Here is a 539,389-nt window from a genome sequence, read left to right as displayed (position 1 = left end):
TCAACTTCCCGTAGCTCAGCGTGAGAAATAGCTTCTCTCAGGATAAGGAAAGGAAAAAGCAATTAATAGATAAGAGTTCTCCCAGCGGAGGCTGATTTGCTCTCTGATCCACGAAGCCTGGCAGATAAAAAACTGGAACTAAGCAATTCATAGGGAACTGGAACTGCTGGAGAAGCAGGTGCACTTTCCTTCACAAAGCAGGGAGACTGCCACCCTCACCCGCAAAATTCCTCATTCCAGCATGCTTACTAATAGCTCCATTTGCTTCATTAAAAGGAGGGTGAAGTAAAATTTCCTGCACTGATCAGGAATGTGGAGGAGACAATCACTGTCATCTGCATTTGATCAGATGTTTGTTCCCCTGATAGAAGAGCATCAAAATTATTTGAGAAGCCCCAAACAATTGCTATGCCATTTCACTAATTAAACTCACCCTCCTACTCTAAAATCGATGAATAATGACTGAACTTGACTCATAATCCCTTTGTCTTCTATTATTTACTCTTTTTAACAGTGATTTATGGCAAGGTAGTGCTTTCATTATTCTTGTTAATTACCTTTGTTCTCTACTTCAGCTTGTAAAATGTAATTGCCTGAAACATAAATCTCGTCTTGCCACCTATGCTCACACATCATTAGTATCGTTCAGACTATTCTTATAAAATCTTTATAAAATCTTTATAAAACATAATTATACATGTGCCGTTAAGTGCTACGTTGTGCTGAAGATGCACTGAGCCTTTTCTGAGGATGAGTTTGTCTGGACAGCAAACCTGCCTGGTAGTAGTAATGTGGTTTCCCATAGGAAAAAAGAACAAAGCCCTCAATTTGGTCAGTGAACGCGGCAGATCTGACCGACACACCTCTCTGAGCACTGCTAACAGACCTGCAACAGGGCAACAGCAGCTGTGATGAAGCCTTCTCTCCCCACCTCTGGATGCGATGATTTCACTGAACAGAGCGGTGACCGCTGGACAGAAGTGCAGCAAACACCAGCAGCAGCCACTCACTTGAGTGGTCAGCAAGTTTCTTTCTGTGAGTAGATAATCCCCAAACAAATTAATCCTCACTGTCCCTAGTATTTCAAATCAAAAGAAGTGCATATCACAGAGAGCAGACATTCTTCCTCTGCCTTTTTTCCCCACCGTAATATTTAGTATTGCTTATACGTAAGAAGGAAATCTATTAGGAGGAGAGGAAATGCATTATCCCCAGCTGATTGTTGACATGATATTAGCTCAGTGTTTGTCAGGTTGCTGGTAATGAACAAGTTTATACGCAGCACTTCATCTCTGCAACAAAAGGCTTGGCTATATGAACAGCAGTAGTATACCTGCTGAACTTGGTGAGAGAGAAACGTGTTTATTATTTCCCTGAAAAAATCTCATTCCTCCCTGATTCATCCACTGCATTATTACCTAAGTGTGCATTTGGAGGTACTGGATCACTAATGTAAGCCCTTCAGCCAGCAAGTATTATCAAGTGTATTTCCATTAACTTCCATTTTCCACAGTTGTAGGAAGGATGGCCTATAAAATATCACAATTGCCTTTACAGTTGTTAATTGCTGAAAATTTAGTGTATGAGATAAGACCCTTTGCTCTCTCCAGGTCTTGCACCTGATGTATCACAGCCATCACAGCTTTTAGCTAGAGGTTCCTCCTGCCTTATACCACCACATGAGAACCAAAGCAGCCCCTTCTGCCAGCAGTGCCACATTAGCATCTAATGGCATGGGCCAGGGGAAAAGAGCATGTGAAGTCTGACTGATGAAATTGGGATTTTTGTCATCTTATTCCTCAGGTGATCGCAAGGAAAAATTTCTCCTGCGTGCCCCCACGTGTGGTTTATTGAGTAATGGCACTCTCCGTAATGCATTTTGCCTGAGGATAGTGTTGTAACTTGGTTATGTTGTGGGAGAGCATGGAAATGGGATGAGAAAGCTGAGTCTTCTAACTAGTTTTGTACATCTATGCCAGATTAGAGTGGGCAGCCTGAAAGACGTAGGGCAGAGTGCAAGTTCACCATCAAGAGCAGTTGCCAGAATGAGACAGATTCACTCTTCTGTTCAAAGCAAGGATTATTTCTTAAAGTCAAACCTACCTAATATAAGCCATAGAGCAAAGCCGAGAGTGCATCTCTCTGGGGAAACAGCACATGACAAAGGCTGCTGACCAGGAGGACTGCAGGGACAGACCCTCCCAGCTCCGAGCTGCAGGGGAAGGCTGTACCACTGTGCACTTCTTATGGGCAGACCTTTAAGAGTACAGTCCTGTGCCTCTCTGCCAGTCATTTAATTAAAGCTTCCAAATTAACCTTCCTTAATAACTAGAACGATACACACAGCATGGAACCTGTCTTTAACAACACAAGGCGCTCCAAAAAGCAAGGAGGAACACGAACGAGCAGTTGTATTCTGAGAGCTGCTTTTGCTGTTGTCAGTAATGCCTTTCAGGAAACTGCTATATGTATTCCAAGGAAGGAAAGAAAAAGGAACAAATTAGAAACACTGGAGTAACAGGAAAAAACAGAGATCTGGTATTCCTCAGGTATTCCTGCAGGCCAGGGCAGCTCACGTACTCAGAGGCAGTGCTGCGAGATGTGCCACCATTTATCAGCAGAGCAGTGGAACAGCTTACTGAAAAACCTCCTGTTTTTATCTTTGTGACTGCAGGAAGAAAAGCCCTGAACACAGCAATCCCTGAGCACAACAGATAGTGAGATCGGATCGCAGGGTGCCTGGCTCTCCTTTCATTCTGCATGCACTGCACCGCTAAGCGCATCTTTTCTTCCCTTAAAGTTTTCTGTTGTTTTGTAGTTTTTCCTAAGTTTTACAATCTACCATTACAAACCTAACACAATTGCATCTTCTGCACAGCTGGGGGTTCCCGGAGCTAGTTTTCTAAAGAAAATGTATTTTCCATCCAGTGACTCCATGAGCCTCCCTACTGAGAAGAGTTTATGCTTAGCTACACTCAGGACATAATAAATGCAAAGGAAAAGGAAGTAAAGTGAGGATTTAAAGAGTCGTATCAAATTTTATCACTGGAAGGTCTGGCAACGAACATGATCCTATTTTGTTCACTTTAGCACATTTTGGTGCTCAGTTTTCACAGAAAACCTTCAGGTCTACCCAAGGGAATTTTAATATTTTTTTTTTTTGAGTACCTAAATGGCTGCACTGGTCAGACTAATGGTGTCTGAAAGGCTACAGCTGACATACACTGGAGACTTAATTATGTAGTGTGCAGCTCCATCTGTCAGCTGCAATATCTTTTGTTACCAAGAATTAGGCTTCCATAGAAGATGACGTGACAGACTCAATTTGCTTTCACAAGGATAGCTGTTATGTGGGCATTTAAATGATGCTGGAAATTAGGACAACATTTACATTCTTCATGTAGATGCTGAAGGACTATTTACAGCAAGGTTTGTGCAAAATATAAAACTAACATTGAATGATTGTCACACAGTGCTGGCAAGCAGGAAACAATTAATTAAAATATCATGAAATGGGGGGTAGTCTGAAACATCACTGTCTGCATAACGATGCACACATACAAATGGAAAAGTCCTGAAGTGTTTGTTCATGTGTGAAGTTAATGGAAAGAGTATTTGTGGTAACATTCAAGAGCTTTAATGGCAAATCTGACAACAAAATTTGAAGACCATGAAATCCCAGTTTGGGAGGGAGAGAGGACAAGTTTTTCCCTGGACTAGAAATTTTTGACCTTTTTCAGTGTTTTTACTAGGAAGTTTTTCATGACTGATGGGAAGTGATGTAAGCATGACAGACCACAAGCTTGCCTCTCTTCTCTGCCTTTCTGTCCAGAAAGGCTCCTGCAGGTGGGGCTGGGTAAGGCCTGCTGCCCACCCCATAGGCTGTGCTGCCCCTGCCATGCATTTAACTGAGATGATCTCAACACTTACGACCAAGGGCCCAGAGCCTTCGAGGGACACTGGTACTTACGTGTCACATGGCAGCACAAAGAAAGGAAAAAATGTTATTTTCAGAAACTGCAAGTGATCCATAAGCTTTCCTCCAGGTTTTTGCAATCATGTTCTCTTAATTTTTCTTAATATACATCTCTGTCCCATTTCGGTTTGTGAAGCCTACACAGACAATGTAGGAAGCCAGGCAATGGACACCAAAGCACTGGCACGTTTACAGAGTGAACAAACAAAGAGGGAAAAATGTGCTATTGGGGATTTTGTTATGTGCTCTAAAATGAAATGACTTGCTCAATGGAAAATGCTTTTATGACTGATTTAATTTGAATTGAGGGGGGAGAACTTCCATTTGCTTAGGGACTAGGATATATTTCAACCAATGAATAACAACAGTATTTTTAGCAAGCTATGTGTTCATCACACAGTGATGCATCTGGAGGTCTAACCTGCCATTATGCAGCACGCAATACACAGTTTTGAAAAACTCCCTATATTTATCAGCTTTTGAATTCAACGGTTGTCCAATTAGCTCTAAAATTGTTATAATCTAAGTTTTAGATGAAAAGCTTTTATTGAAAATCTACCAGTAATCTTCTGTAAATGTTAGTCATAAACAATACTGCTAAATCATAAAAGTATAACTGCTCGTGATTAATCTGGAAAGAGACTTACATTAACATATTCAGTTCTAAATGGTCTCTCATCCCAGCATTCGATAAGTAAAGATAAATTGAATTAGCTCACTTAATGTGAGGTTTGCTGGAAGCTGGCGTGCAAACCTCCCCTGAATCTCTATTTTTGCATTCTGAAACAAGTGTGAAAAATCCAACCCCAGATCAAGTTTTGAAAATGGCAGCAGCCTGCAAGGATCTAACAAAATCCCATACCCATACTCTTCTGAAAGTGCCTCTAACACTTCATTTTACACTCAGTGCCTACATAGATTTTATTCTCCAAAGTGCAAAGCAACCTGAGCCCAAACAAACCAGGATTTCTCCATAATTGCTTCTTGTTGCAAGCCTACAGGCTCTGCTCATATTGAACTGCATCGTGCCTGCTTGCCACGTTTACCCTACCTAACACACGCTGCATTTAGATTTGCATGATCTACAGCCACGAAACAAACAGGAGACAAGCAGGGAACACTAATGAGCGAACATCACCGAAGCCCACAGAGGCAGGAGCAGGTACAAACGTGACCTGGTTGGCAGCAGGAACCCAAATTACGTGGGGTTGCTAAGGAACGTCAGCGCTCAAAGCAGCTGTGCTGCCATCACTGCTTTGGTGGATCAGCACTATGAGAAAGCCCAGCCCTGTCCGTGTAATGGGGCTGAGCACTCTTTGGCTCCACCATAGCAGAGCTGCAGGCAGAAGGCAGTGTGTGCAAAGCAGTACCTTGCACATGCAGATGATGCTCCTCGCTTCCCAAATGCACAGATTAAGCAGAAAAATACTACAGATAGGTCCATCAAATAGCCTCTAATCGACCCCATGAGAGAGCTTTGTCCAATACAGAAAGCCATGTTTTACTTCAGTAAAATGAGTGAATAGCTTCTCAGGCACACCAGAAATACACAGGAAACATGCAAACTTTAAGCCACCATTTGCTGTTAAATACTTATAAAAGGCCTTTTTCCTTAGATTAATACCTCACATTTATCTGCTCTATACGTTTCGGAGACATAGTGAAAATTGCTTATTTCTAATAAAATGTAGCAACTGTACCCTGAGGAAAAATTACTGTGTTATGAAATATTTTTCCCCTCTACCATAGCCAATTTAGTTTTCATTTAAAATTCAATAACTGCATCATATTCAGAATCTTCCACCGCCTGTCATAATGACTTTGAACAAAACCCGTGCTGTAAACAAGAAAGATTAGAAAGACATTATTGAGGTAATTTCTCCCCAGATTTCTCTCACCCAGACTGTACTGCAGGAAATAGATGCAACTACTAGTGGGAATGTGATTTAGAAATAAATTGGGAGAAGAAAGCACTTTGTTCCGCATACTTTGGTAATAAAAATATTACTTCTCCTGCTTTCCTTGTGCTATGTTTCACCACTTGGTGAAAGGAAACACGCCAGTTTCCTCAGTGAAATTCGGATACAAGCAAAGAAAACAAACAACAAAACACTGCCAAGGAAACGCTGCCTACTTGCTGCACTGCTTCCTTTCCTTGCACCTTGGGAGGGAGCGCCAAGCAGCGTGGGACGAGATTTGCTGCCCGGCCACTTGCAAAGATCACTTAATCATTGTTGTTTTAAGTAAACCCAACCCTGAGAGCTGGAAGGAAGCCAGCACCATGCGCTGTGCTGAAGGAGGGCAGGCGCTGCCGTGCTGCCTTGTGTGGAAGCTGTGAGTGGTGGAAAGCAGTGGAGAACCAAACAGTTATGAGGCTCTCTTTAGAAAAAGCAACAGAGAGCACTTGCTTTCTTCTGAGCTCATAGAATCACAGAATGGCTGAGGCTGGACGGGACCTCAAAGATCATCCATTGCAGCCCCCTGTCATGAGAAGGGTTGCCAGCCACTACATCGCATCAACTGAAGACTATTTCCTGTACAAGGAGTGTTGGTATGTTTCTTCCATTCGACCATACCTCAAGATTAATCTTAGGCGGAAATTCCCTCCCTCCCTGAGACTGTGGACGCCAACTGTGTGGAGCCTTCTTCCACAGTGGCGAGGCACAAAACCCACCAGAAAATCTGTTACCTTTCAGATGTCCTCTGAAGGCTTTTTATTCCAAGTAAATTCTGTTATCTGTGACTGCAGCAAGGCGGACGCCCTGACTGGCAGCGGCTCTTTGGGCGCTCTGCCTGAAGGCTCCCATTTCCCCAGGACCTTCTACCATTCCTGGTTGCTAGCAGCTGACCACAGAGGGCTGGAAAGTATTCCAGTTTACCAGAAAGAGGACAGCATCTACAATTGTACTAAAAAGCAGGAAAAAACCATTCCCAGTGAAGCTGAAAATCATGTTCCTACCATAAAACAGTGAAGTTTATTTTATGATCCTCTATTTTTTCCACCTCAACAACCAGGGAAAACGCAGATGTGTTTCATATGGAAATGCAATGTAACACAGAGCAGCTTTCTGTGCTGTTTCCTCTTTAACTGTTAGAGTAATTCCTTACCAGCCCTCCATCAGACCCCACTCTTCACACCAGCATTCCTTCCCAAGGGCTTCCCAGTCCAATCATTTCCTTGGGGCAGCTCCCAGCACACCCCAGACGCCTTTGGCTGCTGCCAGGCACGTGCACACAGCAGTGACACTACTGGTGCTTCATGCTGTTATATTGCAGTGTGATGGGAAAAGCAAAGTACCATTTCTGGGAAGAAGGTGAGAATTCATAACGTTGCTATACTTCGGTATGCCTGGTTCACTGTAAATGTCAGGCAGTAAGTGCACAAAAAGCATGGGCTGAATTTATCACAGCAGAAGATGTGCTCACAACTTGTCCAGCACCTGCAGTTTCTGGGAAAAGGAGAATGAACTGGAAGTGACTGGGTAACAATGGTGACAGAAAATAAGCCTTGCTAATAGCTATAAAATGTCCCAAAGGAGTTAAAAGAAGGGAATAGGATGGATAAAGCAGGCAGTGTGTTTTTCCTCTGCTTCCTTTGTGCTCACAGCCCCTCCATTGCAGCACCAGAGTCCTGGTCTCCTAAAAGCCTGCGTTTCTCCCAGTTACGTTATCTACTACCTCAAATGCTAGGCTGGCCAGTAAGGTCAACTTAAATGTTAACAATAAAAGCTTTTCTTCCATTCCCTATCAGCACCGCACAACAGAACTGACCCAAGCAGCTGAAGGAGGTCTGTATTTTCCTATATATATATTTTTTTTTTAAAGTGCAAAGTCAATTTAAAAATTCTGGTTTGATTCATCTCCTCTTGCCTGGCCTAACCAATGCACTTTAAAATGTTGATAGTAATTTTCTGGGGTTTAACCAGGTGATTAAGCCAGATGAGGTCTCCGTATGCCAAGCCCTGATCATTTTTATGCTACAGTCTTCCTAGTGCTTCATAGACAGGAGATCATGTTAACACCATTGACTTTCTGCCCTGCTCCATCTGAAATAAACATTTATGCCCCAGGAACTGATAGGCCGTCCACAAGTTAAGGCGGCAGGGCATGCCCTTTTTACGAAGCTATGGCATAGGTGCTGGCAGACAGCATGGGAATCTTTGGAAAAACGGGCTATGAATTGCAAACAGAGCTTTCAATGAATAAATCAAGCTCCTGCTAGTGAATAAGAAAGTACCAGAGAAAGAGCCAGGCTTTCACTATGTAGCACTGTGTCCCCAAACAATGAATCCATGGATCTTCTGCATCTGTATGCTAACAGACAAAGCACATTTGCAAAGGTATAGAAAAACCATGCAGTCTGGAATGATGCAGCTATGTTCCTACTTACTGTAGGTATTAAAATACACATGAACTGCAGGGTGAGACAGATGGTCTCTGCCTATCACAAAGAATTAGATGTTCAGGTTCAGTATCTAAAAACTGCATCTATTAAGTGAATGCTCCTGAAGCAATTTTAAGACTGGCTAAAAATGTACATGTTCAATTCAATAACAATTCCAATGAAGGCAGGTTAGTTTTAGGTCCTCTTAAGGAGATTTAAGATGAGCCACGTAATGGGAAAACACAAACAAGTGTACTGGAAGCTGATTTAGTCATGCCATTAATGTTTCTGTGTGCTGTACCCTCAGAAACAAAGGGAAGACGTTTCTTAAAAGAATTAACAGCCTAAATCTTACTTGTACTCACACAGAGACAACTGTGTTACAGATCAACTCTGCCTAATGCAAAAAACATTAAATCATACCAGACACCCAAACTCTTTGGCTGATCCAGCCACGTGCAAGTGTTCTAAGACTTCATCATTGCATGTAAGTCTAATTTGGTTAATTACTGGCTAACAGAGCATAATAATAGACACGGAGATGTACCCAGAAGATAGAAAAAAACCTATCTCCTGGAGATAAGCAATATGTCAACCACTGGAAAATACCAGCTATAAATTCATGGCAGCCTTCTGCTATTTTCACCCAGGATCTGCTATATGGCTTATAAATTTGTTCCCAGCCTTTACTTTTGGGAAAGCTAAGAAATAAAAGGATGGATTCTGCTCAGTGTTGATGTTATGTGTTTGTGCAAGGGGAAAATAACTGCAGAAGTACTTTCTTAAAACCTGATCACACCACGCTGAATCAACAGGCAGTTGGTATTATGAGATAAAAGGATGCTGTTCAGTCTGATTAATCAAATCCCCTTATGCTTGCCAAAGCCTAATTATTCTTTGATCTACATTAATGACTTCAGAAAGCATAGTATACCTGGTGGGAGCACTCAATGGGGAGCATTTTAGACTAAAAGGAAAACTCCTCCCTGTGTCGCAAAAACCTAATTTGCTTATATCAGTAGAATCAATTGTTTCATATAGAACTGTGGTCTCCCATGGGTACTGCTGGCAGTATCGAAACGTAATTTATGCTGTTTTTACCAGTATCAAAAAGCTTTCACTTGACAAATGGCAAACTCTGTCTCAGGGTGACTTTAAAAAACACATCGCTATTGCTGTGTGCAGCTTTTTACTGAACAGGTTGGCTGTAACTCACACGAGCACAGACAAGTACCCCATTTTTCTGCATTCTCAGTGAGACAAACAAGCTGCTCATATCCCAATTTAAAATTCATCAAGAGCTTAATTTACAATCCCGATCCATATTCACATGGGTAAGAAAGACACAGCGTTACAAAACAGAAAAAACAAAGGCTATGAATAAAGCAATCCATTCCAGCAATACCAGATTGAAAAACTATCATAAAAACACTGCAAACCACTGAAAGCATAAGACTCCCTACATGCACAATGGGAACTTATATCAGGATTTCCCTACATCATGCGCTACTTTATGGTCATCTAATGGTAGAGACACCCAGGGCCTGGAGACATGCAGAGAAATATAATAGAATTATTTCTAGCAAATCTTCCTGGAACCGCAAGAATTTCTCACATAAATGTTAAGATTTGCACAGGTGACATACGAAGGGAAATGTGAGCAGGAGAACAAAGGTTTAGAGAACGCCCTGCATTTACAACACGATCAAGCTGTGGTAAACTAATCCAGTACACAGGCATCTTTTTTGGTCTCCTTCTTGCCACTGGGTATAATTGGACAAGAAGGTATCCTTTGCTTTAGAGAAAGAATTCTGTAATACTTACTCAAATACCAAAGCCAGAAATGCAATTTCCTGTGCACTGATAGACAAGACCTCATTGACAACTCTCTGAATGTTGAGAAGCTGATACTATTTACTCAGGAATTTAATGAAAGTGATGAGGGAGGATGATTTCATGTAAGAGAGCACTACATCAAAATAGCTGTTGTGCATGGAGATCTCAGAATAAGTAAGGAAATCAACATTCTGTTGTTTTCCTTAGACACGTGAATATTTGAGAGCCCTGGAACAAATTATTGCTGGAGTTTACCAACAGAATGATAAACATCTGTTGTGTTTACCAGAGAATCTTGGAACACTTTGGTTTCACAGATATACACAGAAAAGAAGATCAAATCAGCATGGGACCAACTGTCACTCAGACTGGGACACAACTTCCAAGGTTCCTGAGTCCAGTGTTGTGGTATTTGCTTCCCTCAGTGGCTACGAAACTGTATGTCAAGAATCCAGTGGGAGAAGAAATAATTTTCCCTATGGATTCATGGATGTTACTACGCTCTACCACGTATGGCTTTGCTTAAACCAGAAGTTTCAGGTAGAAGTACACAATAATGTCCTTACAGCTTAGGTCTCAGAAGCAGAGCGATGTTTGTTTAGGTGACTGCGAACCATATACAAATGGGTTTTCAAAGAGAACTCGGGCCATGAGAAGGATTTAGTTAAAGCTGTTTCCTCTTTGCCTTCATTAGGCTTCTCATCACTTCATACCCATACGTGGCTTCCAGTCTTACACAGTCCCTGCTCGTGGGCTGGATTCTGATCTCAGGAGCTTCCATTGCAAGGTTCCTTCTGTACTTTCAGCTTTTCATCTCTGTGTGCAGCACTGAGCAGCACACAAAATGCAAGGCTGTGGGAGTTTGTAGGTGCTGTCACAAGAAGGAGCAGTAAAAGACTTGGCAGAACACAACTGGAGAGTGTCCTGCTATTGATTAGCTCAAGGACTCAGCTCATCAACCAAAGCAAGAGAGGACAAGTCTTAAATCGAGAACAAGACAAAAATTATTTAACAATTTCATGGAAAGATCAATGATGATAACACTTTGCTTCTTTCTTCTGCATTTTACAAGCACATACTGTTTTCTCTTGCTGTAGAATTAAAGTTGAAACGGTGTGGGAGGAGACAGCAATCATAAAGTTCTAAGAAAGATGATGTGTTTGTCTTGGATAGTTTTGTCCAGAGCCCTTTTTGCTTATTACTACTGTTCATTTGTTCTCCATTTGAATACAGACTTCTTACTTTTCATTCTTATTCCTTCAGCTGACTTCATTTTAGGCCTTTTGAATTTTAATACCTTGAGCACAATCTGTATGACCTATCAATAGGTCAGACTCCATGGTTGTATGGGAGTATGAAGCCATGAGAAACCATGGAACCTGGAAGAAACATACAAGCCTGCTTGCAGAGAGCCCATGAGTGGTGTACTGACCACATCAGGCATCGCCCAGTGTTCAGGACCTGCTTTTTCAGACACTACTGCCGTCCTAACATATGGGATACCCAGAGGTGTTGATTTAACCTTGTGACCACTCCAACTCAGATGAGTACAGAGGGCAGGAGAGGCAAAGGGCAGATCCCTCTGTGTATGTAGCACCTCATCTGAGGTGTACCTGGGGGTACAAAGAGCATGGCTGCTGAGGAGAAGCACAAAGCATGGATAGACAAGAGGAGCAAAAGACAAGGCCAGCAGAGATGAATTCTTTACTGTACCCATTAGGAAAACACACCCATTCTGCTGCTGCAGAGAACACAGCATGTTACAGGCAGTGGTAAGGACTGATGCCACCCTTTCCCATTCACAGCAGTGAGACACCTAGTCACTACATGTAACTACAGTGGCTACAACAGCCATGAATTTAGTCCTGCTGGCTCACTGACAAACTCACCCAACTTAAGCGACCAAAGCTGTCTTTGATTTCAGTCCATCAATGGGACTTCACTTATTTCTAAGAGCAGACCTTCTTGCCCTGTGATGTTTGCTTTGTAATACCATTTCCTTCTCATCAAGAAGCAAACTCAATTATACTTTTCTCTGCTCCAGGCGTAACTAGTTGGCAGGTAACTCCCTCAGTAAGACCCACCATTTCAAATGCCTGCTCTCACAGGCAGATAGCTCAAAAGAGAAGTGCTACTTCCATACCTCTCAAGGGGTGCATGCACAGTCATTAATCTTTCTTTCATCTCAGAGAACGCTAATAAAACAATCGCCTCCCTATCAACCAAATTGGGTAGGTCCTAATTAACATGCTAATTGGGCAGATCTTCCCTAATGACTCCCAAACCTCAGCAGTAATACGTTATTTAGATAGAAAAGAGTTATCTAAAATATAGGCAGCATTAAAAAACTAGTGAGTCAGAGCACAGTTTGGATAGGCAAAATACTGAAACAGCCCTTTCTCCTGCAAGAATTAAAATTCTCCCCCCGTCTGTGCCACACATCGTACGTTCACAGATGCAGCACCTTGCAAGGTTCAGAGCGAGAGGTGTTTTGAAGGTAATATACAGCTGTAATAAAGAACAGCATTCAAGCGGAGACAAACAACATATCACTAACAATGAAGTTTTAAAATATATTATTAAGCCTGTTTATTTTAATCTCCCTCTAAATAAAGCTAGCTTTTATTATCTGACACAAAAACTTACATGTTTTGCAAACCTAGCAGTGCTAGCAGCTCTGGTTTGTATTCATGAGCAACTTTGAGATGGATAGGTCAAGTTTTAATGGAATTAGTCCACTGGGGCTAGTATTGTGTTTATGCAGTTAGAGGTTCAATATAATCAAATTTCTGTGCACTTGCTCTCTTTAGAAAATAGGACGCAATAATAATTTAAATCTGCCATTAAGCTAAAATATTGGCACATGCCATAAAGGTCATTGTTCTAAAGTTTTCATTCACACACACCTCATAGATAAAAGCAGAGTTTTGTTACTAAGGCATTAGAAACTTTGAACCTTATACGACAAAATATTTAATGTGGCTCTCTTTTGAAACTTCTGGAAGCTTTTCTTCCACGCTGAGAGCAGAGTGCATGAGATAACTGCATGCAGCAGGGCTCAGCCGTGGCTGAAGCCCCCAGGCCCACACATACTTTGTGACACTTCTTGCTTGAGGTCAGTTCAAGGCTTCGCACAGTCTGATGCTTTCAAGCATGGTTCTGTGTCTGTGAGTCCACAATGAAGGCACAGAACCATTCAAGATGCCTTGCAGGGCCTTTTGGGCCCTGCAGCTCTCCACATTTTCCCGAAGAGCAGTAGGAAATTTGATTGATGCTTAATGGTCCTGCAGCTAGAAACCAACTGGTCACTTGGTGCTGTCTGCTGGTCTCTGCTTCTCAGCCTGTGGTTTAGCAAAGCTGCCCTGGCACACGGTGCATAGTGGGAGGGCAGGATGCCACACAGACAGATGGAACGTGGGCTATGCCTGCCAAAGAGCCTGCGTGGGGGTCACATTAAAGGCTGAGGGGACTCAGTTCTCATCCAGAGCCATCACGGTGGCTGCCTGGAGAGGACTGGTGAGGACTTACTTTGATTCATAAGCTGCAAAGGAGCTAAGGGCTCTGTTTAATAGCTCACCACTTGATGAGAACTGTTCGTTACCTTGCATGCAGGCATCTGCAGCCTCCCATTGGCGTTTGAGATCTTTCACAAAAATAGTATATTCTTGTCTTTACACTCAGAAATCTCAGAAACTGGCTCTGAGCTGGTGGTGTCTTACACCTTTTTCTTTTGCTATCTTCCCTGAGCTCTCTGAGAGACTGTACTAACACCTGCCATGCCAGGAGGAAGCAGCATGTTTCCCAGTACTGCTGAGGGCTGCCATGGAAGGCTGGTGACTTGGGGATCCTGGTTACCCATCTGACTTTGCAAATATGGTGTCATCACCATATTTGGTGTCATCAGTGAAGAACAGCTTTAGAATTGAATTTTGCCAGTAAAATTGGATTTGAAACGGAAGTCAGAGCACATGTTATCATTTCTGTGAAGGAGCCAACTCTAGTTAATGGGTAAGGCCACAAGCCAAGTTGCCTGTAAATGCTAAAGAAAACAAATAACCTTGCTATTTCCTCCCCTCCTCTAGTTTCCAAAGAGCTTATATAGAAAAGCATTTATCTGAACATGAATGAGCATCTCCCCAAATCCCACTTTCTCAGAGAGCCCTCCTTCTGGCACAGAGATGGGAAGAAAAGCCCACAATTACCTCCTTTTTCCATACCTTTCTTTTATGTGGACTGGGGAGTCAGGAGAAGAATCAGTCAAGGATTTGAAGCTGCCAACTTGAGACAACAGCTCTTTAAACACTGAAAGGGGAGAAAAGGAGAAGCCTACCTAAGGCCCAGACCAATATTTTAGACACCTGTTTGACTTTGATAAGAGTTAGGACCTAAAAGGGAATGGATAGAGATCTTGAATACGTAACGATCTGCTCCCTGGTGCGCGAAGAAGCCTGGAACGTGTTCACAAGCATGCTACAAAGAACGCTCCTCGTTACAGAGACCTCTCACTTCATCATTAAAGCCTTAGCCTCTTGCAGATTGCTTTTAGGCACAGGCTTGCTCTCTCAGCATGAATCATCTTCTAATGAAAAGCAATTTTTCAGAAGATGAGAAGGCTCAGTGGAAGCTGCTGGGCTCCCCATGGGCAGCAGGGATGCCGTGCTGCCCCAGCACAGCACCCTGACCTCAGCCCGGTGCTGCAGATGGTGCTGCTGTGCTCACACTGCCAACTCCACCAAGATTCAAGGGCTGAAAGCTGGCAATTCTACCTGCAATGTGGCAAACCACGTTCTGAGGAAGCAGAGATGTCACTTAGTATCAGGATCTATACTCATGTATTTTATTATATTTACTCACAAACACACAAAGAGTGTAGGACGGCAAAGCAAGCAGTGAGATACCTTCAGCGGGGCACTGGTTACTGCTTTTTACACTCTGGAGAAAGGTGACCAATACTTTTCTTTCACACACAGGCAACAACTGTAACAAACAGCAAACTGTCATCCTCACCTCTTAAATATATGCAAAAAAGCAAACTGACCCTGATTAAACAAATTTCAAACCATTTATCTCTTGTAAGCACATAAGCAGTTCTACCCTACTATACAGAGTTACAAACTCTATAGAGACACACAGCAGCGTGCTGTAGAGGCTGAGTTTGAAGGAAGGGCAATCGAGGAGAAAGGCTCTGAGATTCAGAAGCAACACAGGCAGAAACAAAGAGCTTCAGGGTGAGGTATGTGAAGGGTGTGTTTTCCTGACAGAAATACAGCTCCCGGAGCTGTATTCACATCTTCTGCGCACTTGCACCATGGTTCAGTGATACAATAAATTCAGCTTAGATCAAAACTACTGCAGCTGTGAGACACAAAGCACTGATCCAGTATAAATTTGCTCCGCTGGTTCAGATTTGTTAAAAATAAAAATAAAAAAAACAAAACACTGACAGGCTAACTTTTCACAGGCAGGCTTTATACTGGATCACACACCATCTATTTGCAGCATTTTACCTGCCAAGATCCCAAACTCTCTTCAGCTACCAGGAAATAAACTCATACTCCTTATCTTATATTTCAGCTAATTCAGCAAAGGTGAAATGGCAGGCTCATACCTGACGTGGTTCAAGTCTGTGTTGCTGTACTGTCCCCTAAGCACATGGGTCTGATGCAGTGGCCCAGGAGTAGGTCCCTCAGGCTTTGCTGGAACAGTCTCAGAACACAGTGCTCAGGACCAGACCTCCAGGCTAACCAGGGGGAACAGCAAACATCATCCTACATCATTTGAGCCAAAATCATTGCCCTTCCTTGAGAACGGATCCAGCCAGAGTCCAGAACCCAAAGCTACTGTTTCTATTGGCTTTACAAAGGCTTGACCAATATCACATCCATCTACTCTAGGTAACACAGACTGGTAAGTGCTTCAAAGGCTTAAAAACAACCATCAGGTACTTTTTCTCAGAAACATACCCTTTAGCTCATTGTTTCAAAACCCATTTTCTCCCTTTTGTCTTTTTTATTTTTTTTTCCCCAGAAATCAGTTCTAACAGAAAGGACTTCAAGCTGCATGCAAAGAACGAAGTAAAAAGTGTCATCTTTTCTAAGCAACAAAAGCATGTAGAACACTTAGCAGAACACTCCTGATGAGAGCTGGGCCATGATCCCCTGCAACCGACCTCTGCCCAACAGAAAGTGAAATGGCTCTCAGTGAGCTCAAAAAGAGCTCAAAGGACAAGAGCCTGGTTGAGCCCAGCAGAGAGCCCAACCTTGGACTTTTAGAGATGACCTGCTTATTGAAGTTGCCATGTGGAGTGTAATAGATCACTGGGTTTTGATAATGTACTGAGGGACATGTTGGCTGAAAGCATTAAGGCTATGTAAATGGAAATTTTATTTCTAAAGAGTGAAATATGCAGATTTCGCACATTGCTTCCGCATAAATGAGTGACCAAATGAAGAGAAAACTGATCAAGAAAAATGTATGCATAATAAAAATGTATGCATAATAAAAATGTGTACATGCTTCATCTAAGACTCACTGCCTCCAAAGGTTCATCAAATAATTACTTAATCTTGAACAGCTGCATGCACAATAAAATTTGCTTGCACTAGGTCTGAACAGAATTAATTTTTCTCGAGATCTGTACCAATACCCTTCAAACAATCAGCAAATGGCAACTCTAACTGAAAAGAGCACTAAAGTAACTTGTGTCTGAAAGGACCTACACAAAACTGATTGATTCTAAGCTGACACTTGCTGGATTTAATCACGTACTTCACTGTATAGTAGCAAAAGCTTGAAGGAATAACAGACCCACAGCATACAAAAGTTTATTAATGAGTCTAATAAATCCATGTATTGCTGTGCTCAACAAACATAAGCAGCTTTATGCCATAGCTGAAATATTTCCCTCCTGCTATGAACAGAGGGAAGGATATTTAGGACCTGTACAGGAGATTCTGGAGATCACGCCCACTCTAACAACACGGTTTGCTTTGTTTTCCAAACCCTCTGCAGGAAGGTCAGAGGGCTGTGGTCCTGGGTAAGATTTGGGAGTTTTGTGGAAGGAAATGGAGAACTTCAGTAACAGGAGAATTTGTTCCTACGAATTCCTGTTCCCATCAAATTTCAATGAATAACGTTTATTACTGGGTCATCAGTCTTTAAATAGGAGCTGCAGACAACATATTGCCAGGCTGAATTGCTGCCCTAGGTCACTGACATTCTGTACCCTGCCCAGGAATTACTGTTGCTGTAAGAAATTCTCAAGCAGCAGTAAATTAAACCACCTCCCTCTGTCTCCTGCTCATACACACCATGCAGCAGGAACCTTCCTTTGCTGCAATGAAGGCAGTAAAAAGGCTCCCACCGACTTCACTTCAGTGGCAATTGGATCAGACACCAGGTAGGGGCATTACAAATACACAAGGCACCAATGTGGAAGCACTTAACAAACGTCACCATTTACTCCAGTCAGAGGAACTGCTTGTCAGAGATTCAGCTCCTGATGTAAGCAAAGAGGAAAAGGATATTCCTGCTTTGCCATGGATGGCCATCCCTTGCAGCATCAGCCTGCCTGCTCCCACACACTATGAAATACAAGTTGTTTTAGCACAGGCAAAGGACCAAAGACAGCCCTTCCTTCCCTTAGAGCAGAATGAGCTGGAAGTGGTTGGGGTGACAGATGACCAGACAAGATGGGAGCAGCCTGTGTAGTTTTGCAATTCAGTGACATCTGCAGTGATTTCATTTTGGAGAAAAAAAACAGGATCTCTTACAACTGGAAATGGAACTAAATGAATGCCACTGCCTTTATTCTGGCAGCTGAATTCCAGTACCATTAGTAGTTGTGTTTGTAACGTAAACATACATCTGTCACTGCACTAAAATAGATTTCTTCTTTTCCCCTACTCATCAAAGTCAAAAAAATTTGCTCCAGCTGCTGCTGACAAAGAATTTGTAGAACATTCCTATTAGTATTCTGCACACCCTGACAGGTGCATATCTAACTTGCTAGCATTTCTCTCTCAGTTCAGTTAATTGAATCGTGGCTTGATTGAGTTCAACAGACAATAAAAAATATTTTCCCAGTTTGAAAAGTTTTGACCTAACTCAGTGAGTAAAGAACTGATAAGGAACATCTCCACAAGAAAAACTGGGCTTGTTGTTCTCATCTAAATCAGTGCTCAATTTTGTGAGCTCTCAGCTCTTTTTTTAGCTCCCTTTCTCATGTTTCTCTGCTAGCACTGCAAGACAAATGAGCTTGCAGATACTACAAAAGGTCAAAAGATAGATAACAAAATGAGCATAACTAGATTTTCTTGTCCACTACTGCAGTGTATGGATGGGCTTTCTGCTCAAGTTTCTCAAATGGGACCAGGATAACTGCACTTATCAGAGGAGGCACTGCTGAAGAAAAGCTAGCTAAGGATACTCCTCAGCTCCATCAAGCTGGGCATCCCATCTCCGACAGTCACTATCAGAGAGCATGCCACTTCTGAAAGTATTTCAGCCCCAAAATCAGTGTTATGATTTAGCATCAGTAAAGCAAGGGAAGAGGGGTTCGTTGCTGTTTTCTGAATCCAGCTCTAAGGAAACTAACTGTAAAGGAAACAAAGAACAATACAGATTACACTGACACAATGCAATGCAGGTTATGGCTAATGAGCTCTGCCCATACTGAGTGAAATGCTGTAGGAAAAGTCCTGTCTCCAGGATGCCTGCAGCAGTACAGAGCCAGCTAACAGAGGAATGCTGGAGGCTGAGACCCAAAGCCCTGCAATATTAGCAAAATCTGAGCCATGCAGTGTTTCCTAAAGGTGAGCAGCACATGAAGATGGAGCAGAACCGTGCTACCAGTGCTGGCAGCATTAACAACTCTGCAGATTCAGTGATGTTGTGCATAAATGGCAGGACGGGGCAGCTGGAGGCCCACTGCAGGGTCAGCTCATGGCCCAAGCTCACCTTTGCTGTCCAGCTTTGCAGTCAGGCTTGCACTGGCAGCCTGCCACTGCCGTGCTGTTTCCCACTCATCTGCCTCTTCCCCAGCACAGACATCAGCCAGCATACCTCCACCCACACTGGTGGGGCTGCAGCACTGCACGTCTCACCCAGAGCTGTCATTATTGTGTAAAATATTAGGCGTTATACAGCACAGATAAATTTTACTAATTCTAACAGAGTTAAAATCCCATTCAGTACAGTCTGCATAATTTTCCCAACTTCCTTGTTTATAGAAAAAAATGTTTCCTAAACACTGAGAATTTTTATTTATTTTAATAGACAAGAGCCTCAAACAACTGCCAATCCACTCAAATTCTCTGCTTAATAAGCTCTTAAATAGAGCCTGCTCTTCTAAAATGATTTTCTGTTGTGGGCAAACTTCAGTGGAGAACAGGCAGGTTCTTTGCATCTAGCTTTGCTGCCACATGTTAAAAACAGAAACAAATCAAGAATTAAGGACTTTCAGCTGCATTCAGTTGTCAAACAGGCTCTGGAGCATTAACAGTTGCAGACAGTATGTATTTTGGTATGATTAATACAGAAAGGGCAGGTTGACAATGCAGAGTTAAGTACCTCAGTCTGAATTAAAGCTTGTTTTTATGTGTTTAACTGAGGTGTGCTTTATTATAGCATGACATCCACCAACATAGAGTTCAGGGCCTGCCAATCAGTCAGCTGTGTTTTCCAGAGCAGGAAGGAGGCCTGGGCAGCAACCCAGCTGTAACCATCCTCCTGAGCCAGTGGTGTGGCATATAAGGTCTCCTCTGAGGAGAGCAGTGTTTGTTCTGCTAATTATTTTTCTAATTGGTTTGACCTTTTTAAAACTAAAGGGGAATTTGAAAGAAAAAGTACGTATGAGTCAAGTTTTACCCTATTTCAGATTTCATTTTTATTTTTTATTTTTATTTTTTTTTACTCTTTCAACTTCAGATGCTGCTTTTTATAACTGTGAGAGCAGAATGTGGATGAGACACCAAGAATGCAGTGCAAATTAAGGATATGGGCCCTTCATGGATTTCATACTAAGCCTTTTCAGAAAAGACCTTTAATAGAACAACGGGCTGGAAAGCACAAAGTGAGAGCCAGCCCAGATTTCCTCTCATTGCTCAGAGCGCTCTGTGCAGCAATTTGATTTGGATCACTGTTGACTCAAAGTGATATCTCTATATCACTGTCTGTACCCTTTTGACTCAGCTTTTTCCAGGTAGGCTAGAAGCAATGCAGTAAATCTAACGCTTCCTACCAGCAGTGTTCCATTTGCAAAGTTTAGAAATAAATATGCTAATTTGACATTGTTAAAGATTGATAAGCACACCTGAATGAAAAAAACCTGCTGGGAGGCAATTTAAAGGTAAAAGCTAGAAAACAAAGGAAAGCAACATTATAACTTCTTTGCACATAAGCAAGTATTTCCTTCAGAAATGACTAAATATGCAGGAAAAAAGTTAGAACATATTTGCACTGGAGGCCACCTCTTCTGGAGTCAGAAGGTCAAGAATTTAACACAGGGAACCAATGCTGACTGCATCAGTTATGCTTATGCAGAGCTCAGAAGTTGTGATGGAAGACCAGAGCTGGAACTCTGCACTGTCAGGAGGAGGCCTGGCCCCACCGTGCCTGAAGGTTTGCCTCAGTGAAAGCTCTCCCGTGTTCTGCTCTGGTTTCATCCAGAGCAAGGAGCTGCTCTACAGAATCTTTATATATGACAACTCATCTTCACAACCAGACACTGCAAACAAGCTGGTGTGTCAAAAGCATGCAGATAAGGGGGTCCAGGATGAAATGCTGTAGGGGCCCTCCTCCAGAAGCAGATGCTATGTAGCTACACCATTCCACTGGCACTCTCCTTAGAGGTTTAAGGATCCAAATCTGTAGGCAGGTTCCTTCTTACAAGCACTTTGTGCCTCTTCTATGTAATGTTCTTTAATCCCCTTTGCCTATCAGGAGCTCCTATAATATTTACAGCAATTGTGCAACATTTATCCAAGATTCAGCAAGTTTCTCCCATCTGCAATACTGTAGACAACTTTAAGAATCCTCCTAAAGAAAAGACACTGGAATTTCTCTGCTCAAAACCACAATACTTGCCCTGCCTCAAATACCACACACACACACTGCAGATAAGGGGCCAGCTGATGCCATACTTCCACTGATTAAACCATGCAGCCTCAAATATTTTCTATTTTCCTTTTTACTACAGTATTTTATCCATTCATTTCAAGCAGAATGCTATTTGACGAGGCAGTTCTGGGGATTCTGGTGCGACTCCTCGTCTCGTTCTAGTCTCACAGGAGACTGAGATGTTATGCTTGTGAAAGGCACTCCATATGGGGAATCAGACTGCTTCACATACATATTTATGTGCTTGAGCAAGGCAGAGGCTCAGATGAACAACCTCAGGCATAGACACACACTCAGCACATCCCTGCTACAGGTACTTCATTTCAGGCCTGTGAGTACACTTTCCAGAAAGTTAACCACCATCATTTTGTTGAACATGGAACTGTTTAGAGACCAAAATGAAAAACGGCCAGGTATCGCTCTAGTACTGCCTCACAGCTGTTAAAGACCGAATATAACATAGAACGAAAGCAGAATATAAGCACTACAAAAATCAGTCTGAATTACTTCTGTTACTAAGAACTGAACTCATATGAAGATAGACTAAAAAGAAGTGTTTTATTTGACCTAACTTGCTTCTTACACTTTTAACTTTGCTTGTTTGAAAAACCAAGATTCCCACCGAAGAAGATGAAGATCTGGAAAATTCTCAGAACGAGAAGCGCTTCCCACACAGACTCACATATGAGGAACTGAACTCAAAACAGAAATGTTACTTGTAATGTCAGGAACGCTGATACTAAATTAGGCTGTGTGAAACACAGCAGAAACAAAACTGCTTGACTGCTCTCAGAAGGGCATCTTTATGCCAGAAGTTACTTCAGACGCCGATTCCACTTGTGATTGTGCCCATTCCTCAATAGTATTTTAAATATTTTAGTTGAATTTGCTTAATCCATTTAGAAAAGAGGCTCACTCAGAAAGCACATTCTAATTCCAAAATAAGAGTAACCACCCACAGAGCCAATCAGGACCGATTAAACGGCTTTACATTCAAAGTCTGCATCTCATTCCACCCTTTCTTCAGTGGAAGTTTAAATCTTGGTTTGTCTTTTTCTCCTTCCTTTGCTGCTGTCCTTTATCCAAGGCCGATCTAGACAGAGAATTCAATGAATGGTCAAGTAACATTTGCCTGGATAAGGCACTGCCTGAGTCTGCTGCAGACACACAGAGCTTTCAGCCCACCCCTCTCCTACAAGCGTCCTATGCTGTCACAGCTCCTCGTGAGGTGCTGTCACATTGCTAAGGCACAAGAAGTTGGAGCCATCTGTTCACTTCAGCTAATTACAGCTTGCTCCTGAGATTTCTGCTGGGCTCTCCTTTAAGGCATGCTGAACGAGCGCTGAAAGCATTAGAGGAATCGACTGTGTTGTCCCGTATTTTAAATGAGAATAAAAAGAGATGCCCTTCTTAAACAGGCGGAACAGTGCTGTTTCAGCTCTCTCAGAAATGAGCGTGATGCGTTTCTCTGTGAATGACTTTACCATACATACAAATAAAGCTAGAAGAGGTTAAAGTGTCAAAAACAGTTGAGTTTTTGGCTCCATACTCTTTAATAAATAATGACAAGGCTCACTTGGAGTTCAGCAAAGAAACTCTCTTGCTTTTCTCCTGGCAGAACATCTTTACGCATTATAGGATCAGACACAAACTTGTCTGACACGCCAAGGTTACCTCAGACACTTGGAAAGATGACCCTGTGATTTTCAGGTCTGACAATTGAGCTCTACTGCTGGCACAAGGAGGGCCCGTATGGCATCTGTCACTTCAGCCTGCACAGGATAAGAACCAGAGGGGAAATGAGCATAACCTGCTACTCGCACTCTGCCCTCAAAAGAGGCAGCATCCTCTACCAACAAAACCTTGGACCTTTTGCTGAGATATAAACAGAGTTAGGAAGCTTGGAGACTTCCAAGAAGGATGGGATTCCCACTTGTTCAAAATACATATAGAAGTCTAAAGCATGAGGTTCTCAGAAGTCACTGATCAAGTTCTGCTTTAAGAGATCAACTGCAATGAAAGGAACATATACTCAGCTGGTAAAATGCTGCAGCCCATAAAAACCAAGCAGCAGTGAGTGTTGTAAGGGCTGTCCACCTGCTACCTTCTTTTTCTTCTGAAGGATGCCCTTCTAGTTCCTTGTTGAAAAGGGAAAAGGGGGGGGAGGGGAAAGATGTGAATGAAGAGCTTTAAATCAGAAACAGGTCCTGAACTCCTTTTTGATAGAGAAATTGGTGCATGACAGTTCATAAACCCAAAAACTGAATTCTCTCACTCTCAGCAGACAATGAAGGAGATGGTAGATTGCAGTGCTGGCACATTAAGTTCTCTTATTAATCCATTCCTGCCAAGAAGCTGTTTCTGGGTGAACTTGCTGACAGCTCTGTAAGACTTTCTAGATTGATCTCAGCTAGTGAAGGACATCTGCAAGGGTTTTAGATGGCTCAGATTACAACCTTGGGCTGGAACTCATTTAAGGATTCTTAGATTCAATAACCTAGTACAAACAATTCAATTGGGAATTATCACCAGTCAGCTTAACTAGAAAGGTTCTTCACATCAAGTTCTCAAATTCCCCTTACTCCAATAAATCAGTGCATTCTTTCCCCACTTCATTGTCTACTTATTTGCCTGGCTTAAATATTTCAGCAAGTACTTAAAAAGTGTTTGCTGTTTAAAAATTTAGGTGGCAAATAAATGTGTCAGATTCTTATTTCTTAAGCTCCACTGATGCCAGGGAGCAGATATTAATGGAAATGCTTTTCTGCTGAGATTTCACAACGAGAATTATACATTCATTGTTGTCAGTGGGCTTAACATTGGATTGCCTCAGTTCAGTGCTCTTAGCACACCGCTCCTTTAATATCTGCAAATGAAGAGTATGTGATGAAAATCTGCTGCGTTCTCATCATTTGCACTACAAGATTTCAAAATCGTCATGAGAATCAGGTTAGACTTTAATAATGAAAAACCTAATCTTGCTTGCATGGAACATGCATGAATGAAAGGAATGGATTCTGCACACAGATTATGTAGTTCTCAGACTGTGAACTACGCTGCAGAATTCACATCAGTGATGGCCAAGAAAAACATATATGGTGTATCACCTGTTGATAGGATACAAAGAACAAAAGGATCAAGGAATGAAATAAGTACGCCCAATGAAAAATACTGGGTTTATTCAGATTAGGATAAGGGGAAGGAATCATCTGGGAGATGATCACCAACCCATTAAAATTCCATGTGTGTAAGGCTAGTTACATCCAGATGTTTGGTTAGTGCTGGGTTCAAATAAAATTAAAGTTTTAAAGTTCCTTTTCAGGAAAAATTAACTCCACTTTGGCCAAGAACTATTCTGGCCTTAGAGCTGAGCCCGCTGCACTCTTTCCCTCATCTTTTGATTTGCTCTGAAAAATATCCCTTGTTAACTAGTAAAGGTCAAATTATTTTGGTTATGGAGAAAACGGGGCAAACAAACAACAACCAACCAAAAAAACCCAACAGAACCTCAACCCTTAGAAATGTAAATCAAGAGGATAAAGTGAATATTTGTGACCTCTTCCCTCTTCTCTATCCAATCACTAAATTATTTGTGGACCAATGCAATGGATCTACAAAAAACCCCAATGCCTGTGAAGCCCGTAAAACAGTGGGATATTTTTCATTTTGTCCTCTCTGTTCAGATCAGTCAGAAAGACAAACAGCAGTCTGCTATTACTGGGCAATAATCCTTCGATGAGGTTACACAGCTGCAAGAGCTTTGCACAGCACCTGCCTTTATACAGTACATGTTGGCTATCTTTGGAATTCATGCATCCATGTATGAAAAGCTGAACTGAAAGGTTTGCTTCACTACAGAACAGAGAATGAATAGCAATTTAAGAATCTCTCTGGTTCAACAAGACCTGCTAGAAATGAAAAATGACATTCCTGATACAAGGCAATTACTGTAGCTCCAGACATCCAGTCAGGTGCAAGGTCTGCTGAAGGATTGCTTCCTGCATTTAATTTCCTGCAAAATCACAGCTATTAATTAACTTTTCAAAAAAGGGTGCTGCCTTTGACACCAGAATGCATGCAGATTTTACAGAGGTTTACAGCCATCTGGTTTTTGAAAACTTACATGGCTCTCTGTGACATGACTAAATAGCCAAGGGGTGCAGCATGGAACTACTGAAAGACAACGTATTATTCTTCCTTCATCCAAGGTATTTAACTGGTGTACTGAGGAACAAACCATGCTTCCAATCAAGTCTGCTAACATTTCAAGAGCAGTTACAATTTCTGTGGACATCAGCCAGGGGAAGGAAATAAGGAGCAGATTAAGAGCTCCATACAGATTTTCTAATTAGAAAGCAGGGGAGGTGGGTTAGATGATGAGATTTAGATGGTTCTTTGCTTGAACAATGAAGCACTAGCTTCACTGTGATACACTGCAAGGTTAAGAAGCACTACAGATAACATCCCCCCGCCAAAAACTTGGAAGTGCTTGGAAAATGGAAACCTTTCCCACAACAAAAACAAAGTCAGCAGGCCTGGATGAGGGTCTAGATCCTCAGTGTATTCAGAAGACAACTTTTTCCTACTTGCCTATAGCACCTTCCAGTGAACAAAGTCTCCTATATCTGTTCATGTAATGTCTCAGGCCAATTGCTCATCCAGTTATGCTCCATGCAAGCAGCTAATCCTTCTGTGGTCAAAGCAGTACGTGCTGCATCTGAGAGCAATACATTCTTCACTGTACTCTAGATATGAACACAACATAGATCCTTCAGTCTGAGGCTCAGGCTTTGCTTTGGGTCCGGTCAACAACACTCCAAAACCACCTTCAGCAAACTGCATCCTTTGTTGCAGCATAGTTTGTCACCCATCCTCTCCTCGCTTCTTCCTAGAAGGCATCCCAAGGCCAGGACCCAGCACTGGTGTTTGATGCTGCCAAATGCATGCTCTTGTGATGAGGTTCATTAACATGCTTCTTCCATACGATAGCTCTCGTGTAGCATAGCTTTAAGTTTCCTCCTGAGTCAGGTAAAGGCAGCTCCCATGTAGCTCTTTGCAGAGGCTCTTTGCATTGCTATCAAGTTCCCTTAAAAATTTCGTAGTACTCCCCTGCCTACTCAACACTGAATTTTATGGGAAAAGATCTTGCTGGGGTTTGAAATAATTGCAGGAAGAGAGGAGGCAACCAGAGCGAGCACACTTTCTGAAAAAAGATCGTTATTTTACATAGTACACAGCATCACTGCAATTTAAATGATGTCAAATGTAGCTCTTAGGATCTCTGTGCTCCAAGCAATAAACTCCCAGACAGTTTTAATGCCATTCAGTTGTCAAACAAAGTAGTAATTTACATAATAGTATACTACGCCTGCAAGAGGCCGAATTCTTTCATAAGGCTCCTTGGCACAAGCTTCCACCTCCAGGAACATTTACATTTTATCCCGTATTATGCAGCTCTGTGGGTCGCAGTGGATTGAGCCGTCCCAAATGCATTATCCTTGAAACCACTGAAGTCTTTTGTGCTTTGATTAGAAAAATTCCTGGCTTTAGAAGGCTCGCAGAAGGTCACTCCTGGCTTCAGCACATGTCAGAGCTCACCCTTAGTTTCCATAACTAAGCCAGCAGGCACAGCTGCCTGCATGCGCTCTTCTGCTCTCAGAAAGTGAGAGGTAATGAGGAGAAAAGGAAATTATTCAGTCCTGAACTTGATTCCTATTCCACACACTAACGTTTCTTTGTACTTCACATCCCAAGACCTCTCACCTTCAAATGCACAGGGATTAAAGGGGTTTTTCTTTCAGGCAGTAGGGAGTTTGACAGTGCTGACCACGTCCATCTCCAGCTAGCAGAGAGCAATGGGCAACCACACCTGGCAGCTGGCTTTTATTGCCATATCAAGTGATCTGATTAACATCTGTATAACAAGTACTCATCAGCTCCTCAGGCTTTCTTCCCCAGCACAACCTGAAGAAGACAACAAGTGTCTGCAAGAGAGCTAAATTTCCCCCTCATCTTGGAAAGCTGGGTTTGCACTGTTACTGCTGTTTCAAGATTTGAGGTTAGCACAGGGCCAGGTGCCAGGTATGTGCACAGCTTAAGACTCTTCATCATTGAATGAAGAATAAAGAACAATTGGGAAAAGTATGTAAATCTCTCCTGCATTATGGTTCAGATCCCTCATATAAGTATCCAGTAACAACCTTTATCTATGCAGAAATGTCTCACTTCAAATGAAATTTTCTTTCTACCAGGGAAAGAGCAGCATCTATTTCAGTGTGATCCAACTTTGTTCCTCTCCTTCCCCTCCATTATATCTTTCTAAGAAAAGTGGGAATCACAATGGCACACAGTGCAAGATTTCTGGGTATACACATGCGTATATGAAAAAAGTGATTGATGTTCTGATGTGTAAAGACCTTTAGTGTCAGAATATACTGTAGGAAAAAAAGACCTAACTTGATATAACGGGTTTTGGCCCTTCCTTACATCCTGAATACACTCTGTAGGTTTTTTTTTGTCTCCATTTGTGGAGATGGCAAAGGTGAAAATGACAGAATTATTAAATAAAGATTGCATTTTAGATATTTCTCAAGGTCTCCTAAACCTTGGAATAGCTGATGATTTGGTACAGAAGAAAAAGATGAATCAACATGCAGTCATTTTCCAGAATGCTCAACTATGAATTGGTGATTAACCTTTAAAACATACTATGAAAAGTGACTGATTCTCTCATTGCTTACAAATCAAACTCTCTCATCCGATAACACAGGCGATAGCTGAGACCAAGTTACTGTGTTCAGCACAAAACTATCAGCCTGAAATCCCTGATTCTATTCCTTATATCAGAAGAGACAATATATGCATACAATCTATTTCAGCTGAGACTATCAACTGGCATATACAGCACTTCTGTCTAGTACTTACAGAGCAATACTTTGATGCCTAATTCATAGCCCTCTGACACATTTTAAGCATATTAAGTATTGTTAAAATGTGTTGGTCTTGCCATGACATAGGCCTCTATAAACTGCATTGATCTCTGATTTTTTTTCTAATATTCTTGTCAAATTTGGTAGATGGCAGCTTCACTGAGGTGGGAACAATGCTGTCTGGCAGCCACAGATAAGTTGTACTGATAGTCCTGGAGAATAATGATTAGACATTAAACAGAATGGTTGAAACATCAAATTTTGGCAAAAAGCATCATCATATCCTTTGAAAGGAGGAGAAAAACCAAACTACTTCATTATTAGCAAACTGGCAATAGTCCCCACTAGCATGTGTTGATTTTTGCTTTACTTGGGCTTTGTGGAAATGGAAAAAAAAAAAATTAGTAATGAAGTCTCAGGACTTTACATCATAACTTCAGTAAAAAGGAAAAAAGTAATCTCAGAATCAAAACATGCCTCTTACTCTACTTCTTCCATCTTCCTGCCTGGCTGATGCTGAAAGTGAACTCAGCCAGGTATAGTAGCTATCCAGAACCCTTTCTGATAGCACCATCTTTGTCTCTTCTCTCTGCAGCATTGCTGGTGAAAAAGAACAGGTAGGCAGAGGTAACAGATGGCCCGATGCACTTCAGTACGCTCACGTCACATACAGGGCTGTGCAGCACAACAAAGCCCATCCTCCCAACCTATGACCTCACAAGTCCAGCACTGCCTTCTAAATTACTTATTACTCAGATCAGTCTTAATAACATGGAGGAAAACTTGGTTTTTTGATGAAGATTTGTATAGCAAAGCTAATCATATGTCTAGCAAGCTATTCAGGAGAGATGAGAACACTGCTGCTCTGTTAGTGGTTACGGGTACTTAGTCATCAGGCATTAAGCAGCTGTTACAGATAAAATCCCTGCAAAATACCAGTTTCTATGTGTGTAGCAAAGTAGTTTGTACTACGGACAGAGTTACTACCTTTGGACCAGGTGATAGGCAGACAAGATATTTCAGTTTACTCTGTCATTGTTTTGCTGAGAAACTAGCATTCTTGCTTTTCAGATCAACCCTAATGAAACACCTGCTAGGTTTTAATTAAAATAAAATGGAATGCAGTTGTATGAACAGGTGGAAAAAGATGATGATATACCATACAGCTCAAATCCCTCCATGTGTTTGGAGACCTTGCAAATTCCCAGCTATCAGATCCATAAAACAGCTACAGAATGTGTCAAGACCATTTTGATTGTACACACGAGTCTGATTAAAAAGGCATCTACTTTTTGGAGAAGAGGAGAACAGTAACACACGAGCAGCCCTTATGTTACGTCCAGGTAATAACAAGAATAATCTCAGACAATGAGATTTTCCAGTTGCGAGAAGCAGGACCGAAATCATTCTCAATGTTAGACAACACAACAGCCATCAAATATGAGCGTGACTTTCAAAAATCATTTCTGAGCACAATTTCTATCCTGCCCGGAGGTCTCTCTCCAGCCCTTTCAAAGGAGAGCAGTCCCCAAGAGGCACAACGCTGTGTGCCTTAAGTCAGCTGCTGAAACAGAATGGAGCAAGAGCAGCAGCTTCATTTCATTTCATATTTTGCTTAGGCACAGAAGAGAAAGGAGACCTTAGGTAGACCTCCACCACTTGAACTGGGCACACGGTTAATTGCCAGCTGAGTGTGGCAAGAAATGGAAGATCACGAAGACCCTGAGTCGGGTTCCACACAACTGTTGGCACATGAGAGAAAAGCGACTGTGAAACATGCAGTGAGCAGCTACTCCTGGAGCCAGTACTTACTTAAGTTTTGAACGACTGAAGCGAACTTAGTGGGATAGGAAATCTGGCCTTTGCCAAAGAACTCTCAATACCAATTCCTTTAAATGAGTTCTCGTCAGCTTCAGCTTTTTACACACTTACTGTCAGTAAGCCTGTAAAGCATTCATCCTTCTGAAACTCTACCTCTAGAATGAAAAATAAAATTCACGTATGGAATCTGAGCAATCCTCTCATCTCCCCATGGAGAAAGCCATGGGTTTTTCCAATTGCAAATGTACTACCACAGAAGACCTTACAATGTACTGAGGTCATGAGCAGATAAAAACTGTTAAACAATCCATGCACTGCTTTATTAACCTTTTCAGTCTACCAGGTTGGAGTATTTCAATGTTCTCAAATACTTACAAAATGCTTAATGCAAGGCTGGCTGTACACAAACATGCACTGTTTTCTGAAATACAATGTATGAAGCCTTTCCAATTTTTCTTGATTTCAAGACAACAGAAGTCCTTTAAGGACTAACGATTTGAAAAATTTCACTTCAGCCTATGAAAGAACATGAAGAGAGCAAACTGCATGCTGCATTCAAAGGAGCTCCTCATTCCAAATAATTCCAAGCATTTTGATCGTACACATTATAGACAGATGAAGGCAGATGTTCAACCTGATAGTTACCTGCTAGCTCTGCACAAAGCATGCAGCAAACAGAGCTGATTACCAGCTATCACCTTTAAAACAAGATGTTTCCTGACAACCTTATCAGGTGGATTGATTCTGGCCTCCTGTATCGATGTTTATCTCCACATCTTTTCTCAAGTCAGCTTTGCCTCCCATATGGACTTTTGGCTCAAGTCATGGTTTTTGGATGGGTTTCCCATGACAAAGCAGGCTGTGGTAGCAAGAAGGGCCTTTGCACAGTTGCAGTCATGTTTTCTTTCATTCACACCGCAGCCTGTATTTGTAAATCACTTCTTTCCTGGCAGCTACAGTGATTGATTTTCCACTGGTTCAAATGCAAAGAAGTAACGTTCGATCTGGAAAATCCATTTAACAAGTTTTTTTATTCAGCTTATGCTGTCACAAACTGTGAGTAATGCACATTTTTACATGACATGACAGCAGGCTTATTTTAAAATGTGAATCACCTCCAACATTAAATGGAAGTAGTTTCTCTCTCAAAAAAAACCCTTAAAAACCAATTAAGTATGAAGTCCTACAGCCCGACAGGAGGCAAGCTTCAAAACATCTATAGAGATCTGGGCCTGTTTTTCCCCATGTTCTTTAACATCCCTTTTCTGTGTTTGCTGTACTCATGCACACTTCATATAACCACCACATGATGACTATATTGCAAATAAATGCTATAATGAAAAGGGCCTTGAGACATCTTTGGCTGTTTATAACCTGTCTGTGTTCATCTTCTACTGCCATTCTCCTCTTCCCAGACACAAACATGGAGGCAGGAACTGAAGCACATAGGTAGTCCCTGCCTTCCCCAGCGAGCTCAGCATGAGTTTTACTTACATCACTTCCCAACTGCTGAGAAACCTCTTCAACAGTTTCAATTCCCAGACCTAACACTTCATTTTACTAAATCAGAACAGATTGTCCTACTTCTTACATCCTAGTAATTGCCCATTAATAAATCCTGTTCCCACTCAGCCTTATCCTTCAGTTATCAAGCAGCATGGCTGGCACCGGTAACATTTAATTTGAAATTGTTCCCAAGAGGGCAATAAGTAGTAAGCAAGCACTCAAAGCTTCTGCTCTTGGATGGCTTCAGTGATAATAGCGAGCGGTAAGATACTGACCTACATCCATCTCCTCAAGCATGAGCTCAAGTAAGTCTCAAACATCAGCACTTGTATCTGCCTTTCAGCCCCGGTCTGCTCACATGCATCAAAACATCATATATTCAGAATTAGTGATATTTTTGCCTTTTTTTTTCCTCCCCTTCCTAGTGCCATTGGGATTGGGACCTGGAAAAACTGTACTAGACAAACGAACAGGCCACCAGCTTCCAAACTATCCAGTCACTAACCACACACAGACAAACTACATCACTGGAAGAGCACGCATCTGAGGAACAACACAATCTGCTCTGGGAATGAGAAGATGTGAGAAGAGCCTGGTGCTAGAGACTGATACAAGCATCCTCTAGTAGCATGTGAGTGCACATAGCAGGGTTTGCATTTCTGCTTAACCTAGGCTACTCCTCATCCTGGGGAAAGCACAGCTAGGACAAAAGGAACTTGACATTAAGTTGTCTTGGAACCGTTCACGAGCCCTCTGGTGGTGCTCGCTGTCACCTGCACTTCAGAAGCGTCACATCGCTGTGAAGATGCTCTGCCTGCCTGCAGGATGTGCTCAGGGAAACAGCACCGAGTTTGGACGAGCTTCTATGCAATCCAGAGTCTCTGTGCTTCCCGTGTTTCCTCTATGCTGTGCAGAACGCAAAAGCTACAGAAAGAGCAGGTTTATCCAGCTATTAAAGAAAAACAACCAATGCAGATAAAAAGACCTCAAAGCCAACCGACCAAAAACCAAAGCCCTCTTGCTCTCATTCAAAAATGTGAATTCTCAGCTCTTCCAAGGATGTAATTTTCTTATTAAAAAAAATAATTAGTCATTTAAAAATTTCCTTTGCTTATAGCCTTGGGCTGACAATCCTTTTCTCTTCATTAGGTTTTAGCAACTTCTGAAATGAAGAAGATACAAATAAGACATGCACATTTGTGCTGGCTTCCTCCAATCTGATTGGACAATTCCATGTCATGTGATGACAAATCAATTTTAATTAAGAGATAACTTCATTTTAGTCTGTAACTATCAAAAGGACTAAGCATAATCCTTGTTTAAGATGTTTTGCCCCCTAAGGTGCTAAATAACTCATACAGAAAAGGTTAAATGTTGCACGTTCACAAAACCAAAGTCACTGTTCCATTTGCAGATTTCCATTAATTTTTTTTTTTTTTTAACCTAAATTGAGAGCCCCGAAGAGAAGTTACAAACTGAGGTCCAAACTGAGCTCTGATTGGGAAAGTGGTTAAGTGGGTGGATTTTTTTCTTTTTAGTAAGTTGAAGGTTGATAAGAAGATACTTTCTTCCAAGGAAAAGCTTTGTAGCTAGTGTCACTCAATTGATAGCACGCTGCTTTGTTCAACTCTCCTCCTTTAAAAAGGCCAACAGAAACAATTTCTTTAGAGAATGCACACAGATAAGTGCAACAGCATCTCAGACCTTCTGTGAATATGCTTATCATCCACTTTCAAAGGGCATGGAAATGAACTAATTCATTCTGTCTTCAGCAGATTGGGAACAATTCCAATACCAGCCCCGCAAGCATTAGAATCGCACATCGATGGTGAAAGGAAGGGTTACAGCAATACGCATTTATATTTCCTTTCATACCATTTCAGCAGAGCTTGCAACTTGCTTTTTATCTGCTTTGCAGCATTGTGTGAAGAGGATTTTTTAAAAATATATGTGTATCTATACATAAATATATATATATAAAAACCCAAATCTGTGAGCAACACATTTGTCATCTGACCAGTGTTAAATTACCACTTTCTATTTTAAACTTTGATATTTGGAGAGAAAATGGCACAAATATCCTACAAAGAGGGGCTTATCAAAGGTTCTGTTGAGCAGGATCACATTTGCTATAGAAATCCTCATTCCAGGATAAGATGTAGGACAGAATTCCCTCTAACTGAAGATGACAGGAGTTGCCACCACTGGAGCTGAATGCATGGCTGTGTGTTTCCATGAGTTAGTGCTATACCAGCTGGAGTACTGACATACAGCACAGCAACATTTAGTGTATATTCTTAATTCACTTAACCTCCAAGCAGATACAGCAGCTCCAGCACACTCAGGTGAGTGCACCCAGCCTTCTTTCAGCTGCTGACAAGATGTTTGCCCTGTTGACATGCAGCCCCTGCCCTGGGCACTGCAGCCTCTTCTTCCTGGCTGCTGGTCTCCACTGCACTTATCAGTTCTAAGTACTCCTCCATAGGACTGTGTAAGGTGACTGTGTGCATTCAGTGGCATTCCAGATAGGCTGACTGTAACCATCTGGCTAATTTAATTTTCCCAGACATTTTCTGTGATTTTACCCCAGAGCATTCACAATCATTTCCTCTCATATTTGTATCCAGAGAAGAGATTAAGAACCCATGAAAAATTCAAATGCTTCACGCTCCCAAAGATGCTCCTAAATTGCAAAGCTTTCCCAGGGAAACTCCTGTGTTGACTTTGGCACAGAAGCTCAGAAGACTTCCAGCAGCAAGCAGCCCCCTACATCTGGTTAAACTGAAAGTCAAAAGCAACTATCAGTGGCAAAGTGATACAAGAGACCCAGTGCCATCTCCACCACACAGAGGACCTCTCTGCAAAAGACTGCTGTATTTGTTTTTTCCATCACTGAATTCTACTATTCCTAAGCGGTAACTTAATGGTCAGCTTTGGGCATCAATTTCCACTTAATTATCGGAAAATGAAAAAAAATAATTGAGAAAAAGGGAAATAGAAAGATTTTCTCCATAAAAAAAGAAAAAAAACACCAAACAACAGTGTTTTCTCACCGAAACACAGTCAACACTATTGGCAGCACTGCAGTCAGTCCCACAGTTGCTCCTTTCGGAGCTCCTGCTCTCAGCCATTCCCTTCACATACTCCCGAGAACAGCTTTGCTCACCATTCGTGTTTACCTTTCAAGCTCTATTTGCCTTAAAAGTCTTGGCAAGATGATCTTAGAATCAAAGAATAATTAAGATAGGGCTTGGAAAACAGGTTTATGATTTATTAACCACTGCTCACTCTCTTCAGCTTCAGTGACAACATGTCACTGCTCCAAGAACTTGGCTTTTACTGCATGGTGTCAATTAGGACACTTCTGAAGGGCTTTAGGAAGGAGAAAGATGCTTTGCATTTCTTAAGTGTTAAATGTTAACAACTAGAAGTGACAGACATGGCCTGTTTGTCACCCCAGCACAATGCTCTGCTATAGGTTCTCTCCATGCATGCAAAGGACTCTTCCCTATGCCCAGTGAGACTGAAAAAAAACAAGCAGAATTTATAGTCACATACCTCCATTGCAAAACCAATGCACTCCACTTCAGCTCAGGCCTGGCCAGTAAACTTGTCCCTACTTACAGGGTCTAAAACATGATTAAACACAACCCTCAGCAGCTTGCATTTAAAGGTTCTCACTTTCTCTCTTTGTATAAAATGGAGCTGTCAGTTTTCTGCCTCTCAGCTACTTGAAATGGGGCTCTGTGCAAAGTGCTCTGCTGAGGCAGACAGCCGTGCTCTCAGCTGCACAGGGAGCTGGGCAAGCCTGCAATCATGTTTTACCAGTCAGTGCTACCTGAGCAACCTTGCTGAGTCGAGTATTTCCACAGCTTCTTGTGATACCAGAGCGATGCAGCAGCCTTTGTAATGGCTATGTTACTGCTTTCAGCACATGCATCAGTGTGAGAACTAAGCTTACTTTACTGCAAAATAAAACCGAGATGAAATGCCATTACATTCTCCCACTGGGATGCTACAGAGCTTTAATTTCATTAATATTTAACTGTCCACAGAACACAGCGCATCGATAGACATGAACTCCTGCATGCAATGGCTCTGAATAGAAAATTGCTGTTTTAAGGATGTGGTTGCATAAATATTTCTGGTTAACTCTTATTAATATTCGCTACCCAGGTCTCTATAGATAATTTATACCTGCTCCTGAAGTATCCTGTTTCTGAAATGCTGCTTTATTACAGAAACCTGATTAGGGCTTACTGAATCTAATGGACAAGTTTCCACTGAAAGCATCCTTTTTGTTGGGTCAATTTCAAGTGCTTTAGCAATAAACCTTCTCATTTATATAGCCTACAGTCTAATTTTGGAAGATTGCTTTTGAGACGAGCAATAATCAGCCAGCCTCAATACTTCACAATACCCAGCAAGTAAAACTTGTAGTTAGTGCCTTTACAAAAAGCCCTTAGTGCCACTTAGTTCTTACAACGGGAAAATTGGTTCTTTCCTGGCGATGAAAAATAGACGAGAAAAAGATCTTATAAAGCCTATAATCAAAAATAGAAAAATGCAACCTCGGAGGAGAGCTGCAAAGGAGACAGTTTTTCAGACAATGTATGTAAGCACAAGCTCAGAACACAAGCAGTCACAGAAAATCAATGTGAGGGCTGAACACTACTCCTGACGCTTTTCCCTTTCTGAATGGCTCTCATAAATTAGTTTTTTAGCTTCATTGAGTGCTTTTCTTCACAAAAGATTTTGAAGTGCCTGCATCCAACATTCCAGTCACTCCCCAGCAGATAATGTACCCGTTCACCCCATGATGGGTGATACAGAAAGCAAATTAAAAAAAAATCCACAAGATCATACCAAATCAAGGAGGATCAGTCTTCAATACTATGTTTCATGTTATAAAGGTACAAAATGATGAAAACACTCCCTATAGGCAAATAAAAACGCAGCAACTCGACAAGAATCAAGGAAACCACAGTCCTGGTTTATGGGTCTGCTTGAACCAGGGAAATAGTGCTCCTATTTTATAGTATGGAAACATGTGCCCAAGTCCCATTGTTTCTAACTGGATGCGTGTATATTCTGTGTCACAACAACGCCAGGGAGGTGAGCATGGCTCTTTGGGGCAGGGGATCAACCGTACAAGTTATTAACGATAGCTTTTTGCCTCCCTGCACTGTTGCCTTCTCCCCCCATTTGCAGGCACCAACAGACTTCAGAGTAAATTTGCTTTGTCCCACCTCAGTCAGCAGCACTGGACAAGCACAGATCAAAGCAAGGAACTCCAGCTGGCACACCCAGCCAGCTCCAGTCCCATCCATCATATTAATGCAAAGCAGGAACCCCGTTTTATCCAATGCTGAGCTGCCAGCACTATTCCTATCATGTTTTTACTTGATCACTGTTTAAGTTTTGTCTTATTATGAATCATTCTTTACTTTTACAGGAATCTCTCATTATAAAATATTTCCCCCCCACCTCTTCAGGCTTATTTATTATTTGGTAATTAAAAAAAAAAATAGTCAAGAAAAGCCGAGTGTGGCATGCTAGTCAATAGTGAAATTATGAGAAGTATAATCTACTCTCCCCGCCCTAATGAGCTGATGAGTAAATAACTGTCAGGCCGTTGCACTGAGCTATTGATTGCATCTTCCCACAGAGCTGGTACCTGCTGCTAAACAGGAGAGATCAATATGGGGACCTTATGAAAACAGCAAAGAAGGATTTCAGATCTTTGAGATGTTTTCTCCCTTGTGCTGGGGCAGTACTTCTTCACTGCTAGAACACACTCCCCAGCCTGCTTCTGGCATTTCACCTTGGAAAGGTTAAACACATTACAATAACATGTAGTAACCTGGGACAGAAAAAGCTAATTGCAAAATATACAGCGTATAGCAGTATCAAAGCACACAGGTGCTAAAACTGCAGTGAGTGATCCAGAGAAGTTTCCTCAAGGATTTAGGCCTTACCTTCTTACTCTTGCACAACACAGCCATCACATCCCACACGTTACCTTCTCATTCTACCAACAGCCAGACTTGAAATCACTTCCAACAGCCTTGCAGAGGCTCCTCCATTTTCTGCACCATTCTTAATTTACTACTACGCTTTCTGGGCAAGACACCTTCTGTTGCACTTGTTTTAAACCATTCTTTTCAAGTCTCAGCTGAAGAGTTCTCTCCCCTGCTATACCTCAATTTTTTTTTTCCTCCTCTCATTTACTTAGTTGGTCCAATTTTCTCAATACTTCTCATAGCTTTAACTTCTGTCTTCGCCTCATCTCCTTGATGCAAGTTAGACAGAAGTCAGCCCCGACTGCTGATTTTGAAGTTTCCAGCACAGAACCTTTTTGTTCTGTTATGAGGTTACTTCTCATTTGAACTCTTTTTCTCTTTGTTTTTTTTAAAGCCCACTTAAAAGAGTACAAACAATTGCTGAAGTGTTGCTTCATTTGGAGATCAAAAAAATTCAAGTTCAAGGAAGTTCTCACAAAACATTAAATGCAATTCCAACTCTGCTGTACTATACAAATAGAGACTCAAATGCCAGGTGATTATCATCTGATGAACTTGGAAGCAGCTGTACCCGAAGCTTCAAGTAGACAGCACATACCTTCAGACAGTCAGCTGGTGCCTCGAGATCCTATTTGACACCATGCCTAAATCAACACAGGAAAACACACTGTTCTTCCCTCCCCACTGAGCTGAGATTTTGTAAACAAAAGCCATAATCTTTGTCTTATATTTAAGTATTGTCTGTCATAGAGAGAAATTCTGAAATAAAAATCATCTTTCCATGAACTAGTAACACCAGTATCTTTAAGTATTAAGGTAATCACAAGTTTTCCATTAGAAAGAGGAAAATATAGCATTTTTGAAAAAACAATCTGGATAGAAATTTTCAATTGGGAAAACTCAAGAAAACATTTGGGGCTTGTCAAGCAGATAAGATCGTAGTTCTGAAATACTAAAGCCCTGGTGCTTGCACAGAGAGCCCTGATTCACTTCACTTATTTCCAAGACAAAATGGCCACACACTGAGGCAGCACAAGTTTTGGTTTTGACACTGAGATCTGCGATAGAAAAAGAGTTCAGAACAGAGTTTTTTTTGCAGGACAGAATCTGCATCCTGAGTACTTACTGCAGCAGTGCTTTCAGGCAGGCACATGGCTTCATAACTAACATCACAGCTTCTGTAAATTTCCATATGCTACAGACATTTTGCTTCTGCACACACCCCAGAAGACTGTCACTGCAACCACTATTTCAGGTAATGATAACTTTTTCTTGTTCAAACTCAAAAGATTAAAAAGGGAAATGGATTAGACAAGATATGTCATCCCTACCTCTTACACTGCCTCAAATCAGTTTATCGCATAGATCTTTCCAGCAGATAGACCTGTCTCCATTAAAATGCAGCAGAGGAAGTTTCTGAACAATCAAGGGAACACATGGAGCTCTTAGCTTTAAACCAACAAGAGAACTCCATGAGCAGTTCAGAAAACAGGGAATAAAAAGAATGCTTAGGTTAAAAAGGGATAACAGCATACAGAAGTTAACAGAAAAGACCTTGAAACAAAGCATATTTTGTTCATTTCAATAAAAACCATGAGATTCTACACAAGAAAATGGAAGATTTATTTTCCTCTGATAGATTCATATCTATAGCTTTTTAAAGATTTTTTTTTTTTAATAATCAATTCCCCTCCTTAACCTCTGCCTCCAACCTATAGATCACCTCAAGCCATAGAAGCTAACATTGAAGGTACTGAGGATATTCTGTCAGCTTTGGAATAAGAAAAAAAGATGAAGATAATAAACCCGAGTATGAAAATAATAAACCTATCTATTAAATGAGCAGGAGATAACAACAGAATGAACTGAAAGCTGTTTTTTTACAAAGCCAGAATCTAGACTGTGAAGCTTGATAAATAGCTGGGTCATAAATACAAATTTTTTAAATAAAAAAAAATTAAAGAGAGCAGAACAAAACCAAAGCTAACAGGTTGGACATCAGAATATTAACCAAGGAAAAAGTGTTCCTGGCACTCCTAGATGCAATGACACCATTGATGATCGAGGCACAGGTGTTTTCCTGTCACACAATCCAAGTTCCACAACTGTATATCCAAAGCCTACACATCAGGGGAGGACAAAGGAGGCCCCTCCATATTTGATATGCCAGTGGCCATACTTCAGTTCCATAGTGTTTAAGTGGTGATAACCAAAATTAATCAGAGCTGCGAGACAGCAGACTTAGAAAAGCTTAAAAATGCTACAAAATGACCACGTGAAGGCACTTAGCCTGACAGCATACAATTAGGCTGAGAAACTCACTCACCACTGGACACTCATTAAGGCTGGAACGATCAATCGAAACTGAAGAGGGAGTGGACATCTGACAGCTATATAACAGCACAGCTGACCCTAAGGCTTGCAAAGGACACTAAATCTCCCCTTCCTGTTCTTACGCCAGTTTTCCTGGCTGGGCATTAGGATGAAAGCTTCAAGGCACAAAAGAGGCAGCACGCATTACTTCTCTTCTAGCACAGGAAGGAATTTCCTTTTGGAGTACTTTGTTATGGGTCAGGATACCAGCATGCTGCTCAAAAACAGTGCTTCCTATTTTAGTGTGTGAGCCCATAACAATAAAGGTGGATGCTGGTGGGATGGCAGCAGAGGTTGCACCTTCCCACCAATATCCTATAACATGTTGCTGCTGTGTACAGATGGCAGCAGAGGGGCACTCTGACTGAATGGCACCTGGGATTGCATAGGACGTGAAGGTATGGAATTCAATTCCTCCATGTGGAAAGAACTGCAGCCACTGATGCCTGCTGAATGTTTCTGGTGACCAAACAATGAATGTGAGCACAGCAAGTGGTGTCATTCACACTGCTGTCACCACTGCTGAAACACAAGCCATGTTTCAGGCAGCCATGCAGATTTTTGCACGCACAGCATGTAGGTTCTCATGCATTGCTGGCAAAAATAGCTAATGGTGGTGGCGACACTGAAAAATTGTTTTGCATCTGTAAATTTGCTTTATTAAATAGTGCTATTGTGCTCTTTGTATCTGTTGTAGTTCCCACAGAAATAAATAGGAGACATTACTTTCAGAGAGATGTACGTAATAGCTAGATGGAGGCACAAACTGGCAATTATCACATTTGAAAATAATACCCACAAATTCTGGTTAATCCATTATGACACTGTTCCTGCTTACTAAATGAGTAAAGAAACTGCACTATGCATTCTCCTGTGTGAGAGGCAAATACTTAAGTACAGTTTCTGCCTTGCCATACACAGCACAAGAGCCTCCAAGGTCTTCTGCAGCTTTCCACAAACCTGCGCTAGGGATGCAGATTCTGTTCTCTCGTGCTACAGTGAAGCTGTGAATCACAGTATTGATATTTCCCCTCCTCTACAGGGGCTCTTGTAGACTCCTTTCCAACTGGAAAGATCACAAGAGAGGAAGGGTTAGTAGGTCTTCCTTGCAGGACTGGCTGCAATCCAGGCCCAAGCATCTGCTGGAGAGCTCACCATTGCTCTTTTCATAACAGCTTTGGCTACAAAACCTGGTAGCAGCTGCTCGAGCTATGCTTGTGATCCATACAATTAATTGACAACTGGCAAGTCCATCATTGTTCATCACTAGGTGACAGCAATGCACTTCTACACATGCCCTGTTCTGTTACCAAGGGCATGCTTGTGCAGTTCCTGTTTCCCTGCCATAATCACAGCTACAAAGGAGATGGTAGGCACCTGGGGAGGTAACTTTGAATGGATGAGGTGCCACAGTCCCAATGGGAGAGAAGACACCAGCTCAGTAAAATACAAAGTAAAAGCAGCGCAAAGGAACCAGGATTTACTCCAAGAGAAGAGACAGAAGTATTAGCTCCCTTCTCATCGTGGTGGGAAACGCTCAGAGGACCTCAAACCATCTGAGTTCAATGTCACATGTCATGGCAATCCTACACCCCATAGCTCAAGCGCTGATGCTGTAGCAATGTAAGACAGACACAGAGCAGAGCAACTCCTAAGAATGCTGTGCTGCAGGGAAGGGGTGCCAAGCAGGAACGAAGCCTGTGGCAGCATCTCCTGCCTTCCCTCCTGCTCCTGTGCACAGCATAGCATCCATCAGTTGCACAGGGAACACCATTTGAGTGACTGTGCTGTGAACAAGTTAGTTAGGGGGCTCAGCTGGCCCCAGGCCAGCCAGGTCCCGGTTCCCCAGCCAGGCAGCTCACAGTGCAACACCCCAAGTCGTTACTAGCAGGGGAGCTGGCAACAGCAATAGCAAAAGTCAAGCTGCAGAGGGCAGAGATATTTCATCATGTCCTCCAGAAAACAATGTGGTCAATTTATATTTCTTGATGAGGTTACAATTTAAAGTGAAAGGTGGGTATAAGTGAGTTCACAGATGGAGATGATAGGGAGGAAGGAAGGAAAATAAGTACAAAATCGCAACCAAAGCAAACAGACTGGATGCCAGACACTACTTAAATTAAAGCAACTGTCATCTAATCCTCCAATATATACAAGAACACTGACAAAATTTAGCTGCATGAATACATATGTATACCCACATTTACATAAATCTGCAGCTTCAGTGATTCTCCACCCTGCTGGATGTGGGAAGAAAAATAATTTCTTATTTATATCTCTGGTGGGCCATTTATTTGTAAACAGTTTCTTCACACTGCCCTTCTTCCTTCTCACTTGATAGTTTGACTTTGCTCTGTAGTTCATTTACAATCATTATTTTAATCCTGAAGTTGGCTTGGGGGTAGGCAGTCTTACAGAACATAAATCAAGGTCTCAACCATTTGAGGTGATTAGAGATTCTATGGCAAGAAAGTGACCTGTAAACAAGGAGACTGCATTTTCCCCTCCTGTAAGAAACAGCTGTATCATGGCAAAACATGAAACAGCAGCGAGAGTAAGGAGAGAGGTTCAGTGAAGAAAAAGATGTTTGTCTCTGCACTGCTTCTAAAAAAATTAAGCTCTCTGGACTGCTCACCTACAGATAGCAAGGCATCGTGCACTGTTCCTCTCTCACTATAGTACTCATTCTGCCACAAAATATCTTTGATTCCTCATCCTTATAAAAGGATCTTATAAAGAAATCTGCCAGTTCAAGTGTTCACTTTCATGACAATTACTCTTGTAAAAAGTCATTTGCTTCAGAATTAAGGGGAATACTGCAAGTAATAAGCATACAGATTAGCACAGTGGCCATGCTATAGACACTTAGTTGTGTAACAGTGCACAACTTGTGTTCACTCCTTAAATCACAGCAAACATGCTGAGTCTTGTTCACTGCATTTTTCCTACATCAAACATTTATTTAAGGATGTAGAAGCAAGACACTCTTCTCTTGTTATGCAGGTTCCTTTCACACCTCTACAATCATCTGGAGTTTCACTTTCATCCAAAGGTATTGAGGTATTTTAATTATGAAAACACTTAGGCTGAAGTAATCTCAGACCCTCAATCAAATACAGAATTAAAACTACAAAGTACCAACATGCATTGAAAGACGAGCCTTCCTAGTGCTGCACTAATGTTCTGTCTGCATTATACAGAGCAGCATGCGATTCCAAAGACCTAAAACAAATAGTAGGGCTCTTTCTTGCTGTTTCTACACTTCAACTCTTCTTCCCATTGCAGACTTCCCTACCCTGTGTTAATTCACCTCCCTACCTGCATCTCAACTTGCCCCTTACTCCAGGTCCTGGTCTGCAGGAAGTCTCTTCTCCAACAAGCAGGACTTGTTTCGCACAGCCCACTCAGTATCTGGCATCTTGGAAAAGGAAGTTTCTTAAGAAAACACAAGGCAACATCCTTGTACTTTAAGGACAACAATGATTGGTAGGGGACTTAGTATTCCCTGTAATGAAAGGGAATTTGCAGCTCTTTGGGGAAGCGTTTTCCTTCTTTAAATAAATTTTGAGAAGACGACAGGTGAACTCTAACTGCAACTCCCTCTGTAGGCAATAAAGCATCTGATGGAATCACTGCACATACACAAGTGAAGTCATATAGATTAATCAACATACATCATCACCATCTAGATGGAAACTACTAAAACCTCCCTTGAACTGGTTTGGAGGAGCATCCTCTTGACATGATTTTAATATTCATACCTCAGCCTTCACACACGTGCCTTGTCTTTTAATGGAGATAGAGGAAAGATGGAAAAAACAAATCTCAGGAAAGCCTTCAGATAATGCATGCCCTCAGATTGCACACTGTGCACAACCACAGATGGGAGCAGGTAAATTTTCTCCATTTGTTGTCATTTGTGTGCTACTAGGGAGAGCCAACTGGCAATGCCTTTCACTTATTTTTTCCTCCCTCAATGCAAAAAGAAAAGGTTTGATTCACAAAACTACCCAGAAACCGGAGGTAAGGATTAGAAAGCCTGCTTTAGTAGGCATGATTTCACATTAGTTTTGATAATATAAAAACACATTTCAAATTAAAAATGCCTGAATTTAACAAAACAACAATCTCTAAACTTGACTAGCATGGAGGGGAAGGGAGAAGGAAGATCAATAGCAATCTTTTTTTTGTTGTTGTTAAAAGACTGAAAATACATAAGTATGTTCTTAAGTTCACTTAAATTAAGTGAAATCTTATTAGAGCTCTTCAGACAAACATTCAAGATAGTGCCACACATTTCAGTGTTTGCCTGAAACAACAGCAGCCTGTTCCTTGGTATGACATAGGAGCTGTGCAGCTGTCAACAAATAGAACAGATTTCAGTTGTCTTCCTCTAAAGTTCTGATTTGACAAAATGAACTGCTGAACTAAAATGCTATTCTCATCATTTAAACTAAGCCGTCAGACTTGGATTCACACACATCTAGGGCCAGCTTATACCCATTTAGTCACGTGCCAGCATTTTTCTTCATCTCAGAGCTATCTCTCACGTCTGTAGCTCCTTCTGTACCTAAAAACTGCTTTTCAGTCCATCTAGCTCAACAAGTTGGCCTATTCATCAACTTGTCCTTTATAATGTCCCTTAGTCTTCACATGGTTCAAGTGCCAGATCAAATCTTTCCTGCTCATAAATCTGTCAGTAAACATCTGTCATACACCTAAGGAAACCAAAAGGAAAAGGAGATTCACGTCAGTCAGTTACTTGCTCTACTAGATTCCTCTTTATCAGTTCACTCCTCTGACTGCCTGCAGCTTGCCACAGACAGAACACAGTTCTGACCACATTTGGACAAAGCTTGCTAGCACAACCTACCTGAGGATGCAGAGCAAAGCCAAGAGATATTCTTGAGACAGAGACACACAGCATACCAAATACAAGCAGTAGCAGGACACATTCAGCAACAAGGATGTGCAGGTGAAGAGAATTCTCAAGTCCAAATAGCAACGATTAGAATGACTAGAAGAGCAGAAAGGGATATTCAGTCCTGTTACAGCCCACCAGCCAACGCCGAGCAAACAGGGCTCAGCAAGAAGCTTCACTCCTGCAGTCATTCCACTACTGCAAGGGCTGCAGGCACCAAAACAGTGGGTTCGACCAATGCTGGAGAGAAGCCACTGGAAACATTGATTTGTTCCTTACATATTTTCCTCAATTAATTCTCACACTATTTTCTACTTAAATCAATGGGATTATTTAGGAAACCCACTCACAACAGAACTGCAGGAGTTTATTTATACTACTCACCAGGAAAGAAAAAATAAAGAAGGAACTGGGGAAGCCTATGGGCCACCAGAAGCATGCTGCTCCTTCTTTAGAGCTTCCTTCCATTGTACTGATAAATTATGCCTCTACTGCTTGTCAGAGAAAGGATAAAACGGTATCTTTATTAGTGACGATCTACTCTAATTGGAATTTTAAAAGAAATTACTTGTTTAAGAGCTCACTCAACACTATTACAAATATGCATTACTTTGTGTTATAGAATAGAAGAGGATGTTTTAGTACTAACAGCCTATTTTGACTAAATTTATCTCTGCATCCTGACAGTATAATCTTGCTTTAGCACTATGCCTGTCAGTTATCTTAAAATGGTAATTCTGCCTTCCAGCTAGTGAATGAAGATTTAATAAAAATATTTATCAAACTATACTATTTTCTTAATGATGGCCAACTAGGGCAGACCCGATGTATTATAGCCAAAGTAAAATGCCAACAAAACAATTTCAATTAATTATTTTAAACTACCAGCAAACTGGGAGCACTTACAGCAAAGTATAAGCAAGAAGATGTATTCATAAATCTGACAGAAACACACTGCAACTGCTTGGACTATGCAACCTTCCTACCTTATGCTGTTTCAGCCATATCCTTTTGATTTAAGTGCTCAAAAAGTCACTGCTTGACAATTCCAAGAAAGTGACATTTAGAAGTGTGGTCAGGGAAAATACAGTAAAAACAGACAAGAATCAGCAAATAGACCATCCATCTTTCACAAACAAGCAGGTGGAGCAACCAGTGCAGAATCACAAAAGAACCAATTGAGCAAACAAAGAACATATGGTCCAGAGACACCACTGCACCATCTGCCTCTATTTGCTGCGGAAATGGTAGAGCTGGGAATAAATCTGTCTTCAGAGCAGTGGCTGGACTCTTCCCACAAGGAATACTGCTCTCAGAAACAGGACATAGGAACTACCCTTGTCTATTTTAAAAAAGCTCACATGCCAGCTTCTGACTGCTCTGTTCCTTACTGTTTCCTACTGGTAGGAACTGCCCACTAAGAGCCTTCGGGCAACAAGAGGGTAGAGGGAGAAGCCAGAACAAAGTGTACGGAAGGTGGCCACTACAGGTCCTTGCTGTTTACAGTGTTTTGAGCTTGAGAACAAATCAGAGAGCTCAGAGTTTAAGCCCCCCCAGTGTCAGCACAGTCAAGGATACCTCAATGAACAGTAATTGTACTTCTGCAGTTGGCTGACAGTCAACAGACATAGCTATAAGTTTCACAATTATCAATGGAAAAAATCAGTTTCAGCAGCAGCAAAGTTTACAAATTAAAGATTTTTATTCACCTAGGAAACAGCAAAGTAAATGAATGAGAGGATGAAATGAATATTTCCCAGGACTGACGTTATTGTAGAGGTAGATTCTCTCTAACTTGCTGCATAGGAAAAGCTGAAGATGATAGTCCAGCGCGATTCCATAATCCTATTTTGTAAGATGTAAATACTCATCAAGAAGTTTTGAAAGAGCACAGCATTTTCTTGACAGCTAATCAACCAAGGATTACCGTTTTTCTCTAGGAACAACCAACACATTGCTGCAACATCAGCTTTTATTGGAGGGAGAGATCCCAATACAGCAGTGCAGATGTGCAGGCATGCAGACTATTCTGACAACTATCATCTTCAATTATTCTTTTCCTCTCTACCTCAGCTTTCTTGTCTTAAACTGTTGAGAGGCTATAATGAATTCTGAAAGCCTGCTGGGATCCTGACATCTTGTTGAGAAAAAAAAAACCAAAAACTTCTAAGAGCCCCTGACTAAAACAACAAAAATGGATTCTCTCCCCAGTCAAGTCAAGCCATGCATAATCTCACGGATTATGTTGTAGAATGTTAAGTAGCAGTAGTTCCACTGGTACCCTTCCTTCTGCAACCATACAAAAACTAGACTTTGATACAATAGGAGAACTCAGACTAGAAGTAGAGACTGAGAAACTACTGGAACACTTAAAAACCCACAGGGAGTTGAAACACCAATTATTGACAATCATTTGGAAAACAATCAATATGTTTGCATTAATTCAGTCCATCTGAGCCTTCTCAAAAGAGAAAACAGATCAGTCCAATATTCAGCAGGTTGTCTGGGATTAAAGAAACCACATGCTTCCTGCATTACTGAGTCAGTTGTTATTCCTAATGCTTGTGAAGGTCTTCATAGCAAGGTACTTTGGTTTTCAGTTCTGCCAAGCAATGCAATTCATGTGCATCTTGTACTCCAAACCCAAGACTTCGAGGAGGCAGTGAGTTGGTGTTGGAAGATGAATTAAGTACCCTCAAGGTATCAGAGGTGTGATCTGCATAAATGGCTGCATGACCACCCTCCAACACTTTGTGGGAGAACTGTGACACATTATGGCCTTGAACCCCAGAACACAGGAGTTGCAATATTTAAAGCAGCATTTAATCCTCTTTCCTTCACAGCAGAATTATGTGTTCTAAGAGCAGATTACTATTTCACCAGTTTCTCCACATTCAATCTTCATTATAAACTGATCGATTTATGACCCTTGTCCTCTTGCAATCAACTTTGCCAATACTTACAGTTGCATGATCAATGCCTGTTTTCTGAAGCCTTTACCCTTGCAGCTACACTGCTCAGCACACCTGATCACCTACAACTGCAAGTCGAATTTGATGCACACCTACTCCTATCGGTGCTCAGTTTCCCCTGGAAAAGATGAACTTCACAAACTGAAAAGTCCTCGAAGTTACTTTCTGATCCTGACACCTATAAAAGCAAGCACATTCCAAGGAAGAATCACTTTATTTCAGAATTAAATCATTTGACAAATAAGGATGAATATTTACCAGATGCATAACTTGCAGAAGCCAAGTTTTAGTGAACAAAATAAATGAAGGCAAGACATGCTTCTCTTAAAGACACCAAAAAGCAAATAAATTATTTTGAAATGCCTGTTTCTGAACTCCGGCTTGAATATTAAATAACTTCACTAGATGACTGTGGTGAGTATAAGAGACTAGAGCTGAATTCTCTAACAACTCTCAAACCAGTTGTCTTTCTTACTTAAGCCTCTTCCTTTCCACTACAACAGAAGAAATAAGTACTTCTCATCTTACTATGTGTATTCTTCCTTCAGAAGAATTCCATTTTCCTCTCCTAAGATAAGATTTCATTTCTAATTACTGTTTTCTGTTCCATTTTCTTTACCTTTTTTTAAGGATGGAAGCAGATGAACTCTAAGCTGGTTTACCTATGCACCTCCATCCTTAACTACATGAAACTCCCAACTAATTTCAGCACAGATGCATCTCGGGACCCAAAAGACTTGCCACACTATTTTTTTTGCGCAGTCTTCTGAATCGATTCTTAAAAATATTTTGTGTGTTAAACAAAGTTAGCAGAGAACAAAAGCAGTCAGCTTTTTCTGTACATACAGCTGTGTGTTGAAACATATACTACTGCCTGGGCAGAGCTAATAGGAAAAACAGGTCCAAAATAATGCTCACATCCCTCTGAGCAGCTCTGGGGTATGCCAGGTAGAACTACAACAGCACAGAGGAACTCACTCAATTGTGCTTTCTGGAGAGATAAAAGTAGCTCAAACATGCAATTAAGCAAATTAGCCATTGTTTTAAACCTGAACTACATCAGCAACACCCGGGAGATTTTGAGCCAGTACACTAATTAAAGAGATAAAAAGCTTTTAAAGAATGATTTTTATTTTCCATATTTCCATGTGTTGCCCTGCCTACCAGGAAGTTGCAGTCATTGTTTTGAGTACCACTTTCCAGCATTCACTTCCAGACACACAGAGCCCACTACTCCTGCTTAAATTTACAAGCTGTTATTGGAGCAAGCGTCCTCTGCCTCTATTTACTACCTTTCTCAGACTAGAAAAACCCAACCATAAATTGACCTCTTCTGTCTTCAGTTAAAGCAGTTCTTTTACTTTATAGTTACCAGAGGCAGCAACATTGGTCACCCACTTGAATTTATTCACTTTCATTTAGGCACACTGCAGCTCCACCATGCTGTAACTAACGTGCTCCAGGGCTAAGTATCCTTAGCATTTGTAAAGTTGTTATCACCATCAGGTTCCTTCACTGAAACCACAGGGCAAACTGCTTGTTACAACTGCAATTCATACCAAGCTTAACTTCCAACATGATGTAAATGGAACTACTGTGCTAGGCCATAGAACAGCACATTTACCTGCCTGATTTCAAGGTTCATCTTCATTAGAACTTGCATTCCAAGGCTAGATTCAGTAAATCAGCTCTACCAAAAGCAGCAGGTTTTTCAGTCTTGGTTTCAGCTCATCTCCATCTTTAATTAATGCTTCATTGAGGGAGAACATCTGTTTTTGTAAATCACGCTAATGTTCATTAAATACAACTTTTTTTTTTTATAACAGTCCCCAGAACATATTTGGCACATCCTAAACATATTGCGCCCGATTTTTCAGACTGTAACAGTTTTCCTAGCTTCCTTTCCCTCCCTTTGTAGATCCCAAGCAAAATTATTTTTTCAGTTAACTGACAAGGAATTACCATCCTACTTCCACTGCCTAGAGACATCAGAGCTGCAGTACGAGGCCATTATCATTATTATGTTATCATTATTCTCAATTACACTAAGTCACAGTCACAAATAGCACACGATATCATCATTAACATCTCCACCTATTATTACTGAAGAAAGTAAAGTGTGAAGACAATTAGGAAAAGGATGCTAAGACCTGCAACAAGCATGAATTTCCTATACAACTAGTCTGAAACCTTTGCTGTTCTTGAATGCTGATTTCTCCCTACAGACAATGCAGAAAAGCTGTCAACTCCAAGTTCAGTTTGCATACCCACCTCCCTTCCAGACAGCTCCAAAATCCAGCAGCTTGTCTTTTACACTGGCAGAGATGCCTCACAAGATGCCAGCTGTGCCAGGAGCTGTGAAGACTGCCAACAGCTCCACTTCACAGAGAAGATGAGATCACTGAAGTGAAATGTTACTGATTAGGTGCAGAGACCAAAAGTAAGCTAGTTTAGTATAAAGGGGAACAACCATACAGCCTTCCATAATCTTCAGCTGAGAGATAAAAACAGAGAGGCAGCAGCTTCCCAAATCACTCTGACTCAAGCACAATTATTTTTTATTATTATTATTAAGTCTACCCACAGTTCAGTCTACGTGAATGACAAAACTTCGAAGATGCTGGTGAAATACTGACTGCAGAATGGGCTGCAGTACTTGAAGAAACCAAGACCCCCCACTCTACAAGTTCACGTGCACGGATGAGGAAGATTTGTCAGCACAGGTTAACCACAGAAATGAAACCCATGGTCAGTGAAAGTTCATGATAAGAGACGAGTCATTTATTTTTATTGGTGCTTTTCTTTCCTCACTAGAAATATTGAGACTTTCTCTGATCTCTTCCAGCAACCTCCCCTATCATGTACAAATCTATGCTACTATTGCAAGTTCTTCCCAACAGAACAGATACGTCCTATACATCTCTGTACACATGCTGAAGCAATAGCAGAAACTATTTAATAACTGGCAATACTTAACCCCCGCCTGCCATCAGCTCGATCTCTAAGTTGCTGCTACACTCAGGTAAGGTCACAACACAACACTAAAGTATTGAGCAAAAGACCAGCCCTCAAAGATCACAGGAACATTAAACATGTGAAATGTTTCATTCTCATGTACGATAGAAAAGAACATATGCTCAAGAAGTTGTTGTCCAGCACATTCCAGGCTAAACCACACATACCCACTATCATGATAGAAATTATTTTTAACTGCAAAGTGAAAGCAACTGACAAGAGAGAAAACTGATGACCAGAGACTGCAAAGGTGATAGTCTCAGAATCAAATAATCACATTACCAACAGAACCATTCTAAAATAAACCAAAAAACTGTAGCTGAGTAGTTTGATAAATAGCATCTCATTAGCAGAAACTCGAGGAGCCAGAGGTTAGTGAGAGTTAAAGTCCAGTCAGATTCGTAACGTTTTCAAATTAAAACCTTCATTTAGAATGTCCAGGCAAAACAGAAGCTGTGTTTTACAGCTCCCGTGCATTTGTTACCCTAATCAGGTACCGGCCATCATTTTCTCTCCAGTACATCGCAAAAAGAAAGATTCCCCCTCTCCACCCTTTAGATGAATACAATTATCTGGTGTTTTCAGGTAGAAGCTTTAATTGATAGTACGTGGCAAGCATAAACGTGGGAGGATTTGCACGTCTGATGCTTCTTAAATGGGAAGCATGCCCTGCAATTCAATTAGCTGCCTTTGATGGTAACCTTAATTTCTAACCTTGAGTAAAACTCTTTCAAGTAAGCCATTATGTACTCTGAGCTCCAACTGTGCCTGGCCAGAACCTAACATGCTATAACTCTATAAGTTTAAAAAGTAAGGGTATTCTAGATGCTGCTAAAGAGCCCCAAATCTCATTTCAAGCACCTATTGGGATCAGCCATTGCAGTCTTAGTACAGATAAGTGTAACTGAGCAATTATGTGGCTTCTCTGTTAGGGAAGAGCTTGCTACAAATCCAGGCACCAAAGAAAGAGCAGGAACAGAAGAGTCTGAGCCAACCTAACACAGGACCAAAAGATGCCCAAAACAGCCTCACACCAGCTGCCAGCCCCCATCAGCCCCCCAGTACGTTCATTCTTACAGCTCACAGTCTCCTGGGCCAAGTTGTTTAGCAGAACGTACAGCAGGCAAATCTTACAGTGCAAAAGAAGGAAGACATCAATCTATCTTCTCCTCTCTGAGATTTGACTACTGTTTTAGAATTAGTTAGAATAATTTCTGCTTAGTTCCTGTAGAAGTTCATCTCTGACTCTCCTCTTCTAATTACATCAACCTACAGCCCAAAACTACAGCCCACCCCTTATGTAGCTGATAAAGGTCCCTCAAAAACAGCTAGAAGCCTTCCTTTTTTTTTTTTGTTTTAAGTACTTTATTTTACTTGCATTTATTTTATTTCTAGGAGAAGAGAGTTAAGTATAATGAGCTAAACAAAAATAAATTACCTTTTGCTATGATTCCCAAAGGCTTCTGTGCAAACAAGCTCTTAGAAATGCTATAAGCTATGCAGCAGCAAAAGCTCTGTCCCCTCACCACCTCCTCCTGTATGGTAAGGGCACTTATTAACAAAATGCTGATTGAAGACAATTAGCCATCGTTATGGAAGCTACATTTTCTCCTCTTGACTGTCAAAGTCCCAGTACTCGTAGCATGTCCAGTTACCTTGTGCTAACCAGCAAGGAAGGCCATCCTCTGTCTGAAATTAACTCCTGGCTTCCTGACTTGTAGATTCAAGAGTCTTTGCAATGCGCAGTTACAGACAGATCCGCACACTTTCTTTGGTATTCTTCCTAGTAATTATTTTCATAGTCACACTTTTAAGTGGCACACAAATTTGCTATAAGATTCTCTTAAATTCTCTTAAATCACAAGTGGATTCTCTAATTAAAACACCTTCCTCACGAGGACAATTCTCTGTATAGGCAAGCTTTTGTATTCTTTTTAACCATGAAAAAGGAATTCTTAGTGGATTGTGCACTCTGATAAGGACTCATATTGCCTCTTAGATTCTAGCAATCTAATTTGTGTCTACCATTCACTTGTTTACATGTTATTAAACAAGAACAGAAACAGGCTGCTTCTGTCACCTGTCTCCTTTCTGGCTCCTCTTCTTGTCTCAGCACTTCCAACTTCTAACAGGAAAAACAACAGCCAACCAAAAAATAACCAACAAGCCAACAACCAGACATTTTATTCTGCAATAAAGGAATAGAGTAGCTCAATTATGATGAAGATAAATTAACTGTAAGTGAAGAAGGTTGATACCATGGGTACCAGATTTGCAACAATTTACTCAGGGAAGAACTGTAAGCCAGTCAATTTGCATTAGAATGGTTAAGTACTTTAATTCAATTATGAAATTACTACTGGGTGATTAAAGACTGAGAACAAATAACAAATAACTCCGAGTTCGTTTTATTTATCTACTAGCTAGTAACTACATGACTTAGCAAGATTGTCAGCTTAATTAGATTGGTCCCTATGGGAGTTTATATCTCACATTGGTAAAAATAAACACGCGCACAAAGTCACTACGAAACAACATGTCTTTCCAAGAATGTTTAGGTACTGAGAAGGGAGACAAACCTTACATGAAGTCAAGCTGTAAAACCAAGAATAACCCCCACACTCAGTTGTGATCTTTACAAATAAGTTCATGCAAAATTGGATGAAACACTAAAAATGAAAATTGGAACACAAACCATGGCTGGCTCCTCACTCGATATGTGATCCCTAACGTGGAGCTGAGGCCTTGATCACACACAAGGATTTGTATCAAGCATTACTATTGAGCACTCAGTGCACTGGATTCCAAGTCTGTTGTCTTTTTTTTTTTTTTTTGGCACTACATACCTTCCTGGCAGTCAGGCACTGAGCACTGTGTGTAAGCATCTCATGCTGCTCTGACCACCCCCCAGACCCTCTGCACCACTTCCAGCAGTTGGAAGTCACTGCAGCCTCCATTCAGAAGGCCAAGCTGCAAGAACTTACTTATTGAATGGGATCATCCTGTCATTTGTTCCTGCTTATTAATAATTCATTATTAATAAAGTTAATAAAAATTAACAAGTGATTATTAATAAAGTCTTATTTCTGCAAAGCACTACTAAATCTGGCTAATGGACAACAACTTGCATTACATGTGCATGCGTGGTAGGTGCTCTCATAAAAACCCTCCAACACCACTAAGTTATTGTGAAATCCTGGCAGACAGTTCTCCCTTCTGGCACACTGAAGAGCACTTGGCAATGGATATAGGAAGTTGGAGTGTTTTGATCACTAATTAGAACTCTGCCATTAGCACATTACTGGACCACTGACTTTCCCCTCACCCTCATCTCTCTAACTGACTGTCATTACACCTCATTCAGATTTTAACAGTTGGCAGAAAGGCAGCTGCCTTTCTACAAAAGCTGTACAGCATGAGCTGGATGTGCCCAAGCCTTGTATGCACGAGACAGCCCAAACAACACACAGGGAGGGTTACTCAGTCCTAACAGCAATAGTCAGCTAGCAGCTGTGTCCCACGGAGCAAGCAGAGGAGCACATACTTGTGCACTCAAACCTCACATTAGCAGTATTTTGCATTTAAAGATATTGGCAAATTTAAATATTTCTGGTTGTTTGCTCTTATTGCAGGGATCACATTTATAATTTTTCCCAGGCTCATCCAAGAGAATGATTTAGAGCATAGTGCAGATCTCCCATTTAAGAGAGTGAGCATTTTAAATTACAGTCATTTCACAAGATCTAATAGCAGAAAGGTTCCTATAAACGCTCAGACCCTAACAAGCTTCACAGCACTTTGCAAAGGATAGCCATCATTCAGCAGAAGTGTTCCAATGCCCTTTCTTCCCTTCCTCCATTTCCCAGCAAGCATCCTGGGAGGATCATGAGTTTTAAATTTGCTCAGGCATGAAGGGATTACTCGCCCCTTGAGCCCTTGTATTATGATAATGCATACATAAAGGTACGTTTTATTAATTGCAGCTCTGTCTGCAGGAGTTACTGCACGAAGGAGGCAGGGAAAAGGGAACTGAGTGGAAGGAGTGACCCTACTGAGCGGTGATTCCAGGAGCCAAAACTCAATCCTGATATATTCCGCCCCTGAACCTGATTTAATGCAAACTATTCCAGGCAGTGATCATTTCTAACATCTCACTCCAATTTACTGTCCTTAGAAAAATAAAAAATAAAAAAAATTAATACTCCAAACTTTCCTTTGTGCTTAAAATATAAATATATATATATATATATATATATATCATTCTGCAAGAGTGGCTTTCATTACCACAGCCTTTGCATAAAAGTACTGAGTTGATGCTCTGCGACTTCCTAGCAGCTATCTCTGCTGTCCTGACACCACGAGCACAGATGCAATAGATTTCTTCGGATTTTCCCCGTTGCTGTCACATTTGCATAATTATTTGCATAATTTTATATCTGCAGCTGCTACCATTGCTTTATTCTTTTATCTTCCCTCATGTTAATAGTCTGGGGATATACAAGAATGTTTGCCAGATCCCTTTGTCCAGTCTTGCTCCAACTCCATTTTGGTGTTAAAAACTGAAATTTGGCATTAAGGCAAACCTGAAATAAAACTTGTTCCCAATGCCAGCCACCAAACAAAGATCCTTGTGTAAGTATTCCGTTTTCCCAAGCAAAGCAAAGTATCAAATACCTTTTTCATATTAGTTCAACAAAATAGCAAAAAGCAAGGGGCACTTCCAACAACTGCACCTTCTCGGATGGTTGCTTTCATCTCCGCTGATCAGGCAGAGCCCTTCCACAGCTACAAGTGGGAACACTTAACGTGCTTTTTCCTCCTTTTCTGCTGGAGAGTCAGTCTCTTTTGAGCTACAGGGCACAAGAGGAGGGCAGCCAAAGTAAACCTCTTAGGATGTGATGGCTGACAGCTGCAGTTTTCAAGATTTGTTTGACACGGATAAGTAACAGCACTTCAGGAAATGCGAGCAAAAACCAAAGAAGGCACGAAATGGGCTGCCCCGTCCCAGCCTGCTGCTTTGCTGGCCCGTTTGTTCCAGGCACCCTCCAAGCTCACAATGAGTACAGAACAACCCGAGCAGCATGCAACAAAGGGAGCTGGAGACTTTTCAGAGGCCTGTCTGTCACCAGAGCTGGCCATGGTTCTCCCTTCCCTCTGGGAAATTCTTAGAGCACTGTGTGTCTTGGAAACAGACTTCACTTCTGCAGCATACAGGGGCTGGTAAGCAGATCTGACAGCAGCAAAACAGAGCTTAGAACAGGGATATCTGTCTTGTTCTACTTATATTTCTAACAGATGTTGTTTTTCCATATCATGTTCCCACATATGTCTCAAAAGCAACTTGATCTTTTGTATATTTTTGTATATTCACAAAGCAAAGCCTCTAAATTTAACCACACGTCTCCACCCAGCAGGCACCCTATGGATCCCACTGGAATGGGAGCACCCCCAAGCCATCACAGAGCCTTCCCACACTTGTCACATGTTAGAAAAAGAATAATTCATAAAATAAAGGGCTCTCAGCCTTGTAATCTCCTCCACAGCTCCAGTCCTGCTGGCCCTCCAACTACAGCAAAGCTTCAGCAGAAAGCAATAAACAGCATTCTATTTCCTAATCTGACAAGTAAGGGCAAATTGACTTGGAGAGTTTAATTACTTCTTATAAAAAAATACTAATGCCATTGGTTGCCATGGCAATACAGTCTCATTAGATGGGCCAGCTTTGGCAGTACTGGAGAAACAGTCCGTAACTGCTAGCCTTATAATAAAATGCAATTATTAACTATAAATGCTTCTTGCTGTTCAGCACTGCAAATGCAGCAGCCAGTTCAACACTGCAGACTGCTCCTGGTGCACTGCTACAGAAACGTGCATGCAGGCAGCCCAACATGCTGTGGTCATGGGGAAGGACCAGGCCCAGACACTGCTATCTGTGTAGCACAGGTGTGGGTCTGGGACCTGAGCACCTCACCACTGCAACCAGAGAAATCATCACCATTTACTTACAGCAATCAGAGCAAAGAAACAAACCAGGGGTTGTAAATGCTCTGTTGATGGAAGCAGTAAATAAAGCTAACCAACCAGTAAATAGACAGCTTGGAGCTTGGCCAGCTATTGCCACAGGTGATGGCAAGCTCCAGCACTCTGCTCTTGTCAAGCAGAACCCTTCCACAGGTGTATTCATGCACCAGCATGTTGAATACTTTGGGGTTACAGGAAAATCCTCAGTTAGCACTCAGGTCTTCTATCAGACACCTCATCTACTAAGCGGTCGCTCTGAACTTTGGCAAGATGTTGTGCGATAGGCACTGGGCATGTTAATTTAAATTAAATAATCCAATTTTTCTCTTCAAGACCATTTAGTGGTGAATTGAGCTTCTTGGCAGACTCCTGCCTCGAACGTTTCCTGAGCCAGGTTTATCCATTTATTTACTTGACATCACAATGCGAAGAAAATGGCACAAAACATATGAAGCACCCAAAAAAATAAGTCAAAAATACTCGAATTCCTTCAGTCACAACTTCAGAGTTCAGCAATTACAGAGGTAATCATTAATACAGAACTGTGTAACAAAATTCAGACCTTACAAGAGACATTCCAAGCCCCACTCAGGTGAGCAATTAATTTCTTCCAGAAGTTGTGCTTATGCTACCAGTTTTTCTCCCTTAAGAACAGTAGAGGAACTCAAGCTGGATCCAGGAAAAAAAAACCCCAGTCTGATGCCACCAGAGGGAAAAAAAGCTGATGAGTAGACAAGAAATTAGAACATAGTGGGTAGCCCCATAAAATGCATCAGCTATACCAATGCAGTGCATGTTTCACCTCTGTCAGCTGCTTTATGTCATGAGAAAGGGACTGCAGTAACAGTGGCAATAAGTCAGTACCACCAAAGCAACTGATTCATAACAGTGAGGAAACAGACTGAATATTCCTGTTTTAATAGAATTCTGCTGCAATGAGCTGCATAATGGAAGACTGAAGCATCACATACATTTTAGGCTCCTCTCTCCTTTGGCTGATTTGCAAGAACTAAGTCAGATCTCATCCTTCAGATCACTGCAAACAGATCACCACACAGTACCCGGGATCTGGGTCAATAACCACCTCCATACACGACCAAAAACAGCATCCCCTCCCCATGATCCAGCAGCCTTCCATCAACCAACACCTTTTCCACAGCACTTAATGTTTGCACAGGCTTTGATCATTCACATGCATCACTTCTGTCTGTGAGGAAGAAGCAGCCACAGGAAGCAGCCAGCTCTGCTGAAGCATGAGCAGAAGGGCAAGAGCACAGTGATGTGCACACCATGTTCACAACTAACCAGACTGCCTATACTCTAGGGAAAAAAAAAAATAAACAACCCACATTTAATTGCATTGACTTTGCTCACAGAGATCAGGGCTCCTCTAAAGGAAAAGAAACAAAAACAAACAGCTTGCAGCTAAGACCAAGGTTTGGCAGGCTGAGCCTTGCTTCTGTTCTGCCAATATATTTCTGAAAAGCTCCAAAGAGAGTCTGTAGGTGAGGAGCTTGCAGCTTGGCTCACAAATGGGCAAACAGGCAAAACAAACATTTCCAAGTCATCATAGCTCACATCTTTCAGGAGTTGGCCAGGGGATCTTAATGGTAAGAAGGAAGATGTGCAAGGTATACAATTCTGTCTGCATAAATGGCTTTGAAAGCATCTCAACTATCTAATTAAAAGGAAAATCATAACTGTATCTACAACAGCTTAACACAAGAGACTTTCTGCAGAAGATATTACTCTGGTTTTTGTCATCCACTGCACAGAAGAAACCTCTCTGGATTTTGCTTTATATGAAGTCTAGGAAGGAGCTTGCCATACTGGCACATGATAGAGAAAACCAAAATAGATATTGGATTGTTCCTTTAATTCAAAGGACAAGCAGATAGACACGCAGTGTTTACCACTGAAGGGCAAACAGTTGATGTTTTCCCACATGGGCTGTTTTTCCCAACACTTTACAGCACAAGTCCAGGACTCCAAACACGAAGCACAAAGCTCACCCTGTGGGCACAGCAGCACTCAGAGCCAGCTGTTCCTGTTGCCCTGCTTCCAAGGTCTGAACCATCCCCCTCTCCCTCCATCCCAACAGATGCTATTTACTCCCAAGCAGGAGCAGAGCACAAGATTCAAAATTTCAGTTAAAATTAAATAGTTAGGAGAAAAAAGCAATATTGTTAAAAAAAAAAAACAACAGCAATTAAAACACTGAATAATATTAAGAGAATCCAAACACCCAAACTATAATAATTCTTGCCAAATAATGTTTGGTAGAACATCGTAATTTTGCTTTACTCTGCCACGCTTCTGTCCCACCAACAGCCCTGCATCAAACTTCAGCAAAACAAACACAGAACACTTAGAATGCAAAATCTACTTTTTCCTACTTTAACACTGTAATATGATGGAAAGTACAGGGACAACAGAGGGGTGGCAAAGTCTTCAGCTGCAGCAAATCAGGGCATGCCCAAATGCAGCAGCCGTGGACATAGAAACAAAGGCAAAAGCTGCTTACCTTTAGAAGGCCTCAGGCATGCAGGGAGCTCCAGCAAAATACCCTCACCTCCACTGCCAGCCCTTAAATGAGGTCTGGGAAGGGGAGGATTCTGGCTCCAGCCCTTCCAATCACTGAGGTTCATTGCCTGCACCTGAGCTCCCCTGGGTTGGCCCTGCCTTCCCCCAGGTGCTCCATCACTGCTTCAAGCTGTGACTCAGCATTTCTGCTACACCTACTTACAAAAAGAAACAAGTACACAAACTCTCATTTTAAATGCCTCCAGAAGAAGAGGGGGAAAAAAGAAAAAAAAAAAAATCTAGTTTCTGCATACTGATAGAGCTGGGTGGGCCATACAGACCCTATCATCCTCCACCCATCCACCTTCCACTTTAAGTTCTACCTTAAAGTTTAAAGGGGGAAATCAGAGATATCTAAATTATTTAATTAAAACCATCTTTGGACACACCACTTCCCACTTAGGTTTCATTTCCAGTCTCAGAGAAGGAAAGCAAAAACTAATGCAAGTGAATTAGTATTCTACAGCATTATGGCACCTGAAGTGTATTTATAAACAGGAAGATATCATTAAAAAATTAGAAGAGCTCCCAAGCTCAGACTGAGCACGCAATTAGAGTTGATTATGAAACTCTACCACCATGCTAACCTTACCGGGAGAGACTGCTGAATCAGTACCCAGAGCTCTCTTCTAGACCTTGGGAACAAGGGGACAAAGCTGCTGTTCCCTTCCCCCAGGCTCCCAAGGACAGAGCTCAGACTGCAAAGGGTCAGAATTAATTTCATGTGGGCCCACACATCTGTTCTGGGATTTAACCTTTGTCTTCATCCAGTGAAAGGTGCCAGCTAATGAGATCTGCTTCAGGGTGAGGCAGGGGAGCACGGAAGGGTTTATTAATACAGCAGGAACAACTTGGCGTTGAATCCGAGCTGCACTGCTTCCTATTCTCACTTGAAGCGTGGCAGCCACTTTGCAACAGATTTCACTATTTTCTAGGCACTGAGCACTGCCTTCATTTGATGGAAAATTGTGATTAAAAATGATAACGTTACCATGCTTGCAAACCATATATATATATATATATTTTTTTTTTTAAAAACTTTTTTGCCATAGAATATTTTTACAGAAAATGACTATTAAAAATTGCAATAGCTGTAAGAAGTCTCCCTAGCTTCAACAAGGGAATTTTTTTTTTTTTTTTTTAACTGTTATCACAGTGAAGTAAAACTAAGGCTATGAGAAATGCTAGTGTCAGGCATAGTAAAAACTGAGCATACTTGAAGGATACTGGGTCAAAACCTCTCCTCCGGAAAGAAGGCTTTCAGCAGTCAAAACATCTGGATTGATTATTTCACAGTTCCTTGCTCTACAGCAGTCTCAATCCACGTTAGAAACCCTTTTGGCATTATTTTTTGCTCCCATACATGAGCATACTCTAGTTTGGTATCCTCTGATGACAGCCCTGGAAATTTACAGCTCTGAGAAACACTTCTAATGCCCTGACTCAGGAAGGGCCTTCTTGTCAGCACTCTCCTTGGTTTGCAAGGACAAGGTGAGGACAAAGCCTGCTCTTCTGAATCTGTTTCTCTCTCCCACAACTGAATGCAACACTACAGAAAAAGCGAGTAGAAACAATTAATGAACCAACTGCATTAAGGAAAACACCAAGCACTGACTCAATTTTATAGAGAACTGCCTTTAGATCATTTTTACTAACCATTTTTACCACCGAAAAACAGTACCACATATACAAAACCACTGCTGATCACGGCACCTCCAGCACATTGGGAAAAAACCAACAAAACCCCACGCAGCCTGCAGACTTGTTACAGCAGGAACTATCCTCAGCTCAGCAAGCTGAAGTCATTGGTTATTTATACTCTGGCAATGTAGGTGGATAATTAGTACATAATTTGAGGTTTTCGAGGCATTACAGGCTGTTCTGAGAGCTGCCCCTCATCCTGATCCCATCTCTACCACAGATCTCACAGCATTGTTGCACATGAGAGAACTGCATGCTTTGCCAGCCTTATTAACTGCCTCCCGGCTTGAAAGCACCACAAATGCTTTTTCTTTTTGTGCTCTTTTTGGGGAAGAAATTATTATTTTTCCTTAAGTTTTGACTCAACACTGCCTTGCATAAGAAGCACCAGGGAGAACACGGGTGGTACCACAGGGGGTGAGAGAGACCCAGCACATAAGGCACAAGCAGCCTGCAAAGAGGCTCTGCAGATACATCTACATGTTAGGAAAGTGAATTAAGTACAGAAAGCGTATAAAGACTGCTTTAGCACACACACTACAGGGAATATGCAGCAAAAAAACAAAGGAGTGCACCCAAGTTTTCTGCCTCCTACACCACAGCACTTGAAAGCAGCATTGAGGACTTGCTACCTGAAAAGGGCTGCAGTTCTTCAGCCCCTCCAAAGCACACAGTGACAAAGCCAGCATTTCCTTCGGGTACCACTCAGAAATACAGACTCCACTCCGTCCAGGCTACACGTGTTTCTCCTCCCAGCCCCTTGGAGACGCCTCCTTCCTGCTATCCCTCACTCTCCTTCCAGAAGCTTCTTCAGCAGCTGCACCCGCGCTCCCCACGAGGTGGCAGCATTGCAAGATGGCGGCCGCCACAGCACAGCGAGCCCTCCCTCAGGAGATCCCACGCCTCGCTGCCGGCAGCTTACCTTTGGTGGGATGGAGTCAGCACAACACCTCGCTGCGTGCTCAGAGAACTCCTCCATAGCGAGAGAAGAGCTCTCAAGATTTTTGAGCTACAGAGTGCTCAGTGCAAGGCGTGCTCTGGTGCTTCAGCCTGTTCTGCAGCCCAGCTGAGAGCAATTGGTTGGCAAATGGCGGCAGCTGCAGGGGGTGATGCAGCCACAGCTGCTCCTCACCAGGAGGTCAGCAGCTTTTGTGCCTCGTGCATAGAAAGATCACAACTCTGTGATGCCTGGAAGCTGAGCTCTGCTCCCTTTATCCCTCCATTTGCTAAATGGTTAGCTGAATGGCCTCCAGCAAAGAATGAAAACCAGTGGGATAAAATGGAACATAATTTCTGACTGAAGAACCTCTCCTGGTGCTGCCCAATGGCAGGGATGCTGCTGGCCGTTGCATTACCTATTGCATCCCTCAATGGATACAGATTTGATAGAGGCATCCATGATGGAACAGGGCTTCCAGAGACCGATCCAGCACCTCAATCCAGAGCTACTCCACTGATGAGATGTCACCCAAAGCTTCCATTATAAAATATCACCTCTCAGCATCTTAATAAATACACTTCCTTCTTACTTTGGACTGATCCCTTATTACATTTCAGGGCTAGCTTGTAGAGGACAGGTTCATTTGCTCATACATGAATCATCATTGCTTTGAGCCTCTGAGCTAGCGTTTTTATGAGCATGTCTCAAAATGTATTTGATTGCTGTTAGAAATCATTTTGGTTCAGAGTCGACAACCAGGCCACGCTAAGCCAATATGCTCTGCCTGGCGCTGTGAAAAGATGCTGTGAGAATTTAATTACTAACTGCCACTTACTGTGCATATGGTGATTTTTTAAATGCTTTTTTTTTTTTTTTTTTTTGCCTTCAAGATAGAAACACCAAGTTGTTTAATTCCAACTTACTAAGATTTCTGCCTAGCAGTTCCGATAAAATTGTTTCAGATTGCATACCCTACAGAGAACAGCATCCTGCATTTCCCTGTCCATGAGCTAAAAAGGGAGTCCTTCATGCTCTCCTGTAAGCCTGGGTTCCACAACTGAGAGTTGAGTTACTTTATTGCTTTCATGTAACAAAGATTTTGGCAAAGCTTTACTGTGTACCTTACCATGGCACAACAAAACATCACTGCAACAGAATCGAGTTCTGGCTGTGCAAGATCCTCACCTTGTGGAAGGGAGGGAAGGATGGCGGAGGTGCAGATCATAAAAACATGTTAAAACTAGCTTAAAACCCACTCACTCTTCACTTTTCTCTTTTTTCACTTTAATGATGGTGCTGATGCTTTTTACTGTTTGGTTTCTGTATACTTTTGCTTCACAGAAGTTCTACGAGATCATGAGATCTCTGATATATACACATGGGGTAAATCGGAATCTTAACCTGGAATCAGATTTCACAAGCACATGAATAAAAGAAGGAGGACTTCTTTGAAAGGTCTCTTAATTAATGGTACATACAGTACAGAATATAGCTTGTGGAAAATTCAGCCCTTGTATGCTTCTTTCCGTAAGACAGAAATCTCAGTGCATAAAGACTTGTTTAAGACAAACTTTCTCCAGTGGACTTAGATACAGGTAAGAAGCTGTAAAAGCTGAATGCTTACAGGGATGGACAAATGAATCACTTACAAGCCTACATTCTGCTCTGGAGAGTAACTCAGAATGACCTGTACCATATAAGAAGATATATATATATATATTTCAATCAAAATCTCTTCAGATACAGATTTAAAAAAAAAAGAAAAAGAAAAAAGAAAAAAAAAGCTACTAACCTTTGGTGATTTGGACCTCAGCTGACCTGGCTGACTTGCATTTTGCACCCTGGCAGCAGACCTTCCTCAGAACTCTACCCTTACAGTCGGTAAGAGGAGAACATCCAGTGTTTGCTTAGCCAAGTCCCCCTCATGCAGCCTGGAAGTGGCCAGCCAGGTCAGAACCTCATTTTCCCAAAACCATTCTGAACAAGCCAAACATCTCGCTAATTGCTCATTAGTAGAAAACCATCACCCTTGCAATGAAAATAGCAGTTTCTTCAGTTCAAACAAATCATTTTGCTCTTCAATTTCCTCCTTCTCACTGATAGGTGGCACCATTTTCTGCACAGAATGCCAATGCTTGAAGCACGTTGAGAATTTCAATAGCTTTTGGCAAATGCTTCACTGCAAGCTTACCAGAGCACCAACCCATGTGTGTTTTGGAGCTCTGTCAATAGATTGGACAGATTTCACTGCAATAAACTGCAAAAGCCCGAAAAATCTTTCCTGAATCCTGATTGAAGTCTCTTTATTAAAGCTCAGTTATTCATGTGAAGAACCCAGGTCCTGGTTACTTGTTGAACTGCTGTGTATTGCGTTATGCTTTCTAGGTTGGACAGTTCAGCTCAGTCTCTTATGTTTAATATCCACTTCTCCAATTCGAGGAAATCCCAGGGTGCATTATCCTTCCCTCATCTTTAGTTCCATAACTCCCAGAGACAACATTAAATTAAGAACTTTTCCTTGAGTACTTTCTGCCAATTGGCCTCACCTGAGAAGTCCCACTGGTGCAGCTTCATTTGGTAGCAAAGTAAGGGCCATATTAGGCTTTTGTTTGGCTTTTCTAAAATAAAACCTTCACACACCAGAATTACTTCTTTTAATCAAAGGGCCCTTTTCCCCAGTGCAAGTCATCTGTATTGTTACCCCCTGAAAAAAAGCCTACACAATTATATTAAGGAAATAAGATGATAGAAAAAGGTGAGAACAGTGTAAAGGGAAAGCTAGAGACTGGTTAAACAGTGATGACAAGCTTATAGTAAGAAGAGAATATGGCCTGTGAAAAAGTTGCACTGAATTTTCATGAAAAGGGCTGTTTTGTTTGCTGGCACTGAAATAAGTTTTTGGATTTTTTTTCACAGGTTCTGAATCTTTCTTACGTTCTAGCATAAAAATGTATTTGTTTATTTTTTCCTCACCATTACAGAGAGGAAATCACTTCAGTCCTTCTTGTCTTAAGTTCCAGCTGATTAGTCAGGGCGCACAGTCTGCCTGATACAGGTGATGGACTGTATTACTTCATCAGCAGATAGATAAAACAAAAAAACTTGCCAAGCAACACGTAAGCTGAAAAACTCTTCTCTCTGCTACTTAGTGCTCAGTTATAGGCACATATGTGATTCATGCTTGATTTACAACAAATTATTGATGTAAAAAAGATAGAGGAGACACTGCCTTCACAGTGAATAATCTGAGACTTCTGATAACTTCTGTAGTGAAATGTTGTTGTATGCGGAACTGCTGACAAAATATTTTCATGAACCTAATTTTGCTGGCTATTATTCACAGAACACTCTTTCTAATAAGCATATGGTATACCATTTAAAGACAACATTTTTCCTTCCAAGAAATGCTGGATTAGATTTTAATAATAAATTAAGTCCACAGAATACCTTAGCTAGCAACAGAGCAGCGTTTCTATACACAGTCCTCAGTGTGGATTTATGACGAAGCGCCCCAGCACAGAAAAGACCAACACTGGAGGTAGGTTTGCCAAGGCTAAGCCCGTCACTGCATTCATCAGAGGCTGATTTTGTTGTTGCCCACCTGAAGATTACAACCAACCTCATTTCCTATGGATAAAGCAGAGAAGCACTTAGCAGCTGCTCTTTGACTTGTGAAGTCACCATCCTCTTAGAAACCAGGAAGGAGAAAGCCTGTTGCACTCAGATCTCACCAAGTTAGTTCAATTGAAAGGAGACATACATGACAGTGGGGGACACTGAAGTCAGTTCCCAGCTTGGTGAATCAGTCATAGCCCATGGGTGAACCTTGGGACCAGGTTGGAAGTCTTCCTCCTGTCTCTAGCAGAATGAAAGGTGTTAGATGCTTTCACAGATGCTCTGTGCTCCTTGATCACAAATAGCAAACTTTGTGCATACATGCTAGCAGGGCAGAAGCAGCCTGGCTGAGCTCCAAAATCAATGTTAAAAACAGTAATGTATGTTTTATACAGCTGAACAGCTCAGGAACCCAATCTGTTCTCACTGTGCTATCACCCAGTCCAATACATGACACAGAGCATGTGCTTACACTTTTATGAGTTGTTTGCCAGTAGTACAAAATAAGTGTGACACTTGATCAGTTCTAAAATATGTTTGTGAAGGGATGACAGGGGTCAAACTAAGAAGAGGTGAGAAGAAGAGTTGGCAGCAATTATTCACAGTTTTTAACTGCAAGAGAACCACAGGGCATCCTCTGGAATGAACTGACAAGTAGATTTAAAAGTAGAGATAGTGACTCACGCAGCAATTGTGCTATTTTTTACAACAGGATGTTTTGATATCTTGAGATATAAGTGGATTAGTTATGTAAAGGCAGTGTTGGTGTGTATAGACTCTAGCTTGGGAATTCTCTGCCTTCTGAAATGAGGGGATATACATGATCATTGTTCTGCATTTTCATTCTTCTAAACATCAGTTATTGACAGTTTTCAGAGATGATGTACTGGACTGCACAGGCTGCTGGTAGAAGCATGATGGCATGCACTAGCAATTCATATTCCCTTTCTACTGCTTTTGGGAAGATGAAAGTGACTTGGGAAGAAGAAAAGAATCAAGTCAGTAACAATATTACCAATCACAAACTGACCAGACCTGTAAATTATTGTAGTTTCCAGAACTTCCATTTACTGCAGTAGAGCAATGACATTTTACATCATCTGCAAGTTTAGCCTCTGGATTGATACGGGTCAAACCACAGGGTGTGGGATCTGCCCTTTTGTCCTGTACCAACATAGGCAATTTGGGAACTGTTAATCCTTCCATTTCTTTGATTACAGGAGTGTTCTTTAGAATGTAATACATCAATGACAGACTGAGGTACTTGTACAGATTTGAGTATTCAAAACATAACTCCAATACAGAATTCATTGCAAGAGAACACTTCCATTACAAGCTTCCTCTCTGTGATTCTATAGCTTATTTTTCCCCATGGTTCAATGATTTCAGGAACATTGGTTGGGAGATCAGAATTTTTTAATGGAGATACTTTTCTTTTGTGTTTGAATGTTTCTTGTGGAGCACTTACTGGTCGCAAGGGACTGTATGTGAACACAGCTTGTAATATTGTGTGGATCAGTACCTGCAAGTATAATGTGCACACGTATGTCTTTGTACCACGACTGCATGACAAACCACCTCTGAGGTCTAGCAGCTGCTCAGTCTGTAATGTTATCAGTCTACTTCTGGATGTGCACTTTCAGGAGCCAAGTCTCTGATGAGGGCGTGGAGATGCATCTTCTCTGACATGCACAGAGCTCATCTCCTTTCAAAGTCTGCAATCTGCTGCACAGTGTGCCGTGCTCATCTCAAACACAGCCTGACTGCCTTTCAGAACACATTACATACAATTTACACTATAAAATGTACATAGAGTATTTGCTTTCCTAGTTTTTTTTTGATGTGACAGTTTTGAATTTTAGAATGAGGTGTCCAGATGTACACTGATAAAAAATGCTCCTGTCAGCAGCAAAATGCATAGTAATTTATTAACTTTTCAAGTGTAAATACAAATTGATTTGATGATGTGCCACGTAATGAAAAATTACTTGCAGTCACAACTTGCCTTCTGGTTGGTGCATTTTTTTTTTTTTAATTAAACTTATTAAAATGAGTTTAAAACTGGGCAATACTTTTTGATGGCCAAGAGAAAACTGCAGCTCTATGAAATGTAGGAAGTGCTTCGTCACGTCTCTGAAGCACAATTGTGATTCAGAAATTCTGTTCTTTGAAATCAAGTTGGCATGTATTGCTTCACTGGGATATTTATGAGTAAATAAATAAATTTTGGGGTGAAGAAAAAGCACTGTTTTTGCTTAGGGTAATCCATGAGGACAATATCTTTAGTTACATATTAGTAATATTTTTAAATAAATCAATGTATTTTGTGAAACCATTCTAACATCAGTTACAATGTATGGAGAGGTCATCGTAAATCTTTTATCTAAGGCTGGTGCACTGCAGAGACAGCTAAAATCTTCACATGGTATAAGTATTCCAGGTATTCAGAAGGTATTTTCAATGGTTGCCAGAGATGGGAGGTTGTTAAGAGAAAACCTGAAGCTAATTAATTACATGAGTCTAGAGATGTAAATATTGGTGTGCTTTGTGCCAAATTCACTGAGAATTCTTAGCTGCATCGTCGCAGTATTGACTCCTTGAGTTCCCTTATTTCACTAAGTAAGCAGACTCCATCTCTAGGAGAAAACAGTCAGTGCACTGGGGGTTGATGAATATCTGTGTTACCGCATTGGTAATGCATGCTAAGAATGCTTCAGTAGATTATCGCCAATTAATTGATTTTTCCATGTACCCAGTGATTACAGCTGTCACACTAAGTCCACTAATACCATTAGGGAAAAAAAAAAAAAGTCTCCAAAGTGAGATCTGGGCTCTTGAATAGGTATTCTTAATGAAGGAATTCAAAACTGTATAAAGTTTGTGGTGCAATTCTGAGAGAATATAGCATTAGGTTTATTTTTGTGACATTCATATTTAGAGATGTGTGAAGACATGATCCTCCCATGGTTTCTATCCATCTTGTTAGCTAGTTCCTCCAATTTGCAATACCATCTTTTATTTGTAGGATGGCCTAAGGACTGACTGTGTCAGTGCTAAGTAGCAGTTAGTCAAAATTGCAGCAGTCAAAAATGGAACTTCAGTAAAAAATGGAACCATTTTCAACTGAGGGAATTCTGACAGTTGTTCTTCTTCACAAAGGCTTTCATCTAACACAAGAAAAACATCAACAACAAAAACAACAAAAAACAAGAAGCAAACAAAACCACAAAACAACCCAGAGGTATTTGTGTCCTACCTGAATAACAATTTACCAGCCTCTCCCTGCACCACAATTTTTGTTGAAGTTCTTACAGTGGAACTCATTTTGTCCCCAAACAGGTTATATTGTGCTTTGGTATGGGTGTAATGAATGGATTCAACTCAGTGATGGATATTGAAGGAACGTGTAATTGATCTGAAGAACAGATTAGGACTTCCATTAATGGTTATTAGATGTAGCCTAAGCATTTAAAATTTCAGCTGTCCTATGTCAGATAGATTACACCCCTTGTCACACAGCACTTGAGGTTTTCATCTACTGGAACTGTTTTTATAAAGGAGCAGGCTGATGAAAAGAAATCTGAACAGTTTCCAAAGGACAAGGAGGGCTTGATGTTCAGACATGTCAAGCTCCAAATCATTAAACTGAGATAGATGGTTCAACGCTTTCAGAGTATCCATGAAGAACTGCCTTAGTTTTTGTATTCTGGCTGTGGAACCAGCTTTTAGATTTTGGGATGCAGGACACTCCTGAAGAGTTCTCATGCCTCATGGAGGTGTACAACATTTATGTAATTCCAGTGTAATCAATCAAATCCTTCAATAACACCTTTAAAAAACTTTCTTCCTTCTCTCAGCTCCTTTCCACTGGAGGTGACCAGGCCTCAGGAACCACTAAGCCGATAAAGCTAGTGAACAAGTCTGGCTGAGAACAAATGGCTTCACTCCAGCCAAGAACAAATTCAGCTTGAAAGACAGTTTATAGCTCTCAAAGAAGAGAGTTCTGTAAGGTTTTTTTTCCATACAGGACTCAAACTCGTTTTAAAAGGATCTTGACATGCTTACAGAAGTATTATTTGTCATGCTTGCCTAGGATAGGAGCATACTCAATCTGGTGCTCCTTGCCTTCCATTCCTCTGTCCCAGGAGATAGTGTTTAACTCCAATATCTCTTAAACAAAAAAGATTCTGTTCTTATCTGAATTTCCTCTACAAGGCATTAAATACTTTTGAGATTATCTGCACTGAGGAAACGTGACTGAACATTTGAAACAACATGAAGCAGGACTTTGGATTACACTACGGGTGAAATACTGACAAGAGACCCATAGACTTTGGTTAAAACAGATAATACTCAAGCCTTTTTTATTATTGTTATTCCTTTTATGAGAGAATATTTAAGACTCTCTCACATGCAGATTTACCATGTTAATACCACAGTCAAAGCAGTGGTTCAGACAGATAAAAGACAAAGTAAAAAGAACACAACAGACGTATTTCTTAAATATAAGAAATTGTTTCATTAAGTCTTAAAAAAAACACCCTGACAATCACAGAGAAAACCAACCTTACCTTTAAGTTATTTGAATTCTTTTATATTATTCCATAAATCTCAGAGCCATTTAACTATCACAGAAATCTGCATTCTTTCTCATACCGAAAGTCTGGTTCTTGCAGGCTTCCAGCAGTGTGTGACCTCTGCACTCAAAGCTTGCCAGGGCTGACCCTTGGTTAGGCCACGTGGCCACATCATAATGCTTTGCACTGAGCACCGAAAAAGTGCAGCCATGTAATTCCCAGGACAGCCAATTCATGTTCATTATGGTGGTGTGATAATGAAAGGTAATAATTTTTGCTTAAAATCTTTGACAATAAAAGCACATCTATCTGGTCTTCTCAGCTTCAAAGCTTCTAAACAGCAAATGCAGCATTATTTTTCAGGATAGTAGGTTTGGTATTTCTCCTTTCTCCTGTGCAAAGGGTTGCAAAGCTTGCTGCCCTATTGCTAACCAAGGAGCAAGTTTAGATTGACCGTTTGTCAAGAAAAAAAAAACCAAAAACCAACAAACAAGTGGCATATTAGCTTCTGTTGGGTGCAGTAAGTTTATATTCCTAGGAGTGAGGCATTGAGATGTCACACTGTATGTACACATATAACTATTTTCACCTTTGTGCCACCTTCACAGTTAGCTGTATTTAACGGAAAAGACTACACAAGGTGTGAACGACTTGCCACTTTGCTCCCCCCAGAACTCACCAGGTAAAAGTAACTTTCCCTTCTGTCTTCCTGCCTCCCTCAGCCATGCCATAAGACTCTGTTAGAATAAACAAAAGAAGGAATAAAACTTCCATACAGTTTCCCCCTTTTAAATCGTATCTGAGAGAAGATCAAAAGTCACTTACAAATAGAAGTTCTATACAAAGAATTCAACACCTGCCTTGTAGATGGTAACTGATTTTTTAAATTGTCTGGTAGATTAAGATAATGAGGTTAAATGCAGGGCAACTGCTCCCAATCTATATTTAGCCTGAATCTTCCTACCTCTGTTTCAGACCTGCAAGAAGGACTGAGTGCTGAACCCATCCATGATTCTAACGTAATGCTTGATTAATTAAAGATGTTACCTCTCCCTGCACGCTGTTCTAGAGGTTAAGTAACCATAAGCACAGAATTTTAACCATCTTTATATTAGAATCTCAGCCATAATTATTCTTTTGTATATATTCATGCATAACCTGGTGCATGTGACATAAATAAAGATTAATTATTAGCCACCAAAAAAAAATTAAAAAAAAAGAAATCCAGGCTTTGTATTACATATTGTACACACAATTGCAAAAATTAAATGGGGCAAAATATGGTGATGTGCTCTCTGGATGCCAACCAAGAGTTGACAACAACTGATGGAATTTGCATGTTAAAAGTAAATATTTTATTACATACCATGCCCTTGAAAAATTAACTTTGTTTCCAATTTATTTTGTTCAGCATGCCTTGAAATAGGAACGGCAACAGCTCTTCAAGAAACAGATCACCAAGATTTATGGTACTGCAGTGTCTGCAATTATCTATTTTCCTAGCTCAGTAAAACAAAACAAAACCTTTTTTAAAAGTACTATAAAATATTAAACAACAAAGTTAAGATGCTGTCTCTGTCATTCAATATGACTGAATTTACTGCAGTGAAAAGCCATCTGCCGTGGACCCGCACCCAAAGCCTGCTGACCTGGCAGTGGTCATCAGCTCTGATCGCCTCTTGGGCAAGGCTCTGCCATTGCTCTGGCTGCCGTGCACAGACACTGCATGAGCCATTGGATACATTATTAAATGCAGGTTCACAGATAATGCTGTCACCAGGTCAACTACAGTAGAATATCTATATTTCAGAGTAACATTTCTTATATAAGCTGCCTAGTTCTCTCCTGCTTGAACTTCTTCTCGTAGCACTAGGTTTGTGTTTGTTTTCAAATACTGAAAAGCCTTTGTTGGTTTGTTCAGGAAATTTGTCTAGACGGTGCTCACAAAGCATGTTTGCTCACATTTGACATTTTCACAAGATGGGCAACAAAATGGAAGCCTCAAATTGCTGAATTCCACAGTTGGCAACTAAGTCACCTTATTTGCAGAAGTAATGAGCATCCAGTGTTCCCTGCCTCCGGCTTCCAGGCGGTCGCTGGAACAACACCAAGTGCACCTGCAGGCATAGCCCTGCAGGATGGGAGCCTTGAACCTGTACTTGGGGCTTGAAGGCCAGCAGAGGCCTCTCCATATCACTCACCTACTAGGACATTTACTGCCTCTAAAGAGTTAAATATGCAAGTGCTATATTGTGACTCCTTTACAGTCAAGAAATGTAAAATGTGGCAATACAATGGAACGTGGTTATTTTACTTATTCAACGTTTATCTGTGTCTATGTCAAGCTGCCTTTTAGCAGCTTGAAGGTTGAGAACCACCTGTAAACATATGCAGAATAGTCTCTTTCTAGGGACAGAGACTCCTAAACAATCAACCTTGAAATTTATCATATATTGTATTAGGTTTTCCAGTGTTATTTACAGGTCTTCGTTTTAGTACAATGAGCCAGACATGCTGAAAAGGTAGGATTTTTCCAGTCCTCTTGTATACGAAGTACAATAAAAAAGGCACATGATTATTCACCATAGGATTTGTGCACCAGTCAATAACTTAAAGCTAAAAAGCTACCCATCGGAGAACTCTCTTTATGAGGCAGTACTGGGATCTCTCAACTCATAGAAACATCTGTCTATTAATTCTCCTAGGAGAGCTTAGGAACACACTTTTCTGTGTCTTCTGATCTTCCCAAGACTTCCAAATAAACAGAAAACTCTTCTTAAGCTTCCCAGGTTGTCTACTGTAGCAAGAAATAGTCAAAGAGAGCATGTATGTATTTGCTTTTTTTTCTTCCTCTTTTTTTTTCCTCCATTGATTGCTCAACTATGGAGTTTAGATCCAAGTCCTATTCAAACTATTTTGCTTTAGGACAAATGCCTTGCAAGATATGGCACACTGAGCAATGGACAATGGCAGGAGAAGCAGCCTTTCAGCCCCAGAAATCAATGTCGGCCGTGTTTTATCCAGTTTCTAATCATCCATTTTTGCCCCGAGCACCTTTGTACAACTAATCTGAGCCCAAAATTTGCATCTTTTGACATTTCCACTTCTAGACAACGGCCAGTGTCTCTGCTGATGATTGGACCATTCTGAAAGAAAGAAAAGAAGGGTTAGAAGAAGGAAGAAGAAAATGACAGAAAGACTTGGAGAAAAAAGTGCTAGATCTGTAAATTTCTAGAAAGCACTCTGAAAAGCCCGGAACATTCTCTGTAGTTCAAGTGATAAAAAGTTTAAAGGGGAATAATCCTCAAAAGCATCAGAGAGGATTCCTACAGTAGTCCTCTAAAGACCTTCTTTATCTCCATTAAATATCCTCCCGGTCACTGTTTCTCTCCAATTCCTCTCTGCGTGGCTCTCTGAGCTTTTCCGCACCTGTGTAAAATCCCAGAACCTCTGTGCTGGTCTCAGGACATCTTCACACTTCTTCAGAGTTGGTGTCCTACCCTTCCCATCATCAACGAGGCATTTGGAGTCAGGCAGGAAGGCCGTGGAGCCCAGCGGCCCCAGCTGCAGGACACCATCAGAGCTGTAGCGAACGAGCTGGGGAGAAAAGCAAAGGGAACAATTTCACCATGGCCCCACAGCCCCAGCCACGGGACACCAGGCCAACTGGCAGCTCTTTTCCTTTGTTGTGCTGTGGGTCAGGCTCTTCCCACTCTGATACATTGTGCTCCAGGGCAGAGCATGAGAACCTTGGTTTAGCAACCCGAGGTCTCTCGTAGGACATAGTATGCTCCCCACCATTCCCAGCCCAATATTTCGTGCAAAAGGGCAATCAAGAAGATGAAGTAATCAATATGTAAATCATACCCACTCAGCAGGAGTTGATGGAACAAGGACACGGTGTCAATTTGCTGTGCAGTTTGCTCTTAAGAGCTCTGTTAGAGGCTATCGATAGCAACAGCTCTAATTAGTTTTTGTAAATAAACGCTACTGAAAAAATCCAGTAACCAAAAATAAAAGAGAAGAAAAAAAATAAAATCTTGAGGGAAATAAATAATTTGCTAACATATTCTTCAGGTCAACATAATAACACACTGAAGAATGAGACTGATATTTCAGCTTTTTGTGAGGTTTAACTGTTCTGAAATGTGGTGATGTGATAAACACTGCAGGCAGTAAATATGCTTCAGGTGCCAGCCAGTTATTATTTTGGAGTATTTTTTGTTTTTTAATCAGGATAAAAGTTTTAACAGCTACTAGCGGTTTAACATGTACAACACAATCAGACGTGAATTTTTACAAAGCAAGAGTCATTTTTATCTTTATTCCATTTTAAGTGATGATTTCACCTGTCTCACATCAATGGCCCTCAAGAAAAGAAAATCTGTATGTAGGAGAGGTGAAAAATTGGTTTCTTGGAATCTCAGAGCACCAGAATGTATTTTATTGCAGTCATATTGGACAAAGGAAAAATATTGAAGGACAAAGAAAATATCTGTAGGTTGCTCTCGTCAAGCAGGGTTAATTGTCACAATGCAAATTTGTGATGGAAGAGAGTTGTTCTTTGTGTCCACAGCAGGCTCCAGGTGTAAGGAGTGGAGGGCTGCCCATTCACCTTCCTTGATGAAGGATGGCTGATTCCAAACCCTCTGTGCCGGATCCTCAAGATGTGATTTCCCTCTCCTACAGAGGGGTGAGTTTAGGATGCTCATTTAGTAGGCTGTACCAACTGCCTAGCACATAACACTGAGATAACTATGATGGAGTCCTCATTTATACATTGCAAACATCAAGACCTCCGTTACTGCTTCTCTCCAGACAGTTGAGGGAGAGTCTTTTGAAGGCGATTCCAGACAGAGAATGCATGATGTTAATTTGGCAGCAGACTGAACAGAGGCCCAATGGCATCCCTGTGCTCTCCATTCTCTAGTTCATGCAGCCAGAAATGCAGCTGGAAATACATTTCTCTTTTCTTTCTCTAACTTATAGATACCTCTTCCCTCCAATAAAAGTCCAGCATGGCTCTGGTCTGTGCAGGTTTGTTATAGCAGAATTATGCTCTAATGAGTCTGAAGCATCCACTTCTCATTTCTGCTTTTCAATCCAGTGGTGTTCCACCAGCACAATATTTTGCCCTGTAAGTACTCAAGTGCAGCACACAGTGGCCAAAAGGCTGCGCAATGGAGTCAGCTTTATGGCTGGGGTGCTGCTGGAGCCACTGGAGAGGCACAATTATCACCTGGGAAATTCATTGCCTGCCTCATCTTACTGCTGTTATGTGGCTGGAATTGCTTAACAGGAAAGGGAAGGCAGCTGAGAGATGCCTGGCACTTATTGGATGCTACTGGCCAGTGCATGAGACATCATTAAGAGTCAATCAAAAAAACCTGAATTAGAGTCTAGCTTTCTACACCCATCCTTATTAACCTCAGAAGAACCATGCTGTGAATAATCATATCTTTCTGCTGGTAAAAAAGCCCCATCTGCTCGCTCCCAAACCAAATGCCCTCTGACAGAGTATGTGCTCATTTTCTCCACCTGCCACTTCTGTTCAGAGCATCCGTGTGAAGCACACAGTTAGGGTAGAGCCCACATCCGAGGGAGCAGAGGGATAACCACAGGAGGATTCTCCTTGCCATGAACAGTGGCATCAGTTGACACACTGTTTCTGCACACTGAATCAAGACTTTTTTTTTTTTTTTTTTTTTTGCCTATAGGGACACTGAGGACATATGGAAAAGAAACTCAAGCAAGCAACATGATTCAAAATTCAAATGGACTGCTGACTCTGACATGTGAACTTGCTTTTTTCCCATATAAAGGAAAAAAAAATCCTACATTCCTGTTTTTAAGTAAAACATGTCTACTTCACACTTCTAATAACTAGTGAGTACTCAGCAGAGTTCAAATGAACTGCAGGCATTGCCGAAAACTACACTCGGTAGGAAATGTGTTCATCTTGCCGTCTTCATTATACATCTGTGGGTCTAAAAATACCACCCATCAGCCTGCGTGGCTTTGCCTTATCAAGATAATCAGGGCCACCTTTTATATTGGGATATCTGCTCTGTCAGATTGATTTCCCTTGTGGTTCAGAAGGAGCAGTGTTTTCTATACAGATATTAAAATGGTCTAAAATATTCTCTGTCTGTGAAATCTCTATAGCCAGAGTTGCAATTCTCAGCATCACAGCAGCCAGGTACCTCAGAAAGGCAGTGTTGTAAGGAAGCTGTCAATGCAGAAACTACTCCTGCTGCTTGAGCCCTGGAAGTGGAAGACACACTAACTGCTCAACTGTCTCCAGTATTAAAAGTGGCAGTTGTGTGACAGCTCAACAGAATAAAAGATGGCTTGACACAGGAAATTGATATCTATACAATGACGAGATAAATGGAACAGCATCAGCATAATTTTCCTGAATCTGTACATTCTGCTGAGAGTTCCAGAAGTTATAAAAACTTAGGCACATCTGAAATAAGATAAAGCAAAATTCTGAAAGCACATACAAACCATCATGTCAATTCAAACCACGTTATGTAGGAACGTTTTAGTGCCTGCTTCTGCAAAATCAGATCTGAAATTAAGGTTCATCAAAGTTCAAATTGAGATTCATTATACGATTAATTATGTCTCCCTCCAAAGACTTGATATCATCACTTCATAGAGACAATAGAAACTGCACAAATACAATAAGTATTAAAATAAGTTGCTTAGTACTGCAGACTAGAAAACAGAAACTGGAATACAGAATCAATGAAATAATGAAAATTACACTCGCTGTGTTCAAATTCAATCTCAAGTGTCACTTCCATACTGAAAACGAAATGACAACCTCTGCATTTGCATTGGAACTGTGGGTGTGATGCATCATGCCAAATCTATTCCCTGTCAGACAAAATCAAATGGCAGCCCCCCTTTATCGAGGCAGACTCAAACCCAGTGAAAACAAAGAAACAAAAGCCTTCTACACAAGTCCTGATGGGCTGTGAGCCTTACACCCACACATTCCCAAGCTGCAGAACAGAAATGTCTTTTTAATGCCCCATGTAATGATGAAAGACCTCACGTGCTGAAGGCTAGAGCTGTCTTCACTACTCCAGGATCTGATTCTGCTGCTATCTGCTGTGCCTACAATAACACAGGACACTTTTCCTTTCAATTTTCAGAAATCTGAGCAGAATGGAAAGACGTCAAAGATTGTTTACCAAACTCACTACAACTGAGTAAAAAAATAGTAGGCAGTGATGCTTATGGAAGGTGGTCCTCTGGAGCATAATCCGGTAGATAAATGTCAGCTCTTAATTGAAGGGTTTGACTTCAGAGAACCCATCCCTGCTGATTTCCAGTCAAGGAAAGCATGGATCAGCAGGTAACTTTGGAGGAGACACACAGATGAGTCCAGTTGGGTTCCATGGGAAATGTAACCCCTTGCTCTCATTTCCCCAGCAAAACAAAATATTTAACAGCCTCTCAGCAATGCGGGTTAAGGTAAGCTGTAAACTAACATTAATGAAACAGAGCCTGAAATGTCTTAAATATCCAGAATGCTTGTCGTAACAAACAGTTACCAAACACAGGTTGTTTTACAGAATGCTGCCCACTGCTTCTGTTGAGCAGTTTCCTTTCCATCCGCTGCCCTGCCCTGAGCGATGGGATATGATATCCAGTGAGTGTGCTATGGAAAAACATAGCTCTGCCTGGGAAAATGTTACATATCTGCCCCGAAGCAGCAGTTACAGCAAGGCCTTTCATCTGCTTTTATTCCATCTGCTTGTATAGCTGCGAGCTCCAGGAATCCGAGCACAGAGATCTCTCTCCCTTCCACTTGATCTCAGCACGAGGAGTTCTCAGCACCACGACTGCTGAGAGGTGTGAAAGGGAGAGGGGTGTGGGAGGGAGGAAGGGAGGGAGCCAGGCCCTGCGTCCAGGATGCTGTTCAGTTCACATGCTTGTGATCAGCTCCACATCACAGCATTCAAGATAAACTCTGAGACAATGAATACTTCCACTGAGGCTGTCGAGTTGCTCTCAGATGGTTCAACACCTGTGTGCCACTTTTGGGGTTGTTCTCCCCCTCTCCCCCCCCCCCCCTTTTTTTTTTTTAAGCTGCTTTGTTTTAAAAAACAAAAGGGGTATTGTCCAGTGCTGTAGACCCAGTGGGCATTGCAGATGACTGCGTATGACAAGCCATTTGAGTTCCCCAGGTATACTCCTTTCTTTTCCTGACAATTCCTCTAGCTACAGATGGTGTTTCCCATTGCTCTTTCAAGAGCGTTTGCAAATCTTTTTTTCCTGAAAGGGATTAGACTCCAACTTCAGACCCCACGAACACATATCAAAATGACAACACTCCTCTGTAAAGTGAGTTCTGAAATCAACTTAGGCCAATGCAAAACCTTGTTTAGATATTCCTAACTTTGCTTGGCTTACACTGATTTAACTTGAGTCAAATTCATGATGTTAAATTGATGTGAATGCAAGCTAAATGCATTCAAGGACATCCACAAAAGATGTAATCCCAGTCTGAATAAAGTAATTTAGAAACTGATTTAAGTTGAAAATATGTGAACTATGGTGGTAGGACCTGATCTTGAGAATACACAGAGGGAAAGGCATTTTGCCAAGAGAGCAGTAACTGAGCTATGGCTTTCTTTTTCACTTGTATGGCAGAACACATCATTCAAAGGTGTGCAAAATGCATGGAAAATAGGAAGTTAAGAAGTGGAAGCAAAGAACAACGTATCACAGAATAAACAGTAACCTTATGCCTATCTCAGCTTTCTTTAAACACTTGACTGACTTCTGTTGGTTTCAGTGGAACAATGTATATACTCAAATCAGTGCTTATTTGCTTGTCAGAATTGAAGAGGATCAAAAAAGAAACCAGATTGTGTCTTAATACTGAGAAGTTTTCAAACCAGTAAGATACATCACCACCATACAAGCACCAGTGATAACCTAAACTGGTGAGAATGAGTGCCATGTTAATTTTCATTAATATTCAGTAGGCGTGTACAACTAACCCAAATCTCAACTCAGCAGTGGTATTATAGCCCTGTGCTTGCAAGGAAAAATGTCAGAAACTGAAAGCTAAACATAATGGATAACTATGCTCACCCAGGATGATCATAAGAGGGGCTTTAAAAATGTTTATTTAATATATTAAAAAGCTTGCTGTCAACACCTTTTATGCTATGTGCTTGAATATCCTTGATTAGGGTTTGTGCAGCTGTAGTTCTCATACTGAATTAATTTTGTAAATTGTGATGAGATGATAGAACTTTTCCAGCTGTGTAATCATTAATTAACTTGGCTGCATTTGAGTGGCTCCAACCCATACTTGTCTGTGAAATACTCAACTTAGATAAAACATCACCTTTGCCTTCTGCCTGGCATTTCTTACTGAGTGAAATGGAAACTGCTGCAGAATGACTTGGTAGATTAACTTCTTGCCTTACTCATGCTTTAATAATTCTCACATGCAGAGATTATTTTAGATTTTAAGGGCTTGAGAAGAGTAACTTTCTCTTTCTATGCTTTTATAAAATGCTAGTAGAAGAGTGCTCTATTTTGTGGCTGTAATTTAAAGGCTCTTTTGGGAACTTCAAACAGATGAGATATTGGAGACAAGTAGAGGAACTGAGCCAGAAGAGACTGAATTGGTCACCACCCGTCTTCAATATTTTGGGCAGTGTATAACTTATGGATTGTTATTTGCCCCTGAGAAGAGCTGCCCAGTTTATTTAGCAACTACTTATAGGCAATGACTTGTTCCTTAAGTTTTCCTCCAAAATAAACAGAAAGCTTGGTTGAAATGGATGAAAGAAACTGGTCAGAGCTAGATGCTATCTGAGAGGTGAGCTGCTTTAGGCCCCAAAATTTTAAGAATCACATTTACAGAATCACAGAATCACAGAATTGTAGGGGTTGGAAGGGACCTCTAGAGATCATCGAGACCAACCCCCCTGCCAAAGCAGGTTCCCTACACCAGGTCGCACAGGTAGGCGTCCAGGCGAGACTTGAATTTAGGTTGCAAAATATCTATTTCATTTTTTCTTTCAGTGCTGCCATGATTTTATGTTGGAAAGGGACTTTTGAGAAGGTCTTAAATTTGCAACCTTCTGGTCAAAATCGGAATGGAGCAAGATACTCAGCTCCATGGGTGTCTCGAGGTCTCTAGCTAGTCTTCTTGGAAAATTCATTTACATCTAATTAAACAACACTATTTTGTTAGCTTACTCTGTCCCTTCTGCCTTTACTGTGAAAGTGTCAGTCAGGAGTACTGTAATGATTCTGCCAAGGCTGGACATTTTGTCACTAAGAATTACAGTCTATCCTCTTTGCTCTAATGAGGTTTGACTCTTAACCAGCTTCCAATTAACCACAGTAGGCAATATTTATATTTCACAACTCCTGTTATGCTTCCATGGCAATGTATGAGCCAGGACTCCAAATCAATACACATATGGGTGAACTCCCAGAAGTCCATGATAAGGTCAGAGTTTATTTACGCATGAGAACATTCATTAATGTAGTTTTGATTTGGACAGTACTTTAAATGAAACTAGAATTAGATTTTAGAAGTAGCTCAAGTCCTAGATCTAAATAATAACCAACTTGTATCTAAAAACCAATATCATTATTAAGCAAGGAAAGAAGAAATGTCATTTCAAATTCACCAGACATCTGTAAGAAAATAATATTCACAGGGACCTAAAAAAACCCAAATGTTCAATTTTAGAGAAGTATTAATTTAAAAGATATTCTTAATTGCATTCAAAGTTAATGTTAAATATGTGCTTAACTTTTTGCCCATTCAGGGAATCACATCAGCATCTTGCTAAAATATTTCTGCATAGGAACCTATTGGACCAATCAACACTGAAGGCAAAGAGGTGTGATTCCTAAAACATGCCAAGTCACAATGGGAAGAGCTGCTCGTGGAAACAAACAGTCTAAATTTGATAATCATCAGTGGATCTCTCCATTATTAAAACAAATTCTCATGATTTTTCTGTTTTCCTTATTAGCATCTTCAGAGTATAGGTTTGCATGTTAAGATCTGGGAAAGGGCACTCAAAAAGACTAGAGGGAAGTCAAAGATTTTCTTTTGCAACATGAAGAGATACTGCCATACTCAACTCAAACACAATAAATTACTTCTTGTTTCTTCTGAAAATTTCTTAAAGTTGCAGGTTTCTCAACAATTCTGGGATTTAAATTATTTACCTGAGAGGACATTCCATGGCATGGATAAAGGATTGCTTTGTCATCCTCTTCAGCTCCCTGATCTAAGCAGTAGCCACTGGCTTTGCTGTTACGCACCTATAGCCCAACCAGAAGGAAAATAATTGTATTAGAAATTGTTCTGTAAGATGCAAGTCCATTCCACACAAAACTTAGTTGTACTACAACTACTGACACAAATAGTGGATACAACTATTCTCCTCTTCTCTGAGGAACATTCTCCATACATGACAGGACTTTAACTTTGCAGTTGCTCTAGGAAAAGACAGATCATTTGGACAACCTCCTGTCTTCACAAAATTATTAACTCAAGTCAGAGTTTTATTTTCATCAATCACTCAAGGATCAAAACCACATAAAATGCACTCTATAAACTCAGGCCAAATTTTGCTCCAAATTACCCTTGTGTAGAAAAAGAGGTAGACCCTACATGCTGAAAATGTGACTTTACCCAACGGCAAAGGAACTGCCCAGGATGGTGTTGGCTGTGGCACACTTTTATTTGCCCCTATTGTGTATACAAGAACAAAAAGAGCATATTAAACAATTCTATTTCAATTAAGAATATAATGCAATTTACATCATTGTGAAAGGATACAGCAATGATAAGCAGCACAGAAGGGGTTCATATATTTGAAGATGGGGTTCAGAGAAACAACCAAGTCAAAAATTTAGGCATCTCCTCAGACAAGAAGAGTTTACAAGTCCATAAAACTGTGCTGGAGCTCTTGTGAAATTACAGGCCTTTCTTTCTCTTCAGGCTACAGGTACTAATGCACATTTTGGACACAGAAAATTTTCACAGATCTCTTACATGAGAAGTTGTTTAGATGGGCGATTTGAATCAGTCAACAAGTTGCTTTGAGTTTTGACTCAACAACTTGTCTGGCCACCCCTACAATACAGTAATAGCTGCAGCCTGATTTGTTGGAAAATCAGTAAATAATCCTTTATATTATAGTGCATGAACATAACAGGCAATCTGATGGGATAAGGGGGTTCCCTAGCAATTAAATTTCAGGAGGTTTATTTTATGACTCCTACTATAAAAGCTAAAGAACATGAAGACAGCTTTATGACACAGCTTTAAAAATGTGAATTGAGTCACTAGGAAATATATTTTTACTACTGTTTCAATATGTTTCATGTCTACTCAATACATTTATTTTCCTTAAAGTCTTGAAAATTCAAACACCTTTTCCTCCAGAAAAATAGCCGTAAGAGAAAATACTAATAACAAGCTTTATATCATTTAGGATGAAGCCTGTAGTTTTTTTATTACGGGCATATAAGAAAGAGGATGATTCCAGTTTGTACTAGCTAGATAGCTTGTGTGGCTCCAATTTATCATAAATTTTAATGAATTGGATACTTGCATCATTGAACTTCCTGTGTGACTTGAGAACTTTGAATGCGACCACTGAACAGAAACAAACTTATTTTTGGAGCCCAGCTTCCTACCCATCTGGTGTAATTGACACAGCATTGGCAGTACTGCCAATATTCTTCTCAGCAGCATTTTCAGAGCTGACAGTAACTAATAGCTCCTGTTGAACTTACTAAATGTCTTTCCTTGGTTACTGCCAGAGATAGTTATATTAGGATACAGAGCGGTGTTATGCAATAAAACTTGCACTTTGTATCAATCTCTGAAGGGTCTGACTTATTTTTACATGAAGTCATTTAAATGGGACAGCAGGAAAGATGTCCATGTAGTTGTCTTGTGTGAAAATTAATTGCCTAATTCAAGCAGCCAATTAACACAGAATCTTAAAAACTCCGTCCTGGAACGTTGTCCCAGTTCACAGACACATAGCAGTCCTTACCTTAAAGGCACTTGATGAACTCTTAAAAAATTACAGCAGGCATGTTCTGACCTAAAAGATCAGGTTAGAGCATATACAGTGGTTTTGACTATTTAACAGGTGGAAAAGAAATGATCCAGAAAGCTGACCTGAACCAAATCATCTACACATCTTCAGTGCATTTGGATTCCACATTTTATCAGGGTTAACTGTCCATTCAGCTATCTCAGAGTAGCTGTTCCAGGGTCTTACTTATTGCTGTGCACAGGCAGAAATTAAAATACAGATTCTGAGCACAAAACAGCAGAACTATTTTTCTCTAATGGCTTTTTCTGAAGAGACAAAAGCTTGCCAAACGGTAGCCTCAACTGCATCTGAACATGTGGCTTTTTATCCCCAACTAGGAGGATTTGCAAAAATGAATTAATGAAGCAAATATAGGCACCCACCACTAAGATGAAAAGAATTCTGTAATGCAGCCAGCATGTTTTCAAAGACATACAGTACCTCTCCATAAGTGACTGTGTTATTATAGACTCTCATTTCAGGATAGACATTCTCCAAGTACCACTTAAAACTCCGGCACTGCAGTCTCTGTCGTAGAGCTATTCTTTCAGAAACATCTCCAAAATCAACTCCAGGGTTCTACAAAATAGAAAAAGAATAGAGAACTTTCACCACATTGACTTTACGGTTGTTTGGTTTTTTTTTAACTGAAACCAAATTGGAGTTCACTTTGTACACCAAGTTGTATTTCCCTCTCTACTTTCTCTTCTGTAAGTAGCAGCTCATCAAACAGCTGCTGCGGAGAGCAGACAATAAATATTAATGCAAGTCAGTAGAAAAATAAGGATAACGAACAAGCAAAAAAACCCCAAGCATACATCAAAATATAAAAAAACCAATGTGAATGCTGTTAACATACAGCAATTCTAAAAGTTTGCAATCAAACCTGAACTCCTTTGCTTTCAGATTCATAAGGAATTTAGGTGTAATTCTGATCTAAGATCTAGCAGCTCGATCATGGTTTAGACTATTAACAGCCTTGGGTATTCACAAATGTAAATGAGAACAGACCTGTTAAAACTTAAAAGCAGAGCTGCTCAAAAAGCAATTAAGCCCCATTAAACATTTGCATAGACCAGCATTCAGTTTTTACTGGAACTGGAGCTCATTCACAGACTTAAGCTATAAAACGCATTTAAACTCAATACCTTCTTTGTAATTCAATTCCAGAATTTAAATCACATTTGACTAAAAAATTCCATTAGAGCATATAAAAAATAAATCGATAGGATCAAACTCAAACATTTCAAAAAGACCAGGTCAGTTATTGTCTGTAGATATAAACCAGTATAAATCATCATAGATCAACATCAAGACACTGAGTTACCTGATTTATAAATCTTTTCAGATGCTGAAAGAATTAAATGGAGTGAAACTGGTGGCTTTTGCATGGATCTATCTTAAGTGCCCTGTACAGAAATCTTTCTGGAGGAAATATTTGTTTTCCAAATGGTGTCTGATGCAAGGTTACAAGACAGCAGCAAGTCTTAGCTCAGGGTTTATTAGAATCCCCAACAGATGCCTTGTTTTCAGGAGAGAATACACATGTAATACTGAACAGGTTTTTCCATTTGCCACATAAAGAGTTTGCTGTGCTCACTGCTGCTTGCTGATGCATACTTTGTCATGAGCTCTCTATGCAGCATCCATTCAAATGAATGTTAATTTATGTTCTACTTCAGGCTAAATGGAAGGAGAGCAATTCTCGGAGGCACTCAATGCAATAAATCATTCAGTATAAGATTTATTTATCATAAAAATTGTCGAGGAATAGATCATAAACAGGGCATACCAAATATTTGGCAAAATGCAATAGTGCTACGCTGACCTGCTGGTGAAGGTTATAGGGGCTATGGGGATAAGACCGCAGGTGTGTCCAGCCACAATCAGGTACACATTGTGAACAGACCCTCAGTAACTTAGAAGGATAAAGATGGTGTGCGTTATGAAAGGGTTAATTTGGATGGGTTTTAAAGTACAGAACACATGTATTTTACTTGTCTCTCTTCTATTCTATAATGAAGAAATATAACACCTTGCTTGCTAGGCTGTTTCTACAGATCACAAGAGCAGCAAATTGAGCAGCTATGAAAATGCTGTGCCTTGTTCCATTCTAGCTGCAGTCATTAAGCCAGGGTTACTGCATGATGGTACAGGAATGAGGTGCCCATATGATGTAGTATGCAGACACATCCTTTTTAACCCGGCAGTAAGTTTCTAGTTCTCTCACAGAAAGTTTTTCTTATGGCTTTGACCAGTAAACTACTTAGGTCAACTAGATTGACTACTACAGCAGAACGACTCTGTAGACACTAACATGCTAGCTTCCTTTTCCTGAAAGCTAATGGGGCTATTTTTATGATGTACGTTTTATCAATCAATTTATTTTATGGAAACTATATTTTAATGTTCAATACTTCTGTTGATTTTATGCCTTTCTGTATAGATGTGCCCATTTTTTTAAAACACTGTTATATGGCTCAGTGCAGAAAACTCCATCAATAAGTAATCTCAGAGAAATTAAAGGGAATCATGTTTTGGTGTAAATGCTTATTTAAATGTCTTTTATATTCTCAGAATTCGTTTGCAGAAAGCATCAAGTAAGCAAATTTTCGAAGATTATTTCTCTTTCACCTTCCTGCTAGAAACTTACCATTTGTTCAGATGGATGCAGGCAGGGCCAAAATGCCCCTAAAAGCTTAGGTGAGCCCTGCTTTGTCTTCCTCCTACTATCGCAGAAATGTTGTGTTAGGCAGTATTGCCTTGCTAAGGCAAGATAATTCTCTGCAATTAGTTCTCATGCCAAAAGTAGCAACGAAAACACACCTTCATAGAGACCTAACTTTCAACACAATATTGTGAATATTATGAGAATGCCCAATACTAAACAGCAATAATTAAAATGCTGATGGGTGTGAACATCTAACGTACTCAGACATCACAGAGGAAAACGAAACATTACTCCTTTAGGTATATGTATTTTCAAAAACATGGCAGAAATTAATTTAAATGACTTTTGATATATTATCAAAGCACAAGTAGGTATTTAGGACAAAACTAAATCTGGTGAAATCTATGCCAGGACTCCCACGATTCTGATGGACTCTAGGTCATAACTGTGAATATTCACAGTGATACAGCTGGACTGGCATATTTTTCAGCTCAGATAGAAGCATTTTCTGTTTCCATTTACTTCAACCCAATCATCTTTGGCCAAATTCTTCACGTAAGGGTTAACAAAACTATCCTTAGTTACAGAAATGTGTGTGCTTCCCTCAGCTGCTCTCCCTGTGCCCCTTCACATGAATAATTTGGATGCAAATATCACTAAAAGATACAACAGCAGTCAGCTTCCACCTGACTGTGCTATAACACATCTCTCTTCTCTTGAAGAATTATGCTCTGTGGAGATGTAGCATGAGATACACTTCCAGAATCAAGTAATAAATTGAACCTGCAGTTTATCTAATATTTATATTACGTGGATTCCTGGGGGCCCCCACCTGCCATTAACAATTCACATGCACAGTAAGAAGCAGAACGTCCACACTGCAACTCTCAGCCCGTAGAAAATAAAGCTAGTTAATATGGGATTCTTTTATTGCACACATTGTTTTTTATCCTGGCGAGGTCCACAGAGTCTCATGATGAATCATGATATTTATTTATGGACATTTCTCTAGTTCTCACTACTGTAGCATATGAACACCTCAAAGTTTAATGGCATCCTAAATTAAGGACTTTCTCTGAGAAAGCGCATAAACCTGAAACATCATGCTCCAGTTAAATTGTAAGTCTGTGTCACCACTCCAGAGCCTACAACAAAACTTACACACCAAGGAAGCAATATAGGAAGCAAGTTTATGACAGAAGTCTCTGCTCTGAGCATTCACCAGCACAGAAGAAGTCTTCCTCCAACTCTCTGCTCACTGCATACAGTTGTAGTAATGTCTTCGCCCAAAATTGCTAAGTAGGAACAACTATTCAGACTTCTGCCTCTGTTCAGGACTAGTGTGGGCCATACTTACTGCCATGGGGATGTTCCATGCCATATAAACATGGGACTTGAAGTCATCCATCCAGACCTCTGCGGCCCGTAGGGCGTTGCGCTTTGCATAGTAATCGATGTCATTGTTGTAGGGCTTCTTTGTGCGTTCGATGTGAGCCACACGAGAGCAGGGCAGCACCTCCATACTTCCTCCACACTGCCAGACCTGGGAGAGTTTGAGGAAAAACAAACAATTTTTATTTATTTATTTATTTATTTATTTATTTTCCCATTTTTAAGTGGATATAACTGCTCCAATTAGGAACACATGCAGTGTTCCATCACTTGAGATGGGTACTACTGAGTAATTCAGAGCAATTGCTCTGAGGGTGAAACCCCTCTTACCCTCACTGACTAAAGATGAATGCTGCTGCCTGTGTTGGATACACAGGTTTAGGTGCCATAAATATCCAAGTTCCCCATAATGTCACTATTCTTGGAACTATTAGGAAGATGAGAAATTACAAGGTGGTAACCTATGTCATGTAGATGAATTTAACTTAGTCCTTGTTAGTGAAAATACCTCTGAGCTGAAGAAGATGGATAAAAGGGGTTGAGTGTGGACTATACCAACCCTTCTGAACACCGCTGCCCTCATACAGTGCCATTTTTCCCTGTTGATTATTTACAGCCTGAACTCCATGGTGGGAAACAAAGAGGAGCTGCCTCTCAATCAATGAGGCTGGACTCATGCAATGAATACCCTCGGGTTCCAATGCTTTCAGGTCTGCACCTGGTACTGCAGTCTAACTGAAATAAATAAAATATATTAAAACTTTAAAAATAATCTATTGCTTTCCAAAGCTTCTCTTTACTGCACATAAGAACTCATTTCCAGACCAGATGCACTCCAGAACAATTCTAGGGCTATTCTCCCCCAGCCTGCCTTCTCATGGACAGAGATAAATTGCTTGGGAAGCAGAGATAAAATTGTCTCTTCCAGTTTGTATTTTTTTAATACATTGTTAGATAATACTTATTTGCTGCTTTCTGAGCAGTCCTACAGTAAATCACTGGCCACAGGAGTTTGCACTTGATAAATGAAAAATGCCAGAAAACACACTGCTCATAAATTTGGACTGGCATATGCTGAGGGTTCCCAGTGCAAAGGGGAAGTGCTATGAGAAAGAAAGGAATTAATTGATTCTCATGATGAGAAGGGCAGATGAGCAGTACAATTCAGTATACTGCTACTGCCCACCCATCTCAGCATACAGCTTTTTAATACACAGCTCCTTGTTCTTTCTCTTGATGTGGTTAATGACCTTGTAATTTTTATTTTTGTATTTTGGTACCAAGGGCAAATACATTATCTGAACGACAGATTTACTGCCTTCAGATGCCTGTGCTCATGCAAACCTGAAAAGGAAAGGGTACTAAACTGCAACATTAAAGAAAATACTTCAGTTTATCTGCAAATTCAACACAAATAGTTATTTACCAGTGATAAATTCTCCCCAGAAGAAATCCACAGGGAACTGAGACACCTAGCTTTGAAGAAAGCAGGGCAGAAAATAAAAGAAAAAGAAGTAGAGACAGAAGAGAAGCCAGCAGCAGCCTCAGGCCAGCTAACGCTCCCGCTGTCAGCCCAGTGCTCAGCAGTCAGCACAGATCTGCGCCGTGCTGTGACCGCCCCATCTGCGGTCGTCTAAATTGCTTTACATTTACATTCTGTCAGCTCTTTCCCTCCCTCTCAGCCCCTTTTTGCTCTTTAAGGTGACAGAATGTGTTACAGAGAGAAAAGGAATGAAACAGCCTCTGACAAAGAAGACAGCTAGGAAATATCCAAGGAAATTTTACTTCCTACGAAGATGCCAATTCACCTCGGATGACTTGTTTGTTCTGGGAATGTGCAACTTCTAACACAAGTGGGAGATGTTTCCCTGGATAGGGATGATACTCGAGCCCCTGCACAGCACAGGGGATGGGGAGACACATAGATCCCTGGGCAGCAGCAATCCACCATCTACCCATGTACTGGGCAACCTGGATATAGGCTGCAAAGCTGCCCTGCTGCAGCTGATAAGCAGCAAGATTAGAGAAGCAAACAGTGCAGCTGGCACAGCCCAGAGACTTGGCTTTGCCTCCGTGAGCATCACACTGCGCAGCGTTTTAAGACATGATCAAGTAATTCCAAGAGACACTCAATTTATTTGCTAATTGTAGTTAATTTCTAATTTCGGCATTGGTCTTTAGGCTGCTATAAACAAAATTGATAGCAATATAAATGTTACCATAGCTGTGTTACCTTAGCATTTTTACTGCTAATTATCTCAATCAACTTTTCTATAAACAGACATATTAAGTATTAAGAAGAACAAGTACTCACATCAGGGATAAATTACATGTGGAATGATAATGTTTGTGGTTTGTGCTACAATGATTTACTCGTGCTAATTATTAGCTATTCCTATACACCTGAGAGATGGCTGCCCTACTATGTAACTATTACATTATACTGATATAGAATATTTTTATTGCATGTAATATATTTACATTGCATAATATAAAGCAGTCAATTAGACACTGTATCCTATTTGTCGTGGAAAAAACAAGATGAGACACAGAGTGCCTTGTTTACCATGGCCTAAAGCTGTGCATTACCAAAGTTCTCTGAAGGCAGCTAAGGTACATGACTTTAAGAGGTTGTAAATCCCCATGCTCCCATTGTTGAATTGCTGCCAGACAAGAAGAAACTTGGTTGTACAGACTGCTACCATACAACTCATAGTGTTGTAGCAGCTATGTGTTTTATCCTTTTCCAAGAGCCAGTGGCACCTTCAGCAATCCTTTGCTGAAAGGAAAAAGCACTTGTTGGAAGCTGTAAGAAAGCAGTGAGAATCAGCTTTGCAATCTGCACGTGGTAGCAAGGTCCCCTCGGTTCTGCTGTGCCCAGCAGAGCATGTTACCTGGCCTTTCTACAGTGGTTTCTGCCAGAGGCAGTGCTTCAGAGGAGGATGTTCAGCACATCCTTGAGCTAGAAGTGGACTCTGATGTTTTATAGAAAAAGTGCTGAACTCCACCTGAGCAGCACTCCATAGGAATAACCTCTCAGATTTCAGACTTTCTTTTTCCGCATGAAGCCAACAGATGAGATGGAAAGAGATTTTAAAGCAGCTTAGATATCCATATCCATGTTTCATAATATCCCAGCGTGGGAATTCTTACAAGACAGGCATCTCAGGTTTTCTTCCGTTTTCAATGCGAAGCCTGTCAAAGATGGATGTCCTCCAGACCTCACACCCACCTCACGACTGGACTGGAAAAGATTTTCCTATCATGAAAGAATTTTCAAAGCTTTCGGAAATCTTGCCGACCTAAACTGTCAAGAATTACGTAAATGTTTTTCACTGGTAGGAATGCAGGCACTTCGTCATCCCTAAACCTCCTCTGCTCCCCCCAAATCCCAAAATGTTCTGCTAAATTGAACCAGTGATGATTTTGAGATGTTCTGTTCTGTGTTAAAAGCTTGTTTAGTATAAACGTATTTCAAACTGAAAGGTCAGTTTAAACCAAACCCCCACATTTTCATTGCAAAAATAGCAAAACCCAACATTTTGACAACATTAAGAGATGTACTTGCTCTGAATTAGAAATTTCGTCAAAATGCAGCCTTCTCCACAGGAGCATTTTTGTTTTAATTTATCAGCAGGAAATGCCCTGAAAATCTGTCCATTACATTTGAAGGAGGCCAGCAGGCTCTCAGCCCTTCTCAGCGCACAAATGGCCTGGAGATAAAGATGCCTTAAACCATTGCTGTAGATAAGGAGATCTGACAGTGTTTACACTGCAGTTCCTCAAGGTGAAAGAAGTCTGAGCACTTTCTGGTAACAGCTGTGGCACCTGAAGGGCAGAGGATGCAGTGTGGGCAAAACAGTCCTAACAGGTACAGCTTCTTAAATACCACTGTGTAACATAAAACCCATCTGTATGCAAAGGTATGGGAAAATGTCTGCCTTGATGAAGTCAAAGAAGCCTTTTAACATTAAAAACATGCATAGGAAGATGATGTTGTTTTGTTGGCCTCTCTCTGGTCAGCCATGCACCGACGAGGTCTACATCAGAAAGCATCCTTCAAATTAAATGTGAGCAGTGCCAATAAGGTCTTTGTTCACCCAATGTGCAGGAGCCCTCCAGTTATCCTCCACTCCTTAATGGATGTGTCAACTCTTCTAATGCACACTCTGGTAACAAAAAATTAGCATGAATATAGCACACTTATGGTTCTTGCATCTCTGTTATTGACAATTTACATAGCTTGCTGAAAATTGATATTTCAGAGTAATTTATAGCCTGACATTTTCTTTTTTCTAATGGGGTTTTATGGCTTTTCTTTCCTCTATGTATTCTCAGTGCTGACTAGAGTGTCACATTTAATCAGAAGTGCTAGATAAAGTGCTCTTTGTCTGCTTTTCAGTCCACACTGGAAGCTATCTGAAACTAGGAAGCTGTCATAATCAAACAGCTCATACGGAAAAATTAATCACATGGTCTCATGTTGTTCACTGACAGCATTTTTGTGATCAGCTTTAAAAACATCCATAATTACGGTTTAAAAAAGTCTCAACTCTTGGATCTCAGAATAGTCTGTGCTATTTAATGGGGCACTTACAGAGCAAGAAGTCTTTCCATGCTGGGACAGAACAGCTTACATCAGAAAGACTTTTGGCTGCCAAATAACAAAACTGAAAAAGGCAGAAATCACATCTCAAGATTCACAGATTATACGTTTCGTTCAAGATTACAGGATAAATATCTGACCGATGCTTGCACACGAAAGGACCCAAATGGGTCCTTCCTTGCTTGACTGATCACAACACTCTCTATCACAGCCTCTGACTTCGTGATTTCCACTCCTAACAGCAGTTTATAGATAACCTGCTAGTGGTGGATATATAGGGAGTGAGACAAGATCTCATGCATAAAAGCTATTTCTGTCCCCAGAATAGTCTTATACACGGATATGTAAACACCCAGTCCCTGCTGCTCCTGCTGCCTTGTGGAGCTGGGAACACACAGCAGCATTTGCAGACTGCTGATTTTGGAGGGCTGAATTCCATGCGGGGCACTCATGTTTTTTCCTGGCTCATGCAGTTTCCACAGCATAAACTTGAGCACAATTACTGAGGATAAAGTAGATGCAGTCATATAACTTCCGTGTGTTTGGCATCAGCATTATCTAATTACTGCTGTTATTATTTTGGTTGCCCCGGTATGAGTACTTGGAATCTGGCTGCTTTTGAAACTTATTTTCCAGGACACATTAGATCCTCTTGTAGAGTAACCTACCGTGAGCATTCATGGAAGGTTTAAAATGAAACTTTTTTTTCCATAGGAAAGTAAAAAATTCATTTCATAGACACTTGACTAACCTTTAGAATCTGTTAGAACCGATTGGAGTTTGACCTCTTTGTTTTATTCCCTCTGGGTTTTCTAATATATGCATGTGAGTTGCTTTTTGGGAAAAAGGCAGTGGGACTGTGATGATCTTGCAATGAGACATTCAACTGATGAACATTTTAAAAATCTCTCTGGTGGTTCTTCAAGGAGCAAATTTAGAGAGCGTCCTTGGAATATTCTTAGAGGTGATACAGGCCCTCATGCCAGCTAAGATCCCAGGTGTGACAGCACTGAGAAGTTAAAACCCTCCCACTAACCCTCTTATAGAAGAGAAATAGATGAGTGTGAAGAAATTGAAACATGTTCCAGAGAAACTCACACTCAGCAACTGCTATCTTGCTGCAAAGATAAATTTTGTGTGTAAAGAATGAAGTCTGATAATTTAACGTGCTGGCTGCAATGGGAGTGAGAAGATAGGATTTAAAATTATATTAAAATGTCCCATTATACTTTAAGCACTAATCCGATCTTCTTAAATCCACATTTTGCACAATTTTGCAAAGGATACTGCACCTTTGACACAGGCCTGTCTGGGGAAGAAGCTGATGCTTCTCTGTGCAGAATTCCCTCCTGTAAAACACTACAGACTTTCTGCACCGCCTTGGTGACGGTGGATGGAAATGGCAAAAAAAACCTTCAGAGAAACGAGCTGGTGATGGGTGGACACAGCAGTGCCGCGCTGCATAGGCCGTGCCTTGGGTACAGACTTCAACTAAGCACTGACTGGGATTTCAAAGACTAAAATAACATCTCACATGGAGAAGATGATCTGTTATTGCCACTTAAGGAGCAAAATGTTGTGAGATGGAAGCTGCTGTTAAGTTTCCTGCTGCAAAGCAGGCAGCCTCACAGGCCAGGGCTGCGGGAAATGCTGGCACGCTGTGCTGCCAGCTGTAGGTATGGCTGTTTTTGTGCCACCAAGCTTGTTGACATAATGGCTTACGGATGGCATTAAGGTCTGACAGGAGAAGAAGCACTGAGGGATGGGACTGGGGAAAGGACAGTCTATCCAAGGGCAAGTTTTTAATTTTCAAACACCTCTTTTCCTTAGCAAATGGATGAATGTTGGCACCTCAGAGTGCTCCAGGAGATGTTAACAGTCCCTATCACATAACTAACAGGCACAGGAGATTGCTTTGAGATATACCCTTAAGCTGCACGGCCCAGTGATAACTACTCTGCTTTCTCTGAATGCTCCTCGGCTCTGAAAGAGGCTGCAGATGTCTGCTGGTGATACCAGATAATGTCATTTTCTGCAGCCCCAAACATTTTTGCTTGCACAAAGCAAATGCAGTTGGGTGTCTCCAGTTTAGTTTGGTAATTGTCTGAGCCAGATGCTCCTCATCATATATTCTTTCAGAATACACTTGATGAAAATAATTTTCTGCATTTTTACAAATTTTCTCAACTTTTTTTTCCCAAATCAATAGAACCACTGTCAGTCATTTCTGCAAATCTGTCAGTGCAGACACTGTTTGCACAGTAACTGTTAAAATCCAACCAATTGGCCTCAGAATAACACAATCCACGTGGGATTCATGAAACAGCATTACAGACCAGCCAGTCATCCTTGCTCCTCACGTCTCATTTGTGTGATTGCTTTAGGTTGCTCCTCTCATTTATCTCAAAAGACCCAAAAGACAAAAATCTCCCTCAAAATTAAAGTCTCAGCAAAGGATAAAGGCATACATTAAGCTTACATCAGAAAATCTGCAGCTGAGCTCCTGCTGCATTTAAATTCTTAAGGAAATACCTGTTCTGCCACACTCCCAGCTTTACCAACTGCAGCCCAAACACCAAACAATGCTGACTGAAAAGCTTCAGAAGCTTTTCAAGAAAGAAAAGCAGTGTACAACACCGTCTGAAGTCCAGCGCTCATGTGGACACTGCTGAAAAGAGGCTCAAGACAAGATCAGCTGAGCATTACATAGATTTCAAATCTAAACTCAGAAATTAAAAAAAGAAAAAATTCTATCCCAATTCCAGAGTCAAACATATCAGGGCAGGTGGCAGCTGAACTCAGAACCAGAGCACAGTGGTTATGACTGGAGGACACCTGCTCCAACCCCCAGCTCAAGCAAGGTTAACCACAGCAGGCTGCCCCGACCACATCCAGACTTTGAATATCTCGAGGATGGAAACTCCACAACCTCTCTGGGCAATCTCTCATCATTCTGATTTCAATTCACTTTCTTCAGAACGGCAAATGGAATGGTTTCCACATTACTTAGGATGCCCAAGCTGGTACATCTGGGAGATAAACTACTTTTAACCTTGCAGTAAGGGCAGACAGCAAGCGCATTACTCAGAGGTGCCTTTTCTGACAAAGGCATTAGCCAAAAAGTAGGCAGAACCTCTACTAACATCACACTTCAATCATTACCTGAGCTAACTCAGGATGAAAGCAAGAGGCAGGAGTTCAACTTTTGGTTTATTTTTAAATGAAAGACAGTTCTCAGTCTTCTTGTGTAATATCATTAGTTCCCATTTCCATTCTTTTGCTGAAGGAATAATACTTACTGTACACTGAACCTCCAGTAAAAAGCCTGAGAAATGATAAAATGCTTCCTGGCACTTCAGCTCAGACCACAGGGAGGAAGAAAAGACAAAGTGGAATTTATTGATGCTTCCATTAGAATAAAGTCATTCTTGAATAAAGAAAATATTTAAACAGACTGCCTAATGAAGTGATCACAAAGGGTCCTTTCAAAGGAGCCTAAGTGGAGTCGTCATCATTTGTTTCCTCTTTCCACAACAGCCCCTTAAATGATCTTTGCATATTGTCTGCACTAAATCCTGCAGGCTTGCTATTTTATTTTAAATAAAAAAGCTTTTAGGCTGCAAGGGATTCATTCAGGAAGAGCTATTATGCATATTGTGACTTTGCTGCAGAGCCAAGGGATTTTCTATGTGCTCATTAGATCTTACTTTGTTCCAAAACAATTTTTTACAATGCAAATTTTAGCATGCCGATCTACTCAGAATAATACATTCAAACAAAGGCTATTACAAGCAAAAGCTTTCTCTAATGCAGAAACACTACAAACTCAGATTAATTACTAATATTTTAGACCCTGAAGTCATCTGGGTTGTCAGTCTGAATACAGCTTTGAATGTGGTTATGAGAAGCCACAGAGATTCAGTGTTCCCAATAGGCACAAAGAAATGCCGTGGGATTTCTTTGACCCCTCACAGGGCTCAGAGGCCACGTTATGAAGCCATCACAGATGAGGCACACCTGCCAGCTGGCCTCTGGGTGGCTGATACACAGTGGTTGATTTGTTCAAGTGCTGGACCTGAAGTGGAGAGGCCTCGCCAGCAGAGGTGCTCATTCACCAGGACGCACAGTGGAAGCCTCTGAGATGAGAGGTGCGAGTTCTCCATCAGTTCTGCTACGTCACCATCTCCAGAGAAGTGCCAATGTAAAAAGAGGAAGGAAAGCGTGACAAACATCACTTGAAAAAATGGCAGAATGGAGCAGAAGCGACCCAGTGAGTTCTGACACTGGATTTTCAGTGCTCGGGGAGCCGTGCCAGTTTGTGTCTCTTGGGAATGCTCTTTAAATTCAAGTTTGTCAGATGTGACCCGCAGAGTTATTGATGGTGCAGGGTGCACTCTTGTTTTTCAAAGCATTAATTCTATCTTGTTCCTCCTCTATGACCTTCCCAAGGGAGCAGTTGTAGGAACACAGAACAATGAATATTATCATCTAGGAGATATACCTGATAGTCATTCTTAATAGTTCTATAAATCTCACTAAGTCTTAGTACTTCAAGTGCACAGCAGAGATAATACAGCCGTAAGGAATAGCACGAACCCATCTCTCATAAGTACAGAAAACGGCCAGCCTGGTGACACTACATTAAAGCATTCTCTCTTTTACTCTGATTAGCAGAACTCACACTGGAGATAGAATATTTTTTACCAAAAATCGATCTCTATGAGGATAATTAATAAAAAAGAAGTGAGCAATGCAAAAAAAAAAAAATAATAATAATAATAAAAAGCAGCAGTAGACAAATCATTTTGGACATTCCAGTCATCCTTTCCTATCTTCCCATCCTAAATCAATTCAGCAAGCTGAAGATGTAACATGTATTTAAAAACAACTACACAAATCATCACCTGCATATAATGGACAAGTTCATCTGCTGGAAATTGGCACCTGCTCACTAAACCAATACATGACTACTGAATTCAGATGATGTCATCTTTCATACAATAAATGCCAAATTCTTATTAAACATAAAATGCGGATGTGAGCATGACCTTCACTGGGAATGCTTATTTACTTCAGCTGAGAAACCCGCGATTAAGATTCTCTTCCCACGAAAGACATAAAGCTCCCAGTGCTATCAGAAGGCGCAGGAGGAGAGTTGCCCCAAAACAACTGGAATAGGATAACTTGTGCAGAGAAAGTCAGAGCTCAAAGTCAAACACTGAAAGACCTCTCTGAAGTTTGAAAGCAGTGCCTCTGTGTTACATTCCCTCCCAGCCAGGCCCTGCTACGCTTGGCTGCCAAAAACAAAAATGCCAAAAAGCACGTGATGGTTACAACACACTTTGAATCCATCTTTCTGAATAAAGGACAGTGCAGGTCTGGAACAATTTTTGGATACGTTGGAGGAAAGGCACAGAGAAGATGAATGTTAGCGGAAGCACTATTATGTCCTACTCATTCATTCTGCTTATATGCTTTATTGCTGCTATTAATGAACAGATAATAGCATCAATCACAGGCTGTAAAGTGACTGACAAACCGAGCTATTTCATCTGAACAGAATGCTTCACACATCGCCTAAGGAGCTGGTAAAGGAATGAGACGTGGGTAAAAGGCAAAAGAAAAATCTTGTTTGAGTATCTGCCAGACAATTCTCTGAAGAGTATCCAAATTTTGGGACTGCAAAGGACCCTTCTAGATTCCATGGCTCTCCAGGGAAACCTGAAGTGAGGTACATCTATCTCCAGCCACAGCCTTGTATTGGCTCATGTCATTTCAGTTCCTCAAGACTAGTTATTCCCAGTCACAAAGATCTAGGCTTGTTCAGTTGACAAATATTTTGTTTGGAGGATTCCTCATTTCTGGATTTTGTTTTTATTTTTTGTTTTCTCACATGATGAAACCAACCGAAAGACGTTGACTGTGACTTGTAAGACTAGCTAGGTGTGTTTTTATTACCTTAAACTAAACAGGACACAGTCCATCAAGCATGAGAATGTGAAAATACACATTTGGCAGTATTTTTCCCAAGAGCTAAAAGTGTCATCACAATCATACACTGTAAATATTGGCTTCAGCTTATTGGGAAGGTAGTGTCCTGTATTATTAAAGTTTTGAGCGTATAAGGAATGTTCTTTGTTTGCAAGAGATTTCTAAAAGTTGAATATTTAGAGATACAGATACGGTTTCAAGAAAGCGCTGGGCAACTCAAAACAGGGAAAAAAGTCATTTCAGATGAAGCAAAATATTTTAGTTCAACATCAGAAAATATCTATTTTTGAGAACATAATTAAAAAAAAAAAAGTATTCTCCTTTATCAATGGATAACCTTAGATATGAAATATCCTTGGCCAAACATGTATTCTCTTGTCCCCCAGAAAACTGTTTGGAAAATTACTGTCCCACTGCAGACTCAAAGAACAATAACTGACTACTAAGAAAACACTGATGTTTATCTTTCGGCTATAAACACAACTCTTCACTGCTAGGCTAGGAACTTAAATACCAATCTTCTGTTCGGAGCAGATTTCTAAAAAACCTTCAGTTAGAGACAGTCTTGAAAATAAACAATGCAGAAGAAAGCCCCGTGCTTCAGACCAAGTCCACATTCTCCCCTTTGGATTCATTACTTCTTGCTTAGCCAAAGAGAAAGGTAAGCTATGGCTAAATTTATCTCCTGTTCTTCATCCTTGTATCGGACTGCCTCACGCTGGGCCACGTGGTGACATTTATCACACTGAGCATCAACAGAATCTCCATCCTGGCCCTTGGAGACAACTGTAAGACACAGCTCAGCAGAGGTTAGAAACATTTTGTATCGTCATTCCTTGCTTTTATGCAAGGACTTTTGTCCTGACACCTGAAAGTGATTTGCAGACACCCACTGTAAGCAGCGAGGAAAGCATCCCAATCAAGCACACTAGGAAAGGAAAAGGGTTGTTTTTTGTGCCACCCCTTGATGACTCTGTACCTACCAAAATCCAATGCCTCTGTGACTTTCTTGGCATGGATAAGATTAGAGGAATTTGGACATCTTGCAGTTAATGATCTACAGCAGTTTAAGTTCTCAGCTGATAAAGTTTTACTCCAAAATATACACTTCCTGGAGAATGGTAGCAGTCATTAAATAGTACTCTGCTTCATCAAATCTTGAATTTCCAAGAGCTGACAGGTGCCACAGGTTTAAGTAATTCCTTCATGGCACAGCTGATGGGTTTTACCCCACTGGGTCACAAGTGCTCTTCATTTATCAAGCTCTGGGTTTTATCCAAATATTTGTTTGTGGAGGATTTGCTGGAAAGTATTTGGGCTGCCAAATAAATAAGGAAGAGCCTTCCCTACTATCCTTTTTCAAGCCAAAGACAGTTCACTGTTAAAAAACCTTTTCTGGTAAAATGAGATAGATGATGAAAAACAATTACATGGGCTGCATTGCTTTGCCTATCATCTACAAGAAAATTTGGAAAAAAAAAAAAAATATAGCTCTACATCATTTTTATGAAGGCACTGCTCTGGACTTTCAGTTCATTTAATTTTGCCCTGGAGCATCTTTGCTGTGAGCAACATGGAATACAATCCACTTGTCTGTCCAAATGCCTCTGAATAATCTCTTTCCATCTTCTCTCAGAGCCAGGCTGTCACAGGCTGGTAATACCTTCACAAAGATGTAATAAGACAAAAGCAATAAACACAGCTGAGACCCTCAGGGATTTCTTTGCTTTCTCTAACTACGGTGTCCAGTGTATCAAAACCCTGCCTTCTTGCCCTGTGTCAATGTTTACATGCTCTGCTGCTCCTGCTGTGTGCGTTTTCAGAGGAATTCCAGTCTTATCATCTGTTTTGTCAGCTGATGGCAACAACTATTTTGGTTTTCCCATTTCTCCTGTCACTGCAACCTTCTGCCAACCAACGGTGGTCACAGCCTCCGCTCTGCAACTGAACTATGCCAAGTAATTCCATTACTATCTGAAGGACACTATGCTCAGAACAGAGTGATGAGGATACCCTGCATCATTACAGAGGAGAGGGCTTTGTGGCTGCCTGTGGCACGTCCCTGAGGCAAAGCTGTGGGTTACATGGTTTGATCTGACTGGGCTGGGGGAGACCCTGATGCAGTCAGGCTGTTGTCAGGCTCTTCAGTGTTAACAGGAGCTAAAAAAACCTTTTAACTCTGAGTCAAATAAGTAAGTGTGCTTCTGAAAGCACCCCTGAGAAGACCTACTGAAGAACCTGTTATCTTTCCTATTTATGCAATTTTCATAGCAGAACTGTACATCACACTTACCTCATTAGCAGCCATCACCTCGGGCAGTACATACAGTGTGGGTGGGTTTTCCTTTTTCTGATTACCTAGGAAGTCTTGCTGCCTCTAATTTTCCTTCAATCTCATGAATTGCCACTGCAATCTTTACAGCTACAGAAGCTTGGAATGTAATGCTCTACACCAGTATAATAACCAATATGACAATTTAATACCTAGTAAACTTTATGAAGAAAGTGGCACGCTTCTAAGCAGTGCCTCTTGGTAATGAAGTCTGGCCAAAGATGCCTGAGGTAGAAAAGCTCCATGTCTGTGCGGAGCCACCTAGAGTACATGCTGATTCTTAGGGCCCTCATCAGCAACCTCACAAAACCAGAGAGCACAATCTGGTTGCCCAGCCCAATTTGGCAAGGCTGTAGCAATGTATCCACCAATGAATTATTAATCCTTTTCACAATGGACAAAACACAATGAATCACAGTGAGGAGGCAAGCGGAACTCCTCTAATTGTCTAGTCAATAGGTTTGGGTTGGATGAACTTTCCAAACTCTCCTTTTCATCATAACAGCGAGGCTGGAAAAAGCACAGAATGTCTCACCTTTGGATTTCATTTTAACTGAAAATACTGTAACCCATCCCCAAGGTGAAATCAGCACTCTTAAAAAAACTTAACTTCATTTTGGAGAATTGTGTCCTCCTTTCACTGCCATGAGCAGCCTATAGCAGACCCAATCAAGCAGTCATTATGTACTAAAAGAGTAAGGAAGAAAAATGATTTAAGTGAATAAAAAGAGGATGGGTCACAATAGCAGCAATGACTTTGTAGGGTTATTTCTCACACCTGAAAGCCTGCTAACACACAAGTACCCCAGCCACAAGGGAATTATACAAATCTTTTGTGCAAGTAAATTTTCCATTATGCACTTAGTCTGATGCACTGTAACAATTTGTTTCTTTTCACAAAACTGTAAGGAATGTTTCCAATAGAACTTCAAGAGTCAGAGCGGGTGAAAGGCTTCCTTGCCTTTCCTTGCCTGTGAAAATGCCCATGCTTCAATTGTCAGTGCCTCTCTACACATAAAGCTGCCTAAGTGCCTAACGTTCCCCTTTTGATGCCTTGTAGGACACACGCCCTAAATCCATCATTGGCACACAATCTGTATCCCCTGCTACCTTTGCTTTTTTCCTCCAATACCTTTCATACAACAAATGACTTAATTGTACTTTCAGCTTAGCTGCTGTAAATTTACAATAAAGTAATTGACTTGAGTGAAGTTAGTCTGAAACTATCTGAGCCTAAAGGCAGAGTGATGGATCTCTGCAATCATCTCCTACTTAATCAAAACACAATTCAACCTAACTGTGATTACATGATTTCAAATGAGGAGGAAGCCTTCATCTTTTGTTTTGATAAATTTTGAGTCCTTTATACACTCGAGGATGGTGTTTAATCAGTGAAGGGCATCCTGAGTCTGATCCAGGACAGAAATAAAAAAATAATCACAGCAACAGCACTTAATGAATGTGATCTTTGATGAACAACTTTGGCTGACGTGTTGAGCGTAGCAAAAGTAGGCTAAGTTGGCAAAAGATGAACTCATCAACAAAAGCAAAATACCCGTCTTGTTGCACTTCTCTGATACTGCACAACTTGTACAAGTTACCGCACAAGAAACAGTTTTTAAAAGAATTTACAACCATTTTGTATTCAGAATAAATTCCCTTGCTGAAATGACATTAAGCTGCCGACAAAATATACAAAGGAAAGCTGGTTTCATATATTCATGACTTAGAAGGTTTCAAAAGCATTGCAAACATTAATATCAAACCATGACTACTTCTAATAGAAACTATGAAAGAAGTCAAAATAAAACATGTTTTCTAAAGCAAGAAGCTGAAAAAACATATCTAAGAATGATAAAGAGACTGCAGAAAATTCAGGTACTGATTTCACGGATATTAACTATGCATAATATACAAATGTAAGAAGATGGTATAACATTGTGGGTAGGACATTTTCATGAGAAGGGGATCTTGCTTGAATCCTTTGTTCTACCAAAACCTGAGGAAGTATTTGAGTAGTTAACCCCACCACCTCCATGTACTTATATGTAAAGGGCAAATAATGAAACTGCCTTCTCTTAAAAACAGGAGGCTCTGAAGAGAGAAATAACATATAGAAATGAAATACTTTGCTTTTTTGGTCATTGAAATGGCACGGATTTTTTAAAATACTGACTGCCAGCTTCCATTTTTTTTCCCCATTCCATATTTTTTCCTAATATGTGGCATGTTATATTGTAATCACTGCCTTTTGTCAGATAGATCTTCACAGGCATAGGGGCATATGCCAATAAATGCATGTAATTCTCATAATTCAGCCTTAACTGAAGTGCCATTGTATGAAATGGTTACGACTCCCAGCAATTTGAACAGAACACATCTTAGGACAAACCAGCATTTTATGTCAGCAATAGATGACATCTACACAAAGAATTAAGTATACTGCGTCTCTCTAAGTGTCTGACCTTCAAGGACTGTAATTTAAACTGTTTATAAATACAGCTTTTATGGCCTTCACCATTTTCAGCCATCTGCAGCCCCAGAACAGGACTTGCCTGAACTGGGGGAGGATCAGCTCCCCTCTTGTGCAATGAGGTACTGCAGCCCTGCTTTCTCAATGTTTCTCCACATCAAAATGATAAAGGAGAGCAGTTCTGGGAGAGAATATGGGTAGAAAGGAGGAGATTCACTGAAGTTTGGAGGAGAAGGCATTCAGTCACTGGCTTCTCCTGCCTCTTTGCAACACTTGAGAGAACCATTTGGTTCCCCCGCTGCTAGATGGTCCCCTGGGTGCCAGTTTCCTCTATGTTATGACATGCTGGCCCAGCTGCTGCTATGAGAAAATAGAACTACAAGCACAGAAGCACTGGAGGTGCTTGGCTGTCCCACACTGAGGGGATCAGCAGCACCGGCACTCTTGCAGGTAATGCCCTCAGTTCAAAAGAAACAAAATCCATTTTCATCAGTTGCAATACAGAAGCTGAATCTATAAACATAAAGCATCTGCTTCCTGAAAGTGAAAGAGAAGAAAAAACAAGAGAAATGTCATAGCTTTAAAATGATAAAAGTCCTTGTAAGAGTAATGTATTGTATTTGTTGAAAAGCCATGTAGCATCGTTTGTCAGTTATGAAATTTTAAAGTGAGGATCAAAAGGCACAGAGGATGGAGTACGTGCACAACACTGCTCTATTTCTCTTTGTTGAATATCAGTGTGACAACCACACTGCTGCCAAACAAACGCCTGGCATTGACAGGTGGTGGCGAATAACCCTGCTGCATGGAACTGGGAATTGCAGGGATGACAGCACTGCACACCAGATCCTGTGTTGCTGCTTGGTGCTGAGAACAAAGCCAGCCCATGGCCCAGAGATAAAACTACTTCTTACCCTATGCTATCTCTGCAGCTGACTCCTTGTGGTCCTTCTCTGCAGAGCTGCTCCCAGCACATCCTGGTGCTGTGGTTGTGCCCTTCTGGGGCAGCACCCTGCATTTTCCCCTGAGCTGAAACTGAAGCTGCAAGGGAAATTTGCTGAACTTCAAGTGAAAATACTTCAGCTTATCTTTCTAAACATAATCTTCAGTTTGAAACATTGAAGCCTAGTAGTGTCTGGATGGGGCTCATGCATCCCCAGGGCAGCATTTGGTAGTGACATGCACCTTCAGAAGGCACACAGCTGCTCACACCAGCACAGCATCACATGAGGGCTTTGCTGTAGAAACACATCAGAGGAAAAGAAGTGCCTGCTTCAAGGTGCGTGCTGCCCTCACAGACAAATGGAGGAAATAAATGAAAGAAAGTGAGGACCTTCCCTATAAACTCAACACTTACCTAACTTTAGAGACAGAGGAGCCGATATTCCTATTCAGTTCTACTTTCCAATCTGAAGAAAGGATTTGTTATTTCTTCCTCTCTCCCAGTTAAGGTCTCTTTTCTTACTGTTATCCCTTCCTAGCTGATGTATCTTTCATTTTCAATGGAGAACCACATTGTTTTGAAAGTCTCCCTGCTGCTTTCTCACTTGCTGTTTCCTTTGCTGTGTCTTTGTGCAGAATATCGCGACATCTGTCAAATGTGTTACTTGCTGCTTCTTTTCAGGTGGTCATTCCACTAGCTAAGGCAGATTTTTCCATTTTGAAGAAACCTCACCAAAAGCAGCAACAGAAATATGAACTCAAACATGAGATGTATTACTTAACTGCAAACTTCATGCAGGGATGATGTGGCAGAACTGTGGTCAAATTACTAGTGAAATTTCCAAGCAGAAATTCAGTGGGATTTGAACTTCCAGATCACTGAGTGTCATCTAAAAAATCTCACTGTATTTACTGATTTCTTCTTACATCAGATGCACGTCTGGTATCATAAAGAACAGATGAGTGCGACTGGACCTGTGCTTGGGAGGTTGGAGAGAAAGGGAGAGACATTAAATTGCAAGCCAGGATGGCATCTAACATATTAATAAAATTACTTAGTTTCCACTCCAGTTGATTTTGGGGGGCTCACAATTCATCCAGACAGTTCTAAATTATCAGAACACTTGGCCTTTACTTTTCTTCTGAGTTATCTTTACTGGTTGCCTGTCAAAATATGTCTTGGGCATTCAACTGGGCAAGCAGCCAAGACTCTGTGTTTTCAAATTTTATTTTTTATTTAAAGCTTCTTTTGGAAAGGTTTAGTAGTATTTATCTGCTGTAAGCAAGTGGGCAGGGCTTACAAGAGAAGCTTTGTTCAACAGGATTTGGTGTCATGCAGGCATGCTGCCTTGTTTGAGTACCTCTCTTTTGTGTGAAGGATTTGTTACTTGTTTGTTGTCAAGATGCCTCTGGGTATCAGCCCCCACTTCTTACAAAGCGATTATTTTTCATGCTGTTCCCCTCCAGCAGTTTCAGCCGCCGTAATACTCGAGGATGTTCTGAGAGGCAGAAAGATAATGCAGGCACGTGGGAAAAAAAAATTAGTGTAGTAGCTCCTGAAGTAATTTTCACTTGAATTGGCTTCTCAGCCCCCAAACACCAGCTCCTCTTTCCTTGCTTTCTCAATTCCTGCTTAATCGTTACTGTAAGTTTTCTAACTGTCATGACTTTAATTGTGCCTGCATGGTTCTACAACACTGCTACTAGATCCTGTGAAAGAAACAACTTCTGTCAAAGTTGATTCTGGAAAATATGAAGTATCTTGCCATCTCAGGGTACATCATAAGTAATATATTTCTCTTGCCCAGCTTATTTTCTCCTTGTGCCATAGAACTGGGACTGGCCCATGTCCAGCACGGTGCAGACAAGCAGCCCAGCTCCTGCAGTGTGTCACACAGCCTGGCACAAAGTCCGGTGTGTGGTCTGTAAGAAATGGAAAGCAGTCACACTGCTCAAGAGGGTTGGTTTGAAATCAGACTACAAGTCAGCAACGAGGAAAGTACCACTAGGGTGATCTCAGCCCCAGCTTTCCCATGGGGGAAAAATAAATATTACAGAGCCCTATTTCTCTTTTCGGTGGGTGCAGACTGCAAACTAGGCTTGTTCTCTTGCTTGTCCTCTGAGCAAGTGAAGGAGCGAGCAGCACATGCACAAAGTATGAGTTCCAAAGGCACGAAGCATTTCCAAGCTGTCTGAACCTAGCTCTAAATTCAAGCTGTTCTGATTCTCCGGTACATGAATACAGAAATAGCTAGTCTGGCACCTTTCAGCTTTCTTCAGGATTACAGTTCTAAAAGGACCATGCCTAGAAAAGCATCAACAGCTTTTTATTTGCTAATGCATCTGACTCAAGCCTATTTAAGAAAATTGAAGAATAAATAAAATCTAGGCTGAAACTCAGGGCACATCACAGCTTCCCAGTGCCCACCTAGGGCAGGTGTGAGGAGGCATCTCATCACTGGCTTCCAGGAAAGCACACTGATCTAACTGAGAATGAGACACAACCCCTTTATCTCTCACCATAGCCAAGCTTTGGGAAATCTCAGGAATAAAAAAACTGCAATATCAGCAGGTTTACACAGGACAGATAAATAAAAGCCTAATGGGAATGATGTAATCTTGGACAAAATGATAGTAGGAGTGCATGAAAAAGTATTAGATCATGCAAAAATCATACAGTAACACTAGTAAAGAAAAAAAAGAGAGATACTGCAGTGCTGCAGTAAATCCAGTGATGATGATAACTCAGTTCTTAGCTTTGTATTGCCACTGTAAATCAGAGGTCATCTATCAAAAGACTGAATGTTATTTTCTTGGTCCATTTTCAGCTGAAGGTTTGCAGATCTAATGGCAAGAATAACATTTACAGTCCAGAACTTCAAGCTGATTTTTATCCTACATGGAAGTTTGCCTCCAAAAGTTAGGCTACCATTTCTACCAGATACTTTGAAAGTTCTTGAGGAAGACCCAGGTTGCCAAAAGCAGAATGAGAATAAATAGCCATAGGGGAGAATGAAATGAGAACCAAATTTTTAATCTGCAAAACTCTGAAGGCAGAATGCAGCCCAGATTTACCTGTGTCCTCATATCTGTGCCTCCCCACTCTGAATTTACATTTGACAACCACAAATCAAAACTGAGAGCAGTATGTCCTCGTGGGATTTGCAGGAAGCCTGGGCTCTTTGGCCACTGCAGCTCCATCCCCATTGCCTTCTGCATGACCTTTAGTAGGTGATGCTTCCATACTCATTTTCCCTCTAACTCCTTTGTCTCTTTCACCAATTTGACAAAAAGATCTATGTCTGGTATATAAATCTGTCCATGGACAAAGTCACTGGCTGTGACTCACTCCCACCAGAGCAGCACGTGGCCCAGGCATGGCAGGAAATCCACCTGGTTCCAGTGGCCAAGGACTCAATCTAACACATATTTTTCCTTTTGAGCCAGGCATTTTAGGGCTTTCCAGGACAGGGATAATTAAGATTGATTTAACTGTACGATATCAAAGTGAATGTACACAATTAAATAAACGTATTAGACAACTGTGAAAGCTCTAGCTCGAGTGTATAGCAGCATTTCATTGAAGATCTTGGTTTACAACGTGGAGCCACTTTGCACGTATTTGCTAGCTTCACACCTTGAATTGATTCACTCTGTCAAATCAGCAAGACATTAGTTTAACATCCTCTTCTGAAGAGATGTGTCAAATTCTGAAAACACTTTGAAATCTGTCACAGACATGTAACTGAGGGGAGTGATTTAGTCTTTACTGTTGATACAAGTAAACAGTTTACTGTTACCTTTTTGAAATGCTGAAGTGAAACACCGAACAGTGAAATGCATTTATGCTAGTTGGAAAAGCAGTCTAAAACCAGAGTTGGTAAACATATTTAGACAAAAGACAAGGAAAACAACTTCACTGGGGACACTTGAAACAAGTGTATACGAAGCCTCCAGCATCCCACCCAGGATTTGTTAAAAACAAAACAACAAAAAGTACACCAAGCAAAAGCCAACCACAACCAACCAAGCAACCACACACAGTTCTGATCACTGATGGCCACAAGTCCTGCACAGCTCGTGCACCTGACCACACCAGCCCAGAATCATTGCCCACAACACCTGCTTCTAAGAACTCTTTATAAGGTATTAATGAAAAATAAACCTGCAAACTAACACAGAATTGCGTTTCTGATTTAGATCTCATTATTAAAAGAAATGTCGTAGATCTATTTAATACACTCATCACACACTTAGCTGTGTTCTCCCATCTGCACATGACAAAGTCATGCAAGACTCACAATTGCCAGCTCTGTTCATCAAATATTCAATTATTTTTTCTTACCTATATGAAAAACAACAGTGCAGATCTCATTACACATGCTGAGAGAATGGCACTGTGGGTATCCCACATGAAAAGATGCAGTGGATTGCGCCCAGGGTTTATATTACATACAAACACCTTGCTCTGAACAGCCTGCTAGAAAGCACAAATTGCCTCACCAGCCCTTTGTAAACTGGCTGAAATACAGTAACAAAGGCTGCCACTGTGTGGTCAGTTATTTCAGTATTCAGGTAAACCCAGGATGTTTTTATTTACTCCCTCACTTCAAGTAGAAAACTGAAAACCAAATTGCTTCACCTTGTGCCACCAATGCTTTGTATGCAAGAACAAACCAAGGCTTTACATATATGCTAGCAGCAAATAAATATAAAATTCTTTGTGCTGCATGATATTCTTAGATACATCTCCAACCTTGCTGCCACCGGATGAAGCAGACTAAAGGGAAAGAAGATGCATTTTCTTTCTGTTAGAGAGGAAAGGGAGCTGCCATCAGGTCGGGAAAGGATGGTACAGAAAGCTTTAAAGCAGAGGAAGCCGAGATGTTGGCTGCAGTGCACAAGCATTAGTCTGTAAATATCTGGGGACAGATTACTATCAATGTAATTATTTTATGGTCATCCAACAGATCCTTTCACTGCAGCCATTCACTGCTTTCATCCCATATACTGACACAGCTTCAGGTTACCTTGCCTTTGTAAAGGCACGAGGCCAGCAAAACCCTTCTGTCCCTGTCTGTCCTACCAGTGGCAGTAAAACCCTGCTGATGCAGTCAATGAACACACAAAGTGAACACCAAAGGCTGCTGTTATTGCTGCTGGGTGTTCAGATTCTATAAAGTTTGCTACAGGCAAAGTGGCACCTAAGACAAAAGTCCCTAAGACAAAACCAAAACAGGTTTCCTCTGATACAAACAAATACGTATTACTTTTGAACAAACAAACCTCAGTGATCTGCTCAAACAAGCCAACATGTAAACAGGGATATATGTGAATGAATGACAAGAGAAGGACTGGGGAAAACAAATCTGTTTTTATTATAGTGATTATTAAAGGGCATTACTCATAGGAAAACCAAATTATAGAAAGAATAAATGCTTCAAATCTATCCTATTTCAGAAGAAAAACCAAATGCTTGCATTACATCAAACTGAATGTTTTCTTCCTTCCAGTTAAATTGATTTTCACAGTATTATATATCTAATTAGAGTATGACCATTAAAATATTTCTCTCTGGAGCTGTTGGTACTGAGGAAAAGAAAACTTAGCAGTCTAAAGAGAGGCGACAGATATGCTGTGACTCAGGCCTGGAGAGCAAGAGGATTTCTGGTCTGAAGAGAGGTTGTCAAAGTGCTCATTCCTGATGCTGAGTCACTGACTCAACAATCAAATACAATTCTATTAGTTTAAATGTCAGGAGGGAAGGGATACAGCAGGAATACAGAGATCTCACACCAATTCTATCAAGAGCAGCTTCCTGAAGCTACTGCAAACCTTGTGCAATGTAAGCCAGGACATTTATGTGTTCTTACATTTCTCATTACACAGCAATTCCAGATTTTATGCTACATCCTGGTAGCATGTAATTTAGCTGTAAATAGCAAGCCTTTGTGCAGATTCATTCTGCAAGGATGATACTAATGGCCTCAGCCCTTTAGAACAGTGAAAATGGCAGCAGCTCCAATACTTCACTCTTGATATGAACCGTTTGCTTCTAGGAGACAGATTGATATGAAATACATTTAAAACACTAGAAACAAAGCAAAAAATTACAGTGCAAAATAAATGCTAAGTGAAAAACAAAAACAAAAACACACAAAATCTCACTGGCAGATCCAAATAGAAGGGCCTTCTGCTGGAGGGGGTGGAAGTCAAGTGGGCACCAAGAGGGCAGAACTGACTCTCAGACAGCACCTTCACGTCTGGCCTTCATGGAAGCCAGTATTCACAGTACAAAGCACAGAGTTCTGCTCGCAGAGAGGACAGCTAAAATTTACTCCTCAGTTTGTTCATGGCATTTCTCTTCTGGTCCAAGCCCCCAAGGCCAACAGACAGTGCAGTAAACAAATGTTAATGTGGCTCATTCTTCCCAGTTAATTAATAGTTCTTCTCAGAAACCATTTAGTAAGTTATCTGGATGATGAATAGTGCTTTGAAAGGGTTTTGCAGTTACAAATAACACCATTCTGTCTTCCTGTTCCACAGCTGGTTTTATTAATAGAATCTTTTCATAGATGAGGGCTGATTTGCAAGAACATTTGCTAAAATAACATCCAGAAAAATATTGCATATAGGCTGTTCTGCATCCCTAACCCCTCAGAAGTACAGCGCAGTGCTGGGAAACCACGAGGATGCTGGCTGGAACTAAAGGACATGGACTGCTTTCAGGAACAAGAGCCTGACATCCTCGTGTGAGAAGCTGCTGTTTTCCAACTTTCCATAAAACACAGGAGTTTCTAATGAGGAAAAATATACCTGCTCTATCTCCTATTGAACTTTATCAAGCCTAATGCGCTCTACTGATTCATTTTCACTTAATTGGCTCTAAGATGTTACTCATTATTAGTTGAGCTCCAGGCATTCATCCCATTTTGGAAAGGTAAATTGGCCCTAAACTCAGAGAATTACTCCTTTAATTAGGTTGGATTGATCAGAAAGGCTACAAAGATCACCCACATTAACTACAAATCAGTACATGTACCCTGCCTAGAGTCAGGGAGTGACAAATGACCACGAAGGCCTCGTCCTGGAGCACCCACCAGAGTGAGACCAGCTACGAGCTGCCCCAGCAGGGCCACCCTTTGCACAGGCCATTGACTGCTGTGCAGTTTAGCTGAAATTCCTTATTGCAATGAACCGAACCTTCTCAAAGTAGAAGGTGCCAGGAAGGAAAGGTGTTATATAGATTTCCAATACCAACCAAAGAGAATCAAGCTTGGAGCCAAAATTATGTCAGTGTGCTTTTCTGTGGAGTGCTTTGTTCATGGACTGTCATTACTTATCCAGCTTTGTATACTGCTCATTGCAGGGCCTCCATTGGTATAAGCAACTGATCATCACTTGCCACCAGCTGTTGTATATTATGCACTTTAGTAGAGTTCCCCATGGAACTGTAGCATAATAGATGCAGCTAGTTTTATTTTCCCCCATAAGAAAAAAAAAATATATCAGGATTTCTGCAGAAAGCAGCTTCTGCACATATAAGAATTAATAACAAAGCACTAAATGTTTCCGTGCCAAATGACAGAGTAGGGCCATATAAAGCTATTCATGAGCTGGTGCCTGGCTAACTTAATGCATATTCTGGGAGGGATTTTCGAAATTGCTTAAGAGCTCTTGTAAGAGTCTTTGGTTTCCAATGATGCCTCCGCTTCAAAGTTACCCTGTGTTACCAGCCAGCTTTTAAGAAGAGCTGAATCACTTGCATTGGGGTGTGGAGGACGCTGCCATTTGGATGGTGCCAAAGTATATTTAAAAAGTTTCTGTCACTTCATTCATTTCAAATTCCACTGGGGAATTAAAAAAAGTCTCAGAATGCAGATACCCCTGTTTGCAAAATCTCATAAAGCAATCTTGGTTATATGCAAAACATCTGCACTCTGAATTCTGTTAAGGCTATAAATCTGTGTTATGCTCCTCTGCACAACAGTATTTATCTTTGTTGTTTAGTGCACCTCTGCACTGGAGAATTCATTAGGAAAAAGACACAGTCATGCAGAGTAGCTACAAATTAGTGTTCTGCCTGAAGAAATGCTATTGATTTTCTATGGTGCTCCTGGATTTGCATGTTTGCCAGTTATTTTAACCATAATACTATAATGCATGACAAAGAGCATCCTCAGGAGGAGAGTTTCAGCCCAAAGCTGCACTTCGGTAAAGTGATAAGCCTCAGAGAGAAAGCCAGAGAGAAAAAAAAACATCCAAACCAACGGTTAGATGGCATAGGTTTACCCTAGCACACAAGATGGGGGAAAAAAGAAAGAAAAAGGTAAATTTCATAGCCTCCTGTCTTTAACCCTCATACAACAGTAACAGGGGCACCCTGTCTTTTGCCACTCATCTATAAAATCCTAAAACTGAGTTGGTGATAACTAGTCAGCAAGCAATTATTGCAGAAGAGTCCATTGATCACATATCATGATTAGCCAGATAATCTGCTTCATACTTCCATTAAAGAGTGCAATGGGCATGATTAATTGCTGCAGGGGGTAAAATTACAGCACAGCTAGTGGAGAACTTGCTTTCTAATACTGTGAATCCCATTAGCGTTAATGGAAATTTAACAGTCAAATACCCCATGGATCACTTAGAAAAAAATTACCCCTTAAGGTTAAAGGGGATTTCATTAATAGTATTCTAGGATGCTCTGATTTAAAAGTACTGTAAGCCTCCAGTGTCATGTAGAAATATGCATCCTACTGGGTTTTGCATATCCCTTGTTATTATACCTATCACATCACCCTTCACAAATGTAATTTCGAAACACAACTCGGCCTATTGAAATGTAAGGCACATTACGGGTAAATTTTCTAAAAGTTATTCAAGGAGATTTATCTCCTAAATTTCTATTAATATTAATGAGAATTGCCCAGCTATGTTGCCAGACACTACTCTGAAAATGAACCCCAGCAGCAATTTATCAGGCTCCTTGGTTCCTCATGCCCACATATAGCAGAACATACAATAAATATAAAGTCTGAAAATTAGGCTGGAAATCTAGGTGCCACATTGTCACAGTCAATGACATTTAACACTTCATCCTGTGCTGAGGATGAGACATAAACAGACCCTTACAAGTGACTTTCTGGAGTGCTGAGCATCAAGAGACAATACAAGAATGTCACTGGAACCTGGCTGAAGGATCCGTAGAAAAATATTAAGTTGCCACTCTAGAGTGCCTTGCTGACTCAGTCCCCGAGTGCCACAGATGACTTGAAGTTCCTATTGTTGGGCAGCCACGTTAAGAGTTAAACTCCTGCTGAAGTGCAACGCCTACAGTCTGTAGAAACTAACTTGGACACCCAAAAGAATCATCTTTTCAATCTTTGGTCCTAGTACACAGGGAGGCTCTGACTGCCTGTTACTCCTGACTGAAAGAAGGTTGGGTGCCAACTGGGATGAAGAAAAAAAAGGAACAGAAAAGGAATCCACATGAAGGAAAAGGAGAGCTGCAAGTATTAAACTGCGAATCTCGGACTGATGCCACTAATCACTTAGAATAAATTATTTAGCTATTTTCCAGTTTACAATTAAGCCACAATTCAAGCAACATTTTCACAAATTCATGCATTGCTCATAATTAAGTTTCTGGCCATGAATTGTTAACATGACCGTGACTAATTATTATGCAGCTTGATATTGGCCAAAGTCATACAGAAGGCATTTTAGCTTAAGAATGTTGAATAAAATTTCAAGACATACTGTATGATAACTGGTTTTTAATTGATAGGTCACAACAGATCTATTAAGAATGAACATCTGACAGTTGTTACGTGTGTCTATTAGAGAGCAAGCATCTGACCTCATAAAATATATTTATTAGCTGATACAACCAGACCCAGGTCTTTAGAGGAATTGGTTACTGATATTTTAATTAAAATCCACAGAGGTTCATCACCTACCCTACAGGTATGCATGAATTGCTATTGCCTGTATTGTATGGGAAGATAACATTTCAACCATCAAGTGTCTGTAGGCAAGCTGGGACAAAAACCTTAGTCCTCTTTCCTGGTCTGGCTGGCACAAGGCTAAGAAAGGAGAGCTGTTTGTTTTGAACTGTAAGATGCCTGTGCAACGGCCCAGAGCCACAGAACAGAAATCAGCAAAATGGCTTAGAAGACAAAAATTAAATGCGAGTGAAATTTAAATTTCCTGAGAAAGTGGCACATCAGTTGGAGCGGGGGATCACTGGGGAGGGAGCAGAGAAGTCAGAGCAGTGTAATACATGCAAATCACACAGCTATAATTTATCATGCGAATCCACTCTCACAATATTATATTGCATGGCACAAAATAAAGTCCCCCAGGGCTCATCTTCCGGCTTACTCTGAAGCTTTAAAGGTTTGCCATTTGAGAATTAATGTTCACAAGATTTGAAAACAACAGACATACTGAGAAGCACTTTTGTGGGCGTGCAAAAAATATCCTTAATAATCTCTGCAGCCTTTTTGACTGAAGATGCTCTGACCCTTATGAGAAATCCCCTGTCTGCTACATCTGGTGTGCATTTAAGAAGCTCCAGTTCTAGGAATCCTGTTGCTTTTTTCTTATCTATTTACTTTGACAGTTCCTTTGCCTCATTTCTAACTCTAGCGCTGTATTTTGAGGGCCAAGGAAGTATTATCACCATCTCCTTCCCAACTGCTTTGTAAACATTTCTCCCTCTTCCCCCACCAGCAATCAGAAAAACACACATGTTGAGCCACCTGCCTGCACTGGCTAATCTTGCAAGAGCTACTTCACATTCTCACAGTTCTTCTCATTAGGTAACTTGCTTTGGAGGATTCAGCACTGTGGCTGATCTTCCTTCTTCCAGCATTCCACATTACCCATTCTCATGGCTGCCCTTAACACCAACCACGATGCACACCATCCCTCTGCTGGAGTTCTTGTGATAGGAAATGCCTTCTCTTTCCCAGACTTCTCTTTCTCAACCTCTGGCTAAATTACTGTATTTCTATACAAATAAAGGTATTCCTCTGAAAGGAAAAATCCTTCTTTGTAATCCCTTCCTTCATATTCTACCACTTTGCATGGATTGAGGGTGTAACAGTTTGTCACAGCACACAAACAGCATGACATATATAGGACAGATTTATAATAGTCCTGTTTAAATTATACATATGCTATTGATTATGCATATTAATGGAGTCATTCATGTCAACGTGATGATTGCATATTTATACCTAACACAACTGCAGCTGTGCAAAACATTGAGAAATGAAACTTAAAGCCCCTTAAAGGCAGATCTGCTCGTTTTAGAAAATTGGTTGAAGTCAAGACAAAGACTCTCCTTTTAAATCTAATACTATAAAATATCGCACTTCCTTACATTCCTGCTTTTGAAGAAAAAAATATTTCTGTATTTGAAACTGTGCATTTTGAATTAATCATGCTATGAAGTTCAGCATTTCCATGTAAACCCAAGGATTTCACAGAAGCCCTGAAGGGAGGGATGGCCAGAACAGCACTGCTCTCTACATGCATACCAACACGTATACATAGACATGCAGATATCAAGATTTAGGGAGACGTTGTGTGCATGGTGCTGCAAAAAGCAGCTTATTTAAGGGAATGAAAGTACACAGAAAAAAGTGACATTTGTGACAAAACTTTCTGGTAGTCACATGCTCAGTTAGCAATCAACAAAAGAGCAATTAAAAATAAACAAAATAATGATTGAGTTCTATACTATATAAAGGAGGGAAATGAAGAAATCTCAATTATGTCATACAAGAAATCATGGAGCAGAAAGCGTATACCATGAGTTATGTGAATTTCTGCAATTGTCTGTGTTGATTTCACAGCGAAGATCTGACATGCAAACAAATTACAGCTTGATAGTAGAAAATACACTGCCACCACATGTGAAGAGCTACTTCCAACGCCCTCTGCTCCACTTCTATTTTGGTTAGAGACCTGCTTGCCCATGACCAGTCACGAGAGCCAGAAGACCTGGGACCAACACATCTGAGAGCCACCCTGGTGAGTAGGGCAGCTGGGGGGCAAGGCAGCTGAAACCTCCTCTTAATGCATGGGGGAAAACTCCTCCTAACAAAGCCAAGCAATACTTCAGCAGGAGATGCATTCCAGCTTGGCACATACCCTCAAAGTGAACAAAAGGCCTCTTTGTGCCCAAATGTTGTCCCTGAAGCACCCTATCAAACTCACCTCATATAATACATGCATTTGCAGAGGGTACTTTCCCCTCTATGCCTCCCACGTCCTTCTTTAACATTTACTGTTGGAGATCAGTAGTCTATACAATTTATCGCACCTGTCAAGGCTAATTTATTCATGCAATCTGGCAGTAATCAAAAAGACTGAGATCGATGTGCCAGCAAACCCTGACATTTATTCATACTTTAAAGTCTCATTTGACCTTGAACCGCAGCTAACTGGGGCTGAACTTGTCAGAAGTCTCACTGGGCCCAGCAGACAGCAGTGAGTGCCCAGACAAGGAGCATGAAAGGCTGAGGTACTCAGGGACGGGTAGGGAGAAGATGCACCAGAAACCTTGTGACCTGTCACTGCAAGATGGTGAGGCCAGCTGGAAGCAGGAACAGAAAAACAGATCTCAAGAGTTGATTTGAGTGGGCGCTCTTACCCAGGAATGTGCTTAGGAATTCACTTAGTCCATCACTCTTGCCTTCTCATCACTCAGTCAAGACCTAAAGGCACACAGCCATTAAGTATAGTTCCTCTAATGCACATGTACTGCATCCTATAGAAATCATTTCAGGCTTGGAAATCAGAGCAATTGGTAGGGAAATATAATGAAATCTATTTAAAATAGTTCCAGCCTCAGCTTTGCCACCAAATGACACTCAAATGTCCTACAAGGACATTTTTAGAGTCTCCGGGCTCAGTTTTTCCTCTGTTAGATGGAGATCCATGTACTTATCTACCCTCCAGACCAGGCCAGGAATTATGGGCACAACACACTTCAAATTTATCTATTTTTCTGTTGATACAAAGACATGAACAAAAATGACACCCTACTAGACACCAAACCCCCCCCCCCCAAAAAAAACCACTTTCATTTCAAGTAAAAATATACAGCTACAGTTTTGCTAAAACACACAAATACATTCTTATTACAGCCAAAAACACCTGAATACCTAATACACAGTTGCATTCAGCAGATTTCACAGTCATATTTTGATACTTCCCCGAGTTCTCCTTGATTGCATTTTTCACACTGTAAGTTCTGTACATCGTATTAGTACTTTTTCTGTTGCATTTGCTTTTTCTAAGCCTAGAACAGAAACAGAAACGACAGATGTGCCATTCTGTGTTTGTTCTCCCTTTGTTTGAAATAGCTAACACCTTCCTGCTGCGTTAGAGGAAGTTACCAGTGAAGATATGTGCATTTGGGCATAGATGTGTCTAACATTGCCATGCAGTCCAATCTGATATTCAGTGAGGACAAACAATGACATATGGTGATACGAAGATAATCTTCCTTATGGATCTAAAATAGTTGCAGTGCACAACCAGTGACACTACATATGGAGCTGTCTAAGTTACAATAAGGTGTCAGTAAAGCCTTTCAGTCACCCTGTTTCAGTACTTCTCCAATGGAGGATGCAAAATCAGAGAGTTTGATGATGTTTTAACGGAGACTTTCAATATCTTCTTGGAATTCTTGTTCATTTCCTTCATTCTGTACTAAGACTCCTTAATTTTCATAATGTTATTCATGCAGAAACAAAGCAGGTATTGATACTCAGCTCCACAATAACAATAAAAAAGTATGGAGCAAATGTGGCAAATGGGTGCCATCAAGTTTCCCACTCCTGGCAGCCAATATGATCTAAAGATGTATTATTGTACACATCATATCCCAAAACATTGCCATGATACATTCCGCAAAGCTTTTAAAGGGTGTGGAATTGAAGGAAATGATAAACTTCAGTAGGATGAGTAATTTTCTTTTTTTTCCCCTTTGGACAGCTGATGACTGGTGCCAAGAAGTGGACTCTGCCCAGTGCTGCCCAGGGGCTCAGAGCAGGACTGAAAACCTCCTGCAGAGCTAGACATAAAGTCAACTAGAAAATGGGCTTCTCCCTGCTCTGAGAACCACAGATACCCTTACACATTGCATTCCATTTTTATATTTTCCATAAAATATAATTATTTGTAATAAATTTATATGTTATGCACATTTTTAAGAGTTCTGAAAAAGATTCAAAATAGTTTCTTCAAAGATAGCTTTTTCCAGGTGTGTTGGGCATGCAGCTAAGGGATGAGTCAGGAACCTCTGGATACACAGCAGCCCAAGTCAGGCTTTCAGTAACTATCATCAAAATTAAAGTCCTGGAGCACATTTGGAGCCCTGGATGAGTTTTGGTTTTCAATAGAAAACAGGTTGTATCAGGAAGTTTCTCACCAGCTGCAGCTCATCTCCAGGCTTTTGGTTCAGTCTCATCATTAGGCAGGGGAAAGCTATTTCAATCTCAGCACAATTAGCAAACACAATTTCTCTGCATTTTTCCTCACTGCCATTCAGTTCACGCTTGATGCTGCAGCAGAACCTGTATTAGATGAAACCTGCAGCAAATGGCTGAGAAGAAAGCAGAGAGGACTAAGGAGGCATTCTCTTTTCTCAGTTCTTTAGCTGCTGATCTGTTTCTGAAATTTCCAGCCTTGTGCTTTTATAGCGTTCTAGTACATGAAAGAGTTTGTAACATAAAATGTTACACTCGATGGAGCATGATGTGATATTGAAGCCAAATGGCCAGATGCTCTTTTCTGAGCTATTTCCAATGCTTCCACTTTAGAAAATGTTTTTAACAGTATTCACAAGCTCTAGTTCTGTAGTTTGCTGGCAATTTCATGCTAGAGCACCACTGCACTATGTTCTGATGAAAACATTGTTTTCCATTCGAGGTTACAGTTATTTTCAATTCAATAATAATAATTAAAAAAGGCACTGTCTGGTTCAAAGACATAACACGCAGGTAGGGAGATGGATTCTCTCCCCAGAAAAAAAAAAGACTGTGAATTCCATTTGGAGTACAATTATGAATATAGAAATTTCTGGTGAGGAAGACACGAAATGCTTGCTATGGGCCAAAGGCCATCTCTAATGGCTTGGCGGTGACTTGTGGTGGCCTCAGACTCCCTGGGATTCGGCATCCTGGGATAAAATGTCTGCAAGAGCATCTCCACTTACAACTGAGTCTGTCTCCTTTTCCAGACAGAATGCATTATTGCGTTATACAAATGTCAAGCCTAATCTCATCCTGTTTGAATCAATGTAACTTCTCAGGAATTAAAAGATAGTGAACGTTTAGACGGGCAGAGGAGTTGGCTCATCGTATATGCACATCACCATACAATAGATTTTTCCAATCCCTCTTTAAAAGAGGAAAAGGAGTTGCAAATTAATGTAATCCAGACACCGTGAATTCAATCCTTTCATGATTTCTTAGTGCTTGACTTTACAACCTTAACATTCTTTTACCTTTGGAAATGCCTATAAAAATGCTAAATTAAACTGGAGATGGAAAAGAGAGCACCTTTACTTACACGGCTTATCTGGGAGGTGAGACCGGGAGATTTATCACAGAGATCTCTGCAACCTGTGCAAAGGGGTAACTTCAACTAGCAGTAGATTACATCACTTAATAGGATTTTGCTCAGGCAATGCAGAGTTCTGTGCATAACTGGGCACAATCATTTTAATAGCATTTAACTTCATGCTGAAAATGCTGATTTATTGCAATCCACTGTGAATAGGCATGTGTGAGGACACTGTGAACTGCATTTTCAGATGTGAGAAATTGTTAATAAAATACTTAAATGTAACTAAAAAGTAATTAAATTTGAACCGGAATTTCTTTATACTAAAAACTGCAGCTTAGAAAAGGTCGAAATAAAAATGAAGCATTTCTTATTGACTGAGATAAACATTTTGATTAACATGTACTTTTGTGCAATTTTCATTTGTACTCCACCACAGCATGTGGGAAAAATAGCGTGAAATTCTGAAAAACTCTCTAAACTGGCATTCCTACTTCTTAGCTCCAGGGCTAAGGGAGTCTGACCTCATGAATCACCGGGGTAAAAAGCATCATCCAGAATTCAGAATTAAAATTTGCCATACATAAATCTTGTGACATTTTTATTACTGCATACCAGCCCAGAATCTGTGTTTAAAACACTGACTGCTCAAAGGAATCTAAATCTCCTTAGCTGAAAGTAATAAAATCAGGTCAGGAATTCACTACTCAACAACCTGCCATTAGCATTTCTGCTCAGAGAAAATACAGTTCATCTGTTTTTAAGGAAAGCAAAGCTGGGTCAGATCACATAAATTCGGAAAGTATGATTTGCTTGTGTATGAAAGTGCATTAGGTAACAGGTTTTATTTCCTGGTAGAGAAATTCCAGTGTAGCTGCATCAAGATTTTGAGCAGTACAAACAGTATTTCTGCATGGTCTGAGTTGCGACTGCATTTCTTTGTACACAACAGGTCTGCCTTCAGCTAGGCTGCTTGACCACTGCTAACCATGAAATCACAACAGTAGAGAGAGCAAATAATCTGAACTTTTATTCTCTTTTCAGGCAGTTCTTCTCAATCCCAATGTACTGTGTGTTCCCAAAGGCACGCTGCTACTGGTTGCCCAAACTGGCCCAAGCCACGTGTGACACCTCTGCACAAGCTGTGGTCACAACCACCCTTAAGGATCCAGCTGAGCCCTGCTGGAGTATCAGCTACAGGACTACTGGCACCTACGGATACCTCCAACAGATTTCTCTGGCCAGGACTTCTTAAACACAGGATTTCTTAAAGATATCTCAACTGGATAAGTCATAAGGCTTTTGGTTTCATAATTATTTTTAAAATCTTTGAGATAGCACTGAGAAGAATTCACCATAGAATCAGAATTTCTCAAGTTGGAAGGGACCCATAAGGATCATCAAGTCCTACTCCAACACCAACACCAACTCCCTCCTGTTTCCCAGAATGGCTGCTGCTTTTTCTCAACCAAAGCAGAACCTCCGTAGCCTGGCAGACATTGACTTCACTGCAAAGCTGTCAGAACATCACAGCTCTGATTTAAGCAGAAACATTAATATGAGTTAAATAAAGAATTGCAAAGCACTGGGTACTTTCAATACATATGGTCGCCCCAGTCCATTTATGCACTGCTTAGACAACACAGAAAACTGCCTGGGTTAATTATCTAAATATTCCCATCTCCGGAACTTAGAAAAGGGAGAAGCCAGTAGTGGAATACCCAAGATCATGTTTTTTTTTAATAAACAATAGATTTGAGGGGGATTAGCTGGGTTATCAAACAGTACCCTCCCAAATCAGCTCATTAGTTGCACTGCCTTTCCCTAGTTCACATTATGAAAACTATTTAAAGGAAGGTTCATTAGATGCAGTGTAATCTAATTCAGACACTTTGAGCCTAATCCCTTTTCCTTTAGTAATAACACGATGATAATATGCAAAGAAGTTTAAAGGATTACTGTTGCAGCTTTTTAAGAGGGACTGTTTTCAGCTGAACACGTTCCACCACCATTATTTCTTGCTCTTTACTCATCCATTTACACTTTCCTTTTCTGTCTTTCATTGCACCACAGTCAGAGTCACACTGGGCAGCAACATCCCTCATGCAGTGTGGACAGGCTGATGACTGCCTGCCTCAGCTCCCTGCTCGGCTTTCAGCCTCCAGTACTGCACCATGTCGGCAGAGTTTCCCCTGCACCACCACACTTCAGGGAGACACAGCAGGATCCCACTCACAAGCAGGATCTTACTCACAAGGAACAAGGCCCTGGTTTGCAGCTGGCCATCTTCTGTGGCAGCTCCTGTGTGGATCAGCCTTGGGAAAGGAAGGAGTTTTGCAACTTACTTTGAGATTCTGCAGTTAAAAAAAAATCTTTCTAAATTCACAGTGATTTCATAAATATCCTTCAGGGAAGAGAGGAGGGCTCTGCGCATTTTCATGCTGCTGGTTTCTGACACCTCAGAGAGAACAAAGGAGGGGATCGGTGCAGGACTTGTGGGTTACCAGGCGCACACCTCACATACTCACTGTGCTAGATTCAGGCTGAGAATGTAGATGAATGTCCATGTCATGGACAAGCTCATTTTAGACTGAACTTGCTCATACTCCTGTGCTTTCACAAAGCTCTTCTCAAACACTTAGAGTAGGGTTCTTTATTCCTTATACAGAAAGAAAGAAACAAGCCAACCAAAAGCACACACACACAAAACACAACCAAAAAATGCCAAAGTACAAAGACTGAGAACTTGTTTCTAGATCCTCTCTGTTTACAGACTTTAACATGTTCCCTTCCCCTGAAAATCTGTCCTCGCAGACTCAAATCCTTGGCTTTTCAAGCAAGTGCCATTTCATAATCCTATTAAAACCTTTGCCTCTGTTTACCAGGAGCCCTAATCGTACCCTGCAAGTTCTTCTCATCTAAGGAAGAGCGACAGCTTTCAGATTTCTTAGGAGACTTATTCATCAGCCACACCAGAGTTTTGCCAGAGCGTTCAATCTATTCTGGGAGCAGCCATGTGGAAAAAGTTTCAAACAGCTGAAAGCCCTGCACAATGATAAAGGAAAGCTCACAGAATCCTGGTAATAGCCTGACCCTCTTAAGGAAAATTGGATGATTTGTGGTAGCAGTTTTTCTGTCCCCTGTGTGAATTCTGAACCTTAAAGTGTAAGCAGTGTAGCTGCACGGTCCCATTAAAAACTCTATCCCTCTCGTGATGCTGGAATAACAAACACACACCCATGTGTGGAAACAGGTGCTGGCGATGATGACCTTCTCCCCCAGCCCACTGGTGTGAAGGAGTTTGTAGCCATTTCAGAAAGAAATAGCTGGATAAAGGATGGACTAATTTGATGTTCAGTGTTTCAGCGTGAGCAGAATATATGCTTTAATGAGCACATTACACACGCTAGGGACGTGTTACTGTGAAACAGGGAATAAAGAGTAAGGGGAAAATAATTAAACAGCAAGCTTTATAATGAGGAAACTGTGTTCATGCAACATTAAGTAGACTAATTTTCAAGTGCTAAGCAATGGCAGGTTCCTTGGACTTTAGAAGGACTCGCTGGAAAGGAGCACCTTGAAAACAAGGGCAAAGGATCACAACTATCAAACCTCTTATAGGCTCAGAAGCCTGATGCTGTGCAGAAGCCATCTGTCCATACTCTGCACTGTTGTAAGAACAAGGCAAAATTCATCCCTCCTTCACGTACCTTTTCAGCATCTGTGAAGTGTCATTTTGTGTAAGGACATCTTCACAAATCCCTCCCACCCAGAGCTCAGCCAGATCCTAACTAGTGCAGATAGCCAGGTGCTCAGTTCTGTGTCCATAGCAGTCCTCGTGCACTGGGCTGAAGGGGGTGGAGGCAGTTGGGAAGATGGATGCACACAAAAGTACGCTGATTTCTGTACGTCCTTCTGAGATGGCTGTACCTGATGTTTGCCAACGTTGCTTTCCTCAAGATGTGTACTCTGTGACTTCTCCAACATTATTCTCATAGCCTTTGGGACCAGCAGGATTGGATACCTATACCCTGTAGTACTTATTCTATAAAGAAGACCATTAACTTTTTAAAACACCACTGCATTCATTATGAGCAGTACATAGAACACTAAAACTGATTTCTTTCAGCTTGGCCTCAGTTTTCTGTTGCCACTGCATCTGCTAAGACAACATACATATATCATCATCTGCACAATGAGCACACACAGACTGTTAGCATGGCTCTTATCACAAACTGAGCTACTGGGAAAGGCGAAGAATCTGTCTCATTGAGTTCAGACACTGACAAAACGAACCAATGAACCATATTTCTGACTGTTATCAGTCGTTGCAATGCCAGTAAGGCCAGGAACATCCATTTACTGGGAATGTCAGTTCTAGATAGCACTGCAGTAACAATTACTTCAGCATAATAGCCTATCAGTCAGGCAGCAATTCTGTTGGGCCACAGGCTCCCATTTTTCTTTGCAAATAAACATTGCACAAAGTGTCTTCTTTCTTACTCACCCTCATGCCTAATTCAATGTTTTCTCCTCCATAGACCTCCATGCCAGGGTCAAGCAAGCCAATCTCACCAAAATATTCTCGGTCTACTACAAATGAGCATCCAATCATGGCTGGTGTCCTGCACAGAGAGATCAAAGAAAAAATGAAGTCATTTTTTAGCTACTACAGAAACCATTTCACAATAAATTCACACACACAAAACATCGCTTAGTCCTGAAGTCTATTATAAAGTTTATCTACTAGCCTGTACTTCCATCCTCCAATGGACAGTGACCTTGTGGAATCAGAGCCATGCAAAAAAACAAGCACACTACCAGACACACTTGGACCAGTTGTCCACGAGACACACGTGGGATGTGAGGTTAAGTACTCTCTGCAAGTAAGTGAAACATCGGACTGTTTCTCCTTCGGTTTATAGACACAACAGGCACCGAAGCTGAAGTGCTGCTCAAGATAGTGGTGAACAAGAACTAGATAATGATTTATTTGAAGATTAATGCACAATAAAACATAAGCTTTCTCAGAAATGAGGACTCCCTTTATTCACATATTAAAATTAAGGCTGTGATGAGAGCCATGGATCAATCACACTATGAAGTTTGGTCCTCTTGGAATCAACTCTAACAGAGGAATTTCAGCCTTAGGGAAGTCATCTCCCTGCACCCATTTGTTCCAAAAGGTCAAAGAAAACTGAGGCTGAGTGCCACAAACTGGAACATCCATCTTCTCTTTATGTATATGCTTACACACTAGGATTTTTGTGAGATGGATGAAACTTACAGATACAAATTAATTCCTAAAACGTGTATTCTTGTTTACAGTTCCTAGTCATGCCTGAAGACAGACTTGCCTAAACAAAAGCTGAGATCCTCCATCACTGAAAAATGACTTTTAGGCATCCAAGGAATAATTAGGTCTAGAAACTGAAATAAAAGAAGTGAGTGACCAAAGAAAGAAAATTCGATAGCTCTGAAACTAAACAAACTTTTGAGGGTTTAGGTATCTCTTTAGCTCTAACCATGACAAAAAGGGAAGGGAATGGGGAGAAACAGCACTAGCCACTATCTTCATTTGCCTTTTTATGCACATAAAGCTAAGAACAGACATCACTGGGTGAATGCTAGAGCACCATTGCTTTGCAAAATGGAGCTACTAGTTTGGGATTAGATCCATTTCCTTTCTAGCTCCCCAAAAAAATCCTCCAGAGGCAGCTCCTAAAGCAGTACGATGCTCCCCTGAGGATGTTCTCCTTCATTCCTAATGAGGAGCAGAACGTGCAGGCTTTGCAGGCTGCTCTCAGGTGCCACAATCTCTCTCCCTGTGAGATGGATTTTTGCAGTTTCCAGCTCTGTCCATTAAAATATCAACCTGTTAATTGAATGGGGATGGGAAATACATTTTGGCTGCAAGTACATAATTATCACTCACAGACAAATGCCACTGAAGACTACCTTTGCAACTCCCTCCCTCTCTTCTGTGTTTTATTTTTTCTCGTTCGATATATGCAAATGCAAACAGACTCCACAAGCCCTCATGGCATATTCTGAAAAAAATGTTTTCAGGAATGAGCAACAATGGCTGTGCAATGGCAGAAGAAATGACATCCTGCTCATCAGAGTCACCAGTTAAAAAATTTCTACTGTCAATGTATCTCCACTTGAATTTGGCTTCCTATAGCCACTGCACATCTGCACCTCAGCTCGGCTGCAACCCTGGAAGCTGAACAAGACAGTGATCAGTGCAGGGAAGGCTGGAAATAATAAATAATAAGCCTGAGGCTTTGCCCAGCCACGTCATGATGCAATGGAAGAAACTGCCCAGGAAGCACGACGCTGAGTTTTCTGAACAGTGCATGCCAAGACTTCTATCAGGTTCAACCAGAGTTTGGGACATTTACTTCTCATCAAGCCCAGGCCCTTAACTTTCCTGTGCTTTGATCCAACTGTAAACTAAGTGTAATGCGATTGCACAGCCCAGTGAGCTGCTAACGGTGCTGGGACTCGGGAGACCTCAACTCTGCTCTCATCTCTGTCATTCATTCGATCTTCGGTCGATCACCTCCCCCTGCCTCTGTTTCTCTATCTGCAAAGCACAGATAATACTGGGTAAAAGTTTCAGGTCTGCCTTAGCAGCCTAAAAGCCTAACATTCATTTATAAGTGCACTTCAAGCTTTATTTTATTCTGGACTGCAGCACAACTGCCATATGCAAACACCTTTAACAAACCTGCCCCACATAAAGCATGAGACCTTTGCTTGGCTGTAACAACCAGGTTCCTCTCACATCTAACAAACCCCAATATATCTACTGCTTTCAATACAGTGCATCAGGCGCTCTCCTGGAAAGTCAAAAAAAGATATATGAGCAAAACTGTGTTAGCACACCCTAAGCACTGCTCACCACCCAGGGGTGGACAAACAAGAAGGTGCCTGCCCTTTGCACTTCGTGGCAGCAAAGTAAAATAAACTTGCATCGCAGACGCTTCCTATAAAAGAACCTTCTTCCTTAAGTTAAAGATTTTGTAGTAAAACAGTGACATTTTTAGAAGGGAAGTGTCACAGAACAGCAATTGGATGTGTATTACTGAATAGCAACACCTCAAAAGGTGCTGAGAGAATTAATCTGTTGGTGGAATATTCTTTCACAGACCTGAAGATATTATAAGCTTTAATTTTAATCAACAGCAGGAGTAAAAATTTAACAAAGGAAACATACTAAAATCTTAAAATGCAGCATAGAATAGCATGATTCTGCACTGCTGAAAGATACAGCACGCTGTTACCACAGCAGAGGCACTGTGTGGCCACGAGCAGTGCTGCTGTGGGATGGCTACCAGAGTCACGGTGCACTGGCCAGAAATTCAGGTTCCTAAGCAGGACCTCAACCCTGGCCTGGCAGATAGGTTAGGGAGCCTGCATAAGCATCTTACAAATCATTGCCTTCTGCAACAGAAGAGTCACACCAGGCCATAGGAACAGAACTCGAGGATAGATTTGCTGTTCAGGAGCTGCAGGAAAAAAACTGTCAAGCTTAATGAAGGGAAGGTATGCTAATTCCTTTGGAGAGAAACAGCAATGGAAAACAAAGCGACCCAGAAAGCTTGGCTAGGAATGGCAGGGCAGTAAGGACGCAGAACAACATTCTGAAGCCCTGCAGGAGTAGAGTTTATGGAACAGGCAGGATGCCCATCAGACACCTAAAGGTGGCTGCATCACCATCGGTGTGGTGCACCAGCACAAGGTCTGACTGCACGTGAGAAGGGCACACAGGCTCCAGCCAAAGCAGGCAGCCTGTGGGCATGTCAGGTGCTCATTTGCATCCATGTGTGAGACACACGTGCCTTCTGGAACGGCTGACTCTGCGCACACACACTCACTTCTTGCAGTACCAAGCTATGGCATATTAGAGCAGTAAGTGAGAACATATGCAACGATGAAATGCACCACTGCTGCAGAAGGAAGATAAAGCAGAAAGCTGTGCAATGCTTGGCTGAGGGAGGCTGATTAATGACTCCAGTGTTGGTGGCTGCTGATCATGAAATCAAACAGAGCAGTCCATCAAAATCACGGCAGATGAGGGAAGATGAGCCAGACAGAGCTCTGAAGAGAAGGCACCTTCCTTGCTGTTCCAAAATGCAGCATTATCTTTTGTATGCAGAAAAAATCCAGCCTGTTTCCGTGCATAGCCAAATTCGTTAGAAACCCTCTGAAAAAGTATCCTTTGTTACACAGTTTGTTGCCAGATGATAAGGACGTTTTTGGGCAGTGTTCTCAGGAACACAAATGGAAAATGACGTGATGGCCACAGCGTGTCAAAATAACCATCCTCATTTAAATCTTCACGTTAGAGACAACTCACATCTTAAATGTCAAACATGCAAAATGGATTGCCTACAGAAGCCGGATTGGGAAACATCAATTGATCCAAATTTCAAACTATTAGCACAGGGGAAGAAAAGGAACTGACTTTGAACTGTAGCAGAAATCTTTACAAAATCTGACACTTCAGTCTCGCTACTCCTTTACTGCTGCTTGCACTTCAAGGCTACATCCCCTCTGTCATTTGGACTGCAGCAGCTGGGCTCTGATCCTCGCTGATACCAGGACACAGAGATTCCACTGAAAACCTTAGGTCCCTTGGGAGATCCAGGAGTAAGTATTCAGCTATGCCAAACACAAAACCAATCACAATGTTACTAGTTAATAGCCTTTTCTTTTACAGAGCACACAGAATCTCCAAACAAACCCCCTATTTGAAAAGGCAGTGCAAAAGGAAGCCTTGGGAGGGAGGGTGTCAGCAAGGGCTGAATGACTGTGCAGTTTTTCTGTTCACGAACAACCTTATGAAAGCATTGAAAAGACATGTGGATCTGAACACAATCACTGTGGAACAGTTTGTGTGCCCTGAAAACTGGACACAGTTGCAGTTCACTGTGTGGGATGCTGGCTAGAACACTAGGCACTAGTGGCTAGAACACTCAGATTTGAGGAGATTTTGAAAGCCTGCTCACTTTTCTGATTTCCCCTTGCTTTTAGAAACACACCTTACATTTTTACAGTTACTAAGTTCATATCAAGCGTGCCTTCAAATTTCAGTTCTTAGTGCAGACTTCCTGATCCTTTTCATCAATTCATATGTTCCCTCTTTTCACCACCATAATTACACCAGCACCTCATTTAAAAGCCACAAAATTGCACTGTATGTCTATAGGCCAGCATAACACAACAGCACAGCCAAATGCTTTAGCAAATCCATCCATCAGAAATCAGTGCAGCGTGACTATCAAGCAGAAGCCCCGCTCTCCTAGATCACTGCCTTCAAAGCACATGTTCCCAGGGAGCCATGTAAGTGTTCACGGTTCAACATTGATGTCTCTGCATTTTAGAGCATGTAATTCATAATTTGCAGAGAGGTGCTTCTGTATTCAGAACATCTCAGTGCTGCTGGGAAGTGTCTGCAAGAACTGGGCGCTCTCCTGCTCATGCTGCTTGTCTCATCTCCCTCTGTGCAGTTTATGCACTGTTGAACCGCAGGGTTTCTGCTCAGAATAAAATCACAGCTCCTGAGAGCCAGCTGCTTACGTGCATCAGATTTCAACACTACTCAGTGCCTCGAGTTCTTGGACCTTATTCAGTTCCTACCTGTCCAACTCAGCACCAGTGTAACTCTAGCAAGTACTTGAACACACACCTGAAGAAAGCCCGTGGTAAATGGAGGCAACGTTGCTGACAGAAAACTAACTCTTCTCCCAGCCATACAGGGGTGAAATCCTTTAATTTCTATTGGAAAGATCAACAGCTGAATCCAGAAATATTTTGCAGAATTCCATACTTCAGTGAATGCACTAACTACCCCTGCTACAAAACTCGTCCGAGGAACTTGCTGAGGTTTAACTAACTTTACTCTCTTAGCTCGGTCTTATCTGATATTTGATGATGTTTCTTCAAAATAGAAGAGACTCAAATATGAGAACAACTGATGTGAAAATTAATATAGTGATTCCACATATAAACTGGAAGTAATGAAGTGTGCAAAATCTTTTGGGAATAAAAGACTGAAACCCTGATTTCAGGAGCGAAAGCTTTGGCTGATTAGTTTTCCTTTTTCAATATCTATTTTTCAGAGCTGAGTGAAATAGATAGAGAATGCCTGTGCTTTTAAAACAATGATGGGAGGACAGGGCACGTTATCCAAGAGCAGTGATTTTCTAAGTAATTACTTTCCTGCTTATTGAGGTTTCAAGCTGAGCGAAGGGTCAGTGCTGAAGGACTGTGCTGTGCTGTGATAAGTAAGGGCAGTGTTGCTGTGTATCCGTTTTGCAGTCTCAGGGCATGAGAATGAACCTAACAGCAACTTGCAACTCTTGCTCAAATACGGATTGAAATACTCGTTGTATGAGGGTGAGACCCTGTGTGATGGTCCCACCCAACCAATCGTTTACAAATGTGAACAGCCCATCTTGTGTCCTCACACTTCTAAAAGACCAGCAAGGGTCCTTCCAGTTGGATGTGTTGTTTGAGGTTGCTTGGATGGACTGGGAACAGGCATCTCAGAATCTGACAACTCAGGCTCTATGCTTTTCTGCCAAAGCCTACGCTGAGACCATACCACAGAGCTTTAGCTCACTTTAGGGTGGAGCTGATATACATCAGGATGAAGATGCCTCTAAGAAGGTAATTTGTATCCTTCCTAGGAAAGTTCAAAAACAAGGCAGAAAACCTTAGAGTAAAATCTTTTTTATTGTTTATTTCAGCAGTTGCTAAAAAAAGTACCCTTCACTCAGCATGGCACTTTTCAGAGGAGCAATGAGACAAGCATCTGCACCAGAGAAGGAAGTCTGGATGTGAATTTTCAAAAGAAGAGGAAAGAAAGACTCATTCTCCTCAGTTCTCATTTTCTCACTGTAACTTTAACAATTCTCAAAATGACTATGACAATTCCTGAATTATGCAGAATCAGTATTTCCTTAGAAAATTTCATTTCTGTAAGGAAAAATGTTACCTTACAGAGAAAATAAAAGGATGCTTACATGGTCTGTTTTCATTTTAAAATTCATCCAGTCGGAAAACTCATAACATGCACAAAGTTCTCCAAAAAAAGAGCAACTCTCCAATGAGACCAGGAGGTTAACACATCTCCTCCTAGTGCTGCTGGGAAGCTCTGGTTTGGGCTGATGTCCAAGAATGCTGCCTACAGACCCAAAGTGAAAACAGCCTCCTTGCAATCACATAAAAAATACCTTCATTTTTCATACATACAATGTTTATCTGATTCATTACCCATGACAGGAGCCATTTGGAAAATACAACATAGATGAAAAAGATCTTTCTATCCTAGTAAGAGCCACAAAGTGAACTTGAATCACATTTTCACAACTAGAGCGCAGCACTTGTACACACATTGTGGTGCAGCTCTGAAATGTCACACATGCATTCACAGCTTTGCAGACCCATCCATGTTCCTCAGTTTCATTAAACTACCCCTGGCACAAAGTCTACAGCCTTGCTTCACTTCAATTGCCCCTTGGCAGACTGCTGAGATGGAGATGTTGTTAGCACAAAGTGACAGCACGTAGGAGGTTTACCTGATGGGTGCTGACTCGTCCCCTTTGTCAAGCCAGTCCTGTGGTGGGATGATGTACATGCACCAGAGGCCCCAGTTGTAGCCATGGGCCGCATTGGCGTATTGCTGCACTTCAAAAGTGTTGTACTTGATGTTGTCAATTGCTGGCAAGATGATCCGCTTTCTGTCTTCTTTGATCCGGGTGAGTGCAGGTTCCACCCTGAGAACAGTAAAAACAGCAAAACATTTTGCAACCATCAGTTATCCCGGGCCCCTCTTTGCAGTCTGATAAAACAATGTTCTCTAATCCTGAGAGCAGTAACCCAGCGAGATGGCAGACCGTAACACAGCATGGCAAGATCAAATGCATGTCACCGTCTTAGAGCAAAGGGGCTGATGTTTGGCATGGCAATACTCACATAGCAGCCTCACATGAATTATTGCCCCTATGGAGTTGTACCACTTTGTGTTTAATAACACAAAATTTACCAAAGACTTATTCTTACGCCTTGGGAATGTCATTTCAATTTGTAATGGGCAAGTGTTGAGAGTCACCATGACCATGTATTAACTGTCCCTTCATGTCTACAGCACCAGGATGCCTCCTGCTGTGAGGTATGAAGAACAAAATGCAGAACAGAGAACGAATCTGAAGGTTACTCAAAGATTTAAATCTTGTTTTTGAAGGACTGACTCCATCGGACCATCTGAATGACAAACAAGGCTGCACTGCGTCTTCTAAAACCTCTCTGATGATGAGAAGGTTTCAATAGCCAGATGGTGGAAAAGCAGCAACCTGCAGGAAATGTGCCATCATTTCAAAAGGCTTTAAAGCATCAGTGTGCTTTCAACAGAAGCTGTATCCCAAAGTGTTTCAGGAACCACTTGCTTCTGGTCGAGGTAGTCTGAAATTGCTAAGAAGTTTGAGAGAAACTGATCCTAAAGGTAACAGGCACATATAAGGGTGGAAAGCACTTCTCAAAGCAGCATTAAAACAGCCATCACTTCATTCTTTTGTAACTGTTTCCCCTTGAAACAAACTTTGAAGATTCTGCAGAGCTCTCACGTGTACCTTCTCTGAGGGAGAGGGGGTTTGCTGCGATTCACAGAGGCAGTAGGAGCTGAGCACTGATCTTTTCCCTTTTTTGTAGCTTAAAAGGCAATCATTCCTTCCTGCTTTCAAGTTGGTTGTTTCATGTTCTGTTATCTTCTATTTTATTTGTTACCATGTATTTTCTTGTGTATGCTAAATGAAAGGGACAAGTTATGAAATTAACTCAACCTCCATTTCCCTTCTGCATTGCCTCAGTCTGAACTATCACAAATTTTCTGATCTCATCAGTAAGAAGGTAGCATTTCCTCTGTACTCAGGTATGGCCAAATTCCTCTTTTGTGTACACTGACTGCTTATGCGACATCACACTCGTGTTTCACCCCACCCCAGGGGTGCAGTGCATTATTCATTATGCCAATCTGGAAAGTCCTGAGGCCACACACATGCACCCCCATACAGAGCCAATATGACCTGCCAAATCAGGCTAAGCAGCTTTGACTATTAGAAAGAGATTATAGTTATGAGATTAACTGCTTTAAAACCCAGTGTGTGTCCACCAGAGAAACTGTTGTAACTTCAATAAAGAAGGAAAGAATACAAAAAAAGACGAGTCTAGCTTGTTCCTTCCATAATGCTGTTCATGTTCACCAGCCTAGAGGCAGACATCAACCAGACACACTTCTCCCATCGCTGACCATGTGCCACCATGCATGGCTGTGGAAACCCTCACTCATAATATCAACAGGAGGCTCTCTCACTCCCTTCTAGCCTCTGGAATAAAAGCTTTCAAAATATCAAACGTCATCATCAGTGACAGGCCACTGATATACTGGCAGAAGTATCCTCCTCTTTGCAGTTGTGGGGAAAAAGAAATTACCTTGGAGGAGGCCACTGGAGAGCATTTGGGGCAGGACAAAATTGACAGGTTGCCCTGCAAACTGACCAACACTGCAGCAGCCTCTGGGCATTGCCCTGGACCCTCTTCTGAAGCTCTTGGATTTAGTGTGAAAGAGATATGACAGGGTAGAGGGATTACACCCTCCAGAGAGCAGTCATAGATGGGATGGGAAAGTCCAGTTCAGAGTTCTCTGTTACTTGGCAAAACTCAAAATTACTCAAAAAACTCAAAAAAGACTTCTCAGCTAACACTGCACACCTGTGAGATTTCTTAGCTTGTCTTGCCCAGCCAGGGATGGCAGAAATAGTCAGGGGTATTCAAACACCAACCCTTAGAGCATCTCAAAGGGACCTACAGGAACATTCAAATCCCAGCTTCTGTCAATGCATTCTGTGCCACCAACACTGCTTGTGCTGTTTTTCTACCTGCCATGATCTCTCTAGGCAATGGCCAGTCTGTCTAATGAAGTACTACTACAAGCTTCAGCAGGAAAGGGTAATAGATTGTGTTTACATTGCTTATCTTAGGTAATTCATGAAATACAAGCCTCTTTTTAGTTGCTGCTCACTGCCACAGAAGTCCAGCCCTGGAACAGCTCTGCTGTACTCAGCAGACTTGTATGATAGCTTTGTGTCTGTAGGCTGAGCTGCACTGTCATCAAATCCTTTGTCAACCTTGCTGTAATTCTGGCTTTGTCTAACTGCTTAAGGTTTTCAAAAGGATTATGATTAAATCTTTCCTAGAAATTTTTAATTTTTTTTCCTTATTTTAAGCTGCTCCATTATTATGTGGATTTACTCATCCTCTTTACAGGCACCAAAGTTCATTTATTTTCTTTCCCCATGCTTTGTTGTCTCCACTGTACATGCAGAGATGTCAGGTGCTCCTGGCAGCTTCAAGAGAAAAAGGACTGAGTGGAAGAGGTAGCTGAAGTGCAAGTCGGTTCATCATGCTGTGCTGATGAACTGCAGTATGGGGTTGGAATATTTCCTTTCCGCATGGCCACTGCTGGGAGAGAGTCTTCAGCTCTGCCTGATTAGTTAAGCCAGATGTGAATTTTGAGATTCATCCCTATTTTTCACAGATGCAAAAAAATACTAGGTTCCTAGCTTCTATCAACGTATAGGAACAGAGTAGCAAATGCAAGTTATGATAATAACAAGATTAACAAGTTATTTACTGGAGCAAGAGGCAAAATTATTCCAGGCAAATTCACAGACATGATAGATTTCAGTAATCTAAGTGTAATCACAAGATTAAACTTTCTCGGTAGTACTTCGCCTCATACAGCTTTGTGGCTTTTTTTCCTTCCACCACCTCATGAAAAACAGGCAGACAGTTTGGGCTATAATTTGAGTGACAAGGAAGTTCCTCCCTTCTATCTCTACTAAAAGTATATATTTGTCAGTTGTGTCCTCCCACTCTGAATATATAGCTAGTGAATGGATAAAGTCAGAAGAGAGAGGACAGTAAATTTAACTCTCCTATAGACTCTGCTAAGCTAATGGCTATTTTCACTTGGGCTTTATTTCCCCAAAGCAGCTCCTGAAATACAGTAACACACTGCAAATGTCTCATTCCTAGGATTCAGTCCTATGGCTAACAGTACATGACTGAAACTCCAGAGAACAAAAGGCTTTACCCTAATTTTGGTGGGCTTCCCACAAGCACAGTGACATGCTGGTAGGAGCATCCACGTGTTCTGCTGCGTGTCTCCTTGCAGAAACTGTCCTGGGGGATTTGTGGCAAGATTCTGATCAGGAACAAACTCACAACAAAGGGATGTGTTGATCTGACAGTGACTATTTAGCATTTCTCTAACTATAGCACACACATGTCATGTTTTCACCTATCAGTGAGAAAAGTGGAGGTCAAGGTACGGAATTTTCAAGGTGCTGAGCACCCGTGTTGACCTCTGTGGGAGTGCCAGCAATGATGGTACTGTGTAATGCTCCCGAGATAAATAGTAGAGTTAGAAAAAGAACTGGAAGGCAGAATTTAACCGAGTTTAAAGTGAGTCTGTGAGAAGATTGAGAGTAAAGGCTGGGGTCATACTGTGATCATACTCACTTCCCTAATCCCATTGTAAGTCTTTCTCTGAAAATATATTCATTCTCTCTTTAACTCTGGGCCAAAGCAGAGCAGCTGAAACCCCAGGAGACATCAGGCAAACAAAAATTGTATGTATCTTGCATCCTTATCAGATTGTCAGAGTTCATGCCAATGGGGAAGTCTGATTTTTACAGCGCTTAAAAGAACAGCTTCTTCCAGATAAAAGAAATGGGTAAAAACAAGTTAGTAATGAGCTCCTCAGCACACATGAGTAAGTAATTCACCCCTCAAATATGTAAAGCCACCTACTGACTTCAAGCAGACTTTTGAAATGAACATGGGAAGAAGTGTATGTGATCTAAGAGAAGAAACCACAAGCATGCCACAAGGCAGATCTGCTGCTGCTACCCAAATCTTCTGCTCATGGGACCTCATGACTTCCAAGAAGCTTTGCCAACCTGCATTACCGGGGAGCAGACCCAGAGCCTCTTTCACTTCTTTAAACAGAACAATTCTAATAGACATTCCAAGTAAATCATTTTCCCTTCTTTTTTTCCTCCCCCTAAATGGCGCTTTTTATGAATTTGTCCAAAACCACCAAAACCAAACCCTTTCATAAAGAGCAGGAATTGTGCTGGGGAGGTTTTCCCCTAAATTCTGCCCCTGTCCTAAGTAGATGTTTGAATACCTCGGTGTCTGGGTTGTTCTGAGATAAACACACTTTTTTTTTTTACTCTCCATTATAACCATTCTAATTTTTACTGTAATAAAAGAAAAAAGAACATTAAAAAACAATTTTTTTTCCCCTTTCACATCCAGGATTCTCTTTTCTCCCTGCAAGGAATCTTCCTTGAGTTCTTGTATGACATTAAAAGAAAGACAAAATGGTCTCATCTGTTAAATTTTGTGGCTCAGTGGATTTAACACTTTATTCTACTCTGGCTGTACCACTGTCAGTTACCATTTTAACTAAAAACTTAAAAGAGAAATATAAGAAAAAAAGCTGTGTAAGCAGAAAGCTTATTCTGCATGTGATTTTATACGCAACCTCAGATTTTACTGACAATATACATTTATCAGATGCAGACAAGCAGATTTAAAGACATACATAATTCTTCACTGAGGCCATATGAAGAATATTTCATGCAGAATTCCTTTCCAGTAAATAAGTGTTCAGAGAACTAAAAAAAAAAGAATATACATCATAATGAATATATATATACAGATACATACATCATACTCCCCTCCTCGATCTCAAAGAGGAGGGGAAATTATTCATCTGCTCCCCCTGACATCTCTATCAGCACCCCTGTGTGCCCCTGGAAGTGCAGACCTGCAGCCCACAGCAGAGCAGAGCAGCACAGCTCAGTGCCTGCTGGAGAGTAAAGATCAGCTGTTTGGCTGCCAAACCCGAGCAGCTCTTCTCAGCACCACTGAAAAGCAATGAGTATGCTTCAGTGAGCATTCCAGGTTGTTTAGGTAGATGCATAGTTGAAGTTGGCTTTCTTACGTGTTCTCTGTATGCAAACTGGCACTGCCCCAAGAATGCAAAAGGCCCAGATGATGTTTGCTGCGTGCTGCCCTCTTTACTCAGATAGTGTTAATTCGCTTTTGCTATCTGAAATAAATTGGTTACCAAATCGAACCTCACCTTCGGATGAGGAAAAACTCCTTCAATAAAGACACATCCTTTTCTTTGCTTTTGCATAAACAGAACTTCCTTCCCAAGTCAAACTCAGCTTGTTATCACAGATGCTGCAATGGAGCATGGCCTGATCAGCAGTAATTAGGCTTGAATCCTAAGGGAGAGACTGCACAGGAGGACAACAAACAATTTCACCCTTGGCTTTAGTGCTTCTCTCACTAGAAGAAAAAGCCACCCAGACTCTGGCAGGCCCCCAAAGAGCCACATGAGCTCAGTTAGAACAGACAGGACAGGGTGCTTACCTGATGGTCGAGTTTGGCTTCCAATGCACCACATGAAAGCATAAAGAAGGGAACTTTCATAAGAAGCAAAGTTATTATGTCTTTGTCCTACAGACGAGTAACCATGTCTCCAATATCAAGCAGTTGGGATAACCAAAGCCAAAACAGAAGATTAGGAGGAAAGCAACTTCCTTTTTCACTATATAGTTTCTCAAGAACCCACTGCTTAAGGCCACTGCAGCCAGTTGCAGAACATATCACAGCATGAAATCGTATCTGCAAGGGGCTATCTGTAGACCTGGCATCTTGATCTTCAGCTCTTAGTTTCTTAAAATTCCCATTTTCTATCTTTTTAAAACACTGGCAACTTCAGGGATAATCTGTAATGATGGGCTGTGTGTAGCACAGACAGATGGATACTGAGCTTGTATTTCAGGTCTTCTTTCTCATGTTGGGCTGTCTCTATCTCTCTCTGGTATATTGAAATTTTTTGATGAAATGCTCTTACTCCTCTGCTTCCTTTTGTCTGACAAAATTTTAATTACTACAGCACTTCATATCTCCATTTAATCCTCCAATACTACTTCTGTGATACGTGCAAAATCAAGTCCTAAGCTAGAAAGCAAGTATAATACTCTATCATCATGTCTTCTTTTACGGCTCCTAGCATCCTTTTTATGGCTGCTAATATATTGTGGTCTCTGCCTTTCTCTTACTGACTTCTGCCCTCCTTCACTCAATGTGCCCTTTTCTCATCGACAGAATTAACACCCCATTTCTTCTCTCGCTTCTTTCCTGCTCCCAGATATAATGTAGCGAAGTTCTTTCCTCCTTGTCACATTATTCCTTCCCATCTCTCAAAGACAGGAGTCTGTATAATGTTCTACATCTTCTGCAATATAATTAGCAGCCAGGATGCAATTGTCTGTGCTCAGTGTTACTTGTGTAGTGCTTCATGCACAGCAGGTGGACCTAACACAAAAGTCAGAGCAGGAGTGCTGAAATCTGCAGGAATGAAGGGAAAATCAAACAGTACAAGCTTAAATATCTCTTCAGGCATGAATGTGCAACCTTCCTGGGAGATGGTTTTTGTGAAAACTGTAGTGTCTGCCTTTCCAGTAAACTGTTACACACCGGCCTCCTCCCATGCCTCCATTCCTCTCCGCTCCTGCTGTCACAGCAGCAGTATTTGCTCTTACTGCCAAAAGCCTTAAGGGGAACGGGTCAGTAGAAACTCTTTGCTCTGTGCTAACACAATTTAACACCTGAGAAGCAGAAAAGCAGCAATTAAGCAGAGTAAGATAAATAATTCAACAGTTAATTTGACCTGCCAGGTTGTGGAGTATTTTTTAAATATCCTACCATATTGTATTTCCATTTAGAAAAAACGTCCCTGGAGAGTTATGCTGTGAGCCTTTGAGTGCTATTGCGTGATCCAAGGCAAGAGCTCACCCATAATGGGATGACTGTTGCTTAAAGAAAAGATGTAGGTTTTTTTTATTGTCAGAGTTCTGCATATTTCATGAGAAAGTGATGAAGTCCTTTTCTGATTCCCTTTGAATTTATCTGCCAGCTGATTAGGCAGGTAAAGCAGCCACAGAATGGAAGACTAAAATTACACTGCAGGTAACTGACTGTTAGATGGAACACAAACCAAACAGAAAGTTAATGCTCTTTTCTGTGGTAAAGGAATTGGCTGGTTTTTAATTGCCTCACAAATAATCCATAGGCAGTTCTGAGTGGGAGTAATCCACGTGGCCACTGAACACATGAATACACTCAGTAAAAAGGGGAAAATATTCACACAGGATAAGACCTAGCAGGAGAATGGGACACCAGTGCTTTAACAAGCTACTCCCTCCTGACTACCAAGTTGGTAGAGATCTTGAGTGGGGGTACTGGTAACCTGGTAGGAAAAAATAAAGCAACCCACACAGGAAATCTTCCAGTCCCTCCTAGTAAAAGGAGATAAGATGAAAACTGAAATGACAGGCAAACACACGATGCATGATGGGTAGAATTAAAACTAGGGGGAGATGGATAGGATGAGGATTGAGATGGCTGTCAGCAGCACCAAAGAACAGAGGAAACACCAGAAAGGAACACTGAGCCTCCACGTGCAACTCAAACAAGTGGATATATTACATTTCTGTATACATTTGCTATTCTCATCCATCTTCTGCAGCTACTCCAGAAGCCAAGTGGTCTCAAAGCAGCTGCGCAGACTGGCTCAATAGTATTATTGAGACTTGTTGAAAGGAGAGTACACCAGGGAGAATGAGGTAAACGCAAACACTTTTTACCTTGGATACACACACACATTCATTTACTGAGCAGTCCATGAACTTGCTATGCTGATTTCAACTCCTGACATTAATGCAAAGTAAGCATTAAAGAAAAATCAACGAACACGGCCAGACGCAGCCACAAAACCTTTGTATGCTTACAGACACCACTTTCTCTAGGTAGAATACATCAATAACATATCAATGTCCGTTACAAAATAGGTAACAGAATTCCCTGCAAGTCTCAGAACCTGCAGCTCAGGACTAAGCACCAGGAGCACGCTCTCCCCAGCACCAGGCTGCAGCCTCCAGTTCTGCCCAGTAGCTGATATTACCTGACTCAAACTTTTCCAAGGTTTTCAAAGATCCACCTGCCTTAAAAGTAAATAAACAAATTAACGTCTTAAGCTTCTAAAAATTAACTATGACTGCTATTACAGTCTCTGATGGGGCAAAAAATAGGGTGAATAGAAACCAGGTGCACTTTATTGCATCTTCCATTCATGAACATACAAAAATAAACACTCCACTCCTTTGCAATTAAGTTGCTTTCTGGTTGCAAGTATAGCTAATTTTAGTTTTAATTTGGGGATCTCTCTCTCAGAACTACAGAGTATAATCAGCTCCACCATAACCCTCCATCATCATTATGAAATACCAGACTCTCTTTGGAAAATACACATTTTACATAGTGAAGGTCCCACCAGCCCTTTTTCAGCTGACTGCGTACTTCGTTCCTTCAGATGAAAGTTCAGGTTCTGGTAATGCCAAATATTGGCCACTAAGTGGTGCTGCGAAGACTTCTCCATCTGCACATCTGGTCCATTAAGATCGAACTGGTGCTAACCACAGCTAATACTCTTCCTTTCCAAGACGGAGAGGATGAGCAAAGGCACACTGATTTCAAGTCCCATTAAAAATACAGGAAATCTTTCAGTATTTCCTTCCAAATGTAAATGTAAGAACATTTACAAGCAAGTCAGATTTATACTCAAGTTTGCAAGAAGGAAAGAAAGAAAAGGTCAAGCAGATTAAATAAAAGCAGTTGAAAACATGCATCTGCCATGAGCAGAGAGCCTCCCTAATGGAATGTCCACATCTGTCTGCTTCAGAGGCTTTGCATTCATTTCAGTTTAAATTACTTCTCTCTCCACTAAGCTGCACTAGTGCAGGGACAAATGCTTTCCCTATGAATCTTGCAACCACTGCAGAAGACTGTTGGCAATATTGCAATAATCACAGATATTATTCAAACGTAATTGCTAATGTGAAAACACAAGCCAATAGCTGTCTCATCCATACAGGTCTTCAGCTCCCCTGTCGAGTGAATCTTTTTCACAGCCTGTGAGACACAGGGCAAACTGTAATAGCATGGTATTCCCTATTCCCCACTCCCTATGGAAACAGCCAAGGACTTACCAGCCAATGTTGAATTCCACATGAGCATCAAAGAACCCAACAACAGGAGAGGTTGCAGCTTTCCAGCCTTGGATTCTGGCTCGAATCAGTCCCTCTCGTTTGTTATTGCGCACTATTTTCACCAGACCTGGGTATCTTTTATTGACATACTGGTCCAGGTTAAATTTGAGCTCAACTGCAGGGGAAAAAATAAATAATAGCCCACAAACATTCAGATTGAGATCACTGCAACAGTTTTGCAATGCTGTGCTTTACTTTGATTTATTCTGCAACAGATTCTCAGTCACTTTCACAGATACAAAGCAGGAACCACAGCTGTGGGACAGAGCAATTCCTGAGATACCAGCTCAGAAAAGAACATTACACATCAGAGCATATGCTGTTAGCCTTGCAAAGATTGAATATGGCATGAAGGGTCTGAGCATTGTTTTGAAGAGCTGGTTTGTCTAAATATCTTAAAATAATTACAGTTCTAATTCTCTGATGATTTGCATTCGGTTGCAAGTGGCCCCTGGTGGAACAATTCTGAACTTGGAGCAGAGTAACATGGGAGTTATTGGTGTTTTTGGGGGGTCTGATTTACGCTTTTTCTTATTGAATTAACTCTAAGTTTTCCCTTAAATACTATTAATATTATGTGATACCAGGCTTCTTCTCTGTTAAGCTAAATGGATCTTGAAGATTTAAAATAGACTTTTCTTTTTTTCATTTTCAGGCTTTAACCACAGATAGAGCTGAACTTGTTCACTCCTTCATTTCAATAGGCTTACAAACAGGCAAATTACTAAAATGGTCACTGTATTTTTTAAAAATCAATCTAGTTTGGTAATTCATTTACACTACAGCTTACTCATAATGAAGCTTTTACTCAAAGATATTTATTAGGAAAACTTAGGAAGCTTCCACAATATCAGGAGCCTCATTCTGCTGATCTATGTTACACAGTAGAATCATTACCATCCAAATAAAAGACCTGATAAATCTCCACTTATCTAGAAGAATGACAGAGAAAAGCTATATAAGAGTTCACTGAGAAACAATGAATCCAATTCTCTTCTGCATTATGCTGACTGAAACCCTTTGTAATCTCACATAATTACTCCATAGGTTACAGTGCAGAAACTGAAAGCAGAATTGGACAAAAGGTTTCTTAAAACTCCCTATTCTGGGGCTTATTTTTGTTTTAGTGATTTGTTCTTTTGAACATCCTTCCTATCTGGGCATCTTGAAGAAGAACAGCATCCAAAAACTGAAAGATTTAAAGTTCTTGAGCTGTGGCAGAAATGTCCAACTTGAGCCTTAAAAAAAAGAAAAGTTGCAACAGTTCTAGAAGATTCAATTATAACAATTTAAAACACAACAATATTGCTGATTATCTGTATCCTAAAGGCAATTCCAACCATCCTATAAAATATATCGATCAGTAGCACCCCACGTGCTCACCAAGAGTCTGAGTTTTGATGGCTCTCACTGAAGTGCTATTTTTACATTAAGGAATGACAGGACCCAAAAGTTACATGCACTTTGTACCCATTCTACTGTTGCATTTGCAAAGTCTAATTTTTTTCCTACCAAAATGAAAAGAAAGAAATCAGATTTCATAACCTGTGTAAACTTGTGTGTAAATTGTGAAGCAGCAAAGTGTGCTTCCATGTAAGATAAACCATTTGCAAGGAGAATCTGTAACTTCACATTCCTCTGGAAACAGAACTTCAACTTTTGGTCTACTGATATTGATATTGCTCCGGCTCTCCAAGTTTGGAGAAAAGTTTTGTCTCTATATAGAGATTGCTTATACAAATGTCATTAATTCTGTGAGGATTCCAACAAAGTCAACAGGGCTTATTCACAGAGTATTTATTTCTTATATAAATAGTTACTATTTACTGACAGCTTTGTGCAAGTGGCTCACTGAATCACCTCCTCATCAAACACAAACTCCTGGAAATTCTGACTTTGGGGGAAGTATGTTAACTTACACCAACGTGTGGTCTGCCTTATTAGCCATTATTCAGTGGTTGTGAGCACTCATCAGCTCCTCGAGCTGTTTAATTACACACCAACCCAACACTGCTTCATCCAAAGATAAAAATAATAATAATATATAACGTAGAAGTGACAAAACTCTTCGTGATTTGTATTTCATGTTCACAAATGACACAAGATGTAGAACTGAGAGGAAAGCTTATGTGTACTCACCATTGTCACTGTTGTCATCCACCAGAATGATCTCCTTGAGCAAATGTGAGGGGGTGTGATTCACAACACTGTGCACAGAGCGCAGGATGACAGACAGTGCCTCGTTAACAAATATAAAGACCACAGAGATCTGGGGCAGGTCATCTGTGTAGGTCATCTGCTTGCACCTGAAGAGAAGAAAAGAACAATTAAAACCCAAGCAGCCAATGAGAGGTAAAATACACCGCAGAATGTCCTCTCATCTTTCATTGCTCTCCAGCAAATAGGGGTTTATAGGCTTTCTTACTTCAAATGAAGATGGGGTGAAAACTGAAAAGCAGCAACATGGCTAGGAGCAGCTAACTTCTTAGCAACCAGGCGAAAAGCAAAGCCAATCTGTATATACACACTTTTTTAATGGTTCTCAGTCTCTGGGGTGTGAAAATCATCTCTTGAAAAACAAAAGAATATCAGTGGTTTTGCTCATAAATATCCTGGAGAAAGCCCACAACCCCATAGCTTGCTTGTGCCCCAAGGGCACCCATGAGAAAGCCTGCTGTTAATCTGTAATTAGAATTCATACTTTTAAAACCAGGACCTTCTAAAGTGAACCTTGCCCAAACAGAGCACTAGCATCACTTTCTGATTCTGCAGCTTGTGCAGCAGTAACCAATGCACGGGGTTTGTTGAACATGCAAGCACCTACTGAAGTATTTGCAAAATGAATTTGCTCCACCTCAATATGCAGCTACTCCCACTTACGCATCTTATCATAGATAACAGTCCATGTACCTCTGCAACACCATACTGCCTTGTTTTAGGAGAATTCTCTCCCTCTACCACAAAGGCCAACTATAAAAAATTACCTACATGTCCTCACAGTCAAAAGCCATTCTGAATTACCATAGTGATTTCTGAACCTGCTCTCTAAAATACTGCTAATTGCATCAGAGGAAATGACTTTTCCTGCTCTTATCAAACTTTCTGACCTCTTGCTTATTACTTTGGCATAATGATGACTCTTTCTATCCACCACCTGCAGTCATGGGGGTGGAGAGAGCGGCAGCCACTTGACTGTTGGATCACCTTTGGAAATCTGTCATGAATTCTAGTAAAGTGCAATTATTTATAATTCCTACCCATTCCTGCACTATTTGCACAGAGACCTGATGACTTGCCATTGATTCCATGGCTACCACAGCTGCTAACTGACAGCTCACTTGAAGGCCTGTACCATTGAGAGGACCTCTGTGTAGAACTTCAGGCTAAGCTGCATTCTTACACAATCTAAACGTGCACCTGAAAGAAGGACAAAGATTTACAGGAGGTGTGGACACTCTGACACAACCTCCTTTTGGAATTCCTCCTTGAGCGTGATTTTCCTCTTGACCACACCAACGTACCAAAGAAGTTCGTTAAGAATGCTTCAGTAACACGAAAGAGCCATCAGCTAAAAGCAGGGATCTTGCAAGATTTCCCCTGACGAGGGACATCTTTGATCTGACAGCAATTTGCTTCAGAGCCTCATTTTATATCAGCAAATTGCATGCCAGTAAATCAGGCTGGTACCCAAGAGCTGGGTGTGCTGCCAATGGAGCGAGGCAGAAGGCAGTCCTGCATGGGGACCCAGAGCCAAAAGGGAAGAGAGAAAGTAAAGGAATTGTGTTGAGAGCTGCAGAGGGCAAGGAGGCTGTGGCTGAGGAGGAGAAAGTGCAGTGAGAATGAGGGCTGCCAAAGCAGCACTGGTAGTGTAGAGAGAGACAAGCAATTCAAGGCAAAAAGAACACAACATCGGGGGCAGAGAGGCATGGGTAGATGGACCAAAGTATTTTGTCTAGGAAAAATTGGAGCCTCTAGAACAGCACAAGGCCTCGATGATTTACGCTGCGCTTCATCTGACTTCTGATCAAGAAATTTTGCTGAGCCTTTCTGGGGTAAGAAGTATTTCTTTTTCTAGTAAGTACACTGGAACACTTGGTGTGGAACACCCAGCCACACTGGATGCTTTTATAAAGGGCTGTTTATCCCTCCAAGGCTAAATAATTTCCATCATTTCTCACCGCTGTCTTCCTTCCATCTGTTGTCCCCTTTTTCTGTTAGCAGGACATAACCAAAAACTCCATTATGTTTCTATCTGGAAAATGCTCCAACCATTACACATTTGAATATTTCGACTACAACTACAGCAGGAACATCTAGATGGGCCAAGGCAAACCTCAGAACTTAGCGGTGGTTTAAATGCTGCTATCATTTTACTTATTACAAGATGAAGAGCTGCAGAAGAAGCTGTCTGCCTGAGTAAACTTCTCAAACTACAGCAGTGATTTAGGAGTTCATTTCCTAAAGATTTGCAGTCAACCTTGAACTCCCAACTCCTTAAGTCACTTCAGAAAATGAGATGGATGTGTTGAGGTAGTCAGGAGAAGGCAGTGGTCTACTAGCAAACACTTCTTATGATGTCTGAGAGCACCAGCAATCCCAGACCAGAGACCTTTTCTTAAAAATCAGAGGGTGCTTAAGTGCTTTGTTGGATTGTTGCCCAAGCCCTTCCCAACATATTCTGTAATTAGATAGAAGCTGCAGCAATTTACAGTTAATACTTCCTTCATTTCAAGAAACTCTAACCAGCAATTAACACTCTGAACCAAACAGTGACATTAGCAAGTCACAATCAAAGGTGCTCCACCATCAAAGCACAGCCATGCCCACTGTATGCTTACAGCCCCTTGACAGCCTCACTCCAGCTGGATGCCGACAACAGACCAAGAGCATTGCATGGAGAACCGAATCCTTTGTCAGTGTCAGGAAGATACTGAAGTCCTCCTTGGTGCAGCCCTTGATTTTGGCCTCAGAGCATGGCAGAGATGTTCCCGGAAAAAAATAAGGCCATAACCAGTCCACTTACTTATAACAGCAAAGGACATTCTTCCAAAAAATGGTTGGAGTAGAATCCTGGAGATGGAGGGAAAGCATCAGAACCAAAGAAATTACCCATTTCTGGCAGCCCTGCTGCCAAGCCTTGCACTCGGCCAGGAAAGGAGCAGGGTGCTGCCATGCCCTCTGTTTCTCTATACTCGGTCTGATCACGTTAGGAACTGTGGCTATCGGATGAGGGAGGACAATTACAGTATTGAAAACAAATTAACCAGCACTACTGATTTAACCAGCACTACTGATCTGGGAGAGAACAGACAGCATAAGTTTGACCTACATATCAGTTAACAAAGGTCTAAGCTGGCCAGGCACGGATCATGTTTAATGTTCTCATGATGTTAAATTGCGGTTGTAAGCCGTCTCAGTGCACATCAAAGGATGTGAGCCTCACACAAGGAGTACTGTCTCTCCAGGGCAGATGAGCACAATGTAGAGAAACACACCACTGGATGCATTTAGGACTGGTGGTTCCAAACAAAGGCTGATGATGCCATGGCTAATCAGTTCCACGGATCAGCTGAGGATGGATTAGATCTGATATGTGAAACAGCCCTTCAGGCATCTTTCATACAACACGCTAAGCATCAAACCTAAGGCATGCTGCTGTTGTCTTGGGAAGAGTCTTTGAGAGTTCTTGCTCTGCATTGGCTACTGCAGAGCCTGGCTGGAAACCCAGAGGTATTTCCTTTGCACATGATAGAGAGCTTGGTGTCAGATCATTTCTCTCTACCCTGAAGATGGTTTTCACTCATCCCTTCCCTTGCATTGAACCAGTTCCTTAAATGAACATTTCCAAGCCAGCCCCTCGAGCCCAAATGTGAGCACTGTCTGTGCAGGCACAAGAAAAGAGGGAAGGCTCTTCAGCTTGGAAATAGAGCCTTGGACATAAATCACGTACTAACACAAAGAAGGGCACAGATTAGAAACAGAGACAATGAGAAAACAAAAGCTGTTCAGCTGAACAGCAGCCTGCTCATGGTAGCCTGTGAGCTAGTAGGCAGAAAAGAGAAAGATATTTTCTTATGTCTGAGCCTGCATTGCCCAGTTGCTGTATTTTCTCTATTTGTATCTGATCCAGCAGAAATATGTGCCCTCTCTTTATGCTGCTCTTACAGTCCAATTGAGTTGCACTATTTTTTTGAGCAGCTGACACTACTGCTGTGCTGGTAGTTCAGTGGATTACCAAGGAAAGGAATTCCTACTCTCTTTTTCTGGCTTTCTCTTCTGTCTGTATACTTGCTAACACCAAAAATGAGTTCTGCTTGCAGATCCTAATGTACTGAGTTTAGAAATGGATTAGGCAATACATTTAGAGATTTCTGACAGCTTTACCCTTCAGGAAGAAATGCAAACAAAATTAAAGCTGCTTCATGAATCTTTAAAGTATTTAATACAAGACATGTTTTTCCAATGAACCACTGGGATGGAAATGATTGTGGGTTTCTCTCCTTCACAAACTTGATTGGGCATGCAGAAATCTCCTCTGCAGTTCTGGCACAAAAAAAGCCTCAAAGTGCTCCATACCCTGAGAGCTGCAGGATGGTTTGCATTCATGTTTTAAAGCCACAGAGATGGAACGGGACGCCCACAAATAGATGACCAATGAAAAGACAAACATAAATATTAAAATATAATGGATCCCTTGTTCATTAGTGCTGGCAAATACTACTTTTGAACATCAGGTCAATGTGTATTTTGAATCCAGTTAAACCAAAGGCTCAGATTACTCTCACATACAAGGTTACCTTTTAGTACCTAATGCTGCTCTGATTTAGTAACCACAGACAATTTACAACAGCTAAATCTGTAAATTTAAAGGCCAGTTCAATACCTCCTTTATTTCTCCAGAAATCTGCTGAGCTTTTGCAAACAGTGCTAGGCGTATTAGAACTTTCCAGGTGCAGAAATAAACTATCATTACTTTTTGTTCGACGCTGGCAAAACAGTGAAAACGTGACATGTTGCAAATATCTCCTTCCCCAGCATGAGAGTCAGTGCTGAGCTCATGAGACTGACCAGTCCGTGGCAAAAGGCAGTGACAGGCTACAGAACTGATTAGCTTCACGGGTCATGAATCTGTCAGGCCGAGGGCTCCAACTCCTTCCTAATTAATTCTCCTTCCCCAAAGGTGTTAACTGTGTAAAGCCATAACATTCTTTTTCTGTTGAGGATGGATTTTTCTCCTCTATCCCAAAGAAAGAAGAATAAATATTGAACAGTTGGGTGCAGGGCCTACTTTTGCTTTCTCTTCCTGTTCCGCAGCTTAAGGAGGGCACTGCAAGAATTAAATAACATAAATACAACTGAACAAGGAAGCAGTGGCAGAACACTAACACTCTGCATGTCTTGAGAGAAGAGGACCACTGTAATTAAGGGCCAGGTTAAAAAAGAAGCCACGGCTGCTTTCAGAAAAAGAAAATATCTGGTAAGGCGATCGGTGCCTTTTCACCATGGCTACCCCTTCCTAGGCTATCCCTTCCCAGCGTTCCCATTATGGGATGGCCTTCACTTTGATTTATCATACAGAAAGAGCATCAGTAGCTTTTTTTTTTTTCTTCCAGGATTTATCTGGGAAAGCACAGGTGCAAGATATAGTGCAATTCCGGTTCGTGCTGTAAGCTTGTTAGTCTAGGCAGCTCCATTAAAGGGTTTGGGGAGAGAATGTTTTTCCTCCCTTGAGTGACAGCTAAATAAATTGGGATAGTTCTCTCTCCACCTCTGCAAGCACTATGACACTCCTGTATGTCAGTATCTGGACACTGGCATTGACAATGACTTACTGTGGCCATCAAATTTTAGGAATCTCCTTAACTGTTCTTCAGCACAAACTGTTCCTCATCCCACAGCACTTTGTACTACAGGGGAGTCAAGGCAAGTCTACTAATTTATCTGGTACACAGTGATACTGATGGGCATTTTCAGGGTTACAATTAACAGATCCTACATCTACCCCACGTGATAAGAGTTCCTAGCAGCATTTTTCTCTTGCCTCCTTGATGCACTTTTCCTTATTCTGTACCCAAAAGTCTAATCATCACTCACAGTCATCAGAAAAAAATGTCAGGCCAAATCCTTATTTCTATGCTAATCACCTTAGCAAAGAAAACTGTCCTTTAATATTGATCAGAAACAAATTGTGGAAGAAACAGATAACATATTTTCTATCAATTATGCACTTGTTCTTAGCAATCATTCTCCAAAGCTCACCTGGCATTGCTGTGGTTGGAACCAACTTGTCCATATGCATTGCAGCTTTACCATAATGTGCTGCATACAACTTTAAAAATAAAGTTTTTCAACAGTTCCTAAACGTAACCTGGCAGAAGAAGAATTGCAGCCTGTGGAGGCTGATTAACCTATGCTGCATTAAATAAAGGCCAAAATAACAACCATATCCAACCACACTGATGCCCCTTGCAGTAGGGCCAGGAGTGTCACAGCACACATCTGTTCCTGGTGACTTCCCACCTTCCCTAGTTGAACAACTGCAACTCATGCCTATGGGATTTCCAAAAAGAACAGCAGCAGCCTTTTTATATCTTAGAATGCTCTCTGTCACACTTCCCAAAGAAATAGCCCAGATGTACAGGACTTTCTGTCCTATAATACTTCCATTTAGAAACATTTCAGGCTGGTAAACTGGCAGCTCTGCAGGTAAGACAAAGCTCCTCATGAAACTGCAATGGTGCTCATCAGAAAAGACTTCATGAGAATCAGACATTTATTTTTGTCCTTATTTGGTTCTTTTTAAATGCCAGCTCAGTGCAACTGGGACTAACTTCTCTGCATTGTGCAGTTTGGGTAGGAAAAAAAAAAACCCAAAATAAAACAGGACGTTGATTACCATTCTACTGGGCTTAATCCCTTCCTTCTATAGGATAGATTACTTTAGGTGCATGGTAGAAAGCTTTGAGAACTGTCAATAAGAGACTGATGAGTGACTATATATGCACAATGAACATACACAGCATGAAGAGGTCCCACTTGCAAAGCCCATTAACCCTTCCATTGAGGATTGTTGGACCTCTCAAAAGCAGCTGCCACACACATCAAGTAAGAGGCTCTGAGTTTCAGTGAGGTATTTCTGGCTTTCCTCGGGGAAATAACACCATAAACGTGTCAGCATGTCTCATAAACATATTGATTTATACACATATCAGTGCTATAAAATAGTTCCAATGGCTTTTAAAACAAGCACCTTCATTAACACAAAAATGGGTAAAAGCACATGTTCAGATCCTGCTGTAGTATTTGCCTCTTTTTTTGGTAACAACTTGAATCACCAATACATTTTGAAATACCATCTGTAAGGAATTTCCACCCTACCCCCTAGTGTGCCCATTCAGATCTGCCCATGGCTGGATGCATGCTGCATCACAAAGCATTAGGCTGATTGCAAATTAATGGAGAAGTTGAAATCTGCTTTCCAGTGCTCTTCAAAACTCCCCAAAGAGAATTTAAATTCTCAATGTGACTTTATTTTTAATGGTACTAGACATATTTAAGGAAGATTCCCATCTAAAGTTCAAGTGACATGTATTCTGCCTTTAGATAATTTATTAGACACTAACAGCTTTCTTAGGCTCTCAAGATTTCGGAAAGATTCTGGTCCTTGTTCCCACTGGATTTTTAGCTTGCACCCTTCATAAGTAAAAACTAGACAAGTGTTGTGTACACAGTGGTGGTCTTATAAAGTGCTGCTTTGAGATTGGAGATGTCTTTGAACTTGAAGTTCAAATGGAACAAAACATCTCTGAACCCAATGAATTTATACTAAATAAAGGCAAAACCGAAGGAACTTTTCTAATTCACAATAACAGTCATTCAATGCCAAGTTCTTATCAGCAAAATATATTCAGAAATCATTACCTTTTTGCATGACTTTTTCAAACTGAATTCTGGGAACTATACTCTCTGTGTAGGAGACAGAACATACTTTCACCTCAGTGCTTTGCCAAAACCAAGACCTGATTCCTGCTACCCTGCGTCCTTCTGCCCCAGCCTGCGATGTGGAGTCAGCTCTTCAGCTGCATTTCTGACAGCCTGGGGATGCAAAAGCAGAATATGCATCCTAAAATACCACCTTGTATGGCAATTTCTCACCCCTCACACTTCAAGCTAATGACATACGTAAGGAAAAAAAACAAAACCAAAAAACACAGAGGAGATGAAATCAAAAGAATAATTTTCAATAAATGCTTTATAAGAGTAAAGTCACTATTTCCTACTTGCACAGAAGCATTTGCCATATCCTTGAAGCTATTCGTTATTCAGATAATGATATGTAAATACAGAAAGTTACCCTTGATATTAAAAAATCGCTGCAAGTATTTAATGCTAAAAATTCCAGGTAGTTCTGTTCAGTTCTGACTATCTCAATCCCTCAGCCGGCACTCTCAGCGCTGGACAGAAGCTGAGTATCACTGCTATCGAGAAATGTAGGGCAATAAAAAAGTTTTCAAGGTAACTGCTGCAGAGCTCTTCACAGATTTCATTACAGGTTTGCTGTCACGTTGCAGCGTGGTGGTAAGGAGGAGGATAGAGGAATGCAATCATTTTCCGCTATTACTTCAGCTAACAATGTTTTTTATGGTCTCGGGAGGACATACAACAATGTTTGGCAAACAATCTCTTCTTTAATGGGCTCCAGTGTTTTTCACAGGAGAGCAGCTTTAATCTCTGGTCCAATCCAGTTATGCAGCAGAATGTTTCTTTATATCTATGTACAAATACAGGATGGCTGAAGGAGTAAACAACTAAACAGAAGGTCGGTCATAAACGGAGCAAACCCATCCCTCACCGCCTGCTGAACATGTACTGAGCAGCTCTTACTGCTGCCCTGCCCCAGCAGCAACAAGACCAGCGGTGGCCCCGAAAGGCAGCGCTTCCTCAGACATCTCAGAGCATCGAGGTGATGCAGGAGTCTGTTTGATTAACAAGCAACGGCCTTGAAATGTTTAAGCAGCAGTCACAGGGTTTTTCCTCTAGCTTTAAATAGATCGGTTTCTATCAGAGTGAAAACGGACCCAAGTTTATGGTATGTGGGAAGAATTATGGTTCAAACAGAGCAGTGTTCCAAGAACAAATGCATAAAGAACATTGATTTAGCACTGAAAATGGGAGTATTAAATCCATGATGTTTAGATGCTTTAAATGAGAACCTGGCAGCAGTTGCAGCGTGTTTATGAAAAGGCATGGCAGGCAGGCAGGGAGGACAAATGAAGGTGCATGTGCCATGTGCACTTTCCCCATCACACAGAGGGAGGGAACTGCCCGACAAACTGAGCCTCTTTAACTGTAGATGATGGAGCACATCTGGAGAGCTCCATGGACTCGGGAGCAGAACCCTGCAGATTAAATCACTGGGCAAGCAGCTTTGTGAAATCCTCACGGCAGTTGGATACTGAAGTGCTGATGGGACTTGACTCCTCTTTCCATCTTTCTCAGGGACAAGGCAGGATTGTTCTTCGATTATTATAAGTACTTTGCAAAATATCCCATTCAAACAAAGCAGTTAAGCATGCCTCATATTCACTGGGTTACTCATACACTTATAAGTAGGAACATATTTAAGTGTTTCATTGGACTTGAGCCTAATCGCACTTTTATAGCTTTTGTTTAAATTAAAGGCTAGCTAGAGGTGAGCAGCACAGTATTCAACTATTTCATGCGTTTAGAAGTTAAATGTTAAGAAGAATTTCTTACCCTCTAATTATTTCAAGCACTTCAGAAAATCTGCATTAGATTCCATTTTTGTTACCTCTAGAAATAAAAACATTAAAAAAATCCCACATTTGCTGTCTAGCATGGGACTGGTATCTAGGGTGCACACTTCATAACAGCAAAACAGTTTAACACACTGGGAACTTTTATATTTACGAGCTCTCATCCCAATTCAGAAAAGAGCAGTTCAGTGTGTGCCTTCTTTTCACTGTGGCTGACAGAAATCAGGCACTTATCCTGACCAGGCAACGTACTTGAGTGTGACTTCAAATATTTGACCAAACCAGGTACAAGTGCTTGGCTTTTCACATCTCCCATTTCAGCAGGTTAGCATTCATGCACTGCTCCTGCCCAAATCTGCCTGCTTAGAAGCAATTCCCTTTGTTATTCTGTGCTGTTTTGAAGTCACATCCTCAATATTTGAAGAGTGAAATTAATTTGCCACCAGAAAGAAAAGTAGCACTAAATGCTCTGCACAGGAGGAGCAGATTGTTCCCATTACCTGTCTGCCCAGCAGACTGAAGCTGTGTTCACAACCATGTCCTTCTTCATCCCCCACCTACAGACAGACACATTCAACCTACTGCAGCCGGGCTATTTGCTCAAACCATTTCACAGGGAAACTTTCCCCGCTTTGTTCCCAGATCTGGGATTCCCAGATCTGTCAGGCAAAGAGCTGAGTGCTCCTCTATGAGCAAACAGAATACATATTCCTCACCACTTGGGTACACTTGGGTTAATAACACCAAGGCAATAAGCCACTGAACTAGCTGTAGGTCATGTATTTATTTCCAGGCAGTGTAGAAAATACAGGAGCAAAGCTTCGATGTCGTTTTTATCTCCACTTCAATGTGAGCTGCACCATGACCCTCTGCGAGAACTGTGTCCGAACTGAACATCAATGGAAGGAACGAAAGCTACAGCCGCTCACTTTGTGGATAGAGGTAACTAAAAGTTTACTGCTTTCCTTTGGAATTTAAGGGGTACAGCCCACCTCAGCAACAGCACCCAAGGGTATTTTGGTGCACTGTTTTAATTACTGTTGCTGCTATTACAATTATTTTACCATCACTCAAGTCTGAACTGCCACTGCTGCCAGGAAGGTCTGCTTCACACTACCCCAGTGGCTAGCCCTGTGCTAGGTCATTTTGAAGACAAAATACATAAATGCAGACTTAACATAACAGAAGTCTTCAAGTGTAGAACAAACAATATACTCATCCCTTGGAGCAAAGAAAATAAACTAATTAAGGGACAATCTGAAGGCAGCTCACACAGGTAAAACGCAGCTCCACAGGGCTCTGTTTTGAGGGAGCTTTCTGCATAAGCAATACAAAATTAGAGATGAAATTTCTTCTAATTTCAAGTTACCTCATGCCTTGTGTGTGTGCTGCTAAGACCAAGAGAGTTTGGATTTCACTTGATGTCTGCATGGCAGTCGTCCTCATTTTCTCTGTGTAATTCAGACAAGTAGGGAGAGGTGTGTCTGCCTGGGTTGCCAGCCCTGCTGTTCACCACTGAATGGCTTCTTGTCATTGCTTAAGCAATTTCTTTGTGATCATCAACTATACTAAAATCTGCTGCAGAAAACAAAAAAGATGTTGCCTCCCCTTCTGTCACTACTGTTAATTTTTTGGTGAGCTAGGACCTCCCAGCTTCCTTTCAGGGGAGGAGAGATAAGAAACACTGATTGGGAGCATATTCCCAATGCTATTTTCATGTACATGCCAAATAAACATACCAGGGTTGTCAGAACGGCAAACTGAGGATTCTTAGCTTTAGAATCTGCAGCCCATAGCAAGTGCCTTGGCAAAGGAGAACTCTGCCTCATATAATCACTAACTACAATCGTAGGCACTCATCTTTCTAAGACAGAGCATATACTTGAACACTGAATGAAAAAAATGATACACATGCCGTGCTTCTCCCCAGTGACCCTGCTGTTACAGTACTTCAGCTCGTTAAAGTTCCATTACAAGCTTCGTGTGCTAAAGGAAATTTCTCAGTTGAATCTCCACAGGGCTCACAGGGCTGTTCCTTCCAACGCACAGAATCGTCAAGAACCACAGAAATCAGGAATCTGATTTTACACCGCATTTCACACACTGATCTCCTCTTATACATAGAAAGTGCATTTTCTGAGCCTTAGGAACACACACTGTGAGCTGCCTGCTCCACCAGGGTCACTTGTACGTTCCTAGGCAGACAAGAAAGAGACAGCCAAGCCTGATCTGGCTCTGGCTTTACAAAAGAAGCATGAAGCTCCTCAGGGTTTGCTCCATGTTTCAAGAGAAGTGTCCAGGTGGGGACTTTGAACTGCTGCAGGATTTCTTGAAGCCAAAAGGATACAGATCAAAATTGCATGCATTCACCTGAGCAGTCATTTCTTCCCATGATCGCCAGTTGGTTAATCAAGGGAAAATAGGGCACAGACTGCATGGGAAGCAACTGTGCTGGGACCTCCCCTGGAGCTGCACCAGGCAAGGTGACCTGCTTTGGCAGAGGTTTGTTTCTGAGTCTACAGCAGAAGGTTTAGAGGCAGTACAACAGAAGCCAAGATTTTTTTCTCAGAAAGCTAGAGTAATGGAAAATAGAGGCCCATACTTCAACATCATAAAACTATCAAACAGCTTTTAAGTGGCAGGTGCTGTTTCAGAGAAACAAAACCTTGGAAGGCATCTAGATCAAACTACCCAAAACAGGAAGCTCACATTTGCAGCCTGCAACAGTCCAGTACCTCTGGCAAAGGAGAGCTTTAAGAGTCTCTCATTTTTATTAGCACTAAATTCACTCAAAACAACAGATACGGACAAAACAAGCAAGAAGTGACACTATTAAAATGAAACATGGCATCAACTTGGAGTCCACAACTCAGTTTTATTTCAGTCAAAAGAGTAAATTGTCTGACATCTTGGCCTGTTCATGTTTTTGCTGCAAAGACACAAACAACAACTAAAAAACCTTTAAGTTATTTGACCTGAAACCTTGACTTTTTCATACTGTGAAACAGACCCAACTGCAACGAGTACCAAAAATCGATTATTTTAAAAATTACGTCATGAAGAGAATTGGAGATAATATGTATCCATATCTCACATCATCAGCTGAACTAAATTTGCATGCACATTTTAAGCAAGAAAAGGAGAACATCATCTAAAACATCAGAACTCCTTCAAAGCTGTAAGAAAGATATTGGGTGTAGTGTAATAGAGATACATGTAAGATGACATAAAAGGAAAAGAAACACCACTCTGAATTCATTGCCTGACTTGTTCTGTTACCTCTTTTCATTCTGTAATGTAATACCGTGGAGTGTAACATAACATGACAGTTCAGAAATTTACAGGAATATCGTTTTCTCCCTGGAACTGATAGTGGGCAACCATCAGACACAGGCCCAGGGGAGGTACACGGAAGAAACTTTAAGATGCTAGCACACATTTGCAGACACTTAGCTGCAAGAGAATAACACACGCAACTTGAAGATAGCACCCCACAATTGCTCTTCTCAAGGGGAAAATATTCCTGCTATGAAAATATTACAACTCTGAAGTTCAGAAAATTACTACATTCTACAATAAAAATAAAAAAAAAAGTGGCAACGGTGTTTAAGGTACCTGTAAAGGTGCAGGTCACATGAGACACATTTAGTTTTATGATCTGTAAGAAAAACTGAGGATGAAAAGGAGATTTTTGCTCATCTCTTCCATTTCTCTCAGCTGAAAACCACGCTGCCTCCAGCCTTGCGTTGGACAAGGATCTTGTCCAGCTTGCCAGTGCTGGCAAGCTTGTCCAACTTTGCAACTGTGGAAGATCATTTTTCAGTATGTGTTACTAATGCAGAAGTTCCCTCATTTCCTTATGCCTTGAAGTCCTTAACATTCTGTATTGGATTCACTTGGAATCCCATTTAAACTGTCTGCCCGAGGTTTCCAGGGGGAGATCTCTGGAGGACATTACATACTACACACATCTAAAGCAATGTTTCCACATCTTCTCCTCCTCCACTGTATATAAAGGCAGCCTAGTTGACCACTTTAAATTATATGTCTAATTGTTAGTCACTGTTATGCAACCCACCTTAGGTAAGTTATTCATGCATTCAAGCGTACTTTCTGGTGCAGACAAATTACAGGGAATGGCTTCCAGTCTTACTGCATTTAAACACAACACTGCAATCAGTTATTGTTCATGCTCCCTAGTTAATCAAATTCAGCCTCCACTAAATCTACATTTATTAGTGCTGACAGTCAAGCAGAACTCGTCTTCAACAATTAATATACAGAAAGACACTGCAAAAATGTAACAAGAGGAAAATTACTGCATATAATGTGTAAGATGAGTTTTGGAAAAGGTTGTTAATTTTTGTAATTCTGTTTAATTTAGACTTGCTGATACTCTTTTCATTATCCAATGGACCACTGTTAATAATCAAGGTCTATGTTACATACTTTGTAGTATAATTAAAGTTGCTACTTAATGGGAAAGCCTAGCTAGCACTAAACAAAAGAGAATCAATAATGAATCAAAACGGGAAAAAAGCTGAGAAAATTTCTACTGAATATCAGAAGAAGCTGTAGAAAACTCTGGCACTGTCTACCCAGACGTTGTGGAGTGACTTTCTCTATATGTGTATAGGTGGGTAGAAGGCAGAGTATTACTGGGCTCAACCTGGGCAGTCTCCTGGTCCTACCACATGGCCATGCTCTACTGTTGTTGATCAAGCAAAAGCAGTCTGACAACCTTCCTGATGACCAGCTGGCCTCAGATGGTTGGAAACTTTCTCAATAATCTGTTTTTATTATTGGAAAACAGAATCATAGTGTAATCAGTCTTCTCACTGGAGAAATTTAACATTGCTTAACTAATTAAAAATCCAAAGACCTACTGGTAACCTGAGACGCTGGAAACAAAATTTTAAGTTTGCATTCCCATTAACATACTGTTAGAGTCGTACTCCAGCAGAGCTTGGGAGAAGACTTACAGTACCTTCATAACTAGGATCAAACAACAACTCAGGTCTTGGTGAGAGCTGTGAAGGTAGAGTACAAATGCAGGGTCTAGCTAAGGCACCTGTGATCCACAGAGAGTTTCCTTTGCCAGCCAAAGGAATGGATGATGTTTCCCTTCCTTTGTGGGCTTGCATAGTTCCAGTCTCAGTCCTTCACAGCCAAACAAGAAACACATCTCAAATTGCAGCTAAAAGCTTTTGGCCTATACAGGGGTACACAAATAAGCACAGCTGGCCCAGAGGCAGCAGTACGAGCAAATTTAGATTGTCAACTGATATCCCCAATAAGCTGAGTCAGAATCACAGCGCCAAGCAGTGTGAGGTGGTCAGAGCCCAGCTCTCCTCAGAAGCAGCAGCACAAGGACTTGCTCAGCCCACACCAGTCCCTTCTACTCCTGGGCAAGGCAGAAAGGCAGCACAGAGCAAGCACGCCTCCATAGGCACAAAGGTTCCTGTGCTCTTGTTAGGGAAACACAGCCTGAGGAAATCCCTGCCTGCATAACCGAGCAGAGCTGGCCAAGCTCTATAGAAAGTCCCAGAGCATACATATACACGTGCTCCCTTTGGTCTGTTCAAAATCCACATCTGTACATTGGTTTGGGATCTAATTAGAACACTTCAGTTAGTTTCATCTCTAACACAACTTCCCTTCAATAAACAATCCCAATCTGTTGCCCAGAGGTGATTCTAGCCAGTCCATTTTCTGTGTCTGGTTTTTCCTCTCTCTGCTTCGTATTTGCAGTCAGAACGTAATTTTTTTTTTTCAGAATTTTAACTGCTTTTATTTTATTTATTAAGAGGGGAAAAAAAAGGTTGAAAAATTTCCTATTTAAAATAAGCCTCATTGAAATTAAAATACGCTTGTACCTGTACTGTGATTGTGAAACACTACGCTGAAGGAGGAACTGTTTAATTTCAATGACTGTTTCACTTCGTTTCAACCCGACATTAATCTGAAAATATTGGTAAAGGCTGTTGTTAGAAAAATCATTATATTTAAGCTAAATTTTTCATGGGAATCTAAATGTTTAATAGGTCCAAATATTTTTTTAAAACAATCATTTTACAGAAGAAATTTGGTCTGATACAGAACATAATTTCTTCCTTTTAAGTTGCTAATCAGAAATCCTGGTTCCTTAACAGCCTTGGATCCATTCCAATTTAAATGCTTCCTGCAAAGGGGACCACAGCAGTGCACTCTGGTCAACCTGGGGGGAATCTTAAAGGTAGTTTGGAGATTTTCCCATCATTACCATAAGCGATGTGAAGAACACGCTGTGTCCCCAGAGGATTTGAAAACTGGGTCGTGAGGCAGAGAAAGCTGCAGGAGTGGAGAAAATCCAACACATCAGGTCCAGCCCTCTCCAACGCACTGATCCAGAAGCTGATGCTCTCTGAACACCACCTGCCTTGATGGTGAGGAGCTGCCTGCTCCATGGGCCCCCAGCAGGGTACCAGGCTGCTGCTCCTGCCCTGGTGACACAGAGCTGGATAACGTGTGCATCATTTGCCTTGGGGATGCCTCAAAGGTCACAGTGAGCCTGCAGAGTTCTGCAGCCTGCAGGAAGGGCCAAAATTACCTGCATCCTCCAAAGCCAAAGCTCAGCACTGGAGCACCATCTCCTATAGAAAGGCTGTTTCTACTGCTGGCCTCAGACGAGCTGCGGTTATTAAACCCTTGAATGAACAAATCAGATGTCTATTTACCAAGTCTGCCCCTTGATAGCACTATTTGATCAATTCCAGAATCCTTTCTGATAGGTAATTAAAAAAGCTTTTCCTTAGTTATAGTGTGGAGTGAACCATTAATTACACTTCAGAGCCCCAGAGATGCAATTCTTTTTCTATTGTGAAACTCTATAGCGAGCCACGAAACGCCTGCCTCTATACAAGGACTGAATAAATGAAAGTAATTTCCTCGAGACCTAGATTCCTCTGCTTTTTATGGCTAAAGACTTGAGTTGCCTCAGCATTAATAAGTTTGTTCTTTAGGGTTGAATTTTCTCAGTACAAACATCCATGGCCATAACACAAAGAAATATTTTCTTTGGCTGATAGAGCCAGCAGACTGAATCCATTTATTAGTATTATTGTTATCACTGAACTGCCACAGTGCTCTTGGCATCGAGTTGCACAGAAAAGATCAGTCACATTGAAGATCTCCACCAAGAAGCGACAATTTCTTGTCAAAACCAATTCAGCCCTTATGGAAGCTCCAGGATCATATTAACTTTCCTCAAAAGTACATGTAATGCATCACAGCAAGTGGTTTTGACAAGTGCATGTGTGCATATGTGTGGATGTGTTTGGCATGCAGAGAAACCCCAGAGTTATTTGAATTGTAAAGTCAAATGTCAGGAAGTTAGAGAAAGCTGGATTTACAGGTGTTCAACCTGTTTCATTCAACCTCTTGCAATCCACCCATCTATATCAAAAAGAACACAGGAATTGATGGTATCTTGGGAGATGATGCTTACATTTGAAGCACCCAGTTATCCGACACTTCCCAATTTACCAGGATGCCACATTGCAAAATAAACTGTTTGCAAGTTTGAGGGCCTTTTCCCTGTCTTTGTAAGAAATTCCATACGATTCTGACTTGTGTATTCTTAATCTTTGATAATGTCAAAAATCTACTGCTATATATAGAGCTACAGCACTTCTATCTTTATGCATGGCTGGGAAGGTTTGAGTGCAATCTCTTGTTACAGGAGCACAGACCTGTACTTAGTGCTGCAGCTGGCAGCAGTGAAGGCTGTTATCCCCCAGAAAGGCAGCAGGATGGCTAAGGCTGCCCCTGGATCTTCTGTAGCAGCCCAGTGTACTCCAGCTAAACTTGCTCTCTCTTTTCCCTCTCAGCAACCGTAACAAATTAAGTCACTTGAAGCCAAACAACTTAGCAGGGATTTAGGTGGTTGACTCTGGGCACTTCAGCTTTGAAGTGTGAGATTTCTATCTAAATCTTGGCTGTGTTGCTCCAGACTTACTTTTGACCATTCAGTCGAACGCTCATCCTGTGACATTATAGTAAGAAGGACACACGCACGGCCTGGCAGGTTTCACAGAACGTCCATGGATAGGATTCCAGGCTGTTCTACACCTGCACACGTCAGTAAAGTCAGCTGATACAGATACGTGTGCTTATGCTTTCCCATGCACATGTCTTGGGGCCATCAGCCAATACAGTACTCAGGTTCATGCCATCACAACCCTCATTTTTACTATCAAAAACATAAATGGAATTGAATCCAATAACATTTGACCACTGAATAACCTGGAGAATCACAGAGCATGTCCTGGCTTAGCCATGTGTTGCCAGAGGAAAATAACCTGTTCCTTTATACGTGCCTGTATGACAGAGGAAATAATCCCATCACAGGCACTAACAATTCCCTTGTAGCAAAAATAATCATGCAAAAGTCTTCTGAGATACTTCATAGGCACTTCTGTAAAATTTACTCTGGAATGTACATAGTAACAGTCAGTACTGACTGGACCACTATTCCACAGTTATTTTTATGTATTTTAACAGATCAGAAAGATATCTGAACAAAGTGAAAAATCTCAGGTCAGGCCAATTCTAGGGTTACTAGCTGAATGTGTGTAAATGCTCTTTCATCAGCCATAAGAAATCCTGAGTATTCTGCTCCACACTGAACTCAAACATCTTTCATTCCTGCTGCTTGGTCTTTGCATCTTTCCTGAGCTCAGCAGCACAGCACTCAGTTGCTTCAAGGCAAAAAGTTACTCGAGAATTAAAAAACCTGCTAAAAAATCAGCACAACTTTGATACCAGCACATTCTATTCATGTGAAATCCAACATGGAATGAAAATACTGTTCAAGGTCACATTGAATATACTCACAAACTGTTGGAGAGGTTTTGCATTGTTTTATATAGCAAAATTGCAATTTCTCTATATTACATGTCTCTTGAAACTAAACAGCTTGAAATATCAAATCACAGAATGATTTTGAACTGTTTTCCCCAGGGTTGTCTACTCTCTGCAGAGAGACAGAGCAAGCATTCAAACTGTGGGAGGTGCAATAGAGAAGAAAAAACTGAGATATTATTACACCACGTTAGGATCAAACTATCATTTTGCAATTATTATGTGAATTGTAATTGCAAGCAAGATACTTACTGTCATTGCTTCAAACACAACACAAAAAACTGCTTCTGATTTAATGATTCTTGTCTTAAAGAAAAGCATTGTGAGCGCAGTTATATTTGAGCTGGCAGCAGATAGGAAGGTAGAACACGGTGGGAAAAGCATTCTGGGCACAGCATTACCCACATAGGCTTGCAGACTTTACTGCAGTGGAAGGACATGGCGGTGACTCCAATTTAGGGATCCTCACAGTCACACTGCCTGACTGTGCACCTCTGTAGTCTAATGTACTTTTAATTTGCTGAGTGGGATGAAAATACCTCCTGAAAACCAATCATACTTCCAAATGTTTACTGAATATATGCTAGAAGATGGGAGAAAATGCTAATTTTACCAGAATAAAATACTGGAAAAAAGTAAATCAAAGATAAACTAAGAGTTCAAAGATAAAATGAACAAAAGGTGCTATTCATGATCAAATTTATTCTAAAACAAGATTATTGGAATATTACAAGTCCTATATTTGTATAGCAAAATCATGTTTACTTTCCCAACTTGTGTCTACGAAATGCAGACAAATATGTACGCATGTATTTTATTCTGGTTTTCTTCAGAGACTCGCCACAGACTGTGCACTGCCTTGGCCATCAATTCTACCTTGCTTTTCAACTTAAGAATGAAAAGTGCTTCCTTGTGAAAGACAGAAAATACTGGGAACAACATAAGCATAAATTACAAGTAGACTGAGAAGCGCTGCATATAAAGCTGGACACATTGGTTTCCCCACAGCTATTTCCCAAACCAAACAAAGCCAAGCTCAGATTTGCCCCGTGGCTATTGAGCACAGCTGGAAGTAAGCATTATATGACATGTTGGATAAGAAGAGGCTGATTACTCTGGCATGCCAATACATGGCACAAGAAGGGAGAGAAAACTGAGTTCAACATTACAGACCCTGCATTTTACTGTCTGCACACTTGAAGGTGTCAGAGACAAAAACAAGCTGACTAACAACAACAAAAATGCAAAATCACCGCTTCATGTGAGAGCTTCGACCTTCCCCAAACTCATTTTTCATAGCAATTACCCTGCAGCCCATAAGACACTATTCCAGAATCTGGATCTAAGCAAAACCATCTAAAGAATGTCAGAACACCACAGGAAGGCAGTTCTTCGTAACTCAGACAGTTCTACATGCAGCACTGCCTTACGAGATTACCAAAATAAGCATGTCAAAAAGCTTAGCTGAAAGAATCATAAATGCTTTCAACTACAGAAGAGCATGATCTAAAGTCAAACATCACTACACTGTGAATGCTCCCGTGTTTCTAAGAGCTGTTAAGCTAGATTCAAACTTTGCAGCCTTCGCTTTTATATTTCCAGGTAGATCATTCTAATTTATTATCCACCTGACCAGCAGCTGACAACAGGCCTGGTCAAATCTCACTGATGCTCACTTGAAAAAATTCATATTGATTTTAAGGAACTTTGAACCAGAATCTGATGTGCAACTCAAATATTTGCATGACGATTGCAATCTACCTTTTTTTTCCAGGATAATTTCATTATACATTTTTATGATACATTGACCAAATGTGACATCAAAGCAGCATGTTTTTTTTCCTTCTCTTCACCACCTCTTTGATCTAGGTTTTCTTTTGTACAGCAAGTATCTGAGAAAACAAATGCTGAGTCAATACTTTTGAGATTAGATTAATATGTAATATAGCTAATGAAATTTGTGGTTAAGATGAAGTTTTGTTTTGCTGGATTTTGTTTTTGGCAGCTTGAACTGCCTAAAATCCTAATTCAATTGCAATCTACTCGCAGAGCACAGCTGTTTTGCTTGGCTAAACTTTTCTCTCTGCTTAATAAGATACTTTTTTATTTAACTTTCAGTTCTGCCTAGGAGCCCCAGTGGGTTTTTCAAAACAGAAGATTATTATTAGAAATTAATTAAGTATTCTTTTCAATTCTGTCTCCTGAGAGTAACTAGCATTGCTACTCATTTTCTCAGCATTAAGACATTACTGATTGTCATTCATTGGCTGACAGAGAGGATGTCACAGCTGGAAGATGCATAACTCCGCAAATGTAGAAGATTATAAGGACATCTCATACAAAATATAATAAATCAGTACATATAATAAACACATAATTCCAAATTTAACACAGGCATATGAAGATTGTACTACTAGAATAAAAATGTACGCATACTCCAGAAACTAAAAAAAAATCTTACTGCAATCACAAGACCCTTGTGGATTATATTTAGTCTACATTTCAGTGTATTGCAGACCCTGACTAAACACTTCTAAGAACATCAAGTGCAATTAAAGAGGAGGCAGTTGATTTGCTGTTGTTTTTGACACAACACTTCATGCTTGAGATGGCAGCTGGTCATTTTAATTTTCACTAAACTCAAGGGTATGACTATATGTTGGCAGACTAACTGGAAAGGGATGGGGAAAAATGAATTGTCATCAAGAGTCCAAAGAAAAACAATCACTTGCTCTAATAATAATATGGAATTCAACTTACTTTTTTGGTCTGTAGTCAGGGATGGACCTGTCGAGAGATATCCTGTCACTGAGTTGGGCATTGTAACCATATTCTTCATATTTAGTCTCCGATTCATGGCTATCATCTCTTAGGGTAGCAGCCATTCCCCCTGGCCCAAGCCTCCTGGACCTTCAACTAATCCCATAGGCTTTGCAAGGCCTAAATAGAAGTTAAAAAAAAAAAAAAAGACAAACAATTAACCAAGAACATACATCTAACCTCTTCTGTTCCCACAGAAGTTTTTAGAGAACAAGATCTGAACTCCCATAAAACCCAAAATCTCTAAATGCTTCTTGGCTCTGTGGAAATTTTCCTCAGCTTTTCAAACCAGAGTCCATCTCAACACGCCTTGCATTATTACTGCATAATTGCTAATGAGCAAACTATAAAGAACTAATTATCAGCTTTCAGTTTCCTCTTTTTCACAGATAATTCCCTGGAAACAGAAATCTTGTTTCCAAACATCTCAAAATGCCTAATTATCCTTGATTTCATCTCACTAAATCTACACTGGAAATCCACAAAATCAGAACTCAGAGTAAGAGGTCACATACTCAGAAGAGTTGGAAAAGGAATATGGGGTGAAAAAACAAATCATTCACATGTGAAATGAGGCCAGACCTCTTCCCAGTGTACTCTGATACAGCTCCACTCATTTTAAGGAGATACAGTGAACTTCTACCACATGCAGATCTGGAAGTTTACAAGTTTACCTCCACATTAACGTCAGTTCTGGAATACCTGCTGGAGCTGGGGTATGCGTGCTCTGGCTCTGAGAGCATCTGCAGATCTTGAGTGGTTCAAGTTAGTTTTCCATGCTGGGAATATGACTGTGTGACTGGTGAGCAGCTGCAGCTTGGTGGGAAATATGGGGTAAACATAACCTCACCATGTGAGGCAATAGATGGATCATTTGGACTCAGTTGCATGCCTTGTCCAGCCTCCTCCCACAAAGATGTGCAAAAACTACTGGGGACCTGAAAACTCTCACCCACTAATTCCTTTGGATTTCCTCCGCCCTTCAAAACTATGTCAAATGGACCATGTATATTGTGTAAAAATATTCAGCTCTACAAAGCTTCTAGGGTCAGAAAGTTTGGACACACTTGACTAAAATGATTAACCCTGCACTGCTTAGTGCTAAGGCATTAGCCAGCCAACAATCCATTTGTTAGATTTCATACGCTAATACATTACTGCTTAGCTCAAAAAATACATTTCAAACAAAATGAAACAGACATTAAAAAAATACCCATACAATCACATCACCAAGAACCTCTTCCATGGCAACAGTTATTTAATTAGGCGTTGAATTCTGATAAATAAGCTCCTCAAATATCCCATATTTCATGTCAAAGCTTTCCTTCCCAAAAGGCTGACTATCAACAAGTTATCATAAGCTAAAAAGTTATTTATAATAGTCTTGGGGATACCATACAGAATTGTGTAAGTAACCTCCAAATTGTTTACAGTGCAGAGCAAAACAGAGTTTGACCTGCTCAACATATTTCAAATTAAGAATTTTTCAAGATGAATATGTCAGTATTTCAAATAAACAACTAAAGAGAAATAGAGAAGAAAACTGTCAACGCTTGCTAGTAACAGACAGACACGATAGTACAAAGCCAGGACTGGCTCCTCCAAGTCAAGTAAGGTCTGTTACAATTTAGCCCTCGTATGGGAATTTCTCCTTTATCTCATTGCTAAGACTGCTCTCATTTGCTAAAGCTCTGTCATCATCTCTGCTTAATTACAGAAGGACAGAATGGAGAAGCAGAGGCTCATTAGTGGTTTCAGCGGATAAAGTTAATATTTTCTACTATAGATGCTTGAGATAAAATCTCCTGCTAAGGTTAAGTGCAACAGTACAAACAGTCTGCCTGAACATGAACTACCAGCTGAACGTCGCACATTCCCTTCTAAAATACACACATCATGCTGCAATCAGTGGTCCCAGGTCAGGACATGGTCCTCATATTTATGTTTTTGATGTCTTCTTCATGTTCCTCATTGTAATATGCTGAAAGGATCAACACTCTCAGCAGGACAAGGAGGACAGAAGAAGGAAAAAAAAATGAAGCCCTACAGAAAAATATCCTTGGCATGGTCAAGCTTTTGAAAAATTCAGAGAGCTCTAAACATTCAAACCCAATGAATTATTGAAAAGAAAGGAAAACAAGAAGCTGATGTAGCCCATGGTCTCATTACAGGTGTGTGTGGGAGGTGTGCTCTGGGTCTCACCAGAGAGCGAGATCAAACAGAGGTATGAGAGGAACCCCACAGGCCAGACAGGCAGGAGGGGAAAGTGGAAAGATGAAGCTTCATAGCAGCATCTTTTGATAGAGTTTCATATCGCTGGGATGCAGAGAGAGAAGACCAAAGAACCACGCTACTGGGATTGAGATACTGATGTTTAGTCAACAACAAACTTCTTCAAAGCTGTCAGTGAAACAAAACGCCGGTGAAAATGAAAGGTATGCTCAAGGCAATGGAACATCTAATCAGCATACATCTCTTTTCTTAGTCACAGTCCCAACACGGGGATTTTGGGCAACCTTCGATGACTCATCTCCCAACATTCAATAATGCAAAACAGGCCAGCTATGCTGTCTTCCTTTCTCAAACACATTTTTCTCCAGTAAGGGATGAGCTAACCCAAAAGACAAGTAGGAAACTGTTCAAAACCTGTCTCAAAATGTACAAGAATGCAAGAAAAATCAGTTCATATGGAATAAGTTGAGTCAGCAGGATGGCATGGTGCCTATTGCAGCTCATGATCCTTCTGGCAAAATAAATAAATAAATAAAATAAAAATCACAAGGAATTAGTAATGCAAGCCACTTTGTGGACTGAACATCAAAAAAAAAAAAGTAAGCTAACAGTTTCTGTAAGATAATTATAATTATTTTAGACTTCCATTCAGTTTTCATTTATGCCTCTGTGCTACACTCGGATTGATGGAAATGTTCTGTAGTTATTTGGAAAGTCTTTGCATACTTGGCTTAGCGACGCTCCTCCGTGCAAAAGCAGCAGGGACAAGAGCTTTTATTGTGATCTTAGTTTGGCCACATGAATCACCGCCCAGCTGTAAACGTGATTTCTCCTTTCTCATGTAAGCGGAAAAACAGCACCAAAACAGTACCAAACCTTTGTCAAGAGGTTTGAGTCTGAGTCTGGCTCATGAGACAAAGATTGCCGTTGACTTACATTGGCAACAGTTCAGTCTTAGATACAAATCCAAATCGTAGCCCTGTGTTGAGTTACTGCTTATTAGGAATCACAGATGAGCATACTGAATCTGAGCAGGACTTATGACTCCGGCTGCAATCTTCTGGTGAAGCCCTGACTGGTTCTGTTTCAACTATTACAAATATTATGGCGTCTACATTTATATTAGTGATCAGTCTGCAGCTAGTAATACATTTCTGCTCTTCTGAAGGGAGAGAGAGAAACTAGCACAAGGGAGGCTTACAATTAGGGACTGGTATAATCACGTCTCCAATTGGGTCATGCAAAGGGAGAAAGCTGTAAGCAAAAAAAAAAAAAAAGGCATATTGTGAAATTTGGGGGTATTTAAGGCTTGTGTCTGTTCTAATGAAACAATTTTCTGCCAGAAAAGCAGAGAAACGGACAGACATGATTTGAGTTGAAACAAGACTAAAATTCTTCAAGAACTGCGTTACAGTTACTGATTTTACATTACAGAATTCCTTTGATGTTACTACAAGAAGCACATTCTGGCACTAAATATTTCTGAAAACATTTTATGGAGCTTCATTATGTTTCTTCCTTTTAGGATGAGAAGACATAGGGCACTTTGACCAGATTTGCTATTTAACATCTGTTGCTTTAAAAGAGAAGGGTCTAAGATTGTAATCTCTAGCCTGACAAGTAGTCCTCACTCAAGTCATTACAGAAATTACGTATTTGAGACTCTAAATCTCTTCTCCCCCAAAAGAAAAAACCTAATCTGCAGCCTAATCTTCCTGCATTGCACAGTCTCAGACTTAAAACACTAATAGCAATTAGTGATGCCGCATGCCTCTGTTTTACTTGTCAAACATATGGCATCTTAAAGAGGGCTCTGTTTCCAACGAAAAGTCAGCAGTTTCCCCCCCAAAACCACAAAGAGGCCTTATTAAAAGCGAGTCAAATTAGGCACTTCAGAAGTTAAAGAACCCAGAAAACCAGACACTTCATTAAGCCTACGTCCTTGAAAGACTGCAATGTGGAAATTTATTTGCTGATCGCTTAGAATCATCTGGGCTGGGTTCTGATGTTACATCAAAGCAAATTGAAGATGACTTCATTAAAGTTAACTGACCTGCTTTGATGAAAGGGACTCCAAGATGTGGTGTGCTCATTTGACTTCAAGCAATGATTTAATTCCAGCAGTTAAAAACTTTATTCTTTATACTACAAGTTCTTGCAGTTTACAGAACAAAACACTTGCATCTTTAAGGCACAAGAAAGAAGAGAATGAAACTTTCAACGGAGAGCAGTTTGCTTTCAATTTTTCGTATGAGAATTAGACAGCCTTCCAAACCATGCATGATGACGACTACCTCACGTACTTTGCTCCCAATCCTTATATTTTAGTTCTTCATGATGCTAATCTGATCTAATTCCAGGAAAATGTCATCATTTATCTGACATCTATCTGGCTTGCTCTCAGAATACATCATTGTGAGGGTTTTTTCACCATTAATTACCCAAATTTTAGCCTAAACTAACCTGCAATTCCTATGGCAATGCAGTAACACTGAATAATCTATAGCATCAACTAAATAAATAATATCACCTTGCTTCATTCTGCAGGAAAAGCACTAAATTGACTCCAGAAATTATGAGGAACAATGAATACAGTATAATTTATAAATATATGTGTGTGCATACATATATACGTGTGTGGGTGTGTGTGTGCTAAAAGCAGCGATTGCAGGCAATGTTTTTAAATGCTTGGGATGGTTAGAGAGACACAGTATGACTTACACACAGTAACATCTGCATAGTATTCTTCATCTCAGAGAATTACCTGTTTCTTTGGCAAATATCTCCTCAATAGAGAGCTTTAACCTACAACCACCCAAGCCAAGACTGTAACTCCCTCAGCAGCAGCCATCTGCATTGGTCAACCCCAGAAGAAGCCCCACAGCATGGGACCATTGAGCAGAACCATCTCCTCAGAGACTTACCAGCAGGCAGAATGTAAAACCCTGCAGGGTGTGGAGGGACAGAAAACCACAACAGTGCTCCCATAGGAAGTGGAGGTGGGTTCCCAAGGACAGGGATTCAAATGAAGTTCTTTGTGCCCTGCCCAATGAAAAGCCAGGCTTCAGGGGCTGCCCATGGGAGAATTCATTCCCAAGGGTCTCGCCTACAGGAACAGCAGGGAAATGGGTGCATTTCTGAAAATACAGCTGCTGGGCAGTGAGACAATTGCTATTGATTTTATATGCTGTGCGTTCAGGTCCTACAATGATGGAGAGCAGTGCAGAACCTAAAAAAGACAGATGGAAAAACGTCTCTGGTTCGATCTGCAGCATATATCTGGGTTCTTACCCAGGCAGATCAGACAGCAAATCTTCTCCATTTTTCCCTTCTTTTTAACCTTGCTGCAGACTTCCAGATCCTCCTTCTATGACTTTTCTCCCTGTGGCTGTAACCAGGACCCATTCTCCCACAGCTTGTGAAGCTGCTGTGGGCAGGGAAGGCAGTGATGCTGTTCATGTCACCCTGAGGCTCTTGCCATAGCAAAGGGTTGACAGAAATCCCACTGCATCTGACTCAGCTCTGAATCGGTGATGGGCAGAGGTGGAACAACAGTGGCAGTGCCCCATGAGCTGCCATTTTTAAAGATTTCTTTTCTTTAAATTTTTAGACTAAAAAGATCTACAGCTGGTACACCGGGATCAGTCATACCCTGTTCAGTGCCACAGATGACAATGAGGTCACAAACAATTAGTGTCTGTCACTCATTTCAAGTTTATTTTTCTCATTGCAAAGATTTCTGAATATGACAGAAATTGCTAGGAGAATAGAATGCAGAATGAGTCAGTCTTAGTTTCTTAAACAGATTAATTACTCTGCAGGATGCATAATTTCCTAGGAAAAAAAGAGGCCTTCTATTTCTCACCATAAATTCTGTCACAATGGAAAAATTACTGACGAGATTTAAGTGAGAAACTATGGCAAAAGATCAACTACATCTGTAATTATTATAGTGTTGTGTTTTTTTTTTTTAATATATATGCAGCAAAACTACAGATAGCTATAAAATCAGGTTCAGCCAAGGTTCTTAGACATAATTAACCTTTCATCAATTCAAAATAAAGGTAAGCAATTGAGGGTAATTATATGCCCACATTCACAGTAGCACAGATCTGCTCATGGCTTTTCCCTGGCCTTCCTGTCACTTCTGGCAGCCCTGATTTTGCTCCCACATTTCATCCCTCCTCCAGCCAAAACCTGGGCAGGTGGTTTCAGGGCTGCTGAGCCCAATCCCAAGGGCAGCTCCACCACCAGGGCCAGCAGATTTGGGGAGTGCTGACAACTGCTGCCCCGTCAGTCTAAGATTGAGAAGGATTCCAAAGGAGATCTGTGAGCTTTACCTACCCTTTATTTAGACCATCTGCACTCTAGAATAGCTCTGGAAATGAACGTTGGTTTCCAGCACCTTAAAAGGAAGGAATAAAACACTTCCTTATAAAACAGTTGGCATAGTCACCCTGTTTTACCTGCAACTCCTGGAACACTTCTCTTTTAAAGAGGAAACAAAAAACTCAGCGTAACAGCTGCATCCTTTCTTTTCCAACTCTGAATACTGACTTGAAAATATGCTTGTGTACCCTGCAATGCCACAAAAAAATCTTTAGATCCTTGTTTAACAAAGATTTCAGGGACAACAGCAACTTGACAGAGACTGACAAAGCTGACTTTTTGAATGAAAAGAAAAAGGTTCATAGAGGTTCAGTAACACAGTTATACAAGCCCCAGATTACTGCATTTTTAAAATCTAGTCTGATGCAAAACCACAGTACCAGACAGAAATGTTAACCCCTCCTTCTGGAGGCAGGTACCAAATCAGTTGCATCTAATGAATCAGCCCAAATGTTTCTATCTTTAATTACTACCGGATTGTGCAGACTTTGTGATCTCGTACTGTTGCAACTAGAAACTTCAGATGAAAGTTACAGCCTCACTGACTGGTGTAACTGTAGGCAATGAGATTAAAAATTTCTTCTTCCTTCAGGAATTAACTGCTCAGGTCAGAATGAAGCAGATGAATGAGCGAAGCAGTTGGCTGGAGGAGGAGGAAGAAAGAGCAATGTGAAGGAGCCGCTCAACACTAAGCAAAAAGTCTCAGCTCACCAGTCTTGATCCTTATAGCTCCATTTTGGTGATCCCTAAAAATAATCACGAGGAAAATAGTCTCCAAAATGCCATGTTTAAATCAGAGAATGGCTCAATAGCATAAGCAATGCCTTGCCCCTCATATACAGATCAGGGATGCTCTGATCAGATGCTCAGTTGAGGTCAGAAGATGCTACCAATATGGACTCTCATTAAGCTATCACACTTAGAATGGTATTTTCTCCTTTCCGTCCTATGACATCACCCTAACTCTGCCAAATTGCTGAACAAGTTTTAGAGTCTGCACTTTCCTTTCTTTCTCTCATGCTGTATGTTTCATTTCTGGCAAAGGATCTCATGCCATAATTTGCCAAGAACAGATTTACCCTATGGAATATCCAAAAATTAGTTTGTTCCAGACAAAGAAGTTGGCACATTCAATAGCAGCTTAGTGAATCAAAATTAAATGTGGAAAAGTAAGCTACTTTGTATTTGCAAGCACCATGATCAAAAATATACAAAAGAAGGGCTTCTTTGAAACTACTTCACTACTATTTCAGTCAGCTTTGCAAACAGTAGCATGCAGCAGGAAGAGTCATTGCAGTCTGCCTCAATGATTCAATCTAAACGTTAAACAGAGTCTGGTTCTTAATTTCTGCATATCCCAACTTGCCATATCCCAAATCAGTTTCTTTTGACATCACCTTGCAAAAAGTCTAGTTAATATATAAGTCTTGCTGCCCAGAGAACTGATGTAAATTTTGTCCATATCAAAGGTACTTATTTCCTAGGCTAGGATGAATGATGTTTGTGAATGAGATTTAGTTTTACGTACAGAAACAGTCAACAAACTGCACTCCACAGAGACAGAAGTTCCAACTCCCTATGAAGAGAAAAGAACAAAACCCCATCCAATTTAAATGACTACAGCACTTCCATTTATCTGAAATCCAAAATACAGTCTCATTTTTTATAGTTGTAATCAAGTTTGCTGCTTCCTCGCTTGAAAGATTTATGTCCCCTGGTTATCTAGTATCAGCATCAAGTATCTCTGAAGATATACCATGGAGAAGACAAACAGTACCTTGTGACTAACAGTTTGAAAGGAAAAAGTGCAATAACTCCTTGCAAAGCTGAAACACTTAACAACTTTTTGGTCCTAGAAACTACAGGGCGGCAGTGTACCTTGACCTCTTGTTTCCAGACCTTTCTTGTCTGTTCAATTGGAAGCCAAAAATAGTGTTTCTCAGCCTTCATCCACAGATGACTGACAATCCTGTAAGACTTTTTTTTGTGAGAAGATTGCTGGACGGAGGCGAAGGGATGAAGTGATTTGGCAGCTCTACCCTGCAGGAAGGATATTCCTTTTCTGCCCACTGGAAGTAATTAGAGTACAGAATCAGGAGCCTTGGAAGTGATGTAATTAGGACAAATATCCAAACCATGATGCGCTTTGCCCACTGTTTTTTGGTTGTTTTTTTGCCTTCCCAAAAATCAAGACACATCCTGGTTTCAGAAAGTGCTCTGAGGTGCAGCCTGTAAGTATCTGCCAAGTGTCTGAAGTACATTAGATGGAGAAAGCCATAAGGATTTTGCCAGGCCAAAAACCAGGGCTGTTATGAGCACATGGGCTGGAAGCAGGCTCTGACAGTCCATGCTATTCACTCTTCCCCTAACACATTGATACATTAATCCTTAAACTCTTTACAGTAAGTCTTAACAGAACAGGATTTGGCCAGAACAGCTTTTTTCCTTAGCGTTTTCATATGACGTAGATCTAGGTTTAGAGCACCACTGCAGCAGGCACTATATGAGCCCAGAGAAACTGTTCCTATCCCAAAGAGCTCATTATAAATACTGAAGACAAGAAGGTCTTGTCCCCTCTATACAGATGGCACCCTGGAGATGAAAAGGACAGGGTTCCTACAGCAAAGTAACATAGGGATAGACTATATATTTTTTTCTTAAAAACAAACAAGCAAACAAACAAATTCCACTCGTTATCAAGACGGTTCTGAAATGATTGATTCCTTTTGTGGAAAAGCTCGTGGAAAAGCTCATGGAAAAAAGCTCCCTACTGATTCAGGTTATTTTCAGAAGATGAAAGATGGCAGTTCTGCTAAACGTAAGTCAGGTTTCCTGCTGAGAAGGCTGAGCACAACTCTTTCTGTGTCTGCAGGGAAAAGGAGTCCTTGGAGACCTCTGGCAAAGCCACTCCATGATAAATACAGTATTCCTAGTGCATGACTTAGGACTTTCAAGAAGAGAGGAATACTTGAGAAAATACGAAAAATGTGTAGCCAAATGTAGTAGGAAAAATTACATTAGTCATCTTGTCATAATGCAGGGAACAACCAAGACCATGAGTGCAAAAGGACTGCATGTAGGGAAAAAGGGCAATACACGTCTTTACAAAGCCTTTGTTCCCTAACATACTATGTGGATGTGCTCCATACATGCCTCTGCTGGCTTCACCAGCTCCCTCACAAACCTCATTTTGTCTTTTATTGGCTTTGCAAGCAACAGAGCCATAGTGTCAGCTACTCCCTTTCTGGACACAAATTCATTAATGCTTTTTAATTGGAAGAAATACTGTATTTTTATGTACAGATATCTAATATCAAAAGTAATTGCTTTTATAGAATACTCATTTGAAGCTGGTTTCCCCTTGAGAGGAGAAAATGTATTCTAATTACAACAGATAATTCAGGAGAAGATAAACAGATTGATGACTGGAAGGACCACGAAATGGGAGCCACACAGACCTTTGGAGATGAAGATAAAAGCCCATTGGTGAAGGAGGATGCTGATCTCAGGCTGACAGACAGTGAGAGAGATGCCAGTTTTGTTAGAGCCTTCACATAAGAAAAATCAATTTCCTAAGAGTAGGAATTCTTAAACAGGGGAAAGCTAAGCAATATATTCCCAAACTTAAATTCTGAGTAACAACGACCAAAAAAAAAAAAAAAAAAAAGACCATACCCAATACACACAACTCTAAATTCCATGAGGAATTTTTTTTTCCTACATTTTAATTTTAGTGTTCAAAAACACCATTCACAGAGAAAGATCAGTTTGGTTTTTTAAATAAACAGATGCCAAGATTCTTCTAGAAGTTTTAAAATCCCAGTTGATTTGTGGCTTGCTGTTAAAATATAGAAAATGGATTTTTCTCTTCAGGGCTTTGGAGGAGAGCCAGAAAAGTTCTCCTCTGGCGATGGCATAAATCTGGAGTTAGAGAAGCAGGGGCTGCAGCACTGGGGTAGCAGCCCAGCAGCCCATTGATATTAAAAGTAAACAAAATCTGAGTGTCATTGGTTTGGTATCTGGCCTCTGGCAATAGTCAATACCTGAGGCTTCAGAGGAATCAAAACACAAATCATAAAGCACTTGGCCAATTAAACTGCACAGTCCATAGAAGCAGAGTTCCCTTCTGAACCCCACAGGCATGTAACTAAAGCCCCGAAGCATAATATTAGATTACCCACATTATCTTAACACAGGGGTTAAAACTAGTCAGCTCCCTGTAAAATCCCAGCCATTAACATCAGATTCAATGGCATTCTGCAGCAATTCTCCAGCAATATCACCGTCAGAGTGCCACTGGTTCATGTGAAATGGATCATCTGTATCAATATGTAATTTTTTAATCATTATTTTTCTAGGGAAACAGTGAAATCTTCTGGGGAAAGTGCTTACTAACACAATAACAGAACCATCCTGGAGAAAGAGAAAGGAGGTTCCGCCTGAACATCCCAAGATGCATGAGTTAAAACTTTAGGACTGTTTAATTAGCTTCAGGAACAAGCTGCTCCTAAGCCAAGTTAACGAGCTTTCATTTCATAAATAAGCAACAGATCTTTTAAAAAATAAGGATTTTTCTTGCAGGAATCAGAGATAGGGAACGGAAGTGGCAGATCACTGCAGGAAGGGGATTCTGACCCAAGGTCCAATTGGGCTGGGGATGGAGCCCATGGCTTGGCTGCAGCAGTAAATCCCACAGGACTGGGATCCATAGGGTAGAAACTACCCATCATCACATGCAAGGAATCTTAAAAAACTTACCCATTTGACTTCAGATCCTACACAGGCTTATCCCACTCCAGACTCCATTGCACTGATATTAAAGTCTGATCTAACCAAAGGCTGCACAACATCTGATCCTGCCACATCTGTTTAATTAATTCCTGTCATCCCAGGATTTCACCCTTGGGACCCTGCTTTTTTTGCAGGGATTGTGCCCAAGACCAAGAGGGACACATAGAGAATTCTTAAGGCGGGAAAAGACCTCTAAGACCATCAAGTCCAACCACTGACCCACCCCACTCCTCTCCATACTTGAGGTGAGCTCCCAACAAGGGCCTGAGAAGTTCATCTCCGACAGTATTATTTGCAGACATTGTTCCCATTATTTGCAGACGTTCATATGCCTCCCTATCATTTACCTAAACAGCCTGCTATCGAATTAAACCACATGCACAGGCAGTTTTCTCATTAACAGAGCTGCATAGAGCATTTGCCATTTGCATGACTGAAAAGCTCCCTGTTGTTCAACCCATTTTATACAATGGAAGATAACAACATTAAATCCAAACATAGCAGCTGCTGGAATTCAAAATCACATTGCTCTTTAAACTAGGATGCTTTTTTTCTGTAACTGTAAAATCAGTCCCCAATTCCACCTATGGGGAGGCAGCTACATTAAAGAGATAACTCAGCAACCACAGACCTGCTGGCTACGTCCTCTGTTCTCCCTTTCACTCTCTAAGAGTCGTCATCTGGTGTCTGCTTTGATCACAACTGAATCAAGCAATCTAAAAAGCTCCCAAGCTTTTTGAGTAATGCTGGTTATCTATCATTCCTTCTTGGGAACAGATGGCAGAAGAATCATGCGGTTTGGTTGGAAGGGACCTTAACAACCATCCAGTTCCAATGTTTTGCCACGGACAGGGTTGCCACCCACTCAATTAGGCTGTCCAGGGCTCCATCTAACTTGGCCTTGAACACCTCCAGAGATCAGCTGCCACTGTGGACATGAGGACATTCTGAGTACTTCTGTTAGATCTCTTCATGGGCTCACTCTTGAAAACTGGTTAATTTGGACATTGGTTTTGACGGGAGACAAAGAGACCCTCTCTCTCTCCGTTTTCCTTTGATTGTGATATTGCTTTATAGGCCCTACACAAGTGATGTGCTTTTCTTTTGCACTGTTACATGGCAACATTGATGACTGGCTTCAGCACGCTCATTTTCCAGACAGGCTACTTATTTTACACCAATAGATATATTATCTACATATGCATATATATAATTTTTCTTAATCTATATTTGTTTGCCTCTTTTTCATACACATCTTTGCCACCTTTCATGGAGTTTAGCTTACAAATTTGGCTCGAGATAGTTTCTATTTCTGCTTTTTCTCCTCTTTCCTTCTTTCACATATATTTCCACATCTGATATCAGTGTACACTACGGCTGTACCTTGTTTCTCAAAGCCAGGCTGCAGTGCCTACTTCCATCATCTTAATACACATATGATTTAATTTTCTGTCAGAAGAAGAGATCAATCCAAAAACAAACACAGGGCATATTTGAAACAGCAAAACGACAGCCCAGAACCCAGCATCTACACCAAAATGCTTACAAATCAATAAGTTATGGCTACATTGGGTGAAGATTATACTTATGCAAAGGGTCCTCATTAGCAAGATAAATCAGCAAGCACATTAACAGCAGATATACCAGAGGATTTGTGACAACTAAAGGTCTGATTCTGACCTATTCATAGAGAAGTAGAAGGGGATCACAGAGCTGAAAGTCATACTCAGTTTTGAAGTGTCTTGCTATTGCATACTATTAATCAGGAATTTATCAGGGAAAAGTAAAAAGAATTAGGTACAGTATTCTCTGGAGAAAGTAACTCAAAGTAGGTGCTGGTTTTGCAAATGAACAGAGAAATGAGGATAAATAGCAATTGTCAATAAAGCTGAGGAAATGAAAGTGTAATGTTAGAACAAAATATTGGCACAATGTTTTATTTAAAAGCAATAATGAAAGCATTGAATACTTTGGGTTTTGCCCTTCCTGGTTTATTGTTGATATAAAGATAAATTGACTTCAATTTCCAGGAGTAGGAAAGTTACGGCCCTCTGTTACAGGCACTTTCAGAGACAGCACACTGCTGTAATACCTGATGCATTATTAAATAGATTGGCATCATTGCATGTTGGGATTTTTATGAATTGGCTGTGACCTATAGCTTGTCTAGGCACTGACAAACTTATTCCCAAGACGAAGGGGTTGGTTTTTTTTTTTGCAAAAGGTGCATCTGGTAAGCATAGGCTACTTTGATCTGCCTACAGAGCACATTTAAAGGAAGCATATACATATAGATTTGAAACCATGTAAGAAGACAATGGCTGAGTTTAACAAATTGGGGACCAGCCTTCTCCAATTTACCTCACTAATCCCACTGACTGCAGCAGTACTTATCCGGTTTACACTAAAGGAATATAAAAATAAATTTACATTTCAGAGTCTCAATTTTCCTCCAAGTTTTTCTTTCCTTTATTTTATACTGAAACTCCACAGAAGAATGAATTTTCCTCCCTCTGATGTGTCTCGGGTTTGTACTTCTGGCTATGAGATTATTATGAGATGTTAAATTACACAGCAAAAAGAGTGATAAGGAGAGTGATACAACTTACCTTTATACAGGAGAAGATCATTCAGAGAAGAGACAGGTATGAATCAGAGCAACATACCTGAATGTCACAAAATGGAGATCAGAGCTTATAGCCTGGACTCATCACTCCTCAAGGACACAAAAAGATGTGCTATCCAGTATTACACTTCAGGGCAAAGCCACATTTTCTAGAGGCAAAAAGAGCTTTCTAGCACCAAATGGTCCCAGCAAAAGCCAGTGCTGAGCCTGCTGGGCCATGAGAGTTATCTGATGAGATGAGCAGCAGGGCATGCTTTACTCTGCCTAGCAAAGAGCAGCATACCATCGTTTTCTCTGCTCCTTGCATAATTTAATTCTTCAGTTGCTACTGAAAGGCAGTGAGACAGGCTGGTGAGACTCAAGTCTGCCATTTTAGGATGATAAAAATAAAGGAGGTTGTCCTGCACTACTGATTTAGTCTCAGGGAAATTGCATGCTTCTATAGTTATTATCCTAAATAAGAAGGAAAACAGAAAAAATGCTTGCGTTAACGTATCTCCAGCCAATAGAGTAAAGACTGATTCCTTTGCAATCTACAGATTTGATTTTTATGTTTGTGTTAAATGGTAAAAATCCTGTTTGTCACTTACATGAATTTTAGGCTGGTTTGCTAAGGAAAAATGGTTTGTGGAGCTGTGCTGTCTGCATTTGTCTACCAGTCTGCTTCTCTCTCTCATTCTCTCCCCTCTCCTCTGCTTGTTAGATTTGGAGGTCTGCGCTTGGTTTCAGCCAAAGCTTGGCAGACATTCAGAGGTCTCCAAAACTCACATTTCTGCATGTGTCACAGAAAAGCCAGCATCTGGAAAGAAAGAAGCATTAAAATGCTCCTACTGAGAGAGGAGATTCAGGGAAAGCTAAAATCCAAGAAATCTCTCAGAGCTGTAGCAGACACCCTAAGAATTCACCTCTGGGTCACCAGACCACAAGAAGTGAGCTTTACTCATTTTGCTGCTCAAGGAATGAAGTGCCCATTTTGTGGGGTTAACTGTGGTAGTTACTGGATGTCGAGGTGTTGGTGCTGATCCTGTATTATCTGTCCTGTTCTTGGGTCTGAGTCTGACCTTGCCTCTGCAGTGCCATATCCCTCGAAGTTCTGGTTTGGAGCAGTTGCCAGTGATCCACGTTAGCCTCTCCTTAGGGCTTCAGCAGGGACTCACACACAGACCTGAATTCTAGTTCACTAATCCCATACTTCATGTTCCAGAAGCAACTTCAACAAGAATTGCACTAGTTTAATTCTTCCACAACCTGCACTGTGTCTCTACGACAACAGTACTTCTCTCCAGTTTCTTGTCTGCAGAATTAAATGCTGAGAGAAGCTTAAATGTCAATATAACACGTGCAGAAATGCCCTCTGCACTAATCAGCACCTTCTCTGAGGACTGCATCACCCCACCTGAGGCTACTGGCCTGCCCGGCTGTCCCAGCCTCAAAGTCAGGCCATGTCTTCGTTCTCTTGTGAACATTTCTCCTCCATTTCTGTGTATTTTCTCTTTCTCTACCCACTGTGCAAGGAAGACCAGAAATCTCACTTTGTGAACTTTTTGACATGTGACAGAAAGAGGGTGACAAAGAATTCGGCAGTTAGACAGGTTGAGTTCTGAATGAATCACAGAAGAAATGTTTAATTCCTTGAACCCATCCAAAAGGGCTCTCTGCAGTCTGATCTGGGGTACTGTAGGCCTGCAGTGAGAGCATGGCTGTGAATATGGGAACCATACCAAAAGAACTCTTTCAGAAAATGGAAACTTGCACATATAACTCCACTGGATATGAGGCATTATAAAAGCCACTTCCGTTCCAGAATTAATTTCCTGTTGGATGAAAATGCATTGAGCCAGACGGATCTATTTCAGGAGGAGGATCAGGCTGGCACAGGTTTAAAATCAAAGATTATTGGTTTTGTATACTCAAAGCTGGAGTAGCTGAGAGCACAGTGTTCTGTGCAGGTGCTAACACGTTCAGGCCTACACCAGGAGTATCCCAGGAAGCAGTTTGCCAAATATTAGAGAAATATGGAAATTTTTCTACGAGTACCTAGAAGTCTTTTCACTTCTCCCTACAATACTAAGAGAGAACAAAGAAAAGATATGCAACAAGCATTGAGATGCAATCACTAGCAGATTTTTCTTTTAGATGTAGAAGTTCCTTTAAATGTGGGAGAAAAGACAAGTCACCAGGAAGAAACACAAAAGCAGGTTTCAGTGGAGTACTGGGCTGTCCAAGTCCCTGTGATGGTGCTGAAAGTCAGAAGCCCAAATCCACAAACCTGGATTCAGAGGATTCTCCACATGACACAGATTATATAACAGAGCTTCCCAAACCACTCAGCCATCCATTTTTTTCTGAGCCAAACCTACTCATTGCTTAAGTAAATTTTGTGTCGACTATTTCAGCAGTTAGGCAGCTCAGTATTAGGTTATTTAATAGTTTGGACATGGTCAGCTCACTCTTACCTTACACTCCACTCCCATCTGTTTCTCGGAGCCACCTGCAATCTATCATCATGCTCTGAGATTAACAGAAGAGTCTGCTTTTCCTATTAGAGGTGTGAACAGTACCTAATCCCTGCTCAGCACCTCTGGTACAGTGTTTGTAATACAAACAACATGGGAATGTGCAGACCTCACTGGCTAGCTGACACCAGCAAAGGTATCAAAATCATTTTCACCTGCAGGTTTGTGCTTGTCATAGACACCAATGGGATTCAGGTTCTTTGCAGATGCAAAATTATGCAGCTATCTGTAACCTCATTTTATATATAGCTGGATGGCTAGAAATCTGCCCCACAGGGCATCAGTACAGCAAATTTTAGTCCTAAAGAAGAGTAACCTTTAGGTTATACAATGCTATTTCAATGATGATATTTTTAGTCTTATCACTGGCTTCAGTTCAGCATACACAGGAAAGAATGCCACCAATCTTTTCTACAACACAAAGCTTGCTTGAAAATGAGTTAATATAACAAAAATACATCTTTATTTACAAAACCTTCACAACCCAGAGGTATTCAAGAGCTGTGAAAAAAATAAATTCAATTTCTAAAAGGACAGTACAGCCCCACTGCCAAGTAAAATACAAAACCAGAGTAAAGAGTCCAAATGAAAAACAACCAATTAACCCTATCACCTTACCAAGAATGCCACAGAGACAAAATGAGAAGCAAACTTCTCCAGTATTGGAGGAGAGGGCTTTCCAGCTGTCATGGTGGAAACTTTCCAAAGAAAAAATGAGCTCCTGTGCAACCAACCCCCTTTTGCTCTGCTATCTCAATATCTTGGCTAGGATGCTAGTTTGGGTTGTGGGAAATAGCAATTAGAGACTCTGTGTAATCTTGCCCGGGTTTCAGTTTCTGACACAGCCCCAAGTGCCCTGAGCATTGCCCCTTCAGTACCACCCTCTGGGAAGCGAGATGAGAGCTTGCATACAGACCAGCTCTCCATCCAGGGAGAGATCCAGGACTTCCTGCAATGCAGGCAATGGCTGAGGGATGGGAGAATGATGCCCATGGGAGCACAGACAGCAGGTGATAGGTGGGAAGTCGTGTCCAGCAGTGTATGTGATGGGCAGTGTGCAAGGAGAGGATTCACTTTTACTCTGTGGTGCAGTTCTGTGGAAACAGATCAATCAGTTTCCAAATACAGCCTACTCTGGTACGAGGGGGTCAGACAGCCATGACAAGGCTGCGTATCTGACCTCTGTGTGCTGGTTTTTGCAAAATGCAAACTGGGGCAAGTAACAAGGTTCAGAGGCAAGGTTCAGAAAGACAAAGTTCATTCTGTTTTAGACCTATACTAAAACAGGAAACACTCCAAAACCTTCAAGGAATAAAGATCCCGTTCTCAGCCATAATAAAGTAACATAGGAAGTCATCCTTTAAACACAGACTTCATCGGAACTAACCAGTAATGTTCATCCTGTGGCAGAAGTACCTTCATTTGGCCAAATTCACCATGGAGTTACTGTGCTTCTAACTACTGGATCAAAAGCACAAGTGAATTTGGGTAACTGACTTCAAGAGGAGTAACTGCATGGGTGAACAGAGTAGCACTGTGTTCACTGCTGCAGGCACAAAAGCTATTTGAACATATTATACCATCCAGCCAGTGATACCTGTCACTGTCCACACAGCACAGCTGACAGCAGAACAGGGGATGGCAGAATCTGTGATTTGCTTAGAAAATACTATTGTTTTTTATACCTTACTGGATTAAAATGAGCACAAGTGCTGGCTGTATCACAGATTAATTTTTTTAAGGAACAAAACTCAGCAACTCTCTGATGATTCCACAGAGACCAGCCTACAAAAGAACACCCCTCACAGATATCTCCGCATAGTCTGACACAGCCCAGCATGAACCTGTGTAGGTAGCACTTGCATTTCACATTATCTGAATATTTAAAAAATTTCACAGAAGAGAAAGACCTGGAAGGATCCATTTTCTTCCCTGATCAGTTTATCAGACATAAAAGCCCAGCTGGGATAGCTTTCATGCTGCATGTACCAGCGATTCAAAACATGACTCCAGCAAACCTGGTTTGAGTCATCCCTTATAAAGTGTGTGGCTCTTACATGGGGAGCACTGATTCTCATGAGTACTCCAGCAAAGACAACTGGATTGCCTGCACAAGTAGCTCTGAAACATAAGCAAAAGGTAGATAATTAAGTTCCACAGCTGCTTTTTCCTACATAGGCTCAGATTTTCTCCATTCCCTCACGCTGCAGCTAACTGAAGAGGGAATAGTGGTGGTTTGCACAGCCAAAGAATTTTCCTGCTGAGTGGGGTTGGGTGGCACAGACAGAACAAAGGTTTACACTTGCACCTTCCTTTTCACAGGCATGCCTTAGGCTTGGAGAGAGGAAGGAGATGTCAGGGAGCTTTGGGGTTATATAGCATGGCTTTTCCCAGTGCTATGCTGTTTTACAGTGAGTATTCAACCCAAGGGAGACATTGGCATTGCAGCAGCCTCTTACACATGTGCTCTAGCATTTAACCCCAGAGGATAAGGTTGAAACAATCCCAGAGGCTCAGCATGTTTCCTTATATTTTGGGCATCTTTCACTCACTGTGTTATTTAGATGTAATTTCCAAACAAATGAAATAGGGCCCTCTCCTCCAGCCCTCTGGTACCAATACATCTGCCTGACAGAATCAGTTTTTAAGTAGCAATGCTTAGAGAAGCTGTTTCAAAAAACTCTTTTTTTTTTCTTTTTCATTTAGTTTTCTTAATAATTACCCATTCTTTCTGGCTGACATGCAAATCAAAGCTCAAATATTAGAAGTATAAATCAGATCAGTGGCAAATGAATGGGCTTCTAGAAAATGGCTCCATAGGAGGTGGTAAAAGGCTTAAAATACTCAGAAATCTATATTCTCACCTTTTCTACAGACGTTCTGCTCGTTTCCTTAGACATCTCTCTTGAGCCCTTGAGAAAACTGTCCACACTGCTCATGATGACAAAGCAGAAACAGGTCTGTTCTCCCCTGCAGCTATCCTTGGACTCTCCTCCAAAGCCAGGAATCAAGGACATACTTGAAGAACAACGTGTGTTAGGCCTATTGCCATTTGTCAAAGATTCTCTAAACTGGGCTTTTTCTACTGCAGCGTTTCCCTCAGGACTCCCCTTGCTGAGGATACAAACTCACGATCTCAGGCTCATCCTTGTCTAGACGACATATGCATAGAACTATTCAGAAACAAAAGGGCCTGAGAAATGCAACAATAGCTAGGAAGCTTGTGTGAGAGCTCCTCTGGATGGATGATCCATTGGATTTCTCATAAGAAGTGCTGCTGCATTTTCTTTTCATGTGTGCCAATGGAAGGAAAGAAGACCATTTTGCCATAAACCAGGTTTTGCCTCTATCCATGTGGCTTTCAGACATTCATGCACAATTATATGGCACTGTAGCCGTAGGTTTTAGGAAAACCAGACAGATGTCATCCGCACGTCATGTTAAGACTCTGCTTTTAGCTCCGTGCTCTCAGGACGGAGACTTGGGGTCGGTAGGAGATTCTCTGGTTTTCATTCTCGAAAGCTGAAAAACTCTTATTTCAGAGGACAGTTTTGATCAATAGAACTACAACAAAGTTGGAAGCTGCTCAGCTATCATTGACTTTCTTCCTTCCTGTTATCCAGAACACTGCACAATCTTTTTTTTTTTTTTTTTCCCTTTTGGTTTGTTAGTTTAAAATAAGTAAAAGAAATGACTCTCAAATAAACCCAACAAATAATAACAATAATAAAAAAATGTGCCAATATACTTAGCAAGGAGAGACTGAGTACCCATTAGTAAGGTTAGCGAGGGGCATTAATAAAGAAAAGATTTGTTAAACATGACTCATTTCTTTCCCTTCCTTTCATAAATCTTATTATTTCCTTGGAGAACAGCCATGCACTCAGTGCCTGGAACTGCATTTTTAAATGATGCTCTTGGTTTAGCTACTACCTGTCTTTGCTTAAAGAAAACAAATGGCAAATACTCAAAAGCAGCCCCACCTCCTGTATTAAGGCCTTTAAGTCAAGCCAGGTTTCCTAATCATGTGAAAATGTCTGTTGTTTATATATGTGCAACAACTATACTGCAGATCTTGACTAAAAAAAGTGACTGCCTCATTGTTACTTTTCCAACTACAAAGAAATTGAAAGGAACTGAACAGGAATGTCTTGAATGGCTTCTAAATGGCAACAAAACCACTGCATCAGCCAAAGATCTTCCTTCCAGACCAGTAAACATTGCTTTTATCTGATTATGTATTACAAATTACAAATGATTACTCTACACAAACAAGTGTGGAAATTACTACGTGTTAATTTGGTCAGATGCATGTTAGCATTGGATCATAATCAAATCAAGCATTTATGAGTACTTGTGTTGTGTTGGGTAAGAGAAGGTGTGCTTTCATTAATGCAAGGCTGGCAGTCACACTTAATCTATCCCCATGCACACCTGGCTTTCCCTCTCTTTTCAGCAACTGAACTGAAAGTTGCCAGCAATAAATGCTTCTTTGACAAATCTGATGTGGACATTCGCATGACTCAACTGCAGCCAGTTCCCAACTCTTACTTTTAATATAGAAATTTGGAACCATTTCCAACCAGCCTCAAGCCTGTGAAGGGTGAATAGTCTTTTTAAAAATACTACTGTACCTTTTAAGTATGCAAATTGCCAGGCTGAATTTTAAATGCAATCACTTTGCTTCCAGTACACTCAAAAAATCAGGAGTCAGTCTTGTTGAATCAGTCCTCCATATCTAGGACCTGCTATTTCCATCATTTTAAGCCTGTGTGCTGCAACTATGTGAACTGTCCACTTTTTTTTTCCCCCCCTCAGTCCCCTCAATGAAATGCATATGCAATATAAAACCCATTTATCAAACTGGAAATTGCTGTTGTATTTAATCTTCCTAAAGAGAGCAAAATCAAATTATGATGTGTAAAGAATGGTAATCTGTGAAATTCAAGGGAATACTCCAGACATATTCCTCCACATCTGCAACAGAACAGGTCGAAGAGATCTAATGTAGAAGATGTGGGTAGGAAGACACGATGTGAGCATACATAATGAGAAGATGAAAACTCTCTTAATCTTTGCAGATTGAATGAAATTTAATTACATGCTATATTGATTGTTGTGGATTACTGGAAAGAGACAGTGAAAAGGGAAAAAGGCAATTACAGTGAAATTGTAGTCTGACCCTTCAATTGCTTTTGGCATGAAAGGTTATTATGTAGTTGGAGCATCAAAAATTCTTTATCTTCTATGATAAATCATTAGCAACAGACTTAGATGCAAAACTCATTAGGGAAAAAAAACAGCCAATTAAATCTTGGTGGTTGTTTTTTCCTTGCCAAAAAAAAAAAAAAAAAAAGGCAAAGAAACAAAATACTGAAGTGTCACATCATTTCAAGAATTGTTAGTAAGTCTACCAAGCTTTACTTCACTGTTGACTGACAATAAATGATACTCATCAGTAGAAATTACTCTTTCATGCTCGAAATGCTCTTTCAGCATAACTGCTTGTGCTTGTTTTCCTCACAGAAAAGTGCACTTTCAAATGATGTTTCTTTGATTTCATGAAAATAAGCATGACAGAAACAAAATTCTGTATTGTTGCAGCTGCAGAGCTGGTCTCTCAAAGAAGGTTTTTCTATCACGTTGGAACTTCACAGAGTCCCTGTAAAAACCAGGTAAGGTCCTACCAGTTTGGGATTTAGATGAATAGAAGAAAACAAATAAATGAACACTAATACTTGATTAAAAAAATGTAGGATACGTAATATTTGGCTATACATTTGCTGATCTCAAAAAAGAAATAATGAAGAGTAAAAAAAATGGCATTGGATCTGGACAGACCTATCACAACAAAATCACTGGACTTGATTAAAACTCGTGGTGCTTGCAGGAATTCATATGCCTTATGAATAAAATCTGCCTGTCCATATCTGTCTCCCCCTATAAAAGTGACTTTGACTTTGGCCCACCTCATTAAGAAGTAACATTCAAGAAGACATGAGATGACTCTAACTTTCAATGAAGCACTGTACAGGATAACATCTGAGAAACCCTGCTCGACACTGGGATGGAAGGCACGGCTCTGAGCGTTAGCGTAACGCCAGTCTTTGGGTAAGACACAGTAGAGCATTGTCACAGACAGACTCCCTTGAATTTCAATGCTTCTAGAGCAGCATTATGCCCATTAAATAATGAGTCATGATATTAAGAAGCAACACCAGGGAGCTAAACCCAAACACAGATAATTGATTTCACTTACATTGATGCAGTTCTGATGATTTCAGTAGGCTACCTGCTAATTGTAAGGAATTGGGGAGTTGTTACCACAAGATGGAAAAATGAGCAAATACTTAAATAAAGGATGAAACTGAGAAAGTATCTTTTCCCAGTAATGACCAAATAGTTTATCTGCATTAATAAACTTCTGTGTAATAAACAAAAGACACATCAGAGAGAGACTGAAGGGAAATGGACAGGAAATCGGAACATCTCAGCTTGATTAACTTTCTGTATTTTTCTGTATAAGAACTTTCTAGAACAAGAAACTGCCTACAGTGTTTGTTATGACCCGAAGGAGCAACGTAACATTTTAATTAAAGTAATTGCACTTTAAAAACAGCCGCCAAAATAGAGAAATAGCTTATGGAGAACTTTCTGTTTACTCTGAAGCCACAGTCATTACATGCAACGATGCCTGCCTAGAATGTTATGGACTCCTGCTGATCCTTCAGGGGATGCTATGCTGAGATGAACCCAGAGCTGGTAAAATCCTACCCAAAATTTCACTTGTGAACACCACCAAGAACAAAACAATTCAGAGGAAAAATAAATCATTCAATTGCACTATGATGGATATACTGAATGTGGGAGGAGGATTTTCCTCTTAAAACTTACATTCTTCAAAACTTCTCCGAATTATCATTAGAAAATACAGCTGCTGACTCCTTCTGTTGACTCTCCTCCTCTAACTTATGAATGCATACTTTTGGCTAACACCCACCACTCCACATTCCTGTTCTCACTTCTCTTTTTGTATGTACGTGAAAGTGTGAGGGGATGCCAGTTCTGTAACAGTCACTGACACAAGCGGCGTGTTACTGTAATCATCCAACCTACTTGGATTTGCAGGGTCATTCATTCAGAAAGTAGTAATAGTGTATATACTTTACACTATTTGTCTGCATTTTGAGACTGCAGTAGCCTTTGTTAAATCAATATTACAAGAAAGATTTTCAGAAGCAGCCTAGAAGCACATTTGGTATCATTAAAAATATTTACACTGCAAGTTTTATTTGGTGCTCAACAATGAATGCTACATTTATATTAAAATCTCTTGTAAAAGTTTGCTCCTTCAGCTTCATATGGAAAGCATGGATGTATTTAATCACATACTTATTTCTTTGATGTCCCACATTTAGAACTGTATGAATCTATGCAAATACAAAGAGACTTCTTTGAAAGAATTAGTTCCCATATGAAACATCATCTGTCCCTTGGCAACCGGTATGGCTTAGCCTGCTCTAACTACCACGTAAGGGTTCTTTGCTTACCTAACAAGATTTTTCAAGGCTAGTGAATTAAAACTGAATGTAACAAAAGGAATTAGTGGATGCTTACTTTCCTCACCAAAGATAATATAAAATTTAAATGGCAAAGTCATTAAAGAAACATATGGGAGCAATGCTTAAAATGACTATTAAAAGTACACAGCATAAGAACTTGGTAGAGTGCTTTTTAAGTAATTTGGAGACCAAATATGCAACTTCCAGCTAAAAACTTAAAGTGTATTTGCCATAAAAACACATACCCACGCAGAGTTGATACATTCAGGCAACTGCAAAAGGTAGTACAGTTTATTGGGACTTCCACCAACCCTTACATCCATGAACTCTGCAGCCTCCTTTACTTCCTACTTCAAAAGTCCTGACTTTGACCCAAGAGTTTGAGGGGGTGCTTCACGCCCCCCTTCAACAAACCCCTGCAGCTACCACTTTCCCTGCATCTTTGGCTTGAGGGCAGTGCTTCGGTGCAGTTTCCCTCCCCAGCAAGCAGGCACTTTGGGTGATTTTCCCAGCCTACAGCACCCTCCCAGGAGACCTGGTCACCACGGGACCAGCACCACGCTCCCCCCCAGCCCTCCGTACCATTTAGCTGGTTGTAGACCACTTCCTCCAGGTGGTCCAGGCGCTGCAGGATGGACTCCCTGTCAGCCAGGCTGCCCACCTTGGCTCCTCGGCTCCTGACACGGCGGTCCGCGCTCCGGACGATCTGCACCAGCTCCTGGGAACGATCCTGGATCCTGCAGTAGACGGAGAAGAGGATGATCCCCACGAAGACCAAGATGTTGACCGTCAACAAAGTTTTGATTTTCCGTGCCACCGCCATGGGAGCCGCGGGCGCTGGGGGCACATCAAGGCGCGGCGGCCTCGCGGCCACCCGGCGCCGGGGCGCGGCGGGGCGCGGATGCGAGCGGAGCTGTCCTTCAGCACCACCGCGCCGCTCCCCGCCCGCCGGCGCCCGCCTTCGCCCCGCGGGGCCCGCGCGGCGTTGGGCTGGGCGGCATCGGGGGCGCCGCGGAGCCGTTGCTGGCTGCCCGCTGCCGAGCCGCCGCCTCCTCTCCTCTTCTCTCCTCTTCTCTCCTCTCCTCCGCCGGCGGCTCCCGCTCGCCCGCCCTCGCTCTCCGCCGCCCCAAACGCAGAGCGCCGGTGCGGAGTGACGTGCTCCGGGGGATCTCATCTACATGCACACGGTGGAGCCGCCGTGCCGTGGCCGCGCCGCCCCGCCTCGCCCGCCGCTCCCTTTCGGCGCGATGGATGGGTGAGTGAGCCACGGGCGTTGCGTGGTTTTCTCCACCAGTGGCCATTTTCTCTCTGCTGTCCGCCCAGAGGGCCCGTATCCTACCCAAGCAATGCTGCAGGCAGCTCCTGGGAAAGTACAGGACCAAGTCTTCTCTTGCCTATGGCTGCACCCCTGGAGTTTAGACGATGACCCACCTGCCTCGTGGCTGGAAATGAATTGAATCAAGTTGACATACTTCCAGCAAGAGGGAGAGCTGCAAATGTTCCCAGCTCCATGGGTTTCCCAGCAGCCTAAGTGCAACCTTGGCTTGTGATGCTACCTGGAAGTGAAATGTCTGGGACAGCTTCCATATGCAAGAGAAGTTCTTGCCAAGCATATACAAGTGGAGAGAAGCAGCCTAGGCCCTTATCAGTAAACACATACACAACAACTGATGAAGAACTATCCAGACCACTTAGCCAGCGACCTGTGGACACAAGGTAGTTGAGCCTTTTCAAACAGGCAGCTTCTGCATTAATGCTCACAGTGGTTCTCTTTGTACCCCATCCCACTCACAGTTTCTGTTGGAACATTTCCCACTTGTAGTTATGTTTCTACAGAGGTCTATAAAGGATGGTTACTTTCTACGGTTCTGTACTCTTCAGTACACTGAAGTCTCAATATCTAAATCCAGGGTGAGATGTCGTTCCCCTGTTGCCATACTGAAACTCACAGTCAGCTCAGCAGAAGTAGCTCTGAATCTGCAATTTTCTACTGTTTTGACAATTTTAGTACTATTGCTATTGCAGGTCTGCCATAGCTTTACACTTTCCTGGAAAATACCAATTTGAATGCTTACTGAACTAATGCTCGAGTGCAGCTTGTTAGGTACCTTCACAGCATTTAATATATTATAGCAACACCTGCTGGTCTTGATATGGTTAAGAAACTGTTAGCTCATTTTAGATTATAAACTCCAAGTTCACAAGTTGCCCAGAAGAATTCAGTTTGGATTCTGACTCATCTGCTTGTAGTTTATCCCCAGAGCTGAAAACCACTTTCTGCTATCACACAAAGAGTTTACCAGTTGATGTTTACTTTCACATCACCGCAGTTTTAAATGGGCCCTTTCAAAGACAGGATTTTGTTTGTGATGTGATTTGGGTCAAAATTTTCTTTCACTAAGCAAATGTTTTTAAATGGTCACTTAAAATAGCCTACAGCATATACAGAAGCACATGTGAGCATATGTACATGGCTGCAACCTTACCTAACACCATTCAAATAATTGCTAGCTCTTATAGATCTGTGTTCACTCAAGGAGCTCAAAGCAATTTACAAACAACATACTATTAGAGCTGACTGAAGGATGGCAGTAGTGTTTTGGAAAACTTTCAAGCTCAGAAAACATGTTTTCTTTTTGCATTGGAACAATGTCAGAAAGCTTTGAAATATTCTCACAGAGATAGCAGTGAGTTGAAACCATTGTTACCTGCTCATAAGGGTCAGGTTCCAATTTTTTCTCAGAAAGGCCTGTATTGCCAGAAGAAAAGCAGATCAAAATCAGTATATGCAACATCTAGGTTTCAATGAAAATGCTTTTGTTTAAAACATACTAATCAACTCTGATTGCTGACCCATCCTACAAATGGAAAACATGGAAAGGCACTGGTAATTTGCCCCAAATCAATGCAACAAGCCAGAGGCAAATCTGGGATCCCATTCCAAATTGCAAATCTAGCTCTCCCTCTCTGGTACGCTATTATTCTCTCTCATTGATTTTTACTCCTACTCGTCTCCATAAGGCTCATGTTTTCACTCGTACCAACCAAGATGAATAGGAAGCTGCTAGAAAGAAACACCAAGGTCCTACGTATTTGAATGACAGTCAATACTTGATCACACTCTGCTTTCACTGTCCTTAGTCAAAATAAGCATCTGGATGAAGAACAGCTGACTGATGTTAAGTAGCCAGAGGTAAAGATTCTGATACAAAACATTCTAAAAAAGATACCTGACAGAGGCTTCTCCTCTCACAGTAGTAAAGATGGTCTACTGCCTTGGGGCACTCCTCAGCTGTTACTGGACTGTCAAGTAGTTAAAGCTAATAATCAGTGATAACAGGAGAAAAACCACCACCACCACCTTGCTAATGTCTGTCTCCCTCTCTGAAACTCTGCTTGCTCTTCCAGAATGCTGATCTTGCTTCTGTTGACCCTTGATTACTGCAGTACGTGCCAGCTCGGCATGGAGATGTTTGTATAGAGGGAAACAATTGCTTCTGCATTTACAGTCCTGCTGTTCTTAGCTACTGAGGTCAGAGACAGTGAATTTCACTTTAAATAATAAAGAACTAAAAGATTTTGAAAAGAACCTTTAGTAAGGCACCAGTCCTGCAGCCATAGTTTTATCTGCAGGCCCAGAATAGAACTAGCAATGGCAATACAACTCAACTTGACCCCAAGTTCATTTAGAGCTAGGGAAGATCTTAACCTCAACAGGTACAGATTTCAATTCTTCCCCAAAAGTGGGCAGAAAAAGTTATTTAAGATAACCACGTCAGACTCTCCTGCAAAGTACCTTATGTACAGCAGAACCTTTGGAATTACTATGCCTTCTGGTGTACAGTTCCAGGTGAGGAGGATACATACTCAGATACTCAGAGTTATGGAATTTCAATTATTTTACGAGATGTTTTCCGTAGAATTTGATTTTTAGAGTCTGCAGAAGGTGATCAATGAAAGACATTACTTTTGGGCAGAAATAAGATAAGGAGATGGTGATTGAATATCAGCTTAAAAGTTTCCAAATTTTAATAAAGTTTAAACTCAAGACAATAAAATATTAAAGTGAATAACCATAAAATCATTCCCAATCAGTTCTCCAAAAGGACACAACAAGACTGATTTATCATATCTAAAGAGATACCTTTCTGATCATTCTACTGCATGATGTGAGACTTCTGCAAGAAAGAATATGAAGAAGAGAGACTTTGATGTTTAAAGTGTTTGAATGCCAGCTTTAATGAGAAAAAAAGTAAAGAACAAAATATGATGCCAGTGATGATCTGTAACTACAGATTCCAGCTGTAGCTGTTCATGCACATTAGCATCAACTACAATTTTCCTAATGAAATCCCAAACGAATTTGTAAACCAATCACCCAGAATTTTAATATAAGCTAATATTTTATGTCTTAGGTAGTTCTTATCTAGAAGAAAACAGTAATGAATACATCAGGAAACTAAGAAGTGTTAAATTACCCAGACACACAGAACTGAGGCCCTCATTCTGCTGCAAAGAGGTACTGCGGCAACTGAAGAACTGCAATAGTATTTGTGTAATTCCTCCTTGCGTAGTTCCAACAGATTTTGGAAGGAGAGATTTGAAAATTCATGCTCGCAAAATCAAATGCGATGGCTTAAAATCTCTGGGTATCTTTCAGAACTCATGCAGATGCATATATTCTTTTAATTTTGGCAGTATTAGCCTCGACACCACTTCACTTAACTCACTACAGTTACACAGATGTTTCCTAAAAGGAATTTTGGGACCCTTCCTTCTAAAACTGCAGCAATTCCCACTTGCATGTGAGGCAGTTCTTCAAATGTACAGACTGCTGGGTTCTAGCCTCTGCACTGCGATAAGAAAATGCATAGCCCATATATCATCATATAGGATCAAACTACAGATTTTACTTTGCAAAGAACATCAAAATGCAGCGTAACTGCAGGCAGATGCACTGCCTTCATGGATTTCATGCTTGTGATATTGCATTGATGACCACAGAACATGCGGATAAAATCCAACAATTATACAAACATGCATTAAAAGAATAAACAACAATAAATCTGTCATTGTAAAAGCAGAATATAAATAACTACCAACACTAAATTAAAGTATTGGGTTGGAAAGGACCTTAAAGATCACTGAGCTCCAACCTCCTGCCGTGGGCAGGGCTCACAGCACAGATCAGGCTGCCCAGGGCTCCATCCAACCTGACTTTGCTTCTCAGATAACAGTTCTCCTGTTGAATGTCACAGCTCTTCACTGGCACTAAAATAGCCAGTGGACCCAACAAAGGAGCAAACACAGCAGGAAGGACATTGCTTCCCTGTCTGATCCAGCTAAGATGTGAGAACAGTTTACTGCTATAAGTGCACTGAACTCAACAGTGTGCATTCATTTTGGCTATCATCATCATAGCCCCATTCCTGCCATGAGATGCAGGCTCTTGGACCTCTGCAGATCTTCACCCAGGCAGACCCTCATGTAGGAAAAGAACCTCATACAATATTCATTTACTTCCTTGTCTGTGCCTTCATGCACATTATTAAGAGATGCACAGCCCTCCAGCAAAATCTTCGCAACAAAATTAAGAAACACAGCCAGCCATGATGTCAAAGTCATAGGAGAGATTGAAGATTCTAAGTGCAGCAGCACAGAGGTAAATTAGTATTGTTGCCATCTGACCCCAGAACTGCACCCAATGCTGACTTTAAACAATAAAAATAATGAGATTTTTAGATTCCATTTATTTTGATACAACAACCGACAGCTTGAAAAAAGAAAACATGTTTTGGCAAATAAAGTTAACAGTGACAATTTTAGCAAAGACTAGCTGACATAGTGGCTTGTCATTGGGCAGATCTGAAGAATCACTGCTGCCTCTGAGGTATTATGTTTTTCATAGGAACAATGCATGAGTAATAAAGAACATTTAGTTCAGTTGTTATCTGGCTTTGTCAGAGATGTTCAGTGTATTTAAGAAGAAATCAAACCATTTCAGCATTAAAGTCTTCAATGCATTTTTTTTTAAATACAGTCTTAAAAAAAATAGTAGATATATGATGAAATTCCACCCTGAATGCTGTGCCAGTGGGCACCCTTAGCAGATGGATGTATGACAACAAAGTCAAACTCATCTAGTAGAACTGAGTTTTCAAATATTTCCGTAAAGGACAAAGTCTAATTTAACAGCATTGGATGTGAGTTTTGTGTGTGTGTGTGTGTGTGTGGTTGCTGTTTTGCTTTTAAACACCCTTGAAAATAAACCAGAGAGTTGAAACAGAACATTTAAGATTCTATAGGACTATGAAAACCTTTAAAGAACTGTTATGCTTTTTCTAGACCACACAACTTCTCTGGTTTTCATTTCTCCATCTGAAAGTCAGTGACAGCTTGCCACAGAAGTGGCAGGATTTGCTTTTATTAATCTTCACCTCATTTGATTTAGAGCCCATACACAACTTAAAATCAACTACAGTCCGAACCCAGTAAAACATGGAAATTCATCGGATTTGTTACAAGAGATGAAAAGAGAAACATGGTGAGGGGAGCTGCAAGCAGCAACATGCAGGCAGGACATGCACAGACACTCGGAACCCCTTAAGCTGCAGATGTTGGGAAGAAAATCTCTATTATTCATTAATTCTATGGAGAACAGATAAATTAAGCATTTTTCCTCTTAATTAATCTTGCTTTGGGCTACGAAGTTGAGGAGCTTCATTTATTTATATATTTATGTATTTTAAGGAAAATGTGTTTCTCACCAAAAACGCTCCACAGTAAAATCACAGCCTCAAAGCCTCTGGCCAAGCATTTCAGACTGCGTATGTCTTTAATCACTACATTATGCATATAATTGTAGACACAGAACACTTACTGCTTTTTATACTAAAAATAGGGAGATATTGTGTCTGTTTTTTTAATATTCCCAAGACATTAATACCAGCCTTAAAGGATAAGTCAAATTCCACCTATATAAAGGTGGAGTGTATAAAGGAAACATGAAATGGAAAGGATCAAGCCTGTAGTTTTCTTTATGCTATTTCTTATCATACATACTCAACATGTGCCCAATTGTATCAGCTCAAAACATTTCATGACATTAAATCCTTTAAAGTCCACTGAGCTGCTTTCGATTGACACAAACCAGAGATGAGCAACAAGCAGTGCAGGCAGCCCAGTGCCAAGCAGTGTTTTTGTTGGTGCTGCTTACTCCCCTTCATCACGCAGGCACACAACCCCTGGGAGGACACACCTTCATGAGCTCAGCAGGGACCTCCTTCAGCTTAAAACAGAGGGGTTTGAGCTGCTTCTTAGCAGAGGCGTCGCACTGAGCAAGTCTACTGCCTGCTAGCATGCTTTGTTCAATACAATCAGTATGGTACCTTGCCAGACTAAATACTGAAGGGTAACTCAGGTGATAGAAAAAGGTTATTCAACTTTTGACAAAAGGTTGGGGGAATTCTCTTGAAAACAGTAATTGTCTGTCAAATGAAATACTGCAATTTCTCAAACACAGGAAGGAAGAAATACAGCATGAATTGGATTAGGTCAAGAGGAAACTAGAAGTGGGTAGGTTAATATAGAGGAACTTAATGAACTTACCACTAGGAGCCTAGGGCAGACTGGACAGAAAAAGGATAAAAGCGAGCGAATAAAACCCTCAAATTAATCTGATGGGTCTGCAGCTAAAGCAACTGAGGCTGTTTTCCTCCTTCTGAAGAACTTTGGTGGTCAGTAGGTGGATAGGGAATTTCTTTCTTACAGCAAAGAAAGGCAAGAGAGGATTTAGCATGGATTGTTTTCCTGTGAGAGACAAAGTAAAGTGACAAAGTGTCACAGGAAGAGTAAAATATCTCCAGAAGTGGTAACGTTTGCTACCACAAGAAAACAGACTCTAAACTAAAATAGTTTTCCAAAGATCCAGAACCTGATATAAATTCAATATCAGCATCAGCTAATTTGAGTTAATTGTCTGCCCAGAAACCAATCTGCAAGATTGCTTTCAGGAAATAATATTTAGGAAGTCTATAGAATGGTCAAACTAAGGTTTCATTTCAAACACAGTGATGCTAAGGTATCATTTCAAACACAAATGAGTTTTGGAACTGAGATTAAGAGAAGACATTCAATACAAACTGGTAAATTCAGCTGGCAGTAGGAGCAAAAAATAACGTTTACAGAAATGGATCTTACTGATTGTTTTAACTAGGCACAACTACTGATTACTATCAAATTCATTCTACTGATTAATTCTGTAGTCTGTATCTTAATCGCCCTTTTCCCCTGAGGCATTTTCCCAAATGCTTTTGTTCTCAGTGCTCAAATGGAGCATTTATCTAGTATGGCTCCCTGGTCTTGGCTGGGAGAGGAACGTGCTTCCATCTGACACATAACACAGGCCAGACAAATAATAATGGGCAGCAGTGATAAGAATAGCACATCTTTATAACATTCACTCTACATATGACATAAATGAATACATCAGACTACTCTTAAAATAGCCTAGTCTAAAATTAGTTCAGAGAATACTGCCGTGTAACACTGTAATACTTCTGCAATTGGAAGAGTGGGATATAAAGACCTGATTTAGTGAGAAAAGCCCCTGCCTTGAAAGTGTAAATGTGCCACTAATTGTGCATAGCATCAGTATGAATTTAAACAAGAAAACAAATAGTACTAAATCTGACTTTTCTCGGGTAAAGCCTTCATTCTAGAGAAAATTAGTATCAGAATTAGTGAGCCTATGTTCTTTCACACCCACCTACAGCGTTTTGTTTGTTTCTTGCAGTTTCCTCGTCTTCCATATCAACTTCCTTTCTTTTTCATTTTTACTTTACTTAATATTACTATTGATTATCCCAAGCTTCACATCTTTTTTGTTGTTGTTGTTGTTGAAAAGCAGTGCTTTGTAGCTGAGAATTTTCTCTGTCAAATAGTGTTATTGTGCTGTTTGTATCTGTTGTCTGCAAATTAGTTTTCTTGTACATCTGCAGTCTCCCTCCCGAAGTTTTCCCTTTTTAAATTTAATAGGAGCCAGCACACTCCAAAATAACCCACTTTGATTTGGAGCTTCATGAAAAAGATGCTTAAAAATCAATACATCTTTAGTGAGGGACATGAAGCTGTGTACTTCAGGCAGGCCAGGAACTGACCCATTTTTATCAACTCATTTGAAAAATAACTTTGTTTGCAGGTGTTTCATTATTTAGTAATATTTCCCAAAAATGTAATTACCGAAAATAGATATTTCCCTAAAAGAAATGCATTGAAATGCTCAAAATATTATAAGATTGGAACATAATCTTATACAAAAACAGGAATCCTTGACAAAAGAGTAATGCTTTGAAAAGATAAAGGGAAGATCAATACGTTCCATCTTTATAGACTCTCATCTTATATTCTCCTGTAGTCTCAAGTCAAAGCCTACTTTTGTCTGTAGTCTAACAAAGGGTATTGGTGTTAGGAAATGTACAGTAGCTATTTCTTTGTGCTCCCTGATAACTTGTCATTTATCATCAGTCTGAAATTCAAAACAGTTTTTTCTTTACCTGCCCAAATCCCTTTGTAGAGCAGCTCACAACTGGCTGCAGCATGGTTCCTTGTTTTCCTGCACTGAAAAGGTTGTTTCCTTTGTTCAGTCCTTCCCAGTGTGGCTGTCTAAATTCACTGCCAACAATGGCCAGAGCAGAAAGCTGGATGAACAATAAACCTGTTTAGCTGATGTAAGAGGTACTGTGCTCAGTTCCTCATGCTGGGACAAGCGGCTGAGGGAAGACAGATTTTCAAAGGAGACCTCCTAATTCTGGGTCCCGACCTGCTGCCACCCAATGCAGACACCATGAAGCGTGACTTGCAGAAGATGCTGAACCCTCACAGCTCTTCCAGTGCAAAAGGAGGACTGGCACATCGGCACAGAGGGCACGCTGTCTCACAGAAGCAGCTGAAAGCTGAGGCATCCAAACACAAAGGTCGTGCCTGGAGATTCAGCTTAGCAGCCTACTGTGTACTGCTACTGAAAGTTAGGGAAGGGAAATGCAAAACAGCACTCTTCGGGGCAAGTGCAAATCACAGCTGCATAGCAATTCAAGAACAAAGCTGGTTATGTGTCTCAGAAGTACCTAGACATGACAGCAATTGCTTATATATAAAGAGACACTGTTTTCTTCCCTCTCCACCTAATTATCTGTATTTAAGATGTGTCTGTTTACGAGAAGTCATGCAAGATGGAAAAGGAAGTACAAAATCAGACTCACTTCTTCCACAGTGACTTCAGTTACCTTCTCTGGAAACACAGAGTCCCTGCAACATTAGTTGATGTCTTAATCAAGAAAGCTTTATGGAGTCCTTCAGCAAGGTGCACTGCACTGCTGTTACTTCTGCCTGTAATCGTTGTAAGCCTTTCCTCTGCAGTCGAATAGCACTGATATTCAGCACTGTTTCAACTATTTCTGAAGTTTGTTTCTAAAGGAAAAAAGACATTGGTCATTTGATGCTTGCAGAACCTCACAGCCAGGCACTGCTCCTGCAGAGCATCTGCTCAAGAAAAAGGAATTCCCTTCAAAATTAGATTAATTTTTGCTTCATGTGTCAAGCTGAGGTTAACTAACGATTAGATCAATATATATTAGTCAGTGTGCAGCATTCTACAAATACTGCTCAAAAAATGTGGGCTATTAAAGAGTGCAAATGATTCAAATGAGCATGTTCTTTGTCTCCTAAAACAGCTGAATTTCTGGGAGTCCGGGATATCAAACAGCAGAAGGTCCTTCAATGAAAATAATGCAGAGAAATGTTATTTTCATTCCTGGGGAGAGTAAATCTGACTTTCAGACAGAACACGTGGTAATTTCAAATCTCTATTGAAGTTTCAATGCTTATCAGAGTTTTTCCTTGATGATGTTACAAGAGAGAGGAGAGTAAGGAGGATGTGAAACACACAGAAGTTCTTGGTTTATTTGCAAACACCCAAACCCACAATTGCAACAATTGGGATAGCCACAAGTCTGAAAATCCACTTGTGTGCTGGCTCTGATTACAAAATCTCAGCACTTTCCATTCGTACAGAAACCCATGAAAGTAGAAGGTGGATTTTTTTAATCTGAAAGATCAGCCAATACTTTCTCTTTCTTGCTTCCATTAATTCCAGCTAAGGAAAGCAGTGTGCTTACAGCATCCAGAGGGCAGGTAGTGAGCCTGGTACAGCACCTGAAGACTCAAACTGTTTCTTTAGCAGAGGCTGTAAATCAGCTAATTGCTTTATCCTGACATAATTACATTCATTATGTGCGTTAGAGCTGATCAAGAGGTAGCTGGCAGGATAACAGAGTAAATGATGTCCACAACCAGCCTTAACTTGCAAACAATAAAAGCACCCTTGGAAACTCAGAAATCCACTAGATTAAAGCTTAAGTTCATGATAAGGAAGCAGATGAATACTTGGAAGAAATGCTAAAAAGACAAAATGCTTTTGCTGCAGACAATAAAATGCTATGAGGAATGAAATCCATTTCTTATCTTCCAATGCTTTTTTTTTTCCTCTGGATGTTATTAGCACAGCATTTCTCTCATCATTTGTAAATGTCATTTAGAAATCCTTGTACAATTCTCTGCAGAGTAGATTGCAGAGTCCAGTCTTCCTTCTTTCAGCCTGTAGACCATGCTCTGTGTTTAATAAGGATGCTGTATATCGTGTTTTGTCCATTTATGCTTCAGTAGCTGTGACTTTTCCCACACTACAATGAACCACATTGCCCAACTCCTGTACATTGCTGAATGTCTGATATGGGAAAGGCAAAGGATCACACTCTCCACTGGAGAATTTGCACTTCTTACCTTTCATCAAGACCACCTATTGTGGCTGGATTAGAAAAGTGGGCTGATCCCTCTGATACCCAGCAGTATTCTCATGCACACACAGATTTCTGGCTGCCCTGAGCCTCCCAATTACAACTGCAACTTCGCAGCTTGCCAAGAATACTGCAAACAACAACAGTTATTTACATAGATGAGATTATCACCTCTGTTCAAACTCCCCTCAGAGGTGCTGAGGCAAACAGAAAGGGAAAGTTTGGGTTTGACACTATGCCAAAAACTATTCCTTGACCCAGAAGCTACCTGCAGACAGGCCTAAAATACATGCCAGTAATAGTCATTAAAGGATGACTGGACATGGCTCCTCCTCATTCCTTCCTAAATAAAAACAACAAATGCTGTCCCACCACAGCATCTGAGCAGCAACCATTTGGAGATGGTGAATAAAGCTTGTGCAATGTAGGGAGGACTCTGTGCTGCCTCCAACTGCTGTGTGCAAGCTATCTAGAAACCTAGAGCACAGTTTAAACACTAGATGAACTGTACCTCAGCCATTTATATGAGTCGAATACGCGTTTGTTGAACTGTGAAATTCCAACTGTTAAACATGGATCTGAGAACTCTGAAATCAGAAAAAAAGTCAAGAGCTATCACATTATTTGGTGTGCAAACTCTGGATCAAAAAAAAGCAGGTGTTGAATGTTTACTGCTACTTGGAGCTTTACAGTGCACTTTCTCATAGATATTTCAGTAGATGAAACCCAATTCTGAAATGCTGCTTGGAATTTGTAAGGATGAAACAGAACTCTCCCTGTTGAATTCATTAATTTCCTCTAATTCACACTATGCATGTCCTTTTTCAGTGCTTGTGTTCAAAGAAAGGATGTCTTAAATAATGCCAGACTCGCTTTAGATTTTGCAATGTACTAACTGCTAGCTTGGTTTCCCATTCTTTAATGAATCTTTTGTTCTGTAATCACATCACGCAAGGGCTATGAAAATACAATGGAGGAAAAAAGGAGAGAAGGAATCGAGTCCAGTGCAGAAATCAAACAGAAGCGAGCTCCTACCTCATTCCTGTCAATCCAGAGCCAAAACAGCAGAAAATCTCCTACAAACTACCACTCGTAACCTCCTCAAAACACAACAATATACTAGCACCTTCAGTATTGCTATCAGTATCACTTTTTCCAAAGGAAGCAGCTGGGGAGGCAGGTTGTTCTCAAATGCACCAGGCTAACCATGCATGTGGTAAGTGACATTAGGATCTCTTTCCATGCTGCAGTGAGCATAGGTCCCAGCCAGCCGAATGGCTCTCACAGCAAGCTCTGCATCTGGTGGAAATTCAAAGTAAATAAGACTGCAGCCCAACGCAGAGAAGTATGCCACATTTGCCAAAATATTAATGTGTGTTATGTTCCACTGTTAACTGAAAACATTTCCTAATCTATTGCCTAATTCAAACAAACAAAATTAGTATAATTGGAGAGCTGTGTTTACGAATACAAAGCATCAAAAGAGGCAGCACATATTGTCTTGTTGTCATTCCTATCAGGCAGCAATGTTCAGTTCTGCTCCTTGCAGCCTGAGCCTACTTGTATAATGGATGGCAACATTTATCATAACAGCAGTGCAAAAGCATCAATTGCTTGATGAATTTATTTGTTCCTGCCCAGAAGTGAAGCTATGATTGGACCACTTTATAAACATCAAGCTGATGTAGACTCAGTTTGTCACTGTTGATTGTACTTAAAGGGGAAAAAAAAAAAAAAAAAACAGAGAAAAAAAAGAGACCATGATTGAGAGGCTGGAGATTGAGTGAAAAGACAAATCCTCCTGATTAGAAGAAAACAACCATTATTTTACTTATAAAAAAAAATGTAAACACGTTTAATACATCCCTGATCAACAGCTGCAGTAGTAACTACTTTCTCTGGAAGTTTTTTCTCCTTACAAAACCAAAGTATTCCTGGAGGTAGAAAGCTGTAAAGAAAGCATCAATCTCCCAAACCAACATGACAAGACCCCTGGGCTTAGCAAAGCCAAAACACAAACCACATCAAATTCCTATTTTGTGAACTGCTTGTCTTGCATAGAGAGATGTAGAGCCATATTCTCTTCACTCTGGCACTCTGCAATCATTTAAATCTAAGCTATTCTTCCTGGGTAGATCTTGCACTTCTTGTGCAGATGGAAGAAAATCCAATGGGAAATAGGTCCAATGTATTTAAATTTGGTAGGTTTCCAGACTCACTCTAGCTCTAAGTAAGTCTGAAAATCACTGCTGCAGATGGAAATGATCCATGGCACTCAGTCTGTACACAAAGAATAGTTGTTTTTCAAATATTACTATATTAAAAGGGAAAAACAAATCAAAACCAAAAACCAAAACCAATCCCGTTTTGCTTCCTTCAACTTTCCTCTCAGAAGAGCAGAGTGCAACAGGGTTGGGAGGTACGAGTTTTGAATATTCAGTTATTTTTTAAAGCAGTCTCAATCCAGTTTCATCTCAGGGTGATTCACAGACTGAAAAACAACACAAATGCCATTATGGGCTTCAGTGAGGTTAAGAGTTCATCTTTAATGAGATATTAAAGCCCCTAACTCACTAGATAGCACAATATCATAAACTAGATTCTAAGAAACCAAAGCATAGTCACCCAAATACAACCAAGTACTTAATTTCATAGTTAAGGCTCTTCAGAGGCTCTGAAGAAATGCTGAGCTCCTAATATCTGTCACGGAGCTATTTGTTTAGCCAGTAGTTTTAGGAAGGAGTGCCAGAAACCACAGAGGAAGGAAACAAATCCATCCCAGTGGGTGTACATCCAGACAAAGGAAATCAGCTTTATGTAACCTTAATGAAGAACAAAACAACTTTGCATTCAAGATGCGACACAGAAGAGCAACTTCTTTAGGCTCTCAATTCCTTCAGTTCAGACTAAGAGCTATGACTCAGGATGCTCTCACATACCATGTTTCATGCAGTCAGATGCTCACAGACACAGCCCAAGGCTGAAGATGCATCAAGTCTGCAACACTTCCCAACCCTGCCAAGAACCCCAACTCCTGAGGCATGCAGTAACTGACAATGCACCCAAACTGGGTGACAGCAGCAAGAACTGCTTGTGGCACAGCTTCTCAACTGTGCCAAGGGATGAACGGGGTAAAGGATGGTCTTGTGTGTGAGACTCCTACTTTCAAGGCAGTTGAAAGAGTGACTTAATCTTGCGTTTAAACAGTAAAAAATATTAAAATAGAGGTTTCTTTGTAGAATTGGGCAATTAGCATTTCTTACTACCTCATGAAATACATTTTAGAGATTTTATTAGGCTCAGCAGCCAAATTGACACCTCTGACTGGCTTTCAGTCAACGCCTTGGTGGTGCCACGTGGCTCATGCTTCAGCTGTGAGCTCCCTGAACAAGCAAGGGCACTTTCTTTCCTTATCAGTGAGAAAGTGAACAACTCAGGGCACATTTCTTCTTACTCTTTCAAAGTCATACTTGGAGATATAACCTGCCACAGCACAAGATGCAGTACTAAGGCAAAGAACTGCTAGCTTGACTTGCAATTGGTAAGACTTACGGGCACACTGTGGTTCGTCCCAAGAAACACAGGGTGGTGAAGCCATCTTCTAGAGCACAGGCACTCTAGCGAGGTTAAATGGAACAGGTAGGACAGAGACCAACATGCTCAAAGTCACTGCAGTAACAGTAACAGTGACAGGATAAGGTCACCAGCAGAATTAAGTGGAATTTCTAAAGCACATACTGGCATCAAGAGCACAGAGGTCACCAAATTTCTTTGGTGCTTACAATCATTAATGTCTCAGGAGCATCAGAAAATCCCTGCTGAAGCCTTCTCGATTCCTTTCCTAACAATGCTGCATCTATTTGCAGAGCTACATACAAACCATTTTGTTACAGAAGGCTACCACAGTCTGTAAAGGTGAGCATCTGCAGAACCAGACTTGTTATGATCTAAAGACTGTTTTATGAGTGGGCCTTGTTCTACGTAGCACTTCAAACTCGTGGTCAGTGTCACACAAACAAAGAACAGTAAGATAATCACAGTAATAAAACGCTACTCTGCCTTATTTACTTGTGTCTAGAAAATTGCAGGAGAGCTTGCTTCCAATAAAAATGCTAGGAAGCCTGAGAATAGGGCAGATGAGACAGATTCCCAGCACAAGGAAATGACCCACCAATTCTTGCTGCATCCAGTTTCTAACTTTACACAACCCCATGGAAAATTGGATGACAGCAGCAAGAACTGCTTGTGGCACAGTTTCCATGCTGCCAGTCTGCTGAGCACATGAATTAAGTGAGTCAACAACGATTAGTCCAACAGCTCAGGGAGAGGGATGGCTATTAATGCAAAATAAAAGCCACTGAAAGTAGGGTAAGCAGTTTTTACCATCCTCATTGCTGTTCGATGAAAGGCACATCTGCACCTTTCTGAGTTATTGAAGATTATTTCAAATGCCAGCAGAAAGGCTTTTACAGCAAGATACATCCCAGCCTCTCTCTGTTATTCCGTTCTTCAGAGCACCAGGACGTGTGGACCAAATCTGCAGATAATGCAAATGAGCACCAACGTCAAGGCAGATTTACAGGCTAAGGAATTTGTTTTCTCCCCATCTTGTAAGCATAAAGCATTTTATTTGTTCAGACTTACAGGGCTCTGTCTCCCAGTTCCTTCCAGAGCAGGCCTGTCTCCTGAAGTCTCAGGAGGCCACAATCTCACTCAGGATGTTTGGTCTTTTAATTCAATTCCTTTAAACCAACAGTACTGTCTACATTCCTTTCCCTTCCATTCTGATTAGTAGACCAAATATGTTCTACATGAATTGCATAATTATATCAACAGATCCGTTTTCTTTTGCAGTTTTTTTCCCACTTTCCCAAACTGTAGGGCTTTGTTCCCTGCAGAACTCCCCAAAGAGGTGCCACAAAGCAAAGCAATCATGCAAAAAGATTTATGACAGTCATTTGTATACATGAGTATGCTCACAGACATTCAAGTTCCCTCTTCTGTCTCCTCATTTTATTTAGTGTGAAAGCGCAAGCTGTTCCCAAGTCACATTTATACATTTTTCATAAATCAGATATGTTGATATCATTTTAGAGATGGACACAAGGGTTTTTTTTGTGTGTTTTCTTTTTCCAGGGTCCCAGTATATTTTATGCATTGCCAGCAGCCTCCAGCAAGCATCACATTTAACGAAAAGGGACACTCACCTCGTGGTTAATCGTGACCTGGGCTGAGCCTTTGCTCAGAGCCCCATGTTGGGATAGACACTAACCTGGCTGCCTGGGGGGGGAAGCACGACAGCCACAGATCCTGTAGATCCTGCCTCAGCCCTCACTCCACTGCTCCTCCTTGCAGCTGTTGGGCCGGTACAGCTGGCACGCATGCAGTCAGCTTCTGCACCTTCCATGTATCCCTGCTTGGGCAGAGCACTGGGGGATGAGTTACCTCAACTGGTTTCCTTCGCATCTCAGTCTCCTATTTGCAAGTGACTGCACTATTTTACACTAGAGCACAGTAAGTTAAGAACAATACACCTCCACTAGGAACATGTTCATTATCCTCAGGTTTTTATATTGAACCTATCATTCTCTCTGAAGAATGATGAAAACTACAAATAGTAGGGGGAGAAAATCTACGCTTTTGCCCTAAACAAGAAGGTAATATGCATACATCTCATCTCCAAGTCTCCTGCTGAAATAAGAAGAACTTACCCAAGATAGCTCCACTGGTTATAAACCTTTACAGTCATCTGCATGTAAGCCCACTGCTTAGTTAGCACGTGTCTGTGTTGAAGTCCTTTGTGCTCTGCAAGCTAAATATAAAAAGACTCAAAATCAGGAAGGATGGGTCCAGGAATTCAAGGCTGCAGTGACTTAGGAGGCAGATTGGACTGCCCTAGAATGGAGGGTGGCTTATATTTGCACAGGTTCCCTGAGTGTCACAAACCAGGAGGACCCACTGTTACATGACAGATCAATTTGCAGCACACAACATGAGTAAGAGTGGAAACAGCAGGCACTCTCCTTGCTCCACTTGGGAAATACTGCCTTCACTCTATTCATAGCAGCATATATAATACAAAGGCAACAGGAAGAATTGTGTACACTGTTTTGAATCCACTCTACACAGGTGTAAATGATCAACCTGAAGAGCACGGCGGGGGGGAATAAAATCACAGCACATCATTTGTCCTGAGCGTCTGGCCAGGAACTCATTTCATTATAGCATGAAATAGAAACAAAGAACCAGACTAAATGGATTCCTGAGTTGAAAATCCACCTCATTATTCAGCTGAACCCTTCCAAGTAGTTACCAGAAAATATTAATCGCCTGTATTCCTGGGAATATGCCAGCGCAGCACATACAGTTAAAGGTTAGGGAAGGCTTCATCTTCACAGATGTGTTTCAGGCACCCAGCACTTAGCCCAGGCCCCACATCACACAGCCTCCTCTTATGAATGCTCGTAGGAAGCGAAGGCTGGGTGGACTTCAGCTGACGTCAGCTGCAACAGTGCATTTTTTTGTGCTTCTGCATGACAGACAGAATTTGAGCTAGCTAGAAATCCTTCTTTTCTGTCTTGTGGGAAAGTTGAACAAAGCTTTTTCTATTCCTGTCAAAGGTACATTTGCAAAACACTGACACAAAAGCCAAAGAAGGTGACAACAAAAGCTGAATTAAAAGAATTTGGGCTTTTTCTCTTGAATAAGAAACAAAACATTGCTAGACAGACGACGATACTTCCTGAAAACATTTCATTTAATTGAATCTAACTAGCTCTTCTGGTGATGATATTTACACAGTACACAGGACTGTTGAAGTTTTATTCAGAAAAGCTTTGAAATCACAATGAAAGATGCCACCTCAATAAAAAAAACGTGATATCAGAAAACATTCCATATTTTAGTAGTCCAGAGCAGCAGGAACAGCAGCAGGAGGTGAAAGGAAGAGGCAACCAGTTCCATAAAACCAGCTGAGGATCCGACCAGAGAGCTACAAACAAAAATCTCTTCATCTTACAGACTGCACTGTTCAAAGTCTCACATGACAAAATTACGTTTAAATTTCTGATGTGTTGAAGGGATAAAGATGAATATGACAAGGAGAGTACAACAACAACAAGTGTATTTGAGAAAACAGTTTCTAACCAATGAAAATTAAATCTGGGTTTGGAGTTTTGTCTCCCAACATGGTCTGATTTTCTAATCAGTGTAAGTCATGTGTGATGCTGTAAAGCTACTCAAAATGTGCCTGTCTTGAGATCTATGGGCTCTTCACTTGACATAATTTTTCTAGATGGACATTATTGAGCCAGCTCTAAATGGTGGTTCAAACAATCTTATAAATATAACATCCTAGTTAAAAACATTTTTTTTTCCTATCAGGAAAATTATTTTTAAAGATATCCGTGGCTGATATGATGGACATTAAAATGCTGGTAGCACCCACCTGCCAGCAGCACACTAGTATATAATTTTATCTTATTGATCAATTAAATTAAAATAATCTTTCAAACAAGCTATAATAAGAGTTGCATAATTCCAGTGCTACCTATTATTTTCCTTGCCACTTTATCTACTCTGTCTCATTAAAATATTCTTCCAGGTCCTGGTTAAGTAATAAAATGGCAGCCTGATGGTTTCATGACACAACAGTAGATGAGCTACAATTCCTTTCAGTCTCTCCCTGTGTTAACCATTTCTTGCTGTTAGGAAAAGATCTAGTCCAGTGCTTCCTGTAAGTCCCAGTCACTGCACAGCAAACCTCAGCCTTTATAAGACTACCATAACCTGCCCAAAACATTCAAAGGAATGCAGCTTTAGATGGGAGGGTCTTACTGAGACAATGACATTTTACTGGGTTTGGAGAGTACCTTCCACAGAGAAACACCCATTGGTGCCCCAAGGTCTCCTGCTATAGAAGTGCTAAAATGCTTCTAAGGTTGGGGACAACACTGTGCTGGTACATTTCACATTGTTTCTGTAGGTACTGCAAGTTTTCTCACTTTAAGTTGCCTTGCAGAGGGAAGCAGATGCAGGCTGAGATATGCAGCCTTCAGACAAAGAGCTTTTGAAGGAGAAAAGTGATTTCATGATTAAGTTAAAAGCGAACAGAATAAATGGTAATATGTATTGAAATGCACAGCAGCTGGCCTCCAAGTTGATCAGCCCCTCTCTGCAGCTCCCTAGTGAGGCTTCAATTTGTCTCGAAGGAGTCTGCCTAAAGAAAATTGTGAATATACTATCGAAGTCATATCTTTTCCTTTTAAAGAAGGGATTCCATGTTTGGGCACAGCAGATGATCATGTCATATGCTCAAGCACTACTCTATGTCCCAAAGGACTGCAAAATGACTGGAAATCAATTTCTCTTTACAATGCTTTCACTGTCTGATACTCATCTAGAGTCTGCAGGCTAGACCATGAGTGCTCGGAGAAACCCGGGAGGAGTTTTTTCCATAAGAAATTCCTCAAAACAAAAAGCACTGTATGATCCAACCTTACTGAGAAGGTGCAGACGTGAAATCCACAGACAGGTTTGGTGGGTTCTGGTTGCTATGCATTACGTGGGGGCAAATATTCCCACAAGTGAGAGCTCAGAGGGAACTGGATAACGGGAGTAGAACAGAAAAGAAAATGACAGAAGAGTATAAGGAGTAGAACTGGAAAAATCTGATCTCATGTCCTTGACAGAGGACATTTGGTTTTTCATACATGCTTTTCAATCACTTCATAAACCTCAAAGAAAACAATTTAAAATCTCAGTCTCATTTGGGAGTCAGAAAGCTGCCTTGCTCAGATTGCAACAGCCTTCCTTGGGACGCTGATCTCAGGAGGGTGACGTTTCCCACTTCTTCACAACTCAGTACAGTGCAAACCAAAACTATTGGCTCAGGTAGACAAAATGGGGAAATTCTATTTTAGTCAGCCAAGATCAATGAGCAGACTACTGACTGGTGAAAGGAGGCAAGAATTAGCAAAGCAAAGGGCTTTTACTGGAACTTTATAATGCTGATTTCCATCTGCCATCAAGAGTCTTCAGTCAGAGAATGAAATATATTCAGACATTATAACCACCTAGCCTTACTCTGACATTGGAACTTAACATGCCTCCTCTTGTTAATATCATCCAGCAACAGCTGCACTATATTACCTGTCAAAAATTATTAATCCAATTCTGTTTTCATGTATATTTATCATTTCACTGCCAAGCACAGTCAAATGATTCTGTAAGACATATTGATTTCCTGGATGAATTAAATGAAAAGTATCTGCCAGAAGTTTTATGGACAGTGATTTTCAGATACTTTTGGTTTTTGTTCTTTTGCTCACAATAACTTGCACATATCATTCAGGGAAGAGAGATGAACTAGTAACCAGGAGTGAGCCAGGGGTGGTTTGTTTCTTTTTATTTTACTTGCTTAGAAGGGCCATGTTATAGAGCCAAATGTCTTTCCTCATATGCTGGTTCCACGTAATTTCAGGAGAGGTCCTTGTGCAAAATACTACTTCAACTGCTCATCTGAGTGATTCCTAGGAGAAGAAATAACTAGGTCCACATGCAGAAAGTCATTCTGTGCTCCTGTCCTCACATCCACATTATGAGATCTAATATGTAGCAAATAACTGCCTGGTTACAACACATTCAACGAAAAGCTTCCATCAACTTCCTTCAGGATGGATTTGAGTTTGGCATTCTATTTAAACAATTCCCCAGTTAGAAAACATTGCCCAGGTCATACAGTGGGACAGACTACACTCTGCCTTCCACAACTGGGTCCCTATGCAGCAAGAGATGCAATAAACCTCCCTCCGGATAATGAATATTCACCATTTACATCTAGTACCCCCACAGACAATTCAGTACAAAGCAAAAGCGAAGAACAGCCTGTGAAAGGGCAACTGAAGATAGCAGTCATTAAATTTAGGAAACTGGAGGAGAAAGGACACTTCCCAAACATGCCCTTTTCTTCAACTTCTTCAAATGAAATTATAATCAAGTTCATCATGCCTAAAGAAAAAATTAAAGTCTGCAGGGATTTCAAAAGTGACAAAAGAATAAGAGATAAGTTAATATGAAGAGAAAGCCCCCTTCAATCCAGAGCAGGTATCAATCACCTGGAGATAACAGACAGTCCTTCTCAGTGACATTCAAGAGACTGCTGAAGAAAAATAATTTTTCCCAAAACTTTCTCCTCCCAATTCTCTTTGAATGTTGAATAACATCCCTTAAAAGCTGCTCATCTCTCCTCCGGCCCATCTCCAAGGGCATCCTGTAGATGTCCCAGATGCATGAAAATGCATTACAAAGAGATGCAGCTTCTGCATGGGAGCAGAGCTGAGTGGTGAGGCAGAGCAAATCTGATCCATGTCTATTTGATAATGCCAGTGAGAACACCCAAATGACCCTAGAGTTGTTCATTTCTCAAGCTCACTGCCTCCATCCCATTCCCTAGGATGCAAGTTCACCTATCATCATTATTTGCAGGTCATAAATCTTTCCCATCTTCCAAAGGCCAGAGATGCAAAATGAAGCTTGTTTTCAAAGACTGCACTGCCAGTAGCTAAGACAGATGCTCCTCAGAACGATATCAAATGAGCTGTGGAACGCAGGCTGTTATGGGTTGGACCTTGCATGCAATATATCAGGCTTTTAATAGTCGAAACACAGTGCTGTGCAGGTAAGGTCTATTGCATGGTTTGTGGAACATGGCTTGTGAGATGTTGCTGAGCCTGATAAAACAATAGCTGAGCAAAGCTTTGAACTCACACGAAGTACAGCAGCTATGGCCCACACTCATAAAGACCCAGTTTGGCAAACATCAGATTTCCCAAATAAGAATACATTGATAGGCCATACACAGAAGGATGCAGGTACATTACTGCATTTAGCCATGTTTCCCACATCATGGTTTGGGCTCATTTGTCCACTACTGTTTTTCATGGTTGCAAATAACCATGGGAGGTTATGAAGGGGAACACAGAAACAGAATTTCCCCTCCCACCTTTGTGGTCAACTTAACCCCACCTAAGTCATTCCTTAGCAGCAGCAGCAGCCTGGAGAAGAGAGATCTTAAGAGGGCTGAAAAAGCTCCAGACATAGGGTACAAGACAGCAGAAACTTGCAAGCATTTCCAAAGGTAATGCCAAGCAGTGGCAATGGCAGGTCTCCACAGAAGAAATTCCCATCAGAAGAGGCAAAGGGAGCATCAGAAAGAGGACTTCAGCATTCGTGTCTGGGTCAGGGAGAACCATTTTTAAGGATAGTAAGAGAAGGCTGTTATTTTTGATTTAAAGGAGCAAAAGTCTAGATAGTAAGTCTGGCTGAGCACAGAAAGAGAAATGGCAGTTCTTACAAATGACAAAGAAAATGTACTCTGTCCACTGCCTCAAGAAAATGAAGGGAATTTGGGGCAAGACAGGGAAGAGATGGTATCTAGGTAATGGGCCCAGGTCAAACTAAGCACATTTCCCATGTGTTGCCCCTGATATTTAACTACTGAAGTAAGATGCAATGATTTCATTTCACTTTCTTTCAGGCAATACTGCATGGTAATTTCTTGGTCTTGATTTTGTTCTCCTTTTTGACCTCCAGCTCTCTGCATTTGGATTTGCAGGAGGAATTGCATTTTCTCAGCATTTTTTTTTTTTTTTCCTGTAGCCACTGTGAATAACAAAATGATGCTATTTCTGCTCTCAGTATTCCCAGTTCTGCTGCTATTTGCTCTGGAACTGGAGCTCTTTGCTTTGGCCATATTGACTCAGGCTCCCATAGCCCAAAGCTACACATTAGTACCATTTGTAAAATTTAACAGTTATTTACTGAAATACTTCCTTTTCCACACACAGCCTGCACTTACAATCAGCTCCCTGTGAAACCAGAAAATATTCCTGAGAAAAGTGAGTAAGGCTGGCTTTTCTGCTTCTTTTGGTTTCTCCCCTCATCTGACAAAATGAGAAACAGGAAATCCCTGGGTACTGACAGTGATGCTTTAGCTCAGGCACATGAAAGGTTTTCTCCCTTCACCAGCCCACAGGACAAGTAAAATCTTTCCAAGTACATAACAAAGCTTATCAGCATCACCTCACCTTAAATGAGTACTGAGTATATCACAGTCTGTATAGGCATTTTATAACACCCGTATTTTCCTCTCTATCTTCTCCGTATTACTTACCAAAGAAGCTTTGGCTGCTAGTTGACAAAGCTGAAAAATCAATTGCAGTTAGCTCAAATAAGACTTAAGCTTTGTGCCTGTGGAGTAGAGGCAGACCCCCAGTGCTGGGGAAGGGAGGAAGCCCTTGGTCTGAGTCCACAGGTGCAGATTAGCACCACCACGCTCCAGAAGGGACACAAAGTGGTAGCAAAGCACTCCTCATGGTGCCCTGGGAGGGCCAGGCCTGAGGTTCAGAGGGCATTTCTGAGTCACAGCACTGTGGGGCTCACACAACCTCTGTGCTGCCAAAGTCACCCTTAACCTGAAGGAGCTCTCCAGGGAGCGTGTTAGTTTGCTGGAGCTTTTGTCCCAAAATAGCCATCTGAAGCTTCAGCTGGGAGAGGAAACAACACAGAAAGCCTACATATTAGAACAGCTACAACTGAGGAGGAAATGGCCTTTCATTAATTTTCCATAAGTGGATTACACCAAGCAGAGTGTAAACAGTCCCATGGGCACCAATTACCAGGCTTATTCTATAACTGAATTGTCCTAAACAAGCACCATTTTAATTTGAATATCAAATACTTTACACAGCAGGAAAGAGAAAGCATAAACCAACCTAACAATGCATTTGTTATGGATTTCTGGAAATTGCTGTGGAAACCTCTGTGTCCCCACTGAATTGGGCATGTTCTTTGCACATATGCTCACGCTGTACACCTCCCTCAGTCAGATGAGAGGCAGTTGGGCACGTCAGCTATTACACAGTTAACAAATTGCTCCAGAATTGAAGGAAGGGTTGAATTAACAAATAATAATAATTAGATTTGGCATGATTCCCTTTCCTTTTCTCTTTTAAGAGATTAACCCACTAGACAAATTTTCTGCTTCTAAACATTCTGATAGAACTAGCCTTTAGATATGAATTTAATTAATGGAAATGAATAAATACTTCATACCTCCAGGAATGAGTGAAAACAGTGGCATTAAAGAAACAACACAGCAGTACTCAGATCAGGTCCCTAGCATTAACAGAAGCAGCACGTATCACCATGAAGATCTCTGGCATTCTTCTCAGTTCCCATCCCAGCCCTAGTTTTTCCTTCTTCCCCTCAAGACCCAAATCAAAACAAACCAGGAAGAGTCAAATAAGAAGAACAGCCCATGAAAGCACTTTTGAGTACAGCCTAATTTTCGTTAGGGAGCTGGCAAATTTGGAAGTCAGTTCTCCTGTCATAAGCAATCTCAGCAAAAGGCCAAAGATTAAATAAATTAAATTAGAAACAAGATAATCAAACATTCTACTCTGTCCAAATGAAGGTGTAGAATTCTAGGGGTCAATGTACAACTTTTTCAATCCTGGTAAAACAAAAAATGTTGGCCTCATATTTGTGTGCAGTACAGTGATGTCTATTACAGATCAGCCCTGCTAAGTCTTGGACTCACTCAGAAACAGTGAAGTCGTTTCATTTTAGTTTGTAGAACTGAGAATTTGTAACCTATTCAAGCTGAAGAAAAGATCTAAGGGAGTAGGTTATCCCAATTTAACCAATTTAATTTTCAAGTGAAACTGAGGCATGCATTAATCCGTTTACCCACTGAAGCTCACCCAGAGTCTGAAGGACATCTGCTGCTGAAAGGGCTCCTGCCTCTTTGTCTTCTCTCACATAAAATATTCATCCTCCAGAAAAAGTAACAATGCTGGGAAAAGGCATCAAAGAGTATTTCTCCAGGTCTAAATCTCCATCTTATCAACTGACAAGGCAGATCTGCAGGAAGGTATTCAGAGCCTTTAGTGTTATAAATTCAGTGTTCCTGACACAGGACTCTCACCACTGCAATGTTCCTGCAGACCAAGCTGTAAATTGAAAGCAAAGTGTTCTCTGTACATTTCTTGAAGAAATAACTTGGTTCCTAGGTGAAGACAATATTGTTCAATGTCTTTGAACCTCTGAATACTAAACAGCCCTTTTTTGCCTGACAGTATATTTTTGTTCTATACATCTATATATATTCTACACATTCCATATATGTTTGTTTTATACATCACATAGATGAATGAGCAGGAAAGAGCAGCCTTCTGGAAACCTCAGTTTGGTCTTTGCCCAAAACCATTATTCATTTCCACATGGCAATGGCAAGCACTGCATGTTCTCTATTTGCATCTACAACACTAAAAGGGAAGGCTGTAAAGAAAAAGGGAGGGGAGGGTGGATGATTTTTACTCGTAAAACGGAAGCTGTGAGGCTTCCTTTTCCTCAGTTTCATTAAGCAAAAGAATCTCAACAGTTACTTAAATTGAATAAACTGTCTTATTAAATAACTAGTATCCAAAAGGATCAAGGCTCTGTGTCCTTCCATTAATAGCTACCTAAAGGAGGGCAAAATTAAGTAAGGTGGATCAGCTGCACCCTGAAGGAATGATATCACTGCAGCATCACAAGGCCTCCAGTGCCTAACCTAGGCTGGCTGCCCCTATGCAGCAACGGCTGTTGGAGCCCTGCATCCTTCACACCTCTCCACTCCACATCTGCAGATTAAAGGAAACCATCCAGAGGGCCTGATGCCTAAGTAAACAAGGTGTCCAGGAATTCTTTTGCCATCTGTACTTCCTCAAGGGCCAACCTTTGTCCTTCTGAAGCTGCTTCCTTGCTCATGAGTGCCTCTAGTGAGCCCCCAGCCCCATAATGCCACAGCCTCCAGGCACATCACTCCTGTGAAATATGACTGTATTGGCGTGTTGCATTTTTTCCACCATTTCTAAAGGCTAAAGCATAGCACATGCTTCCCAGAAATACAGTAAAGATGTCAAACACTGCCAGGTCAGCTTCCAAATTCTACCACCTCTGTAGAAACAAGAAGGGAACCGCAGGATATAATTTTCAGCCCTTCCTGTGGTTGTCAGAAACTCAGGCAGCTCTCATTCCTTACACATAGCTCCTGTACTCTGCTTGCTGCCAGAGTTTGGAAAGAGCATGTGCTTTTATTCAGCCCCATTCCTTACTGCCTACTCCAAAGAAAAACATGGCAGACCCCTTCTGTGACACAGAATCCTTGTGGGATCTTGACCGGGTCACTTCACCTCAGTTCTTCACCTGGAAGGTATCAAGTTCTTATTTCAGTAGAGCACTAGAAAGAGAAAATACAATTCCCTTATACAAATAAGTTACCAGACACGGGATTATAATGATAAAAGGATGCCCCTACATTTTCCAACTGACTGGTTGTGCATGCCATACTACAGATGTCAGCATTCTGTCCTCATACTGGCACAGTTGCCCTCTGCTTCCTGCAGCCAGCACTGAATCCAGGCAGCCTGCCTATAGCTGCGTTAGGTTCCAAGCCACTTCTCTAAGTCTCAGGCTCAGCACGTGCTATGACATTCCAGGGATGAAAAATGGGAGAAGCAAACTTCAGGCTGAGTGGAGAAGCTCCCTCTGTATTTATGAGCCTAAGGCCAACTTTTAAAAACTCTCTTTTCCCCAGTGCAGTTTTCTTCAACAAGAAGTCATGGTTAAAACACAGTAGCTGCTAATAATAAAATGGCCAAACAGAAAGGATAGATTTGGATTTTTATTTTTTTTTTCAGATCACTACCAGCACAGTGAAGTAGCAAGAAGCACCAATAATTTATTTACTGGTCTTCAGTACTTCATATTCTGCTGTTTTTCTATCCTTAAACAAGACCCTGTGGGTTTAATTAAGATTTCAGAGGCAGCTTGGGGGATATGATTCCACTCAGTCTATGTCATTTATTCCATGTTTTCCACAGATGCACGGGGAAAAACCTGCACACCATAGTAAATCAAATATGGTGCTGGTGAGTAATGCACCAGGCATGGGAGAAAAATAAAAACCCAAAACAAAATACCTTCTTCTAAGCCTCTGATCCTGTAAAAGATGACCACAACTCTGAAGGAAATCTACAAAACCGCTCCCTGTACAGGGCAAGGCAACCCTCCCAACTTAGTGCCTTGTGGGCATCATTCTTCACCAAGAAAGAGGAGGAAGGTGTGAATGGGTCCCCTGGCATTGCTTCCTCCTTCCCCACCACCAATTTATCCTGCAATATCTATAATAAGGCTGGCAAGTCTCACCTGACGTTTGAGGTGCCCACTGGCAGTGAACTAATGCTACAATCTGGGCATATCACCTAGAAGCAGGTTTTCAAAGCAGTATTCAGACCTCTGAAGATGCAAATAGACCCTTGTAAAATCAACCAAAAGACTACAGTCTGGAGGCAAGTTAAGTTTTAAGTATTTGGCTCTTAGACTTTATGTCTCAGTACATTACTAGCAGTACAGGAAAACAAGGATCTAACCTCTGAAGAGATAGAATGGAAGTCTAGAAAGTGCCTGGATACTGCAGGGAAACGTGCTTGTGCATCAGAACTTGCACTTTTTCATCAGGACACAGAGCAGGACTGGGTGTCATGGCACATTTTGACTTTAAGAACTGATGTAACAAAAGGGATTGTTTGTTTTTTTTCGCACCGTTTTGATGGAAGCCTGAGCTTGTCAGTCATCCTCTTCAAAGTCCAGAGGCCAGTGCTTCTGTTTGATAAAACCTGTGTTCAAGCTGAACACAAAGTAGTCTGCAGCCAGATTAACCCCTCTTTTTAAAGTTGCTTTTGCCAGAATTGGTACTAACAGAATCAAAACCTTCTACCTTCAGTTTCCTCTGACACAGTGAACATGTTCCGTCCCCATCAAATGCATGCTAAAATACATCTTATATGATGTCCCAGCATTTAGAGCTAAGTCTGCCATCTGTCTCTGCAGTCTCTCTGTCCTTGCATCCTACACTGTTGCCAGAGGATCAGGAAAGGCTCAGGACTGTCCCTTTAGGAAGGCTGTGTGCACACTGACTGCTGCCTCTAGAGGGAACTCTTCTTCCCAACTCATCCGTCCGTTGGCCAGGAGTGGGCTGGGCAATGTGCAGCCATCGAGGTCTTTCTGGGCAGGTAACTAAGGAGGAAATCATGCTCAAGCTTTTCTAAGTGGAATTGAGCCACCACCCAGCTTGTCCTCCTAGGAGTATTTACTTGCAAAGCATCCGAATTCAGAGGTTCTTTTGCTTTGGTGTTTTATACAACCACATGCACATCATCATTTCCTGCAGCTCTCTTAGATGAGGGGCTTCAGCCCGACCCACACAATATCTCAGCAGAATGCTACAAGCACTAAAAGGTTCAAAGATTGGACTTTCAGACAGCTTAAGATCAATCCACATTTGGGTAATAAGACCAGAGCAGAAATAACAACTGAAAAAGATTCCCAGCCTGAAGGCCTCTGTCTAAATCCATAGGGGAAAAAAAAAAGAAGAAAAAAAAAACACAAAAACCAAAACCAAACAGCAACCAAGAAAAAGCCCACAAAGCCCCAAAAAACTACTTCAGCTTGGAGGTCACTGTTTTTGTATTTTTCATGATTTAAAAAACGACTGGCTTTATTTTCTCTCCGTTTGTTTGTTGTTTTTTTTTTAAGCCAACATCTTAGAAGGCTGAAAGAGAAATACATTTCTTTATCAACTCCTTGTTTTTCTCCTCCTCTGCCGCCCATGCACAGTACTTTGCTTATTGAGGTTCATTCATGTGTAGGGGCTGCTGGCATTGATGTATTTTGTTAGCAGGGTGGAGGGATTTGTGCTTTTTTTTTTTTTCTTTGAGAGCAGACTGGCACATTAATTCAGTCTGACAGAAGGCGCAGATGAAAATGATGTTAATTTTGTAAGCAGAAACAATCAGCCAGGCTCCCCAAGCCTGAGACATCGCATAGGCTAGCACGCTGACAAGCTCAGCACTCCATGACTCTGAGCCTGCCTCATTCCGATTATAAATAGAAAGTTTTACTCTCTTTTGAAGAATATTTTAAAATTGTTTTTATCCTAACATAAAAATTAAGTTGCACTCACAAGCATTCCCACAGCATAGCTTGTCATGCTTTCAGCTTGCTGTTGAAAATGGAACCTTACAACATCACACAACTCAGTGTCCTTAAGGAAAATGGAGAAAGCTCTCTGAAATGACACTGTGGTATCTCTCAGACAGGGAGGATGAGGAACATTCTGTGAGCACCCCTTACGGCAAGAGAGACAGCTGCCAGGCCTAATCAAATCAGTACAAACATCCTGCTCTCATCCATGTCTCAAATTAAGGTAATCACCAGAGAAAACAATTTAGGGCAAATTCTGATAGAAGTTAAACTATTGCATACACAGGTGCAGCTCTGGTTTTAGCACTGTATCCCTGTCAGAAACCAGCAGACTTTCACCATTTCCAAACCTTACTCTACCACAAAACTTATTTACACAATCAACAGCACGGTTCATCTGAAGGTGCCAGTTCCCCACTCTCTTTATAGCCATCTATATGCAGAGCAGAGCAGGAAGTGATCTCTAATTACTGACATTTTCACCAGCTAGGCATGATCATTTGATCAGCAGCCCAACTGCTCTCAGAGCAGAGAGAGAACAGATGGACAACATACATTTCAGCAGACAGAAGGCGAACTGTGCCATACGTACAAGTTCATCACTTAACGACATCCCTTAAAATTGTCCTCTCCAGTGCTCAGACAGTGCAGAAGGCTCTGAATCCAGTTCAGTCTCTCCAAACTCCTCAGACTACTGGCATTCTCAAAGCGCAGCACCAGCTCTCCTATCTTATAGACTGTGAGGCCGTGTCTCCCAGCTTTTCAGCAGTCAAGGTCAGCAGTCAGCCAAATTTTGCTTGGTCAAATAGATCTCTTTGATAGAGCATTCAGCACATCCAGCGATTCTGCACTGTGCAAAACCAAGCCAACATATCATCTGCCTTCTAACAGTCTTCTCTGCTGCTGAATGTCCCTTTCCAGGCTACCTAAAAAAAAAGTTTCTGTTTGGGTTTTCTGAGAGTTTTTGTCTACTCTAGAGAGACTGAAAGCTGTTACACAATGAACACAGATGGGGTTCTACGCCAGCAGCAGTATGTTGGATTTAGCATCCCCTGCCCTCCCAGCTGGTAGAGAACTTCCTTTCCATCCAAATTTGTGTTTGGAAAGCTATGCACAAGATGTACCTCTCCATCAGTGTACATCAGTACAATTTCGTACTGTAATTCCACTGGGCAGTATCTTTGTAAACATCAATACTGTTGGGCTCTAGCTAGAAATTTAAGACAGCCCCAAGATGGGATAGAATTGTGAGATGGGATTGATCTTGGTAAATGTGTCTTATGCTAGAATGAAGGCAATTTGTCTTTATTGTGCAGTATTTACTTAAAAGAACATGCATGAGGTGTCCTACAGCAGAGACTTGTTACACTCCATTGTGAGGCAGTCACCAAAGCAAATGCAAGGAAAGGTTCAGGGTTGATCTCCCTCTTTACTTCCTCACCAAGCACCACACTAAATGTAATTTTTATTTTCCTCCTTGTAACCCCTCAGTCATGGCCCTCCTGTTGCACAGCAGGAACTGAGAGCTCCCTCTTCTCTCACCCTACTTCAGACATAGGACTGCCACCCACTCCTGTATGCATCATCACTGACTCTGAGTGGAAACATCTTCTAACTCAAGTATCTCTCATGGATATTGCTGCTAGCCAATACACATCTTTTCCAGTGCTTTAGCTTGCACATGAAGCCAGTCTGAATTATCTACCTGCATGCAAATACAAAGTATTAATTTCAGACCTCCTCTCAACACATGCAGGCGCATCTATTTAAACAAGTTTCCATTTGTAACATCTGTTGTCTGCCAGGGAGTGTGCCTGATGTCTTGGGCTCACATGGAGATTGCCTTGCAACAGGAGCTTGCTTAGATATGAGAACAGTATTTCTGCTGAACAAACATACATTTCTTGCCAATGAAGAAAACCTAGAAGAAATCTGCAAATGCTGAGAGTTTCAAACATTGCTTACAGTCTCTTGTAACACCACAGATTACTATCCCTTCCTATTTGTTATACGGGTTTGGGAGAAAGAGGAAGGATTGCTGAAAATTGGCTTTTAAATCTGGCATCCCCTGAGAAAGATGGTCATGCTCTGAGGTTTGTGGTATTACTTGATAAGCGGTGATTAAAACAGTAATCCCAAATTGTAATCAAAAAGCAGCCAAGGCTCTGAAATTACTTTTCACTAAGCTTTTTCCCCTTTCAAAGACAGCTCTGTATGGCAAAAGATAATAGAACCACAGTCAGTGTTCTAATTTCAAATATAAATTAATGTATCAAATGGTTTCTGAACATTTCTCCTCTTTTGTCTTTAATATCACATCTAAAGTAGGTCTGTATTTTTTGTTTGCTTGCTTTTTGCTGCAGCAGTTCTCTAAGGAAGGATACCTAATATATATATCAGCACAGTCTGAAGTGGTGAAAAGTTTTCCCCCTTACCAAGTGAAGTGCTAGCTAAAAATCAGCCTTACCTATGCTTTCCCAGGCACTAAGATGTCAGACTGGTTCACGTGATTGCTAGCAGCATAAAGCCTTTCCTAACTGAAATGATTTGGAGGTTCCGAGGCACAAAGCTCACGCTGACTTGATTTCACAAGTGAAGTTTACTACTGACTTCAAGATGATCTCTGCAGGATCACAGGATGAAGACACCATACAGAGTGGTTATATCCAATAACTTACTTCAGCCCATTCAGCCAGAGCAACTGGTGTGCGTTCATATTTCACTCAACAGATGAAAAACACAGGCAGTAGCTCATGACACTTTGATTTTCTACATAGCAAGTGGTCAAACTAGCAATCAGTTTGTTTTCAGCAATGTTGTTTCTGGAGAAAAACTATTAGCAATAGGATGGTCCAAAATGCATATTTTTTAACATTTCAGAGAGGCAAGTACAAAACTCAATTTAAGTTTGGAAATTCATCGTAATACTGTGCAATGATTTGTGATTTTTTCCTTTTATGCTGATCCTGCAAGAAGGCAGAAATAAAAATCACTGGGCTGTAAAAATCAATAGTGATGCTTTGTCCTGTGTAATACAAAAAGTGCAGAAGTTTATCAAGCTCAACTTCAAGATTTGTGATAGACAGCAGGTCGTATCTGACCACAGGAGGAACTCACATCTCTGTACGTCATGTCTAACCTCACCCAACTCAGAGACTTTGTTAACTACTCAGTGAGATGGTAAGGTGCTGCCCTTTCCCACACATGGTCTTACAGCTCTCGCACCGTAGCCATTTGTTTTAGAGAAAACCTAGAGATTTCCAGCCTCTAAATGCTACTCGTGGACTCCCCTTAAAGAGTTCACTACTCTCCAAATCAGTAGCTTGCAGTGTGTGGCACTTCAGCACACATTTCCTTGGGCCAGCTTCCTCAGGAAACAGGACCAGGTGCTGAGACGTGGTGGGAGCATGAGTCAGTCAGACCCTGAGAGCAAAGTTTACACAGAGCCCCGAGCCCAGCAACCTTTGGGGGCATTACCATTTCCCTTGGCAAGGCCAACAGGAAGAGAGGCTTTCCATGCGTGCTGGTTAACCTGCCCAACCAGAGAAAGGTCTGCTAATGAAACTGAATCTATCCTTGATATACACAATTTGATAAAGCAAAGCTCTAACGTGAACTTTTCCAAAACAAATTTTCTCTGTGATAAAAGTTTCCCTTCTGTTCCTTTTAACAACTGGGTAGTGAAGATGAAGACAAAGCACATATTTTATCCACAGATTAAATTAAGCCCTGGATTACAGACTGTAATTGAACATAATTATTCCAGATTTAAAGTTGCCCTCATGAGGCAGAATTTGCCCCACAGAGCAGCATTAACACAACGAAAATGGTTGTGGAAATCCAAGCATTCTGTTTTCAAGCAGCTAGAAAAACATCTTCAATTTCTTGCAGAGGAACAAAAAAATCCCAAGATACCTTTATGTTTTATGCTAGTCTATAAAACTGGCAAAGTGTAAACTCTATAAAACGGCTTTTAATCTAGCACCAGCTTACGTTATACTGCGTGATACAATCATCTAGAACAAATGTTGTGGGTTAAATTTGGAAAACAGAAGACGAAACCAAAAAAATCCTCTTTTACAATATATGAAGGGGGAAAGAAAAGGACAAAAAACAAACCTCCCAGCTTTCCTCTATAATCAAAATTAGAAATCAACAGAAAACATTATCAGCAACGCTAGTCAGGTTATCCTTTTTCTCCATAGAAGGAAAATTCCTATTATTCTTTGGTCCCATTAGTGCTACTTCTCATATCAGTAGGTCAAACAAGACTTGACTTAAAGAGAAATTCTCATATGCAAGATCTGTGAAAAATACTATTTACTGTTTATCTCTTTATCACTCAATCTTACGATCTTCTACTTGTATAGTTGTCTTGAAATAAATGTAGTACAAAAAATGAAGTAGGAAATGCATAAATTGGGCTCTGTCAGAAATCATAAAAATCAGGGCTATGTCAACAAGGAGGACACAAACACTAAGTTCACATCCTTTAGAGCCAAAAAATATATTCTGGACAAGAGATAAAAGCTGCTAAGCAGATATAGATGCTATGGGGACATGGAACTCCCTGACTGTGTCTACAGGCATCAGTTCCCAAACTACAGAACATCACCAGTGAGCAGTATCCCCAAGAAATAACCCAGCAGCTTGTTATATCATGACATGCCAGACTAAACCATAGGTTTTGTCACACTGCTCGCATGCAGTAGCTGAGCCAGCCCATTTGTGTTTGTGATCATGTACAAACTGCAGCTAGCACAAACAGCACAGCATATGTCACACACTCAGTGTGTGTTTGTGTTGTCTGGGCCATGCCTTTCCCTGTGAAGGACCTGGCACCCTGTAAAGCCACCACTGCTGCTTTGTCATATCTAGATGGGCAAGGCACCGTTCAAGTTACAACAGAGCTATTCCATAGAACATTTAATCACACAGTTTGGACCAGTGAAAAACAAGCTGTTTTGAGATGGATGTGTCACACAAAACAGAAATATGACACATCAAAATGGCTGTGTACTGTGCAATGAAATAAAAGAAATATTTCAAAGACAAAAGTGACTTCATTCATTTATCTTACCAACATCAAAAAGTATTATTTGACTTATCAGAACAGATTTTCACTCTCTTCTTAAAGATGAACACGGAAATATTTTGTATGCCTCAATATGATTTGGAATGCTATGTGAATACCCAGACATACAATTCTTACTGTGAAGCTTGATTTGATGGACTTGAGGAGAGAAAGTCTGTCTTCATGGGCTAAACAGTCAGAACAACAAAATAAGATAACTCAACCTCATTCATGTTTGTCTGAAACAATCTCTCATGCAAAAAAGAACTCAAAAGGCAGAAGAAAACATGACAGTAAGAAAAGGCTTAGAGGAAAATCTTACTTGGTTGGGCAGAAAAAAATCTGTACACCCTAGAGATAGAGGATGGGAAGAGGGGAGGCTGAGAAATATATCAAGGAGTGCTACAAAACCTTTAGCTGTGTGATGCAGGCCAAGAGCATTCTTGTGTAAGTGTTGGTATTGTTTCTGGGATTGTTTCCATTGCAATAAATGTTACAATATATTAATAACTTACAAATACGATGAACATTCCTGCTTGACTTCTTTAGGACGTACATGACTGCAAATGTGGACAGAGACCACATGGATCACACACCAAATATACCATACAAAAAGCCTGCTAAGGTTAGAGAGCATCATTCAGCTGTGCTTACAGTGCTTCGTTGCACAGCAGGATCTTAGCACACCAGAGGCTTACAAATGTATACCAAAACAAGAGCTCTGCACCAAACACAGTGGAAAATAAACAAATGGTGGATCACGAGAAAGCAAGACATTACAGCCTGACAAAAATAAGTGGTCTAAGCACATATGCACTCTGGCTGTGGCCAATTTTTCTTAGTGTCACAGCAAATGCCACTTTGAACAGTATAATTTGAGAAACTAACAGTAAAGCTCTATAGACTTAACAGAAAGCTTTTCTAATTCATCCCAGAAATCACAGGTCCATGTTACAGCACTTTATATATATTTGTATATATAAATATATATATACACACACAGGGCAGAATAGAACAGCTGTGTGCCCAATTCCACCTCTTCCTGTAAACAAGTGAATTAGGGTCATGATTTGCAAAAAGAAGAAGTTCTCTACATTCAGAAGGTAAATAATGAATCTGACCTACTGTTCTGACCTAAGACAGCGCAGGCTGTCCCTTATCCATCACTTACTCCTGTAAGCATACAGAATAGTAGAAAGCAGGGAGTAAATTAATCATTTTCTGCACTGTACAGAATACTGACCGCTCTAATGAGTGGCTACTTCTTTATAAGATAAGGTTAATCAATACAGATAATTAGACACTTCTGCTTAATACATCTGTGTCACTGGAAAAAACCACCAAGCCCACCAATAAGTACTGAAACACAAACACCAGGACAAATCCAAATGGTTTAAAAATGAGTGCAACTGTATGACAATCTTAGATGAAAAATATTGCGTGTTCCACTCCAACTTGAGCATTTCCAAATCTCAGAGGAAGCTCTCTGCCACAGTGGAGCCACAAGGTTAAACCTTCGCGTTCAACTGGAGCTACGCTGACTTCAGTGGGTTGCTAAGCATACAGCAGTATTTCTCTAAAAAGAGCCAACTGTCAACTCCCTAGAGATGGCAATTGGCAAATTGGCAAAACCAGTCAAGAAAAAAAGCAACTCTATTTAAGGTACAAAGGTCCAATGACAAAAAAACCCTTAAAGAGGTGTGAAGCCTTCTTCACTGTTTTTTGGCCATTTCTATGCAGCATTACAAAACTGGAGGCTGACCAACTGCACACCAACTCCATAACCTCTGCCTGCTTGGGCTTCCTTTGATGCAACGTATTTAAGCAGGGAGACTTTACCCAGGGCACAAAAAGCTCAGATTTGCCCTACATTGCTCCTTCTTTCCAACTGACTGCGGCACCTACAGCTTTTATTTTTAATTTCTATGAGTTACACTGTTCAGCTCAGATCACTTCTTGGCTCTGAATGGGAAGGGCAAGATAAACCTCTTGAGCTGACAACATAAAATCTATAGTGATGGACAACCAGCAGATCATCCAGCTAATCTCCACTTGTCCCACTTTAACTGAAGCTTTTCACAAACCAATATTGATCCATTGTTCCACTGCCACAAATCCGCAAGTAATTCTCTGTGAAAAGCAGCCCTTCTTCGTGGGGGAAAAGGGGAAGCTTTCCTTTTAACCAGATAACAGCAAGTAACATAACATAAAACAAAATCAAAATAGAGTTAAAAATAAAAGTAAATCTTTCTGCAGTACCAGCAGCTGTACAACACTTTGCTTCTCCCCACAGGCCAAGCTCTCTTTCATGAAGTCATACAAGCATAGCTTTTGCTTCCATTTCCACTGGTTAACATTTCATCTCCAAATTGGTTTTTGATACACCAAAGCTTTCTTGTGGCCTCTGAACATCAATTTTACTTTTCTTACAGCTGTGCTTGTAGGAACTGGGGTTTATTCTCCTTTTCTTGCTCACAAAGGCACCTTTTCCACAGGACTGCGCTATAAACCTCTGACTTTCCTTTACTTCTCTAAAGCATTACCCTTTCTTGGCATCAAAACCAAGGTGTCAGTGCTGGAACAACACTTGAGTTGTCTTCCCCTCATTTTTGCAAGTCCCAGTACACAGCAACATACAACAGTTGCTGACCAGAGTTCCAGGGATGGTTTATTGTTGCCTACTGAAATATCTAAGTTTAGCTTTTCATAAATAAGATAAAGTACCAGCTCTGCAGGGAGGAAAAAACTGAACACAAACAACCAAAGCCCAGCAGGAGCCCCTATCAGTCAAAGCTTTTACAGGGAACAACTGCTTCCCTTTCCCCTTCCCACTTGAACCACATTTCAGCAAACGTTATTTGCACAAAAGCAGCTGAATTCCAAGAAAAAAAGTGAAGTGTCAGGTGGAGGGAGGATCTGGATAACATTTTAGTTGACATCACAGCTCAGTAGAAACATTTGGAGGACAATAGGAATAAAAAGCCAAAAATGATGGGAAAAAAAAACAAGTATAACTTAACCACTTCAAGGTGCTTCAGATCTCAAAGGGAAAAGCGGATGATCGCCACCTGATCCTGAAGACAGTGGATTAAATATTTTTTTCGGGTGAACAGACATGGACAGACCAGAAGAAGAAGAAAGGAAAGATCAGTGCTATTTTTCAGTATCACTTCTGTTGTTGTTCTCACTCTGCTCCAAATTCTGAGGTCAATTTCATTAAAATCAAAATATCAGACCTACCAGGATTACTCCATCTCCTCATGCCACCCAGAAAAGTAGTTTAATTGCTTTCATTATCTTTGGAGCTTTATTATTCTAATTATCTGCATGGTTTTATTATCCTCAGTATCGATCTTTCCTTCTAATTACTCCTATAATTAAGACAGGAAGATGTTAAAAATATCTGCAACAAATGGCAATCCAAAGAGCACAAAGCAAACTAGCCCCAAGAGCAATGGAGAGAGATGGATCAGATATTGGAAAAACTTATAAGACTCAGAATTTTGATTCTAGAACTTGAGAATCTGGATTTTGCTTTAGTAGCAGCGGTTGTTTTTTTCCCCATAGCCATCTCTCTGACACAGATATCTGGACTGCAAGAGTTTTGAATGGAAGAATTTTTTTTTATTCTGCACCTGAGCTGAACTTTGCACAAAGCCCTCCTTTACCAGGACCTACCATTTGTGTTTCCGCAATGCAAAGGATCAGCAAATGAATTATTCAGTCTTCTGCATTGTTGCACTCTTCTCCTTCAGTGAAGTTATCGTGCCATGTCATATTTAATTTTGAAACTCTATTTTGCATAGTTTCCTCTACAATTTGCATATGCTTTCCTTGCATTTCACATGCAGGCATTTATAGTAAAGCAAGAACACAAATAGTAACACAAATATGATTCAGTGACATCTAGTACAGCTGTATTTCTGTACAAATTTGGTCTTGTTCCCATTGAAGCAAGTAAGATTTGATGCTATACAGCAGTGGAAGTAATGCTGAACTCATTGGCTTCAGTGTATATTTTGTAAACCTTTCCAAAAAAAAAAAAAAAAAAGGAACACAAAAATAAGATAATTTTGCAGCAAGAACATGATTAGCTCTATGATGCAGAGTAATAATTTTCCTTAAGCTGCCTTCACAAAAAGGCCACCATTAAATATTTGCATAATAGAACAGACAGACATTGCAATGTTACAGAGCACACAAAGAAGCTTAAAAAAATTCCTCAAGTGCATTAAAATACAGGTGCTTGGATTCTGAAATCTTTCCCTATCACTTAATTACTTGAAGTTGCTTTCAGGAACAGTTTTTGGCATATTTTCTTAAAAGGAATTTTGTAGACAAAACTGAAAGCTTAATGATCCTTATCCTGGAGGGGAAAGGAATACTGAAAACAGCTCAAACCAACATAAGCTTTCCCATGTCTTGTCTTCTAATGGACGTTTGTAACTCTGAACCAAGCCATTCAAGTATTCTTTATGCTGACATTGCAAGATCTTTTGCAGCTGTGTAAGCAAGCATTGATGATAGAATGAGGCATCACAAAAAGAAGCACCACTGCCACAGCTACTAGATGGCCCTTGCTGGTCTTCTTGGGTGCCTTCAGTAATGCAGCAGTGAGATATGTCCAAGTCCTGTTACTGACACAGTAAATGTAATTCTTACAGTCCCAGGAGTTATTTGTACTGTATGCAAAACCCCTTAGTAAATGATGGGGATGCATCTCATATCAAGCTGAGTGCTGCTGACAAAAAACGATCACGATACCTGACAAAGCACAAATGGTCATTTCATTCCTGAGGAGGTACATTTTCAAGCATCTCTGCAACAGCTAATGAAATTTCCAAGTTTAAATCTAGGGTACGTCTCAGAGAATAGCGGCCTGGCCAGACACTACACACTTTGCATTGTTCATTTCCTATTCAGATTCTGCTGGCTGCACACAAATTGCACACTGGCAAATTCAAAGAAGCCTTCTGCATTGTAACCCCTTTATTGCCTGCTTGAGTAGCTCATTGTAGCCCATCTGACATGACTGTCAATTCATTTGTAGGCTTGATTCTTAAAAGCAGAAGCATGGCCTCAAAACCTCCTGGCCTATCACAAATGGAGACTCAATCTGATTTGTTACTACTCCAGTATGACCAGGTCACTCAGCCCTTTCCCCCAAGGCCTACTGAAAGCCAAAACAAAATCAACTTTGTGGTAGCTGAGGAAGGAGGAAGTTTGGAATTGGTTTTCTAATCTGCCATAACGAAGAGGATGAATAGGCAATAGATGCTTGTTGTTAAGTACCTCATCATATTGAGAGGCGTATGAGGTGCATGTAAAAGGTAAGAGTAGCTGAACAGATAAATCACTCAGAACAGTAGCCAGCTTCTTTCATTATGATACCTGAAGTGTGTACTCTCTCCTAATGCCATCTGTGCACAGCCAGTGGTTCTCCAGGAACAAGAAGAACATGCTTACTTGCCAGCCCAATTTTTTTCTTCAGTTCTGCTGTGGGCCAGAACTACACAAGTAATTAAAGTTGCCTGCTGAAAGGTTCTACCCATCCCAATAAATGCAGTGCTTCAGTTTGAGGTTGGTCCTGGATTGTGAAGTCAGAGTGTGCATATGCAAGAATTCAGCCCAGATTTTGCAAACAACAAATTGGAAGCATGACTGAGGTGTGAAGTAATTACTACACCTGATGCAGAAAAATGCTGCAGATCAGGGTTTGAAGGAAAACAAGTCAGAGTGATTCAATAGTTGATGCTTTGCTACTCATTAGGTTCCAAAGGATGAAACAATCCGTTCCACACCGCTTTTATTCTACAATCAGATCCAGCCACAAAACAAAACTGTGGAAGGCATATTTCTCACATTCTCACATTTCTAGATTCTGCGTGCCCACTGCCACAAAACAGCCAGTATGAACGAGTCAAAAGACCATCCCGTAGCAAAGAAAAGGGAAGGTCTTCTAGAGAAGATTCTATATCAAAATCATGGTCACCGTAAGTTAATTATTAGCTTCAGCATGAGATAACTGTGTGACCTAGCCTTCTCTCTGCACCATGCTCCTCAGTCATGCACAGGTAATGCTTGCTTCACTCTTTATCTTATCAGGACTCTAAGCTTCTCAAGACAGAGACCATGCTACCAAACAGCCTTGTGGCTCCCAGAAAATGAACATAATTCTATTTTTTTTTTATTGTAAGATAAACAAGAGGAAATAATCATGAGGGGACGTCATGCAAAAAATGCTATTCAGATATTTTAAGGCCATTGCCTCTGTAATAGCTTTAGAGCTCATGCAGATCTTTGTATTAGTAAAGCTTTACCATATAAAGATACCAGATAAAGATGTCAAGATAGGAGTAACATATTTAGACCTGTCTATAGCTGTTATGGTCTGTGCCAAGTTCCACATCTTTGAAAGAACATGCACAAGGCCTCTGAAAATAATCCAGCCTAGATAAGAGCATTTGTCAACAGTTGTAAGCTGTTCATATGAGCAAATGGTCATAACGTGACAAGGCTTCCCAGACAGTGAATGAAATGAAGTCTTAACAACAAATCAAAGATGAAAGTCCTCTGATAACCCAAGCAATAACACAAAAGCCATACTGCTGCTATCAAAACAGCATTGCTCTGAGAAACCTGCAGTGCTAAAACATGAGTCATATTGGCTTCCACTTGCAGAACGGATCCAGAGCTATTCCAAATCTGCTAAAATTACAAATCACCCTTCAAATACAGCACTGTTGGTGCTCCAGAAAAGTTATTCAGAGGACATACTTTATCTACGATATTGGAATATTCTCTTTTGGTATTACTAATACATAGAGTTAGATCAGATCTGTTTTGAATAGGTAAGATTGTTCTGCTTTACTGAATTATTGCCAAGTTGCACTAAGAACTTTTATTTGTTCAGCGTTTGCATTTTGGAAAGGCATTCAGCTGCAGCTAAAGGCTGCTGGAGATGGGGAAGCCATAACTTCCCTTGGGAAGTTGTGAAACCCTGTGCTGTTGCCCTATGCAAGCTCCCCAGTAATATTGCCTCAAGGTTTATCGCATAATTTAAACAAACGAACCCACACTTTATTCTCTGAATACACCAGGCCCTTTTAAATGCTCTTAGTTATGTAAATCAGCCTAGGGAATGACAACCTGCCTGTATTGCCACTGCCTTTGCCACCAAAGGAATGACTCTGATAATACGTGTAAATGGATGAAGGGTAGATAACACCAACACGAAGCATACAAGATAGTGGCCCTTATCCTGGATTCTCTAACATGCTGAAAACAGAAACCCATGTTGAGAAGGCTGGATGCTAATCAGCTCAGAGCTTGGTGATGACAAGAAATTGGCAGCTCATTAGCCTGGACACCCAGACACGTAGCAAAGTCTCAACAAGGAAATCTAATTGTAGCATGATTAATGCCAATCATTCGGTCTTTGCCAATCCCTCCATTCGTTTCCAAGGATGGCATTTTTCCTCCCTGGCATCTATATTGTAGTTAATGCTGTGGTGCTAGGAGGCAGAAGGAGAAATGAAGGAATGTCTTCATAATACCAGATGGAAAAAGAAGAATGAAGGCTATAAGTTGCCTATGAAACGGAGATGATTATAGGCAATGCAATTAGCAATCTGTGCATCTGCTTCACTATGACTCCCCAGGTCAGAACACACTCACTTTGCGGCAGCAAAGAAGAAAGTATTTCTTTACTACTGCAGGAAGATACAAAGCAAAAACCTCCCAAAAATCCAGTCTCCAAAACAACCAATAGTGGCAAACACAAGAGAACCCCACTACGGTATTAACGTTACTACAGTGAAGACAACAGTAAGAAAAGCACCTCACAACTATATTGAATAGAAATATTTTGCTTTTCTTGGTTGAAGTTGCATGAATGCTGTAGTCAGCTGCAGCAGGAAAGATTCCCTTGGTTCAAACTGAAGTCAGGGCATTATCACACCACAGATTTTGTCCACTTCTTTGCTTGGTCTGGTCCATTTCACCTTTTCACGTGTGCCCAGAAATTATTCTTCTGAAGACCACCATACTGAGACTAACAGGCAGATTTCCATCTTTACTCAGCAAATACACGCGAGGATACCTGAATCAAAGAAGCTGCACAAAAAAAGATGGGAGGACACCCTAATTCTTTGGGACTGGTACGCCAAATTGGTCTTCACACCACTCAGACCAACACCTTGGGCCAGCCTTTTCATGAAGGCTACAGTCCAGCATGTCCATGACTAAATGCTGAAGTACGGATGGGTTTATCTGAAGCAAGAGAAGTGCTCCTTCAAAATGGCAAAACACGCAAAATAGCACGGAGGCACCCAGGACAGGAGAAGTGATGAAATTCTCTGTATCATATTCAGCACTTTCTTTTTTCAGTCTTCAGGTTTTAAATGAACAAAAATCTCCCAGGAATACTGTTCATCTTCTCTATCTGTTCTGAATGTGTCTCCATGCTTTTTTTTTTTTTTAAACAATCTAATACATTCTTAACATGAAATATCTAATGCTTGTTGCACAAATGTGTAATAAAATATAGCCCTGTGGCTCTTCTACTGTCAAGTGAAATTGAATCCATGTGAAGCAAATGTGCAGCTTTAAAATTTCTTCATCTGAATGTTCTCATCTTTGAAGGGAGCAGTTCTGCTCTCCTGTCCCCAACAGAGCAACAGGGATTTAGAGGAGCAGTAGGAGGGAATATTTCAGCATTGGTTTTCTTCTTTCTACTCAGGGTTTTGGATAGCAGAGTTGTACCCTACTGCACTGAAGAAAATGAATCCTTTCTCAGAGGCAATGATTTTAGTGTAGGCAAATAGAAGAAAAGCAGCCCCAGACATTTTTCAAAGGAAGGAAACAAAGAGGTTTGAAATATGGTACAAGGGATAGCTACTGCTACGAGACGTCTTCACTTAGCCTAGATCTCACATCACTCAGAGCCAGTTCACTACCACATACAGAAGGAATTATTAGTGGCTGAAAGGGGCCACAGCAGCAACTCTGAGGAGCCAGCTTTGTCCTCTCCCAGGAGAAACAGCCTTTTGGCAGACAAGCCACATCTCTAAGCTTGTGGAGGTTCATCTGAATTGTTCCACTGTTCCACTGCAACAGAAGAGACCCTTTCTGTACTGTCTTCTACCGAGCAGAGAGTCTCTAACCCTGTGTTTGCAGACACAGCATCTGCAGGTCACACAAACCAACAGGCTCTCTTTGTTGCAAAGAGTCAGAAGGTGGGACAGAGCAGCCACAGCACAGTGCAAGCAAGGATGTAGAAGAAGCCAGCTGTAAGAGTGAATGCAACACAGGTTTGTACTCTTGCTGAGGACTGAGTTGATCCCATAATGCTGAATGGTTTGTGCTAAAGCCTGCTGGTCCTCCCTGTTTACATTTCAGCATTGCTTGCTGCAGGATATTGCAGAGTGATAAAGTATGGAAAGGTCTAAAACACTGGAAAAAGCATTCTGAAGAGAAATACTAGGCAGCACTCCTGTCTGTGTTGTGTAACACCAGATTCCAGAAAAAAAACAACAATGTAGTTGCTGTAAAACATGAGAGGAAGTTAAGTCTCCTCTACAGAGCTCACAGGACAGGTCCAATTGGTACCAGTCTGGTACTGCAGACCACCTCACCAAGGCTGATCTGCTATGAAGTCTACATAATATACCACTCCACCTTTGGTCTCATCAGTGACACTCTACCAAAGCCACGTAGGCACAGAGTCATCCAGCTGGCGGGAAAGGAGTTATCACAGGGGTACCCACTATCAGGATTAGGTTTTCTCTTGGCTTAAGCAACACTGCAGAGTAATCCCTTCAATAGCCGTATTTTAAGATGTCTCACCTATTTCAGTTAGTATGTTGTTCTGGGAGCCTTTGGTAAAGCTCAGCTTTGACTTATCCCTTTTCAACAAGTGCACAGTGTTTCATCTGCATTAACAATTACATGAATCTTACAGCCAAGTATCTGATGGCCAGTACAGAGCACTGTCCACGTTGTTTCCTTTGCCCTTTATGACTGTTGTGTGCTACCAGTTTTCAAGCACAATATGATCACTTCTTGGCATTTTAAAAGTGCTGGATGGAAGGGTACCATTAAAAAATTCTTCATGCTCAGTGACTATCTATAAAGTCCTAATGCAGAATAATACCAAACTTTGATGTCTGCCCCTAGAATTCCCTCTGCATTCTACTGTTTTGTCAACCCACAGTTTCTCTTTCTGTTGTTTGTAATTGGAAAGTGTTTTAATAGCTCTTTCAAGTATTGATTAGGCCAGTACTAGAAGAAGCGAGGATATGATTGATGAATATACCTGCTCATTTAAAATAGGTCTGAGGCAGCAATGAAATTAGTTGCTGACTTCAGTAATTTCATCACAAAATTATGCTCATGTAAGAGGCAAAGTGTATTTCTGCTGTGCAGTCAGAAAGTCAACTTTTGATGCTCACAAGAAAGAAGAAATTCTGCATGTGACTACTTTACAGCAACATGAACAGTTTAGTAACCATTCATGCAGGAAACCCATACTGGTAAGGGTAGAAAAACTTCTGCTTTTTCAACCAGTGATAAATCATCCCATATAGAATTTATGAAGATGTTATATGCAGACTGAAGAAATTACATTTTCTCCTTTTCCAACTACACATTGCTGCTAGAAAGAACTACAGTGCTACATACATATAGTAAAAATCCATTCGGAGCACCATGACACATCGATAAGACAGAAGCTGCCTTTGAAGGACAAAAAAAAAATCTCTGCCTTGATTTTGCTGGGTTTCTGATAGTGCAGCAAAAAGGCTTTCATGACTTTTGTAGCAGTTTTAGGCAGGCGGCCGCCTAGACAAATTCAGATGCTTTTAAAAGACAGATAGGTAGAGATGTTGCCAAAGTCTGTGAAAAGAAAGGCTGGCCCCATGTTCACAGAACCCTCTTCTTTTCTCTAGAGGGATTAAAGCCCTAGGGTGAAAAATTCAATCTCCATTTATTGGCAGGCATGCCATGCTGCTGAGGAGATGAGTACACAGAACAGCCCTGTAACTGTACCACACTTGCAGTACTGCAGCACTGAGGCACTTTTTATCATGCATCTTTAAGGCTAGGTCCTATATGAAAATAGAGGCTGAAACCCTGTATCCCACAGACATTTGTAGTCCACAGGGCAGATTCACCAGCAGATCAGTGTCACTGCAACAACCCCTTTTTTTTCACCCTTGACACAGCATGAGCCAGATGTAGTGACACACTGCAGCATTCCCTCTGCTCTCCTCTCATAGCACACACTATGTCACCACCATCCTCTCGATTTTACACAATTGATTTACACCAGAGAAAGGCTTAATACAGATGCAGTTAAAGCAGTAAAAAGGCTTTTACTGGTACCATCTATTTTGCTGGAGGAACTGGAGTTGCTTCATGTCTGTTGAGAAACTTACCAAGTATTTTAAAGCCTCTTACTGGAGAAGCTGTCTGTATCAATAAGGTACTTTGACTGGTCCATTGTGTACCATTTGTTAAGTGTAGTCACACCAGCAAGGACTTTCCAGCATATCACAACACTCAAAGGCAAGTACTCAAGCAACAAGCAGACTAGGAAGCGCAAGAAAACCAAATAAGAATAATTCTATCTTGCTTAGAGCTCTCAAAAATGTTTCACTGGGACAAACACTTCCAATTCCCCTTTGCAATGAAAACAAAATTATCTCTTCTGCACACAACACAGATATTTGCATTGCACGAGCAGTGCTCACAGCATCCTGAGCACCATAAGATATGGTGCTGTGGCCTGGAGGAATCCAGAAGACCTTTGCCAGTGCTTGCTCAGTACTCTGCAGGCTTTTTGGAACGTTGCAATAAGTGAGGGTGGTGAGACACTGGCACAGGTTGCCCAGCAAGGTGGTGAATGCCTCCTCCACGGAAACACTCAAGGCCAGACTGGATGGGGCTGTGAGCAACCTGGGATAGAGAGAGGGGTCCCTGCCTATAGCAGGGGGTTGGAAATAGATGGTCTTAAAAATCCCTTCCAGCCTAATGATTCTATGATTCTCCCAGCCACTGCCAGAGAGGAGGTGAAATGAGACCAGTGTTGTGACAGGGCAGGTTTAGATACCTAACAAGCTAATAAACAATGATTACAACCTGCATACTAATTCTCTGGTTTTGTATCACTTAATACTTGTGGTCCCTTCCCTCACACTCAGAAGAAAGAGGTCTGATGCACATCTAACAAACACTGAAACACCAACAAAAAACAACCTTCCTCTTCTTTCATTGCCAATCTCTTTATCTTACAGCACTGCTGTTTACAGAGAAGAGACAAAGGCTGGTTAGGGATGCATCTTTAAAAAGTAATAAGGGGAAAGGAAGGAGCAGACATCCTTGAGATCAGATGATTCCCCAAAATGTTTGATCCTTCAGATCAAATGCAATATTATTCCTCCCACTGTGCGTGCCTGTGTGTATTAGCACCGGTTTACTGGCAGAGCAAGGCAGGTACTGCTGTCCTTAGAATTCCTGATCACAGTTGTGGGAGAATCACAGAAGACGGGAACAAACACTGTCCATTAAAAGACAGCCTTGAGTTGTTTTTTTTTTTGACTGTTTTCTTGCTTTAGGCTGATACTTTGGTGTTCACTCAAACCACTGAAGTCTCTTATCAGGGACAGCACAGCATAGAACATAAAATAGAAAAACACAGGCAATCTTAGTTTCCTTAGAAAATATTAGAAGGCAAACTTTGAAATGTCTTAATTTTAAACTTCTTTCCCTTCCCAATTATCTCTCCCTAAAAGAAAATTGATGACAGTGAAGTGACAAAAGAAAGAAGGAAAAAAAAGCAAAGAATAAGAAATTAAAATGGGGGAGGAAGAGAGAAAAAAAGAATGAGAAGAAAAAATTACTTCCCCAGGGCTTCTATTCTGCTTTTTCATACATATCTTCCTAACCACAGCACAGGAAAATGATCTTCTATTAACCACATCAAACTTAATCATCCATTAACAAGTATTATATTAACACCTGCCTCCTGCAACAAAAGATCCCTAGGACAACCACATCCTTTCCTGTTGCAGATGCCCTCCTTGATGAATTCCAGTTCATATCAAAGGAAAACTTGGAATAAATGAGAGCCTGGATCACCCTCCTAGCAAATAGTTACAACTTGGATTTGCCAATGATATGAATGCAATGGTAGCACTGAAGTTTCCAGCCCAACACACAGGGTTTTCCTTCCCCATCATTCCTATGTGCTCTGCTGCTCACTGGAGGAAGCAGAGTGCATAAGTCCGACACCACATGGGGACCTCACCCATCTCACCCGCCACAGATCGTCAGGTTGCCCTTACTAGATCTGGGCCTGCAGAGAACAGAAAACCACTTCCCTCAGCACTTTTGCAATTCCCAGGCATAAAGCTGCCAAGCACAGTGCTGCAGAGGAAGCACCTGCATTCCCACACATGTTACCTAACACAGCTTTTGCCATGCCCCAGCTCAGCATTTGACTCACTTGGCAGACTACAAAAGATGAAGAAATCAGAATCCTCATCTTCATTATTTTACAGGCCTAGCAACGTAAACTCATTGGATCAACCTGCTAAAATAATCTCATACTTTAAACTCTTATTTTGAACTAGTTTTGGTTTTCAGGTAACCAAGAAACTCATCTTTATTCGGAGGCAATTTCTTTTACAGCTGCCTGTAATCTCTCAGCTTCCAGACTGAAAATCATTTAAAAACAAATGAGCTTCCCTGCAGATAAAATTCAGAATATCTCTGAGCTTTCAAGATGATAAAACCAAAAGGCAGCATTATGTTGGAAAAGGAGATGAAAAACAGAGGAAAGAGGAAACCAGGAAGTCCCATAAAGTTCAGAATTTAACCTTAAGGCTAGAAGAAATGGGCAGAGAGTAAATTCTTAATTTCCGTGTGCCATTTTTTGGAAATGTGATGAGAGCAGCAGCAGAGCACATATCTTGTTAGCGCTGCTCATATTCTTGTGTGGTTTTGTATGTGTGTGTTTGGACTCCAGTTGGGCCTTGTGCCATCATCTATTATATATTCACAGCTCCAGACTTCACAGCCAAGATTTTCAAAAAGCTTTAGTAGCTTGAGGTGCCTCCAACACTGAAACATCCTAAGGCGAGCAGCTTGGCAGCACTTGCAGTAACGGAGGCCTTTTTGAAGGTTGCATGAACTGGATGCTCACATAGAATGATACCCCCTAAACACCCCATAATCACCAGTAGAACTTACTATTCTTATCTTTATTTCAACTTCACGTTCATGCTTAAAGCCTGCTAAAGAGAACATGAGGAAACTGCACGTCTTGCTTGTCTAATGCCAAGAATTAACATAAATATATTATTCAAATTTTCCACTTTTTTTTTTTACAGATTCTTACAGACTTGCAGGATTCGTACTGTGTAAGTGTGATAATTGCAATTATACTCAGAATATGATTGTCACTTCTATAAAATTTCCCTCAACTTGAAAAAGTGCCTTGAAAAAAAAAAAAAACCACAAAGCACAAACATCCTTAATCTTTCTTACTTTCTTTAATTCCATGAAAATTCAGCACTACAACCTCATCCTTGGCTAAGATCACACAACTCCTTACCTCTTCCCTCCTTCAATACTGGCCTGCCACAAACATGCTGTAGGTGCCCCTCTGTTGGGGATTCAGCTGCACGTATCATGCTACCAAGTGGTGACTGCACTTAGGAATCACTCTCTGCCTTTTCCACTACAACCTCCAACAGGTTTCACACGGATAATGAAAAGATTTAAGGCACCTTTCCTACTGGGCAACAAGTTGTTGCTGCCATAAAAAAAAGAAAGCTATTTTATTGGAGAAATGGGTGATGCCTTGAACATATTAAACAGGGAGGACAAAGTAGAGGAAGACTGTTAGGTGAGAAAATGATAACAGCTTGCCCAATAAAAGGTTACACAGTACATTCTGTAGAGCTTGGCATATATGCTAATGTCTCCCCGAACAACTTCTGCATGTCAGCACAATGCAAGAGACTATGGCTGTGTATGGGGAGAGAAAAAAAAGAGGCCAACAGAAGAAGTAGTGTGCACACATCTGTTCTAAAAAACTAGAACAAAAAAAGAGAGAAAGAGAAAGCAGGCAGTGCAATCATCAGTGTGAACTGATCACAGATCTCGTGTCAAAGCATTTCAGATGAGGCAGAGTGAAGAAGAGCTGGATACCTGGTGGTTACTGTTATGGAGCAAAAGGAGCAGAAGACAATGCTTTTTTGCAACAAAACCAAATCCTTCTAATCTCTGTCCTCTCCTCACATGTGAATGCTGTAAGAATGGAGGGAGGCTTCCCAGTGTTAGAAGTACTGGCACCATTCCCTTCAAGTCATTTGTGTAAAGTAAATGGGTACTGTACAGTAGAATCACATCTGCATGGTGTTGCCAGCCTGGCAGGCTTCCCAGGGAAGCACAAAGTCACTCAGGGCCAGTGACATGGGTACAGATCCTAAACCACAGCCTTGGTGCTGCAGCAAACATAACACCTTTCTTTCTCATTGCATTCCTCTGAAGAGCATGAAAACTCCTCGAAAGCCAGCTCCTTACGTCCCTGCTGACAGCAGCAGCAATTCAGCCTATAAAAAACAATAATCCAGGAGAATTTAAAACAATCCTGAAAATAAATAACTTGAGATCTGTTAAGGAGAAAACATATTTGCACACTCCCGGGCTGCTGTTCCTGGGAGCATATGCAGTGACAAGTTCCTGCCAAACAATTTTTGTGCTCCAGTAACCAAATAATGGCTCCAGTGCCACATGTTAAGAGGCGTTACCTCGTAAAGGGGCCCTCGTGGCAGCAAAATGTTACAACACTGAAATAAGCACCACGTCTTTTCTTTTACAGAATGAAAAAGCAGCTTGACCTTCAACTCAGCACCTACCACTGCCCTAAGGGTGAAAAACACATTGCCTGTTTTCAAACAAGGGGGGAAGATCCATACCTAGCAAACCAACAGATCCAATGAATCCCCACTTGTAGAGATGATCAACACATGACTGAGGGGACACGATTCCATCTCTAACACTTGAGCAACTATGAAGCTGCACTGGGAAGATGCCTTCAGACTCATCATACAGCAGAACCTCAAAGCTGCCCTAAAGACACAACGTGGCCACGAAAAAATGTTTCTTACCAAGACTCAGGCATCTCTCTCTTTCGATCCAACTTGTAAGTGTTCACCATTGTCAAGAAAGACTTCCAGAACTTTGATTTTCATTCATTTGGTTTATAGTGGAAGAATAAAGAGTAGAATAAAATTATCCTCAGTTCACTGATCCACACCAGCAGATGTCTGGCACTCACCCTCACCCCATTTCCATCCAAAGGGATTCACAGCACGATGCTCTAGGCTGTGTCTCAGCCTAATGAACTTGCATTGTCTGACAGCAAAATATGTGGCTTTGTGCTTGTGTTTTCAGCCTCATAAACATTTGTGACCATATTTTAAAATATCAAAGTAGACGGCCATTTTATATTCAGCTACATCATCTTGAGTTTAACTAAGTACATCTTCTCAGTTGTATGATGTATGTTGCTGTTTCTATTGGATCAGCCAATTCAGCATGTAGTACTGAATTCTCAACTTTCTACTAAAAAAAGAGTGAAATAGAACAAAGCAGAACTGAAACAGGAGAATTCCCAGCCTAGGACCAAGTGCCAAGCGTGCCTGTGAGAGAGGGGTCTTACACCAGTTCTGGGCACGATGGTGACTCATGCCTTGAATTAAAGATATTAAATGTTTTTGGCTGCTGGCTTCAATTTTCAAATTGCATCTGAAAACAAAAGCCCCCAGACAGGCTCATGCTATGCTTAGCACAACCTAGCATTATCTAATCTAACTGTAAAATATTCAGTAGTTTAGAATTCAGCCATGTCAGCTGCTAATTTCTCTCTCCCCTGTGGATTCCTTTTCCATGCCTTTTTGGCATTAAAATCAGAGCCAAAAAAAAAAAAAAAAAAAAAAAGGCAGAACTTATAAGAGGACTTATATATCACCCATGAATCTCTTTTGGTTTTTTTTTTGGCAGTAAATATTTGGTTATTTTTTTTCCATCAAAAAGAAGAATAGATAGTGGATATTGTGATGAGGTTATCTCCCTAACAAAGCACCTCAAGGCAAAACCTTTCTATGTTTGCCAAGAAGAAAATACAAATAAAATAAAACACAGGCACAAAATATTTTTTTCATCCTGTAAAAGTTTAAAGACCTAAAGATGCATGCTTCATTTTGAGGAAAACACTCAATTTCTATTTTCATTTAGAATATGGTCTAATTATATGAATAACAGCACACTAGAGGAGCTTAAATAAGGATTAAGTTAGGAAGTCTGAGGTCATGTTTCCAAATCAGTATGAATCTGTCTTAAACATATATTCCTAGAACTTTTGCTGCTGGATTTTTTTTGTCATTGTTGCTGTTGTATTAAGAAAGATAAAATTTTATTTTCCAAGTGCACTTTTTGCTTCTTCAAGCATGGAATGAATTAGAGCACCTTGTTTCTTTCTGCACGCAGTGTTTCCTCTCCCCTCTTGATTGCTGTTGATTAGTTCAAAGAGCAGGCAGGGGAAGTCAAACACACTGAAAGAAGATGGCCAAGTCAAGTACTTCCAGTTATGAAAAATAACAGATGTTCTGAAGATGTGGCATAAACTCTCTAATGCATATCATGCTGGTAATTGAGATTTGCTATGACTGTCTGTGGAAATAACAACTTCAGGTAAATCAATTTGCTGAAATCTACCTTGTGAAGATGAAGGAACTTCTTCTGCCTATGTATGAAATAAATATCATGGAAGAAATTATTAGAAGTCAAGCCTAAACAACACATTTTCTCTAGGAAACTGAATATGTGAAAATTCACCTCAGCTGTTCTTGTGTCCAAGACATTATGAAGAATGTGAATCCTTCATCCAAAACAGCAAAGACTAAGAAATTGCAAAAAGATATTTGGAAAGAGAGAAAAATGTCATGTTTGAAACAATTTTTTTTTCTTAAAAAAAAAAAAAATATGGAAGAGAGTTAATTGCTTTATAATGGAAAGAGTATTGAAGTATGAAAACAATTTGCAATTCTGAGAGCTGTTCTCTGTCTACAAGCAAAGAGTTCATTACCAGAGTTTTGTTGATTTAACATCAGTGCACTGATTTTCTGCTATGCCTTGTCTGCTTGTATTAGATCGCCTTCAGTTTTATCAGATTCCAGTTCCTTTCAAGAAGCCTTAGAAGCAGATAACTTAAGGCAAACATTTATAGGGATATGATTGCTTCTTAAAGCAAGGTAACCAAGCACTCTCCCTTCTACAGTGTGGAAAAGCATCGGTGCTTCAGTTAAAACAAAGGAAGCAAGAACAAAAAACAGGCAGAACTCCTTAAGAAAATCAAAGGTTTTCCTGGAGGTATCATTTTGGGGACTGGCACAAAGTAGAGGAAGTTTGCTATAAAATCACATTCTACAGCATCATTAAATCATCCAGAAGCTACAGGTCTATTATGTAAAGTACTATAAATGTCAGTCCCTTCCCCAGCTTGTATTTTTAATATGTAAAAACAGTAATAAAAAAGCAACAACAACAACCATTCTTGCACTCATTTCTGGCAGTCTCCTTGCTCCTTTCTAAAGAAGCATTGCTGTTCTACCCAAGAAACACCAAGTATTTATGCTTCCCAGCCTGGGACTCATACCAGCTGTTCAGGTCGAAGTCTCAGTTACCCTTCTCTCATCTCAGCTCCCCATCTGCCCAACTACACTTGTATTATAATCATCAGAAACCTCCAGCACCAACCAGCACAAAATTGGCTGCTCACATCCACACTAAGGCCAAAGTGGTGAGCAGTGGCCCTTGTAGGAGTCAACGTTCCACAGCTGTCATATTCTATACTACAGAATTAGCCACTTCAGAACTGATTCATGATACAGAACATTCTCACCCATTAATAAGTTCATTCTAGTCCTTACAATCTGAATTGTCTTTAATATCTTCAACCCTCTAGTTTTCCTTGTCTGGATTTACTTTGACTGCTTCAGACACATGAAAACGCTAACACAAAGTTTATTTTAAAATAAAATTTGCACCCTCTGACATGTTACTTATCAGAAGGAATTGAAATTGTCTCTGTATTTCCCTGAAATATATATACTACAGAGAGCTGAGTTTGTTTAAATAATATTGCCTTTACAATTAGAAGGCACATCAGTTTAGCTATTAGTAAACCTTCAGGCTGCACCTTACCTCCTCTAGAAACTCCATTGTAATATCAGCAAGTATTCCCACTGCAGAGGCTGCATCGGCCTTTGAAACCCCAATCACTGGGAATTTTTTTGCTAGACTAATGGAAAAGGTCCAGTCTGCCTCTGAGAAAATATGAGCTAATTTATATGTAAACCCATGTAACAGCGTTTCATTTCTCCAGGCCTGACTCACACTGATAAGCTGTTAGTCCAAATAAGGAAAAATGTGGGTTTTAACACAAAATTAGCTGTAGAGCATTCTACTCATTTGCTCTGTGACTGATCTGAGCTTTCTCACTCAGTGATATGGAAAACAGCAGGACTGAAGACCTTGGGGTGTTTTTACTCTATTCCTGTTAGCTGAGGAGGGTCTGGAGCCCAGAGCACAATGCACAGCCAGTACTGAAGAAGTGAAATGAGCTGTGCTGCCAAGGAAAGGGACCTTACTGCTTTTTTTGAGAGACTTGACTGTTTGAACATTGTTCACACGTTAAACCTGCATTTCACCTTACATGAGCAAGAGGTATTTCTGGAATGGGGTGCTGGAACATCACGCTTATGGGTAGGCTGGAGCCTGCAGACACATCCCAGAGACAGACCTCCCTCCAGAGCCTACTGACAGCCTTCTGAATCCTGAAAATGGTAAATATTTTACAGCTTATTGTGCATATTGAGTCATTAAAGGACTTGAACAATGTACAAGCAGTAATCCTTGTTATTAACTAGTCGTCAGTTACTGCTAATGCAAGATGGCTGCTCTGGTAATGTCCGTTATTAGTGTTTAGGGGCAGTCTTGAGAAGCATCATTTGTGACCAGTTTTGAGCAGTTTCCTTGATTCAAAACTACTACTTTTTCCTTCTTTTTATTGAGTTTCAATTTCAGATGAGCAGCTTATTTTTTCCATTTTAAATAATGTTTCTAGCATGTCACACTTCACTTACAACTGGACATCTGCAGTGAGATGAATCTATTTCAACTCATGTTGATAATAGCATTGTGTGAACAACTGCTCTTCTCTGGGAAATGGGAAAAAACATCGTGGGAAACTGCTTAGGTTGGTCCCAAGTGAAATGTGTTTGTTTTGTCCCCCCCTGCCTCCAGGCAAAATCCTCGGATAAATCCTGAATAACTTCAAATTGCCTAGCATTATTTTTCCTTATATGAAGCTATTGCTTTTAACATTTCAAAAAATATTTTAGCTCAAAGGTTTTAGATAAAAATTCAATATTGAAAGCTGAACTATATTTCAAATATCATCATGAAAATACCAGGGCCACAGGTGGGAACAAGTGAAAGTACTCCCCAGGAAGTTTTGTCCAATGGTACTTTTATACCCTCTTCTGTTATGACTATAACAGTCCCTCAGATAAATTAATTAAGTCAAACAATACAAAACAAAATCCTGTGTCATGTTCGAGGAACCTGCTGGGACCTATCTCAGCTACTGGAAGATCATTTAATGAGTACTCATTAAATTAACATCTACCCCCACAACAAGTTCAGCAGTAAAAGATACAAGCAGAAGAGCTTTAAATGGCTTTTTCCGCTCTCCGGGCTCCTGCTGCCTCATTTGGTTCAGGCAGTTTGAATTCTGTGCCTCCGCACCCCCAGGAAGATGGGGTTGGCTGCAGAATAGTTTCACAAGACTTCCATTTTTACTGTAAGTTTGCAGCATTAAGAGCAAAAGGAAATTTATCAGCCTTAAGCACAGCTGCCTCTGGAATTAAAGATCCTTCCCCAGAGGAGCTGTGAGTGGAACTGCAGGCAGCCTCCACAAGGCAGCTGCCAGGTCATCCCTGCTGCTCCCTCAGATTCAAAAGTCTCGAGTGGGATCACAGCTGCAGTCATCCTTTGAGGCCTTGCTGCCTTGCCTAACCTGGAGGCTTTCACTCATCTTTCCAACATGAAAGATGCTTGTGAGAAGCTGGCACTGCAGCATGGAAATGTCTTGTTGGTTTTTAAGATGCCTGCCATGCAAATGGCTTGTACCTTACTAAGCCAGGCTAGAATTGGAGGAATGCAATCAGGACAGAGATGTAGTTTAATTCCACACCATGTTTCATAAACTAAAAAGAAGTTCTCTTCTTGTAAGTAGGTGATTTTGATGCACTATACTCCTACAGAGACCAACATCAGTGTGCCACTGTTGCACTGCAATGCCTTGATAAACAAAGAAATCCCAGATTTTGTGCTGACTCATATACCCTGGTAAACATCACTCTTTTCCTTTGAACTAAGAATGAATTTGTTCTTTTTTTTTTTTTTTTTTTTTAAACAGAGACTGTCATGCTGCTGCTGACTAGATAGCACGCTTGGTTCAAGAGGCATCTAAATGCACTTGGAAAAGGCAAACAGCTTGATATATTTTTAATACCAAGATACTAAAGAAGAAGTTACTATACGTTCAGGATCACTCAACCAGCATCTAGTATTGGTGTGATGCACAAAATTAATGATGGCATGTTAGGGTAGCCTGCTGTTATGTTAAGGACCCCAACTTTCTTTTGTAAAACCAACCTCTGATATTGAAGTCTATGTTAGCCCAGATGCAATGTCAGTTAAAGCAGCATAAAGAAAATTTATTCAGATGTACAAAGACTCTGAAAGATGTTGTATCCAAATCAGTACAAGAGACAGCACAGCTGAGCTGGAAGGAGTCAGGTACCAACAGTAAGGCCCTTGTTTCTGCGTCCCACCACCAGATTACCACGTAAAATGTGCTGCAGCTCAAAACCATTGCACAGTTTTGCAGGAATGTGCTGTCAGAGGTAGACTGTGCCAGGAAAGAGAGGAAGCACTTGGGATGATCACTGGCCACACTAGCCCTTTACAACTGTTACAGACTTCTCAGACCAGGATGTGCAGCCCTTTCTCCAACAGGTTTTTCAGAGGCAGTGCAGGAGCCATTGGAAAATAATGCCTGGGGAGTCTAGCCAGGAACAAACTAATCCTCCAAGCACAGCAGACACAGTGAAATCAAAAAGCAAAACCCTGCAGTGGAGCTGTGTAAACATACTTATCAAAATCTGCACTCGAGTCCTACTGCAAGCAGCAGTAACAGCAGTGGCTTCATGGATGATTCTCTTAAAGAGCAGAGATCAAGATATCTCTACCATGGAATGGACATTCTGAAGTAGAGAGGATTCTTCCTGGAAGTTTGAGAATATTAGATCTCTGTTAGAGTTTCCAGGAGATAAACAGCTGAGGGACTGCGTAACAGAAGTACAGAAGAGGGTTATACAAAAAAGGCAAGAGAATAGCTCTCCATAGAACTAATTGGTTCATTTTGTCCTAACATTGTTTGTCCTTGGGTTATTTTTCACTGGAGGATTCTAGAAAGAGCAAAGGATACTTTTGTAAGGACAGACTGCCTTTTAAAAAAAAAAAAAAAGCAGAGATCAGCACCCAAATATTTTTATGATATGAATTACTAGGGGAATGCTTTCTAGTGATTAAAGCTTCTCATTCCACCTGGAGTTTCTAGTTTTCTCCTCAGCATTATTTTATTGTGTTTAAGGAAGAAAGAATTTAGAATATACACACTCTCACTTTCTCTCTGCTGCTCCCTGAATCTGCAGCCCATTTCTCTCTGCCTACAGCTAAACTGTAATAAAGAAACTTCCTTTTGTTCTTGAAGCCGACTGCTGGGAGTAATGGAGGAGCACTGAGGTCAGCAGAGAATCAGCTAATGCATAAAGGACTGAGCACACAAGCTCTCTCCAGATAAACTAAGGTGATGCAGCATAAGAAAGAGTGGAGTGAGGTTCCACATACTGCAGATCCCCACAGAGAGAATTTCACCCAGCTGAAATCAGTGTTAAACTACATTTGAAACCAAGCCAAATTTGAAATCATTCTGCATTTACCCTGGCAGCTTGCAGGCTGCTAACTAAACTTTTAAGGAGGCTGTTGAAGCAGCAACTCTGGAGCTTGAATTGCTTTGCAATAATGCTGTTGCATTCAGGTCTCTGCTACTGCTAAGTCTGCTTTTATGAGTCGACCAGAAGGTATGATGTAATGGAGCAGAATGATACCTTATGGCCAGCAGAAGTGCTCATCACTCTGGAGGGGAGGAAACAGAAGCCATACCCACAAACACAGCTTAAGTTTAAATAAAAATCTGTGTGATATGAAGGTGCTCTTCTCTGAATGACTCTCCCCTCCTTTCATTCCAGAGAAATGAATTACTAATGCCCTTGAGAAAATTTGTTTAACTGATTTCTACATGAGTGACTAGTTTAAAAAGAGACCCATGTTTTCAGTCCCATTTTAATATTAAAGAGAAAACCCTGCAGCCAGTCTTCCTTAGCCTATATATCCCTTCAAAATTCCACAAGAAATTTGGATTGCCTGATTAGATGCTCCTAGCCCATGTTTACTACACCTATGATGTGGTCCAGAAACATTCTTCCAAACATCATCCTACATCAAGTCCTCATCACTGTCTTTTAACCTCACAGTCCCCATTGTCCCAGCAGTGGGAACCCCAGGTCAATGTCAGCCACACTTGCTAGTCCCAAGGAAAACGTGGGACAGATCAGGAGATCTGTCAGCCCTTTGCTACCCATGCTATCAGGCATTCCATCCTTCATTAAAAAATTGCCTGGGTTTTTTGGCACCTTCTGTCCCCCTTTTTTTTTTTTTTTTTTTTTTGGTCATTTTACCTCCTACTCACTCACCCTTCCAAGTCCTAAAACCAAGCACTTCTAAATTCAGCAAAAAAAATTTAGCTCAAAATCACTGCCTGCAAACCCCCGAAGCCCACCTCAAAACCTACTCCCAGCCCTCTCTGGGACCAAACCAATCCTATCTGCCTGATACCAAGTCTAAGCTGTTTGTCTATCTTCTGGCAAAGGCACACTGGGACTGACTTCTTTTGCTATTTCTTCTCATTCCTCAGGACTTCAGAATTGCAGAGAAATTCATTGCTATTACCAGCTGCGAAGGAACATGAATTACTTCCGAGCAAGAGAAAGGCGTGGGTGGAACAGTGGGAAGCATCCTGTTCTCTAATGGATATTTCCATTCAGCTGAATCAGGGAACACTTTCAGATTAGTGTTGTCACTGTTTGGAACACACATCTTAAATGCTATTGATTTTTAAGATGAGTTAATTTCTGCAATCCTTTGCTATTTACAACATTTTAGATGAAGTCATCATCAGCTTTCTTGTCAGCATGTGGAAAGCCATGTTCTGGAGAGCTCTGAAGGAGCATGTGAAAGCTGGGCCATCTTCCCTTCTCTGATCATTGTTCAGCTACTACTGGGGAACAAGCCATTAACCTATCTCTGTTTTTTTATTTTTAAAAACCGAGCTGTACTGTCAGATTCTCTCAATTGCGATCCATGAGGTTCTTTTTTAATGTGCAGTACTCACTGACCTTCAAGTGTCTACACATTAGACTCAAGGTAAGTACATGTTCTCCTGTCTAGTGAGCAAGGCAGCCGAAGCACAGGCACTACTTGGTGTCAGAGCAATCAGCAAGCACCATTTACTTGCTTTGCAAAGCAGAGGAGTCAGGCTGTCCTGACACTGAAGGCAAATATGCTCTTAGTTCTATGCTACAAGCAAACTGTTAGAAGTCAAGTTGAAGAGCAAGAAGTTAAATACAAAGTCGTTGTGTACCACACATTTCTACCTGACACTTTACAAAAGGGCTGGGAAGCAGGGAATGTGATGCAGTGCTACCTCTATTAAGAATGGAAGCTCTGGCCAACCCCTGATTTTACAACATGGACTACAAGCCTCCCAAATCTGATCTGCGTTTTAACAGAAATAATTGTGTTGAGAGATCAGCTACAGCAAGACACAGTTTCAAGACTACAGGCAGCCTTAATCCCAGCATATCAAACGGCTGCATCACCTGGACACGTCTGTTTCTCACACTGTTGGGCATGTGCTCACTCCAGCATTATCCTCTCCAGGATCAGGAGCTCAGCAAGACGATTTCCTGTTTGCAAGTTTACTTACAACTTGCCTAATCCAGGACAGATGGAGTTCAGCATATCTTTAATTCAGCCACTCTGTGTCAGTGTGCCCAAGCCAATAAAGCTGCTGATGGCAGGACGCATCAGCAGGTTATTTTAACCTAACTAGACACGTGAAAGAGTCTGACAAGGAATTGTGCTCTCGAAATTTTCTTGAAGTCTGGTGTTTCACTGAGCTGATGGTTAGATGACAGTTTGAACAGGAGCAATACATTCAGAAGAAAGCATTTACAGGTGACCTATAATGGAAACAACACAGCCACTTCCCAAACGCACGAGCTGAGCATGCAAGGTAGTTTACAGCTTATCTGCAAGGCTTTTTGTACACATTACCTAAAGGCTATGTCTTGCACACATTGATTGGAAATGCGCTTTTCTTCTGAGTGTACTGAAAACCCACATAATACCATGATTTTTCTTCCAGGTGGAAGAGATTACAAGAATCAGAGGCCAGGTTTTATTTATACACACATACAAAAGCACATGGTGTGCATGCACACATCACTGTAAAACAGTCTCTTACAGCCCCAAATTGAAAGATTAGTTCAGGCTTTCTTTAGCATGGCACTGACTTCTGACATTCTTTTTGTAGGCGTTCATAAACTCAGGATTTGCTGCTAGCAAAAGCTGCCAAAAAGCCTTATTCTCAAACTCTGCATTACTCCCTTTTGCAATTGCTGCCAATACTTCTTCCACACAGGACAGGTGTAGGCTGAGGTGTTCCTACAGCAGGACCTCAAAGAGTCAAAGGAAAGGCTCTTGCAAGCAGGTAAAGGATCAGAAAGATTCAGAAAAAAATACCTTCATAGAGGGCTTTCTGCCAGCAGCCACCCGTCCACTTATAGCAGGAGACATCTTGCTTGTATGAACTTGGAAAAAGAGATCAATCTGGCATCCAGACAGTGAACTGTACAGACCTTTTAGGATACTTAGCTTTCTCAAAGTATCTACTACAGAGAAGATTTATGGCTTCATTGACACTGCATTACAGCATTACAGCAGTGGGTGACAGTGACAAGGCAGCACCAGAGCCGCATCTCTCCAGGCAGGATCAATCATGCCCAATTGGGAAAGGAAGAAACGGGCCACGTGATAATAACATGAAAGTGCTCAGGAAACATAAGTATCTGCAATGCCAGCAAATCCTCCATTCTCCTGTTCAAGACCACGACCAGAAGGCACCTTAATGATGCAAGAGTTAACAATGTTATAATACTCTGTGCTAAATTTAAGTTTAATAGTAATTTTTGGTGATGAAACAGTGACACTGCAGAGATCTCAGTGAACTGAAGGCATCAAGCAGGAAAGAAAAAAAAAAAACATTAACACAGATCAAAAGGCACAGCTATCACATATGAAAGTAAGGCTCAAACACTGGAAAATTGTTTTACTTCTGATCACAGTAGCTTCCAAGTTATTAGCAACAGTAACAACCTTGTGTTATCTCAAATACCCAAATTTTAGGCTCTTGCCTGAGGTCTTCACTGAAGTAGTAGTGAGATCAGTCAATGCTATATTCACCTGCAAATGAAAATTCCAATTACAAAGACCCAACTGGATTCCACCTCACTAAATTCAGTGTGTACCAGCAATAGTATGAATCAGAATTCAGTCCTCAAAAATTGTGTAGTCTGGCATTTTGTTCTGGAGTCAGTGATAGCTTATAACTGTCACCCTGTAGCAGATATGTCAGCATTGTTTCCCCTAACATTTTATTTCCCTAATAAGCGTAGTTGGCCAACAAGAACTGTAAATTGATCTGTGCTTATCATCTCCTGGTTACTGTAAAAATCAAGTCCTTCTGAAATGGTGCCATTTGCATTCTGCAAGATAAAATTGAACCTAAGCTTGCAGTCTTGATCATATTACTTTGAATGCAGTATCAATTGCAGCTAATTCTATCATGTTTTGAGACGCTAGCTTTCTTGCTGGCTGGCTGTCACTTTGACAAATGGGAGCCAGCAAGTATCTGAAGGGGAAATTATATTTATATTTGAGAAAGCACATCAGTAAATTTTCAGATAAACACCCCATCCTCTTTGCAAAACATCACAGGGGCAAATAGGTTTGATGAGCTTTACCCTCAAGCAGTTGGTCAGCTCAGAAATCCGGGGACTTCAGACTGCATCTTCTAGCAGTCGCTGCCGCTCAGGTGAGCTCAGCCCGTGTGAGCAGCAGCTGCCACCCTGGATTCCAGAAACACGCTATTGCAAGGGTCTCGGGACAGTCACTCCGCTGCATCAGGATGGTGACCAAACACAGAGTTACAGACAACAGATAAGGACAGTCCCAAGAAGCAATGCATCAAACTGCGCTTTAGCATCAGACGGACACTGAAGCCACCACCTCCTGTCCAGCTGTCCAACAGCAGCACTCAGCACCAGCGGGAATCCCATGGGCACAGGTGCACAGCCATACCTCCCATGGTTTTGGCTTGGGCTGCCTGCTGTTATAGTTGCTTTCTGGAAAAGGAAATACTGGTAGGAGAGATCCAAGCACACTGGCTGTGATAGGCAGGCAGTGAAGGGGGGCAAGGTGAATCACGAGTGATACAATCTGTTCTTCTTTCTTCTACATGATATTTCTACCAAACCACTTGATCTGATCATCCTTAAGGCTCACAAAACTTGCTTTCACATTCAGTATCTCACCTTTTGCTTCATTATAACTTGATTTTAATGGTAGAAGAGAGACAAGACTGAATATTGTTGATCTTGCACTTCATGAAAATCAACGCATTAATATTTAAGGCAAAAGTTACATGGAATTTGCTTACTTAAACTCACCCTATTAGGGATTCACTATGTAAACCATTTTCCCTGTTCAGTTCTCCACCTAAGGATAGCCTAAACAGATTTGAACGGATTGAAAGCAAATATTTTAGACAGCTGCCTAAAACTAAGGTATCTTTGAAACTAAATTAAGTGGAAAAGCAGCCTATCAGGAATTTTAACAATGAAGTCCAGTTTCATAAAAGAAATTTGTCGCTCCAGATCACAGAAATAGCCCATTGCCCCCTTGTTTTATATTTCCAAGTTACTTATCCAGTTTAGATTTCTTCATATAAAGATGTGCACCTACATATCCACGTACATAGACTATAAATCTAGGTGAACTATAAAACGTGGCAGATTGTAGTACATCTAGATGCAAACATCTGTTGACAAAATACAGAGCTTTCATTACAGCTTGGATCTCTGAGACATACTGGCCCTGGTGATACTGCCTGGTATTACAGAGTATTTTTCAGTGCCAATTACAGGGCTGCGGGCTCCTTCTGAAGCACGCATCTCATTCCTCATTAAAGCATGTCCCTATCTTCACAAGCTCAAAGGAACAGATCCTTTTATTCCTCCCCCCACCCTGCTCCTGTCTCCCAATCCCTAATACAAAGCAGAAATTTTAACAAGAATTCAAGAGTTAGCTTTCAGAAAACAGAACAGAAAAATCACAATCCTTCTTAGCCAATTGATGCCAGCCCAGAGAGGGCAGTCCATTTTGTGAAGCTTGAGCACTGAGCTATCTGGCACGCATTATTTTACCTGATGTCCATTACCAGGATTGAACATTTCTCAATACTTAGACATAGTTTCCTATATAAAGCAAACCTAGAAGATACAACTCATTATGCCCAGTACCAGGACAGATCTGCATTTCCCTCATTTCCATATTTACTACCAGGAAAAAAACACCAGCATGAAAGTTAGATGAGATTGTTTATCATCAAAACTCATCTCTCTCACAATATAAGCCAATGCATAGCAGCTTATCCTAGCATACAATTAATTGTCCTTTATCCTCAGCAATAATTGGGCTTTTGCTCTCATTCTTTTTCCCCCCCTTTAAAGAGGAAATATTGCCAAAAGCCTAGTATTCTATTTGTTCAAAGACTTTTTATAAGCAATCCATCTGGTTCACTAGAATTCTGAATTCTCTAAGCAGAGCTTTAAAATAAGAGAATAAACTATTATATTCTTTATTTCAGATAGAGATTCAGAAATGCCTAAATCAGGCAGAACTTTAAGCATAAATTTGTAAGTCAAGATGTTCTCAAGAGGAAGGAAAAAGACCCAAAAACATTTAAATGCCCACTACAGTTGTTCTGGTAAGCATTAATCATACAAAATTCAGCAGTAATTAGCTCTTGAAAGCAACCATTCCTGGGCAGAAGTTGCCCTTATTTAAGCAGGAAAGGTCAGCACAGAGATGTACAATTATCTGCCATTCCAGCAGCGCTGGTGGAGAAGGCGATCAGTCGTCCCCTGGCAGGACAGAGGGATGGGACAGAAGGACCCAGAATGCAGCCCTATGCCTCCACTCCGCTGGAATCCCATGTCTGGCTCTCAATCCTGCTCTCCTCTATCTGCCTCTACTTTTCACTTCAGTCATACTTAGTTCTCTTGACACTCAAAATCCATCGCAGGCTTTGCCACACTGAGATACTGCAGCAATGGCTAACAGCTCTCACCAATTCTTCCCTCAGAAAGGTGCACTAATGTAGTTATGTTACCTGGTCTGTGTTATGTAATAATTATCTCGTTCTACCACAAAAGTCAGTCTTTGAAACAAGGAGTTTGAAGAAAAGTATCAAATAGGAGATGGTACAATTGTAACATAAAATAATAATTTGATCAGCAACAACACAGTTTTGTAGGGTTATTTATATGTGCAACCATTTCCATTGCAAACACCATAGAAATTATGACTCTTGAGTTTTCCTTAGTCTAGACACAAGAAAAGGCTTAGGATATATACATATATCATCAGATGAGTCTGACTTTCATTATCTCCTCTGATATTCCTGATTCTAATGAACCATCTCAGTGACATCTCTTACTACAGCTACCCAGTCTAACACGAGCAATGCCAGTAGCTAACTGTAACTGCACGCAGTTACTTCCAAAGTAAAAGGAGAGCGGTGTAACTGGTCACAGCAAAAATAACAGGCAGCTATATTCCTGTGTTGTACAGCTCTCAGAGTGGTGCATACAGCCAGAGCTTCTGGGCTAACATTAGGCAGTGGCTGTTGTCAGCAAGGCCAGCAGCTGCCCCACATAGGGAGTTCATGGAAAAGTGAATGCAGATATGCCATGTCCCACCATGGATCAGCCTTTGTGACAGGCTGGTAGAAATAGGGACATGGCAGCAGAGAGCTCAGTTATGACAGAGAATATGAAGCAGAATGAAGGCTTTAAAAGGGAGGAGAGAGGGGAGAAAAACATCAGACTTTAAAAATAGTTAGGGAGAAGGAAGGGAAGAGTGCACTAGATGTAGGGCTTTGAAAAAGGAGAAAAATGACAGAAAAACAGCAGGAAAATGCATATCGGAAGAATAAAAAGCAGAAGCAAAAGAAAAAAATGAGTACAAAAAAGAATTAAGGGGTTTAGAGTGATCGCTTTATTATCCTCCAAAAGCCCCTTCAGTACTAATAACAAGAGAGATTAAAGGCATTTCTTTCAGCAATCAAATTTAAAGATATATTTCCTCTTACTGGATCTCATTCCAAATTTAATTTCAGCAAACATTAAATCCAGACCAGGGAAGACTTTCATAAGGGCTAAAACTGGGTCAAAGTCTGAAACAAGCATCAAAAAGCAGTATGCTGAACAAAGTATCATGGCATAAGGATGTCTCTCTTTTCTTATTTGCCTTTTAATAAGAACCAGACTTTGGTTAAAATAAAGTCGGCATGTTCTACCTGTCCTGCATTTGCCTCCTTCCCAAGATGTCTCAAGTGGCTCCCACTCGACTCAGGAAGTGTTACTGAGGGCTTTGATACAATCAAAATTTCTACCATAGCAGGCCTCTGTCTTTACAAAGATCTTGGGTGGTGGCTGCTCTCCTACACACACTTCCTTACATATTTGGTTGATTACCACCTCTCAGCACCAGAGGTGGAAGGATACACAAGTGACTCTCTCAAAGTGCACCCAGCTCCTCATTGTAAATGCAGCTCCTGCAAGAGACAGCTACAGCTGTTTTTCACCAGAGAAACATATCAGCATGAGCAACAATATTGGCCAAATATTGGCTTGTTCCTATCATGAGGGAAACTTTGATACAGAAAAGCATTTTTTTCCAAATTAAAAAAAGGATTACTTACAAGATAAACAGTGGGAAAAGTATTCTACTGTATCAAAACAGAGTTGTATAAATGTTCTAAAGAAAATGGAAGCTCCAAGAGCCCTGGATAGAAGTCACCAAGTTCCCATGGCTTAGAGAATGTGGTAAGGTTGAAAAGGACCCTGAGAAGCAGCACTGAAAATCCCAATCCCATCCTTGAGATTCTCAGGATTTCTACTATTTCACAGTGGAGAAGTCTCCAAGGCCAACACATGTCCCAAAAGTCTTCTAAATTTTAGCTACAGTCTCAATGTGGAACCACAACAAAGATCTACAGCTAGTGCCTTTCAAAGCAATGTTTTTTCAATACTCATCTCCTAGTACACATCTTCACCTTTCTGCACTGTTGCTAATGTCAAATGGAGTTCATTGATTGATGCTAACAAGCAATTACAGCACTGCAATAAAAAGACCATTCACATGAGAAAGGGTTCTGTGCCCTGTCTCCACACCACGCACTATGCGTGGCAGGCTGGCCTTCCATCAGCTTGTGTGGGCTTTGCTCTCATTCTTCTGCAATACCAGCTGCTTTGATCTTGCTTGTCTTAAACATAAAGCCTCAAGTTTTAAGTGTCACCAGACCAGGTATTTATTTAAAAGGCTCTCTCTGAACTTGGCCATGAAGTAGATTATTAAACTTCTTGGCTAAGTTACAAGTCTCTGATCTGAGACCACTCTGAGTTACAGGAAGCCTCAAAGCCTCCCAGAGAGCAATATGTAATAAAGGCAGGAAGGATGGAAGAACTGAATTGGAAGATCACAGAGGCAAGTTGTAGTTCTCTGTGACCATAACAGAAATCCAAATTAAACTAGAAAGCCTGGCAGACAGGGAGGCTCCTCCCCAATGGTTTGGGCTGCACAGCCTCGGGCACGCAGGACGGTGTGTTCCCAGCAAGCAGCAGCCATTTGTTCAAGGAACCAGAAGCAGCTATGCCTAAGGAAAGGAGGGAGAAGAATGAGCTGTAGTAAAACTCCCTCAAGATCTCTAGCAGTAACCACAAATGTTACTGAAGTACAGATTTCCCCTTCCTCTAGCACATATAACATATTGATAAGAGAAAAACAAAGCCTTAATTGTGGACTGAACTGATGAGGGAACACAAAATGAGACCATTATGAGAAAAGAGTGATTAAAAAAAGAGTACTTCAGATCCAGACCTCAGAGTACATCCATGCCATTGCTTTGTTAAATGGTACTGTGTGTCCTCTGTGTAGCTAATAGCAGGACCTGAGCATTCTGTGCATAAAAACCAAACATATATTGAGGTTATCAAGGGATTTCTCTGTATTCAGCTGCATATCACCAGAATCCCAATGCCACTGGGACGTGAAGTAGTTTCTGTATGACCGTTTTCAGCTCAATAACCTGTCAGCCATTTATACAGTATTCTGAACTCAGAAATATATTGATATCAAAAAGGCAAGGTAGCTCAGCCTGCTTCAACATCTATTTTTGCTTTCCTTTCACTAGGGCTTTTTACATTTTACTCTGGGACAGTAAGATTTGGAGAGCTCCAATCTCTGTTAAATCTCCCTCCAATACCATGTTCCAGTTAGCATTACTTTAACACTATTTGAGGCAACTGTACAGTAATTTCACCCAGAGAGAGGAATCCAATTTGTAATTCCTGATTGTACTAATGCTGAACAGTCCTTGGAATTTCCCATCTCAGCACTACAAGAAAAAGGACTGATTTCTGATGCATGAGGTGGTAAAGTTACCATCCTACAGATCTGAGTGACTGCGTAAGTCATGTTTCATTCTCAGCTTTTTCACTGTGAGATAGTTTCCCTTTCATCTTTCTAAAGTTTTCAAGTATATAATTATGTGGGGTTTTTTGTTTTGCTGGGGTTTTGTGTGTGTGTGTGCGTGCGCATGTGTGTATTTTGGGGTTGTTTTTTTCAGGTTTTGTTTTGAACCATCAATAGCATGTCTTCATCTTCACCACACATGAAATCACAAACTCTTCTGGGCTCAGTCGGTAGCTGTAAGCAGTGCCACATAAACGTCCCACACCAAAGGTTCCCTTCACACTGCCTGTGGCTCATGAACTTCCCAGACGTGGGACTTGGGAGAGAAAAGCCCAGAGAGCTGGCAGAATACAAACAACAACCTGACCATTCCCAATCAGTGGTTGATACCTGAATGGCTACTGTCATCCAAGAGAATAATTTCAAAAGACAAACTCCTGAAGCCACAGAAAGCAGAGCCACGACTGAAGAACATAGGCCAGTCAATAAAATTAATAGCTTATATATTAAAACAAATTGTGCCAAACTCTCATGCTCATCACATGAACATACTCAAATTCATTAATAGAAACTTGTCAATTCCCTGAAGTACATGCTGGGATAATAGAACAAATGCATCTGCACCAACAGTCATTGGTAAAGGGCTAATCAATCCTTCAGTGCTTCTTAATTAGCAACTGCAGGAGACCTCTTTAATTGGCATCTGATACTTGATTTGAGCAGACAAACAAATTGCCACTCAGCCTCTTATTGGCAGCCAACCTCCTCCCTCCTTGCCCCCCATATTAACTTAACTCCAGCTCCTGAAGAACATTGCTGTAGCCCAGACTAAATTACCAGCTCCCTGCCACAGACCAGCCTGGCACTCTGAAGCATTTTATCATGATTTCAGTGCTGATGTTGCATTGAAACACTGCATATGCTCTGCTGATTGCTCAATATGGTTTATATTAATACAAGTTGTTGGCTGTCACTGTTCAGAAAGTAGATAGTTACAAAGAATGCATTGGTTACTTTATAAATGGAATAATTTATTATGGAACAAGCAAGTTCAACTGGCACTATAAAATCAATTTATAATTTTTATGCACTTCATCTGAGCTGAAAAATGGTTTTGTTCTCTACTATTTTCTGAGTAGACCTCTTGGACAGAAAAAGGGGGAATAAAGCTTTTAAAATTGCATTTTGGTCAGCAATGCACTCTGGAAATCAAGATTGAAGATGACAGTTTTCAGATGCATAAGTTATGCTTACTTTGTTTTATGGACCTAAGGCCACTGCAGTGCCAGGCATTCCATTGTGAAAGAAAACCATCCAAAGGTTAAAGAAAAATATACTTTGACAGAGTCAGCCAAAAACCTTAGCTGATTTGCATTAGCTGAAAAGCTAGTCCAGTTTTGTTTACTCCTTCAAATCATTGATTCACAAAGGCATGTAGCTGGTGGTTATTAAAAGTTTCAAGAGAAATGGCAGTTTTGGAGGAAGTAAAACATGAGGTACTAAGATCTTGAGAGGTTGTGCCTGTAATTGCTATGCAAGACACAAAACACACATCTTCCCAGTAGCACAAAATCCAATTAATACAGTTCTGGGAAGGCTCAGTGCTCTAGCTTCTGACGATGATTTAAAGGTGCAATGACAGATTGTGAGTTAGCTTCTCCTAACACCCCTAAAAGCCTTGTTAATACCAACAAGATTTACTTAGCATGTGTCCAGCTGGTCAAGCAAGAAAGACAGTTCATCATCCCTTCTGGCAGGTGCATCTGAGCTGCACATTGCATTACCATATCAGAGGGAAGGAGGACAGCCCACATATCTGGCAAGAGAGCTATTCCAGTAACATTCCACATCCTAGCACCTCAAGAAAGTACCCTGCCATCAGGACCTGCCAGCTACTTGCTGACCTATACATCAGAGTCACGGGACTGCTGCAACCAAAGGCAGACCCAGCCCCCCCCCCAATCACAGCCCTTTGCAGTACTGAGCATTTACAAAACTGAAGTATACTTACTGTGGTAACAAAGCTTTCTCCTACCCCTTTTTTGCATACAGCTGCAAAAACCAAAATGCTAACTGAAGTTTGGGAGGTGAAGGAAGAACACGCACTGGGGAAACCAACCACTGAAAGGGGTGGCAGATAATATGCTCCTACAGAAGTTGAAGCTTTGTAGGGTCATTTATCACCCATGACAGTGGCTTGCAGTATAAAAAGTTCAGATTTTGCAGAAAGAAAGCAGTACTGATGCTTTACAAACAGTAGGGTGACAGCTTTCTGGGAGTGTTATCAGTGCCTTACCTATGAAATTAGCACAAACGTGCATACGATAGAGGCTAACAAATAGTAATGCACAGAAGACATAAAGGAAGATGCTCATCTGAATAAGCCAAACACCATCTTTCCCTTTTCTACTATCAGTGTGCTCTTCATTTTCAAATCTGCTATGTCCACAGATTTTTTCAGGATATCCTACTAGAGACAACATATACATCTGCCTGTATCTGTTTTCAAGGGTAAATTTGACTTCTAATTCCAGTCTGGAACAGAAGACTTGTAGCTGAAAGCAGAAAAGTTGGATTTGGGAAGTGTTGCTGTTCTTATCTAGGGAAGCTACCTTTGGCTAAAACTCAAATAGACAATACCATTGCTGACATCTCACATTTTCTCCCTATGCACAGCCAAGAGGACAAAGAAATGCTTGGAAAATTCACTCAGCTCAGGAGCACTGGGCATAAGAGAAAAATGAGTCCATTAAATAGAAATGCCTACAAAACATTACCTAACCTGCTTGGTAAAGAGTGGTGATTAGTCAAATCCCTTAAATCACACAGACATTTCTACTGAAACACATTCAGCTTGGCTTACCTGTTGAGCAACACAGGTCTCCCCCCATGCCCTCACCTCCCTGCTGTTCTGCTCACTGCTTCACTGATTAAATCCAGAGCAGGGGGAATCTGCCTCCATTAGGCAAGATGCTCCTGGCTCTGACAGACAGAAGCCTTCCAACAGAAGCCTGTCACAGACAAGTGTCTTCCAGCTCCAGCTGTCTTGCTGAAGATATAGCTGGAGTATGGCATTATTTAACAGATCTCACTTCTGAACGTGAGCTTTGTATGCATTCTTTTCAAGGCAACTAAAGGGGTGCCTCTACAACTATGCCGTTTAGATGACATAGGAGCAATAATAAAACCAACACCTGAAGAGAGCTTTAAACAGTCCTGAAAATGTAATTACTCCAAGAAGAACTGTGCCAATTCCTTCCCCATCAGATCAGAAACAGCAACGCTTTCAGATTCAAGTATAAAAGTAATTTTCCTAGCCTAGCCTTCTCCCAGTAGCACACTGATGAAACTTCACAGCACCTGAGGGAAACGGCTGCAGTGCTGTTGGAAGATGCAGTGATAGGATGTTGCTGTAAGATGCATACACATCAGAGCTTTTGTCTGGGTAGAACAGGCCAGGAGGCGGGAAGCTTCAACAAGGACCTGCTCAGAACAGATACTGAATTCAGCTGGAACCATTCAGCACCTGGAGACTAGGCCTTTGCAACAGTCCTCAAGACAGCTATTTAGAATGGAGTCAGCTGTGGATATACTGTGTATCCTCAATCTCACCTCTAAATATAAGAGTATAATATAAAGAGTAGTGACAGGCAGACACTGCTCAGATACCGAGAGATTTCAGCTTTGTAGTGCACTTTGCCTTGACAGTTTCATCCAGGGAGGATGGCAGATAGGGAACCTGAGAGAGAAATACTGAGTACAAAATGGGATTTGTCTGCCATGGAATTTGGGTATTTATAACTTAAACTTGTCCATACTTACAGCATCTGGCATTTGTTATAACTCTTTCAAGGTTTTTTTTTGTTGTTGTTATTTTGTTTTGCTTTAAGTGATTCTAAAGAGATACTTACGTAGTGAAGAATAGCTTGAGGCCTGGAATCCCCAAGGTATTTGAGCATTAATGGATTGCAGAACTACCAAGGGAAGGCTAGAAAACATTCCTCACCAAGTCTCAAAATAAAACCCGTTGAGAAACAAATGGCAACACCAAGGCCTGAATATTACTATTTTCTATTCTAATTATGTACCCAAGAGATCTACATCCACTAATGTAATTAGTAAAAAACAGCAATAGCACTTACATGGACCTATTCAACTCTGACACATTACAGGCATTTATCTACAAGGAAATAGGAAACCAATGAGTTCCAAACTGTTCTTCACTACCACCAACACTGGCTATAATTGGAATTTCTCTTCCATGAGAAAGGATCATGGACTGTAGTTTCTGTTCTAAACTGTAATCATTCTGAATACATTTCACAAGCATTTTTAAACACACTTTGCTTCATTTTAATTGAAGAATTATGGCAATAATTGATGTCAGTAAGACATCTGTTTCATGACATTGTAAGTTCTAAAAGCTGAACTTTTTGAAATATTTGAACTCCATTTTTCTTTTAAAGTTTAGTTTCAAACTGATACCTACTATAAAGATGAATTCAAAATTTTCTAGAAGCACATGCTAATCCAGTCTGAAAGAAACTGCAAAAGGAAAAATTGTGGACAGAGCTACTCAACAGTAAAGTATTTCTAAATAAAGTACATAATTATAGCTGCCAGCTGAAGAAGTTTAATTTCTGCCATCCAGCTAACAGACACTTCGATGTAACACCAATCATTGGGAAATCCTTTTCTTCAAGCACTTGCCCGATGTATAATTGCTTTGCACGATTAGCCACGGCAATCACTCACTTCTCAGATTATTATTATTAAAAACACACACAATTAGCCTGTCTTAATTATATCTTCATCAAATGCAATCACAAAGGTTTGAAATCTCAGTTCAGCCACCTTGTGCCTCAAAGTAAACGTAACCCTTCAGACAAAACATTTACCAGGCTGAATAGCCCAGAGTGGTGGAAAACCAGTGTGGTGAAAAACTGAGAGCCATGATGCTTTAAAAGCATTCCAGATGGTGGGGGGAGAGCAATCAAAATGCATTAGTGGAGGAGGGTATTCACACCTCCCTTCTTCTTTTAAAGAAATAAAAGCAAACACCACATGAGAAAAGCAGATAAAGCTTGAATGGACAGGATTAATTAGAAAGCAAAATAGTAATGGGAAAAGCTGCTGTGCTTTTTCTTTTTTTTTCCCCCCTCTGTAATTTTCCATTCAGTGAGTGGCCACTTACAAACAAAACAAAACACTCACAAAATCCTAGCATGGAATGACACCTCCTTTTCTTTCTTTGAGTAATGAACCGATTTTCTTGTTCTGTGACGATAAGGCAACTCTTGACTATGAGAAATTTAGGGGAAAGTTTTCTATTATAGGTATAGGTCAGATAGAGACCAGAAGCAGAAAATTGCTATGTAGCAGCGATACAAAGTTGCAGAACATAAGTTTTCCAAAGGACTGTTACAGTCTTTTCTTCATTCAGTTGCTGGAATTTCAAGTATAGGTATCAAGAGTGAAGTCTGGTTCATTCATCTCATAGATAAAGGGAGTGATGGATCATGGGACAGTGGGGTAGGAAAGAAAACAACTGAAACATTCCTCTTCCAGCACTGGTTTAAGTGGGGATGGGGAGGGAACGAACCTGGTTGAGAGGCAGGGAAGGCAATCTGTGCAAGATGGAAACTTCACACCACAGAATATGAGCTTGATGTTCTTCAAAACCAATGGATATGGAGCAAATTTCTAAGTTCCCAATATAGCAATGTTTCAAATGTTTCACCACCCACTTCTCCTAAGATAAGTGATAATATATAAGATAAATTTCTCAAAACTTTTGGTGTTTTATGGAAGCCCCTAGAAGCAAGTGCTTCAGACAGTGCCTAAAAAGAAAAATAAAGCTTCTGACGTATTTGCAGCTTCTTCCTGTTCCAGACTATTGTGATCATTTGGTTTCTGATTGTTTTATAATACAGACAGCAGAGATGTTGTTTAGACACATTCTGCTGCCAATAACCACTTTCAGCCACATGCCACTGCTGCAAGGACAGCTAAACAGCTTTAAATACTGATGGTAAGTTTTCACCTCTTTTTGTTCAGTTGGCTCTCACACTTGACAATGACATTACATCTCCACAGACAACTGGCTTTTTGTTATCCAAAGAGCCACACTAACAAAACTGACTCTCTTCAGACCACACGGATCTAGTGTATGTGATGCAGGCTTACCCCTTCCCTCCTTTCCTCGGATGTTCATTAAATGCTGTTTGTCTTTAAGAAGCCATTTATGAACCAACTATCAATGAATTCACTTATGTTCTCATTCTTCCCGAGTGATCAGATCTAAGCATAGGCAACCCTCCCACTGCTGCAAATTTAATTTCTGGTATTCTCAGTAGGACACCATCATTTTCTTCATAGAACTTGTACAATTAAATCCTTTCTTCCTCCGCAGAAATAATAGAGGAATTGCTACTTCTAGGGCAAGAGCTGCCTCACTTACTGAAGTACATTACTCCATAGTTGCATCTTTCCAATATATAATTATTTGAGAAATTAGACCCTACCCAGCAGCCAGGCTAGGAGTGACAGAATCTCACTAACACACAATGAAAGGCCTTTAACCCCTCCAGTGTTGTGCCCGTTCTCTTGACCCTTCCAAGAGTACTTTGAGAAAGCATATCAATCACTAAACTGTTCAAGCAACAAATAAATCAAAAATTTTATAGCATAAAAGACAAGAGTGTGAATGACACCAGACTAAAGCGAGAAGACTTATTAGCACTGAGCTCAGGAGTTGTGCTACAGCATCTCTGCCTCACAAGCATCACTGCAGTATCATAGTTTGACACAGAGACTGGGAAGAATTCTTTAGTAGTATCAAAGAAAGGAAGAAAATTGAATTCCCTGTCACTCAGCTGTAAATGGTCTAATGAAGTGACAGTTTCCCCAAATAAAATAAAAGAAAAATCATGCTCCAAGCTCAATGAATACCATTGGACTGAAATCGGAAAGAAGCTTGCGAGCAGACATAGTGAAAAATAATAAAAGATAATAATAAAAATCACCTTTTCCAGTAAAGCCCTTGCTTTTCCCAGGTACTTAAAGGCTGCATCTCAACAGTAGACATCTTCTAACAGAAGGGCTACAGAGTCAGAGAGGATCATCCCCCAGCCACTCCTGCTGTCTCATTAGGGACACAAGTCCCACACAAAGCTGCTTGGGGATCCCCAAATACCAGGCCACAAAGCATTCCAGAACACCTCTCAGGAGAGCACTGACAGAGGCCAGATTTATACTCTTACCTAGGTGGGACTGATATGTATTCTGATAGGCATCAGGTGAGGCTTGTTTTGCTAAATAAAGGAGGGGTTGCAGGCAACATTTGGTAAAGAAGTGGGTTGCTCAGACCTGTAGTAGTTCAATGTATGAATCTGGGAGAAAGGTTGCACCTGCTTTCTAGTTCCTACCTGATGCATAGTATGGATAAACAAACAAGCCTGTAGCTTCTAATAATAAAGTACCCCCGTTGCTCCAGCTCTTCCACTGAGTTACAACTTAGAAGTCAATGCAGATTCTGCATCTTCTGTAAGAAATCCACGCAACTTAGGCTTGTGGCACAGCCCTATTTTATGTAGATGAAGATCTTACTATAAATTGTACCAGGTTAACTACTGAGTTTTGTTTCTAGAGTGTCTGTAATGTTTGGCAACACTGGAAGAAACAGTAACTGAGGAGCAGAATAGCAACCCTGTATTTTCAAGTCAACTAAAAGAACTGCACTGCATGTTTTTTCCTCTGCCTCAATTCTTAATGCCAAAATAGCTGTAACTATAAGCTTGAGTCCTATCTAAAAGAAGGGATGGGATCAAATACCTTTAATCAATTAGTAGAAATGCCCTTATCACTTGCTGTCATCCTTTATTGGCAAAAAATCAGTCTGAAATTTTATGACCCCATACTGCTTTTATACTATTAGCTCCATGTCCGTTACCGTCTGGTTTCTTTGTATATAATGAAGCTCTCACTCAATACAATTTATGAGGTTTTTCTATATGCTATCATTCATATCAATACAAATCAGTGTGATTCTGATTAAGCCTAATGTCCCTGGCAGCACTGACTCTTTCTTTCATCTGCCTCCTCCTGTGATTGCATTTAGAGCTTACCAGTGTAGGAAAGAAAGGGAACTGGAATAGAAATTTTCAGCACCCTCTGGCTGTCTGCATAACCCTGGTCATCCTCTCTCTGTCAATGCAGGAATTTGTGTTTTGCTTTTGAAGGAAGAGCTTGTGTGTAGTGCAGTTGGATTCCATCTCTGTAGGACTGTATAGGTGCTCTTTATCACAAATGTCACTATTACATACTGCCAGGTTGGTAGGAAAGAGTTATCTTCTGCAGAACTGTGTGTGTAGGCAGATCAGGTACAGTGGGATCGCAGCGCTTTGTTCCCAGCTAGAACTGGCCCATTGTTTCTTGTGCTGATGTCCTCCAGCTCCATCTCTGTTCATTTAGTTTCCAGAGCTAAATGGTAGCTGTTCATTTCTTTGCTCGTATGTTGGGTTTTCATTGCAATGGAGAGACTGCTTGACTCAGCATGAGGAGAGCTCATTTGCAGCGTGTCAGAAGCATGCTTTTCCACTTGACCTGTGTGGTCACAGGGTCGTTTGACATCAGCGGGTCTTACCAGGACCACAGCCTGCTGAAGCCTGCCTTGTTGGCACAGCAAGCAGTCACTGAAATTCTTTCTGGAAATACAACGCACAACTGTTTCTCCACCACACCAGAAAAGATCATCCTGTGCTAACAAAAGGTTTTCACAGGCCAGCAGGCAGGAAAAACGCTCACTTCTCCTCGGGCACAAAGCCATCAGCCCCGTGCTGGTGTTAATTAGTGAAATTCTGATTAAGTCACTGGAGCAGTGCCAGTTGCTGTAGATGAGGAACTGGTCTATATGGCATGGTGTGGTGTGGGCTGAGTGCTCTGGGGATGTAGTAGCTGTACCATGAAAGCAGAGCCTGGAGTAAAAGCAGTGTGCTTCCAGTACCAGTGTATTCTTGGTGTACTTTCTGGTAATTTATTTTTACACATTATCTATCTGTCTGCATGAAAATCTTACCACGTACACGTTATGTTTATGTACCTGCCTTTCCAGCATATGATGAAAGGGATTGCTAAAGTCTGCAAAAGCCAACACTATGTAGTTAAGCTTTTAGCTGTACACAGAAATGCTGGCTGCCTTGGTTGGATAAGGGGAGAAGCTGTGTGGGCTCTGCACAGTATTTCAGTCCTTAACTGGTTAAAAAGTAAATTTATTCCCTCTTGCACCTAAAAAACATTCCTAAGTCAATCTATCAAACACAGCAGAAACAGAATCTTGAATTTTTTCAAAAGTTTTGGAACTCTTTTGAGATTCGATCATAAACATATATGTTCTTAATATAGTATCTTAACATTTCAACCTACCCATCTCTTCAGTCTTCCTGTTATTTTGTACCCACACAGACACATTATTCCACTTTAATGTCTGAAAATGTTTCTAGATTAAGTGAGTAAATTACCATCTGAGTCTACACAGACTGAATTTACAGTGTTTTATCTTTCCTTTATGAAATCTTTTTATCTCCATTTTTCTGGCTTGAGCATCAGTGGTATCTACCTTTAAAAACAAAAAGTTTTTGTTTGGGACTGTATCTTTAACCTTGTTGGTTTATTACAGAGGTGAATGAATCAGCAATATCAATTAAAAAACATTGTAATATTGTTGAAACACTGAAGTGTTTGACCTATTTCTCTTCTTCCTCTCTTAGTTAAATCCATACAGTTATAAACCTGATACTCTGGAAAAACACTCAGCACATTACATACTTGCTTTTATTAAGTGAACAGAGAAAAATATGTTGCCAGGTATTGTCCTAGAATACTGGAGAAACCTTGTTGCCTTCAAATCAGATGTGCCTAAGAAGGGGCAGGGATGGGGGGAACTAATAATTTTTCTGGTTTTGATAGAAAATGTTCTCATTGCATGCTATTCTTTTGTGCAATTCTTACTAGGTATATATCTACCAGGACTTCTGATTTTAATGCCTAGATAGATTGAGGTGGGAGCTAACATTTGTCAGACTAAAGATTAAAAAGTCTCCACTGTGGCCAGAGTGTCAATGAACACATTGGCTTTTTTCAAACATACTGCATATGCTCTCTCTTTCTGGGGTCAGATGCACAAGCAGTGAGATTCCCCCACTTGGAAAACAGATGCATAACCCATCACAAGCTCTAGTTTTTACAACAGCTTCAGACTCGTGCTGGCTGGCTGTACAGAGTAGAACCAGCTAATCTGCATGCATAAGAATCCCTTCCTTGTCACTGAAGTGGGGAAGACTAGGATGAAAGCTCTGAAGCAGCACTGCACGGTACTTCACTGCAAGAAAATCAGTACATTGGAAAGATGGACTGCCAGAAGAGCGCAAAAGGCCTGAGCATGTGGAGTGATGGACAAACTGTGCCAGTTTGTCACCACATCTCTGGAGATTGTTCTCTTTTTCCTTCTCAAGAGAATGAGCATTTCAGCTTCAGCTTCATTTGCAATCTTTTGCAATTTCTGATAGAGACAAGAGACATCACTCACTGTTTTATTGTCATGAGGTTAAGATGCTGGTGGCTTTTAGCCTGCTGCAGACTGAAATTACTTTTTTTTTTTTTTTTTTTTTTCCCTTTTGTAATGTATTCCAACTGAATATTTGACCCATCGAGCTCAATGAAGGTCCAGCAGGTGTGTAAATGCTCCTGAGTAATCATGAGTAGTTTAAGAGCATCTGCTGAAGTGAGGAATTAAAAACAATAAGATGTGCACAACTGTTGTGGAAATTCTAAAGTGCTTACCAGCATCACAGCACTGGAAAAAAGAGTTTCAGTGGAACTATCAGGTTAGGGTTGCAAAGATAAAAGATACAACTGGCCTGAGAGACACAATGGAAAGTGCTCTGGGAATGGATTTGGCACCTGAAGAGCCCTTGGATACATTGAAACTAAAGGCGTAGAGAAACAAGACTGTGACCATTTAAGGAACTGCCTTTCCAAATCATCTGTAAAATCATGAAAGCCTCGGTTCCCACCTCAGTCAGCTGGTGCCTCAGAGTTATGGAAAACTTTAGACACAAATACCTTTTTGGGGTTAGTTCAGGTAGGAGGGTGGCTGACTGACACTCAGGGTGCCTGTAACATTCAAAGGCAGGTCTGTATGTGTAATATAAAGTGGCCAAGCATTCAGATTAGCATTTCTGTAGAGCAATGCTCCATTGTAGCCTGATTTAATCTCATTATTTGTGTAATGAATGGTTGATGGCCATCATGTGTTTGCTTAAAATATGCATATGGTCCAGCTTCTGAACCTTAGAGCTGCATTTGTTCTCAATAGTGTTGCCTTGGGAGAGGAAGACCTTAGCATTTCAGAGGATGATAAGAAATCAGTCTTCCAGAGGTAAAATGTGAAGCATCACATGGAACACACATGGCTTTATCTACAGCTAAAGGACACCCCTGGCTGCTGTGCCTTGGGATTTACTCACATGAATCTATGTTTTGTTATCCAGGTTTCACAAAGTAACTGAACTTAGAGGGTTGCTTTTTGATTTTTCTGTTTTTACCCTCTGGTAGTCACATGAAACAATTTTTATTAAAAACAAACAAACAAATTGGAGGAGATACATTTCCTTTTTGTGCTGTTCTGCGACAAGCATGGTGGGGGCATTTGTCTCCCCCAGCTGCCTTCATTGTGGCCAGCTGCAGAACAATTGGTGAGACACCATCTGCCTTTCCTTAATTTTCACCAGCTGTAGGTATAATCAGCAGGATAATTGCCAAGTCCCTCTTTCTTCCATACAAAGACTCTGAAAAACAAATGTAGTGATGCATGGAAGTGCAACAGGAGATTAAAAACAGCTTTCAGAGGGACAGAGGACCTGCAATAAATAATTCCTGTGCAAGTTTAAAAGCACATAGCTTCATGTGCATTGAGCGAACAAACTGCTGGTGTTGAACAGCTGCAGCTTATCAGGAGCTGGCATTTCTCACTGTGGTTGTGCACAGGAAAGAGGGAGCCATGGACACATACAGTGAGGTCTCATGTCTGGGCCTCGAGTGCTCATAAGGGCACAAAGAGCTTCCTGTCTACATTTTCTCCTTGTTTAGATGCATTTAGATTATAACCTGTTAGGTCAAGTAAAGTTTTCTTAATTGTACGACCAGTGAGGACAGTGCTAGTGAATGTAAAAAACAGCAAGGTTTAACATATGGGTTAACTTCTGTTTATCTTGGGGCTAGTTGAATCAATAACAGCATCAGGATTTAGCTCTGCTTGTGCTAGTTGGCAGTTCTGCTCTCACTGCCATGCCTGCCTCATTAGGGCTGATGTTTCAGACAGGTTGAGCACCTGTAGCTTCTATTGCCTTCAGCTGCTAAATCATTCAGTAGAGCAGATCTTCCAGAACAGCCCATAGGTAGAGTGGGAGGTTTTCTTTTACTGAGTTTTACTTTGGAGTTGGCTAGGATTTCATCTGATCTGAATGTAATGCACCTTTTCAATCCCAGTTCCTACTCCTGCTGCTTTATGAAATCCTATTGGACACCAGATTCCCAGTGAAGTCTTTCTGGATGGGGAATAAAGGATTATCTGGGGCTTGTAAAGCACTGAAGGCTTGAACTGCACTGGAATTGTTTAAAGCCATGTATGCTCTCAGCCTGTGTACTGTAGGTTTGTGTAATGTCCTACTTGCTTGCCTTTTAATTATTTAAGCAGTACAAAGTACAACTAGCTACCAGGGCACCTTAATAATAGATTGTAGGGCTAAGGATTATGGCAAACTTGCATAGAAATGTAGAGGAGTATCAGTTTGAAAAGTGGATTATTTAAGGGCACGTAGCATTTGTGGCCATCTATGCATTTCACAGTTTAGTTTATTTTTTAGTTAGAGCAGATAGTTGTTTTTTTCAGTCGTGTCTACTAAAAATCACTGCCTTAAGAAAAATAAAATTGGACATTTCCTCCCCATGTGACTGAAATTAACATGGTCCAGGGAGCAACTAAAGAATATTTCCATCTTTACCTAGTTGCTTTAGTAGAGGTTCTAGGAGATGTAGGGGGCCGTGCACTATCCCATGATGATCTCTTATCAGAGAAGACCAGAATTTCAAATGCTTGAGAGGCAAAAAATAGTGACCTGGGAAGCTAAATATCCATTTAGAATTTGTGGGAGGGAAAGGGCTTAATATAAACTGTTAGTCTGAGCAAGTGATAATCTGTACTTTGCTGTGAATATTGCAGACTTCTGAAATATCTGGGGGCTATGCTTGGCTCTGACCTCTTGCAGGCCCAGATTAAATATCCCATTTGTCCTTGAAACACCATCAATGCAGTGAAAGGAACACACAAGTCCCTGAAGAAACGATAGTTGAGCTCAACTGGAGAATACAAATGTGATCTGTTTTTAATGTGAGTTTAGCTTCTGCGCTGGGAGAACTGTAGATATCTCAGACTTCAAAGGTTGTGGCAGGGTGACTCCTCTGTTAAGCATAAACTGCTTATAGGCTAGAGATAGCAAGATCTATAGCAAGCAACAGTTAAGGAATTGATTACTGTCATGTGAAGAAACATTGTGTTTTGAGAACAAAAAAATAACATGGGGAAGTGTATGTGCTTGAGTATGGTAAGAACAATATTAGTTTTTCTTTCAAAAAACACATACAAAAAGATACTTAATAGAAAGTGATCAGTTCTTCTAATCTTAAGGTTATTGATCTTGTTGCTAGTCTAGAGCAAAACAAATAAAAAATCCAAATTAAAAAAAATCCCTCCATTGTGTACATCAAAAATATCTGCATAAAAGCTGCTCAGTGGAATTTGAAATGCTGGTTAATTACACTGCCGTGTTAATTAGTGCCAATAGTCCTGAGACAAATCCGATAATTAGTGAGTTGCATATCCAGTGGGGAAGCCCAGCAGAACACCTGTTTAGGAGCGGCTCCTGGATGTAAATGAAAGGCTTGCTGCATAGTGCCAGTGCTGTTCCTTTTGTTGTTTTGCTTCTTTGGTGTTGTGCTTTCTCCAGCAATCCTCTGGATGCATGCTAGAGTTTCTGTGTATTAGCCATTTCCACGAAACCATACAAAGCATGCTTTACTGGTAGGCTTTCAGCACCAGGCTGGGTATTATCCTAGCAAATGGGGAGATGATGGCTATGCCTTTGGAACATCTATTTCCCAATTTTTCAGACTGTAATGAATACTCAGACCTGTGTGAATGGACCAGGTGTAGATTTGGCTGTTAAGATAATTGCATACAAATCTCAAACCCCAAACTGAATCTTTTTCCTAGTGAGCATTTTGTGTTAAGCACGGAAAAATTTCTATCCTGTTCAGATACAGTGCACAGCAATAATTGTCTTCTTCTGAAAAACAAATGTGCTCAGGATTAAGATTTCACTTGGCCTTAATTAAGGATGTCACTGGTTAAATAACAAATGTGACAGTGCAATGCCCAGGTGCCCTTTGGGCAAGGCTCATCCGCATCGAATACCAGAGGTCTGTCTGCATCGTGGTCTCACCAGCAACACAAAGCACTGATTGTTTAGGCAATGGGAAAAGTGAGCTTCAGAGCAATTTACACCACCTGAATTTGATGCTTAGTAGACCAGAGCTGTGTCAGCACGTAAGGTCAAGAGACAGAGTGGGTCAGCGCGGAGCAATAGTGAAAACCAGAGTTTTAGAAGTGCTGCAGAAAAAGGGATTGTTGCTAAGGAGATAGGCATATTTAGTAGTCTGTACTTCTACCAGCCTATAACTAGCAACTTGAATATGGTCATACTTCACTTGATACAGATTGAAAGGGAAAATGCATCCCTTGGCCATGAGCCAAGCAGAGTCAGCAGGATCTTCGAAGGAACCAATCAAGCACCAATCGAGCTAGCAAAAAAAAAAAAAAAAAAAAAAAAAAGTGTCTTTTCTCTAGGGATAGTTGATATTTTTTAAAAGGTCTTGTGACCAGAAACGTTTAAATAGTGCTATGCAGAAAAAGTGCTCCACAGCAGTGTTCTGGTTCCTGAGATTTTCAGGAAAATTCAGTATTGCTTTTATAGTATTTTGTACAAGCAAATAAAAATACCATGTAAGTCACGGTATTTCAATGTGAAAAGCAACTGTGATATAAGCTACTATTTCATCCTGTCAGTGCCTTAGCCTTTCAGGGATGGAGAAGCTAGACTTAAAAAAATCTTGGCAATGTTGTTAGTTGGGGCTAATATCCTTGCTAAACCAACAGCTATCAGTATAAGAAAGAAATAAAAAATTGTTTTGGGCATGCAAGCATCATTCCTGGTGCTGAAATAGAGGCCGTTTCTGTACTCATGGGCTGCTGTGTGAAGAGGAAACTTGGCACCAAATGTCTGGCATGGCAGTTTTAGGCTGGATAGCAGATACACAAGTGTTAAAGGTGGACACTCCTAGATGCCAACAGAGCTGCAGCTTCTTACTAGAATAGGACTGTGGATGGATTTTTTTCTTTGTTAACTTGTTAACTATTGTAATACTGGTTGGTATCATTATTAAAAGGAAGAAGGCAATGGCTGTGATGCATTAAGAGTCCAATCAGCAGTTTCCTTGCTGCAGCTTCACATGGATTATTTTATTGAAGCTGGAATGATGAAAATGGCTTGAGAAGCACTAACCATCACAGGTCTCTTTTTGGTCTGGAGAAGAGAAGACTGAGAGGGGATTTCATAACTGTTTACAGACATCTAACGTGTGGAAGTCAGGGGAGCAGGCTCTTTTCAGTGGTGTGCAGCAATAGAACAAAGGGAAGAAATTGGAACACAGGAAGTTCCATACTAACAAAAGAAAGAACTTTCTGTGAGAGTGGCAGAGCACTGGAACAGGCTGCCCAGAGAGACGGTGGAGTCTCCTTGTCTGGAGATATTCAAGACCCATCTGGACATTCACCTGTGTGACCTACTGTAGAAAACCTTCTTAAGCAGGGGAGTTGGACTCAATGACCTCTAGAGATCCCTCCCAACCCTTAAAATTCGGTGATTTCATGAAGTCTAGGAGGAAGGCCTGGGATATACAATAGTTGGCTTGGAGTTTGGATGCCAAGCCTGGCTTGGTTCTCTGCCTCCAAGCGTAACTGATAGAGGTTGTTGGAGCATGGCTGTAAGAAGGCTTAGACACAACATCTATTCTTATCTGGCCCTCTTCACGGGAAGCAGAAAAGAGACTGTTTTCCCCTTGCTATGATATGGAAGGAAGATGAATATCAGCAGGGCTGGGTTTTTCCCTAGTGACAGCAATGCCACGAGGATGTCCCTACATTTTGCTGTAGGCTGCAAGTCTAGTGTAGATCAGAGAAGGAATGGTAACATAAGTCACAAAGTGAGGTCTTTCGACTGGAGCTGTTGTGAGCTGCATATGGTTTATACTTGATCCTGACAATACTTGTGCTGCTGTGCTGCAATCAAAATACCAGCCTTGGTACTGGCTGATGCCATGTAGACATATCCTTGGGCTTATAGGTTTTCAACATGAAGTTACCTTAATTTTGTATGCACAGTCAAACACTTTGTGTTTCTACAAGGCAAAATGATAAATGGTAGTTCAGAGCAGGCAGTACACTAAGATTTCTCACAAGGACTCTGCTTTCAGCAGAGCTGAACTGTGTAGTTCAGTGCAGCTGTTGACTAAACGTACCTATACAGAGCAGCTGTGATCACAAAATCTATAGCTTTATGGAAATTAGAGCTGGAGTGCAAGTGACCTTGTGGACTTGCAGTCTATCATAATAGCCTCCTCAGGTCGATAAATACTGTGAAGAATAAGCCAAATCTTTCCTCTCTAACCTATCTCCATTTTAAGAAAGGGCAAATGCTAAGGTTAAATGTAAACAATACGCTGTTGATGGGCATTGTGAAACTTCCCACATGCGAGGGCTTGTGGTTAAAATGATGGAGAGAACTTTAGCCTTGTTAGCAGTGCTGCCCTGGAGCTATCTAAATAGATGACATCTGAAAACAGATTTTTCTGAAGGTTTCCGGGTTTGCTGGAGGCTTTCTGCCTTTTTAGTGTTACCTGAGCTCTGAAGGAAGATCAAGAAAATTGTCAGCTCCTCTTGGAAACAGCACAAAGGCTTTTGCTGGTGCCACTGCCCAACTTTTTTTTTGTTTGTCTGTTTCTTAATTTCTTGTGTAATTCATTGTACTAGAAGTGGTTCAAAGTGAAACTTCTTTCTTTGTTAGTTTTGCTTATTTTTAAATAAAAGTGCTGTCATCACATGAAGTACCTCAGAGCCATCGACACCTGAAATATGGCATAAATAAATTTGGAGTGTTCATTGACTACCTCAAATCATAGCATGAAGTGTTCAGAATGGGGACTGTCAGTTTGTTTTCAGATTATATACAGATCTCCCGATCTGTGACTAGTTCCAAGCAGATAACTAGAGAAAATAAATAAAGAAAACTTTACTTGATATTAACATGAATTCCCCCAAACCATCTTGTTCATGATGCCTCATCCCAGAGTCAAGTGTGATGTCAAGAGCAGATGGAAATGTGTACTGAGTGAAAGGAAGTAAGACAAACTTAGAGGAACTGAAATGTTCACAGGTAGTCTCAGTGGTCAGAACAACTTCCAGAGGAAAACAGGCAGCAAATGTCCTCAGAGACAAACTTGATAAAATTTGTCAACTCTTGGGGGCAGGGGGAAACATGTTACAAGCATGTCCTTTAAGTCATTTTCTAATTAGATCCATACTTCATATGGTGTATGTGCATTACATCTCTGCATATGACCTTCCTGATTCCTGACCTTCCTTCTCCTTCCTTGAGGAGGAGGGAGGGATAAACCAAAAGGGCTGAGTGCCTACAAGCAGAGCCATGTAAGGCAGCAAGTTAGCATATGATAAAACTTGAGACCGAAAGGGATGAGTGAGCCATAGCACTAGGGGCAACGTTCTCTGCATTGCTGCTGCTTATGTGGATGGAAGCACAGAGCTGGGACACAACTGGTTGTATCTCCTAAGGGCATGGTGATCACAGTGGATGTTTTAAGGACTGTTATTTCTCTGCCAGCTTTGCTAGCAGATCGTTTTGAAGGTCTCTCTCCAGTCCCCGACAGCTTGCTTCAGCTTTCATTTTGCTCGTGTGCAGACTTCTAAAAACTGGTGACTGAAAGGTCTTGCTAGTGATAAATATTTCTAATAAAAAAATCATTGGAATACCTGAGGTTTCTGGCTAGGTCTTTTCAAAGCAAATCTCTAGGCTACTAGGCACTTTGGTGATGAAACAAGACGTTAGCTTAATTAGGTGGAGAGAGCTGGATTAGCTTGACTGGAGGATGCTGGAAGTGATCCAGTACTGTTGAAGTCCTGGACTTACATGCTAATTGCCCTCAGGAAATAATTTGAAGGGTTCTACTGGAGTTTTTTCCACCAGGGAAAAGCTGTTCTTTGGGAAAACAGGCAGCAAATGTCCTCAGAGCTTGTTTCAAGATGAGAGAGAGTTCTTAGCCACAGTTTAGCACAGTCCTTGAGGATAAGGTGCTCTGTCCCTTCTTAGTGCTCCAGCAGAGCTAAGACAGAGAATCCTGAATCAGCAGAGAATCACAGCTTAAGCAAAAATGTGATTTAACCAACTTAATTATCTTGCACTACGCTTGAGCAAAAGTGGGAATTGAGCAACTTGTTCATGTGGCCAAAGCAGTGGACAGGCTGAGACATGCAGTTTAACACTCTCCTAAGGTATGGAGAGACTACATAGCAGTTGAGTGATGCCTGGACTGAGGCAGAGATCTCACAGCCCATTATCACTTCAGTAGAGCTAATGATAGTCCAGCATATCCTTCCAGACTTAAGATTTTCCTTCATTCCTGCAGCTGTGCACCGCACATGCTCAGCAGCTGTGTCTATACCTTCCTTCCAATGCCAGATTCTGGCAACAGAAGATGTCAGCACCTGGAAATATTACCTTTGAATTACACAACACTCAGGGCAAAATTAGATGTGATATCCAAAAACCAGACTGGGTTTTGATTTGTTTGTAATTTAAATCTTCTGAGCTTCAAGATCATCTGGGGTTTCTAAAATGGCTTGTGTTCAGTTGAGAAAAAGGCTTACTTAGTTTCTGACAGTTTTTCACAGAGAGCTGGGTAGCATCTGTGAAAGACAGCTATTTGACTTTGACTTGTGAGAAAGGTTTACTGAGTACAGGCAGAACAAAACCAAAAACACTGTGAGCACAACTTTGGTGATTACTAACATGCAACACTAACTCAGAGGGCATGAGGATAAGGATCTGGCCTTGCTGTAAGACACAGGCACATTTACATATTCACATGAGACCCAGTAGAAAACCACTTGCTCTCTGGAACATGTGGTTTTGGAACCACATGGTCATGGAACTTCCATGTCAACCACTTGCTTCTGCGTGAGCTTATCTCAGTCTTACAACAGCTAAACCATTGTTGGCACCAGTTGTTGGGGCTCTGAGGCAGCATTCTATCAGTGCTTCACCCTTTGTCTCCACACTTCACTCTTTTCCCTATCCTTGTTTGAATACTCTCTAGCCAAAAGTAGTAGCTTGCAGTTTCTTTTAAAATTTCACTTAATGTATCAGTTTTTTCCATCTTCCTCTACTCCCTTTTCTCCCATTCTTTCTTAATTTCAGTTCATATGTTCCTGTTTCTAACCTGTTCCCACACAGCTTTGGTTTCATCCACCTTCTCCATCCAGAATTTTTCATTTCAATCATGTCCTTTCTAAATCAGCTCTCTTAATAAATTCAAGGCTAATTTTCTTAACCTCTCCACATAGTTCTAAACCACTGAGACCTTTTATCCTACCAGTTACTCTCACCTGCACCTTTTCTAATTCTTCAATATGCTTTCTGTAATAAGAACAAACCACTAGTGGCAAAAGCCTCTTTTCTGGCACATGGAAAGAGATTTATTAAAAAGAATAGAAGAACGTTAATAGCAGCACCATATCCTCCTTGTCTGTGAAAGACACAAGTAGACAACCATTTGCAGCCTGGGTAGATCCTTAAGATTCAATACTTTGGCAGTGACAAAATGGGAGCAGCTCATCTGCACAGGATTCAGTCTGTTTTCTCATCTATTCACACTGCACAGACTGCCTGCAGCTGCTTCTCGCCCAGGGATGGGAATGGTAAGAATTTGATGCCCCATTTGATAAGCTTTTCATTTAAAGCAACCTCATCACTTTTCCAGAGTGCAGATACCTGGGCAGAACAAGTTTCTTTCAATTGTTTTTCCTGTCTGCTTCAATCTGGACCCACACAGACAGGGATTAAGCACTTCCCTCTGAGAGCATGGCAGTCAGCCTCCTCATCTGTTTCCTGGCAGCACAATACCAGAATACACAGCAAATTTACCATAGTTCAAACTTAAGAAAGAAAAGAACCTCACATCCTGGATGCCACCAGGGCTGTAGAGCAGTTCAGAGGCTTACACTTCCCGAAGCTGCCCAAGCAAAACTTCAGTGGATTCTTCTGGTGTAGTTTGCCACCAGTTGCTGAAAAACAAAGCTGTTCACAGAAACTTCTGAGATACTTTTCCAGACATCTTCAGCTCACTGAGTTAAGACAACAGAAGAAGACACAGAGCATTTCCCTCACTTTCATTAACCTAGGGGAAACATGCTGGTGAATTAACAGGCTGCCAGTTGTCATCCTATTATGCCTGTTAACCCGCACTGAAGAAGCAGCTTCAGATGAACATAAGCAAGTTTGAAAGCCAATATTTCATTTGCAAGACACAGTGACCACCCATCTAAAGGGTAAAACACCAACAACAGAGGACAATAGCTTTCTACTGATTAAAATAAATAGGAAGTCACTAAGTTTGGTGATGAAACTATTTAAGTACTTAATTGGAACCACCCATTTTCTTGCTGTAAACCTCTAAGAATAATAGCCCTGGGATTTTTTTGGACCTCAACCTCAAAGGGATAATAATCAAGAGGCGGGTCCGCAGGGGGCAGGGATGTTACTAAATAAGGCAGCAAGGAGTATGGAAAGATACATTCAGTGCCAACGAAGCCCATCTAAAAAGCAATCCCTGTTCTCAACGCAACAGGAGACACATCAGGAGAATTTCTTAGCTCTTCCAGAGCACGAATGCTGGGCTGTAGTAAATTCCATAAACAAAGCATATTGTAAAACTGCTGTTTTCACATCCTCCAATAAAATCATACACCATCTTTAATCAGGGTTCTTTTCTTTTTATTACCAGAATGTTGTTTATGATAGCAGAATGTTCTTCCAATAGTACTTTCACGCATCCATTAGGCTTTTGTAGTAGCCACAGGGAGATACAAAACCATTATTCCCTTCCTCCAAACTACCCTCATCCCAGCACTGCTGCCTCAGGCTTTTAGAAAGATAAACTGTATCCTGCAGAAACATCTGAAACTTATCTCTGAACAACTTAGCCTCTTCTGAATCGCCAAAGCACTTCAGCTCTGCTTCTACTTCCCAATCTCTCCATAAAATGTAAAGATTTAAGCTGACCACTGATGTTAAACTGTAACCAAATTTAGAATCCAAATCTCCATCTGAACTTTGCCACTTTTGGCAGGAAGCTCTGGAGCAGCTTGAAGTTCCAGGGTAAGCATTTGCAGTAACAGCAACCCATATTACAAAGATATTCTTTAATGTAATATTGCCATGTTCCAAACAGAGAAAATATAATAATTACTTCACATCATTAGAAGATCTGTTTTCTTTTCATCCTTACTTTTAACTGTTTCATGTTAATCTTTCTCTGAGCTTCAGTCAGGCCTCCCAAAGATCATGATTTTTGCTGTTGGCATTCAGTGCAAGGGAAAATTAGAGTTAACACAGAATCTTTTTCTCTGTTGAAAAAGATTCAAGTTTATACTCTCACTTAGGAATAGCAGTATAATAGCTAAGGACATGAAATGAAACATTAGGAAATCCTCCTGGAGTTATTGAATCCATTACATTTCATGAGATTTCCACATTTCATTTAGCCCGAAATACAACAAAGATTGTCTATGTTTCCTGAATCTATGGAGTGAAAAACTAAACATGCCTTAAACAGAGCTGCAAAAATTAGTCTCTTCTTATTAAATCATACTTAACAAATTACAGCAGTGACACAAGTTAATAGCAGGGTTATCTAGAAGATGGTAGAGTTATCATGAGTCACACCGTAATTAGGAACAGAGCATGATTTCTAACAGTCACCAATGCTAGCACATTGGAAGAAATTCCTACTGTGAAGTGATGGGCAGTGGCCTGTTCTGTTCCAGCCAAGCACTCTTTGCAGACCAGTTACATTACTGTCATTACTATCTGCTCAAACAATACTGAAAAGAGTGTGGTGGCATTCACTGCACTCTAAAGATGGATGCTGCTTCAAAACTTCATGGTGTCAGTACAGACTGCCTGAAAGGCGACAGGCAGACACCATCACTGACCCAGTGAGGAGATGATGAGTGAGAAATACATGGTAACATAATCCACGTTTAAGCTCAGAGTGAGCAGTTAACTCAAAACAACAGGATCCATTGTCAGAGTCATTGCTCTCACACATTCTGACGGGACAGAAAACATGGCATGTCACATCTCTGTTCTTGAGATGTCTATGGTCAATTGTATGAAGAAAATGAGAAAAAAAAGCAGACGTACAGTATGAAAAAATACCTCAGCAGCGAGTCGCTGGCTACAAGTAATCAGAGAGCTAGCAGAGTAACTATAGAGAAATGGAGAAGTGGGACCTGGAAAAAAGAAGTCAAAACAGTCACCACGGGGTTGAAAGCAAGAGGTGAAAACTTGGATAAGTAGGTGGCAGATACTGCAACACATGTAGAGATAGGATAGGGAAGAAAATGAAAGGCAAAATTTTCATTCAGTAAAAGGATTGGGACTTCCTGGACATTTCTCCAGACTTTCCTATAGATCAGAAAGGCACTGAAGCACTGAGAAAGGTTTGGATGATCACGATTACTTCATACTAAAGAAGAGCAATATGTACCACATACGGTGAGAATTCTGTGCCCCTTCACAGACCCCAACTTCCAGGCTGCAAGCATTAGCATACAAACACAGAGAAATATTTTATCACTTTAGCTGGACAAACTTCTCTTGTGATAAGTTCCAGAAGAAGGGGTACCTAATTTCTGCTCAGTTTAATGCTCTGATTTCTTCAGAGCCTCACAGTGTTTTCTGCCTGCAGGTTCTCCTGGGTAGAAGAGTAACGGCTGATAAGGGGCCTGTGCACTGTGGGGGAGCAAAGAGTCCCCATGAGATTTAATGCTGTATTTCAGTAACAGCCTGCAATACGGTCATTGGAACTTCTTTGTTAAGATGTTTTATGATAAATCAGTGCTAAACTGCAACTGCAGTTCACTTTTCAAGAACACTCATTTCTTAGAAGTCTATAAAGTTCAGGAGGAACATCAGCTAAGCCAAATTTTGCACTTCAGCCCCTTTTGTTTTTTGGATTTGAACTACTCCCAATTACCTTCCTTATATACCTCAGACATTTAAGAGATCTATACTCAATGTGTTCTGTGCCTGTTGGCAGGAGCACAGCATTATTCACACCACCAGATACCACTTTCTGTAATAATTCAGACTGGGGGGGAAAGTGCAAGCAAGGCAGGCTGACATATCTGCAAAGAGAAAGTAATATGTTTTTCTTTGGTGCAAAATAAGTGAAATAAGTTTCTCCCCACATATCTGAAAGGGAGCTTTGAGACACAAGGGTCTTATTTTAAGCTGCATACATAAAGGTATGAGGAACAATGTCAGAGGCATGAAGGGGAGGGGAAAAAAAACCACCAGTAATGATATTCAGCTCCTTCTGCTCATTTCTGCCATTTGCTATCACAATCAGGCATACCTCCCTCCACATTTCTAGGATCACATCTTATTGACCTCGGTTCCATGCATGCCTGAAGTAATCAGTAATTTGTAGAGGGTCCATGGGGTACACAGAAGAGATTTCTGTTTTAAGAAGGAGATGTTTAGAAGCATATTTCTAAACCAGACATGAACAGCTCTTCCCAAGGCTCACAAAGCAGTTATCTCACATCCCTATTTTCACCATGCAGATGCCCCCGGGAGCAGCCTCCTACTGGCACTGGCTGCAAAGTGGACCTGAACAGATGTATCATCATTGATTCAGACTCTGCCAACAGGGTTTTGTAGATTCCCTGATAGAAACCGTGGATCATCTGCCTCTGGGACTACTTTCAGTGCTGTCTATGAATGGCCAAATCTTGATATAACCGCACTAGTGCAAATCTCTGGTACAGACATCTGGGCCATTTACCCAGCGAGAAAACAGGGAGCACAGCCCTGGCAGAAAATTGAGGTTTACAAAAGATATATGCAGTTATAGACTGCTGAAAAATGAGAGCTGGATGGTAGATTCCCATTTTAGAAAAGACTCTCTGGGGATCACTTCTGCGGAAAAATCATCTGCCCTTCCTCTGTAACAAATCTTTGCTGTTCTTTAGTGTCAGAAAAGGAAGCTGCACAGGTTAGTACAGTGTACAACACTTGCACCAGCAATATAGTATCTCTGAATTGTAAATGTATCTGCAATGCTCCTAAGAACAATAAGGTCAGAAAATGACACTGAAAGACAAGATGGTTAATGGGACAACAGAGCAGCTAATCACATTCCAGATTATCAACACAAGGTAAATTTCAGCACTCTCATTATTACATTCATTATTAGTAGCAATTATCTCACTTAAGACAACAGAACTTACTTTTGTCACTGTCATCTTACCGTTCTCTTGTACTTAGAGATGGGTGTTGTGAACTCCACATTTCCAAAATGCAACAGTCCAATATGCTTCGTCTTCTCTTGTCCTTTTTTCCCCCTCCTCATTTATTCCTTTAAAAATGTTGTAGGAAAAGAATCTGCCCATGCCTCATGTTTATCCTCAGAGCAAATCCAGCCAGTCCTTTCTGCAGGTATTTGTCACTCAAATATGTACTCCTCATTTGCAAAGTCTAATTGTAAGAACTTTGTGGTAATAACAATTTTAAGGATACATATATGTGAAAAAAATGGGCTGCTGCTATACTGCAAATAAATTATAGTCAAACTAGTTAGCTTTTTCTAAGTTGTTCCAGGAACAAACCAATGAATTCTACTTCCTTCACATTCCTCCCCACCCGCCTTCCCCCTCCCCCCCCCCCAAAAAAAAAAATTCACTTAATTCACTTTTGGCACTGACTTTCAGGGAAATAAGTGCTACAGAAATGACACATGCCATGCTGAGTATTTTACTGTAATGGGCATCCTCTAATTCATACTGTAAGTGATTTCATCTTTAAGCTATTACAAGCTATAAGGGGAAATTCAGGCTGGACATTAGGAAAAACCTTCTCTGAAAGAGTGCTCAGGTGCTGGAATGGGCTGGACAGGGAGGTGTGGAGTCACAAAGCCTGGAAGTGATCAAGAAACATGTAGATGTTGTACTGAGGGACATGGCTTAGTGGGAAATATTGGTTGTAGGTGGATGGTTGGACTGGATGATCTTAGAAGTCTGTTCCATCCTTGGTGATTCTATGATTCTAATATAAATTACGTAGCAACATATCAGGTGCTAGGAGATCACAGAAGAGCTTAAGACCTGTTCAGGCTTTGTCTAGCACAACAGAGCAGCATTTTTCACTCCTGCTCAATATTTGCCATTTGTCATCCACTAAATCCACTTAAGAGGTTAGTCCAGCAGTTCACACATGCTCCACCTGGTTTCACAGAATGCTGCATCACTTGGTGACTAGCAAAGCCAAGGAAACTGAGCAGCGAGTAGACTGCACTGCCCCACAGCACACAGAAACACAAGTAATGACAAGTTGCATCCCTATAAGCTTACACTCTGCAGTGCAATATAAAGTGGGAATGAGTGGTTTATAATGCAAGAATTGTAAGAAATGATGTGTTTGTCATTCCCCTGCAACAGCTCAAAGACACTTTCACTTTTACAGAGGAATTATAATCTGCTTGCGTATCAATCACAGGGCAGTGCATTGAGAATTCTCTCTTAGCATTTGGTCCTATATTCAGCAGCACTGCATAAGCCAAGCAGCAGGGAACACGCTGCCAAGGGGGTAACGAATAGGCCGTGCTGTATTTTAATTATGGAGAAGAGAACAAGGTATTCTGACAGATGATGGCAGGCTGCATTGATGGCTTCTTTGATGGAAGCCTGTCTTGGTGAATGAAGTGTCTTTCAGTACAGCAAAAATAATGAGCTCCCCAGTGTAGGCTCAGCTATTTTTAAGAAACCATTTTCTTTCTGCTCCACAGTTATCAGCCAAACTACACCAATCCTTTCAAACATGGCTTAGGGTATAAAAGAATAGCTGGGAAATTCACGGCAATCCAACCTATCATTATGGATAACGAAACAAACTGTGCCAAGTAGCACTTCACTCAGGTTTAGAAATGCCACCATTTGATCAATGAGGCCCTTTGCTGACTGCACAGCCACACTGCCACAAGTAGCACAGGTTACAGATGCAGACAGGCTTCACTGCCTGGCACTGTTCTCGTTAACAGATTTGCTCAATATTTCCCCCTAAACACTGTCAGCCTCATCCCCTGCTCTGCAACCTGGTCCCCACTGGCATCTCCAGCTGGATATCTTTGTGCTTTAAATTTTCTCTTGCCTTCCCAAATCCTGTCCCTGCTGTTCAGCTCTCAGCTTCAGTTGCAGCCTGCCCACAGCTTGGAACTACAGTTCTTTCCCTGACCCTGCTGGCTTTCATTCCCTTAAAAACAGTTTACAATAGGCTCCACAGATCCTGCTTCCCCTGGCCTTTAACCCAGCAAAAGGACCCTGAGTATTCCATATTACATGCATATCCACAGCTACATTTCCCACAGATTCCAGCATTGAGGAGACATCATTTCTGGTGACTTAGCTAGCAGGACTGAGCACTTATCACCCCACAGAACAGATTTCCCCATTACTAGGCCCACTGTGACCTAGAATAAAGGTGACTGTATTGCACACTGGGGGAAAACAAAGCATCACTGAAGCCAATGCCAGGGAAAATGCTTCTAAGTGAGTAGCAAATTTTTGAGCAGATTGGAGGAGAAACTATTAAGCACTGAAATGTATACTTACCATAATAAAACAGGCTAATAAAAGAAGCGTCACATTCTAATTATGAGCAGGAAATAATTTCTAGTGATACCGTAGTCTTAATTTACCATTACAAAGAAAATGTGAGGGTAAATTAAAGCTAAAGCAAAAATTGGAAATCAGGCGATAAAGTAATATTTTCCAGGGGAACTACCAGGTGGCTTCACACCTTGTTCCGCACACTTCAGTATACTCCCTAAAAGTATTCTGAGCCCAATTCTCCTCTCGAATGAATCAGCATTGTTGCAATTATTTCAAAAGCAAGAGAAATACAAACTGAAAGCCTGACGTTGAAGCTCAAGAAGGAAAAAAGAGGCCTCCTCTTCTATCATTAATCTTTCATGAGCCACCCATGATTCCTGCAAATTTATTCATTATTTGAAAGTATTTCCCAAACAGTCAGCATGAATCATTTCCAGACTTCGGGCAGTTCACTGAAACATCCATTTCAGCAGCATGCAATTTGAGATGTGCAGTTTTGTAACACAGTTTTGCTTCTGCTTCGCTACCTGAAACATTTCAGCAGGGATATAAAGACAAGGAGACAAGGCAGCGTGCACCCAGCACACACTGCTGTGGTTCAGGAAATGGAGAATGCCATTCACAAAAACCAGACACAAAGATGAATTTCTTATACCCTGCAAGCATCCTAAAATATCATAAGCAAATTATTCATAAGCATAATTGAGAGGGATGTGAGGAATGCAGTTGCAACTTCCAGCCAAAGCTAGAACCCATTTTCAAAGTCCTGGACTTAGAATGTGACTGAGTAAATCTCGTCAGTGTCAATTATAAAAAAAGGTAAAATTAGATTTTAAAACGAGTTCTTAATTAACTAACTATAAATTTCTCACACAATTCTCTACTTTTAATGTACAGCAGTCTAAAAACAGATGGCAAAATAGCAGGATAACGTCTTGAGCATGACAGCCATTCTTGGACAACCAGTGTCCACCTGCAGGACAGCCCCACAGCAAGGAAGCTCCAGCTGAGCTTTGGAAGCAGAGAGGAAATACTCTGCTTTCCTGCATAGCTGCTTGTGTCCAAGGACCAGAAGACCATAAAAATGACCCAAATAAACCATGTTTCCCATGAGTTCAACCTTGCTCTTGTGTTCCAAAAAAGGGTGTAGGTGACAGTGTACAAGCTTGCTTTCAACTGCCATTCATAAAAGATGTATTTACTTACTTCAAGGAGAAACTACTATAGTCCGTGCTTTCTACAGATTACCCTGTAGACCAGAACTTTGTAATTGCTGCTTAGCCTGAATCTTTCTAACAAAGTCAGCCCTAGGCATCAATCATCAAAATTAATTAAAATCTAGAGAAAGCAATAAATACTTGTAACGGAAGGGTTAGGTAGGCTCAGCACTTCCTGCCGGTATTCACAGCTACTGTAACTTCAGGAGGAACATTGTTTAACCACAGCCAGCACACCTGAGGGATCAGGCCCCTCCAGCTGCATTCTGATGGAAGATATTTCCCAGTCAAAAAGCCATGAGGATATTTTTGCTCATCAGCACCTACATCAAGTTTAGTCTGATGGGAGGAAACTCTGAGGACAAAATACTTCACGAACACTGGAGAGCTCACCCACAGCACCTTGTGTTTCTTGTAAACACCTCTTCTCACTCTCTCTTTACCATGGGAATAATTTCATACTACAGAAAGGAGCCCAAGGCCATGTGTGAACGCAGTATTCATCCAAATTCTTTCACTTAGTTAAAACCACTCACCTTCCTGGCCATCCAAGTCACCCAAACCTGACGGACCATGACTCGCATCAAAGTCGGAATGGGATTTACCTCAAGGACAGCAGTGATGAGGAGTGTGTCAGAGGACAGCCACAGGACACAGAGCCATGCTGACAGCTGCAGTCTGCGTCTGCCATTTCAGACACGGCACTTTGCAGCTCCTGACAGCTGCAGAGCAACGGCTGGCTGCATGCATTGCAGCACTGCACAGACAGCCTCCATCGGCCCATGCTGCCTCCAGTACGGGTGGATTGGCTCTCTGTGATCCTGAGCGTGACATAAGGAGTTTGGACTGTAGATCCTGAAACGGAGCTGGAAATAAATACGAAATGGTTTCCCAGGGGACTGGGTATTTTAGACACTAGAACTTTGTGCTTGTCTGACTGCTGCTTCTAAACAAGCTGAGCATGGATAAAAGTTGTTTCTTCAGTTTGCAAAGATCCCTTGATTGATGTTAGAGCATGATCTAAAGTCAGTGGGTGCCAGAGCTGCGCACATCCTCTCCAGTGCACCCAGGTGGGAACTGCTGGGCCGCCTCAGGAAATGTCTCAAAGTGGGTGGCCGTGTGTGTGTGTCGGGGTCAGCTGCACCGCTCAGCTCCTTCAGCTCCGACCCTCATTGCTCAGACGAAGTAGCCGCGGGTCGCCGCCAGACGATGTCAGGGCTGCCCGCTCTGCACGCAGCGGCTCCAACGGGGCCCCGTGAGGCGGTGCTGCGGGGGCAGCGCGGGAGAGTAACGGCTGCGGGACCGCGAGGAACAAAAAGGGCGGGAAGCGGCCGTGCAGCACCGCGCGGCGTCACGCACCGGGGCAGGAATTTCCCCACAAACCACGGGCAGACAGCAGCAGAGTTGGGGAAAGCGCGAGGAGGAGCGGAGAGGCTCTGCTTTGGAGAGACAGCACCTCCTGTCCTCCATCTAGGCACAGAAACGAAGTAATGGAAGCCTTAAGCACATCCGGCCATGTTTGCAAAATCCGTGGCTCTATCACTGCTAATGACTGAATGTGAGTGCTGTGAAAAATAAAAGTCAATTAACACGTGTTCTCTCCACAGAATGTCAGTAGGGAAATGTAGTCCTGACGTCCAGCTCAGGGTGTTCCTGGCATCCAGCTGAGTCAACTAACACTTATGTGGAATGAAATTGTTCCCAGCTGGGTCTTCAAAAGTGTAACCAAACTTTGTCCATCAGTTCGCAATCACGAAGTTTCATCGTGGTGAAATGGAAAATACGGAGATAAAAAACAAAAGCTATGTCATAAACCAGACTAAAGAGCGGAAACTGCCTAGCACATCTGCTGCTCAGAATGGACACATGGGACACAGCCATTTATAAGGCAACATTGTCCATCCAGACAGAGGGTCTGCTGAAAACAGATTAGGATCCAGCTGTGGAAACGCAGCCGGCGAGCGACGCTCCTTGTGTCCTTCTGAAAGGAATAGACATTGCTGCTACCTGCCAACAGAAAAATCTCACTAAGATACAGCCGGGTCTGCCTGGAGGTTTTCTGGTTTTGCTGCAGGATCTTTCCCTGCTTTGATTTCTTCAGCCCTTGGTTGGACTGAGACACAACATGATGAGAGAATGGCAGCCTGTAAGGAGAAAGGGGCACCAGGCCTTCAAAGCGCAGCTTCTACCTGGAGCTGCAGGAATGGAATATTTCTGTTCAGAGCAGTCGGAACTTCAGAAATATTTTCTTTCATCTTCCAAAAGGAACATTTTGCTTTTTAAGTAGTGTTTTTAGTTTCCTCTAAGGAGAGGAACAGCCATGCTCAGACCTCTGCCTGTCACTAGGTAAGGATTTCCATGACCCAGAGCTACAGCATCAAGGAAATCATGGAAAGATTTTTTTTTAATATAATGCTTGTACTTTTTAAGCCTTGCAATGTGCTGACAAGGGAGTGGGCCGCCTTAGCTATATCCATTACCAGTGAGAGATATGTTGCCTTGAAGGGAGGCAATTCTGCTGCTGGCAATTGCAGGCTCCTACATCTGTATACCTATTGCTAAGATATCTACAGTGCAGATGCCAGAACATCATTTGTTTGGAGCAGTCACGCCATGAAATTTGTTTCACTGATGAGAAAGCAAGACAAAACTTGGCTACATACAATACAGTCTGAAGACTTTTTCCTGTTGCTGCTTGCCCCCTACGTGCTGCCCTTACTCTCATTTAACAGTGATCACTAACAGTGCTCCTTCCTACTGCCGAACAAGGTTCAAGGAAAAAAAAACAAACAAACAGACAAAACAAACAAAACAAAACAAAACAAAAAAAGCCCCCAACCCTGACCCCATTTACTTGTTTGCTTTTCTTCTTTCTTACACCAGACACCTCCTGGTGCCCACCACCACTCATTTCAAGTTCAAACCTGCAGGTGTAATTCCAATAGAGCTTTATTGATAGCTAATAACTTCCTTTTACAGGCTTCTAAGCTAAGCCTCCAATTGACTTCTGGAGAATGGTATTTATCACTGTTTCTTGCCCTAAATATACACACAGAGAAACATGCACACATATATACATCCAACAACACTTTAACTTCAGCTGGCCCTAGCACCACTCCTCTCTTCCAGACCTGAATCCTTTAATAGTGGTTGATTGCACCTATAGATCTCATGGCACATGATCAAATTTCTTCTTTACAGAGTTAAATTCTGTCCAACTGCCAACACCCCCTCCTCTCCACAAACTCATAAAGAAATGAGCTGCTGAGAGCATTTTCAACCTGTTATCACTACACCGGGTGTTCCAGACAGAGAAAACCGGAGCAGCTACATCTCACAGTCCTTTATTTAATACGTCTCAGTGCCAAGCAGTATCTAATATAGTATGTATCTAATGGACGTAATGATTGAATACTGACATGCATATTTTTCCAGCCCAGTTCTCCTTTGGCAATAATGCCTGACCAAGATTGATGAATCTAATACAAAAGCAGGCAGTTTGTTTGTTTCTTCTATAGGCTTCATTTTTCAAATAGCCTCAAATTCCCCCTCCTTATCCTAAAGAAAAAGGAAATGGAAAATTGAGATGACTACCAAGATACCTATACAAGTTCAGTTGTTGTTTCTTCAGGCCACCAAACCACAAAGGTTAGATTCACTAAGTCATTCACTTGATTTATTCCAGCATAATTCAAATGGTTTTACATCAGTATGAAACTGGTCTGTCACAGTGACACATGCAGCTCCCTTGGCTACGGAGCCAGTTACTGGTGTGGAACAAATCCTAAGCAGGTCTCATCCGATCACAACAGCCACATTTCAAACATAGGCATGAAGTCATCACACAGAATTCAAGATTAGGAATAAAAGAGTGTCATCAGCACGAACAAAAGGTACAAAATAGATTCCATGCAAAAGGCACTGTTTTTCTTTCTACACTGCCTGTAGGAATCGGCAGCAGATCCCAAGGATGACTGAGAACAGCAAGAAAACACTGACATGCAAAGCTGAACTGGGAGCCATTTTACAGCAGGGAGTAAGACCACAGTGTATGTGACACAAAAATAAGACACTTAAAGTTTGTCTTGCCTAAGAAGAATCCACTGGGAGGCAAAGTACACTGCTGTATGCTGCAGATGGCAATTACCTAGAAGAAGAACAGAGGAAATGGAAAAAAGCTCTAAAATAGGAACTTGATGATACATTTGGCTCTCCAAGGAAAAACCTGGCAATGTTGTATTTGTAGATCAACCCTCCTGTGCTTTTGTCAAGAGCAGTTAGGACCTGGCCTACTGCTTAGTTTTGTCATATCACTTACATTTTTATATGTTTGTTTTACAAAGGAATCATCTGCATCTTGGGGTTCATTTCAAAAACAAAGACACAGGTCTTGTTTGTTTTCTGGTGTAACTGACCTACTGAGAGAGATGCTCAAGGGCTGGACAGAGGAAGGTATCTATTTTTCCTGAACCCTACCTTCACGATCACCTGCTTTCATGCCCCACTGATGTGGCAACAGGGACTAAGATGACATAAACTGAACAGAAACAAAGCAGGGGTCTGTCTTCCATGAGATCTGAATACTCAGGCTTAGAAATCAGCAGCCTCTTTTTGAGCTTCAGTCAAGAGGCACCAACGCTGCAAATTACACAGAGGCAGAATTTCTTGTGAGCTATAATCAGAAATAGCCTCTCTTTAAAATTGCCTGAGTCCCATTTACGAGATCTTAGAAAATAGTGGCACTTAAACTTCAGAGCCAAAGACAAAAGAAAATTGTAGAGATGAGTCCCCAGGGCCAGCTCTGCTCATTCTCAGCTCAGAGAACTTCTTGCCAGTCTATTATATTGGTCCTAATTTGAAACAATATGTGATATATAGGAAAGGTTAAATAGGACTGATCAGCAGCACAAAGTGCACTAGGAAGAAGTAGGCAGAAGCTATCATTTGTGTCATATATAATAGATCTACACTATAGTGATCACACTCTTGCAAATTCTCTCTTGAATGAAGCATCACAACACTTACACACCTGACAAAGTTTGCAAAACGTCACTATATCATGTATCATCAAATTAAAATCCTTTAGAGTTTTGAAAAGACAAGCAGAATTTTGTTGTTATGACCTTGAGCTGCAATTCTCAGCCAGTCACCACTGATGCCATTCACAGACAGCTTTCATTCAATCAGCTGACTCTACCCCCTTTTCTTTGTTTCAGTTCCAGTACTATGTGCTGAAAAGTCTTTCAACAGCTCACAGTTCTGTAATCAAAGATTGCAGACAAAGTCAAATTATAAGGTCTGGACTGAATTGCAAAGACATTTGGTGAATGTCACTCCGAAAAAAACAAGAGCTACACAAGAAACTCCAGATGTTTATTGCTCTGAAACACTCAGCTCTCAGTAATAACCTAAATCTAACTCATCTGCTTCTTATTTGCTTCTCACTTTATTGGAAGGTTTTTCTTCAAAGCAAGGATACCACTGAGAAAAGGTAGATCAGCTAAAATCAAACAGTGTTATTTGAGAAGAAGCTGAGAGGTTAAATGCTTGGGAAGGGATGCAAGAGTAGCAAGAGTAGCAGAGTAGCAAGATGCACCAGTAAAGCACAAATAAACACAGGAACTTATACAGACCCTGGAAATAAAAGCAAAGCAAGCTCTCACTATTTTATTCATTATATTGGTAGTGTAATCTGATGAATGGTGATGGAAATAATGGACAACACAACGCAAATTATTTTTGTGTGCCTGCAGACATGCAGACACACATGCATACTTAAATAAACACATCTTATGCTGATTAAACCTGAATTGTAAGGAAACCAAATTAACAACTACGTTAATAACAATGCTAAAGAATCTTTGTAAGTATTTATTTATGCACTGGATCAAAATACCCTTCCAGAATCCTCAGTATTTGTACCTAATGCTAAGTCTCAGGTATAGGAACATTGTAAACATCCATTTCCTTTGCTGCACAGCAGAACTGTTTGGAGCCTTGTGCCTGTAGATACAAACTAACTGTAAATCCTGGATAACATCCTGCTGAGGTGGAGCAGCATTTCATGTAAAGTTTTAGGCAAAGAGAGAACAGATGACCACTCGACATCTTGTGGGAAGTTATCTGCTGGCATTTGTTTAGAACGTGATTATAACTTTCAATGCTCTCGTGCTAATCACAGCAAAGGATACAAACAACTACTGAGAACAGAAACAAAGGCTGCTTTCCTTGTCAATCTGCATAGCAAACCCAAAGATTAATCCAAGACTGCAAGAGAAGCATACACAATTTCAAATCTTTATTTCACACTACTGCTGTAGATACAAGCGTGCCCATGGCTCCAGTAAATCAGTCACAAGCCCTTGCTAGACTTCTACTACTTATTTTTTCCATTGCTGGTTTTTTTTCTCTCTTCTTTTTAAGAGTAAGTTTTATGTTTGTGCACTGTAGATGGCATCATCACTAGCTGCATTTTCTTTTTAGGTTTCTTAGGGTTTTTTTGTTTGTTCACTCTCTTGCATATATAGATCACTTGTACCTTTAAGATTATTTCTAGGTCGGGACTGAGCAAAAAAGGAACAAGTCCAATTTTCAAGATCCTATATCTTGGATCCTGAGAGATGCTTCGCTGTTCACTTCATAAAATAACCTCTGATATATTCAAATCCATCTCCAATTTGGTTCAACAGACTTATTCTCTGTACAATATGGCAGGTGGTGATATGTAATGGGGAACAGTAACTCATAGAATAATCAGCTTCTCCGAGGTCCTTTGAAGTGATGTTACTATTCTTGGGATATTTTTTAAAAGCCCTTGCTAAATGATCCATGTCCTCTACTGCAGCTAAACAATAATTGATTTTGCTGTTCTTTCTAAGCACTGTCCCATTGCCAACATATATTTCTCATTAAGGTTCCTGGAGCATTTTGCTGCCTCTCCAGCTTAATCTTTCTTTTCCATAAACTTACTTTATGAGCCTCCACATCTGTTTCTGTGAGATGTGTGCACACATACATACTGTATGTGTATCTCTCTACACAGCTATTACCCAGATACGTGCATGTTTGCTGACTGCACAGCATGTACACAGTCTGTCAGGAGCTGCCATGACAATGCTGTAAAATGAGATTCTGAATCTGCTTTGCTGCTGATCCTGCCACACGTTTAATATCTGTGACCATAATAAATTATGTTGGACATCCCAACTTCTCATCACCAAATCATAGCCTACAACATAACAACTCTCTCTAGTCTCACGCAGATTGTTTTGGGATTACAAGCTCCCTGCATGTATTTTTGGCCCGTTATTATTCTGGATTTTTATGCTGATAGTAAAGCAGACTATTAGCACCACATTCCTCTTTATCTGTTTGCCAATGGTATACAGCATCAAAGTATTGCTGAGTAATCTCACTCTGCTGCCCACCCTCCTGCTCAATATTAGTACCCTGGGGAGACACATCTTGCACAATTAAATGAAAGTCAGTCCCAGCTGGCCTTGAGCCTGAATAAAACAGATCCTCCTACCCCTTCAAAAATGCCATTAATGCTTGCAACAAAAAGAGCCCATACTGACATGCCCCTGTGGCTTGCTGTGCAAGGTTGCTGGGCTCTGAATCCAGCCCTACCACATCCTGCTGTCCAGAATAGGAAATCAGCTCAGCAGTTACAAAAAGTCGAAGGAACAAGATGTAGTTTCAAGGGTTCTTTTGCTATTGCTTTGAGCACAAGATGCAAAAACCACAGCTTATGTCATGTCTCTGTGATGGCTCTGTGTACTTAGTTCAGCTGAAGAGAGCAGCAGCCAGATATCTGCTGCTCAAACCACTGGTCCCAGCAGGCATTGTTATCTACAGCAACCTGTCACGTTGTCTGCAGAGCACTTTTCACTGTTCTGGTTGGGATTTAAAGAGAAAACGTGTAAGGCTGTTTTTTCAGGGAAGCACTATACACGACCCCCCCAACATAAAGCAGACTGCTTGCGCTGCATTCCCAGCTGCTGACATAATAAGGGTTGGAAAGACACCACAAGGTTTTTCTCCTTTTTTTTTTTCCTTCTCCTTTGTTGATTTTTCATAACTGAGGATGTTTCTTTTCTTAGGTCCTCAGTTGGGAATTTCACCTCACTAAGCTGCTGCTATAGCAGGGACCTCCAACCCTCAGCACGCCCTTGGGCCTTCCTGCTCTTTTCTTACAGTACAGCATAGCTGTAGTTTGTGCTTCTTTTTATACTCCACATCTAAAATTTGCACAGTATTTTATGACTACATGTAGCCATGAAAGATGAGTTCTTCCAGACACAGCACTTCTCTCCATCCAAATCTCATTCCTGACGTGCCTTTCTAGAAGTTAGAGGACACTCACCTGCAGTAAATGCTCAGGGAAAAAAAAAATAAATCCCTCTATGAATTTCAAAACCAACATATCTTCGTTAAAAGTGAGTGTTCCTCCCCCTGCAGACGAAATACACTGAAGTACTGTTCAGAACCACCAGCAAATATCACTTACTCCTTAGGGAAACAAGCAGAGCAGTTCAGAAGACTCCACGGCAGGTCAGACTCCCAACCCCTTCCCAAGCCTGAGCACAGTAAGGTTAAAGTGTCACTGAGCACACGGCAACATTTTGGCACTTTCTGACAAGAGCACTTGCAAAAAGGCCCTGCCAGTGTAGAAACTAAATCATCAATGCAGCACGGTGCTCAAGTGCCTGTGACCCTATCTAAGTTCAAGTACTCTCTGTCAGAACACTGCATTTACCTGTCCCAGAAAGAGCAGGAGCTCGCAAGTGTCTGGCACTCAAGGCAAGTGCTGGTAGGGAAGCATTTCGAAATCTACCTACACTCAATTATTTTTTCCAGTCAACCATAACTGTACAAAAAAGTAGAGGAAAGTTATTCCTTGCAGCCAAAGAGCCCTTATTCTGCTAAGAGCCATGCGTCCCATACGCCTGCTGCTGCAGCTACGCCAGCCCTCTCAGGTGCCACCCAGCTGTGCACCAGGCTGGGCTGGGAGATGTGGGGATGAGTGCTGGGGAGAGCCTCATTGACTCACATGGCCCAGAGTGCAAAACCTGTGCAGACGGAGAAGGAGAGACCACAGAACTGAAACATTTGCTCTTTTTTTTTTTTTCCTTTTAGCAAATTAAATAAAAAGTCTAAAAACTACAGCTTGCATAATTTAACATGACTGTAAACATGGAACATGCATAATTGATGTTAAACAACATGCTAATCACCTCGTCATGTGAACAGAGGAGAAACACACCTCGGTTTATGTACAAGTAACGAGATGGAAGCCTGCTGGGCTCTGTATAATAGCTTCCTTCCCCTTTTACATTCGTGTCTCAGCACGATGGTAAGCCACAGCTTAGACAGGAAACCTGATGTATTATTTATGCTAAGCTTTGAACTGAAATGCTTTTCTCTATTTTATATAAGTATGTACATTACTGCTTCAAACACAGTGATTGATTCTGTTAGGTCCCTGTAAGAGTAAATCTCCCCACTATAGTCAAAAGGAGACAGTGCACACAGCAAGAGTGTCAGCAGTGGGGAGGGATGCTTGTTGCTCCATGCAGTGCCACAGACAAGGCTCCAGTTCTCTTTCTGTTCCTGCATCTCCCTTGGAAACATCACAAACAGTAATACATAAGTGCTACACCAGGGAACACTGCTGGAGATGCCTGTGAAGACGAAATGTAATCTTTTTCCCTACCAACTTTAAGGCGTCACTATATCTGCTGAGGAGAGAAGTGCTGCCAAGAGGATAAATGTCCAGAGCCATTACTGCTTCTAACAGCAAAGTCCTGATTTTCCAGTCACTAACAGCAACAACTGCAAACTGTTTGGAAACAAACTCCCAAATTATCCTCTGATGGAGACAAGGATGTTGATTTGCAAGCAGAGAAATTGATCTGCCAATACTATTACAAAGATGGATACCATCAGTGGTGAAATAGAAGCACTTTTCCACCAAGTATTCCCAATCACAATGAAGGAAAGTATGTTTGTCGGCCCTCATAAAGACTGAGGATTTCTATAAAGAGGTGGAAGAGAACAGGGAAATAAGAACAAACATCAAGGCAAGAGAGCCAATAGTAAAAATATGTGGAGCAGGAATGGCAGAGGGCAATTGGACAGGCAAGCTCAGCTCCCACTTGCAAACTGCAGGTGTTATGGGGAAAACTCAGCCACAAGCAGCAGGCTGCTGAAGCCAGGGACAGAGCTCCTGTTGACTTCAGAAGGAACACAACTGAGCTTAAGAGCAAATTTAGCATGAATTTTATTTTTCTTCCTCCAAACTCAATGCAGATGGGCTGAGTTAGACAAATAGGTATGGCACAAAAGCACAGCTATGAATCTGCAAGTAGTTTCCATCTTGCTAACACAATACATCTGACTTTTGCCTTGTCAGAGGTCTGGCTTTAATTAAAATCAATCTTAAATAATTTACATAGCATTTCATTAGATGCATACTGAGTTAGAGCAGGGCACTACCACTGCAATTTAATGTTTCCAGGATGCTAGCTGAGAAGCTAAGGTCATAACAGCATGTTTGTATTTCTTTCTCCTTTTTTTGGAATCTGCTGTTTAAAGATAAAATACCAAACATTCTTTAACCTTGCTCGGGGCAGATCGAGTCACTCCCATGGAATATGTTAGCCAGATAATTAAGACCACAGATAGCCACAAACAGATGTGAGTTATTCTGCTATAATGCCAGAGCTGCTTCACAAGTGGCACTTCAGAACTTTGACACGAGCTCCAGCATGCCCAGGCTGTGCTCTCAGCTGATGTTGGGTAAATATTTAATTGTGGGGGGGGGGGGGGGGAATAAATAAAGGAACAACATGGCAAAAGAACACAAAAGAGACACAAAGGATTACATGGAATAAACCCATCTCCAGGCTCATTTTCGCTGCCCATTCAACTCATACTTGTTCAAGCAAATCCTTTTTAACTCGATGTACTTGGACCTAAGATGTGATTTTTTTATTTTACTAATTTGACTAGTTGTGATGGCAGCGGGCTTCCGAGCTCTTGCACAAGTTGTTGTGCTGGCAGCTTGCAGGGAGGAACTGCAGGAGGGGGCAGGCAAAGAGCAGCAGTGTGAGGAGAAACGTGTCTGCACTGAGACATGGCATGGGTACAGGGGATGCTTCTGCTTGTGCAATTTTTTTTTCTTTAAAAAACTCTCTATCTTAAATGGGATTTGCAGAGTCAGGCTACATTTAGAGAAATACGCAAAACAAAAGGCTCTGAGGAGCACGGAATTGGAGTTGACCACTCCCTGGCACCTCTGCACATCCCTCTGGGAAACAGAAAGTGCTCAGCTGGGCACAGAACTCTGCCTGAACTTGCAGCCCTTTGGGAAAGTAGGGAAACGGCGATCAGGAAGAGCAGGAAAGCATCACGCTCTCTAGCTTCACAGCAAACCTTTTCTATTTGCAAGTCAATGATAGAAAGAGTGTGTCACACGTTTGAGAAAGATGGATTATGTAGCGGGAAATTGGTGCGAGAATTACATTGCTGGGAATGGAATTCATCTCTAAGCCAGATGGAGATGAGTTTGTTTACAAGTCTGCACTGTGATATCCACTCAGTCCATCTGGCTGTGCTGAAGGGAAGTCCTTTCAGCAGATATCCTCGAAGCACCATTCTGCTTGAGCTTGCTTTTCATCACTCCACATCAATGAGCACGTTATCTAGACTAGTGCTGAGTATATCAGGTAGAGAAAACAGCAAGTTGTGAAACTCAGCACTCTTTCCAATCAATACTAATTAAAAAAAAAAAAAAAAAACCACAACAAAAAACCACCACGCCAAATTCTGCCAAATTTCTGCAGAGGTCTCTCTGCAAAGTCATGTCCTGGATCTCATTTATATCAAGAGAACTTTCCAGCCCTCTTACAACCTACTGGTGCTTTATTCTAGCTGTAGCTCTGCCAGAGGACTTAGAGACACGAAGATCACAGAATCACAGCATGGTTTGGGTTGGAAGGGACCTTAAAGCCCACCCAGCGCCACCCCTGTGCCATGGGCTGTGTGCCCCCCAGCTCAGGCTGCCCAGGGCCCATCTACGGCCTCGAGCACCTCCAGGGATGGGGCACCACAGCTCTGGGCAGCGCCGGGGCCTCACTGCCCTCAGGAGAAATAATTTCTTCTTTACATATAACTTACACCTCCGGCTGCATTTCGTGCAGAGCAGCCGCCAGCCGCGCTGTGATGCAGCCATGTGTCCGTGTGCCTGCAGCGCCACCCAGCGGCCATAGGCAGCCATAACACCCTGGGCGACGTCCGCCTATCAGGGGCAGAGGTGCTGCCCTCCTCCTCCCTCCCCATCCCCACTGCCCCAACTGGAATCTCACATTTCTCTCCTGCAACGGCCTGGAAGCGCTCTGCTCAGCAACAACTGGGGAGTTCAGCCTGCAAAAAAAATATCCCAAACTCATATCTGGAAGGACAAGTCTATTTAAAGCTTGTCCACAAACACTAGGGATCTCCATCTAAAATAAATCTTCCCAAATAAACCCTTAGCAAAAATTTTCTGAACGGTGACTAATCCATTGCTAAGTTCTCTTCCAGAAGAGAGCAGCAAAATCGCCAAGCCTAGAAGGGCTGCAACCAAGTTGATCGCTCCTGAATCACAGTGCTTATGTCCTTATCCAGATCTTACTCTGGATGCCCATCACTAAGTCCATCAACTGCATTCCAGCTCGACTCTCCCTCCTCCCAGTTCATTTTTCTATTCCTAAGACAATATTGTCACTAGGAACTGCCCTTGTGCCACTAAGATTCTGACTGTTCTCCCAGAGGATGCTCAGGGGCGTGGCTGCATTCCTTGCCTTTGGATGAGGGACATAAGAGCATTAAAACAGTGAATTTTAAGTACAGTTTTTGGTCCTTCTGCAGTCCCTCTGGGAAGACTTTGGAGCTTGAGTAAGGACTGTGCTAGAACTGGGAGCGTCCTTCGGAAATTAAAGCACTTACTAGTGTTTGATATTCTGTATTCTGTATTGAGCTCCTGATTAAAAGCTCAGTTTCTGCTGCAGGTATCTGCCTGCTTGTTTGTTTTTTTTTTACCCCTTATCCCTCCACGTTCCCATTTATTGTTCCAGGAGTCCTTTCCTTCCAGTTTTATACCCTGATGAAGATTTCCCTTTGTAACACAGTTTGCCCTTACTCCAAAGATATCAACTCACTTCGTTTGCTGCCTGCTGGGTTACAAGATAAAAGGACACCACTTCTATCAGTTTAAACTCTCTTAATAAAGGGAAATAGAGCATTAATACTAAGAACTATTTACATAGTTACATGGCATTATAGCCACATATGTGCTTCACATTTAAAGTACATTTTTTTCCCTCTAAAAGAATAAGTGTAACCATTTGCTATCAAGTCTCCAAAGTAAGGCAGAGCCAGTTACCAGTTTAGCAGCATAAGCAAAGGTGGAGCCCCAATTCCAAAACAGAGATGCGTAACACAAATCAAACACCAAATTAGCTGTGTCACATCAGGATCAGTAAGCTTGCCACGATCCATGCACTGTATGCAACCTTCATCAGATCCTACGGGCTTCTAAGGTGCTCAAAGGTCACAGACACTACCATCGTCCTCTCCACTGTACATAGAGAAGATGGGAACACTCAAATATCATCGTGAACTGCTTTCACAAACCCCTTCTTTTGAGTGCTACATCTGCTTATTGCCCAACAACCCCCCCCACTTAAGCACAAAGAAGCACTGAGTAAACCGACCCACACCTGTGGGTCCTGCAGCATTGCTGTGGTCATTACTCTTTACTGGAAAAGACCTATAAACGACCACCGAAATCAGCAGCAGCAGAGCACACCTGAGGAACAAATATTCAGCTTGCAGTATTTTTTAAAATGGCTGTGTGTGAAGGCTTCAATGTAGGAGCTGGATCCTGGCATGATGTGGGACAACTGCAAATTAAATCCTGGTATTACCCCGACAGCCTCCCTTGGAGCCACCAGATGTCACTCTTGGACTTTCAGTGGCAGCAATCGTTTCCTCCCCCTCCCCCAGCCGTTATGCCAGTTGCTGCAAAGAATGAAAGCTTTGCTGTCATTTTACATCTTAATTTAATATGATGGCTCCAAAAGACTATATTGAGCTTAATGATTATAGGAGAAGACACATACTAAATTCCCCCTGTAAGAAATGGGAACTGGTCTGCTCATAATTCAACTCAGAGCACGATCATCCTAAGAGGAGCACTAGCTTCAAGAACTGCTTGTTTAAATATTGATCTTAACCTCAGCATTGTTTAATCCCTATAGAAACACAAGAAGAAAGCAACACCTTACTGCATGACTCATATTTTAGGGGGATGGCTGCTGGATAAGATGATGGAACCAAAGTGCCTTAGAAACAAGAAGTGTTCTGAGTCAAATCCAGACCACGAGGGTATAAAAATGAAAAGGTCCACATCGCACCATTCCAATTGCAGGGCCATAGACAGCCCTTTAACGCACACACACACACATGCTCACATGTTTTGCCTTGAAGGTTACTTAGATGCTTGAGTGGGTCCTTTTTCAAGGCTGGATGAACCTTGGACACTGGATGCACATTCCCTTGCTGGCAGCAAGTGCACTCAGCCCAACCACGGAGCCACAGCCCTCTGAGCCAATTCCAGCCAGGAATGGTCACAGCTTCACCTCGCTCCAAGCAGCGGGCTTGGCATGAGCAGCTCTGAGCAAAACACAGACCTCAGTCCTGGTAGGATTAACTCAGCACCTCACCTGCAATTTATTCACACTCAGCTCTGTTAGGGCTGTACAAATAACCCTCAGAACCAGCCGAGCCGTCTGCCAGCTCCTCCAGCTGGGATCAGCTCCTCTGGGCCCGTTTCCTTTCTGCAGCCAAGCAGAAATTAGCTGACAGCATCCTCTGCATCTCTCCCTGCATAACTCTGAAGGGAGAGCAATAATCAGTGCAAGCCTTCCCCTCAGCAGAGGTGTGAAGGAGGAGGATTTCCACTGCCAGGACTCAGTGGTGCTCTCAGCAGAACAGATGTCTTTGTCACCTGAAACCCATCACAGTGGTGCTGGACTTTGCAGCCCTTTTCCACTTCCCACAAGACCTCCAAGGTTGAAGCAATTAAAAGCAATGCTGTAATGATCAATATTCACACTAACAATAAAAGAGGTGTGAAAATGTAAAAATTCTGATCCAAGCAGGAAACAAAAACAGCATCACAGGCAACCAAAGCAATCTGATTGCAGCGCTCCCAACAGAAAGCTGCACACAACTGGAAAGTAAAAAAAGCGTCTGAAAAACAATCCGCTTAGAAAGACACCACTTTCTTTCTGAAGGAAAAGTACATGTGACATTGAATTGGAAATAATTTCTCCAACATCTCCAACATCAGTGGCAGTTCCTATTCTAGAAGCACCTTCTCTCTCTCCTGAACTGAAAAACCACACTCATGCAGGGGTTCTTTTACTGCAAGCTGCACCCATCAGCCTGGCAGCCACTGACCAACAACTCCAGCAACACTTTGACATGCACCTGAAGATATTTCTCTTGGAAATGACAGCAGTGAGCTTATGAACAGCGTGTTCTGTATCTGAAGAACCTTCACAGGTCCTTATGAGGGACACACAGCTATAATCACTGCTAAGCAGCTGCTTGCTTTCATTCTTGACTCAGCCATTTTTATTACACGAAGCTGCTCTCTATAAAGCAATCAGCTTGACAAACCACACAGATGTTTTTGCCCTCTTTTGCACAGTAGCTGCTACACAAGCCGGGAAGCTCTTCAGCTTCAGCATTTCTTCTCTCCACAGACGAAGGTTTTAAAGAAGAGCATTTGGATGCTTTGCACCTCTACTAAGAGGTTCCAAAGATCTCAGTTCCAAAGATCCTTGCCCAAGAATTAGGATATCTGCAGGAGGAATTTGGGACATAGCCCTACAACAGCTGGGAGGGAGTTGCAGCTCTGCTTTGGGGCAGAGCAGCCCCGCCGTTAGATTAAAGCAGGCTTCATTCCCACAGACAGCAGGCTGTGGTTACAGTAACTGGATTTGGAACCACACACAGACTCCATACCAGTGGTAGCTGGGGATGAGATCAGGGCAGGTGCTCTGCAGGATTTATAATCCACGGCTGCATCACGAAGCACAGGCAGCTTATTTAAAAGGACAATAAAGCTGGGGATGTTTTGAACAGCAAATTTATTTATTTTTTTATTTATTTTTTTTTTTCCCCAATAGGGAAAGAACCCAGCCAGGCAGCTCTTGCACCGAGCCAGTGGTCCCACTGTACTCCTAAGATGCTTAACATAGGGGGAAAATATCTTAGGGGAGTTTGAAGTGGTAATGGGCCATGAAGCATATGGCAGTGTTGTGGCATCTCGAGAGCCATATGTACAGACCGACAAACTGTAGGGATGTGATACACTGCAGATAATATCCATGATAAATTATTCACTTAACCAAAAATTGTACATCAACCCTCAACAGCTGGTAAAAGCTGGATCCTTGCCCAGTACATTAAGGAAGTTTGCTTCCTCAAAGCTCTACTGTTCTTTGGGGGATTTGAATTATGCATGCTACCATGAAAGCTAATGCTGTACATATGCATTCAAAGTTATTATTAACCTCATCAGGCAGAGAAGGAGTAGAAAAGGCAGTTGTTTTTCCTAGCTCATGTGCTTCGGATGTGGTGATGTTTTTCAAGGACTTGCTGAGAGCAAGGATATAGGAGAGTTTATTCCCCCCCCGAGCAGCCTGACAGCAGCCAGCTCAGCCTGAAGGGTCTCCTTTTCGGGGGTGGCTGGCAGTGCTCAGTCTCCTCTTCACTATTTTTACAGAAGGAAAAAAAATGTTGCAATTGTTTCATGACCGAAGTTTCAGTTTTACTGTGCTGCCATTTAAGGATGTCAGAATGCTCTCCAAAAGGACGGCTGCAGGCTGACCCAGCCCTCAGGCTCCTACCACATTTAGTGACAAACACCATCACAACTATCAGACCCTTGCTTGCAGGGTCTGTCACTGCAGAATCTGGCTTTCTACAACCATAATATCCTCGCTGGCAATTAGGGAAATGGGCCTGAGACCTTCGGCAGTCAAAAGCTGAGATGAAGTGTTATAAAATTCTGGTGCATATTTGAATGTTGGAATGACTTTCAGGCAGATTTCACACTTGACTGCAGAGCTCAACAGGTGTGAGAAAAGCCTGAAGGCCACACCACACACATCCACACCAGCTCTGAATTAGCTCAAGTAAAAACCCAACTGCTTGGCTCCCAGTCATCAATGATGCAGTGAGTGGGGTCATCATAACAGCTCCCGTGTCACCAGATCAGTATCACATTAACTGCAGGAGCCAGGAAAAAAAAAAAAAAAAAATCAGGAGAAACAGCAGCTGCTTAACTCCTTCCTCCACCCCTGAGATTCGTCCTTGCTTTTCTCTCTTCTCCCCTCCGTTAAGACCACATACCAGTGTAAGCTGAATTTATTATTATAGCTGCAGAAATGATGTAAGTAGCTTCAAAACCTCTTGTCATCCACACACAGAATTGCACTAGAGAAGCACAGCTTGCCATTAAAAGACTTTGATTTCCTCCAAACAACTTCAAGACACAGATTCAAGCCCTGCCTGCAAGACTGATGTGTCTCTCTTGATCCCAAGCAGCAGGAGCACGGCTGTGGCACGAGCTGCAGATGGAGTGCCCAGGACAGTAAAGGCAGCACCATTATCTCCTGCCTGGCTCACACACGCTCTTGGCATTCATCTTCTGTAGCTCCCCCAGTCACTCATTTCTTTCCCTTCCAAATATTTTGCTCTGCCAAGAAATCCAAAGCTAGGCTATCTGGCGAAGTGACCAGCTGGTGCCACAGCACAGAGCATCACTGACCAGAAATGAGTTTGAACTACTGTTGGGGGGAATTTTAAATCCCTCACCCAAATTAGTTGGGAGATGCAGACCGGACTCGCTGCTGGGGTCTGGAACATTGTTCTGCAGCATTAACTGGTCTATTCTAGCAGCTGCTAGATAGGGCAATAATCTTTGAACATGATTTCTTGGTAGACAGGCTAATTAAAAAGGGGTTACGGACAGATTTGCAGACTAAGAGATTTCTGAAATACATGAAAAACAGCTCAGCAGGCAGATCTCCCCCAAATTCAATGCGAATTAGGCAGCTGACTTCAGCCTGTCCTTCAAAAAAAAAAAAAAGAAAAAAGAAAAAAAAGAAAAAAAAAAACCACTTCTCACAGCTATTAAAACTTCTCCTCTGGCTAAAAGATAAAATAAATTTTAAAAACCCCAATTTCTTCTACAAAGCTACATATCCTTTTATACAAATTTCTGATCTTTTAAAGCATCAGTCACTGTACAGCTATTTGTGCTCATATCATTCCATCACCCCATCTCTCAACTGATCAATCCACTACCACTTGACCTTCACTCCATCTCTAGCGGACGGCATCAATAAGCAAGGCAAGCACATACTGGTTCCTTCACTACACATGCAAACAGCGTTCATTGTTGTCGATCATGGAAATCCAACAAGTAAGGCAATGTGTTCCCACGTTTCCTACAGACATGAAGCAAAAAGTGCTGATGTGAGAACAAGGCTGTGCCTGCTCACCACCTCCCTAAAGAGGGGAGGCCAAAGCAGCACCTGTTGCAGCAGCTCTTTGCTGCAGGCTCTTCTCCTGGGAGATCCTACAAGGAATTAGCAAGCTGCTGCAAAAGCCAACAACTCATCTTGAATGTCAGTGTCATTTACACAGTAAATGTCACTTAAAGTTAACACCAGAAGGAGCTTGTTGGTATAATTCAGCAAGAAGTGGCAACAACGGCTTAGCAGCTCCTTTCCCAAATACATGTGTATATGTATAAATATACTGACCTAAAACTGAATTTAGACTCGGAAAGGTTTTCTAGAGATGGCATCAGATTCCCAAGCTTAAGTTCGTAAAAGTAAAATCACCTCCATCATACACTCATGTGCCACCTCCAGGCACTCATGTTTATTACGCTTCCAATTTATACACTGCTTCTAAAGATGCAGGCAGCTCACAATCAGTGTCAGCCAACTCCTTGGGGACCAGCCCTGTCTGCAGCTCTCAGACTAAACTTGTCCATCCACCACTGGACTAAGAACCATTCCCTCATTACATTCTAAACAACAGTTAACACAAATGGCAACCAGACACTGCTAGTCTGGGTTCAGCTGGGAGCTGGAAACAAGAGAACAAATCCTCTCTAGCAGAATCCTGCTGGCTGGCCCAAATATCATAGCTGCACCAAAGCATCTTCAGCCAGCCCATGTATTTGCTCCTGCAGGAACTCAAACCAGGACCCTGGTGTTTGTGATAAAGGGAGGGGAGCCCAGCGCACTGATTTCCTCCTCCCTGGCTTGCAAGCAGCAAAGCTGCAGCAGGGAGGACGGCTGCTGCTCATTTCCTCCCTGCACTGAGGGACGGGAAGCTGGCGCAGTGCCTGCAGAAGCCATTTCGGATGCATACTGGTTTGACTTGGCTTCAGCCCTGAACAGAAGATAAAGGTGTTTACAGCACCTAATTTATTTATCTTAATACAGGCAGAATCTGAAATTTGTCATTAACTCATCCCCTGAAGCACTAAACCATACACTGGTGTCCTTTAGGACATGTCTGTCTCCTCCCAAACTCTCTTGTGCAAGTTACCTAGAACCTGTAGGGCAAGCAAGCAAGCACAAGGGCAGCTTTGGGAAGCAAATACGAAAGAGCTGTTCATCAGACATTAAGGTTTTGCCACCACACTCATTTCATAGCTTCTACGCAAAGCAGGCACCTGAAAAACATCCACTTGTTGAAAGACATCAGCTCTAGTCATATATGTGTGCTGCTACAATGTAAAACACAGATTGGAGTCTTCATTTTCTCCTTTCTTGACAGAAGGCAGCTGCGTAGAATTGAGACATAGCGCAAGAGCCTCATGAATCCACAGCTAAGCTGCGGGAGAGCAGAAGCAAATAAATATTTCACAAAGCATTAGCACAGGACACGACAACATAAATAAAGCAGGAGTGAGGATAACAGCTCCAAACGCAATTTGGCTTAAGTCATCTGTGGTTTCAGAAATAGAAAGATGAGAGATTTATTTCAAACCTGAGTGACCCAAGAGGTCAGCCGTGGGGCTCTCTTGGCTTATTTATTTATTTTTAATCATTACCTGTGACCTTTGTGCAGGCAGCAACGGGAGCAGAAGCAGAGGGTTGCTGACTGTATGTTGGTTAGCCCTGGGAGCACTTCTCAGAGGTCTGATGGATACCTGATGAAGTGAGATGAGCTGATCAGAGCAGTCCCCAAAGCCCTGCTGGATGGAGCACATTAGCCAGGCTGCGGCCTGGTAATGAAAGCTTCCGTGTTTAATAGTTCTCAATGGACATTTCTTCCTTGGATTCACCCGACTGCTCTGCACTGCACATGGAAGGAGGCCTGCTAGATTCAGATCTGCCATCTGGAGGTTTCATGCGATGCCCCTCAAGTCCCAGTTCATTCAGAACTAGACAACTTAAAAACCAGGGTAAGGCATGGACAGTACAAAGCCTTAGTCAGCTGCTATTCCTCAGTCTGAAGCAATGGAAAATAACAAACAGACAACACAAACAAAATTAACAAAATCTAAACTAGTACAAACACCACAGAGCCACGTTGTGAAACAGAGAGGAGTTCATTCCCAGCTAAGCACTCTGGGATTCCCAGCAATGTACACCGACTCACAGGTGTCAGAGGAATAGGTGTGTTACACATAGCCAAAGAGAAGCCATCCACTCTTTGGAGCCCGGCGGTGCCTTCAGGCATCAGCCCTCACTGGCAGCAGAGGAACTGCTCCCATTTTCCACTGAAGGAGCCGGAATTCACTGCTCCAATTTCACAGCACAAGAAGCATGCCGTGGGCTGGCGAGCTGCCACCCCCTCCAGACACAAACCTCACAGCAGCTGCTGAGCACTCCATCTCTCCAAGCAGCAGAAGATAAGAGCACGGAGGGGGAAGGGTAAAAGCCACATCATGCTGTGGGTAGGAGGGACAACAAGCACTTTGCACTCATCAGCAAGTGAATCATTTCCACTGAGCCAGCCTGAAGCACCGCGCAACTCAGGCAACTCACGCACCTTTCTTCCAGCCCTACCTCTGAGCGCAGGCTCAGGCTTGCTCCAGGAGGAAAACCCACTGGGGAACACTGCACTTGGAACAACAGCTGCTCTGCAGCTCTTTTCAGATGCTCTCTGCTGCTGGAGCGAGAGGCAGATCTGGGGAAGATGCGTTCAGATAATTATTTCCTCCCTGGAAATTGGCACTTCCTTCTGGAGCTGGCAATCCTGCAGCAAAGCCCTAGTGAAACCCGACCGACGGGCACCCGTTCTTCCTCCTAAAGTCTACTTGGAGTGGCTCTCTGAGCCTCAAAGCAGCCTGCAAGCCTTCCCTTGTACAAACACAAGGCAGCAGCGGGCAGCTGTGAAACACTACTGAGCAAAGGCCCCAACAGCTGCCATGCACACACAGCCCGAGCAGCCAGCAATGCCTCGCTGCCGTGGGCAGGCAGCCAGCGGGCACTGCTGCATTCCTTTGGAGCCGTGCAGCTTCCTGAGAGTCACCCCTGCAGATGCCAAGCCACAGCCTGCTGCTTCCAGCTAGGGGAGGAAATACACTCTTGTGGTGAAGGTTGTGGCTTTTTCTGTCATTTCCCAACCTTCTTTTGTTAGCACAAAGTGCAGACACGAGGCCTGACCCTCAGGCAGCTGTAAAGCATCCCAGCCCTGTTCCATGCACTGAAACTGATACACTTCAGCGAAGGGCTTGATGCTCAGCGTTAATGATTGTATCCAGTCCATCTGACTCTGGATACAGCCACACAACAAATATCCTGACTGCAGATGGAGCAGAGCTGGGCCAAGGCTGGATGCTGCCGAAAATCCTCCCCTGCAGATACTGCAACAGCTGACTCCAGCTCAGGAATTTGAGAGCATAGCAAAGGATAGAAATGAGATTGAGTAAAAATGAAGGTTATGTTCCGAGCTGGCATGGTCTGGCACAACCCCACTGACTCCAAATGAAGGATCAGCAATTTCAACCAGCTCACAATCTAATCAAATTACCCCGGTTCAGATGAGAGCAGGTACACAGCTCTCAACCACAGATCCCAGCCACATTGCTCAAGGCTATGTACACACACGTAGGAAAAAAGGAAATGCTGCCAAAAAAGAAATTGTGAAATCTTTACTGATATTGTTATCTAAATCGTATTTTATCACTCAATTAAGGAGATGCTATAAAGAGCTCACACCTGACGGAGACTGTACCTCTCCTCCAATCTCTGTTTGTTCCCCCTTGCTCTAAATATATCTCCTGATCTCCTTGTAAACAGACCTCGCTTGCTTGCACCTACGTGGCACAACGTAATGCCATAAAGAAAACTCAATTACACCCGGTTAAGATTTAACGCAGGTAGAGAAAGAGCTCCACACAGGCAAATACATCTATCAAGAGTAATTAACCCCACCTGAACTCTGCGTAAGTTCAGCTACATTGCTTTTAGCATCCGAGCTGGATCATTTAGAAGTGGATAGAAGAACTCCCCACGGTAATTTGTGCTTTACAGCCAGACTGTAACCGCCCTTTGTGAAGATGCACAGAAAGTTACCCTTGATCTGAAGGGGGTGACTCTTTTATAGCCTATTGAGCCTCAGATTGCCTCACTTGCAGTGTACTAAGGTGTCACAAACGCAAGAAGAGGATCCCTATCTCTCCTTGAACAGGAGGCACCTTCAAACTGCTGTCTCCAATCCTCAGAAATCTCGGCCATCACAGATTTGTGCTGCTCTGTGGGGCAGGGGTGCCCCCAGCAGCAGGAAGGTATCTGACCACTAAGCCAACACAGCGTGTGCTATCTCATCGTAGATTTTATGACCCTGATTGAGGCATTCCACAGCCCCACACTCTTCAAACAGTAGACTTGAACTGCCCTATGCACAGTACAATACAAGTAATAAACTTGATTTTCACTTGTTTCCCTCAGTCACCTCGCTTTATTGACCACACGCTCATTTTACCTCTGAAGCTAAAGAGTAATGACAAGTCAAAGGCAGATTTGTTTCCCTAAAAGCTGATCCTGTCCTTTGACTCACACACACTGTCTGGATTGCTTCACTAGACCAAAAACTAAAAGAAAGATTCAAAACATCCTTGGTTGAGATCATAAAACACTGAATTTCCATTGAAAGCTGGTAATGCTCCAAGCAGGGGCTGGATTGCATACACTCCAAAGATTTCTTCCAACTTAAATTACTACAGATTATCTGTACCCCAGGGTAAAACTCAATCCACTGTAGTAAGATTTTATAGCAGGGATAATTAAGACTAAAAGTCTTCAGAATGGCACAGCCTACCAAGCTGGTTAACAGGACAATTAAAAGCAAACAAACAAACACAAAAAAAATCACTAGATTGAACGGTGTTCAATACCCCAAATTAGCTGCATTACAAATATTATTTTATTCAGTGTCATGATTTATTGGACCCTCCCTCTTGAGAGCTTCTACTGACCTCAGATTCACCTCAATGAATCTTGATTTTTGAATGAAAAAAGCAGTCAATAATATTTACTTCCTATTGACTTCATCCTCAACAGTACAAGGAAGAGAGTGAACTATTCCTGACCTCCCTGTCTCAGTTCTGATCACAGCAGTGAGATGCAGGGCACCATCTCTGATGGTCAAAGTGGGAAGTAATGCCCAGCAATGACCCCGCCATAAGGAGATGAACAAGCCACACACACAGCAAGGTTATTTACATAGGGAGACAATGAATTTCCTAAAATCTCATGGTCAGTTCTCTGTGACAAGAGCTTTCATTTAAAATATTACCCTGCTCCTATTGCTATTTGTGAAATCTATTACCGGGGAGTAGCAGATTGAAACTACAACAGAGAGACCTGTGATGAACACCGAGAAGCGAAATTTGGGTTCCTCGAGTAACTCAGTGGCACTCCATGAATACTGCTGCTTATTTACAGCTTCCCTCGTGATCCTGTCATTTTAAATGGAAAACCTTCCATTTGTTACTCCTCACCCTCTGATCCCCCTCGGTTTGTTTGACAGTCAGGTATCTTTCAGATGCTCCCAGTCAAGGTTAGCTGACCTCTGGCTGACAACGGGAAGCTCAAGCTGTGGCAAGGCTTGGACGTGGCAACAGAAGGCAGATGCTCACACCCAGCAGGCGCTGGCTGATGCTGTTCAGCTGCCTGAGGCTTTTCCCCCTTGGTACGCTGAGGCTCAGGGAAGCAGTTCCAGGTTACCCCTCATTAAGCAGATGTTCTTTAAATGATTTATGCTTCTACCGAGCTTGATATCCCCACAGAAGATTGTTAGTGAAAAGCCCTGTGTAATCATTTATAGTGGGATTTATGATGTTTAACTGAGGAACTCTCTGCAGGCCCTAACAGGATAAAGGCGGGCTGTGGGCAGGCAGAGGCTGCTCCCAGAGGAAGCAGGACCACGACTGTAAGAGGAAACTGAAGTCAGGCTCTGAAGGGCTGCATCCACACTGCAGGGGAAGCAGCAGAGGCTTCGGTCATCCCTGCCAACAGCTTGCACAGCGACAGGAGACGAGCAAGACTGCACCTCATGTGGTCAAGGCTGATGGTGAACGTGTCCTTAAAGTGTCTTTTGGCTTATTCCTGCTGTCATTGCTTTCTCTGTTCATATTAAGTTGCCTTGTTTCGCGTTTCATATCAGGCCAGCAACCAGGCACACGAACACCTATTAGATAAAGTCTTTGTCAGTGTATTTTCAGGCCAACAGCTATCCGAGCCAGACCACCACCAAAGCACAGGCTGAATGGTGAGTGAGACCAGGCCACACTTTGGTCCCTCCAGCAGCACGAGGGCACCCTGCTAAGGGCCACCAAAGTCATTGCTGAGACATCTGTGAGCCACCAGGACATTCTGGAAGTAAATTTCATATTTTAGTCATCCTTTTGCTTTCCTTTTTCATCAAGATTGGGAGGCAAAATGCTAGAATACACCCAGAAGGCCAGAAATGGCATAAGGAATATTCACTGAGTCCAGCAGCAGGAATTGCTGACAGGCTCTGGGAGCAGCCTGCCTTCTGCTGCTCAGCGGTGCAGCCTCTCAATGCTTGGATAATTCAGCAGCATGGATTTCCCCTCCCCACGCTAACCTGAACCACCTCCTGCTGCTGCAGTCCAGCAATCCCACATTTGTTACTTGGAGCTGTTCTGACCATTCTTTCTGCAGGTTTCTGACCAAACTGCTGCACGGTTGGCTTCCCAATACACACTGGGGCTTATAATCACAGACAGCAAAGCTGGACCAGCTGGAAACATGTGCTAAATACTGAATTATAGCTCATCTAAAGAAATATCATCATCCCACAGCACCTCTGGGACAAACCAGCAGACTGGAACTCTCCACCCTACCTTCCCAACAAAGACTGCAGTGCTTTGGTGAGCTCTGCTATTTGCTTTCTGTCTCCATTTCCTCCCCTGTAAGATGAGGTCTTGTTTAAAGCCTGTTTGCAGAGCTTGCTGCAATGCTCCTGGGGCAGCTGCTCTCCCAAGGCTAAGCAGTTTGCAAAATCCCTTACTGGCCTAAAGTAAAGCAGCCAGGAGGCTCGGGGCCTGTTGTTCAGCACATGGTAGGGGATGGTTCCTACCCTGGAGGGGCTGCAGCTCAGCCGGTCCCGTGGCAGGGAGCGGAGCAGCAGGGCTGCATGCAGCATCCTGCTCAGTGCCCCCCGTGCAGCACAGCAGATCATTAGCAGAGCTACAAGTAGAAAACCAGCTCTTCCACAAAGCCCAGCAAATACCCTGAGAAAAGCCTCGCTGTTTCCTTCCCACCCACTTCTCCCCCAGGCCAGCTCTGCTGGAAAATCCCATCCTCCCTCCTACGCAGCACAGAGCAGCCTTTGCACAGCTCCTGGAAGAAAATGTTTTAACCACACACTTGCACCTGCAGCACCCGGCCCCGTGTGTCACCGAATTCAGAATTAAGTAGCACAGCTATTGTAAAAATGAGTTACAGCAAAAGCTCCTTCATCTCAGTCATCACAAGGGCTATATCCCGCTTCTGTTTTGGTACCAGATGGCTCAAGGTCTATTTTTCAACAAGTGCTGTCTGCTGCACTCACTGACACAAAGCCCTTTGAGTTACAAGCCAAATCTCTTTCCTTAATATCTTTTTCATCCCATTTTTTTCCCTTTTTGAGCTCACAACTATGTCTTTTCTTAAGGAAAAAAAAAAAAAAAAAATCTATTATTCTTCAAAGGCCCGGTTGTGTTCTTCATTTACTGAAGTAGTCAAAGAATATTATGGGTCATTTTGTCACCATGGAAACCACAAATAGACCTTCAAGGTTTTGGAGAGGTGATATTATTTTGGAGAGGCCACGTAGGGTTCTCTGACAGAAAATAATAGGGATGGCAAATCAAGGAGACCTTTTATACAGACTGTGTGAAATGCAAAGGGTATCAAACATCATTTCTCTGCCACCGAAGACTACTCCAGGCAGCAGTTTAATATGGTATCCTCTGACAGCTGAGCCCAAATGGAAAATTAATGAGGCAGCATGATATATGAGTCTTTTTAAATCTCATAACCAGCCTCCTTTATAGAATAAAAATGGCCAAATCAGTTTAATATTAGTGGAGAGCTTCTCTGTGCGTCTTTCTTCAAAGCCTTGTCAGTGCGCTGCTGAAGAGACAGTTCTGTTTTATTGACTGTGTAAGTCGAGCTGTTTTGGATTTGGGATTATCTAAATCAAAATAATTCTGAGCTTCATTGGTTCAGCAAAAAGATGTGAAAGCTTACAGAGCACCTGGGCTCTCAAAGGCATCACATCCTGCCCTGCAGGACCCACAGCACAGCAAGCAGCCTCAGGGACAGCAGTCCCCTTTCTGCCTCCTTCTATCAGGGCTTTCCACATCCCACCTGCCAGAACACCAGCACTCTTTATTTCTACTATTTTAAGGCACACAGGACAAGAGGGACTTCTCCACACTGACAGTATAGAAGCTGCTGTGAGAAAATAGAAGTGAGACTCAGGAAATTGCCCTGGATCCCCCCAGGCAAACGGGGCCCAGATCTGCCCTCTGAGCCCAGTCCCCATCCATACAGATGTCTCCTTTTCAAGATAACAGTGTGGAAAGGAGATGGCTTTATCTCTATAGGTCATCAGCTCTCTCAGGTACACGGTACTGCCCCTGCTGCCTGGTTTTGGATGGAATTCTTCACCTTATCGAAATCAAGCAGGATACTAGCAAACATTTTCACTAAAAGACCTACAGAGGTGAAACAAGAAGCAATCACAAATTGGGCTTACAAGGCTGCATCCTACCTGCATCTGAATGGAAAATGGAGTCCTAAACCTAGAGGGAGTGCTGACTGTCATAGCTTCTGCTACCTGGAATTAGAACCAAAGCTCAAAACCTCAAGTTGTTCTGCAGAACAGAAGTTTCAAAGCGCTTCTGCCCAGAAACAAGCGACCACTTCACTGAAACACTAACAAAACAGCTTCAGCAAAACAAAGGAGACAAAACAAGCATTTGTTTCCAAACTTCTGTGCCAAAACGTCTTTGAAATAAACACCTTCCTCAAAACATTTCAGCTTCAGCAGAAAAAGAGCTTTTCCTGGAAAATTACTTCAGCAAAGACACGAACTCCTCTGGCTTCCCCCCGGGATGCTAATGGGCACATTCAGAACAGCCACTCACCCTGGTTCTAAAGTTACTGCTCCCCTGCCATCCCCTCACTGGAGCAATGTCATTGTCTGGGTGCTCTGTGCTTCCCTCACTGGAAGCCACGCTGCAGATGTTAGGGAGCAATAGGAGGAACTGGGGCTCACGGGGTGCCACCTGTTTGTCCTTGCCCCATTCAGCTGCACTGTGGGCTTCCAGCTGTCCTCCGTACCTCTTCTCCACTGAGGTCCCCAGCCAGAAGGGGACAAGGTGCTGGAGCAGCACTGAGCAACAGCACTGGGGCAGCGTGGGAAGGCCTGGATGAAGCTGTATGAAAAAGGGTGAGGAAGAGAGGACCAGCCAAGCCTTCCAAGGTGCTCTATCTGATACACTTAAGGATATAAAAGGAGAAAATAGAAAAAACCCACAAGTGCCTTGTGATAAGCATCCGGACACAGGGCAGGAGGATTTTCCCTGCCTTAACCTTCCCAGCCAAGCAGCACCATATTCCAGGAGCAGGACTCAGCCCTGTGTGAAATACTGCCCTGCATCAGCAATAGTTCAGCAGCCCGGTGTTAAAATTCTTCCTGCACTAAGTACTTAGAGATCTTGTCTTCCCTAGGCTCCCTAAATGCTTTATAAACATTTATAAACAGGCAGAGTGAAAAATCAATGCAGAGATACGGTGGGGAGGAAGAGCAAGAAAGAAAAGAGAAACTCAATGAAACATGAAATAGTGCCCAAGCATCACCTACTATCAGCTCCAGGGCTTTGTCCTTACTCCTTCCCTACCCCAGGCTTTCCGTGCAGGAGGAAAGAAATGGACATTCATACATTTTACAACAGGCGTGTAAGAATGTGGTTTTAATAATGGGATGTATTTTGTCATCCTCTACGGGCAGTTCAGGTTTGGAAATTCCAAGACTTCTCCATCAGCCTTCAGAAATAACAAATACTGATAAAGAAGAGGCAATGACTTCTTTAAGGCACCCACGTTGCAGACACTGGGGTGCTTTCCCTGCTCCATAGCAGGAAGCTCCTATTAGCAGCACCAGTGACATCCAACAGACACCTACTTTCCTTACTCCAGTTATTTCCCAAAGGAGGAACCCACACTGAGCAGCCTCTTGGCTGAGGAACAGCTGCTCAGGGACATTATTTCTCCACTACAGAGCATTTTCCAGGGAGAGTTCAGACCACTGTCCTGATGCTGCAAAGGAACCACATCACAGTGCCATATCAGCAAGCAAAGACTCGATGAAACCCGTGGGGTTGTACAGACATACAGCTGGGATGGATCAGGTCCCACTGCAGCCCTATTCTGCTGGCTGCATTTCTCAGGTGAATTCAGAGACTTTTTACAAACAACCTCACTTTAATAACTCAGCAAGGCAAAGCTCAGAGCCCCAACACACCCCCCTGCCCTAAGCCGGGGGAGTCTGACTTTTGTGTTCAGCAGGATGGGAAGCAGCCCCTGAAGCAACAGGAACATTTGGTAGGAACGTGCTGGCTGCACCTTGCCCAGGTGCTGCGCTGCGTGGAGCCCAGTGCAAACACTCTTATCTCCCTTACTCTGGCAGACTAGTAATAACACGTTTATACAGTTCATCTTAAACAAATATTGGGAAAGTCAGTCCATACAAGGTCTGCTAAATTGCAGAGACGTCTGTGCAGTCGCGATTGATGACACGGTGTTGAATTATACAAAGGAAGAGGTCAATGCCAGTAAGGCTATTTCTCAGAGCAGATTGCACGGAGGTCTCATTTAACACTGCCAACTCTGAACATGTGCACTGTTGAAAGTAGAGCCTTTATTGTTCTATCACAGGTCCCTAATTTGGCTCTAGGAACCATCTGCTGATTTAATAGAGGATCTGGATTGTTAGGGACTTTTTTTTCATTCTTATAAACACCTAAAGCTTAGACATTTAATAGAGAAAAATATGGCAGTGGGATAATCCTCAGTGCAGTAAAGAAGGGGAGAAGTAAATGTGTTAGGCTTTGTTTAATTTTGTCTCCTAAGCAACCAACATATTGGATAGTGTTGGTATCAAATCTTGAGTGTGTGAAAGTCATTAAAGCAGCCCTTCTGAGACTGCAGTAACCATATTATTAGGAAATTTTAGATAAATTACTCTGTCAAGACTGTTAACTATCACCTGTGCTTTTATCAGCCACTAATTAAGACTGAAATAGAATATTAATGCCCACCTTACTTCTGCTAAACAAATACAGATAATACACACAAGACTGCCTATGCATAGATAATAGGCACAACCACCCCACACACATATTCTTCCTATATTTTCCCATGCTTATCTGCCTGAACACTGAAACCCCATGGCTGCCAGAATCAGGAAACTTGACAGGGTGTTTCTGCTGCTAAGTACCACGGCCACGGCTGGTGACATTTTCATCTGTCTTGCACGGCAGCAATGTGAAGTGTGCTTCCAAAGCCGATGGGAGCGGTGGGCTCAGCCATCTGCCCAGCCTCTGCGATGGATCTAATGGTGTGATTGAAAAAAACCCTGAGCTTCCTCACTGGGATACAAGGGCACACATATGCACAGTGCAGGCTGAAGCCCAGCAGCTCTCCTCTGCATTATTCAATGCGTTTCTGGGAAGATGAATTCCTGCAGTTCATGCTGCATAGCAACTGCTCCTCACGGACCTCGCAGTAATTCATGAAACAAAAGCTTGGCTCCTGCCTCCAGCTCTGCCCAAGAAAGGAGTCAGTCCAGGATCCCCACCCATGGGGTCTGAAGCAAAAGGTTTCCGTGCTCCCCATGAGTTGTTATCACAAGGCACTCACAGGAGACGTCACATCCCAACTCCACTAAATAGCACTCATTACCCCCAGCTCAGATGGGCTGTCCTTGGCAACAATTTGCTCCTTTCCCAGCAGCCATCTGCTTTCACTTAACAACCTGGGTTGTGTTTGTGTCAGCCTGCCCCACGTCTGGCTCTTTGCAGCTGGACCTGCATTGCTGATGCTTCCATGTGCAATGAGCACAGCTCAGGTCGTCCTCAGCCACGTGCTGCCTTACCGGGAAAGGGGAGGAAACCGTTGAGAGGCAGGAGTTGTGCCACCTCATCTCTCTCTCTTGTGCAGAAACCAAGTCTTCAGCTACCACTGCTCCTCCCCCCCGCCTGCGTACCATCTTTTAGAAACAGCCAAGAGCCCTAGGTTGGTCCCTACCACATCCAGTGTGTGTGCTGGAGGTGAGCATCAGCAGCGCAGAATGAAGACTTCAGCTGATGCAAAATTAATGCAGTGCCACTGAGACCAGCCCACCTTCACTCCAGTTCAATCACACTCCGACATTTCTATATGGAATTTTGAACAAATATTTTATGCAAAGGTCTCAGATTTCTCATTTCAAGGGCTGTGAATCTCACAGGCAGTTCAGAGAGTACAGAAACAGGTGAGAGGTAATTACCTTTAGCTGGGTTGCAGAGAAATTCCCTTCTGAATTCAAGAAATGAGCTGCCAGCTGAGCATTTCCTCAAGACATTTAGCACAAAATGAAGAGTGGTTCCATCAGTTACACGTGCTGAATTGAGGTAGTATGAATGGCCACTGGATGGGGCAACTCACGTCACCACCAGAATCTCTCCAAAATTCACTCCAGCAAATTAGTTTTACTCTGTATTCATGCTGCTATTTGCAGGCCAAAAGGTTTGTCTGAGTTACATCCTTGATTCAAGCTAGTAGACAGGAGCAGAGATACAAACAAAGCCTCCCAAAAATGGAGACCTAAAGCCAACATGTTTTCCTTACAGCAGTAAAGATGAGAGAGAAAACAATTTAGCAACCGTTTTACTGAGAAGCTATGGTACATCTCCTGCTACTTGCATAATGGAAAGTGCTTTGAAAGTGAGTTTCCAGATTTCTCATTTGTGGTGTGCTATAAGCACACGTGGATTTAATATTGTGGGCAAAGTTGTTAATTAGACAAGAAAAAGTGTGCCTGGAGTTTGTAATACCTTGTGAACCAACACAATTCCTTCTTATTCTCCATCCATGGTTCAGACAAATACACCTGAAGTATTTCTGGGATTCAAGAGAAAAAGAACTCCTTTTATCCACTATGTCAACACATTCTAGTTCCAGGAAAAGGAGTTTAGTTAGTGATGAATCACAAACTGAATGAAACCTAACCTTTCAAGAGGCACTCAAATTTAAGTGCTTGAGCAGATATCTGCAGCAAACTGTTCCACCTGTGAGCATTCACAGCAGAGCCCTCTCTGCTCTTCAAGTGCTTAATGGCCAATACAGGACGTTTCTCCACATGCTGGATGCAGAAGACAGCCAGCAACTGACCAGCCATGAGCTCAACCGCATTCATCTGGCACAGCCACAGCCTTAATAATTGGTTGTTATCCCATAAGCCAACATTCAGTGCAGCCACAGACTAGCAGCAGATCCTTGGCTCACCAGAATGTGAGTGAAAACATGAGGCCAAAGACTCACTGGTGAACCTCTGTGCAACAGAAGTCACCCCCTTAGCTTTTGGATAGGCACAGCTTTAAGGCAAGTCCGTGCAAAAAAATCTTAGAGAGCTTCCCTTGTGAAGGTGTGCACTCAAAGAGCTTGACCAGGATCCAAAGAGAATGGAGGTGACAGAGGGGGCAAGGTGCTACTGCTCTACAGGGATTTAACCCCTGCAGTTAAACTGCAAGAAGAAAGCCAGAAGAAGAAGTGAGAAAGCAGAGGAGAACTGAGCCTTAGCCTGGGGCTTGGCTCTGTAAGTGTCCAGGTATAACGCCAGAGAAAGCCTGATGCAAAAATCTGGCACTGCCTTCTGGCACTCTGATTGACCTCAAACAGGAGATAACTTAAGAGCCTCTCTGGTTTTGTTCTTTTAAATACACGTACAGTCTGCTCCAGCTGCTTGGCTCCAACATTAGCTCATGGTGCCAAGCCAGACATATTTGGCTTTGATACAAAGCTGGCTCAGCCTTCAAATAAACCACTGCTGTATTGTCGTTACGAAACAGGAGCTCTTGAGTGATTTCACCAGAGCAGAGCTGTCCCAGAGCTGCAGCACCAGGCGGAGCTGAGGTACCGCCGTGCTCTCAGGAGCAGCAGCAGAGTGGTTGCAGGCAACAGACTGCTGCAGAAAGTCTCCCATTTCCAACATCTGTCATCTATTTCTCAGTCCCACATGATTTGTGACACACTGAATGCAAGCAGTGTTTGGACAATCTGTACATCAAATGTGACAACCCACTAGACTTTGGGTGCTTTCTAATTTATTTTTGAATTCTTAAGATAATACCATCCAAACCTAAGGCTGATGCTCTATGAGTGAGTATTTGATGAGTTTTACAGAGGAGCTCATTTAATTCATTCACTTAGCTAAACATGCATCATCTTTCAAGGCCATGATAAGCAGTCAGGCTGCACAAAGTGATGGGAGAGAAACCCATCCTGTCGCCATACCTGCCAGGTAAAGTTAAGGTAGCCTTAGCACTGAGCTGTTTGCTTGGTCTTCATAGTCCTCACCCACCTTCAGTAGGATCACGTCATGTCTTTGTAGCACAGCATCTCCTCTCTACCTGACATACACCACATGTGAACCACTGTGAGTACCAACCAGCTGCAAGAAATCATCAGGTTTGGGCTGATGAGAATGCCTGCTGGCCTCCCATACAGCAGATCTCCACTCTGCACTGCACACATCACCCAGGGTACGCCTGTGTGGGGATGGGAGCCTCGCAGGTCTGCACACCAGGAGAGGAGAAGCAGAACAGGACCACGTCAGAAATATTTGACAGAAGCTAACAGAGCGATATTGCTTTGGCCTACTGGCAGAAACTCTGACAATTGTATATAATCTGCCCAACTTTCTATAGTCCGTATAGTTAAAAATAGAAGTAGTTTAGCTTTTACAGGAGCTGACCCTGGGGAACAGAAAGCTTACTAGACAAAACAATGACCACAGAGGAAGGCTCCACTCTCCCATTCTTCCCGTCTCCTCAGCATAACAGAACTGGGAACACAGACACATCCAGACCATTCCCCTACAGATGGGAAATACAAGAAGAGAGGGAGAGAGAGAAGGAGTGAAAGACATCACGCTATTTTTAAACACTTGAGAATGGCTCCAAAACTACTGAGACAGGCATGGAAAGTGCTTAGAAAGAAAAGAATCACTCAGGAATACACTGAGATCCCCAGTGACTGCACTGTGGGCTTTGTGCTGTATCAGAACAGGCAGGGATGTTCTCTTCCCTTCTGGCTGGGATAGTTCACATCCACTGCCAGCACACACAGACTGAGGCAGCAAACACCCCCATTCACTCCACAGGCTTTCCGCTTCCATTCGTTTCACCTCTAAGCCTATGAAAGCTGGGATTCATGCTGAAGACTCCCAGCAAAAGGGCAGAGTGAAAAAGGATGGAGTCAAGGGGACAGAGGTGTGTGACCAGCATACCTCCAAAGGATGGAGTCACCTTGCTCTGAGCCGCAGGGGACTTGCTTGCCAAAGTCACAGATAAAATCCTGATCTGACTGATAGCAAAGGATTCGGCCTTTGTATTCACTTTCCTATGCTCCCAACATTATCACAACAGTCTGCCAGAATTTAGGAGAAACTTATCTAAGATCTACGAGTGGGCTTCTTGAATCATATTCTGGGACTTACGAAGGGTTAGGAGCTGAAAATTACAACCGAGTTATGGATTTCATCAAAGAATATTCTATGAGAATGAAAAATGAAATAACTATCCAGATGCTAATACAAAACAGGTGTTAGGCTTTGAACATGACAGCATTTAATGTTTTAGCCATATTAATACTATGGTCAAGACACTGTACTGATTACAGCTTTAATTTAATGAATGTCAGCAGTGCAGAGCATCATATTCTTTACTTACACATGACATCTTTCCTCGGCAGAAGAGAAAAAACAGATAAACAAAGGGATTTTTACCAAGGGAAATACGCCCTGAATGAAAGAAAGCTTTGCAAGGTTTAAGGTCTTAAGCATGATATATAGGTCATTTAATGGCAAGTTTTGATCATTCCTAGAAATAGCAGTCCCAGGACAGGGCTGATTGGTAATTCTGCGTGAGCAGTGCTGCCTCACCTCTTCCCTGCCACGGGGCTTGTTCATCTTTCCCAGAATTATAACACTATTTAGTTTGGAAGGAGCTTTGGGCCCTCTGGTGCTGCTCAGTGACCTGAGAAGCAGTTCAAAAGGTTTCTTTGCTGGGGGTCCCAATCCTGTGGGTGTGCAATGACTGCCAGCATCTCTCTGTTTTCTTCTGTTTTAGGAGGAATGGGGCAAGGATCACATTCACAGGAGAATTTACTGCTTGTGAAACACCGCACACCCACTGGGGTCAAGGGGAAAAGGCAAAGATTGTAAAATAAATTGAAACATTCTTTTGCAAAATTAGGTGAAGAAGTGTCATGGAACAATAACGCAGCGGACTGAAAAACCCACAAAGCCTCAAGAACCCTCAGAAGCTCTGGCAAACATTAAAACAAACAAACAAAAAGAGGAAACAAAGAGGAAAAAGACAGCACAACGTACTTTGAACAGAAGCCAGGCACTCGCAATGTGTAGGTTTAATTCTATCCTCAGTTACTTTCCCTGCCTGCAGTGACCCCCTCAGCAGCAGCTGCTGTGTGCCAGCAGGCACTGCATCCACAGCACGGCACAGCCACGCAGCCACGCTGACGTTCAGCCCAGAGCTGCAGCACAGGGTCAGCAGCCAGCTGCATTAGGAGAGGAAAGGCTGATAGCCATTGCTAATGGCATTTTGAAAGTAATGTTTGCACAAACCGTAAGAACAATAGCAATAACATTCTATTGTCTCTAGGTTTTAGAGCCACTAAGACTAATGAGTTCATTTATAGCCCTGATGGAAGTAATTAAATCTGAAAATCAAAGCACAACATTCTTGTTTAGTGCTCTTTGAAACCAGAATTCTAATGGAAAGCTATCAACAGCTAATTGAAGCACTAATCTTGCCCAGGGTTGGGCCCATTGCCCAGATGGCTAATATATCATTTTCTAGTCTGGCAAGCAATATATTGCTCTGCCTGGATAAGGCTGAGATTAGATATATCTATACAAAACAATGGAAGCATAAGAACTTTTTCAATCAATATTTTGATAAAATTGGCATTTAATGTCAATCATTTGATAACCTTCTCACTGAAGTACAAGGGCACGTCCTTGGCGTTATTAAAAAGAAAAAGAATCTGTTGCATTATACAAATAAAAGTTCCTACCAACTAGATGGGAATGGCCATACAGAAACATTAGCGAGATAAATGCTGTGCAACTGCTGTGAGGACAACTGGGAGCCTGAATGGCTTCATTTTCCTCATACAGCCAGATTGTTTAATGGATGAAGCCCACAATTCTCTGCTGCAAACAAGGCCTTTCTCTAAGTTCTTGCATACTGTGTACTATGGCAGAAGGAGGGGTGCAGGGGAGTGCTGTCCTACAGGAGATGCTCCCGGCAGGGATCTCTGACCAGCAGCATGATGGGGATTCTCATCATTTAATGCCCACTGTAAGATGGCTCCACCCTCTACACCTGGGATGCCATATTCTGCCATTCTCAGAACTGGATGTTAGAAGTACCAGGGATTTCATCACCAACCTTTTGTAAGACGTGCTAACAAAACACAAGCCACGTGACATCATTTCAAACAGTGCACTCAATTATAAATTTTTATTTTCCTGGTAAACTATTTATTCTTCTTTTATTTTTAATAATAGGACAGTTGTTGGCATCCGTCTCTATTACCTTCTCCCCACTTTCTGCACATTGAGATATTCCCATCCAATTGTACAGACCTAGCAGCCAGATCCAGATGCTGCAGACCAGCACCAACATCACCAGCAGCTCCAGGCTCAGTGCTGGGGGCACACAGAAGCAGGGAGTCAATGAAGCAAGGGGACAGGAGAAGCATCCTTACAGTGCCCAGTAATCCATGTCTGCTTTCTGACAATGTGGTCTGAACTTCAGCCTTGAGCTATGAATTAAGAACCGCTTGCAGCAGGGTTTTTTTGCCAAGCAGTGCACTAACGCTGCTGTTTGTGGGCAGCACAGGAGTGGGTTTGTTTCTGGACATGCATGTGCACTCACATGAGCTTCTGAAGCTGTACAGCTGCCTCTGCATGCACCCAGTCCTCTCTAAAAGGCATAAATAATCCCAAGAACATCCTGCTTTATTCATTTTTTACCAGAAGCTGGTCAGACAGCCTATATCACAAATATTTTGAAATACTAAATGGGATATGGCTTAGTGCCAGCCAAGGTCCAAGTGCAGCATTATCTGCAGACTTAGCAGGAGGCAGCAACTGCTGCCATTGTATCCTACTGTCATACAATGCTGTCTCACTTGAGCAGACAAGAATCTGCCCTCAGGAGTGATAGAAGTGACAGAACTGAACATCTCTATCTGCAGCTTCTTACATATAGATGTACACCAAGTTCTTGGTATTTCTGCTCCTCTGCCTTTACTTCACATTTTGTGGCTTCAACTTCCGTCATAAAGGCTTGACACTGGTTAAGCACTATTATGTATTCTCCTGAGGGCTCTGAATGAGAAGTGTGGTCATCCATGGCTCCCTCAGGGACAGGGAAGGAGAGGGGCAGCTTCCAGGCACAGCTCAGCCCACGTAAGATCCGAGTTCTCCCCCCCCCCTCTCTCTCCACACTCTGGATACAGCCTAGGACAGGACTTCCCCAGATTACACACCGCTGTTTGTTCAAATCCCAGCTAAGGTGGAAAATAAAGGTTAAATGACATTCTTGACCCAATGCACAGCCACAAAGCCAAGCAAACATACAGAAGCAGCAGCACATTCCAGCTTTGGCATTCTAGGTACCTCATGCCAGATGCCAGCAAAGCTGCTGTCAGAGGGTCCAATGCACTTCTCCCTCTGTCTGTACTTCCCCTCACATCAGGGATTGCCCCAACTGACACTGTAAGAAAGTGCCGAGTTAGCATTGATTCCCTGCCACGTTCATTTGCTTGAACTGCAAATGAAATCACACGGCCACAGCTGGCCGGGACAAGATGACCAGGGCACAAATCTGGTATCGACAGCTGTGGAACTACATGGCCAGATGCAAGGCAACACGAGAATAAGACAGAGGTTCCTCAGTCACAGGCACGGCCCTGCTCCTTCAGGAGACCTACAGAAAAGCAGCAGGGAAGTTAACATCTGACAGATTCAAGTTGTTCCACAGCACTCCTCAGCAGGCATAAAACCAGCATTAAAATGCCATAAAGAGTCATTTGAAATGTTTAGTTTACAATCCATCTCATTGCAGAGATATAAGAGTGGATACAGACACAACAAATGATGCCCACTGTGGTGTCACTCCCCAGAAGCCCTCTGCAGGTGTCAGAGATCCATTGGCTTGTAATGGCAAGGCACATAATTGCTTCCATTCCATTCTGAAATGCCGTATTACCAGGATGCATCACCTATTACTTTCGTGCTACCACCTCTATTTAAATACTTAATTGAGCAGAATCATTTCACTCAAGCATGGGAAAGAACATCCACGTGTTGTTTTTTTTTTTTTTTTTAAACCAATAATTAAAAGGCATGGTGAGCAATCCTGCTCCACCAGCCCAAGGCAAAACCTGCCCAGCAGATGGAAGCGCTGGAGGAGACGGGCTGGGAGCACCACGTGTGGTGATGCAGGGCAAGGGGAGGTGTGGGCGAACAGTAATGAGCTTGACCTTGTCAAAGGCCATCATTATTGATAATAACAAAGTTCAACAGTATTATTATAGGATTTCACAACCGTTAACCTTTATTGCTGGAGGGCTAATTGTGACCTTCCTTGTGTCTCCTTCACACCTAATTAGGTTTCTGTTGTAAAGAGATAAAAGAGTGTTTGTATCAGTGGGGCATCTCTTTCCGCAGATGAATGAATTCATGAAAGAGTGAGATTGTTAAGAGAGAGACAGAGAGAGAGGGAAAAAAAAATACAGAAAAAGGCAGGAGTCATTAATAGACTTTAGAATAAAACCCTGACAGATTCAAATTGATTCTGCTGCCTGAGAAAATTGAGTGCAGAGGGAATTAGATTTATGCACTGTTAAATGTAACTGCCTGGCAGTATCCATACAGAAAGCTGTTAAAATGGTAATCTTTAGAGATGTATGAAAATTGTGTGTGAATAGGCCAATGAACCATCACTCGGAGCAGGCTTCTTCCAGCCGAATAATACAAGACGGTATTATTATTATTAATAATGTATTACAAACACTATGCATTATGTATGTAATTTAATCATAGCATCTAAACGTATAAACAACAGCAGAGGCACTCAGTAACTTTGCTGTGTGTGTGGTTATACATTTGCTTTTCCTCCTGTAGGGCCCCGAAGGACTGGGCAGCACTGCTCCAAACAGAGCAAACCTGGGGCTGGCACTGCAGCACGTGCTCAGGGCAGAGCAGCAAGGAGCTTTTTTTAGTGGTCAGTCAGATCTAAATACAGCTGTTTGTTTGCTTCTGTTTCAATCTCTTCAGCTAAAAATGCCCGATCAGTAAAGTGTACAAGGTAATTTCTAGCACGAAGCACAGACAGCACATGCAGACAATGGGAATCATGAATTCCTACCAAGGAAGTCAGAAACAAGTTCCTAATAAGCACACACTATAGCTCAGATTGAGAGGAAAAAATCAAGCAGAAGAAATGCCTTCTTGATTCCCCATTTGAATTCAGATCTCTGGTTCTTATCTCAGACTTTTCTCTGGCATCAAAGAGCTCAGTGAGATGAAGTTACTGCTGATGATAGGAACAATCACTGATTGATCTTTCAAGATCTGATTTAGATTAGAGACTGTCGTATCTCTTTTTATAAAACTCTAATGGCTGTAACTTTGCTCCATCCGCACAGAGTGGTGCACTCAGCACAGAAATGGAGCCGTTTCAGAGCACAACAAGCTGCCCTTTATCCTTGCTTTGTCCCTTCCAGCACAGGGGGCTGTAAAAGATTGTAAATCCAGAAATGCTTCCAGGTGAGTCAGATTGTTACCTCATTTGGACCTTCCCAGTGCCATAGTGGAACTCATCACATACTTTTTTCCAATGAGAAAATGCCACTTCTACACAGAAAAATTAATCCACCAAAGCTCTGCGAAGGAACACAGCTGCTTCCATGGCCCCAGGAAGGCAGCAGTGAGCACCCAAACATCACCCCTTCTCCTCCCTGCCAGCTTGCTCCTTCTCCAGCTCTGGGGTTACCTTGAAAGGTGCACTTCATGCCATTTCATTAACAGAAGCGGATGTACCTGCTGCTGAAACAAAGCAATGTGGGCAAACCTTCAGCTCACGTGAGATTGCCTTCCCTTCCCTGTTGATTTCATTTTCTTTAGTTCTTACCTTTGTTCTCTATGAGGCAGCGCTGAAAATAACTTGTCTGACTTGTAACCGAGTCACTCAGAGCAGCTTTCTCCTTTGCCTTTGCAAAATAGGTGTAGCCCTGTGCAGTTAGCTGGCAACATAATTCATGGCTATTTCTCCAGCTGAGCTCAAATGTGATTAACCCAGGCTGAGCTACACAAACAAGTACTCGAACTAATTGGCAGCAGGTGGGTGCTTTCACTCCACTGCTCTTAGTAAAGGACAGTCCTCTCTGGTTGCAGAGCACTTACAATATTGGGAATTTCTTTTATGAGAGCATTGAGAAGTCCTGAACGTAAAAATGTCATTAAGTCTCCACATTTCTTGGGTGTGAACTGAGACATATTAATTTCAAAATAAAGCTCTTCACTTAAAGCAATTTGAAGAGCTGCAACAAGTTGAAGCACTCACTGACAAGCAGAAGAAACAAAGCACCAATGCTATGCAGCAATCCGTGTTGCAGCAGGCCCTGCAGTAATGCTACTTATGCCCTCCTTTGGAAGATAAGATGTTATCTACTGCTGTAGGTTCCCTTCCTGGAACTCCAGAGCCAACAAACCCCATCAGGCTTCCAGAGTCTGGTGAGCAGGAAGAGCAGTAGGTACCCACACCTCATCAGACAGGAAAAGAGCTTAATAAGTAAACACAGAAAGCATTTGGGTCTCAAACATCTTAGAGCTGCTAAATGCATATTATGAAAATGGAAAAACATCTACATCTCTTACTGGTTCCTTACTTCAAAACTATTAAAAATATTTTTCTGGTATAAAGAGCTGTGTGAGTTGTTAAAAGACTGCCTACTATGGGCTGTGCAGTTGCCTAAAAATTCATCTGCATGTATATTTGTGGAAAAAAAATATCAGAAGAAGAGAATAAAGGTCACAAGTACTCACAGTTAGAGGGATTCCCTGCGCAGAGATCTGTTACTCTTGCTGGAAAGAGCTATGAGGTGCTCCCCACAACTTCCCTGGTTATATCTCAGCAAAACCTTAACCAGGTGCAGGGTATGTCTGATGAGGAGCTTAAACATACGTAATTATGGCCTTGTTTCATTTGCAAATTAAAAAGTCCTTAAACTAACTGCAGTAACGTGGAGAAGAGGTGACCACAGCCTTTCTAACAATCCATTGCAGTGACACCTTTAATGCATTTCACATCAGCTGGCAAAGGCTGTACCCTGAGCTGCCTCACCCCAGGCAGCAGAGAAGTAGAGCTTTGAAGGGTAAAGAGGTGGTTTGAGGGCACAGCTGATTCAGTTTCGAAACCTAAATGCTCACAGCCAAAAACAAAAGCAAAGCAGACGTTGGGAGAAGAAACTCAGGTACACAAATGTGGGCTGAAAGTGAAGCTCAGCACAGAGGTTAAGAGCACTGCATTGGATAAAAGGCAAAGTACCTCAGCCAGCAGGAGCAGGAGCCAGCAGCAGGTGGAGGGCTTCCTCTGCAGCCTGTGTGTGCTCTTTTTCAGCTGAAGGTGCTGCTTTTCAGAATGGCCTACAAACAGAAAAGAAAAAAACAAAAAGAAATTCCAGGTTAAAATACACAACTATAAAGGCAGAGTGCATCAAAACTGACAGTGGTGAGCGGGGCTGTGCAAGGCACAACTATAAAGGCAGCAAAGTGCAGCACAGGAGCACTGACCTGCCTGCCTGCACTCCTGCAGGCACAGCAATGGGAGCACAGCACATGGGACGTTTTGTTTAGCGCCTCATTTCTGGTGAGCAGATGTTTTCTGGCACCACAGACTCCTTCTTTAATTTGCATTGTTAATAATGTGCAGCAGAAAACCCTGATTAACAAAATAATTAGCAAGCATTTAAAGTCTTTTTTTTTTTCTTTTTTTTTTTTTTTTCTGGTTGAATCCTATAGTATCCTCCATCACCTCAAAGGCCAACCACAAGCTATAAGGCACGAGACCCCAAGCAGCCAAGCAACATGCAGGGAATGACCTCCCCTCTCCTCCCAGCCCCTGGGGTCAGGATTTACTCAGTGCTGTCTGCTTGCAGCTTCTGGGATTCCCACCTCCAATCAATAGGGAACTGCTGTAGGATGCACTCAAACTGCTTTACTGCTTAAACAGGCATGTGCAATAATGTGCTGACAAAAACGTATGGGGAAAATATTCTTCAGTATATTGTTCTGTGGAGAAAAGCATGCTGGTAAAGGCGAGCATGTTTTATTTACCAGGTTGGCTCATTTTCAGAGCAGCTTTCTATAACAAACCAGTTTAATAATATTCTTGAAAGCAAGAAGGATACCTATGAATAGGATTGGGACCTGTCTGTGAAACTTCTACATGAAATTTTAATGGCAAGAGAAATAGCCTTAATGTATTGCACTTGACAAATTCTTTATTGCTTTTCTACCTACATGTTGTACCAAAGCCAGGACCAAGAGGAGCACTGCCCAGCAGCACAGGCAGCCACCCGCTGCCCCAGCCTCAGCAGAGCAGTTTTTGATCCTCAATCCCCATATGGGCTTCAAGGGGACCCAGCTGCCCTATGCAGGCAGAAGTCTCGAGCCCAAGCCATGCACTACCCTGTACATAGATCTTGGCCACACACACAGGGGTCTTGAAATGAACAACCCATTCATTTCTCTCCATCCATTCAGGTGGCCTTTGCTGGATCTAATAACTACCGAGCCTCCAGTATATTGAAATTGCAATCTATCTTGTAAGGCTTTAAAGATTTTCACCACGTGCCCTCTATGCACATAGTGCTACATGGAAAGAAAAGGGATTTACTGCTGGGCGGTTTGAGTATAACACAGCCCATTAGGAATTTCAGATGAAAAGCTATTTTTTAATAAGACATGGTAATTTCTGCTCTTAATTTCCATTTTAATAATTTCGTTTATGTATATTGCATATCAATTTACAAATATTTACAACAATAATCATTGTTTTAATTACTTAAAACTAACAATTACTTCAAGTAGTTTTTCCTTCCCTTTTCCATTCCTCCCTCCTCAAATCTCTGTGGTGCACATAATGAAGGAGTGTGCCTTGCCTGAGACTGCTCAGAAGGAACTCAGGGCTGCATTTCTATTAATGGCTGCTCTCCATGTTTGTACCAGTGCCAGAGAAAGACCAGAAATCTCTCTGCTGTTGGCCACTTGGGTTCCCAGAACCATACATGAGCACTTCTGGTTGGAGCCCCTGCCCATCCATCAAGCACCTTGCTGTCCTGGTGCATGTCAGGGGTCCCACAGCTTCCATCTTCCCAGGGGTTTTATTTTCCTTTGGATTCTCCCCTAGAGAAGGAAGTGTGAAATGCCACGATCTCAAATTGCCTTTGCTACTCCACAGTGATGTAAAAGGCTGGAATCTGCACAGTGACCCTAAGGGAGGTCGGTACCTGCATCCTATCAAATTGAAGGATGTGTGTACAGACAGGGGAATCCAGCAAAGGCCAGAGAAATGACATAAACCCACACAGGCCTGGGGAGGAGATGACTTGATCTTACAAGTCCCAAACCACTTGGTAGTTTTGTGCCATGTTTAGATGTCTGACAGAGGGGACCAAGCCACAAATAGCCACTTCTTTCTACAAGAAGAAAAACCAAGAACCCTCTCCCTGCTTAGCAAAACTGCTGCTGTTTCCATGCAGCTTAGCTTCCCCAGCCCCACCAGCAGCCCTGCCCCTCTGTCACAGCCTCAGCTTCCACCTCCAGCCCTTCTCACTGCATCTCCTGCACATCTGCTCACAGCCTTACCCACGCCGGGCCCCAGAGCCAGCCCAGCAGAGCCAGCCCAGCAGAGCCAGCCCAGCAGAGCCTGCCCAGCAGAGCCAGCCCAGCAGAGCCCCGACTCCTCTGCTTGCAGCCCTGCAGAGATGTTGGGCTGGAAGTCATCAGCCATGGCCGCACACCGGGGCCAGGCACTGTTTACCTAATCTGCAGACCAGGCACATCCACTCATTGAGAAAAAAAGAAAATCACAGGCAATTTGTCAGAGCATTAGCTGATAATTCAGACAGAAATGTTAGATCTTGAGGCACAGCTTGGGGCTGCAGGGGAAATGTTATTGACTCTGACAGATCCCTGATGACATATCCACCCCCTCCGCAGGGGCAAGGCTACATTTAGACACACTTAAGTTTTCATTCAAATTCAAGATTAACACAGCAAGTGGACAGCGGGGAAAGAAAGTGAGAAAAGGTTAGGGGAGGAAAAGGGAGCTTGCTTTGTTGGGTTCTGGCTTTTCTTCCCCCTTTGTAATTGTGGCTTGTTTCTTTTAAAACTCATTGAGCTCACCATGATAATTATTACACAAGCTTAGAAATAAATATTCCTTCCTCTATGAGACAGCCATTACTGCCAGCTTAATGCCACTTATTTGCTATGATAGCTCTGATTGCAAACTTAGGCAATGCCGAATTTTTCTGAGACTTGGACAAATGTTTCTGAGGTCTCCTCCATCCCCTCCTGCTTCCCAGCCCATTGCAGTTATTCATTGTCTCAAGCAGAGATTTGAAGTGCCTTCAGGTTATTTCTTTTCTTGCTTTGTGTACTGGTGGCATTCAGCACAAAGCTGTCCTGAGCCTTCAGTGACAGCTGTTGAGCAGCAAATAAGAGTAATAATTGGAGCATATCTAATTAGACAGCAGTTTTCAAATTTGGGTGCCTAAGGAGCTGCACTGTCATTCAGCATGACTCTGCTCCTCATTCACTTGAGATCCCTTGAAAATGCCACACGTGCAGTTGTACTTAAGCTCATCTGTGCATACGATCTGTTTTTTAAAAACAAAGTTTGCCACCAGTTTGCCCAAACTGAGCCTGGTTAACGACACGACTCTGCAAACCGTAGCACAACCTGAACAGGATCTGCTGCACGTTGTTGTAGCACCATGAGCACCCTGCCCTCCCCAGCAGTCCTGCCTGGCCATTAGGCTGCACGGCCATCCAGAGTGCATTCCCATTGACTTTGGGAATGCTGTAGAGGATTTGACTAAGAGTTGCTCGTCTTCTGGCAGGGGACCAGACCCAGCTGCTCTAGTGGCTATTTGTGTGTTTCTAATGGCATAAAGACTTTGCTGAAGCAAGCACAAGCGCTCCCAAAGCATCGTATACCCAATGAATCAGGGCCACGACAGGCAAGAGGGAAACAGGATCCCATTTAATCCTGGACATGTGCAATAATTTAAAGAAGACCCTCTCACACTTGAACTAGCATGCAGGATGCAGCTGTTAACTTTCAGCATGCTAAAGGCCAAAGACAATGAAAGATCCAGACACCATAGAGGTTAAATCAGTGCATCATTTGACAGAGAACTGTGAGCCATTAACCTTTCCACTGGCACTCAGAGCGAAGAGCTGGAAGATAAACACGTTGGGTAGGAAACAAATTGGTTCATTCGAATGCTATTAATGTGTGTGCCCTTGGAGGCCACATTTATGCTTTTGGAAAATTACACATTCATGCATAATGAAGTGAGATATAGCTCACCGATTACCAACGGGGTGCAGAGCCCACGATAAGGATTTATAGCAGGTGCCTAATTCTCTAACCATTTGCAAATTAAGTATTTACAAGCGTAATGCTGGCTATTTTATTGCCAGTTTAAGTTATCATCATTTCAGCTTTTTACTTTGCACTGAAACTGAACTGAGCATTTAATATCCATGACGTGTAATTTATTGAAATATAATTTGGTGATGTTATAGTGGGAATTTGGGCAGTACCTAGAGATCCTAATTGTGACACAGCTATGCATAAACACAGGAAGAAATCTACGTCCTAAAAAACTTGTTCTCAGCTGCTGAGACAGACAAAGACTGTGATGCACACTGCAGAGGAAGGAAACCTGGTAAAGAAGTTCAAAGGCTTGCCTCATGAAGTATTGGCCATAGTTAGTAATAAACAAATAAATACACAAAAATCCAGGCCTCCTATCCCACACACTTCACTTTTTAGGGCAAAAAAAGGTAGATTTTTTTTTACCTGCTTATGGATTCTGAGCAAATCCAGCCAGATGAGCAGCTCCCCATGCTGCATACTGCTGTTTGTACCTGGGGCACTCATCCATTCCCCACTAGATAACGGGGTTTGTACTGTTTAAGCATATCCTGCATTCTGCACCATGCGCAGGTTACTGCACGCCCCAAAGGGCTGCCAGCACCTAACAAACCTGGCTTGTTGTCTTTAGCACTTGCCCTCCCCCACCACCATCACAGCTGCTGCAGCCTGGCTGGGACAAGGGCATGGGCTGCTTGGGTTGGAAGGAACCCAAATCCACCCTGCTCCGTCTGCAGCCAAAGGAGAACAGGGATGAATGGCAGAGTTTCAGCTGTGGAATGGCTCCCAGGAGGAGGGATGGATGACATGATTTACACAAGTGCTCTCCTCCAGGTGGAGAAAGCATGTCTGTTTTTCTCAAAGAGAAGAGCACAGTCCCCTCCCTGCCCCAGCAGCATGCTCACCTGCCCCCTCCTGCTCTGGGTCTGCTGGCCAGCACTGAAGCATGAAGATAAAGTGTCTCCCTTCCTCATTCCTCACAGTTTAGAAAGCGAGGAGAAGATGGCTCACTCATTACAAACGTGGCTTTGAACCAGCCTGAAGCGTTATTCCAGCATTCCAGTAACAAAACACGCAGAGGCCACCATTTCTTTGCTCTGCAGCAGGAGAGACGTCTGCACGAGACAGACCATGGTGTGGTCAGAGCAGTGTCTCCCTGCAGTCCCCAGCTCAGCCCTGAGTCCTGGCAGGAGCCATGTGCCGTTGGGTGTGTGCAAAATGATATTGCCATGGATTTCTTGGATGCGGGTCAATCTGAGGAGCATGGACTGTTTTGTATCACTTTTCTGCATTCTGCTACTGGAATCTCCCACCAGTTTCCCTTCACTAGTATAGCAAAAAATATTCTTCCTTCCTGATTTTCTGTAACTATCAGGCACAGACTGCAAAAGCAGAAAGCTCTTTAAGCCAGCCAGAGTAATTCCCGACTGTAATAAGCAAATTAACTTAAGGGTTATGACCTAAAGAAGTGGCTCTTGCAATATCTTGCACTGTAAGTCTCTCTTGGCCCAGTCCCCCCTCTTAGACCACAGCAGAATACTGATGGCCTTCTGGCTCTGCCCTGACCCACATGAAAGGAGCAGATCAGAGTCTGTCGTGCGTAAATGCAGGTCCCATGAATCAAGATCCAACACCTTGCTTACCAGGGGGTTTCTGAGATGAGATTCAACTAATCCAGATGAATTCATGCCATACCCTGGGAGCCAATAAACCCATTAGATATTTCTGGTCTGCTGGACAGCAGATAAAATGATGTAATTATGGGAAAACTGTTAATGCACAGTGGTTCAAGAAAAAGGAGAGAAGGGGAAGAAACCAGATTGGACTGGAACCACTACCAAGTACTTAAGCTGTTTTCCAGCCAACACTTACTGAGAATCTATTTTCAAATGTAGCAGGAGAAGCTGTTAATTGGTAAGTTAGCCCTGATGCTAAGTACAGTGTGTAAGTTTAGAACAGTTGACATTTGTAAAGGTTAAAATAGGAGATTCTTCATCCATAAGATGCTACTTCTGTGTCTTCCAGAGATGCTGAATGAAAGCACATAGCTACAATGACAGATTTACAAGAGCTGTTAACACCAGAACAGCATTTGAAAGCACTTGTTTTCCTGCAGAAAGCTAAGTGGGAAAACATGCACAGGTCTCTAATTGTTTTCCTTAAAGCAATAATGCTGTCTTTCCTCTCACTCTCTTGAATTTCTTGAATTTGAGTTGAGTTGGGTGACAAAGTGAGCAGGTCAAGGCTGCGTGACTTTAAAAATCCCATCCTTTATCTGAGGCTGAAGCAATCACAGGAAAATAAGTGGAGAGACAGAAGACAAAACAAGATCAAAACACGTCTCCATCCTCTAACACAACGCTCACAGACAATTAGCGGACCTCACGCACCTTCCCATAGTAATTCAACGTGAAGCATATAATTCCCTTTCTCTAAACCATTCTCAGTTTGAAGATCTTACATGGAATGTAAGAATCAGTTTTCCTTCATCTCACCATTCCTCCAGCACGCACAGATACCTGCAGTGCACCCACAAAAGCTCCAGATGCTCTGCCAGTGCCGTCCCACGCCATGCGCACAATTCCAACACGCACCCAGCGAGGCTTCAGCACTGATGACAACACGGCGCTCCTTCCCTCTGGCTGCAGAATGATGGACAAAACCTGCACCCGTTGCCAAGCTGCCCCACACCATGGCCAGGGCTGCTCAAGGGATGTGCAGACTGTCCTCAGCCCACGCCAGGCTCGCGACAGCAGAATTACATCCCTTAATTACGACCACCCCAGCTCCCCAAATGTTCACGTTTCTTCCAGTTACTAAATAAGTTAATCACTTCATGAACAAGGAAATCTGCAGATGCCTTTGAGGCTTTGTTAACATAGTGCCTAAGCCAGCTTTACACTCTCTTCTAATCCTCTTTAAGACACTATGAGGCAGTGAAGTAGCCTATAATCAGTTTTTAAGGTTATAGACAATATCCCTACTCAAGCTGGTTGCCTAGAGCAACAGTGCAGGAACTGAACACTAGCAATGAGATTGGATTACTTGCCTTGTTTATTCATCCATATATATTTATCCTCTGCTCTGCCTACAGCAGAAGCAGGGATTTTGCAGTGTGCCACACGCGTCTGCATGAGGAGCAGAATTTATGTAAATAAATGCAGACAGGCTTCACAAATTAATCTCTTTCCATTTCTGGTTCTTTCCCTTCCCTCTCCACCTCAGCACCTGGAAGCTCAGAGCCCTCCCAGGACAGCAGCGTGCCCTGCCAGCAGCTCAGCTCTGCACGGAGCTGGGAAGCCGTCGCTCCTGAATGCCAGAGTCCCCAGCAAGTGGGCGCAGGGCCACAGCTGGGGCTGTCAGCTCACCTTCACTACGGATCTGCACCACTGTGACCTCCAGGAACCCCCAGCTACTATATGCATGAAGGAAATTGGAAGCAAATTGTCGCTGCAATCCAGTGAGGAATTCAGATCATTTCCCTCTGTTAGAAGAAGTTGGTCTTCCCTGGAACAGCTGGGCTTTCCCTCTGGCCAAAGCCCACTCCTCTTTTGCTTCTGAAGTTTAAGCACAGTTCCACCACAATCAGAACAACGTGACCATCCATTCCTGACTGCAGTGGCTCTTCTTTAGAAACTAACTTGTACAAAAACCCCTCAAAAAACAGATGGGAGAGCTACACACAGCACCGATACCAATGCAGTCAGTGACAGTCGAAATGTTACCGACAAACTTCGGGGTGGCAGATGGCACAGGAGCCATTCCAGAAGCATGCAGGACAGCAACAGCCTAACTGCCTCCCCTCAGCCCTGATGTGCACAGCAGCCCGCCAGAAGGTCTCCCAGGAAGACCTCCTCTTCCTGCAAGGACACATTTCTGTGGGGTTTTGGTATCTTGTTAAGTAGCTTTGAAAATGGCACTGTGCACAGAAGCAGCACATCCCATGGCTTCCATGCTTCCACTTGCCTGAGCCCTCTTAGAGTTCAAACCTTCTGCAAACTTAGCCTGTCCTTCCTATGCACAGGCCAAACCACTTTATGGAGATTTCTCTAACACATACAAAATTCAAAACTGGTCATTAAATGTAAGTCTGAAAACATCATCCTGACCTCTCCCATCCCAAACCTTGCCTGGAGCTTGGCCGCATTCGGTGACCTCTGCTGTGCACTGGGCATCATTTATCAGAGCAGCCTGAAGAGAAAACAGAAATCATCTGATTTCCTCCCACAGTCAGAACACCGCATCCCTGCGCAGCCCCGGGACAGGACAGCTATGCTTTATTACCCAGCAGCTTGCAGCCATTAAGGAGAGAGGGGCTGCAGGAAGGTGGGGCTGAGGACCGAGTCTCAGGGGAACTGCCAAGCATTTCTGAATGTAATCTGGGACGTGTCACTTTGTAACTCAGTTCCTCACTAGAAGAGTGGTGTATTCCTTCAAGAAAAGAGATTAGGGGCTTGACAGATAATAAATTTACCAAAAAAGCAGGTTTTAAGGATATCTAACTGAACGGCAGGTGAACTGGGTGAATGGCAGCATAGAGGATGAGGGACAGGAAGGCTGCTGCTGCCAGGGGAACCTAAAGGAGAAGAGCTCGATCTGCTGCATTTCAGGGCACAGTTAAAATGAAAAGCTTCATCTCAGAAATGCTGATGTTCTTCACTTCAACGTTTTCTAAAAGAAACTTTCTGGCTTTTCAGTTCAAACTGTTTTATCTCCTTGCACTGAAAGCCACCGAAGTTAATCGGAAAGAGGAGACGAGGCGTTAAATAACCCCAAATCAAAACCGAACGTTTCATTTTGGATCCAAGCTGACGCTTCAGGCTGACCCAAAACGAAAGTTTTGTGGTTTTCATTTCACTGACAAAAAAAAAAAAAAAACACACACACACAAAAAAACACACACCAACACAACCCGACATCAAAACGCCGTGTCTCTAACGGACAGGAACCATTTCCCCCACAGCTCCTAGTCGGAAACATCGCTTTGGTCTCACAGAGCAGACGGGTCGTCCCTTCTTTTTCTTCTTCTTCTTCTTCTTCTTCTTCTTCCTCCTCTTCCATGCGCTGCCCGGGGCTGCGGGTCCCTGCAGGTGGCACTGCAGGAGCGCCCTGCCCGCGCCATCGCCTCCCGCCCTACTTTCTGCCGGAGAAATTATTTATCGTCGGGGTTGCCAGCGCTTAATAAACATCCCTCCAAGAATAAATTTGTTTATCTAAGGTATTTTATTATGCCGCCTCAGATAAAAGAGAAGGGAAAGAGAAATCCTCCCCAGAATATTTCTGACTGAGCAAACAGCGGCGGAGCGATGTCCTTGAGTGTGGCGTTCAAAGGAAGGACTGTCAGAAGCCATTCCGGCTGTTAAGGAATGAGTTATCCCCCAAATGAATAAAAAGAGGTGGTGGTGTAGGCCCTGGCCATTGATCCGGTGCGACAGGGGCAGATTTAGGACCCTCGGAGCAGTTTCTGGGGGCCGCCCGCCTCACCTCCTGCTGTTACCCCAGCCAGGCAGTGGGGGAAGAAGGGCAGTGGTTTGAATTTGGGTTGTGCAGGTTCAAGCAGCAGCACATGACAGCAGGTCATGGAAAATCAGGCCTGGTGTCACTCAATCTCAGGGCAGCTGAGCATCACGCCGTGCAGCTGGGTGCTGGCACAGGCAGCCCTGGGCTGCATGGGGATAATTCACAGAAAGGAATGCTCATTAGGAGTAGGAAGCCTGGCAGTTGGATTTCTTATCCTAAATACGAGGTTTGCAGAGGTATAAATAATGCGCGTCAATTGCCAGCATCCTGAAAATTAGTTAAAGTAGGTTAGGAAAAAAATAAATCTAACTTCAGTGCTCTCCATTCAAAAAGAGTTAGCTGCTCACAGCGGGCCAGTACAGGAAGAGGGGACAGGAATTAAAAACCTCACCTGCTGTCACATGAGACCATGTCAGCAAGAGACAGAGCCTTCTCCCAGCTCCTGGGCCCAACCCTTTGCTGTCCCCCCCAGCTGCATGGCACTGCCCTGTCTGTCACATGGAGTCACACTCCCCACCTTGGCTCAGAGCACATCACCCAAACATGTGCCTGGCCCATTCTTCAAGAGGACACCTGGTACTTCACTGCAGAAGGTGGCAGAGTGACCGTTTGCACACCAAGGGCTGTAGGAAGCACACGCTGCCCTGTGTGCTGCAGGTTGTCACCTCGGGCTCTGAGGTCATCCTCACAGAGGACTCCTGATGGCTGTGCTGTGACTCAGCCTCCCAGATCTAATCCTTGAGGGACCTGCAGTGAGCAGAGCTGACTATGCCTTTTTTGAAGTCAAAGAGCAGAGGCTTCATCCTATCCCCTTCCTTTCCAAGGACAGCTTCCCCTCCTCCAGCCACTGGTGCAGGGGAGACACGCAGCTCTGAGCAGTGCCAGCACAAGGTCTACCCATTGCTTACATCCTGGGGACAAAGATGCTGTAGAAAGGTTTGTTCTGGCCTATGCACAGAGCAGAGCATCAGGGATTACATGAGAGATCACAGCTGAAGGAATGATAAGAGCAGTTAATGAAAGCTATCAGCCTCTCACAGGATCCCTTGGACCTACAGATCACCCGTCTCCATGGCAGAAGAAAGCAGCCCTTTTTCCTTCATTCACCACCCCTGCTGACCACACAAGCTGTCCCCAGAAATGGGATTGTGAAGGGCAGCTCTGGGGATGGAGGAAAACCTTCACAGATTTTGTACTTTCAGCCTCCAGAGCTTTGAAAGTTGCCCAGAAGTGGCCACGTATCCCTTCAGCATCTGCTAGGAGGTGAGCACCCAGCTCCATCCACCCAGGACAGCGGCCCAGCACTGTGCCCCAAGTGCTGCAAGGCCAGAGTGTGAGGTGCCAGCAGCTGGGCAGAGAAATGCCCTGGCTGGGCCAGACAGGCATAGAGCATCACAGCTGGAACAACACCCCCAGCATGGAAAGGCAAGGGACGGGCATCGAACTCACCAGGGCTCACCCTCTTCACCGTTTTCAATCAATTTAATCTCTGTTTCCTGGCAAATGCTGTCACCTGGAGTGTTCAATGCACTGGACATTACTGTCAAGGAGCTCACTTTACTTTCCAGATATTGCTGCTCGAGCGCAACCAACCTACAGCCTAACCAAATCTATTAGGATGAAGCCTTCTGAATTCCCCATCTTCACCAACAGCGCCCTGAACACCCCCAGCAGATACAACTGGTGTGCTGGAGGCCAGTGGCTCTCTGAGTAATCACAAGCAATTTCATTACCAGCAGCAATTCCAGCACTGAGTCTCCCCTCGGATACATCCAAATTCCAGTTCCCATTGAACTGCCCACCCCAGCTGCAAACTTCTCCCTAACCTAATAATTCCACCAGCAATAAACACGGTAATGCTGGTAGAATGCTTCTCACTAAGATGCCTTTGTGCACATTGGTGATGATCTCTGTACAACAATTACAGTAAAAAGAATTTCTGGAAAAAAAATAGTTTTCAAAACCCTCCTTCTTTTTTCATTTAATGTTGATCACCGTGGCTGACTTCCAGCTCCTCTCTCAAAGTGTACAAGGCCTTTAGAAAACATCAGATATAATGAAAAATGGTCCCTAAGGAAAGATAAGCACTAAGCCAGTGATTTTCTCAAATAATCACTGTATGCATGAAAGCATTTATCATCCGCATATGGCACCAAACCTTTCACTCCTGCAGGACCATGAATGTCTCTGCAGAAGTTCTCAGGGAAGGAACACCTATCCAAACACACAGGACAGCCCTGTCTGCTCCACCAAGCGAGAACATGCCTTCAGCACAGTGGCTGCTAAATCTGTCAGCACTACAGGAATTAAACGTTCTGATTCCACTGCAGCTGGGTTCTCCAGAGAGCAAAATCCTTACAGCACGTGAAGCAATTTGATTCGGAAAATACAGAAACATCCATCTGGCTTCCTGTCTGTCCTGACCCAAACTTTGGATGCCATTCAAGAACACATCAGAGACCCAGAAAACTGCTGGAGCTGCCTCCTTCACATCGAAACAAAACATCCATTTAATACATAGCACTTCCAGTCCAGATCTGAGAAGTAAGACATTTTTTCCGTGTTACTTCCAGAGTGACACTGGTGTTAACATACCTGTTAACAGAAGTCCCTAGCCCATCAGCCACACTAACATAAGGCACTGCAGCATTGCTGCAAACCAGCAGCAAACAGCGACCAGAACACCAAGACAGCAAGGAGAGTGGCTGCAGACAAGCACTTGCTTTAGCTCTTCAGCCGAGTCAAGCTCCTGAGATGAGCAAAGCAAAGGCGGTGTTAGGATGTGTTTGCTAACTCCCCTAGATGTTTAGATTAGTCCTGAACACTGCGCACTTTGTATCCTTTGAGTGAGCTGCACTTTGTTTCATGTGGCTTACACCGTGGGGCAGAGCTCCCCAAACACAACCTTTGGTGCCAGGGGGTTTCTGTTGGGATGGGGACCTTGCCTGTGTCTCACTTCTGGATGGCACTCAGCATAATGGAGCCTTTGTCCAAACAGAAGCTGTCCCTGAGGAGGAAAGCACCTGGGTTGCATCCCAGGAGGCAGCGCTGCGTTCCCAGCTATGCCAGGCCTTCCTGGTGGCTGGGAGTACCTACATGGCTCTGCTACTTCCCTGTAAAATAGCATCAGCAATTCCTTCCGTGTCCTCTGCCCATTTCATGTAAAACAGAGCTGTGCGTGGCAAAAAGCATCTCTCATAATGGGTACTTACAGCACCTGGAATAATTCACCTCCTTTCCCACTTCACTGTTGAGATGCTTTTAAGAGAAAGCTGAGTTCATTTTCCACTTAAGAGAGAGGTCTCTCATCACAGAACAGTGATGCTTTGTAATGAATGTGCTTCCTATGCTATTTTATAAAAACAGTGTTCAGGGAAATTCGTATAGTCTTAAATACATGTATTAAAATGCCATTCATATGCTACTGTGCCACAAGTTCAAAAGCAGAGACTGCAGCACTGAGACCAGGCACATTTCATAGCAAAGTCTGTATGTAACGGAGCTGTAATCAGAAGAATCCACCTAATTTTGTGAGATTTAAAACAGAACATGGCTTACCTTCTGCAAGTAAGGAAAAAACAAACCTGGCTTACACTGCTGTGCTCCCCACTCTCAAACTGCCACTGTAAGCATTTGCTCTTCATCTTTTTTCCATTATCTGCTTAGGAAACCTAACTTGAATTTCTGATTACAGTGGTCAAGTACAGGGTTTGGTGGGTTTTTTGTTTGTTTGTTGCTTAAGCAGAACACATAAAACACTAATAGGAAACTTGCTCAGTTAGCAAAGCCTCCCAGCCAGCGGAGGTGCAGGACGGCTCTGTGCTCACTGCAGCCTCGCGTGCCCCTACACTGCTCACTACTGAGCACAGTAATTACACTGCTTCCTTCCCATCTGGGATCCCGTCCAAAGACATTTGACAAAGTAACAATGCATTCTCTATTCGCCCTCTTCAGAACAGAATAGGATCGTCTAGTTTCAGTGGGCTCCCAGCCAGAAGAAGGTCAATCATAACAAAGCACTGACATTAAGATAAAGGCTTAAGCTGCGCTCCATGAAAAGTATCCAACTTCTGACAGTTGGCACTTGAGTGACAAGTCTGTGCTGGGGGTGTTCCATGTACTTAGCTTTTATAATTTGGGCAGTGTTTGATTTCACATTCGTGTTTATTTACTGCAAACCACAGAATCGCCCTCCAGGTTTTCTCAATTTTCCGTGAAGAAAAATACAATGTTCTCTTGCAACGAAGTAAACAGAGTTGGTTTTAGCATACACTTTAAACAAAACATTGGTTTTTAAGGCTGCCAGTGGCTCAGCTTGTTTACAGTTTGCGGTCTGAGGCATTTTCCCTCTGGTTCTCTATATGGTAATTTTGCAGTAGAAAATAGTTGGCATTGCCTGGTCTCCTTTTTTGGTGATGTTTGCAAAGCAAGCTATCTCAAATAGAGCTGTAAGGATGAGAATGCATTCTCAGCTATCAGACACCTACAGATTTCAACTGTTCCTTTTACTTCAGCCTTTTCCCCCCTTTGACATGTGGTTCATACGATGGTTCATACTACCCCTCATGTTTCCCCTCTGGGCTTTGATCCACACTCCCATTCCTACCAGTTCTTCAGCGAGTCTCTGATACCTCACTAGTATCCTCTGGAGTACCTATTTGAAGCTCTGCTGCTTCTCATCTTCTGGTATGGCTCCCACTCCATAATTGAGCATTTTTTGCTCTTTCAGTGCAGGATTAGATAACCCTGCTCGGTTAGTTTTCTATCCACTCCAACGCAATGATTTCAAATTGAGATCTAAGAAGGGAAGACAGTGACACATTTAAGACCACAGACAGAGGCTGGGGAGGCTCATATGCTCTACTTTCCCATTTGACTTTGTGTATGTCACTTGACGGCACCATGCTTCCATTCCCATCTATAAAAGAGGAAAAAACTTTTCCCTTCCCTTTCCCCTTCCCTTCTTTTCAGAAGGCAGAGGGGGTTATACAAAAGCCAAGTACAACAGAGCCCCGGGGTGATCTGGGGTTTCTAGCTGCTAGTGCAATAAAATTAACACACTGCTTGCAGAGCATCCTTCCACTGATGTTATGTAGCAGTTATACTTTCAGATAAACAGTCTTGCAGACAGACGGAGCCTGTGTCAAGTTAAAATGTTCATGAAGACCGCCTGCGCTGGTTACCATGCTGTCACTATCCTCCTGTTGCCAAAAGAACTTCTATTAAGAATGAGAACATATTTTTGAAAGATGAGAAGATTTTGTGATACACAATGCACCAGCCAAAATATTTAATCATATTTAATATGTGCCTTAGTCAAAAATTCCATCGCTGCCTCCCACATAATCTGCACCGAAGCACTGCCCTGCCCCGGGCACTCCATTGCCCAGCACTTTTCTGCTCTGTAGGTGGTAAAGGAAGAGAGAACATCTCTCCATGACACTCAGACACGCACTGATAGCAGCCCATACTGCTCCAAAGCTCAGGGTTGGACTGCAGCTGCTGTCCTGCCCAAGGGCTGCAGATAAGGAAACACCAGCAGCTCCCAGAGCTCCCAGCACAGCAGCATCGACACTTACAGACATTTCTGCTGCCCCTCAGCATTTTCCCTCAGAATATTTCAGGGTCTGGTGTTCAAACCAAAGGTGCTAAGGAGAGAAGCACTGCTTCTCATGACGACGCAGGAAAAAGCCCAAAGCGTCCAGGCACAGGATCTGCTCAGATCTGTCAGATGAAGACGTTTGTGTGAGCTTATCAGGTTTCTGCTGTCAGCTGAGTGCAGGACAGAACATTTTCCCACAGATCTTGCATACTTCATAGCCATTAACCTCTGCACAAGTAACTCACTCTCAGTAGTTTATTCCTCCCCCTTCCTGTAAATCTAGAACTGTTCATTCAAAGCACATACGTTGTGGGAGGAGAAAAGAGAGGAGAGGAGGACGAGCACAACCTGCACTGGGGTAGCAGACAACTCAGGGAGCAGCAGACTCAGAGAACTGCACGTTTCTGTCTCGCATCTGACCCCCAGCAGCCGTGCCATCCCCACTCCTACCCCCATCCCCATCACCCACGGCTGTCTCACAGCCTGCCGTAGCACCAGCAGCTCCCTGCTCACCTGCAAGCAGACACAAGTCACTCCTGCACTAACAGAAAGCCCCTAGTGACAGCATGGGCAACACGCTGCTGGAGAAATGAATGGTCCAGCACTGAGGAGGCTGCACTGCTGCCTGCTGCTGCTAGGAGCCTTAAACTGGTTTCATTTGTCAGAACTAAAATTAACTCGCACACACTCTCAAAGTTGTCTTAATTTGCTAAATTCTGCAGTTCAACCTAGATTATCTGAACTTCAATTATCCTAGCTCCCCGGTATTCAAAACAGGGTCAAGTCTCTTGACATCCATTAAGTACATTGAAAATTCCCTCAGTTATCAGAGACCTCATTTATATGAACATATTCCATATCCCCAGTGCTTTTTCTATAATTGAGGCTGAGCGTCAGTCAGGTTTTGATTTCAGGATATTTTGACTAATAATTGAAATTGCCAGAGAGAGCGATTATTTCACTTTATTTTTGCCTCTTTCCTTTTTCTTTTGTGTTCCGTGGAATCTATTTTATTGAACATCCAAATTCAAAGCCAAGGTTTGAACTTTCTGCAGCTAAACAGACACACTTTGCAACGGGCAAGCCAGGATTTCACTGGATATAAGTTCAAACGTAACTATAGTGAAAATCAACAGCAAAAAATCAATTAATATGGAATTCAAATGCCTATGAAATGTGGGGTTTACATAAATACTGTAAGCCAACTGCTTTGTATCACAACTTATTAAAAGTTACATTCTCTCCTTATTTAATTAAAGGAAGACACACTGCCATCAGTACGGGTAAAACAAAGCGTAAGTTTGGGAGGGAATTCCAATGTTTTCAGCTGTCTTAGCATTTCAGCACAGCAAACACTGTGCACAATGAATGAGCTGCAGACAGCGAGGTGGGGCACAGCCCTTCCTGGCTCTGCTGTCCCTGCGTGATTGCAGCCACTGGCAATGCATGTGGAAGCACAAATATTGCACATGGGGATGCTGCCCTTCAGCTGTGCATGTCATGTGCCTGTCTGTTTATGCAAGTCTGCATGTGTAAAACACAAAGAATTCATCACAGAACCACAGAGTACCCAGAGCTCAGAGGGATTCCAAGAGGCTGAGGAGGGTCGTGGCATTGTGCAGGGCCTAGCATGGAACACCCGAATACCAACTATTCGTATAAAGAAGCGTGATCTGAAGTGCTGATAGACAGTGAATGGCTGCACTGACCAGTGGTCAGTCACAGCTCTGGGTCCGGTCACAGCATAAAGATCTGAGAGGTGGTTCAGACACGCTCCCTTCCCCCACCTGCACACCAATGCTTACAGAACACACGCTGCCTTATCCATAAATGTCAACTATTTTTTTAATGGGTTATTACTCCTTCCTCACTGGAGCCTTCAGAAGTGAGCTTAAGTATTTGGTGAGCAAAAGGTTACCATAATTACAGGCACGGAACTGCGCTCTAGAAACAGCTTTTTCAATGCATGCTGTGTGCATGAAAAATATTTCCTCAGCAAACTGAACTGGAACCAGTTAGCCCTGGATGCTAACTGATACGTGTGAATGTACACATCTGTGCACTTCCCAGCTACCTGCGAGCTTCAGCACGAGCTTGTAGGAGAGGAACCACACTGCAGTGTGAACTGATTTGATCTGCAGAGCGCAGACTGGAGGTGGCTGCACAACACGACAGAGCATGTCAGCATCTCTCTCATCCTGATGCTCATTACTGTCCTGTCTGTATCCAGATGGAGAAAGGATGCAGAGAGCCAAGGAGCAATGCTGTGCAATTTGCAGCAGCGTGGGCTGTCCTTTGCTCACAGCAATCCCAGTTAGAGCACGATGACAGCCCTGGGAATGGCCTCGTTAGTGTTAGTAGAAAAGGTGTATTCTGTTTGCTTACAAAACCTTGGGTTAAAAATGGCTGCCTCATCTGAGCCAAGAGCCTTGGGACAGTAAATTTGCTCGCACCGTGGAAAGACAGCTTATCCTTCAGTGTAAAAGAAGAAAGAACAAAATGCGTGGACAGAGAAAGGAAGCAATAAAAGTAGAATATTAACAGCAACAATAAAACACAAGGAGAAGTCAGAGGAAGGTTGAAAAGCACCTCAGGGAGGGAGCCAGGCCCAGGAAGTTTGGGGAAGGAGGAAAAAGGACTGAATGTACCCTTGTAACAAACGGATCCTCTCAAACAGCATCAACCAGCATCAGAAGGAGCTGTAACATCCCCTTAGGCTCAGGATAGAGAGCTGCCTGTGGAGTCTTCTGTAGATGCAATTACTGTATTTCTTTAAAGAAATACACTTTAAGGAAAATAAGGACATATTCAGAAATTACAGGAAGGTCCATGAAGACGATCCCAGAGCAGCATTTGCAAATTCACTTCTTCAAAAGAATCTGGGAGGAGGATGCGTATTTTGGTGGTATCCTGAGGAGTCAAACCTGGACTCTGGAAGGAGGAAACACCAGAAATCAAGTTCTCACAAAGTTTCAGTGGCTGAGAATCCAAGTGTCTGCCTCCATCACATACCCAAAGTCAGACATTTCCAAAAAACAAATGTCAGTGTATTTTCCCGAGCACTGCGTCACACATTTCAGACAACACAACACACTCCTCACTCTCAGGGTAAGGAAGCCTCCTGGACTATTTCCAACACGCAGTATCAGCAGGGGAATCCCAACCTACCCCTTTGAGTTGGAAAACACCTTTGCATTCAGCAGCACTTGACCAGAGAAGGAATTCAGACTGGAGCCTGGCAGACAGCAAAACCTTGGATACAGATTGAGGCAGGGTGACCGGGAGGAAGGGATACTTTCCTCTACCTTAGGTCAGCACTCAGAGCGTAGCGCTGATAAAGCTGAAACCATCTCCAATTGCCTGCCTTCAGAACCTTTATCAAAGTTATTTTCCGCCGATCCGCAGCTGCAGCAGCAGGAAGTGAGCAGCTCTCCTCGGCGGCCCCATGTGCATGCCTACAGTAACCACATTAACCGCAAAGCATGTTTTTATCTTGTTAAGCCGCTAAGCTCTGAAGTGTTCCGTTTAGTATGGTAATAACAAGGCTGAGTGATAAAGCTTTTAGTGGGTAGAGAAATAGCAGCCAAGATCTCCTGTGAAGGGGACATGCAGTTTGTTTTCTTTACACGGATTCTTCTGGACATGCCAGCACAGAAATAAATCAAATTCCGCAGGCTAGATAACACCCCAGCTATGAGACAGGCCAACAAAAGGCAAGATTTCAGCATTAAGAAGACACTGTTAAGTAACTTAGGCCATAAAGCTGACTTGTCAAACCTGATAAGGAATATCATCTAGATACTAACCAACCGATAAAATAAACCACACTATTAAGGCGCTCAGGTGTTTGTAAATAAAGACGATACATGACCATCTGTAATTGATGATGAATTGAGATAGAAGATGTTATTTTTCTTCTGTTTTGGTTCCACATGGGTAGGCGCCTAATGAAAACAGGAGCACTAAATGCACCCACCCCATGTCCGGCACCGCCCTGCTGTCTGCCACACACACACCAAGCAGCCATTCTGCCCACCCAAAATACTCTCGTCATGCAAATAAGAGCAATCAGGGCAGTCACTCTGCTGTTAGAGCAGGGGTAGCACACACAGCACCCTTCCTGTGAAATGAAGCTCTCTCAAATCCCACACTTGGTGAGGATCCTTATAATTTTGCACCAGGGAGGACCACGGTGGTCCCAAACACACTCTTGCTCCAAGCCCCTGCTGCAGACTCAGTAAGGAATGAGGTCTTTGAGAGCAGAGCTCTGAGCACTCAGAATCAGCTCCAGGCAGCTTGCATGGGGGTTCATTATCTGAGCATCTTGTTATCTTGTCACAAACAGCAGCATCAGTTGCTAATTTGTTGGTAACTGCTCTGGTCACAGAATCTGCACTATCACTGGCCTCTGCATTTTAAGATAAGAAAAATTCCATTAATTTATTTTATTATTATTACTGTTTAGTTTAATCACCGTGAAACACTCCTTTGGAAGTACAAATGATAGCATTCCTGGCTTGCCATCTTTCTGTTTAATGCAGTTTAGCAGCGATGCACGTTTCCTCTATATCTCTTCTCCTACAGAAAACACAAGTTCAGGTAACAAAATGGCAGAAGTATCTTCAGATTTCAGTAACCACATTCTCCTGCACACATAAAAGCTCTATCAAGTTCGTGGCCCAGCACCTGCACAAACCCACTTCCCAGAGCCAAAGCTCTGCAGTACCAGACAGCGGGTTTCACCGAGTCTCCATCTGCATCCTTAGAGGCCAGAAACAGAGGAGCTGACTGAGACCTGAGGTTAATGACTACACCCAACTCCGCAGAGAGCTTAGGTAGATTCCTGCAGGATATTCCTCATACAAACAGTGAGAGGTGCTTGCTGGGAAACTGGAGCTCACGTAGTAGGTGGCCTAAGTGAAAAAAATAGGCCCCTTGGTACTGGTTTACTTATGTAAGTACTTCTGCCCCATGCTTTTCTAGACTGTAATAAAAGGGATTGCATCCTGCAGCCGCTTGCCTGCCCAGACAGCTGCCTGTTCTGTGCTTGCAGCTGCCGTGGAGTGACAGGGACAGCAGGAGCAAAGAGAGAAAGCGGAAAAATAGCAGGCGGATGACCAAAGCCAGGCTCTTGGTGTGAGCACATGCTTTACTCTCATGACTTTTCAAAGACTGTGCTGGGCAACGCACCTGGGGATGCTCTGAACGCTCCAATGCTGGAGCAGAGCTTGCAGCCATCAGCACGCTCCACCTCACCAGACTGAGGGTTTGGCTTCTCTGCAGAGGACAGGATGAAGCCACTCAGAAGGGTCAAGTGCCTCCATCTCACTTGCCAAGTGTCGTGCAGCTCTGGCTGAGAGCACAGGGTGGATGCAATCTCCTTCATGTTACCCAAGCACAAAGCGACAAAGTGATTCAACAGAATTTTAGTGCTTGCAGCTCATGAGGCAGACATTCCAGCATTCTCTTCTCTCTAATGCCTTAACTCCCATTTAAGCTCAATAGAATGCTATTCCACCAACGGAAAGTATAAAACCAAAGGAAATAAGCAGTTAAGTCAGTCAGGCCCCAGCTCCCACACAGCCACCAGTTCCCTATGGTTACCTCACTTACCTCGCCCTGCAGAGCAGCATGCACTCCTCACTCCCTTGCCATCAGTGCTCATTATAGCTGTGCAGAACTGAGGGAATTGATGTGGCTTCCTTCAGCCCAGCTGCAGGAAGTTAGGTTTGCCTCATGTAAGTGCCCCAGGACAAGGGTTACTGCTTGGGTCTGTGCAACAAAGGTGTCAGATGGAATTAGGGCATGGATCACTCGATGAGCTTAACCTCTATGTCCAATAAATGAATTCTACAAGGAACTTCAGCCTGAAAGTAATTTTACCCCCTGATTTTCGCTCAGTCTTTTGGAAATGAGCGGGCTGTTGAAACCCAGTGGTGCTCTGCAGGAGTTTTGCTGCTAACTCCTAAAAATATCATTGTCTGGTGGGCACTGCTGTTGTGGTTATTGGCCTTACACAAATGAAGCACTCTGCTGAACCTCAGGGGGACTGCACACTGCAGGGCACTGCCGGCTCTGGGATGAAGACAGCAACAGAGAGAGGAGAGAAGGGAGCAGAGCAGGAGAAGTGAAGACCTTAGGCATTAAGATTTAACTAACTGGATGAGACAGAATTATTAAAAAGGAGGGAAACGGGGCAGGGAGACAATTTTCCCTAACCCGTCCCATTTTGCCATTAACATTTAAATTAAAACGATGGATTACTGCAATAGCCAAGGTCCTGTCCTCCGTATCCTCCCCTGCACTAAGTACCCTGAAGCACTGTCATGTGCAAACAGCTCCGTCATGAGACACCAAAGGGCTCTTAATAATGGATATTACACTTCTGCAATGATCGCAGTGGAAAGCACCCAAAATTACCAGCTTTCTTTGCAAAGTAATTTGTTATTTTAATGCTGTCAACCTGCAGAAATAGATTTATTGTTATTAATAATAGTGATTTGCCACATTTTGCTAGTTAAATTACAGTGCTGTATAGTTAGTTCCACAATAAAGGACTGGAAGCGTGCCAGGAGATTGCTCATAGCTCAGTGTAACAGCAGTTGGCACCGTTCCCATTAAGGCATTAAAATTTGAGTCAGAAACATAACAGATGCAAAACAAAACATGAGGTTGCTCGCGGGGATTATATAAAAACAATTAAAACAAATTAATTACCAGTTATGTTAGTGTTGCTCCAAGTACACGTAGAATGATTACAAATCCACGCAGAGGTCTTTTGGAGACCGTAAAAGTCAACGAGGATCCCCGAGGGACTGCCAGGGAACTCTGAGCTTCCAGCACACCCACGGGTTTAGGGGCACGAGCCTCGGGGAAGCACAGGTGTGGGACAGCCCCGGCTTCCCAGGAGCAGAAGCAGCTTCTGGAGGTGCCTAAGGACATCCAGGTACGAGGGTAGTGAGTAGAGAGGGACAAACGAGTCTCTATCCCGGGAGTGATGCACGGCAGCGCTTTGGCACAACTCTCCAACCCACCCGGGCTGCAGCACAGCACAGGTAAGCTGAACTGGAGCCAGCATGCCAGCTGGAGTCAAAGGGACATCTTAGAAATTCCAGGCACGCACAACGCAGAGAAAGTTAGCACAGAGGTTTCCTTAACAAACCCGGGGCTTTCTGGCAACAAACAGTGTCTGCAGCTCTTCAGATATCCAAAGTTTCAAGGAGAACTGAAGGCAGGCTCCTCGGGCAGCACGCAGGCTGATGCTGCTCTGACTGTTGTGTCTGGCTGTGCATCACCAAGGAAAAGAAAAAGCATGCTGATATTTTTGCATCTGAGGAACAATGCAAAAACATTATCTCACTATTGCTCTCCAAGGGGTGATTTAGTTCATATCCTTTGGAATGAAACAGGTATGGAATAATCACATCAGCTCTGCTCATTGTGCATGTATGATACCTAGCATTAAAAAATACTGAATTCAGGCTCAGTACAGCCCCTGGCCCAGCAGGCAGGCTGGCTCCCAGCAGCAGGCAGCCCCGAGTTGTCCCACATGCTCACGTGCCTTACTTCTCGAGAAATAAGGACTGTGCAGACTGTAACTCCACCCTCCTAAAAAGCAGGCTGTAGCAGTAAATATTGATGGGTATCACCAGATGTCACTGTTGTACAAAGTCACCCAAGTTGCATTTCTTGGAGAGCACACTAGTGGCTGGAACTGCTATCTTTGGGTTTTCCCTCACATGCCCCTCTCGTTGCCCTCCATCAAAATGTTCCACAGGAGGAACACAGCAAGGTTTGCTCCCTGGCATGGGCTGGTTTGAAAGCCAGTTCCTTAAAACAGAGGCATGCTGAGCTGTGGTCTGGAAAAGAAATCACAGCATGATCAAACCAGGTCTGATACATTCATTACAAGCTTTATGTTCTAATTTTGTTCAAAGACTTTTCTTTCTTTCTGCTGGAAACCTAAATTGCAGGGCTACATCTACAGCTGTCAGCTGACAAAGAGATAACAATGATTAATATTTGGTAATATTGAGCTTAGAATGTCTGTGGCATGATGCTGCCTTAACAGTTTCAGCGGGGATTCTCTGAGCTATCAAAGCAGGACTTCGGAGTTCATTTGTGTGAAGCCTGCTTCATACAGATTCTATGCACTTCTAAGGTGGCTTGGATATGAACATTTACTGTCAATAATAACAGATCGTTACCTACTTGCAACGTGTCTACGAGAAGCATGGAGCTGTAGGTACGTGAGCTTTGGATTGAACAAGATATCCTCAGAGCGATGTCCTTTCAAAGGCAAATTATGCTGGGGAAATAATTTTAGCTAAGAAGATAAACATCACTGGTGCTGCATCAAAAGAACAGCACAATAATGCTGATCTGCTAAAGGAGCACACTTGATGTTTTCAAACAAAACAGATCAGCACAAAGAATTGACTGCTTAAAATATGTATGTATTTTTATTCTTTGTGGCATTTAAAAACAAAAGGACGACAAAACATACATGCACATCAAGCCCCTCAGCCTGAGCGTGCTGATGCTGGCTTGTTACGTATCATTAGCTACCCCCAAGGTGACAAGCGTTATCTGAATGAGGTTGTGCAGCAATCCAGAACCAATTACATATAACTGTTCTTTTGCAAAGTGCCTTGACAAATAAAGAAAACACACCAATTGACAAATGCACCTCACTCCCTGCTTCTGGTGGCAGCAGCAGCAGCCCAGGTGGGTTCTGTGGGACCACAGCAGCATTCCGACAGGACCTGCTGAACACAGAGATCACAACACCTGGTCTGTGCTGAGCACCTTCAGTGCTACCACCCACAACACGAGCCACCCCCTCTCTGCACGGCTGTTTTCACCTTAGATTGTTTCACTCCACCCCTCATTACACAAATGTAGAGCAATTTTTTATTACTCATCAGCTTCCAATTTGGCTCAGCTACACACACCTTCATTCCTGTTTAATGCTGCCTTAAGCATAATGAACAAAGGAACAATGAGGACCAGAAACGTATCAGCTTGAAGGGGGGTACCCCTGGGATACTACAGGGATTTGTCTGCAGCCTGGTACAATATTAATATACATTTTTTTAATAGGAACAGAGAAAATGGCAATTAAATTAAGTTCAGATCATTTCAGGATAAAAGGTATTGCAAAGAGAAATAAAAGAAAAATAATCAGCCCGAGGAAGTTTGCAAAATACGGCCATGGAGTAGTAAAATATCTTCCAGCCAGACAAATGCAGAGCTAATGCATGCTGCAGAGGCTGGGGAAATAAATCCCACGTGCAATGGTGTGAGGAGAAAAGGGATCGTGAGGCACTCCAAGGGGTGTGCTGCACATTGCTGGTGAGCACGATTTCTCTGTGGGGTTGGTACAACACTGCTGCTGAACAGTGCACCCATTGCACCCCTCTTCTCCCAGGTCACACCGAGGCACGAAGGAAGCTCAGCCTCTTGACAAGGAAGCAGAAAGCAAAGAGCTTTGGAGAGATGCCTCCTTGTTTCGGGTCGATATGAGCCTGAGCTCGCAGCGGTGAGGCGGTGAGCAGCCCGCCGTCGGGCTGTAATTGCCTGCTGCAGGATTTCTGACATTTTCATCTTATACAGCTGGTAGCACAGTGGGAGACAAAATACAGTACTCTGATCCGATCCATGAGCAGACTTCATCTCTCGTGCTCTCTTCCCCTGCCATCCGTCCATAGTAATTCCACTAAAACCAAAGTGCTTTCACCCCGAATAAAAAAACACACTTAGTTGTAAGTCTGAAGCCAAAGCCCAGTGCATCCAGCTGAGGTCACTGGGCAGGCTAGGACTGATCCAGAACCCAGCCCACATCTCCTCAATCCCAGCCTCACCTGCCTGAGCTTTTAATAACTGTCTGCAACCGACTCTGCAGCACTTGCCAAAGCTCTGATGCAGGGCACGTTCTGCTGGTTTGCAAGCACCTCAGGTGTCCACTCCTTCCCTCCACAGGTACCAGAAGCTGCACACAGGATGCTTGGGGCAGGCATATCCTGCATAATTGGACTGCACAGAGCCTTAGAAGCTGCTGTGCTGGGAAGTTAGCATCATCACCAGCCCTACACCCAGCAGTGACCAGCAGAGGCACTGGCAGACCCCTGTCTCCAGGAGGATCCCACTCAGCCCCGCTGCCTCCCATTCCCACCGACTCAGTGTTGGCTCGAGGCCACTCTCAGAAAGCTGGTACCAGTGAGCCAGGAAAGAAAAGATCACAGTGGAACAGAGCAGAATCCAAACATGAAGAGGAACAGCCCTTTGCCTTGGGCTTGTGCAAACTGCCACACACCTCGCTCCAAAGGACTGGGCTGGTGAAACTCTCTGTGCGTGGGGAGAGTAATGAGGTGTCATGCATTCATCTGTAAGCTCTTTCTGGCTGCTTTTTGACTAGATCGGCATGAATGTGTCTTAGTCTGTGAGGCCCCAAAATGCAGCAAATACAAAGCAGGGAGAGAGAACGCTGCAGTTTCACTCTTTACACAGGTAAGGGCTCTTCTGAAAGAGTAAAATTAGCTGCAGCACCATAAAAGCAGAGCGCTGCGTTTTCTACCTTATATGTGCATGTTCGGCTCCAGAACTATTAGAGAACACGAAGATCTAAGAAGCTGAATGCAAATATGGAACATCACACACAGTGCTCGGACAAAAGATGAAAACTAGTCCCACAGAAATCCACAGAAATCCACAGAAAAACCTGTTGACTTCCAGAAGATGAGAATATATGCTAGACTGCAAAAAAATCCCCACCGTCAGTTCACAATTAGGTATAGGACTGCCAGGACGAAGGCATTGCGTCTAAAATACGTGAGAGACTTTGGAGAGACTGCAAATGACTTCAGCTCTCAGCACGCCACAGCAGGAGCCTGAAAAATCCCCCTGGTTTTTCACACAGCCCTCAAAAGCTCGGGGCAATCATTCCCACACGGATGGATGCCACCCACCAGCACACCCACCTGCCCCCAGGGCTCCCCGCGCTCTCAAAAGAGGCCAATCAATGCCAATACAGTTGAACAGCACAAGCTGGAGAACTAGGAAAGCAAGAGGCACAGCAGCAAGATTGCAGGCATAGGCTCTTTCCAACAGCAAAGGCAACCAGAGCTGCAGAGCTGCTCATCTTTGTTCCTTGGGCCTTAATGCCTGCAGGAGGTTCTGCTGGAGATGTGGGGGTTCTAAGTGCTCAGTACCACACGTACAGTGCAGGACAGGGCAGAAAGAAGCCTTATTAACTGTGATCACGGTGAGAGAGCATTCAGACAGCATCTCTCTCTCTCTGCTTCCCTGTTCTCTCCCAAGTGATCGCAGCAGCCTGACTTATATATCATTTCAGGAGAGAGAAAAAAAAAAAAGGAGTTGAGGAAAAACCATCACCTCGGTGTTAACAAAGCCAGACATCCATTCCTGGGAGGATCCATCCTATGGGAGAAGTTTTTCTAACTGCCACAGCTCTAAGGAGGAAACAAACAGTGAATGTGACCATATGGAAAGACGGCTCTTGGTGGAGCCCACAGCAATGGCACGCTCACTGTTATCTTAGCTCAGAAGTGGAGATTGGAAACAAAGTCTGCCTGCCAGCTTTGAGTTGAAAGGAATGCTTTTTTAGTTAAGGTAAACTTCTTAGCCAGACCTCTCCAATCTTCAACATCCGTAATTTTACCACTGCAGCTGGGAGAGCAATTACTGCTCTGCAGGGCTGGTGGTCAGACCCTCTCTGCTGCCTGCCTGTTGCCAGCCCCACACCCCACTTATCCCCGTACACTGCACCCAAAACATCCCCAAAAGCAACCTGGCTTCGCTGCTCTGACAAGCACTGGGGACAGCTCAGCCCCAGAGAGAACAGAGAGAAGCAGACAAGTGCTGCTGAACTGCTGACATTGGATAAATGCTGTCACCAAGCCAACAGCAGAGTCACTGGGGGCCGAAGAAAAGAGCAAATGTTTGCAATCAGCGCCGCTGCAAACTTACTGGTTCCTTGCTAAGCTCTAAGAAAAACAAGGAGATGAAAAGTTGGCTTCTGCTCTTTTTAGTAGGCACTGGAAATGCCTTGGCTCCACGCAAACCCATGTGTTTACATAGCCTCCTCATCGCCTCCTGCCTGCATTCGTGCTGTAAGCAGCTTCTGTTTACGTGCAGCAGGGAATGTGATCTCTGTCCATGAAAATGTATGATGTCAGGGTTAATTAATCCGACCTGAAGTGACACGGCCGGGAGCAGCCACTACATCTCCCAGCAGGGAGAAGCTATATATAGTTTGGTGACACGATGACACGTATCAATCACAGAGCAAAGGAAATTAAAAGGCACTTTGATTTAACAGCACATTCTACTTTGCCATCCCAGTAAGGCTGGCCAGCTGAAATGGTGCATAATAGTCTACTACTGTGCAAAATGTATTTTCAGATGCGGTATTTACTGGTAGCAATTTCAGCCTTGAAAAAGGAGACTGTTAGAAGATTTAGAAACAGGAAAATGTAACAGGAAAATTTCCTGGAGGTCACAGCTGTGCAAAACACGCAGTGCCTTGTTTCCCATGGGGACGTGAGCACGGCACTCAGCTCACACTGCAGCCTGCGCTCCCCTCATTTCTCTTGCAAATCTGTTTGAGCACAGAATGCAAAGCTAAGTTCAGTGCAGATAAAGCAAGTAAAGCTGTGAGCTTCTCATGGTTCCTGGTGGGAAGCCATCAACCCATCTAGGGCTGCCCCCCTAGTCTTCGGGGGACTTTTCAGCTACTCATTTGCAGGACTGCAAAATTTCTCCTCCTTGCTTTCTTCTTGCTAATTACCTGATCATAAATCCAACCCACTGACCAGGGGCAATTTCAGGAACCAGCTGATGCTGGACAATACAACTAGAATAGGTTGAAATTCCCTGTAACGCAATCCAACCTCATTTTGCTGTGCATGCTGTAGAGACAAGGAGCAGCCCCAGGATGCAGCACCACCACCAAGCAGAAGAGACACCAGCTGCCCTGGAAAGCTACAGTCCAGCACTAGAACAGCATATATGAAAACCAGAGAGGAAAGGCTGCAGGCAGAGGCCAAATGCAGCCCTGAGCAGCAGCCCTATGGAGGACAGAGTGGGTAGCAATACATGCTCCCTCTTGGGCCTCAAAGAGGGCCTATAAATACTGATAGTCCTGAAGACTGAAGTTCTCAGTTTATCTACAAAAGAGGTGAAATCTTGGCAACAGCCAAGTACCTTCCTGGAAATGTCTCGGTCTGTGCAGCTCCTCAGCCTGGGAAGGAGTGATCTGCAGCACGGTGCATTGCTGAGCTGCCTGGGATGGCCACCTTGTGCTGACACCACCACTGCCTGATCTAAACCAGAGCCCATTTTAGTGCAGCAGGTACAACAGCAGAGCTGTGGGATGGGGGATTTTCCTGCCTCCGCTGAGGGACAAAGGAGGAGAATGACTTAAAAAAAGAAACCCGACAACAACAATAAAAAAGCCTCTCTGAAGTAAGGCTCAAGCGGCTGAACACGGTGATGGTAATGACATAGTGTAGGTGCAGCAGGGATTTATCAATGACAAACGTATGCGAGAAGATTGTATGTTTACCCTGTATGTACACTGTGAAAAATATAGCCCCCCATTGGTGCCACGGCTGAGTGCAGCCCTGCTCAGCACAGCCCGTGGATCAGCCCAAGCTGACAGCCTTGTATTATTTATGGCAGCTTTTCCAACTAGGTAGACATTTACAAATCAAAATAACTGTCATCTGCGTTGTCTGAGTGCAATTTGGGGTGTGTTTTACCTCTGCCTTTCCCCTCCTCTTACATTATTCCCAGCCCTGGCCTCTCCCTGCCAATCTCCATCTCCCCCACGGATGTTCCCATGTGCCCCAGAGCAAAGCCCTCCTCTCCTCCACCTACCACGACGTTAATTACAAGCAGGCTGCACAGCAACATGATTTCAGCCCTCCACTGGAATACGCATTTGTCTCTTAAAAATTGCACCTCACACAGCAAGTACTGCCATGGGCAGGGACAGCTGCAGCTTGTGACCTGCCTGGCTGCAGGGCTGTGCTAAAGGGGCTTTGCAGGGCTCACTGCCATCCTGCACAGCCCTTCCCATCCCCATGGAAACCACTGGTGCATCCAGCCAAGAGTATGAATGAGCCTCTCACATAACTTCATTCTGCATGCTATTTTATGGCCACAGTGTCTTAACACCTTCAGGTGAAACACGGACAGCTCTGTGTCTGCAATGCACCAGCACAGTGTTTCCCCCTCTGTGACTAAATACACAAAAGAGGACATGCAGACAGAGGCACAAGATCCCAAGGAACTGAGGGACCACAATGACAAGTATAGCAAGACATGGTCAAACAGCATCTCTCAAAATAGCGTAGAAAAAGGTCACTAATCTTAATTTTTCCATAAGAAATTTTTAAGTGATGTTACATTCCCTATGTAATTTTTAAGAGAATAGCCCTTAAGAGACACCTGAGATGCCCGTCATCTGATCCTAAGGAGCCATGCAAAAAATGGCCCTGCATCTTAAAGAGTGATAGAATCTTCTTCCCTTCTGTGCTCCCACGTTCTGTGCAGAGGAGCGCAGTCCCATCTCCAACGCCACAGCTCCTGGTAGGAACTCAGCACAACTGGGAAGATCTGCCCCAACCCTACTGCATGAGCCGGACACCTCCAGGCAGAAGAGCCAGCACTCAGTCATAAAACCCCAGCGCTCAGCCAGCAGGTTTTGTTCCATTTTAAAGGATTCTGGGATAACTTACTCTAGCTTTAATGTTATCTTTATTCTACACACATTATCTGTTGTCCTTTCAAGACAACTTTTTCAGAGGAGGGGTCTGTCCAAGCAATTTCCTTTTTGCTGGAAAGAATTAGACACTGTACACTATAAGGTCACCTGCTGCTGCACAGGAGGATAAAATCCGTAAGTGCTATGAGATGCCACGGGGTGCTTCTCATCATGCACTCCTGCCCATACGCACATGCAGAATTAAACATTAGAAGAAACAGCAGCAAAGAAAAAGTCATGCCTTGTCAGGGCTTCTTATCCGGGTCCCCAAAGTCTGCTGCCACCTTCGCTTTATCAACTATCATTATTGCTAATAATTATCAGATTAAACTCCATGCAGAGGAACTTCTCAAATTAATTACAGCTGGGAATAGTAACAACAAAAGCATTGCCAGACCTAGATCACATTCCTCGATGGCTCTGTGAACTGTGTTACAGCGGTGAGCCTGACAGCAAGGGAGAAACCTGCCTGACTTTGTTGGAGTAATTTTATTAACTCCGGCTGGCTGTGTTAGTTGACAAAGTGACAGGATCCTGGGGAAAATTTCTCTGTGTGTTTAGTACATCTTTGGCAGGTGTCAAGGTATATTCTCTGGCTTGTCACTCACCGTGCTGCCCTTTAGATAGTTATTATTTCATGTAATTATGATTATTACATGCTGAGATGCCACCCTTATGAATAGCCTCTGGTTGCTGTCACTCACCGCACCATGATGTGTGAGGACGAGTTGTCAGGAAGGAACTGCAGGATATGAAATTGCCACGTCTCTCTATTTTAAAACAAATAAGCCCCACATTCCTGCCAGCCATCCCATTGTGCCGACTGTGGCAGCGCAGACAAGACCACCTGCTATGCAGCACCCATGCTGGATCCACCTACAAAATAATTGCGACGCGAAGCCACCAGGAGAAGGAGAAAGCAAAATGACTGCGAGAGCTGTGCTCAGTATGCGACCGCTCTGTGGCATCTTTCCTCCAGAGATTCCTTCTCCATGGCTGCTCAGCTCAGCACAACTTCAGCACGGCCTTCTGTCAGACCTCGTGGTGAGGTGCACCGGGCACAGCTGCATCCCTCCTGAGCTCACACAGGCTGCTGAGCCTCCCGTTGGAGGGGACCGTCACTCCATTTGCTACTGAGAGAGGGCAGATTACACGAGATTTCACACCGCTTCTTCCCAACTCAAGTGTTCAGATAAAATCCTGATTGCAAAACTGACGTTCATGTAGCAGACACATAAAGTTCACCCTAACTGCTAATAATTCCTTCTCTGGAGCTATTTCATGCAAACCAAAGCATTCGGCTTGAACTAAGTCAACTTTTTTTTTTTTTTTTTTTTTTTTCCCCCCAGAGCCTGCTGTAGACTCTCCTTTATCTTTGGCAAGTTGTTCAATACCTCTGTGGCCCAACTACAAAATGCAAGTCACAGTATTTTTTAAAAAACTCTTTGACCATAGAGTTCCTTCCCACAGTACGTGTGAAACGTGCAGCACAAGAAGGCTGCAACCTTAACCAAAGCTTTCTGGAATAACTCTGGGTATTAAAAACAAATGCACTTTTCCAGTTGATTTCAGATACCTGATGCTTCATGCAGTACGCTGCTTCCACAGGGAGATATTTGCAATTACAAACGGATCAATATTCATAAATCATCTCCCTAAAACAGCTGAACAAATCATTTGCAATGATTCATTTCCTTGATGAATTTCACCTCTTTTTCTGTTTGCAAATTATGTGTGAACAGAGTGGGATTTTCCAAATTGATTTTTCCAAGCCATTTTCCACTCAATGCAATTTCCAAGAAAAGTTTCCAAGCTTTAAAAGAGCTGCAGTGTTCTCACCTGTCCACCACCAGATTGTAGCCATCATTGGCAGCAACGAACTCATTACAGCCACCATTATCCTAACTGCAAAATGTCACTTGTTTGTTCTTCATGTTTCTTGACAGGGTCAGGACAAGCAGCATCAAGTTTCAAGTGCTAATACTTAGAGTACAGGCTTGCAGCCATCTTGGGCACTAATTTCAACAAATATTTCCTTTCCTTATAAAGGCTGTTGCCTGTTAACACATTTGTAATAACCACAAAGAACTAATGCAAGAAGGACAAAGTGGAGTTAATGCTGAGGCCAAGTCTGCTGGATTTAACACCTGGCCCAACTCAGACATCACTGCAGCTCTGTTCCCATCTTTGGGCCATGGATGATACACTAAGCAACCAAACTCTGCCCACAGTTGCATCCCAAGCTGACTTTATGAGCTGAGTATTGCAAAGGCTGCTGACACAAACAGAGTCAGCAGGTTCTCTGGGGGATGCATGGTGGGAGCCGGCCGGTGAGGTGCTCATGTGGCTGTGAAAGAAGCTGAGCAAACTGGATTTGGGGCGTAGAAAAAAGCTGCAGCTGAGCTTCCAGCAGGCTCTTTCTGAGCTGTCATGCAGCCAGCAAGTCTTGAGATAGCTCACAGTTACATCCACACCTACAGCCACTACTTAGCAAGCCATGCACAGGACAAATCCACAGCATTCTGGTTTTCTGGGTTGCCACCAAACAGAAACACAACCTTAATCTTGCTGGCAGGACAGAAATCCAGCTCAAGAAGCAGCTTTTTACCTCAGTTCCACCCTGATTTACTTCCAGAAGGGACCCCCTGGCTGTACAGGAACTAGCTGTCCAACCCCAGGCTATCAACCCAGTTAAACTTTTAGCAGGTCAGTGAGTGGCAGAGCCAGGGCTGGATGAGATGCGTTAAACCCACACTGTTTGCATGGATGCTCAGTGGAGTCATTTTGGCCCTGCCTGGCCAGACAAGACTGCAGCACAGAGCACATCTATACTGGTTGCAGCCAACATGAGAAGGAACACTGTGAAGAATATATGATAGCAAGAGCAGGCATATGATGGCAAGGGCAGGCACAAAGCCGTCCCCAAACTCTGCTACCTCCATTACAGGCTGGAAGGTACCCGTGCATGTCGATATCACACTAACAACACAAAGCAGAGAACCGCAGGCCATAAGCCTAACCATGAAGGCTCCCACCTCCCTTCCAGTGCCAGGAGCCATTTCCTTCCCGCTCAGCAGTGAGCTCCCCTGGAGCATCTCCGGCTTTTTTAGGAGCCCTCCCCATCTCAGCAGCACCACTGGGGTTCCCCAGCTCCCCCCGAGATGCAGCCCCCAGCTCGGGAGCCTTCTGCAGCCGCCGGGGGAATCTGGTTCTGCTTCACTGGCAGCAAAACCAGCTCTGCTCCGCAGGGGCAGGCCCGGCTGGTAATTAAATCCACTACTGAGATATTCACATTCTGTTCCCTTGCCAGTTAAACAGACATAAAACATTTTATTATTCTGCTGATTTAGGAACCTGAATTTAAATATTAGAGTATTAAAGCGATACTTAATTAGTTGACTGAATGTTCTCCCTTTTATCAGTGTTGACAGATCTTAATTATAGCAGGGGCTGTGAAAGCCGATAGAGCAGCTGATGGCAGCAGCACCGCCAGGAATAATGACGTGTGCCAGAACGGCTCCTCTGTTCTCCCTCTCCCCCTTGCTCTGCTCTTCAGGCACACTCTGAAGTCCTTGGCAAGGCAGACAAAGCCTCCGCCAAGCCCAAACACGCTGGCATTTACTCTCAAGGACATGAGAAACTGCTAACCCTTGAGACAGCCTGGATAATCCATAGGCCCAGACTTTCAAATGGGACGAGTGATGGGAAAGTATTTCCTCATTAATTATTTTCCTATCCACTAATCAAGCAGATGGATGGCAATGCAACAGGAGCATCGATGTTCCTTACTCACTTAAATCCCACTTTCACATTTAGGCATATGGGGACAGACATCCCAACAAAACCTGAGGATTTCAGCTGCCATCATCCACTGCCATTCCCTCTACTGGTGACAGCAGGTGTGGCTCTGAGGCCTGGCCGTACTGCTCAGATCAAGGCTGCCATCACCTCAGCCAGCATCATCCCCTCTCTTGCCAGCACAGAGCCAATGCTGGGCCCCAGACTGTCCTGACACCCCAAAAAGTTCATGGGTGAGGCAACGCAGGCAAGAACACAAAGTTTGGCCAGGCTCTCGTCCACTTGCCCTAAGTCCTCCCTCAAATCTATCCGAGAGAATCCTAACATCCAGCTTTCATTTCCTTGTCTATTCCTTTTGACATGAATTAGGAGATGTGCAGCTCACTTAATAATAGTCTGCTTATACTACACTCTGCAGAAAAAACTGTTATGAGAAAAGTGGAGCAAACAAGGTAGAAGCAATGCGTTGGAGCCAAATGTTTAATCAACTAAAGTTACAGCCCTAAAATGGTCCCCAGACACCAGCAATAGAGCGTGGTTCTCAAAAGTGCTGAATGCTGACTATGTTTCAGCTCGTGCTTCCCCACCCAGAATTCTTAAGGATTATTCAATTACTCTGATCCAATTTTATTCTGGGAAAAAAATGTAGTAAAAATAGAGAATAAAATCAGTAATTGTCATCAGTTTGTGCATCCTGCCTTTAGCTCCTTCCTTTTAAGGCTGCAGACAGAGTGAAGTTTCAATCCCTATGGTACATTGACGCTTTCTAAGTTATTCCAGCCTGAATGATCTCAACCTCAGGAATGATGCGCACAGACACTGCCAGGGAGCAAGCAGCCATGCACAGAGGAAACCTATGCAGCCACGATTCAGGCACATTACGGGTTGTGACACCTTTCTCCAAGGTGCCATCCATCACGTCATTTCCACTGCTGATCACCAATGGAAACAAACACTTTTTCTTCCCGTTATTGAACGCAAGAAGAAATCACTTGGCACTTGCTTTGCAAAACACACTGGGCAGGCAGAGGGTCTTCCCATGGGATAAAGGCTCCTCTCTGCTGTCCTGTCACAGCTGCGTCCCCCAGACCCACACTCAGGCCTCTCTGGTGATGGCCAATGCTGCACAGGAGCTCCATGGGGTGCAGCACTCGCTCTGGGCCCCAAGGCATGCACAGAAGTAGGGCCTCACAAACACCTACATCCTTTACCAAGGAGTTTATTTTACTTGGGCTGGCAAAGAGCCTATGCACAATTATTTTAAACAGCAACAACAATCTGGCCATTCCTGAGCTGGCCTCCCAGACCACATCCAGGAAAGCAGAGAGTAAGAAAACTGGAAATTATCATTAGACAGGAAAAACAGGCAAAGTCCATTGGGGGATGGGGAAAAAGAACCACCACAAAAACCTGTTTTCCATTTAGCATTCAGCCCTAATAGAAACACATTTTTCTGTTTCTCAAGCCACAAGGCCAACAAAGCAACAAGCATTGATTGCTCTTCAGTAACAGCTTTATAACAACCCTACCAGGCTGTCAGTTTCACAGAAGCAGATCGGACATGATTTTTTAGTACTTGTGATGATGCTGGAAATACAGCCTTTTTACACCTTACATTATTTTCAGCATTTCTTCCGTTGGCTGATACACAAATAAAATAGAAAATAATGGATTAGAGGGGAAGGGAGACATTTACTCAGCTTCTGCTCATACTTCTCTAAAGTTCAAGCAGCAGTTTGACTTGAAATGTTTTTTCCAAACCAGGCCTGCCTCCATCAAGCTGGCACTGCTGCTGCACTCAGACCCAGGCGAGGCTCAGAGAGCAGCACATCACAGCACCACGTGCAGTGATTATTGAGGGCACGTGTTGTTCCAAAGGCCTCCCCTGAACCCCATCTGCTTTAGAAAACCCAGCAGCAGGACAGCAGGGAAAGGTTTTGTTCTTGCTGAGGTTTTCTCTGTCCCTGGCACTGTCACATTGCTCTGGCCTTTGTCACCAAATGCGGAGCAAGTTCATGACCTCCTGAGAGCAGGTGCTGGCTCTCTCCGGAGCTTTTCCACCCAGATGGGCTGCTCTATTGTGGAGCTGGCAGCTCTGCTGTACAGCCATTGTCAGCAGCAGCAATAGCAGATGTCGGCAGTGTGACAGCAGCCAGGAGCTGACCGCCAAACCTGCTCCTGGGGCACCCGAGCGATCCCAGCTCCTGCGGGCATCCCACGTGCTGATGTTCACCCAGAGAGCCCACGGGACACAAAGGAATACACAGGGCCAGAGCCTGGACCTGACTTGCATCAGGCTTTTTTGGTTTGTAAGTTATTTTAGTTGGGAGGAGAGCTACCCCGCCTGAATCCCCCTGCCACTGGCTCAGGCTGAATCAGCGGGGCCCTGCTGGCTCTCAGCCTTGTCTTTATAAACATGCTTAATGATCAGCAATGATGTCTTGGCGGCCTCACGCGCTTGCACTAGTGCCCATGTGCTAAGAGGGCATTTTGCCTGCTCGCAAACAAGCCAATCCCATTTAACAGGGCAGAGATTTAAGAGAGGCAGCCTGCTTGGTGCAGCTGGGTGCCTGCAATCCTCTCCCACAGCAACCCAGCTCCCCACTGCCACAAAGCCTCTTTGCTTAACAAAACTGCCTCTCTGCCTGAGAGGAGCGAGCACTTCTGGAGGCATTCTGATGCTGGTTCACACTAGCCCCTTCCAGCAGGAGAGGAGATGCTTTGCCACCTGCAACACTGAGAGATGCAATGAATGAATTTCTTTCTCTGCGGTTTGTGGAGCTAAATATCAGTGTGGGTTCTACCTATCTGCCCAGCTGGTGAATCCAGCCACATTTGGGTCCAGCCCACTGCAAGCAGTACTCTGCCTGGAACCTGGAGGATGCACAACAAGCTCAGCTGTTACTCAAGGACATTTCTTGAGCAGACAAATCTGTCTCCAAGGCAGCCATCCAACGCAAACCTGGCAGTTTGCATGGGAACACATTTCAGAGGTTTGCTCACCTGGGGAGCTGCCCACAGTGGGAAGGGGAAAAGGAATAGTCTCAAATTGGGGTAACAGCATATCTGACATGCCATCTATCACCACAGACCTCACAAAGCTTTTCTCCCACCATCTTTTTTTTTTTTTTTTTTCTAATGCTACAATTGTACTGAATGAGTCGTAGCTTCTTCCCGGTGTACACTGCCTTTCTTTGGCCACCATCCAGTGTTTGCCCCACGAGTTCCCTTTCTGTCTCCAAGAAGCTGTCACAAGTGGAGCCACAATAAATGTAATACACAGACCACAGCTTTCAAAGAGTTGGCAGACACAGGCTGCAATGATAAAAGATCAACGAGAATTTCAAGTGCTGCTTTAAATGCCTGTTAGGCTGTGAGCTCCCTATCTTTGATCACCAGCCATGCGCAGCATTTTTTTGTTATTCAATTTATACGTTCACAGTAGCCAAGAGATTCAGGGTGCTGCACTAATTTGGGCAGTGGAAAGAAGTGCTGCCCATGGAGTTTTTCTGTCAGCAGAGGGACAGGCAGAACAGGAAACGCAGAGCAGGCAGATCAGAACAGGTGCACAGATGAGCACACAGTAGGAGGGAGCATGGACTTAACATGCTCCTCCATGAACCACAGAGAGAGATTCCATGCTGAACAAAACCTCTATGCAATCATACAAAAGAAACATGCAAGCCTCTTCCTCTAGATTTCTTTGCATCCAAGACAACATTTTCCTCTACAGCAATCGATAATAAGGAGCTGCGCCCAATTTTCACTGCACAGTACATTGTGTTTGTGAAAAAGACTTCTCAGCACAAAGCAGGCTGGGTCCTTCTGCTGCAGCACACCAGGCCTCGTGCAGAACTCCCCATGTTTGTGCCAATTGAGGCTGTAACCCACTATTTTCTGTCACCGCTGGCACTGGTCAGACTGCTGCTGGCACTGCTCTAAACAGGCAGCAAAATCCGTGGCATTGACATTATTGGAGCTTGGTGTCAGCAGATGTGAATCGGTTTGCAGACTGCTGTAATACCATTTCAGCAAGCAGCACAATAAATCAATAGCTGCAAATTAAATATTTTGTTTACACTCCACACAGCAAAGTTCTTCCTTGGATGCTAAGCTAGCATTAAAGAGCACTGCCCATAGATTTCATCACATCAGTCCTCAATTGTGCCTGGGCACCAAGCTGGTGGGCAGGTTGTGCTGCCCAGGGTGGTGTTAAGCAAGGGGACAGCCATCATGGAATGCTCCCCTACTGCTCTGCTCTCACTGCGGACAGCTTGCAAGCTGCCATTCCCAGGCTGGAAGGCTCTCAGGCTTCCCCATTACCTGTAGTTGCCCTGGGGAGGAAATAGGAAAGCACATAGCATCCCTGTGTGTGTGGCAGCATGGCAGGTAGAAAAGGGGATAGGGAAAAGCTTCTGGCATCAAGCCATTACTTGCTGTTGTTACTGGGGCTGTGACCAACGGATGGCTTTCACACCACCACCCCCAACCTGATGGGAAACCTGCAGAGATGCTCTGCACATGAAAAGCAGAGGATGCACTGAATATGCCTCTACTCAGCCTCTGCCTTCCTCATAGAAATGTTTTCAGCCCCTTCCAACACACAGGATAATGCTGCTCTCCTTCTTTCCCACCCTCCTGGTGTGGAAATGACAAGTCTTTTATTGGCACTTTTTACAATTTCCTGGTGATGTGTATATGTCTCTCTTTTGGCACTTTACAGCAGAGGTGAGACTTCAACTCCTATAAAGCACAGGCACGAGTCAAACAAGTCCCTCTCCCCACATAAATGGTGCAGAACAAGCGTAACAGTAACTCATCCAGGCTTTGGGGGATTTTTTTTCTCCCTCCCTTCCATCTGAGCAGCCACATCTGCCCTCCTTTTCAGCACCCCACTCCTATCCAGGCTTCCTCTCTCAAGTGCCACTTGTGCTACCCACGGCCTTTGCAGACAGGAGCTGGATTAAGGACAAAGCATGCCAGGAGATTTGCTGCTGTTGTCCATCAAGCAGCCTATCTCTAAGTGCTGTAATCCCTGCTTTTGGGGCTTTGGTTGTGCAGAGACAGGTTTGAAAGGTCTTACACGACAGCTTTGAGCTCCATGTGGAGCTTTAGTAGCAAGCAGATCCCCACAGCTTCAGCCCAGCACCAGAGGATGGCTGTAAAAGATGCTGCATTGACATGGTCAGTAACAGCCCTAAAGGTGCACTGCCTGGGCACGCACAGAGAAGAACAGATGAGGAAGAGGAATGAAAGAAAGCATGCCAAACCAAAACGTCCCAGCAGTCCCACGGCCAGACTAGAGGCAGCAGATGAAATACACGTGTGCACAAGGTCGTACCTTATCGCCAGAATACGTTGTTGCCTGGAGCAACAGATCTCACACGGTGGTGGAACGACCATCAGAGGCAGAAACTTTGTGCCTTGCCAGAGGCCAGAAAGTCTGCACAGCTTCCAAGCAGAACGCTGTGGACAATTGAAGTTAGCATAGCCTAGCAATATCACTTGGAGTTTGTTCTGCTTCCTTCCTCCAGAAGGAAGAAGGCTGAGGGAAATGGACCCTGCAGGCAAAAGCCCCCCACTCCATCATTAATGCTCAGTGCCCATGCAAACCAGGCTGCTAAAGCTTTCCTAATGAACTGTGTATTCAGGCACTGAGGCCTGGACAAGCAACCTTGATGATACAAATACGTGCAACCTGCTTATCTTCTGAACATTGGTTCAAGCAGCATTAAGCATTTCTAAAAGCATTACTTTTATGCTTCTCTGAGGGCCTGAGGATGATCTGGGGAGATAAATGTTATTCCCCAAATCCCAGACTGGGAATTCACAGGACTACAGCTAATGCACAGGCAAACAAAAGGAGAGAAAATGAGGAAGGAGAGTCTGATCACCCCTTGTTTCTTACAAATGGCCATCCTGCATCTTCTCTCAATGCGCATCAGGTGGAAGGCCTGGAAAAAGATATTTTCTTGTTACATCTGACCAGAAGTTGGTCTTGTCCCCCAGGAAACAGGCAAAATGCCATTTGCCATTAACTTGGCCGTGCAGCCCTTCTCTATACCCTGGAGGTGGCTATATTTTAACAGCAGAGTGATCCTTGCACTTACTTATAGTTAGCACAGTGGTTGTAGGTCCTTTGGGACTGGGGACATTACATATGTGAATGACAGCAGTATTTCAGAAGATGACAGTGATAGCTAATATAGACTGCAGAGCTCCCCGTGAGGAAGTATTATAAAGGCCATAAAAGCTGCAAAGGACTTTGCAATTGCTAACAATTTAATGGAGAAGATACTACAGCGATGGGCAACAGGCCGAAACTCGAGAGGAGATTACCCAGCTGAGACATGAGGGAAATGGCACATCCCTGCTAAAGGAGCAGAGCTGAGAACTGAGCACGGGTACCTGCATGTCAATAAGAGAAGATTTCCAAGGGAATTATTCAATAACTTACAGCAAGAGATTTGCAGGGTTTTTTTTTGTTTTGTTTTGGGGGGGGAGGGTTGAGGGCTTTTTTTTGTTGTTAGCTTGAGGACTGTTGAAAATTGACTACTGTATAATTAGTTGAGAACACATCTTTTTCACATTTTCAGCCAGCCCTGGCTCAAAGAAGGTGAGAAAGCTATATTTACTCTTGTTAAAGTGCTTTGACTTTCAGCAAAGCAAGTGTGAAACAAGTCCTCGAGCCTCCCACAGGGAGTGCATGGACCTCACTGAACTCCTCAACCCCTCTGCAATCTCAACCCTCAATTGCTCCTTGCACCCAGCCATGGCAGCGTGGCTATGCTGCTGCACGTTAGATGAGAAAGTAGCTGCGAGCCTCTAAGCCTTTGCTCATATCTCAGATAATGTTTTCATTTCAGAGAGAGGTGGGTACAGGTACCCTGGGATGAATTCAACTGTAAGTATTCAGAATGATTCATTGTTTGGCTTTTCTCTGCAATCTAAATAGTCGGAGCTGTCAAAATTGATCTGAGTTTTTACGGTACAATACTTTGGAGAGAGAACAAACCGTGGATTAAATTTGCTGTTGTGGCCCAAAATAGCTTTCAAATATCAACACAGGCAAGATACACATAAAAGAGACTATTTCCTTGTGAGACAAGGAGAGTCCTCACATCTCCATTTAACTGCCTTTCTCCCTGGAGGTGCAGAGCAGAAAGCTGAATGCTTAAGCTGCCTCGCTTTCCCTTCCCCATCACTGGATGAACTGGGACCACGACAATCTCTTTCTCCTGAGGAGCCCCTGCTTGTGCCGTGTAAGCTGTCCTATGAGGGAGCAGAGCTGGAAATAGTGAGTGGCCCTTGCTTTGTCATTATGTTATTAACACAGTGTTTCTCAGAACAAAAGACTATTGGTTGGCTCTCACCACCCTCCCTTGGGGCACCCATTTTTCCACCAGAGCCACTCCAAGCAGTTCCCCCACTGCAATTCTGCTACAGACAGCAGGTAGACAGGATGCATTTTGTCCTTTTGTGACAAGAAAGGTTCACAATTATGAAAGTAAACCACATCCAGAAGGAAAATGCTCTGAAATTAAAGAGGCATAAGAATACAGATTTTCCATCTGAAAAAATAATCATAAAAAAATCCATGGATGCTTGTCACTAAAGCTAAGTGTTTTGCTTGTTTGAGAGGCAGTCAGAAATGCAAGCAGGGTCTGGTTGTAATTCAAACATCCTCCATCCAGCTACGAGCACAGAAACATTTCCAATTACACCAAGCACTAGAGGAAAAGATAACATTTTCTTTTGTCGGTTTCACCTTAAAAACCAGAAGAAGGCAGTTTCTTGAAAGAAGGCCAGCTTTCGCAGGAGGCATGCTTCAGCATTTAGTGCTAAAATTATCCAAGGAGCCACTGTGAGGCGATATAATATTGCAAGAAAAAGCAGCATTGGCAGGTGAAATTTTGTGGAACGGAAATTAAGAAATTCCTCATCTAAATATACCAACATCATCAGCTTGGTGATTGCAGGAAAGCAAAAAAGGGCACAAGAAAAGAAAAAGCCAAAGAGCTCTTACAGTTTTCACAACTATTTTTCCTCAGGCAGCTTTGCAGCTTCCCACTAAAAGCTTCTCCTTCATTTGAGGACACAAGGTAAAAGTCAGCAAAGGTGAATTTTGACCTTTTAACTCAGGGGCCTTTTAATAAGCTCAGTGTTGGAGTTGTAGACTCCCCTGCATGACTTATGCACTTGGTCAAAGCTGCCAGGCTGTAGGTCAGCAGAGTACAAAGTGCAGCCACCACTGCCAAGACATGGGGTCAGCCTGCACCTCCTAGCACTGCCTGGAAGATCAGCAGTAATTGTTTCAAGAAAAACATGTAAAGCAGTTAATGTTCATTACAGACCGGGGATCTGAAACAAACTGGCTGTCACCCAAGACACGACTATATTGAGATTTCCTGTTTGAAACTACCCATGGTGAAAGAAATGGGGTTTGGCACAGCCCTGGAAAAGAACAAGTTATGACAATACTCCATCTTCCGACTTACTCCCAGCAACCAAATAACTTCTGACCAAAATAAACACTGCAATAAGATGCTTGCAGAGTATGAGCTGCAGCCTTTGCTTTGCCTGATAGCTGAGGTGAACAGCATTTTCCTGTGTTTGCACTGTAGCACTGAGAGGTGTTGCAGTGACACAATGAATATTCAGCCTTGAGGCTGCAGTGCTTGTGACTACAGCCACATGGATGCTGTGCTATGAAGGAGAGTTTCTTTGGAAAAAAAGGCATATTTACAGGAAAAAAACCTTGAAGCAGGAGGAAGAAGATACTTCCCAAGTGCCAGGTTGCTCTCCAGAAGCCCTGCTGTCCCCCACTGGATTTCCAGCAGCAAACAGATAGTAATGCAGTGACTGCCTGCTTCTGGGAGGGACCCAGGGCAGGCAAGCCAACACTGCTTGCTGTTCTGTTATTGAACAGGTCTGTCAACAATCTTTTTCCATTTACTTTCTAGGGATTGCTGTCTTTCTCTAGAAGCTATCTCCACCTTGCATGCTTTCTTCCACATACTTGCATTTCCCTTTTCAACACTTGGCTTCTCAGGCCTGCTAAATTCATGTCGCTAGAACTCAGATCTTCTGGCCAAGCTGTGCTGCAAAAGTAAGCCATGAAAAACCAAGAACTGGGAGAAGAGGACCAAGTTTCACAGGGTTCTTCTGGGGAGTCTGTGGGAAGGAGTCGTAAGTGCAGAAGTGTGAATAAAGCTTGGATATAGAGCTTTACGCTACTGAAATTCAAATCAACCAAACCAAATGGCACAGAATTAGATTTATGAGCTGCTTACAGCAACCCCATGATCAGAATCAAACTAAGGGCCATACTCCCTCACCATACAATGCAGACATGCTTCCAGTCAAACTGGCGGATTTGTCACTTTAGAAGACAATCCAATAGGATCTCAATGAAGTGGCTTAAATAATTTCTCCACAAACAAATTATTCCCAGCAGATCATCATCAATGGGATCTTTATGGCTGTCCCACCAGCAGATCTGCCAAGCGGTGCCACTGCTGCACTTTATAAACAAGGCTGGTTGGAGCCAGGTTGAGCTTCTGCTGAGTTTGTTATTGCAGTAAAGACAGATGGATGATAAGTGTGACTAATCCCTGATCCCCATCCAAGAGGCTCTTCTGGAGCAGAAACATGAAATTACCATTCCCCAGGCTACTTCTGCACAGTCCCCATTTACTTCTGTCAGCTGGTGGCATGGGAAAGAAAATCTTGTCTCTGCTGCCAGAAGCAAGAGACCAAGGACAAGATTTTCTGAAAGCAAGCTGTAACTCTTAGGTTCACTGTTTTTGCTTCAGTCCCCCCAGCACTCTGTACACCTTTCCTACATGAAGAAACAGCTTAAAGGTCACGAGCTAAGAGACCAGTCGGAATGGGCCTGCACATCACTGCCCAACCTGCAAGCAAATATTCCAGTGTACAGCAAGGCTGTTAAAGAAAGAGGTCCCCTTTGGAGAAGAAACTGGCACTTCAGCACCAGGTAACACCTTCCCTGCAGAGAGATTAAAACTTAAAGGAGAGGAGGAGGAAAAACAAGATAAGAAGAGAAAGAAAAATAGATGGAGCCTGCCAGTGTCACAAGATGTGCTGACAAGAGCTTTACAATGAATGAGCAGTTATTTTCTCTCTCTGCTTGAGAGAGGACGTGTCATTACAGCCTCTGGTCTCAAGAACTTGGCTGCTGTATCCAGTAGGCCAGTAAGTGCCTGTTCACTTTCCCCAGGTGACGTGGCTTCTGTAATTCACTGCTGGTATTTCACCACAGAGATGGGTCTCCACATCAGACCCCCAAAGGGGACCCCAGTGTCACAGCAAGGTGCTGCTCCTCGCAGGCCTGGCCTCAGATCTGGAGGAGTCAGAAGAGCTCGTTTGCTAACGACTCACCAGAGACCATTTAGGAGTTACTCAGAGAGGCTGTGCAAAGGCCAGGGCTGAGAACAGAAGTCTTTGTGGTACAAATCCACGACTGCATTAATGTATATTAACCTATGGCACAAAAACCCTTTAAGCAGCATGAAGAAGTCATTAAGCAGAAACCATCAAAGCCAAAAACCTTGTCTGTAGAGCAGGAAAGGAACAGGGGCAAATGTGTGCTGCTTTCTGAATGTCTGGCTGAGGAAGAAGTGTTTGAAAAAGAAAAAAAATAAAAAATACCAAGACCCCAAGGAATCCATTAATTTCAGCACCACCATAATGCATTGCTAGTGGGGAAGGCCTAATCACACTCTAATCATGGCTTCTAACCCAAAGCACAGACCTGCTTTGCTGACGTGTGTTCCTGGAGAGGATACATAGCACGTCTTTTCTGACAAGAACGCGTTCATATCTCAGCATCTTGAAGTAATTGAGAGTCCTGGGAGCCAAATGCATAAGAAGCTTAGCAGCTGTAAGGCAGTAGCACTTTGCTCCCATGCTGTGCGATCATCTGAAGACCTCAAAGCTCTTTAAAAGCATCACAAAGTCACGAGGACCTCGCTGGAGATGTTATTAAGCTCATTTAGCTTGTGGGTAGACTCAGGCCCAGACAAGATAAATCATTCTTCCACTCAAGACCGATGAGTTCTGTAACAGCAGACATGGAGAAGAGCACAAGATGATCTAATCTTATTTCCTTACTTATCCCAAACAATTTTCCACTCCACTGGTAAGGAAAGGGGACATAAACTTTCCCCCTCATTGTCCTATTCACTCTTCATCCTCTTGTCTGCTTTGAGACAGCAACAGAAGTTACCTGACCACCTTCATCCTTATGCTGCTCACAGAAACCCAGTTGCAACTGGAAAGCTCTACTCTCAGTTCTTAATAGCAGTAGACAGAAGACAAGCTAGTGGCATGACAACAGGTTTTGATAAGTAAGAATGCTTGTCACACACCAAGTGCTTGGGCAGCAAGGTGAGAGGCATAGAAATAAAGAAAAAAATTGAGCCACATTCCATCTGTCGCATTAAGGACATTGATCAATAAAAGTGCTATCTTGAACAGTGTAATAGCATTGTTAAAGATCATTGCTGCTTCTTTAGCTAACAAGTCAGCTTCTGAAAGAATCAGTTTTAAGTGGAAGCTAGGAAAATACGTAAACACTGGCTGAGATCACCAGCAAGTGTAAACTGATGTGGTTTGGGATACAAAAGTTTGCTTTGGACCTGTGAATGTAGTATCATAGTAGTAAACAATACTTCTGAAAAGTAGGCATGGGAGAGGGGTCAGCCCAGAATAGTTCTATTTTAACCCCACAAGCCCAGAACAGGGCTCAAAACAATCTTTTCCATCAACCAAAGCAGGAAGCTTCTTCAGCAGAGAGAACAGCAGAGGGGTTTTTTAGCAGGGCCTAATCCTTTATACCAAACCACAAGTAGAAAGAATGAGCAAGTCTCACATCCTTCGTATCGATGTATTGCCCTAACTGCGGCAGACTTGTCTCCAGGCTGCCCTGCAGCTGGTGCCACTGAACACATGGGAGCAGATGAGCTGCTTACAGCTCTCTGCTGGCATCATCTGCTGCACTGCCCTTCAGATGCCTGGCAGTCAGCAGCTTCCCCAGCCCTACATCGCACAGGGCTCAAAGTGAATTCTCCTGCTTCCGCTCCCCATGTGGTGTTGAGGGACCTTTCAGAAGCAGAACGACAGATAAAGGGAAAGTTAATAAAGTGGAACTGGCTCCCAGACATACAAGCTTCACCCCTCAGCTACTTGCACTAAGGTGCTTTTGGTTATATCTTTGAAATATTTGTTCTAGCTGCCACTCTGCTGCCTCCCTGCCTTGCATCCTCACCAGCTCCACAACAGAAATATACGCAGTTAGTGGCAGCTGATGGTTTTCTAGGAACCTTAGCATAATTGCGAGGCAACAAGCAGCAACGTAAAGTACCTGTCTGACTTCAGGAAGGTGCTTTAGGTACATTTGTGCCTTGTCAACAAACACTTGGCTCCATGGTCCAACACCTTTGAACACTTTCTGAAGTGCTTTAGGCTCCCTGAGAAGCCTCCTGTTCCTGCCTTTTGGGAGGAAGAATAGCAATCACATTAAAGATACACAACAAAGCTGCTCCTTCAGCTGACTCACTGGATACGCAGCAGCATCTGGTGCCAGTTGTGCTTCTTCCAGTTACAGACTCCAGGCAGAGGAAAGCAGAGACCTGAAGCAGAGCTCCTCCATTGCCTTCGCATCACAGCCCTGTTGGCATGACGATGAAAAGGGACATCACGGTGAGCCTGTATCACTAATAAGCTGCAAGGTCTCTGCATTTCTTCACCTTGCTGCCCCTGCCTAGTGTGAGCAGCATCACACTAATCTGCTTATTTCACCTCGCCTCCGCCTCGAGTTTCCTGCCAACAACAACAAAACTGATCCTGTACATTAGGTACGCCTCTGATCACAATCACCAAAACCTGTGTTACATCCCATACCCTGGAGACAGTGCCTGTGCTCAGAGAAGAAAGGCTGCTGTGTTTTCCAATTCTATGCCCCAATCTCTTTAGACAGATTTCACAGTAATTGTAAGGCTGAGCCGCTGGATTGTGTGCAGTGCCTTCGTTTCAACGTTTATCCGAGGTGCTGCATATTTCCAGCTGGGATCTGTCAGTGATTATTTCCATACCCTTCACTTCACCCTTGTAGGCAACCATGTATCAAGGAGCGAGCAGTAATTAAAAGAATTGGGGTCTATTTAATTACCTTCTGACACGATAGTGCAACCCCTGCCTTCAAAGTAGTGCAGCTCCCTGGCAAATTGAATCTAATGGCATCAGCCTGAGACTGTGCTGTATTAGCACAGGTAGTCTTCACTTGCTAGAAAGAAGGAAAAGGAGAAAAAAAAAAAAAGAGAAAAAAGAAAGCAGCAAGTTTTCTAATTTCCAGCTCAGAAGGAAAAAAGCTGATTTCAGATAGGCAAGCCAATGGAACTTGGAAAGGGAAATTCTGAGTGCAGCCTTCATGCTGCAGAAGCTGTTGGTCCTGGAGACAGGCTGCAGTTACAGCAAAGGAAGCAGGGGGTGCCCAAAAGCCACCCACACAAAGCTACAAAGATTTGGTTTCCATAAAGATTCATGGGTAACTCTTTCCTGAAGCAGAGGAAACCTTTGATCCCACACAACTTTCCCATCGCTTCTCTGTGGTCTGTTTTTAAACAGCTAGAGCAGCCTGGGAAAGCAATGGGGGGAGAAACCAGAGCCTGTGCTCTGGATCCCATGGGCTTGGTCTAGTTTTCACGCTTCTGTTCTTGTGAAGGTCACGGTCCTGTTATGTCCAAACCCAAATCCTCCTGCTTTTACCTCCAAGCTGCAAGAAAGGCAGCCCCACTGCCTCCTCTGCCTCAAAGGTGGTGACCTCTACCTTCAGCTGAACAAGCCAGCTTTCAGCAGCTTTTCTTCCCCAGCAAACCTCTGAGCTGGACCCTTGATCATTTCAGATACCTTCTGCCCTAGGGAAAGACATAATTGTCTTAGGAGACCTTTGGATACTACGTCTCCTAAGGTCTCCTAGGTCTCCATCACCATCCCGGGTGATGGCTCCAGCACCTGTGGACCAGGACAACACTGCAGTAGCTTCAGGTTCTTTCAGCAGCGTCTTTGGGGATGCTGGCTCCCTACACCAATCCGTTACAAACTTGCGGTGAAAAGACAGGATGTAGAACCCACAAACTGTTCCTTTGTAGAAAGAAAATGAAAACCAAGTAGAAAAGTCTAACCGCACGCTTTTTAGCTCATCAAGAGATGACTAGAGTGAAAGCCAGTCAGGGTGATCCTTGGGCATCAGCAGCAGAGCCAGCACTGCCAGCCCAATTTGCACTTCTCCCAGAAGGACCTGCAGCTGCACACCACTGCGGGCAATAACATGCTTTTCATTTTGTACGTCACCCAGAAACTCACAAAACCAGGCCACGTTTGCTTGAGAAAGGAGAGCTCTCATTGCCTTCTAAAAGCAGGAAGAACTATCAGTGCATCCTAGAAATTGTCAGGATATTAAGACAGGTTTTTAACGAGCGAAACTGTGACCAAGTTGTGCTTCATCAAATTAATGCCTATGATAAGTGCTGATGGGTTCAAGAAGACTTATACGAAATACCAACAATAACCACAACTTCATTTTCCATGTATTTTGCTCCGGGTGATAGATAGACTAGATAGATAGATAGAGAGACTGTCTCTCTCTTTTGATAAATTCACTGTATTTATTTTTCAGCTTCTTTAGCTGTCTCACTCTGGGCTCTAGAAAAGTTGGAGGAAAAAGCTCCAGAAAATTAGGTATTGGTAGAGGTGATGCAACCCCTCTGAAGCCATTACGTGAAACTGCCACCGTTCCTTAGGCTACAGCTAAAGGACACTCGGTACTTTCTTGGTACAAATAGGCAATACCCTCTTCCCATTTCCTAGCCAGCTCTACCATCACCACCTCCCCTTGCTCTTACTGGGGAGGAAGATGCGGGACAGCATCAGGAGCACCAGGCAGGAGCAAGGTGGTCTCAGCTCTCAGGGCCAAGCTACCAAGAGAACCCAGAGACAGGTCAGTGCCCACGTGGACCAAGGAGAAGACACCCTAGGAGTTCCATTGCTATTGACAAAGCTTGTTCCCCTGCCAAGGCAGTCCTCCTTTCCTTACTCAGACAAACCAGCCCTCAAGCACCACTTGGATGTTCAGCTGATGGAGCATAAATCGGTGAGTCGGCAAAGTCACCCCAAACTTGGGAGTACAAGGCAGCATTAGCAAAGACAGGCAGTACTCAGGACAGAGCTGGGCTTTTCAGGCTCATTTAACTTAAACCCTTTGGCTCAATTTGAACAGCCTACACAAACATGAAAGGCTCTAGAGGTTGTGACCTTCCTCCCTTTCATACTGCACTGCCAAGTTTCACTTCCCTCATACCTTGCGCCCATGCCGACTGCAGTGAAAAATCTGCACCCATTCATTGAACTCTGCCCCTGCTTTTTGATTTTTCTTTGTTTTTACTAGTCAAAAACAGGGGAAGATGACATCCTCCTCCTCCTAAGCTTCTTTTTGGAAACATTCAAAGTGCAGGCTGTTCTGGCTGATCTGGGATGTAGGAATGAACATCATGCGTCTGCTCTGCAAATGGCAAGTTCACTTGGAGCCCAGGGAATACATTCACATTTATGATTTGAAATACATTCTCTGGAAAAGTCTTCCAAGCTTTGTTTAAAATTCATTGTTTCTTGTAAACCCATTCACTAGAATATTAATAGAAGGAAAACATATAAAAGGAAGAAATGCAGCTGACAGAAATTTGGTTAAAAATTCAAACCAGTGTTCACAGGACTTTTCGATCTCCCATCTCTGGGTTGCATAATTTCCAATGTGCAGGCCCTGCAACAGGCCTGAATGCTAATGACATTCTGAAAAGAAAAGACATGATGAATGTTTTGGCGGATTCTTGATTTTCTTTTTAGCTACCTGGGAAGTTCTGATTGAAAATACAAGAGACAACATGAGAAAAAAAAAAAAAGGAAAGGAGATAAAGAATATAATTCCAAGCTACAGGCAGAAGAAGTTGGTAGGGAAGGCAGGAGAGAAAAATAGCTGAAATAGTAATTAATGAGGAATTAGTGCATACATACACAGGTCAGCAGTACCACACCAGAAATTAGCAAAGCTGCACTGAATTAACACCCAAAGACTCCAGCAGGCACAGGCTATTTCATAGCCAGAGCTCGCCTTGCCACAGGCTCAGTGCATGGCACCTCTGCAAGTACCAGCAGACTTGGCCTCACAGATGGTATCTGCAGTGCAGCCACCCTGTTTCTCTCCAGCTGTAATTGAGAAAATCACCAGCAATCAGAGGAAGTCAGCTGCTCCAAGCCTGTAATGAAACGGGGCTGGAACAGCTGTGCTGCAGCTTTTTTAGTTTTTGGGTTTTTTTTTTCCAATCATTCTTCCTCCACCTCTCTAACTAATAACACTTTCATGAAGAGTAAACCTTGCTACACCTGAAATCCTTCAAATGAAAAGGGATGTCCTACCTCTGCCTCATCAGTAGCAATGAGAGAACAGCACCAGGGTAAGCCACCTCACTGGATGCACTCAGTCACTGCCACGGATGTCAAAACATCACCTGCAGAAGGGGCCAAGGTGCCAGCTAACAACACTGGTGCAAAAGAAAAAATTCATGTGCTTAGAGAGACAGGAGGAGCATCTCAAGGCAGAAAGCAAAATGCAAAGGATATCAGTAAAACACCTTAGTCTCCAGGAACTCCAGGGTCTTCTTGAATTCTTGTTTGAATCACAGTAGGAGAAAACAACAACAAAAAATCAAAGGCCATTGACAAAGACTGCGCCCTGAGACACCTCTCCCTCTGTGCAGCACAAGACAAACAGACAGGAGAAGCTGCAGACACTCTCATGGGGTCACACAGCCACCAGCAATTGCAGCAGAGCAAAGATGTCTCGGAGGGCAGCAAGGTGGGCATGGCAGAGTCCCAGCACTCCATATGCAGCATTTACAAACAGCAGCTCAGAATGAGAGGCCTGGCATCACAGCATACCAGCAAGGTGAGAAGCACCTGCAGAGATCCTGCCCTGCTCAGAAGTCTGCCAGCACCAAGCATGCTCCCCTGCAGCTGGAGCCCGTGCTGCCCCATGAGCTGAGCACAGGCAGAAGGATGGCCCTGGGCACGTCTGCAGCAGCACAGCCAAGTCATTATAAATCACAGAGCCATTATCAGGGGTAAAATTAGCTCCTGTTACTGACAGCATCTATCACTCATCCCTACACTAATCTATACCAGGGGAAGGATTTACAAGCAACAACAATGAAAGAGAAGAGGGGGGGAAAAAAAATCAAAGCGATGCAGAGGAGGAAAAAAAAAAAATAATCAAAGCAAAGATAACAAAAGCATTTGCAAGGCTGCAAGAAACAAACTACATTATATTACAGGGACCGAGGGATTCTTATCATGGCCAGATAAGATTTTCATTCAACATGTTGAGGATTTTTTTAAACTGCTGAAGAAGATTCAAATTCCTTGCCAGACACCTCCAGCTCTGTTAAGGATTCCTTGTAGCCACGCATTATCACAGCGGCTTGGCTCAATAGAAATCCTGAGAAAGCATTCAATGAGAAAGGCATCAAAGGAAAAGAAATATTGTAGGAAACTGACTGAACAGGTACTGGCATTTAAGCTCATATTTTATATCAACATTATCCTGTAAAAGGTTTATTAACCCTTCATAAATGGTTTATTAAAACAGAGTAATCAATAATCAGCTGTGATGAGCTTAACCCACAGATCAGAAGATAGCAGGATGTTATATAGCACATATTAGTAAATTAGGACACGATGCAAAAATTGAGCCCTTATGAAAATGATAAAGTGAAACATGGCCAGAAGAAGGAAACAAACCACTAACAGTGCTTTTTGTTAGCACTTTTTAAGTTGCACATGAGAAGTGTTTAAAAAAAAAAAAAAAAGCAGCAAAGGGCCTGCCCTGTCTTTGGAACTTTCCTGCTGGCACATCTCCTAGAAGGCATCTCCAGCATTACCAGCCACAGCCAATGCCATCCCAACCTCTCATTTGGCTGGGAACACCTGTAGGATGCAGGCTAACAGCTGGGAGGGAGAAAGCCCAGTGTTTCCAAAAATATCTGCCAGAGCTGCTGCCATGCAGGGTCTCAGCAAACGGAAAATGAGGGGTTGGTGCTCCTGTGCAAGTTGGAGTGTCTCATACCACCAACCACCAACCCAGATTAAATCCTCTTTGCCTTCTCAGCAGAGTCCCCACGTTCCTCTCCCTCCCCTCAAAGGCTCCAACATCACTCTCAAAACACCACTGCAATGAGCATGAGGAAATTACCCATTTGTTAAGGGAAACTATATGGATGCATATGTGCTTTGGGAAGGCTCATTTGCATTTCTGGGCCTCAGAGTGCCCCTAATACAATTTACAGTGGGTTGTGAAGATTGCCATCCCAGTTAATCAAATATAATAAATAGCTCTGGCTGAGCAGATGACTCTCCTACAGCACTGTGGTTATCAGAGGGATCGGTCTTAATTTGAGACTCCATTCATCAGCCCCACTAACAGGATTGCACAGAGAGCGATATTTGACAGAAGTGTTTTCGAAATTCCTAAATGGAGAGCGTGCATTGATGGCGACAAGATGGATGTTCCCATTACTGTGGCTGTACGGGATGCCTCACCGTCTCCTCTTCTCACCCTGTAACAAACACATGACACTGCAGTGTATATCATGGCCACGGGGTCCTCCTCGTGCTTACTTGAAGATAAAATGAGTTCAACAAACAAGGGACAAAGGGCAGCAGGGTGCAGCAGTTTGCACTTATGGTTGCACTGCACTCACAGCTCTGAATTTTAGAGAAAGTGAGGATTACAGGAGAGCTCAGAGGGATGTGTACCTGCACAGGGATCAGCTGCTACAGCACCCCACAGCCCCTGCTGAGGTTGTTAGGGACCAAAAGCCAGAAAGGACCTCTGATGCACTGATTATGTACCCTGCAGAAGTGTCAAAATCCCATTCTCCAGACCACTGTCTATCAACCTGGGAAGAGGACAACACAAAACCATTTTCTCCTCCCGCTGACTTGAGATGGCAGCATTGAGGAACCCTACAGCTGGCCCCAGGATTCTTCCCTGCTCACTCTTTCATCTCTTCATATGAACCTGGTTCCCTTTGACAGGAACAAAATAGATGGGAGATGCTAGAAAAGGCTTCTCAGTTTGTGCCTGGTTGCTCCAGCAAAGACCTTCAAGGGCCACAGGACCGAGAGTTTTGTCCTGATGTGGGAAATAATTACCACTATGAACTCCCCATCCCCACAGACAACCAAGGGTCAGAGGGGAGCTGGGGCAGGACAGCAAGGAATAGGGCAAAAAGACAAAAGAAATAAGAGGAAATAGGGAAGCTCATTCTGCAAGTCAACAACAGTTTGGCATTTCCAAGTTAAATACAAACGAAGCCTCTGTCCGCATGCTTCATTGTAACACTGTTGCTCTAAATCCCCTTTTATCTCTTTAATTATGCATGAAAAAACCACGCGACCTCCCTGCTCGTATGCTCAGCTGAGCAGCAGCTCGCAGTGCAGAAGGCTCATTATACAGCTTTAGCGGGGCTGAGTACTCTGAATTATTTAAATCTCCATTAAGCCTTCACCATGGCACATCTATGTGATAAACGGATCAGGTGCTGCTGGATTTCTCCCCCGGCCAATGCACTCTCCCTTTGCCTTCCCCCACTTCTTTCCTCCTCCTGCACAGCTCAGTAGGGAAGGGAGATAATTGCCAAGAGGACAGGAGTTCGCACTCATGCTATCAAGTGTTTCCTTGTCGTTTAAAAAAGGCCAACTGAGCCAAGTAATAAAGACACTTAATCAGGATTAGCGCTAGAGGGCATGGTAAGGTGGTCAATGCATAACTTGTTTAATAGCCATTTTATTGTTTAAATTAAACTTAAATCATTATGCTTTATTTAAGTAGCATGAATGCCCCATCCCCGCAGCACTGCTGTAAGAGCCTGGAAAGGAAACTGGGCATTTTCAGAAACAGCATGGTTGTGTGATGATGGGGCTCAGCATGCCCAGCGTGGGGGGTGGGTGGTTTTATTCTCCCTTTCCCTTTCTGTGCGCTTGCTGTTCTACAGGACAGTGACTGTCCAAGGAGAAGCTGGGAAGCATTCTGCACTGAAAAATCTGAGCAGTCAAAGCATGAGGAATTGTGCAACAGGCTTCTAGCCCCAAGACAAAGGAAGGAAAAAAAAGAAATAAAGAAACAAAAATCTCTATAGCTTCCTTAAAGCAGGAATGGTCATCAAGACATCAAGGAGAGCCTCTTAAAGCCTGTGAAGCAAAGGGCAAGAACACTTCCCTTTAGAGAAAGTTCCCTGCTGCCACAAAACTGTCTTGAGCAGGAAAGAATGAGGGAGAGGAAGACCGTCTCCATACTGCTGTCCCAAACACCTCTTCAAACACAGGCAGGCTCCCTGTAGAACCTACCAAGCAGCGTCCCAAGGCAGACTCCAAGGGCTGCGGCACAAAAATCTTCAGTTAATACTGTTTTCCTTGGTTTCTTGCTGCCAGGAACCAAGAAGCAAAGGTGATATCATACGTAGACACCCAGCAACCACAAGTTCATAAAAGAACAGAAGACTCAAGTAGGAAACACTTCCAGAATGTTCTGGGGTTTGGAGGAAAAGTCCTTTTCAACAGAGAACACTGACAGCCCTAAATACGCCTCTCTGTCCATCTCAGTGCTGGCAAAGCAGAAGAACATCGCAGTCCTTCCAATTGCCTCCCATCACTGAGGCCAGGGTAGAATGAAGTAGAGTCCGGTCACCACCAATCTTGGCATCCCTGGGTGCTCAGCACTACCACTGTGAGCACAGTATCGAGGTTGGTCAGGGAAGCACCAAGTACGAAAAGTACTGAAAAGTACAACCATGACCTCAAATTCACAACTCCCTGCTTCTCAAGAAAAGCAAACTAAATACAGCTCCTACTTGACCACAGGTTTTCTAAATGAGAGCCATCAGCTCCAAAGGTTCCCACAGGCTTTGGCTTCTCATCTGCACAATGGTGATGAGACAGACAGCCCTCGTGGCTGTGGTGAGGCTGGAGCATCACGACCAGCACTGGGAGGTGCAGATAAATGGCAGGCACTCCCCCCTGCGCCAGGAAGCACCTGAGCGGGGCAGGAAGCAGGCAGAGATGAGAAGGTGCTTTCTGAAATAAACAACAGCACAACTGGAAAAATGTGCTGAGGAAAGAAAAAGCTTTTGGTGTTAAAAATAACCTCTGTTGGGGAAAAAAAAAAAATAAAAAAGCCTCTCATTTTAAAAGTTTCTCTCCACATTTACTTGAGATAAATGGAGACAGCTCAGTGGCAACATTTTCTTAAGAGTTGAGAAATAGATGGCAGGACTCTGGAGACAGGTTTCCCTCATATATCATTCCCTTCCCCTCCCAGTCTCTGGGGGACGCGTGCTGCTGTGAGATCTCTTACTAAGATTTACAGAGCAGTCATGCTGTCAGGGATGCAAAGGCAGCCTTGCTGCCACGGAGCTGCTTCAGGCCCGCACCGCGCTCCGGAGGCTGCAGTTAACCTTGGGTTTAAGCCGTGGCTTCCAGTTGGACACACAACTCGAGCTGCTGCACTGGGGGCTGCCCACACTCACCCTGCCTCAGTTTACCTCACCCATGCCAGCTCCCAGCTGCGTTTGTAAAAACTGCATGAGTCAGGCATGACTCAGAGTCCCGGAGTGTTAGAAACTGGCTTTATGTTCAGGCTGTGTTTTGAAGAGGAAGATGGAAATTTCTTGTAGGCAAAAAACTCTGGTTGTCAACTCTAGGTGCTGAGATCTTTAAAGGAGTATGAGATTGTTAGTAAATACATAGCATATTATGGGCATGAATAATGAGGGTTTAAACATTAAGTGTCCCTTGCGCAGGCAGCTTTCAGACTGACCTAACCATACCAACCCAGCTTTTCCTGGGGGAAATAACGTGAGCATTGCCTCCTATTAACAATTAAGCCAGGATAGTAATAGCTAAGGCAGGAGGGGACCTCAGAGCTTCACTGGATGTCCCCCAGCCCCAGCAATCACCCTGACCAGAGCTGGGGCCTCTGCCAAGGAGGTGGGGATGCTGCGGTCCCAGCCCTGTCATCCCATGACTGATCACACAGGAGAGCCCTGAGTCGGATACCCGGAGAAACTTCAGCATTAAAAGAAAGCCACTATCAGTTTCTAATGCAATTAACAGCCCCCTGCCATGAGAGCCAATAAGAGCACTTCATCAGACCATTATAACCCTGGAGGGTATAGAGAGGCTGCCACGGTAACTCCTTTAATTGCCCTTAATGTTTCATTAAACACAATTACATTTAAACCTAAACTGTGCCATTTGTTGTGGTTTTAATTAGACAAAGGGCAAGATAAAAGGATCAGATTAACCCTCTTCTCTTCCCTGTACCCGGAGCTGGCTGCACTTGGAAACTGGGTCTGAAGGAAGGGAAGCAGAAGGATGGCAGCACACCCACAGACACTGCGAAGGTGCTCCCAGCAGCCAGGAGGGCAGGAGAGGCTTCGAGCTCACAGCTCAGTGCCAGTGCTGCCAATCCAGCCCCTGCGAGGGGAAAGGCAGGCAAACACATGTATTTTAGCCTAATGAAAAACTGCTTTTCCTTCACAATATTGATTCAAGTATTTGCTTAAATATTGTTTCTGATTCGGTCTAGGGCTTAAATGCTGAATCTGCACTCATTTGTTGTGGATAGCTGCGGCAAATCCAGGCTGTCTCCTCCATCTTTTCCCAGCTTTCAGAGACTCAGAGGAAAAAGAAAAGCAGATTTAGCTGCAGTGCCACACGCTCAAAGCAGAATAAACTGCTAAAATGCTGTTCTTTTCAGAGATTTACGATATAATTAACGTTTTTTGTCGGTTTCTAATGACTTCTTTCTTCCTTTCTGAAGCTGACAAGAGAGTAGGAATAGCCACGGGGTACAATCAGACTGTCTGCAAGGTGGAAGAGAAATGAAGCAGAGCAGAAAGGGGCCCTCTGAAGCAGGCAGGTATCACTATTATCTCTTTGTGGGAGCACGAGCACCATTGGAGGGCACTCAGGCACTACTGGAACAAGAGCAGCACAAGAACTTGAATAGAGCAGATGAGAAGATGAAAGGAATGGAACAGGCGCTCAGTGACAGATCTGAATAGAATCCTTTATGCCACAAGACTTGCTGAGATTTAGCTATCACTTGACAAGTGCCAAAACTCCACAAGTCTGATCCAAAGACTACATATGTCAACAGGAAGTCTCCCATTAGCTTCAGTGAAACTGAGCCCAAGCCAAGGTGTAATAGATCATGTATCACTGTTAGAGGGAAATAAGTGAAATCCATCTTGCAATTCTTGCCACTAATTTTCAGCAGTTTTTCACAATATATCTCATCTTCAGTGTCTACTCACATAATAAATGGCGCTTTTGCAGAGCCAAGAATAAAATGAGGGGTTGGGGTAGGCGAAAAATGTGGGGAAAGGAGAATTTCTGCCACTGCTGATAAGACAATAACTGCAGCAAGGGCAGGTTCCTTTTCAGTCCACTGACACTGCAGAACAAGGCAACAGAAATGAAAAGCGAAGAGGCTTCCACCCAGGTGTTCGGGATCACAAAGGAGACAAGACAAATGTCCTTCTCCTGCCCCTGCAGACTGGAACCTACATTTCCCAGGAGAAGAATGTGCCTATGGGTCAGACAGACTGAAATCATTCCTGCGGTTAGTGCTCCAGTGTGTATGAAACTGTTGGCACAGATGGGACCCCTGTGACCCCTCCTCAACAGTCCAGAGCACTGAACTTCATCATTCTTGACATCTCCCATTCCCTACTCCTTGACTCAATAAATATGCTAAAAACATCATGGAAAAGTAAAACAGCAGAAAGTGATATACATCCCTGGGGATAGTACAGGCTTGCATTCCCTCACACTGAACCAATGGAGCAGGAACTGTTCTTTCACAAAGAGACACACACAAAAAACCTGCTCCCCATGAGAACAAAGGGTACTTTTACAGATAAGACAGAAATAAAATCCATTTTTCCCAAGGTCCAGAACAGACTTTTAGCAATCAGCCTTCTCTTACTCCATCATAAGTTTAACACTACTCACCTCTCACAGTTTGCCAAAGTAATTCTTACTTCTTTATTCTCTTCCGCAGGTATCTGAAGTGTTTCATCGTCTGTTCTGTGCATACCTGGGGACTGTGAAATTAGCATCTGCACTCCGTTCTGACGATTTCCTAGGGCACTTTTAATTTTATAATTATAACATCTGCCTATCATTTATTCCCTAAGAGAATAATCTCTTCTCTGCATTTATCCTGAGCAGAAATATTCGATACTGGCAATTGTATATAATGGACATCTTCAATAACACATTTAAAGAATATCTGCATATTTCATAAAACCACAAGGCAAGAAAGAAGGAACTAAGGAGCGGACAGATACATGTATGGCTGCAACCACTAGGACAACCTGCCCCACCTCTCTAAGTGGTAGAAGAAGGTTTGCAGAGAGCAACCCAAGGAAAACAGTGCTATCAGAAGCAAAGGAGATCAGAGCAGACTAGGGAAGAAGCCAGACTTCCACTCTAGGCTGCCAACTGTTGGGCAGAGGAGTGGGGAGTGCCATGGGGCAGAAAGACCTAACTTCAAAGCAGTGAAAAACAGCAGAGCAGCTTATGAGCTGGCAACTAGACATGCTTCACAAGGGAAACATATCTGAATGTGTCCTTTTCAATTACTTCATCGTTCTTTTGATCTTCTATTTGCTCAGAGATAAAGCTGGAAGTGGTCCAGTCAGAGCATCACTTTTCCTCACTGCCATCTCTGGGGCAGCTGTTCCCCTTTCTGCTGAGGTACAGAGACAGGAACGTCTCTGACCAACACCATGGCCAAGGTAGGCTGACTTTGGCACGATACTGCTGCTCAATAGGCAAAATTGAGGAGCGGAGGATTTGCCTACCATTGAAGGCTGGCTGCCTGCGGTGAAGCTGCACTCATCACTGTGTGTACGTCTGTACATCGCTGCTTCTACTTCCAGGACTGAGGGGTCACCCTTAGGTTTGAGCTTTGGGGAGGAAGAGGGAGTAAGGGGCAGAGGGTAGAGGGACTGGGGAGAACAGCTGTTAAGCTCTTAGAGATAATAAATTGAATAGCTCTGAAATTGGACCCACAAGGATAAAAGTGTTTTTAGTGCCTATAAGACTGACTATAAACTCAATCTGTCAGACAGCAGCAGCTGTTAAAGATAATGGTCCTGGTAAATTTAACTTCCGAACTGCCACAAAGGGACTAGCACAACGTTAAGTTTCTCCCTTCTTTGAAAGGGGGTGGGGGGAAAAAAGCAGCAAAAAATGCAAGATTTTAAAACATGCATCTCCAGTCAGCTAATCAAAAACCTGCTTTGAAGCACAAGGATGGGCTGTGCGCCCATGGGGGAGACGAGATCCTCCAGGAGCTATGAATACCTCTGGGCTCCTTTGATACGATTCCACAATTATACCAAATATTTGCTAATAAGCCAAGGTCAGCACAGAAAGAAACGACTCCCTGCTCTGAAGCCAGGCACCTCCTCAGTCCTCCCTGTCATTTCATCATAAACTGTGGGGAAATAAAAACATTCAGCTGGACTACCTTGAGCAGATGGTGATTTTGAAGCAGTTCCTTCTTTGTGGCAGAATAACCCCTAGCCTGCACTGGACCAACCTGGGAACAAGGATCCTTTTTTCCACATGCCGCCCTGCCCAAGGAAGCCAAGCCCTGGCACAGCTCCTGCAAGGTGAGGTGGCAGCATGTGCTCATAGTGATCCCATAGCAAAGCTGTTTGCACCAAGCATCCCAACAACAGCCATAGCATTATGCCATTGAATCCATCCATGTGGCATCAAGGTCTGACCCACAGAGACCAGATAGAATAGCTCAGTTGGAAGGGGACCTAAAAAGTTAGAATCCAGATGCCTGAGAGATAGATGTCTCTAGCTCAGCAGTACTAGGTTCAATTCTTTAAAGCCTATTTTCCTTGTCAGGATTATAATACTGCTCTGATTGAGATCATGTTTACACAGACCAATCTTCCAAATAATCCATTCACAGCAGGTATTTTTAGTATGACAATCAGAACTACTTAAGCAGTTTTGAAGAGGCAGCAGGATTTGACAACAGGAACAGAAGATATCCCAGCTAACTTTACCTACAAGGCAACTCTTGCAACCACAAAACCATCCTAAACAAGCTAATAAAGCAAACAAGATGCGAGTGGTCCCAATATCCCAATATTCCCAATACCTCACTTGTTTCAAGGTTGGAGGAAGGTTTCATCCTTGGAGGATTCCTTCACAGCTCATTCTTCAGCCACCTGAGCAGCGTTCTTGGACTGTTGCCACTCTGGGGGAAACCTGTAAGTGACCTTTACTGGAGAGACAGGGAAAAAGTGGTTCCTTTGGAAATGTTTTCACCCCAATGGGGATGAGATTTCTCACGTGCTTAGCATAACATCTGTGCCTTGATGGATTTGGGTTTCACTGCAGTGAGGGATACGGTGTCAAACACCAGCACAGCTTCCAATCAAGTCCTTGGGAAGGACCACACAACTCCACTGCAGCAATAATCTGGAATTACTTACCAAGACAGATATTTTTCAAGGGGTGGGAGGGCTCCTTTTGGATGCATTCCAGTTCTACTCATCCTTTCTAGCCAGCAGCTAAAGAGTGCTGAAGGTCTCACAAGTCAGAATCAGCACAAAGTAAAGTAGCATAAAGCCACTTAAAACTTTGATTTTGTTCAATGCTACGGATAGCTTCTCATTGTTTCTCTTATTTGAGGAGATAAGAAGAGGCCAGTTAAACACACCATTTGGGAGGCATTTGTAGACATACTAGTGAAGGAGTGTGGCTCCAAATCCTTTGTTTACACATCTCTCATTGTCACCAGAAAGTTCCAATTCAAGAGCAGCTCTTCCAGCCTTTTTCTGATCAGCGGCACAAGACAGCACAGAATGGAGGTGGAATGAATGCCTATGAAATGGTTTATCACTGCAGCCACACACAACACAGCTCTGTTATAGTTGCCTACTGCTTCCCAGAAACGAATCCATGTGGTTTAATCCCAGGAACATTCGAGTTTGCACCCTGAAGTGATTCTCCAGCCATCAGCAGCCCTATGTGTGGTGCATCCCCAGAGCCGCCTTCCTCCCTCTGCATTCCTTTGTGCTCCCAAAAGGGAAAAAAAAAAAAAAAAAAAAAAAAGAAAAAAAAATGGAGGGGGCAAAATGTTGTGGGTTTTTTTTTTCATAAAGCAAAAAAAAAAAAAAAAAAAAAAAGCCTCTCCAGGCCTCTGGGTTAAACTGTGACCTACTTCAATCCATACTGCTGTCCATTATTACCAATCCAATTATTCCAGACAGGTTAACTCAGCTTTAATTTATGTCAATCCAATTACTTTAAAAAAAAAAAAATCTCTTCATGCTTTGAATGATATATGAATACTAGGTCAGCATCCCAGGGAAAGGACTTGGGAATGCTCAAGGTCAAGACTGGCCTCACATAGGAAATCCCAGCCAGGGTTTGTAGGGAAAGCTTTGCTCACCTCTTCTCTCACTCTTGGTTTTTTTTTTTCCTTTAAATTGGATCTCTCACAAGCCTATGGCTTCCAACACTGCTCAGTGAGCACAAGTGGTATTCTGACTGAAAACGTGTTTCAGCTGAAGTTAGAGGCACTTAAATTAAATAGATCTCCTTGTCTGCCACAGCATAATGGGACAGCTGAGCACAAAGCTTTCTCCTTCAGGGGAAAAAAGAATCCAGGATGGAGATATTTCAAAGGCACAAAGGGGAGGAAGGTATCTAATTCCCAAAAACGTCCACTCAATTTCCCTTTGTCAGCCTCCTCCAGAAGTAAACAGCGGGGAGGCTTTAACACAACCCACAAAACATGACCTCCAGCCATTGGCAAGGTTCCCACAAACCTCTCTGAGCAGCCAGCGTTGTTAAAAGGCATTTGGGTGTTGTTAAAAAGAGCCCAACATGCTCAGCAGCTCCATCTGAACTGGGTGCAAGGCCCAGCCCCACTACCTGCCCCTGGGGACAACCAGCACCAGGACTGATGCTGTCTGCTTTCTTACACCTCTAGAGCTGCATTTCTCAATCATTTTTCTCCAGTGCTCCTAATCAGCACCAAAAAAAAATTCACTTCATATTTTCTGTCCAGATAGACTCTGCAGCTGATCTCAGCTGCCATGACAGCAGTCAGTTCAGCATGTAACCTGGATCCCAGTGCATTTCCAAAACTTGATTTAAAACCCAGAGAAATAGCTTTAAGAGAAGGGACAGCTGCTGTGGTCTGATCGGATTCAGCCATCTTCCTTTCAGAAGAGGATGAGGGAAAAAGCCTCGCCTGAATGCAGTTTTAGTAAGGTCTCCTCAAAGTGCTTCGTTCACCCCCTCACCATCACAGCAATTGAACCAAGGATCATCTATTCCTCAGCCCTAACGAGTCAGACAACAGCACTGTTCAGAACTCATCACTGTCAAGGACAACACGACAAATCCTTTGCCCAAAACAGTGTCTGGACATCCAAACACTGAGTCACTTCAGCATCCCGGAGAGCATGTCCTCAAGGCAGAAAAGCCAGACAGCCCACAGTGCCAGACAACCTCCTCAAAGCAGTCATTTCAAAGCACTGCTATTCAGATGGAGAATCGTGCAATACAAGGTGGGATGTTGCCTAGTCAGAGGGAATACTTGGGAAAGGGCTACCCAGTAGCTGCAGTAGCCTAGGCAGCATCTGTTCTGTCCTTTCCACAGTGCATTGGGTAAAAACCTCTTTTCCTCCTCTTCGCTCAGCTTTTTATTTAAGATCCACTTGTGTGCACAGGTTACTTGTGATGAGCAGTGGATTGCCATCCTTCCCCAGTTCTACACCAGAACACAAGGACAGCTCAGCAGGCTACTAATAAGGTACTCAGTTTTCAAACAAACCACAGTAATGCTATAATTTGAAAGATAAATGCTGGATAAGTAAAACACTAACATGTATAAACCCATTACATTATCCCTTTCTCGATCCTCAAGCTGGGTTATTAAAAAAGTACCCAAGAAAATGGAATAGTGTTGTATGGCTACAATATGTGTCCACACGCATCTTTTGAGGGCTTACTGGATGCTGCTCTATGGAATGCACAGCTGAAATTCATTATTTTCTGAAGCAGTCTTTGTCTGAAAACAGACAAATGAAAACACTACACCAACCAAAAATAATAGCTTTTGAAAAGGATTTTAAAATTCAGGAAATGCATTACTAAAGCCAGGGAATTTAAAGCTCCCCTTTTGCATGCCACCAGGGCGATGTTGATGGACTTCCTTGAAGTAAACAAAATGAGAAGTCCATGTCTACTAAGTGACATCGAAATTTTCACCCCAAAAACCAAAAGGTCCCTGTGAGCTGGGATGACATGGCACCAGATAGTGCTTCAGTGCCCAGCCTAATATGGCCTCAAAGGACCAAAAGCTCTTTCCCTGCTGTTTTAGGCTCAGCATCAAGAAAGAAAGTGAAAGGAAATAATAGTGACAAAAACGAGGGAGGGAAGCACCTGTATTTGCTTTCGTTGTGGCTGTTTCTGCCAAACCTTAAAATAACACTGAGAACCTTCACCCTCTCCCTCTATGCTTCCCATCGCAGACGCCGGGTTTCTCCTATGCTGTCTGTGACCTGACACGGTATCTCCCAAATGGGACCCCACATCTTGAGGAGATTCAGTAAGGGCAGAGGGAAGAACTCACAGCTCCTGCAGCAACAGGGCTGGCTTTGGTGAGTACAGAGGAGAGGCAGCTGTCTGGAAACAAGGACTGGAAACGCGATCAGTTTGAGGGGAATCAGTCCTTCAGGATCTCCTCTCTGCCCGTCATTTTGAACCCAGCAGGCTCCAGCTCAGCATGTACTTTCATTTCACTCGTGACACATGCCAGTGTTGGTTTTCTGCCCATCCTCTTCAAAAGCAAGAAAGAGAAGAAGAGACAAAAAAAAAGTACAGCAAAAAAAATGATGCCACTCTCAAGAAATGGCACTTTAGGCAGTCTCCGCTACATCAGTAATGACAGTCAATAGTGCCTCCAAGGACTTGCTTTCTTCAAGTCAATACTGCATTCTGACAGCCAGTTTATTCCTGGGATCCATGAGCCTCTCTTCCAGATTGAATCTTGCTCAGACAATCATTCCTCTGAGGCTTTTATCCAGCTTACAGATAGAATAGCCATGCAAGAGGCAAACAGTGAAGAAATCTTAGTGCTGCTCTGAAGAAGTGCTTCTCTTCACTAAGTGGCCTCTCCTACCCGGCAGGGTGACCTGCAGCCCTGAGGAAGTCAGGGGTCATTAGAAATAAAGCAGAGATGCTTAAACAAATACCTCACCCCAGATTCCACAGGACTTAGGCTCCAGGCAGTCCTTTCCTACAGCTTTCCTTCTTAAGAGATTTACCACTCTACTGCCTTGTGTACACATGCAGAAGAAGAAAGTGAGGCAGAGAATATAGCCTTCTAAGAATAAACCACGATTTGAAGTCCACAAAACTCATTTCACTGACTTGGCTGCCTGAGCCAGAGCTGAGAAGGTGCCCACTGACATTCGGTTTCCAATTTTGGCATCTCAACAAGGCTGGCCCTGTCTCTGTTAGTGAGCTGCCCACCTGTATCACTAAGACAGCTTTAACAGGCAGCCTTTTTCCCCTCAGGCACAAGGCAAAAAAAAAAAAAAAACAAAAAAAAACCCACAACAACAAAAAACACTTATCTTTAAAGTAGGCTTAGAGAAAGCATGTAGTACAGCAATTAAGTTTAGTGCAGAAAGTCCCTGGCTTTTCCCCTCAGTATTCTACAAGCACACGTAAGGCCTCTGGGACAAAAGCTAATTTTGCAAAGTTCAACAGCAAAGTCTGGACCTCCATGACTTAGTGGCTTCCACTCCAAGAAGGAAACACTTTGTGCATCGCTGCCTCAGACCTACTCACACCTGAATGGTGCCTTGTTTCTTAGGCATGTTCTGAAAGGACTTGTTGCTACTGCTGCAGAAGTCTGTTTTTAATGTGCCTTGCTGCCGTGAGCTGTGCAGATGAGTAGAGGGATTACCACTCAGCTGGTGAGCAGCATGGGCAGACAGAGGGATGCAAACTAACCCATGGCTCCCAGCCTGGGATTAATGCAGAGAGTTGCTGCTGTGACCCCTGGGCACTATTTCTTCTTTCCTTCCACACCAAAAGCCTTTGGCCAAACAAAAAAAGCTGTCTGTCAAAATGCATTGTCCCCATCAGCCTTATCTCTGCTATGAGTCACCCAGCCTCTGCCCTCCCTGCACACCTGGATGGAGACAGCACAAAGCTCACACATCAGAGCCACAGCTGAAGGTGCTCAGCAGGCAGGTGGGGCCTGGGAAGCCAGGAACCTCATGGTACCTCCAGCACCTGTAACAGCATCTCACCCCAAAGGTCAGAACTTTTCTGTGGGAACAGGGGTGTCACAGGAACCTCACCCTCTTCAGCTGACAATTTTAGACATGGTTGGTTGGTGACTAACATGGTCCAAGGGGGCACGGATTACTGCTGTTTGTACAGCTTTATAGAGGAAGCTGTAAGAGCACGCCGTAGATGAAATCAGTACATATTTGCACATTAGTGCAATTTAACCAGAATTCATTCTATCATACAAATCTCTAGAGTGGACACATGAGCAGACAGGCAAAGAATGTCTTTATTTTAGAAAGGCTAAGGTGGCAGTCTGCAGTGTGTCATATATCTGAAGCCAACAGGAGGGTGGAGATCCATGTAAGGACAAGGAAGATTCCAACAGAGAAACACCTCAAAAATTTCTCTGCCACAAACCATTCATTTTTTTTCTTTTTTTAAAGCCCTTCAGTGACATAAACAATTCCAGTTTCTGTGCCTTGCATGCAGGTACTGATCCTCCCCTGCCATCCAGCAAACCTCCCCTTCCTCTAGGCCCATTCACCCCCAAATCAGACTACAGGGTGCTGGGTTGTTTCCCCCAAGTGCTTCCTTGCACTGCTGAATGCTTTGGAGTACAGCTATGACACATGGCCATGTCTGACACTCAGAGACAACTCCTCTGCATGGCTTTAGCCTTAGAAGGAGATGCTTTACCAAAAACAGATGTTTGTATGAAATCCCCAGAGGCTTCTGAAAAGCCCCTGCAGTTAGGAGCTGTCACTATCAGTATTTTGTATAAAATAAATTTTGCTCCGCTGGGGAAACCAGGGACTGCTCAGTTCCCCACAGGGCAAGGTAACTCTTACAGTTTTTATTACCTCTGTCCTCTTCCGCTTGCTCTGCTGATCCTGTACAAGCTCACTTTGCTGGCCCAAAGCAATGATGACAGGCTAAGCACCCTGCCTGGCCTTGTACCAGCTCAGCCTGTCCTTCCACAGATGGCACAGAAGTACAACAAGTCACCTGCAGTGCTTCAGCTAATTCACCAAGTATGACTATAGGCTGGGTGAGTGCATAGCACGCAGAGCCCCACATACTGGCTGCGGACACGACACCTCACAAAGCCTCCTTAGAGATGGCCTTACACATCCAGCACATTTCAGGTGTATCTGTATCACCCCAGCCACGGGCCCCCCACACCGTACAGACATCCCAAGCTGGCACATGCATCAGCAGCAGCACAGAGCTCAGCAAGGGCTGCCCGTGCGACCCAGGCAGGTGCTCCCAGCCGTGCTGAGCTCCATGCTGCCATCGCTGGGCACATCTGGCCCAATTCAGTTGGTCACCACTGTACTATAAACAGCCCTGACAGCAGGGCTCCCAGCTTAAGGCTGCCAGCTTTGCCCAGCTTGAGATAAAGAACATTCCTTAGTAAAAATAAGGGCATGGCATTCCCAAAAGGGACTGACTCAGAACTAGCTAAGTAGCGAGTAGAGCCATACTGAAAAAACTCGATCTACTTTAGAAGCAAGCTGGCTGCTCAACATATCTTGCATAGCAAGGGAGGAAAAGACAATCTCCTGAGTATGATTATGGATATTGCTAAGTGAAACATCACAAGGAGTGGGATTTCCCTTCTCAGCATCAGGCAGGATGCAGAGCTCTCTCCTTCCAGCCCCTTTACACCAGCTCTCAACCAAGGGGATGCTGCCATCTGCCATTTTACCTCAAGCTACCCAAATCAAGAAACTGTCCAGAGCCCACCAAAGTCCCAGAGATCCCATGTATGCGTGATCCCTTACTGCTCACCTTGTCTCAGCCCCAGTTCCCAGAAGCTGAAGGACACAATGGCAACAACTGATCCAGTGAAGCGAGGTAAACACCACACAGGCTTGTTTAGCCTGTGGCTCCTTACACACACCTACCAGACTATGTGAACCAACACAGTGTGTCACACAACCAAAAGTGTTATGCAAGGCTGAGTAATGAAAGCAGAGACTGTTACCAGCTTTAGCAGGCACTGGATCGTGCCAAGAACAAGTCCCACTCTGTTTTAGTTGCTGCAGTACAATATCCCACATCGTTTCTATAATAATCAAATGCTCCTACACTGCAATCAGGAGCAGGAGACAAATAACTAGTAAACAGATAAGCAATGTCTAACGAGCTGACAATGCTGCCAGGAATATTTGTGATCTGGTTTAATCCCTGTCTTTCTGCTTTCCCTGACCTGCCACCAGACTCCACGTGGTGTGCACAGCTGCTTCAGGCTGCGGTACAGAAATGACTTCTGAGCAGACCAAGAAAAGCAATCTGACTGGCAGGCTAAGATTCATTACAGAGGGACTTGGAATGCTGAAAATCACTGACCTACACCAACCTATGAGCTCATTTATGAAACACTTGCACTTTGTTACAGGTCAGTGGAAAAAAAAAAAAATAGGTTAGATGGGTGATGTATATATTTCAGGAAACAAACCCACTTACTGGACCATGAGCTGAAGAGGAGTTCCTCACTGTCTACAGTGCCAAAGATATTTGAGATCAGAACAGACTATAATCATTTCTACAAAGCAAAGAGACTTCTGTTGAACAATATTTTGGTGGTGCATTCCCTCCTGGGCAAAGAAGTCTACCTACCATTTGCTGTCAGCCATAGCGTAGATGAACTGGCAAGAGCACAGCATGCTCTGCTGTTTGCAGGAGAGCAAAAACTGTATCCACTTGTCACCTCCTCCTGTTATCTGCTACTCCAAAGTGACACAAGCAGCAGATTTCTCTGAGGTGTGTAACAGAACAACCTCTAGGTTGGCTTAGCTGTCTCTCAGAAACAATCATGACCCATGAAGGGAAATAAAAGTAAAATAATCACTGCCCCCAGGTGCAGCCCCAGTCTGAGCAAAGGCCATAAAAATTGAATGACACAATACAGCAGGTTGCATTCCACTTGGGTTCTGCACACCTTGCAGCCACGCCAAATAGCAGTCTCAGGAGCTCGCAGCAGAGACTTCAGATTCTCAGGAGTCAAGTGAGAGGAAAAGCAGGAGGCAGAGGGCAAAAGGTTAATTTACACCTTTCTGCTGGAAAGTAATCACCAGTTTTAACAGTTTCCTGCAGGAGAGGGGGAGGAAAAGGGAAATCAGTCACAATCCACGGCACGCCTATCAGTTCCTACACCTCCAGGGTTCTTTCTAGTATCACTGCAAACCCAGCCACATCCACACACCAACGAACGCAGCAGCAATACGCAATTTGAATACAATTAGAGGAGACTGCTCCCCTCCCTGAGTGCTGTTAGGGAGGGAGGGTGGGCAGTATTACACAGCTGCTCCTGAACAATCCACCAAACACTGAGCAGAGCTCTGTCACCCCTGGCTGTGCCCTGGAACTCCCCTCCCAGCTCTCAGGAAGGTGTCAGGACACGCAGGAGGGAACGCAGAGCAGACGTGCATTGCTCCAGGCCAGGAGGGATTAATTTGCAAAGCAGCACTTATTACACTGAATTAAAACTTGTTTCACCAGTTTCAGTGGGAACCAGCACTAAGGCATATAAATCACACACACACACACACACACCAGCAACATATAGAAATGGTTTCTATAACCTTAGTAAAACTCAGTGAAGATTAACAGCTCACTGGTCCTGCAAGTCTTGTTGGCCTAGAGAAGACAACTGAAGATGCCCCACTAAATCAATAGCAACACCATGGCTGCACTGCCCTGCACAAGGACCTTCCCTGCAGGCTGCACTGCAAAACAGCTTCAACAGGTGATACCCTTCAGAAGGATATCATTCATGACAGTAAAATACAAAGTCAGGACATCAATTCACGCTCGTTTGCAAATAAGACACTGAACTAATTCCTGCTCATTTGCACATGAAAATTACTTAAGCATTTACTGTGCATTGCAGTGATCAAAACAGCTTTGGAGCTGCTGCTCAGTGGTCATCACACTACGTGATTAAATACATTTCATTACTCATTTCAGGAAAAGCAACTAGAGTTGTAAGGGAGAGGCTGAAGCAGATGACAGGAGTGTTACATAAATGTTATTGATTTTGTTTCTTCAAGCGCTCATGAAATAAACCAGATAAACATGCCAACCAATTTTGCTCAACAACATAATGTATCATTCAGCCCTTCAAACATCTGTGCGAAGTGTGCGTGTTTGATGCTTCCATGAAGGGCTGAAGAAGGAGGAAGTGGTGATCAGATAAAGGGCACACATTCATTCATCTGGCAGCAATGCAGCAGCAGCTCCTCTTCCCACAGCCAGAGATGTAGGGCTATTTCTCACACGGACTTGTTATTTTTTAATATATCAGCCTATTTTTTGGCAACACAGAAGTCCTGGAGGATAAGACTTCATAAGACCATAATACTACAGTCAGTACTACTGATGACAAGGGGTGAAGGAACAGGCATCTTGGTTGTACCTCTCTTTCCAAACGAGAAGCGAAAGATCCAAATGCTCGAGTTCATGGGCAGAAAAAGGTCTTAGATTGTTGCTGTTCTTATTGGATGTAGGGGGGGAAAAAAACAATATTGGGGATGAAATATCACCATTAACTGCAGCAAGTACTCACGGGCACATTATCTGAAAGAGAGTGCTTGTGAAAACCAGAACAACCCTTGGGGCCAAGGACAGGGATAATGTCCTTACTTAACATCTTCTTCCCAAATACATCTTTTTCTTCAGCAGCAAGAAATCTGATTGTTTAAAGCAAGCTAAATAAATAAATGATGATAATCACAATTCTCCCATCTGTTCAGTGCCCGTTAGCTCATAAATTGTCAAAGTGTTTTGAACAGTCACATCAAGGGCTGGATGGATGGATGGGCAACAACAAAAAAAAGAAAAAAAAAGCAACTGCTCCATCCAGTTTTGACATGTAGACTCTTGGAGATTAATTCTGTTGCTACAAGTAAACAGCTTTATCACCTAATGGTCTGCTTTCTGGGAAGGCGGGGATGGAGGTGTAGGGAGAAGAGAGTGCCAAACCCTTAAAATACAAACTGCTTTATTCTTTCTAGGGGTTGGAAACAGCATTTGCTCTTCAGTACATCTAGTTCTACAAATCTCAAAACAGAAGGACAGAAAAAAAATTAAATCAATGGATATAAGGGATGGATCACTCACCTGAACCAGGAAAATAAGTCAGCTTGTATCAGATTTGCCAAGGAGGTAAAAAGTTGATGGGGGGAAAGAACGAACTCCTACAACCTTTCAGGTGATTTTTTAAAAATCATTTTTAACTTGAAAGCATTCCTCCTACCTCAACTCTTTAACTCCAAAAAGAAAAGGACAGCACAGAAGTGTTTCAGCCTCACTGCTGTATCAGAATCCAAAATGACCCCCTACCCTAAACCAAAAAGCAGTCAGTTACATTTTGTGACAGCCAAATTGTGTAATCAGTATTAGTACATAAAAGGGCAGAATCAGCACTGGGGTTTCAGATCTTAATTACAACTGCTTCCTATTCAAGCCTCAGGGTGAAGTATGTCATTTGTTCCTGTTAAGTCAGATTTAGTTTGGCGCTTGTATTCATAGTATTCACGATCATAACAGGCTGAGCCCTTGTGCTGCTCCACGTGGAACAAACTGCACACCCTGGAAGACCCTACTTGGCTCAGGTCATGTCACACAATGCAGCACAGAAGGAAATCCAACAGCTCAGTTCTCCGCAGTGCTCACCTTGTGGGAAGGGCAGCAGGACAAGTCTGCAGTGTGCATCAACCCCAAAGCCCACGGAGCTGGGGAACACCAAGTGCTGGAGCACATCACGTTCCACCCATCCACATTCAATCTCCTGCACAGACCTCATGTTCTTCAACTTCCCCCTATAGTGACTCAACAGCATCTGTCCTCTTACATTTTTATCACACACAGTTAAGATTTTTCTGCTGTTATTTTCCCAGAGTTTCACCTGTTGCATCCTGCAGTTAATGTGATTTTACACTCCCCCCCACAATCTGCATTGATGGGTGCATGAGGAGGGTGGGGAAGCAGGTGGTAAAGAACTGGAGTTGCTACTCCTCCTGGTTTTTTTGTTGTTTTTTTTTTGTTTGTTTGTTTTTCCTCTGTGCTGACAACAATTACCAAAATGCCACACCAAAGCCACCCTCTCTGAAAGAACTTCATTAGGTACAAACGCAGCAGCCCATCTGCTTAGCAACACAGTACCAGCAAAGCTGCTCTCAAAAGCATATCTCACACTGAGATATGCAGTTGCATTTGGTTCCTAATTGCAAGGCTCTGAGATGGGATAGGACAAGTGGCCATCCCACAGCAGGCAGCTGCAAGCAGCAGGACACGTCTGTCTGCCACTGTTGGCAGGAGGAAGCATCACACACCAACAAGAACCTGCTGTAGGACTTCTTGTCTTTGGAAATAGCGTTAAGATGCACCCAAGTCAAGTGGGACATCAAAGAGGTTTCTGGAAGAAAGAAACAGTTGGGAAAAAACTGAAAACTTCTGCCATGCTTCAGAAACTGGCGTGAGAGGCCAGGGAACACCAAGAATGGGAGGGGAAAAAAAAAATAAGATAAAAGAGGCAGTTAGAATTGCTTGAGTGATCACAAAGAAATGATGTTTTGTTATGTGATCCAAAGCCCTCTGCCACGAGTGCCATATAAAAAATTATTAATTATGTTGTTGATTAGCTGTGTGAGCAATAGAGCTAATGAGCTGGTTCTTACAGGAGATAAATACAGCTTCTAAAGAGCAGGGCAGCCATTCTGCCAAAGGCAAGTAATTAGAAGCATTTCTTCTCTGCTAAAAGTTTGCTTTTTTTTTTAAAAAAAAAAAACCCGAGGACAACCAATGTACATTGTAGGTATTTGCTATTAAAACCCCTCCTCTCACAGTCCCAGTGGACATAAACTAAATTTCACTTAATGACTGGGGCCAATTAACTGGAACCTGGAGCTCCACTTTGTGAGCAGCAGGGTTCCTCTTTGGAGGGTTGGCCCCAATGGGCAGAAGACCTCCAAAGGTTGAGGATTAAAGCTGCTTTCTTTCACTGAGCATGTATACCATATTGCTGAATGGTTGGCATGGGAACACAGCTATGGAGAAGCCTGTTGTGCACAATAAGCAGTCTCCATGAAGTAAGGAAGCAAATAACCGAGGAGATAAAGAGTAAAACTCTTCACTCATCATTTGGGAGACATCAGCAGATGGAGGAAGAAGGAGCAGCCATTCAGATCCACTGTTCTACTGCTCTGCCTGCAGAACAGCTGCTTCCAGGGGTTTTGTTCCAACATTACTGCTTTAAGTCTTCAGTGCATGTGTATGCTCAATCCATTTTGCTGTCTGGTGTCCAAAGCACAGATATCTCAGAGGAAGCTCTGCCTCAGCTGCTGCCATCACTTTCAGCCCTGAATTGCAAAGGCTATCAAGGTGTTGGTTAATCCCAGGTCAGAATATGAGCAGAGAGCTGGCCTAGAGGGGCATGATTAGCAAGCCAACATTACATGGGTTTCTCAGTGCTGTCAGCAAAACCTTAAAGCTTGTTTTCTGACACAGGAGAGAGGATGTCCAGGCCCTGATCCAGCTGACTAAATAGTTCTGTGCTAGTTAATAAGTGTTTGAGCAGGGTAAGGTGGTACCCTGCTGTTACCTTACCTTGCAGGCCTACCAGCTGAGCCTCCAGGACTGCCTCAACACCCCCTGTAGCTCTGTACAGACATAAGCAGAGGTGGCTTAGCCCACGCTATAATTTCACTGCAAACATCCACCAAAAATAGGAAAACCTGGAGATGCTCAAGTGCCCACACTATGAACTGGAATTCAGCTCTGGAAATGGTCTGCAAGCATGTCTGGCTGCACAGAAAGCCACTGCCTCCGCCTGGAACGCAGGGAGGGCAGGGAAGCCAGCAGAGCCCCAGGGAGCAGCAGGCTGCTGCAATGCTGAGCTGCTCAGCGCTGGGACAAGTCTCCAGCTGAATTCCTGGCCAAGTTTGCACAGGACCTGAACAGGGTGTTTGACTTACAGCTAAGGATTAGCACCTCAGTGCTTAGTGCTAAGCAAAAATAGAGCTCTCTCAATGAGGCTTACAGCTGGGAGAAGCGTTAATTCCCTTCAGTTCACACCAGGTTGCAGTTCATTCTCCCACACAACCCAAAACCCCGATGGCTCATCCTGTCCTCCTATTACAACTTTACTTCCTGGACCTCTCTCAACACCAATTAATGAAGGCGGAGAGGATAAGTTACCCCTGTATAAGTATGCCCCACTTTCTCAGAGTCCCAGAGGTCCATGAAAAGTAGCTGGACCCAAAGTCACTGAGGTGACCCCTGCCAGCAAGTGCAGTAACAAGTCAGGAATGAAGCACATAACCCTGCTTCTGCAGAAAAGGGGAAAGGAAGAAAAGGATAATCAAACTTCAGAAACCTGCAACTTCTCTGCTAACACTTCACTTTGCCTCCTCTCTGACTGCAATGTGATTTGCAGATGAGACACCACAAGCATCTTCTGGAAGTTCTTTTCTTCTGATCTCATCCAGGGCTGCTGCTTCAGCACGCTGACCTTCAATCTGTAGAAATCTCCCAGCCCAGATTGAAGCACTAGATAAAACTTGCAGAACCCTGACCCTGGGGATTTGCTCAGGAGACAGAAACATAAAGGCTCAATCAGCAGAGCTGGAATTTATGAGCTTGCTGGCAGCCTGGCTGCAGGACGGACACTGGTATTCAGCAAGGGCTGGGAAAAGTCATTCTTTGTTACAAGCGAGACAGACGAGAACAGACAGGATCGCCCGTAGATCCAAAACTACAAACTCCAAATACCATAAGCTTTTTTTCCTTTCTTCTTTTCTCCCCAGCAAAAGCAGAGAGATGTTTCATGCCAATGCAGCCTGAAGGCCTTCCGATGCATCTCTGTCTGCAGTTTTGAAGTGTGCAGTACAGAATTAATACATCTTTAGGACTTCTGTAACGTAAAGAAAAAAGCCCACAGTGCACCAGAACAGGATCTCTGTAGCTTTAATACTCAGCACTGTGGGCACTGACCTACACAAGCTGCTTCACCCAGGCAGACCATCCACTGCTTTTCACATTAGATGTGACCTAGAGTGCCTCATGTATTCCCCTACGTTTTAAGAGGTCAGACAAGAGCTCTCAAACGGGCTTAGAGCTGCCAAGGACACCTTGCTTTCTCTCCCTTCATTGCTCTTCAGTAGCCACGTGTTAGGTGCAGGGCTCTGCATCCCAAGGTTATTATGCATTTCTCTAATGGATATCCATGCATAATTAATTAGCTCATTAATGAATTGATTTGAAAGCAGAGTTCAGCGCAGGGGCCAGGAGCTCAAAGACACATGCTTAGGACTGAACAAATATGCCAGCCCTTCAGCCCTGCTTTTGTCATAAGATCTATATATTTGCAGAGGCCTGCTCTCATGTCCTTGCAGACCTTTTCTGTTTGGGATCCTCACATTTACTGCTCACATCAAGGGAGTTTGTGATTCTAGCACATCTTCTGCAGTACTGGAATGATTTGGCTTGGGACTGTGGGTCCTCCCAGAGGGTTGTTACCAGTCTGCAAAAATCCCTGAGTTCTGTTGTTTGCTTGCTTGCTATTGCAAGGGAATCTAATCTGGCAACAGCTGCCCAGAGCTGCTAACTGAATAGTTCCAGATGAACCCAGGAACATACCTCCGTGCTCCAGCACCAAGCACTACCTTGTAAACAAATGCCCTTATACAGGTCTGTGTGGGCAAAGTTAATTATCTCCAAATAGCTTCCAGAAGCCTCAAATCAATTTATGAAAACAAAAATTAACTTTCCATATAAACATAATTACAGTGAGACAACAGTACCCAGCCTCATGCTAGCGCTGTTTTTGGAAGCTGGGCAAAAAGCCAAATGAGTTCATTAGGCAGTAATTAATAATGGTTTTCCCCTGCTTTAGGAAACCATTTATAGCCCTGAGAGGCAAAGGTACTGGGGAAAAAACCCACAGTGAGCATGTTTTAAAAGGTACTTCTGCAACAATAATTTGTTTTAGAGCCTCGGTGTGAACACACATTGTATATAGCATTTAATGAGCATTAAGAAAAAAAACGGGTGAAAAAACCAGCACTGCAGCAAGATCAGTTCATTGTCCTCAAAAAGGTGCCCAGAAAGACTCTTCCTAAGAAGGAGCCACCAAGCTTCCCCTCCAGAGCATCACCCACTTCAGGACCAAGAAGAATGAACATAGGAGGATGAAGAACTACCAACTTCCTCTGTTCAGTCCCCCACCTCCAGTAAGGGGTCTAGAACAGCTTAAGGTCCCCAAAATGAGCAAAGAGCACACAAGTGGACACCAATTTGTAGTTCTGATCCCAGCAAAACAAATACTGGTTTTGTTTTTATTTCTAAACAAAGTCTAATTATTTCTTAGCTGCTCTGAACTACAGACTCACTCTCAGGCTAGACAGACAGACATACTTCGCAAGCACAGATCATTTTATCTCAGTCCTTAGTGGCAAGGGGCTATCTGAAGTAGAGGTCTGCCATGTGTGAGAAATCCAGATTCATCATTCTCTGTCCCACTGAGCCCAGAAAGTTTGTGCTGATGTTACCAAGAAAATGCCAGTCAATGCTGACAGATACTGTGCTGGATGATAAAGACAGAAGTACAAGAGTTGAGCCTTGTTTAACTGAGCAGTCATTTCTGTGGAAGCAGAAGGTCAGTACTGTACTAGTCAATAGCCTTCTAGTTACCAGGACAAATTAAAAACAGACAGCATCCATATAATCATCATTACTTGGACTTCTAGCAGCATGCCCAAATGCAATTACCTTCAGAGGGAGCACTACACGAGGCTCCCATGGAGCCTGGCACGGGCTGCCAGCCACCGCTGTGCAGCAGGAAAGAGGTGCTGACTCCATGCAGTCAGGTTGCCAGCAGCACTGCTGTCACCGCTGGAGCAGCAGAGCCACTCCAATCCATTCCCACAACAGGGCCAGGGTCTCTCTGAGCAACTACTGCTGTTTCCCACCTGCCAGTTATCCCGGCACTCCTTCATCCACCCTGCTCTCAGCTGGTGCAGGATTTATTATGCGGCTCTGATTCAGGGGAATATTTAGGAAAGCTGTTGATAGCCCCTGCTCTCCAGCACCCCAACTAGCTTCTGGCTCAGTTCCTCCTCTAGTTCCCTATAGCAGAGGCAGAGAGAAAAAAAAACCAACATCCTGTGCTGCCTGGATTGAATAGACCCACCATTCCATCGAGCTGCCTGCCTCACAGTACGCTGCAGCATGACAACATAATCTATTTATGAATGGCAGCGGAACCCCTAGATTGAATTACAAGGCAGGTATTCAATCAGGCAGGATGTGTAGCTGCTTTCTAACAGACTAGAGGATTATGAGAACGATAGGATACACGCTCTCCTTCCATACGACAGCATCTTCTCCTCTCTCCAGCCAAGAAACCAGCAATCTGTACTTAAAGGGAAGAGAATTTACAGTGCTTGGGACCCACAGGAAGGGTTAGAGAAAGGTTACAGAGAACATTCATGCAGAGACAACTCTCCTGTATCACCACAGCAGAAGGATTATAAAACAGTCTGCAAGATCAGGCAAACACACCTGAGCTACCAGGAGGAGCAGAGCACAGCTGGGAGAGCTGGCAGCTGTTGAACACCACACAGCCAGCACTCATACAGCATCTAATGCAAGAAACCTGCAGCACTTGTTTCCAGCACAGCTCAGAGACAGGCTAAACAACACTGATTGTCTGCACAGCGTTGGCTCTGGGGGGAATTGCAAGCAAGATGTGGTGCAGCCAGGTAACAACCAAGGTTTCTCATCACCAAAATGTGTTTAGTCTTGCACATACAAAATAGGGCCTCTACTCCAAAGAGCACATCACATACAGAGTAGAGACTTCCCTTTACCCATTGCTGTCATTCCTAGGGACATACATTGTAGCAGAGCATGGAAAGGAGAGAGGGGTTTTATTACTTTCAGCCTAGAGAAGAACCTTGCTCAGTTGTGAAGGTCATTCTACAGAAAGGGGCTGCAGGTTGGTGCAAGAGGACAGAGGAAAGAATTTCAAGTGATGTAGAAAGAAGTGCCCTATCTGATGCAGCAGGATTACATCATGTCTGACGGCAGAGGCCCACTGTACTCTCCCCTGTAAAGGAGGATTACCGTATATCTGATCTGCAAGAAGGATTATTGTGTTTGAAGCAGTAGAGTACAACCAGGATATACTGACAGGCAGTAATGCGTTGCTGTAAGGTCTCACTGGATTTGCAATGAGTGGATGGAGAGCAGCATATCACAGGCAACCCATATGACAGCTGCACCCACACACTGGATGCTCCTCCAGGTTGTTCCAGCCCAAAACACAGGTCTCCAACCCCCAGAGCACTCAGAGGCTGTCAAACCAACATCTGAGTTCAGCAGAGGCCCATGTGATTCTTGAAACAAGATGCCAGCTTCTGAATTCTCCTCCTGATTTGGAGTCTTTTGTGTCCCCTGACTTAGCACTTATTTTCAGACCTAGCCTTGCTTACAAGCTCTGCATTTGAACGACCATCTCCTTTTATTTATTATGAAAACCTTAATTGAATTTGACAGTGACAGAGATGCAATGCATGCTCCGATGTCTTAAAATATATTAACTCTTGGACACACATCTATTGCATTTTCTGTTATCAATACTCCAATAAACTTCTCATTAAACCTTGTTACAAGAAAATTGAGTTTTCATTGAAATCTACAGGACCGGTCTATTACTGTAGGCATCATATCAGGGAAGACATCATAGCCACCATAGCACAGAACAAGCCAGACAGTACTTAACACACCAGATGGCATTTATCAAGATATTGACTATAAATCGTTGCAATTGGAACTGCAAGAGAAGCAAATCATAGCTGCCTGTTGGTATCATGCAAGCCTTATTTTACATTTTGCTGGGTATAGCGTGCATCTCTGCAGGTCAAGCTTGAGATATCACTGCAACAGGCAATGTACAGAAACAGCTCACCATTCAGGCTCTTGATCAGATCAGTTTAGTGAATGAATGGGCTACTTTGTCCTTTGGGAAGTAGGACAGCACCCCACTTTGAGGGGAGAGCCTCATGTCTCACCACCCTGACTAAATGTTTTGCATTAGGCACCACTTTCAGCTGAGGCATAAAGGAAATGGGAATTCAGTGAGACTTATGCCAGTCACAGAACATGCAGCCTGTCGCCCGATGATAACTCCTGCAGCTCCTCATCTGAGCTATCAGGAGGTTCATGCTCAGGTTTGGCACAAAGAGGCATCTCTTGATTAATTCCCTCCCACAAACACGTTCTTTCCTCTTTGTCACCAATTCCTCCTGCTAAAATCCACCCTTCAGAAAATTCTGCAGCAAAGCAAGTGGATTTGCTGTATCCTGAGTATTTGACAGAAGGAAGAACAGATTGGGACTCGGTGAAGAGTGACTCATTATCAGCAAATAGTTTTAAGTGATGATCGTCTCACCATCACCCACCCAGCTCTTCCCAGTCTCCAGGCTAGAGCAAAAATTCACTGCAAAAAGGGTGACAAAAAAGAAAAGTTAGGCAGACAGCTTTACCTCTTGCTTTCTCTCCCAGGCGCAAGAAGCAGAACTTTCTAAAAAGGGAATGTTCAACAGGCCCATAGAACCTTGGGATATAAATTGGGGTTTGGGTTGTGGGTTTTTTTTATTCCCCTTCCAAAAGGGGTACATAACACTGTCTCCCTTCATAACCTACCCAGGAAAATGCTGAACAATGTTTTCAGACATCTGCCCTTTCCCTGTGCAAGCATATGCTGAGCCTAACCCTTAGGGACACTGACACCCTTGCAGACATTTAGCGGGTAAGCCCTTGCTGTAGGATCAAAGCTCACTTGCAGCGTGCCAGCTGATGTTGCTGTAAATGAGCATTAGCACATTTGGGATCCAGCAGGACTGGTGCCTCAAGGTGAAGAATTCCACACTCCCAGTCAAACACATCAGAACTCTATCAATAGCAGGGTGCAGAAGGTTAAGGCAGAAAATAAAAGAGAGAAAAAAAGAAATTCTTGCTATATCACATTGCTCTCAGCAACTATTTCCAGCAGCGAGCTGCATTTAGAATAGCTGTAGATCAAATCTAGAGAAAGAAAAAAAAAAAATAATCGCACGCAGTACCTAGAGAGAATTGAATTGAGATAGTTCAAGGGCATCCATATGAGACAATGGAGTTATCTTGCTCGAGGAACAATGGCCTGGCTTCTGTTGTAAGCATGAGAAAAGGGAGGAGGCAAGAGGATGAGGCAGCATTCCACCGTGCTGCCCTCTCCCCCAGGCAGCAGCCTCCTCAGTCCAGCACCACAGCCTCTCCTTTCCCAGCCATTCTGCTGCTCTGAACAACTGCTTGCTCAGGCCATGCCTAGAGGCAGCCCTGTTCTGCAGCCGCAGGCTCCATTCACCCAGCTGACAGCACTTGTTCCTCTTTGGTAGACCATCAGATGAGATGCCTCAGGATTCCTGAAAACCAGTTTTGACAATATCATACAAACGGCTCAGGCACCATCCAGGTCACGGCACAGCAAAAAGCTGCTTCAGGTTCCCAAATGCTCTCAGGAGGACCTGCTCCAGGGAACTCAAGTGTGCAGAGCCATTTGCACCAGGCAGTGAGGCATGCAAGGAGTTCTGGTGGCAGGAGGTAACTGCATCCCCTGGGCATTGCAGTGCATACAGCACAGCTGGCATGCCTGCCAGCCTCAGGAGCAATCACCTCCTCACAGACCACGCTCCCCCTGCCCTAAAGCTGCTGTTAGTGCTATTATTAAATTGCTTGCACCTCTATAGCACCGTAAATTATTGAGCATTATTTGAAGGCCTGGGAGGCACTACTTTGCATATCCCAACTAAGGAAACAAAAACACTTTCCATCATGCACCAGGACTTGGAAATTCCAAGTCTATTTAAAAACTAGAATAAAATTGCCACGGTGTTTTTTTTTTTTTTTCTTTAAATGATTCCTTGAAATATTAAGCACAAACCCACGCCATAAAAGTGGCTCCCAATGCCTAATACTTAAATATCCACGTGAACCCACAGGAATTCTGCATCCCAGCTCCCAGTTGTATTTTGTAGGCTTTGCATCACTACCAAAGCTGGAGGCAGCAATCAGTGACGGTGTGCCACGCAGAGATGAACAGTGTTCTTCAGCTGCTCTTTGTTCTGAGGGCCACCACCCCATCCAGCTTCTGACCAGACAGGCTTCCTTTCCCACTGGCCCATGGACCTTCTTGACCGAAAAAACCACCCCACCATGCTGGCACTCGCACCACATTGTGTGTAGGGTCTTTAGAGGCAGAGAAGAGAATGACTTAGTGACTATCAGTTATTAGCTGCCTGCCACTGTACCTTCAAAACATCTTTACAACAGAGGTGGAAAATGAAGAGAAAGATGAGCTTTGCAGGCGAAGTGAGGAAGCTGATCCCTCTGGCAGAGGAACAGTCTGAAAGTCTCCTATTATGGAACCACTCAAACTGTACAGGGTCACACAGATCTCACCATGCAGGCCAAGGTCACCCTTACCTGCATCAGCCTTAGCCCTTGTTTGTCTTTCAGCCTTTACTCCCAAAAAGCTGAAAGCACAAAGCAGAGCAGAATATACAATTCCTTTTCCCTGGACACTTATTGCATTATTAAAGATGGATTTAAACAAGTTTTTCCTATCCGAAAGCTAAAATGCCTTTAAAAAAAAAAAAAAAGCAGAAAATGACAACTTTGCCTGAGGGAAACCACTCTTTGTTTTGGCTTAACTGAACACCCATTAATTTTATAAGAATGGGCAGGGGGAAGGGTTTGCATCTCCTCAGATTTATAGCCTTTTCATGCCAACTGGGAAGGAAATTCTCACATGCTCATGGAGCATCAGACTTCTCCCACAAAGCTCATATTTACAGAAGAATGCAAAGTTCCCCAAGGGAGTCTACGAGCTGATGAGACTGTGAGGATGTTATTTATATTACAACAGTGCCCAAGATTCTTGGACATCGCACATATTCGGGGGAAGACACAGCCCCTCCCTCTTCACGCTCACAGCAAATTATTCACTTTCACGGAAATCAGCATGAGCTTCACGTGTTTTCTGGAACAGTGCTATTAGTTCACGCACCCCAGAGGCAACCTGATGCCTGTGTCTGGCCACTGCAGCAAACAATGAGCCTTCTCATTCGGGTGATATTTGCTGTGCCCGAGCTTGCCAGACAGGATTGCAGGCAAGCAACATGAGCCACGATGTGCCAGATGCACCAGCGTACCCTGGAAACAACCCCACTCGACTCACTGGAGCTGATTGCTAAAGAAGTGTGTGTGTAATCTGACCAATTTAACGAAGTCGGTGAGTCCCTGGGAGTGTGCTGAATCAAGCAGCTGCTGACAGAGCTGGTGTCATCGCTTCTCCTTCAAGCCACCAATGACTCATCCTGGTTAATGCAACCAGTTTTCCACTTGTGTATGCTTGGGGGCACAGAACAAAGAAAAGGTTGCAGCGTGATTCGCCCTAAAGCCAGAACACAGCTTTGTCATGAGAAATCCCTCGCTGAAGGGAAACAAGTCGTTTCACAAACCTCAAAGTATCCTCTGAGCCTACAGAGCCTTCTAGAATGGAAAGGGCTTGCACGGAAAAAAAGTACAGACTGCTGAAAGGACCAGAATGGGTGGGGAAGAAAGGAAAGCCCCATAAGTGTCAAATGCAGAATGCCTGACTGTGTGCTGGAAAGTCCTCCTCCTGTCTGCAGTTTGTGTGCAATACAGAGAAGTGATGGGCTTACAATTACAGAAAGGGAAGTTTGGGTTAGAATGAAGAAAACACTTTCTACCACAGAGAACAAAGTTGTTGAATAGGGGAGACTACAACACCTTGCCTTCAGAAGTCAGCCAAGGAACCCACAACCCATCTTCCAAACACCTACTGACCCCACACAGGATGGCGAGAAGGACAAGACAGATTCATAGGGCCTCTTGCAGCCCTACAATCAACTGGGAGCTCCTCAAAAAGGAAGTAAAGAAATCGGAAACGTGTCCTGCCATCAGAGCTCAGGGTAGGCACATTGGGAGTGTCACTGCTACATTCAAATTTAAACAGAATCCAGAGGGGCTGCATCAAGATGGCGGGACTCTGGAAGGCAGCTGGAGCCTCCTGGGGGGACCACAGAGCCTCCCTATCCTAACACTGAGTTTTGGAATGGCTGTACTGTGCCTACAGGCCAGAAGTAGCACAAGTAGAAAGGACTGTACTTCTGAAAGCCCCAAATTTGCCTGGGGCAACATTGCACAGAAGAATTTAACCAGTAGTACTCTGACTCCCTGAACAAATCTTCAGAGCTCAGCTTCTCCTGGAGGTGAGCTGAGCATCCCTGCCCTGAGGGCAGCAGACAACTTCCTACCAACTCCCTTTCCACAGAAGTCTTAACTTTCTTATTGCTTTTAACTTCTGATAGGGAGCAAAGCCTGTTGTCACACAGAGGTTTTAAGCAACAAACATGTCTTTCTGCCTACAGAAGGCTGCCAAATCATAAAGCTCCATCCTGTTTGTAAAGCAAGCCCTAGGGTATTATTTTTCCTAAAGTCAATGATGTCACAGAAATACTACTTGAAAACAGAATCTAAAATTACACTCTTGAGTGCAACACATTCTGGAGTTTTCGTTGGCACTGCTAAAATTGTTCTGTTGTGTTTTCCTGGCACAGGCCACAGTCAGATAATTGCTTGGGGCTAATCTTGAGAAGGCAAAATATACACAACCAGCACAATTCCACTTCTGCTCCACGTTCTATTAAGAAACAAATATTCTCCACAGCATGAAGTCCGGTTATCTGTGCCAAAAATATGTAGTAAATGGAGCTGAGTGAATTTGGAAAGAGGGGCAAAGAGTACAATTTTGGCAGTGCCAAAAGCTTTTGTGAATTATTGCACAACCAAATTGGGGTGAGGTGTTCCAAAGCTGGAATTGTGAGGTCAAAGAGCTTTGTTTTAGCCTGAAGGAATTCTGGTTTTCCCCCCTCCCAGAAGTATGAATGAACAAGGCAGAGAAAGAGACACCTAGCCCACATATTCTGCTCTGTCTCCAAGCACAATTTCATAACTGTTCCAGACAAGTTAAATCAGTCATTTAAAGACCTTTCCACCTCCTAATTTTACAGGGTTATAAAAGATTTGTTGCCCAGCATTATTCCACCCTATTTACAGTAGCAGAAACTTGGTGCCAAGAACCAGAGCACACAAAGCCAGTGTAGAGAGGTGGTAGCAAGCAGTGCCAAGTCCTGCTTTCAAGAGCATGCTTGCAGCACCGCCAGTGTAACTGGGCCAACTACCATGCAATTCAGTCAGATATCCCCTTCACCACATCTGGCAGAAATTATCATCATGCCCAGAAGACCAGCATCCAGGTATAGCTTCACATCAGTGTCTCAGGATGCAGGTACGAACAGCCTTGCACAAACTTAGCAATACATGTTGTTTGATCCAGTATATTGTTTTCAAAGGTCTAAAGGTTAAATTAAGCTTTAAAAGTTCCATAATTAGCCTACCACCTATGAGGAGATTGCACGGGTAGAACAAAAAGTACATGCGAGCACCAAATGCAGATATTGCAAAAGGCTCAATGGATTTCAGAACCTAAGCACCTTAATCCAAGTAGTCATCTTTAGTATTTAAACTGGCTGCAAGACACTGATCCTCCACCCCTATATATTAGCACAATAACTAACATAGGATACTATAGGGGGAAAACAGCAGGATGTGAAGTCTGTTTATTTAGGTACATTGCCAAGGCTTCCAGTGAAGCCATCCCATCCTCCAGCCAGCTAAGATTTCTAATTAGAGTGTGAGGAAGTTCAGCTTCAGCTGACAGCAAAAGGCTTGAAATAGCCACAAGCCATGGTAAATTTGGATTCTGGTTTCTGTCATCTCCTTCAAAGCTGACACTACAGTATGCAGCTTTTGTGAAGGAGAAAAGTCAAGTTCATTCAGCATAAGGCCTTGGCACAGGACATTTGTTTGCAGTCTTTAGGGACTGTTTAGCATGCTATAGAAACAGGCAGAAAAAAGAGAGTTACATGATAGATTTCCATGTTTTAGCCCATCAGGGAGATTTTACACATAAACCCATCATCCCAGCACAGCACTTTGGCTAACTCTAGCCAAGGTAGAGCCAGTGGAAAGACGACTGCTTAGAGCCCAGAACAGGCTCCATGGAAAAAAAAAAAAAAAAAAGAAAAAACAGAAAGCTCTTTATAACTCCAAGCACTAAACTAAACCCCACCAAAGAGAAACAACAAAGTCAGCTTCCTATCTAGTGAAGAAAGCAGTTATAATCTAACTCAAATCAATGCTGCTTTTTCTTTTAAATAAGAATCTAACAGCCTTTTGCTTGCTTTATTAAAATGCCCTTACTAGCATTCTAGTGGCACAGTGATGCACCTTGATCAGATCCCATTAACAAGTATTTAGGTTCGTCCTGAACAACATCCCTAGGAGTGGGACCTCCCTTGGGAACCATAAGTGGGTGGGTGACATCTCTTTTAAAGCAGTACAGCTCTCTGGTTATTGCAGTGTCCCAAGAAGGTTTAAAAAAAAAAAAAAAAAAAAAGGAAAGAGAGGTGTCATCTTATTGTATGCTTTGCTTCATCAGTCACCCAGAGGTCCCAGTGCCTCTAAGAGAGAGATTAATAAGGCCCAGTGATCATTCTCAGAGCTTCCCTAAAGGGCTGGAAGGATAGAGATGCTCCGCGCTATTCTGACTGCTGGATTCCTTTGAGGCAGATTGTTGCACCATGAGGTAAGAAAACACTTCAGTTAACAACAGGCTGTCTTGCTTTCTTATTTTCTTTGTCTCAGGCTGAGAAGCCCAACTCCTGATTTATTTTGGCACCTTTGCTATTGACCCCAGCTGCAATCAGAGCTGTGGAAACATTAGAAGAAAGTGAACCACACTTCATCAAAACTCAAACCCCAAATCTTTGTTATTTGGGTAAGTATTCAAGTCAGCTTTATTTCACTTAAATGCTGATCAGAATAAGCAGATGTGTAGAGTAAAAATACACACACCCTGAACATGCAGATACCAAGGGAATGTGAAGATGAGGCTCTAACCACCACACACCCTCTCAGTCTTCTGTTTTTGGGGTTTTATTTGTTTGTTTTGTTTTCCCCTCTTACCCTTCTGATTTCAGGCTGGGAGAGAAGTACAGTGCTGAAACAGTGAATACCTTAAGTACAGCCTTGGCATGGCAGCATAATTTTTAGGAACACTGCTGCTCACATGCTTTTGATTCCCATCTCCAGGTTCAGATAAGCCTCTGAGTTTGATGCCAATCCAAACTGAACCAGAATCCCAGGCCTCCAGGTCTAACTCCAGTTCAGCATGTTGTAACGCAGTGCTTATCAGCTTATTCATAAGTGCTGTCACCTCAGAGCTGCTCTGGTGAAGCCTGGTCAATAGCACTCAACAGAAAGTTCAAGTTAGAAGCACAGATGGGTATTCAGATAATCTCTGGAGAGGTAAATGGCATCAAACTGAGGAGAAAGGCACCAGCAAGCATGGAGTACATGTCCTTCTCCCAGCCTGTCCAAGAGAAAAACATGAGCTCTGGCAAGCACATCATTATGCCCTTACAACCAATTCTAAATACTTTGCTGTACTTTTGCTGCATGCTGAGAACAGACTGCACATGGCAGTCAGCAGCACACCAAGGGCTCCCTGTCCTCCCCAGCAGTGTGTTAGGTGTCCTCAAAGGATGATTGGAATGCATTGGTTTGGGATACCCTCCCAAAACCAAAACAAGGAAATTAAGAAAGGGAGCTGGGAGTCCCTGCATGAGCAGCTCTCTGCTATCTATTACAGACAAGAGTGATGAAAGTTGGCTCCCAAATGCCCTTAGGCCAAGGCTTACTACACAGAAAACAATGAATTTGCTCCCCCTCCTCTCTCAGAGGAAGCAAACAGCAATGTCTCTCTGTCCCTGGGCTACACAGATAAAAGGGCTGCATCTTGTAAAGCGAACAAGCTGCCCTGAGGCCAAGACGTGCAGGAAAAAGGCTGCTCAGGTTCGGCTGAGTGCTTGCTGGGAGGACTCATACCAAACAAGGCACAGTGCCCCATCTCCAGCTGCAGGTACCATCAACCATCTCACCCATAACTCACCAGGGTATGACACAAGTACCAGGCAGCACCAGAAGCCCTCTCTCCATCCCCTGGTTCCTGAAGCACACAGTCACTGACTGCCCAGCTGTTTTGGAGAAGGAAGAGGGAAAGGGAGCAGGAAATGGCTGAGGGAGGGCCTTCTAAGTGTAGGAAATCAGCTATCAGGATGAAGGTAATACCTTGGCAAGGCTGGCTTGTGAGAGTCCAGCTTCAAAGGCAGGAAAGCTGCAGGCAGGAGTTGTCAGAGCCTTTCACTGGGAGCTCTGTTATCTGCATATCATTGAGCTGCACTCTCATACCCATATTTCCTCCAGCGTTACAAGGAATTTCACTGCAGATGAGTGATGCTTTCAGAAAGGCAGACATGTGGGAAGGCCATGCAGTGCAGCTCCTCTAGTGAAGTTGTTACTGTTTTGGGGTGCAGATGAAAGCAGCTCACAACTTTCACTTGTCCCTGGCTCTCACAGCAGATGACAGATGGCAGGAAGGTCAGGGCTTCTGCCCTGTAGCCTTACAAGACAAGTAACAGCAACAACATATAGGCATAGCTACAGTTCATCAGGAAGTCTAACAATGTGTTTTCTTCATTGCAAGGTGTTATTTTATAATGATCAAAACTCTGCAGAACAGCTTGAACAGGTACTAGTCTTGTCATAGCCAGAAATAGCCCGTTATCCTCCCTTAGGACAGACTACACGTTCTGTACTGCCAAAACAAGGACCCGGACCCAGTTCTCCTAATCACTGGCAACTGCTGTACACACTATTCGCACTAATTTAAAGTTCACGCATTCTCATGGCTTACTCTATCCTTATTTTGCAGATGAAAGCCAATATTTAGAGAACAAGCAAGTTGTATGAAGAACCACAACAGGAGACAAAAAACAGGAAGAAGCTCCATTTTTCCGTAGGAAAATCCTTGTCTGCACCAAGCCAGCCAGCCTCTTCAAGATGAATACTGTAACAGCCATTGCTGCCATGTACTGATGGATAGGCTGCTTTCAGGAGCAAACTCGTCAAGAGTTGGACTTAAACATTGCAAATGGGCAGTGAAAGCTGCAGCTCTGACCAAGGACAGGGAGCAAGTGGATGTAGAAGGGCAAAAAAGGCAAACTGCTTATGGTCAAGGATCAGAAAAAGAAGAGGTGACCAAAGGGACTAACAGTATTTCACAACAGCATCCGGACATGCATTTGCCAAATGCACTGGTGACAAGTGAGGAAATCTCAGGGAGATGCGAGGAGCTGGAGCAGTGACAGAGCCATGACATCTAATCCAGGGTGACATCTGCCTCTGGCTAGAGCAGCAAGATTGTTTTCACCACTACTGGAAAGAAGATAGCTGTAGTCAGAAACAGAGCTGCTGAGGAAAGGGAAAGTATGAGTGTAGGAAGAAAGCAGTCAGGATTTCACTATTACACACAAAATGGAGGCATACATTAGACATCACCCAGAGAAAGAGTAAATAAAATGCTAGACTAGAATCTTGGTGGGTTACAGAGAGTGATTAAGGAAGGAGGGACAGTTTGGGGAGAAAGGCCAATGACTTTAACACTTCATTCAGGTTGTTTAAGAGTCATTTGGCACAGGCACCCTCATGGAGTAGGAAGATGCAGTAGCAAAAATTGGAGACAATTCCCAGTAACACAGTTGGCAACGTGTGAAATCCAGAGGGAAGGGCCAGCACAGAGGCAGAGAACAAGCAAGACAGATTATTAGGGTTTAAAACGAGAGACACCTAAGAAAGTCAAAATGAAACACGTCTGTTTATTGATAGCTCTTTGAGACTGAGCTAAATTTAAAATCAAGAACACTTGAAATGTTCTACACAGACATGGTTACTTGTACAGCTTTGGTTAACACCCTTCCTGGCAGCTTTCATGTGGTAAAGGCAGTACTAGGAGAACATAGCAGCATTTCCTAGCCATTCTCCAAGCAAGAACACTGCAGTGTTCTCCTCACCTGACCTCTGCTAGGTTAGTCTGCAGATTTCCGCCCAGTGGGTCTCCATTCCCCATTCCCAAAATTGGAGACCTCAGAAGGCTACCCAGTTACTGGGCAGTGTAAGTCAGCAGTTGCCAGCACCACCCAGCCACCACCCAAATCAGCACAGCATGCAAAGCACGGAGAGCATCTCAGAGCTCCCTTTGCATCACCCGGGTCTGAAAAGGATGCTCTTCCCGAAGAATCCCAGGTGTGTCATTACAGAGGGTCAGGACTGACTCCTTGGAGAGTCACAGGTTTCATGCTGTCACTCATATTAATGATGCAATGCTTTATTAATTGGAGTTTTCCTGAACAGCATGCGTAGTATCAGTGACACTCATAATTAAATAGGCAAGCAGCATTTTTTTTTTTTAAATGAGCAGAGAGTTAATTGAATTCTGGAGTCCCTGTGATCAGCTGTGAAATTTATACCTGCAATTTGTGCAGGCAGCAAGAACTAGAGCCTTTGGGGCCTTGTTATTCATCAAAAATAGGCTGATTTATTTGTGCCAAGTATCTCTGTAGGAGGCTCTTGGGCCCGATGTACAGTCACTTTCCTCCAATTAACCTCCCTGGCCTAGAGGGAAAAGAGAATTAGACATCTGTTAAAAGCACGAACCTAGTCTTGAGAAAGTAGGCACATTTTAGTGAAGCCAACTCTCATCTGAGTTAACCTCTGGCCACCAGTAGTTGAGGAGTTCCCAGCATGAAATATGTCAAGAACAGCTGAGACAAACTACAGAGCTGAAGTTAATCACAGACAACAGGAGGTGGAATGGACCTGGCTTGAGATGGTTTGACCCGCCTTCACACTCATTTTTACTGTGAACATCTCTAACTCTGCTTTAAGTTTTCTACTGTTGTTAATATCTTGGCAACTACTACCCCTCCAGACATTTGATTTTCCTTTCTCTTGGCTCACCCTAAGTCCTCTACAGCCATACAACTACTTTCCAAGACTGAATTAGTTACTTATCACCAGGTAATTTCTCTCCTTCCATTTTCCCATCTTGTCTGTGCAAAATTCAATTCCCAGAAGACAGTGTTCTGGTCAGCTCTTTTCATGCCACCTTTCTTCCAATTATTGCTAGATCTGGGTAAATCTCTGTAAAAGATCTGGAACTGTTTCACCTTTTCTGTCTTGCTCAGGTTGGGGCTCAGCACAAGGCTGCTGAGCACATTGGAAGCAGGCATTTCTCAGTCTAGTCTCTGCAAAGAACAATTTGTATGTGCATCCAGGAAGCTTTCCAGCCATGCACTCCTTTGCATCACCATCTCAAGACACACCAGACAGCATCTGAGCAGAGGTTTGATTTGGAGCTAAGTGCCTCCAAACTGCCCAAGGCCTTTGTTAACCTTCTCTTAGAATGAAATATTATTATAGGGCAATGGTAGAGCCAGAAACCAATGATATCTTTGCTCAACTGAGTTTCCAGTGCTGGGCTAGCTCTGCCAACAATATGACATCATTCTTCAGCACTGAAGCTCTGCACCAGCACGCATTAGCTAATCCCCTGCAAGTGCGTGGGATATAGATTTCAGTTCTGCAGTTGGGCTTTTGTAAAACTTTTGATCAAAAATGGCTCCAAACAAAGACAGAACTTCCACATGGACGTTCTGGAGAACCCACAATATAACTATTATAGCATGGGAGAAGCATAGGCCAGGATTTGTTTAATAACGTTTGCTTAGACAGGAAAAAGACTGAGATCAAAACAACACCGGCTAGTCTCAAAATACACCAGAGTGGCGCAACCAAGTTTTTCACCTTACTCTCATCCAGAGTAGAGTGTAGCTTAAAAAGCATCAGCATTTTATCCTATGATGCTTATAGCTAATGGGCCTGAGACTTTTCCTTAAATTTTCAGTTCTTTAAAAGCTTGGAGGTTAGTTTACAACTTATTTGGACTGTGCTAGATATGAAGTCTGGTCTGCCCACCAATCAGGAAAAGTCCATTATATAATCAAATCCACTGGAAACTGTGGGTAACCAGCAGGACACCTACCTAGAATAGTCCTTTTCCCCATCCAACATTACTGGTTGGTTTGGAAAGCAGTATTTCTTTTTTTCCCCTGAATAAAAGACTGTATTGACAGCTCAATCCATTATTAAAATCCATCCTTCCTCATGGCTAAATGCAGCCTTTTGAATTGAGCAGTCAAGACTTGTTAACAATTCTTGTAAAGATCTTTAATGATGCCCTACGACGTGAACATGACAAGCACACGTAACAACTGCTTGCAAGGGAACTAGTTTCACAGGAAAAACATTTTAAGAACACTTAGAAAACTCTTACTTCAACTGGCATTTCTTCATACGAGTTCAAAGGCAAGCTCGCTACCAAGCAGCTTAGGTGTCTGCTTACAACAGAAGGCAATAACAGCAATTGCTCCCAGAGGATAGCCTGGGATATCACAATAACCTCACAATAAGGACATTCAGCTCCCTAAGAAGCTCATTCCTACACAGAAATATGATGTCTACATAGCTACTGTAGCGTGTTCTCAGTAGATTGGAGCTCCAGTAGATTAAGAATAGCTCTGGTGATACTGGAGGTCCACAGCAACCTCATGACAAAAGTTTATCCTAGGAGCAATCCAAAGGACAAGCCAGGCTTTAAGGTAGGGTGCTCTCAGCAGGTACCTTCTTCATTAGAACAGACAGCAACAGCAAGGCCACTTCTGCTCATCTAGGAAACGTCCAAGCTGGTGTAGTGCTCCCCATACACAGACCTCAGAACGCCACAGCTTCACACAGACATGCTGCCCACAGCAGGAGATCACCAAACAGAAGTGTCACAACGTGTTTTCAGTAAAAAGCCTAATGTTACTACTACTGCTTATTGAATAGCTTGCTGCACTTACAGGGCACACAGAACTGTATTTTGACTACAGTTAATTAAGCACAATATGTGAATGCACTTATCTCAGGCAAGCTCTATCAGTAGATGAGATCTACTTGCACCAGAGGGCTGAATGCCAGTTATCAGTTGCCCTCCCAGTGCACACCAGCCAGCTGTAACATGATGAAAAGCACAACAACAACAGAGGACCAAGATCTCAGGCTGCAGCAAGTGAAGATTTGCTCAAACACAACAACTGTAGGCAAAAAAATAAAGAAGCTACTTACCTTAAGAAGGTCTCAGGCATACAAGAACCCCCAGCAAAATACCCTCACCTCCACTGCCAACCCTTAAATGAGGTCTGGGAAGGGGAGGATTCTGACTCCAGCCCTCCCAATCACTGAGGTTCATTGCCTGCACCTGAGCTCCCCTGGGTTGGCCCTGCCTTCCCACCAGGTGCTCCATCACTGCTTCAGGCCGTAACTCAGTATTTCTGTTACACAAACAAACAAAGAAAACCAGCCTATACCCACCTCCATGTATACACACAGCAAAATCAGAACATTTACTATGAAGATATTTATGTAGCCTCTGTAGGCTTAGTCATAGACAAAAACATTGCATCCATCTGTCACGCTGGATCAAATAACTGATCCATCAAACCTAATAAGTACTTCTGAAAAGCAGAAGAAAAACATTCTCACATAATTGTGCCTCTTAAAGACACAGCCTCTGTTCTCACGCTGTGTGCAAAGAGGAGCAAGGCAGGTCCAAAAGGTCCACACCGCACCAAGGGCTCGCTTCAGTCCTCTCAGAACACATCAAGCAGTGGGAATTGCGGAGGGATAGGACTGCCCAGGACGAAAGGAGCCCTTCTGCAACACACCTCACACCAGACCTCCGCCTGTCCTCAGCCCAGCTGAAACTCCTCGTCATCTCTGAGGTCAGCCCTGCACCCACACAGCTGTGCCTGCCGGGCCACACGCAGCCCTACAAAGCAAAGCAAAATCCAAATTCCACTTTTTTCTCTCTCTCTGTAAGCCACACCACGGAAGCAAGCTTCAACAAGCACAGCCGGTACCACACGTGCCTTACGTTTCCTCCGAGGCCGTCGGTTCGATCTGAGAGCAGAGCGGCCGGGAGGAGGGCCGGGTCCCGCAGGCAGCGAGCCGCGCTGAGGCAGGGCGCGAAGCACCTCTCAGCACCCAGCTGCACCCTCAGCACGCAGCTCCGCACCGCACGCGGCACCCTGCAGCTCCTCCGGCCCGGCCTCCGGCTCGCTGCCACAAGAGGGGGACAGAGCACCGCACAGCCCCACAGTGCCCGCAGCCGCCCTGCCCCGCTGCCTGGGGCACGGCTACCTCGGCGGCGCCAAAGCCTCGGAGCGGCGGCGCGTCCCGCGCGCACGGGGCGCTGCGCGGACCGCAGCGGGGCGGACGAGCTCCGCGCGAGCCCGCAGAGCAGCGCTGCTGCCCCGGGGTCACGTCCCCGCTGCCGCCCCGCATCGCTGCTGCCGTTGGGCGGCTCCGTCTGGGCACGCGCCGCAAAGAAAGTTGTTTGTTTAAGAGATATTTGAGCGGCTCTTGGCCGTAAGTGACGAATCATTAGTTAATTCCTTCGGTAGGACGGAAATAGCATCGATCAAAATGAACGCGTCTGGTAGCTAAATAGGAACGTAATCATCCATTAAAATGTTAACGTTTATGAAAACTGTTTGTTCAAACAAAGTCATAAGAATCTCATTGTGATTTGACGATCAGCTAATGTCCCCTTAAGGCGGAATTGGAACACTCGATGCTTGGAAGGAGATAACATTTTAAATGCCCCATCATTTTGTAACTCCACAGTTATTCTGCAACATGATTAAGCCTTTGCATGGCAGCCCTGGAAACGGATGTCCTTTAGTTCATCTTCATGCACACACATTGCAGCACAGACCTTCCTTTCCAGCCACGTGTACGTGAACCGAAATCACAGAAATGGCCAGAGAGCTGAGCACTGGAGATAAGCTGAAGGTACAGCCACGTGGCTCAGCCCTCCCTGGCCTGGCAGGGCTCACAGCAGCACAAAGTGCTGGAGCTGAGAGCAGCCCTCCTTCATATGTCGTGCTATTGGGAGGAGCTGACAAAGGAATCACAGAATCACCAAGGTTGGAAGAGCTCTCTAAGACCATCCAATCCAACCATCCACCTATCATCAATATTTCTCACTAAACCATGTCCAACGTCCACATGTTTCTTGAACACCTCCAGGACTGGTGACTCCACACCTCCCCGGGCAGCCCGTTCCAGTGTCTGAGCACTCTCTTGGAGATGAAAGCAAGGAGCATCCTTGCAGCCCAATGGTCTGTGCTCAGGCAGAGCACAACAGCACAAACGATCCATGCAGCTACGCAGCTGTGCGCACGTGGCCCTACAAGACTGCTCTGCCCTGGTGTGCATTCCGGTTGGTATTTCCATTCAGACATGCATGTTGGAGTCCTCAACCTCAAACCCAACCTCATTTCCTTTTCAGAGAAGGGAGAAGTTATACATGTAATTAGATAACATTTAGCAGTTAGGCAGACTTAACAACTACAGGCAGGCTTCATTTTGAGTCATACTTTCAATTAAGCACGCACTGGATCTGCTTTCTTGTACACAAGCCTTAGACCCTCAGGAAGCTTGCTGTGTGCAGAGGCTGGCATGCAGGAACCACATGGTGTATTCATGTGCACTGAGATCTTTGGCCCTCCCCATTTCAGTATATCTTCTAGTTCAGATATGACCTCAACAAATTCAGTTGGCTTCTGTGTGCTACATAAAGCATTTCACCGGGCTGCTCTGAGGGGATCCCCTCACTGAGCTCCCACTAAACTTTAATCTCCAGATTCAAGCTAGCTCAGGCAGATCTCTCCAGAAATCTCCAAAATGCAGTTATCCTTTGGCAGGTGCAGTTTTATCCTGAAATGTTATTTCCACTGCAATTAATAATGAATCATAACACATATGTTTGCAACAACTGACTCGGGAATTAGGCTATTTCCTACAGCCCTGAAATGGGTAAGAATAATCATCATGTCCTATGCCGAAATATCAATCTCTTCCAATACTGAGTGGGAAGAAGGGAATTTTGTATCTTGATAAGTTTTTAGTGTGTACTTAAAAAATCTTGAGGATTTTTATGACCTTACAGAGAAGTAAGGACCTTCTCTAGAAATGTATAGGTTTCATCTATTTCAGTTGAATTTAGTAAACAATGGCCCCATAGTTCCCAGTGAATGGAGCTATAAACCCCCAATCACCAGCAATTCATTACACATTTGCTTTAATAAGAAAGATCCAAATTCTTTTGATAACCACAAGCAAATTGTGAGAGCTGTTTTTGTCCCGGAGAATTTCCACTATCATTCAGCATTAGTCAAGCACTAATGGACATTAAAAAATAAAGAATTGCTGGAGACTGTAAAAAATACATCATTTCAACTTTCCCATGTGACTGAGGCCTTGAGAAATTGACTGGCATAGCTATAACAAAATAATTAGTCTGTTATAGCTGTGCTGTATAACTTCTCCACATGGACACTCTATTCTAAAATTTAAGTGACTTTATTACAGGATAATTACTCAAGGACTTTCGTCCAGAATGAGGTTCTGCACAGGAGAGCTTTGCCCGTGTGCTCTAGTGATTTAAATTCACCATACTAAGCAGGTGAATTTTGCTGTGCAGACTCTCTGGAGAGACTGCCAGCAGCATTAGATAAGACATCCCCATTCTGTATTATCTGAAAATTGAACTTCTGCACTGCATGGAGCGCAGCATGCCATTTTGCATGCTCTCACAAGCAGGCAGGGCATCTGCCTCCCACAGGAATGTACTCCCACAGCATGGAAGGAAGGAAGGCAGATATCATGCAGTTGCAGAAAAAGAAGTGGGATTTAGTGAACGTAGGGTCACATTTTTCAAGTGTGCTATCAGATCCATTTTCAAATACAAACACTGGATGTGCAGCCTTTCCACCCACTTGCCTACATTTTTGGCCAGGAAAACCTGGCTCTATTGCCAGGTTTTCTTTCCTTGCTGGTGTCCTATTAATGCTCTTTCAGAAGTACGCAGCCCTTACACGGGTTACATCTGGCCTTTACAAAACACTGTGCTTTTGCACACGATATCAATGCGTGCTGTCAAAGCCTCAGCCTTCAGCAGGGCTCCCCTGACCGGCTGCTGGCTGCCATCCTGGCTTGGCTGAGTCACCCAGGCCGCAAATGATTCATTAAAGCCGCTGAGGATCATCACAAGCCGCATTCTTTTAACGAGACTTCACACACTTCATCAACAAATGTCATGATTTGGGGTGTGAAGACACAGTGAGAACCTCTAACCTGGGACACACGAGAGATTCCCCTTCCTCCTCCTAAAGCACTAACGAGCTTTGCTGCGATCCAGCGAGTGCTAACTACAGCAATGCGAACGAGCCACGGCTTGCCTGATGTCAGAGCAAGGCAGCCCCAGTCTCTGCAGAGAGACCACCCGGGAATCTGGGGTGCTCCAGGCACAGAGTCATTTACCATGTGTTTGAAATTGAACTAATGGAAAGATCTTGTTCGGTCCCAAAACACAGCTGAGCTAACACGTAGGAATCAAAGGAAACAAGCTGTCCTATTAACAGCAGGATCAGTGAAGCCTGGTTTGCTGCGCATTTGTCTTTCGAAGTTGAGCCCCTCTGTGGATTCCCTCGTGCTTAGAGGACCGAGTTCATGGCTTCTCTTCAATGGACGAGGGCTTAGCATGGTTTCTTTTGCCTACACAGTATGCTGTGTTTTCCTAACTGTAAAACCTCAGCCCCCTAAATCAAATTAACCAGAAACTAACAATTTCTGCTGAAAACATTAAGAATTACCTACTGATGATGGCAAGCAGACTGAGGGCAAGAGTACAAGAATGGTCTATTAGAAGTTCAAGGCCTTCAACCAATTCAGTCAGAAATCAAAGACTTTCTGGGTACACAGGCAAATGCGTTGTCAGAGGCTGTTCCAGCACTTCCCCATGTCACATGAGAATATATCTCCCTGCCCTACACTGGTGTCCTAGAATTTTAATATCATAGAATCACAGAATGGTTTGGGTTGGAAGAGACCTTTAAGATCACCTATTTCCAACCCCTTGCTCTCTCTAGTCCAGGTTGCTCACAGCCCCAGCCAGGCTGGCCTTGAATGTTTCCAGGGTAGGGGCATCCTCAGCCTCGCTGGGCAACCTGTGCCAGTGTCTCACAGTAAAAAATTTCTTCCTGTTATCAAGTCTAAGTCTACCTTCTTCCAGTTAAAACCATTTCACTTCTTTAATACAATAATCATAAAAGCATCTTGAGACCAGGACAGGTAATTTATGCTCAAATCAGTTTTCAATGGTAATAAATCCTCTCATTTTATCTTTGAAAGTGAAAAACTTGTTCACTGAAATGTATGTCACCTTGAATGAGAATTAGAAGATGTCCAGTTGTCCAAAGTTGGAGCAGACTGCTAATGGTGTGTTTGCCCCTCAGTAACACACTGATATCTCCTCTGCTCTACAGAACAGCTTCTGCTGTGAAAGTTCTTCTCAAGTCTTTCAGAGCCAAACTACTGCCATACTTTCTCCAAAAGTACCAGTTCTGGGAGTCCAGATGTAGTCTAGTTGATAGGAAGGGAAACAGCCCTCCTAGGCCCTCTATCAAAGGCAGCAGCCATAAATGGAGCTTGCAGTTTCTAATGGGGCAGGGATTTCACTCCTAGGGGCCTATTTGCTCTTTTGTTTTTGTGTTAAAGAGTCTGGGAACCCATGCCTGGAAGGGTCAAGCAGGGGCAATGAAACGCTCTTCTCCCCTTTCAAGTGCAAGGCGCAGCCCTGACCACTGCATGCTCCTGCATGTGAATTATTTAACCGTTCTGCTGGTTAAAAATAGAATGGCAGCAACTCCCTTTGCCTCTCAGCCTCTGACTGTTAAATGGGCCGGCATAGCACAGCCAAGCTCTGGGGTCAGGGCCTGGGCTGCACATACGATCAGGCGTGAGGTGCCAGAGGCTGCGAGAAGCAAGTGGCTGTGCAGCCTTGTTCCAGCCCGATGATATCAGCCTGGGAGAGAAAGGCAAGGCGAGCTCGGAACATTACAGAGCTGCCAAAGAAAACACTGTCTTCACAATGAACAAAAGTCTGATTAATTATTAATTGCCTGCCAGCTAATTAGCATTCCCTTGGGCAGCTGTCTACAGAATGCCTTATATATCCAACCCACCCCAGGCCAACACCATCTATGCAAATGGCTTTGGATCAAAATTAGCAACTGATTTGTTGCCTGAAACAAGTTGTTCCCCTCCCCTCATCTCCTCCTGCCACCCCTTTTTCCGCCACCCAGGGGTTTGAGCTCATTACAGCGTAAGCTAAGCAGAAAACACCCCTTGCTGATGTCTCTCTCTGCAGTTCTTGCTCAGCCTTACCGGCTGTGTCTGAGAAACACAGACACCTCCCACCAGCCCTCAGCCTTTACAACACGGGGACGTCAGTGTCTCAGCACAAAGCCATGGCCATGGAGCAGGAGCAGCTCCAGGCTGCAAGGAAGTGGTGAGCAACACAAGCAGAGACCAATTCTTGGCTTTAGAACTGAAGGCAGCATTTAGGGAATTCTTCGTCAGCTAATGCTTGTGTTCAACTCCTATTAACGTTAATGGGACTTACGCACATGCATCAAGGGCAAACAGACCCCTTACCAGAGCAGAAGCATAAATTACAGCTAAGTACAAGCAGAGCAAACCTTCTGCTTGCTGTTTTACCCTGCTAAGAAGGATGCACTTCCATTTTAAGATCTCAGCAGCATTTTTTTTTTTTAAAGGAAAGAGCCAATGCAGTTGGTGAAAAATTGCAACAGAACATGAAAGTATCTCAGTATGCCATCACACTGCTAGGCAAAGGCCATTCCAAACCTGCCCAAGCATTACAGCTCGAGGAAGCACAACATAAGTATTTATCATGCTGTCCTTGCAATACAGGCAAATCCCAAAATGGATTTATCATTTTCCCTGAAACCCTCACCCAGCTTTTGTATTCACACCTGACACCTGAGCATACCTGATGTACTTGTATTCATTAGATGATAATGTGCTTAAGAGTTTAACAGGATAGCAGGTAAAGTTCACAAGGAAAGATGAAGAATGAAACAAGGATCAACTATAGAGTGGTCTTAGGTATGAAGGTTGACCTTCAGCAACCAGGTGTAGCAGGGAAGATGAGCTGACCTGAGAACAAGTGGCTGTAATGGACATCTCTCCAGCACCTTCACCAGACCTCAAACTGACTCCCCAGGTCCAGAGATCTGAGGAAAGATCAGTTCCCTCACAGCAAGGCCAGGTGACAAGGGCTGCCATGGCAATTGGAGAAGTCCTCATTAGTGCGAGCACAGTCACTGGGACAGAGCAGTGTCCTGGTCTGTTTATGCGTTTTCTAGACAAGAATTCCTGCATCTAAGACTGAGTGTCCTGGCTGTCACTGCAATGCAAACATCGTAAATGGACTGGTTTTCACCCAAAGGCAGAAGATAAGTGCTTATGCAGCAAGACGATTAAGGTAAGAAGAGCAGTTCTGTTCTGACTGAAGGGACATAATCTGTGTGAAGTTCCTGTGTTATAGGCAAGGGATTTGATCTGCCACGTAAAAAATAAAAAGCCCAATTACCACAGTCAAATTCTTACTCTCATCCTACAAGATTTACCATACTTTCTGTCTAGCTATACACTCTGCTGTGCCAAGAAGGCAGCACGTTAGTCAAGCACAAGATCATTAAGTTACATCTCCATAGCTATGGGATACAGCCCTCTGGGACTTATAGGCACTGCACAGGAGCAGAAGGTATTTTTACAATGCCCCTGTTAATGGCTTTGCAAAGAACCTGCAGCCACGGTGCACAGGCAGATTTTTTTTTTTATTAGACTACATTTTCCTCACGTACTTGAGTCATATAAAGTACATAAACTCATGAAGTCCAACTAAGACTAGTATAAATCAGGGATAGCACCACTGAAGCCAATGGAGTTGCACTGGGGTGAAAAAGTGGCATAAATCAGAGCCTGATCAGGTACACATTTTCTTTAAGGTAGACAGACCATTAAGTGGCTTACATAGACTCCTGATCACATTACAGCTCTGTAAGGTAAATAACAGTCACCATGCACTGTATGTAATGAATTGCAGCCTGCAAAATACAAATGGTCATTTTTCTCAGGGAATCTCAGCTCACAGCTCTGGGACTAAAAATAATGGGCAATATTCTCCAGCATTCATGTGTGACATTCCCATTAGTTTTAACAGGAGGTATGTGCCCAAAGTCAGGATGTATTCATCAGCAATCTGAATTGGATATTTCTGAGGCTCCTGATCAATGTTCCAGTTTCCTACCCAGAAAAGATCCTTCTAGAGAACAGACACAGCTCTTTACTCACCCTTGCATAGCCATTGCACAGGAAAATATTTACACAGTGGCAGGTAGAGCTAGAATCAGAAGCAGGGAAGCCTTGTATCAGTTACTACTAAACTAAACCCCCCAAAGCCGCCTTCTTCAGCCTCATGATTTGATGATTTGAAGGCCAGATGGCAGCTGGTAGCTAAAGCATGAAGAAGAAAAATGAGGAGAAGTTAGGTGACCATGAAGCAACAGGGCAGATCAGCAGGAGCTAGTGAAGCCAAGTCTCTGACCTTTTGGTCACATATTCTGTTATATGCTACCACCTTCCTACATTTAATCTGAGAGGCTGTAATCTCTCTCGTGTTTCTTCGTGTTAAGTCTATTGACTTCAAAGAAGTCTGCACCAAGCTTATGTTGGAGAAGGTAAAAACAAAATTCTGATCCTCAAAGTACAGCATAACTAACCAGTGAGGTAATTTAATGTAGTACATTCAATGATGAACTTCAGAACACAAATGCTCAGCCTGTTTTCATCCCAAACAGCCTATGCATGTGTTTTACTATTCTCTGCTTGTTTTTTGAGTATACACTACAAGATGACTTGAATATGGAGCTGCAGCAGGTGCAACTGGTGACCAACTTGCAGCTGACGCAGGCAGAGTGTGCGTGTGTGCAGCTTCATTAACAAGAACAAACGGCTTCCTGAGTTGCACTCAAGGAGAGACATAGGCTGGTTCAAAACTAAATATATGCTATAGGATATCGTTAGGACACAGAGCTTGGGGAGAGTGGAGTGGTGTGAGTAGATAAATACAAAGCTAAGAAGCAGTGGAATCTGTACAGGAGAAAAGGAATGAAAAACACAGAAAACTGAGGAGCACAGCTGCTCGAAATAACTCTAAGGAAGAGATGGAACAGTTGCTTGCCTCAACCTAAACCTTATTTCTGAAAGTAAGAGCCTTGGCAGTACCAGTCCTGGCCTGCTCAGGCACTGGCAGTATATCCCAGAGAACCTAAGGGCAGAACCGAGTGCCCATCCTCAGCCATCAGATCTCAAGATTTCAGAGGTATCAGCCGTGCAATTAAAAAGGTGTTTTTAACAGAAACTTTCAGGACAGCAATACCAAGTGCTTGCAGCTGTGAACACAAGGGCTTAATCCCAGAGTTACTGGCCTGGGGATGAAGCCCGAGTACTCTATCCATACCTTCACAAGGTGTATTTGGGATAATAAGACAATGTAAAAAGGACTCCCAACTAAAAGATAACTGACAGCAATACAACGGAGGGGTCAGGGGAATCTAATCCAGAAATTCAGCATGCACCCCCTGAAGCAAGGAATTGGAGCACTACTAAAAATAGAAGGTGAGACTGTCTGACAGCTAAATTGCCAGTGGTGGCTTAGCATGGATTCGGTTACATTGCTCAGCGACCCTCAGTGAATTAAATAGATTGAAATGCTAATGATAGAGTGAATTCCCAGTGCAGAGGTAGAATAAAGTAGTCAGATTGGGTTTCAGACAAGGTGAGTTCAATGGCAAGGGAGAGATCAGCGTTTGTTTGGATCAAGGTACAAAGGTAATTTGTCTGGATGAGGGCAGAGAGATGCTGCTTTAAAGCTAAGTAACACTCCACAGCCAGCGTGGGCCCAGCCATCTCAGTGACTGGTAGACTCCTACCATCACCGGAACATTTTTCACTGGTCTCAAAATGCTCTTAACGGCATTATCATTTATCTCCTAATTAGTTAAATGCTACTCTGATGACAGATGTGTGACGGTTCACCTGTGCTGTCACTCAGGCTACACTTAAAAATTGCAGTGAGATTTGTTGCAGAGCAGTGCAAAATGAGACAATAGGGTACAGCCAGGGTGTGCTAACACAGCCTCGGGAGGAAAGAAACAGCAGTATTTTTACTCTTTGGTATCTACAGGATACCATGGCCTCACAAAAGGACACAGAGGTTCATCTTCACTGCTCCTCAAAGTCAGGAATCAATGTTGTCAGTCTGTCAGCACAGACAGCAGACCCAGCCCTGACCAAATGCTGTATCTGCCTGAGCCCAGGCCACCTCCTGAACAGAACGTATTCCCTAGGCTGGTGATAATACATGGCAATGCCCTCTTAGAGCACACAAAGAATGAGAATCCAGCCTGAAACTCTATCCAGGATTTGCTCATTTAAAACAACTCTGGAGGCTCTCCAGAGAAGGTATATTAGTACATAAATTCCAAGATCAATTTAGCCTTAAACAACTGTTCCATCCCTTCTCATCCAAGGTCACAGAGCAACTCAATAACACTAAATTAAAAAAAAAAAAAAAAAAAAACCAACAACAAAAAAACCACAAATCCAGCACCACAACCATCTTGAAATGAAATGCCCTATCCTAGCAGAAAGGGCAATTAAACCTTACTTGACAAGACAGGGGCCTCAGCATCACTTGGAGCTTTAAAAATGAGAGTAGGCATCTTTCAAAAGGATATGTTTCAATTCACTACTCTTGTAATACAGAATAGTTATTCTCATAAGAAAGTGACATTGTAACATGTCATTCTACTATCAATCAGTGGTGTCATAGTACTTCAGCATCAGTTGTCTGTTTCCATTACAGTAAATAAGAATTAGGTATTCTAGAGAAAAAAAAAGTTATGTAAGCCTATGTAAGGTTGGGGGAAACATAACATTGTGCCCACAGGAGTTTCTTTTGCTGTAGCTCTCAGAAAGCTGTGAGCAGGAAATTCCAGCTTTTCTGATAGCAGTGCTTGTGGTCTAGGAACCAGATCTCATCATCTGGTCATTGAGTTAATTACTTTGTAAGGGAAAAAAATACCAAAAAAAAAAAACCCAAACAAACAAAAACACCAACCACATGAAAATAAGATTTTCCAGAGCGGTAATTCGATTTACATTGCTCTGTTTCAGTGCTGAGATACAAAAAGGACCAGTTTTCAGATGGCAGCTGACTGCAGAAATTAGCCCAGGCAGAATGCAATTTGAGCAGTCATTTTTCAGACACTGCACTTGGGATGGGGCTTATTGCTGCCTTCCTCTTGACTCAGATCAGGTCTTGGTTTTGTCTCACTATCACTAGAGGAAAAAGAACATGTGGGCAGTATTTGTGAACTGCATGAGGCAGCTATGATGACTGCCTGAGGACCATCATCCTCCGCATCCAAGGTTAACGGGAGGCTGGGGCCATTTCTCCCATTATACCAGTGAAAATGTGATTAAGTGCAGTCACTGAAGCAGAGAGGCTGACAGCAGAGCCTCACCCCTCATGGTTCCAGGCCTAAATGAGATTCAGCAAGTAGAAGTAATTCTTGAGAAGCAGCGCCCTGATATGCTCTCTCCATTCACTGTAAGTCCACTTCATGCCAAGTGACTCATTACCATGAGCGAAGGGAATGCGATTCAACCCGAAAAGTACATTTAATTTGCATAGATTACTTTCCCACTTGGTTTCCATACTGTGGAGTAATAGGGACTGCCTTCAAGGCAAAAAAAAAGGATAGTCCCATGAGTAATTCTTTACTGAACTATTAAGAGATACTAGATTGAAGAGACATTTGGATACAGCAGTCAAGAAAAAAGCACTGCAAAGAAGCAAGATTTGTGCCGTATTTATTTCTATTGTTGTGGAAGTGAAATGAAATTAGCATTTAGAGGATGTTTCAAACAGCACTGGTGAAGTGAGGAAGAAATGCTTCTCTTTGCAGCCCATGGAAGTCTGAGCTGGGAGAAAGAAAGAGAAGGTTGGTTCAAAGATGTGCTTCTCTCCTCCAGCTGGGCATGGCTTGTTGTTTTGTCAGAGACAGCACCACACCAACAGCTTTTGTAGATACAGACCTCACTGCAGCATCAGGGGCTCACTTCTGTGAAGGAGGTGGTCTCCAGACTCACTCCTCCCTCAGGGTGCTGCAGCACATCACAGGATGACACTCAGAGAGCTTTCAGCATTCATGTATCAGACCATTAACCTAAAATGAGGATGTGATTTCACTTACAGCTCCGCAGTAAAATGTAGCAACTGCAGTGGGTAGCATGTTGTGCTTTTGTTGAAGCAATTGCTGGCAGAATTATGACAGGAATAAGCAACTGGTTCCAGTGAAGTCCTAAGGACAAACCCAGACTGCTTACTTTCTACATAAATGGTTTAATGTAGCAGGGCACAGGAGGAGCAGATCTGTCAGGAAAAGTAAACAGGAAAGGAAATATTACTTCAGAATAACTCCTCCCAAGTAAATTGAGCTTCCTGAAGCAGCAGCATGCAGCTACTGAGTTCCAAGAGTTTCTTCCTGGCTCCAGGCACTGCATGATGCTCCACTGACAAACAAGCCAAGTTCAAGAAAAACAACCTTGCTAGATTAACAGAGCAAGGAAGGATTGGGAGTGCTGACACACAGCTTACCACTTACAGGGCTTCTTGTGCTGTAGGAGAGCAGGCAGGCTTTGATAAGCATCCAGCTCTGAAGCCCATCAAAATTCCCCACACTTTGAACCATCAGCAAAGTCAACAGCATTTTAGGAAGTGTAGCAGTCAGTACACACAGATGGCTGACAAGGATATCAGTGATGGCACCTACCAAGGAGAAGCAGAACACAGCAGCACCACGGGGCAGTACAATCCCAGCACAACTTAGGAGAGCAAAAGTAGAAATTTCACCCCAGTCTCAGGTGGAAACACAAAATACAAAGCAGAGAATACTCTAGTGATGGGGGGAGTACTGGGAGTCCATTAGCCAAAACAGCACTGTGTTCTGTGGTTCTGGACCTCATAGAGAGGTCTATATAATCCCTCCAGTCCCTTGAAGAAAGTGTTTGGCTGATTTAGCAAGGGCTCTAAACACTGGACAGAAACCTTCTTAGAGTTGTTTTCTTTGAGTAGCTCAAAAGTTAAGTCAGAAGAGTCCAAAGGAACATTTTTTATCCCAAAAGCTGCGCAGAAGCAAAATTACACTGTACATCAGCACAAAGCAGACATGCAAATCAGCACCTAACTGCAAACCCATGGCTTTACTCAACCTTCCCTCCACAGCCTCACATCTCCTGAAGTCTGCTATCTTCTCCTTGTATTTCTTACCTTCCTCCACAGCCTCACATCTCCTGAAGTCTGCTATCTTCTCCTTGTATTTCTTACCTTCCTGACCTAGTGACTTTAAAGTGGTTACCTACCTAAAATCATGCTGCTACTAGAAGAGGAGGTTCACCTCTGCTCCCCATGTCATTCAAGGGGTGGGTAAATTGCACCCTCTACAAGGCACTCCCAAGTCATTCTTCTGTATATAAGAAACTAGCTAGAAATTAACGAGTATTATGTGAGTTGATGAGACTGAGAGGATCAGGAAGCATTACATAAGCAGCATGACCTGTGACAAATATATGGACCTCTAACTGTGTCTTGTAAGAAGAATTATGGCACGCTTTACAACCCTATCTGCAGCCCAGGCTGCGGAACCTTCCTGTAGCAAGCTATGGCTCCATTTCCTTTCTAGGAAAGTCAGAGCTCAGGAGAGGACAACAAACACCAAACTCTTCCCTCAGCACAGGAGCATTCCCAGTTCCCACAGTCCAGACAGCCCCAGAAATCCTATTATTGCTCTTCACATTCTTACCATGTTGTTCAAACTCCTTTGCTTTCCCACAGCACTTTGGCTGCACTCCCAGCCACACTGGAAGTATTTGTTTGTAGACAAGGCCCCGTGAGTCCACTCTTAGCAAAAAAAAAAACAGTGTGTAGGATCTGAGCACAGAACTAGAACACAGAAGATCATAGCTGCTTGAGAACTTCCTTGGAAATGGAAGAGAGCTGCCTGTTCTGGGAGACAGGAGAGAGACTGCGCAGGTGAAGAGATCAGTGCTAAGCAAGGCGTGGGCTCTCCTTAGCAGCTGGCAGAGGCTCAGTAGCTCTTTGGAGATCTACATCAGTCTTACTGCAGGCAAATTTTAATGTGAAATCAGCTGCCTGCAGCCAGTTCCAGGTATTGCACTCTGCTGTAACCATCTCCATCCATCCCGGGCAATCTCCATCCATGTGCTCCCTCCCTTTGGCTTGTTCCACCTCCCAGCCCAGCAAGGTGATCGATGCTCAGAACCCACATAGGTGTCCTTGTGCTGAGAGTTCTTTTGCAGAGGGGAGGTGTCACTTCTGTCCCATTTCCCGTTGTGGAGGAGCCCACAGAGCACTGTCGAAGAGGTGCGTGGCAGCATCTCTCACACTATCAGCTCTTTGCCTTTCCCTAAGGAAAAGCTTTGTTAGTTTTTTTTATCTGTCCCTTTCAGAAGAGGGAAGGAGGGGGGGATAACCATCAGCAAGCCCTTGTAAGCGCCGATAGGGCCCTAAGGGCTTCTCCACACTACAGCGATACAGCAGTGTAACTCCTACAGGCTGCTATTGTGGTCTGTGTTTGCACTCTCTACTCCTTAATTACAACTGTTGTTGACAACTGTTTACAAGACCACTTGCAGCTCTGTCTTGGAAATCAATTCAGATGTCAACAGTTACACTGTGAATGGGTTTGAAGCAAATGGGTAAAGGCCATAAACTTGACACCAGAAAATGTAAACCGTGAAAAAAAGAGGAGTGGGACTTCTTATAGAATGTGACACCGGGGGACACCAGCTTGTGATCATTAAAGGGATGCCTGCACAGTGGCATTTGTCCAGCCAGCAGGGCAGTAGCTTTGTTTTCTTCTGCAACAATAACATGAATGTACAACCCGAATAATAATACACATCATGAGGAAGATTAAACCTCTCAAAGCAGCAAAACTCAGGATTCTCAGCGCTTGCCAGAGTCTGTTCCAAGCAGGCTGCATCTCTGAGCTGCAATGGCTGGAGAGCTCATCTGCAGCCAATGTGTCCTTGGTAGAGCTCCGAAACAGGAGTCAGAAGGTACTGGGTGAGAGTTTACAGATGGGGAACCAAGGCACAGGAAGATTAATAATAATGATACTTATCATTTTAATTCTTTACTTGGTCCACACCCTTTAGTGATGTTGACTGATCAACCCTCCCAATACCCTGGGGAGAGGTGATTGACTATTGCTATCCTGTTTATCACAGATGGAGACAAGAAGCCTGAAATATGCTGTGCCCAAGGCCAAATAATAGACAACATAATTCAGTGCTTCGAGTCCACTCAAGCGCTCCATATCCTGCACAAAAACCATCTTAATGATTCTCTTTCTGACCGACTTCATCCTATTGCTCCTTGTAGTTGCAGACATGCAGAGCGTCCTCAGTCCTCTTGCTGAAAAGATTAATTTGAGGCCAAGCACAAGGTGTCTTCACTGAAAAGTCCCCCAGAAGCCTTTCCTTCCCCATGGACAATCTCTTCCCTACTGGGAAGAATAATAGCTATATAATGCCACCGGCACCCCAGGCATTCATCTTGCTGGGCTCACTCCTCCTCTTCCCACAGTACTGACTTTATTGCTCCAGTACTGCCTATTACAATTCTCTCCTTTCCTGTGCTTTTCCAGTGGAAGGAAGACCACACAGAGCTGGGAATGGGGCTGAGTGAAGATTTTAGGAGAAACAGAAAGAAAAGAAACAGTGCAGGCAATGTTGACAAAAGCCTGAATAGAATCAGAATGGAAAATAAACAATTGCCACCAGCAGAGTGAGCTTCTGGAACAGGCCTGGAAGACAAACGATATGGGCAAAACCACAAGGACAAAGAAACCTCAGCCAATCCGTGTTGTTTTAAGGTGGACAGAGATGGCTGTTTGGGAAGCATGGGATCAGAGCTCATGAGGAAGGTTGTAAGGACAGCAATGGGAGTTGGTGCAATCATGTAAAATGTTGAAAATCTGTTGAAGAAGACCAATCCTCTGCCCCTCTCCTTCTTTCCCCAGGGTGCAGACACCCCTCCTTCTCAAAATCACGAGCACATGTCCACCCAAGGGGATGAAAGGGACTGGGTCCTCCCTGCTGACTCGTGGAGTGCCAGAAGTGGCCCAGAGCCATCTGTCAGCTGTACAGGGCTGGCCATCACAGGAAGCACAGGGAGATTTTCCTCCATGGGAAGATCATGCTGTTATCATTCAGGGTCTGAGCATAAATTATGTGATCCCTTGGGGCCCTTCTTCACGAGAAAAATGTAAGTCCTTAATGCCCATTAATTAACTCAAAGTAGGCTTTGCGGGAAATGTGTAGTTTTTACATGAATCAGTGGGTTATATTAAAGATCAGCTCTGCATATTTTATTTGCTATATGATTCAGCACATCTTGAGCATGCACTTAACTTTAAACATGCTTTCAGAGCTCTGTGAAGTCTTTTGAGGCTGCTAAAATGCTTCAATTACTTGAAGCTTATTTCGACTGTGAATGATTTAGGGCTAGGCATCTGCAATCACAAGTTTCCAATACTTCTCCTACTGTAGAACCTGAATATGTTCTTCTCTTCTTTTGTCTGAAAGCTGCTAGCACTATGTGAAAAAGTAAGACCCAAGCCTATGGGAGATCCAAGTCTGGCTTGCTTAAAGCTCAGCAAGGCTTTGTGGTCAAAGGGCAGAGGTTGTGTTGTTTCCTGCAGATCCAATTCAGCCTCTCTGCAATTAGGACTGACACCAGGGTTCTGCTTTCCTGAAAGCTGTTGCACCAGCAGATTGAGCTGTTTTGTGCCAGGAGGCTGCAACACACTGCCCAGATATGTTAGAGAGCTTATGAGATTTCTGTGTGCATTTGGAAGGGACTAGCAGCCTTGGAACGCTATAAAGTTGAGAGGAGCATCTCTTGATCATCTGTGCTTTTCTGCCTGGAATGCAGCAAGCAGCAAGTGTGAGCACCATGGAGGCAATTTCCCACATCTCCTTTCTCCTGCCAAACCACACAAGACAGTCTCTGTGCAGCAAACACCCCTCCCTCAAGCCAGGGCCACCTTGTAGGCTCAGATCACTGCCCACTTCCCTGCCCCACAGCCCACCCAGCTCTGCCAGGGCTCCCCTCCTCCCTGCGTGCAGCATCAGCCCTCAGCCCCCAGCCCCTAATGATCACTGTTTAAACTTAAAATATGACAGCACTGTGCTACACTTACATGATCCTGTAATCATATCTTCCTACAGATGCCCTTTTCATGCAGCTTAAATATTTTACAAATACATGTCTAAGTACAAATCTACTGCATTAACTCTTGTATAGTGGGTACTTATGTTCAGCTAGGTGGCTGGGATTCCTATAAGTATAATTTACCTTGCAGCATGACAGAGCTGGGTTAGAACGCACGGCTTTTACTAGCTAAAATACAATAAAATATGCTACACTGTGTTTCACAGATGAATCACTTCTTAAACTATACATTTAAGTATTGTCTGTCACTGCAGTTCCTTATTGTAATACTTTGTGAGAGATGGAGGAAAAGAGAGAGAAATTGCCCTTTAAATCTCCACAAAGCTTAACATCCAGAAGAAATTAGGGACATTTGTTCTTGGAGTCAGATGGGTTGTATAAGAGAAAGCTGTATACAATGGATTTTATTGGGGTGGAGGTGAGTAGAATGTGTTTTTGCTTATTTATTTACATTATGTTATATTAGAAGCCTGTTTAAACACAAGCTCATGAACAAAGTAGCACCCAAGCTCCATAAAGAGCAGCTGTGGTCCAAAGGACACAACCATTCCATCTCAGCCCAAGCAGCCCAGACAGTGAGGTGACAAGAACTTCCTCACACCTGCCTTAAGTCAGCTCCCGAGAGGAGAGCCAGCAGCGTGGGGACAAAGCAGAGGAGCAGGGTGGGCAAGTCAACAGGCTGTAAGGTTTTCAAGACTCCTCTCTCCCTTAAAGCTACCCCCGAAATAATGCTGTAATGGCAAGGCTGCCATCTCCAAGAAGTGAGACTCAGGATCCACGAGATGTGCTCTACACACAGCACCAGCTCCAGCTTGGCATGCAGTGCTGCATGGCTCAGTGCAGCTGCTTATTAGCCCCACTTGGGGCTGCATGGCTGAGTGTGTCTCACTACCAAAAAAAACATTAAGAACTTAGTTAGAACGATGCCTTAGTTAGAACGATGCCTTCCTGCAGCTTTTGTAAACAGTTTGAGGCCACAGGGTTTCGCTCTGCCTCATGACTTCTCCAGAAGGAGGTGACTAAGAACTGGGCAGTGCAGGAGGGCTGGGAGCTGCAAGGTGCACAGCTGCACTTTGCAGGTGCCCTTTGCTCACTTTCTTTAGATGTGTGTTCGGGAGGAGGAGGCTCAGAGAGGAGAGACTTTTTCTTTTCTCTTTCTGACAAAACTCTCAAAAACAAACAAACAAACAAACAAAAAACACAACCAACCAAAAAAAAAAAAAAACAAAAAAAAAACAAAAAACAAAAACCCAACCCAACAGAAACCTCAGAAACACCAACTCTCAGTTTTATGCAAGAACCTCCACAAAGCTCCCCTGAGCATTCATATCCAGAATAACTCTGTCTTCTGGAGGCTGACACCTACTCACATCACTTTCCATTAAGTATCACCCTGCTCGCTCTCAGTGCTCCCCCTGTGATCTTTCACCTCTGGGCACACAGTGCTCCCCATGGAAACAAGGTGCTCCCCACACATGAGTGGTGCTCTCCACTGCAGCACAAAGCTGCCCGTTTGCTGGCTCTGCTCTTGCCATAGAAGTGCAGGAGTTCTGCACGCCCCTGGTGGATCAACCTCTCTTCCAGCCAAAGAGATTTATGTGCCCGCTCAGTTTAAAGTAAACTTCTCTCGAAGAGCACAACTGTAAAGCTCAGTTCAGGCATAAACCCATGTAGATTATAGGGTTGGAGATCCCATGAGATTAGCGTGGTTTCTACTGTCTTCTCTCCATGCTCCATTGTAATTTCCAGCTTCCTTCATGTTCCCCAACACTGGGCTGTAACTCAGGCTGTCACCCTGCAGTAGTACCCATGGTGGTGGGGACCAGACCTTCCTGTCACCAAAGAGACACAGTGCCAGTGCCTGGCTTGGTGCAGCAGCCCCAGCTCTTGGGCCAAGGACTTGCTGGTTTTTTCAACGCCATCCGTTTTACATTTACCTTGTGAGACCACATAAAACGTGCCCTTGCAGTGAATGAGTTCCATAAAGATCAGACATTGGTTATTGCCTATTGATTTCATGAATGAAATATGTACCCATAGCGTGAGAACTGAGAGCTCGCACCACAAGCACTTGTATCATTACAGGAGATGTGCACGTTAATGAAGGACCAACTGTATTTTCCTTAAGTGCAAAGTGTGTTTAAAAGGAGAAGGAGGCTCCCAGAGCTTTTGAAGTCTGAAGTTGTTAAATAGCCAGCGGCTGGAAATTTAAAATTCCTTCACATCAGGGCTCTGGGATCTGTGATCAATAGGGATTAAGTCAGACAGCACTTTTCAAAGCCTCTGGCCTTATTAACAAATAGGAAACTGAAATGGCAAGGCACTGTGACACCCGTGAGATCCTGGGGGGCAGAGGAACACTGGGCAGGGTGCTGCAGCTCCTGCACCACCAGTTACAGCAGCTCTGGGAGCACACAGCTGCAGGCAGGCAGAGGGCAGGGAGTGCAGAGACAGCTGCTTTGCATTTTCTCCATTTGCAAGGCGCAGTGTCCCTTTTTCCATTCTAATAAAATCTGGTCCCATGGTTTGTGTTTTTTCCCCTCGACTTTAAGGCCGTTAGATCTCCTTTGCAGACCTCAGCTGTAGGAGCAGGTCCTCTGCTGATGCAGCTCCGTCTGACTCAGGGTCCCATCGCCTGGAAATTCTGCAGGCTTTTCCAGAACTTGTTTCTGCTGCCACTTAAAGCCCTAAGGCCTTTGAGATGTAAATAAAGCAGGATCCCCTCTGCTATGCTTGCACATCACAAAGCAAGTGGACTGATCTGTAAAAAGAGCTCTGCATGTTACAAGAGGTCAGTTTTCTGAACATCTGGACCCCCCCAGGGCATTTGCAGATCTGCTTTTTCTCATCTTCTGCTCTTTAGACCACTATGCAAAATGGTTCACGAGGTTGCACAAGGCACGGGTTCACTTATGTGCATCAGCTCAGTCCATGGGCACGCCATCTGTGCTCAGCATGCAGCACTTGAGCACTACGATGATCCTCTGCAGGCTGGCTGCAAGATTAGGTTTGCTGTTTGGGTGGTGAACCTCATCCATTAGAGGCATAGGGCGTATCAGCAATAGCTGGGCAAGCTGGGCAGGCAGCTGGTGGCTGTCTGAGTGAGCCTGAAGAGCTGAGCACATCACAGGGAAGGGCAAGGGCTGGACCCACGGGGTCACCCTGCTCTCTCAGTAGTGCTCCTATCAGTGCTCGGTTATGGAGTCACAAAACCTGCACTTGCTCCTGTCACCTGAGGAGCTCAAACAATCAAAGAACGATTGACCCAAATCTCTTTTTTTTTTTAAATCAAGAAGAGAGAGAAAAAAAAAAAAAAAAGATTCTTACCCTTTTCTGGCAGTCTTCCATGTGAGTATGGACAGACTGAAACGTTAGGGCCTGGGCCTTCAGAGGCAGCAATTCTATTAAAGAGGAGCAAAGATTAAGAGCTTTGCTCTGATCAGATCCAGAAATCAATTTCTTCCTCTTGTAAAGCTCTTATTATTTACCATTTTTTGCAGTTTTACTAGAGTTATAAATATACTGCCTTCTGGGGAAAAAAATAGACTCCTGCAAAATTGAGAAATCCAGTCCTTTTCCTTTTATATCCAGCAGGTGCAAGCTACCAAAAGAGATTTCCTTCCCAGCAACCACTGAATCTGAGTTCTGCAGTTTCATTTACGTTTCCTGCATGAGCGAGCTAAACCCTGTTGTCGCCATGTCACTGGATTTACGACGTGGTCAACAGTTGGTTATCTGCTTCTCTGCCTTCCAGTTGCCTTTGTCTCACTTAGAGATGAACGGCTGAGGTGAGACGCACGGCTGCTGCTCAGCACCTCACCCCAGCAGCAGTGGAGGCCCCTGGAAGCCCCAGAGTGCCTGCAGCCCGAGGTGCTCGCTAATGACCGTCGCCGAGATGCACAAGGCTCAGAGGGTGAGCCCGTTGTCTTCGGCACAGCGTCGTGTGTTGACTAGCAGAGCAAAGTGTTTTATGTTGCCGTGAAAGAAGCCGACACGGCTGGAGATTTAATCATTTCGAATTCATCTTGGCACGAGGCCACGAGTGCGTACAAATGGAGCGTTTAATGTTTAATGTGCTGCTCTGACTGAGCTGTGACCTTCTCGTGCAATTGCATGTTGGGGATTTCCGATGTCGTGTCATTACAAGCAGCAGTGCCACTTCGGCTGCTAGGAGCGGGTGGAAGTCGGGCAACCTGGTGCAGCATCCTGCCCATCCCGGGGCCTGGCACACAGCAGGAATGTTCCACCAGCACTTACTGACCCGCAGCATGTGGTGGGGCAGACAGTGTGACTCTGCAGGCTGTGATGTCCCTCGTCTTGGTGCTGCTCACTGTGCCTCTGCCAAAGCATTAGGGGATGTGGATTAGGAGACCTGGATCTCTTCTTCTAAGCACTCTTCTAAGTGCTAAAATATTGTGGGAATCAAATAAAAGGTGAAAATGCCTATTATGTGTGTTCCTCTTCCATTCCTCTCTCCAGCCCAGGAAAACAAGGCTCTACAATGTGCAAGCTTCCTAAAGATGCCTTTATCAGTCAAAGCAGTGATTGTTTGCAATGTTCCCCCTCTTGCTCTGTCACATCATTTTTATTGGCTTGCTCGGTTTCCGCTGCATGTGCTTCTCACTTCTCCACCAGAGGAAATGAGCAACACATAGACTGGGCATTAGAGAAAGAACTGAAAAGCACTTAATGTAAATTAACCTAGGAGCAGCTCAAGCTCAGTGACTTCTCCCCATGTAGTGTTATTATTGATCGTTCTTTTTTGAGAAGCATCAAATGCTAGGAGGAGATTTCAAGCAGTGTTTGTAAGTTGCCCCAGCGTGGGTCAGACAGCACAAAGCAAACCCCCACAGCTCTGCCCCAAGGAAACTGCACTCTCATTTCTGCCTGTCCTGAGTATCAGACATACCTGAGCATTTCAAACACCCAAAGACAGCAGGACTTGCCCTAACCAAACTGCTGCTGGGAAACCAGGCTGAATCTGAGATGCACACTTTCCTTTCAACATCTCTGCTCTGTTGCTATACTTTACACCCTTTCAGTATCCATTGGGTTTCTCAGCTGTGTACCCTTGGTCCAGTGCAGACACCAGGAAAGCACATAGCTCTTCTTCTTCTCCAGGGGAGGATCAGTCAGGGGTCACCTCTGACTAATACCCACTGTTCTTAAAGATCCTCCCAAGGTTAAGATCTTGTAGCATCCTTGGGTGAGCCATTACAGTGCTTCATAATATTGAGAACATCTCTGTATTATTGCTTGAATCCCACTCTACCATCTGCTTCAGGTTTGGTAATGACATTCTGAACATCAGCAAAAATCCCTGGCTTAGTATTTGCTGGACAAGTGTGCACGCAGGTATCATTACAGCAAAAAGGCTTCCAGGAACAAATAGGTGTCCGGAGGTTTGCTGAATTTTAGTTGTAAGGTTAACCCTGGATGTAAGAGAAAAACACACGGCCTGTCAGAGACAAAGAGAAGAGCTGGGTGAGACAATGAGGCGTGGAACACGGTGCAGCACCAGAGCAGATGTGTCCTGACCAGCACCACAAGACAATGGAAGTGGGACCCGCTGCTGGGCAGCCATTCCAGCCAAAGATGATCCTTCCTGGTCTGCATCAGCTCCAGTCTTTCCAGATGCCAGTCTACTAGGAACTGGATGGAAATTGCCAACTCATTTCATATGAGAGCACTAAACACCATCAGAGGAATGATGAATGCTCAGTCATTATTAGCATGGGCCAATTCGGAACTTACACGATGGAAGGAAAACACCTATGAATCATCTCTGGTCAGTGCTACAAGTGCTGAGATGGCAGCAGGCTCCTGGAGCATTCCTGCTGCACCCCACACAGTGCGTTCAGCAGGAGGGCTGGCTGCCGTGACATGGAGCTTCCTCGTGGGAGGCTGCTGAGCAGAGCGAGGCTGGCTGTGGTTTCCTTTCTCTTCCATCAGCTTTCATGCCCAGCAAGTGCTCATGTGTGCCTGGCGCTCAGGACTACATGCATTATGGTAGGTGATTTAACACGGGTATGAAGTTCAGTGGGGATCCTCACCCAAGATGCTCAGAGGGCTGTTGCACCCAACAGCTCCAACCCCAGCTGCTTCCCACGCTGAGTGAGGCTGCCTAACAGCTTCCTGTTGCTCAAGGCTCCATGAGCAGAGGGTCATTTCTTTTTCCTCCCAGGCCACTGGCACAGCCCTCCAATACCACATCCTTCGCCTTTCATGAGTTCTGGGCACAAGGAGCTGAGTCTCACAGGAGTTGGAGCAGGAAGTGTGGATGCAGGGCTCGATCTAACCAAGGGAAGGCAAAGGCAAGTCTCTGTGCTAAGCCAAGAGACTGCAGGCATAACCACACCCAGTAGCCCTCAAACAGGGAGGAGTTTTTAATATAATACAAGTGGAGACAAAAAAAAAAATATGGGATTTTGTTGAGGCCAGAGGGCCTAGGTAACTCTGCTGAGAAACAGAACAGTGCTCAGCTAACCTGACTAATGAGCTTATCTGGATGGCCTGGCTCAGAGATAAAGGGAAACCTGCAAAACTTGAAGAAACACCTGCAGCACAAATCTTATCTGAGCTCTTAAGTTTTCTTTCCACCCTCATCTGCTTCCCCATGTGTTCTGAATAGTTTCTCTCTCTCCTCCCACAATCCCATGTATCAGCACAATATTGGCTCTGTTAAAACTTCTAGAAGTAGGCTCCAGCCTTACTGGGAACAATTTGGATCTGCTGGAAGACTTGAACATTCTGTTGTCCAACAAAGGGCAGTGAGTTGGAAAGAAATGTGTGCAGCAGGTTGAGGCTAACATCCCTGACTCCCCACGGGGACTGTGACACCATGCAGCCACAGCAGGCCAGCTGAGCAGGACTGGCACCAACCTGCCGTGAGCCCATCCCAGCCACATGTGGCCACCTCAGCATTGCAACAGAGATGGAGAAAGACAACGCCTTGCCGAGCAGTAAAGGTGACTTCAGTCTGATGATGATGAGAAGAGGGAAATGCAGGTACACAGGGCTCATCCTTCACATAGCTGGAAGGTACAGGTACAAAACGGCATCTCAGTCCCAGGTTAATTTGTAATGTTGAAGAGCAGGAAGAAGTGGGCAGAAGATGCCGGTAAGATGTGTAAACAGAAGAGCAGCTGACTACGCATACCCAGAAACGTATCACACATATCTCACATGGGACGCATCATGCGCTACAGACACCTCTGCTCCCCCCAGCATGGTGGCTCCAGACTCCCTTTATAGTCACTGGAGAGAAAGAGGCCCAGTTAAAGAATGATTCATCTGACCTATTTTCAACATCTACTCCACCATACAATGACTCATGTCCTTAGGGTGCCCATTTCTTTCCTATAAACAAGAGTCTAGACAACTAACTCAAACGTAGACATCCACAATTAGATGTCAACATTTGGACAGATGTATTTTGCCTCTAACGTTTATCCAGAAATCAACCTACAAGCTGTGCCAAAGACAGCTCTGGTTGATAGCCATGTTAGGGAAGAGAAACAGGGTCATTCATTCTTTTTGATGGTGCGTAGCTCCCTGCATAAAACGCTTCAAGCACTAGCTAAAAGATTAACCACCCTGTGAATGGTTGTGATAGTACCAGTGGAACAGCAGCGGAGATTCATTATTGCAACTATTTTTCTAACATGCACCTGTGTCTAATTAAGTGGTGTCAGATCCCTTTTCATTCAAACATATTTAGCAAAAGGAAACACAAATCAAATGACTTTCTCATACAGCCTTCTCTTGGGGTGGGTTGGTAATGGTGTGGACGAGCTTCCTGCCATGGGCTTCCACTCTCCAGACCTGAGAGGCCACAAGAGAGGCTGGTGCCAAATCTGCCAATCCTCAGCATCCCTTCAGTGTCAGCACAGCTGGTGCTGTGTTTTGCAACGTAGGGCTCTCAGCAGCTAGGGTAGCTGCCAGAATCTCAGAAGACTTTAGGAACCAATAATCTGGACAAAAAGTCAGGTCAGGCCACTGGGACCGTTTTTTATTTTGACAATTTTGAAGTGTTTCTCATTTCAACCTGTCAGTCTGGTTTCCTACGGCTCATACATTCACACTGTCTGTGTCTCCCTCAGCAACTTTGAACTCATTGAGCAGTTTCAGACGAATTTGACAGAGATAACAGCCTCAGAGACGAATCAGTTCCTCAAAGGTTCACAGAAATAGACATCCACGTAAAGGAGAGAGATGTTATGAGTAACCTCAACTGAACAAAAGGCTGCAGTGTGTGCTCAGCCTTGATTAGTCACCAGAGAATCCACAACTGAAGGAGGCACCACAGACCCCTTAGACTCCAGCCCTGCAAACAGTTTTCTGAGCTTGCCATCAACTCAGACACACATGCAGGCTCAGCTCAACCCTGCCAGCAACCTCCCAGCCTGTGGCATGGGGCCAGGAGACACTGGCTCTCCATCCTGCACCCCAGCAAGCAGGGAGCTGGGGGGACCGTCATCTGGCTCCTGCTGCCACCCAGGCTCACGAAGAGTGCCTTGGGCCTCTCAAAGTGTTCTGTGTGAAAAAGGTGGGAAAAATGCCTAAGAGCCTGAGGGAGGCTCTGGGGGAGTCCCTTCCCTCCCGCTGTTAAGGGGAGCTTGAGCAGGGAGACCAGGAAGCTTCCAGGAAGTTGGAAGAGGGATGCATCCTTCCAGCTCATGGGGATACTGTGGCTGTGGATGAATAGGAAAAGTTCCATATCATCAGGGAACTTTGCACACTCCAGCCAAATGCTGTATGAGTCACTGCCCAGCTGGAGCCAAGTGCCTGGCTGCTACAGCAGCACTGCTCTAGGAACCCGTGCTGAGCTACAGCTGGTTACTTCTTGGTGCCATTCCGTGTGTATGGAAAAGGGACTTGCTTACAGGAAAAGGGCAGCTGCCAGGAGAGAGAAAAATCCAAATCCACCACCCAGCACCAGAGCCAAGGGAAATCGTGAGCCAAAGCTAGAAGGCTACAAAAAACATCACTTGGTTTCTTCCGCTCTCAACCCCAGCAGTGAGAGCAGCAGCATGTCTCTCGGGCCCATACCAGGGTTTCACTATAGGGAAACATGGTTTTATCAGCCTACAAAAACCCCTATAACATCTGGGCACGAGGCAGGCAAGGGCTGCAAGAGGAAATCTGTAACAGCATCTGATTTATGTTGACACCTCTCAAGCCTTCCCTTTCCCTTCCCACACCAGCCTAAACTGTTGCACCTGCACAAGCCTACAGATGCAGCAGCTCTGCTGTCCCAGAGGAAGCAGCCCCATAAAACAGCCAGCACAGGGCTCTGGCTTCCGCAGCTGCTGCCCTGTGCTGAGTGCAGCTGTCCTGCCCCACATGGCCGATGCCTGGGAAGTTCCTCTGCTCTGCCCCCGCAGCAGCTCCCCAAGCAGAGCACTTTTATTCCATCTGCCCTTATCGCTCACAAAGGGGACAAAAGCAGGAAAAACCCAGACATGCAGGCTTGCAGCAGGCTGCCACAGGCTTGGCAAAAACCAGCATCAGAAGTGAAGGTTTACCCCCAAGGAAGAAGCACATAAACAGCTCCAGACACCCTGAAGTGCTCAGGCAGCATAAAGACAGGCTGCTGGCCACCCTGAGCATGCACAGAAAAGCCAGAAATCCACATCTCCCACTTGCCAGAGTGCTGTGAGCTGGAGGGAGCTCAGCACCTTGCAGCCAGCTCCGCCTGAGCCCCTGACCTGCAGCTGGGGAGCAGTGGGGGCAGGGGTGCTCTGTCTGGGCAGCTTGTTATGAATGGACACACACCATGCACACCATGCACAGCCATCAGCCTATTCTCAGGACATTCATTTTCCCCCAGCAGAAGTTCTCCTGTAGTGCAGGCAGTATGCCCTGCTGCCTCATTTATTGTAAATGAGGCTTATTCCAGCTCTATGGAAACAAATCCCTCTCCCCTTCACATCCATGATGTTAATGGACAGGACCAAAACACAAAGAACATCAAGCTGTCACACTGGTTTAAAGGCGATGCTGCTCCATCCACAGTGGCAGAGGTCCCAAAGACCATGCTGCACTCAGCCACGCTTCCAGCTGGCCCCAGCCCAACACACCCGCTCCCTTCTGTCCCAGGCAGCCTCCCTGCCTCCAAGGACACGTCAGGACTGTTGCACATCATGATCACAGCTTGAGGAGCTCACTGGCTGCACCAGCAGTAAATCACCATCACACCACTATAGAACAGACTGGACAGAATCCTGGTGTTAACCTGCCTGAACTCCAAATCCAAACGTCTCTAGGTCCAAGCATCCTTAACAACACCTCTCATGCAGTCCCAGATGCACTTCACACAGCCCCAAGAGCCATGTGAGAAAGGCATGCTGTGCAGCTGGGGATGAGGATGAAGCCCTACATGCCTGCATGAGCTCCAGAGGCCAGCGGTGCCAAGGAAGCAGAATGCCCATCTGCATGCACCTGGAGGAGCCTCTGTGCTTACAGCAGTGGCATTTAATGTTCTCCTCTGTACTGCTCTGCTGATTGATAGCTTACCACAGAGCTGTTAACACAGCAATATCCCAGCCCTATTTACAGACATCTCTGCACATTTACTTTGTCACAAGTAAACTCTGCACACAGCAATAAAGCTTAAGGTAATGACTTCTTCAGCACAAAGCCAGCAATTTCCTGTCAGCTTGGTTTACAAATGGCTAACTTTTGGCTTAATTTTCAACTGTGATTCCAAAGACAGCTATGCAAAGTGAAGTGAGAAGCTCTGGACTGTGCCACTCCGGGCTGTGGCATCCCTGCTCTGCAGAATGGTCATGATGGGACAGATTGTGTTTCTTGCTTCCACACTTTGCTCTGTAGCTTGCAGGAAAGATACAAACCAAGATGCTGGCTTGCAGAAAGCCTGCAAGTGTCAAGGAGAACAAAGAGGTTAATGGTCCTTCCTGCATGCATCAGCTTCCATGTATTGCAATGAGGATCTTAACTTCTCTGAAGTCTTTCTATAATTAGGGAGGATGTCTGAGAACAGGCATCTATTTTGGGCCACCTTCCAGAGATGCGTATCTTTTTTTTTGCAGTGACCATAGAGAAGGATCTGAAAGTAGCTACCTAAAATAGATGGCATAAATATGTATTGAAATCTTGGAGTACGCTGCCCTTTAATTGGGTTGTGATGTTCTTGCTTAACAAGGGTGAGAAAACACTTTGTCACACTGACATTAAATTGTGGCATCTAGGAGGGTCGTCAGCAGCCAAGCAGGAGCAAAGGGGACAGGATGATGTTGGTGGAGGAGCTGTAAACCACCTTGGTCCATCATCCCAACACCTTTGGAAAATAACAGCCCATTCTGTCCTCACCTTGCTGTGGGCCTGCGCTACTTTTCTACTCTGATACTGAACCATTGGAATGCTGCCTTGGTAGAGCTGACAAGAAGGTACAAATGAGCATCATTCCATCTGTGAAAAAGGGCCAAAAGATCAGGAATTCATCCTGGCTGAGAGTCCAAAATTCATGTCTGTACATCACATTGTCATTTTCAGCCATGGCTAAAAGGAGAAAAAACTGAAGATGGAAACAAGCTGCTCCTGCTGCAGCCCCATGCGTTTGAGGACACACCACCAGGGGAGGAGGAAGGGCTGCACTCAAACATCAACATTTTTCCATACTTGTGGGCTTTTCCTTTTTAGCCCCGGTTTTTCCTACTTTTTCTTATTTTCTTCCACTAAATTTCGCTCCACCTTTTCACAGTGATTTCATAACCAAAATTCACATCATTTAGAGGAATTCCTTCTGTTTTCAAGTCCCCGGTTCTTAACATTTTCATTATTCTTCTTGAGATCTTTCTTCCCATTGCTTCTATTCTGTCTAGAAAGCCCTTGTTCTCCTGTTTCCATTACAAGCTGTTGGACTTATTCCCCTTTTCCCGCTTCTCCATTTCTCCATTGCCCATTCCCCAGCTCCAATGAAGTCTTCCTCAAGTCCCTTCTGCAAACACTTCAAAGCTTTCTCAAATGAACCACACTTCAGCTCTGTGTCCTCTCACACAGCTTGCTGAATACTCTTCTTGTTATTTTTGAAATCTGTTAGAATTAAATCCCAGTAAGAAATCTGCCACCATTGTGCAGGATAGCCCATTAATCAAAGACACAAGCCTCTCCCCAGCTGCCTAGGCAGGGCACAGCCTGGAATTGATAAATTGCACCTGGAGGTAACTAATAAATCTGAGAAGTCATTTGCTTTTTATGAACAGGAGCAGTGGGAGATCCTGCTGCTAGAGGGATGTGGTTGGAAGGGAGCAGTGCCCAGAACTCTGGACACATGTCCCATCCTATTCCCTTGCTTCCTGGCATCCCTGATTTTTGCTTACAGAGATGCTGTGCCGGAAGGTGCAGGAGCTGCCATGGGGCTGATTGGGGCACACAGCAGGCATGCAGCCAGAGCATCCCCAGGGTGCAGGGCTATGTGTACTGCTGCCAAAATCAGCACTTGAGCATTGACACAAGAGACCTGGAAAACTTCACCCTCCTTGATTGGAAACAATTTTACTGCACCATGCCATAAAAATCCATGAGAAATAAGATAAATCATTAACTATGTGTCTGGTCTTCGATGATACTGCAACCAATTCTGCTCAAAAGCATGGGGTCAAGAAAAATAATTAAAAACCCTCTGCTGCAGTACCACCCAAATATTATTTCCTGTTTTCTCCACTCACAAAATCCCCAAGGTAAGCGTCCCTCATACCTACACATTTCACAAAGCTGAGCACAGTCAGTAGCAAACCGACCCCAACAGCATACATGTCAGTTATTCAGATGCGCAGGAGAAGAGATGGGACACGATTACAGCAGAGATCAAGCGAGATGTGGGTTAGAGCATTTCCTCCCTCCCCTTCCCTTCCTCTTCAGAGGCATGTGGCTGTGGTTAGGGCGGTCTGGAAGCCACAAGGATGCAGTAGGGTGGGTGCACACCTAGTGAGAGGGCTCAGTGCTTCAGACAAGCTCTGCTGCCCCCAGTGCACTCAGCATCCAGTAACATCAACTCCAAACCCAGCAGCAGCAACTTGGGACATTCTATTTTTTTCCCCTCTTTCATAAATAGGGCCACTCTGATATTTGTTCACAACACGGGTTGCACACAGCAGCAGAGTGGGATTACTTACTGCCAATTAGTACATTAAAGTTCAAGTGGAAGGATGCACTAATTGCCTTGTTATAGCTATTAAAGCTGTGTTATGCAACCAGGGCACTCTTAACGGTATCTGCATGCTGCATGGAGATACATGAGGTATGAAGGGATCTACTAAGAAATGAAAGCTGATACAGGCATAATCTCTTTAATAACAAATTATATATATGTAGTGAAAAAGAATGCTCAGGTTCGTTGGGGTCTCTGCAAACTACCGAAAGCAAAGAGTCACCTGCTGTCTATCCACCAAAGCAAAGCTCCTGTATCTCACCTTTCAGAAAGCACTGTAAGTACAGCAAGAAGCACCACCCCACGAAGCAGGGGAAGGAGACACCTCATCTCTTCTCACCTGGAGCCTTCCTGCTGGCCGGCAAGAGGCACTTCAGTCTTCATTGCCTTCCCAGGAGCTGATCCTGCTTCCAGGCAAGAGGAAGCCATGGAGAGCTCCTGTGGGATTTCAGACAGTGCTAAGCTCTCTTGCATCTTTCTGGGGAGCTAGTTCATTCCTGTTAGCGGGCTTGCAGCTGGACCAACAAGTGAGTTGCCGGGGGGATTCCAGCTGCAAGGTGATGGGAACGACAGACAGGCTGGGGGGGAAAAGAACCTGCTGCCTTCTGCTTCCCTCCTGGTTGTGGTCAGCAAGACCTATCTCTGCTGCTCAGACATTGCAAGAAGGTGTTCAACTATTAACTACAGAAAAACTCTTGCTCAGGGACTCATTTAACTATAAACTCAACTCCCTGAGAGCCCATCTGGTCAGATTCCAGCTTCTGTTTTTCTGAGGGATCGCTTAGGAAAAAGAGACAGATAAGAGCTGAGTTACAGAAAACAAATGTTGTTTTCTTTCTGACTGCTTGAAACTATAGCTTAACTTTATCAGCAACTCGGCCTGGTGCAGCAGTGGTGCCAGGCAATGCAAAACAGGCTGGGTGGTCTCACTGCTGACAGTGGAAATTAGTGCTTCCAGTTCTTATAACACCAAAGGGAGGACAGAGCAGTGAATTCAGGCACTGCTTTTCAAAGGATAGCTGAAAAGAGTGAGAAGAAAGTAGCAGAGATAGCAACGAGAGCAGAAATATTCATATCTAAATTAGCTCCTCTAAACCAGTCAAGTTAAGCTCCAGCTTGACTATGTTTTATAGACTGTGCATCATGCTAGACATAACTCACACCTATAACAAGGGAGTAACAGTGCATGCCAACCAACCAAAGGCCTTCTACACACCTTCAGCTCCAGCTTCATCTCTCTCATTAACCTGAGGTCTTCCTGAGTCTCCCTGTAGCCTAAGGGACTTCTAAAGGTTTAGTGCACAGAAGTCCATGCCAGTGCAGCCACGCACAGGGTCTGCAGGTTGCACATCTTTAAGGGAAAGGAAACCACCACCAAATAGATTAGCTTCGCAGTTGTGCTGTTCATTATGGGTCATTTAGTTCAGTTAATCAATAGGCAGACTTCTTTAACCAGCTAATTTTGCCAAATTGCTTCCACAACAGGCAGGTTTGCTGCTAGTTGTTAGCCATGAAGGGATAATATTTCACTGTAATGATAAGCACAGCCCCGGTGCTCAGGTAGTTTGCAGCCCCTCTGTTTGCACTGCCACCAGCTGCAGTTGAACCCCTTCCTCACCAAACAGAGGCTTGAAGCTGGGCAGAGCTATTGGCATCTTTGTCTCTTGGTGCTGGGCAATAACAGGCCATCGCCCCAACTAAATCACTCACATCATTTACTCTCCCCACCCAGCATAAGCAGGAGCTAGAAGTTATCTGCACAAGCCAACCAACTGAACTTCCCAATGGCGGAGCAAGTTAAACTAACGCTATCACCTTACAGGCCATACATATATAGTTCCCTTCTTTGCTTTGCTAGGCAATTACATGAGATACCTCCCAGCCAAGGCAGGAGAGCCCAACCACATCCTCCAATCTGATCCTCGGGGCACATCAGCATGCAGAGGAGGAGGGCAAGGTCCTCAGCTTGTCAAAACAGATAAAAGGTCAAGACAAACCCTTGATACTTGTGGTTGTTTAGGGGGGAAAAAAAAGATTTTGTTGTACACTTGAAGAACTGATTACTGGATTCAAGGCCCCTGTTGAGGTCATCAAATAGTTATTGCAATAGAGCAAGATAAGAGCCAAGCAATAGGAAAAGTTTGTAGCTGAATTTCCTGGAGGTTTGTTTTAACAGAACAAAACAATTGGTGCCTGGGGTTTGTTAGCAAATTGCTTTAGCTGAAGAACTGCAGCTTGCTGAGTGAGGGCCCTCAGCATCCTCTGCAATGCTTCCTCTGACACGTCAGGGCCTCCACTTCCACAGGGGGACTTCAGATGCCCCCACCTGAGGAGGACCCCAGCAGTGGCACACTGGCTCTGGGACACATGCCACCAACAGAGCTCTGTGCTTCTGCTGGCTTCTGGATGACTCTCACACAAGTCACAGTTCCTGCCCTACTTGTATCCCCTATCTTTATTTCCCCTTTTGTATTTCCCCTTTATCCCCCTCATCTATTGGCAAACCAGACCTTTGCTTTTCCTGCTTGAGAAAGCCCATTAATGAGACATCACTAGAATAAAGGAACACAAATACAAGCCCTGGCAGTGAGTGGTTGCTAAGAAGTTCTCTCCACAGAAAAATCACACTGCTGTAACTACACCAGGATGACTGGTAGTAGTAGTAGTTGTTGTAAAAGCACAACTGAAGACAACAGATAAGCTATGCCAGCAAAGACATCTTTAACTAGAAGAGAGCTCAATGCATCCACATGACCACTTGGACAACTGGAAATTAAATCTCTGCACATCTAATGCCATCCATCACACCAGTGCAGAACTTGCATGTTCCCCAGATCTTGACAGCATATTTAAAGCTTGTAATGCACTGCCTCGGGAGGTGCAAAGTGCCCCCGGACCATCTGTGCCACCTCTGAACATTGCTGATGACCTTCTGTGAGCACCTTGCTGCGCTACCAGCTGCACCAGATCTCAGTACCCACAAGTCAGACGTTTGTTGCAGGTAGAAGCACGACCTGTGCTCTGTATCACCTTCTTCTTGGCACTTCAATGCTGAATTGTTTTAAAAAGAAGCCAAGCTTAACTGCAACAACTCTTGTCTGCAATCAGCTCTAAATTACATTGCCAGGGCGAAAGCTTTGTGTAAGCTTTTCAGTTTCAGATGTTATTTTCTAACCTTCTCAGATGTTTACCAAAACATTAAAAAGATTGCAGCATTGATTGGAAAAATGGAACACGGGCTTACAGAGAAATAAGGCTTTGCTGAATCACAAAACCTGAAAGAATTGCTAAGGTTTGTATCCCCAGGCAACCTGCCAGCCAGCCAAGCAGTCCTGCTGGGAAGGGAAGGTGTGGTGAGGAGGGGCTGCCAGCACAACCCAGGGGTGCTGGGGCAGAGCTGCAGGATCCCCAGCTCCAGGCTGACCGCAGATTTTCTCTGGGAGGAGTGCTGGTGAGATGTGAAGCCACTCCTTGGGAGCACTATTGAATATCACTCATTTGAACCCGCATGCAACCCATTTGCTAACGCTCAGTGCAGCTGCCAAGAGCTGGAATTTCAGTCTAGAAAATGGGAAACAGAAGCGTAATAGTTCACGTTAGAAAAGCTTGCTTTTAGCCAGATCACTAGAAAACAAAGGGACAAGGAGTATTCCTTTGGGACAAGTGGTGCTAGATTACAAATGTGATTCATGGAGACATTTGATCTGATGGCACATCAAAAGCAATGGCAAATTACATGTCTTCAATAAAAAAACCATTAAGTCATAGATGCTTGGCCATGGAGTAAGGCGATTAGACTTCAGCATTGTTTGTTGAACGGGCATAAGATGATACAGAGTGAATTTTTTCGCAATAATAGCCGTTCTTGGTTATTCATTCTGAAGAGAATAAATCTGCCACTTGAGTGAAAACAATTGACAGCACCATTTATTACCCGGCACACTACAGAATAACAGCACGATTTACATGTTGCCCTTTGGCACTGGGACTCTCATCTCGCTTAGAAACAAAGCAAAAAATATCTGCAGACTTGGTAGTAAGGACTTAAGCAGCCGCTGCCCTTATGTGGTTTATTTTAACTTCTACAACCAGGGGCTGAATGAGGGCACACCGTGATCAGGGAAATAGGTTCTTCTGAAGTATCCACACCCTCTGGATGCTGAGACACTAAGGGTCATGCAGAGGTCTCGCTATGTGATAGTTCAGAGAGTAACAGTTTAGCTCTGATCCTCTGAGGTGCCTCCTGGGAATTGAAGATATTTGGTTTCCTTTCAGAGGCTTTACAAGGTTGAACCCATCATAAAGGGAATTTTTCCCTATCTCATGAGGCTAAATCTTTGTGCTGGGTCTTAGCTTTCTCATTCATATGAAGGCCAGATTCTTGGTACATCTAGGCAATGTAGCCCACTGAAAATCAAGACAAAAATAATACGGGGAACACTGTGTTACTATAACAGAAAATACTCACCCAAAAAAGAATGCGAACGTGATGAAACACTGCCCTTCATACTGACATCTCTGCAGGCTTAGCTGCTGCCCGTTACTTGTTTTTATGAAGGTTTACAGGTTTCCTCTGGCCCCTGTTACATTGCATGTAACTCTCAAATTTGGGATCAAATACCGGGGAATCGTGAAGACAATTTTAGAAGGATATTTTAAATATGTACTTGCTTCTTGAAGCCGACAGAAACATTTAGGTGGAGATATTATAATAATATCTGTTATAATCCCCTACCAAGTACTTCTCTATAATTGATGGGCAAAAATCTGTCCAGAATGGACCACTTGGAAAATGCCCTATTCTCACCCTTATGGTATTAAACTGGGATTTCAGGGTTATAAATGGCTAATGGGTCAGGGTGTTCATGTCAGCCAGGCACTGGGAGGCATTATGTCTGCTCTGGGATGTATCCAGAACTCCAGCACCTCAAAGCAAGAGCCAAAAAGCACAGCTTTTTCCATCACAAAAACACAGTTTAGCAACATCCATTACAGTTCCTAAAGGTTCCCATTGCACTTCCCTTTGGCAACAGCTCCTTTGTTACACTTAAAATATAGAGCAGTCAGTGTTTATTTTAATTTTCCCCACTGTTTGACAGCACACGGCAAGGTCAAGAGAATGGTCATTTATTAATAATCCCTATGATTCCTAGGAGCTATTCTACACACTGTAAAATCCAGAGAGATTAATACAGCCACTGGCAGCACTTTGCTCTCCGTCAGCACAAGTCTCGTGCCTCCTCCCAGAGCACTCAGCTCTTTGTAGAGTTAGGAAGAAGCCATCACTCTGAACTGTCCTATTCTCAGCAATGGGACCAAGTTAGAAAAATGAAAATGAGATTTTGGTTTTCAGATATCTTAAGGGAAGATTTTAGCCCTTTGCTGCTACAGAACATTTTTAAAGATTGAGGTTATGACTGGTTTCTTAGCCTTTTCTTTTTCCTTTCTAATTCTTAAAGACACCAACATATAATCAAAATGTCTTCTCTTCCTTCTTTCTTCTTCTTTCTCTCTCTTTTTTTTTTTTTTTTTTTATAAATAGTTGTCATCAGTCTGCAATCTGTTGTCAAACAAACTGCTGATACAGGTATATCATTTGCTGTCATTTCTAGCAATGCTGAGAGTCGAGTTTCATTATTTATTTATTTATTTTAAAACACTGCAGCCCACTCACATGTCACTTCAGTGCTCCAAAAATACCCAAATCTAAAACCTCCATTTGAATGAACAGCATGACAGAGAAACATCAGAGAAAGCTGGATAGTCCAGACCCACAAATGTCCTCTCAATAGCAACGGATCAGAAACCACTGATGAACCTTAACCCTTTGTTACCAACAGCAAGAGACAGGAGGCTTATACTGCTCCCTCTGTGAAAGTCAAAAAATGAAATCTAGGTAGGGTTTGTTTAACTTCTTTTTCCAGTATTTGGTGGAAAAAGCTTCTCTTCAAAAGAGACAAGGCAAGACACCATAGATGGTTCTCATTTTTAATATTGTTCTTTGCACTGTCAAATGTGCAAATGTTTGGGAACTCCACACAAAACAATTTTTTGTTCCTTTGCCTCTCCTCCAGTCCAAAAGTGTTTGTTACCTTCCTAAGGTCTGACAAGGGAGGCTTGAAGAGGAATTCCTCGCTTTAGCAGGGGAAGGCTAGGTCTCCTCACCTTTGCAGTTTTCTTAATCAGGCCTAAAACTCTTTATCCTGTTCTCTTCCTTATCTCTTGCTCCCCATATCTACTGCCTTCTTAAAACAAACAAAATTTGGCAGTGGATGAAGCAGTGCAGTGCCAGGCTTATGGGGCAAACAGAGGTCGCCTGCCCTATCTCTGCCTACAGGGTCTGAAAGCAGAGTACTTAGCATTATTAGCTTTTCTGCATGAGTGATCAATCCCAAGTTGGACATACGGGTGCCATGGACACACTGATAAAGTCACATTTATTTTTTCTGAATGGGCTATTTACTACTTACTTGTGACTGCGGTAGCAGCCTGCAAGCTATACTTCTGTGATATCCTGCTATCACACTTTGTGATAAGGCTGAAACCATTAGGCAGGCAATAAATAAATTTAAAAAAAAGGGAAAGTCCTCCTGTATGTGCTAGGGGAATACTTTGAGGCGAGCTGGATGCCCGCTTAGAAAGGCAATACCCCCAAATTCTGCCCCTGGTCCCAGGGCTATTCCAGCTCCAACTCTGCTGGGGCACCTGAAGACGTAATTCAGGCTCCTGTCTATTTTAGTGAGGTGTTGTGGGATCCAGCTCCACACACAGAGGCTCCAACCACCAGGTTTTACAGTAGGAGAACCAAATGCTGCTTCACTTGCTCAAACACACGGAAGAACAAAACGCCCAGCTCTGGTGAGGCTTTCCTTCAGAAACACTGTGCCCAGCACCGCAGCCTCAATTTCCCTGAAACATCACTGTGGGGCATCGTTCACCAGCAGAATCTGTAAGAACACTGGATGAATCATTACCGTTCAGATGACCTTCAGTGCAGCCTGAGCAGCGTCCTGACACCCACACAGCCTGCGAGGCGATGGGAAGCGACGGCCTGCCTCCGCTGCGCGTTCCTCCCAGTGCCTCCTGCTGCTCCCATGGCCTTGCTGTGGTTTTCAACTACTTCTGCTTCCCACAGAGCAGGGAAGGGGCGTACAGTGGGTGATGTCTTGTCAGCCCAGGGCCAGGCTGGGGCTCCTGGTGCAGCCCGCAGGCCTGCCCTGTTCTCAGGAGGAACTGTAAGCAGGGAAGGGGAGCGGGCCGCTGCTGAGCTCTGCTCATAGCCTCTTGCACCCATTTCTTTAGAACACTCCTCCAGATTCTTTCTTCTTCTTTCACTTCCCTTCCTCACCCTACCCTTTGTCTCTGCAGGCCTCGTAGCAGGACCTGAAAGCCTTTCTATGCAATGCCTTCACATGGCACTATCACATCCAAGTCACTTTGCTATGGAAATGTCTTTCACCCCCTGTCCCCCCAGCCAAGAAAACCATCATAGGGTACTGAGGGTCAGCATCCCACCCTGGAGCAGGAGACATGAGGCAGACGCTATGCAAAACAGGACACAGGATTTCTCTGCACCAGGATCCTTTGCTTAGACAGTCATAAACCCCCTGTGAAGTCTCAGCCCAAGCCACACACACCCCTTTTAACACCAGGAGATTACTTTCATTTATAGATTAACTTTAAAAAAAAAAGTCGCTTTTCAAATTGAGAAAAATATTTCCATTTCAGATAGCTTTACACATTGCTCCAAGTAGTTTGCAGCCCAGCAATTTGAAATGTCTGCTCCTGCAAAGCTGTCTACATTTTCTGGCACCGATTAGTTTTCCGCTGCAAATCCCATGTGATCAATCTGTTCTTCAGGCAGCAAAAGGCAAACAAGGAAGCCCCAGTTGCAACAGAAACTGATGGGAACCTTCTCACAAGTTTTAATAGGAGGTGAATTAGACCCAGGGTTAATTTGAAATGCTGGGACAACCCGCAGCTCAGGATGGATGCAGTAAATGCCTGGGATGCCAGACATCAGGGTGAGACCACAGTGACCCCCTGTCTCACTACAAGCCCCAGTGCTCCCAGTGCTGCCTCAGCTGCTCAGAGCCCGCCCTGTCTGCATGCTCGTATAACTGAGAGCTGCATCCAACAGACCTGGTCTGCTGGGTTCGTTACAGTTAATTAGTGTGGCTGCCCCCCAGGCCGATCAATAAATGAAAACAAACAGGGCATGCATGCACCGACCATATGTGCCACGCATCTTTTACAGGAGCCCCAGCTGATGGTGTGCCGGGGTCTCAGTCTGCTCAACGTGCCCTAGGAGCAGACCACCCACACTCTGAAGCCATGACATACACACAACAAGGATTGGCTCTGCACCAGGAGGGGTTAGGAAACCTCTACCTTTTGGCATGGCAGATAGCAATAGGATAAGGGGGATGTTTTTAAACAAGAAGAAGGGAGACTTAGATTAGATATTAGAAGGAATTATTTACTTAAGAGGGGGATGAAGCCCTAGCACTGCTACCCAGAACTATGGGTGCCCCGTCCCTGGAGATGCTTGAGCCAATGGATGGATCCTGAGATGGTGGGGATCACACAGTAAAGGGTTGGAACTGGGTGGGATTTAAGGTCTTTTCCAACCTAAACCATTGCATCGTAGAATATCCTGAGTTGGAAAGGACCCATAGATCACTGAGCCCAACTCGTGATTCTGCACTAAACTGCATGCAAGATCTGAACTACTGTGCCATGGGGCCTCTTGTCCCATTTAGCACATCCCTCCTGCACCCAGCTCAGGGGCACCTGGCCTTCAGTTCATGGTGCAGACCTGGGGGCTTGCAACCCCACAGGCAACCCAACCAAATGAGGAGGTGAACAGCCTCACTGTATCAGATTGGGTTATGAGAATCTGGCCCCAAACTGCTGAGGAGGTTATTTGTATGAACAGTAAATTAATGATAGGTTTTTGGAAAGAAAACTGATATGGGAGGAGATAGATTTTCCAAAATGTCAGAACATTCTGTTTTGACATTTTTCCAAATGAAAATGTTGACATTTTGCAAGGGAAAAAAAAACTAATTTAGATTTTAGTTTAATGTTAAATATGGACTCATCAGCAGTAAAACTCAACAAAATAATCCATTTTATGTCAAGCATTTTACATCTTAGCTCAAAATTAATTTTGTTTTTGGGATTCATTTAATTAATTGAATTCTCCTGGAAAGTACCAGTTTCAGCTGGCCTAAAGTGATACATCCCAATTCACACATTCAGCCATGAAGAAGGAATTTCTATACTCAAATTAATGCAAGGCGGGAGACGATAAACCGGCTTGAAAGAGCAGCTCTCACTGACACAAAGATAGAAAGAATGGGTTGGGAGAGGGTGTGAGATGCACAGAACTCAACAGCAGAGATCACAGAGGAGAAGCAAAGACAACAGTGTAGAAGTGCATAGACTCCATTGGAAAGGGAGTGAGGGTTTAATATTAAAATACTGGAAAAAAGTTGGATGCAGAAGGGGCTTTGCAAAAATATCTTAATATCCGTGTATCCCCGGGCTAAACCCAGCTTCAGAAGATACAAATGCTTAAATAAACATGAGTCAATTTATTATTCCTCTGTGTTTTAGAGCTTCTTCACCTTCTGCCTGGCTCATTTACTGCAATTAAATGCTTGTAAACAGATTATACCCTGAAAGCTACATTTTCCTGTTAAGTGGTCACCTCAACCTCCACTGCTTTGACTATGGCTGATATTCCCCAGGTTTCACAGTAATCACTGAATAATAAGACCAAAAAGGATCACCAGGTCAGTTCATTCCACAAAACTGTCTTCTTCACCCAAACCATATCTGCACCCAAACCAGAGCTGTGCTCTGCTGGTTGCTGTGACAAGCACTGCTTGAACAGTCAGAAAAAAACTTGTCACTCTCCTTAAAAAAGTATTCCAGAGAACACGCACTCAACACAGGACATACTTGTATTAAATTAGTATTAAATTAGTAAGCGTAATAACGAACTCTAAACTCATGGTTTTGCTTTCTCGCTGGTTATGGTGTGTAGACATTGTGAAACCAGCAAAGTGGAGCTTGCTGTGAAACAGGGTAATTTTCTGGAAACGTAGATGAGCTTCTCCAAGCTATTCTAAGAACTGGGATCCAAACACCTTGTGTTTAACCCAGCCCCAGATGAGCCCCAGCACTGCCTGTACAGGCAGGAAGGAACAGCAGGAGCACTGAGAGAGCCCACTATACAAGACTGACTTCTTAATGCTGTTTGTTTTTAGTGGCAAGATTTGTGCTGAAATACTACTGACAGGGAGAAAGTTGATTACAGCTTCTTAGACGGGGAGCAGGTTCTGAGATGGCATAGATTAGTGTGACTCCTCTGGATCAAGTGGGGCTACCAGTTTACAGTAATTGGTAGTCTTAACCTGCATTTTCTGTCCTTGGCACTGACTGTCAAACTGCACTGATCGTCTCTAACTGCAAAAAGAGAAAAAAGAAAAGGCGCATTGCTTAAATGGAGCCTGTATCGTCAGTGTCTGCCCAGCACGGTGCCTGGTGTCTTGCTACACCCTTTGGAGAAGCAACATGCAAACAGGCCTGCTCTCTCCCCCAGGCCAACACACAGCAGAGAGACCATTGCATGCAAGTCTCTAGAGGAAGCCAGTTCTGTATTTTTACATAATAATCTCTATTCTGAGCTTTACGAAAAATTCATAAAAGGGAAGAACAGAAAGTCACAGTGCAAGCAAAACTCAAAGATGCAGCACGATACTTAGTGGTGTTTACCTGCTCCAGTAATTCTGATCCCAGGGCAAAGTGCTGAAGATTAGCTCCAGACCTCATTAGGCAGGATAGAATTATGTGGGTTAACAAAGTAATACTCTTGGCTTTCCTTCGCATTTTAAAACTGGCTTGAGACCTATAAAATCCCTTTGAATTTTATTAAAAGTCTTCCTCAATCATTTTTCATCCCACAGCCCCATTGAGCCAAAATAATAAATTAGTGTGTTATCTGCATGGATATCCATTAGAGCTTCAAATGAACATTATTGCAGCCAACAAACTAACTGTGTTAGTTCTAAGCAGGGAAAAGGCAAGCTGCTCCAGTGAGTGCTGCCCCATGAGCCCACAGGAGATGGGCAGAATGGGGCTTCTGGCCAAAAGGTGATGGGACTCTTCCATGGACTCTCTCCTTACACCCAAGCCCCATCTCCCCCTTACAGGGCTCTGGTTCCTGCAACCCCATTCCATGTCCCCACCACCCCAACATAAACACAGACACGGATTCTTACAACCCCAAAAAAGTCCACATGAGCTGAGACTCATGCTGTGCTGCCCAGAGTGAATTTCAAGATAAATCTCCTTGCTGCTGTTCTTCCCCTGGGGTCACACAGACACCATTTTAGTGTGTCTTTATTTCCAGCCTTCCTCTTCTTCATCTAATTCCCTTTTACCTCCCACTCCTATCCTTTATTACTCTTTTTCTATTCTTTTCTAAGAGGAAAATGTTTCTTTTCACTCTCAATCTCTGGTCCTTTCCTCCTGTCATTCCCTTCATGTCTCATCCACAATGGTATTTTTGTTCATGCAATAACTAGTTTGCTCTTTCTCCTCTTCCTGCTGGGCTACTTTGATCTACTGTTCCTGTGTCTGTTTTACACATCCCTTTTCCTCCTACAAAAGACACATCAGTATATTTCCCATTCCCTCCTCCTTACTTATTTCTCTTTTCCTGCTCTGATCTATTCTTGCTAAACCAAACTCGTTTCATGTGTGGACGGCTTAAAAATCTGCTCTGCTGCCCCAATAAGCATTGCAGTAAGTAATGGAGGATATGGTCTGTCAATGTTGTTGCCCTGCACCAACTCAGGATACCCCTTTAACAACCTCCCCTGTCATACTTTATCGAGGACACCCAACTTCCAAAGGAGATACAGACCTGCCGTTTTTAGACAAAAAATTTCTCAGTTACTGAAGATCTGGAGAACACCCGTGGACTTGTCCCAGCCACAGCACATCCCTCAGTGGGAGGACACACGTGGCCCTTTTGTTGTCCATAGTCAAGGACATACCCAGAAAATAACGTACCTCACTTATAACCTTGCAGGAGCACAGAGAGAAGACCTTTTAGAGCTGCATGTTCTCCATGACAGTAAATCACGGCATGATTTAGTGTTGAGCAGCAGGACCCTACTGGTCCCACATTATGGGAAACCTGAAAGTGAAAATTACTTTTCCTCTCCACAGGACAACCATTTACTAACTTGCCCTCTGCCCTGGGAATCTGTGAGCAAGGAGAAATGAGAGCTCTGACAACCACGCTTTTCCACTCTGCACCAAGCAAGATGAGCCATTTCTGCACTCCCTCAGGTGAAAATTCATGTCTACCTGACTTGCCACTTCTTGGGAAAAGTAGATAAACAGCAAGAAAAAAGTGACATGAGTTGCTGTAATATTCCGTCCAGAAAGCAAATAACATTTCCTTGGGGACAAGCCTTTCAAAACAGGGCCTTCTGCAGCTGGAGCTCTTGGTCACAGTGCACAGATGACCTTTGGTGCCCAGCGAGTTCCCCTGCTTCATGCAGGCTGACTCCCAGCTGCTTGGTCAGCTGCTTCACCCGAGGGATTGGATGAGCAGCACTTAATCTGAAAATTGCAACAGAGAGTTTTAGCAGCTTCAATTCATACAGCATCACCCAATGATTTCATTAATGCCAGAGAACTGAAAGAAGTGTTGGTATTTGTACCTGGAAAGGAAAAGAGTAAAAGGGCTTGCTTTGTTTTCCTTTGTTCCAAAGAGGAGAATACAGGAATGTGGTGTTGTACATACTGTGAAAGGCTGGTTTACCTGTAAGGGGAGTTAACAGATTCAGCTGGCAGCAAGCAAAACATACTATTAATTAATTTTGTGATGACAGTCCCGGAAACCTAGCACTGCTTTCTTTTACCTTGTGCAGCCACGTGAATCAGCGACTTCCAAGATGATAACTACACTCAGAGCCATGCAAAGGCCAAATGCTCCTCCTCGATCTCCAGCCCTGAATTCTCCAGGCTCGCTACTGACAGCAACCTGTGAGCGAGCTGTGTGTGCGTTCAAGCACCCATGAAATAATAAGGCAGCCACAGCAATCTTTCTGCCATTCCAAAGGTTAGGTTCAGGCTGCCCTTTGCATGCCCCACATCCAAACGTGGTTTGCGGCTGAGTGAAAAAACTCGAGATGAAGCAGGTCTGAGCAATTGCTTCACACTTGCACACAGTGCATTATTCAGTAGCAATGGTCTGAAACATTACGCTTCCATGGTGCTCCAACAGCATCACTTAGAGCCGTCACACAGGGAGAACACAGCTCTGCCTGGCAGCGGGAGGTTTGCTTGTTGTTGGTTCTTAGTACAGTAAGGAAGAACTTGAAGCTTTGTGAAATCTTGTCTGTCCATTCCAAATAATTCCACTGAAATAATTATTACCATGCTGTACAGTTTCAAAATTGAATTAGCTCATTTGTTGAATAAATATAGTTACATCTATATACAGGTAAACACTTCAAATACCCAAAAAGTATCTATTGCCATTTTGACATCTAAACACACCTGCTGCAAGAGAACATAGATCTCCTGCTTCCTAGATGACAACTCCACAGTTTTCTCAGATGCTGTAGGGTATCTAACAGATCACCTGCATCTGAGCACCTTGTTCACCTCCCCCCCACCTTCCTGTGGCCCTGTAGCAGCAGGTGATGCGACGTGATAAACCTCAACATGGAAAGTCTCTCCCCCACACAACTCCCAGTGCTCCTCTGGCCGTGAGCTCAGCAAGGCCTCACAAAGTTATCTCTCGGCACCGAGCCAGCTGATTTGACTAGAAAGGCAAAATAAATATTAACCAGTGTACACGTGTGGGGCACGGACGGAGCATGCATTTGGGTCTCTCCATTGATGTTCTACATACCTCTTGTGACTAAATTCTGCCCTCAGAGACATAGCAGCAACCCATGGGCTCAGGACAGGCTGTGGTCAAGGGCAGCGCTTGTCCTTAAGTTGATGTGACACAGGTTGATGGAGAAGAAAGATAATGTGACTTTGAACAGATCTTGTCATGCAAGAAAGAAACCTAATGTGGTGCTAATGGCAAATATAAGTAGATGCCTTAATAGCTATCATCACTGATGGAACCATATGAATATGCAACACAACTGCTGTGCTAGGAAACAGCTTCTGACCTGTTGGTATCATCTCATTTTGAACTGGACACCAGCCACAAAGCATAAGTCTTTTGAACCTGGAAAGATAGATATACTGCACACACAGTGAACTCCTAGCCTTGAGGCTGAATGTTGCCTTATTTAGTGAAAAGTGATTAGATTTGTCAGGTGAATAAAATCCTTTATTAAATTTGCCTGGCTGAAAGTATGCCTGTGTATTTTAGTTTTTCATTAGAGTGTCGGTAAATTTGTCAGAAGTAGTTAAGGATATCATAAGTAATACATCAGTAACAATTGGACAGTCCACAGCAGAAACCCTTAAGGAGAGTGTGCCTTGCCTATGAAACTGAAGTCTGTATGCTGCTGGTTTCGATTTCTGCCCACCAGAGGGGAGCAGAAGAGAAATTAGCCTAAAAAAAGGTATCTCTGCTTAAGAAAAAAAAAGAGAAATAAGATAGAAAAATCTCTGAACCACCTCTCCCTGCTTGTACACACACACAAACAGTGCCAAGAAAGCCAGCGCCAGCATTTCAGGATCAGCTGTAAAGTTCAACAACAGAGGGCAGACCCTCTGTGGGCACAGAGCAGAGCTGCCCAACATCCCACGCTGGGGAATTTGTTTCATTTGCCCACGTCTGATTTCTAATTATGATGCAGCATGCACAGTCATAAATTTCCTACGGGATACTCATTATATAGAGCATATGAATGTGCTGTAATCAAGCGTATTTGTTGCTATGGAAAAACACAGCAAGCATGCAGAGCCTTCTGTGTGGCATCCTTAGTGTCCCTTCACCCGGAGTACTTGGATTCCTTGGCAGTGTGTGGCATAGCAACATGTTATCTGGCACAAAACTCAAGGACATTACAAGCTTCAGCTGACAAACTTGCAGGCCTTGTTAGCCCGCTGCATTTTCAAGGGACGTTACTAGTAACGATTTTGCATTATTGTCTTTTAAAGCATGGAGATCAAAGAAAAGTATCATAGGCTGCACAACGCTGAAAGAGTGACCTTTTCCTCCTCCTTCCTAATGCCTCTTGTCTTACACCAATATTACTGGCCACATCCATTTCAGGAAGGAAAACATCACAGTTGATGTGTGTCCAAACCTGTGCTAGCCATGGCTAACCAGGGCTCAGCACAGCTCTCTGTGTGCCCAAGGAGGGATGTGCAGCTTGAATGCCACATAGGGCAATGCCCAGCTGGCTCGTGCTGAGCTTAAAAACAATAAAAATAAAAAGAGAAATAAATAAGGAAAGAAAAGTGCCATGCCCATTAATTAACTCCCCTGCTAATCTCTTCTGTGAGCAGAAGTGGGAGCAGTGCCCAAGCGCAGTTTTCCTCCCGCTGCTGAATTAATGGCTCCTGTTGGCACATGGAATTGAGGGGAGCATTTGCTTTGTGCCTCCCCTGTTTTAGAACACTTAACCCGAGGCTGGACCCACAGAGCTGCAGTGCATTTCTCAGGAGCTCCCACAGTCTCCATAGAGAGGCAAGAGCAGAGCCATCTCGCCCTGCAGCGCAGTTAAATGCAGATGCAGTGAAGAGCAGTGCTTTTTCTCCAAAATGTGAGTCAACTCATATTGTTTTACAGCAGCACCCATGTTTCTGTTCATCTCAGGCTGGAGAAGAGATACAATTTGTACTTGGGAGTTTAGCCCCACTGCCTCTGTGCAAAAAATAGGGATAGAACAAATTCATCTCTCTTGTTCTCTAAGTTGGGCAATAGTCCACTGGATGGAGTGGCACTAAGCAGGGCTGCCACTATTTTTGTGATTTGTATCGTGACTAACAACTCTTACTTCAGGAGGAAGATTTTTGAAAAATAGAAGTGTGTGAGAGGAGAGGTGTGAAAGCAGACAGGCTCAGAGAGGTGTTCTGCCCTCCCCCAGCTTCTTCTGCCCCTATTTCCTTGCCTGAACTCCCAGGCAGAGCCACGCTATGAGTTGGCAGAGCTGAGAAACCCTGTAACATAGGAAAACCATGTGAGTGGGCATCAAATGGTAACATCTACATCTGTAGGACTCATGCATCAGTTGGCCAGAAGAGATGGCCATACCATGCAATGCTCTGCTAAGATGGCCAGCAGCCCACCTGAGGATGGTGGATCCTCCCAGATCCAAACAGCCTTGTTCCAAGCTGGTGTCCTCCAGAGAGCACTCGCAGCTACAGCATCCAAACAGAGCACATGCAGAGAGCAAGCTAAAGGTAAACAAGGACATACAGTCTCAATTAATTCACTCACTTAAGGAATTTCTGTTTCATTCACCTGCTAGGTTGTCCAGACTTCAGTGCATTTTAGGGAGTCATTGTCACTCCCGCGTTTTATCTATACAACACATCACACACCCAACATCCTGGAAGGCATAAAATACAAACCTACTAGCTTCATAAAAATTTACCAGCATCACAAGCTCGTAACTCTGCAGAACAAGTGCATTGCTGGAAACTAATGTCCCAACAAAGAGCCCGTGATATATGGCTGAGATGAGAACAGACCGGTGATTGTCATGCTCCCAAGCCCAAAGCAAGCATGCAGGATAATGGAAAAGTGTTATGCATAGAACTTGCAGGAAAACTGTCCAATTTTTTCTTGGTTTTGTTTACATAGATTTTTTCCAATGCTTATAAAGGAGAAACTTGACAAGAAATGTGAATACACAGTTTCTCAAAGAAAACACACAAAAGGGTGAAATTCCCCTCCTACTTCAAGGGAAAAGTGTCTCATTTGCTGATGCCAAATACTGATTTAAAACACTGACAGATACAGACCACTAAAACTTCCCGTAATGAACTGTGGTTTTCAGTGTTGGTAAGAAACCTCAAAACACAACAGGAAATGAGGCAAGGGTTTTGTTTTGCTTTTTTCTTTCCCTCTATTGTAGCTTATAGAAAGGCAGAAATCGTTACCTTTTATTGCAAAATCCATAACTCAAAGACCTGATCTGCCTGTTTCTGCACCCCGGGCACAACCCCTCTGGCTGCAGGGGTGCCCAGAGGGTGCAGCTCTGCAGCAGCCAGGTGGGAGTGTGAGCCAGAGCTCAGCTGCTGACTGAGAGCATTTCAACTGCTGCTTTTTGGGAAAAATGCAAAAAACATTCTTCCTTTGTGTCAGTTGCATCTTGCCAGCAGTGCTGCCATGGTTACCACATGGGGCTTTAGTTTTATAGGGTTTTATTGCTTTTTGACTCTCAGCTGAATTTGTTCTCTCTCACTGCTGAAGTGTTTGATAATGCTATCTGGTTTTCTTTCCTCAAACAGAGGAAACTCCTGTCTAGAAAGTTTTGGAGAAGTGATCTTGTCTCATTTTAGTTGTTGGTTTTTTTCCTGCATAAACTTCTCAGCACCTCCTTCCCACCCTGAGAGCCTGATGGCAAAGTCCCAGCGCAAAGCAAATGGTCCAAAGACATAAGAGCTGGTGAAACCCAACCCAGGCAGCTGAGGGAGCAGGAGCTGGGCAGTGCAGCAGGCTGCAGTTGTGGCACCCGTTTCACACGCTGGACAGCAGCAACAATTAATAGAAGAAGTGAAACGAGCTGTTGTGAGTTCGCTTATTTCTTGCCTGAGCGTGGCCGTTGCTCAAATCGATGAGGGACAGTTATTAGGTCAGCAACAGTAAATAAATACTGAAAAAATACCCCAAAAGATGACCCTCATTTCTGCATTTGACTTTTGCACCATGCATCAAAGCTTTCCTGACTTCAGTGCTCAAAATTGGTGACAACTGCCTGATTCTACGCATTTCTTCAGCACAGAATCAAGGGAGAATACACAGACCTGGGTTTGCACTCCTGGTCTCAGGGACTGGTCACATTCGTAGGTTGTTTGCAGTATTTGAGATAAAGTACAACATGTACTTCCTGAAAAAAAATAAATAAATAAATAAAAAGAAGATATTGCCTGGAAACTGCAGATAGATCTGCTTTAAAACCCATGGAAATATTCGCAGACATTGTTTTCCTAACTGCATTCAAATTAGCCATGAATATGAGCCATTAACAAAAGCAATATTAGCATACTTGCAGCAAAGCATCTCCTGGCACTATTAGTCTCTGTCTGTGTCACACTGCACATGTTCCCAGAGGACCGAAAACACACAGGACCAGCTCTTTGAAGTGAGTGGGAATGCTGCTATCCCATGAACAGGATTAAGTGTAACGCAGAAGAAAAAAAACGATCTCGTTTTTGAGGACAGAGTCCAAAGAAAGAGCAGCAAAGATCCCAGGGCTGTGGTGGTTCAGTAATTCAGCCAGAAGGTGCCATGAATTAGGCCCACTGGCCAGAGACATTAAAGAGGCATTAAGACAGTTTTCCCAGGGACAGGTAATCTCTGCTCAGCTGCAGCTGCTAAAGAATTGCCTCAATTCCAGTAGTTCCAGAGACAGCTTATCAGCTGTGCTGTCCTGCCCTTGGAGCGAGAGGTTATGGCCCAGGGACAGCTGGGACTGGAGAGGACAAAGGAACGATAACAAGGAGGAAGAGGAAGGCCTGTTTGCTTCCCACTCCACTTTAGTTTAGAGAGATAAGGATATTTTTCCTCTCCTTGGAGCACTGTAAGGGAAGTGGTTAGACGTGTGGGCTACAAACTTCCTCGTGCAATTCAAGGGAGCAGGAAGCGAGGAGCTTGCATCAGCCAGCTTCCTCCTTAAGGGCAGCCTCCATCTCCATCCCAGCATCCAACCACCAGTGTGATGCCCACGACACCAAATGTACAGGAGGTGAGCAAAGCCTCTTCCAGGAGGAACCAATCCCAGCGTAACTGCTTCCTATTTGACAGGGGCACAGCAGTTAATTGATGCCACTCTACGGCTCCCAGGCAGCAGGAACCTAACGCCCAGCAGTTCAGTACACAGGAGTTAAGTGTGTTTGTCCTGGCCTGAAAGGAGACACCTTAAGGACAAATTAAGAAATAAAAATACACCTTTTTAACCTGCACCCAGCAGTTCTAGAACAGAGGACAGGTATGTGAGGAGTGGGAATCTAAGTCTGATGAAAATGTTGCACCTCCTTTTACTTGCTAGAGAGGAAAAAAGCAGCAGTATGGTACGCTACCACAGCAGTACAGAGCTCAGAAAATGCCCTTTTGCTGATCCTCCTCTTTTGGCAGAACTGTACTCTGCTTCTGAGCTAACAGGTTTCAGAGCAGTTGGAGACACATGTCTGCAGGGCAGACACTGCAGAAAGCAGTGCCTGGAAGCATCCAGCCCTGCTCCCACCTTGACACACCAGCATAGCCCCACAGAGGGACACACAGGTGGGTGCAGAAGTGTTAGAATAACGCTTATCAGTGGTTATCCATAGTTACACTTGATTTTGTCAGACAGCACATTGATGATGTCACTTCTTAAACCACAGTTTAACATAATTCTTAGGTGCCTTGATAAGACTCATTGAACTCACAGGAAATTAAGTAGATGATTATCTAATCAAGAGCACAAACAGTTATAATTTTCCCTTATCTCCCCATCAACCTTAGGATCTCAAAGCAATTTACAGAACGAGTAAGACACGAGACACAACACTACTCTCTAAGGGATGGTACTCTGCCCATTTTACGGGTAGGGAAACTGAGGCATGCATTTTCCAGGCAAAGGTCAGCGTACCTTCCCATCGTGCTGCAAACAGGCTCATAGAAACCAAAGGGATGAGTTGAGAGGATTTGCCTTATGAATGAAGGGAATGTCAATGGCCACAAAGGTCTGCAGTTACGGATGAAAGCACAGATGAGACAGGAAGAGACCTAAAGAGCATCAGCTTCTGGATGCAAGGATGCCTGCCTCTTATGTGCACAGTCAGAAAGGCTCCCTCTCTCTCAGTACATGTGTTCCTCTGAAATTCATTCTTACATTGCTCTGTTGACTTAGCAGCCCTCTGCGGCAAGGGAGGGGTGATGGATTCATATTAATGCGCATCCCAGGAAGCAGGCACATCCCCAAGGGAGCAGCATGATTCATTTTTAATGATACTTCACTGAGTCTGTAGGCCCCATAAGCCAAGAATTACAAGCCTTGAAAGTCATCATCACTGACTGAGCTGTTGTTGGTGAAGGAGGGTTTCCAGCCCAAGTGGGAGTCATTACAGCAGGGGGATCGTTTTAAACTAAGTGACAAGAATATATCAGGGACAGGAAAATTACACTTTTCAACAACCAAAGAAAAAAAGAAAAAAAAAAGAAGCTACTTCCTGGCAGAAATTCTGATTCAGAAGCACGACAGAGAAGGCAAATTGCTTCCCCTTGTCTACTCTGCATGGAGCAAACCTACACACATAGGTCAGAGGCCTAGCAAGAGCCTGAGGCTAAACTAATTATTGTGATTTGCTCGTCTTTTGTAATTAATCTAGGAAAGGCTTAAGGCTGTTAGCAGCTTTAAAGAAGTAAATCTGAAGGACCAATTAATTAAAAACAGCAGCGCTTAATGAGGACCTTTTGGTTCTCTCATGTTGATTGTTATATTTGTTGAAAGTTAAGTTTCCGCTGTCTGTCAGATCTTGTCTGGTCTTGTAAAATAGATCTTCTTACTTGGTGCTTAACCACTTGACACTGGAACAAAAGCTTTCGATTACAAAGCAATTTGTGGGGATTATAATGGAATGAGCTACACCCACGCTCCCTGATTTAACAATCAATTTGAAGCTATTTTCAGTTGAACCAAGAAACCTTAAGGACCATGAAACTATTGCTCGGATCTCCTGGTACCTCTCCTTTGGATCTCACTGTTATTGATAGTGGAGAGAGACTGAAGTGTGCAACCCAAATTCCAAGAGAATTTGAGAGTTCTTCTTTGGAAAATAGAAAGACAGGTGCAATTTTCCTTGTTCTTAGTCTTAAGTTTACTTTACTATGTTTAGCCAGGGGAACGAGTACTTCACCCCAAGAATATACCTACATAACTGAGACCTGACAGCAGAGTTCTGCTTCAGGGAAAACCTGGACTGAGAGGCTCCCTTAAGAGCCTGAACATCTCACAGAAAATGATATTATTCAGGAGTGAGGCACCTGCCATTGGCAAGGCTGGGATGCTAGACACACTTCATCTGTTGGCTGCTCTACCAGAAGAGATGCAGAGATGCTTTGAGCTGAGAAAAAAAAAAAATAATAATAGAGGCTGGGAAAGGAGAAAGCAAGTGTAAAAGGAATAAAAAGCAGATCACCAGCTTAACCCTAGAAACAGCTTTTTGTGAACGCAAAGGGTCGATTTCGCCTGGCAAGATGCAGGAAATACATCCATGCCATTCTCTTTGTGACACCTCTGTCATCTGTCCCCATAGCTAGCATTTTTCACATGCAGCAAATTAATTTTACATTCTCAGCAGGCTTCCCTTTTAGAGACCAGCCAACTTCCTGATATTTTGTGTTCAGTTTTTATATCAGCAGATCTATTTTAAATAAAAAGCTATGTGTTTTACAAAACATGAGTGCCAGTAACACAGAGGAAGAATGTGACATTTTTCTCCCCAGGATATTTTGACTGACACACGAAAAAGTCTATAATCTTACACAGGCTCAAGCTGCTCATGTTGACATCCAAATGTTTGGTGAAAAAAGAGCTTGACTGCCTTCCATGAAAGGTGCAAGCTTCTGATTTAGTTCTCCCTCACAGGAGGGGAGGAAAAAAAACCAACAAAAAACTGACCTCGCGCTCTTTCTGAAGGCATTTTATTTTATTCACCTGCCACAAATGCAGTGGATGAGTTGTCTTTCCCCTGCTTCACCAAGTCTGCACACAATACCTTATTTATTTCCATCACATTCTCGCACCGCCAGCTGCTTATGTGAGCCCACTGAGCCTGTCCCCAAAGCCTTCACAGCTCATCGTTCATCTCAGTGGAACTCCCTGGCTTTTGTAATTACTCTGTCCATCAACATCCACAGATATCCACCATCTTCCTGCAAAACCAGTCATCCTCCATGGAAAGAAAACACCCAACTAGTCTATGGAGACGAGAAAGCCTTCCCCATCCCACAGGACTGCTGTGTTGCCTCACCTGAGTGTTGTGCAACTTCAAAATCCTTCCAGACAGCAGCACACAGATACAGTCTCCTTGGAGCCCAGCTGTAAAATTAGTCAAACTCCAAACCAGAGCCAGAGCAGAACCTTACTATTTTCTGGTATCCTTATGGTTCTGTACTTAAAGCACTCAACCACCGAGACAAATAACCCCTTTCTAGGGGTTTTTCCCAAAGACCTCAGTGGAAACTCCACGAGTTTTGACTCATTGTTTCAGACTGATTGTTTTAGCAGCAGCTGGGAGAAAGAAATGCAGGCTGAACTGGAATTCACCCGACAGCTGTAGGGCATAGGAAACCTGCTGGATCTGAGTCTAACAGAGTGGAAACCCCAAAATCCACTCCACCTCCCAGTAACGTATATGTAACATTATCTTTAGTCTGAACCACCAGCAAACCTCCCCAGTGTTATGAGCGAACACAGATTTCAAACCAAGCCTTGTGTACATGCACACAGCATTTCTGAGTCGGGTTTGTGGCTGAGTCATAGCATGTAAACCAGGAGTTAATGCATGAAAGGGAAAGGGCTTATTTTCCAGTGCAGAGAGGTCATGTCTATGCTTCAGATTACTCTCACTTAGATCTAAGTTTTGGGGCTGGGAAAGATGGAAGCTCACTGCTGCTTTCACTAACTCAATGTGCTGGAAGGGTATGGTGCCAGCAGGGTTAAAAGGCTCAGCTTTCACTTCTGAGCAGTGCAGAAAACTGAGAAGCAAGGTGGAAGAGAGCAGCTTATCTCTGCTTCTTCCAAACCCCTGGAAATATAATGTGCATAGGAAAAGGCAGCTCTTCTGGTCCATGGGGTACCAGTCACCAGATGGAGCCAGGGGCCCAAGTTCTGAGGAGGGCATGGCAATTTTGAAATATTGGAGAGCTGAAGGGGTGTAAGGGCCTTTCAGAGAGAGAGAGAGAGAGCAGCAGGGCAGTTCCTTGACATGAGCAGAGTTCTGGGATCCAGCTCACAGCCTCATGGTCACCTACAGCTGTGGGTATCCCTGGGTTTTGATTTAACACATTGTAAGAAGGATAAAAAGAGAACAGCTCTGTGATAAGCTGTGGAGAAGAAGAGGGAAGAGCTGGCAAAACCACTGTTACTATTGGTATGATCACAGCTGGGCCTTACTGGGCCCAGCAGCTTCAGAGCTGCAAGGGATGGGCCAGATGTTCATGTGAGCTCTGGGATCTGCTTCTTGCTGAACTGGTGTCAGAAGGGAAGCATTTATGGACAGACTCTCTGTTGCACCAACCATCAGGCTCTAAATGCTCACAGAAAAACAAAGTGGCATGCCAGGGCAGGAGGGGAATGCACAGCTGAGGCTAGAAATTGCTGGAGTTGGCTTCACTGCAAGGTATAGGCATGATTAAACTGAGGCCTGTGCTGCAGCGTGTGAGAAATCAGTCAGTCAGCACCTTCCACCTGTCCCAGTGCTCAGCCATGTGCTGGAATGCTTTTTCACAGCTTGCTACAGCCCAGACTTGTATGTACTCAACACCGTGGCACGTGGCCCACGTGCTGAGCTCATGCTGCAGCTAGAAAGGTCAGAATGGATTTTGTTTGCATCAGCAATAGCTCAAAAAAAAAAAAAAAAAAAAAGATTATAAACAACATACAGTTTTGCAGCATCCCAGGCATGAATGCAAGGTAGAAGGCTGGCAAGGGGAATATTGCCCTAACTAGATGGCTCAACAGCACCTGGCTGCAGAGTCTGGGAAGGGAAAAACAGATCCTATTCCAGCAACATCAATTTCTTGTTTGTTTAGTTCAACTTGATAAAGACCATGGCGTCATCTGGCTGCTTTTCAACAGAGGGCTGAGAAGGGCGGGAATATCTGATTAGCTGTGTATTCTCACTCCAGATCTGGAACTCAGCATCTCTCTGGATAGGGATTTTTACATGTTCTTTTTAGAGTAGGACCCCGCTGGCATTGAGGGAATCCAGTGGTCACTGGAAATATTGATCTCAGACTCCCTATTACACTTCACAAAGGAGAAAGTGAAAAATATGCTTAATGTTTGTTCCTGCAATAGTTCAAAGTACATGAAAATCAAGCAAGATATTTGGAAAAAGGAACATCTAAATATTGTCTCTTACACAGGACAAGAACACTTGCCTGGAAGCAATCCGAAGATGCTTGATAGTACGTTTGCAGCTCTGTCACTAGTGACCTATCAGTCTCCTTACATATGAAGATAGATGTCAAGGCTGAGCCATTGTGTATTCTCGAGATACAATGGAGAATACTTTGAAAAGTAGTCCCAGAGCACTTCAGTCATCACTATGAGATGAAGCACAATAAGACATCTGAAAAGCTGTGGCAGTTGTTTTATGTCTGATATGTGTTTTTCTGAATAGCAGCTTCAGTAATTTATGTTCCTGTTTGAAAAGCTTTTTGTAGCCTTACTACACACACAGCAGTTAACCCTTTGCTCCTCAGTCCAGAAGCCTCTACGAGTCACTGAAGACAAATAGTGCTATCCTTGGTTCCATCTCCAGATCTCTTTCAAGTTTAAGCACTAACATCCCTTATTTTCCATGCCCTTAGAGCAGCTGTGCACCAAAGCACAGACTTCCCAAAAGAAATATCCTGACGTAGCAGCACTTGCCTTTCTCTCCCCTTCCTCAGCCCCTCTCAACTCCACCCGTTCTGTTCCTTTGGGGCTCCCTCCTCTCCTCCCCGAGGAATCCTTTACCTGTACTGCCTCTAGCAACACTGCCATCCAACCCCTTCCGCAAACTTTTTGCAAGGGATCCATTCTCTGAAGATTAATTCTATACATTTTCTAGACTTTCCTGGTAAATACAGGTTTGGAAGAATGACCCCCAAAACCTTTCCCAGGTACTAAGAAATCCAAGCTGCACCCAGCAGGCCAACACTTTTTAGCTGGTGGAAATCTTAACAGAAATATTTGCAGTCATTTTGTATGCTTGTGCACATGCATAACATGTATAAGATCATTAAGAGAACAACATCATACAAAACAAGAACAGAGCAGATAACTCCTTATCACAATCATGCCAAAATGACAAGAGTATATAGTCTTAAATGCTGAAAAACAGTAAAAATGTCCTTCCTCTGCAAAGGTTCCTTTTTCCTTTTGCCTACACTGACCTGTGCCCATCTCTGCAGGCTTGAGACAATCACTGAGATCCTCTGAAATCTAACACGGAGATATGAAATGTACTGGAATTATTTTCTCCTATTAAAAAGAGGCTATAGTAGTAAGTTTGTGTGATGCCTGCAGCTGCCTCTGTTACATCATGCTGCCACTGCATGTCACTGTTAAGACAGAATGGCAAAGAATGACGGGGATTTCAGGAATGGCTACAAAGCTCTGGTGGGACGGACCCCACTCAACCCAAGTAAGGACTGCCCCTGGTTGTGCCTTAGTCAGCATCACTCTCCTGATCCAAGCACAAGGTTGAAGACCCGAGAAGACCATTTGGACTAAGCTGAAAGCAGCAGCAGACACAACATTCTTGGAGGAGAGGAAAGATGGTAAAGCAGATGTGGGGAAAAGGAGAGATTTGAAAAATGCCAGAGAGAAGTGCAACAAGCAATGGTTAAATATCACCTGCAAGGAGAGCTGGGGCTAAATCTCAACTGCCATTGCCTATCAGCAGTGGGGAGCCTTCCGAATTTTGTAACAATACCTATTTCTCTGCCAACAAAAAAACCTCAGCTAATTAGGAGGAGCAAAGCAAGGGGCAGTCCTTGCTCACCTTGTTGGTGTGTTCGTAGCCTGCTGGAAGAACAGCTGCCAATGGCTTTGCAGTAGCACAGCCCAAAGAAGTGTTCTCATACCCATCCTTCTCTGCTCGCTGTGCAGGCACAGGAGACCCTCTGCTCAGCACAGCTCCTGTGGTTGGCCTGACATGTTGTTCTCATCTCTGGTTTACACAATCTGGGAGACTCATTTGAGATTAAACAAAGGGCTGAAGATTAGGTGTTCTGTAATTTAGTACTTCCTTTGCCTGCTTTATGTTTAACAGCTTTTGGCAGAGAAGAGGAACAGCAGCAGCCAAGATGGGCTCTTTCTGTGAATCCACATGACCTCACCAGAAACGAGAGCGTGTCACTTGACTCTAGTTAGCACACCAACCTTTCATCCAGGGTACCCTTCCACACACTGCACTTGCATTCGTTTTGCCATCAAGCCATGTGGTTGTTTAAAGAGACTCATGGAAAACACATTAAAAAATAAACCGTAGAGGAGATCCAGATGTTTTGAAATGTTAAGCAGTGCCTCATGCTCTTCCCTCCCCATCCTGCTTTAAAAAAAACTCCACCCCCCCCCCAAAAAAGGAAAAACTCAAAAGCATTCCTGAGCTGGTTTGTAATGAGCCATTACTTCATTCTAAAAAGTATACTCTAACACAGACTCAAATAATCAATCTTTCAGCTATAAACACAATTACGCAAACACTTTGAAGGCTTGGATCAGCTTCATGGAAGGATAAAAATTCTTCACTCCCTTTTCTATTTTAAATAAGAGTTTTGTATCCAATAAAAGTTCATTTCCACATTGAAAATATACACAAAGGGGCATGATGATATCCTTGAGTACCAGTCTGAGCATGGTGCAGTGGGAAAGGATTTCACACAGCCTTACAGAAAAAGAGGCAAAGGCACTTTGCACCTGATTTCAGAAGTGTTATGGACAAGGCAGGAGCAACCAAGCTTTTAGGGAAGATCTCAGCTGGCAATTTGCAGGGCCACCTCAATACCATCAGCAGAAATACCAGCATCCAAATGCTTTCTCCTCTGCCAGTGGTGGTGGCAGTGCTCCACCATACAGCAACAAGAGCCAAAGGGTGAGTATTTTAGGAATTATGGCATTCTTGTCTTTAGGCAATATCCTGGTGAGACTGGACAGCTCTGCCTTACTCACCCCATGCTGAGTATACCTCATCACCAGCTTAGCACTTATCAGTCATCTTATAGGGACATTTTGATGCTAGCAGGCCACTACCACCTCTTTTCTCTCTTATTTGAGACACCTGAAGACCTTGTCTCCCATGTTAATCTGCGTTCCTGAAAATTCTTCCCCTTTTGAGAACCTGACACCTTCAAAAGGTTGATGCCTCCACCACCAGGCAGTATCCACTGCATCAGGCAGCCCTCACTCACTTAAACCAAACAACTCCACAGCCCTAAAAAGAAGAGCCAAGGACCACCTGCCTTGCCAGGCAGGTGATGAGCCCACACGCACCACAAACCTGCATGATTTCCTCATGACTTTGCAGAGCTACACACACATTTCAGTTCCCTGAAAGATGCAAAGATCTCAGCCACCAGTGGGACCAAGCCTTGCTGTAATACCATGCAACCAGAGAGGAAGAAAGCAAATCTTCTCTACTTCTGGAGTCAGCCACCATTTGCACATTACTGCTTACCCCACTCCTATATAAATATCTTCAATTAGAAAGACTTTTAATGTGATCTTGTTTCCTTGAGCTGGCCAGAAACCTCCACAACTCCATCTCCATAGGCCAGGGTCAGAGCATTTTTTTTCCCCTTCTTTTCCAGCTATTATCTAATAGTTTCCCAAACTCTTCCCCCTTAGTTCTTGACAGCAGCTGAAGGCTATTCAGTGGACGAACATGACATGTGCATTAACACACAGAGTATTGTTGTCAACCATAAGAAGCTGTGTTGAAAAAACATTGAGAGTGGGATAGAAGAGTGAGACAATGGGGTGACTGCCTTCCTCTGAATCCCCAGGCCTAGTTTCAGGCTTATTTAGGCACAAGTACCAGGAATGATTTGGTCAGCTCAGCTGCTTTAGAGAATCTCCAGACAGTCCTCATTGCCACCTATAACCATTTCAGTACCTTTGAAAACCTGACCCACAAACTCTTTTCTACATATGGGGAACAGAAGCCTCACAAGTCTAAAAGAGAAAGTGTTTCTAATCAATGTGATGGCCTCACTTCAAAATCATCTACTGAGATACATTAAGGTCTATGTCTTTATGCTTTAAAAGTTGTGGAGAGGAATGTGTTTTTTTCATAGAGCATCAGAATGGTCGTTAAAGTGCTCCTGGTATCACAAGTCCACAATGTCTGCATACTGCTCCTTTCCCTCCCTGACCAGAGGTCCCGCTGTACCCAGACCTGCCTCATCTCTCACATCAGCCTTACACACACAACTGAAGGTTTCCCCACTAGGCTTTGCTTTACTCCAAGAAGAGTCTCAGCCTCCCTGTCCAAGCAAGTCCTCTGGGATCCAGGCCTTTGAGACTTACAACTACACAGTGCAGATCTGCTTTAAAAATCAACTCCAGAACATTTGGAAGTTATTACAGCCTACTAACTCTGTAATTATAAAACACTGAAATTACTTTGAAGCTTCAGTTAGGGAAGACTAATGCTGCAATTACTCAGCAAAGCCATTTGCAACCTGATTATTGATGACCATCGTATGTTCATATCTGAGCATGAATGTGAACTACCAAAGGGCAAGAACTGCTAAGCACACACCTACCAGTGTCTTACTGGTATGCTACCCCATAAAACCATCTTCCATAAACTAAGAAAATAATATGTTACATGCTGGTTTAATTGTTAGTTACAGCTTCCTTCTAAAGCAGCCATATAAGAGGGCACTTGGAAAAGTTGCTATTCTGTATATGAGATCCCTGCAAATCATGGCTCAGCAGTGTGGAAATGGTTAGCACCTGCATGTCAGCATAAGGCAGCAAAGTTTGGAAACCATGATCTCAGCTTTTGGCAAAATGAAGAGCTTGAAAGGTCTTAAGTTTTCCTGGGCAACAAATCCAGTGATTACTGAGATTATATTAACTTAACATCCATCTTTTTTTGCTGCAGCAGCATAAACTGTTGTACCCAAATTTTGTCCAGGGGGGCATGACTCTTGAGAGGCACTGCTTCCAACAGACAGGAGTGATGAGTCCCATCGTTAGACCCAATGCTATGAGTTCCTGCATCAGTGCATCCCCGTCTTAAAGCTTTAAATCAATAACACAGAGTTACAGGTACTTGAGGAGGTAGAATAACGTCTCCCTGTTCTACATCGTTATGCAGAATTACAGAGACTGCTGCTCTACAGCTCTGTTTATCCCAGGGGCTTATTTCAAAGCCATGTCCTGTTGTTGATGGCTTGATTTTGAACTGGAGTTGATACAGCATTGCAGCAAACACAAACTAAGCCTGTCAGCATCAAGAGAGCTGTTCAGATATGTCACTGAAACAGAATGGCAGATTAATGGGGGCTTGGCAAATTAACATTTTCTAGAAGGGCTTGTAGGTGGAAAGCACAGAAAGGAATGGGAACTAGTGAGGATACGAAAATGAGCCAAAAGCAAACAAACCTCCTTCACTTGGTTTGCTTGCTCTCCCCCACCCTTGATTTATTTTTGTTTTAAACTTGGTTTTCTGTTTGTTTTGTTTCCCAATAAGATTTTGGAGGTGTTCCTGATTTTACCCCGCCTTTTTTCACTGAGCATTTTAGCATCAGTCATAAAAAAACAAACAAACAAAACCACCGCACATTCTACACTAAAAAAAATACCCACAGTCCGATACCTTTCAAGTCCATCCCCATCAAAGAGTTGCTGCCCACAGCAGCCCTTCCCCATGCCCTGACTTGCCCTGGCTCGGAGGAACTTATTTGCTGTCAGCTTCAATCAGATCCCTGCATCCATCTCATCTCAGTTCCTGACATGGCATGGCACCATGTGCCTGGGAAGAAGAGCTGAGGGCTGTGCAGGGCTGGAAGCAGCTCGCCCTGAGCCAAGCCCATGTTTTAGCCCAGGTTTTTGAAGGAATTGGAGTTATGGGCTCAGCAGGCACCTGGACAAGATATTCAAGCACGGCAGACATAAACACCCAAAGGAGCAAGTCACCACCCAGCACTCCTCAAGCTCAGCATCCCTTTGGTACTTCCTCACCCCTCGCTGGGATGCAGAATCACACTTCTGCCACCGCATTTCTTACCTCCACACATCTCCACTGAGAGATCCCAAGGCAACCCCAGAACTACATCCATGCTCAAAAATGAAAAAAAGCCATAAAAGCTACAATAATTTACATTCCATTTTAATACCTCTATGCAAGAGAGGGAGAAGAGGTCTCTGGCACACGTTTTCCCACCACCACAACAGTCTGTGCATTGTGTTATAAAATTGTTCAGTGCCATTTATTTTTATTTGGCCTGTGAAAGACTTTGGGGGAAGGCCTCCTTGTAAATGGCCCATAAAGTTTGACAGGAACTAAACCTCCCGCTGGTTTTGTGACTGATATAAAAAAGAGCCAACTTAGTTGGCACCCTTAATGCATGTTTTATGGGAAGAGGAAGACTGTCCCTCTGTAGTAGCAGCCGATCGCTGAGCAGACCAACTTGAGTCTTGTAAGCATCTTTTGTGGCCTTTTACAAGGTAAGGCTTTCCTTATAAAGCTCTGGCCTCACCGCAAACCCACTTCCCTCTGGGCTCATCCATTAATAAGCACTTTCATTAAAATTCCACCTTTCCTAGAGAAACAGCCAAGCTAATTCAACAGGAAATTGACTTTCTCCATCTCCCTCATGCCTCTGAGTGCAGCAACACGCAGCACTGCCAGCCAGAGACATCCCGTCTGCGAGCAGCAATCCTTCATGCATCAATCTGTAAAACCACACAGCTCCTGTGCTGCCTCAGGAAGGAGCAAAGGGAAAGTCTCAGGGCAATTGCTTCATAGAATCACCAAGGTTGGAAAAGACCTCTAAGATCATCCGGTCCAACCATCCACTTACCACCAATACTCCATCACTAAGCCCTGTCCCTCAGTACAACATCTACACGTCTTGAACACCTCCAGGGTTGGTGATTGTACCACCTTCGTGGGCAGCCCATTCTAGCACCTGAGCATCTTAGTGATCCTAATATCCAACCTGACCTCTCCTGACACAACTTAAGGCCATTCCCTTTTGTTCTGTTCTACACACACTGAGCAGATGGCATGAGATCAGCTGCAGGAGTTTAGTGAGCAATGGGGTCATGCCACGTGGCTCAGCCCCCTGCACTCTGCTGAGGTGCCATCCTCCTGAGGATGAGCTACCATTGGCAAGAGATCAATCTCATATGAATAAAAAACAAGGAAAAAGTAGATTTACTACACACAGTGCATTCTGGAAAATAAATTCCACACACACACCAATATTTTATGAGCGGAGAAGGGGGTCTGAGTTCAAATACATTATATGCATCCTGTGTACTGGCAAACTTATAAGAATTAATGACTTTGTTGCCTTCATTGTAAAAATCTTCCTTTTCTTTCTGCTTCCAAGACAAGCTTTCAGGTGGAAGGCTGTACATAACACCACTGTATTTAGAAATGAGAAACCAGAAATGACAGTGACTCCATCTGTCCATAAAAAAAAAAAAAAAAAAGCATAAAAATTCCATATGAATTTATTTTGCATTCTAGTGACGTCTCTCTCTGCATTTCACAAGAAAATGTCCAGGGAAAATGACAGGTTTATTTTTAGCCTTCCTTTAATCTCTGCAGAGGATGACAGCAGATTGCAACCCATCATGAGTGTCCCAAACTAGGCTGAGATCTGCTACCGAAAAAGAATGGCTTTGGATTGACTGTCATGCTGCAAAGATATGGAGATGTTCTTAACAACCAGCCCCACTCCAGCTATAAGAAATTTTATCATATGCATTTCATTCTCAGTGTCACATATAAGTGGGAGATACATTTGTCACTGGATAATACATTCAGAATTAACAAGAAGAACTTGTCAGGTTTTGGCTGCAACCACTGAAGCTAAAGCCTAGAGCGAAATAAACTGTCAGATCAGAGCTTTGTTAAAAGGATTAAACCCATTCTTAAGGGTGAAGCTGTGGAAAAGCTTTTAAGCATTATACTTACACCTGAAAGGTTTTAAACTGGAATTCTAAGACTGACACGAAACAAATATCTCAAGAATCAGCAGCAATTCCAACCTCGGTAGAGCCATCCCCAGAGTCGCTGGCACTGCGAGCCCCACGTCCGTTGGGCGGTCACTAATTACTGCCTGCATTTCTTGGCATCTGTTCAAGTTGCTGTAGAATCAGTAACTGTTCTGTAAGTTAGTCTCATTACAGTCCTACTGCAGTAATTGGTTTGCACAGTGGCCATGTGGTAACTCATAAAACTTTGCACAAGGGTCCCAGCTCTGTAAGTATTTCTTCCTGCACTTACAGGGAACAAAGCCCCTTCTGGATGCTAAGGAGCTCAGCCTGCCAGCAAGCAGCAGGAGCATTGCATTGCAGCCTGAATGCCACCAAAAAAGTTCTCCTATATTCTATTAGTTATAAAATAGCATGACATGGTCATAGAATCATTAAAGTTGGAAAACATCTTCTAGTCCAACCATCAACCCATTGCCACCATACCACTAACACATCCCTCAGTGCCACAACCCCTGCAAATGAAGTGGGTGTTCCTATAATGCTCATTCTGCAGTTGGGGAAGCAGAGCTATGACTCAGAGCTGCTCAAGGTCACCCAGTAGCATAAATAAATAGCACCCGGGAACTTTGCTCTTGCCTAATTTTGAGCTTTTTCCACACTGCTCTGACAGTATTTGGGGAGTTCATCTTAAAAGATGTTTGGAACCCACTCTGTGCCTTTGCAACAAGGAGGCTGTCGGACACCAGAGCAGCTCATCGCTGCTGCTGCTTGCTGGGAGGTCAGCATCTGCTTGGTGAGTGCAAAGAAAGTGCACAAAACTCAAGGTTGAATAATGCAAATGCTGTGCATAGCCCAATCACTGGGCTAAAGGCTTTCAGGCAGCTGATGGGCTGCTTTTCATCACCTCTTGGGCCCAGGGTGAGATTCCGGGCTACGTGCAGCTGTGGAAGTTGGGCTTTACAAGGCTGGACATTAAGGATGGAGAGAGCACCAGCTGCAGACACACAGCTTCACAGAGGCTGCAATGCAAGGACGAGGCAGAGCCAGCCTGCATCTCACAAGCCAACGTTTTTTCTGCAAGTGCCATAAAATGAACTGCAATAAGATTAAAGTTTAGTGAGTCAGACATCAGATAGTACGGCATCAATGGTCTGGGATCATGAGAGCTGAAGCCTAACCTCATTATGGTGTTGCTATATTCCTAGGTGATGAGGAGCGTGTGGAGTGCTGCCACCCAGTAGGACACATCTCTATCACTTCATTTGTCTGGGTTATCGAGTCATCAGAGCACAGCCTGTTCCTCACCTGCCACAGCTCGAGTAGATAACCTCTGGCAAGGCTCTCATATTTAATGCTGTTCTTTAAGCAGGGCAGACACCACTAAATGCATATCTATATCAAAGCAAGGGATCCTTGTTTCATATTTGAAGCCAATTTGGGTCTGAAGAGGCTCATTTGTCCCACCTGTGAGGAAAGGCCCCATGCCATTGCACCTTTCCTAATCACCAGAGCAGGCTGTGAAAGATCAATCCTCCCAAGCCCTTTCATAAGGACATATCACAGCTGGGGAATTTCCCCCACTCCTCCCTCCCCTTGCAAACCTGCTGCTCCCCTCCTGCCCTTTCCAAGCTTCTGCAGGGCTGTGCAGGCCCTCTTTTTGCCTTTTAATATTTGAGCTCAGTGGTGCTAAGAACCATCCACCCTCCGAGATACCAGTACATCCCCGAGGGCCAGGCCATCCCTCCCAGGTAATTAGGTCTGTTGCTTTCACCAAAAACGGAAAGCAAAATAATAATAATAAAAGTGTAATTATGGCTTGGAGAGCATTGGTCTCATTTTTTCCATTCTCAAAAGTCCTCTGGGGATACAAAGAATGAGAGCTCCTTATTGATTTCATCCTCCCGACGCTCGCACGGCACTGGATAACGGGGCCCGTGCTGGAAAGCCCCGCTGCCCTCAGCTCCCCCGGGAAGCAGTGGGGAACGGGGAGGGGGGGAAAGAGACGGGGGGGGAGAATGCGCTTGGGTTTTAAAAGGAAAAGAAATAGAGAAGGGAAAGGAAAGAAGAAAAAGAGGGCAACAGCTTGGGCTTTCATTATAAGCACTGTTCTATCAACAATGGCTGGGGAACAAAGGAAGCCATTTCCACGAGTTCCTGCTTCAATTAGTTATTTGAACTAGTGAAGATTGTGCCACTTTATCTCCCCCTTGTAACATAATCATTGTATTTTACATCTCACGAGAAAAAAGGCCTGCCAGAGGACATTATCTGGCTCTGGGTCATACATCACAGGAGATAACATCGTTATTCATGTCAGAAGGGATGATCAAGGTCTTCCTGTTTTATCAGCGATTAGCCAGGAAAGAAAAGCCGCGCTGCTGCTGGCGGGCGGCCCGGGAGCGCTGCCAGAGCCGCTGGGGGCTGCGGGGGACCGGAGCATTGCACACCCCGACCCCGCACCGCCCGGCAGAGCTCAGCGCCGGGTTTGCCCGCCGAGCTCAGCGCGTTCCCAATCCGAGCAGCTCCCCACCTTATCTCAGCTGCAAGCCCAGCGGGAGTTACAGCACGGAGCCTTCAGCCTCGAACACTAACAAAAAAAAATAAAACAAAAGTACGCCGCGATTCAAAATATACCGCATCGGACTCCAGAGGTACAGCCACAGCGCTGCACGACGTGCCTTAGCTCTGCACCTGATGCAGAACTCCCAGCCGCCCCCTGAGCTGTGGCACCACGTCCTCGGCAGGTCCTACAGCATCACTGTAGTTCAGGGTCCCAAACTGCCAGGTAAATCAACAGGATTCTACCATCTTCTCCCAGCCAGCTGACAAGAGAAAAGTCCATTCCCTGTCCGTACTGTTGTAGAGCACACAGAGGGATGCTGTCTGTAACTGCTGGGTAACAGTCAGACCGGACTTACACAAGTTTTGAGCTCTGCTAAAACACAAAATTCAGCCTCCCAGTTTGGGAAAAAGCTTCCTTTGGGTGGATGTATTAGTGTGATCCACTGTGCAAGCTCTATGCCTTCCCCTAGATCATTCATCACTGGCCAGAGGTGAAAAAATAGGAATTGATACTTCAAATCCCTTCAATAGTTATTCTCCAAAGGCTTCACAATGGTTACGCCAACTCACAGCCCAACACGTAATTATGCTGTTGCAGCAGCCAGCCTGAAACTGGAAGAGTGTTAATAGCAAAAATAAAAACTGTGAACCAAAACTTATTAAACACTGCAATACGTTAAAATAATAGCAAAAGAAAACCGAGACCAAATGCCGTTTCCCTTCAAAGGGAGATAAAATTAAATGTGACTCAGCAGCTATGAGTCAGGACAGGAAACCTGTCACAGAGCCAGCAACTGTAGCTCCAGTGGAAGCGGGCACAAGGGCTCTGAATTGCTATTGCTGGCACTGGCCACCACCCGCCTGCCAAACCCAACGCGGGACGCCTGCAGAGCCACAAGGGACCGACTCACCACGAGGGCTTGGGGATGTCAGGTGTTCTCCGGCTGAAAAAGACCCAGAAGTGCTGAGGCAGAGCACAGAGGTGAGGTCAGGCGGTGCAGGCACAGCTGGGGCTCTCGCTGCTCACTCAGTTACAGAGGGCAGAGCTCTGCTGGAGCTTTGCTCCCAGCCCTCAGCCGGTGTCCTGCTGCTCATTAGCCAAGTTGTTGGAAGTGACCTCCAGAGTCAATCATCAGGATTAAGTCAAACTGACAGCTAGGCTTCCATCCACAGACAGCCAGAGTCCTCATCATCTTCCTAGAAATTATGGTACCCAGGCTGGGAAAGGCTGGCAAGTAAGCTTGCTTGAGCAGTGAACAAACCATGTACTGCTCTTCTGGAGAAAGAGCCAGGAGATGACTGTCTAGATAGAGGAACTCATAAAGTTTTACTACGGAGATCATATAAGCCCTGCAACCTTTAATAAAGCAATTGCTTTATTACAGAGGATTACTATTATTTTTTATTTTTTTTAAATCAAACGTTTCAAGTGCGAGGTATACAAGAACACAGTTGTACAAGCTGCCAAAAAAGGAATCAAGCAAGTATGTAACCCTCCCAGTAATTAACATCATTAGGGCTTATTTGCATACAATCCCGCATCAGATCTAGAAATGCCAGCCCCAAAGAACTGCCCAGTTTGCCCTTTGGGTGTACTAGCCTTGCTCATATCCTGCCCAACCTTATACCCAAAGACCTCAAAACACAGCGGAGAATCAAAGCACTGCCACCACATGAGGATTCTTAGCAAGCACGTCGTGAGCTCCTTACAAAGCACAGCAGCAGGAGCTACAAAGCAGAGCCTGTATTAACTAATTAATAGAGCCCAGCTACATCAAGAGTGCACTCCAATCTTTCCTTCCTAATGTGGCCCAGATCACCTCTCTGGTTGAGTCCTCTCAGGAAGCAAAGCAAAATCTCCCCAGCAGGATTTTCCCACGGCCCCCAGCATCCCATCAGGACCACCAGGCTCCAGCCCCCAGCTGAGGCCCACACTAAGCAGTTCAGCATGGCTGTGGGGCTCTCTGGGAGCAGAGCCAGAAGCACAGAGTGGGATCCAAGCTGGCAGGACCAACCTGAGCGCCTAGCAGCCCCTGATCCGAGCTGGAAAGTTCTGCCACAGATAACTACTTCTACAACTGCCCTAGGAAAGCTATTTGGGTTGGTTAATGGTTATTCAAATAACAGAGAGATTAAACCCATCTGCAAGAGTTTTATTTTTGAGAGAAAAAACTCCACTGTAGAAAGCGTACTTACTGCTTCTGGCCGAAGATGCTATTTTGCATGGGCTGCACCACATGGATGTATTTATTACTACACTTCATAAAATATTTCTGAAGTTTCCTGGAAGATCCTGTTTCACATGCCACCAACAAACACAAAGCTTTCTCCAAACAGCTCACAATACATACTCAGAGGAGAGGAGGAAATTTATCACCCAGAGCCTTTTCAAAAGCCAATTCTTCCACGCACTGCAGAGATAAGAGCGATGGCACGTGATGGATGAGGCCATCTCCAGCCCCACTCACACAGAGCTGTCCCAGACAGTGGGCACTCACTTCATCAGAGCCTTGCTAGGATCTCACACCCCTGGTAGGACAGCTTCCATAAAGGCTTCCAGAAGCCCCACGCCAGCAGCACAGTGCCTCCCATCACCCAGCAGTCCCCACCTTCTCTGTGCCCACTGTAGCCATCTCAGCACCTCCACATCAATCCTGACCTCTCCGTCCTGTGCCCAGCGAGCCTCCCATACTGCATCAAGGCATCTAAAGCTCCAAAAAAACATCCAAGTCTCATTCCGTGGCCAAGTAGTACCTGGCTAATAATGTAACGACATTCAAACCTCACATCAGAAAAGATATTAATGAAGATATTCCCCGTCTTCTCAGTTACCATTATTGATTATATCTTTTTAAGGAGGATGGATAGGATTTCGATTTCAACACTGAACTGCTGAAATGATTGACTGGAGATGCGCAGCACCTCCCCACCTCAGTGACCTTTTAGTTTTTTTAGCAACATTATCTTTGAAAGACTTTAAGAGACTCTGAAACGAGTCTCAGTGTCCCAGATTTCTCCTTCATGTTTCAGCATAGCAGATATTTTCTCAAAGATTTATTTTTAAATTTATTACAAGTCTCTCACATGAGTATAGATCTTACCATGGAATATCTAATTCTGATAAATTGTTAATTTTATTAATTTTAATTGAAAGCCGTACTGCCAAAAATCTGAGAGGCTTCAGATAGGATCTAACTGTGGAAAAAAAAAAAAAAAAATCTATTTCCTTTGGAACCAAAGGAAGACTCAAAGAGACCAGTGTGAAAAGAAGTAATCATCCTAAGTATAGGCATGCAAAACTTCTTCATTCTGTTCTTAAAATGATTATTTCATCTGAATCCTTATAATGTCATAGAACAAATTACTGCGAGGACAGGGTCATTATCCCATTGTTGTGGGACAGTGCTGCCAGTTCTGCTAATAATTCCCCCGTGGATCTGAATGCAGATACCAAGAGAGAAGGGGCTTATCTTTGCAAGTGTACAAATAGGGGAGAGAAAGAGAAAAAGAAGCACTTAACCACATCTTTGAAACAGAAGCCTTCTCCACCAGCTGCTGCACAGAGCCGTCCAGATAAAGCACACAGCTCCATCCAGGGCTGGGGCAGCTTCCACAGCTGGGCTAGGACAGACCACAGGGTTTGGGGAGATGCTGTAAGCCACAACTCACCACTCAGCACCGATCACCTGGATTGTATAGAACTATTATTTTATGTCCCACACTGAGCGGGGGGAAGGGCAGCACCTCCAGGAGGGAGGTGACGAAGCTGAGGGTGAAGATTTGTGCAGCTCTTTCAGTTCAACACTTTGCATATGCGATCAGTAGCCAGAGGATAATTTATTGACAAAATTTGTGGCAGATCAGACAAGGTGTTTGTGAGATATGGGGCTTTGAAAAATGAGGTGCAATTCAGTCTTTGAAATATTCCTCTAACAATTTATCGCAGAGCCATATCTCAAAACCCGCTTGGCCTAGAAACTTCAAGTTTGTTTTATTCAAGAGTCCTTGGCTAGATTCACTGCACAAGAACAATTCAGAGAAGGTCAGAGCCTTATTTACCATCGGTTTCCCACCAGACCTTTTATTTTTATCCTCCTTTTTTAATTTTTAAACCATCATGCATTCCTTCAGGCTGAAAGAAGTATCTATCAGACAGAGCTCCCTGGGATGCTAGCAGGACTTAGCTATAGGGAAATACAGACACATGCACACCAGCAGCACTACTGCCCTATCAGCCATAAGGGCTCCATTTCCAGAAGATCAACACCTCTCCCACCCTGCTGCTGAGATCCCAGTGCCTGAACCACGCTCACTGCAGACACCGATGCAGATGGGTTTTGGGACCCACTGAGCCAGCTCACATGTGGTAAGGAGTACCACACAACAACCCTCCATATAGACAGGGGCCACAAACAGCCAACCCAACAGCTAAAGTACACCCCAGGGAAGGCTTGGGTGTACTTTACCTGGAGCTGGACAAACGCAGAGGGATGTAAGAACTCACATCACACAGCATTTTGCTCTTCCTCCCTGACCCTTTTAATCACCCCCTGCTTAATCACTCCTGTGAAAAAGCCACCCCGAAGCACCTGCCCCTCATCTCTATTTGCCCTGCTCGGCATCAGCTACAAACTGCCATCCCTGGCAGATGGATTAAATTTCCTTTGACCTTACAATTTCAATAATCAGATGGGCTTTTCACCTGTCAGAGACCTTGACAAGCAAATTGGTGTTGCAAATAGGAACAAACCAGCAAGGAGGAATGGAAAGAAAGCGGAGGATGAGGAATAACAAGCCTTTTCCTAACTTGCCCCAGGTGAGCGTGGTGAATTGGCAGCAGCAATAAGGGAGTCACCCAGGGTTACCATGCAAATAATTGAGTATTAGCAAGCATCCTTGCATTGTTTTCATCCATGATGTATAATTAACCCCTTGGAGCCGATGAGTCTGGCACTGTCGTTGTTGGGGTTGATGTAAAATGTGGCATGGCACGTTACACTGGGAATTCCTAATAGCCCACCATCAAAGGTGTAATCATATGCAATTTATGCCTTTGCAGTTTATTACATATTAGAGCTTGTTGGAACCTCTCCTGTTATCGTGCACTAACATGCAACAAATCTGTGTCATCTCCACTTGAGAGCATTGTCTCACAAGTGCCCTTTCCCCATAGGAAAAAGAAAAAAATGAAAAGCAGTAACAAGATATTTTTAAACAGTCTAGACTGGAAATTGAATAGGAGGAGGTGGAGGCTGAGAAAGAAAGATATGAATGCAGCTCCTGCAATATAGGACAGCCCATACATGTAGCTTTAACTCTTGCAGCTGTAGTGGAGCCTCAGAGGGAAAGCTGAAATCAGAGATTTTACTCTTTTGGGCTCTAAAACATTTAAATGCTGGTATAATTTTTCTGAGATATCCAATACATGCTACATGCCAGCAGGTAAACCAATCAGGTCACGGAAGAGAAACACACGTGAAGATGCATACTCCATAACAGCAATCTGTCCAAAGGAAACTGCTGGGCTCAGTTTTAGAGTGATGGTGTGAGCTCCAGGAGGACCCAGGGCTGAATGTTTGGGGTCAAGTTTGCACTGGTGCTGGTAATGTTTCCTTAAAAGATAAGGCAAAAAAAACAAACAAAACACAGGAAGCAAAGTTCTCACCTCACCAAATAAGTCAAGAAGTGGGGATTTAAATACTGCAGAAAATCTGAAACTCACAGTCAGGTTAGCAAAGAACTGGAGGAAAGTGAAGTACTGGTGGTACCAGAATCCCTCGGGGCACTTCATGACCTGAGGCAGTTTGCAGGGACACTGCATCCAAAATGGAGCAGCGCCTGATCTACAGAGGGCAGACAGGCAGAGGGGAAATGCCGTTTACATTACAGATGAGGAGCAGAACATCTCAGAGACTTGCTTTAAATCACGGGTAGTGCACAAGCAGACGCAGGGGCTGGATTCAGGCCTGGCAGACTTTCGTTGCAGATGATTGGCACTGAGCTGCTTCTCTCTGCTCGGTGCCAGAGGACAGCACAGAGCAGCCACCCGGAGGTCACAGCCTGCAGAGCGCCAGGACAGAGCGCACAGAAATAGATCCCCGTTACAAAATGTGACGGGATGTTTTTCACATTATCACCTTTCAGAGGCAAGTTCTCAATGCGGGCAGGGATGCTTGCAAGCAGGCAGGATTTACTGACGCTGAGCAAGGCCTTATCTCTGCTCCAGGGACGTGACCAGGGGAGCGGGACTGCGTTATCTGCACACAGAGCTCCGGGCGGCACAGCAGTTCCTCCAGCAGTGATACCAGAGATAGTGGGATCGCAGGCTGTAACATCTGCTGTGGGAAATTCCTTCTCAGGGGAAGATGACTCTGCTCTTCTGCTTTCCGATCTGCAGAGGAAAAGAGAATTTCTTCCCTGTGCACTGCGGGCTGTGCACAGCGCCGGGTGGGAAGGGGTTGGGTGTTCACCACAGTATCAGCACTCAAATAATGCCAGCTTACAGGTATGGCAATTGCTTCAGGCAGTAAGCAGTTAATTTTCAGCGTGCTGTTCGCTTGCTTTCCCCTCGATGCCAGGGATGGTTTAAAATTATTCAAGGCCTAACCTCTCACTCACCCCTTGCACTTCAAATCTCTGTCTAAGCCTTGCAATTTGGGCTTTTCCAGCAAAAGATGCAAAGAAGAAACCTCTGCTCATCCCCATCCTAGATGTACTAATTGCCTCTGAGACAACTTCACCAAGAGAGAAAAAGACAGATGCCATAAGTGAAAAGCCCTTATTCTGATTTCTGCAGACCTTTCAGGTCTTTACACATACTTTTCCCACTGCTTTGAGCAGCCACTGTCACATCAAAGTTCATAACATCAAAGTTGGTAGCAGAGCTATCCACCCAGGAGCTAATAATTCACGTCTCTCACAGCCAGGAAGTAATTTGGGCTTTAACCTCCCTGTTCTGGGACCCGTGCTAACAAGCTGTTCTTCTCAGATCCCTCCTTGTATATCACAGCTGACTCTCTTTCCTGGGAAAAAGGCCACAGCTAGTGAAAGATGCACAAAGAGGAAATAAGTCATTAAACCCATGGCATCCCCAAAACCCACATTCCGTGTTCAGGGCTGTTCTAACCTCGCTTGTGCTGGCTTCTCTTGCTGGCCCTGAAGGCACACACACAGGAAGGAGGCACTGCCTGCCCTTCACAGGAGAGATTGTGGCAGAGGAAAGTTCTGTGCTGGGCCACGTTCACCCCCTGAGGCCTCTTCTGCTGGCATCTATTAAGAAATTACTGCACACTGCTCGGATATCTCTTGATTAGCATTAGCCACATTATGCTCTGGTCTTTTCATAGGCAAAGCAGAGTTCTTACAGCTGTGTGATGCCAGTAAGTGCTCCATGTGATGAACCTCAGCCTGACATACATTCAGCTCAGAACGAAGCGTGGCTTAAGTGCGAAATGTCCATCATGCAGATGGGGACCTGACACAGAGCTGTACTTTCCCATCATGTCCTGGCTGCTCCCTAAACCTGAGTGCAATGCAGAGACCTTCAGCTGAGCAAAGTGACTCTTAGGAAATGGTATGGAAGCTATTAAAGTTTAAAATGCAATCATGTGCATGAAAGAGAGGTCATTCCTTCACTCTGCTTGGAGTCCAAGCAAAAGGAGGAAAAGGGGAAGCACCTCAGCTGATTAGAATAAGGCAATGGAAAAGAAATAGAAATCGGAAAGGAGGGAGCAACGGAGGGGAGCAGCTCTGAAGAGCAGTGTGCCACACTGATGCAATTAAGGAGGAGGTGACAGAGGTCACCACTCTGCACCCCAGCTCACAGCCTGCACCCCTGAGTGTTGGGGGAGAAATGGTGAGCTGTGCCTCCCCAGCAGCACAGAGATCCACAGGTATGTTTCATAAAATACTTCGTTCTTAACCCAGGACTCTGGCAAGCTCCCATGTTGGTTGAGACTTGTAGAAGCAATAATTTATAAATTACAAACAGTAGCAAAGCAACAGCTGTTTCAGCATCTGTCATTGCCTGTGACAGAAATACATGCAAAGCCCCGGGAACCTCAAGGTGTCAACCCAAGCAACCTGCTGCTACAGGCTTCCATCAATCAGAGTGACCAGCGCATGGCCACGGCTCCGAGTGGCAGCAAACAAATGCTTCCAGCACGCTGCTCTCTGCCTGCTCTGGTGACTAACAGCTCAGGGGAAAAGAAGTTCGCAAGCAATTTATGGGTGGAAAAAAAAGGTAACACTTGAATATTATTCATTGCAAATTATTCATGCTCTTTTCCAGGCAACTCGTTTGTCCATTCATCAAAATTTTTGCTCCATCCAGGGCTGGGAAACAAGCTGTTACTCATTTTTATTTTCTTGCTATTGCTCTGGAAGGATAATATATAAGAAAAGCCGTGCTCTGTTGGTACACAAGCAAAGGACAGAATTACAGCCAAACAAATGCAGCCAGCAGAGCCGTGGGGCTGCACACATCTCTCCTGGGGAAGAGAACAGCACGTGCAGGTGGTAAATTCAGTGAGCAACAAGGCATTGGGTTTCACCCCTCGTTCAGTGCTATATCTGCTGATGTCTGCGGGTTGGAGCAGCCCTCAGGGGCTCTTGCTGGAGGTCAGACCAACCCCAGGCAGTGCTCTTCAAACTTTCCACACCTGCCCATGCTGAGCAGGCTGCAGGGCTGGGCACACCATGGGCAGGTCAGCGTGTGAAGGACAAGAAGTCACCCAAGGGTGACAAAACCCTGTGCCTGGGGTTCGCTCCTGAGGCACTGATGCAGCTCAGCCCCAGCCCAGCAGCTCCCATTCTGCTCCTGCAGAGCCGAGGGTTTACCTCCAGCCCTGCCTTTCTGCAGCAGCTGGAAAGTAGGCTGAAATACAGGAAACATGACATCATTTGCCTTCTCCAGCAGAAGATAGATTAGCTTCTTTGTAAGGGGAAGCAGTGGTGAGAAACGCACACCCCCAGCAGTAAATTCCACTATTACAGAGACACATTTATTGGGAGATAACAAAAGAAAGCTGCTTCTGCAGTGGCTTTTTGGATAGAAAAAAGGAGACATCTATTTTATTCTTTTGAAGTAGATGCTGTGTAGGAAATAGCTAGCTTTGTGCAGCTGGCTGTGTTTTCAGCTCTAGCTTTCCCCAGACCTGTTCCTGAAGCTATGTGCTACGTGAGTCACTCCATCAAATAAAGAGCAATAATAAGTTATTGTGAGCAGCGGGCTTTTAGATTTCTCAGTCTCCTCATCTGAAGAACAAAAATTACCCCCCTCCTGACTTCTTAACTTTGTTGGACAAACTTTAAAGCCGTGGCTGAACACCAAGCAAAGTACTGAGTGCAATACTGCACTGCAATGGGTTTGGTGTAGTTCAAAGTCATCATTCCTGGGTTCATTTCCCAACTCTACCGTGGCCTTTTCTTCCTCTTTTTGGATTAAACCATCAGTCAGTGAATCATGTGATGACTGCCTGCAAGATGGTCTCATCCTGAATGACACCAGAAGGTGCAGAAGTTCAGACGAGCAAATTGCTTCCCATCTTTCTTGCATATGAAGCCACATAAATGAATAATAGAATTAGTACCTTCTTCCTGAAGAGAGCACAACTTTCAAGGTTAAACACAGCCATTTGGAGAACGTTCTCACAAAAGCCAACTTGGGTCATCTACAGCAAAATCTCCCCTTTGTCCCTACCTCCATCCCTGCACCTCTGCTGCTCACAGCTCGCATGGCTGGGAATGGGATGCAGAGAGGATGGGTAAATTGCTGCTGCCTAGAGCAAAGGCTCCCGCTGCAATCCTTCTGCTTCCCACTCACAAGGAGGAGGAAAGTGCCTCTCCTGTGCCTCTCTCAGAGCAGGGAGGCTGCCAGCAAGGAGGTGCTGCAAGCAAGAGGATGCTCACTCGGTCTGATCCCCAGCTGGGAAATGCATTATGCATCCAGCACCTTGGGGAATCTGTTGGGAAGGCTGAGTGAGGCTGGCAGTAGGTAGCTATTAAATATATTGCAGCTATTATTGCTGTTACTGTTGAGAAGGCAGGCACTGGGATATCATTGAGGGAGGCCGAGGAGTAGAAATATAAGCAAAACACAGGCAGCACATAGGAAATTAAACCATCTTCAGAAATGCAGAAGCAGAGTAAAACTAGCTGGAGCAGGCTCTTTTTCTGCAAACGTTTCCTCATTCAGCCCATCACTCGCTCCTCAGCCACACTCAGAGCCCCATCTTGCACTGGGTTGAGGTGCTATTATTCATTGGAAATGCCGTGGTAGGACATGTTTTTGTTAACACCACAGCCCCCTCCACCCATAAATATCCTCCCAGCCTTCAGACACCCCCCAGCATTTTCTGCTGCTGTCCTATGCCTGTGGCTGCCCTAAGAAAAACATACGCCTCATTATTCCTACTTGTACAGGCTGCCACAGGAAAGCAGATGACCTAAACACTGTACACATCTGCCCTGGGACATGGAGGTATATGCAGACAAAGCTTTTTCCACGCTTCTTTTCTTTGTCAGCACTCTATTTCCCAGGGAGTATCAAAATGAAAGATCTTTTATCGCAAGTCAGACTGGAAGTTTCCAAATGGAAATGACATTGATGCTGGAAGAAATGCCAGGCTCTGTGCAGCTCAGGAATCTGGCAGTAACTCTGCTCAGACAGAGCACAGCAGCTTCTGCTTCATGCAGGACGTCACACTGACAACCTCACATCTGCTGCCTGCTAACATCTCTATGGGTTAGCACACCACAGCCCTCTGCACAGGATAGCAAAGCCGATCCAGCACTCAGATGCTCTCCATCTCCAAACCGCAAACACTTCCATCCAAATAGGGGCAGACTGGGGGCCTTCACACAGCACTTCTGCACCCACCCCACTGCAATCCCTGCGTGCGTCTGGTCACCACGGTGTTGGCAGTGCAGGTGATGAAGGGCCCGATGAGTTTCCCCATGGAGCAGATGTCTGTGCTCCCACATCTTTCCCAGCACATCCCTTCTGAACCCACTCCACACACTCACCAAGACGAAATGAACTTAAACCATCCTCATCTGGCCCAGGGTTTGGTTTGTGGGCAGGTGAGGGCTGGTGAGAAACAGGGCCCAAGTGCCTGCAGGGGATGCAGCGCTGCCCTGCGGCTTGTTGGAGCAGGCAGAGATTGCTCCTCCCCTCCTGCTTCCTTGGCAAAAGCCAGCCCTGAGGTTTCTCCTTCCCAAGCTCATTCACATAAGGAAATAGTAGGTGAACACCTGAGGTGGACAGGTTTCCTGTATGGAGCTTTATGGATCTACCTCGTCTGCACAGCATCCTTCTCTCTGTGGTGCAGAGCGGAGCGATGTTCCACTTGGTCAAATGCTCTTCCCCTTTTATCTTTTAATTTCCAGCCCTGCAAACACGTACATCTGCCAGACTGTATGTAAACAGAATAATGGATTCTCTGGCCAGCAGGAAGGTATGACTCATTAATTGCTTTACTCCACAGTATAGAAAGCCATCGGTGTCCACAAAGGCCAATCCCCTCCTAGAAAAGGGGTATTTGGATTGTATTTTTCGAAAGAAAACTCTGTATGCTCTGCCACTATTTGCTATGCAAATTTTGGTGTTAATTGCACCAAAATGAGAAGCATATTACTTAAATCAGTGCACTCTTCAGATGGGCATCAGTGCATGTGTGTGATATTCTGCCAGATGTTATTTTATTACTGCAGTTTAATACCTAACCATCTGCTTCCTTCTTATTTTGTCATGGTTTGTATTCTCCCTGGGACCTCTTTTCTGTTACACTGGCTTTTATCATCTGCATTATGTATTAGGATGGTCAGGGCTAAAGGCTGACAGCATCCTGAGCGTGATATTTGCCCAGCAAAGCAGATGAGCAGCAGATTATTAAAGTAAGAGCACGGAACGGATACCCCAATTGAAGCAAAGAATCAAGTTGACAAGACAAAAAGATGGAAGCAGGGCTGGACATTTTTATCAAACAGAGCCCTGTTTCACTGTTTATGATGTCGGTTCTGAACGTCTTCTTGAGACATCTTAGCAGAGCCTCGGTAGTTCTCCCACACACAGCTGGGGATGAGAACAGGTCGAGCCAAGAGCTCACAGGGACGTGAAAGTGAAAGCAGCAACCAGTAAGGAAGGAAGAGCATTTCCTTCCTATTTCTCTTACTTTTTAAAAGAGATCTAGATAGTGTTTTTCAGATCAATTTCACAGGGACGCTTTCAAGGGTTTGGTGGTTGATGAGAAGCCAGGAGCCCCAATTAGCAGCATAAATGCTGGCATTGCCAACGAGTGTGGGTCTCAGAGGCACCTCAGTGTCGGTGCTCCCATGTGGGAGAGACATTGTTCAGATAATTCATTTTGCCAACACATACAGCGATATTTTCAATAATTCTGTCTAGTCTGTTGCAATTTTATTGTCTAGTAAGAGATAATGGATAAAAATGACCTGACCTTTTGTTAGTAAACTTCCACCAGGCTACACATAACATTACTTAGCACTTCATATCCTGCACAAATAGTAAGTAATGGATCCACACAGTAATTGTCCTGCACAATAAAGAGCAAAGAGAACAGCATTTACAGCAAGCACTGGGAGCACAGGGTGCAGGACCCATCCACAACACAAATCTCTCTGATTTTGGAGGACATGTAACACCAGCATCGGGTCTTTGCTGTGTTATAACAGGCCTAGAAAAACAGACCTGCAAGGGCCAAAACCAAAAACCAGTTGCATAACAGTAACCCGTTTCTGGCTTTCTTTTAGTTAAGAATGAAATTAACTTTCAATTGATTAGGAATTAAAAGCATAACAGAGAATATAGCCCAAATGGACCACAGAAGAGGCAACAGACCCGCACAGAACACAATCTTCCCCCCAACCTTTAAAGCTATTAACCCTGGCATGAATTTTTATTTACTGTTAATTAGGGGACTGGCAGCAAGAATCAATTAATTAATTACATCTCAGATCCACTGAAAAGTATAATGGAAATCAAAGAGAGCTTGATTATCCTGCATCCATGGAGAAAAGGCTGCAAAGTAACTCTGGATAATGGCACTGCCTCTCACTTAAGTGTGAAGAAATCAGGGCTTAAACAAAATGAATGAATAAACAAACAAATAAATATTGAAGTCTGGTGAGCAAGATTGTATCTCATGTCAGAAATGAGAAACCCTCCCTTGACTTGGGTCACCCTCTGGCACAATACCCATCCCTGGCTTCTGCTTCCATGTTCAACTCTGGAGCATTCTGCTCTTGGGGCTTTCCCATCTCAGTCCTGCAGAGTTTTCTCTTCCCTTCCTCACCTGCAAAGCACCCCTCAGGTTCAGGTGATGGGTCTGCTGGGGAAAGTCCAGAATGTCTCCAGGGAGGTGTTCCTGAAGGACACAAAGAGGGATGGCAGCGCACATCCACGTCTTCCGGGGAACATGCACATTTTGCTATGACATCTATTTGGGCAAAATTATGGGCTGGGTTTGGTTTTGCTTTGTTTTTCACTGCCCAAGGTACAATTAGCTAAATAGCATCACAGACAATGATCAGCAGGTGCTAATTAGAATAGGATTTCTGTCAAGTTACACACTGCATAAGTATGGCCTGACAAAGCAGCTCTGTTTTTACTGAAGGAGCATGTGCTGCTGTAAGCATCCTATGGACGAGGCAGGACTGGGCACGGTGCTCAGCTGAGGCGTCTGCCCTCTTCTGTGTTGGTTTGGGCAGGAAACTTCCACCAGGGGATTCTATCAGTGCAGGATAACAACATTTGGGCTTTCTGATGATGGCTCATGGGGCCACGGGATCATGGAGCGTGCTGCAAGCTCAGCCCATCCATCACTCATCAGTGTCACAGCAGAGGATAAATATTTACAAATGGATTGTCAGTTCTGCTGTGACAAATTATCCCCAGCCATCGCCGAGATGGTTTGAGATGTGTTGAGCCAGACCAAAACGCTTGGTTAAGAAATGTATGAGAGGGGAACCAAAGGGAGAGAGAGGAAAGGCGCCTGTGCCTGAAGGCCTCGCAGTGAAGGACAAAACATAGAATCACAGCACTGTTAGTGCTGGAAAAGCCCTCTAGGATCATCTAATCCAACCACGGAGCAATGTGGAGCAGCTGCCTTTGCACTGCATTCTTGCCCCTGGTTTGGGACGTGTGAGTAACCTGCTGAAGTACATTAAAACTCTCTTGACTAACCCCAGTTTATTGTAAATATTACAGCAAATCCATTGTAAACAGCAGCAAGAGGCTTTTGGGAACCCATTAATCAAAATAAACTGCTCTGGAAAATGCCTCTGCTCAGCTTGTTTAACTAGTGCTGCAGCTCCATGCTGCAGAGCTGATTTCCAAATATACAATTTATTGCCGCGGATGTCTTTGCTCAGAGCTGGGTCTAAATTCCTCTGGGTACTTTAACATACAGTTAATCAAAGCACAATGCCACCCCTATCATATTTACAATCTGGCAGGCAATTAGTCAATAATAAATAAAATGCATTGGAAAGACAAATGATATTACTGTGTATGTATCAATGGGCTTATAGGCTCAAAAGATTTATCAGTACCACTGGAGAGAATAAATATTTATAAATGGATGTGTCACTCATAAAGTGATAAACTATCTCCAGTCATCACATGAAGAATGCATATTTTCAAGTTGACATACTTTATTATCCGCCTAATCATTTCTCTAAAGGTGCAACAGGAAGAACTTCTTATTGCCACGGCGGGGTGGAGGAAGGACAGCACAGCCGCGCTCAGGATGCGAGCTGCACGTTGGAGAAGAATAGATTTTCTTTCTCCTTTGTTATCCTTTGGCCGCAAGCGTGTACTTAGAAGTCCTGCAAACTCTATTTCTGGGAGTGGAACAACTTGAAAGAGAAATCAATAAACAACCTCCGCTGAATAAAAATTTCAGCAGTCAGAACGCTTAAATTCCAAACGCCATTGATAGGCAGATATCTGAAACCCATCAGGACTGGGAACGCTTTGCTTCGTTCTACCGCAGCTCAATACTGCGAGGGAGCATCTGAGCACTGGCACAAACACATCGTTGCTGCCATTCTCCGTCCCAGCCCTGCTGCTCTCAACAAGGGGCTCACCCTGTCAGAACTAAGGATGTATTTTAAAACCTACCCATTTTTTTGGATAAATATTTAAATAGGAGCGCTTTTTAGCAAAGTAGCTTGTGTTAGCAAAAGTGTGGCTGAAGTTATATTTGTATTAAATGTTTACACGATAGCTGTATTTGTGGAGAAGATTTAAACTAATATAACTGCACCCACACTTAGAAACGTCCACTGAAATAGCACAGAAAAGAGTAATTCTTTCCTGCTTACATCCCCACCAGCAGTTCATTAGCTACTGATTAACTCAGCCACATTATTTATAGAAGCTCGGCTTTCATTTTGTACTATTATATTTTATTTCATTGACCGAAGAGCTAACACTATATACTCATAAATAACAAGCACTTTAAGCCCACGAATAAGGCAACAGCTAAGCATTGGCTCTGAGGACCAAGCTGGGAGCTGGGCTATGAACCAGTGCAGCAGTCCCATGGTGTGCTGGGACCCGCGTGCTGGGGATGCCACACTGCTGGGGATTGCAGCCTCGAGGGATGGAGCTGTGAGCGAGCAGGGGAAACTGTATATCTTCCACATCTGCAGATCTGCCACGCCAGTTAGACCTGATGAAATTTTAAATGCTCCCTTGAAGGAAGTTTTTTTAAATGCTGCTGTTGTCATCCCACTTGTTTTACATGGGAGTTTGGCAGGAGATGCCATTAGTGAACGTTCAGTGTCAACAGTGTCACGATGCTGCTCTTAGAGATGTGTCAAACACCGCAGAGTGATCCTATTGCATTTAGCACTGAGTGCAGCAGCGAGGCAGAGCCAGCTCCCACCCATACAGGCTGCAGCCGGGAGCTGCCAGGTGGGCAACGAGTACTGAGGGAGCCAACAGGCAGCAAATCCAGCTCTGTCCTGGCGCTGCTTTTTGCTTTGTGCCACATCTTGTTGTGCAAATCCACTGCTAGGAATAGGCCTCTCTTGTGCTCCTGTTCTGAAAATTCACTTAGCAAAAGAAACCAGAGAGAGGGGCTGGTCAATGGCCCATCCCCTGGGAACCCTGTGTGACAGCCATGTGCAGCTTCTGCTTCGTTATCCTCAAACAAACTAACTTTGGAGGCAGGACAGGACACCACATACATTTAGGAAAAAATAAAAGCCTCTTTTAGAAGCGTGCTGCCCAGGTGCTCGTGAGCACAGCTCTGTGCCAATGCACCTCTTTTCCTGACGCATTCAGAGTTTTCCTCTGCAAATCATCTCTCAGCGTGAATCTTCAGTTTCTTGGAAACCACATGACTGATGGTCCTCAAAACTCGAGCTGCAGATAATCTATTGCACTTAGCACGGAGCTGCCCACTCAGCATTACGCACCGCTCTTTTGCACCGCGTGCTTTACGAGGTGGAACACAGCTCTTATATCCTTCTGAGCTGACGCTCTGATGGTTTTTTTCCTCTATGATTCAGATGGGGGGGGTAAAAGAAATGCATTCAGCCAATTGAGAAATGTTTGTGTTAAACTGTTTTCACCTTGCTTGTTCACCTGCAGATGGAACAGATTTAGGATAGGAACCCTGAAGTGTGAGTTCACCCATTTCCTCGGGCAAAAGCAGCAGGAAGAGCACTTAGGGATCAGACCCTTCTGTGCTCCTGTGGTGCTGCACAGACACACATAGGCCACACTCCTAAGGAAGCAGGCACATTCTGTGACACGGGAGAAGTGCTGACACGGAGCAGACAGCAGAGTTTGGTTTGTAACGAGAGGGGTTTGGAAAGAGCAGCCACCTTAAAAAAGCGTATGGAAAAAAAACAACAACAACAAAACCCAACCCTATGCTCTTGTTTCATAAGAGCACCAGAGACCATTTCTTCTTAATAACACCTCTTACACAACCTGAGCACCATTACATCATTGACTGGAAAAACTGCCAGAGCAGGGAGCAGGGTCACCACGGCCCAGCCCTGCACAGGGCAGCGGCAGGGAGGGGTTCAGTGCTGGGCTTTGTAGTGAGGAGAGCACAAATGGAGCACACAGCCCAGAGCTGTGTAAGCAGCACTGGGTCTCTGAGCTCAGTGGGTGACCTGAAGTCGCCTCTCTGAAAGCACCAACCTCTCATCCAATTTTGTTGCACCAAAGCATTTCCAAGAGACACATCCAGTGAGCTGCAACAAGTCACCCAGGTGCCACTTGGGCACTCATTACAGCCAGGAGCAGGACTGCCTGCCCGCAGCAATGACACCCACTCTGCCCATGGGATGCAGCACTGCTGCCATTGTGAAAGGTGGTGGGGTGCTCAGCGGGTTGGGGCAGGGGGAGAAGTGGTCTCTGAAGGACAACCTTGTTCTGATCTCTCTGTGGCAGTGGGACTCCATCTTATCTCTTTGTTTCCCCACAGCCCCTCTCACCAAGTGAAGCAGTGCCCCCAAACACCCCAAGGGCTGGGATCAGCTGCACTGTGCTGCTGGGGCACAGCCCCCCCCCACAGCCCTGTGCCACCAGGAGCTGCATGCTCTGAGAGGTGAGTGGAAGAGCTGGTTGCATTATGAGTGAGGGATTTGTTCAAACACTGCTGCAAGGACTCCCCAGAGGTACTAAAAGCTAAGGATAGATTTTGCAAATGTGTTCTTGCATGTGGAGGGATGAACTGATGACTGCATGGGTCAGTTCCCTACTGCAAAGGGCAGGAGAAGAAAGGCACAAGTAAAAATCTCAGCTCAAAAACTGCGTGATGAATTCCCTGCCATCGGGTAGCTCCTCTTGCTGCAGTCAGAACTTTTTGTCTGCCTTGAAATCATACAATCAATTAAGGTTGGAAAAGACCACTGAGATCATCCAGTCCAACCCCAACCCACCCCACCATGCCCCCTAACCACATCCCTCAGTGCCACACCTCCATGTCTTTTGCACACTCCACAGATGGTGAATGCACCACCTCCCTGGGCTGCCCCCCTGGACTTTACCACTCTTTCTGAGAAGAAATTATTCCTAATACCCAACCTGAACCTCGCTTGTATCCTTGCTGCCCCTTCCCTCATTGCCTTCACTAGGACCGCACGCACTGCACCACACGCAGCCAGCCCCATCCTGCAGGCAGATCTGGGTTCACATTCTGCCCATCCTCCCCAGAATCTGTATTGGCACTGGGCAGCACCTTGTCCTGCAGCACCCTCACTGTGCTGAGCCATCATGAGCTGCCAGATGGAATCAAACCAAGCCAAGGTGATGCCAGTCTCTACAGCAAAGGGCAGGGGGACGTGGGCACACAGCTGCTGGGAGCAGGGGACACAGCGCTGCATTTTAATACATAGATTAATTTAATTCATTACAAGAACCACATCCCTACATTACAAACTCCATACGGTATTTTACAGCTGGGGCCATAACTCAGCTCCATCGAAAGCCTGTGATGGCCAGGAACAAACTATAGAAATGGCACATCACTTTCTGAAAGACCATGACACAGCATATTGCTGCAGACAATACATGCAAATTCAAGAGAAAAATAAGAATTTTCATTAAGTTTAATGGCAGTTTTCACCTATCTGTCAGAAGCAGAGGTCCTTTTGACAGATAAAATAACACATGTGCAATAATTAGTAATTACAAGCCCTGGAAGTACCAGGTCCATGCTATTAATGCACGTACAGGTCCATGTCACATCAACAACACTTCTCAGATCATTTCAGTTTGGATACTAGGAAAAAAATCTGTTCAGAAGGAGCAGTAATGCATTGGCATCAGCAAGGTGGTAGAGTCACTGTCCCAGGAGGCATTCAAGGAAAGGGCAGTTGTGGCACTGAGGGATGTGGTGGGGATGAGTTGACGGTTGGACTGGGTGACCTTAGTGTTTTTTGTTTGTTTTTTTTTGTTTTTGTTTTTTTAACCTTAATGATTCTGCCATTCTATTCCAAGGACACCACAGAGCCATCCTGCATCCAGCCCCTGCAATCCTGCTCTTCGCAGGCAATGATTTGGGGACATGGAGGCTGTGCCCCTACTCACAGGGATGGGGGAACTTTAGGATGCAATTGCAGTTCCTTTAATTTCAAACAGGACAAATCTGGTGGTCTGGCAGTGTTTAGATCTGAAGCTTTAGGCTGAGATGCTCTAAAGAAAAGGAAATTTCCCAGAACAGGTGTCACAAAAATAAATAAATAAATAAATCCAATCAGTGCAATTTGGTAACCAATTTGTTTCAGGCATGCTCTTGCACTTCCTTTTGAAATGAATGTTCTTTGGAGACAAGTGTCAGAGCACAGGGCTGGAGCGTGAAATCCATCACAAGCACAGCCACCAGATGCATTTGGCTTCATGAGCTTCAGATTTCCTGAACTTCTCCATAAGAAGCGCGTGCCTCTGCAACTTCAGATCCAGGGCAGTGAATTCAGCAGCCAGCAATCAAGCCATAGTTATTTCTCGAGGAGCTTCAGCAAGTGAGATTGAGTGTAGTGGATTACAGGCCCAATTCAAGCCATTTGAAATTCTCTGACAATTATTTGGCTCTCAGTCTCACTGCCTGGATACAAAATAATCTCATATAGTTACTGTGTATAGGTATTAATGCTTAGCAATGAGCCAACGCTCAGCTTTTGCCAGAGCCTCCTGGACAAGGCTGTGAGATGCACACAGCTCTAGAAACACACATCTCTGATGTAAACTGGGAAGCAATCTCTGAGACAAACCCTGAATCCCTAAGCCAAATATGTGCACCTGTTTGATTTGAGTGGCTGTAGAGCTCCTGTAAGAAGCACGCCGTCTTTGACTTATGAAGAACACTGCAAAGCAGCAGCCCACGTCATTCGTGAATTCAGCATGCAAGAGAGCAAGTGTTCTCGTCTCCGAGCTTCCCTGGGAGGCTGCTGCTAACATGGCTGCAGCAAGCACTATTGCACAGGTTGCCTTATTCACAGGACTCGCTGCTATTTCTGTTGTACTGAGGTTTAAAAATCAGGACTTGCCCTCCCACCACCCCTGCCCATAGCACGCTGCTGGGGCTCCAGTGGGAGGACAGGCAGAAGCCCTGGTGGGCAGAGGCACACCGACACAGCCAGAGGGACCACAGCTTCCCAAATCTGAGCTCAGTGCCGTGTTTGCAAACCCCATCTATTTGCTACAAGCCTGCATTTTGACAGAATAAAAATCTGTATGTTTCAGATACCTTGTGCTCTAACTAACACTGCTGGCATCCAGAGAAACACACTGAACCACCCAGCCACGGCTCTGCAGCTCAGCTCCTCATGGCTGGGAGTGAGGTTCACAGCGAGCCCTCATCTCCCACCCCCAAAAATCAGGAGTATCACAGGCGATGCTGTTTCCTTTACAGCTTATCCCAGAGTGCAGCACAAAGGCAGGTCACGAATTTATGAAGCAACTTCAGTGTAAATTGATGACCAGGCAATAAACCTGTCTTTAGATAAGTAGAACAGTTTGCATATGCTTTTGTGCATGCACCTGCCTGTTCAGCGAGTCATCACTCATTTCACAGCTCATTTCGCTGACTGTGGTCTACAGGTTTTATCTTTTTAATTGGGCAAACAATACACACCTTGTCTTTGCACATAAAGTCCAGTGCTAACGTGCATGAGTCCTACATTTTTTTATTATTATTATTTTTTTACACTATAGGCTCTTAGTAATGAAGCACATGCTGTGCTTTTAAGGTGAACATGTCCCCTTTTTTTGCCAGTTCCCTATCTGCAGTGCAAATATTCTGATTTCTGCAAACATGTTGATTCTGTCCATAATCAGTTTTCCAGAATCCGTCTCTGTGTCCCTCAGCACCCAAGGGAATGGTCCCTTTGATTTGGCTTTGGGACATGCCCAACACCACGACAAATCACAGAACATCCCAAGTCAGAAGGGACCCATAAGGATCACAGAGTACAACTCCTGGCTCCACACAGAACCTCCCAGAGCTCAGACCACATGCCTGAGAGGTTTGGTCCAGATGCTCTTGAACTCCTGCAAGCTCAGTGCTGTGACCACCACCCTGGCTCACAGATGAACAGAAATAGATGGCCAAAAGAAGTATAAACTACTAAATACACCACCAGAATGTTTAAGAGCAGATGAAGGGCAGCAGCAATGCAGCAGCAATGCAGCAGCCATCCTGTTTCACACGGTTTCCCTGGGAGATGATTTGGGGGTTGGAGGCAGGGCCAGAGGGCTGGGATGGAAGGGCTGAGGCCACGCACGTGCCCCACACGCACTGTGCAGCTTGATGAGCACCAGGCAAAGGCACACTGAGGTATGGGGGGGAAAGTGCCGTCTTTGTTCTGTGATGCAAATGAGCATTTTTTTTAGAAGCTGAGAAAGAGCCCCAACTAACAAAAATTGCGCACTGACTGAAATAAGCCAGGCTGCCTTTCAGATGTAGACTTCAGACGGAAAATGAAACATATCAAAGTGTCTGATTTGACGTGGCTTGCAGCTGCAAGGCAAAGCGACTGTCCCATTTTTTTCCCCTCGAGGCGAACACTCAAGATTTTCTTGATCTTATCGTTGTCTTTCTATAAGTCTTTGAAAACCATCTGTAGAGATTCATAAAGGGTATTTGTGTTTTAAGTAAACTGCAGAAGTGATCTATACCGAACAGATGGAAACAAATCAAAAAGCTTCACAGGATGCAGAAAAAAAAAAAAAGCAACACTCAGAGAAACACTGGATGTGACCGAGGAGGCAGGCTGCCTCCCATTTTGCGTGCTATTTCCCCTGCTTCTCCAATGCAGGCAACATGGACTGCTCTCACCACTCTCCTGCCCTCACAGGGGCTGCCAGAAGCTCCCTGGCCGCGCTCACCCTTCTGTATCACCATGCCTTGGTTGGGCCCCATGCACTCGGTGCCATCCCATGGCTGGCTCCGCAGGGAGCACAGTGCCTCAGCCCCACTCTGCCTGCTGTTTGCTTGCTCAGGGCAACACGGCTCTGCCGTGCCATTTCAAGGAAGCGTCAGCCTGTTTCCTCAGTAACATCTTTTCATAGAAGACACACTGAGGTGCAAAACGTGTTCCTGGAGTGAGTGGGAGTTAATGGGACTTCCTGAGTGTACTAACAAAACTGTCAGGGGAAAGAGAAAAGCTTTGTGACTTCTGCCGTGTTTTAGCCCTCTCCCTCGCTGCCAGCACAGCCCTGTGCCTTCTCCTTGCTCCTCTGTCAACATCCACCCAATTTCAGATTGGTCATTGTAACCCTGAGTAAAATCTGCTCTTTGCCACACCTTCACCACGCCTTCACCACACAGACTTTTTGCATTGGCACAGCCCTGCTGACCCGCACCAGGATGCAGGAAGGGCCCACAGAGCCCAGTCCCAGCCAGCAGAAGTAACATCTGCCACTATCACAGAGCCACACGGCTCCACACACACCTAGGCACAGTGACCCACACCACCTCACAGAATCACAGAATGGCCAGGGTTGGAAGGGACCTCAAGGATCACGAATCCCCAACCCCCCTGCCGCATGCAGGGCCACCAACCTCCACATTTAATACCAGACCAGGCTGCCCAGGGCCCCATCCAATCTGGCCTTGAACACCTCCAGGGACGGGGCATCCACAGCCTCTCTGGGCAGCCTGGGCACCTCTGTGTGACAACAACTCTTGCTTTGTACCCAGTTTACATTCACCAGTGGCCAGCTTGCACCTTTTCCCTCCTCCAAAGGCTACATAATTCCCAATTGTGAGACCCGGGCTGGCTGGAGCTACATCAAAGCACTCCTTCTGCTTTGTTTCTATAGGATGTTACATGACAGAAGTTCAAGATAAATGTGTGTTTCTATTGAGCTCCTTAATTTGTTGTGAATTGAAGACACGGGTTCTGCCTCAAGCGTCTCAGGAGGAGGGTGGTCCTGAAGTCCCTTTACACCCCCAGGAGGGACATCGTGCACAGCCTTCTGACTGGGACCACGCTTGGGTTGGGTGCCAAGGGGTGAGACAAAGGACACGAGAAGGGACTGCTTCGAATGAAGAAGAGAAGGGTATGCTCTGAGCCCACTCCAGGCTGAGAGGGGCCGTCTCCCTCTGCCTTGCCCTGCAGTTGCCTCTGGCTGCTCCCCACAGGCAGCCCACGCTGCGGCCCCACTGGACCTTTGGTATTTGGATCAGTGTGAGTGAAGATTCACAGTTCTCTCCACCTACCAGCCCAGGGAGCTTTGTGCTCAAAAATAGAGGCAACACTGTGACCGATATTTTTAGAAAGGGAATGCATATGCAAATTATCCCCCTGAAAATGTCTCTGTGCGTCACTCTCCCTTGATTCAGAGAACATCCCTTCTCCCTTTTCCTCAAGTACACGCTGCACACAGCGCAGCCAAACATCTCAGGAGCCTGCCAGCAGGAAAGGTTGCCGCAGGAGTGATTCATCTTCCACATCTCACACAGCCTCGCTGAGAAGGGCACCATTCTCTGCCTCCAGCCTGGGCTGCCTGTCCCCCATTCACATCCCCATGATGGGGGTGAGGACAATGAGCAGCGCTGCTCCCTCACCTCCACACCCCAACCTCGAGCTGCTGCATCCAGACATCCTGCAGGAGGTGCAGCATCTCGAGGATGCAAACAGCCCTGTCCCTAGCACTGCTCTCCATCACCAGCCACAAGCAATGAGGAAGCTAATGAAAATGAATAGATCACTTAAGCATTCAGAGCTTATATCACATTAATTCTACAGGGCAAGATACAGAGAAAGACAAGGGCTGAAGAAAAGGCCAAGGGCAGTACAGCAGTGCTCCACAGTGTGTTTTTCACCCTTTCCTTGTAATGCAAAAGATAATCCTGTCTCTGGGCTTATCTAGATACATTTGTAAAGATTAAAACACATGCTGCTTTTCCATTGGAAATGATGATTACCCCACGGTACCATTAAGAAGGGCCTCCTGCCAGCCTTTAGGCTCTGATTCAAACCATAAGGATGGGGATACTGGGAGCAAAACTGCAACTGCCTGCATGGGAAAGCCAGCACCTTGCCACCCCATCCTCATGGGTGAGCAGCTGCAGTGCAGATGCCTGCCTCTGGCTGCAGGGATGATGCTGCTTTATTACTGCAGAGCCCCACTCTTCACACCTCTTTTTAAAGTGGGATTTGCTGGCACCACTACGCCTTGTATCTCTTCCTGAAAATAGTTGTGGGTCACAAAATCTCAGTGACAGGCAGCCAGCTGAAACACATGGATGTTGGTATCCTGAAAGCCTGTGGTCGTTGTCCTATGTCTCGGAGCTCTTCGGGTTAAGAAAACCTAACAAGGAAATGCATTGCTCTGTCACACCCCAGGCCAATACAAATTAATGTATTGGTATTAAAAGACCATGAAAAATGGGGTTAATTATGGAAATGATGACCCTTACATATAGCAGCTCAACCATGGGCAGCTACCATACATCATGACGTTAGGGAGAGCCACTTACTGACACACAACAGCAAATAAATAATAAATCCATCACCTACACTGAACTGAACCTCACATAAAGTCTTCCAGACATAGCAGCCATTAATTTGGCTAATCCATCATTTGTTAATCCTTCATCCCAAGCAACATGCAAACGCTACAGCAACAACATTTGAGCTACTCACACCACACAGTGACACTAGCATGTCACTCTGGAGACCATCAACTCAGTTTCCCGTGGTTTACAAATACTGCCAAATTACAGCCAGCATTACTGGACTCCACACGTGAAGGTTGGATTGCATGCAGGGTGAGCACAGCTCTGCTCTGGGATTAAGCAGGTCACAGCAGAACTGTTCCCTCCTGGATGCCCAATGTGTTTGGCCATGCAAACCCAGCACTCGCTGCTACCAAGAGGAGCATCCCATCTTCTGGGTTTATGAGACCACAAAACTTATTATCAGGGATTTGTATCATCAGTAAGAAAATTCCACCAGACCAAGCATACTGTTTGCAATAAGTGCCACATTCAGTGTTAAAGGAAACAAGTAGTCCATACTAACAGATTTACACAGCGAAGTTCACTGTATGAAAGCTGGCACGTTCTAGCATGGCCCTTCACAATGGGAGTAAGTTAAGAGAATTTTTAGGTTCTAAACATATTCTACCCTGGGGCTGTTTGGGATTTTAGAGCTGAAAGAGTGGTTCAGCATAGGAAATTTGGGTGGAGAAAACACAGCAGAGATAGATGTACCCACCTTGGGGAAAGCTTTGCAGAAGATTCTCAAATTATTGAAGAAATGCAGCAATTCTTCCACAGCTCACACTGAGTGACAAACTCTACAGCAGCAGCACCCAAAATACTCGCTTATTAGAATCATTACTAGACACCAGAAGCACATCTACTCCCACACGAGAGCTGGAAACCTATACCTAATTTTAAAGTGAAAGCCAAGAAGCAAACAATGGAAACAATATTTTCCCTCCCAAAACAGATTACTCTAAAGTTGTTTCTCACCGCTATTGTCAACTCTAATTATTGTGTTCCTTGCAGCACCGTTTGCTCTAATTGTCAAGTGACACACAAGTGACACACGTGATGGTTCCAAAGCGCCCCGGAGCTGCAGCCCTCCTGCACCCACTGAAGCTCTCACACCACTCATGGCAGAGCAGTGGGATAGCACATCTCTGGGCAGCGACAGTCACATTGTCATCCAGACACCAACCACAGACATCCTCATCTGTTTTCTCCACTTATCCCTTCATTCAAGAGAGCCAGAACAAATAATAAACCATCACGCTGGAGTGTTATACATGATGATCACTATATAAATGTCATCGCATTTAAATCACAATCTGGCGTAACAGAGGTCAGCCCTGCTTTGAGCAGGAGGTGGACTTCCTGACATACGGAGGTTCATCATAACCTAAATTATTCTGTGATTTGGTGATAGAATTTTTCCATCACAGTCCTCCAACAGAAGTTACTGCAAACCACGTGGAAAAAAAAATTGATAAAAGGTACCTGCTGCTTTGAATTCAAAGCATTAAGGGAAATAAATACACTTAAGAGGAATTGCAGCCTCTAAGGTAGCACATGGAGCAATTCTGTAGCATTCAGCACAGCATTGGTACCCAGTTCCAGCACTGGCAGGACTACTCCCACATCCATTGCTATTGGGTTTTACAGTGGCATCCAATTGCCTTTTGTTGCATGGAAGATGGGCTTTAAGGTGCAGTTATACCCATTCCTCCTGCACCCAGCCCTACTCTCACTGGGGGAACCAAGTGGCCTCACCAGCTCTGGAGGCATGTGATAATCCCGTATTTGCAAAACCACAGAGCCAGGGCATCACTGTGGTGATGAGGGACTCTCAAGTCTGCATTTATTTTGCTAAAATCACAGGGACAGAAGTGGCACCGCAGCTCCACATCGTGAAACCAGCCTGGCTGCAGCGAGGATCAAGCTGTGCTCGTGTCAGACTTTGGTGTTCCCAGGCGGAAGGAGTGCGAGCAGCACGGTGAAGTGTTGTTTTTACACAAGATTTATCAGTACGGTTAACACAGCACCACAGAGCTGCTACTGCAGCATGCCCTGAATGCTAATAGGTGCACAGAAGGAAGAATGCTGCTGCAGGTACAAGATGAAAGGATAGAGGCACAGGGTCACGGATGGGCTCATGAGAACAAGGCTTCAAAAGGGATGAAGCACCCTACTGCCATTGTATGGGATTTACACGTTGCACTGCCCAGGGGACCTCACAATAAAGCGTTTGGGACTTTTGCTGGGTGAGGATGTGCCTCATTCTGAGAGGTGTGCTCTCTCAGTGTTTATGGGATGAGCTGCTCTGTAGAGTTCCCTTACAGAAGCATTGTCAGGTATCAGAGACATGTCAATGAATCCCCACTGATGTCCTATGGAGATCAAACAGGAGGCTAGGAAAATAAGGCAGAAAGCATCCAAGAACCTCTAGGGGAAAAGCTAGCAAAGTATCACAGGAAAAAGAAAGCTTGATGGACTATCAAGACATCACCCAGTCCAGTGTTTCTCAGCATTTGGAGATCACTTCAGCAGTTTCTTTCAGAAGTCACAGACTTTTGTGCATCATTGGCATAACCAGCTCATTTGCAAACCTTTCCAGTGTTTGGATTAACGCTAATAATAATATATTATTTACTATTTATTATATACACACACTTCTCTCATTTTTTCAATCTCCTGAATGATTTACTTTTTCCTGGTTTTCTTATGGGCCACTCTGTGCTTTGAAGACTCCTGGGCCAGTTCCCCAGCTCCTCAGCAAGCAACCTTCCAAAACCACGAGCTACATGCAAGCTGTCTGCATCTGACCAACACAAAATGCCTTCAGCAACATCCCCTTCACCTCCCTGCAGCCCATGGGGATGCGGCCCACATGCCTACCTTGGTGGTTGTCCTCAGGCACCCTCTGACACAGCCTGGTTATACACTGTTAAAAGCAGTGCAACGCTCAACATATCCCTTGTTAAAGTATTCCCACATCCATCCCAACAAACAAAAGCTAATGAGTCATAGTCACAGAATCACTGAGATTGGAAAAGACCGCTAAGATCACAGGGGGAAAGACTTATCCCCACCAGAGGAGAAGCCAACCACCTGAGCAACCCCTTACAGCAGGGTCCTCCTGACCTCCCTCCATGTCCCAGATCTGCATGTAGGCTCCGGACCCCACGCCCAGCAGAGGGGTATTTCCATATCCAGGCAGGCACGCAGAACATTCCCACACCTTTCTCACGCCTCCTCCCCAGAGCACACCCAGCCCATCCAACTTCTTTCTAAACCATGGGAGCAACAATTCTCTGTGGCTTGTGCACATAACTAATGCATTGAGGTCTGTTTTTTGTTTAAATAGCTGTGAAAAGCACTGTGTGTGTTTTACCCAGAGATATATTACACTTGATTAGGCGGTGCGCTGGAGCGCAAATGGTACAACAGGAGACGGACGTGCTTAACTAGCGGTTTCAGCCCGCGCTCCGGTATCGGGAGGTCAAGGGAAAGATTAACTATATCTGACTGCCATGTCAAAACACTCAATTGGAGCATTTATAAACCCGCAGAACTAGTTGCCTCAGTTGGCGGAGCAGATTTATTTCCCTCTGCAGCTGCCTCAGAGAAAACGAGGGCACTTGCCCGGCCCTTCATTTTTGCTTTCAGCCCCTTCCAAAGGGCAGAGAAAGCTGAGATGCTCCAGTAGAGCCACACACTTCCCAACAGCTGGCTGCTGTCTTCAGCCAAGATGTAAACACAGCGGGGAAAGCCAGCGATTCTCAGTTGCCTCTGCTTATGGATGCTTTGTGCTTCAAATTCAAGAACACTTTCTCAGCACTCAGACTCAACCTGACCCAACTTGTCACCCCTCACTGCCATGCCAAAGTCAGCAGTCACTGTGTGATGTGCAATGACAGCTTATTCCTCCTATTTCCTCTGTGGCATCAGCATCAAGGTCAAGACTAGAGATGTTGCTACCATCCATCACACTGGAAGATAAAGGATGCCAAACATTCAGGGTCAGCTCCTGGAGAGTGCCTATGTTCTGCATCAAACGCACTGCAAATACATTAAGGAACCACAATGCCCAGGCTCTGCTAAAGCAGCACTTTTAAGGATTTCAAACAATAGAAGGAGCTACTTTGGGTGCAGGGGTAGGACAAGCACATTCAATGTCCCATTGCACAGCACAGACATGCCCACGTTACCTTCCAGAAGGCAGCAGATGGGACTTGTCCACTCCAGTCACAGAAACATTTCTAGGCTGAGACTATCTGGTTAAGCCAGGCACTCCATCACTCCAAGCAGTGCTGCAGGGGTGCAATTTTGTTTTTAAACTGCACTTAGCAGCGTTCTGACTTGCAAGTTTCACTTTTTAAATAGTAAACACCTCTTGTAGGTGCCAGGGAGCATTTCAAAGCAGTTCAGTGGAGTCCTTTTACCTTCACAGCCCAGGGGCATATACACTGAAACAACGGCTGAAATCCAATTACTAAGGAATACTCTCAAGTACATTTCCATAGGTAATTTGTTAGTCTGTTGGAACATGCAAAGTGATCTCTCCCTACTTCTTGATGTTGTACCTCAGGCTCTTTAGTTGAAGACTTGTATCCAAATTGCATAGTAACACTGCCACTGAAAAGGAGCCCACACAGCCACCCTCCTCTCCAGGGGAAGCTGCAGTCTGGAGCACATCCAGCATTGCCCAGGCCCAGCCCTCACCCATGACTTGACAAAATCCAGCAGCCAGCCATGCTTCAAGCCCTACCACCATCCGAGCTGCTCCCTGCCCCATCAGTTTGATACATAAAGACATAAGAAGCCTAAAAGTATTTTTCCTTCAGCATCCTGTTTATTGATTTAGCAGAGAGCTGACACAGATGTACAGTTCTCGAGACAAGCTGTAATGGAATCCCTTCATCTGCTGTCACTCACAATCACACAAGCCGGTTGCTGCCATAATGTGGGGAGTGGCTGCCTGCTCATTTGGGGGCTGTCACATAGCACAGCTGCTCACATTGCCCTCATTAGGGAGATGCCCCAGACTTGCATCACACCCACGCTGCGCATGCCATTACAACACATCTAGCACCGTGCCCAGGAAACCACCACGTGCTGGGCACATGCAAAGCCTGCAGTCATGTCCTTTGGTCCTCCTTGCAGGAGGAGCCATGCTGTGACTCAATCCAGCAGCCACTGCTGTCTTTGCCATGCTTGAGTTAACCTTACCCCACTGGTACCTTCATCCTCAAGTCAGCAGCACACTGCAGGGATAAAGCAAGGGTTGGGTGCCAAGGGAGAAAGCTGGAGAGCCCGTTGTCCGCCCTGTTCACAAGTCAGAATCATTATCACTGTTGAGGTATCATTGGAAATTAGTCTGTTTTCAGTGGGGGGTGGAATTAAATAGGCAAAGTTCGGGTCAGAGTGACAAGGAGCATAATCAGAAAAGAGCATAGATGAAATGCAATGAGTCCTACAGATAATTCAGGGCAAATTAAAGCATCTGAAATCCTACTGAGAGCCACTGATTTGGAATTATGAAGTTAACTTACAGCAATCATTTTCTATATGAAAGCAATTATGGATGGGTTAAAAGCTTCTGTTATTATGGATTGTGTATGGCTGTCACAGAAGGTTCAATCTCCCCGGATGAAATTTTAGCCCTCGTGAAAAGCTACTACATCCTGTATGCCAAATCTTGTTCACCCATCAGAAAGTCATTGAACATTATCCATTTTATTAACCAATGCAAATGCAGACAGCCAGGGAGAGGTAGATAGGGAACATCCTGCTCGCCAATAAAACACATACACACAAATCACCATGGTTCACTTCCCAAAATAATCACAAGCTCAAACGCGCAGCTGTGATGAATGGCAAATTTCCAAGTCTTAATGCATCAGAAAGCAGAACCGTTGTTTGAAGTGGTCATCTCTTGAAAGGAAGAGAAAAGTCAAGGGAAAGCATGCAAGAAATCTGTTAGCACAGAGCAGTCCCCAGGAGCAGCTTGGCAGAAGGCCACCCAATGGGCACTGGGCACACAGGAGCTGAGCTCAGCATCCATCCCCAGCCTATGCCAGAAGGCAGCCCACCTTGGGACAGGGCAAAGGCAGAGCAGCATCCTGCTTCATGGTTCAGCAGCAGGACCCAGCTGGGGTCTGGTGGCACAGCTGCACCTGGGAGGTGATCCTAATCTTCACCGCCATCCCAGAGCTCAGAGCCAGCAGCCAGGCTGCCTGCACCCAAGCCAGCAGGTTCACACAGCAAGAGCTCACGAGCAGAGATGACAAAGCCACTTATCCAAACAATCTATTATCCTGAGCCTCTTCCTTTTCTCTGTTCTTAATTGGGCTTTATTTCTTGTTTGGTGTTTTCTATGCAGTTAAATGAATTGACAGACTTACTGTTTCTGGAATGAAAATGAGGTTTTGGCTGAGGCACGCATGGTGATGAGCTGATGCGAGGGTACCTCCATTGCATGTCTTCAGGAGGAGAGTCAGAAAGGGGAACACTCACTAGAGACCTGCTGGAAGCCAAACATTCTCACACAGTCAACCTACCAGCAGTGCTACGGTACAAGTAGCTGCACTGCTCCTGCTGCAATGGCAGTGGCACAGAGGCACGCAGAGCAGCCTGGCCCTGGGGCAGGAAACAGCCCTGTGGCCAGCAGGCAGTGCAAGGCTGATGGGGCAGGGAGGCCTTTGCTCTGCACTAGCAAGGTGGCAAGGGAATCAATACAAGGCTCTGATGATCAGTGTGGATCCATAATTAACGTTAGCTGCTATGATAAATAACATTTAGTAGCTAAACTCAATTATAGTAACAGGGCACTGAACTAAGTGTTGGAAAGACAATGAGAAAGCAGAACTTGCTGCATAATGCATGAGAAGGAAAACCACGGTGTTGATAGTAAGAGCCAGTTACAGAAAGGTTGAAGGCAAAAATACTCATTGGATTCAACAGCTTTTGGTCTGAGTCCTAACAAGGACACCAAGTTGGTTTTCATTACAGTAACTCTCTACTCTCTCTTTCCTGATATGATACAACCCAATGTCCCACTCCTCTCGCTCAACACAGAGGTCATGTGGTTGAAAGGCTTTAAGCTTGCACCCAGGGACTCCTCAGAGGCAGTTTTGTGCCCTCCTCCATCCCACCCATGCAAGAAAGCCTCTAAGCACATCAGTATTGCCAGAGCATCCAGGGCCAGGCAGAAGGTCTATGGCCAAGCCATCTCTTGCCACCCTCCACAGCCAATGCAGTTATTCCTGCAGCTTTGCCCTCTGGGCTGCTCTTTGTGCTTGTTCCCTGCACCAGCTGTAGGTGTAAAGGTGGTAAGTGAAACAGAGTCACATTCCTAAAAATCCTGCATTAAAGTGGATTTGGATTTAGGATTCCTGTGTTGTCATGTAAGTTCAGTTCAAAGGTGTCTTTTGAGGAAGAATTCCACAGTTGAACACAGAAACAGTGAAAGCTCGCTGGGAAGCAACAGTAGGACAAATCATTTTCCCCTTGAGCTCATCTTCTCCATGAAGTTTCACATGGCAAACCTAAGGCAAGAACTGCACCTATTTAGCACTATTGATCCATCTTACTTCAGTAACAAACCACATTAAGTTAAAATCAATACCAGCCACTCTTAAACTGATTTAGGAGTGTTCACACAAAGGGGCTCACGCCAATTTAAACAGATCTTTTTTGAAACCAATTTAGTTAAAACATGCAATCTAGGGGCCGAGCTGTGCTCTGAATGGCTTAAAGGCATTAATTCAAGTTCCATCAATAGCTCCCAGAGGACAGGACACCAAAGGTTAAGTGTCACCAACCAATGTCCATCTTTCTTGGCAAAACATAAGGTCTCCACAGCTTCAAAAGCCAAAGAGCTGAGGAGAGAGCCAAGACCTTGGGCTCAAGGTACTCATGTGGCACAAACTTGGCTTTAAAAAAATACAGTAAGATAGAAGATGCTTGAACCAAACAGATCTAAAAGCTGCATTTTACTCCTCTCCCTGGAATATTTACTCAGGGGGATTCACAAATCACAGATAGCTTTACTCACTATAAATCCACTGGTGCAGCACTTCATGGCTCATTCTGCCGCAGAATTGAAGTGGCTGAGGTTAGGAAATGTAACGTGAGAAAGGGTTTCTGAGCACTGTATATCACAGCAGCTTGGTTGTGCTTTGACACCTTCTGTTGGTTTAATATCCAAGGGTCTGCACGTCTGGGAAAGAGACTTGTGAGCACCAAGGAGTGCAGCACCTCAAGTCTTGCCTTACACCACGACTTCATGGAGTCACAGGCTGCCCTTAGAGCTGGACAGTAAATCTCCTTGACAAGAAGTAAGAATAAGGATTCTGACTTGAAATGAGATGAGGCTTTAATGTCTAATCAAGTGGAAGCTCAGGGGTCTCCATCAGACACCAGCCACAGCTGCTTGGGAACAGACCTGCGCTGGGTCTAAAATCTCTCTGAGGCAGAAAACAGCACACTTGGTTGCTGCTCATCCACCTACAGAATAAGCATGTTTAGGCATCTCTTCTCCTAAGCTGTTTTTTTTAAATCTGCCATTCTGAAGTAGTCTGGGGTTTCAGTCTCAGGCTGTAAATCTGCACAGCTTTGTGATATTCCAGACACCCTGGAAAGGTTTTGAAATCCTTTTCTCTGTTGTTACTAGGTAATAATTTGTTTCAGTGAAGGATTCAAGACCTCTGCTTCAGCTGCTGAATTAAACACTGGACTGTTCTGGAAACAGAATCCAACCTCTTTTCCCCTTCCTCCTTTAGAGCCAAGGAAATCCCACCCAGGACCTGCAGAGCTGCCCCAGTGCCGTGGGGAGCAGGGTACCATCCAGGGACAGGACAAAGAGGGTTACACTGGCGTGGAACAGAAGCAAGGCAGCTTGTGTTCCTCACACGTCACCTAATCTAAGCAAAAAGACCAACATCCTCAGCTACACCAAGTCCTCTGTGAAGGGTATCTTCACTGCCAAGTGCCAAAGGCACACAGCCATCCTGTGCCTGCACTGATGGTACAGAGAGGGAGGCAGTCACTCAGCTCTCTTCTGCTTGAGTATGGAGCATCTTCCTGCAGTGCCAGATGCACTTTGCAACAGGAAGATTTAAAACCCAGTTGCAAAATATACTGCATGCAGAGATAAGTTAGTTCTGGAAAAAATGCTACAAGGCAACTCATTTCTGCATGATCCCAGCAAAAGTAACAACAAAAAGAAATTGGAATTTGTGGTTATAAAAGCAGTGCTTAAGTGCCTGTCAGCATCATCCTCACAATCCTTTCTGCTGTATTGAACTTCAGTTGGAAACAAACATCTGAACCATCCTGCAGTCCCCTCATTGCAAGGCCTTACCTAAAGCACACAGAACATTCTGAGTCCCAAGCAGAGAGAGAAGAGGTGCCTCACATGTCAGGTTGAAGTGTGGGGGGGGATGGTGTCTCTTTTTGCGTGGCTCAGGATGGTGGTACAGAAGATGCTGCAGGAGAGGTATTGGCTGTGCCCCTCATCCCACAGCCCCCTTTGCCCTGGCTGCAGGCATCCCAAAGGGCCATAAGCACCCTGACTGTGAGTCAGCAGCCCAGCAAAGGGGAGCAAGCAGCTTGAGGGCACCTGCTTCTCTCTGCAGACATTGATTTAGCACGAGAGATTAAGCAGCTTTACCACATCCTGGCAATATGGGGATTAAAGTAAAAAACAAAATACCACCACAACACCACATTTGTTTAATCAGGATTTTCACAGCACCAAGATGCTCAGGCACCAGCAAGCACAGAACAGCATCAGCACACACTGACTGCCACGTGTCAAAATGCATCGCGATGCCCAGAGATCCCAGGAGGAATTTGGCTGCTCCAGAGCCCCCAGCCCACCCCATGCTCACCCCCACTGGTTCCTGGCACTCGAGGTGCTGGGGATGCAGAGCTCCTCCAGCCACCTTGCCTCTGGGGTAAGCTGCAGCACTCTTTCCCCTTACCTGCTAAGCAGTAAGCATGAGGGAGAGGATTTATTGCTCTTTAACAAGTGCCACAGCACATCCATTTCATTAATTTACACAGGAGGCATGGGGGGGCTGTCTGCTCGATAAATTCTCCCAGCCTATTGCTTTGGAACAAACAACTTTGTGCATTCAGGCTGTGGATGTCACAGCAGAGGCTTTTATCCAAATGAGTCCTGCGTTTGCCATGGAATGACTAAAATACTTCTCCAAAAAAAAAAAAACAAAAACAAAGAGGGTGGGGAGGGAAGCCACTCTACAGAATGTGACGTGTCACTGACACATTGTTTGAACTCCCAGTGGCGTATTAAAAAATAAAAATAAACCCCCTCTGAACCACAGCTGCATCCTCAGTGTGTTATTTTAGCTCCAAGGGAAAGCAGGTCATGACTTTTTCTTCTCTTCCCCCCGCCCAAAGAGGAAAGCACATTGGTTTTCCTGGTGCTCGATGCGGCCGCAGGGTGAGGAAAGGCAGTGGGGTGGCAACCCAGGGTGGACACTCACAGCACAGCAGGGCTGTGGCCATGCAGACCTGGTCCTGCTGGCATGTCTTCCGCCCTCCCCAAAGGGAAGCTGCCTGTAAGCAAAGCCAGAGTGAGATATTTTACCTCTCACTCCACCTCTCCATTTCACATCACTTCTACAGAAAGCAAACCAGAGACAAATACCAACATGCATACCCATCCTTCCCCTACCATCCAGAGGAGCATCTCAGACAAACCCAACAAGAATGTTCCTGCAAAGCTCCCTGAGCACTAAATCTGCATTTTAGCCATGCTCTGTTCTCCATATGCCTCTTGGTAACCAATCCTGTTCTCTGCAGCCCTGCTGCACAGTTTGCACTTCACTGTTAGAAAATGAGCTGCAACCTCAACCTGAACATGAGGGGATTGTCATTCCCATTCAGGCCCTGTGCCTCTTCCCCCAGGTCTTCATGGCTGGTGGACACCACAGCTGCTGTCCTCTGCAACCTCCAAAGGCAAATATTGGAGGTAGAGCTCGCAGGTGTTTGTTTAAACTATTGGCAAACACATGGAGCTTATCAGAAAGTGTTTGTTCTGATCTGTTTTGCCATCAGATACAGAGTGAAAGAGAAGGGTTTTGTTAAAAAGCATAGAAAAATACAAGGTTGTTACCAATAATCTGTTTTAAAATTCTCTTATTATAAACAGATAGAGGATTTTTTTTTATTTTTGAAAAAATGTTTTCCAATATTTTTCCACAAATCCTTTTTCCCCCCCCCTGTGTTCCCACTTCCACTGCCTCCAATTACCACAGTGCTCATCACCACTGCCTCTAAGCACCTCACAAATCTCAATTAACCCTAATCATCAAGGGAGCAGATTAATGACTGCCTTGGACCCAGGCAGAGCAGCACGAGCAATGCCAGCACCCCACACTGACCCCAGCACTGGAGGAGAGGGGCTGGCTGCCCAGCCTGCTGGCAGAGCTCCTTCAGCTGGAACAGGAAGGCTAATGGCACTTCATTATCCTCACTTATGTCTTTCTGCTCAACAAGATACAATACTAAGCCACTCCATCAGACTTTTTCAGGGATATTACAGAGTCTGAACCAAAAATCTAGGTTTCATACCTAAATTCAATCCTATCAATTTCTCCCCTCCCCTGACATCCCCCTGTACTGTGGATCTCATCACCACTACCTCATAACTCTTTCTGGGCTGATCTACACAGGACCTAACCTACAACAAACTGCTGTTATTCTGTTTGCACAGTTGAGGGCAGGAGCCCAGACAAAGCCCTGCAGTTGGCTGCTGTCACACCACCTACAGCACAGGGATGAGAGGACTCCTCAGCCCAACACCACTCATTCGGCTGCCATGCAGCTTCTGCAGGAGACCCACAGTGATGTGACCTTGCAGCCATGGAGCAGAGACAGGGCATGCTAACGCTGCCTTGAGAGCAAACATTACAGGCTGTTTGCTACATCACACACGCATAATGCTAACATGCATTTAAAAGATGCACTTACAAAAGAAGGTGATGTGAGATTAGGACTACTTGTGTTTTGCCCTACAGCAGCCCTGCCACACAGCTTGCTAAAATCAGAAAGATTAATGTGATGGAAGGGCAACACAGGAATGTAACAGCAAAGGGACTACTGCAGGCAGAGCAGTGTTACAAAGGGAAAGTGCTCACCCATCTCCGAACATCCAGGCTTACAGGAAAGACTCCACAAAAAAGGGATCTCCAACCACAGATCCTCCCCCAGTGGCAGTCAGCCCTTAAGTGAGGTCTAAGAGAGGTGCAGCCCGGCTCCACCCCTTCTGGTCACACAGCTGAATTGCCTTCACCTGTGCTGCCAGGGCTGACCGGGTCCTTTCCCCAGGTGCTCAGTGAGTGCTTCAGGCCATGACCCAGCAGTTAATTACCGCTCAGGGCTTCAGGCTCAGAATTGCATTCTGCTTTATTCCCCCATGACCCTCTCAAAAGAGAATGCCCTTGCTTATTACCCCTCCTACAAAGCAATGCCCATGACCTTAGCCTGTCCTGCCATGAGCACAACAGCAGGCAATGGCTGCAGCCTCATCCACCAGCAAAGACCCCTGTGGACACACGCCCAGCTGAGCCCTCACCTTGCAGCAGCACAAAGCCCAGCCCCTGCCGTGGCCTTAAATAGGAAATTCAGATCCTCTACTGCTAACCACGGCCTCCCATCCTTCCTCCCCTCATTCATCAAAAATGAGATGCAGCCCAACAAATCAGCTAACGATTAAACCTAACTTCCAGGGCTGGGAGCATTTCAGGCCCCCATTTGCCACAGTGGGAGGAAGCCCCTTCCCAACAGCACTGAGAGTGCCGATGGGACTGCCCTGCAGTTCCCCTCACCTGCTCACCCCCGAGCTGCAAGCCTCCTGCTTGCTGAGCTCAGAGATTATTCTGCTAGCCAGGAAACCATGTGAGAGTGGTGGCGAGACCTGAAGTGAAAACAAAACTCGAGACAAAAGCATTCAAAGAGGCTGTGAAACGGCTCCGATTAGCAGCAGGCGACAAAGCGGCTTTCAACCACGGCACACACCGCCCTCCCTTAGCTGCCGCTGCAGAATGGATTTGCTGAACTCGAGTGCCAAGGGAAAAAAATAGAATTTGATCCAAAGAGCAAATCCTACCAACACAGGAGGCTCAGCCCCGCTCCTATCCTCCAGCTGACCCCGGGGATGCTCACTTTTATTTCTCCACTTGGAACGGCGCACGGTGACATCACTTCATTGCCTATGGGAACAAATCGGTGCTTCCCTACTGCTCGGCCCGGCAGCAGCGAGCTGTGGGGCAGCGCGACGTGATAGCCCCCAGCAAAAAGCAGAGATGTGTTAATGAGAGACGTCCCTCTGAGTCACAACACTGCAGGGACCCGCAGTGTACGGTCAGGGCTATCCGCCAGCCTTGCTTGGGGACTTCCTTAAGGTCAAGCCCTGCTCTTAGAATTGCCCATCTGTGAGCAGAACAAACACTTGGCCACGTTTGTGCGCTCAAGCTGGAGATGATTCACTCGTAATGACTTTCAGAGGGAAAATTATATGAGTAATACTTTGAGAAAGAAGGTATGAAAAACACAGGGAGGGAAATTTGTGATGTATTTAATAATTATGAGCGCTCACAGCATCATGATACTCATACAGAACCGCTTCCAGCGTTCCCAATTATTGCACCGTGCTGCTCCAGAGCGTGCTAACCCTAAAATGCTCAGCAAATACATTTGTGCCACTCAGTCCTATCAGTGTTTAGAGAATGTCTTGGAGCACATTAAACACTTCAGCTGCTAAAGCGAGTGTCAGTGCTGTCCCAAGAGCCTCTGAAGTAAATGATGTCGTTAACCACATCATGGGAATACCCGTATTAATCTCCCGGCTCTGTGCAAACCTGCTTTGCGACAGCAGAGCCACAGGTGCTGAAGCTCTTACACTTGGATTTACAGCACGCTGAGACACGGAGCAGGGCTGGGCAGAGGTGGCCCTGTGGGTGCCAGGGGACAGCAGTGGGATGCTGTGCTCCCGGCCTCCAGCTGCTCCTCACTCCTTGCCCTGTGTGCCAGACCTTGCAAAGCACCGCATGGCACCAGGGCTCCTGACACGGCCGTAATGTAATTTTGCATGTGTTAATTTCATTTCTTGGCTTTGCTTAGTATCAGTTATTATTCTGCTGAGACTATGAGCAGGAATGGGTGAAGCTGGTTCAGAGAAAACAGCCAAGCCCATGCCTTTCATTTCCCCTCTCTTTCCAGCTGCTGCGACCTTTGCCCATTATTAGAACCAAAATTGAAATCAGCCTGCTCTTTCCGAGCCTCTGAAATATTCAGCTCTGAGTCAAATATACGAAAGAAGGGAACTGATTCAGACCACCACAAGCTGTTGTTTCAGTTCCACCATAGAGCAGTTCCAGCACCATCAGCTCTTTTCTTTCCTCTCCAGCCCATATGGATGCTATTGGCATCGAGAACCCTGCAGCCCCACAGTCAGTGCTTCCATCCCCAACTGACCCTCTTTGTCCCAGGTGGGCTGGTCCCTGTCCATCACTGCCCAGTTGGGACCCCAGCACCGTCCTGCAGCTGAGCCAGGCACAGTCCCTTGGCTCATAGCAGCCAGCTAGAGCTTCATCCCTTGGCAAAGGACAGAAGTCCTACTTGAAGGGCTGCAGCATTCAGTCTCGCTTCAGTCTAGCTCGTCCCAGCAAAGAGCTTGGACATCACTGCAGTTCTGGATGGGGACAAATTGTGCCGATGTAAGTGCTTTCTCCAATCTCACCATGCCTCAGGAACAGGGTGTATGGGGCTGCTGAATCACGGCCTGAACCTCTGATTGATCACCTGAGGTGAGCAATGAGTCAGCCACAGGAGCACAGGTGAAGGCAAATCACCTGTGCTGCAGGAAGGGGTAGAGCCTGGCTGCACCTCTCCTAGAGCCATTTAAGAGCTGGCTGCCAGTAGGGAAGGATCTCTCTGGAGATCTACTCCACCAGAATCTATTTTGTGAGCCCAAGATAGGGTGAGTGTCTTTCTTTCCTTACTCCAATATAACAATTACATCAGCCAAGCTCCTGAATATACTATACCATCTGTATATCTATTGATTATACACAGGGGCTTGTGATTGCACAGTGACATTGGTGTAGCTACACTCACACACACTTCTCCAGAGCCAAGCCCCCAGGAGAAAGGTTGTTATTTGTGCTCTGAGTCATGGAGTGCCTTGTCCAATTGTTCTTAAGCCTGATACTGATCCGTATTTTTGTTAAGAGCATAAATGTAGCAGCTGAGCAAGTCACTGGGAAGGCAAGTTTAGGGCTTTTTTCTCAAAGCTGATTTCAAAATATTTTCCAGCTCTGCCTTCTTTACTGTAAATACACCACCCGGGTTCCAGGGGCCTTGGGGTAAGGCGCCTGGTGTTGTAAGGAAGCATCTCCTCTGCCAGATCTGACATTTGAGAAGCTCCTACTTGCAGAACAACACAGGCACCTGTTGTTTGTTTTGGCAATCCCGAAATCGCGGTGTTCCCAGCACGCAGGCACGGGCTCAGGGAGAGCTCGAGCGCTCAATACTGAAAGATATCATGCTATTTAAATAAAAAAATCCTCTGTGGTTCAGCAAAGATTGCATGGAAGTACTACTTTGCAACTGTCAAATAGCTGAGATTCAGGCCCAAAGGTGAAGGAAGTTTTCTGTTCTTGTCTCCATCGGGAGGAAGGCCTGCTTGCCAGGTCTGTGCTGAACAAACCTGCTGGGAACAGAGGCGGTTCTGGGTGAGGAGAGCTGGGATTTGCTCTGGAGCACCCTTCCCCACCCAGTCTCATGGAACCCAACCACGTCACAGTGCCCCTACCCATTGGCAGGGACTCATCTCCTCTGCTAGGATCTGGGTCACAACATCATGCCAGCTAGGCTGGAACAGCATCTGTGCCAAGGCTTTTTTGCACTCTTCCAGAAAAGCAGCAGACCCAGGGATGCTAACTGCAGAGCTGTGCAGGAAATACCAGCCTGCTGCCTTCGCTCTTGGCTTCTCACCTGAAACACCTTTGTTTTGTACAGTCTTTATGCAGAAAATTTTTTCAGACACCCACGACAGTTGTGATTACTCACCTTAATGTTCAGCATTTATCCATATCTATCTCACAGTAGTTAACATACACAAGTCAGCCAGGCTTAGCAAATCTTTGCCCTTTCCTACATTATCGATCTGACATTTTCTCTGGAGTATTTCAACTGAGAATTAAATTAATGCCGTATCTACGGACGTTACCTGGTTCAGACAGACCAGGACTCAGACTGGCACACCTTCTGCTTAGTCAGTCACAATTTCCCTTTATTAATCCATGAATTCTTGTTGTTTCTTCAAAGCAGAAGATGCCATTACTGGAAAGCACCGGACCCATCACCCCTGCCACTTTCCAGCTCACCCCGAAGGAGCTCTGCTCTCCTGGCTCTGCTCCCTTCTTTGCCTCTCCTGTTGCCAGGTTAAACATTAGTTAAACATGGTTTTCATTGTTAAACATTCCATTTTGCCATCTGCTTTCACGTCATGGCAATGCCATTGAGGGATCAGCAGGAAGAACCATGGACTTCCAGAAAGGCTGCTTGGCCTGGGGAAGAGGTGTCCTCCACGTGGACTGCACCGCCTTCCCGGATTTATAAGGCTTTCTTTGGTATTTAATAAAGATGGCTGTTCTGACAATAAAGAGAAACATCTGCTGCCCTGTAAGAGCCTAGCCTGCTCCAGCAGCCTCTGTGCTTCCTTCTTCAGAGAGCAGTTTGGATTGATTAAGACTTGAGCAAATACCTTATGCTTCGATACATCCCTGCCTTTATTGAAATCGTACCTGAAATCTCACAAAAACCCACCGAAACAAAATACTGCATTAAATGAAAGTCTGGAGGACATGTGAAGGCCCGAAACATCAAAGAAGTATTTTCAAGGACAAAGACTCCATCCAAAGGCTTTTAAGTTGCTCCAGATACAAAGGAGGCCTTTGGATGAGGTCTGCAATGGTGCTGTGCACAGGACAGGGCTTTGCTTGTGACTGAGGGCAGTCCCAGTTTGTACACACACAAACTTCATGCAGGTTAACCAGGGCAAGACCCCCAGGGTTTGGCTTGTGTTCTGTGCCCAACCTGAGGGTGAGAGGGGCCGTGTGCTGCCAGACAGCTCAGAGGTAGCATGGGAAGCAGAGGACACCATAGCATCACAGAACCAGGCTTGGTGCTGGAACAAGATGCATATTCCATTTATTTGCAGGAACAATAGAAAACACACATACACACACAAAAGCAAAAGAATCTGCACTGATGCCTTTTATCACTTCTAAGGCTCTGAATAGGAACCAGTGCAGACTTGTTGGCTCTGAGTACAAAACACCAGTAGGTAAATAAAAATGCCACATAGCAGGAGTTGGAACTAGATGACATTAAAGGTCCCTTCCAACTCAAACCAGTCTATGATTCTATGTATTGCCACAGGCTATTCCTCCTTTTTTAGATATGGAATATCTAAAAAGAAGCTTTTGCTGTAAGATACCACTTGCTTCTTTTAAAGTCCTCTGCTTTGCATTTGTAAAAAGAAAAGCAGTGATAGAAGCTGATAAACGTTAGTGTTGATAAGTGCACTGTGCTCAGTAAAGCTGTGGGGCATTCAGGCAGATGACTGCTCTTGGCAGAAGCATCTCAACCTGCAGATGAAGCCCAGCCAAACTGAGGCTTAGGGCACAGCTGTGGGGCAGCAGCTGGAGCACAGTGCCTGCAGAGCATGGGCAGCTGCCCAGCCCTAGCACTAACAGCTCTAAACCACCACCTGAATAGCCCCATACAGCAGAACAGTCTTCTTTGTTGTGGAGAGAAGGAAATGATGCGCTACACTCCCTCGCGCAGCTTAGCTGACGTTTAGAAATAATCCGCCTTACTTCTGCTAGCAAGTGGGAAAAAAAAAAAAAGCCTTGCCTCCACTCACCCAAATCTTCCAGTTGTGTCAAACCATGTGGTACCTTTTGTGGTGCAGACAAAATGCACACTAGGGATTAAGTCAGGAGCATCCTCACCCTCCATCTTTTATTTCCCAATGTCTACCTGGTGTGAGCGTGAACATTTGAGTCATTCCCCTGCTGTAGTTTAATTGCTGAAATTGCATTACAGGACTGAAGGAGAACACAAAGCACACAAATCAACGCCCAGAAGCATCACAACATCCCCCCCGTGATCCACTTCTCTTTGCAAAGAGGAAATCACTCCAGGTCAGCTTCTGCACAGCCACTCATTCAGCCAAGACAAGAGAACTGCTGGAACAAATAATTGAAGAGTAATATGATAAAAACACAACATTAGCAGTAACAGCCTTTACAGATCAGCTCCTGAAGGAGATGCACTCAGTACTGCACATTCCCCACTTGCAGTCATTTTCTTGCTACAAAGAGATTTGCTGAAGACTTGAGCCCTAATCAGCATAGTGTAACAGTACCTACAACATTTGTATTTGTATGCTGATCTGCTGTGGCTAGATGAAGGCTTTGGCTCCCAGGGGAACCCAAGGCACAGTTTGATCATCCCTGCTCCAAGTAAGTCCATGCTAGTTAGTTACACAGGGAGCCTTTGGTTTTCTTTTTAATATCAAAGACAAAAAGGCAGGGGCTTGTCTGTGCCCAAGCTGGTGACCGCCCTCTGCTTCAGAGCCACTTTGCACAGAACACATGAGCAGCCAAGTGTAGAAGTGCAGCACCTATCAACTCGTGCTGCTGTTTCCAATGTAATCAAGGTGAAATAATCAAAGCCAGAAGCCTGAAAGGGAAGAGCACCTGCTACTCCCACAGCCACCATCTCCCTTTTCCTTTATCTTGGGCTTCTGACTCTTTAATCTGTTGTGGAATGTCATTTAATTAAGCATTTCCAGGGTTCACTCTAGGCCATGGGATTAAGCAGTAAGCAGGCAGCTCTGGCCTGAAGCTGCGATAATTAAGGCCGCAAAGGACAGCTTGGCACTTGGTCTAATCAGGGAGCCAAAAGAAATATGCCAGAGCTGGTACTAAATATTACCACAGTAGAAGCATCCTGACTTAGTAGGAATTCTCAGATATCTCCCAATCATACAAGGAACAAATTGATCCAAAGTGCACTTTTCAATCCAAAGTAGACCTCAGCCCCCGGATGTGCGGGCAGCTCTGCAATGCCAACCCTCCTGCTACCAGCAATTAGTGCAGCTGTGCTGACATGGACAGGTTCTTGATCCCTGCTGGTGGAGCCATCGTGCCACCAGGACAGCTGTGCCCATCCCTGCACACCACAGAGCCTGACCTTGATGTTGCTTTGCTGAAGCCAAGTGCAGGTCAGGGCTCCAGCTGGTGAGCTGGCACGTTTCCACCAGCTCCAGAGCAGCCGCTTCTGCCAGCAGCAGGCATGGGCTGACCAGGGCAGCAGGGTTCCTGCAGCACGTGCTGAGTGAGCTGGGGAAAGGAAGAGAAGAAGCAGGCTCCATTCAGCATGGCTGATAGAAGTTTTCTTCTCTAACATTCACTTTAGCAGTGGTGTTATTACTTTTACTCGAGCGCTTTGATTTCAGCCACAGGAGATGTCACAAATTACTGTTTACAAAACTTAACACGAGGGGGCTGTCACTACTTGCTAGGAGATGAGGATTCAGCAGCTGAGACCCCTGTCTGGAGGCAGGAGGAGGGCAGACTTGGAGCAGAGGTGGAACTAAGGGAGCTCAGATTGCAGCAGGGAGGCACACTGCACCACTGCTATGTCCCCATGCCAAAAGGAACAAAGAGAATGGTGCAGAAGGGGCTGGCTGGTCAGATGCAGCTTCTTCTGTGATCCAATGGCTCAACAGCATTGCTTGTTGGCTGGGACAGCAGTTCCTAGAGGTTTCCTGCCCAGCTGGAAGAAATCTATTTTCCACTTGGGCTAGTTAAAAAGACAATCTGCAGAAGAAATGCAAATCTGACAGTAGCATGACATTAAAAATCCTTCAGTCAGCAAAGAAATACAGTCAACATGAATTCACAGAAGATGCAGAGTATCCATGAGAAGTGGGGCACCCCAGCACAACCAACTGCCCCCACGCACCGTCACCAAGCAAACACACATCACTAGAACCAACCCAGCAGTGATCCTGACTGCCTTTTTTTTTTTTCCCCTTTTTCTTTCCTTTTTTTTTTTTCTCCCCTTAAACCAGCACAGACTTCTCTGAGCTCTGAAAGCCATCTCAGAGCCACGGGTGCAGTGTGTGGTCCCCATCAGAAACCCCCTCCAGCCTTTCAACATGAGTGCAAATTTTGAGCTCCGCAACTGCATTATCACTGCACCACTTCTTAATCAGTTCAAGGTACTGATGCTTAAATATCTCCTGCACTAAAAAGCAATCGCTGTTTAGATTTTTTTTTCTTTAAGAAATCATTATAACATTCTCATAATTACTTATCTTTCAGAGGAAGATAAGCCAGACAGCTGCTATTTCAAAGGACACTTTGTGCACATTGCTCGAGCAGTCACATGTGAAGCAGAGCGGATTCTCTGGAGTTCAGGAACCTCCTTCTCTCCAGCCCTGCATGGCAGCACTGTGCCCAACTCCCACGGCTCTCCCAAGTGGGTCCACTCCCATCTCCGCACCCTTTGGTGAAGTTACCAGGAAGAAGCAGCACACCAGAATCCAGGCAGCTATTAACCAACACTTTTTGTTTCGGAATGGTTACTCAGACGTTTACAGGAGCTTTGTGTCTCATCTCTCACACCCCTCTGCAAAACATGACCTGCCAGTGATTCCCTGCTATTTCCTCAGAGCCAAAGCTGTTCTTACAACCAATGGAAGTTCTGCCACAGTGGAGAAGAGCAAATGAATAAAAAGAGAAGAAAAGTGGAGGGTGGAGAGGGACCCAGGATCTCACCTGATTGCAATTGTTGTCCCCAACACAGCACAGTGATTTCCCACCACTTACAATTTAAAGAAACTCCTAATGCAATTCCAGTGCTAAAGCTGGTACTTAATAACACAAAGACTCCCTGATGCTGTTAGCACAGCTGGACTGCCAGTTCTGAAATGTCAGCTTTCTTCCCTGTGCTGCAGAAGCTGTACTGTTAATTTTGACATCTGTTTTTTAGTGAGATGTATTTCTTGCAGAGCAAATGCACACTGACAAATCTGGGGCCCTCTGTGTATTTTGGTAAATTGCAATCCATTATGAATATATATCTTCCTATAATGAAATGTTAGCTTTGCTGCTGTAACGCAAGCTGTCCAACTATCTGGTGGGAACATTTAACAACAACAATAATATTTTTACTGAGGATAACACCACTACCTCATTTAGGCAGCCCCGGTGCATCCTCCTGGAGCACTTTCCCCTGATATATTAACAGTTTAACAGCACACAGGTGAAAGCAGCTGGGTGATAGTTACATAAAACACTGCCCTGGCAGCTCAGAGCCTCCCTGCAGAGGAGGCAGGACAGCACATGTCTACTGTAGTTCTCCCTGGGACCTTACTGATAGCCAACATTGTGCATCACAGCCATCCAAAAAAGGCACAGATCTGTTGCTGTGCTGCTCACCTCTGGATGCATTTTGAGGGCTTGGGGGGGCAGCGATAGGTATGGTGAGATATCCTTCCTGCAGGAAAAGGACAAAACGCTCTGTGCTGTATTCAGACCTGACTTCACCCAAGGTCTGTTTGTATCAGTGGCTCTGCTCAAGTTGAGCTCAGATGGGTATTCCATTGAACCACCTCCTGTCAACAGGACAACCTTCCACAGGCCCTCATGGCAGTACGGTCACCCTTATTCCCCACACTGGCACTGATTTTGCCCAGCATCTCCCACCAGCCCTGGTATCAGGCAATGAGGAACCTCCCCAGCAGTCCACGTGCAGAATGCACACAGTCACATTCAGCTTTACATGGCTGCCTTAGCCGAATTACAGGTTTTCATTTCTTCCAAATCACTCACCACACTTTGCACTAGCACAATCTGGAGTGACATCCAGCTTGTCTCGGTACTCTAAGCATTGAAATCTAGGGGTAGTCAGGACCTGGCTTTTAATCTCACCCAGCTATTAAAGCAGTACTCAAAAATCCTACTTAAAAATCAGTTTACATCATCTGTGTAACAATCAGAAAGAACAACGTGGTGGATACAGGAGTTGTAATGACAAAGGGACTAACATGATGGAAAGGGACTACAAAGAAAAAGAGAAGTGCTCACCCATCTCCGAACATCCAGGCTTACAAGAAAGACTCCACAAAAAAGGGATCTCCAACCACAGATCCTTCCCCAGTGGCAGTCAGCCCTTAAGTGAGGTCTAAGAGAGGTGCAGCCCGGCTCCACCCCTTCTGGTCACACAGCTGAATTGCCTTCACCTGTGCTGCCAGGGCTGACCGGGTCCTTTCCCCAGGTGCTCAGTGAGTGCTTCAGGCCATGACCCAGCAGTTACCACACAGTGTTATTACGGAAGGATTCATCTTCACACTGTTCCACTGCACAATGCCTTTCTATGTGGTTGTGCAGCGTGCTTAAGGGCTTCTTCTTCGAGATGCAAAGCTCACAGCTGAAAGCCTTCACTGGCACTGAGGATCTGGATGGGACCCAGAGAGCAGAAGAGAATATTGGTTCCTAACTTTCCTATTTGAGCGTGATGTGCCCCCAGGCTTGCTGCCTGTCTTAGCAGAAGCATTATCTCCTGTTTAGGCATGACAATATTTGTCAAGTGTAATGCTCATTAGTCTGCTGTGTGGACAGGCTCGCAGTGTATAAACACTCCGAAAGATCAGGTGGGGACTAAAGGTCTGCTTTTTGTAGTCAATTATAGCCATCAACGTTAATGATGCCACCACAGAGAGCCAGGCAGGAAGAGAAGTGCTTCTCGGAGGTGAGGCTTGACATCATACCTGGGCTGCGAGGAGCTGGCGATGAAAACATAGCGTGCACCTCCAGCCTTCATCTCACCCTCTCAGTGATTCATTTCAAGAACAGTCTAGTGGCTTTAAAAAAAAAAAACAACAACAACAACACGGTGAATAAAAGACAAGCTTTCTAACCTCAAGTGCATTCTCATGTATTCTTCAGAATCCGCGCTGTTGATGATACTTCAACCTGGTATTTAATCACAAAGAGAAAAAGCAGCACAGAGGCTGAAAGTTTCCCATCTCTGTCTCTGACGGTACTTTTTCCCAGCAAAGCCTGAGATTTCCCAGCAAAACCGAGCTTTTTAATGGCATTTGCTTGGAGATAGTGCTTGTCCCACTTACTGCTAGGAAAAACAGGAAGCTTTTTGCCCTTGGAGAATTTCATCATTATTTTAATTATTTTAAAATTATTTTCAAAGTGCAGCTATACTTTTCCAAATCTCTTTCACAAAGAAAAAAGTAACAAAATTTAGAAAGATCAAATCACTTGAATTCTTAGAGAAGCAGGTAGAGTTGGGGTTACTCAAAAACTGGTTCTCAAGGTGAAGGAAATCCCTGCTGCAAAACTGACCATATGAGAGTCACCCCATGTGGCAGCATCCCACATACTGCCAAAGGAGGAGAGGAGGAGCACTCCCTTATGCTCCGTCCCATCGAAGGGCAAACTTCAGGAAAAGCCTCATCATGAAAGAAAGCAGAAATAGCACGCAGTTCTGAAATCCTCATACAGTTCCCCATCCTGCTGGACTGCCATAAATACAACGGAGCGTGAGACAGCAAGAGTGTGTCCTGAAACCCCACTGAAATCTGGCACGTGTGTCACCGTCCCTATAAATGCCATCCACGTAGAGCCAGGTAAGAATGGATACTCCCAGTTAAAAACTAAGCTCCAAAATGCATTTTCAACTCTTCCCTAAACAGGAAGTTTCTTAAGCATGCGCTTAATTTTAAGTAGAACCACGAAGAAGATGTATTTCAGTTTAGGAACCGATTTACTGCTTTGCTAAGGAGGAATGCTTTGATCAGAGTCATCATTTGCTTAGCCCGTGGCCATTGATTTCAATTTAATTGGCAACCATCATCTTTGCAAATGCAGCAGAATTGAGCATCAATATTATAGTCGGTGACATATTCCATTCCTTTAATTGTATTTGCTGGCCAAAACAGGACCCAACATGTAAGGTTATTTATGTACTCATCCACAGAGCAGATTGCACAGCAAACAGCAGCATTCAGTCTTTGATGCATTCCCTAAAAAGAAAGCCACGTTCTCTCTAAGAGAGGTGCAGCTCAGGCAGTAATTCAAACTCTCAGCATCCATGAAATCCTGCAATCCATTTACGCCTGCTTTGTAGAAGTGATGTTTGCGTGGTGGTCTAAAGCCTTTTCTTTTTCTCTTTTCCTTTCCAGCATGTGCTCTTGTACTTACCAGGGCACTTACAGTATTATTTAGGTTGCTGCCTGCAATATTTTCAAGCTACTAGAAGACAGTTTCTTCGACATTTTCATAATGTTTTGAAATGCTGATGAGGATTTAGCATTAAAATTAATGGCAGCCAGCCGTGGTCTTTCAGATGTGAAAGACTGCACAGTATTTTCTGAGGAAAAAAGAGAGGGGGGAGAAGAATGGAGATATAAATAGCCAGTCTTGCTTTTCTCCAGGCAGGATCCTTTTAATCATGTAAAATAGATTTTAAAGATTAAAGACTCTAGGCTCTGTTCTGCCTTTGCTCATGACTCGTATCACAATTTTTTTGTATGTAATTTGAATGAAAAAGGACACACATGGTGTTTCCATTTGCATTACCCTAAACTGGAATTCCCCCCCGAAGGATGGAGCCCCTTCCTCCTCCGCAGTGAGGGCAGAGCCACACACATCCAAATCCTCACCCCACTTCTGAGGCCGGACCTTCCATTTTCAGAGATTCAATTCAGGGCTACGTCCTAGATACAGAAAAAGAGACAGAAGAATTACTGGTCCAGCAGCTCCGTCTGTATATGCATGAGCCGCAGTCCCAGTTTCCATCCAGACATCAGAGCGCTGATGGAAATCCTGCGCTCAGTGGGACGGGAGCGGATGGCGGCAGGCAGTGCCTGGGGCCTCCTCGGAGCTGCAGTGGGTTCTGCAAGCTGCAAGACAGCCGCTTGTTGGAGCCTCTGCTGCACCAGAGAGCAGGCAGCCCTCCTTGTGGGACCACTGGGAGCCAGCAGTGGTGAGCAGGTATTCTTCCTGCTAGATATTGCTTCAGAATAGCAGGGAAGCAAAGGATGCTGTCGGACACAGATACATCTTCCAATGGCATTCGGGATTCACCTCGAAACCTTTCTTGTCAAAGCCGAGACTGGTTTCTGGTGGGCTTCATTTCCAAGGCTTTGAGGAGCAGAGTCTGCTGTTCACATGGCAGATGAGAATATATAAGGAAACATAAGAGCAGAAAGGCAATGTTCGGATATCAGGAACTGTCTCGGTTCTTAGCAGCAACTTTCCAGGGACAGCATGGCCTGAATGAAAATAAATATGTGCAACCTTCCTACAAGAAAATAAAACACTTCTGTAATTGCAACAGCTCTGCCTTGGCAGCCCTGGCAATGCAGCTGACAAAGTACAGCGTGGGCAGTGTCAGAGCATCCTCCCACATGTGCCTGCAGCCCCAAATATAAGCAGGGCTAAGGGCAGTTTGCTCCCCCTGCCCTGGGCTGACAAACGGCCGTGCCTCAGTCAGTTCCCTGTGCTGTGCTGCATGCACCCATCCATGAGGAACTGACCCAGAACCACTCTCCTTGCTGTGCAGATAGCACACATCTCTGCTCCGTCGCAGACTGCAGATCTGTTTCAAGGTCCTGACCCGAGTTTTTAAAGCCCTTAATAGGCGACAGCCTAATGAACCTTGGAGACAGCCTCTTAGTCTGCAATCCAAAGCAACAGCTGGGACTGCTCAGGGCAAGCAGGGCTGGCTGGGCTCTGGGCAAAGCCCTCCTTGCTCTCTCACAACCCTCTTGCTGCCCATGTCCCAGCTCTGCCTCTTACCATCTGTGACACAGTCCAGACTGGCACCTCAGACCTGCCGTGGCCTTTTTTACTATTGCTGCTGTGAGAGATTGGTTAAATATTGGCACAAGGCAAGGAGAAATGGAATTTTAGGAATAAACTCTTCTCCAGACTTTTGCAGAAAGCAGTCGTGGAGACACCATGCTTCCAGGAGTACGGAGAGAAGGGCTCCGTTCAAGCTGTACGAAGGCAGGGTTGGGAGATACCTGCTCGGCAAGTGGATCATCCCTGCTGGCGGCAGCAAGCAGAGCACAGGCACCAGAGCCCTGAAGAAACAGCCCTGGAGTTGCTGGGACCCACACAGCCCTGTGTTCAGGAGTCCTCACAGTGTGACCCTTCTGACGAGGACTGGCTGAGGCCATGGCAGCTGAAAGCAGAGGCAGCACCAGTGCTTCATATTTGTTAGGAGCAGCACAACATGCAGCTGTAAGAAGACATTCCCCATCACAGATGCATTAATGCTTGCTAATTTCCTTATCAGCTTCTTCTCACTCCTCCACATGCAGCCTATGCTCTTCTACCATGCAGCTATGAATAGAACGGCAGAATTAGCCTGCACCATAACTCCGGCTTGAAAACTCACCCGCACCTCCATCCTCCTTGCCACACACCATTTAATACTCCAGTATCAACTTTTAAATAGCTCAGAGGCTGAGGAGCTGACAGCAGCAGCTCATTACTCCCACAGCTCTAGCACCCTCTTCCCGCAGCCTTCCTCCTCCTCAGCAGCATTCCTCTCTGCCCATCCCCACCCCTGCCACACGCACAGCCACAGCAGGATGCACATCCCCAGCTCCCACCCAGCTGAAGCCCTCATTCTGCTGAGCAGCTCCTCCCGCTGCTCATCACCCTCCACCTTCAGTTGGTCACTGTGTCCGTTCAGACGTGTTCATCGGCTTTCACATCCTGCTCTTTTGTAAGCATGTGTACCTTCAAAAGAATGAGCAGGAATGACTGCAGCCACACCTATACTGGAAATGCCTGTGCCGCGATCTGTAGGTACATTCACAAAGAAAACCAAAGGTGTAAAGAAGTGAGTATCCAATCGTTTTGAACTTTGCTATCAGGTCCTTTTCTGGACCTGATGCTTTGAAGCACTGAGCTGCCACAGCCCCGGAGGGACCTGAGCTTCTCCTCACACACAAATAGAAATCAGGAGTAGCTCTATTGTAGGGAAGTGAATTATGCAGGTGTAACCTCGATGTGACAGAGGGCTCATGGGTGCCAGCAGAGACTGGAACAGGTGCCCTTTCATTTTTCACAGGGCGATTTTTCATTTTCAGCCACTTGGTTTGCACAGCTACATGAGCACATGCAGCTGTGATGCAGTAGGAGAGGAAGGCTGATATTGAGGGGAAATCACACACTTAGATCAATGCACGCTGCAGGTATTCAGCTGGAACCAAATGTGTTGGAAGCCATGTAAACCCCAGGGGGCTTGTTCACTAATCAATAAACACAAGGAATGTACGCCACTGAGTTATTGCTGGAGTGTTAATTGCAGCCATACAAGATGTCTCTTTTGCATTGCTAAAGACAGACAACATCGCAAACTTTGTTTTCACAAAATGGATATGGTAGGAAAAATGTATTTATATTCCCTCTCTCCAGTATGTTTTCAACTTTAGGAAAATATATAACCTGATTAAAAGCTCTCAGTGATGTCTCATGAAGGAAACAAAGGAGTTCACAGTGGTTCCAGTCCCCTGGTTTACCACTAGTGACATTTAAGCAGTCACCTGGGGAAAAATCCCAATGGGAGCACTGACAACACTTACCATTTGAAAAAGGTCAGGCCTTCTAGTCTTGCTTTGAATAGATGGTGCTGACCTTAAAAACCTTTCTGTCTCAATCTCCTTCCCTGTCAGAGGGAGGAGCTGATGACGAGAGGCCGGCCACGGCACACCTACCTGGGAAAGGCATGGGGCACAGAGTTCTTACTGCTCCTTTCCTTCTGGACCAATTGCAGGCAGCTCAGCTCAGCTGCGGCAGGTGCTGGGCAGCACTGGCACCAGTGCGGGGTACCGGCAGGGCACTGCTGCTTCCCGGGATGACTGTGTTGAAAACAAATGGTGAAAACTGTAATAGCAACCTAACCCAGGGTGGGCAGAGCACTCTGTGCAGTGGTGAACAGAACTTCCATCCTGAGGAATCCTCACTCATCACCTCAGCCTGCAGGACTGAGCGCTAATGTCATCCAAAATTTGGGAAGAGAAACTTCTAACCCCAATGGGGTGTCAGAAAGCCAACACTCCTTTATTCTTCATGATAAGTACCATGAACGTGCCCTCAGAGTTCAAGTTTTAGCAGGTAAGACATACATATGCAATACACTTGTATACATATTCATTATTTTCCAATAACTCATTAGCTAATATGCTAATGTCCTTCTGGGCATGTGTGGTACGGACCTCTGGTGGTTGTAGACCACTTATTTCCTCCCTATTTTTCCATCATCAGCTTCATCATGGTGACTTTTGGCTGACCTTTGGCTATTTTCCACAGTTTGGCAAATTTCCATTTCTTGTTATGCCTAATGAGCAACTTTCTATCTTAGTGCACTATAATCCAAAACAATGTATGTGAAATGCAAGGAAAAGGTCCTTGCACCTGGTGGATGCAGAGATAAAAGTCGTTTGTTGTGACTCCAGTGCTCCTGCGAAGCAGGATTGTTGAGAAAACCAAGGCTGTTCACACACCAAGCAAAGCTAAACTGGAAAGTTTCAGAACTAGCACTCATCGATTTGCTAAACTACTATACTGGTCCTTAAGCTAATGTACTGACCCCTATTGCTAAAGCAGCTGATATCACCATGCATACACCTGGCAGCCGCCAGCCCCCCGCAGCAGGACGCAGCCCTCAGGCCGGTCCCACAGCACAGCCTTTAGAGCAGCACACATCCACCCCACAGCTGAGACAGACAGCCCGCAGCAGCAATCCCAAGCACTGCCTCATGCTGGGGAATCGGTCCCTAACCACTGCAGTCACGAAAATGCAATAAACATACCCTAGGATTCCATTTTTAGTCGCTTTTTGATGCGGCACTGCAGTTTGTCAGCCTTTCTTGTCCCAGCTGGAACAGATAAATTGCTGATGCTTTTTAGGACCACTGGCATATGAGCACAATAGAAACATCACTCAGATATTGATGACTCACTCACACGAAACACTTCCAAAAACTGTGTTGCCATCGCAGCTAAACAAAGTGAACTAAATTAACATTTGCATGGAAGGAAAGGAGTTCATTTCCACATATTCAGCACTTAACCCAGTCTATGGCACCCCTGCAAAACTCGGCTGAAATAGAAACTCCCTTTGCTTCTCCTGAAAGTTTCATAGACCTCCACAGGCCGAACTCGGGTTTCAGGCTGGCAGCAAAGCCTGGAGCATCTCACAGGGTATGGGATTTCAGGACAGAAATTTCACACAGCTCTCACAGCTACTGGGACAGCTTCCCTGCGTCACAGCCCTACCGACCGCCAGATAACGGTCTGACTTTGGCTTACGCTGCCCCGGTACAAAAGCAACAGACCTTGTATTGTTTGTAAGTTGCAGCCCAACATAGTGCAAAGCTCACAGATGTCTCTTACCATTCCCAATGGATTCGATCGGCTCCTTCGTGGGAGACCTCCTCGCCAGCTCTCCCTCCAGGAGGGGAAGCAGTCTGCTGGAGCACGGCATGAACCCAGCTAACCTACAGAGGTAGAAATCCTTGCCAGGGCTGGAAATGCCACTGCCAGAGTCAAAAGCACAGAAAAAAATGACCTCATTTAGCCAGCAAGAAAACAACAACCAGCACATCTAACAGTAAGGCAGCGCTGACACACTGACTAATAACAAAAGGAAGAGCCCTCTGTCTGGAGAGGGATTAAGCAGATGACTCATGAAGTGGATCTGCTGCTGTCATCTCTGACTCAACATGATGCCGAAGCCCAGATACGACGTGATCTGTGTGTTGGCTCTGGGAGTTACGGCAGCAGAGGGATCAGCACCCCCAGCCCCTTCCCAGCACCGCAGCCATGGCCAGAGCCCAGCACCACAGATCCTTCCATCACAGCACCGCAGCAATCCTCTTCCTGCCTCCACGCTCTTCAGCTTCCTGCTATGCAATGACAAACCTGAAAACCCCAAAGCAGAACAGACTTCTTCAGGTCCCCCGTTACTCCGATACACCAGCCTGCTTGTTTTGTGCCTGAAATAAGTCAGCATTTCCTGCTGCGTAACCACTTTGTGAGGATTAACATTTAATGCACTTACAAACTGTTTGAAATATTATTTTTTCCCTCAAAAAAACCCTACTCCCCTAAGTTATAGTTCTTTCTTCAGCTTTGGAACAGATGTCTGCACCTCTGGCTGTGTTTAATGGCATCATAAGCCAGCACCTGAGAGCAACTTTTGGTGCCAGCTACTGGCTCTTACTCCATGCACAAATACCTCTCCTTCTTCAAACAGGAACACCCCTTTGTGCTCTTGCCCATTGCAACAGCTGAAACCCAGGCAGGCTGTGTGTATTTTAGAGCCCACAGCCTGACACACTGCACGAGAGCGCTTTTCCAACAGGCCAACCTCGCTCACAGAACCAGCGAGGGGGAGAACAGGATGTGTTCTTGAAACCAGGAGAAGAATAGAACGTTTATACATACCTGATGGATTTCATTAGATCCGGAGCCGTGCCTTTAACATAACTAACATGTGGCAACCACAGGGTCACCACAGTGAGTAAATCTGTCCTGCAGGAGGAAGCAGAAATGCAGCAGGGTTTGCTTCAGCTGTGAGGAAAGCATGCAGCAGTCGTCAGCACCGGCGGCAGCTGGGGGTGGTGGGGAGGAGAACTGAGAGTACGGAGCTGAGAACAGAAGCGTCACAGCGGTGGTGGGTGGGGAACCCAGCCAGCCCCCACTGCCACCGCTGCTTTCCGTGCTGAGCACAGCAGAGCAATGGAGCTGATAGTCCTTGCTCTCCTGGGAAAGGCTTGAGGTGGTCTTAAACAAGATAAATATATGTGAAGGCAGTTAATAACAACGTGACAGGGTATGCATTGAAATTTGCATGGAAAAAGCATGCAAAAGAGAGAGGCTGCAGTAAAGCTGGGTGTCTCTCACATTGCCCTGTTGTGGGAAGACTGCAGTTCTACAATTGCAGAATCATAGAGCAGCTTGGATTGGAAGGGACCTCGAGGATCATCAAGTTCCAGCTCCCAGATATTCCCACTAGCAATGCAGCTCCCTCGCTTCGGTCCCTAAACAGCTCAGATGTTACCAGATGTCCAAAATAAATCACCATCTTCCCATCGGTTTGGGGAATAGAAGCTATATGAAAGAAAAATAAAAAAATATGGCCTAATAGAGCATGGCAATTAAAGAACACTGGCACACTCTGGCCATTTCCAAAGAAATTGGGGTACCTTTCAGTTTGCTGCACACCAGTTCTGTATTTCACATCAAAGGGCTGTATGTCATTGACATTCCCCTGAGCAATCTAAGTGACAGGGCTCTCCAAGGTGCAGTAATAGGATGTAAGTGAAGAAGTGGATATTATTTTACTCGTGCTGTGATAATCAGAATGCACCACTGCCCAGCATCATAAACAGCAAAGCGAGAGGTATTAGCAGCATTTCAAACCCTGTGCACCGGGGGAAAGCCTAAAGGGGGTCCGAGGGGAGCAGAAGGAAGGAGAAATTGCATCCCCAGCAATAATGTAAACATCTAAATATAAACACTGAAAGCTAAAGCGGAGAGAACATGACAGTGCTTAAAATCTAAAGACTAGAGGAAATCTATTAGAGTTTGCTTTTCACCCCTCCGAGAAGGCAGCAGTAGTGGCACGAATTGCAAGCAGAGTGCACTTCTTAATAATCATCAGCATTTTAAAGGCGATCTTGGAGGTTTGCACAGAGACATTCTAATTAAGAGAAGAAATCAAGGCTTACTGGTCACCACCTGTCTGCAGCAGGGAGGGAGCCCATCACATATCCTGCACAGAACGGCATACACTGCACAACGTCAGGAGAAGGAAACAAGTGCCAAAGGCA

At 43.4% G+C, this 539,389-nt stretch overlaps 1 protein-coding gene across 44 annotated transcripts; it reads right to left on the bottom strand.

The window, feature by feature from the left end:
* Window positions 1-66,834: 66,834 nt before the first annotated feature.
* On the bottom strand, window positions 66,835-538,376 carry GALNT9 (polypeptide N-acetylgalactosaminyltransferase 9). Of its 44 annotated transcripts, none has more exons than XM_085238438.1 (16): window positions 538,002-538,376; window positions 536,949-537,091; window positions 536,366-536,431; window positions 535,268-535,411; window positions 326,318-326,415; window positions 188,884-189,038; window positions 164,126-164,305; window positions 142,827-142,993; window positions 140,628-140,802; window positions 131,016-131,213; window positions 123,932-124,049; window positions 87,458-87,643; window positions 83,871-84,008; window positions 81,541-81,636; window positions 73,741-73,908; window positions 66,840-73,457 (listed from the first exon to the last, which is right to left on the bottom strand). In XM_085238438.1, the coding sequence occupies exons 7-16, from the start codon at window positions 164,248-164,250 to the stop codon at window positions 73,311-73,313; spliced, it is 1,518 nt and encodes a 505-aa protein (XP_085094564.1). In that variant the 5' UTR covers window positions 164,251-164,305; window positions 188,884-189,038; window positions 326,318-326,415; window positions 535,268-535,411; window positions 536,366-536,431; window positions 536,949-537,091; window positions 538,002-538,376; the 3' UTR covers window positions 66,840-73,310. The 44 variants fall into 44 exon arrangements, 8 of the variants coding, with proteins under 8 accessions (XP_085094559.1, XP_085094567.1, XP_085094564.1 ...); XM_085238439.1 differs by having other exon boundaries at window positions 536,949-537,052; XM_085238437.1 differs by having other exon boundaries at window positions 536,366-536,448; window positions 536,949-537,476; window positions 538,002-538,360.
* Between the last annotated feature and the right edge of the window lie 1,013 nt (window positions 538,377-539,389).

Source organism: Meleagris gallopavo, chromosome 17 (genome assembly GCF_905368555.1).
Source record: "Meleagris gallopavo chromosome 17, MGAL_WU_HG_1.1, whole genome shotgun sequence".
NCBI classification, from domain to species: Eukaryota; Metazoa; Chordata; class Aves; order Galliformes; family Phasianidae; genus Meleagris; species Meleagris gallopavo.
This window is presented reverse-complemented; position numbering and strand designations above follow the sequence as displayed.

Excerpts from the sequence above, each read along its gene's own strand:
- GALNT9 (XM_085238438.1), bottom strand. The coding sequence starts at position 164,250 with ATGGCTGCTACCCTAAGAGATGATAGCCATGAATCGGAGACTAAATAT. Across the intron at positions 140,803-142,826 it reads GGATGACAACAGTGACAATG|TTGAGCTCAAATTTAACCTG; the intron begins GTGAGTACACAT and ends TTTCCCCTGCAG. Across the intron at positions 73,458-73,740 it reads GGTTCTGGGATTTTACACAG|AATGGTCCAATCATCAGCAG; the intron begins GTGCGGAAAAGC and ends TCTTTCTTTCAG.